The sequence below is a fragment of the Sinohyriopsis cumingii genome, chromosome 16 (genome assembly GCF_028554795.1).
Source record: "Sinohyriopsis cumingii isolate HCF-2022 chromosome 16, ASM2855479v2, whole genome shotgun sequence".
Lineage (NCBI taxonomy): Eukaryota > Metazoa > Mollusca > Bivalvia > Unionida > Unionidae > Sinohyriopsis > Sinohyriopsis cumingii.
Genome location: NC_142976.1, coordinates 8,023,047 through 8,452,911, shown reverse-complemented (window position 1 = coordinate 8,452,911; position 429,865 = coordinate 8,023,047). Strand labels below are relative to the sequence as shown.

At 36.2% G+C, this 429,865-nt stretch overlaps 2 protein-coding genes across 5 annotated transcripts; one reads left to right on the top strand and one right to left on the bottom strand.

Moving 5' to 3' along the window:
* Positions 1–60,722: 60,722 nt before the first annotated feature.
* LOC149779901 (E3 ubiquitin-protein ligase UBR4-like) lies at positions 60,723–335,590 on the top strand. Of its 3 annotated transcripts, none has more exons than XM_089936589.1 (124): positions 60,723–60,847; positions 70,883–70,980; positions 71,438–71,541; positions 74,374–74,503; positions 79,958–80,336; positions 80,836–81,085; positions 83,300–83,359; positions 84,928–85,103; positions 87,451–87,562; positions 88,413–88,553; positions 88,775–88,901; positions 91,401–91,591; positions 93,143–93,228; positions 94,355–94,437; positions 95,765–95,850; positions 96,863–97,103; positions 98,137–98,260; positions 99,549–99,651; positions 101,088–101,229; positions 104,386–104,465; positions 105,459–105,581; positions 106,995–107,180; positions 107,794–107,925; positions 109,150–109,284; positions 111,077–111,168; positions 112,848–113,067; positions 119,695–119,776; positions 121,874–121,952; positions 124,222–124,312; positions 125,422–125,543; positions 127,126–127,232; positions 128,253–128,348; positions 129,060–129,178; positions 130,480–130,556; positions 136,402–136,593; positions 139,600–139,663; positions 140,405–140,481; positions 144,126–144,174; positions 145,446–145,511; positions 147,327–147,397; positions 149,583–149,730; positions 159,314–159,511; positions 161,806–161,835; positions 162,327–162,497; positions 164,785–165,036; positions 166,134–166,223; positions 167,480–167,572; positions 168,310–168,369; positions 170,116–170,340; positions 171,135–171,219; positions 174,679–174,751; positions 176,136–176,316; positions 177,244–177,291; positions 178,437–178,593; positions 179,070–179,140; positions 181,902–181,991; positions 182,867–182,998; positions 185,460–185,547; positions 186,503–186,725; positions 188,652–188,715; positions 190,678–190,812; positions 194,322–194,484; positions 194,928–195,143; positions 195,940–196,061; positions 196,579–196,687; positions 199,037–199,182; positions 201,680–201,850; positions 203,721–203,777; positions 206,115–206,298; positions 207,106–207,262; positions 207,806–207,902; positions 213,758–213,865; positions 215,044–215,157; positions 219,688–219,807; positions 220,965–221,132; positions 225,708–225,785; positions 226,788–226,835; positions 227,792–227,962; positions 228,393–228,471; positions 229,301–229,489; positions 229,807–229,978; positions 230,809–230,956; positions 231,422–231,507; positions 233,441–233,528; positions 234,353–234,481; positions 235,612–235,676; positions 238,797–238,857; positions 240,369–240,547; positions 241,922–242,060; positions 242,544–242,666; positions 243,349–243,480; positions 244,986–245,140; positions 248,321–248,432; positions 251,179–251,361; positions 252,298–252,382; positions 253,760–253,926; positions 255,823–255,973; positions 259,867–260,158; positions 263,346–263,487; positions 264,262–264,343; positions 266,573–266,746; positions 268,920–269,041; positions 270,924–271,077; positions 271,854–271,897; positions 273,780–273,863; positions 275,240–275,327; positions 277,859–277,940; positions 278,538–278,691; positions 280,123–280,254; positions 280,807–280,997; positions 282,478–282,550; positions 283,597–283,706; positions 285,242–285,341; positions 288,691–288,819; positions 290,521–290,610; positions 291,211–291,333; positions 293,542–293,675; positions 298,737–298,862; positions 299,952–300,146; positions 301,833–301,917; positions 306,605–306,744; positions 308,874–308,967; positions 331,839–331,998; positions 332,985–335,590. In XM_089936589.1, the coding sequence occupies exons 1-124, from the start codon at positions 60,726–60,728 to the stop codon at positions 333,047–333,049; spliced, it is 15,666 nt and encodes a 5,221-aa protein (XP_089792715.1). In that variant the 5' UTR covers positions 60,723–60,725; the 3' UTR covers positions 333,050–335,590. The 3 variants fall into 3 exon arrangements, with proteins under 3 accessions (XP_089792715.1, XP_089792716.1, XP_089792717.1); XM_089936590.1 differs by having other exon boundaries at positions 94,355–94,441; positions 95,769–95,850; XM_089936591.1 differs by lacking the exon at positions 159,314–159,511.
* Positions 335,591–370,932: 35,342 nt separating this feature from the next.
* On the bottom strand, positions 370,933–429,584 carry LOC149779900 (LIM homeobox transcription factor 1-beta.1-like). 2 transcript variants are annotated; one of them, XM_089936587.1, is made up of 7 exons: positions 429,378–429,584; positions 406,070–406,259; positions 379,296–379,513; positions 378,775–378,986; positions 377,084–377,213; positions 375,841–375,942; positions 370,933–375,385 (listed from the first exon to the last, which is right to left on the bottom strand). In XM_089936587.1, the coding sequence occupies exons 1-7, from the start codon at positions 429,448–429,450 to the stop codon at positions 375,201–375,203; spliced, it is 1,110 nt and encodes a 369-aa protein (XP_089792713.1). In that variant the 5' UTR covers positions 429,451–429,584; the 3' UTR covers positions 370,933–375,200. The 2 variants fall into 2 exon arrangements, with proteins under 2 accessions (XP_089792713.1, XP_089792714.1); XM_089936588.1 differs by lacking the exon at positions 429,378–429,584 and adding an exon at positions 413,434–415,467.
* Between the last annotated feature and the right edge of the window lie 281 nt (positions 429,585–429,865).

Below are 429,865 nucleotides of genomic sequence, written 5' to 3'. Positions count from 1 at the left end.
AAAAAGGAGAGAAAAAAGGCTATCAGCTCTCTCTCTCTCTTTTTTTCTCTTCTTCTTCTTCTTCTTCTTCTTTTTCTTTTTACAATTTACCAAGCCGAACTAGCAGTATGTTTTTTGCTTTTCAAAGATGCACATCTGAAGTACAGCTAAGCTGTTCGTCTGGTTCCCTGCATCGTATGCTCCCTGAGTTGCACTGCGCTATACGAAGACGACTTAGATGTATACTCTTAAACCCATATTACACCCATTAATCAAAAGCCAAGATAAAAGGGAAATAAAAGTTATTTTAACAGTACCTTATGAATACAATGCACTTTATAAATATCCAGTATAACCACTGACGAAAACCTTGGAAATTATTTATAAAAATCTAACCCTCTTGCAAAATAGAAACTATTGAGTGCCACCTAAACGGCTGCTGTCAGAACTTCACATAGGACAGTGGAGATCTTATTTTAATCAGATTTTGTAGAAATGACAGGCATTGTTGGAGAATGGGCTATCAGCTTACTTTGACAGATTGGTTTACATATGACAAACAAAAACAACAAGACGTTCGATATATGGATCCCGTGCACAGGAAGCAATTCCGGAAAGAGGTACGATTTTTACGAAATATGTGACATAATTAATTCTTTAGCATTAGCAAAAAGTTAAGTGTCGCAAAAGTAAATATATCACAATGAAATTCAGTAGTAAACAAAAGTTACTGGCAAGGAAATGATTATGTAAGGAAATATAAAATATTAATCTGAACTAATATCACACCATCTACAGATTCAGTCATTGAGAGTGATCCATATGTATGAAGGTTTTGGGTCATAAGAAATTTCTCGACATGAAGTAAACATTCAGGGTTACAACCATCAAATTTCTTCCGTTATTACTTTCTGTTTGGTAACACCCATACAATATATTAATGAAAGTCGCAAGAGCTGAAGAGTAAACGAATGCGATATGCTACAGGTTTTGAAAAATTAAAAATATATTATTTAAAAAGTGTTAAATTCAAAGTACGAATAATATATTAAAAACTCCATTGTAACATACATGCTGAAAGCCCTAGCGCAGCCGACCCTAAATATAGTATTATAAATGCTGATATTCCTAGCGCAGCCGTCTCCAGACGTTTTTTTTATGCTGATTAGCAAAAAGAACTCTAAGATCTACCTTGTGAGGTGGTTGGTGTTTCGCGTAGAATTCATATAGCACTATTACAGTCTATTGTATTTGTTTCTATAGTTGTTGGAGTAGTAATTATTGCTGTTGTAGTTGCTGTAGTTGTTGTTCTTAGTCTCTGAAAGCTGACACAAGTAAAATCTAATGAAAGAATATTGCCTTTCTGCCGTAAATAGCTTTTGTTGTCTCTGCGATAAAACAATAGTTTGCTAAATAAAAAATAATTAAAGTCTCATCTTAAGTGGGTTTTGCCCCGAGAAATATTTTATATGTTTAAGTTAGAAAAGGAAAAACTTTTATCTTCAAATTCTACCTAATTTTACACCTTTTTACACATCGGCCATCACGTTTGGTTTTAACAATCTTACCGTATAACCTCGTTTGAGGTCAACCACTTCTAATGATGTTACAGTTAACCCTCAATGTTAAATTCCCCTCATGACCCCTGATTGTATATTACTGTTATCCTACGTGCATAATGTTATTATTAGGGATGCCACCAATCGTCACATGTTAATACCGTTATTAATTTTCATCCTACATTGAAATAATACAAAAGTTTTACATGAACCACCCAAACAGTATAGATTTGCAATGTCACCCGAAAAGGAAAAACGTAATGGAAACTATTTGAGTAGTGAATGGGGTGAGATTAGCGTCAATGGGAATTAGCATTAAAAACACCCCTGGGTCAGATTAGCGTCAAGGGAAATTTAACATGGAGAAAAATCGTGGGTCAGATTAGCGTCAAGGGAAATTAACATGGAGAAAAATCGTGGGACGGTTTAACGTCAAGGGAATTTAAACAGGGTGGGACTTTATAGCGTCAAGGGAAATTGAACATGGGATTTTTTTTAAAAAAAATTTTTTAAAAAAAAGGGGTAGGCAACTGAAAGGCTATCTCTTTTCGAGAAATATGGCTGGCCCTGAAAAGGGCCTTTGGGTTTTCTTCTTCTTCTTCTGCTTCTAATTTCTTCTTTTTCTCAACCAACTTCTTATTTTCTCTCCTACACTCTTTTTCTTCTTTTTTTTCTTCTCCTCCTCTTCTTTCTTCTCTTCCTCCTCCTCTTCTTTCTTCCTCTTTTCATTTTCTTCTTCTTTTTCAATTTTTTCGTTCCATTTGCGTATTCTTATCCTTTCCTCTTCATCCTCCTTCTCCTCCTTTATTTCCTTCATTACACAACTTATCATATCCTTTGCTTTTCTTAAATTGTTAATTTCCATTTTTACTCTATGCGGACTATAAGAATAGTGCTCTTCATTGAGTCGTACTAGCATTTGTTCTATCATTCCCAAATTGTCAAGGACGTCTTGCAATGTTTGGAATTTATCTAGGTGGTTCGAAGCTATCTTCTTTGTAGAATGGTTTGAACGACGAATACTGTGGGTTCTTATAGTGAAAGCGCGGACGTGAAGGAAAACATCCCCCTAAAACAAAATTGATCTTACCTAGATCATGACCTAACAACGCGCGGACGTGAAGGAAAACATCCCCACACTTTTCTCATTTCATATAATAAAACCCAAACTATACTCTCCACATACTCTAAGAAACCCATAATCTACTATTCACACAAACATACCTGAGCTCTTACAAACACAAACACACAAACACATACCCTCACATTTTTTTCAAAAAGAGTTAGTGTTTATAATCACACTACTCTACCTACACACATTGGCAAATTGATTGTTATTTCTTTTCTAGAGTATTGGGGTAGCCCTGAAAAGGACTGTTTTTGGAACTTCAGAGACACCTGGCTAATGGTGGCACCTTCCGGGTCTGGCACCACAGACACAACGCCTACTCCAATCATTGGTCCAATTGACTGAAGTTGTTGTTGGAAGAGCTGACGGGGGGTGAGTGGCTTCACTATCCCACTCCTCCGTTTGCGGAATAGTGAACACTTCTTCTTCTTCCCTTTGTCTTCTTTCTCTTCTATTCCTCATTCGAGGATGAACAATTGGTCTCCTTACCTCTTGTTGTGGTTGTAACTGTGGTGCAGTCATTGCCTGTGGAGGTTCCATCACCCAGGGCTTCACGTCACATTTCTCTATCATGAACACGTGAGACCTTATCCCTCTCTTTTTTTCTTCCTCTTCTTTCAGTTTTCTTTCTTCTTCCTCTTGTTCTATCCTGGCTTCTTCCACAAGGGCCTCTGCAGCCAGCTCATTCAGGAGGCATCTGGCATACTCCAGATGCATCTGAAGTTCCATCAATTTACTCAGTCTGCTGCTCATTTTTCTAGTGTTGAACAATCAACAAGGGTAGCTAGACTGTCCAGCGAGTTTCAATTTATAGTGAAAGCGCGGACGTGAAGGAAAACATCCCCCTAAAAAACATAAAAATGATCTTACCTAGATCATGACCAAAAGAAACAACGCGCGGACCTAAAAGAAACACTCACTCACTTTTTTATGCTACCCATCACTATTTTATAATTTTTTATAAATCACTTCAATAGACTATCCACATACGCAAAGCAATACAATCTATCTTCAATTATACACCTCAAACACCAAAAAAAGACATTATTTTAATCTACTATCCATACCAACTTACGTAAACTCTTACAAACACAAACACACAAACACATACCTTCACATTTTTAAAAAAAGAGTTAGTGTTTATTTTCACACTACTCTACCTACACACATTGGCAAATCGATCGTTATTTCTTTTCTAGAGTATTGGTGTAGCCCTGAAAAGGGCTGTTTTTTTGTTTGCTATGGCATTCTTTTTTTTAGTTTCTAAGAATGCGATGTCCTCTGATTATAGACTTTCTGGCAATAGGTCTGCTTCTTCGGAAAGAGAAGAAGAAATCTTTGGTGTCGATACGGCAATCGACAAAGCCTCTGTCAGCTTCAGGTTGCTGCTGCTGCTTTTGTTGTTGTTGCTGCTGGTGCTGTCTCTGAAGTCTGTACTTCTCTGTCCATTCTTCTTTTTCCCTGTTCATTTCTTCTCTGAAGAGTTCTTCTATCAGGTCTTCAGTGATTTTTAACATTCTCACATTCTCTATTTCTTCTGGCTTCGGTATCAGACTGTGTCTGACCCTATGCAAATTCACGTAGGCTTCGTTGAGCTTAGCTAGTTTGGAGCACATCTTCTTAGGAGGATGAGTCGACAATGGATGGTTAGACTGGAAACAACCCCGGTTCTTAAAGTCAAAGCGCGGACGTGATTGAAAACATCCCCCACACGGTTTTCGAGCCGCAACGTTCAGTGAGTGTCATGAGAGGGATAGTAAGAAATGAAAGAGCATCAATCCAACATTCTTTATAGCTAAACAAAAGACAAAGGCATTTTTTTTCAAAACACAACATTTTTTATTCAAAAATCACTTAACACTAAACAACAACTCTAACATTTTTAACAATAATCCAACACTATAACATCAAACAATTTTTTCAAAACATCAAACATTTTTCTTCAGATACAATCTACTTTAAACAGGGCTGACAACGCTGTGAATTAAATTGTGATTTCCACTGTTGGAAATCATTAGGCCATTGATGGACACTACGTTTCCTAGCTTGAGACAAAAGATAAGCATAATGGTCACAAAACCATTGATCTACTTTCACATCATTTCTAGAAGAAGAACGAGGATCAAAATGAGTTACTAAATGTTCTAAGGAATAGCCCAGACTGCGAAGATGCAGAAAATACACACAGTACTGTCCACACACCAAGGAATCTGTGCCTTGTAATTTCACATTATTGAATCGGGTGGTCTGAGCATTTCTTCTCATAAAGTCAATGATATCGTCTTCCAAAGGGGGCAATCCATACGAATCGAAATATTCCACACATCCTTCTTGAGGAAAGTAGACGGCTACCCAGTGGGTTCCTGGGAGATGACTGTCGTCCGTGTTGATCACGTAAGCTTGATGGTCTTGAGGTTTGCGATGAGGGAGTTCATCTTTAGCACAGACGACAGGATTCCAAGAAGCCGTATACGAACTGTGGTTCAAAAGGTAATAAAGTTCCCAGGTATTCATTGATTTGTGTGTGTTTTTTTCTTCTTTACAGGTAATAATACGTCGTCAATTCGATTCTGACGTTTTGCTTGAAAATGTCTGACGAATAAACGGTTATTCGTTCTGTTTCTTCACTCTGATTCAGGAAAGCTTCGATACGATGGATCTCTTGAGTGGTTAATGGTGGACAAGAATGTTCACGCAAGTCTTTATACCACTGGTGCAACACGTCTTTGTCCGAGATGAGACTCCAAGCTTCGTCCAGATATTTGTCCAATTTTTCTTCTTGACTCAGCATCAGACATTTATCGTGTTGAATTTGACTGGGATGATCGTTTTGACATCCATAGCAATTTTTCTTGACCAATTCTGTTATTTTTTCAGCCAAGTGTTTGGCAAAACAGGAGACTAAATGGACTTCTTGTTCTGGCCATCTTGACTTCATCATGATCACTTCTTCTTCTTCCACAGTCTCCTCACATTCCATGTCCAAAGTTTCTCCACTAGGTAAAGAGGGATAACAGTCTTCCATGGCTTCTAATAGTCTAGAATGACTTCTCTCAAACTGTTGATTTATATCGTATTGTCAAATTCTGCATACAGGATGACGTTCAACGTTGGATCAGCAGGGTCTCGGTTTGCAAACTGAATTTCCACACGAATCTGGCCTGATTTTATAGGGTGGAAATGTCCCTCGTCGCTGCCTTGGTCTGGAGTGAAATCGAAAGCCCACAAAGCATAGCCTCCTGTATAATAGTCGTACGTAATCCCGTGACTGGTGTTGGTCCCTAACTGTCCCGTGGCTTCGTACAGGGACAAGTACGATCTCAAGTAATTGTTCTGGGCAAAGTTAGGCTCGAAGGGTCGGGTACACAAGTTCTTGCCGTCGCGACTGACTTCGATCTTGGACACGCTAGAGTGTCGAAACTCAAAAGGATTTTCGTTGTGAAGTCCATTGAAAGCTGAATTCCTGACGATACCAACGATCAAACGCTTGGGTAACTGTCCTTGGAACAGATGATCTTCGATCATGGATCGACGTCCAACAGGAATGGTGAACGTTTTCACTTCCACGCGTCGTATGGGATACTTGGCGGTCGTTCTGCTCAACGTCTGACTGACGTCAATTCCCACTTTAGGTAACACTTCCACACGACGCACGTAAAGTCGGGCTTCTTGGATAACAGTTTTGTATTCGTTGGCATGGGCCATCAAATGGAAAGCGGCAGTGCTACGATTCAGTCTCAGGCGGATATCCACGCCGTTCAGCAAATACTTTTCTTGTAACCACATGTCCAAATGCAAACGATCCATCAGTTCTAAACTTCGCCCTTGCAGAATTTTAGTTCTACGTGTGTTAAACCCCACATTGTGATCATTGTCATCTTCTGTCAGGGCTGTGTCGTTAAACGTGTTTGCACCGGCCGTGTCAGGTTTCCATACTACGCAAGCATCCAGATGAGTATTCTTGGCTTCTTTTCCGTACGTCAAGAGATTTTCCAGGTAGGCACGATACGGGTAAGTATCCATGCTGCTGCTGACCAGTTTGTTATTCAAGTACAAGTCCACTTCACTGAACAAGGAATGCATGAAATTGTTAACAGGAGCTACCCTATCATTGGCTCCGGGATTGCTGTTGTCCGTTTTGCTCACTTTGACTTTCAAGTACAGGTAACTGCTATTCAGATCGATGTAATCTTCGGGCTGTCCTTTGATTTCAAACTCGATGGGAGCGGAATCCGTCAAAGAGGAGACGGGGTGAAATTCCACCCATTGGGATTCTTGCATCGTCATCATGGTGGGGGGCATGGCAAACAGATCCAGTTCCGACTTGGAACAAGCGCAAGACTCTCGGTGCATCATATCTTTTGTTCTTTCTCAATAATCGAAAACGTCTAAGTCTCGAACGGTTCTTCTTTTCTTGGCCTTTCTCGCTTGAAGTCTGGTGAAAGGGTGTTTTCTTCGTCGTCTCTTTCTGCCTTGTCCTTGCTGAATGCCTGATTCGGTAGCGTGCAGGGCATTTATAGGTGTGTCTCGTCGACCCAAAATGTCTTTGCCCATTTTCAGCAAGACATTTTTGCCTGCCCTCATGAAGGCTTCTTTAGGGTTTTGTTTGTCGATGATGACATTTTGGAGAAATTCTTTGCCTTGTGTCAGTGCCGCATCTTTCAAGGCGTGCAATCCGCGTGTCACCATCGGTTTCAATGCCGGAGCCACCGAACGAAAGGCCGATTTTAACATGTCTCCTAAACCGTGTCCTCGCTCTCGTGCAACCCCTCGGTACACTGGATACATGACTTACGAGTCGTGAGAGAACCGTTTTCGAAAATGGAGTTTCACCGTGACTTTTCCTTTGGTGAATGGAATATTTTGTCCCAAATCTCCTTTTATAGTAATGTTGACCGTGTCCAAATACGACTTGCTGACCGGCAAATAGTGAGGATGGACAAATTCGCGGTGGACGTGGTAAGTGTTTCCACCTTCCTCGTCAGCGAACGTGGCAGAGTCCACTTTGAAAGGAATGACACGCAGTAACGGCACGGAGGTGTGTCCCACTACGTTGTACTCCACCACATCAGAGTACACAAAGATCAAATTCAGTCCTTGGTTCAGTTCTACCGGGGTACGAAAATACTTGGCAAAAGTCTCGTTGTCGTAAATGCCTGATGATTCGGGTTGTCCTTTTCGTTCTACTTTCTTCCTCAGCTCCATGTCACCGCCCAACATGTCAAACAATTCAGGACAAAATACAATGGACAGGATTTTACTCCGCTCAAATTTCATCAAGAAGCGACGAGCTACTTTGTGGTACTCCATGGTGACACTTTTGTTCCTGACAATCTCAAAAGCTTTCCCAAACACTCCATTAAACCTGGAGGCTATGGCGCTGACCAAATGATGACCACTAAAATAATAGCCTGGGAGAATGGACAAGTGGTAGGTCGTGGTTTTAGTTTTGTCATTATAGATTTTAATGTCAGATATGGTGGCTCTCTTATCCAACTCCTGTTGCAATGGCTCGTCAAGAACTTCCACCGTAAAAAAATTCTGATTGGGAAGGACATTGAGGACTTGGGTCGGGTGAATCATTTCTACTAAAGCCACTTCCCAGTGGGCTTCGTGATCTAAGGGGATGGCCTGAGGTAATTTGGCCGTGTAACAGCACAACGTGTTGTGGGGAAACACCTCCATGGAACTGTCACTGGGTAAGGTTAAGTAAAATTGGTTTGGTGACTCATAATTCCAGAGTTCTTTGGCTGTCCGAGGGGTTATTAATGGACGTCAGAGGCGTGTCTCCGCTCAAAATGGAGTTCTGGTTGTGGTTGGAGTGGTGACTGGCACTGGCACTGGAGCAGCGGGGGGGGGGGGGGCGAATCGGACATTTTGTCCAATCGTCATTTGGTTTAATTAATACTTTCTGCACTCAGCGGATCCGGTCTCGTCAGCGCCCGGTAAAAAAAAACGACGTCGTCGTCGGGGGTCGTCCAATCGTCATTTGGTTTAATTAATACTTTCTGCGCGCCGATCTCAGCGTCGTCAGCGTCCGGTAAAAAAGCGCGACGACCGCGTCGATGTCATTGCCCCCCCCCCCCCGCTGCTAAGGGGCTATTTACAATGAAAATTATTTACAACTAACCGAATATTCGGTCAAGTCCGATACGATATTGTGTCCGAGGATCATGTAAATTTATCGTTACAAATCCATGTGGGGTCGACTGAGCATGACTAAAAAAGTTTCGAAAACCATTAAAGTCCATGTCACCGCCGCACCATGTCTGCCAAATATTTCGTAGCGTGTGTGTATCAACGCCGTTGAATACAGCAAGAATATTACAGTTGTCTCTGATTACTTTTGGAATCTGAGTGTATCGTTGAGTGACATATATCACGTCGGTGTTTTTATGCCTGCCTCTGACAAATATCCTAGCTGGGTTCTTTTGATTGTCTAACATAACATCATCGTACACGACTAGATTGTTAACGTCGCCATCAATATCATCAATACCTGGTGCATCATTGATATCTGTAATAAACTCAATAACATTTTTTTCAGCGATCGCTGATCCATTCTCGTTAAAATCTTTCAACACCTCGTAGCATCGTTGATCATCCACGCTAGGGGCGATTAAATACAACTTATCCCACTTCATCCATCTCATTATTAAATTGAGTAACAATTGCGTCTTGCCGGATCCAGATGGTCCGATGATAATCATCCGGATCGAGTTTGGTAACGCTGCAACATGCTTAACTGGTTCTCTCGTTTTAGTCGCCGAAAAATCAATTATATTCATATCTCTATACATAAATTATGGATTTATATTGTGTGAAGTGTAGAGTGCGTACTGGCACAAATGATATGACAACCGTTACAACGAGAAATAACAGATCGGCACTTACTGGTAAGTGTGCACGATGCGGTACAAAGAAATTTAGATTTATTTCTATTAGACCCGGGGATGTTTTAAAAAAAAGCGAGGAGGTGATATTGCAGCCAAGTTATCAAAAGTCCCCGGAACACCGTGGGCAAAGTATCCAGGAGAAAAGCACCTCCCAGGATATAGCTACTGTGGCCCCGGAACACGATTAGATATCAGACTCGATGATCAAAATCAGCCCAAACCCGGTGAGTATCCAATAAACGCTATCGATAAGGCGTGTCATGCTCATGATGTTGCTTACTACAAAAGTAGCGATCTGCAACAGCGTCATATCGCGGATGTAAAATTAATTCACGCGTTAAATGCTATTCCTGATAAATCATTCAAAGAAAAATTGGCTTCATGGTTGGTAAAATCGGCTATGAAAGGTAAATTAATGATTGGAAGCGGAGCTTCTCGCGCTGGTAATTGAAAACGCTAGCGTTTATAATAACAACATGGAATCCATCTATTATTCTCCGAGAGGATACTGGAAGGGGAAGGCCGCAATTGGTAAACTCGCAAGCGCTGCAAAGGTAACAAAGGCCACTGCGGCTAATTGGTTATCCAAACAGGCTATATGGCAAATTTATCTACCACCACCTAAACAAATCAACTTCTCGCACTTTGATGTTACCATACGCAATGAAGTTCACCAAGCTGACATATTATTTCTGCCGCATGACAACGGTTACAAATACGCGCTAACTGTAGTTGATGTTGCGAGTCGATACAAACAAGCGGAGCCCTTGAAAACAAAGTCAGCAACTGAAGTAGCCGGTGCGTTTGAGCGGATTTATCGAAGAGGTCCTCTGCGCTGGCCAAATCTATTACAAGTTGATCCTGGTAGTGCATTTCGCGGCGCTGTTTTATCAACGCTGAAACATCATAGCGTCGCGATACGACGAGGTCATACTGCGCTACATCGTGATCAGGCAATTGTTGAACGATTCAATCGGACTCTTGCTGAACGGTTATTTGGATATCAATACGCGAAAGAATTCATCCAGGAAAAACGATCTCGTGAATGGGTTAAAAGATTACCAGGCGTAATTGCAGCGTTAAATAACGAGATTACCCGAGCAATCAACATGGAGCCCAGCGACGCGATTAAAAAAAAGTATATACCCGGAAGATCAAAATTAAATAGCGTTTCCAAGCCGATTCTCGGCGATGTCACTGTTAGATATCTGTATGAACCAGGAGAGCTTGAAGGCGGTAAAAAAAGAGCTACTGATCCTATTTGGAGTGTTACAACACATAACATATCAACGATAACACGATCAACTGGTAGACCACCGATCTATAGACTGGATTCAACTGCCCCACAGCGGGGGTTTACACGCGAGCAACTACAAGTGATACCTGACGATACTCAATTGCCCCCGCGTGGTCTTAACTAGCGCCGTTGCGTCTATTGCACTCAAGACAGGTCAACCTCACATTGTTTTTGACATGACCGAGACTGTTATCGATCCTGTCCACGGTAAATTGGCGAGCGTCTTTATCCGAATAACGCCAGCGCATTACACAATTGCAACTCGCGCAGTGATTATTCTGTTGTTGTCGTAACGCAATTATTAATTCGGCATCAATATCAAAACGCCGCTGTTTTTTTTATCCTGTTGGCGGTAACCCGAGAGTTTTCTATCAATGACGCTTGCATCGATGATGTCGTTGTCGGTGACTTTGTCGGTGACTTCGTCAATAACAATTCTTCGAAGCTGATTTATCCTCCGTACTCGGGACACTGCAAGATAGACTAGATTTGACCATTCGATGCGATTATCAACCATCCAAACAATTGTGTCCGTGATGGTTAATCCCTGCGAGGAATGTATTGTCGTTGCGTATCCTAGCGTCCACGGGGATTTATCAGCACGTAGCGCGCCCTCGACGACGCTGATATCAACGACCACGATATCATTCAGCACGAGAATTTGTTTTTTTGTCCCTGACGCTGTTGGGCCCGGGATTTCAACTTCAATGTTTTGCCGCCGTGTATCCGCGGGTCTATAACATAACGGCACTGGGCGCGTTGGAAACTTTTCCTTATGCAACGTAAGCAACTTTTGCTGAAGTGTGTCTCTGACTATCTTTCTACTCGCTACAATCAAATCGTTTGGTCTCCATGTTTCCCAGAATTCATTTAACGGCGTTTCCGGAATCACCTCGCGCATTATTTCACATTGAACTCTATCCGGCTGTAATCTGATTAATTTTTTAACCTCGCGCAGTTGTTCATCAAGTGCTCGGTAATCAGTATCGGTTTCTTCATAATAGTCCACAAAACCCTTTAACCCTTTAACCAATCATGGGGGCCCTCGCCGACAAATCGTGGTGGTTGGCCATGATCTCCGCACATTATCACCGCTGTATTCGCGCGCAGCAACCACTCAAGAAACATTTGTAAAACATCTAACGAAACAGTACATATCTCATCCCAGATGATAACCTCAGGAATAAATTTTTCACCCATTCGATCAGGAGTCCACTCACCGCCGCTGTATCGAAAAAAGCTGTGATAAGTAACGGCGTCAACATTTCGTTGTTTTATCTCTCGCGCTAGTCTATGGGTCGGTGTAAGCACGATTATACTTGCCCGCGTTCGAAATAATTCAATTGCCCGAGTCGTCTTTCCTGACCCGCCACAGCCGCTTAAATAAACTGTTTTATATCTACAAATTGGATCAGAACACGGTGGTGCATTAGACCATTCTGATAGATTATCACCGCGTAAGTAATTATTTTCAACGGTGACATCTGCTGACGGGGAATAATCGCGTCGTATTTCTTTTTTAATTCTCCATGTACCCCAACTCTCGTCCGGACTAGTAAACTCGGCTATGTTTCCCTTATACTTTACGTCTATATAAAATGAATCAACGGCTACTCTAACCGCGGTGTCGGGAAATCTATTTATCATCGAGAATAAATTGATAGCGGCGTAACCCAGCATAGATGCCCTCAAATGTGGATACGCGGGGCTGTCTCCATCGCTGTAGGTAACAACTGTACCCAACCTTGTTCCATTGGACAAGAAAGCTGTTTTGCAGTTCACGTATCTATTTTTTGCCACTGCGTCCTTGATTACGAAATCATATTCTGCGTCATCTATAATCAGCCGTGAGCAATATCGTTTGTAGTCGCAGTTTTTTCCACCTTGTGTGAACTTACCAATTATTCTTCTACCGAGATCTTTTGCCTCGCGGTTTCGTTGGTTGAATATCTTTTTGGGCCATTCGATGATATATTCCTCGTTGGCATCAATGTGTTTTCTGGACTCGTCAATTATGCTATCTAGACGCTCTGGTTCTGGTAACCAGACTTCAGTCTGCGCCCGGTATGATATAATCGCGTCACTGACAATCAACGATACAAGCATGCTACAATCAATCATAAACCGTAGCAGCGCTATTGGCAACCACTTCTTTTCAGACATGTGTCTACCGATCCAAATATAACAACAGCGATGAAGTCCTGCCGCGAATTCAAATGATACTATGCGAGCGAATCCGGTTAAATCAAAATCAGGCAGTGGTCCATTAATAGCAACACGAGTCATTTCATGTCTGGGGTGTCCAAATCGTTTAAAGTACTCAGCGGCGGATCCATACCCGAGAAAACTCGCTGGATAACAGGCAACCATATCAACGGAAATCATAGCGTCGCGGTTGTATTCAGTGTTCCATAGTCCACCGTGATAGTATTCCAAACAACTGGATTGTACATCTGGTAGAAATTCCTTGCGCGTTGGTCTCCACGCATTTTTCCTTGCTGCAACATGAGCCGCAACCGATGGAATCGTAAAACAATTTGTTAGCAGTTGTTCATCATGCTCTTCAAATTCCATGGCGGTTTTTTTCATCTTGTTGTGAAACGCTTCAGTGCGATATAATTCACCGTTTGGTCTTACAAACTGATCAAAGGTATCCGCATCGTTTTCAGCGCTGCGAAGTAACCACACTGACACAGGGTCGTTTTTACACAAACAAGCAATAGCATCAAATAGTTTCCTCTCCGCGAGAAAACCGCCCTCTTCCAGGAATTCCCCCGGGATATACTTTACTGTTCTATCCCGTGGAAATATTGTGACCGCGGGCGTCCACGCGTGTTCGTTATGATCAATAATTTTGATTGGGGCTCCATTTGATTTATACTTTGATTCGTATAATACTTCACCGGTTATTGTTGTAACGGTTATTGGAAATCTCAACGACGTTTCTAATCTTGCTATGTCGCTGATGGTTGCTCCTCGCTCGCGCACTGTCTCCTCCCATTGGTTTATTTTGCTACGTCGTAAATCAGTTAGTTTATTTCCTCGACACGCATTTGTAAAATGCTCTATTACTCGTTCTGCTACACAATTTATCCCCGTTGACTGTTTCATCGGCGCTAGTTTTCCGATATCAGGTTTCTTATTTAACGGGTATATTCCATAGACAACTGCTGTTTCAGGATACGCTCGTTCATAGTATGGTCTGTCAATTCCGGTTAACAACCCCGGCTTGGAGTCGCGGCTAACAATGACTGATTTCTTGTCGCTGAGAACCGGTTCAAATTTATCACGTATGATCCAATTACCTGATTCCACCCGGACAATGAATTTTACTCTGAAAAAATACTTTTTACCGTCAAGGTGTGATATTATCGTTGCCGCGCGTTTGTCGTTCATGGTAGCATCAACAAGGCCATCAATTCGAAATGTTGACAAACAGCGATCTCAAAAAAGACGGGTCACAGAATTCGATTTTCATATATAACATCAAAGGGAGATAACTCGTTTTGTGACAAGAGTTACGTCCCTTGAAGTCCAATTAATGTTACGATTAATTAATCATTTTACGATGAAAACTAATGAAATACACGCTGTTATCTAACAGCTGTATTCTTTTTTTAATGTTTTATTCAAATATTTGGTTTCATTTAAATGCTGTGAAACACCATTAATAAGTATTCAAGAATTTAACGATTCAAATTAACACACACCTTGTGACTGACGCGGTTGTATTAGTCACCTTATATATAAGACGACTCGTTATAAGCCTGGGGCTTTCGAAAGCCGATTCGATCAATCAAAACTAACCCACGCACTTGACCCGGGCGTGTGGTTGTCTTTTATTCACAATCATGCAACCGGGTTAATTTAATTGGGTTGCTTTTGATTGGTCGAATCGGCCGTAGAGTTCCGCCCCGCCGTTTTATGTTTGTGCTGTCCCATCATTTCATTGTAAATATATCCGTACGTGCCCCCAAGCATATCTTCTGGGCGGTCTACGATGACGTTTGTCACCCTAGGCCTCCCTCCCGGAGATGTATGTTTCGGGGTTCCCTTGGGCTCAGATGGATGCGAAGGCACCCAAGGGGTTCTAAGATGTGAATGTAACCGATGGGCCTCTCTGACGTCATAGGGCGCCAGCGGGGTTGCCAAACGGGTGTGCCGTTCATTTTTTTTATATTAGAAATAAAGATGTTTATAAGAATATGAATATCGAAGACATCAATAACATTTTAACTGAAATTTCAAAATTAAAAAATCAAGGAATTGTATTATCTGATAAGCTTGATAACCAAAAAATATTGTCCGATTATGAAATTATTAACGAGCAATCAAAGAAAGGTCGATATACCTTGCCACGTGAGTATTCTTTTATAAAGCGATTACAATATACGATCAATGAAAACCTGTATGGCAATGACGTAAATGCATTTATTGGATTGTTTACTACCGTTGAAAAAATACGACAACAACTCGGACAGGCTTTTGAACGGCGTCGAGAAATCTCTAATAAAATTAAAAACATCAGGAAGGTTCTAGACGAAGACGCTGTGGAGGAGAGAACTCTCAATTGAAATCACCGATTATACTCATTGAAGTTACTGTGTGTACAAGTAAAAAAAAAATAAAACGTTAAAACAACATTTTTTTTTTGCCATCAGCGAAGTCATATACGTATGCAGGTATATTTCTACATAGGATTTTCTCCTCCAAGAATTCTTATCAATCTGGATTTTCCTATACAACTATGTGCGTACTGAATTAAGTGTTCGTGGTCGCAGATAATTACTGCGACACCGCCGTTTTCACGTAGTTGCTAATATTGCTGTGGTGTTAGCAAGAATCTATCATCACCGTGTTCAGTAACCACTAGTTTAAAACCCTCCCCGTGATTATTTTTGAAGCATTCCCGGATTGCGTCGTATAGTTTGACTTTGTCGTTGATGGATACTTTGACCTGGTAGTACATTATTAAATAACTCAGTATTTAATTGCAATGACGTGTTGGGGTTTTGTATTATAAAATTAGAAGAATTTTATTTATAATAAATGGTAGGTGAATCACTTACAACGAGATTAGCACGTGAAAGACTAGCAGCGCTTAAAAAGTTTATACCGTTAAGAGACAGAGTGAGAGAGAAACTTCAAACGCGGCAACAAATGCAAACTGATTTTGCTGTTGGAAGCGAACAGTTATTTGCCCCGGTAACTAAAGCGACCAAAGATGTTACGGCGGCAACTGTACCCGTCCTCGGTGCGCTTGAAAAGATAGCGGCTCAGACCGAGCAAACAAAAGAGTCTCTGAAAACACTTCCTGCGAAAATAGCGATTGCTACAACACACCAACGGAGGGAAAGGCCGCCACCACTCGCTATAACGGACCCACAAGAACCTTATGTTACAATGGCCGATGAAGAAGAACTAGGCGCCACCGCAAGAGAACCAGAAGAAGAAATACCGGAAGAAATACCGGAAGAAATACAGAAAGAGTGGAATATACCCCGTAATGTACTTAAAAAGAGCACAACAGACACAATCAGAAATCTTGACGATGAAGAATTAGTTAATTTTACTGTTACAAATTTTGCTAAGGGCACACGAGATGAGCATATCAATAGCGGCTACGAGAAAAATGTAAATTCGGTGGAAAAATGGACAAGAATAGTGTATTTAGCAAGTAGATATAAGGATATAATACCACGTGGTGATACCGATTACAAAGCATTCCTCGAGAATGTTAAAAGTAGGAAACCAAAAAAAGGAAAAGGATACTCTGTTGGTAAAGACGTTACTTGTCCTGGTAATGTTCTCAGTGATATATCACGGCTGGAAGTACTAATCGGAGGAAAACGAGCCGGAAATAACTCTCCGGAAATAATCAATGAGGCCGCTGATATTTGCAGGCGGTTATTTGCCGGTGGTATCATGGACATTAATGTATATCGAACGCTCATAGACGAACTTGTGGACGGTTTTGATGACCACGGTCATTACAGCGATTGACCAATCACTAATTGGAAAACACTGGTGTTTTTATAATAAAGATGATTATACACTACAACCATGATAATCCAGTCAGCGTCTACGTGGTAAACTCACGATTGCCTGTATACCGCGCGTGGTACGGAGACGGTCTCGGTAGCACCATTGCGGGGTTATTTACAAGAATGGCTCCAAAAGTGGCGCCGTTAGCCAAACAATTATCTATGAAGGCCATTGATGTTATTCGTGATAGGGGTATTAGTGCTATTGGAGATGTTGCCGGAAGGGCGTTTTCTGCTGCACGAGATAAACTAGCATCGTTGGTGAGAAAAAGAAAACAGAAACCACCGGTGATGCCATCAACGACAGTGATGCCTGCAAATGTCAGTAAAGTAATAAATAACGCCGTGGAAGAAAAACTAGAGTCGTTGGCGGCTCAGTCATTGATGGCAAAGCCATCCACCGATGCAACAACCAACGCGCTCATGAACGCGATAGCGGGAAGTGGCCTTAAACAAAATTTAAAGAATTTACGACGAAAACGACGTTGATGAAAATCGTAGAATTTCCACTCAAAGAGTTTCGCAATTGAAAACATCAACATGATAAATAATAAAATGTTTGCGCGAACCGCTGATCCCGCGTTTGATATGGACGCCCCAGTGCGCAGGGATGATTCTGTCCGTGATTATCAATTTTATTCCTATCAACCACCACAAGCCGACCTACGATCGCGAATTGAACTTCAAGTCCAAGATACCAGTAAAATACTTTTTGCCGTGTGAAGCGTTTATCGAAATTGAGGGAGAACTCGTGACAAATGTTGCCGCTAATACACCATACGCAGATGACCCTCGTGTTCGAGTTGGCTTCGTCAACAACGGTATCATGGCGTTATTTGAGAGTGCCAGATATCTTATTGACGGGCGAGAAATTGAATCAATAGAACGCGAGGTTGATGTTGCAACGACGATAATTGGGCTAGCAAGATACTCAGATGATTATACAAGATCGGCGGGCCCATCTATGATGTTCGCAAAGGATACCACTAATAACGCTGATCATATTCAGTACATTAACGTGCTGACACCACAAGATACTTCAGTTGCTAATCAAGCTGAAGCAGCCAACCCAGACCGCAGGGCAAGACCAGGTGACAATTTTACTATTATAAAAAGTACTAACGATAATTTTAATCTAGGGTTTGCAACAGGAGTAGCAACATTACAAGGACAACAACGAGTTTTCATGCGCGATTCCACTCCATCATATATTTGGATTTTGTAGAAATGTCAGAAAAGTTATCTATGGGGCTAAGCATACAATCGCGCTAACGCGAAGGGGCGATGATAACAATGCAATATGGCGTGCTGCTGGCGTCACTAACGGTAAAGTCGTTTTAACTAAAATAGCATTGTGGATGCCGGTGTTGACTCCATCAGTTACCACGGAAGCACGATTGTTATCATTTATGGAACAGGGAGGGAAATCGTTGTTGAGTTGGCTAGCGGTAACAACTGATGCTAAAGAGGATAATGTCGCTGATACATTTACATGGCACCTGGCATCAAAACAAGGCGTTTCACCCCCGCGTCATATATTTATAGCGCTACAGAATAGGGATCGATTGGGTAATCAAGAACGCAGCCATATGATATTTGATCGATTAGGAGTCAGGGAGGTTTCGCTGAGAATAAACGGACAACAGGAACCATCCGAGGATATACAGCTTAATTACGACAACAACCATGTCGCACGTGTGTATCATCGATTGCTGTCATATATGGGTCGTGATCAAAACGTCGACACCGGTTTGCAAATATCACAACTTGATTTTAAAAACCTGTATCCGATTTATTACTATTCGTTGGAACATCTTGATTTAACGAGACAGTCCGTCGTTGATATACACTTCCGAGCTCGTATAGCCCCGGGTGGTGTTGATTATAGAGCGGTTGCTGTCATTCTCAGCGATAAATCAATGCTGTTGGAAGGTGTTGGTGGACGAATGAGAATCGTTGATGCACCAGTGGAAAACATGTAATTGAAAACATAAACGCGTTTACAATAAAAATGTCGTATAGTGTTGTCGGTGTAGAGTTGACCGATGGTCAAGTCAAGAAATTACGATCAAAGTCGGCTAAACAATGTGGAACCACAATAACGCTGAAGCCGTCACAGATGGCAGGTGGTAATCATAAGATATCGTTGACGGCGCGTCAAATAAAACATTTCAATGATGCGATGAAGAATAAAAAGGGTGTTCAAATAGATTGTTCGGCCGCAGCGATTAAAAACATGGAAAAGACCGGTGGGATATTTCCGCTGTTAGCAGCGATTCCAGCGTTGATTGCCGCGGCGGCCCCAGCAGTGGCGAAGGCGGCGGCGTTAGGAGCCGTTGGTACTGCGGCGGGATTGGCATTGAAGAAGGCAACCGGGAAAGGCTATAAAAAAAAGAAACGAGGACGACCCGTAGCCGGAAAGGGTCTAAGACTACCGGGAACCCCGTATTCATGGTACTCGGGGAAGGGTCTAAGACTACCGGGAACCGTTTAATGACTCCTATGTCTAATTTTGATTTAATAGATGCCGCAAACGCGTTAGCGATAAAAAAACTTCAGAGGTGTTTTTATGAGGGATCAATTACCGACAAAACCAAGGAATATTGAAACCGGTATAATTAACCTCGATAAATCCTCCGGAGCGGGAACTCATTGGGTTGCATACGCAATTGATCCGCGTGCGATCGTCTATTTTGATTCATACGGGTTAGCCCCGCCAAACGAGTTCATGCGGTATATCCGGGCGTGTTCAGCCCCGGTTTTTTATTCCACGCTGCCAACACAACAATTAAGTGACCCACCGATATGCGGCCGTGAGGTATTGAACGTACTCGTGGAGATTTCATCATCGCGGAAACCACCTCATGTGGTTGTAAACGAATACACTAGTGGGGTCGTAGAGGCCCGGCGGGTTAATTAAAAACACTGTTTTTTTTACAATAATAATGATTGATATCTGGGGACGACCGGTTTCGGCGCTGAAAAAAATCCACGGAAACGCTCGCCACGGATGACATAAAAAAACTAATCGAGGATGAAATCGCTGATACGTTAAATCTAACCAGTGTTGACCCGGGCGAAATAGTTGTATTTCAAGATCGTCAGGGTAAATTAAAATCCAGTAATGTGTCGCTGGATGACGTTTTAACACGACAGCGTAATGCCGCCGAGAACACTATCGCGCTATATACCGGCGACGGACGACTTAAATCAGGTGAATCCATCTTGACGATAAATGGAAAAATAAATACACTGGGCGACAATTATATATCCATGTCGAATTCGTTAAAAAATTTCTATGATAAATTTAACGCGCAAGCAAATCAGTTCGAGGGGATACAAAAGTCTGTCACCGGTATACAACTCACTACTGCTAGTTTTTTTGGGACCCCGACGGTGACCGAACCGAATCTTGTAGGGATAAAAAATAGTATTTTGGAGTTTACAACGCTGTCGGGCCAATTTACCTCGTTACGAAAAAATTTTAAAAGGGTTGATGACGCCGTTGATAAATTCTTTGGTAGAAAAAATGTCAAACCGGATGAAATTACAATAACTATAAATGATATCACTGCGTATGGACAGGAAATAGAAACAATCAAAACTGATGTTGCAACGAACAAAAGGAGTGTAGACGTGCATGAACGGGAAATAGAAATAATCGGCGCTAATGTTGCAACGATCATAATGTAGACGCGCATGGACGAAGAATAGAAACAATCAAAACTGATGTTGCAACGATCATAAATAATGTAGACGCGCATACACAGGACATGGAAATAATCAAAACTGATATTGAAGCGAACAAAAGGAGTGTAGACGCGCATACATAGGAAATAGGAACAATCAAAACTGATATTGAAGCGAACAAAAAAAATGTAGACGCGTATTGGCGGGGAATAGGAATAATCAAAACTGATGTTGCAGCGAACAAAAAAGGTATAGACGTGCATACATATGAAATAGGAACAATCAAACTTGATGTTGCAGCGAACAAAAAAAGTATGAGCGAGAATACACAGGAAATAGAAACAATCAAAACTAATGTTGCAGCGATTAAGGGGAATATAGACGCGCATACACAGGAAATAGGAACAATCAGAGCTGATGTTACAGATATCAAAGACAGACTACCGGAAATGACAAAAATAAAAATCCCTCATGAGAACACCATCAACACAGTATACACGATTCGGCATGGATCATTTATCTGGACTCCTACACAGAATATAGTAAATATTACCGCAACTGTTAAGGGCATTTATAGATTGACACTGGTTTCAATGATGCAGTTTAATATATCATCGTCGAGTTCATCCGGGTTTAACAATACAATATCAACAGTTATAGACAAGGACGCAACTGAACCGTTTACAATTAGAGCCGTTGATAGAAATTTAACCAGGGCAAACATTACATGGTATGTGGAATTTGTAGCGGATCTAAGTAATTAAAAACACTAGCTCTTTTAAAATAAAAATGACCACCAAGGTAATTGAATCAGAGGTATCACCGACGTCACATCAATATCGATTCAATACCGTAAAAGAATTCTCCGCGAATTTGAAAACGCTTTCCGAACAATACCGTGTAAAAATAAAAAAATACCGTCGAAAAATAACCGCCATCGACGCGGTCGTGTACTCGGTGTCAGGTATAGTAGCCGGTACCGGTGTTATTTTATCCACGGTGACCATGATGGCCCCGATCGCTGTTCCAATCTCCGCGGCGACAACAATTGCTGGAGTCGCCAACGCAATCACTAGAAAGATATCATCGTGTTCTCAGAAAAAACTCAACGAGTATACAGTAAAACATCAAATAGTATCCGACGCGTACTCGAAATTATCCGGGTTGATCTCGTTGGCGATAGATAATTCGTTTATATCCGATGTTGAATTCTCCACGATGGTCCAGTTGTATGACTCCGCGATGTCAAAAATCGAGGATTTTCAACTGGAAGCTGGAAACCACGTCGCTGAAACCACTTCAATGGGCTCAAAACATTCTCCTGAAAACAAGCAGGTTGTTAATATTCGGTGTTGAAATTAAACACTAGAAACAGCGAATAATAATAACGTCGCTGAACCCCGAAGGGTTTCAATTACTTCAACGGATCGCGGAGAACACCACTCCGGTACAAACAAGTATGATATCGATAACATCAACGAAGCCAGAATTCAGTGTAAACTTCCCTTCTCCGATTCCAGTGAAGGAAATAGCGCTGGCAAAATTGCGAGTATATCACAGTTGGCCTAATATCCGGGCGGAAGCATTTAACGGACAACAACCTAATAACTCGCTGGTTTTTGCATGGACAAATAAACCCAATGGGACCCCAGACTGGAAGGAGGTTACAATACCAACTGGGTCATACCAAGTAGAACAAATCAATAAACAATTTCAACGCAGGATAAAATCGATCACAGGAAAAGAATCAAAAATCGCTATTACGGTTCATGAACCGACGTTATCGTCGACGATTGAAATAAGCACACCGGGGTATATGGTTGATATTTATAACAGTTCAATAAGAACCATACTAGGTTGGCCTGAGAATCCACCTCATGAAAGTCCGCGGGAATTTCACACGAATGCGCAATCGTATCATGAGATTAATCCCGGGTATCGAGATGGTTTGTCTATTATAAAAAACGCGTTATTACCCAGTAGGTTTATATTTCAAGACAGGAATACCATGCAATGGTATTTTCAGTATGAGGAAACTCCTGAATTGTCCGTCGTGTTCACAGTTAATTTAAATGATATCGATAGTTTTTTTATCGAGATTAATCGTAATTACCGATTGCAACTAGAACAACTACGGAAAACAAAAGCACGAGAACACGTTGAGGTGTTAAATCAACTTATATCAGACATGGAATATATCAATGAACGAATCGTTAAAATAATATCCGATAGCAGCGATGATAATAAACAAAAATTCCTAACCGAGTATAATATCACAGAAGCCGATTTACCCGATTTCAAGTTTCCAGGATACAACGCGCCAGAACTAAGAAAGTCTCTTAATGATTTTCTCGGTCCATCAACTATCCTCAAAGACGATAACGGAGATGATGGTAGGCATATTGCTCCATACAACGTAAATATCGCATCGGTGATAGCAATCAATCTAGTGTGTGATGTTATCGAAGGGAGTTACCAGGTAGATACCAAGCAATCAAATCAAGCTCAACAGGGGTATATCCTTTATTCATTTTCACCAACAGCCCCTCCCGGATTCTTAATCGTTGAGAGCCCGATTAATCCGGTCTATATGCGATGCCATAATCGGTTTTTAACGAGAATTAATTTCAGACTTACCGATCAGTCAAATAACCTAATTGATCTACAAGAGGAGGAGTTAGTGATCACTCTGTTTGTAAGATCATTGTAAATAACTTCTTAGCAGCAGGGGGGCGATGACATCGACGCGGTCGTCGCGCTTTTTTACCCGACGCTGACGACGCTGGGATCGGCGCGCAGAAAGTATTAATTAAACCAAATGACGATTGGATGACCCCCCGACGACGACGTCGTTTTTTTTTACCGGGCGCTGACGACACCGGATCCGCTGAGTGCAGAAAGTATTAATTAAACCAAATGACGATTGGACAAAATGTCCGATTCGCCCCCCCTGCTGCTACTGGACACAAGGTTCCCGTTGGAAGAGCATTTTAGGGAGGGATTGGGAAGCAGGTAACCGATGCAACTGCTCAATAAAATGGTCCACAATTGTTTGTCTCCTTGTTGCAAACTCAAATTGGCAATGGCTGCCCCGATGACACAATAACCATGAAGATTTGGCAGAAAAAGACGATTTGCGTTTTAGGCACACGTTCTCCACACCACACCCACAAGGGTTGTTTTTGTAAATCTTGCACAGAAGAACTAGGTGAAGGAGGGGTGGTCGACGTAGTAGCTGCGTCTGCTGTGTGAAAGGGCATGATGGTCACTTCTTTTTATACTCGATGACTTGCGAAGCGTCGATCCAAGAATCAAAACTGGGTGGATATCCTTTCCAACGTACTTTGACTTCTTTGACACGTCGTTTGCCCACTTTACGGGTTCTGCGTTCGAGAATGCTTTCGATGTCGTACACGTCGTCTTATTTTTTGGTGACACGTTGTAACTCGGGCAAATAAAACGTTCCTTTGAGCACTTCTCCGTTCATGTCTTCCAATTTATAGACGGCAGGATGACGGCCATGCACTCGTCCAGTGACGCGAAACAATTCGGTCGTCCAGTTAGGTAAGTAACCTTTGTCGAAAGTGCGTTTGGTTTTGCCAATGCGCACCCAATCTCCTACGGCCAACTCTCCACTTTTCTTGGGGACAGCCCTCGTCGGGGACGTACCAAACAGACGCTCAAACACCAACACTTCGTTGTCGGGAGTCACGTCTTGCGGGGCACGTCCGATGCTTCGATGGTAAGATTGGTTGTACGCTTGCACCAGGTGAGGTAAGATGTCGATGTACTTCAGAGTGTGGTGATGCGTAAAATATTTCCACATGCGTTCTTTCAAAGGGCGTTGAAAACGTTCCACGATGCTGGCTTTGGTTTCGGGATTCTCGGTGGTAAAAAAATGAATGTCACGTTTCTTTAATTCTTTTTGTAAAGCTTGGTTCAAAAATTCGGTGCCTTTGTCCGTTTGCCATCGAAGAGGGTGACGACCGCTTTGTTTCAGCACCCGTTGCAGGGCTCGCACTAACTCGCTGCTGGATTTGGAAGTCAAGGGCACGACCCAGGCAAATTTGGAAAAGACGTCGATGACACAAAACAAATATTTGTAGCCACGATTGTAGCTGGCCAAATGAGAGACATCGGCTAAATCGGCTTGCCATTGATGATCGATGCCTTCCACTCGGGTGCGACTTCTGGCAAACTTGCGTCGAATGGGTTTGTGCAAAGTGTAGGTAGCTTGTTCTTGTAACCATCGTTGCACTTGAGGTAAACGGAGACTTTTCAGTCGCGTTTTGGCAGCACGATACAATTTTTGAACTCCTGCGTAACCTGCAGGATGGGAGGGATCGTAGTAAATGCTGGCTAAGACTTTTTCCATTTTTTGTGTGTTAATAAGTCACCCACTCTTCGGTGATGCTACTTTGGGTGGGACGGAAGGGTGGTTTTGAAACGGATTTACGTGTCCGATGGGCTACGGGAGTAGAAGTCGAAGGTAGTGGTGGAGGTGGAAGTGGCAATGGAATGGCTTTGGTTTTCTTTTCTTTTTTCGCTTCTGGTTTCCCTTCTTTCTTTTTCACTTCTGTCGAAGGAGGAGTGGACATCATCTTTTTAACCCAAGCTTTCATTTCTTCTCGTTGGGGTGTGGGGGACGGTGTCAATAAGGATGCTGAAATCTTACTCGAAATGGGAGCTGCTGACGGTGTTTGAAACCTTCTCGCATCTCTTCTTCCGCAGGTCTTCGTGAGGTAGCATCTCTGGTGACCCCTGGGGATGGTAGTAGTGGTGGTGGTGGTGGTGGTAATGATGGTGCTGGACTTTTCATCAAGGTCTTAAAATCTTTCAAAGTGGGTAGAGCTGTTTCGTCTAAAGCTTTCTGGTGAAAGAGTTGCAGTCGTTGCAAGAGTTGACCGTACTTTTGCGATTTTTCTGTTTCGGACAAATCTTGGCGATCCATCAAAGACTGTAATTCGTGTTGTAACTGGGACATCTCGCTCAAATTGGGATTGGGAGGTAAATGCGGGGTACGTTGTTCTTGCCACCGATGGTATTCCATCCATCGTTTGTAAGGCACTAAAGCTAGTTTTCGTCCTTCCATGGGGTTGTCAGGGGTCGATTCTGAGATCTTGGGACTTCCGAGGGCCTTTTTATCTTGCTCCCACCAGACCTCCCAACATGGTTCCCAAGACTCCTTTCAGTATGGGGCCTAACAAGAGAGGCAAAATGCCTCCACGTTGCACTAACATCTTCTTTTTTTGACGAATGGGAATTTTCTTTAGAACCATTTGGCGAAGAACGTGACAATGTTTGCTTAAGCATTGTTTCTGGTGTTTGGACAAAGGGATCGTGCCTTTCAAAACATTCAAACAACATTCGCACATGGTATCGATGACCTCTTTGGGGGCTGTTTGAATGAGTTTTTTTCGTAGGGGTGAAGAAGCTTTGGACAGGACAGATAACATGTCCCCATGTTTGGCTAAACGTGGTGGTAGTCCTTTCCTTTTCTTTCCTTGGGGTTTTCTGGAGGGTGACATCTTTGAGTCTTCAGGAGCACCAAAAAAAACACTGATACCCTACTTGGTCACAGGCCTTTTTTATACTGGAACGCATCGCCACTGATTGTCTTTACGGCGTATCAGTTTGAGGACAGGCATGACACGTCGTGCAGGGGTACGTAACGGACTAAATCGAGCCAGCTCTTGCTTGGACAAATCCAGTAAACTTTGTAACATGCCCGATCTTTCATGGACTTTGATTTTGGGAGAAGGTACTTTGTGAGCAGCAGCCACTGCCACTAAATTGGAGGGTCCTGCCACTGGGGAAGTTCTTTTGGGGGTCATCAACGGAGAAGTTCTTGGTGTGATCAACGTCTCCAAGTACTCTTCAGTTCCTGGTGTCATCAACGGAGAAGTGGATAAACGTGAGGCTGCCGGAGACACAGTCGCCGACGTGGCAGGTCGTGGTTTGCGAGTGTAAGGTTGCGTCCTGGCCGAAGTGCCTCTCTTGCGACTAGTTTTCTTCTTTGGACTTTTCTTTTTCTGGGGACTTTTTCTCTGTTTCTTTTTCTGGGGGCTTCTTTTCTTTTTCCGGGGTGGCGTCTGGTAAGAGGAGGGTCCCGCCACTGGAGAAGTTCTCCTTGGGGACTTGGTCTTTTTCTTCTTGGGGCTTCGTTGGACTTTTTTCTTTGGGATAACTTTGGGGGCATTAGGATCCCATCTTAAGAGTGAGCGAATGATGACGCCTCCTAGAGTACCGCTCCCTCCAGGTTTCAAAATGATTTGTTTTTTGGTTTGAGTGTCGATGCGGGGATCGGCCAGTTGGACCAAAGCGACTTTGTTTCGATCGAAAAAGCGTTGGGTTTGATGAGGAATCTGAATGATTCCTTGGAGTATTTGACGTGCCGTCACCGTGAACCATCGTAAGACTTCTTTGAGACTAGCTTCTAAGACACGAGCTCGTGTTTGTGGATTTTTTTCTCGACTGATGCCATACAAGGCACGAATCAATTTGACGGGAAGATGCGACTGAAGGGACGTCATGTTCACACTGTGTGAGACAGACGAAAAAGGGTCTGAGGTTTTTATAGATTTTTTGATAGGGAGTGAAATGAAGTCGAGGACGGAGACGTGTACAGGACAGGCCCTCCGTCTTGGCACCAATGGTGAAACAAGTGGGTACGAAATCGCAAATCCTCGGGGGTGGTAGGTTTCAAATCGACGAGTAAATAGGCGTGTGGCATTTGAGTGGCATCGTCGTAGGCCTGAGTCAGCCAAGGTGTTTCTAACTGTTTGGCTAAGACTTGCACTTGCCATTTATCTCGAGGGCTTTTAAACAAGACCACGTAATGCGCATTGAGACTGATGGTGCGATGGGCTTTACTTTGTTGAAACAAATTTTGGGTGATGTAAACGACACTGGCATTACGGTGATGCCCTTTGCGCGTGAACCACAATTTAATTTCTTCTTCGTCTTCTCCTAACATGTCGTCGAAAATGACCAAATGGGTTTGACGGGAGTCAGAGACGATGCTGTCGTCTTCTTTAGGAATGCCTTCCACAAACACGATGGAATCACCTTGACTTTCTCGCAAGAGGTTGTTCGCCGATTGCCACTCTTTGTAACACCACACGATCCGTTGAGGTGGCCGATCGATCAAATGATGTTTATGTTCGATCAAACGTTTGACGAATTCGGTTTTGCCTGAACCGCTAGGTCCAGCAATGAGCATGTTAAAGGGATGGCGAAGATACAAAGCCTCCCAACTGGCACGATCTAAGTGTTCGTCGATGACTTTGACAGTAAAGGAAGAGGGAGCAGAGACAGCAGAGGTAGCCATTGTGTCAGAAATGTCACTTGTGACACGAAAACAAACAAGACAAGAGTTTATATACTTTTTTCAGAACACGTTTATTGAATGTTGTTTTTTTCAAACATGAATACGAAAGACAAAAATACATAAAAGCCAAAGGCTTAAGTACAAGAATAAAAGGCACATAATAACCATGAACGTGGAATAAAAACAAGTGTCTGCACAACATGTTTTGGGTAATGTTCTAACCAGTTCTATAGTAGGGGGTAAGGTCACACAAGTGTCCTCCCGAAAGGGTCTTTCAGGTCTGTCCACGACAGTCCTGTCCTGGGTGACGGGTTCTTCTGGCACCGTCACTAACACGGGTTGAAAAGTAACTTTTTTCCTTGAACAACTCTTGTGCATACTGGGCCACTTCTTGGGTCCAAGCCTCAAAACCCCATTCTTTCCAGGCACGGACATCTGTCCAATGGGGATGTAAGTCACAAGCTACACACACATCGTCATACACGTCTTGGGTAGCTAAAAGTTGACGAATCTTTTTTTCCTGTTGAGGTCGAGAAGTATCCAGATGAAAACGCAAGGCTTTGAGCAAAAGGAGTTTTTCGTGACCATTTAAGGCCATTGAGGTGGTAAGTACTGATCGTAAAGAGTCCACAAAGAATCGGCTGGTAAACGAAATCCCAGAAAACAAGTCACTAAGACACACACCACTTGTCGACCCAAATTGAATGGATACAGTTCTTGTAATAATTGATGGTAATGATCCACGGTTTGAATATGGTCATTGAGTTCCTTCCACGGAATCTGTTGGATTACATACGACATAAGTCGTGGCATGACAGCCTGTTTTTATAGTCTCTTTGTTTCGGAAGCAATACACGTACTTTCTAGCCAGTGATGTTCGTTCTCGAGATGGGAATGTAAATCTTGCATACTGTAACCTGAACTTCAGATTTCGATTAGAAGTTTCCTCTTCCACTAAGTAGATTCCACGGAAAATATGTTGGTAATCCTTTACCTCGTCTTCCTCAATGCGTTGCTCTAGGTGAATCTCGAAGTAACCAAAATGATCAACACGTGGATCATCGGGGGCCTGGAAGTATTGAACAAGGTCTGACCACTGAAACAATTTCTGACGAATCAGTTCTCTTATACCATTCAGGTACCAGTGCTTAAAGATCTGGTGACGTAACGGATGCAATTAATTCTTTACGTTTGACTTGTATTTTGACCAGCTCTCGGTAAATGCATTCTCTCAATTCCACAGGCAAAGCACGAATGTTCTCTTGTAAAGTATCCATGAATAGGTCAGTCCGTACAATTCACAATCTTCTCATAGAGAGCAAAAGTAATCCACATAGTGAATAATTTCTGACCACTGCCATTCAGGGTAACGTCCAAGAATGTCACTGAACTCTTTTGATGTAAACGGTCTAAAGCGATATAATAGGATGAATGCACCCTTGACCCAAAGAAATCTAACACACTGGTTGACTTTTTTCACTTTCCTCTTGTGAATTTCTCGACACAAAAGTTCTACAGTGACCCATTGAGATTTCACTCTGGCAAACCCCTGCCAAACTTCTTTGTAAATCTTCTCTTGTAGTTCTTTAGGTAATGATTCAATATCGTTTTTGAAATGAGGTTTAAATACTGGTCTCGGTGATGTCCAACATTTGACTCCTAACCAATCTGGTTTCTTCTTCGTCAACGACATGGTAAGTTACTTCAATGTCTCGGTCCCACTAAGGGTAAGTAATGACAATTCGGTGACCATCGAGCATGTTCTACGTAGGCCGAATCTTGCGGTTCCCAGTGGTGAAGTGACACACCGCAACTGAAGCACTTGACTTTATCTCCTTCGCCCAAATAGAAAAATCCGGCTCTGGCTAATTCTTCGGGGGTCGGTCCTCCCAGATACTTAGGCCATTTTCCTTTGAACGATTCAAGACGATTTTCAAAGTCGCAGTATTCCGACAAACGCACAGGAAACGAATATTCGTCTTTCACAGGTTCGTTTCGATAAGGGTTGGATGACAGGAACAGGAGTTTGCTCAAGGCTGGATGACATCCGTAGGGGTGTAGACGTGAAGGTGAACATTCCCCTTTAAAACGAAACCCAGTAAAATGTCCAAGAGGACGAGCGGCATCCCTTTCGCATCCCTCAGGTTTGACACGCACAGCATCACTTTCCATGATAGGGGTAGTGACACTAAAGTTCCCATGATGCTTTACGCCATCGCTCAGGTCACAAGGTACAGCATCGTATCCATCGCAAGGCTCACAATCGCATTCCACTTCCGAAGCCCCACACTTGAATTGTGCCTTTCTAAACAACTTGTTTTGTGTTTCTCTGAAAGTATTCATCTTGTTCGCTCGGTCTTGGTAGTCACAATGAACTATCGATCTTGCCTAGGGTTCCTTTTTTATATACAGACCAATACCGACGTGTCCATACGGTAAGGTAAAATGATTGGGAAGTCGCACTCGCTTCTGGTACACGATTTGATAGACTTTTTCCAAGGGCCGACTGACGATGTGGTGAGTGGGTAAACGTACAATCTTGTTGGGTTGGTAAGTGGTCACTTTAAAGTTTGCATCCTCTCCCGATTGCAAGGCTTCTTTCACTACCCCAAAGTTCACCACTCGACTGGTACGATAATTCAGAGTCAGTCCTTTCACTTTGCACGTCGTGTGCACTTCTCCTTGTTTGTCCCGGTATTCGTAGCCGTAATTTTTAGGACCACCACTGACGAAACTTAGAATCTTGTCGTCGGGATGCTCGTCTGTCCAGGCTCCTAAACGGTCTCCTTCGATGTCAGGGTGATGTTGAATCGGGTGATGGATGTAAATGCAACTGTCGGTGTCAAAGTACAGGACACGTTCCCCTAACAGTTCTAAAGCTTCGTACAATTTTAAGCGAGCATGGGCTGTCACGTAAGCCGCAATGATGACATTTCCAAAAGGGTCGTCTTGTACAAAGTCCAGATCTTCTTCGCAATTGACCAAGATCAAATTCTCTCGAACGACGTCCACGTGTTTCATGTATTTGGTTTTGTCGTGAATCATCTGGAAGTAGCGGGAAGGTTCTGTCAAATATTCCGTCTTGGGTAAACACGGTCGTTGTGCCATTTTACCCCACAAGCAATTTAACATCACTTTGGCAAACGATCGCCTGCCTTCGTTTTTTTCGATGTGGTCTAAAGTGATGCCTTCTTGTTCCCGGTATTTCTCTTTGAATTGTATTTGGTCTTCGGGAGTGTGACACCAGGAAGGATAGCCGCTGGCTTCTTGCTTCAGTTTCAAAAAGGCATCCACGTAGTCAGCGAAAATGCCTTTCTGACTGGGATCACCCTTGTGGTATTGTAGTGTCTTGGGAAAGTGAAAAATTTCGTACACTTCTAACAGTTGGTATCCCATGTCCAGAGCTTTGAACAATTCTACGCTGACCCAGGTTCCCGTCAAGGCACGTTCTTCCTGGCTGTGATGACAAGGCTGGTCTTGGTTGCACGTTTCGGCACAAGTACGGCACAAGGGAAACATCAGTTTGCCTTGACAATGGTGAGGTAAGACGGGATGGTATAGGTTCGTGGGAGGCAAAACTTTACACTTGATCAAGCCTTCGTATTGTCGAATGTTTTTCAGGTCGATGTGTTCCGTCAGCAATTGTGGGTGCCCTACAGGAAAGCGACAATATTTGCACACGTAGGGATACAGCGAACACACGTCCAAGTATTTGATTTCTTCTCCTTTCTCTTCGTCGGCTTGGTACAGCAAACAGGTGGCATTGGTCCTTCCTCCGTACAAACTATCCCTCGGGTTCAGCGGGTCCATGAACTGGTAACTTTCCACGAGGCGTTTAAACTCGGGATCGGTTTTCATACGGTGATCGTACTCGTGTTCCCACATTTCCACCACTTGGTATCCTTGCTGTTCCAACTTTAGGCGCCGCTGACAAGTGTCCTGGTACAAGTCTTCCATGGTTCGTTGCAAAAACTGATTTTTAGTGCCACGGTCAGGGTAACAGACGGGACATCCGTGAAATAAGCAACCGTTAAACTCGTACACGATCTTAGGATTTTCTAAGTCCCAGCCATCGACCGAATACGTTCCGATGGTCTTTTCGCCCCCTCCGTTGCGGGCATGTTGAATCCATTTGTCTTCCTTGTCGCACAAGTAATGTAACCAGCGTAGGGCTTTGACCGAGTATTGACGCTTGACATAGTGGGTCGTTTGAGGGCTGATGACAGCTACGGTGTTTTCAGGCATGAATCGTTGCCGGAACACTAAGGAACACGCTTTGGCAATGGTGCAAGCTTCTTTCAAAGGATCGACCCCTCCGTGTTCCATGAACAGTTCTCGAAATTTTGCACAGCAACGTCGTAAAATGTCCACGTCGGAACGACAATACTTTAGCATTTCTTCCTGAAAGTCGAAAGGGTCCGAGGCGTGAGCCTGGTACCAAGCGTAGAAAGCTTCTCGTTGTTCGGTACGCATGTTGTCGGGGTCGTAATAGTGAGCCTCAGGCAAATGGGGTAGAACGGCGTGTTGATTGGCTTCCGTATTGAAAAAGTGTGGAAAGTACCCTTTAGCCATTTCTGTCATTCCAAACGTTTTAGGCATTCGGCTCAAAGGCATGGCCAAGTAACTCATCGAATCTTTAAACTGTACTTGTCCCACTTGCATGAAAATGATTTTGGCTCCGTTCAAAGTCACTTTAGGACGCTCGGTGCCTTGTTCCGTATAGTATCTGAGAAGAAACTGTCCATCGTATCCGGAGAAATTGTGAGCCATCACCGTGGCATGACGATGACAATCTCCGTAACGTTCGATGTCCTCTTGGCTCCACGTCTTGTCGATGGGGTCTAAGACCCATCGAGCGAAATCGGCTAACGTGTTCGGTCCCCGAAAGATTTTTTCACGTCCTCCAGGAATTTTGCTGCAGTGAGGGCAATGACTGAAGATAGGTTCTTGAATACACTTCTCGCACGCTCGATGAGCCACGCAGAAATTGGGAATGTGAATGCCAGTCTCTTGCATGCATTCGAAATCGAAAAAGATGAAATTGCCTTTCTTCTTGTGACCGTCCTCTTTCTCTGGTGGGGGTTGGTATTTTTGCACGTAGCATTGGTGTTCCAACTCCACGATGTGGTGACAAATGTGACATTTTTTCTTTCCTGAACATACGTGTGCCTTGGTACTATTGGTACGTATGACTTGTTCACACGTAGGGCACAATCTCAGGAGTTGACAAGCACATTTCTTCTGTGAACCTTGCGTTTTCAGATGTTGTTGGTAACAGGTAGGGCTGACAAACGTGCGCAGACAAGTTGAACAAGGCACTGGTTCTTCGCTCAGACAGGGTGAAGAGGCCAAACATCCTGAGCATTTCCATCCACAATGCTTGTGTTGCTCTCGATTATTATAACCATGGTCACATTTCTCACAGTAATAACTGTATCCCAGGAATCCGGTGATACTGGTAATGGTATCGAAATGTTCATCGTGATGATAGACATGAATGTATTTTCCGTCCTTAAAATCTTGCCCTCGAAACAACAGAGGCCCGCGCATTTCTTGAGGGTGCACTTTCAAGGTGTATCGTGGAGCTAGGGCATCTTGCAATTTTTGCATTTCAGGAATGCCACAGGGTGTGTCCTTGGACAGGCCAGGTTGTTGCAACAGAAGTTCTGCTTCGTTTCGTTGTTTTGCTCGGTCCGATTGTTGAATAGTTTTCCAGGCTCTTTTCCATTCTACCGTGTCGTTCTTGTAGGCATAGGTTCGTCCCACCACGATGGCTCGGGCTAAGCACATCTGGTCTTGAGGGTTGTTAATTTGGACGAGACTCTTTTTGGTGCTGCGAAGGTCGTTCACCAATAACATCTTTTTGCATCCAGTCCCTTGAGGAGGAGAGACGTGGGTCATGTCCAGTGTGGCTTTACCATCGGTGATGTCAAACTGATCATTAGATTGTTGTACGTGTTGAATCTTGTCCATGACTTTGGAAGCGGTCAATTCTGCAGGGGTGCTAAACTCGATCCAAACAGGGGATTTCAAACCGTCGTGTTGTATGGAAAGTCTCAAGCGATCGTCTTCTTTGGGTTGACATTGTCGCTTGAGTGCAGTGAGCAAAGAATCCCACACCCCAGTGATGAACACTTCTGCTTTCTCTAACGGCACTTCAGCCTTGAAATCTTTAAACTTCACCGTGTATTTGTAAGCCGTGTTTCTAAATTTTCTAGAGGAGCGCTTTTCCGTCTCTCGAATGGAATAGTATTTTTCAGGGTTGACTAAGGGTGGTGAACTTGGTTTAGAGGTTTCAAATTCTGGTTCACTCATGTCCTCTTCAAAATCACTGGCATGAATTTGTGCCAAGATTTCAGCCCTGGTACGAGGCGATAGATCACGTTTCTGCCTCTTACTTTCTTCTTCTTCTTCTTTCTTCTCAAATGAATAGGATCGTTTCATCTTGAGTCAAAAACGTCAAATGACTCAAGTTCAAACACCATAGACTAATTTATAGTCAAGGCAGACTAGCGTATATAAAAGGGTGTGTGTCTTGTTCTTTCACTATTCATTTCACTCTCAAGCCGAGCACAACGATGGAAGAGACTAACCAAATCGAACGTTTCGTCAGAGCTTTGCGAGGGGTCATTAGAAAATTCTCTTCAGACCAGCCTACGGACTACTCTCCTTCCTTTCGAGATAAAAGTCAAGATACTTGCTATATCTGTCAGAAGAAAGGGCATTGGTCTTCAGAGTGTCCAGACCGTCAAAAAAGAACAAAAACAGGGACTAAAAAAGACAAAAGTCAAGATACCTGTTATTATTGTAAAGAAAAAGGACATTGGTCTCCAGATCGCCCAAAAAAGAAACAAGAGGAGTCAGAAGAAAAGAGGGATTCTTCAGAGGAAGAGAGGGATTCTTCAGAGGAAGAAGAGGAAGAAAGAAGACAATTCTATTTAAATGAGGCAAAGAAACAGGAGAAGAAATGAAGAAGGGAAGAAAATGAGGAGAAAGAAGAGGAAAAGACGGTGAAGAAATTCAAAAAACAGAGAGACTAAACAAGGAGAAAGAAGAGGTTAATGAACTTTTTATTAAAGTGTTCTGTTGTGAATTGGATTGTAAAAAATGGATAAAAAGAATAAATGAATGATATAAGGTAAGTGTCTTTGAGTTATGATTTTAAAATAAGAACGTACACTCACGCACTAATACACAGAAACGTACTATAAGGGTAAAATGGGTGGGTTTTTTTTTTTTTGATTGATTGGCAAATTGAAAGGCTATCTCTTTTCGAGAAATGTGGGTGGCCCTGAAAAGGGCCTTTTTTTCTTTATGGTGTAGTTTAAGCAATCAACTTTAACTGTCTTAAGCCTTTGCCACGGCCAAGGCCTACTTCTGGACTGCGTAATGTTGATGATGATCGGGTTGAAATCACTAAGGGTGGTACGGTAGGCTTAGTCACAGGGTTGACATGTTTAGCTCGGGAAGGTCGTATTCTCTTCGGTCGTAATAAAGAAGTCTGATACATTTGTTTCAAACTTCTTAACTCCGCTAAAATGTCCAACAGTACCGTGACCGTTTGATTTTCACCCTCCTGTTTCTTTGCTGCTACTTCTTCTTGCTGTTGTTTTTTTCTTACCTCTTCTTCTTGCTGCTGTTGCTGTAGGAGAAAAGCTTGTTCCGCTTCCTTTGTCGTTGTATAAATTTCTCCAATTCTTCTTTCTGTCTCTGTCTAAAATTCTCCACTTGCGGTAATGAAGAAGGTAACGAAGGTTCCGGAACAAATTCTTGCGAGGAGAGAAAATCCACAAAATCCCAATTCACCTCTTCTGAAAGTAAGTCCGGGTTCCCTTGGGCGGTCTCCCCTGTTGGTGCACCCCAATGGATCGTTTTCTGACTTTCCGTCATGTTGAATCACTGTCGCATAGACTGACTGCACACAAGCGCTAGCGAATCAATATAGACCACGTGACGTCACAGACTGCTCTCTTCGGATTGGATGCGAGCTGACTGAATTTTGTAACGCGTGATTTGAATGGTGAATGAACTCAATCGGTTTCAATCCTTCCTCTACCTATAAATAAGCGCAGTTCACTGCATTGATTCACCTATTCTCGTCGCTTCAAGATGTGGACCACAGTTGAGTCATCCACCCTTGTGTCTTCCATAATGTTTAGGACGGACATGCTCATGTATGTCTGGTCCAAGTGGACTGTTGTTGATAGGACAGATACTAGTCTATGGATGAGGAGAGTTTATATAGAAAGACAAGGATGTCTCAAGAGGGTACTTGTGTATGGACCGGCAGTTAGAAGGAGTTTAAGAAGAAGAAGAAGATGTGACAGATGCCATCTATGTTAATATTAATATTAACATAAACCCAAAGGCCCTTTTCAGGGCCAGCCATTTTTCTCGAAAAGAGATAGCCTTTCAGTTGCCTACCCCTTTTTTAAAAAAATTTTTTTAAAAAAAATCCCATGTTCAATTTCCCTTGACGCTATAAAGTCCCACCCTGTTTAAATTCCCTTGACGCTAAACCGTCCCACGATTTTTCTCCATGTTAATTTCCCTTGACGCTAATCTGACCCACGATTTTTCTCCATGTTAAATTTCCCTTGACGCTAATCTGACCCAGGGGTGTTTTTAATGCTAATTCCCATTGACGCTAATCTCACCCCATTCACTACTTATTTGCCTCTTTAAACATTTACCTTATCTAGCAAGAAGATGTTTTCAAAATAATAAAGAAACAATTTTTAAATCAAATTGCAGGAGAAGAAAGTACAGCTTTGATATAAAAAGCATCATGACTCATAATATTTGGGATAGAATGTTTTATCAAACAGGTCATAGTAAAAGTTGTACAGGTCAAGTAGGCATTCAACACCGATTATTTCGGTAATGGGTGCCAATTTCTAGAATTTGATTCTACATACCTTTCAGTGGCAATTCTTCACTTCATTTGGATTCTTATACAGCCACATTCTTTTGGAAGTTCAATATTTAGACCCCCCGAGAATTGCATACGGCAAAATGAATGTTAAAATACATAAACATCCATGGACAAAATAAATGAACGTAAATGTGTGATACAGTACAATCCGGAATGACTGTCGCGCTGTGATGTCACAATGAACGCTACGCATACTGATAAATAAATTCGTACATAGAGGATCTCAAATGGGTAACGATTTAACCGAATTTATGAAACGAGTTGAATAATGTTCAACTATTGCGAGCCTTGGGGAACAAAAGTTGGACATTATTCAACGAGTTGAATAAATTTAATATTAAGTCATTACCCATCTGAGATTCTTTTTGTCACATTGTTATTTCAGTGAAAATTATTTAGATAGAAAGAAGAAAGAATAATTTCGTTCATTCTGACAGACGGCGTACCTTTCATTTGTTGCGCATAAAATATAGTCCCAAACAAATTTAAACTAGTGAAAGTAGATTGTACTATTTTACAAACTATAAATCGAAGGAAAAGCTTCCATTCGAATAAACAGAACATTTTATAAAGACAAAATCATTTTTCAAAACAGAATTATAAATGCCACATTGTTTGATACGGTATACAGTAGGCCTAGAGTACATGTTTACGCTAAAATGTCACTTTCAGAACTAAATACTACTTTGTTGCGATTTTCATGTGAAACAAGATTACTGGATGCAGAAATTCCCATATTTACTGTGATGCATTTGTGACCGGATATTTGCAGTATATGATTTGGAGCAATAGACTATACAGAAAACATAGACAAATTTCTTTTTGAGTCACACATATACTGCGAAAATATGCTGTGGTTGGATAAAGTTCTGTCAGTTGGGAGACATATTTATGTCCACATTTTTCTGTGAACACAGTTGAGTTTATTTACTTCTGTAAGTTAACATTTAAACCATGCTTGTATATAGGGTGGATTCTATATCTATGTCACATATATACCGCCTCCGTCCCTCACCCCGCCACCCGTTATCAAATAAGTAATACCCTTAGTTTTACTTCGTATTGTTGTTCTTGTCTTGTAGTTTTATGCCAGTTTTCTTATGATGATATTGTTATACATGACATAACAAACTCCTGTGGGGTTAACTTGTCCATATTCAGACAGCCGAAATAATTTTTCCTCAATTTCTTTTCGCGAGCCGAGTTTTTAAAAAAATAGCCGCAAAAACGTTAATTCAAAACAAAACATTACAGAAGGCTGGGTTAAAAGTTTCCCAAGATCGCAGCCAATCAGTAAAGAGAATACTCCACAATAATTTCATGAGCTTATTTGGACCGATCAGACTCACATAAAGTGATATGTTCATATGTTATAATATCAAAAATATTAAACTGTACACACTATAGGCAGAGCTTACCGACTATGTGATAATACTCTTTATTGTGACGATTCCACTCGAAGTGCTCTTTTCTTGACCCAAGATTAGTACATGACCACCATTGCAAAAGACCGTAGAGATCGATAATTTTCGTTAGAACGTTTGTTGATGACAGTTACGGTGCAGATCATTCAAAAATCAGGATTGAAATGACCTTGGTTTTGAAAAGTTGAGTTAGATTTTTAAATTTTTTTATATTTGATTTAAAATGAGTCAATGCGACTGCATGACCCGTGTGAATGGTTTTATTGTACAATGATTTATTAATTCGTTTGTAATAGTTGAGCCGTTTTACTGTAAAATCTATAGACATTGCATAAGTCTAATTGACAAATGTTTCACAAGTAACGTCATTGATAAATGATTAGCGATAGCGATCCTAAACTGTTTTACATCTACGACCCATTTTTTATTGCAAGCCGGAAGATTTACCACTTATTATAAACAGCCAGCAGTGTGTATATGAGACAGCCGGACAGTTTATTTTTTTTTTAAATTTATTAAATTTTATTTGGTTTTGTTTATTTATCGTGCGGGTATTTGCCCAAGCTTAATTTTAAAAAATTTAAAATGATCTACTGATGAATTTAAAGTCCTGCTCTCTCAAATATGGGCTACTTCAAGTATACGCTATGCATATCAGAGATGTGGACTGTGAAACTGATACATTTCTTATAAGTCTACATAATGTCATTTTTGAGTGCTTACCTATAGCAATCCAAATTTGTCTTGCATCAACGAACTTTTCTGGCAAAAAAAATATATTTGATGCTAACAAATACACAATTTTTGGGTTAAATTTAAACAACAAGACAAAGATGGCGTAAACATTACAATGTCAGTCGATAACGATTCCAAAAACAAACCCGAGAAATAATGTATTGGACTGGCAAAATTAACATTTAAAAGAATTGCAAAATTTGATACAAATCTGATATCCTTAATAAACTAAACAGAATAAAAAACACTGGATTTATAAATAGTAATATTTAAATCATTAAGGCATTAAAATGGACTGAAACACGCTGCATTACCAAAAATAATGTATACTTTTATCAAGCAAATATCCGCAGCTGATGAAAAAGTTCTTATTAACATTTTACTTGATGAATTAATATTCAAACAAGTTAAAATTCTTAATTATAAAAAATAGACGGATTGCTCCCACAAGAATATGACGATGTTGCAAAGAGACAAGGCTTACGCCTTAAAAGCGATTCTGTACGAAAAAAAGCCGGAATCAATTATTTGCGATACAGAAGAGTCATCGTCAAGCGGTATGGTATGAAAGCTAATGTGTTAGAAGATGTGTTGATCAAAGACGAAAGAACTGGGGAATAATAGAGTAAGTTTTCAATCCACATCATGTCATGTTTTCATGGGTTTTATTGTTATTATCAAAGCTGCTGAGACTAATCCTAAACCTGCCGAACGTAAGGTTTATGAAGTAAAACTGAAGTTAACTGATTCACTATCAAAATCACTTATCAATTATTTAAAAGATGTTTAAAATATATCATTTTGTGGTTCTAAAAATAATGTCTAAGTAAAAAAAGTCATCTTATTATATACTCAGCACAAACTACCGCTTTCATCACACGTTACAGTTTGAAGAACTACTAACCTGCAGGAAGCTACCGGCAAGCTTTCTCACATACCAACGTTGGCCAAGCCAGGGTCTATAACATAGGTGGCATGTCAGTGATCTGTAAAGGCTAGCGCCTTAAAATACTCGGCCACCCAGAGCTCCACCATCTACTTGAAACTGACCATAGTAATGTCATTGATTACATACCTCTGGGTCATTTAAAAGTGACAGCAAATTTAGTTCTTTATTTTAAAAACTACCTATTAGGTAAGAAAAGGTAGCATAAAAAATGAGCACTCGCAAGCGAATTTGCTAAACAAGGAAATGTAACTTCACTAATTATATCTAAATGTTTAAGTACAATAAAAATAAACATATGGCCGTCATTCACTATAAACATTCAGATTTGTGTGTGAAGTTAGTCTTCAAATGAACAAATATGCACTTAATGTTTGTCTTTTTCAAACAAGAACTGTGGTAGACGCTACAGAGTTACAAATACATGTTTTAGAAAGGAGGCAAGCAATAACTTTGAGAAAAGCGTTTTCAAACTACCGATAAACAAAATGATATTTTACAAACGGATGGAAAATTTGAGGCAAGAACTAAAATATGTATGAATAAAAATAAGTACTGAAAATTACATAATTAGCTTTTCTAATTTAATTATGAATGATGATTGCTTAGCACATATAGGCATGGAAAAAATGATAAAACTCACTAAACTGATTTCTGTCGGTAAGTAGTTAATGCAGTTTTGTTTCCTGTTTTCTTTAGAAATTTTTCAACAAAGGTTAAAATAGTTGCATGAATGTCATCATTTTCAAAAGTTAACGTCCACAAACAAAGAAAGGAAATAAGAAAGTGTCATAGTGTTAAATAAAAGAAAGTGTCATAGTTTTAAATAAAAGAAAGTGTCATAGTGTTAAATAAAAGAAAGTGTCATAGTGTTAAATAAAAGAAAGTGTCATAGTGTTAAATAAAAGAAAGTGTCATAGTGTTAAATAAAAGAAAGTGTCATAGTGTTAAATAACAAGCTTCTTAGCAGTAAAATAGTCTGAAGCTTTGAGGTCCACATTATTGATACTACTATAAGGTCTTAAACTGTGTAACCAACACGTTTAGTAAAATCAACAAATAAATTAATTCCTCTAAGCTACAAAGTGACGATTTAAGCGCAGCTTACAGTATTATTGATCAAATCCCAAACCATCCTAAATGTTTTATCACAAGTACAAAATTATATAGTGTTCCGAGTGAATTTCAGTATTGAATGTGCTGATTTACCAATAGTATTTAATAGGTTGGTGTACCGACAATCTTGATGAATGACAATGATATAAACAAGAATGTATTTGGAAAAAAATTCACAATAATTCCAAAAGAGTGTTTCAATCCAAAATATCAATGAGCACTAGAAGCAGAGAGGGTGAACAGCCTCTAATTGATTTACTCTCAAATCGTAAAAATAAACCTTCCTGAAAATCGCAAAAAAAGATCGCGGCAAAGACTGGGGGTGCCGAGACAACACTCTCGTTGCTGTTATCAATTAATAATAATAATAAACTATCTTAAACGAGGATAACACATTTGGTCATGGCTGACCGATCTGCCATGTGGTCCTCAGTTTTGTAACCGGCTATGTTAATTCTTTTTAAATAAATATTTTAAAAAAAAAATAAGAAAGAAAGAAAAAATACACAAAATAAAAATAGAAGACCATGGACATAACCAGGTATCATCGCACACTCATTCGTAGATATTTAACATAAATGACTATGTGTGACTATACTGGGAAACACAAATATGAACAATATTCAATACACAGGTACATACATTTCAGCATAAGTCTTACTATATATATATATATATATATATATATATATATATATATATATATATATATATATATATCGAATAAGATCTCGATATATCAATTATGGATATGATTATAAAGTTTTCTATTCAGAGCTTTTAATATGTTATTCCAGCTGGTCCAGAAAAAATTTCTTTAATGATATTTTAAAAGAAGCAAGGGAAGTTGAATTACGTATCCTCATTGGTAAGGAATTCCATACAGTAGGTGCTGATACAGTAAATGAGCTTTTATAATGATTGGTTTTCGACCAAGGAATCTGGAGATCGTTGTTATTCGTCGATCGGAGATTACGCTCAGTATTCGATAATCTTAGTTCAATAATGTTAGAGATATAATCTGGAGAAAGACCGTTTAAAGACTTGTATGTCATGATTCCTTTAAAATAAAGAATATGTTTTTGTATAGGTAGCCATTTCAGACGTGAAAACAAAACATTTGAGGGAGTCATAACAGGAAGTTTCAGTATTATTCGGGCTGCCCTTTTCTGGAGTCTATCAATTCTGGACAGATTATAATTTGATGCGTTTCCCCACGTGGTACAGCCGTAATCTATCAGTGGTAGTATATAACCCGAAAAATAAATTCAAAGTGATTGTGGAGGTAGAAATTTCGAAAGCAATTTTAACAGTGTTATTCTTTTGACTACCAATGCACATAGGTAATCGATATGCGCATTCCAGCTGAGGTGTTGATCAATGTAGATATCAAGAAGTTTTTGATTTTTGACAATAGATACGTCTAAGCCATTTTGAGTTAGAAGTAAATCCATGTTAGACGCTGACTTGTTCCAATTGTCATACATTTCGTTTTCGAGATGTTAATGTGCATCTTGTTTTGATGACACCAAACTGATATATTGTCGAGGCTGATTTGAAGTTTGTTTTTAATGGAGTCTAGAGATTTACCAGATAAATGCACTGTAGAATCGTCAGCGAAAAGATCTGTGTTAGCGTGCGCTTTATACAAGGCTAAGTCATTGATAAATAGTAGAAAAAGAAGAGGCCCTAATATAGATCCTTTATGAACAAAACTCACGATATGACTTGGTTCGGATATATATTTACCCATGCAAACAACCTGTTGCCTATTTGTGAGATACGACGTGAACCAGGCAACTGAGTCTGGAGAAAACTTGTAGGCTGAAAGTTTTTTAATGAGCACCGAATGGTCAACCAAATCGAATGCTTTTTTTTTTTTTAAAAATCAGTGAAGATTGCGCCAGTAAGTTCACCTGATTCTACTGCTAGTAGCCATTGGTCTATAAGTTTTGTCATTGCAGTCTGACATGAATGATTCTTTCGAAAACCTGATTGTGATCTATGGAGCAGTTGCTACTTGTCAAGATATCTAAAAATATGCTTGCTGACATGTTTTTCAATATTTTTTGAAAGTACGGATAGACCAGATATGGGTCGATAGTTGGATGGGTCATTCTTTTCATTTCCCTTATAAATTGCGAATACTTTTGCTAACTTCAATGACTGCGTGAATTTACAGGAAGTGATAATACAGTTAATTATTTCTTTCAACGACTCTGAGATTGATAAAGCCGACATTTTCAGAGTTTTGGGTTGAATTCCATCTAGACCAGCTGATTTGTTTGTCAAGTTTATTTAGAATATCAAAAGTGTCATTTATTGTTATTAAGGGAATGTTGAAACTAACATGATCGGGTACCCTTTCATTCACGAATTTAGTAAGTTTGTGTAAATTAGGCTCTGTGATATTAGACATGTCAAGCGTTTGGGAGATATTAGTAAAAAAAAGTGGTTCAGCTGGTTTGCAATATCGAGCTCATCAGTATAGTTAGTGTCATCAACTATAATTTCACATGGAGCTAGAGGCGCAGGTTTCGTTGAAGTTAGATTTCGTAAGTGATTCCAGATGGATCTGTTATCGGAGTTTGATGTGATGGCTTCTTTGAAAAAGGAGCGTTTGTGTTTTACAATGATTGATTTGACTTTGTTTCGCCACAAACGATAGTTTGTAAAGTCTTTATATTTATGGTAGTAGTTTCGTTTGCGTTGTGCCTCTGCGATTTCATTAGTATACCATTCTGGTTGTTTTGATCGTTTAATTCTTTTGATGCGTATGGGGGCGTGTTTATTTAGGATAGTAAGAAAACAGTGATTCCAGATAGACAAGTCATAATCTGGGTCTGTGTTAGGGAAATATATTGTGTTAATGTTTTGTGATAGTTCGGTGAGAAATTCATTTTCAGCAAAGTTTTTGAAACATCTGTATTGCATGTAGGAGTGTAAGTTGTTTTTCTTTGCGCTCTGTTGCTTACGAGTTGCACATATAGGATAGTGATCACTAATAGGGAAATATGGTACGTTTATCTCGTAGAGATTGGTTGGATGGGTAGTATAGATGTGGTCGATAAGAGTAGAAGTACAGGCGGTTACTCTTGTTGGAGCATATATTACCTGTGTAACGTCGTATAGTTGTATCATATGTAGCCATTTAGTGTTAGTATCAGAGAGGAGGACAATATTAAAAGTCTCCCATGATAATTACTTCATTGTTTTAAGATAAAGCAGCCTCTAACTCATGTTAAAATTGGTCAGTCCATGAAGAGAGGGAGTTTGGGGGTCGGTATGCTGAGCAGATATAGATTGATTTACTATTGAGGAAACTTAAATCGATCCATATTGATTCGATAGTAGAATTTTTAAAATCTGTTCTTCTCTTATATGTTAAGTTATTTGAAACGTACATGACTCCCTCCTCCTATGCCTTGTGTGGTCGATCTCGTCTTTCCAAAGAAAAGTTGCTAATAGAGATAGCACTGTCAGGTACATTACAGTCTAGAAACGTTTCGCATAGTCCAATTACTGCAAGGTTGGGTTCATTTGTAGCGTTAGTCTTAGTTCATCGTTCTTTGGTAAGCTGTGTCTTACACTAATATTGATAAGTTGCAAACCTTTCTTTTTCAGACCAAAGAATGTACAGTTTACATTTTTCTCAGTCGTTATAGGAATGAAGACAGATTTATTAGTTTTTCCCGAATCCGGGGGAGAGACCTCATAACCTTGGCATGTACAATTAGAATTTGTACTTTGGACTGAGAGAGAGTCGGAACAAATATCTCCAAAAACATGATACTTATTACTGATTGATGTATATGTATAATAATCATTGTACCTAGATGGACATACATAATGGTTATAATTATAGTTAGGTACGCCACGTCTGTCATGTGCGTACTGTTGTATGATTGAAGTGTCACTTTTCCAAGGCCTTGTATAACGATTAAAAAAAGTTATATCAAATAATGTCAAACATTGGAGAATCCTATACTGCGAGACTAGCGCGAGAACGACAAGAAGCAATAAAAAAAGTATACATAACTAAGAGATGCTGTTAAAGAAAAGCTTCAAGCGTGACAAGAATCGCAAGTTGAATTTGCAGAAGGTGCAGAACAATTATTTAGACCCGTTACAAAAGTTACTGAAAGAGTTGCAATGGCTACTGAGGAGGGTCTTCTTCCAGCATTAAAACAAACTGCTGAGCAAACTGCAAAGATATAAAAAAGAACTAAACAGGCAACGAACATTTTACGAGATCTTCCAACTGAGATAGCTGCCGCACAACCTCCACCCGTCGATGGAGAAATACTTGAAGGTATTGGCAAAGTTCGTGCTGAAATAGGTGATATAAAAGATCGTATAAAAACCCCAGAAACAGAAACAGAACAAGCAAGGGCTAAAGTTGATATAAACAATAAATTTACCGAAAAAAATTATTAATTTCATAAAGGAAACTAAAGACAACGAGAAAAAGTTTTAATAGCCGAGTATGCCGATGATGCTATAAGTCGTGATAACTGGTACAAATGGATATTTCGTATACACTATGGAGTTGATCAGACTAGAAACAGTGATACTAGATATATTGCATTTATTAACGCAATAGATGGATATATTTCACGGATACAACAACCACAATTACAACTTTCTTTACCGCAGCAACAGAAAAAACAACAACCTTCTCGACCAAAATCTCCAGAAGAAGAGTTTTACGATACACCTACTTGAAACGGTTTTTCTACTCAAGGAAGTGGTTCTATTCCATGTCCTAACAATATCCTCGATGACGTACAAAGACTAGAAGTTCTCATAGGTGGAAAACGAGCCGGTAATAATTCTCCAGAAATAATCAACGAAGCAGATGATATCTGTCGACGATTGTTCACAGGCGGTATCATGGATATAAGCATTTACCGGGAACTTATTGACGAACTCGTTGATGACCACAGTGACTAAATGATTAGATAAATAAAAAATAAATAAGATGATCATACACGAAGGTAAACGCCGACCTGTAATAATCAGAGCAGTAAACTCACGATTACCTGTATATGAAGCATATTACGGAGACGGACTTGGTGATATTGTTCAGGGATTATTTAGAGCGATGGCTCCAAAGGCAGGACCGATTGCAAAACAATTATCAATGAAAGCTATAGACGTTATTCGTGTAAAAGCTCCTGATGTAGTTGCTAGTGCTGCTGGTAAAGCCTTCACGGCAATCAAAGACAGAATAGCACGACTATTACGCAGACGGCAGACGGTACAACCAGTAAAATAACCATCCACTGAGGTTATGCCTGCGGAGGTCAGTAAAATAATAAACCAGGCCGCAAATCAAAAACTAGCAGCTTGATAAATCAAGATGTGTCACCCTTAACAGAAAAAGAACAAGAAAAAATATAACCGCAAGTATGATAGCCCCCCATTTGGAAAAACGCTATTATAATAAAATGTTTAAACGCATATCTGACTCAGCATTTGACGTAGATGCACCAGTTAGAAAAGATGAGTCTGTACGTGATTATCAGTAATATTCTTATGATGCGCGCACACCCGACGCACAAGGAAGAATTGAATTTCAAGTTCAGGATGCAAGCAGATATTTCCTTCCTTCTGAGGCATTTATCGAAGTTGAAGGCAGACTCACAAGAGCAGATGATACAGCATACGGAATTGGTGATCGAGTTGGCTTTGTTAATAATGCATAATGGCGTTATTTAACAGAGCTACATACTCTATTGATGGAAAGGATATTTAATCGTGTCTTGAAAATGTCGATGTTGCCACGACGATACTTGGTCTTGCAAGATACTCCAATGACTACCCAAGATCGGTTGGTCCAACAATGATGTTTGCAAAAGACACATCTGATCACCCAGAAAACAGAAACGTAAGAATGAATGCAGCTCGAACCGATGTTGCATCAATGAATGAAGATTACAACATGAGGTTTGCTGCACGCCAAGAATGTTAAATGTTTTCATGCGCGAATCCACTGGCCCATACGTTTGGATTTTGCAGAGGTGTTAGAAAAGTTATATTTGGCGCCAAGCACACAGTAGTACTTGTTAGAAAACCTACTGAGAATGGTGCAATATGGCATCCTGCTGGAGCTGATGATGGTAAAGTAACACTAACAAAACTGTCACTGTGGATGCCAGTAATGACTCCGTTGCTTACTGAAGAACAGCGATTACTTTCTTTTATGAACACAGGTGGTAAATCGATGATATCATGGCTTACAATGTCCACAGATAGTTCTCCTGTTAACGCCGCTGGTTTGTTCACGTAGCAAATAGCATCACAACAGGGAGTGTGAGCACCACGACATATATTTAATCCGCTTCAGGCAAACCACGGAGTAAACAGAGAAGAAGGAAATCAATTGGTATTTGACCCATTTGGAGTTTCTGAAGTTGCTTTGAGGATAAACAGACATCAAGAACCATCTGAAGAAATACTGCTGGATTTTGAGCATAATCATGTTACACGTGCGTATCATCGATTAGTATCGTACATGGGACGCATACAAAACATCAATACTGGTTTACAGCTATCTCAGCGCGATTTTACAACACTGTATCCGATTATTACTTCTCGTTGGACCATCTTGATTTATTCAGGCAATCTGTCGTTGATTACACTTTCGATCTCGTATAGCTCGAGTAACAGCAGGATCAGCTGGTCCACCGGTTATTCCTGCTGGTGCTAGAATAGTTGTGGTTATACTCAGCGACAAGGCAATGCTGCTTGAAGGTGTTGGTGGTCGAATGAGAGTCATTGATGCACCAGTTCAAAAGATGTGATTTAAAAATACAGTATAATTATAAATGTCACCATACCATCATGTTAATGTCAGTCTGACTAATGGTCAGATTAAAAACCTACAATCCGCATCAGTAAAAAAAAAAAACAGGAACCACAATAACGCTAAAGCACAATCAGATTACAGGTAGTGAAAACATGTTGTCGTTGAAAGAACGTCAGCTTAAATATCTTAATAATGCAAACAATCCAAGACTGGAATACGACTTGAACTTTCCGCCGGAGCCATCAAAGATACTGCTAAAACAGGCTGTATATTTCCACTTCTCGCGGAAATACCAGCGCTGATAGCTGCTGAAGCTCCAGCCGTTGCAAAAACGGCCGCGTTAGGTGCTGTTGTAACAGCTGCTAGAATGGCATTAAAAAAGCAACGGGACAGGGCTTAAGACTTCGAGGAACATTTTTGAGGAAAAGGTCTGAGACTTTCAGGAAGACTGCGTTGAGCAACGATAGTATTTTTTACATATGTTAAGTTTTGACTTACTTGATGCTGCTAAGCAACTAAAAACAAAAAACTTTAAAGGTGTTTTTTATGCGCGATCAATTACCACAGCGGCCATATAACACTGAAACAGGTATACTTAACCTCGATAACAACACTGGACCTGGAACACACTGGGTAGCATACACAATTGATCCGCGTGGAATTGTTTGTTTCGATTCGTATGGATTAGCTCCACCGCAGAAATTTATGCACTATGTCTCTGCGCACAAAGTCCCTCACAAAGTGAGAGTTTGGTACTCAACGCTACCAACACAAACATTAACCGATCAACCAATATGCAGCCGTGAAGCACCTGCTGTACTCGATGCTGTATCAAAGACACCATCATTACCACCTCATAAAGTTGTGCACAATTATACAAGTCAACAGTTTGAGAAATCATTGATTTAGATCAAGAATGAAGAAAATAATGGTAGATATTTACGGAAGATCCCGCGAAGATACTACTAAGAGTAAAAAGATTTTTGACGAAATAGATCTGTCAAATTACGCGACAAAGGATGAACTCGCTGATATTATGAACCTAGCTGGAGTTGACCAAGATGAAGTTGTTGATTTTCAGGATAAATACGGTGTTTTAAAAACGCGTAATATCAAATGGAATGTTGTAGTTCTCGGTGCTACCACGGATAACATCCCTGTGTTTACCAGCGACGGTAAGATCATAGACTCAAGTATATCAATCGCGGTTATCAGAAATGAAATTGCAAGAAGCGTTGATAATTGTTTGAAGAATACCAGTGACACAATGACAGATGAACCCAGCATGAACGGAAATAAAATAGTCGTACTAAGAGATCCAACATCCGACGAAGATGCGACAACAAAAGAAATATGTAGATAATGTAGATGGTAAATTATCCACGCTGCGAGCTGAGTACGACGTTTACGTTAGTGCGTTTACAAATCTCAGTAGACACTTTCGGAAACTTAATGAACTCGCAGACAATTTCTTTGGCATCCCTTTGGCTGCTGACGTGAAACTCTCTGATATCAAGACGAGCATTGATACAATTAAGAAAACATGATAAGATATCGTAAGTGGAATTCCTGATATCGTTAACAAAATTAATCTGATTAAAATCCCCCCAAAACAGATTACCAGTATAGTATACACAGTGTATCGGGATTCTCAACATGGTCACAGCAAAATAATACTATCAAACATACCGCGGAAGTTATTGGTGTGTATAGACTGTCTATGTTCAGCGCTGCAAAATTTAGTATATACACTACATATCCCTGGCGTCATTCAACCGATTAGTTTTTCGGAGTTGTGTCTTTTGTGTTAAATAGCGGAGATGAAGAAACATTTATACTGGAAGCAGCTGATAAGAAATTAACCGCAGCATCTTACTGATGGTGTCTGGAATTTGTTGCTGAAACGCCTCAATTGGTTACTGTCAAGGACAGAGTTAAGAACAGAGTTAACCGTTCAGAAATTTAGATATGATCAAATACGTGAATGGCAAACAGCGCTAAAAACCATCATTGACAAGTATAAAACGAAAGTAAAAAAAAATACCGAAGACGTGCAGTTCTCATTAGTGTTATTGTGTACTCGGTATCCGCGCTCACTGCTGGTACCGGTGTGGTATTATCAGCGCTAACACCAGTGACAGAAAATGCAGCTGTGACAATATGTGTTTCATCATCGACGACCATCGCTGGTGATTTTAATATTATCGCGAAAAAGATATCCACGTGCACGAGGACAGAACTGCATGACTGTGTTGTAAAATTACACACGGTAACAACAGCGTATTCTAAATTGTCGTCGCTGATATCATTAAGCATTAACAATACGACAATATCAGATTCTGAATTTTGATGTGATGCTTAAGATATACAATGAAGTCATCAATTTGGAAAATGAAAATTTAAATAATGACAAAACTACTTGAGCAGATAGTCGCAAATACAACCCCACTGAAAACCACAATGATAACAGTAAACTCCACTGACCCTAAGTTCAGTATTAATTTCCCAACCGCGACTCCAGTAGCAGAGATAGCTCTGGCGCAGTTGCGAGTATACTACAGTTGGCCCAATATTAGATCAAGGTCATTCGGTGGACTGCAATCAAATAATTCGCTGGTATTTGCAAATAAAACTAAAAATGGAACTTCCCATTGGCAAACTGTTGGAATACCGACCGGCAGATATCAAATCGAACAGATCAATGATGAATTTCAACGTAGAATAGAAACTATCACTTGGAAAGAATCCAAGATAGCCATAACAGTACACGAACGAACGCTATCGTCCGCTATTGAAATAAATTCACCGGATTACGTCGTTGATATATATCAGTCATCGATCAGATCTATGCTAGATTGACCTAAAGTTGCTCCAGAATACCAAGGACCGCCAGAACCAAAAAAGGCTAATTTTATCACCAAAGAAATGATATATATATATATATTTTTTTTAAAACATAATACAAAAAAGATTATTGGAAAACGAAGATAGTGGATTTCTATTATCCTGGTAATTAGCTCCCAAATCCTGAAGAAGCAGTTAAAATATTTATACAAAACCCAGACGGCTTCGACGTAATCATAAGCGAAGAATGTATTAATGAAATGTCAGAAAAAATTAAAAATGAACTTACACGCGCATTTAGTAATTTAAATAATTTATTTGTTAGTATTACACAATATTATTCTGATGAACTAAAACAACAAATCATCGAAACAATACAACATTTAAATCACATCATGGACGATATTAATTCTACTAATTGGCCAATTCGTGATGAAGTATTACAAATTAAAAAATAGGATTACATCGTCATTGATTTTCGAAAAATATTTCTTGATCATTATAAAATAACCGAACAACAATTATCGACATTTGTGATACCATCACCTGCAACCAACGAACTAAAAAAATCAATGATCTAATCAAAGAAAACTTTCCAAAAATAATCGAATCATGGAGAAAAATAACGCTGCCACCAAGTATTATCCGATACAACAATAATCAAAACGGTGAAGGCCGTCATATTTCTCCTGGTATTGTAAATATAACCTCAACGATCGCAGTCAATCTTATTTGTGATGCAATTGATGGAAGTTATCAGACAAACACCGACATATCAAATAAAGCACAGCATATACTGTATACTTTTACACCGCAAGTCCCACCTGTATATCTGATTGTGCAAGAACCGATCAATCCAGTCTATCTACAATGTCAGAATCCGCTATTATCAAGCAGATATTTCAAACTAACTGACCAATCCGGCAACTTGCTTGACCTTCGTGGAGAGACTCTGAGTCTGAATATATATGTGAAATCCTAAAAATGTACGATTTCCAAGGATTTATAATCGTAGATTTCCAATCTTAATGATTTTTAATCGTAGAGTGCTGTCTCACCCTATCAAGGATAGAGTCAAGGGAACAGTACATACTTTAAAAATTCCACTGACGCGTGATACACATTAGAACAGTAAAAAAAAGTAATCTCCTCCTTTGATTTTGTCCCCGATAAAATCATTGGGGTGGATATTTTCTTTACTGACAAATCGACTTAAATCAGTGGAAAAAAAGACTAAAATCTAACATACCTTCACTTTCACTTCCACGAATGACTTTAACTTTCATTTTCATTACCACTGACAGTTTCTGACATAATTTAATTTTTCTTAATTGCCTTATGCGAGTATTGATTACCTTTTTTGCATCGTATTTACGAGACAGTTCTAATCTAAAAAAAATGTATATTGTGACAGAGAAAGAGGGATGAATTCCCTCACTTCACTTTCTTTTAATGTAGCCAACTATTGAACACTCCCCCCCCCCATTGAATTCGTTTTACAAATCTGTATTCTGACGGTAGTTTATATCCACCTTCATATTTACGTTCTTGTAATGTTTCAAAATCAGAAGTAGTTTTTTTCAGGATTTAGTTCATCAGATATATTTATGCCGTCTTTTTCTATTTTTTTAATAGCAGAAATAATATCATTGATATTTTCGTAATTCATTACACACTAAATATACGTCTAAGAGAAAAACAAAAAATAAACCGTAGCATGAGGAGGGTTGTCATTCACGGGGTCCCTTCAGTGGCCTTTCTGTCTTTCATAGGGTCCTTTTATGAGACTTTTGTCTTTTTTTGAGACCTTTCTTATGGTCTTCTCGACACCCTAAGACCGTTTCTTTTGGCCGACATTCTTTCTGAATGTCCTTGTAGGGTACCCTTCAGCGAGAATTAGAGCTCATTTCACGCTACGGTTTATTTTTGGGGGCGCCACAATACATATAGCATATTTCAGGTATATAAAATTTTAAAGACGTGTCAAATATATATAATTTTAAGGACGGCATAATATATATAGCAGCATATTTACAGCATTGTATTTACAGTATATACAAACTTAATTCTTTGGACGGCACAGTACATATAGATTTTGCAATTCTTTAGATTTCTAAAGGGAACGGCGCAGTACATACACGGGAGTCATTCTCTACCCTCAACATACTTTTGCATACCCTCCTCCAAAATCACCACCGGGAGAGTGCAAAAAGGCACCCATCACGTGGTGACATAGTGGGAAGGTGTGTTTGTTGAGTCTCGAGCAATCGGTAGAATAACCCCAATAATAAAACGAGTTCTATATTATATAAGGTAACCGATACCTGGAACTCCAGATATAGCTCACGTGATGGGCGTGGTTTGTTTGCTGTTTGCATTTTTATTTTTTCTTAATTATAATCGCAAAAAAATATACATTAAGCACGAACTCTGACGGATTCAGTAAAATATTGTTTCTGAAAACAAAACATCATTTATCTTTACTGACAGTCCCTGATAAAAATCAACGGAGATAACTGTCAGCGCTTCATGTAGATACTTCCTTGAAATACAATACCAACCGCTCTCTAAAGACCGTAGTTATTTACTTCCGTGTTTGTCGACTTAACATTACAGTAATACTTGTTTTATCAAATGTTTTGTTTTCCAACCATTTGATTTTGTGACTTTAGGAACACCTAACCCAAGAAACTTCCGAGAAGAGAATTAACCACAAAAAATATTTATTTACAAATATCGAGAAATCTATCTCAGTTGATAATGTCAAGAGAACGACGATAACTGTATAAACCACATTACATATCCGCGGCAGAGTTATTATCTCAGTTGATATTGTCAAGGATGGTGTCCGTATCTAATACAGACGGGAGATATTCAAATGAAATTCATTGTTCATACTTCTGTGAAAAAGCCAAAATGGTTATTTGATCTGCTACATATTGAACCTCCCGTGGATTGATACCAAATACTTACTAGCCTTGGTCATTGACTGAAATATGATTTCTTTACCGGTCTCAATATATATGCATTTAACTGGCCTTATTGCAAAAGTTTTACATGACCCAGAATTACCATGTGCAGAATTCTCACTCTGTGTGGTAGCATGGAGTTTGTTTAAAGAGTCATTGAGTTTTTGTTGGTCAATATGATCGACCACACCATCGTTTTTGATCACCCCGTGAAAAGTCTCGTATACAAACCTGTGACAGTAATACCTCTTTCCTCCAGTGTTGAATCTAAGATAACCGGTATTATCAACAGCACCAACTGTTTTTTTTAGTTGACAATTTCTGATTACACCATCACGAGATGCATCATAATTCCTGATGATAGGATGTCGGACAAATTCTTTTGGCTCCATTATATATAATATTATTTGTCTAAATTGTAATTTGTCTTTACAAATCTAGCCATATAATCTTCAGGGGTTCTAATAACTTTATCAAGAGCAGAGTATTTGACGTTGTCCTTGACAGAATCATTAACGTTGTGAGGGTTATATTTTTTATCATAATACCGCTTTAGTTCTCTATATCTTTTACCATCAAATTGCACATACAAATGCGTTTTCCCTCTAACTCCAACACCACACCGTAAACACGGTTTTGGACCAAGACTTCCTCTTCTTACGCTTTGAAAATTTTTTCCGCAGAATTCATTTACACAGGATTTTTTACAAGGAGTTGAAGACCCTATGATCAACCACTTGCAATGATTCCTTATTTGAGTCATTGTATATATAATATTTTTATTTAAATACTTGTCTAAAATATAATATGGAAGAGTTTGAGAGATTATCAACAATCTATTCTTGGAAAACTTCATTTCCTGAATCCAGATTCCATCTTGACAGAAGAACCCCTGACTTGCGGAGACGAGCTTTGGTTGATCCGACGAATAATCTGATTAATAGTATTCGGAATGCTAAAACAGAATTTCTTGATGATGGGGCATCTCACGTATAGTCGACATTCAAAATTATACTTGATGATAAAGGCATCGATACTACAAAGAACGATGAGCGGGAGAAAAAGATTATTGATTATCTCAACGATCAAAGATATTTTTCAGAATAAAGTTTATTGTGGTAGCAGAAACAGATTCCGCTTAGAGGATTATCCGTAACAAACGTGATCTTTTTTTTTCATAATGGAAAAACCGCTGTGCTAAGTAAAAATTCCAAACCAGGAATGTTGACTGGTATTGATAAACCATATTACGAACAAGCGTATCCTATAACAGTTGTTATTTATGGAATTTATCAGGTAAATTTTATCCCCAACATTAATGATATTGCGCCAAAGAAATTTTCAAAGCTGAACTGTGTAGCCGAACGAGTAATAGAACTTACAAACGCGATGCGTGAAAATGGGTTAACAGATCTACGACGTGAAAATAATTAACAAATGGGATGAATTAAGGACACCGGTGCTACAATAAATGATGCTGCCGAGTTAGGAAGTAAATTAAAAATCCGAATAGTAAACCCGAGAACCTAAGAGATCTTATACGAATCAAAGAATAAGTCGAAGGGAGCTCCAATTGAAATTATCGATCATAATGCGCACGCGTCGACTAGCGCAGTAACAATATTTCCACGAGATCGTACAGTATGATTTTACCCCCCAGAGAACTCTGGGAGTGGAAATATGTTTGATTTTATTCACGAAATAAGTAACAACGATCCTGTATCAGTATGGCTATTTAAGAGTTCCGATGATGAAAAATATGATCAATTTGTACGACATAACGGCGAAATATATCGTAAAGAATCTCTTGGTGAAGAAATGAAAAATCTTGCGCAGAAATTTTCAACAGAGAATACTGAACATTAACTAAATAATTGTTTCACCGTTCCGTCAGTTGCTGCTCACTTCGCATGAGAGAAAAATTCGTGGAAGCCAACACGATTTGAATTTCTCGAAGAAGTGCAGCTAAGCTGCTGTGAATACGGACACGGTGGATTGTGGAATACTAAGTATGACTACAAAGATGTTATCTCGGTTGATATGGTCGCGTGTTATCCTGGAAGTTTTCTTGATTACGGAGAGTGTTCTGGATATTTTAAAAGATATGGACACCCCACAAATGAAATGACTACAGTATCGATAAATGGACCACTGCCTGATTTTCATCTAACTGGTTTCGTTCGTATTGTATCATTCGAGTTTGCTAAAGGTCTTCATCCAATCTGTTGTATCTGGATGGGTAGGCACTTTTCAAAAAAAAAATGTGGGCACCAATAGTTTTATTACGATATATGCTCGATGCAGCGATATTGATATCGTTGATTGTAAGTGAAGCAATTATATCATACCGTTCTCAGACTGAAGTTTGGTTACCACCACTGCAGGGTTCTGTTAATAGAACTGCAAACGATTTCGGTAGAAGAATAATCGGTAAATTCACTCAAATGATCATACACGACATTATGCAGGATTAATTCTAGACGATGCTGAATATGATTTTATAATCGCCGATGCAACAAAGAGAGATATATTTGTAAGTCGAGAAAACGCCTACTTGTCTAACGGAACACGATTAGGTACAATTGTTGGTCATATTGATGATGAGTCGCCTCGATTTACTCATTTAAGATCTTCAATGCTTGCTTGTGTTTCTATAAATTTATTATCGATGCTAAATAGATTCCATACTACTGCAGTCAGAGTTCAAACGGATTCATTCTATATCGAAAAACATACATAACTACTGACTCAATTTACTGCTCACGATGCATCGTGGGTTAAATGGAGAACAAAACGAGAAATGTTATATAATTATTCTGAGTCCGCAGATGTTGAAATCAAATATATTTATTAAGAAAATAATCAGATATCAGAATTATCGTATACGGCATCTGTGTATGATCCAGTATCCAGACACAAGACGGTCTATCTACACGGAGCGGGGAGTTCTGGTAAAACAACGCGAGTTACTGAATTATTTTGGTAGAGTTCGGATGGTATGGTTTCTTTAACACCTACACACAGACTTGCAAGAGAAATCATAGCTTATATGCATGGAAAGGAGAGGCAGGGACTCCTGATAGAATGGGAGAGAAATATATTCCAAGGATCATCATTTGGGATGAGATATGTGCAGTATCATTAGATACATTAAAAATGTTTCTCGATTGCTATCATGAAAAAATACAGCTGTGGTCATGTGCGGTGATCATGGTCAACCACCACCGTTTCTTTGGCCATCTCCAAAGGGTGGCTCAAGAATTTTGTGGATTAAAACGAGGAGATAAATGATGATCATAGATCTCGTGATGTAGAATTAAGGGATTTAAAAAAATTAATCATACTACAACCGAATAAAATTCAGTGTGAAAAAATGCGTGAACGACTTTCTGCAAGTGTGTAAACTAGATGATTTAACAGTAGCAAGTAGAAAGATAGTTCGTGATACACTTCAACAGCGGTTATTTTAGTTGCATAAAGAAAAAAATTCAGATCTACGTGTACTATTGTGGTATAGACCAGCTGAAACCCGACGACAAAATATCGACGTTGATATACCAGGACAGACTTAGAAACAGAATCTCGTATTAAATGATGTTGTTTTGGTTCCTGTGAATGTTGTTGAGGATGCGCTGAACGGGGATAAATCCCCGTGGACACTGGTATATGCAATTCATTCATCTCAGGGATTAACTAACTCTGAATCGCGAGTTTGGATTGTCGATGATCGTGTTGAATGGTCAAATGGTTTATCTCGCAGTGCCTTGAGTCAGAAGAATATCTCAGCTGCGGAGAATTGTCATGGACGCTACAGAAAACACCGATGATGTCCTCGATAAATGTCGAGATGACAGTGATATAGTAAGAAAATATTAGCTAAATATAAACAATGTGACCAAAAAAAAACCGCGACTTTGATCTCAATGTTGAATTTGTCATAGTGCTGAAGCAGCAACATAATAATCATTGTGCAAGCTGTAATTGTATAATATTGCGGCGATATTCAAAAAATGATCCAAGACACGTTACCATGGAGAGAAAAGATAATAGTCTTGGTCATACCCGCGAGAATGTGATGCTGACCTGTTTTGAGTGTAATCGAAGTAGGGGTGCTAGTTAAGTGATCTCGGTGGTAATTGTGTGTCTTCAGGAATTACTTATAATTGTTCACGTGTAAATCCACGTTGAGGAGCAGTTGAATCTAATCTGTAGATTGCAGGTCTACCCATGGATCTTACCACACTGGACATTTTATGTGTCGTAATACTCCAGATAAGAGCAGTAGCTCTTTTTTTACCACCTTCAAGTTCACCGGGTTCATATAAATATCTTACAGTAACATTACCCAATATTGTTTTTTTTGAAAAATTACGTCGTGATATGTTTTTTTTGTAATTGCATTCATTGGTTTCATGGCAGTTGTTCGAGTAATTTCATTACTTAATGCATTTACCACACTTGGTAATCTTGCAACCCAGTTGCGAGATCTTTTGTCTTGAATTATTTCCTTCGCATACTGATATCCAAACAATCTCTCAGCAAGCGTTCGATTAAATCGTTCAACAATTGCCTGATCACGATGGATTGCCGTATGTCCTCGTCGTATTTTGACGTTTGTTGCTTCATCAACGATGATAATGCACCCTGAAATTCTTTGGCAGGATCAACTTGTAGCAGCTGTGGCCATCGTAGACCACCACGTCAATAAATTCGTTCAAACGCAGAAGCTACTTCAGTTGCTGTTTTAATTAGTAGCGGCTCTGTTTATTTATATCTACATGCAACATCAATGACAGTTAACGCGTATTTCTATGTTACATGACATCTTCCAATTTTGATAATATCCTGTGGTAAAAATAAAATATCAGCCTGATGAACTTCATTAGGAACGCTGGCATCAAAATGTGCATACTGAATTGTTTTAGGCAGTGGTAAATAAATTTGCCATATTGCCTGTCGTGCTAACCATGTTCAGCAGTAGAACGTTCAATACCTGCTGTTTCGGCGAGTTTACTAATTGCTGCTCTACCTTTCCAGTATACTCTTGGGCTATAATAAATCTACTCCATTATGATAATAATCGGTTGATTAATTACTAGCAACTAATACAAGCTTACCTTTCATCGCAGATTTCACCAACCAATTAGCTAATGATTCTTTGAAAGATTTATTTTTTATGGAATTTAACGCATGAATTAATTTTACATCTGCAATATGTCTATCTTGTAGGTTTTTACTTTTATAAGCTACATCATGAGCGTGACACGCTTTATCAATAGCATTTACTGGATATTCACCTGGTTTTGGTTGATTCTGGTTATCAAGCCTGATATCAAGTCGAGTACCAGGACCACAGTAATTATATCACTGGTCCTGAGACTAAATCTGATGCCAAATATACAAAATGTATAGGAACATTAACGCAGCCGCGCTTAACTAATTGAATAAGAACACTTTCACTTAAAGAAGACTTCTCATATAAAGACAATGTACCTGATAAAAAAAGAATGCGAAGTTCGTGTGTCCCTTAATATTTTAATAAGGAGAGTCCTGGCAGAAGCAACGCAAGTAGTATAGAACCTTTCGAAATGAATGGTTCATAATTCTCGATAATAAAATCATATTTGACCCACCACCTATGTATTGCTTTCAATATCAAACCGTAAACTTGGCCTCTTGGAAATAAGAGTATTTGGAATAGCTCTGCATTTATTATGTTGCTTATTATATTGCATATTTTTCAACCTTAGCAATCATAAATAGCGCGCCATTTCTTATTACAATAAGTCCGCGTCGAAAGAGATAAGGATTTCTGACCAGTCTTATCAGAAGTTTGATTTATAAATGTTGTGCCAGATTGAGAGTTCTAAGAACTCATATGACGTTTTGACGCAGTTTTTACCAAAAGGAATTTTGAGAGAAAGACTTATTGACAAATTAAACTTTATAACTTTTTGCTCATCAAGAAAGGTTATGACATCACAATGGATGCAATTTTTAACTCTTCAAATAATACGAGCTGTCGGAGGTTATCTTAATTTTGATCATATAACACAAAGACTTTCTCATTCACATCCTTTACATCAAACAATAAATATCAGCAACACCAACATTAAATTCACTGTCAGTACGAAACATAGGTCTTGCTCTCGACGGTACTCTCATTGCACCAACACGTCGTAACATATGCAAGGCTGCATATCTTGAGCTGAGACACATCAGCTCCATTCGCAATTATCTTTCCGTTGATGCCACTAAATTACTTGTGTTCCTTAGTACTTTCAAGACTGGACTATTGTATCTCAATTCTGTCTGGTTTGTGTCAATAGCTACTCCAGAAACTTTAAAAAGTTCAAAACACAGCTGCTCAGATCATCCGTAGAGTACCACGATCATAGCATACCTTTCAAAGCTCTGTACCTACCCTGGCTATCCATTCGATCCAGAATCAAACACAAAATGTGTTCTCTGTGCTACGTTGCACTGACGGTCTCCAGTCCAACATACCTATCCGAACTCACTCATGTGTATACACCAGTAAGATACTTACGCTCCTCTTCTGACACTCGTATTTTCATTATTCCCACTATGAAAACAAATTCATATGGACAGTGTTCTTTTGCATACCAGGGCCCAGCAACGTGGAATGAATTGCCCACTGAACTTCGTGTCTAGAGGGCTCTCAAAACTCACTTATTTCGACTGCAAGAACAAACTTAAAGACCTAATAATGTTTCCTACCTTAAATATTCTCAATATGTTTTTTTTTAATGTTTTCTAATTTCATGGTGTTTGTTTTTGTAATCATATCATTATATGTTTTTAATCTTAAAGGCGTTGTCTAATGTTGTAAAGCGTTTAGAGCTTCTAAAGATTATGCGCTATACAAAGTCCTCATTATTATTATTATTATTATTGACAATCGGAAAGTTACTGTTATTGTGGCCAAGTCCAGGTTTTGATGTTTCGGATGTTTTTTCGATTGTACCAAACTGGAGATCTCGAAAATTCTCGTAATGTAATGAAGATGGCGACGAGTCCAGGGTTAACATGGTCGACAAGCGTCAAACCCCTTTTATCGGCATCCTACTCGTCCTTCAGCAAATCTGTTGTTACAGAATTCTGTGAAGCCATAATTTCAAGGTATTATATCCGTTATACATTGATTCCATCAAGCAATAAGTTACACAAATTAATGTGTGGAACCCAACTGTGTTTTCGACAACTTTGCCCACTTTTTTTCCGCAATTGACGTAGTTGTTTTCATAATATCACAGATTATAAATACCATTTTCATTCTGTTGTGGATTAGAAATACCGTTTATTGTTTGGAGTATTATTGTGTGCAATAGTTTATATGATGAAAATTTGATTACAAAATTGAAGTATTTTGCCTCTTTCACAGAGGGATTTCAATTTTGAGTTTATTTAAGACACCAGCCTAATACCTGTGCCTAAAAAAAATCTTTGAGCACTGCTTTTTCTTTCACAAAGGGATTTTTACCAAAGTGGTGAAAACAAAGGTTAATTTGCCGGATTGCATTCAGGACATGGTCATTTAAGAGATATGCGTTGGTACGTTACTGTCTTTAGAATGTATATGTGTAGTTTTTCAGTCTTCTTGCGATTCTGAAGTGAGAAAAGACGCGTGAGAAAAGGTCGAATCGAGCGAAGGGTTGTGGTCACGCTTGCACTCCTTGTGTTTATTTATATTACCGATAAGGGGGACCGCTCCGGTAGCCTAGTGGTTAGAGCGTCCGCCTCGGATGCGGGAGGTCGTGGGTTGGATCCCCGGCCAAGTCATACCAGAGACTTAAAAAATGGTACTAACAGCTGCCTCGCTTGGCGCTCAGCATTAAGAGGTTAGTGTTAGGACTGGTCGGCCTTGTGTCAGGATAATGTGACTGGGTGGGACATCATGCTACATGTCCGCAGCATGATGCCCCAGTGCTAGACATCACTATAAACTGCCACATTACAGACATCGTAACGATATGACTGAAAAATTGTTAAAGCTACGTTAAAAATCAAAATCACATCACATCACCGATAAGGGGATTTCATATTGTGAGGGATTTCGCCGTACTTTATTGATGAAACGTCAGACTCCTGTGCCTCTTTGACATTCAAAACGAGCATTGACAGTTGATACAGTAAAAGTCATGTAGGTCATGCATGTACAGTTATTCATCTTAAGTTAAATATAAATATATCTTTTAAAATGTAATGCTTTTTTTTCTCGAAGTCTCTTCAATCCTGATTATTGAATGCTCTTCGCAATAGCTGTTATAAAAAACTTCCATACAAAAATTATCGATCGTTATGAACTTTTACTATGGTGGTTAGTTACTAAATCAGGTAATCGTCACAATATAGGGAAATACGAAATTTGTTTAACAACATACGTACCTTTCATTATGTCATCACAGCATGCAACATTCAAATCTGGATTGTACTAGATCTCACCAGTAGATTGATTTCGTCCCAAAATTATCTATGCACAAGGTATTTTGAAAAATGCATTTTCAAGCTATAACATTAACTTCTTTGGTGGGGCCTAGAGTGGCAGAGTGGTCCAAAACACTCACCATTACAGATCACTGCGATTTCACCTCTGCATGGGTTCGAGTCACAGATTAGGCCAATGTGGTTATGTGAGAAAGCTTTCCAGTAGCTTCTCATTGGCTGGTGGTTCTTTCCGGGGTTTTCCTGGGTTCTTTCATTTATGCTTGCTGCCATGTATAGCCTATCTTGTGCTGAAAAATGGCATTAAATCCAAAAGCAACAGCAACTTCTTTGGATTTATCATTTTCTCATTATTACATATTTATACTTTTTCCCCCTACATAAACCCTAGGATATTATATCAGGAGCTGTTCAAAACTTGAAATCAAAAAATAATTTTTGACTTTTGGAAATAAGTTTTTTTGTCAAGAAACAGGAATTTGCAAACATTTAAAAAGTGGTAGCATTTTTGTAATAATACCTTAAAACGAAATAATTGTTAGGGTATTAATGAATTTATTTGAGCAAAATAAAATAGGACATTTAAAACAAAAAATTTCCTACGTAGGGTAATCAGATTAAATTGCCTCTGCATGTGAATTAGGATTCACATCACTTTGATTTACTCCAAAATATAAAGACAATCCTGGTGAATCAAAACTGAAAAATGTGCATCACTATCCATTGTTTTAATTTCATGGATGTATGTTCCTAAACACTGAGTAGCAAATAAACAAATTGAGATTATACTTAATGACACTTTGTCAAGATGGCGAAGGGTTAAGTCATATATATGACATTGTAGGTTGGTGCTGAAAATCACCAATGTAGCAATCAAGTTCATTAGCAATTGATCAGTCTTATTAAAATTTTCTATCTACTGTTTGAAAAGTTATGAACTGGCCATATGGTTTGTCAATTTTGGTCAAAAACGTATATGTAAATTTAAAGTTTTAACATATTTTCGAGCCTTGAGAATGATATCACTAAATATTGTTACTACTTCCGTCATACTGGCAGTGGATCATGCGGTTTTGATTACATGTCTAACCCACTTAATTCAAAACTCAATTTCAGGCAACATGCATCTGCTAAAAAAATTAAATATATAAAGTAGTAAAATTGTTGCTCTTTCTAGAACTGTATGTGTAGAGCGCATATTTGGCTGAATAAGAGGATAAAATGCAATCTGAATATTTTGTTGCATCATTACTTGCCTTAAAACACGTGATAAAATTAAAATAATGCCAAATGCACAAACTTTGTTTTCTTTACTTGACATAAAAAACAATAATTCCTTGCAAGACATTATCACTTTAACACAGGGTATGGTGCAAAAAGAGACCTATTCAGAGCTCTGGACCTAACGTTAATTTTAAAAAACATATTAGAATTATCCCCTCCTTGCTTGCACATAGCTACAAAAAAGTCTAACCACTTTAGCATTGATTGTGCCATAGGTACTTCCCTGGGTGTGTACATTATATCCTTCCAAAGGAATATGGATCAATGATGATCCATATAAAGTGAAGGATTATCGTTTAAAAGGCTGTAGAATAAAATTCTAAAAAAATGACACCCATTACTTAAATAATCAATGTGGAACACATACATGACCTGCATGACTTTTACTAAATTAAACTCAGACATTACATGTACTTGTAAAGTAGACATTTAAACCAGTAAGTTGTCCAGGGCCACTTGTTATCATTTTTACAGAAGCAGATTCAGTAGATGAATGAATTTCCTAATTTAATAATTTAATAATGCAGAGCTCTTGTTAAGCAGGGTATTTACGTAATGTATGCAGAAATGTAGTTTTAACTGCATAAAAAAATATGAAAGAATTAAATTTTAAGCTTTTAAACCTGAGTAGGGTCAGAAAAATTCATATCCTGGAGCCTGGAATAACCCAGAATAAATGTTGGGTAACCATTTTTCCCCAAAGTGAAAGACTGGTCAGCAGCCCCAAAAGTATTATTAAATCATTTTCATGTTAAAAATTGTAGTGGAAATTTTTTAATATTTTCCAGCAACAAAAATTTGATACTTAAATTACCCCATTAGTTACCTCAGGTGCCAGCAAATTCTCTATAAAATTTGTTAGTAATTGGTGTTGGATGATTCAAAATATACACAAATCCACATGTTTGCTTATCTGATCAAGTAATTACAGTTCAGGCTGCTAGCCCCTCAGGATGAACCCTTAAAGAAATTAGATTAGTGCCTCCATATTGTTTGTCCAATATTGGTAGCAGTATTTTTTATCAATGACTTGACACAATGAACGTTTATGATTTAGTGGTACGGTTTCTTGTTTTTAAGTAGATGAAGAAATGGGCACTCGCTGTAGAACACGTCACTGTTGTTTTAGCTTATTGGAATATGGCAAGTATAAAGAATCAAACAGTCGCAACATATATGTATGGTAATGAATAAACAAAATTCCGAAATTAATGAACTCATCAGTCGTAATGATATAAACTCAGATAAACATAAAGTATCAGTAAGTTTGTTTTTAGTGGTGTCCAACTACCAGAAAGATAACACACAACAAGACTGGTTTCCCATCATTGGTTTAGAAGCTGATGTATCGGACTACAGAAAAAAGAAATTGTGTTTTTAGCATATTTTTTGCCTGAAGAAGCTTACACTTAAGTGTGAAACTAGTTGTACAGATTTTTCTTCATTTGTTTTGTTTTTTGTGTGATATATTTTGTTAAAACAGAAGTGTATAGAATTTTGAGGCATAGCATATTCCTTTGTTTTTAAAAAAAGCAGTGCTCAAAGATTTTTTTTTTAGGCACAGGTATTAGGCTGGTGTCTTAAATAAACTCAAAGCCCTGACTGAAATTCCACAAGTCTGGACAGTTTGTATCTGTCAACTCTCAAGCCGGGCAGAAAACCTCATGATTAATTATTTTTCCACAGCTACCTCCAGATCTCATAATATATCCCGATTTTTCACAGAGAACTCTTGATTATTACATTATGTCTGTCAATTTTCATTTCACAGAGGGAAAAAACGTAAATATATATATCTTATGCAATCCACAGATGCCATGTTCTATTATATCACATGTGAATACAGTTGTGACAAAATAATTAATATCACACTACAAAGTGTTTTTTTCTTCAGTAAATAGAATGCTAAGATTAAACATAATTTATGTAAATTTCTGATTTTTAAAAAAAACTTACAACAGTACTATAGTAAAAAAAAAGATACAAAAAAATTAAATTGGCACCAGTAAGCTTCAATCCCACGAATAATCTCTTTGAATGCTGTGTAATTTTTTCTGCAAACAAAATCACATCTCCCTTTCTGCCAAAGAAACTTGGCGAGTAAACACCTGGCTTTTCTCTACCATATATATAAATTTGAATTACCATAATTATATTAAAAGAAGGAATAAAACAAATGTACCACAAAGTATATGTGCCTCCAAAGAACTAATTCTAGTTCAGAGTAAATATTTTTTTTAGTAAACAGTGTTACATGCTTTTAGAGTTAAATCTAAGGAAATAAGGTGGGGTTTTAAACATGGGAAAAACAGTTGCCACACATATGGTAACTGCAGATTTTGAACTGTTAAAATGAAGTTCTAGGCATTGTAAGTTACAGCAAAATAGGGCATTGTTTATATGCCAATCAATTGCTGGTGCTTATACACACACACTGTAGAACGTGGTTTCTTGAAAGTATGTCCGAAGGGTGATCGTTTTCACAAGATAAATGCAATGATAAGAATTAACTGTTAATTAGTCACACTGGCCTTGTGCTTGTGTACTTAAGTCTAAGTTTTAGCTATTATGCAGTTCAGCCACAGCTGACCAGAATATGAAATGGGTGGCTTGTCTTGGAGGAAAATAAGGCGTGTCACAGGAAAAAATGGTGCATCCCATGAGCAGTCGCACATTGGGGCAGGGGGGTGGGGGAAATAGTTGCCTCCCCCAATTTCACCTTTAAATATTTTTTGGCCTATGTCCATCAAATTTCATGGCTGATTTCTAAGTGTGCCCCCCCCCCCCCCCCATGTTTCTGCAGGTGTCTCTGGTATGTTCTTTGAGAATTTCACCCTTTTTGGACATGGAAGTTCTGTCAATGTTTATTGAAACTGGTGCTTAAAAAAATGCAGCATATAAACCTCCCCATTTTAGGTCCAAATCTCGATATATTATTTGTCATTCTCCCTACTTCTCTTTTAAAAAATTGACAGGTAAGCCGAACTCTAATTTCTACAAGCCCAGAATTTCCCCTTTTTTTTAATATTGGCACTAGTTACAATTTGAATATAAATTTGATGAAAATGAATTACACTTGAACACTACTCCCATAACTGAATTGATCATGCTTTGCATTCTTTATATGCAGTAAAATCTGACAGCAAGGAAATGTTGCCATGGTTCACAAACTTGTGACAAATATAATACATAGCGGCTTAAACATTTTCATTCAAGGCAATAATATGTAATAGCTTTTGTTCTTGTACACGCATCTATCATCTCTTTGATTTAACTATAATGAGTTGTTCCACTTGCTGATCCTATGCAAATTAGCAAAATGGTTTCACCCACTGCAACCTAAAACACATTTCACTTAGTATTGTCAGCCAGTTAATGTGAAACATTAATTTTATAACTGACCTCTTTTCCTATAATTGCTGCTATTTAAACTGCCCAAGGGGTAGTTTTGTGTCAGTTCCAATCATTGCAGATTACTGTTTATACATACTACATGTAGCAGGCATAGACTGAAAGGTTTTTTTTTTGTTGTGTTTTTATTTTTTATTTATTTTAAGATTACTGAAAATTGTGTTTTCTTGAAACATGACTATGTCAGTGGATTTGGGAGTACAAAATCATATTTTTAGCAAAGCTTTCATATGAATAACATCGGATCTCAATTTCACGTAGGACAGTGGTAATCAGATTTAGATTGCACTGTGTTATGGCATGTATGTTCCTGGGCAAATTATTTTTTTCTCAACCTCACTTTAAATATAGGATGGGCCCACACTTAAATTAGAGGGACCATGTATTGGGATGTCATTTTTTGAGCACTGAAAGTATTTAGAATTGTGAGACTGAGTGCCAGTGACTTTGCATTTACCAATAGTGAAGTTCATTTAAGCAGTCAAATAAAGGTATTAGACTATAGGATTTGTGGAGTGATTATTTCTGTTGGTTGCAACATGTGATTTTCACATGCATTCATCTAGATATATTTTGTGAATAATTCGAATTTCAGTGCTGCTTCTGCTGCACTACTTGGCGATTTCCCTTAAATTCAGATAGAAGGATTGATCTTTTGCCTGATTGGTGTCATAACCCTGTGTAAATTTGGAAGAAATTCACTGATTATTACCTTTATGAGCATCTGTCTTAACTGCAAACACAGAAACACACAGAAGTACATGCTGTTTTGAATCTACATCTGATATTAAGCTTATATAAAAGTTGGAATGAAATTGCATGCAAATATTTATTTACAAACACATCTCTGGGCTGTACAAAGACTATTAGGTTCTTTTCTGGGCGTTATCATTCAGAAATGGTCTTCATTCTATAGTTTAATAATTTTCTTCATATTGGAATTGTTAACTGCAAATATTTAGCAATGTTACAAAAGACTACACTACACACTAGTATGCTAACATGAATACCGAGTTTGATTTCTGCTTCTTGGTTTACACAACATCTGCTGTTGTATAATTTGCACACAGTAATAAAAACCATACATAATTTGCTTCCAACTAAAACTTAATTAACAGATTGAATTTATGACACATTTCATAACATACTATAGCTTCACCACAATCAAGACAACTTTTATTCATGCTTTTTTTAAGTCAGCAGTTACCAATGAAACAAAAACATCAAGAAATATTTTGTGATCAATGACTTTAAGATATTTGGGATTTTCTTTACCCATAATTAAAATGATACATGTATTTTAATGGAACATAGAAAGACAATTTAATAGCAGTGTTTGGAAATGCACAAGGAGTTAATGATAACCTTTTCAGTTATAATTTGTTCTATAATATGCAAGCTGGAAATTCCTTCTCACACAACTTGACATGCTTTTCTTGTTGGATGATTTATCAACTAATTACCTCACAATCAATTATAATCATTAGGATTCGTAGACTCAACAATTTACATGTAACACAACTCTATGCATGTTTTAAATTAACAGCAGTTTCTAGTGGAATTTGTATCAGAATTTTTTTTCTTCAAAATTGTCACAAGAATTTTTTATCCAGCCTAAACTTGAAAGTACATGTATTAGCATATAGCAGGTATGCCTTGAAAGTACATGTATTAGCATATAGCAAGTATGCCTTGAAAGTACATGTATTAGCATATAACAGGTATGCCTTGAAAGTACATGTACTAGCATATAGCAGGTATGCCTTGAAAGTACATGTACTAGCATATAGTAGGTATGCCTTGAAAGTACATGTACTAGCATATAGCAGGTATGCCTTGTGTTCATAGGTGAAAATGTGAAGGTATAACATAGTGCAATTATAGCACAGAATTACACGTGCATGTATCACTATTAGCCAGTCCAAGTGTCTTTAGTTTAAACATCTCTGCTGGTAAATTATCTCTGGAACCTATCAGGGTATGGTAATTTCCTATTTGTTGAGGGTCAGTTTGTCATTGGATTGTTCTCTGTCACAGCCAGTGATGTCTAAAAAGTAAAAGAAAAAAGTAGTGAAAAACAACTTGTTGTGCTTGTAAAATCTTTTGCTGTGTTGTGCTTGATATTTTTTACTTTTAGCACTCCAGTAGGAATTGTTGTAGAGCTAGGATATGTGCATTCCTATTTTATTTCTGTACTTTATGAAAGATAACAAGTAATTTTTCAAACATTCTGCCCTTTTTCTGTACCTGCTTTCATTTAACATCATCACATTTTGTTTCCTTTTGTAAGATCCTTTGATCTCTTGTAACAAGCTTCCTAATTTGACATAGTTTGTTCATCCAGATTTGTTCCCTTTTTTATCAGTAATATGGGTTTTTGTTAGATGTGCTGTTAAAAAAAACTTTTTTTCACTTGAAAATACTGTGCCATAAATACACCTTTACATTAACTCATTCGGCCCCAGAGGTTTTTGTCATTTTTGTCTGAAATGTGCGTAGGAACGAGATTTGGGGTGCTATTTCTGAACACATCGTAATACAGCGGTTTTCAACAGATTATCCATGAGAATAATGCCTAGTTGTATTAGAAACATCAATTTCCATTGGTTATTTTGCTTGCGCATGAGCAGAAGGGTAAAAGTTGGAGTTCTTTTTTTTTTTTTTTTTTTTTTTTTTTTTTGCTTAATAGACCCATCATTTTCGTATGGAGACCGCAATTTATTCCAAATGCCCACCTTATCCTAGTTTTTGCAAAGGTTCACCTGTCTGTGTTCAGTTAAGACCGGTATGCCTTAGATCTGAGGCCAAAAGGTCTAAAATCCGGACACAAAATCGCATTCCGATCTCGAGCGAATTTTGGGTGAAAAAAAACCGGGTCCAAAAAATGAGCTTTTTCTCTCTGTATTTTGTAGTGCAACTAGAACTTCCAGATTATTTGCTACCATTTTAGAGCTATATCTGTCTGCTTTTTTTTAATACCACCCACGTTGGTCTATCTTAAATGGCCTCGATGCTGCAGGGCTTTGAAGTAGGGTACAGCCTCATCACGCCTACAGACGGGATCGGGGCTGAATCGGTTAATGGGTATGCGGGAGGTCATGGGTTCCATACGCAGTCGAGTCATACCAAAGACTTAAATGGTACTAACAGCTACCTCCCTTGGCGCTCAGCATTAAGAGGTTAGTGTTAGGATTGGTATGCAAGATGTCAGGATAATGTGACTGGGTGGGACATCATGCTACATGTCTGTTGCATGATGCCCCAGTGCAAGACATCACTATAAACTGCCACACTGCATACATCGGAGCAATATGAATGAAAAATTGTTAAAGCTATGTTTAAAATCCAAATCACACACATGCGCATTAATGGATATGCATCTCATTGTGCAGTGTTGTCATACATAACAGCAAACTGAGGCTAACTCAACAGCTCATGGAGGTAATGCAGATTTATAATTTTGGAGTGTCTAACTCTCCACCAGTTTTCACCTAAATTTGGGAAAATTGTTTATTGTTGTTGTGGGGTTTAACACCATATTTCAGCACATGATAGGCTGTGCATGGCGGCCAGTATTAATGGTGGAGGAAGAACCCGGGAAAACCCCAGAAAGAATCACTGACCCACGAGAAGCTACTGGCAAGCTTTCTCACATACCCACGTTAGCCGAATCCTAGACTCGAACCCACACAGACAGGTGAGATGGCAGTGATCCGTAGCAGAGCGCTTTAGACCACTCGGGGCCCCAGATAATTGTTTATAGTAAATTGTACTGTAAAACTTACTTTTAATTTGTGCATACAGTACTGTTCAACAAAAAGTAAGAACTTTTTTGTCCAGATGTTTACCATCTGTATATATTCAGTACTATATTGCCATTTACTTTGTGGGTCTGCATTTTATTTTTTTCAGGCAAAAAATATCATGTCTAGCAGAATAAATACATGCTATAGTGCCATGTAATTATATCAATAAATAAATAATTTCAAAAATAATTATAAATGTTTTATTTTGTAGTGAAAAGGACATTCTGCAGCATGAGGACATATATGAACCATTTTATTCCTCCTTTGTGGCCTTGGCCTCCCATTTCCTCAGTGCCAGTGCAGGAGAAGGTAAGTTGTGCTCCACATACATGAACACAGACATTTGTGGCCCAGGCCACCAATTTATTCAGTGATAGTTCAAGAGGAGGTGAGTTGTACTCCACACACATTATTCTATTTGTTTGTGGTCTGGCCTTCCATTTTCTCAGTTCCTTTGTAGGAGATGGGTTGTGCTCCACACACATGCAAACACTTCTTGTTTGGTGTTCTTCTCCTATTTCCTTAGTGCTCGTGCAGGAGGATGTTGATTGTAATCAAGCCACAAGTACATAAAAACAGACTTGTATTTTTCTCCTCATTTGTGGCCTGGCCATCCATTTCCTTGGTGACAGTGCAGAAGGTGATTTTATGTTCCACACACACACGTACACTTGTGATCCTGGAAAATATGAGTTGTGCCCCATACATGTGAATGTATTAATATCACTGTATTTGCATGTTTTAATAATAATTTCTCAATTTTCAGTATCAAAGCCTGCCTTGTCCACAGTTACCAATTCCTGTGGCGTGTTATTGAAGTTCCTACTTAACAGACTTCAAAACCCAAATGAGAGTTCTACAATTTCACCAGTAAGTTTGATCAAGATAGTAGTATAAGATAGAGTTCATCATAAAGTTGGATTTTCTTTGTGAAAAAAAATGATATTTGCATTTTTTAAAATCATGCCGATTAGTTTCAGACACTTACTCCAGCTTTAGGAATTAGAAATATGCATTATAGCAGTTCAGAATATGGGATGCTCTTATATAATCTACATGTTTTTATGCTGATTTTTTTTCTCTCACAATAAGACCTTGGTTAAACTTTATTTTCTGTAGTAAATATAAAGAAGTTGGATGAAATTAATACATTACAATACTGATCATCTGCAACCATTTAATGAAATATGGGTGGCACCAGTGATGGTGTCTTTCAGCCAGTAATTGGAAAAATATCTTGGAAATGCTTCATTAGCTGTTGTTGCACATACCGGCACCTTCATGACAAAATGTGATGTGAACATCACAACCATTATCTAGCATTCATTGCAGCACTTAAGTGTTATGACTTGTTTTTCATTGAAACATTCCCATGTTTTTTTTTTAAGCATGAACTCATGGATGAAATTTCATTTTCTCAGCATGTGCAGATAATTACATAAAGGTATAATAATGGACTCTATTTTGTCTGCCATACATGAGTGTTCTGTGCCAGATTCTGGCAATTTGCCCTATTTACTTTGTATCACTCAATCTGAGTATTTCTTAGGTGAGGTTTGGTGGCAGATCGATGCTATGTTTTGACTGGGATGGTGGAGTCTTTTCATAAGTAACCACAACCAATAATTTCTACACACAGACTTATTATGGTGCCTTTTTGAGCCTAAGTTAAAATGGTGCTTTTACCGTGGAAGCCATCTTGAAAATCTTGTAATAGCTTCTCCTTCTAAATGGAAAGTCAGATTGACATGCAGTTTTTACCAGATGACTTTTTGTGATGTCTGGTTGATGCTTAATGAAAATAGTTGCACAGGATATCCAATATGGAAAATATTCTTATTGTTGCTTTGCCTGAATGGATGGTTAATATATCAACATGGTGTTTTCCCAAAGTGACTTTTTATGATGCCAACTTGTGCTCAATGAAAATGGTGCCAATATGATGGCCAATATGGCCACCACAGCAGATATATTAACGATTTTATCTCTACACGTTAAAGGAAATTCTATGGAATGTTTTTTTTCACCAGAAGACTTTTTATGATGTCTTTTTTTTCCTAAATGAAAATCCTGCTGCCCACACATCCATTATGGCCACCACAGCAGCCATGTTGTAAATCTTACAACATCTTTACCTGAATGTAGTTTTCCCAAAAAAGACTTAAGATGACTAGTTGGTCCTTAAAGAAATTTGACATCCAGTACAACCAGTACAGCAGCCGTCATGAAAATGTTGTTATTGATGTTTCTTCTCAACACAAAGTCATATCTGGATGATGTTTTCACTGGTAGACCTATTGGTATCCAGGTAGTCCTAAATAAAAATTGTACCAGTGTGATGTCTAAAATGGCCACCACATTTCCATTTTGAAAATCTTAAGTGGAAAGTTGTACTTTACCAATAATTTTTCACCAGATGACTTAAGATGTCTTGTCTCTTGCTAAATATGTGAATCTTACATCCAGTAGGGTCACCTTGGAAGCCATTGTGAGAATCTGATTATAGCTGATCCTCCTAAGCAGAAAAGACACCTCCCTTCAAGACAAATTATGAAATCTGGTTGGCCTGAATGAAATTGGTGCTGATCTCACCTCATATATGGCTGCCACAACAACCATGTTCAAAATCTTGTCTCAGTTTCCCAGAATTGATTATCATATCAACGTGGGTCTTTTAATGGTGTCTAGTTTTTTCTCAATGAAAATGTTGATGATCTTAACATCAAATATGGCTCCAGTAGTGACTAATTTGAAAATCTTATTAAAACATATCAGAAATGTTTTCAACACTTAACAGTTAAAGAGAAGAAATGGTCTTATTTTGAATTCTTGAATTCCAGGGAATTCTTTTTGGACAGTAGAGTGTCAGACCCATATAGGGACCCTTATTCAGTTTGGATTCATTAAATTTAGCAGGGATTCCTACAGTTGCACATTTTTGAGAAAACACTGCTACCCCATATCTGGGACAGTCTTAAATCAATTAATTCACTGTTGTAAGTTTCAGATTAATATGTTTAATCAGAAATTCATTTTGGCATGCTCTCCAGTATAACTGATTAAGAGCTGTTATTTGAGTGAAAGTCCTAGGTTTAGCTTATTGGAAACATCTTTGTTACCCTAGTGGTTAGAGCATCTGCCTCAGATGCAGGAGGTCGTGGGTTCGATCCCTGACGGGGTCATACCAAAGACTTACAGAAATGGTCCTTACAACTGCCTCGCTGGGCGCTCAGCATTAAGAGGTTAGTGTTAAGACAGGTCGGCCTGGTGTCAGGATAATACGACTGGGTGGAACATGATGCTACATGTCTGTGGCATGATGCCCCAGTGCTAGACATCGATATAAACTGCCACACTGCAGACATCATAGCTATATGACTGAAAAATTGTTAAAACTATAATAAAAATCCACACCCACACACACATATCTTTGTTACTGTATCTGTTTTTTTTCTTCATTTGAACAATGCACACGTACATTGAGCAGCCTTCAATTAAATCTATTCATTGTTTAAAACTTTCACATTAACATTTCAGATTGCTTTATACAAGGTGATTCAAGCATGACCTCTCATTTGACTGATTTGTATCCTTAGTGTTGGTCAGTGCAGTATTGTGTCTGGTTTCAGTCATATTGAAAATCCTGGTTGAATTGTTCAGAAAATCGTTTGTCACCATATCTGTTTTATTTCTTCTTTCTAGAAGTATCTGATGATCTTGATGAAGGGTCTGTGTTCAGGACAGAGCAGTCTTCCTAAAGCTGATGTGGTCACTTTTACAGCCATGCTCAAATCCTCCACCCACCCACCTTCCATCAGAGATGTGGACAGTGGTCAGTATAGTATCTTGAAGAGTTTTTAAAGTGGGAGTTTCTTATCAGACTTGTTTTGCAATGAATGGCATGAAGACAATGATTTTGTAATGACAAAGTCACACAGTCATGGTGTGAATGTTATCAAAGTCACTTTGTGTTTTAATTTGTATGCAGAATAAAGATAGTGCAAAGAAGTAAAGTGTGGTTTTGAACACTATAGCTAGATACTCATAAAGTTTGTCTCATTTGCATGTGTCTATACGTTTGCTGTATGATTCTGAAGGTATTCCTAATAATTTGTCAAAATACAATTCATGAGCAATGAAAAATGACCACAGTACAGTTACTGGTATGAGAGTAAAGCACCCTGAGTAAATTTAATTCAGTGTAAACATTGGACAGACTTGTTACTTACCTACATTAAATTTTTCTTGCTTTCACATGCCAGTCATACACATTTAACTTTGCTGTGAAGGAATGGAATGGTGGATAGTTCTCTTTAGTTGAAAATGGAAGGATGCAGATAAAGAATGGGCTCCATTGAAGAAATAATGTTAAATGGATTGATTTGTAGGATTAAAATCAAAGGTTGTATTGTTCATGAGGATCTGGTTTGAGTAAACACAATAAACCAATAAGTAAGCCAATTAAAACTACTAATTAATCATACTGGCTTTGTTTTCATTCACCTGCTTTGATTGGCCAATGAATTTTGTCTTGTAGTCCAAAGTTCAGTTGAGCAGTAATGAAACATGCAATTATCAGTGACTAGTGGTAGGTGATACATGATGTAATTAAATACATTATATGTGTAAAATAAAACATTCAGTATGCCATGTGGGCATGAATAGCCAGATAAAGGTAGATCATGTGATTATGGGAGGAAAATAAACACTTGCCCCCAATAAGAATTCATAGGAAAAATGCACTTGAGCCAGACTTGCAGCTAGGAAAATTGTACTTTCCTGACTTAGAAAAGAATAGTCTGGGATATCTGATAGGATTTGCTCAGGCCTGCATATGTATATAGTACATCAGTACATTTGCTGAGCTTTTACTGGGCATGAAAATAAAAATGTATACATGCAAATGACATTGAGCCCAAAATCCATCCCAAATATCAGGGATTTAGTTCTTGGGACATAACATGGAAGTTGTTGAGGTCCCCACCCTATCAGCATATAGACACTTACGGGTGGTGCTCCAATTTGTGAGTAGAATGGTTGACTTTGCAACAAAACAATTAGAATATCTTATATGGAATAGTGTTGGTCCATTTTCTACTCCTGGATTGATAAAGGTAACCTGATTATTACAAGTCTGTAAATATTTTTATTTGAAGCATGGATCGATGTTTAATGAAGACTTGGTATGTACATTTTGACTCTCCATTTTGTTTTCTCAGACCACAATGCATTGTGCACTAACTTAGTTATACAGATTTTTACATACCCTTATGATATTTTTATGGTTTGTAATTGTTTCTTTTTTCTTATAATAATTGCATACCACTTATCCTATGGCAGTGAGCAGTGTTTGAAAACTGAAATTGATTTTTTGCACTATAAACAATATATAGGAAGAGCTTACATTATTATAATGCAGTAAACACTGATAGAAATTCTTCAAATGGTAATATTTGATAAGCTAAAGTAAATTCATGATGATATTAGTTCTTTATTAATATTGTCTTTTGATATATCTAAGACATCAGTGCATCTGCCTAGAAAAATTAAAGGGGTGGAGTGATTGTAAGAATGATGATTTACCTCGAGTATTTATGACATTAATGAATTTTGAAGCAATATTTTGGCTTTATTCAAAACAATATTGTGACTTTATTCATGTCAAAATTGTGACTTTATTCCGATTCTTCAACTAATTGTGGAGAGTTTAGCTTATTTAAAGTTTCACTGACATGTTGACTTGACTAGCTGGAAAATATGCAAAATAAGGCACATCAGTTCATATGACTTGTCTTTGCATAAACACTACCTTTCTTATGAAAACAAATGCTTTATTTGCATAGTCAATACAAGTGAGTGACTGCTTTAAGCAGTAAGTAACCACTGTTTAGGCAAGAAACCCCTAACCATTGACTGCAGAAAACAATTATCTATTTAATGCAAGGTTTTCTTAGAAGAAATTTCACAGGGAAATGGGAACAGCCATTTGAGACCAGGTGACTGCTATATAAAGGTGACTCAAGGAAGGTTTGACTCTCCATTTTTGAATAAGGTAGTATTCCCACTCTAACACAAGATTTGGTAATTTTCTTGGATACATTGTTAACTCATTACCCCTGGCGGCGGGTTTACATGGCAGGAGTTAGTAGCCTACTGCTGTTTTTTTTTTCCACCCAAAATTCACCTGTGGTCGGAATCCAATTTTGTGTCAGAATTTTAGACTTTTTGGTCTCAGATCTAAGGCAGACCAGTATGAGCTGCAAACAGACAGATGAACCTCTGCAAAAAGTAGGATAAGATGGGCATTTGGAATAAAGAGTGGTCTCAATACGAAAATGATGGGTTGGTTAAGCAAAAAAAAAGAACCCCAACTTTCACCCTTCTGGTCATGTGCATGCGAAATAGCCAGTGAAAAACAATGTTTCTAACACAACTAGATATTAGGTTATTGGCCAATCACCAGGAAGTTGATGTATTAGGATGTATTCAGAAATAGCTTTCAAAATGTGTTTCCTACTCTAATTTCAGGCGAAAATGACAAAAACATTTAAGGGTTAATGTGTTAAAAGTGAGTTTTTGTGCCACTTTGAATCACATAACATTGTTAATTAAAAATATTTAAATGATAGTGTTAATGCCGCTTCAGATCACAACATTGCTAATTAAAAATGCTTAGATGATAGTTTTAATACCGCTTCAGATTACATAACATAGTTATTAAATTAAAAACGTTTAGATGATAGTTTCCATCCACATATTCAAACATTAAGATAAATAGCATGTTAGTATGCTTATACAATAATTATTAGCTTCACTATTTCCTTTATCCCTGGCACCTATCATTTACAATGGAAAATTATTTATCACACAAAAGTTGTAAATTTTTCAAGCTTGTGTCAATCTTAAAAATAGCTCACATCAGGATTCAAGCTAAATCCAACTAATGATTTTTACTTATCAAAAATCAGGGTTACTTAATTAGTCTTGTAGAAGATCCTTCGTAAAATGTGGGTTTTATTTCTCCCGCAAATTCAAGGTTGAAATGCATGCATTTCTTTGTTACAATGGTTATGTTATTGTCAAAGCCTCTGGTAAAATTTTACTTGGAACTCTCTCAAAATCATATCACAATTCCATCTGAAAAGAAATCATATTCACGTGGGATTTTCACCAAATCTTGTTATTGATACTCTTCTTGAATGGGCATCCATTTCAGCATTGATGTTTTCACTAAAAGACATGTTGTCTAATTGTTTCTAAATGAAAATGATGCTAATCTAGCGCCCAATATGGCAGTCACTCCTGAACAGAAAGTCATCCTAACATGGGATTTTCCATTAAGGCTGCCATGATGACTGTCCTATAATTCTTGTTGCCAACTACTCCTAAATGAATGATCAGTATGACATGGGGTTTTCACCAAAAGACTTTTAATGATGTCTACTTTGTCCTAAATGATGATATTGTCAAGCTGTTATACACATCAGCTGATATGAAAATTTTGTTATCGCCGAAGAATATGGTTTCATCATTTATCAGCAAACAGGAAGAAATGGTATAACTTTAATTCTTAGAAATTCTTTTTGTCCAGTAGAGGTTTGGTCTCATCTAGGGACTCTTGTTATTATTAACGTAATGGTACCTTCTGAACAATAAGGTTGTCATCAGCTGTACATAGCTGGTATCCTGATTGTTTGATCTGATATGCAATCTAGACCAGTAATTCTGCATCTGTCATAGAAGTTGATGTCTTTCTTGAATGCATTATCTTGAATGGATTTTGCCTTCATACAATACTTACATTGGTTTTCCACAGATTTTCTACCTGAAGGAAAAAGATAATAGTTAATCAGTTACATTTAGTTTTTGTGAGCCTGAACAGAGAATCACAATGCATTATTTAATTGTTGATAGGGAGTCTCAGATTCCATAAAGAATGACAATAATAGCACACCAAGAAATTGTACCCATCTATGAAAATGAAATGTAGCAAAGCACATAACATCTCATTTGCAGTAATTGAAACAGGGATGCTTAATTGAAATCTCTTAGTCTTGATTTTATTTAAATATATGGATGCTATTAATGAAGCCATGTACACTGATTTTATATTAATGATTATAATCATTTTTCACCATGAAGGGGATTGAGTTTTCAATTGAAACTTTACCAAAGGTTATGACAATTCTAGATAATTACTGTATAATACACATTTTCAATTTCAACCAAAATCTGTTAAGCTTGTGTTTCCCCTTCCCAGAGAGCAAGTATAGTACACAGGGAATAGAGTTGCATTTTATTGATGATATCATTTTACCAGTTTGTAAATATTCTCTAGTTTTCTGTACTTTGTGATACCTTACTGGTTGTTCTTTCTGCATGTTTACCTGTATTGTGTACACTAACTCCTCATTTTATGAATGCTATGTGTTCCTTGAAAGTTGTTTGTTAAGCGAAAGTTCATTAAATGAAAAGATGAATTCCCATTACCTTAAAAGCAATACATTGTAATTAGAGATAGGTGTCCCAAGATAATACATATTTAAAGAATAGTACAGGAAGGTAAATATATAGTACACATATATGTAATTATTTATTATAATGAACAGTAATTAATTTGAAATGAACAGTACTAATTAAAACAAACACACAGTATAAAAGAAAAAAGGAACAAAAATGAAGGCACTTGCCGTTGTTTGTTGATACTGTTGAGAATGGTGCACACTTGAAGTGCAAGATGGAGACTATGTGCTATATCTTTTAAGCTGTCAACTTTTTCACAGTGTCTAGTTTCATATCAAGACTTAGAGACGTCTAGACTGTAGTAGTTTTAGGTGATATTGACAATCACTTGGAACTCAAGAATACAAGATCTTATGAGATAACACTCACAAAAATGGCTAAAACTTTGAGAACAGTACAAACAAATAAAACAGTACAAAGACGGCTATGGATGGTGGGCAGGGTTGTTGATTTATGCATATCCAGCTTGACGAGCTTTTGTTGCAGCGAAAAATTCAATACACATAATGAAAAAAGGATAATAATTTTTCAAATGCATTAACACAAAAATGTGTTCATAGAACATTTGTAAAATCAGGAGTTAGTGTATTATGTTCTAATCACTCATGCCAGGCAACAGTGTGTAATGTTTCTGTTGATCATTGGTAAAAATACAAAGAGATGCATAGTAAGGTTGAATGACAGGAAAGAACTGTTATTTACCTGGGTCAAGCCATTGCCTCTTGTCAAAGCTTGGTAACATCTAGTTTTATTGTCCAAACAGAAACAGATGAATTGGAACCCAAAGAGCCCAAGAGAACTCGCTTGGACCTCGAGACCAACATTTTTGACCACATGACTGCAGTTTTTGATGAGCTTCAGCCCATGTCTCCTGCCAAACAGGAACTTCCCGCGGAGCATGTCACGCCAGATGGTGACATCACTATTATCCATGTGTCTGATGTGTCAGAGGAAATGAAGGTGGCATTTGGGAAGCGGAATTTGAATCACCTGATCCAGCAAGGTGGAAGTAACATCCTGCTTGATGTCTGCCTCAACCTGCCCTTTCTAATCCGATACATTCAGAGATACCAGGAGGCAGTGTCAGGATCCTCTTTCATTATGCCAAGCACACTGTCTGAAGCTTTAACCACTAGAAACAGGTAACACAATTATGCTTGCATTCCCCTAGAATAATTAGTCATTAGCTCTGGGGTTTTTAACAGAGAAAATATTTAGTCTACTTCTTTAATACATTGATTGTCGTAGCACACAAAAACAACCACACGTCCCTATGCACACATGTACAAAAGGAAAAACAGGTGGTTATTAATCACAGACCAAAGAGTAGGAGGTAATATTAACTCGGGGGGAAAAACAATTATTTGTTTCATAGGACTAGGAATTTATGAAATGCTATGCTTTGATATTACATTTAACCAAACATACTGCCAAACAAGAGTAAAACACTGTGACCTAATTATGAATTGATCCCATCAATTTTCTTGGACTACTTATCATTGAAAACAGTGATTGGAAATTGGTGTGACTTATTTAGATTTAAAATCTTTTAAAATTATGGGCTGTTTCAATGATCCATGTATAAGAAAAACCTAATCCATTTTTCAGCCCTAATGATTTAACATTATATGTATATTTTAGTTTTCAGTCCCTGCTCAATGATATCTCCATTGTGTGGAGAGTTTTCTCTATGCCTGTTCTGGAACCACTGTCAGTTAAACGTCTTGATAAGATCGTACTCATTACCATGAGCTGTCTGTATGCCTCTGTCTCAGTGGCAACTGCCAATACAGTTATAAGCCTTGCCAGTGCCACACCCACAAAATCCTCGACAGCAATGGGGAAGGAGGAAGACATGGACAATTATGCCACCAACATTGTACAAAAATCAGTAAGGATCTCTTTATTTTCCTAACTTTCATTTTTGTACAAAAGTCATTGAGATGATCTGCTTGTTTTTTTTAACTTTTCATTTCTGTCTTGATCCAGGTAGGCCTCATTAATTTTAAATTGAAAGCTGCATTCCTTCCCCCAAAACTATTTTTATACACACACACACATACACAACCTGTGTAATATGTTTGTTAGTCCTTCCATAAACCTTTGAGTTTCTGGGGCATAACTCGCCAGCTGTTTGTGACATTTCAATTAAACTTGGTAGATGCATCTAGCAAGTGGTATCGAGGTGCCATATTATACTTGGAATTTTCTGCATTCAATCGTTTTTTAATGTTGGAAATGGAGACGAAGCATAGCACAAGTAATTTATAATTTGCAAACAATTGAGTATGTTAGACCATAGAGTATTAGAATAAGTAGCACACAAATAGAGTGATGGACTATAGAGTACTATAATAAGTAGCACACAAACAGAGTGATGGTCCATAGAGTACTAGAATAAATTAGATACAAATAGAATGATGGACTATAGAGTACTAAAATACATCACACACAAATAGAGTGAAGAACAATAGAGCACTAGAATAAGCAGTGTACAAATAGTTATCTACAAAAGAGTACTAGAATAAGTAGCATAAAAACAGATTGATGTACCATAGAGTACTAGAAAAAGTAGCATACCATGAGTGTTTCATAAGTTGGAGTCCATGGGGGAGGGGCATGATTCCTGTTTACTGGTATTACCAGCATGTTCATGGCATCATCTGTCAGTGTAACATTTTGGTCTTGTCCACAAAAATCCAGCCAGATTGACCAGTTTGACTTATTTAATTGGGAAACCATTGTATAAAAACAATACAGTGAGACTCCTAATAACCAGAACCTCAGCATACCAAAATCCCCTTGAGACACAAAAAATGTTTGGAGTCCTGACTTTTTCCATAATTATTATCATTCTTTTTCCAGTAAATCAAAGCTATTTTCAGTCCCATAATTTCATTTTTATACTTCAACAGATCTGCATAAAACTACAAGTTAAGTTTTTTAAGTTTGTTGTTACAACAAACTTAAAACTTGGAAATGTATTTTTCACTACCAAATTTGTGGCACACGCTGGAACAGATTATGGTTAGCAAGAACTTAATACGCTTATCTGTGAGATAAAGACCCAAGCATAGCAACATCTACTTTTTCAGATATTTTGAAGAAAATGGAATTCTACAAGAATGAATTTGAAAACAACAGTCATGCAAACAAGCATTGTTTCTACAATGCCTGCAGATTTTGACAAACTTAATGATCAGTATTAGCCACATCTACTGTTTAAGATATTTTTAAAAAATGGAATTCTACAAGAATGAATTTGAAAACAACAGGCATGCACTAATCATCATATAACAGGACACTCGGACAGTGAGAGCACTTGTTCTCAACTCTTTGTCTCCCCACAAGTTAATTCTAGGTTGGCTTTGTAAAGTTGCATGTGTCACCGCGATCATGACACTAGTTTGTTGACACTGTTATACTAATGCATGATGAACATTGTAATGGGAAACACCTTATTTAAGTTCAGAGTCATCTTAAGATCATGTTAGGGCCCTGGTCAGATTAACCTTTTATTATTTGACTCTGTTAGTCATTAGTTCACGTAATTAACATTGCTGTTTATTGGGAGAATGACAAAATCATGTCCAGCTGTTGGAAGCCATCTCCAGGTGCTGTAATTGCCCAGTACCGTTTTGTAACCTTAACTGCTCCAGAAATACGCTGGGCCATTTTGAAAGTAAAGCTTATTCTCTATATTTTAGCTGGTCGTGAAATGGCACCAGACTGTTTTGTAACAATTTTTATTTCTTTCTAAGATTTAATTGTTTGTTGTTTATATACAGACTGATAGAGACCATGAAATTGGTAAATTTACAAGCATAACAATATGAAAAAAACAAACTGAATGCCGAATGAACACAAATGAAATGAATAAATTTTGAAGAAAATTTAGAGTTGCAGAATGCCTAGCGTTTTATAATGTTGATCTATTCTCATTCATGGACGAATGTGGAGCATATTTCTGTTTTTGCATTTTCAGTTTTCATCTCAAATGTTTCAGTAAATTGCTTTGAACACAAGGAAATATGAAAAATACTTTTTTATGTGCGTTTTTAAGAATTCTCAAGTAATATTTATTGGTTTTTTTTTTTACTTTTAGTTGGAGATCTACAACAACATTATTGAAGTTATTCACCATTCAACCCGAGCTGGGGGAAATGTAAGTTCAATAAAACAATATATTTTGTTTGACTGTATGAAATGTATATAGAAACACATGCACACGCACACACACAACCTTTATTTTAAATCCATCCTACACACACACACAAGCCTTTGTTTTAAATCCCATCCTGGAAATATTATGCCTTACTCTAATTTCTGTTGTATTATTAGTCTGAGAGTATAAAATATACACAAAAGCAGCTACATTGATTTGTTGTTGGTTTATCACGGTTTTTTAGCATATGGTAAGATATACATGGCAGCCAGAATGCCCAGTGAAAGTAGAAGGGGGAAAACCCCAGGAAGAACCATTAACCCACTGGAAGGTACTGGCAAGATTTCTCACATACCCATGTTGGCTGAGTCTGGAAACCATGTGGACAGATGTGAGACATCAGTGATCTGTAAAGGCGAATGCCTTAGACCACTCAGTCACACAGTGCCATAGCAGCTACATTGAACTGACCATGAAAATCTGAAATGAACAGAAGATTACAGTTCTTTATTGTTTATGCAGCATTATTCAGCCAAATATTTATATAATTTATGTTGAGAAAATTAAAAATTTTACAGTTTGACCTATGGACTCAACAAGGATTATGCATGAACAATGGTCTCAGAATTCAAATTTGTGTTCTTTTTTCTCTGCTTGCAAGAAATTTTACTATCAAAACAGTGAATTTTAGTTACCAGGGCTAATTTGGTAGAGAAATGACATCTCTCAATAATAATGCTCACAAAATGGTAACAGGGATAGGAGTTTTTGTTTTTATGTCAAATAACCAGGTGAATTTTAACATTATTTTCCTGTGAATATATAGAGTCAGTGAAAATAGAATGTACAATCATACTTTTTTCAATTCAGTTGACAGTGACGACAGATTTTATCCCCAAAAACCCTATTCATTACTGTATCAATTCTTCCAGCTTTGAGCACATAAGTCAAGATAATAATAATTTATTGCTACTATAACATCGCAGAATATACTGTCAGTACAATCTCATCCATATCACATTAGAAGTAGGTAAGGACACATGTAATGCATGATTAATTTGGTATGGTGTGGTGCCTTTATGGATCAGCAACAAAAGTTCTTTATTTAGTGCCGAGGCAGTTAGAATGGAGTACCTTGCCCAAGGTAATGAACTGTTTTTGTGAAGATCTGTGTATGTCCTACACTTTATTCCTCTAGGTTTAACTGACCTCTTGGATAATTGATTTCCATCTATCTTTGCAGTTTTGTATGTTCAGGCAAGTCAAAATGAATTAAACAGTTTTGCTTGATTTGTTTTCATTTAAACTCCAAATTAGATCAAAATTTGGACCAATAATTTGCAAAATATTGGAATACCTTTCAACTAAAAACCACTGAAATGTCTGAACTCTCCTGTCATCTTAGTGGTTAATTACCCCATTGTTAAACTAAAAACCACTGAAATATCTTAACAGTTCTGTCTAGATGATGGTCAAGTACCCATATCAATCATGTATGCCATCTTTTGGTTAATTTTATTTATATGTTTGACATGTGGGAGTATAACCTGTCTTGTCCATGTTTTCAGGCTGCCCAAAATGTGGACTTGCTGGCATCCTGGTTGTTACTTAGGGGTCTGCAGGGGATTCTCACGCTAACCCCTTCCATGGTTCTAGAGAGAAGGGATTCCAAGTCCAGAGCCCAGGAAACCCAGGCCAAAGGGCGTGAATGTCAGGGGAACAATCGTCCCACATCAGGCAGAAGGTTTGTACTCGTAGCATCATATGTGTCATACAAGTGATTTTAAGTCAGGGATGATTCGGGTGGATGGTTGTTTAATCCAGTTTCTCAGCTTTTAAAATCCATGGCGATTATTGTGCCTTTAAACAAAAAAGTCCAGATTAATTTAAGTTACTGCTTAGGGCAAAATATTTGATTTCCAGCATTTATACATTTGGATGTTACAGTTATACTCTGGTTATTATGATTAAATTTCCATTATTTATAAAGATGGATGTCAAAGTGTGCCTTAGACATTGTGATAGATTAGAATTTCAGTATTGATATGAGTGGATGTGACATTTATACTTGGTTTTTGTGATACATTATATTTCCAGTATTTATACAGGTGGTTGTGACAGTTCTACCCAGGATTATATGATGATAGATCAGATATCCTGTGTTTTTACATATGGATGTCAAATTATAGCTTGGATAATGTGATAGATTAGCTTTCATTTTTGATAAAGGTGGATGTGACAGTTATAGCCTGGTTATTATGATACATAGTATTTCCAGTATTTGTACACATGAATGTGATAGTTATGTCCTGGATATTGTGATAGATTTGATATCCAGTATTTATACAGATGGATGTAAAAGTAATACCTTTGTTATTATGCTACATTATATTTCCAGTATTTATACTGGTGGAATGGCAGTTATTTTTCTTAATGAAAGTTGGAAACCATGGTTATTTTGTTTTAATGATCCAGCCGAAATAAAGTTTGAACTGCTAGTTGTTTTCCAGTATATCAAACTGTACGGTAAGAAAAGTATTTTTTGGGTTGTTTAGTAAAAATCCTCATACCTGTCAACCACTCATCAGGATGGACAGATGAATAATGTTCTCAACCATGATATTCCATTTGTACTTTTTTGTAATGTTCTCAACCATGATACTCCATTTGTACTGCATTTAAATGATCTCAACCATGATATTTCATTGGTACTTTTTCTAATATTCTCAACCATGATTTTTCATTTAACTAATTTTTAATGATCTCAACCATGGTACTCAATTTATGCTATTTTTAAATGATCTCAGCCATGATAACCCATTGGTACTGTCTTTTAATGTTCTTGACCATGATATTCCGTTGATACTGTTTTTTAATGTTCTTGACCATGATATTCCATTGGTACTGTTTTTTAATGTTCTTGACCATGATATTCCATTGGTACTGTTTTTTAATGTTCTTGACCATGATATTCCATTGATACTGTTTTTTAATGTTCTCGACCATGATATTCCATTGATACTGTTTTTTAATGTTCTTGACCATGATATTCCATTGATACTGTTTTTTAATGTTCTTGACCATGATAATCCATTGGTACTGTTTTTTAATGTTCTTGACCATGATATTCCATTGATACTGTTTTTTAATGTTCTTGACCATGATATTTCGTTGGTACTGTTTTTTAATGTTCTTGACCATGATATTTCATTGGTACTGTTTTTTAATGTTCATGACCATGACATTCCATTGGTACTGTTTTTTAATGTTCTTGACCATGACATTCCATTGGTACTGTTTTTTAATGTTCTTGACCATGATGTTTCATTGGTACTTTTTTTTAATGTTCTTGACCATGATATTTCATTGATACTGTTTTTTAATGTTCTTGATCATGATATTTCGTTGGTACTGTTTTTTAATGTTCTTGACCATGATATTTCATTGGTACTGTTTTTTAATGTTCATGACCATGACATTCCATTGGTACTGTTTTTTAATGTTCTTGACCATGACATTCCATTGGTACTGTTTTTTAATGTTCTTGACCATGATATTCCATTGGTACTGTTTTTTAATGTTCTTGACCATGACATTCCATTGGTACTGTTTTTTAATGTTCTTGACCATGATGTTTCATTGGTACTTTTTTTTAATGTTCTTGACCATGATATTTCATTGATACTGTTTTTTAATGTTCTTGATCATGATATTTCGTTGGTACTGTTTTTTAATGTTCTTGACCATGATATTTAGTTGGTACTGTTTTTTAATGTTCTTGACCATGATATTTCATTGGTACTGTTTTTTAATGTTCATGACCATGACATTCCATTGGTACTGTTTTTTAATGTTCTTGACCATGACATTCCATTGGTACTGTTTTTTAATGTTCTTGACCATGACATTCCATTGGTACTGTTTTTTAATGTTCTTGACCATGATGTTTCATTGGTACTGTTTTTTAATGTTCTTGACCATGATATTTCATTGGTACTGTTTTTTAATGTTCTTGACCATGATATTTAGTTGGTACTGTTTTTTAATGTTCTTTACCATGATATTTCATTGGTACTGATTTTTAATTCCAGCTCTTACCATGGATTGGGCTTCCTATCCATAGCACTAGCAAGACATGCCCTTCAGTTGCTGAACAAGTTGTTTGATGATCTTCAGATGGAGGGCCCAGTGCCTGTATTGCAGGTACATTCAAGTTAACAGGGAAATAATCCTATGCCAATTGTACTGAGGGATTCTCATACACTGTTTTGGACAGTTTTAGAGCTCACAGGTTTTACTGCTTTATTTAGGTGGTCAATATGAACTGGTTTTTTATTTGTATTAAAATAAATCATTAATTAGACCAAAATATTTGCTGAAACTGCAGAAAGAATTATGTTACAAAAGGGTTTAGAAAAGCATAACATTTACATTAATGAACTTCTTTTTTGGGAGGAAGTCTTTATATTGTTATAATGTATGTGCCTTGTGAGCAGTTGCTTTCTATCAGTTGGATATGAGGAAGACAAAGATGTATTACCAGAGATAGTAAAAGAAAAGTACAGTCACAGACTGTGATCTCAATTGTTTGCACCATAATAGCATCTTTATATTTTGCAATTGAGAAAGTAAAGACATAGGTTAAAACTGACTGGGAAGCATGATAATTTTCACTGGAATTGGTCTTGTGCTTTGTCTTGGGTAGCTAATGTGGCAGCATGCTCTGTAGAGTTAGGAAGGTCCTGGGTTAGATTAATTTAATCTGACATGTAGTAGGGAGGTTAAACTTTTATACTCAGAGTATGCTTTCTGTCAACTAGTGGTTGGCAGGTATGTGTATTTGTACATGTATGTGTAATATAGAAAAAAAAATCACTGGTAGCCAAGAAGTATTGTCCCCTTTTTATTGGTAAGATATGGAGTTAACCATTAGTGATTAATTTTGTTAGAGGGATTTAATAAGTCGTTTCTGTTACACAGTTCTTGTCTTCTCAAGTTAGGTTTCCATTTCCTGAAGGGATAGGAATTATGATTTGCTGGTATTTGCTTTCAGGGAATGACAGGTCCTGCCAAACCAGGTATGGATGTGACAATCTTGGCTCCTCTTTCAGCCTGGAAAAAGGTTCAGAAACTTCTGTCAGCCATCAGCATTCCAGAGCTTATCTTTACTTTTGTGCCAACTGCATTCAAAAAGGTATGTTGTATTTCTTCCTGAAAGCTTGATACTAATCAAAGGTAATAAATGATTACATCATGTTTGGCTGAACTATTTTTTGTTTTGTTGTAGAAATTTTAAAGATATCAGATTTGCCATGCAAATTTGTTGCTGGATACTGAATTAAAATGTTAACATAATCCCCACCAGTATTATCTATAAATAAGTAGTGTATGTTACATGTAACTACTCTGTTTCAGGCATGTCTCCTGAGGCGGATGAAACAGGGGGCAGAGACACCAGAGACAAGCAGCAGCTGTGCCTCTGACTCCAACACATTTTATGAGGATGACTTCAGTAGCTCGGAGGAGAGCAGTGATGATGAGGGTAAGTTAGATTCATCACTCCAGCACCCCCAGAGACATTAGCAGGTCGGCAGTATCTGTTCTTGTGCAACTTTGTTTTAAAGAAATTGAGGAACTAAATAACTCTTTCCATTTGTAAATGTATGTTTGCTTACATATGTAGCATGGCACAGTTCCTTATACATTGTGCTGGATAGAGACTTCAGATCATTTACTAGGGCAAGTTTCATGGCTTGTCAACTACAGCCAAGCAGTCATAACTCAGAACTGTTACACACTATTATGTATGACAAATCTATATCAAATTCACTTGGATTATATTTAAAAATGTCAATACTTGAAACTTATGGGCATCAGATCTTTGATCACCACTCAGAGACCCTAGGGAGGGGCCTGGAAATTACCTCTTGCAAATGGGCATTTGATCTCGGATCCCCTCCCAGAGATTGCACGGAGGAGCCTGGAAATTACCTGTTGCAATTGGACATTTGATCTTTGTTACCCTACCAAAAACCACCAGGAGTGTCCTAGAAATTACTGGTAAATCTTGTAAATGGGTATTTAATATTTGACCCCTTCTCGGAGACCATAGGGAGGGGCCTGGAAATTAACTCTTGCAAATGACTACAATATCAGAATATTAACTGTTTGGTTTGGTGAATTTCCACCTAGGGATTTAGGAGGAGATACAGATACAGATGGATAGACAGAAGAATGGATGAAGGGTATTACATTATCCCAGTGCCCAAAACAAAGAAATATACCATGCAATGCCGCAGAAATGTGTCTTGTGATTATAAAATTTTGATCCACCCTTAGAAATGGAAATTATATATGAGCAATTGAGAAACAGTTGAAGTATTCCTAGTTTTGTATTTATTCCTATTCAGTGTAGGGCTTTTCATTTTGTAGCTGTTTGGCACCTCGGCACATATAGGGATACTCCACATTTTGCCATCTCTGCATTTGTAGGGTTATTTCCCATTGTAGGGGGTTGGCATCTTGAGGTGCAAGTGACAGCTTTTATGCACACAATTTTTTGCTGCATCCACCTGCCTAATATAAAAAGAAGAGTCCTAAAAAATAAAATACAAATGAGGTTGAAAAGGTCCATATATTTGGATAGCCGTATTAAAACAAAGTACAAGAATATTGTTCACTTGAACTGACAAGTCAGTGGCAGTTCATAGCAAAGGAAGTTTGTGCACCCAAAACCCCAAATTTATACCTACAGTTTTTACATCTGAAGGTAATTTTTGACACTAAGTGATACTCACAATGCACAAGATATTTCCCTAGGTGATAATACTTAGAAACATTGTGTACTAAAAGCTTGATGTAGTTGCCATTCTGGCAGTTTTTAAGATATTCTACTAGTCTTGAACCCACATGTCTACTGCCATGGATGGCTAGCTTTTCTTTCTGCTGGACTGCTGGCATTTCACATCAACTTTAAGAACACCATGCACCCAAAACACATAATTCACATATATATCCATATCTTCAATTATTAGCAATATCTGAAAAATAGTTCAAACATTTGACGGGCCATTTTGCACAACTATCCCTTCCTGCCACTGCAAGTGTGGGGTTAATTCCATTTGTGGGGATTGGTATCTCTGCACATGTGGCATTACTTGCCTTAGTAGTCAATATTGGTAGTGCTTTATCACATAAAATATAAATGTGAAAGAATATTCGTTGGCACTAAGAGTGAGAGAGCAAAACAAATTCTCAGTAATTTTTCCTTGTATGTTGTCACTCCTCAGTCATGGAAATCAGATATGTCTGCAATGTTTCCTTATGTGTTCTCATTCCTAAGTCATGGAACCTAATATGTTTGTAATTTTTCCCTGTGTATTCTCAATCCTTGGTCAGTCATGGAAACATAATGTGTCTTATTTTTCATTGTATATTTTCATTCCCTCAGTCATAGAAATCAGATATGTCTGCAATGTTTTCTTGTGTATTCTCACTCCTAAGTCATGGAAACCTAATATATCAGTAAACTTTCCTTTGTGTATCATGGAAATCTAATATGTCTGTAATTTTTCCTCATATATTCTAGCTCCTCAGTTATGGAAACCTAATATGTTTGTAATTTTTCCTCATATATTCTCCTCAGTTATGGAAACCTAATATGTTTGTAATTTTTCCTCATATATTCTCACTACCCAGTCATGGAAACCTATGTTTGCAATTTTTCCTCATATATTCTCACTCCTCAGTCATGGAAACCTAATATGTTTGCAATTTTTCCTCATAAATTTTCACTCCTCAGTTATGGAAACCTAATATGTTTGCAATTTGTCCTCATATATTCTCACTCCTCAGTCATGGAAACCTAATATTTTGTACTTTTTCTTTGTGTATTCCCAATACTCCAATTGAGAAATCTAAGAAAACTAATGTCTTTCTGCATACTCATGTATTTATATGTAAATGCCTACATAATTTATTTTAATATGCGAAATATCATTCATATATATATATATATATATATATATATGTTACTTCTCAGATGAGGGATGTGATGAACCCATTCTAGGACAGTGGATGGAGGATGTGTTGTCCCCTGCAGATAATAAGGACAACTCCCCACCCCCTCCACTACCACCACGTCTGGAGCGTGAAAATGGATCAAAGAGATCGCGCAAGATCAGCAGTAGTGATAGTCCCAGTCTCATTCCAGACAAAAAGGAACCCGAGGGAGTAGGTTTTATGGGGCATAACATTTTTTATCAGTTTCACATTTAGTTATGAAACAAACATTTCAAACATTGGTAGCAATATTTTGACCTACTTTTAAATTTTAGTAGACCATTCAGATTTGGTCACTGTTAAAGTGACGACAGGAGATGACTGTTAATAGAATGGTAATTCAGTCAAATGTTCTGTGGAGAAATAGGGCATTCCCTCAGCACTAGTAGCTATGTAATTTACCTGCCTAAATTTGCCAGAGGAACTTTCTCTTCCCCTGTATCCTCATTTACCCACTCCCCCCAATTTTATGAAATGCACCTAGAAAAAAGATAAAAGGTGATTAAAAGTATGTCAAGGGTAATGGTAATTTGCCAAATTTTATTGCTGAATGAAGTTTTTATGATAGGTTCCTGCATCCATAATTCATTGTCTGTCATTTGCTCATCAGCAGTGGCTTGTTTCAATTATGCAGGCCATGTTTCTGATCTAATTTGGATTAACATACTCTTAATGTTTGTTATCCCAGAGAAAGCAAACAAGTCAATTAAATATGAAACTTTAAGTTTGATAGTGCAAAGAAGGGAAATAAGGTGATTGAATATACAGCTTTAAGTTTGGTAGCCAAAAGAAGTCAAAGAAGAGGATTTAATAAAAGTCTTTTATTTGTCAGCGTTGGCAAAGATGCATTTGAATATTAAGTTTAGTAGTCCGAAGTTGGCAAAGATGGCAGTTGAATATGAAATGTTAAGTTTAGTGCCCAAATGAGGTAAAGATGGTAGTTGAATATGAAATGTTAAGTTTAGTGCCCAAATGAGGTAAAGATGGTAGTTGAATATGAAATGTTAAGTTTAGTGCCCAAATGAGGTAAAGATGGTAGTTGAATATGAAATGTTAAGTTTAGTGCCCAAATGAGGTAAAGATGGTAGTTGAATATGAAATGTTAAGTTTAGTGCCCAAATGAGGTAAAGATGGTAGTTGAATATGAAATGTTAAGTTTAGTGCCCAAATGAGGTAAAGATGGCAGTTGAATATGAACCATTAAGTTTGGTGCCTGAAGTTTGTCAAAATGGAAGTTGAATATGACACATTAAGTTGGCAGCCCAAAGAATTCAGAGAAGGTGATTGAATATGAAACTTTCTGTATTGACTTTTATCTATGTGTTAGTACCATTTTATCAAGGTAAGTTACAGTTGTGGGGGGGTGATGTGAGTAAAATATAGTACAGTTCGTGAAATTATATTGGACCTCAGTTGGTTACCAGGCTTCAAAATATGGCATCATAGACCCTTTGTTCTGGTAGATGTGGTGAAAGTCACAGTATTTGTCGGACCTTTTTCTCGTTCATATATTTCAACTGGTTTTCTACTTTTGTCACAGATTTATCAAATTAAAATGTTAATTTGAAATACTTAAATGTTTCATTAAAGTGTCCTAGTCATACATAACTAAATAAACTCCACAGAGAGGGTGAAAAATAATCACTGTGTTTAAAAAGCTCAAAGATCTCAAGCTGTTTTGTATTTTAGACCTTGAATGATTAGTTCTTGTTTTTATTTCAGTTTGTGTCAATAGCAGCAAACTACCTGAACTACCTAAATATGTATTTCATCAGTTCAACAGATCCAGAACTTAGAAATTTTTTCAAGTAAGTCACACGTTCAGTTCTCATAAGTAACACTTGTATTACTGATTTATTTTGCTGTGCTTTGAAAAAGTTCAAGTTTATGAATTTAATTTTTACATAAAACCTTGTAAACTTGCAAATTGTCTTGGGTGAAAGAAAGCTTCATTTAAATGTATGATCCTAGGGTAAAAAAAATTAAGGATCTCTAACTGCAACTTTTTGACATTTAGTAGTCAGTGTTTAGATAAGAAATTATAATACTAAAGATATTTTGATGATAATTTTTGTACCGTTGATTCACAGGCTAGTTATTGGGTGGTATAGAGTGGACATAGTTCCATCACAGCATCTTTTGAAAGACATGCATATTTTTATCATTGCTATGCCACATTTGGTAATTTTTTTAAGCGATATAATTCATCACCAGGTGCCCAAGACAAATAACTAGATTAGGTTTTCGGAATGTTTCAGATGTTATAAGCTCTTGTTGATGACCTGTAAAGTTAATTTACAAGTCATAGACCAGACGAGGTTACAAGACAGCCTGTTGTCCATTAGCATAAGATTGTTGTCACAACTCCTTCTAATCTGAAGGATTGCTATGACATTTTAAACATTCATCCCAAGGTTTAGTTGGTCCTAAATGAAAATGGTGCCACCTTCACATCCAGTTTGTCAATTTTGAAAATCTTGCTATTTCTACTTCTCCAGAAAGTATGACCATATAAACAATAGATTTTGCTAATTTATGTTCGTGATGTCTGGTTGGTGGTAAATGAAGATGGTGCCGATTGTTGTCCAGTTCAGCTGCAATGTCATCCATCTTGAAAATCTTGTTATTGTTAATCCTACTAATTGATTTTCATTTTGTTATGAGTTTTCACCAAAGGCTTCCAACAGAAGTGTAGTGCAAAATGTTTTGTTTGTGTTTAAGGGCACATCAGAACATAAAAGAATATTGAGAGTCAAGAAAAAAAAATGCCTTTCCCAGAGACTCATCATGGCAGCCTTGTCTGGATGGGATTTAAATTTGCAACCACTGATTGTGAGTCCTGTGCACTAATCATTAAGCCATGGCGGGATATACACCTGTATGTATTAAGAGACACAATACAACTAACAGACATTATCATATATTTCATTTTAGGCAATCCCTGACAGAGGATCACATGTCCAACCTAGCACAGCTCATTCGTGACATGGATAAGGAATGTGCCAAGTTGGCATCAGGCAAGTAATACATGGGATAATAATTCTTAACCTTCAGTCAACTACAGATCTACTTCACTATTTCTTCTTCTGTAAATTTTAGAAATCATTGACAAAAGAAAAAATTAAAAAAGTTATATTTTTGGTTTTAAAAATACATTCCTTTATGTAATCCGTGTACAATATTTGATGTAACTCCTGTATGAAATTCTTTATTTGGTTAAATCTTGTAATGTTTCAGGTTCACCATAATTAGTGCACATTGATTACATAATAAACAATGAAGTCATCAGTTATATGTACATACTAGAAGAGTTAGCTTCCTTCATTTGAAGCTTTCCTCATTGTCTCTTTCATCATTTCTGTGCTGAAGAAACGTATGTAAGATTCATTTTAAGACAGACTTAGCTCATTAAATTCATTGGTGTGGAGACCTCAGACTTAACACATTGGGGCCCCGAGTGGTCTAAAGCGCTCTCCATTGTCGATCACTGCCATCTCACCTCTGTCTGCGTAGGTTCGAGTCTCGGATTCGGCTAATGTGGGTACATGAGAAAGCTTGCCAGTAGCTTCTCGTGGGTCAATGGTTTTTTCCGGGTTCTTCCTCCACCATTAATATTGGCCGCCATGTATAGCCTATCGTGTGCAGAAAAATGGCGTTAAACCCTACAACAACAACAACTTAACACGTTAACTTAAGTGGTAAGGAGACTTCAGACTTAGTCCATTAACATAAGTGGTAAGGAGACCACAGACTTAACACATTAAGTGGTAAGGAGACCTCAGCATTAACACATTAAGTGGTAAGGAGACTTCAGACATAGTCCATTAACTTAAGTGGTAAGGAGACCTCAGGCTTAACACATTAACTTAAGTGGTAAGGAGACTTCAGACTTGGTCCAATAACTTAAAGTGGTAAGGAGACCTCAGACTTAACACATCAACTTAAGTGGTAAGGAGACTTCAGACTTACCCGTTAAGTGGTAAGGAGACCTCAGACTTGACACATTAAGTGGTATGGAGGCATGATACCTAGCCTAATAAGTTAGGTGGTATGGAGACCTCAGACAACCCATAAGGATAAGTTATGGACACATCAGACTTAGCCCACTAAGTATAGTGGTAAGGAGAAATCAGACTCGACCCATTAGGTTATGATTTGGTCCATATTCATTTATATTTGAGAACTATTTAAATCTGATTTACTTCAGACTAGTTGAAATTAGAAATAGAACATTAATTTTTCACCAGCATTAATATATATTGAAGGGAACCTTATGTCATGGATGTTTCTGCCAAAAGAATTAAGTTGAATCTGCAGTAGTAAGATGTTATTTCTCAATTTCAGACAGGGTATTTGAGGAACTCTCTGTTGCCCTGGCCAAATTCAACCATGGACTTGTAGCCACTGGATGTCTGGATGAAACAATGCAGGTATGCAGAATTGTCATAAACATTAAACTAGTTATATAAAATACAGTTACAGTAGATACTTTACCATGTTTGCCCATGTTCATTTAGTAGAAAGTCAACTGACCTTAAATGTATTAGAGTAAATCCAGTCATGAAATTCAAGGTAGATACCAAGGTCATCAGAAAGGATACAAGTACACTCATGGTTTTTACAGTCCTTTATAGTGGATACAGCGGTCATCAGAAGGGATACAAGTACACTCATGATTTTGATAGTCCTTTATAGTGGATACAGGGGTCTACAGAAGGGATACAAGTACACACGTGGGTTTTACAGTCCTTTATAGTGGATACAGGGGTCAACAGAAGGGATACAAGTACACTCGTGGGTTTTACAGTCCTTTATAGTGGTTGCAGGGGTCAACAGAATGATTTTTGAAGCATGGGCCTATTTCAGATAGATGTAGGAACACGATCATTTTTATCTGCTTGATGGGGATGTTCAAAAAGGGGATTTCTCATATTAACTGATGTAGCTTTATGCCCTTTGACCCAAGCTGCAGCATTTTGTCATGTTTCTTTGAGAACAACACATTTCAGTACAAAATCTGTTAATCAAGGATGCTCAAAGACAACAATTTAAATACTTGTAAACAGCAAAATCATGAAAGCTTAAACATCAGTCACTCAGATACCCACTATCACTTTAATGATTTTGTGAGTCTCAGTGGGCAAAGTGTTTAAAAAAATCTAACCTAGAATTTTTTTTATATTTAAAAACCTAAACAGAATATTTTCCAGCATCACTCCAAATCATAATTGTTCTACTGCACATATTTCCACTATTCTAATTGCAAATAGTAAGGCATTTCACAAAAAATGTGAAATTTTACACCTGGTCAGGTTGAACTTTGCTTTGCATTATTGTTCTTAAAATTAAGAAAGTGGCTATTTCATGCAGATATAAGAATTACTATGCCAGTTATATGAAGTAATTCCTTCTAATTTGCATTAATTATTCATCATATTGTAGGATGTCCTGCTTACCCAACTTGGAGTGTACCCTCTTTCTATTGATCCCTGGCCACTGACAGTCTATCCCCGAACTCTAGCTGTTTTAGCTGAGGTGTTGCTTCTGAAGCAGCAGAGAGAGCGTGAGAGTAAGCAGCTGAAAAGTCAGAGTGAAGCAGCAATCATCAACATATGGGTTCGCTTCCTGACCACATTGAAGAGTAACATTCAGTCTCCAGAGACCAAGCCAGAGCAAATCGAAGGTAGTTAAGCTTTTCCCAGGAAATTAATTATTAACATGTATAGTAAAACCTCCAGTTTTAACACACCTGTTAGAGTAACAGGTTGCCAGTTGCTTGAAAATTAAATGTGTATGGCAGTAGAGTCTGGAGTATACTGTCAGATATTGACTCAGTTTTGACATTATGATTCTCCATATGATGTAGTGCCATGGAGAAATATATTTTCCCCTATTTTTCAACAAAATGTTTTAGAATGGGGATAACATTCATGGGGTTAGGATTTAGGTTGTTAATGGTGGTTTTGCCACAGATGCCTATTTTAAGGTTTGTTGCTGTGTTGGCAGTGCAACCATTTGTGACAGTTGAACTGCTATCAGAATCATCAAATCCTCAAATACAGAATTTTTATTCACTTAATTAAGACAACCCATCAGGCTGAGGAAATGTGGTCACATTTGGGAGGTGGTATGATTTTATCAGATGAATGTGTTTTTACAAAAGAAACAGGAATGACCAAACATTGATGTACCTAGGGAGATGTCTTATTTCAGGAGTGGTTACAAGGAGAAGTATACTGTAATAAGTAAATCAGTGTTAAATGGTTGGTTCAGTATATATTATGATTCTTTATAAGTAAATAGTCTGTTATAGTAACTAGATGCTATAAATGCGTTTTAAGTAATAGGTTTTACTTTCAGTTCCTCAGATCTTACATGTATAAGTGAACAGAAATGAAATGAAATGAACTTCACTGGTCCTAAATGATCTTTAGATTGAAGTAGTGAATTGAGAAATTCCTGGACCAACTGAACATGGTTTAGAGCAGTTGAAAATAGCATTATAGATAGAGATTGGATTATCATTCCTAGACATTCCAGCCAAATGTAACCTTACCCATTGGAGACAAACTCACATGAAAGCAGGCATGAATTTTCCATCTTAAAATTAAGTAGTTATAAACTAAGAACAAAATTCTGGTTGAGAAATATTAGAACTGTTTAGCAAAACTGCAGTATCTGTGGTTTTTCATGGAGTGCTTTTTACATATTTCCAGATGTGAATGTGGAGCACCTTCAGTTGTTGCTGTTCCTATTCCACAGTCTGCCTTTAAAGCAGAAAAAGACTCTTCTTATACAGTTGGCCCAGAATTTCATCCATATGGCCCAGATGGACAAACAGTAAGTACAACAGGCCCATAGCATGATCCATGTGGCCCAGATGAGTAGACAGTAAGTACAACAGAGCTAAAGCATGATCCATGTGGCCCAGATGAACAGATAGTAAGTACAAGTGGCCCTGAGCATCGGACTCATAATCCAAGGGTCATCGGTTTAATACCTATTACTGCAAGATGATCCATGTGGCCAGATGAACTGACAGTAAGTAAACTAGCCCACAGCATGATCCATATGACCCAGATGGACAGAAGGTAGATACAGCTGGCCCACATAATTCATGTGACCCTGATGGACAGATAAGTAAGCACAGCCAGTTCACACTGGTCCATGTAACTCATATGGTCAACAGAACTGCTGGCCCACATGATCCATATGGCATAAATGGACAAACATTAAATAGAGCTTGCCAACAACATAATCCATGTGGCTTAGATGGACAGGTGGTAAGAAAGCTGACCTAACCTTCAACATAATCCATATACCCCAGATGGATAAACAGCCTGTAACTGGTCTGTGACATGACCTCTGTGGCCCAGAGCAAACAGTAAATACATCTGGCCCAGATAGACAGATGGTAAATATGACTGGCCCAGAATATCTTGGTAGCCTGGAAGGACAGAGAGTAAATACAAAATGCTAACAACATGATCCATGTTGCCCCAGTATGCAAATAGTAAGTACAGCTGACCCAGATAAGTACAACTAGTCACAGCATAATCCATGTAGGATAGATGGTAGATAAAACTGGTTTTGCATTTCATATCTGTCAGCATGATAATCACACAGAAAGTGTAGCTGACCTAGATTTGGCAAAGTAGGTTGACAAAGACTATTATCCATGTTGCCCAGATGGACAAATATCAGCCTAGAATACTTGTCATGTGACCCAAGTAAATACTCAATAATCACCTAGTCCAGAATGTTATTAAAAATTGTAAGCAGAGCTAGCACAGTTATAAAATTTGATAGTACATGCCATTGGTCAAAATACAAATAACTGGACATGAAATATTGATTTCACACTGCCAAGTTTCAGCAGTAATATGTAATTTACTTCATAAAACATAGTAGCACATTAGATTTGTTTATGTCGAACACATTGATTTTAATTTTGTTTTTGATAAATTTTCACTTTAGAATGAATGTAATGAGCCAGATTAATGATCTGTTTTGCTTAATTCAGATATCTTGTTTGTTATCCAGTGCTTTGCAGAAATCAACAGTTCAGGATATTACATCCCAGATACTGTTACTTTGTTATATCAAGCTTTATCATATTTTGTTTCAGACAAAGGGAGACAACTGTTCCATTGTCACTGTGTAGACTGATGTTGGTGTTTGATTATCTCCTGCACTACTTCTATGATCCACCTGCTAACCTAGTTGAACAGGTAACAAAGACTCTGCATTTTCTCCTTTTTGGAGATTTTGAAGTATTGCTTAAGTTTCATTCAGATGTTAGGATTGTGCTAAACATATTGAATCTAGTTGCTTTGGACAGTTACATTTTAGAGAAGTGAATTACTGTGAAAATACCAGTAAATATTCTTTATATGCAGACTTTTGTCATTTACTTGTATTTGTAGAAACATTTTTTCATGGCATGTCTTTTATTTATACTGCATAAGTTGCATTTGAAGCTGTCACCTACAAACATGGCCATCCTTCTGACCCTGAAAAAGCATTAACCAACTTATCTCATTAACCTGTCTTTTCCTGCAAATCATATGCTATTGATAATATTTCTTCCATTAGCTCAAGATTTAAGTTACGTACAAATATATATCTTGTGAGCTGTTTAGTCAGTCTGTGTTTGGTGTAATATTCTGAGGCACAGCTTTTCCAGATTTTGCAGGATTTCTAAATTATGAATGTATCAACGGGGTTTCCAGAATTTCAGCAGAATTTCAGATTAATTCTTGTATTAGTTTGACAAAGTCCATAATTTGTTTACAGCATGCTTTGTTTCCTATAGACATAATTATTATGATTGCAGTATTTGTAAACTTCATTTAAAAAAAATTACTTGCAGTTTTGACCAATAGAATGAGGTGTAGTTGATAGCTTGTCATGTGTAATGGCATATTGAAGAAATTACTTGTAAACAAAATGACATTTTTGAGTGCATTTAAGAAAATAATTTTAACATGAGTTTGTTAGATCGCAGTGCAGACATCAGATCACTGAAAAAAGGAGTAAGAAACAAGATACATGTTTAAATGGGAATGTCTGCACAAAAAGTATCAAAAGTTGGGTTGTCAGGATAAAAGAATTGTACAGCCATTCAAGGTCAGATGAGAAATATTGTTCTCAAAAAGAGACCTCTGAGTCATTGGTTGTAAAACAAATTATTGATCATTTGTTGGATGTGAACATGTTTTGGCAGTCTTTCCATAAAATTAAAGTAATTTTAATAAATAATAACATTAAAACTTACCAAAATGAATTAGTTTGTGCTAAGAAAGTCATGAGCATGGAAGTAGTTATGCAATATTTACATATTTAGTAATAAAGTTATCACTCATAAGGGGAGAAAAACATATTTGTATGTGCTCTGTCAATCCATTGGTTGTTTTGCCTATCATACCTTGCAAGTAGGATATCAAAAACGGTTGAGCCAAACCTGACCAGATTGAATATTTTGATACCTTGTTTGGATCCCAAGACCTGGTGCTGAATGTGACTTCATTGTCATGGTGGAGAGGGAAGCAGAATGAAATCTCTCTTTGCTTTCAAATGTAAATCTGTTTTAGTTTGTGTTTCTGTTATTAGTTTTTGGAGAACTAGATTTTGTTGCATAATTTTTACAATCATATCTCACTCACAGGTCCAGTGGAACTTGTTCACAGTGTTCACAGTAGGTCCTAGTTCAGAACAAGACAAGGGACTTAATCAGTGCATCTTCCTTGCATATCCAGAAGTGGAAGACAACTTCCGGAAAAACTTGACTCCACAAGATGAATCTGAAGGTGAGTGAATACATTCAGGTATTATGACAAATAGAAAAGATGATAGATTATCAGATATTTTGCTACCTGTTGCCATTAATCCCTTTCCATCATTTCACATTGTCTGACCATCATGACTGATGTTTCCACTCAGTAACTTTTCAATGATGTCAAGGAAATGAAGCCAAATTTAATATTTCTTTATTTTATAAGCTGACAAATGGCAGGATTGATTTTCGACATTTAAATAGTTTTTTTTCAGCAGTTGCATATGGTTTATACAATTTTGTAAAAGACTTGAATTTATGAGCTTACCATAAAAACTTGAATTTCAGAAACATTTGTTTTGAATAGAAACTATTGAAATGGAATTAAATACATCACTTGTTTAATTTAATTTTGTTTATGCATTTTCCAGAAATAATAAATAATTAGAATGAGATAAAATTGTGTGGATGACACCAGCAGTTGCCAGATGAAGTTGTGTCCCTTTTACTGTAATGTTGTATTAATCATCTGCAAATGGAAGACTAATTCAGTAGATAATGGAACCCAATTAGGAAAGAACTGTTCACAACTCAAAATGGGAGCATGACCCATTTTACAGTTAGGAGAATGAAATACCAGCTTTCTTTCAAACAGTTACCAGAATCTGGTAAAGTATCTGATATCTTTCATTGCTTTGAAACAGCTTTAAAACATGAGCATCATACAGTCTTTAGCGTGGCTTCATACATGCATGCAGGTCTCCAGCTGTTAACAGAGACCTCACATGTTTAGGAACATTGGAACATTTCTCATTGTGCATGAACATGAAATCCTTTATTGATGGTTTGCAACATGGTAGTCTTTGGCTTCATGCTTGATTTGATGTTGATAACTGTTTTCAGCAGTCTGAACATAGCATAGATTTCTCCACAAAATCCTGCTGACAGACATGCATGGGAGTCATGCTCGCATATGGGTCATGTACTCGCATCGATCACATTCGACATATACCCCATCTGCTCAGAAAGTACAATCTCTACTCAGGAATTGCTTGCCTCTTGGGTCTTCTCAATGTGGCCATTAACATTTTTGACCTTGCTGCTGGTTATCAAAACCCTCAGAGATCACCCAGGGGTGGCTGAAAGTTTGTCTACTAGACTCAATGATCAAACTTTGTGCCTATGTGATATACCATCTCAGCAAATGGGAGGACCTATTCTTGGTGGTAGGGATCTTGCTAAAGGATTGGCAATCACAATCTGCACAAATACCAGCATGACTATATGCAATGGCACTACCTGCCTTCATCTCAAGTAGGTGTGGGTTTGGCCTTTATGAGTGCTACATGCATAGGATGTCAGCCTCCTGGTATGACTGTCAAAATGAATGCTAGAGCTAGGTACCACAAAAGATTTGTACCATGGTATTTCTGAATATACTACTTTATACTGCTATCATATTAGGGACCAACAATTTAATGTAATGGGACAGTTGCCTTTGACTTTTTTTAAAATTCCATTTGTAATTACCTTCAGATGAAACAAAATATTTCAGCTCAAAAGAAAATGGCAGCCCCCTCCCCCAACCTGTTCACTCCAGATTAAATTGTCAATACCTTATAGTAGATGAATTGGTTTTGTGTATCTTAATTGTTAAGTTGAAATTTAAAAAACTTTTGGTAAAGTGGGATAATTAAACGTACACTATAGCTAAAACCCTGTGAAAGACATCATGCTTACAGTAGAGAGCTTGTTCATAAAAATAGGAAGTATTGACACTGAAATTAACTTGGTGTGAACTATTTATATAATAGGCAGGGAAACATTGAGTGCCATGCCAACACCTGGGTAAGATATTTATCAGAGAGCCAGAAAACATAAAACACATTTGCTCAACAAATGAGAAAATGAACCTTTTTTAAAATTCAAACAGAAAACATGCGAGTCTTTTAGATGATTTTCAGTCTTACAACAGAATACAGGTAGTAAACACATTAACATATGCTAGTCAATAATTTGAAATGTGTAATGTTTTGGATGTGGGGTTTAATTTGAAATTTTTCACAAGTTTGATTTGGCTTGAATATATTTCACAACATGACATTTGGCTACTTTGTTCAGATATATGACATGTCAAACTTGTGGTTAAAAGATTATAAATGTAATTATTTTTTAAAATTCAAAATTAATTTGTGTGAAATACAACTATTTTGTAATAAAAAATTACATTATTTTGTAATAAAAAATAAAAACATGCTGTTAATATCAATACATTCGTAACAAGACTACCTGGAAATTTCTTTACTGACAGAAGCCACCCAAGTACCAATACAGTGAAAAAGTACCACAGTATATGCCACAGAAAAATATTGCTGTGGTACACTGGTATAATGGTAGTACCCTGCACATTTATTGAGTCCTGTAATTTTTGATAATGCAGGAGGTTCTCGTCAAAAGGGTGTTCTCGTTCTTCCTTACAACTTGAATGTTTTCAATATGGGGTCTTATTAATTAATCCCTATTGTAGTTTGCCACATCCACAGTTACATTCTACCATTGATATTAGCATAGTTTGGATAAATAAGGCCTTTACACATCCAGTTAGGGGCCCCGAGTGGCCAAGTGGTCTAAAGCGCCCTCCATTATGGATCACTGCCATTTCACCTCTGTCTGCGTTGGTTCGAGTCTAGGATTCAGCACAGGTGGGTATGTGAGAAAGCTTGCCAGTAGCTTCTTGTGGGTCGGTGGTTCTTCCCGGGGTTTTCCAGGGTTCTTCCTCCACTAGTAATACTGGCTGCCATGCATAGCCTATCGTGTGCTGAACAATGTCGTTAAACCCCACAACAACAACAACAACAACAAATCCAGTTAAATTCTACCATTGATATTAACATGGTTTGCATAAATAAGGCCTTTACACATCTCGGTTTCCAACAGAAGATACATAGCTATGACATCTGTCACATCCCTGATAATTCGCTTGTGAAATATTTTTGATAAGCTTTGTATCTCACTGAGACAGATTACTGTCAGCAAGAGTATCCCTCTTCTTGAAACATAATTCCAATCTTTTCTGGGATTTATCATCTTTAAAAATGCTTAAAATGGAACTTTGTTTAAATGTGCAGTAATAAAAATTAGCATTCTAAATTCAGGTTGAGTGCTGTTTAAATAGAGTTTTGTATTTCAGGTGGCATACTGAAGCCTAGGTTCTACAAACTGGCTCAGACAGATGTCAGTTCACAAGACGCTCCAAAGGTGGATGGCTTGGTAAGCTCACATTTATTATCTTTGAAAGCTACTACAATCTTTGCAAAAAGCCCTTTTGATTAAATAGTGTCTAAACAGATCCCTGGTAAAGAGTAAATTGTATCCAAACAAATCCCTTGTAATGAGTAAATGATATCCAAACAAATCCCTTGTAAAGAGTCAATTGTGTCCAAACAATCCATTGTTGAGAGTGTCTAAACAATTCCCTTGTAAAGCATTATCGAAACAAATCCCTTATAAATGTAAACTGTGTCCAAACAATCCATTGTAAAGAGTAAAAAGTTTTCAGACAGATCCCTCATAAAGAGTAAAGTGTCCAAACAATCCATTTCAGAGAATAGCGTCCAATCAAATCCCTTCTAAAGAGTAAATAATGTCCAAGCAAATTCCTTGTAAAGAGTAAATAATGTCCAAACAAATCCCTTGTAAAGAGTAAATAATGTCCAAGCAAATCCCTTGTAAAGAGTAAATAATGTCCAAGCAAATTCATTGTAAAGAGTAAATAGTGTCCAAGCAAATTCATTGTAAAGAGTAAATAATGTCCAAGCAAATTCCTTGTAAAGAGTAAATAATGTCCAAGCAAATTCTTTGTAAAGAGTAAATAATGTCCAAGCAAATTCTTTGTAAAGAGTAAATAATGTCCAAGCAAATTCTTTGTAAAGAGTAAATAATGTCCAAGCAAATTCTTTGTAAAGAGTAAATAATTTAATGTCCAAGCAAATTCCTTGTAAAGAGTAATAGTGTCCAGAAGCATGTTCTTTATTATAATTGTCACCATTAACAATTGTCATGAATTCCTTCAACCTTAATTTTCACAACATATTGAACAGTTGCTTCCAAATCGGCTGTACAAACCAAAAACCATTTTTATTAAAAATTCTATTTTATTATTAAAACATCTTCCTGAGATCATATAGAGAATATAACCAGTTGGAATTTTGTATTCATTAGTGTATAACTATATTGAGTTTCCTTTTCTTGGTGTGATTGTAGGCCTGTAGTTTCTTACTGGCCAGTTCAGAATGTTTGGATTACAACCAGCTCTATGATGCATGTATAACTCTGCTGATGGCAGGTCTGAGGTGTGATAAGACACAGGACAAGCTCTCCATTATGGTAATATATCATCATGTAAATACAGGCCTTCAGTAGAAATGTATCATTTACACTATAAAGTAAATTGCTTGTATTGAGGTACAGTCAGTTAAAAGGCACATGTATCAATTGATGTCTGGTCTAAAGTATAACATATAGGACATGTTCTCAGTTGTTGTAATGTATCAGGATGTATACATGGGCCTTGAACAGTATTATTAAACTGTGTATGGTAAATTGTATATATCAAGCTACAGCTTGCTGTCTGATGTATGTATCACTCAGTGTCAGATCCTTTATATTTTGTTCAGTTTATTTACTATTAGTTACGGCTAATTGTACATGACAACACATTACACAAATTTACTATTAGTTATGGCTAATTGTACATGACAACACATTACACAAATTTACTGTTAGTTATGGCTAATTGTACATGACAACACATTACACAAATTTACTATTAGTTACAGCTAATTGTACATGACAACACATTACACAAATTTACTATTAGTTATGGCTAATTGTACATGACAACACATTACACAAATTTACTATTAGTTATGGCTAATTGTACATGACAACACATTACACAAATTTACTATTAGTTACAGCTAATTGTACATGACAACACATTACACAAATTTACTATTAGTTATGGCTAATTGTACATGACAACACATTACACAAATTTACTATTAATTATGGCTAATTGTACATGACAACACATTACACAAATTTACTATTAATTATGGCTAATTGTACATGACAACACATTACACAAAGGTTCTATTAGTTATGGCTAATTGTACATGACAACACATTACACAAATTTACTATTAGTTATGGCTAATTGTACATGACAACACATTACACAAATTTACTATTAATTATGGCTAATTGTGCATGACAACACATTACACAAATTTACTATTAATTATGGCTAATTGTACATGACAACACATTACACAAATGTACTATTAGTTATGGCTAATTGTACATGACAACACATTACACAAATGTACTATTAGTTATGGCTAATTGTACATGACAACACATTACACAAATGTACTATTAATTATGGCTAATTGTACATGACAACACATTACACAAATGTACTATTAGTTATGGCTAATTGTACATGACAACACATTACACAAATGTTCTGTTATGGCTAATTGTACATGACAACCCATTACACAAATGTACTATTAGTTATGGCTAATTGTACATGACAACACATTACACAAATTTACTATTAGTTATGGCTAATTGTACATGACAACACATTACACAAATTTACATTTATCTACAAATATTGGTCAGCAGCATCTTGTCTTTGAATTTTAACCATTCTAGAGTGATTTCCCTTTCCCACACCGTTGCAAATGACTGATTGTTTTAATTATTAATGATGATAGTTAAATTTTACAGGATTCTTCTGTGGTTGAGTACAACTTCCTGATCACATGGAGGCTCCTTGCGTGCCTTCCTCCATCAGTGCAATACCTGAAATCCTTAGAAACAGGAGACCCCTCACACCTTGAGGATCCTCATTTGCTGCATACTTTGCGCTGGGCACCACGGCTTGGAGAAAAAGTCTTCACAAGCTGGATCAAGGTAAAATGATGATGATAATTTTTAGACTGCTTTATATAACTTGTTGATTTTGTCCTTTCTTTCGATCTGTATGTTCCGAGAAACTTACTTGCAGAATTGGTAATAAAAAAAACCTCAACATAAATAACATATTAATGAAATATGGCTTATATTCATAGCTAGATAAATTGATTAAATTTTGTGGAAATCACAGCAGATTGTTGTTTGTTTTTTATTTCTACTCTGCAAAGCAGAACTTGTAATAAAGTCAGCTTACTCAAGCAGCTTTATGATGATATTCTGCCAGAAGAAATGTCACTTTCAGACAGAACGTGATTCTGTACAAACACATAATTTTTGTATCGGAATATTTGTTCTTTCCAGTGCCTTTTTGATAATGAACCCAGTTTGTTGGAATCCATCTTTACCTGGTTAATACATGCATATTGGTTTCAGTTAAAAGAATTTTTAATCAAGTCTGACCTGAATTTCTTGGCAGAAAAGTTAGTTTTGGGGTATTATATTGTCAGTCGAAAATTCATTGGAAGCCTGGTCTAGTTGTATGTGTTTCTATGAGTCCTATCCCACTATATTATTATTGATGTGAGTTTAGTATTTTATTTTTGTTTTATAGGATTGCTTGGTGAAGCAAGGACTGACTATCCAGCAGGCTGAGACTTTGTTGTGCAGTGTTAACAGTGCTGTTAACAATATCCAGTTTGACACCAAGCTGGCCAACAACTTCTTACAACGACAGATTAGACAGGTACATAATCCTAATTTGCTATTACCACATGACAGCAAAACTTTAATGTCTGATTTTCTCTCACATGTTTTGCAGAAGGTAAGACAGAATTTGCAATCTTTCAGTTGTCAAAAATAAATTTTGTTCAGAATTTTGTTGCCACATAATGTAGTTTTTGAACATTACTTATTAAATTTCTTAAAGTTTTTTTAAAATTATTTTTGTGTACCATTTTAAAAAGGAAATAAAATATCTTATAACATACGGCAAATCTCAAATTAGAAGTGCATCATGTTTTTACTTCAATCTCCATATATTATTGATTTTATTTCAGGTAAAAATGTTTTGGAAATCCCCCATGGCCTTTGATCCTTTATTGACCGTTCATTGCTTCCCTAACAAAGTAGGAATAACCATTTGATTAAAGTTAGACCTCCATTATAAAGTTTGATTATGTTCACAAAGTTATAATTCTCTTTAAAGGCAAGTAACACTTATGTAGCTATTATATATTGAAATTTGGAATTTCAGTGTGCAAAATTTGTAAAAGGCTTTGATGATGTAATTATTCCTCATCTTGTTCACTTTGCTTTTGATATATTAGGATAATTGTGAATACATGTTTTCTAAACCAATAAATTGTTTACTTTTGCTTATAGCCATTAAACAAAATTAAAATTTATGTTATCTGATGATTTGTGGCAAATTTAATGGTTATATATTGTATGTGTAATTGAATATTTTAATGAAACTGCTCTTCAAGATGAAGTTTGAGTTTCAGAAAATTGATGCTATTACAAAGTGTGATATGTCAAAAGGTGAGAAATGCATGATGATAATGTTGGCCTTATTGGTTGTGTTAATGTCGCAAAAGAGAAGAAAAAATTGTAGTTTTTCAAATCGAGGTTATTCCATTAAAAAGAACATAGCCAGTTTGCAAGGCACGTTTCAACAAGACCTAAACTCCACAGACATTATTTCCCCCTCATACCATTTACATAACTGGTGAACATCGTTTTGATTTGCCTTACAGTCATGTTACGTGATTTTAAATGGAACAGTAGCCCCCACCAGAAGTCATAAGAGATGTGTATGAAAGAAATGATGATAAAATCTTCCAGAAAATGGTGATTAAATTGGAGTATCAGTAGAAAACTTAAACTTATCATACAATACGTTAGTGAAATTAATTTGCAAAATTAGTTTAAATACAAAATTTCTTTTCATCTAATTTATGTCTTTCAGATTGAGAATTTGCCAATGAAATACCAAGATATCATCAGTCCAGCTCATCTTCCAGGAATTGCTTCAGTTCTTCTACTGGATGTCTTGATTGCTAAAGTACATGTATCACTGGATGACACATTTACAAAAGCTATGGTAACAGTGATGCAATCTTTTCACTTATTCTTATGTGTAAGCTATAAGTTTTTATCAACATGTATTGTCTTCATTCCATTATACTGTCGATTCATTTTATGCGTAAGCTGCAAGTGTAGTTTTATTTACATATATCTTTTGTCTTTTGTCTAATGTACTGTCTGCTCATTTGACCTGTAAGCTACAAGTGTAGTTTTACCTACATATATATTTTGTCTTTTGTCTAATGTACTGTCTGCTCATTTGACCTGTAAGCTACAAGTGTAGTTCTACCTACATATATCTTTTGTCTTTTGTCTAATGTACTGTCTGCTCATTTGACCTGTAAGCTATGTGTATCTTTTGTCCATTGTTCTCTCAGTTTGTTGACATGCAAGCTACAAGTTTTACATGCATCTTTATCCATTGTACTTACTGTTAACTTTTTGTTCATGGAATAGATTTTGATTTTTGATTTTGGGTTGGGGGAAAAAAGACGTTTTCATTGGAAAGAGAGTCCTCTTGTTTCCATAAAAGTATCATTGGTCATTGGGTCCTAAAATTCTTGGATCTTCAGATTGTTATGATCAACAACGAAGTTGAAAACGAAACATCAAGTGACATTTGAAAAACATACGAAACCACGCAGATATAAGATGTATTTTTTTATTATGATTAACTATGTTTTTTTTGTGTTGGAACATTAAAAAAAATCTATTACTTTTGGAAAATTCCTCCAATTTTAGTCATTAAGAATGATCCTTTAGTCATTAGTTAAAAATGAATAGAGATTGGTTAAGTACGATTTTGAAGGTTCAGCGCCATTTTAAGAACATCAAAGGCTCTGCATGGTGGCCAATATATTTGGTGGATGAGGAATCCATGAAAGCCCCAGGAAGAACCAACAATACATGGGAGGCTACTGGCAGTGTTTTCTCACATACCCATATCGGCTTAGCTGTGGACAGAGGTGAGATTTTAGTGATCTGTAAACATGAGCACCTTAGACCACTTGGCCATCTGTGGTCCTGGTATGAAGAGTGAGTGAGGAAGATAGAGGAGTGTTTTATATATTAAATTGGCATAAAGGTGTTTTCATAAAAATAATAGTGTAATCTTAATCTATTTGTCAATCCTGGCTTTTTGGAAGCTTAACATAATGATCACTATCTTTGTGTCTGTCCACAACTAGATTACTTTTCCTTTGTTTCATCCTAAGGTTGTTGGTGCAAATCTTCATTTTTAAATTTTCAGAACTTTTCTACATTTAATTGGCACATTATAGCTTTTATTGTGCAGATGTGTTGTTAAATGCTAACACATACATTTCAGTACCAATATATCCCACCCTTTTTGGATTTAGAATATACGTTCAGTATGCACTTATCTTTTTCTAGCTAGAAAGGGTCAGTGTCATATTTCTGTTGCTACAAATAAGACAAAAAAATCTTGGGGGAAACAAGTGCCAGAGTTGGCGATGAGAAACAGGGACAGTCAGTGAACTGGAAACACTCTTATTTTTGGGGGTCTAACTCACCAAGCTGTTCAGAAGTAGGAAGAGGCTCCCTGCCAGAGCTGCTCACAGTATCCACTCCTTTTTCACCAGAGTACTTACAATATCCACTCCTTGTACTCTCTGATCATAAGTTTGCATTAGCAGAAAAAAATTTTGTCTTTCTAATTTTCATGATCTTTCAACTCACTCTTTTTTTTACTGGCATGGACAGGTCAAGAAAAGTTAAATCTTTTAAATTGTACTTTGTGAAGTTCACATAACAGAAGTTTAACTGACAATAAAACTGTTCCTTTCCAGGCTGAGATAGACCCACACAAAACAATGGATGTGGCACAGGATTTGATCCCTGCTTCACTTAGATTAGTGGAGGCATGCACTGTTTATCTTAGGTAAGATCCTGTCAAGACAGCAATGTACTCCGTCTTTGTTTTGTCTATGAGGCATAAGCAAAATATTGCAATCACCTTTCTAAAGGTACATTTGTTCTTGTAGGCATAGATGACAACATTAGGTTTATTTTTCTTTATTCAGCATACTTATTCTGATACTTTTACATTTACAGTCATAAAAGTTTATTAATCGGGGGGGGGGGAGGGCACATGTTACAGGCAAAAAGACGATACAATGATCGACTTTTCACTCCTGTAACTTTGCAGGCTATTTGGTTGGCTTTGTTCACTCCACAGAGTAGATGAGACATGGCATAGAATATCTGTATGGTGGTTTCACTGTTTATGGGATTGGGACATATTCTAAGCTCTGGTAACCTGGTTACTCAAGATTATATGACAATGCATTCTGTAAGAAAAAATACTTTTTTTTTAGTAAATTCTGTTTCGCCAATAATACAGAATGGTGTTTCTCCGATAATACTTAACTGATTACATTGCTAAACTTCCTCCCACCTTTCCCCACAGTGTGAGCATCCTGTTAAGAGTTTCACTCAAGCTTTAATCTAGTGACATCAGGGATTCCATTGTCCACCTAGCTGGAACAACAGGAGTTAAACTGTAAGAGTTGCTTCCCTTTCCCTATATGTTATATTGAGGGAAAGATGGGGTATTTTTTGTCATTAAGGGAGGTAGCAGAGACTCATCCTAATATTAATGTGATCAGGTATTATCAAAGAAACATAATTTCTCAAAACATTTTCTTTTACGTAGTAAAATCTGAGTAAGACTACTCATTTAACTACATTTAGGAACATAAGCCGATAAATCAGCCCCTTACTTGTGATGATATTGATTTTCGGTTTCTGTGGCTGATATGACCTATTTATTAAAAGCTGCAAAACTACAGCCAATTTTGGCTGCACATGTCAGTGTACATTTTATATACTTGTATTTCTTGCGGTTGTGGATTTGGACCTACCATCGGCTGAAGAGTACTTTTGGTGACCATAAAGATTTGCATGCTGCAAAATTGCACATTTTAATGAACATGTGAGATCAGACCCACATATCAGTATCAGTACAGATTTGGGGGGTTGATTTATCGGACTATTAAGAAGATAACCATCTGTCTAAGTGGGATTAAAATCTACTCAGCATGAGATAACTTGTGTAAACTGGATTGAGATAACTTTAATATTTGTTAGCCTTGATTTTGCTTGTATCATTTACATTTTTAAGAATTTATCTAATTGAGACAGTTTTTGTTGTTACTTAAATTATTTTTTCTTAGATGAAAACTGATGTGGAGATTCTCTATGTTATTTAAGTAGCACCTTGAACTTGAGGTAGGTTTAAACTGCATAAAGAGGCTAATGGCTTAAACTGCATAAAGAGGTAAATTGCTTAAACTGCATAAAGAGGTAAATTGCTTAAACTGCATAAAGAGGTAAATGACTTAAACTGCATAAAGAGGTAAATTGCTTAAACTGCACAACAAGGTAACCAGATTAAACAGCATAGTCAGGTAGAACCAAGTATCAGTTAATCAGGAATGATATTGACGATAGCCCAGATATAATTTACAAACAGATTAGCTATTTATAGAAGTCAAATTTGGAAAGACCATGCCAGTCTTTACTACATGTAACTGTAGAACTTTCAACTCCATTTATTAGATCCTGTATTCTGAGTCAGCTGAATGTAATGGATGAGGAAGTCATGACACCGCGACAATTGCAGGCATTCTCCACAGTGATGAGTATTGCATCCAGTTCAGCATCCAAGATTTCCTTCCTGGGAATCACTGTACTCAAGGCCTTGCCAGGACCCATTAAGAGTACAGTGGAGGCCTGGGGAACTAGCACCACTAATTGTTTCCCCACTCAGGGAAGTTGGGTAAATATAAGTTTTTGTTTCATGTGGAAAGTATGGATGAGACATAGGTATCACATAGCTGTGTAAATATCACATGCCATTTCTGTCTAGCTTGGAAAGTATTGATGATACGTATGTATCACAATAGCTTCTGTAGTCATCACAAATTAGTTTTGTCATCCCAGCAAAATTTAGACAGGACATGTAATGACAACAGCTTCCCCATCAGGTCAACAGAGCATATTTTACAGCTGTCATTTTGGCTCTCGCAAAGCACGTTTGAGACATAAATATCACTTATATCATTGTCTCTATCAGCAGATCTCTGATGTCATTGTCTTTATCAGCAGAGTCCTATAGTAATCATATTTTCCATCTATCAAATCATGGTGTGTTCTCATCAACAGTTTTATTTTCACAACATAGCTTTACTGGGAATTTTTTAACTCAGTTTAAGATGCAGCTTTGTAAATAATAAGACCTTGAAAGAGTTCAAATTCCAGCTTTTTCTGTTATCATTATAATCCTTTTTGTTTCCACTGCTTTACCTATCTAGGGATTGTTGGACCTCAACCAAATTTGGCATGTAGTACTACATTCATGGTTTTCATGAGTCAGGAAAAGGTCTGGGAATTTTTATATATAATTTGAATACATTCCCAAGTCAAATTAATGTTAGGAAAATAAACTCTGCAACTTCTTGAATCCAGACTTCCAGAAAGAATGATACACCATATAGACAAGGGGAAGAAACTTGTATCCATTACCTTTGTTGACCACTGCATATGGCTACCCATCAATATAATGTTTACTAGTTTTAAGCTTTCACTAACACTGACAACATAGTAGTGCAAGACTTCCCCAAATCCTTGAATATTATCATGATTTAATTTTGTAATCATTGTTTTTTAAAACTTTTTTTCTTCAGTTGTTTTGTGTATTGTTGTTTTTGCTGCTGTGGATTTCATTTATTTTAATCTTGCATTCTGTCATAGTGTCATCGGTGCAAATTGTTTGTTGTTTGTGATCACAGCATATATTTTGTAAACACTTTCCAAATTTTGAAGAAAAAAAAGTTGCTGTTGTCATTTCATTTAGTGGCAGTAAAATGCACTGAGGGCAAGAAAGTTAAAACTAATGAATGAAGTGTCATTGCCATCAGCCAGCATTGTTGAGTCATTATGGTCAGAAGGCATCTGATCCACTGTGTTAGTGTTGGGCATTATGGTTTAAGGCAACTAGTCCACTGTATTGCAGTGTTGGGTCATTATGGTCAGAAGGCATATGGTCCACTGTGTTACATTGAAGGATCATTATGGTCAGAAGGTATCTGGTCCACTGTGTCACAGTGTAGGGTCATTGTGGTCAGAAGGCATCTTGTCCACTGTGTTACATTGTATGGTCATTGTGAAGTGGCAAATTTTATGTCGATCTAACAAGAATACATTAGCTGAGACCAGACAACCATTAATTAGATTTATGGAGACAGGCGCTTATCATATCGCCATACTACCGTGTACGGTAATGTCCTTTAGAGGGAGACTTCTGTTCCTAATTAAACATTTGTTTATACAGCAGCCAGGCGGGCACTTTAGGACAAGGAAAACTTCATTTTCATGGTAAAGTTGTCACAATTGAGAGAATGCAGAAACTCTGTTACTCAAACTACCAGGGTCAAGTTGACCCTGACTTTGGCGCCTCTGGAAAAAGGCGGCAGAGATATTTGATTCTGATTGGTACGTTAAATGAGAGGGCATGTTCCAACACAAAATTTCATAGGTTTTAATATTGCCCGCATCGAATTTTAATCAGTCTAAGCTTTTCCTACAAGAGGAAACCCAAAGGTTACGACTCCGGGAATTTGCAAGAAATTTCCGTAAAACTGTTGTCCAAAAAGGGGACAAATGTCGAAAGGAACCGACGAACTAATCTACCGATTAGAGGGAGAAAACGTTGACAGCAAAGGGAGAAAATAGCTCCAGAGATGTATGAACGAATGAGGTGGTGTTATTCTGAGACCTATATGGAGAAGCATAGAGAAGAGTGCAGTGAGACATATAATCCTGTGATGCAACCCTGCGATATATTAATTTCTGAAGAAGTATTTTGAGAGTGTCCTGAGACGGGTGGTAGAAAGTATCATCCTGAGATCCAAGGGTCTGAACAGCGACAGAGGAAGCAAAAACAGACTGAGGACGAGCAGGTTATGAAATCGTACAAGACATTGACTTCGATTGTTCACTCGATCCTATGATGAACTAAATCTATCAGTAACAGATCGACTATCTTATTTTAATCTATTTGCGTTTTCTTTGTATTTCGGTGAAAGTTAAATTTCTAAAAGCAGAGTACATTCCTGATGTAATGAATTTTCACAGTGTTTGTATGTAATTGATTAAATTGTTTGTTTACATGTACGGGGGCTCATGTTGGTTTGTTCTATATACCTGCTCAGATCTCTATCTATCCCACCTATAAGTTTCACCCCTTATATTTATATTTACTCGGACCGGGCAGTAACATTGAGGGCGGTCAACCCCTAGATAACGAAAACCAAATACGGAGGGACATTCACTCCCCCCGTGTAACAGTCATTACGGTCAGAAGACATCTAGTCCACTGTGTCAGTGTTGGGTCATTATGGTCGGAAGGCATCTGGTCCACTGTGTCATGGTGTTGGGTCATTATGGTCAGAAGGTATCTTGTCCACTGTGTCTCTGTGTTGGGTTATTATGGTGAGGATATATCTGGTCCACTGTGTCACAGTGTAGGGTCATTATGGTCAGAAGACATCTGGTCCACTGTGTTACATTGTTGGGTCATTGTAGTCAGAAGGCATATGGTCCACTGTGTCACAGTGTTGGGTCATTATGGTCAGAAGACATATGGTCCACTGTGTCACAGTGTAGGGTCATCATGGTCAGAAGGCATCTGGTCCACTGTGCGGCAGAAATTGTTTTGAACCTTCAGCTGAAGATGGCATATATTGCTAGCATAATGGGGGACATCATGATGATTCCCAACCCCTACAACTCCCTCCCTCTGCCCCTTCCATGCCCCTTAAAAAAGAATGAGGCCAACTGAAATATTTACATGTGGCTAATTGGAGGAAGAATAGGTTCTGGAGTTGATGTCTGTGCATTCCTTCCAGACATTTCTAAAACCAAAGATGCATTGCCTGGAACAGGAATTAATGATTCAGTTGCTGGCTTCTGGACAAATTGTTTTCTTCATACCTCTGTCACAAACCTCCTAGAAAGGTTTGGAAATAATGGGGGAGTGTCCCCAATGTCTAGGCAGTCCAGTGCATGTAAGTCCTCCCACATACATGTATGATCTTTGGCTTCATGCATTTGGTGGATTTTGATCATATTTCCATCCTTTCATTCCATACACCACTGTCCTGGCTGCTGATCAGCTATTCCAAAAGGCCAGCCCACCTTACCTAATGTGTAGTAACCAGAGATCCATCACTTTGGCAAGCTATCCCACATACCAACCAACAGTTTCACACTAGAATCATTTTGATCAATCAATCCATTTTGCCATGCATATTACAGAGGCAGTTCCATAGCTGACTCTCCAAGCAACTGTCCAATTCTCAGATGTGCATACCATGCAGCCAGCACTTGAACTGACCATCCAGCACTCTAAAATTGCAAAAAAGGAATTGAAGATGCAGTTGCTGGCCTCTGGACAATTTTTTTCATACCTTTATCAAAAGTCTTCATAAATATTTTGGAGATAATGCAGGAGTGTCACCCCACTCCAGGCAGTCTGGTGCATGCAAGTCCTCTCCAATGTTTGAACATTGGCTTCGTGAATTTGCTGGATCTTGATGGTTGATATCACCATCCTCTCTTGCCATACACTACTGCTCCAGCAGCCACACAACCATTCTGGCCATACCTATTGTAAGTGACCAGAGATCCCTCACTTTAGCAAGCCTTTTCATCTGACAGTTATATGCAAGAATCAGCTTGACTAATCCATCTGTTTAGCCACACTTTCTGTTTGGTGGGTTCCAGAGCAGATACTTCAGCCAAAAAATTCAGCAGAAAAATGTTGCATACCATCCACCCAGCATCAGAAATGACAATCCATTAGTCTGTTTATCACATTCTCCAGTCATTATTACCAGGAAGACAAGCCATGGCGCTTACCCAGATTCAGTCAGCAAGTTATTCATAGTCAGCCTGCAGCAGAGATAAAGTGACACACTTTGAGACAATATCTTCTACAGGGACATAGAGGTAGTATGTTTGAAGAGGACAAACCTACAAAATGAGTGTGAGGATAACCTTGATAGCTTAGCTTGATCAGATCCTATGGCAGAGTTCAGCTTCCAGGCATCTGTCAAATATATGTTGCCAACTTTCAAATGTCTGCCACCACCTACTGCAAACCAAATTGTTAAGGTGAAGGCTTAAGTAGACTTGGAAGATGAGGACAGACATCCATCTTTTTTATCTGCTGCCGTGGTCAGCAAAGATAAGAGAAATATCAGATCGCCTATTAGTTAAGATCCTTGATCCAGGCGGTTATACGGCACTTTTTCTTAAAGTCAGTTGCCAGTGAAGTTTTGATCATGCTGGTATCAAACACTTTTAGAATTGTGGAAACATCTTCCAATTTAGACCCTATATTGCTTTCCATTTGTTCAAATGACTGAAAATATCAACAACAATGGGAGTCTCCGGCTAGAATTGTTGAGGTCATCAGTTCTGTGACTAATGACCTAACAGCTTCAGCATATTACATTTAGTGAAACAAGATGCCAGTCTGGCCTAGTGTTTAGAGTGTCAGCCTCAGATGTGGGAGGTCGTGGGTTCGATCCCCGGCTGAGATGTACCAAAGACTTACAAAAATGGTACTAACAGCTGCCTCTCTTGGACCTCAGCATTAAGAGGTTTGTGTTAGGACTGGTTGGCCTTGTGTCAGGATAATGTGACTGGGTGGGACATCATGCTACATGTCTGCACCATGATGCTCCAGTGCTAGACATCACTATAAACTGCCACATTGCAGACATCTTAGCCATATGACTGAATTTTTTTTAAAGCTATGTTAAAAAATCCAAATCACGCACACGCACGTTTGCCTTGGATCTCCATGCTACACCATTCAGGTCACTGTTACCACTGTAGTGTCATTCATTTTTACAGGGTTCAGTTTTGGTTTAAGTCATGAGTAATTAAATGCATGCTATTGCCAAAGTTTAAATATTCATAGGTATTAATGTCATGATTCAACCGCTACAAATGCCAAAAATAAAGAATACAGTTCTTTACTTACACCGTGTTTTTTTCTGAGTGAATGAAAGCTGACACAGCCAACAACACTAAGACAATACTACTTTCTCAAGTACTATGCTAAACAGGTCATGCAAGCCATCATGTAAAATGAAGATGTTACTGGTGTTGACAGTGAACGTTGCAGCCTAATTAATCAAGCCAGTTCACACTGAATGGTTAATTGTGCGCATATGAGTGAGTAATAGATTTGACCTAATTATTAATGGTTTTGAGAAAGCTGGATTTGAAATGTAGCAAGTATTTGTCCATCCATCTGTTATATATTTTGTTTTTGATCAAGAATGCATGTTCTCATGACTTGCAGGAATTATGCCTTTTAATTGACCTCTTGACTATGGAACATGACTCGATTAATGATTGTTGGTTTTCAACCAGATTTTACATGTGGTCTTGGTCTAAGAAGTTCAGAGAGAATTTTCAGTATTACTTATAATTATTTACAACAGTTTTTATCCTTGGTTGTACTCATTTTGTTTTTTACAGCATAACCGTCATTAAAGGAATATTGAATTTGCACCATATTTATCGGGTATATTTATATGGATGAGTTGCATTTCCAGCATTACACTTATTTGTAACATTTTTATGACCCCATCTTGCCTATTGCCCTAGCTTTGGTTTCATAATACAGTTTCCTCTGTTCAAGACCATGCAGAGCAAGTTATAGAGAGTAGGGCCATTTGTGATGCACACATCATTAATATCCCTGTCATTGCTGTCTTTTCTCGTGACTATATATATATATATATATATATATATATATATACCAATACCTTTTTTGGAGAGTAAAGTTACAACTGTAATCTCACCCATCTCTTTGTATTCATGTCATGTACAGCTCATATGGTGTTTTATGGCTGTGTATCAAGATAAGTGGACAAGGGAAACTGAGTGGTTATGTGGTCTTGCAAGAAAAAGTCACTGGTCACAATCATGTCCAGCTCAGCCGATGCTGGTTACTGTGGTATCTTTGGGCAAGATAGTTCACTGCTGTTGTGTAGTGTGTGTTGTGCTGCACATTTGTCATGTAGCTCAGTCATGCTTAATTATAGCATTGTCATAATGGGTTATGGCATTGTATCTATGGTAAGAAACTGTTTGCCAATATGAATATTCCATTTTAGCATAGTGCCTTTTCATAAGATATAATTCCTTTGGAGGGAAATTTTGCAACAATCCAAATATTCTTTTTGAGTGTTGTTTCTTTCCATAAGACATAATTCCTGTGTAGAGAATTTTACACCTTTCTGAATATTCATTTTCAGCATAGTGCCCTTTCATAAGACATTCCTTTGGAGAGAAATTCTGTACCAATGTGAATATTCTATTTCAGCGTAGTGCCTTTTCAACAGACATAATTCCTGTGGAGAGTTACATTGATGCTAGCCTGAAGACTCATATAGGAACCTTGTCAGGTATATGTTCAGATACATATCTTCTGTTTCAGTGACTCATTACATTAAAGCCTGTTGGTATATGTTTAGATACACATCTTCTGTTTCAGTAACTAATTACATTGAAGCTTGTTGGTACATGCTCCTAAGGGAATGCACAGTTTATCACTAATAGACAGGTATCCTTTATTTTTGAAGTGAAATCTCAGACAGTACACATCTTTATTATATATTCTTATTTTTAGCATAAGCTATCAGATAATTTAGAATTGCTTAAGGGAATAAATTTCAAATAGTGAAATAAATACAATCATTTTGTTCTTTACTCAGCTTCATTCATAATTCAGTCTTGATGCAATGGAATATTGGTTGAGTTGAATAGCATCATGAAGTAAAATGGTTAATATCATGATAGTCATCATTATCAACAATGTATACTGCTTGAAAACAACATGTATCTGAAATAATTGTTAAATTATTCCATAGATTAAGCCTGTGACAGAATAGAATTAAATTCTCTCATAGATTAAGCCTGTGACAAAATAGAATTAAATTCTCTCATAGATTAAGCCTGTGACAAAATAGATTTAAATTCTCTCATAGATTAAGCCTGTGACAAAATTACAGTATATAAGAAGTTTATTTAGGAAAAAAGTGCTTACATATATTGTCCTTTGTGAGTATATGTTCCTTATTGACCAGATCGCAAGCAGTTTTGGTTGACATTGTCCATTCATCTCTGATCAATGCTTTGTTAGGGCTTGTATTTAGATCATTTTGCAAGAAACATTTACTTATCGAATTACACAAGTTGGTATTGAGATGTATTGATCTGTGGTTCAGAGAACTATATAATCTAAAGATTGGTGTATGCAGTAAAAAAAAAATTGAATTTACTTTTTTTTTATGGTTTGCCATCCAGACATACCACCATGGGCAGTTTCCTTGTATTCCGGAGTCAGCTTAGTCAGTTTTCACTATCTGTGATAAATGTGAGGACTTTTGTAGAACAAAGAGTTAAACTTTTCCTTTTTTTCTCATTTTTATACACTGACAGACATAACTGTCACTTTTGTGGCATAGGAAATAATCAAAGCATAGGCATAGTTAATAACATAACCTGCTGTATTCAACTGTAACATAACCTGCTGTATTCAACTGTAACATAACCTGCTGTATTCAACTGTAACTTTCAATAACAAAGCCCATTCCTACTACACCAAAATGTCCAGTCTCGTCAGTTTAACTAGAGAGCTGCTTCATCCCAAAACCTATTCAAGATGTAGAGTTTTGCAAAATCCATTTTAATTATAACTAGTCGTTGTACTCGCTAGGAAATGAATCTTGTTTGATGGTCATCTCTTTCTCTTTCTTTTCACCTGTCTAATGATTTGTCATTGTACTTTGGGGTAATTTGTTTTAATTTGATTTTCAACCCTCTTTGTCTTTTCACTTGTTTAAGGATGCAACATTTGATATATGTGCTCACTTTAAAGCAAACTTGTGAAAGGAGTTGAGTAAGAGCTATCTTCATGAGTCTTTTATTCTGCAAGATTTTAAAAAAATAACATTTGTCCAAGAAAACCACAAGATGATAATGTGAAATGACTTTTAAAACTTGACACCTCCATCTGACATCACATTATGATGTGATTTGTGACACCCTGATATGATGATATTCATACATTGTCAAAAATTAGTACAAGTTTATGGGTCTAAATTACATAGTATTTATGTGATTAAGTATTATTTAGCATTGCATTGTAAAAACACAATTTGGGAATTTACCAGATATCTAAGTACAGACACACCATGCTGAAATGGGAGCTGTAGTTGCTTAGTTAATGGAGTATCGGATTCATAATTCAAGGGTTGCGGGTTAAAGACCCACCCAGGTCAGCTACCTCTGTATGTCCTTGGCGTGATATAGCCAGTAGTGTGTTAAAAAGTGCTGTGTAAACCAACAAAAACATAAAGAAAGCAAAATTATAGTTCTGAAAATGATTTATTTGTATTTTGACTATTTTGAAGTTATGAAATATTGAGAATTTACTTTAATTCGTCAATACATAAATATGATTGAAAATAAACCTGACACTATTGTAATTTCCTTTCCAGCTCATGGCCTGTTTACAATCCAGACTTCCATGAAGCAACTGCTAAAGTCTCTGTGTAAATTTGTGTCAGACCTTGTCACGTAAGTGTTTATTGTATTATGTAATGTTTAGACTTCCTGAAGTGAAGGTAAGTCAGGTGCCACATTTGCATGCTGCAGTAGCATCATGGTATTGTCTGTTCATCAGTCCATACTTTTATTAGTTTGACCATCCTTCAGTCCAAATAAGCTTCTTACCAGAATTGTGCAAAAGATCACAGTTCAGTGTAGATGAATAAAATTGGATTGGCAAATTATGCCAATTTGTATTGTCTCCTGATGAATGTCACAAGACTTTTCAAGTATATTCTTTTATGTTAGGTTAAAAATTTATATTACTGTTTCATCTATTTGCAATGAACTGTAATTAGCAGATAGATTCACTAGGATGCATTGAGTATCTTATTTCTACAGGTTTTAAAATATCAAATCCAACTGTGTGTTGATATTTTGGTCTCACTTTCATAGAAAACAGGAGCTGTTAAATTGACCTGTCCATCCAACCCTCCTTTCATTTCACCATCCATCTGTCTGTCTGTCCATCCCACTTTGATTTCCACACAATGACTCCCTTAATTATAGGTTACAGCCACACAAAAATCATTTAAATTTCAACCAGATTTGGTATGTAGCTAGATACTGATAAGAACCTGGCCATGTCAGATTGTAATCTGTGTCATTGTTTAGGAGTGTATTAGAGTCTCAGAGTGTCAGCTCCACTCAATTTATATTCCTTGGTTACTATTGGATTTCAAACAAGTTGTGGTTACTATTGGATTTCAACCTTGGTTACTATTGGATTTCAAACAGATTTTGTTTCCTGCTTGATAATGATGAGATCTTGGCAGAAAATGGCCACCAGCAAGCGATACATGTTAAAGATGAAAGGGAAAATAATCCACTTAAAAGTTGTTAAGAGTCAGAACAGATGAATTGAAAGGAATATTCAGCTTCTTGGGGAAAAAAGAAAGGAGGACAACAGTTATGTTTATTGGACATCTTATGTCGATCTGAGTATGTCTTAAAGCAGGAGATATGATTGCCCTCATCATGTGTGATTGAAAACAAAAATCCAAGAATTATGTCAAGTGGAGAGATAACAAGAAGCCATTGAGCTCCAAAGGGTTTGGAACTGAAGTTTGTGCAACTGTACTGGAGGTAATTAAGGTCTAAGTGTTCTTTACAACATTTTTATCATCACTGCATCAGACTGGAAAATAATTTCCGGTCTTTTTAAATACATATTTTGAATTTCGAACTTTTGAATAGCAGTACATGATGTTTTGTTACACCATAACGAAAACTGGTCATACTTACACAAAAAGTCAACTGCCTTTCTGAGAAGGTCTTGTTAGGGTTGGCATGTCTGCCTAGGCAGAGTTCTGTTGTCGCAATCATTAGTTGAGTTAATAGCCCCAATTGTCAAACACATTCACTTATATTTCTACACAGTAACTACCTCATTTATAATTGAATTCAACCAGATTTTATATGCAGCTTTATTTTCATATGATCTTTGATGACCTCAATTGTCAGCATTCTGCATTGTTATAGCCCTTGTTTGTGAGACTTACCAACAACACAGTAATTAATTATTATAGTATTTCAACCAAATCTTATTAGTAGCTTGGTGATGAAAAGGCCTCGTCTTCCTATAAATTTACTATACCTTGTTTACTATATTACCATTGTCACCTAGCAATGTCAACAAATTATAAACTCTCCTACTAACAACAAAAAGCCGGAGACATTATTTTGTGGAATTTGCTTCTTAGAATTTGTATTCTTTGTGCAGTTTGGTATACTGTGAATTCATTTATTTTTGCAAGTGGTCATTTTGTGAAATATGAAAATTTACATCTTTGTTGGTACATTAATTTGCATATTGTGAATGGGCCATGTTTTCATACTTGGGTCTTTAAATTTATGGTTTATAACAACAATAAAATCCATAAAGGATGACATCCAGGGAAAAATTGTGTTTGCAGTAAGTTATGAATGCAGGTCAGAGTATTCAGAGATGGCACAGGACTATTATGGTACAGTTTGTTAGTCATATAAACTTTACATGCCTTGAAGGACTAATGTTGTTAGCTCTACAGTGCTTTTAACTTTTGGTACCACCATTAAAACAAAATGAATTGTACAAAGAAAAGGTTCATACCCACTACTAGGGAAAAAAAGCTTTTTCAGTCCCCCCGTGTATTTAATTGGAGTGACCTAAATTTTACAACTGTTAATAGAGTGTGAATTGATGGTATCACATGCTTATGATAAGCACTTATTTCTGAGTAATTTGTGTGTGTTTTAGGTGGTGTCCTGACACAGACTGCAGTAAGGAGATGGTGCGAGTCATGTTTCCCATGCTACTGGATGTCTCCACAGAATACTTGACTGAAACTGTGAGTTACCTCTCCCAAATTACCACATACTTTTTACATTACCAAAATCAGTTAATTTTATATTACACTTTAAATATAGCAGATCTTCTGTTCAAGTTCACATTCTGTAAATACACGCAAGTGACAAATCATAACTATTGCGTTGTAGTTTTCACTGATCACTACATACTATTATAAACTGTAAAAGCTCAATCATATGGGGAGTGAGAGATGTGACTTCTGAAGATGAGTGTTTGTTTGAAGGCAGCTCCTTTCTTTATTTTGTCTCACAGGAATTTGAAAAACTGGCTTTCTAAAACAATTAACTGTTTAAAACAAGTGATCTTAAAACAGGTTCATCTGTACTACAATCTCAAGACCAGATCACAATATTCTCCTGTTAATGGTCTTTGCAAAGGCAAATGGATACCAGTTTGGAGAAAACAATCCCAGTCTACAGTTCCTGTTTCATAGAACTAAATAGTTGTGTTATGATAATAAACTCGGAATTAGTCAAAGAGAGATTGTCTCCCTGTTTAATGTTGTTTTGTTATTTGACCTTTGGTGATAAAATTGTCTACTAGTAAATGTCACTTTGTAGGGCAGAGCTTGTATTGTGGCATCCACCTTTTCTGTTTTAGATTTCCATTGGTTTGTCTTCAATTTCATAATATTTCTACAAGACTAGTAATGCCTTGTTTTAGGATGGTATTTCAATGATGTAAGAAAGATGTCAGATTTTATCTTGGTACATGGGTAATAAAGCACATTAAAAATAATGTTACATTTTCTAGTTGTATTCATGTCTCTGACACAAAGATATGACCACCTCTCAGGTAAAGGGATGTAACTCTTTCCATCTCATACCCGTTGTCCTAACTCATGATTAGGTAACATTTTGAAGATGAAGCCAGTTTTGAGAGTAAAATAAGTTTGTTCAATAATACATACCCAATTATAAACACATAAATATCTATCTCGATCTCGATCCATGGGGAGACCATTTAGGTAAGCAAATGATCTTGTAGCACTTTTTGTTCTTAAAACAAGCCAAAAAAACACCAAAAAATTATTACAGTTTGATTATGTTCAAAGAAAAATATATAATTCCTAAAATTGGTATCTTGTAGGTATCTATGTCCTTGGAGAAGTTCCTTGGACCATCAGATGGAGAGGATTTCCTTGAGAAGATGTATATACATGTCCTGACTGTCTGCCACAGTCTGGTTGTTGACTTCTCTGACACAGAAAGGTAAGTTCTGATACCTCCAGTGTTTGTAGCAGGGTCATATTTTGGGAGTTTGTTTGAAGTTTGGTGTGTTTAATGCCATTTTTTGGCACATGAAAGGCACAGCAGCCAGTATATCTGGTGGAGGAAGAACCAGGGAAGAACTACCAACCCACATAAAACTGCTGGCAAGTGTTCTCACATACCCACATTTGCCAAGCCTAAGACTTGAATCCATGTGGACAGTTGTTGTTGTTGTGGGGTTTAACGCCATTCTTCAGCACATGATAGGCTGTACATGGTGGCCAGTATTAATGGTGGAGGAAGAACCTGGGAAAACCCCAGAAAGAATCACTGACCCACGAGAAGCTACTGGCAAGCTTTCTCACATACCCATATTGGCTGAATCCGAGACTCGAACCGGCAAACCATGTGGACAGAGGTGAGATGATAGTGATCTGTAAAGGCAAGCAAATTGAGCCACATAGCCCAATATTTTTTGGTCCTGTGGTCTTGTACACCCATTGCTGATAAGGACATTGGCACAGTTGCATGAAGCTCCATCACATAGACATGAAATTTTACAAGCATATTTGTATTTTGTATTCCTATGTTAGTGAATCATAAGTCATTATAACAATCTTTAAATTTTTATCTTTTGGCCATGACTTACGATGTCATTTTTTCTCTTGAATAAACCTGTAAGTACAATTAAGTGGAAATCACTTGAGTAGATAAATGTAATTTGGTTGTCATATTGGTATGTTTTTGTGAATGACATTTGATTTTTATTTTCATTAAATTTTTATGAATTTAACATTTTGGTCTTCATTGGGAGAACACATTATAGAGTTACAAGTCTAGTTTAAAAGATGGATGTCATATTATCCCTTAACTTAGGAATATAATCTGCATAGGTTTTTTTTTTTATTTTATCAGGGCTTTTTGTCTTGCTTGTCATTGGCCTGGATGACTTAGTACATGTATATTATTCTTTCTTGTCATTGGCCTGGATGACTTAGTACATGTATATTATTCTTTCTTGTCATTGACCTGGATGACTTAGTACATGTATATTATTCTTTCTTGTCATTGGCCTGGATGACTCAGTACATGTATATTGTTTTTTGCATGTCATTGGCCTGGATGACACAGTACATGTCTTTATTATTGTTTATAATTGGCCTGGAGGACTCCGTATATGTAATTGTTAATGCTTATTGTTGGCCTGGATGACTCTGTATATGTCATTTTTCTTGCTTGTCATTGGCCTGGAAGACTCGGTACATGTCTTTTTCTTGCTTGTCATTGACCTGGATGACTCAGTACACATATAATGTTCTTGCTTGTCATTGACCTGGACAACTCAGTACATATCATTGTTCTTGCTTGTCATTGGCCTGTAAGACTCAGTACATGTATATTGTCCTTGCTTGTCATTGGGCTGGAGGACTCAGTACATGACTTTGTTCTTCTTGTCATTATGCTGGAAGACATAGAACATATTTTTGTTCTTGCTTGTCTTTGGCCAGGAAGACTTAGTACATGCCTTTATTCTTTGTTGTTATTGACCTAGAAGACTCAGTATATGTCTTGTTCTTGTCAGTGGCCTAGAAGAGAAGATCCTTCTTGACTGCCTTCAGTTCATGGAGAGTCATATAGAAAAATCTGCAGCCAGAAAGGCCTTTGAAAAGTTCTACACTGAGACAGAGGGTGAGTAACAAGGATAACACCAAAATTTTGTGTATATGAGTTAGAAATTACTGGATGATAAGTCAGAGTAAATAAGAGGACAAGCTTTAAAAGTCTCATATCAGTTCAATTTGTCTGGCTGTCGAATTGTCCTAAAAGTTCTACATTGAAACAAATGATACAACAGAATAATGGCAATTCCATTGAATTAGAAAACTTAATATATTTCCTGAATACTGTATGTTGGGATATATAATATGAGCATTTTAGATCAATTTTTCTTAATTTCAGAAAGATGTGCATGTTTTATACTTTGTAAAACAAATGGAGGGGGGTCAAGTTGATGAAATGAGAAGATCATGGCACTAAAGATGCCCACACACATTACATACACTTGTAAGATGTTGTCAAATGCTGTTATTAAATATATCAGTTATTCACCTCCTGCTGGGTGTTCATAGTACATTAGCACATGTTAAACACAACAAAATACAGTACACAACCTACAACCTCCAAATGTGTGTTAAAACTTCAAGATGCTATGAAACTACTGTATATACCCATCTGAATGGTTTAGAAATTAGCATTTCTTGTTTTGAACTGTTTAGGCCCATATGAACGGTGTAGTAATTATTAAACTGTCACATTTCTTGTAGTCTTGAACTGTACATACCTGTCTGAATCGTTTAGAAGTTTCCAAAATCGGTACATTTCTTATTGTCTTGGACTGTTGTTAGATGATGAGCCCTTGAGTTCTGATAGAATGCATATTAAATGTTGATCCGAATGGTGGTCTTCTCAACATTTACTATATGCACATGTATGATAAACAACATGGAAGATTAAAAGAATCATTATGTAACACTATCCCATACATTGTATTGTATATGTATATTTAATAGTTATACTGTCATTAAAAAATACACATTTCTTGAAGTTTGTTTATTAGGTTTATAAAAGAAGCTCAAGTTGATGCTCAAAACTAGTGTATGTAGAGCTTTACACAAATTAAAGACAGTTTTTACATATATTTATTTCCAGACCTGAACAAGGTATTGCTGTCCTCAGCCAAAGAAAACCTGACACCACAGTTTGCAAGCAAGACTCTGAAGTTTTTCATCAAGCTTTTACAGCTAGGTATGTTTCATGTTATGTTTTACCAAAGAACAGAAAAGTGGCAAGTTTATAACGTCCTAGAAGAGTCAACGAATTTGATAGCATCTCTCTGGTGTGCTAAGTTTTTGCATTGGAATAATTTGTGAAACGTATGATAACAAAAAGTTGAACATTTTTTCTGTGAAAATTGACTTGACATGCTTGCAGTGGTCTCGTAGATTTTCACTAGTAAGGTTACAAATTTAATTCTGGGGTTTACTTGTTTGGTTTCATTTCATTTGGACTCATTTCACACTGTAGCATGCTGGACTTGATGGTAAAGAGACTTAAGTCTAGCAATAGTGTTATGCCCACTGTAGCATTTGCAGACAGGAACTTACAGAGTTTTATGTTGCAGACTTTTCTTACACAACCCCAAAGATCTAGCAGTATTCACAATGAGCATGCACTGTTTGTGATGCAGTTCTTTTTTTTGTGGTTATTGTCAAAAGCATGATTACTTTGGCATACATATGCATATCAGTATGTCCACCTGCCCATACATACATCTACATGATTGTCCACACCCTACATCAACCCAGTGTTAAAGCTTTTTACTTTGTTAATTTTGAACAGGTGTCATATATTAAGAGCTTTCTGCTAATGACACTAAGGCAGATTTAATGTACAATCATCACTGGGAGAGATATAATTGGAATTATTAATTTTTGTATATTCTTGACCACCTTGCAGCTGACAAACATCCAAATGAAAAAGGATACACGGTGTTGTGTAAATCTTTGTCCAAACTGGCTGATGTGGACCAATCCATACTGAAATCCTGGCTCAGCAAAATGATCAGTGTTCCAAAGGTATGTAATGGTCCAACAATTCTTTCAAGATTATATGCGTTTGGTTAATCAGAAATATTTCTTGAAAATATTTCTTCAGAATGATTTTATTTCTTGAGAAGGTAATAGTAAATATAACCATATTATCATATTGTTGTTGAGGTTAATCTGCCCACATCATATTTTTGCCAGTACTTGATACATTTCATAGATCTTGAGACATCATAAATGACATCATAGTCTGATATAATAGTCAAAGGCATGTATATCCCCAGTTCAGTTTTTTTTTTTTACCATTTAATTCTATAATATCAGTCTTTCATCATGTGATAAATAGAATATTACATTTGTTTTCGTTTCAAATTAATGTAGCGCAATTAATGATTTCTTTTTCTAACCCAGGTTCACATAATATAGTAAGGGCTGTTGCAGTAAAACATACTTGGGACACAAGGAAGGCACTTTTAATGCGGGGTACTCACCCATAGATACAATTTAGAACTTTCTTTTCATTTTAATACAAACTCTATGCATTCAAAATACCCTGACATATATGTTTTTTAAAACTGCCTTCCATGTATGTTTAAATTGTAACAGTCCTAATTATTTGACTAATTTCATAATTTAATTTGAAATGTGAACTTGTGCACGACTCTATATTTTTATATTACTGAAAACTGCCACTCCACATATTTTAAAAAGACGTTTAGCTTAAGACTATGAATCTGTAATTAATGTTAGAATAAAACTAGAATCAAGATGGACAGACATAAATGTGTCCCAAGCATCGTAGTGTTTATGATTTTACAGGTTAGTGCTGAAACTACAAAGTAAATTGAGTCAGGTCTTATCATCTGAATGATGCATGCATGGATAATCTCAAATCAAAAGATAACACAAGATCAGAAAAGAATAAAATATTTACACAGATGTGCAGTATTTCAGTTCACATGTAGTTTGAGGATGCACCTCAATGAAGAAACAAACAGTTAAAAAGAATCAAAACATATTTTATACTTAATACACACATTATTTTCATTTCTTCAAGCACTTATCTATTAAATTTTAAAGTTACTCTCTGTACATTGAGCAAGAAACTTTACTTCCCTTTTTACCAGTATGTACATATCATTTGGGAAGTATTGATACAAGGGCACATTTCAGGGGAAGTATTGATACAAGGGCACATTTCATAGGAAGATTGCCTGACTTGGATGGATTGATGCAGTATAAATAGTTTGGATGGAGAGGGATCTGATATTACGGACATGGGAGGGGTGATAGCATCTTGAGTTCATGCAGTGCTTTTTCTTTTTTCTTAGGATGCAGAGGAAGAAGTAGTGAAAGAGAACCGACAGTTACTTCAGACTTTCACCATGCATCTTGTCAAGGAGAAAAGGTATGATACTTTACAGAGACATCTGTGTGTTTTTTTTGTATCGTACTGTATTCCATCTATTTTAGCAGCAATAAATTTCCACCAGTCCAGTACATTTGGCTAATTTGTAATGCATTTTTTTCATGAGAGGGATTTGCATATTCCACATTGAAATATTGTCTTTAACATATATTTTTTTTCTTAAATTTTGTTTCTTCACTAAATTTTTAGTTCTTTGCTGGTGATAATTCTGTATTTTACAACATGAAATGTAAACTATTTCTCTCAATGCATTCAGAACAGGGATGTTGTGATCCAATCCATATGTCTCTATTTCTATGCATACATACATGCAGGTATAAAGTACTTGAACTTTTTCACCACTGTTCTCCTCACAGTTAAATCTAGATACATAAAACTTGTCATTGTCAATCCTATTAGACACAGATTGTGCCAACACTTTTGGAGTTTTGATCTCTTCCCTGTGGCTGATGCTAAGAGGTAGGGTGTAGAGAAACTACAACTTGTAAATAACCTTAATATGACATGTAAAATAATTTGCATGTGTAATCATTCAACAAATTGTAAACATGTTATACTGTGACACCTTGGTATTACCGTACCCTCAGGCTCTAAGAATGTAGCCACTGAGTCATAACATAGAAACTGTTTAGCTCCATACCCAATAAACATATATACACCTACTGGGCACAAATAGACACATTCATGTATGCAACTTACATTAATTCCTATGCATTATCTCTGGGGACATATATATGCAACTTAAATTAATCCCTAGGCATTATCTCTAGGGATATGTATGCAACTTAGAGTATTCCATAGGCATTATCTCTAGGGACATATGTATGCAACTTGCATTAATCCCCAGGCATTATCTCTAGGGACATATGTATGCAACTTACAATAATTCCTAGGCATTATCTCTAGGGACATATGTATGCAAATTACAGTACTCCATAGGCATTATCTATAGGGACATATATATGCAACTTACAATAATTCCTAGGCATTATCTCTAGGGACATATGTATGCAAATTACAGTATTCCATAGGCATTATCTATAGGGACATATATATGCAACTTACAATAATTCCTAGGCATTATCTCTAGGGACATATGTATGCAAATTACAGTATTCCATAGGCATTATCTCTAGGGACATATGTATGCAACTTACAATAATTCCTAGGCATTATCTCTAGGGACATGTATGCTAATTACATTAATCCTTAGGCATTGTATGCAACTTAACATTAATCCCTAGGCATTATCTATAGGGACATATGTTTGCAAATTACATTAATCCCTAGGCATTATCTCTAGAGACATGTATGTTAATTACATTAATCCTTAGGCATTATCTCTAGGGACATATGTATGCAACTTACATTAATCCCTAGGCATTGTCTATAGGGACATATGTTTGCAACTTACAGTAATCCCTAGTCACATTTTGAAATTACTGAGATCCCCACTTGGAAACCATATCAATATAATTACTTGGCATGAAGAGAAAAAAAATATATACATGCAACTGACATCAACTCTTCGTTTCTTCTCTACCCAAAGAAACTGATCCCTTGTGGGTCATAAATTGGATACTGTTAACATACTTGAAACTGAAAGTGGCCTAAGTTTCCATCCTCATCCCCACCCACAGGGTGGTTTGGACCTAACTTTAGGGTCTCAGCCTGGAAACTACTAAGCTCAGCATCCTGTTACCATGTAAATACTAAGTGAAAGCAAAAAAGTCACATTCTCCTACCCAACTGGATTTTGCTGCCCCCTGTGGTTGTGCTTACCAACAGGGACTTAAGGCTGGAGGTTGAATTAGAGACATGCAGTAATATGTTCTTGCAAACACAGACATTTGGTTGAAAATGAAACCAGCATTAGCAGTACTTTTGCTTTAGGTGGATAGTTGCATTTTAGGCTGTGTTTTGTTTATTTACACACAGGTGTTTCTCCCTTGAATACATTTCCTGATCACATTAACATTAGGAATGTAAGCCTGCTACTCTGTGAATCCAGCCCTACAAAAAGATGAAAGTGTTTTTTCTATTGATAGTGTATAGAAAAGAGCAGTAACTCATGCCCATTACCTCCCCTTGCCACAGCTAGTTTTGCCAGTTTTAAAGCTTCAGTTCCATTCAATAACATCAAACAAAACACCTCCTAATACTGGATTTTTTGGGAATAATTTTCATTTCCTAAACATGTGGTAGATATTTATTAAATTTTGTGAATATTTAGTGAAGTTTTTAACTTTCTTTGATGTGGTATAGTTTTGACCAAATGGTACAACTCAACTATCAGTGATGCATGTTCGTTGTTCCAAGATTTTTTTTTCAGACACAAGCCCAGGACTGTTGACTTAAAAAAAATAATCACAAGCCTGTGCTCATATTCCACTTGCCCTGACTCAAATTCAGTATGCCCAAAGGTGCCCATTCTGTTTTTCTTTTTTACTTTTTGTTTGTTGAACAAGGTGGCAGTTGCTGAAATTGATATATGAAAAGGAATAAACAAGGTCATATTACAGATCTCAACATATTTCATGCAAAGCAATGTTTTCCTCCAGGTCCTGATGTCAACCATTGTCTAAGGTCCTCCTTACACATTGGATCGATAGTGCTGATGCTCAGTTCATGGCAGATTTTTAATCTAACACTCAGAAGCCATCATGGACCACCTTTGATCCCCTTATTATAACACCTCTAAAAAAATCCCACATTTTGCTTAAACTCTTAAGATTACAACAGTAAGTTAATCAGTTAACAGCTAGTTGTGTACACATGATAGCCTTAATTGGATTACTCAGCCACACATCATTGTACCAGTCACAAAGACTGATGTAACAGTTTCAGTCCCCTAGAGACTGGTTCTCACTAGTTTCTGTAGTGCATGGATTGAATGTTTCTTTTTTCCATTTTTATAAATATAAAATGATATGTGTGACTGACAGCCTTGAAAGAGCTATTTTTGTCCTGCCACCAGTACATATGTTAAAATCAGTGAGCACTAATTATAGGTAATCCAGTCCTACTGTTTCCCATTCATAGGTCACAAGCTTTGCTTTGTACACAAAGTTTACAACTTTCTCTAGGTAAGAGGCATACATAGGAATGAATATGAATAATTTTCTGGTCTATCAACAAGCTGAAAAAAATTCACAGTTCATTAACATGATCAAAGTTTTCTCGGGCAAATTAGATTTTTTTTCTTTAGCAATTCACTGTTTTTCACACAATGCCTATTGGTTGCTCACCCAATTAGTAGCAGGTGTTTTAGCAACTTGTTAACATGTTGCATCTTTAATTTATACCTTTTTGTTGTGTTTTATTCTGTTTCATTGAAACCTATCAATGAAATCTAATAAATGCAACAAGTTTAAGGCTAAGAAAGACATGCATAAATCGTGCCTTCCATTTACAAAATATACTTCCTCAGTACAACGCAGTATATGCACCATATATGAGAGCATGGACTACAGTTTTCAAAAGTTTGACCAAAGCAAAGAAAGAGGGTGATGACAACACAAATTTTAAATTCCTACAAGTAATTATGATACAATGTTGCCAGACATTGATACAGTTAGTGGCAATGGGGACCAAGGGAACTGCCTCTTGACATCAACCCTGAAATCATAAACACCATTCAGTAATGACTTGTCTCCTCAAACTTGAGCGGTGGTGCCAACAGTTTGTCTGACCTGTGCTTGCTGATTTGCAGTTTCTTTGTTGGTGCTGCCTTTTTCAGATAAGCGTACTAAGCCAACACATTCCCAGCAGATTCAGTGTCATGGCCAATAGTCTCTTCATCCATCGAATTCTCATCAGATTTGTAAGCTTTTAGGTGATCGCTGTTAGTCCTTGTTGCAACAAATAGCACCACTTTTGTCTTGCCCTCTTGGGACCCAGAAGCTTGGGCCATGGATGCACTCACCTATAGTTCAGAAGGGGATATGGGGATTTGCCTCCTTTCCCGAGTCTTAGTACAGAAAATAAGGGGTCAGTATTGCAAGATAAATCTGATAGCCCCTCTCAGATGGGACAAGTCCTGGATCAGCGATATACTTGAGTGATAGACCTACAGAAGAAGATTATAGGCAAACTGAATCTTAACAAACAACCAAGTGTTCCATCTCTACTCAGACTGCCTTCTCCATCATGCCAGCCTTCTGTCATGACTGCATTGCAGGAGAGAATGAATTTAGACCTTTGATTGTGGAGAGAATGTCAAGAACAAGAATTCCCTCTACACTGAAGGCTTGTGTAGGAAAGTGCATACTTTCAGGACCTTGTGGTGAGTCAATAACATTGTCCCACTGAGTGCCTCAATCCTTCAACTAGTCAACTTTTTTTCTCTGTCTCTATGAGGAGAAAAGGTGGATGCTGGTTAATACCCGTGGCTACTGCTCCATGATATCAGGCACATTTAGGCATCATGGCAATAGAGATGCTAGTCATGATAAAGATCTATCAGACCTACTAGCGAATTTTTATTTGAACAAACCAAAATACCTAGCCAAAAATCGAATCTGTCATTGGTCTTAGTATGGCACAGTTCAGATAAATTCGAGCCGTTAGCCCAGACTTTGCTAAACCTTGTCATGCAGTACTTGTTTCCTGATAGCTTTATTTTCAACATGCAAGGCTGGCGAGTTACATGCCCTTCCTCATGACACAACCAGGCTTTGTAGCCAAGAAGCATTTATCAGTGGGCAATCAGAGTCATCTCCCTTTCATCTATAAATATGTCAAGAGCAGTAACCATGCAAGATCCAGTCTGTATTCTCAAGCACTACTTAAAGCACAAAGACAAATTGTGTCAACAGCAAACAAATCTTCCTTCCCATTAAGATGGGAAAGAAAGGATATCACCTCCTGCACTTGATCTTTCTGGCTTAAGTGGGTTATTTATTCAGCATTTTGACATCTCAAAAGCTCAGTCACTTCCTGAAATTTGAGTGATCTCTCTGAGCCTAGCGTTCAGGTGCACTGTTTTGATCTGAAACATATAAAGTGTTGGCTGGCATGCAGTCAACTTTTTCCACTATTTATCTCTGGGATTTAGCTCCGCAGAGGATTCGCCAGTGAACTTTGACAATAAGAAGATATCAGTAATCTTCTTAACCTGATTGAGTGGTTGTGTTGCTTCAAACAGGACTGTGTTTTCTTTTACATGGGGAATCCAGTCTTTCTTCCCTACACGGATACCCAAGGTATAGGTAGGATGTTCGACATTCCCTCCTACTGTTACCTAATCTTCTAATGTTAATCTAATCAGGGAATGTATTCAGAGGAAAAAGCCAGTTTTTGTAGTAAATTATATTTTCAGAGAATACTTACCCAATCACATTACATAAAGACCCTCCCATCCATCCCACTATGCAAGTATCAATGTTGGTAGTTTGCTCAGCCTATAGCTGGCAACACCTGTTTCAATATGTTATAAACAGTAAAGATGAATTTTCATCTTTTAGTATTTCGTGATTTGGTGGGTAGCAGGCATATATTCTGAATGTTAATGTGATTGGAGAAACATAATTTAATAGGAAAATCTTCTTTCATGAGAACAACAGAATGTCCTTGATAAAACAATAAATCCTTTGAATCCATTGGACACCATAGGGATAATACCTTGTACTCAAACAAATCAATGATATACAACTGTCCAAGCTCTCAATACTTAGAATTCTTGAATACATTTGTTTCCACAATTTTTTTTCAGTCTGAATTGTATAATAATACTCCAAACAAAATTTCAGCACAAACAGAAATACTTATAAAGCTTAGTAAAACTGAAATAGATATTAAATTGTGCTACTTTGATCTGTTACAGTCCAGTGGATGAGACTGTCTGCTATGCCATTTTGTCAGCTCTTATACCGATAGGGGAGAACCTTTTGTCCACCAATGGCGAGTCAGGTGGGTTTCCTGAACTAATGGTGGTGATGGACACATTGGCAGGAGTTGGGCAGGGCACTAGTCATGTCACGCTGTTCCGTGCAGCCACAGGATGGTTACAGTTTTGGTGAGTAATCAGCACATGACCAAGAATGCCTACTGTTAGTGTTGGTAATCAGTACATTTTGATGAGGGAGGGTGACATTGTACACACCTCTTGTGTTAAAAATGACTATAGATGCTACTAATCAGCAAATTTTGATGAATATTTAGAGTAGGGAGGTGGGCGATACTTCCATTTTGATCTCACATTGCAGCCACATGATAGTAACAGTTGCAGTGGTCTGCTTGTTGTTCTGATTGAGGTCAGGCAGGGCAGTATTTACAGCACATCCATCCACACAGCAACAGCCATGCTACAGCTGTTACAAGTTGTAATAATGTATTTGTTGCACATCCATCCATGAGACAAATGCCTACTGTTACGACTCTGGTTTTATACAAAGAAACAGAAAAAGTAAAACCATCAAGTTTAGTAAAGTTCAATAAATAATTAATTTTCCTACAATACAAAGTGAAAATTTAAAAGGGACTCCGTGTTGTGAATTAAATCCCACATATTCCTAAAATTTGTATCACAGGTCATAAAAGTACAGTGTTCCAAATGAATTCCAGTGGTATTCTGAATGAATTCCAATCTTGAATGTGTGATGAACCAATGGCCTTGAATGTGCTGATATACCAGTAGTCTTGATGAATCACAATGATACAATCCAGAATGTCATTGAGTCCTCATTAATACCAAAGCAGTGTTTTAGTCTAAACATTAATGAGCACTTTGTAATTCCAGTGAATAATTAAGATAAATGATTCCTCTCAGATTATATCTGAAGACAACAGTAAATACTTTGGGTCCACAGACAAAAATAAAAGGAGCAATGAATCATTTTCGTTTATCAGAACCTGATACAAAAAAACCTAAGACACATTAAAATGACCAGCTTGAGGGTCAGAAGTTCATTCAAAGGCTAGTCTTGAACTCAGTATCAGTAAACAACTTTTTGAGAACTTATAAACATGTCAAAAATCAGGTAGACAATAGAGAAAAAACCAAGGTACTGAACTGAAATCCAAGTAAACATTTTTTTTAAATGACATTAGTCAGGTAGGCCCAAACTCCTGCCCTCACTTACAAAGTGCAAGCACACAATACATGTTAAATTGACATAACATTGCTACAGCTGTAATGAATAAAGATCAGTATTTTTGGCATAGCCATCCACAAAACAACAGCCTGACTACAGCCATAAAGGGTATTGATTATTATTTATGGCACTGCCATCCACAGCAGCCAAGCTACAGCTGTAGTGATCCATGATTAGTATTTGAGGCAGGCCTGAATTATTGCATGTGCTCTACATTACTAAACTCAAATGTGTATCTGTAATTACAAATGCACTTAAACATTTTAATTAATTTTTATTTCTCAAGAGATAGAGTGGCATATTAGCACTATGGAACATCTTCAGTCATATAGGATCTTTCATTTGATATGAAATTTATGAAATGAGTTGAATATTAATATACTCCACAAGCTGCTTGCAGTGAATGGCATCTTGCAGTGTTTAGGATTTTACATTACTTGCTTTATATCAAGTTCTGTTAGTCATGTAATCATGTATGAATATTTGTGTGTGTGTGCATATATATATTATATATATATATATATATATATATATATATATATATATATATATATATATATATATATATATATATCTAATGAAAAATTTTGCATAGTGATATCAGTGAAATATACAGATTGGGGATATCTTGTTGGTTTGAAATACCACACACGTACATTTTCGATTCATTTCAATTCAGAATACTAATACAGAGTAACATGTTTATTGTAATCCATTACTACATTTCAATCAATTTCAAAACAACATCCTACAGGCAATAGTCAACAATGAAAAGAATGGGAATTAAAATTTCTCTGATCTGTAACATTGGCCTAAGTATTTGGCCTGGCATGTGCTTTTAGAGATCTTTCTAAAGAAATAGTATAAACATTAATATTATTGCCATGATGTTATTAAAGTGGGACAACACCGTGATACAATTTTCAGCTTACCATAACATCACTAATTGGTATGTGATACTTCTGATGAAAGTGAATGTGAAAAATCATAGGTTCCATTCAGCTTTTAGCTAATATAAAGAAAAATCTTTACATGCATCATGTACAGACTGAGAAATGGTTACTTTTTACTGTGAAATTAAACTTTAATGCAAGCAGAATGCAGAAAGAAAACAAATGGAATGCAGAATGAATTCATCTGGAATGCCAAAAGAAAAAGAAATGCAGGATGAATGCAAATGAAATGTTGAATGCTTTTTGGTAAAAAATGAGCATAGATGCAGACGATGAATGATGAGAAAGATGATTTCATTATTGGATTTGAGAATCAATTATATTCAAGCATTAATAATTTTCATTGGTCAAAAGCCCCTCCGTGATCAAATTCTTTACCCTGACAGTTTTTCAGCCATATTCAGTTGTGACCTTGTTCTTGTCAAGGCAGACAAAAAACAACCACCATTGATGGTTTTCTCTGTTCCATCACATCTTTCTTTGAATGACACAAAAGAAATATAATTTGCTAACAGTTACACTATAACTGTATTGATTAACTTAATGTGGTTATATTTTTATTATAAATGTAATGGGGTTTTTTTTGCATCTGATATATTGTCCATTCCATTAAAGCACACCTTGAATGCTCTCCCTTTACCACTCTAAAAATAAAAAGAGAAAAACCAGCAAAAAAGAGAAAAGCCAGCTTTGGTGAATATGTTTCGATATCATTCCAATTAAGTGAATATGAGATAATCGCTGGAATCTGAGACAGTAAATAAAAAATGACAAGCTGATAGATGAAATTCAGATGCAACTCAAGCAGGAAGTATAAACAGAACACATGAAATAACAACAAGATGCAGATTTCATAAAATTGCCAATTTCAGGGTCTGTATCTATTCACCTGTGGCAAACCTACATGTTGAATTGAATTATGAACCAATAATATACCAGCTGCTCTTGGTAAAGTCATATTACTTTTTTTTCCAGCAAGGATCAGATTGTCAAGAAAGATATCCTGGAGAAAGTTATGCAAAATTCAAAGTCAGGAAAGGTAAAATTCTTATCCAATTCTCCTCTTTTGTTTTCATTTGTACATCTCATTTTTGAATGGTGAGATCTTGATACAGCCTTTCATCAGTGTCAGCATCAGCAATTATAAGATGGTTTGTTAAATCTGTTACTCTCCTTTGTGACATTGCTTGGGACATATACATACATGCCAGCCATTATGCTTTTGGCTTAATCATTATCCTTTTTTCCCACCAAATTACATTTTACACTGGCCTATGTATACATTACACTTTTTTGGTTCATTAAAAAGAAAAAAAGAAAGCAATAAAAGGTTTTTTTTGGCAATTTTTTATTATCATCTCTTTAATTCCACTCATATAAATTTGAGAATATTTTTTAAAAGATGACTGCTGCATAAGAAAGCGTATGAGTAATTTCCTGATTTGTTATTTATAGCAGCAGTATATGACCCCAGAAAACAGATGAGTTTCTTCAGATGATGAACTTTGCCTCCACATATTTATTATACTGCATTAGGTAGTGTCACATAAGTGGACCAGATAATTACATGTATGTCATGATTTAGCAATGTCTTTTGGTATTGTCTCCTCAGAGCACAAAATATTGTCATTGCATATCAAGTTTTACCATTCTTTTTGTGGTAATAACCCTTCAGATGACAAATATGTTTGCATATATGTCCTGATTTAACAGTCTCACAATATTGGTGATTTGCTGATAAGTATAGTTTATAATTCATCTTGCTATATCTCTTTTTCAGAATTTATTTGACACCTTATGCTGTCTTCTTTCTTACATTGGAGAAATCCTGGGAGCACTCAAAAAGAGCAGAGAAGAGTGAGTACCCTTTCAGCTTAACTTCTGCAAATACCTTAATAAATACATACATCTCATTTTGATCAAAACTCTCAAACAGTGTTTAATGACTTTCTTGATACTAATGTGCCATTTAGGGAGGAAAGCTGCAACTAAATTCTGCCTTGAACATTACATTTTTCTTGAGACCTGTCTCAGTGCATGCTAAGTGTCTTTTTACTGTAAACTTTGTTGGTTAAATCAGTCTCAGAATTGAGCATGACCAGATTGAAAAACAGACTGTACCTTCTTGGAGGAGAAAATCTTTTTGAAGGGAGCCTAATGAGTAGATACAATTAATAAGGGCATTGTTCATGACTTCACTGGTATGTACTTACTATGATGAAGTTAAAACTCAAGAATTAAACACAAATAATATGGGCCCCGAGTAGTCTAAAGTGCTTTTCATTACGGATCACTGCCATCTCACCTCTGTCTGCGGCGGTTTGAGTTGCGGATTCAGCCAATGTGGGTATGTGAGAAAGCTTGCCAGTAGCTTCTCGTGGGTCGGTGGTTCTTTCCAGGGTTTTCCAGGGATCTTCCTCCACCATTAATACTGGCCACCATGTATAGCCTATTGTGTGCTGAAAAATGGCGTTAAACCCCACAACAACAACAACACAAATAATATTTTCAAATTCGCTGTTTAGTTATGACAAGTACAGCAAATTCTTTGTAGCATAATTTTACATTATAAGAAAACCACAACAGAAAGTAATTTCATCTGACTCCAGTTTTAATTCAGTTCTAATTAACATTTTTATGGATGGTGAAATCATTAAAATAAAATTAGTATCTTTCAACTTTATCACACATTTAATTCTAGAATGATCCTAAACTAAGGGCTGGAGGAACAGTGTAGACCTTGTACACATTTAAAATATAAAAATTTCTACCAGAGTCATTGAATAAAGCAATTGTTGCATTGATTCTTTGAACTTATCATTTTATGTGCCTATTAATTTTCATGGTTTTTCAAAAAGTGGCACATTGGTTGTTTCTGAAATTTATGGATTGTTTAATGGTCTCCACAAATAAATTATGGTATGTTAAATGGACTCCTGTGGTTTCCACAAATAAATTATGGATTATTAAATGGAGTCCTATGGTTTCCACAAATGAATTATGATTGTGAAATGGAGTCCTATGGTTTCCACAAATGAATTTGGATTGTTAAATGGAGTCCTATGGTTTCCACAAATGAATTATGGATTGTTAAATGGAGTCCTATTTTTTTCCACAAATGAATTATGGATTGTTAAATGGAGTCCTATGGTTTCCACAAATGAATTATGGATTGTTAAATGGAATCCAATGGTTTCCACGAATGAATTATGGATTGTTAAATGGAGTCCTATGGTTTCCACAAATAAATTATTGGTTATTGCATCTTTAAAATCCTGCTATGTAGCAGTGAAATGCATAAATGAAATTCACTTAAGTTGGTGTTATGAAAACAATTTTGAATTAATAGTATTGGAAGATTCCAAGATTGTAAAATAATTCATTGTCATCCACTGTCATAAGACACTGTCATCCTGTCATTATACATTGTCATCCACTGTCATGTAAGTTGTTAATTCATTTGCTCTTTCTTGCTTCAGTGACATGTTCAGTATCTGGTAGTGATAACAAGGTTTATGATCCCCTGTCATTAATAACCACCACTGGATACTCTTAAGGTTAATAATCACCTATTGGTAATAAACACCACTGAATATGCGTAAAGTTATTGTTCCCCTATTGGTAATAAACACCCCTGAATATGCTTAAAGTTATTGTTCCCCTATTGGTAATAAACACCGCTGAATATGCTTAAGGTTAATAATCCCCCATTGGTAATAAACACCCCTGAATATGCTTAAAGTTATTGTTCCCCTATTGGTAATAAACACCCCTGAATATGCTTAAAGTTATTGTTCCCCTATTGGTAATAAACACCGCTGAATATGCTTAAGGTTAATAATCCCCTATTGGTAATAAACACCCCTGAATATGCTTAAAGTTATTGTTCCCCTATTGGTAATAAACACCCCTGAATATGCTTAAAGTTATCGTTCCCCTATTGGTAATAAACACCCCTGAATATGCTTAAAGTTATTGTTCCCCTATTGGTAATAAACACCCCTGAATATGCTTAAAGTTATTGTTCCCCTATTGGTAATAAACACCGCTGGATACTCTTAAGGTTAATAATCCCCAATTGGTAATAAACACCGCTGAATATTCTTAAAGTTATTGTTCCCCTATTGGTAATAAACACCCCTGAATATGCTTAAAGTTATTGTTCCCCAATTGGTAATGAACACCACTGGATACCCTTAAGGTTATGATCCCTTTGTGTTAATAACCACTGGATGTGCTGAAGGTTAGTGACTATTGTTAATAACTACCACAGGTTTGCTTAAGGTTAATGATCCCCTATTGGTAATAAACACCACTGCATATGCATAAAGTTAATGAAACCCTATTGGTAATAAGCACCACTGGATATACTTAAGGTTAACGATCCCCTATTAATGAAAACCACTGGATACTCATAAGGTTAATGATCCCTTGGTGTTAGTTACCACTTGATGTGCTGAAGGTTAGTGACCCCTTATTGTTAATAAATATAAATACCACAGGATATTCTCAAGGTTAATGATCCCCTATTAATGAAAACCACTGGATACTCTAAAGGTGAATGATCCCTTGGTATTAATAACCACTGGATGAACTGAGGGTTAGTGACCCCTTATTGTTAATAAATACCACAGGATATTCTTAAGGTTAATGATCCCCTATTAATGAAAACCACTGGATACTCTAAAGGTTAATGATCCCTTGGTATTAATAACCACTGGATGTGCTGAAGGTTAGTGACCCCTTATTGTTAATAAATACCACAGGATATTCTTAAGGTTAATGAAACCATATTGGTAATAAACACCACTGCATATGCATAAGGTTAATGATCCCTTGGTGTTAATAACTACCACAGGATATACTTAAGGTTAATGATCCCCTACATTCTAATTCAGATCAGATCTCCACTGTCCTACGTGAAGAGCTGATGGCAGCTGCTTATGGTGGCTTTTGAATAAGCCAATGGACATGCAGCTTTCAGAAACCTGAAAGTAGATCAAATCATTTGCACACATTGATGCTCTTCAGGCATACTGCTCAGTCTCTCAAATACAAAGATATAAGACTTAAGCTGATTGGCTGATTGAATTAGCAGTTCTGGTTATAACATAGGTCACCATAACATGACCTCTAAGCAGTCACTATCAGATCTTCATGTACAACAGTGGAGATCTGATCATAATCAGCTTGTGATCCCCTATTGTTAATAACCACCACAGGATAGGCTTCAGGTTAATGGTCCCCTATTGTTAATAACCACCACAGAATATTCTTAAAGTTAATGAACCCCTATTGTTAATAACCATCACAGGATATGCTTAAAGATAATGATCCCCTAATGTTAGTAACCATCACAGGATATTCTTAAAGTTAATGAACCCCTATTTTTTTTCTTACTGATTCCATTTCCATGCTTGTTAAGACAACTTTGAATTTCTATGATTATTTTGTATAGGTAAAATGAAAATGATGTAAATAATATTTAATGTGAATTACAGGTCAGGCAATGTGTCTCCACTTATGGATATAGAACTGCCAGGAATTCAGGTATGTTACTCAATATTATCTGCATTTTGGGGCATTTTTATGAAATTTTCTGACCCAAACAACATTGTTATTTTGTTACCACTTGAACAAAAATGATACAGCTCAACCTACATGACCTGTCCATTTGTTCCTTCATTTGAGTAAATATTATGGCTTAGACCATTTGAGAGAATGCCATCCATGAAATGTGCATGCTGGGTGTAAACAAAAGAGAAATATAATGCTTTCAAAACATGCCAACAAAATGCATATCAGTTATGTAGTTTATTAGTGGACTAGTCTATCAAGTATAGTCCACTGAAATTTCAAGTGGACAAGTCATTCTTGCCAGACTGTAAGTAGGAAAGTCTTGTAAAGTGTAGTGAAAAAAAGAAGGAATCCAAGTCTCTACTTTTCCCATGTGTATAATAGGTACTGACAATTACATAAGTTTCGATATATTTAAACCTCAGTATGCTTGGCGCTCAACATTAAGAGTTTAGTGTTAGGACTGGTCAGCCTGGTGACTGGATGGGACATGATGCTTCATGTTTGCTGCATGAAACCCCAGCGCTAGACATCATTATAAACTGCCACACTGCAGACATTGTAATGATATGACTGAAAAATTGTTAATGCTACTTTAAAAATCAAAATCACACACATACACCTATTTGTCCAGGTTACATCTTTTTTGTTTTCAGTCCTTAGTTGAGCACTAAAACATTGACATACCAGGAGCATCGTTCCAAATAAAATTTGTCAACTTTGAATGATAATCACAGAAAAGCTTTGTTTGAGATTAGAATCATTAAGTATGTGAAATAGATATGTATGTATATCAAGTCCAAATAAAAGTATAGCCAAGAAAGGATTAAATAGCTATATTCACCATAAATAGACTTTATTATCAAATTATCAAAATTTTTGTATGTCTCTAGTGTCTAAAAAGTATGCCTATTTTTTGAGATTCATCTATTGGAGTGGGTGTTTATGAATTTTAATTTGTACGTATTCTTTAATGATCAGCCCCCTAGAGTTATAAGATGAAAATGGTATTCCATGTAAACAACATCAATAATGTCTCAGAGGTTGTTTTAGATTGACAAAATATGTAGTTTAAATGCACATCGATAAACATTCACAACTAGCAGTGTGTTAGATTGGTCAGTGATCATTAGGATACTGTTGTTGCGAGATCATTTGATTCAGAGGGATTAACAATATTGTTAATTCTTGATGCTGGAATGTTTGATTATGTTATTATTTATGACTGGCATGTTGATTTTCAGGATGGAGACAGCGACTGGACCGAGGAGCTGACTCATGAAGAAGACGATTCTGGTGTAGAGGACTCTGTAAGCCATGACTTTTTGCATTTTCCTTCATGTGACATGTTTCACAAGACATGAAATAGTTGCATAGTTTTTACTTCTTTCTCCAGTCTCTGTTTCTTCATCTTCCACTTGCATCAAGCGTGGACTTCTTATAATTTATGAAGGGAAAGAATTCTTCAAAAGGTAAAATGTTAAGAAAGTCGGCTGTAACAAATCTGAAGATAATGGTTTTACTCATTCCCAGTTAAGTCATTTAAGGATTATGTTTTTAGCCCCAGTTTAGAAATTTAAGATTTATTATCAGGGATATTTAAATCAAAACCTTCTTACTGTAGTGGTCGACGATAATGAAGCCACATCTTTATCAACTTAGCTTGTCCAGACCTATGAGCATAGTGGTATGTGTACCGTGTTATGAGTCTATGCTCTAAAAATAAGTAACAGAAAAGAATGAAAACAACAAGCTTTGTAAAATTTAACAAATAATTTATTTCCCCTGACTACAAAATTAAAAAAATAAGGAAAAAGAACTTACAGTATAATGAATTAAATCCAAATTGTAATCCAAGAATCAAAACACAAGTCCTATCAATGAAAAGTTTTAAATGAATCACAGATCAAATCCCGATGAAAATCCAAGAAGGAAGGCGATGACGTATGCAGTAGTCAGTGTTGTACTGATGTGTCAACAGTCTCTTGTTAAATCACACAAAATTATATTCCTGGTTTTGAATTCTGTATAAATTCAGATAAATATCTTTGTCCAAGAATGAATTTAAAGCAATTTTTTATTTCCAGGGAAAACAATCACTTGAATTCAATAATTTGAAGAAAATAAAAATTCAGCCCCAAACTGGTCACAACATAAAACAACTTGACTTCTCAAGTGTTAAAGCATGACTGATAGAATTATTATCATAATATCAGTTATAAGACTAGCTAAAATGCAGAACAGAAGAGTTCACCATTCTAGAAAAAAATAGAAGTTTGTTTACGAATTAACATGCACCGTATGTCACGTAATCCAGGTATGACCTTGACTTAACTCACTGATTCTTACTCCAAGACAGATAAAAAAAATTAAGAAAAGGTTGTTTACCAAAACTCACTACTGCTCCGGTGGCCTAGTGGTTAGAGTGTCTGCCTCAGATGCACAAAGTCGTGGGTTCGATCCCCGGCCAAGTCATACCAAAGACTTACAAAAATGGTACTAACAGCTACCTCGCTTGGCACTCAGCATTATGAGGTTAGTGTTAAGACTGGCCGTCCTGTTGTCAGGATAATGTGACTGGGTGGGACATCATGTTACATGTCTGCGACATGATGCCCCAGTGCTCGACATCACTATAAACTGCCACACTGCAGACATCGTAGCGATATGACTGAAAAATTGTTAAAGCTACATTAAAAATCCAAGTCACACACACACACACACCAGAACTCACTGATTTTGGAACAAGGTCAGCAACAAGATAAAATGTTGCAATTATTAGGTATTTACATCAATGAAATATAGTTTAAAAAATCAATCAAGTCAAACAGAACTGAACTTAATTCTGAGAAAAAAAAATTCAAGTCCAGTAATCAACATTACATTACAATAACCTGTAATAGAATATTTTAAAACTAACAAACAATTAATTTAAATATACATAACTGTACTATACAGCAGTTGTAAAGGGGTTGATTCCCATTGGTGACAGTTATAATTTGTGTATCTGTTGCAGTTGTACTACATTGGATGTCTGCTAATAGTTTAGTCCTGTCATTGGGCTTGACATTAATTATACCTTGTCAAAATGTAAGTCTGAGATATAGTATTTTCCTTTTCTTTAGGATGAAGAATCTTTGAACAACAAGCTGTGTACATTTACAATAACTCAGAAGGAGTTTATGAATCAACACTGGTAAGTTGATTTAATTTCACTGCTAGCTATTTTGGGATCAAAAATGAAAGGACTAAAAAAGGAAAACAAAGTGAGAATCAAGAAGCCATTGGAAACACTTGGTACTAGAGCTGCAGCTTAATATTTAAGATTTTCCCTCCTACTTGAAAACCATTTGAGATTATAGGATGAAACATGGTGTACTACAGGATGTCGTAGGTTACAGCTTTCACGGTGAAAGGCGCAGCTTAACATTTTCATTTTCATCACACTTTTTCATTTGCTTCATAACTTTAAAACCGATTGAGAATTAGGAGTGAAACATGGCATACATCATCATATTCAAAGTCTTCTTATGACATATACGTGGTCAAAAATTACATTTGTTCTGATATGTTATCCAACGTGGTCATCATGGCAGCCATCTAGGTAATCTTGCCATTGATTATTTTCTGAATAGATGGTCATATTGACATTGGGTTTTCTCATGGTTTTTTATGCCCTTAGGTAGTCGCAAATAAAGATGGATGCCGAGTTTTCACATAAAGACTTCTTATGACGTATAGGTAATGGTGCTGATATGACTCATTGTGGTTGTCATAGTAGTTATAATAATAAAACATAATTTATTACTACTCATGAACAGTTGGTTGTATCATGTGTGGTATTCACTAAAACACTTTTTGCAATAAATTCTACTTTAATGGTCCCCTTTATTTAGCAATGATCTGGTCTCTCGGAGCATTCCTACATCTTAGTTAACAATGACCCAGGTGCGTGTTTGTTATGAGTGACCACATGAGTGAATGATCGATCAGTGCATAAAGTGCATGAATGGGACGATACCGTCAAGCATCTGGCATGTAATAAAAGCCCCAGGCACCTGTCCTATTGGTTCAGGATGAACAACAACTTATTTTGTATAGGACTATGATGGTGATAGCAGTTCGAGAGAATAGTAACATTTGAAAGTTCAAAAGTTTCTAGCAGTGGTACAATTAATTCTGCAAGCGAACTGAGAATAAAAACTTGTGCCTATTTCATAGCATGATGGGAACAGTGTTTCAACTGAAAAGGTATAACACATCTCTTTGAATGCAGTGACCTGTCATTCATTGGATTGAACCTTTCTATATCTTGTTACATCTGAGACAGCAGACTCAAGCTGCACTATAGAAGCAGCTGCGCTAGCCACCTTACGAAATATTTAAGAAAAAAGTACTGCATGAAAAATATTGAAAGTTTGAAGAAAGTTCTGCTTAAAGCTCTTTTCCAGCAGAATGCATAAATTATAAATTTGTATTATGAATTCATTGAATTTGAAATTATGCTAATTGTTGATGATGATGATAATAATAATAATATAATTGTATAAAGTGCAAGCTGTTTGCTCAGGAATCAAGTTCAAAAGGTGAACCAGCACTCAAGTGTCACCTATTTTCATAGGAGACTACAGATGGCAAGAAAGATAATGGTGCTGATATGATATTGCGATATTATTGTCAGTGTGTCACTTAGTGTCAATTTTGAGGAGAACAGTTTTTATTCCTTTCCCCAAATGCATCATATATGTCACAATTTACAGTCTTGATGTTGAATGGTTAATAATCTTTATGCAAAACCATGAAAATTCCTTTTTATTTTTTTATCTGTGATGGTGATGAACATTGTTGTTAACAGTTCTAAATAAATTCTTTTGTTACAGTAGTGTTTCATACTTAAATAAATTGCTCCCATCCATGATTACATGGAATGAAACTTAAGATAAACAAAACTAGACTGTAACAAAAAAATTTACTATCACATTGTGTGGACGGAAAGTTGGCTGGGTGGTTGACTGGTGTTTATAAAATATCAGTACATGATAGACCATTGACTGTCAAGGCAAGGAGCGCTGAACTATAATTCCCATAGATAATCCATAGCAGCCAACCCGTATTGGCCAGGGCAGGATTTGAACCCACAACTGATTGTTTGTTTGGACATCGCAGCTCCCCACAAGCAAGGAATTTGACCAAATTTGTTCCAGTTGGCATTGCTGTAAATCAGTACCAGCATCATCTGGGGAAAGGAAGTTGTGTGTGGTTGTAATTCTGCCATGAACTGGTGCCATGTGGCTCCCAGAGAGACAGGAAGACAGCAGAGATTTGTGAAGGCATCTTATATAAAGTTGAATTCAGCTATTAAATTTTTTTCACCTCCACAGGTATCACTGTCACACATGTAAGATGGTGGATGGGGTAGGAGTATGTACCGTTTGTGCCAAGGTTTGTCACAAGGATCATGATCTGACTTATGCCAAGTTTGGCTCTTTCTTCTGTGACTGTGGGGCTAAAGAGGAAGGCTTGTGTAAAGTAAGTAAATCTTTTAATTATAAAACATCTTCATTGATACAGAATTAATTTTTAGCTTGCCAGGCCATAAGGCTAGATGAGTTTATGCCAGGCCATAAGGCTAGGTGAGTTTATGCCAGGCCATAAGGCTAGATGAGTTTATGCCAGGCCATAAGGCTAGATGAGTTTGTCAGGCCGTAAGGCTAGAGGAGTTTATGCCAGGCCATAAGGCTAGATGAGTTTATGTCAGGCCATAAGGCTAGATGAGTTTATGTCAGGCCATAAGGCTAGATGAGTTTATGCCAGGTCATAAGGCTAGATGAGTTTGTCAGGCCATAAGGCTAGACAAGTTTATGCCAGGCCATAAGGCTAGATGAGTTTATGTCAGGCCATAAGGCTAGATGAGTTTATGTCAGGCCATAAGGCTAGATGAATTTATGTCAGGCCATAAGGCTAGATGAGTTTATGCCAGGCCATAAGGCTAGATGAGTTTATGCCAGGCCGTAAGGCTAGATGAGTTTATGCTATGGCTCTGCATCAGTCATGCATCTTCTGCACAGCATCAGTTACCACTCTAGCTTTTACATTTATGATACAATTTCAGTTGGACATGGAATATGGGCTTATATCATCAAAATCACAAGTGAGTTCAGTAATGAGTGAGGTCCATGCATCATAATGAGATGATGCATCTCATAAGCTGATCTTGTTATCACACTGGAAGCCTGATGTCTGATCCAATGTTGATCAGTCTTGGAATATTATTAAGATCTCCAATTAGGTGATCTGCCCCTTGTGTTGGCTGAGTTTATTGCTTCTGTGGAAGATGAATATATGATTCAGTTTTTATGAAAACTTGAAATACAGGCTTATATCATCAGGAATTTGGATGGGCTCCACTAGTCTTGCATCCTATTAGATGAGTATGTTACCAAGCCATATTTATAATCTGATCAAACTTAACTATAGGTTTATATAATCAGGATCTCACTTAAGCTTTACAAGATCTCACATGAGTTTTATAATACATGGAGTTCACACATGTTAATGAGGTGACCTTGCAAGGGATTTCCTGGGTTTGTTACCATGCTTGAGATTATTCACTATCCAGTTTTGATCAGACTTGGTCATTAGGCTTGAACTAATTGAGGTGTTGGATGAGTACAGTTTTGATCAGACTTGGTCATTAGGCTTGAACTAATTGAGGTGTTGGATGAGTACAGTTTTGATTAGACTTGGTCATTAGGCTTGAACTAATTGAGGTGTAGGATGAGTACAGTTTTGATTAGACTTGGTCATTAGGCTTGAACTAATTGAGGTGTTGGATGAGTACAGTTTTGATCAGACTTGGTCATTAGGCTCGAACTAACTGAGGTGTTGGATGAGTACAGTTTTGATCAGACTTGGTCATTAGGCTTGAACTAATTAAGGTGTTGGATGAGTACAGTTTTGATCAGACTTGGTCATTGGGCTTGAACTAATTAAGGTGTTGGATGAGTAGTTTTGATCAGACTTGGTCATTAGGCTTGAACTAATTAAGGTGTTGGATGAGTACAGTTTTGATTAGACTTGGTCATTAGGCTTGAACTAATTAAGGTGTCGGATGAGTACAGTTTTGATTAGACTTGGTCATTAGGCTTGAACTAATTAAGGTGTTGGATGAGTACAGTTTTGATTAGACTTGGTCATTAGGCTTGAACTAATTAAGGTGTTGGATGAGTACAGTTTTGATTAGACTTGGTCATTAGGCTTGAACTAATTGAGGTGTTGGATGAGTACAGTTTTGATCAGACTTGGTCATTAGGCTTGAACTAATTGAGGTGTTGGATGAGTACAGTTTTTGATCAGACTTGGTCATTAGGCTTGAACTAATTGAGGTGTTGGATGAGTACAGTTTTGATCAGACTTGGTCATTAGGTTTGATGGGTCAGCATATCTGGTTATTTTAGAGCTGGGTCAGTGATGTCAGCCTTTATAGTACACACTGATCTGGACTCTCAGATAAAATCAAAGGATTGAATACTTTGTCAATTAATTTTAACTGTTTTGTCCATCATTTGGTATTGTGTACATCTTGACCAGTTGATGTTTTGTCCATCATTTGTTATTATGCACATCTAGACCAGTTGATGATCCTTCATAGAAGATTTTCCAGGAGACATTAACTGATATGTTCTACTATTTCAAAAGATCCATGGATAGAAAGTTCAGTTAAGAGCAATTCAAAACGTTTTAGAACATGAAGAATTTAAAGGAAGTCAGTGAGATTTGTTGGTATGCGTTATTAAGCATCGTATGTAATTGTCATGGAAACCATTTCCAGCAGCTAAAAAAGATGGGAGGAAAAGAAAATTACGAAAATAATGATAAATCTGTTTCCACCAAGCACATGCTGGTGGATATTGGAACATCATTTCACAATTGAATCTTTTGTTAAATGCAAAATTTTGGATATAGTTGTGTACCTGCAGGTTAGGAATGTGTACTTGAGGCCACATACAAAACTTAAAAGTAGTAAATCACACTACTAAACAGACCTGCAAGAGAAACTAGTGTTAAAGTGTAGTGACTTCATGTACAAGGACACAAAACAGTCAGACAAGGATGCTTCCAAATAAAACGAACTGCATCAGAAGAAAAATTATAGAAAAACTTCCATCAGATGTGGATAGAGAATTCCCCTGGAGTGACCTTCTCTTTCTGAACTCTAGAATTACATTCATTGCCACACCTTCCAAAGGAAGATAAAGAATCAGATTTAGAAATTGTGACTTTAAGCTTCTTGTCAAACTTTGTGCAGCATTAGAATCGAATGATCACTTTTGAAGATGGTCCTGGACCAAATATACACCAGGGATAGCTTGTTAGAATGTGATAAAGAAGTACTAGAATTATTATTCACAGGTACTGATAATTCTAGCAAGGTTTGCTGTATTGACTCCTTGACAGTCACCGATTGTTGACAAGGCTTTGGCAGCAAAAACACAATCGCATAGCTTCAGAAAATCCCAAGAGAGCCAAAACATTGCAAAGACTGATGACTATGATGCTGAAGAGGCAGAAATTCAAAACTTTAACTTCTTTACTTTGAGACTAGGATTGGCATCAACAAATTGAATTCTTAAAGTAAAGAAAATAAAATAAATTCTCAATGCAAATAGAAAGTTAAAAATTCTGAATCGCATACAACTTTATTTTGAGGTTATACTCACACCAGCCACCCAGATTTTCATATGAAGATATATCATTTTTCTCTGACCTGGCTGAAACACTGAACATAAAAAGTGAACTTTGCCTTTTCTCATGTCAGTTTCTTCAACCACCCCTACCTTCTTTATTGCCAAAAAATGATTTTGTATTCTCAATACAGTATCAACTCGTGTCTTTGTCTGCTTGAGAACAAGGTAAAACAGTTTAAACATAGAATTATGCATATTTTATCAACTTCTTTGTCATTATAATGATCATTTATTAATGTTATTAACATTTTCACTTTGAAATACTTCACCCAATCATAATAGATCAAAAGTATATCACTGCCTCCCAATTCAGGCACTCATGTGCTTATAAAGAAACATAAGTTCTGAAAGTTGTCTGCTTGTGAAGGTGGAAGTCAGACAAGAGTGGTCTTTATAAGATAGAGCAGTTGGCACCAGATCCTACCGATGTCTAGTTTATTATTTCAACTTGTGGTGGGAAACAGTAGTTTTTGTTTTTGACAAATAGAGTTCACTTATGCTCTTTCATCAGTATTTTGTGAGTTTTCTTACACCAGGGAAGTATACTTAATTTAGTTTTCTATTTTTCTGTCATTATTTTTAAAAAAACCATTTTGCACTGCATTTGTCCAAATTTGTCATTTGATACAACATGTCAGCACCATGTGAAGTGACTGTCCTAGGGTCTATCATTAGTAATTTCAGTTCAACCTTGGTTATGAATTCTGTTGAGTAATTTTTTCTGTTTTTACATGTAGTGAGAAAAGGCATTAAATTTCCATATGTATTTTTTAAAATTATTTGTGTCTACTTAATAGCAGGTTCATTGCCATGCTTGACTGATTTCAGCTGTGTATACCAGTTTCACACTCTACAGGTATCAACACAGGTAGGTTTAAGTCTGTGGGGTGTAAACAGTTCAAGCTGGCTGAAGTTTATTTTTATACCCGCGTAAATTCTGTGGGGTGCAATGCAGCTCATACTTTTGATGTGTTCTCACACTGGTCTGAGAATGTAAGGTTGACCCATCCCTGCTGAACAACTAAGGTAAATGAGAGAGATTATAAGTGAATGATCTAAGGATGCAGATGCTATGAGTATTACTGCAGATGCCACCTCAGTTGATAACCACTCTTAGCTCAATCCCTGAAGGCCGAAATATCACCAGTCCAGAAGATTCAGCAGTTCAGGCCATCTTAAGATGTTTACTTGGCACTAGCCCAGTTGTTGTCCTCATTGTTGCAGTCTTCATCTTTGTGATTAGTGCCTGCTTGGTATGGTAGCCTTTCTAGAACTATAATGGCAATACACGCACACCTCCATACTGGCTTCAGTGATATTTTGCAGCACAGCCAGTACTGTACTTTGGCATCAACTACAGAGATGCCAACCATTCAGGATTTTGTGGAATTATTATGAATTGTTACAGAAAATTCTGCATTCTAAAATTATGTTGACAAAATTATGAAAAGAAGAAATTGTAATAAAATTTTGAATGGAAGTCTTCCATGTGGACACAAGTTGTGGAAGAGTACTTAATGCCAGAATCAATAACTGGAATATATAGTTTCTCATTATAAAAATAAAATGCACATAGCAAGAAACCAGTCAGTTACACTGCACATAAGTGAAAAATTTCAGCATTGATGAAGATAATCAAATAAGATGCAGCAAATAGATGAGGAAAACTAATGTTTATAGTTACACCTCTCGCTCAGTAACTAGCACACAATGAGGTCCAGATACATAGACCACACTGTATGTGAGGGCACACGTTATCTGTAACAATATGAAATGATGCCATCCTTGCAGGACATTGAGAAAACCACCCTGTCATTAAAGTTTTATTTTCTAACAAAGTTATTTGTTTTCCGTGTAACAATTATCTTTATTTTCAAGATGCCCAACCACTGAGAGATCGTTAACATTTTTCCAGCTAGTTTCAGCAACTTTCATGTGTACTTGAAAACACTGTATTAGTTACATCACTGCATTATGGTGCTGTTGAGTAGACTAGTTCCCTGTTCTGTATGCTTCCTGCTTTGCTCTCCACTCTAGTGTAATGTAATACAAGTAGCGTACTAAGCAAGGAATCAGGCTAGTTTTTTATTCAAATTCACAATCAAAGAAGATTCCTTTTATTTAAATAAAATGGGACATTTAGTTCATGAAACGGCCATCAATGTCAAAAGTCAATTTTTTTATTGTTCTATTATTAAAATATTGTTGCCATGATTTCATTGCAAGTAGTAGTGAAACTTCTTCTAATTGCTGAGGAAAACTCAGAGTGCCAATTATCCATTGTAGATGGACCGATAAGCAGTGGTATGGGCCACACCAGCTTAGAGCCTCAGTTTGTGCCATTGATTTCTAGGACCAGGTTTGTTATGGATGTTTTTTTTCCTGTTAACCAGTACTGGCTTCAAGACATAAATAGCACCTGACATTTTGATGTACCTATTCTAACCACAGCTGTAACTCTCATGCCTTGTGAAGTCTGCACTGAAATATGTGAATTGCCTAGCACTTACCAGTAATGGATTCCTGGAAGTTTGTTGACCAGCACCAAGATGGTTCATCACCTGTTCCAGTTCCATCACACTCCATCCTAATACTGAGTTAATGCAACACAGTGCACACAGTTTTATACATCGCCACTTGCCATCATTTGCTATCTATAAAATTCCCACGTTCATCAATCTCTTTGTTCAAGAGAGACAAGGCATCATTCAGCAACTACACTATTGTAATTGAGTCACTGATATGCTACATTGTTTTAAGAGGCATTTTCAGGACTCGTATGTCAAAAGGACATTCTTTTAACCTGGATGATGCCCATCAAATTTCAGCCCAGTTTTGACATGTTGCAAGCCTGTGAATTGTCAAAAACCTTTCAAACTGAAGTCCCATCTGTCCACAGAGATGTTGTTGGCCTAGGATTGTCAAAACCTTTCATAGTGAAGTCCCAGCTGTCACCAGAAACATTACAGACCTGGGAATGTCAAAATCTTCCTCTGTACATATGTATCAGAAATCCTTCCTGAACACAATAACTGGTTTGGAAGTAATAGTGATATAATCCATGCTCCATTTTGTTGTGATAGCTTTTTTTGAGAAGTCCAAACATAGCCGAGAGCCTTATTAATCAATGCTTAGGAGTGAGAAAGAGATGCTTTTTGACATGTCCACCTTCCTGAAAAATCACCATAAAGTCTTTCTTCCAACCAGCTCTTTCATGTCCAGAAACAAGAAGCCAGGAAAGAGACAACAGATGTGGCAACCCTCATGCAAACCCATTAACCTAGAACACAGTTCTCATTTATGTGGAGATGAGAGAAACTGGAAAGACTTTAATCCTAGAGAATGCCAATTAGGGAAACTATTCTCCAAGCCCTTTCAATGATGATAATTCCAAAAGCCATAGATGACAAGATTGGTAGAGTGGGGTAGCTTTCAACCCAGATTACTGTCTGCTCCATATCATTGCATTGCAGCAGCAGATAATTGGAAAACCTCACATGTCAGATATCCCACTGCGATATCAACTATTTCCCATTCCCAAACAATCATTAGACATCAGTCTTCTGGAGATAAAGGCCTTAGCTGTTTTATGTCAGTCATGACAAGAAATTCTGGAAGAGCATTTTCACTATGTCTAACAACTTGACTGTCAATTATATCAAAAGATAGCGGAACTAAATCCCCAGACCTCTTGCCTTCTGGTTTGGGATTTTTTAAGATGAAGTCATTATTAACAAATCCACATCCAAGTCTACCACAATTCAGGCATCTGAGTGTCAGTTCTTAGTCTTTTGGGGTCAACTCCTTCAGCATTTTTTTCCAATAAGGTGAACACAAAACGCCCAATCTTCATCTCACCATTTCCATATCCAGATCCAAAAGCTTTGGCAGTCAACTTTCCTAAATGGGGTTGGTCTAAATGCATAGTGCTTTACCGCCGATCCCAGGGCCTCAAGTGACTGTGGTATAAAGCGCTTACCATTATGAATCATTGCCATCTCACCTCAGTCAGCATGGGTTCAAATCTCGGGCTTGGCCAATGTGGGTATGTGAAAAAGCTTGCCAGTAGCTTCTTGTGGGTCGGTGGTGGTTTCCTGTGTTTTCCCAGGTTCTTCCTCCACCATTTATACTGGCTGCCATGTATAGCCTATCTTGTGCTCAAAAATGGCATTAAACCCTACAACAACAACTGGAGATGCCTTTGATTCCCAAAATCATGCAGAAATCAATGAAATCATTGTGCCATCTAATCTAATTGCTTTCAACAATTTTTTGAAATCTACATCTTTCATTCCCAGGAAAAAAAGCCTACCATCTCCCTCCTCCAAAAACAAGCATGAATTCTGGATTTCCATCCAAGAAAAGAGATACTGGACTTCAATACTTGCCTCCAATCAGTCATCTGAAGGAAATGGTTCTCAAAGCAGGTGGTGAGCAGACCCACTGAGGCAGCATTTTGAAAGCATATGAGGGAATGAGATCACTTTTTTTCTAGTGATGTAATCAGAATCACTTCTTTGAAAGCATCCATTACAAAGTTGGCTAAAGTCCACTTTTGACTTTTTGCCTTCAGGGATTGAACTCAGAGTATGTTATCAAGGAGGACAAGTTAGCTTCTTTCATAATCAGGGGTCACTGTTCCACATTTTCAGACATGTTTCAATAAACTTTGACTTTTCCCAGCCAAAGGCTTTGGCCATTCATCCAGATGGAATTTTCTGTGGATTCTGATGTGACTGAATGCCTTTAGAGCAAATATTTAGAGTTTCCTTGTCCCTATGCTCATACAATGAGTCATTCTAACTCCAGCAGGCAGGATCAATGAGGTACATACTTTTTTCAATCAGAACTGGACAGTTCTGCAATTATGGTTCGGTTTCAGTCATGATGGACCCTGTTTTTGTTGCCATGAGCAGGCCCACATTCATGGGAAACCAGTCCACTGTTTAAAACCCATGCCTTCCTTGGACCCATTGCCCCAAAGGCATCTTCAGAACCCTGAAACGAGTCAGAAGTAGTACATACATGAAGAACAAGCTAATACATGTTGTTACTACTCAAAACCAAGATGATATTTCAGGTAAAGCCATGTCATACTGGATGTGACAGATTGTATTCTTAGTTACTAGACCTGATGAAATTCTGGTTTATAGACAATCAAGTCATAGATGGAAGTTAAGGACAATATTCTGTATCTTTTACCTCAGAGCCCTTTCATCCCAGAGTGTTCAGTTCGGCCTGGTGAAACCCATATCAGCAGTGCAACATACGACCTTCCCATGTTGTTCAGCAGCTTCATAATGACACTGGTTTTTCTCCTATTGGATTTGTAGGGGTCACATTTTTTTCTCCACACTACATCAATGCTTAAACCATACAGTAACTCCATTCTGTATCTTACTCAAAAGTCAATGCTGCTTCACATGCATTAGGAGACTGGAGAAACTCCAGGAAAAGAGGATGTAACTCCCCTTCCTCTTATCTATCCTAAAGTATTATTACCAGGCAATGTATTTGGTTCAAATAATGTTTCTTGTATAATACAAACCCAATCACAACACGGGTAGACTCATCAAGCTTTTTCCACAAATACATGCCTGGTAGAGTCTACACATCCATTTCAGTAGTAATTGAGGAATTGACTGGATTATGTGCCAATCTCTTTATCCAGAGGGAGACCACTCTTATCAATTCCAGGTTGGCAAGCAGGTGACTTTAGCATTTCTGTCACCAAAAGACATGGTGAACATCTGATCTGGCTTGGAAGGGCAGGATATGTTAGGTAGTGGATTTACTCCTAACATATTATAAATGGTTAATATTATTGACAAAACTTATTTTCCTCAAAATATGTATTCTATCCACCAGCATTCTGACAGTAAATTTTTTAATGCATTTTTGGTTGTTGCCCAATCATAAGTCAGCTATAACTATGTGGAGGTTATAAAGAGATTTCTAGTTCTGGTAAACAAATTGTTTTTTTTGTGCATTTCATCCTTTAAAAGTAACCTATACCATAATATATATCATTCTTTATTGATAGTAATATATTTTCTTGGTTAATCTTAAGAAAACTTAAAGAATCAAATTAAATTATTTTAATAAGTTAATTGAGTATTTGCTGTGTATTTCGTGACTCTAGGGTTTGGTAAACAATGTTTTAAGTGACTTTTTGGAACATTCTAATCATGGCACACTTATACCTATTTTCAAACCATTCTGCTGTGTTGGAAGGGAGAGACTTTTAGCCCTAACATTTTTGCCCATCATTGTCCCTGCAAGGTAATGGAACTTGTGATTGTACATGCTGTATTAAAGCAAAACGTTTAGTAAAATAATTACAACAAATTCTTGTGATTTACCAGGCTTTAGCGAAGCGAACCCCTCAGAGTGGTATTGACAGTAATGAGAATTTGGGTACCCCCTCCCCCTTCTCCATGGAGACCATCCTCCCCAGCTCCCTGCGACGACGACTTTCATCTCCAGGTCATGTAATGAAGTCTGGCGACAAAGCCAATGAACAGGTCAACAAGACTAGAGAATCACTGAGTCAGCAAGTGGAGGTGAGCTTGGACTGTAATACTATAAATCGGACATTATTACCAAGCCCCAACATTTTTAAGTGTTTGGTTACAGAGTGTTCTTCATGAAATATAGCAGCATAATAGAACTCTTTTCTATCGTTAACTTGCACAGATCTGTTATTCCTAAAGTAAACAAGAATTTCATCATCAGATAACATGTAATGATTCCAGATTACTCTTATTTACAATTTATTTCTATTACAATCAAAATTCTTTTGCAATGGGAACAATACATGTGTACATTAGCTCAATAATAATTGGAGAGTATGTCAGCAATTTATTGCATACCATATTTCTTCGTTGGTAAAATCAGGGAGCCGACATAATATAATTATTAAATTGTATGAATTGGGCTTAAGATCAGCCAGGACCTAATCATATTAATCGTCAAGTCATCAAATTTAATGCACTACACTTGACTTTTTATTAGGCTACAGGAAATGATAGAAGAATATGAGAGATTCTTTTAAACCATGTAATATTACTTTTTAGAGGAAACATTTTCATCATAAAAATATCAGGATAGCAGCTTACTTTTTTTTTGACAAATCCTGTAAAGTTTTCTAGCCGTAATTGAGAAATTTGGTATCTGATCTGCCAGTGTGGAGAATACTGAGGTCAAGACCCATACACATAGCTTTTGGAAATTTAGAATAGATTTAACTTGATAATATTTTTAATTACAGGTCAACATTTAAACAATACTGTTTTCAAGTGTATTTATATTTTTGATTTACAAGTATTGGAATGTAATAAATTTTACAACTTGTTTGATAAGCAATTTCATTTTGTTTGTTAAAACAATCTTCTTTTTGGCTGGTACAAAACAGTTACCAGTGTGCATAGTATTCTCAAAGTTGTTACACCTTTTGAAGATTTTGCTTATCAATTTGACGTTACAAATATGAAGAAAAGAATTTGAGACTATCCTTTAAATGAAGTTTAGATGATGTGATTTATCAGATTCTATGAACAAGTAGTTTAATGTAATTTTGAATTGGAAATTATCCCAACTTTTGCAATGTAATTTTGAATTGGAAATTATCCCAAACTTTTGCCATGTAATTTTGAATTGGAAATTGTCCTAAACTTTTGCCAGCAATCAATCAGTACAGGCAATACGGGATCCATTAGTATTCTGCATTAAAACAGCATGATACTTATTTTATTCACATTAAAAAATTTTATACAGCTAATAGATTTAATGAGGCATTTTTAATGAATAACTTGAATAGAGCACCCAAATGTCACTGTAAAAATCAACATCTGTCACTAATTTTTTTGAATGAATAACATCTGTAGAGCTTCTGTGGCTAATATATAATAGGAAAAATTGAGTTTTTAAAATTAAATTATCAAACATTGTAAATGTTTACCGACATTTTGTTCATCCCATGGTCACATGTGGATTGCCTTTTTTGGGAGACCCTTCCTGTCTGCTACAAGTTCCTTAAATGGGATGGGGGCTTGGGAGACCCTCCCTGTCTGCTACAAATTCCTCGAAGTGGGGATACTTTTGGGAGACCCTCCCTGTTTGCTACAAGTTCCTCAAAATGCAGGGTGGCTTGCTTTTAGGAGACCCTCCCTGTCAGCTACAGGTTCCTCAAAGTGGGGTATGCATGTACTTTTGAGTATGGGCATATGATAGAAGAAATCTAGTAATTATTAGTTGGGTCTTATGGGAATGCCATGCTTGCATTATCAATGGTTCTGCTGATGCAGATATTGTGACTTGTCGTTGTTTGGATCAGCACCTTTCCATCATTTTAATCATTTTTTAACTTGTGTGTCAGGAACGGTTAGGATCAGATATGTACAATCACAGTCCAATTTTTTATTAATGTACAATCATAGTCCAAATATTCATTAATGTACAAACAGTCCATTTTTTAATTACTGCACAAGCACAGTCCAGTTTTTTATTAATATACGAGCACAGTCCAGTTTTTAATTAATATACAAGCACAGTCCAGTTTTTAACTAATGTACAATCACAGTCCAGTTATTCATTAATGTACACAATTTTTAATTAATGTTGAATCACAGTCTAATTTTTTGTAATTCACAGTGTAATCAGTGCAATTTTCTGTTTAAAAATTGGATGTACTAACATAATGTTAAGCAAGAAAATTTGTATTATTTTTCATTGTAACTGATATTATAATCTGTGTATGTAACTTATAGGACAGTCTTTAAAGAATGGTTGTCTTATACTAACTGAAATATCTTCATTTTTTTTAGTAGTAGTATAAATAATTTGTTTTCCATTTCAGAGTTATAGATCGGAGCTTATGGCTATACTGGTAAGTCTTCACACAATACAGTTGACTTGATATTTACAACACACTGAGCAGCCATGTCTTAACATTGACTTTGGTGTTTTTTATTTGTTGGGTATCACGTAGTTTGAAATGTATTAGGTTTAAGAACTAATATTTTTTTAAAGCGAAAAAATCAATTAAGAAAAGCAACTTTTCCATGCTGTCAGCATTGTTATCTATTTTTTTTTAAATTGAATTGTTTGGACTATTCAAGACATGACATGTATAGAGATACACATGTGACCAGAAGCATCCCGGTTCAAAACCAGGCCAAGATTCTTTCCTTTAATTAAAGCATGACATAACCTTTCTATTGTTGATGTGTTTTAAACATGCCTCAGTGGATGGGCTGAATAATAAGGACCTGAAAACATTGATTATGTGATGTACGAGTTAAAATAACAAAATTGTTTACACAATCAGAATAGATCCAGCTTTGAATAAAATTTAGCATGTGAACTCTTCTGTTGTAGGAATCGTCTGATACAGTACAGACCATCCTGGAGATGTTAGAAAGTATTCTGCCGTCCTTCACAGAAAACTACCACAACTTGTCCCCTACAGGGAGCAATTTGAGGGCCAAAAAGGCTCTTGAAGAACTGCATACTAAGCCCAAACAAACAGAAATGACTGACCAACTCATGGTGTGTTGCTTTCATTTGTGTACATAAAAAGTATACATCAGCCAAACATAACTGGAATGACCTGACAGTTTATGGGTCCAAAATTCTTTAAGGGGCTTCTTATTAAAGTCACCAAATTAAAGTAACAAACCAGTTTGTGGTATGCTGCTTTTAGATTTTGTATTGTAGAAATATACACTTACAGGGACAAAAATTAAAATACTGACCTACTAGCTTGGAACAGAAGATGCATGGTAACCCATGTGCTTTTATTGTGGAAAAACGGGGCTAATTACATGAAAGTTTACTAGTCGAACAGTGGTTTGGATTTGTATGGGATAGTTGAGCTTAGGAATTGTCTTCCCCTGACCTGTTTACTAGAAACAAAAAATGGACAGACAAACAGATAAGAAATGTAGGTTAAAAAGGTATGTATGTACTAGTGTTTAGTGGTATGACAGCACAAAAATTGTGATGTGCCAATTAAAAATCAAGTTCAGTGAATTAAAGAACTACACAAAAAACTTGGGAAGACAAATCCTTCCAAATAAATGTAAACATAAAACACTGCAATTAAAATATCAGAAGTAAAGAAGTTAAAATCCTGTAAAATATATGTAACAAAGATCAAGGTAAAATAAATATAAATTCCTTCAAATATACTGTCAAAATGTATGATATAATCATCATTCCCTCAAAACAGTGCAAGATTTTTGGAGGTGGTAAATGATAATAAAGTCCCTTAATTGCATTCACATATAAAAAGAACATGTCTCACAGGGTGGTAATCAACAGTCTGGTCAAACATGTGTTCCACTGTCAGAGGACACTATTATGTAGTCTAGTTAAAGTTCACCTTTCAGATGATAAACGTTGTTTGGGTATGTATATCCTTTGTACAATCAGCACCTCTGCAGTTTGTTCTGTATGAGGGATACTACACCCCTTTGATAGGTTTGATATTGCAGAGCTTGTTTGTCGAGTTTTCATTCCACATATTCTGTTGCGTATTTAGAACATGTCAGTTTATATCCATTTTTGAAGCCATTATATGGGATCTTCCATTAGGAAATGGGTTGACCACATAGCAGCTTTGGGGCTACTTTATCTGCCCATTTGTGACCCTTAATACCAACATGAACTGTCCCACAAAAGTAAAGAATACTTTTTCCAGATTGTATAACTGGATCACATTTCTGTAAAATTTTAGATATTAACAGGATTTTAAATTTAAGGTTTTGTAACTGTTTTGATGTGAAAAGGAATCCAAGATGATGAAATTTATGTTTTGAGAGGTTTCAGTGTAGTGAGAAGATTTTTGTAAGGCTTTAATTTCTGAATTTATAAAGAAAAACAATGGCTTCATCTGACACATGGCTACAGACCATTCATGGGGTGTTTCAATGGCAGTCCCAACCACATCTCCTTCTTTGAACTACCTGTATGCAGAGACATTTCACTATGATATGAGGCTTAGATTTCATTGAATTTACCCTGAAAACAAGAGGATTTAATGAGAATGTTAAAGATGTGCAATTATTATTATGAGATATTGGGATAACCACTGTGCTGATATAGGATAATACAATTTTGCATTATTTGCAAAAGGGTCCCAGAGGAGCTGAACACTTTATGCAGCCCATATGTATAAGGAATTGATGCACCTATCTGTATTGTTGAGAGAGACAGTCAAGTAAGCCTGCACACAGAGGGAGATAAGACAAGTTGAGAGAGACAGTCAAGTAGGCCTACACACTCAGAGAGAGAGAGAGATAAGACCAGTTGAGACTACATGCCAGATTTTATACATGAAGGAGACATAAACGTGACTCTAACTTAGAGCACATAAGAGATCAAGAGTTGTATAAGTTGTAGGCAGGGTTTTGTTAAATGAACTAATGTAGTTTCAAGATAGAATTTCTAAAGTTTTTAATTTACTTTTTTAAACTTTGACATTAAAATGAGAAATTAAAATTTGGCAGGCTTGTTTGTATTTATATTTAGACGACCTGATTAGATTATCAAGCCATGCTATTCTTTTTTAGTTTTAACACATATTTTAAATATGGTGACTTGGACAGTTTTTTTTCCTTCAATTTCAACTTCTCAAACTAATGATTTTTTGACCTTAGGCAAAAACAGGCATTCTGCAAGTTTTTTTCTTTTCTTTTCTAATTAAAATCTAATAACAAGGTGAGAAGAGATATATACAGTGATGAGGGTAAGTATGCATATTTTAAGGGGAAATAAAAATATTATATTGACATAATCACGCACATAATGAATTTTTCATTGACCAATCTTTCAGACTGTGACGCTAGGCTCACAAGAAGGAGCATTTGAGAATGTTCGGATGAACTACAGCGGTGACCAGGGCCAGCAGATTCGGCAGTTGATTAATGCACACATGTTGCGTCGAGTAGCCATGTGTGTATTGGCCTCACCTCAGGGCAAACGCCAGCATCTAGCAGTTAGTCACGAAAAAGGAAAGATTACTATTCTCCAGCTGTCTGCCCTACTGAAGCAGGCTGATTCAAGCAAGAAGAAACTCACTCTCACGGTAAAGTTTAATATAAATATTTGATAAATGGAACTAGTAAAACTTGTGTTATGTAATAAATTCAGAGCATGCTTTAACATATTAGAAATATGTTTTAATCATTGTAACCAACTCTGTGGAGATTCCTATCTTCTTTACATGTGCTTGAACTTGGGAGGTGGCCATGAATAATTTAATTTCCTGTTGGGTTGGAGAAAAAAAAAGTAAAAGACCTTGACAAGGGTCAGCAGGCAACAAAATACTCTTCTAAAAATGTTGTAAGAAATAAAATTAAAACAATAATTTTAACAGATGGGTATCTACTAGGCTAATAGTTCCATGTTGTTCATTTATATATTTTACACACTTTCTATTTTAGGTACAGTAATATATTTTATATAATTCCATACCATTCATATAAATTAAACATTTATCCTAAATACTCCCAGCTTTTCATAGAAAGGGGTTGTAAAGGAATTAAAAATTGTTCCTGTTCTTCTGTCCATCCATTCAGCATTTATGGAGTTATATAGCCACTAGTTGTCAGACCCACACACTTTTATTCTTTCGCAATAACTTCCTTAATTATGTTTGGATTTCAAACCAGATTTAACTGTGCAGAATGGTAACAAGGAGACCTTGGCTATGTTTGAATTTATTTGTCTACATTATTATTTAGCAAAATTACACCCTGATTTTCTGATCCACACACTTTTGTTCTGCGCAATAATCCCTTGATTATGTTTGGATGAGTTCATTTGTAAATGTTCTTCATCATTGTTAGTGGAGTTATGTTCCCAGTTGTCAACATATACCAAGTCAGACTCATCCACTTTCATTTGCACAAAAACAGCCTTAATTTTTAATAGATTTCATCCAATATATTTTGACAGGTTGATGAGACCAACAAAAAGCATCAGAATTCAATTGCTATAATTCTTGTTTTATATGAATGTTATAAAACTATTTGAATAATTTAATGTTATGTCAATAAGGCCAGTAAAGCAGGAAAGTTATTCAACATGTTTTATACGGGGTTCTTTTTGCTTCTTTGATCTTCTTCATGCTAATTTTATTTAAACAAATGTGTAAAATTAAAATAAACATGTGAATTTCAGAGGCTTGCCTCAGCTCCTATCCCATTCACGGTGTTGTCCATCACTGGAAACCCTTGTAATGAAGACTTCCTGGCCGTATGTGGTTTGAAGGTCAGTACACACATGATATTTGAAGATGTTTGTACATATCTGTATTGTTTGTCGAGTGAAGTCATTGAATCTGCATATAACCTCAGTTTTACTGGTAAAGACATTCAGGTAGTAATAATATATACACATTTAGTATGTTAATAGCTGCACACGCACACACACAAATTGACACAAAGTTATAAATTCATATATTTAAAGTGGCAAAGTTTATCACAGTAATCAAAACACCACAAAAAAATTACATAATTAGATGTAATCTCAAACACATTTTGTGGAAAGTGAGACATAGCAGTGACTTTTGCACCATTATCACCACCAGTTTGTTAATTTTTGGGTTTCATTTGCATATGTTTTCTTAGCCCTATAAAGTCTGGTCATACTTAGCATAAATCATTATGACTCTAAGACAATGCATTCTGCATCATGCTCACTCATCCTTTTTCCAAGGAGTCAAAGTTACAGTCAGAAATTTTTTGTAAAGGTCTTAAAGCTTTTTCAATTGCTTAATATTCATAAACCCCGTTGTTATATTCTCATTATACTGGCATGAATCTTAATAAAGCCATGACAATCAAATTTTGTAACACTTTCTAGCATTAAGATTTTGATGAAAGTTTTTCATTTAGCTCTATTTCCTAAATTTCTGTTGTGGATCTACTTCATACTTTGAATGAATGTTATGAACCAATGACATTATATTCTGCAACACAATAGCTTGCCCCTTGGACCTTGAAGTCAAAGTCACAGACATCAAAATTCATGTTATGGTTTTGGTTAATTTTTGTTCATTAGATTATAATTCCAAACCCCTTAATGGATTTTAAAACTTTGGATGAATCATATTGACGCTGAAATAAAATCAAAACATTCTGTGACACTTAACCATTGACCTTGGGGTCAAGGTCATGTATTTTACAACAATACTTGGGCTTGACAGCAGGCCTTGGCATTATGTAATTTTAAGATGTAAATTAACAATCTCTAAGGTGCCCAAGGTTATAGGGAGGATATAACATTTTTTTAATTCTCTACCTTAGTGTAAGAAATTATTTACTCAAAGAATTTATAACTTCCAGTCACACTCCTTCTGTTACTTAACCTCAGAGTATTAAGACAGATGTGAAAGGAACAAAATGTGCTACTGAGACTTTAACAAATAAATCTCTAGTGAACTGAAAAATTATGTCATGGTTGGCAGTTGATGATGTTGTAAGTTGAAGTTTTATTAAAATGAGTAATGTTCTCTTTCATCTTAGGACTGCCATGTTTTGACATTCACCAGTGCGGGATCTGTTGCAGATCACTTGGTATTACATCCCACTCTAGCCACTGGAAACTTTATCATTAAGGTAAGGCAGAGTCCCAGCTGTACATGTATAGAGTTTTTGCAATCTTGAAATGTGCTTGAATTTGATGTTGGCTCCAAAAGTACTGATACAGTACTAAATGCTAATTTTTGTATTTAAAATGCTTGAATTTCAAAACAAATATATATTTTTAAAAGACATTAATTTACTAAAACAAATATTAAGACAAAGTAAAGGATCTGTTAAAAAGGTTAGAAACCTGGTCTTCCAAGAATTTTAATTTCATGTTGCTTATGTGCTCATTAAGACTTCAAGTTTGGTTACTTGCATGCTTATTAGAATTTGGTCTCATTCAGGATCATATATACATCATGCATGTATATATAGGTAAGGCCCAGCACTCACCAAACTCATGTCATTGAGACCCGTATGTCAATAATCTCTAGAACCTACTTTGCACTTCCTTCTTTTCATTGTAGGGTGGATGTATAATGTACTATATATATTCTTGTTAAGTTTTTTAAACAATTTTTGTAAGTTTTGGGACCCTGCTTTTGACAAAGATCTTGTTAGTGTACCTAAGCAAAAAATGCTGGATTGGTAGGTGAAATTTAGTATGTTTGTCAGCATGTATTAGAAGATGACATCGTGCAGTTTTCACAGTTTTTGAAAACTAATTTATTGATCTTTTGCATTTTGGACTTGAAATTGCTTTTGTCTCCAGTTTTTGCTTTTCTCTTTGCAGTTAGTGCTTATCAATATTTATTCTTTCCTTTCAGGCTATATGGCTACCAGGAACCCAAACAGAACTTGCCATAGTGACAGCCGACTTTGTCAAGGTAAAATTAGTTGGAGGTCTACCAAGTAAACCTCGGATCGCATATTTCTTTAGCGAAAGAGAAGAAAGGAACCCTATTTCATTAGGTCAACAAAGAATTTTGTTGCTTTGAAAATATGAAAACTGCAATAAATGGAATGTAGATATTAACTATACCAAATTGTATCAGTCCTTCATCAATCTGTATACCCCATCCAGATTTAAAGCAAATTTAAATACTGGATTTATGAGCGTTTTAGGGAGTGCTAGCATAATATGACATTTGAAAATTAAACTTGTGTCTCCTTTATAACTGCATCTGTTTGCAGGTCAGTCCCTCTCTATCCTTGGTAAGCCCTACATACAGAAATTACTCAGCAATTTTGGTAACAGTACAAAATATTCTCTTGAGATTCGAATGTAAATTTATGTTTGATGTATCCAGGGCTGGAAAATGTAAAAGTTGGCTTCTGCTTTGCCCCAGGGTAAACTGTCTTGAAAATCTCACTTTACCTTTGGATTTTAGAGTTTGCTGAAAAAATATGTACACCTGAATGATTTAAGAACACTTACCTTTATCCATGTAACTATTTGTCAGACAGTATCGGGTTTCCTGTAGTCACTATTTAACCAACTGTTGATAAACGTTGTGGTTGGTAAATCAGAGATGTTTTGGCACACACTTTTCGAGTTCCACATAGCTAATCATGAGAGACAAGTTCCTTTTATTTCCAAGCACATGTACAACAGAAATCTCACTGGTTTATGTCATTACCAATTATCACCTTTAAAACAGAAATGAATCAAAACAGTTTTTATGAGTCAGCATACAGAAAAAAAGTCCGTCAGTTAGCTTCATTGGCATGCATAATGTTTATAGCGAAGCCTTCTCACCTGCTTCCTTTGCCTAGCTTATGACAGGAAGTTGGCAATTCTGTTTACTTACAAAAGAGTTGAAATGGAACTGATGACAACTTAAAACATAAATATTTATTCCCTGTTTGTCAAGACTAGCTTCAGATAGTCAGTATTGACATTAAGATATCTGTAAAGGAAACTGCACGACTGACCTTGATGTTGACTTAAAGATTTAAGTGACAGGCTTTGACAAAGTCTCATAAAAAAGGATTACAAAATACTGTATAGTTTGTATTTTCGGCAGGAATCATAGTTCAAGATTATGACCAGAAAGGAGCAAATGAAAGAACGTTATAGTATCAAAAGTGATACATTTTTTGATAGGATTTATTTTTTAATCTTATTCTGAGACTTAAATAGCTATCATGTCATCATCATTTAGGACATCAACTACTTTTTACATTCCCCATCTGTTGTACTGTACACTCTTCATCGACTATGCTGTACATTCCCCATCCAATATACTCTACATTCTCTATCCAGTATACTGTACTTTCTTCTTTCACTATGTTGTACATTCTTCATCCAATATACTCTACATTCTTCATCCACAATACTTTACATTCCCCATCCCTAAATTGTTCAGTCTTCATACATAATACTATACATTCTCTACCCACCATAATGTACATTCTCAATCCACTTTGCTCTACATTCTTCTTCCACTGTGTTGTACATTCTGCATCCAATGTACTGTACGTTCTCCCTCCAATATACTGTACATTCTTCATCCATAATAATATACATTCTCCACCCACTGTAATGTACATTCTCCATCCACCTTCTCCATACACTGTACTGTATATTTCTTTAACTTAAAATGGCTTTGACACATTTCATTTATTTTTAGATTTACAATCTGTCCCTGGATGCCATTAGCCCACAGTATTACTTCCTGTTGCCCAGTGGAAAGATCCGTGATGCCACCTTTGTCATCACAGAAGAGGGTCATCACATTGTGCTGATGTCTTCAACTGGATACATTTATGCAGAAACAATGGAAGACAGCAGCAGTGCCGTCCATGGTCCTTTCTACATCACCAATGTCTTGGAGGTCAAGCATGCAGATCTCAAGGTATTGAATATTAGGGTTTTTATAATTGGAATGGTAATTTAAATATTATGTATTTTGTTTGTTTTCTTATAGGTGTGTATTTGTAGAGAATTTGGCAGTCCAGCCCCTATGTACACAGGATGCCCCATAATACTTAAAATTACTATAAATGAACTTTCTTTTTTTTGAGGTACTGATTTTTATGGATTTTGCAGTTGCTACAAATCATCACTATAAAGACAAGTGAATGACAATCATTCTATGAAAATAATAGTATTCCTTCCCTAATCTGTAAGTTCAGGTTCTAACAAAATATAATTTATTTGCAAATTCATGAAAAATGATACCGATAAAAATTACCAAACTGCTGGTATATAGCATACATTTTGTTTTTAAATTATATATATATATATATATATATATATATATATATATATATATATATATATATATATATATATATATATATATAATTACAGATGAATCAAAGCCAAATGCAAACTAGACCCAGATCTGTCATTGTATAGTTGTATAATGCACTCGCAGATCTGGATTTGTACAGTTTATTAGGAGTAATCAGTAGAATAGACATCATAGACCCTAATCTGCCAGCACGTTACAAGCAGTATATAAGGTATAGGTTTATGTGTGCAGATATTGGGACATTGTCATTGCTTCTTAACCAGTGGGGGTTGTGTAAAAAAAAGTTTATTACTGTTATATAATAAACAACAAGAAACAGTTAATTGTGTATCTGGTTGTCAATAGCGAAACATGTCATTATTTATTTACAATCTGTGTTGTCTCCCTTGCAGGATGTGAACAACCAAGTGGCAGGAGGAGGTGTTTCTGTTTACTACTCCCATGCTTTACAGTTACTCTTCTTCAGTTACTCCCAGGGTAAGTGGAACAAAAGTGGAGGAAAGAACGTTTGAGTAAAAAATGTCAACCTTTGCCCAGAAATTCAGTACATTTATACTAGCAGCATATATTACCACAAGTCTCAAAGGAGCATACCCAGAACTATCATGTACTAAAATGAATCATCAATATCTTTAATGTTAGTGACAGTAATACTGTGCATAGGTTAAAGCCGATACAAATTTTAATTCATTTATTAAATGTTTATGCAAGTTAGATAAAAGCATTTCATTATCGCTTAAATTGATTGATTGGAAAGAGGATGGATCATCATTTCTTGGATTTGTAGCAACCAAAAAATCCACAAAAGTTGGTACCACTCAAATAAGTTGACTTCGCAGTGTGATTTTGTTTCCAGATACATATACAGTGTGTATATTCACTGCCTGCAAATCCTTCACTCCCAAGCCTGTTTTCAGCAAACAAAAGCACTAAAACAGTCATCTTTCCACCAATGTGGAAGTCACACAAGAATAATGTCCCCATGGATATCACTACATGGGAAGATTGTTCTTAGACAAATCCCATCCATACTTCAGTTATGACTTCTGTGTGCTAAGAAGCATATTCATTTTGGAGACCTTGAAAAACAAATTTCCACTGGTATTTTTTCACTACTTGAGTAATTCTAAGGAGCTTTTGCACAAAGGAGTATACTCCAGCTATACTTCTTTCTATTTCTTGCTGTACTCAATCATAGACAAAGAATTCACACATTATTTGTCTAACTTCATCTTAACGATTTGAACATCAGTGCCCTTTTAATTACCTGACCAATGGTGTAGAATACATTGGTTCTTCATTGTACTAGATTATGATCAGGTAAATAATATTGAAGAAACAATTTTCTCCAAAAATTGGTCTTCATTTTTAAATAATAAGTAATGTATTCATTAATTATAGTGCCTGCTGTCACAGACATTAGACCTATGACAGCACTATTGTAGTGTTCTTTGTTTAGACTCGATGTTCATGTAAAATACTTTTGTTAAATTAATGTTCACTGCACAGCTTGAAACAGCAAAATAATTATATAGGACACCATCACACTTGAGTGTACATAGCATAACATTAGGACACCATCATACCTGAGTATATGTAACATTATGCTTAAACACCATCACACTTGAGTGTATGTAGCTTTTTATTAGGACAGTCACACCTGAGTGTTTGTATCATTACATTAGGACACCGTCTCACCAGAGTGTCTGTAGTATTACATTAGGATACAGTCACACCTGAGTGTTTGTAGCATTACATTAGGACACCGTATCACCTGAGTGTGTGTAGCATTATGCTTGAAAACCATAACACCTGAATGTATGTATCATTATATTAGGACACCGTCACATCTGAGTATGTAGCATTATATTAAGACACAGTAACACCTGAGTGTTTGTAGCATTACATTAGGACACCGTCACACTTGAATATCTAGTATTACTTGATGACGTTATCACACCAGAGTGTATGTAGCATTAAATTAGGACATCGTCACACCTGAGTGTATGTAGTATTACATTAGGACACTATCACACTTGAGTGTCTGTAGTATTACATTAGGACATTATCGCACCTGAGTGTTAAAGGCATTACACTAGGACACCATCACACCTGAATGTGTGTAGCGTTACATTAGGACACCATCACACCTGAATGTATGTAGCATTACATTAGAACACTGTCACATCTGAGTGTATGTAGCATTATGTTGGAACACCATCACACCTGAATGTATGTAGCATTACATTAGGACACCATCACACCTGAATGTATGTAGCATTACATTAGAACACTGTCACATCTGAGTGTATGTAGCATTATGTTGGAACACCATCACACCTGAATGTATGTATCATAACATTAGGACACTGTCACACCAAAGTGTATGTAGCATTACATTAGGACTCACCACACTTTTATGTATGTAGTATTTTGTTGGAACACTGTCACACCTGAGTGTATGTAGCACTACATTAGGACACCATCATGCCTGAATGTATGTAGCAATATATTGGAACACTGTCACGCTTGAGTGTACATAGCATTACATTAAGACATAGGACACTGTCACATTAGAGTGTATGTTGCATTACTTTAGGACACTGTCACACTTGAGAGTATGTAGCAGTACATTAGGTCACCATTACACACGAGTGTAAATAACATTACATTAGGACATTGTCACACCTGAGTGTATGAAGCATTATCAACTTGATGAGTGATTGGACTTAGAATGACATGGTTGCAACTTCTGTTTTGTATTAAATAATGAAGATTAAATAAAAATTTATAAATAACAAGAACGGTAATGTAAAAACAAAATGATGAGGTCAATAAAATGTGTACAAGAACTTGGCAGATTTTTAGCATTTATGACCTACTGTAAATCAGCTGTGTAGACTTTCTCTTGTGGAAAACTGATGTGATTTCAATACTTGTCTATGATTTTTCTTAGTATATTTGATAAGAACAGTTGATGATTATCAACCTGTGCATATTTTATGAGTTTTTGAGCCAGCCTTTTGCTATTACTCTAAGGATAACTAGTGACTGGACATTTTCCCATACTATGAAATGACCCTTGGAGATAAATATTCTGAAGTCACATCAGAAAATGCACTCCAACATGTGCATTTTTAAATGATTTTGGATCCTCGCCTATGTAAAAGGATTAATTCTTTTTATACAGTTAAATATTCCAATATTTCACAAGCAGTCACCATTAAATTTTTGTGAAAATCATAGAAAATTCTTATACGGGTCAATTAACTTGAAAAAAATTTCAGAACATTTTTTGTTGAGCCCACATAAATGGAAACTGAATATGCTGGCCATTTGTGTGATATTTATGGCAACAGTGTTATCAGCAGTTTTATTAAGTGTTGTCTGAAACTTTTTATTTCGTTGTCAGCTTAATTTGCATGACTCGTACACCTGCACTAAATGTGTACATTTTTATTTAATTATTTTGAATTCGGTGTTGATGAGGTACTTTTAAAAAAAAGTTTACTTAAATTATCTCTTATTGGTATTGTACTAGGATTGAATGTGTATGTAGTTATTTTTACTGAAAGAAACTAGTAATTCAGCAAGTTGGGATAATTGTCAACATGATAAAAGTAGAAGTACTATCAAGAGTTATTGAAGGACTCACATTTGCTGTAATACAGTCAGATACCAATGGTTTTTAAAAAGTTACAAATGAGGTTTTTAAAAAGATAATACATAATTTCAGTTATATTTGATTATATTTATATGAAAACGGTCACCCACCTTGTTTTGTGAGCAAAGTCCATCAGTATATATAATAATACACGGAGTAAGCACAAAGCGATATAATTACAGTCTCAAGGATTCACCTTCATTATGTTGCATATTAAGAAACATGCATACAACGTATTTTACCCAAAGTTTTTTAATTTTTGCTGTTCAAAGGTAAAAGTTTTGCTGCAGCTGTGGCCAAGGACTTATCCAAAGCAAATACTTTGTTCTCAGTTTCATTTAAAAGGTGAGTACTGTTGTGGTGTACAGTCATGGTAGCAATTATATACTATTAATTAGAATATTTTAGCATTTTTAATTTGTTCCAGTTCATTAATTAAGCATATTCATTAAAATCTTTTTAAAGTATTTCTAATTGGCAATTTATATGTTTTTTTTTAATATACTTGTCATTAGGCAGAAGATATAATCTTAAACTGTCCATCTGTCCAGCGTTGTTTAACACAATGATTCAAGTTTTCCAGTATCTACAGTTACCAAACTTCAGGTAAGGAAGAACCCAGTTATTTTGGGCTCAAAAGGTCATGGTCACTATGACTGAAAAATAGAAAATTGTTTCTGCACAATAACTGGAGTATTCCACCATCTGCAGTTAGCAATCTTTGTGGATGACTTGCACTCTGAGTAAGGAAAAACCACTGGAGTATTCCACCATCAGTAGTTAGCAATCTTTGTGGATGGCTTGCACTCTGAATAAGGAAAAACCACTGGAGTATTCCACCATCTGCAGTTAGCAATCTTTGTGGATGGCTTGCACTCTGTGTAAGGAAAAACCACTGTCACTGTGGCTCAGGATTTTGCTTAGGCCTGTATTGTAGCGGAGTCCTGGAAAACTTGGGACTATAGTCATGAGCAGCTTTGTCCTTAAGAAGTCCATGAATTTTTAAAAAAAGAAAATGGAGTTTTTCAAGTACATCCAGAAGTTGTTATAATTAATAAAATAAATGGGTTTGCAGAGTTTAGGACAGGGGATGTTTCTGCATTTACAAAAACTAATTATGTTTTAAATGTATTTCATTGAATTTAGATGAATTTACCCTAGTATGGTTTTAGTGCTGACCCTAGTTAAAATAAAAGTCAATCTGGAACCAGTCTACAATTTTGTCATTTGGAATCTTCAGAATTTTTCATTTAGTTTACCTTCTAGGAAAGCACATAGCCAACTATATGGGAAGACTTCTAATGTATGAGTAAATGTGCGCAAGGAGCAATGTCCACCTTTAATGTAACTGTTCTGAGAAGTTGATGTCTAAATATTCTTCAAAGTTTATACGTAAAGCTAGAAGATTGCAAACAAATTTTTATTTAGGAAAGGAGCCACTTTAGTTTGAATTTTTGTATTTGCTGCATGATAATGTTTACAATGGAGACTAGTGAAAGCAGAAGTAGGTGAACTTTGTAATCATTGATTACACTCTAGTTTCAAATCTTTGCTTTATTTCATATATAATATGACCATGTTTAATTTCTGGAAACAAATATTGAAATCGATTTTTTTCTTCTGTGAATTCAGTTATTCTACGTCGTTTGTCATCCAGTGTTCATAAAACAGAATCCATATAATTTTCTGATCTTGAACAGATTCACTATTTGTTTATGACAAATTGTAGCGCCAATGGTGGCAGCAAGGGAGGTAATTCTGGACAGCCCCTGGTACAGTGGTCCGAAGTGCCTGGCCATACAGGTTTACTTTACTGTATGACACAAGCCTCTAACAATCCAGTAGTGTTGATGGTTCGCCCTGATGCCATTCTCATGCAGGAGATTAAAGTAGTCCCTGCTAAAGCAAAGGTAAGACATTTTAATCAGCAGGATTTCATTCCACAGCTAGCTGTTACGAATCAAAGAGACCACTTTTATGGTGTGTAGGCATTTAGTATTTGTTTGTTTGGGTTTTAATGGCACACTGATACATGAAAGGTGCAGCATATAACAGCATGCTGTAGTAAAATAAATTTTCTGAGGACACCATGCTTTGGCCAACAAAGCCTAGTCTGGTTAGGTATCCAACCTGCACCCTTCTGGATGCAAGTCCAGCATGCTAACCACTGACCTACCACAGTTCCATTTGGAGCTCTTAAAAACTCTGGCAATGTGTTGACTTGTATGACAAATATCTCTTCTGTCTAAAATTGTTACAGCTATTAAGTCAGAACTTTTTTCCAGTTACACAGTTTTACAGTTTTGATCATGTAAACAGGCTTTAATTCTATAAAAGAATTCAGTTTCCTGCATGCCATTAGAAGTGATTGTTCTTGCCTATATAGAAATAGAAAATGACCAATATTTGTTAGTAAATACATTTTTTAATGAATGACTTTGTAATACACTGGCCTTTTCTGTATGAAGTCCAAGAAACCATGCAATTTTAAGAAATTCTCACTTTTTGCTCAATGTATTCTTATGGGTCTTTTTTTTTTTTTACAGTAATGTAAGTTAAAGATTTTGAGGAAAGACTAATTTGTTTAAGCATACTTACTGCCCAAAACAGATTAGATTCTAAGGTCTAACAGCTTATTTGGCCCTCTTCCTTCAAGTTGCAACATATAAATGTATTGGATGATATTTCATCAGAGTTTTCAGTTGATTTTATCAAAAGGCATTAAAAAAAATTAAGAGCATCAAGTTCAAGGAGGACTTATGATTGATTGTACTTCTTGGAATTTTATTGTGATTTTGGTAACATTTTTCATTCCAAAATCTTTGTTTTTATTACAGATTCAGGATGTTGTTGCCATCAGACATGCAGCCTCTAATTCTGATCAGGTATGTGGGAAAAAAATTCAGGTTGGACGAGTAAAGTTGCAAGAAACTTCCTTGTACTTTGTTTACATATATAGAAGCAAAAGAGGCTGAAAGTGCTACCCATATCCATCTGTTTGAGTTTGCATTTATTCCACTTTTGTGGTGCATTTATTCCACTTTTGTGGTGCATTCACATTCTAAGAAGACATTTATGTTTTTATACTCCTGCTGTAAGGTGGAACATATGGTATCTTAATGTAGTCCATTCATCCATCTTTTACCAATTTTGTTTTAGGATATTAAATCAAGTTGTCCACAGTCTACTGTTACCAAACTTTGTGGATGGCTTAACTTGGGGTAGGAAAGAATCCTATCCATTTCAGGGGTCAGAGTCACTGACTGAAAGAAAATAATTGGTTTTTGCACAATTACTAGAGTCCCTGACCATCTACAGTTAAATTTGTGGATGACTTGCACTTGGAGTAAGGAAGTAGCCTATCAGTTTGGGGAGAAATGAATAATTAATTGAAATGATCAGCATGTATTCTTTTTAACTGAATCTAAATGTCTGAAAGAAATGTTGTGTAACAAGTATGTCAATCATATTGTAGAAATGAACCATTTATATGAATTTAATTCATTTATTTACATTCCTAGCTTACAAGTTAGAAATAGCAATCGTTGCAACCCATGTTCCAAACCCACCCCACCAGCATCCATCATATTTCAGATGTTAAGTTTGAAGACCTAAGATTGTTTGGATTAAATGTTGGACACCCTCAAAATACTGCAGAAATCTGATTTATTCATGCTTCAAAGGTCACTTTGAGTTCGTGGCTTCCAGTTTCTGGGCTTTACTTTTGTTATATTTTTATGCAGTTTCATGTCTGGATTAACCTCATCAATTTCACATCAGGATTAACCTCATCAATTTCACGTCTGGATTAACCTCATCAATTTCACATCTGGATTAACTTCACCACCTATATTTACCCTAAATATCACCTTTCCCATGCATAGATTAAGATTCAGTGACCCATTTTCTTTTCCAGCAGTAGACAACTGTGATCCTACTACATGATTAGCCTCATAGCATATTTTTATGGAAGATATCGCCTCATATATTGATTATTAAGATTCATTGGTCAGTTTTCTTTCCCAAACAGCAACGTACAACTATGATCCTGCTCTGTGAAGATGGGAGCCTGAGAATCTATATGGCTAATGTGGAGAACACCAACTACTGGCTGTCCCCCTACCTCCAGCCCCAGAGTCCCATCAGTGTCCTCAGACCAGTCAAGAAGAAAAAGACAACCAAGTCAGGTTAGATTTTTCAGTTTGGTTCATTAAGAAGTGAAATTGAGAGTTAGAACAAGTAAGAAAATAAGAAGTATTATAAGGTAACTCAAGGTAATATATAATTACATTGGCAATAGTGATTCTTCTTTTAAAGAAGATCACTTGGCTTATTGATAAATTGTCCTTCAATGAATCCCTTGTCAGTAATATATACATTAAAACATTATGGCTGCAGTATGATTCTAATTCAATATTTCACCAATGTAATAAGCATTACATATTTTAATGTTGTTTACAAATGCAGTTTTTCATGTAGTGTTGGGAATCTCTTTTCCCAATTCTTGTAACTCTAACATTTTGATAATTGCAAAATTTGCAGTTTAGTGATCATAGTCTTGATTGACATGAATTTTTTTACACAATCTATTAATTTAGACCCAGTTGTTTTGGTCTTTTTAATTTTTGGTTTCCATTTCCCCTTATTGTTAAATTTGTTGCAGGTCGACCCACAGGCACTGTCAGTTTTCCTGTTGACTTTTTTGAACACTGCCAGCAGTCCAATGATGTTGAGGTGAGTTGTAATGACTTTGTACCATATATAAACGTGTAATCATTGATGTTGAGGTGATTTATAATGACTATGTACCATATATAAATGTGTAATCAATGATGTTGAGGTGAGTTGTAATGACTTTGTACCATATATACATGTATAATCAGTGATGTTGAGGTGATTTATAATGACTGTGTACCATATATGCATGTATAATCAATATGTTGAGGTGAGTTGCAATGACTATTTACCATATATACATGTATAATCAATGATGTTGAGGTGAGTTGTAATGACTTTGTACCATATATAAACGTGTAATCATTGATGTTGAGGTGATTTATGACTAAGTACCATATATACATGTATAATCAATGATGTTGAGGTGAGTTGTAATGACTTTGTACCGTAGATAAACGTGTAATCATTGCTATTGAGGTGAGTTGTAATGACTGTGTACCGTATATACATGTATAATCACTTGACCTACTTAGTGCAAGTCACCTCTAGCCACCCTTCCAGTCCCACCTTTGAATTTCAAACCCATTATTCTAACCAGTTTATACCAACCACTTTGTCCCAGCTATTTTACATAACCTTTTCTCGCTAGTCACTACCTTTAACACCCTTTCCTCCTACTATCAGTGTTTTTTCAAACACGAACCGTGCACCCTTTCTTCCAACTGTCAGAGTTGTTTTGCAAACACCAACCTTGAACCCTGTATCCAAAAAGCAGATTATAAACCTTTTAACCTAATCTGCAACCATCTCTTTGTAAAAATTTCAGAACAATCCCATTTTTTGTTGTAGCCACCAAAAACCAAACCTGTTTTTTCACCTCACACTCTCTTGTTATGAACATTGCAGGGTGCAATCGTTACAAGATATTTTTTGTATGTGCTGATTTGGTCCATAAACCATAACTGCTCATTTCTACCAAGGTTGCATGGTATATAATTGCTTTGCACCAGAATTTTGATGGCTGCCATAAATGTACATCTAGGAAAAAAACCTAATTTTGAACATTGGAAAACAAATCTGTTAAATGATACTATAAGAAATCAAGATATTGCCAAATTCAAATTTAATTTTAATAAATCATTCTGATGACCAACTGCATAAAACTTATTTTATAGTGCTTTATATGCAGGGTAATTTGTTAAAACTTCAAGGTTTCTTCAAACACTTTACCCAGTCATAACACCTTAGGAGAACTATTGCTGTCTAGCAAAGACAGCCCTTCCTGATTGAAACCTTTTAGTTTAAATGCTGTTTTGACTCTGGTCTTAAACTAAGTATAAGGAAAAGCAGACCAAACAAGTTTAGTAAAATTTAACAGATAATTCAATTCTCTAAGTTATAAAATGAAAATTTAAGAGGAACTTAGTGCTGTGAACTAAATCCCAAGTAATCCTGAGAGTTCTTTCACAAGTCCAAAGTATAGTGTTCCAAATGGATTCCAGTGGTGTTCTGAATGAATTCCAATCTTGAATGTGCCGATGTTGCAATAATATGGAATGTACTGATGTGCTAAAAGTCTTGATGTATCACATTGATATTATCCATGATGTTTTTGAATGAATTCCCAGCATAATATTTAGTCTAAAATTCTCTGAACAATAGGTAATTCCAATAAAAAATTTAAATAAATAAATCCTCACATTTTATACTGAACACAACTAAAAACAGGAATAGGAATGAATCACTGTTTACTACTTCCTCCTTATATAAAAACCCCACGACCGTATTTAACAATACATCTCTAACTGACATATGCTGCAATAATACATCAACCATCCAATCAGAAATCAGAAAATTATTGCAGACTGTACAGTTTCATTTTCCAGAACCTTCTGAGAACATAATCATGGCTGGGTATGCAACTCAAACTCAAGTAAACAACCTATTTATAGCTCATTATCTTAAAATATAATCATGGACAAAAGTTAACTATGCAATACATTATTTAGTAAAGATCATTACAATCTACAATTATGAACAAAAATTAAGCACACTATATTGATACACATAAAGCTAAATGTTGTCAGCGAAACTAGGTGGCACTTAGAATGATCTCCCCTTGATACAGGAATTGTCACCAAATCCCTTTAATATTTCAGTTACTATTTCTACTGGTGCCAAGTAGCATGCTTTATACAGACAGAGAGGCCTCACAAATCACATGCAAGCATTTTTTGGAAGTGTTTTTTTATACAGTAAAGCAAGTTAGAATAGTGTTATTGTAAAAGTGAAGCAGACTCCATATATAAATTTCCAGTTTTTCTGTTCTTTCTTTTCTTGGCAGCAGAGTTTCTGCCTTTTCTTAATCATCACTTTCCTGTCCTTGCACACTTATTGTCAAAATACTATTATTATTTAAACTAAATTTTTTTTTTTTTGATAGCAAGAATTTTGTTTAAACCTTATTGCTAAAAGCGATATATATGATAGCATCTGATTTCATTATCAACAATCCATGTAATTGGTTAAAAAAAAATAATTCAACTGTTCTCTCTGAATTTTTCATCCTGATGATCATCACATCACTTCTTACGTTGAAACATGTAGTCTTTTATTTCCTCTTTTTATGTCTGTCATTTCATAATTTACATTTGAAGAAGTAGATAATAATCTAGTTTCTACAGTCTTCAACAGAAGTGTATTGGCACTGTTTTATTCCTTTGTGTCTTTCTTCTGTACATAATGCCATTTAACATATTGACCTTTGTGTTACAATTGAATGAAAACATGGGTTATGTTTTCATACATTGTTTTTTAGTTTGGAGGCAATGACATTTTACAAGTGTACAACATACAGCAGGTGAAGCATCGTCTGAACACAACAGGAATGTATATAGCCAGTGCAAAGGTAAGCCTTAGCATGGGTATTTGAGTTGCTATTCAATATAAATCCTCTCAGTATGACACTAACCTTCTTATAATGCATGCAATCAGTTCCATTAAATTGGTAGAATTTAGTTGTATAATTGCTTCATTATTTACATTCGATTTAAGGTCTTGGGTAATAAACACAAAGCAAAATATGGTATCTCACAGGTAAATATCCTAAATTTTGATGCTAAACACTTTGAGTTCAGGCATTTTGCAAGTTACATGAGGGGGCCACATCATCACCGAGATTCTGTTGAGATGCCAAGTCCATCACAATGCTTATTTATCCAGTTTGGTTCTTGATGAACAATTCTATTTTCCATAAAATCTTGAAATTGCAACACATGGAGTGATAATAGAGGTGCTTAATGGTTTACGTTTGGAAATAATCAACATCAGCTTCACTGTTTGACAGAACTACTTAAAGTAAAATATTTTAACATCTGTACCTTAATAAACTTAATCAGCATGGAACTTTTGTTTCTTGCTGATTGATAATATGCCTATTATGTGAGGGCTGTTCCAGCTAAAAATACTTCGGACTCGGTGAAGGCACTTTCAGTGTGGAGTTGCCATCTATGGATACCATTTAGAATTCTGTATCATTTTCACATGAATTCTTTGAGTAATCAGAATATCCTGTTTTAAAGTGTCTTTTCTGGGAAACCATGTATGTTTCAGTGGAACTGCCCCAAACTTCATTCATGTTGAAGATAAGCACAAATAAAAATGCCTGTAAATTGAGTTGTTCCGCTAAATTTGGAAACTTTTTATGTCATTGATAATTTTGTGATTTACCATATGTGTGTATCTTGTTGTGTTACATAATTGAAATTTCTTTACTTATTCCAGCCTGCTGGCTTCAGTATTGAAATAAGTAACACCAGTCCTTCTACAGTGATGGTGGGTGTGAGGGTTCTTGTGGGAAGTCCGACCTTGGAGAGATCCCCCTCCTACCTGGAAGTATTTGGACGCTCCACACAGGTATGTCATAATATATTATATGGGGGAGTTGATTCAGTAATGAGCAGGTCACAGCATTCAGTTTTATCCAGCATAATGCCCCAGTGCTAGCCATCACTATAAACTGTCACACTGCAGACATCGTAGTGATATGACTGAAAAATTTTTAAAGCTTTGTTAAAAATACAGATCACACACACACACACCAACAGATGTTCGCTTAGTCAACCGACATACACTACCAATCATAGACAATAATAATAATTCACATAAATGTGAGACACAAGTAAGTCGAATATGAATAAATCAGGAGTTTATTTGGTTGCATCTCAACCGTAGTTAATGATATCTGAGGATGTGTAACTCGGACATACTAAAACTAGATCACTATGACACAATGTTCATTTTGCCCTTCATTTATTGAACCCTATTTTATATTTGGATGCTTCTCAAAATGAGTAATTCAGCCATTCCGGGGCTCAATCATATTGACCTTGTTTTGAGTGACTTGTATTTTCATCTGTTCAGCACATTCTTCAATATCTTGGACACCACTTCATCTTCACTTACTAAACTTAATATGTGGATGCATGGTATGGATAACTCAACTTTGCCATAGTTAGATCCCTGTGACCCAGTTGTTGTTATTGCTTTAGTAACTTTTAATTTCAGCTATCCATTCAAGATGCCATCAGTATTTTGGTCCCAGTTTCATCTACACTGACTGACAGTGACTAAATTTCATGCTTGAGTGACTTATATATTTTGTTCGTCACACTTTCAATACTGTCGACCATGCTTTTCATGATTGACTGATTGATTTTAGTTTTACAGCACACCACCTCTGTAAGGCTATTTAGCGTCATATAAAAAGTTATATGTAGGATTATTTACAGTTGATAAAAGGTTTATTATTGATCTGCGATAATAAAATCAAACAGTTAAAAGCAAAACATACTTTCCAAATACTTAAGAAAATTTGTATGAGAATGTGATAGTAACTAGGCATACCAGAAGTAGTTTGCTCTGATCTAATTTCAAATGCGCAAGTGATTTCTCTTGTCAACTTTCTGTTCTATAATAGTCAATATATTGGATCCTATTTCACCTATGAAAGGAGAGCTGCAGTAGCTCAGTGATTAGTATGGGGCCATCCATTTAGTTTGTACACAAAAATCTGGCAAAGCTTGACCCCTCCCCCACCTTCGTATGTATGCTTGACGCACACCCCACCCCCGAATTCTATAGAATGGTCTATATTTTATCCACGCAGAAAGAATCAAGGATCAATAATAGTAGCGTGTTTAATAAAACAGATAGTCCACTGATGTTGAATGTTTGGCTGCATCAAAGAAATAGGCTGTGCAACTTTAACAAGTTTTAGTGTCCACTAAAGTTCAAACGCCAACTGAACCAGTCGAACAGGTTACTTATTAATCAAATTATTATTGAGGTTTCACCCTCTCAATCCCTGTTTCCTATGCATAAGTACATTATCAGTAGACCCCCCATTACGCAAGCATGTGCATTTGGGTTAATTAAAAAAAAACATGCTAAATGGATGGCCCCTATTCGGAACTTGCAAATGAGAGGGTGTGGGTTAGGATCCTTTCATGGGACCAGCCTGGGTCAGCTACTGTGGTGTGTCCTTGGGCAAGGTACTACTCCAGTTGCCTTGGCACTAAATAACATACTTGTGTTGCTGTGCCATAAAGCATGAAACCAGTCCAAAACTCTCAGAAAATTAGTGTGTAGATACAAGTCAGCTACATCACAACACGGTCACTGTGATCTAATTTCCATGCTTAAGTGACTTCTCTGTTTTCAACTGTTTGTTGATTACTCCCTTATCTTCTTGGACCATGTTTCACTTAACAATTGTGAAACATCGTATGTCATCAAATCTCAGGGAGGGTAACTCAACCCATACCTAAAGGTCACTGAACTATCTTTCATACTTGAGCATTTTGTGTAGTCTTAACTGTTCATTCATTTAGATTGTCAATGTCTTTGACCTTATTTTGTTTATGCTCATAAAAATGTATATTAGATGGACCTGAACAAGAATAACTCCACTATACTAAAACTAGGTCAGTGCAACTTATTTATTAGGCATGAGTGATGTTTTGTATTTTCTGCCTTTTGTTTGTTACATCATCTGTATCTTTAAACTGTTGCATTTAATGAAAATTTTTTGGTCATGTACTGATGAAATTTTGTTGAAGCATCTTATTGCAAAGCTCATAACTTCTATTGCCATGGCATCAATCAACCCATACCAATTTTTATATTTAAAATAATTTCAGATGTGTTCCTGTTGGTGAGGGGTTCATGTTCATGGGAAACACTTATAGCATAATTAAAAAATAAACCCCCAGATAGACTGCCAATTATGGGGTACACTGATTTTGTAAACATTGATTTAGGTTTTGTTTATTAATAGCACTCGTCTTGATATAACCTGTATTTTGTTTTATTCCAGGTGACAAACTTAACACGGTCACGCTGGTATGATCTGCCCTTCACGAGAGAAGAATCACTTACAGCTGACAAGAAGTTCACATTATTTAGTAAGAATTCATTTTCCTGTTCACTAGTGGTGATGGTACCTGAATAAAGTGAAGAGACTGTTTACCACTTACAGTACATAAAAAGCTTTCATAGAATTCTTAAGATAGGGATTGTATATGGTTTACACGAAACACATTGAAATAGTTGCATGATGTGTATACTCGTTATTCTTTCACGATGAATTACCCAATTATTCACAGACTATTCACAAATTGTCACATGTATTAAAAACATTACAACTCTAGCAGCAGATGCAGTTGTTTTGGTTTGAGTATAGCAAACATCATAAAAATAACTAGCATCAGAGCAGAATTCATTTATATCCCATCTCTCAGAATTCATTTTTCAAGAGGTTAGTAATTCACATATTTATACCTTGCGTAAATTATATCTTTTGATTTTTTTCATTAGTATGTAACCTTCACATGTATAATTACTTTTAGGGCCCCTTGTGGCCAAATGGTCCTAGTCTTACCTCTGTCCACATAGATTTGAATGTCCTGAGCCCAGCCAATGTGGATACGTGAGAAAGCTTTTGCCAGTAGCTTCCTGTGGTTAGGTGGATCTTGGGGTTTTCTCAGGTTCTTCCACCACCAGATACACTGGCCACCATGTATAGCCTTTCATGTGCTGAAAAATAGTGTTAAACACACAGTAGCATATAATTACCTCCAATTGTCATACTGCCACCATGAATATGGCCAGGACCCTGTAGCGTTAGAAATGTCCATCCAATCTATCATTCTTTCATTACAACATTTTATATGCATAACTCTAGTACATTCATACTAAATTCTAGTACATTTATACTAAATTCAGCATGTGTTGAGATTTCTCTAAATGAAACTTCGTTCAGATGTGCACATCTTTCAGATTCTGTCATCTGAGCCTTATCTGCAGTGACATTTGTCTCCTATGACCAATTGAAATGTTTGTTTAAATTCTCTTTCTTAGTTGGAGCTAGTGGGGACCCAGCAGGATTTACCATGGTGGACTCCATAAGGGTTTACACAAAGACAAAGGAGGCATTTGGCTGGCCTGAGGAATCAGATGAGTTTCAAGAGTTATCTGCTACAGCCTCAAAAGTACCACCAGCAACCGGAGCTAATGCTGCTGCTGCTGCTGCTGAAACCACTCCTGTTACACCTGCGCCATTTCCTCTTACCTCTGCTGACAAGTAAGTACCCTAAATGTTTTAGAATTTTTATGAATAGAGTTAATAGAGTTAGTCAAGTTTGCATAAAGTGACTGGTTCTTTACATTTAATATTTTTGCAAACATAGCTTCACTCTTGCAACATTTTATGATGTGCAGTATGTTCTGCATGAGACATTAATGTTTATATAAAGAGATGTTTTTGCACAAGTGGCCATAAGGTCAGGTGAAATTTTGCAGTGTAGCCCTGCAGATTTGGGGATGTAGAACAGGCCTGATTTATCCACTGTGCATTTGGTAATAAGTGACAGACAATCTTTTTGCCCTGGGATGTGTTCCATAATGAGGTTCCAGATGAAGAAGGTCATGAACTGTTTTAATAGAGTTGAGTTTATATCAAAACATGAATCCTATACATGCATGCATACGTACGTAAGCACACACATGAACACACACACAAACACACACACGCTCATTGCCCATCATAAAAACATATGAAAACCTTCAAATACCTTTAGACAATGTACTAAGCAGAATTGAGTCAATTTGACCTGAAGCACCTTGACAGCAAGGGCTGTCATATTTACACAGATGATGCCAATCCATTATCAAATGTAGCCACCATTTTAGAAATGTAAAAAATAAGTTTTAAAAACAGCTTTAAAGCTATGCCAAACTGGATAGAAAATATCCTGATATGAAGGTGTTTAGATTTGTACAAATGATACTGCTAAATCATATATGGCCACTCGTACTACAAAGAGAAAGCTTTTGGTGACTTTTTGTTAAAAATTTCTCAACAGAATTTGACCATATTTGATAGTATCTTGGCATGAAAGATTTTCTAGTTCTTACAAATGACACCAATCTGCCCTGACTGCTGTGATTACAGAAGGCAAAACATTTTAAAAACTTCAACAACAAAAAATGCTGAACAGAATTTAAGTGAATCAGGCTGAATGCATGCTGTCATAAACAGTAATGTGCCCTCAAATATAGATGAAGATACAAAATAGTTTTAAAAAAAAAATAAAAATAAAACTTTAAAGGATTTTTTTGACTGTCAAGAAGATTGAAATTTCTTCTTAAAGCATACTAATGACTCAGATTTCTTGGTTCTCTGGTCTTACATTTGGTTGTTATGAGATGTTAACCAGGTCAGCACTCTTAGGTCTTTTGTAATAATTTCATAACCACATCACAGTCTTACATTTGGTTGTTATGAGATGTCAGCCAGATCAGCACTCTTAGGTCTTTTGTAATAATTTCATAACAACATCAGTCTTACATTTGGTTGTATGAGATGTTAGCCAGGTCAGCACTCTTAGGTCTTTTGTAATAATTTCATAACCACATCACAGTCTTACATTTGGTTGTTATGAGATGTCAGCCAGGTCAGCACTCTTATGTCTTTTGTAATAATTTCATAACAACATCAGTCTTACATTTGGTTGTATGAGATGTCAGCCAGGTCAGCACTCTTAGGTCTTTTGTAATAATTTCATAACCACATCACAGTCTTACATTTGATTGTTATGAGATGTCAGCACCCTTAGGCCTTATGTAATAATTTCATAACCACATCACAGTCTTACATTTGGTTGTTATGAGATGTCAGTCAGGTCAGCACCCTTAGGCCTTATGTAATAATTTCATAACCACATCACAGTCTTACATTTGGTTGTTATGAGATGTCAGTCAGGTCAGCACTCTTAAGCCTTTTGTAATAATTTCCTAATGACATCACAGTCTTACATTTGGTTGTTATGAGATGTCAGCCAGGTCAACACCCTTAGGCTTTTTTGTAATAATTTTTGCAAAGAAAATCAGTTATTCAAAAAGTATTTGTTGCTTGAATCTGTCCTTTGGTGAAGACTATCGAATGTATGATGTTTTAATGTACAGATGTTTGTTAGCTTTTTTCTAATCATACATAAATCAATTCCAGATTGTTGGGCAGTGCTCTGGAAGTTCTTGATGGAGCTTTTGCTGCCACACTTCCGGAAGAAAAGGCAAGTCATAGTTTTTATACTTAGAACTATATTTTATGTAAACAAGGAACTAATTGTCTTGACTGTGAATAGCATTATGACTAGGTTTATATTGGTGAGTCAGAAACTCCTATCATATTGAAGTACACAATATATACCAGTAACATTTTATCAAAGTTACCGTTGAATACAGGCCTGATGTACATAAAATCTGACTTTACAAAGCCTTAACTTGTCACCTTAATGTTCTAAGATTGATGCCTATGACACTGGACAAATGATAACTATGTCTCACTTTAACATTCCCAAGATTGATGCATATAACACCAGACAAATGATAACTGTGTTTCACCATAACATTCCTAAGATTGACACATATGACACTAGACAAATGATAACTATATCACACCTAATATTGCTGACAATGATGTAAAAAACACTGGACAAGAAATACCTACTTCTCACACTAACATTGCTGGCAACAATGCCAAAGACATTAGACAAGTGATACTTGTATCTCACCTTAAGATTTCTGACAATATTAATGACACTAAACAAGTGATACCTATGTCTCACTTTCATATTTCTGACAACAATGCCAATGACAATAGATAAGTGATATCAATGTCTCATTGTAACATTTTGACAACAGTGACACTAGACAAGTGATACCAGGGTCTCATCTTAACACTTATGACAGCAATGACAATGATACTAGACAAGTGATACCAGTGTCTCATCGTAACATTTTGACAACAGTGCCAGTAACACTCGACAAATGATGTAGTGTTTCATCATGCCATTTCTGACAACAATGCTAATGACACTAGAAAAGTGATACCTATGTCTCACCTTAACATTGCTGACAAGGACACTATTGACATCATACTAATGATATGTTTCACCTTAACATTACCGACAAGGACACTATTGACATCATACTAATGATATCTGTGTCTTACCTTAACATTACTGACAAGGACGCTATTGACATCATACTAATGATACCTATGTCATACCTTAACATTACTGACAAGGACATTATTGACATCATACTAATGATACCTATGTTATACCTTAACATTACTGACAAGGACACTATTGACATCATACTAATGATACCTATGTCATACCTTAACATTACTGACAAGGACACTATTGACATCATACTAATGATACTTATGTCATACCTTAACATTACTGACAAGGACACTATTGACATCATACTAATGATACCTGTGTCATACCTTAACATTACTGACAAGGACACTATTGACATCATACTAATGATATGTCTCACCTTAACATTACTGACAAGGACACTACTGACATCATACTAATGATATGTCTCACCTTAACATTACTGACAAGGGCACTACTGACATCATACTAATGATACCTATGTCTTAGCTTAACATTACTGACAAGGACACTATTGACATTAGACAAGTGATAAATATTTCTCTCCATTCTGTGGTGAGACAGTATAGTGTATAGTTTGGGGTTTTGTAATAATGTTTCCATTTCCAATTTAATATTAAATTTTGAGAATCAGTTGGAGCTAAGTACTTAATATACAGTTTAGTAACATAGCAAAAAGACTCTCAAACCATGACGGATTTCAATAATCCAGTCAGTTGGATGGATGGAATGATTTTATCCTTTTTTGTTTAAGCAAGTTTATTTAATCTTATTTATTTGATTTGTTTGGATGGATCATAAAAAAGAAACTCCCAAAGTCTTTGTGGCTTATGTGCAAGACTCCTGACCAGAAGTGTATAAGTTCAAATCCTGCCCAAACCAGGATGAGTTGTCTGTGTGGTATATCTCTGGGCAATCCACTTAACTCTATTTGCCGTGGCATGATATAGCTTTCATGTCATGTTTTGCCATTAAACACAAGAGACAGTTATTATTTTGTCTGTTGGCTTACATAAGGTACATTCAAACACAGGATAGACCGACTGTTCTGTTTTCTATCAGGAACCCGTGAGACATAAGGCACTTGAGCTGGCTACAAGTCTGCTGATGTTACCGACACCTTCCAGTGTCCAGAAACACACCCACTCTCTGCTTGCCTCTCTCTACCCTAGCAGAGTGGCTTACCACAACCACAAGGTAAATGTTACACCCTCAGCCTCTACTCACTTTCCTTTAACCCTTTAGATACTACAGCTGTTGTGCGGTTCCACTATTGCTGAGTGCTATCATATCAGTTACTGATACTACTGAGGCTGGTTGCTAGACTGAATACTAGAGCATCATCAAGGCTGACTACAGAAACTGACAATAAAAACATGGTTACATTTATATTCATTATTTCATTAGTTTTTTGCTGGATTTTAGTGAAATAAAAACCCAGCTTACCTTGTATAGTGTCTGTTATTCATGTATTTCCATTTTATATACTCCTCCATCATACAAGAAATCCCAGTCATGTAAACTGTTTTGAATCCCACAAAATAAATCCAATATTTATATATGTACATATAAAAACATGAATGAAATCCACACTCTAATTACAGAGTTGAGAGTGGTACCTCTCAAAACAGTCATTATCCACACATAAATGATGATGTATATTCCAAGATATGCCCACATTTCCGTGATGCTAATTTCATACCATTTCAGGTCTTGCTTTTGGTCCCCCATTTTCTTGGCATAATCATTTGTTTCTTTCACAAGCTTTTCCACCAGACATTCAGGAAAAAACTTGAGGAAAAAAAATCTTTCTCATTGCTTAGTGGTTCAAGATTGTTTGTTGAACCAACATGAGAATCAAAATCATTGATCTCGAACACGGCGAGGTCATCACTCCATTTTGCAAGTGGGAATGTGTCTGCCTCGTCATCCGATTAAAAATCACTTATGTCTGGTGTTGAAATGGGACTAACATCAATATCTGATCCATTAAACTCTTAGATATTGCTTGCCTTGAACCCTTTAAAGTCACTCATATCTGAATTGGAATCCATCTTTGTTTATCTCAACTACACGTTTCCTAAAGTGCATAAAAGCCTTTACAGTGTGTCTAAATTTAACCTCTCAGCTTTCAAACTTGTATCAAAATGTTGAGTAAACAGTCTTCTCATTGGTTATGATAGTCAAAAATATATAAACCTCTGTACTTTCAACCAATCAGCATTTAGTTGACATAGCAGTCATGTCCGCATAGACGCGACACTGGTGTTTCGAGTACTGCTGAACTATACGCACATAAGAGACACTGTGGTAGTAAACTAGGCTTATCGACACTGCATATATGCATCAGTGAGGTTCAGGAGCTATTTACAAGTGACGCTTAGATTAACCTAGCAGAGTGGTCTGTCACAGCCACAAGGTAAATGTAACACCCTCAATCTCTACTCCCTCAATGTAGCATAAAGACCAGCCATGATCACAAGGTAAATATAGCACCTCTACTACACCCACAAGGCATTAGCATAAAATTTACACAAAATTCATGCCAAGGTCTAGTTGGTTGTAAATAATGGCACCACTTGGACATCCAGTATCAAAAATGTTGTTATCTCTACTCCTCTTCCTAAACAGATGACTTTATCAGCATGGGGTTTTGACTAAAAGACTTAGTGATGTATGTTGAAAACTAAATGAAAATGGTACTAATCTGACATGCACTGTGGTTACCACAGCAGTCATCTTGAAAATATTTTTATCATAAACATGAACAAAAAGTCATATTGACATGAGGTTTTCTTATTAGGTGTAGTTGGGCAGAAAGTAAAATGATGTTGATCTGACCTCCAATAAAGCTGTCATGGCATCCATATTGAAAACCTTGTCAATACTTCTGCAAGATAAATAGTCACATCAGTATGGGGTTTTCACCAAAAGACTTATTTTGCTATCATGTTGGACTGAAATGAACATGGTGCTAATCTTACATCCATTACGGCTATCATCTTAAAACAGTCATGCTATCACTTCATCTCATAAACTAAAAGTTGTATTGAAATTGACCTTTTCATTTGAAGACTTCTTATGGTGTCTAATTCATCCTTACTGAAAGATGGTGATATTACATCCTATACACCTAGGATAGCAGCCATCTTGAAAATTTAACTATTGGTGGCGCTCTACAATTTCGTATTTTGCATAGGGGTTAGAATTTTAAAGAAAAATAATTTGCCTGTCTTTCCTCACTGGTTATACTGGCTATGTAAAAAATAATTTGTATACCTTAGGTATAATTCAAAGAACCTTTAATTCCCTTTATTTTTGGTGTATGATTGATGGGTGTAATACGGGTTATGGAGTATACAGCTTGGCCTTACTCCAGATATGCACCTTTCAAAAAACTGCTATCTCTGTTTGGTCATTTTCATTTCCTGGACCTGAAAGATTGTAATTTTTTTAAAAAGAGCCAATAACTTTGTTTAAATTGTATATATTTGGTAATTCATTCATTGCACTTTAAGAACCTGGTATTGTCTGGTCTGGCAAAATTAATTTTCCTATTTTAATAACTGTACAGATAGTGTACTTTAGACTAATTAAGGGTTTTTCTTTTAGCACAGTCATTTTAGTTAGCTGTGTGCTTAGATCATGTACAATTTCCTCAAGTAAAATATCCGAAGGAAATTCAGCCACAGTACATGAAAGTAACATAGAGCTATACTTACATTCTCTCCATTGTGCATGTTGTAAATATAAACAATGTCACCATACACCCACCACTCTGTCTGAAGTTCATAGTATCTGTGGAGCGCCCCCATTGATACCCTTTCTAAATGGATAGTCATATCAATGTGGCACTGTCCTCACAGCTTTTAATCATGCCGACTATAATATATTCCTGCCGTAACATTTAGTTAATCATATATGTGCATTTATACATGAGCACATTGGCTAAATCTTACCTTACATCTATTGTCACAGATTCAAATTCAATAAAAGGCAAAGTTTGAACAAACACAATGTAAGGTAGTTCAGATTGAAAGAATTCCTGACATTTTCCTATTACATATTTGAGAAAACATTCATTTTCTGCACACAGTTGTAGAGAAAAGATGGCAGAAAATGTAGTATGGTTGAGTGCAATGCAGTTATCGAAGCATATCATTTTCTCCACATGGCATTTCACCACCAGATTCACATCACTGTTGCAGTTGTGTTGTCCTTGCAGAGGGAGGTAACCCACTGTGAGGCATAAGATTGACCTGGGGTTTTCACCAAAATTCTCCTTATGATTGGTACATAATGAAAATAGTGCTGATCTTGCATCTTGAAAAATTGTTTATAAACATGAAAGACAGTTGTAACCCTCATCAGTCAAAAGAAGGAACTTTTTTATCTTGGATTCATGGAGAGAAAAAAATTGGCATATAGACCTTCAGATCCTATTGACGTACTCTCTTTGTATTTATTACAGGGATTTTTTCCTTTACACATTTTGACTTGCCTTTTTTAAATAGCATACATTCAGAGTGTTGGCTGTTAAATCCTGTATATAAATATACAGGTAGAGAGGTATATACTCGGGTAAAATACCACTTAGTATGTTCATTCACTAGGGAATATGGACAACCCCTATTTGATAAGGAACCAGAAGTATCTTGCCAAGTCATCTCTCATGAAAGAAATAAAAACTTATGTTTTTTAATCAGGACCAGGCCCAGTTGAGCCATGTCATGGAGTGTTTGTCAAGAGATGATCAAAGCCTAGATGTTGAAGCCTTCCAGCGGCTGGTGGTCACAGCTCGCTCCATTGCATTGGCTAGAGCACCCAACCTTGTTAGGTTTGCAGAAACTGGTGATCAGCAAAAAGAGGGTGAGTAGAAGAGATACCAGGCTTGAAAATTTAAAATAACATAAAACAAATCATTATATAGCATTTGCTCAATGTGTTGCCCTTGATCAGCAGATTTTGCACAGCTTGCTGCCTATATGCTATGACCTATTCATGATTATTAAGAATTTATTTAACTGGTTTTCCTATCAGGGTGCCGAGTGTGTGCAGTAGTGGGCACAGATGCTTGCAATATGGATTTCAACATCGTATTTAGCTTCATAATGGGAAGTATTACTCTGTCTTGCGGTTTATCAACTTACATAGCTTATCCTCACAAATTTTATACAATTAGTTCTGAAGTAAATTTTCTAACTAGTATATCATTATTTTTATTATTATTATTATTATTATTATTATTATTATTATTATTATTATTAATGGTGATAAAAGTTTGTTATTATTATTATTTTATTTGGTGATAGTATTAGAAGTGACTGATGTGGAATCTGAACAGAAGGATGAAGGGGCTGTGGATGAGGTAAAGAGCCCTGATTCTTCCCAGGGTACATTGTCTATGTCACTATCAGACATGAGCCCGAGAGAGTGCTGTCACTTCATTACACAGCTGATGGAAACATTCTGGCGACTCCTTGTGACCAGACCCCCCAACCCTATGCTGGCTCCTGTTTGTCTGCCAGGTATGATTACATCTGTCTTCTCCAGATTTATTTTTTCAGACACATGATATTATCTTATATTTCAGTTCTTGAAAGTTGAGCCTTAAAAGAGTTTGTCAAAATGTAACATTAATCTGTGTCATAAGGCTCAAAGAGTGTCAAACTGTGACATTAATCTGTGTAGCAAGCCTCAGTGATTGTCAAACTGTGACATTAATCTGTGTAGCAAGGCTCAGTTATTGTCAAACTGTGACATTAATCTGTGTAGCAAGGCTCGTTGATTGTCAGACTGTGACATTAGTCTGTGTAGCAAGGCTCAATGATTGTCAAACTGACATTAATCTGTGTAGCAAGGCTCAGTGAACAATACTCAAGTTTATAGTACTGAAACATGATGAGTTATTTTAATCTTTGAGAAATGTGTAATATGATTCAAATTAGTTGTTGAAGTATTCTCTCTCCATTTCTTATTGATGTAGAAATTTACACTTGTCATCCCTCCAGGTTACAAAGAAGATACTTGTATAAAATTTTCAGTGATGAGTGGGAAAATGTGTACGAGTTTTTTGCATAAATTATATGTTGGAATCTAGCATGTATTTAGAGTACTATAAGGCTATAAAGGTTTTAAACCTAATGTAGAAATATTTGATGATAGCCTGCTTGTGTGTGATTGCAACTTTTATCCCAAGTACATTGAACTTGATGGATAAATATAATTACAACTCGTATTGATTTACCTTCCTCAGATATTCACTCAGATTAAAAATTTAACCAACACAAAAGATTTATGTTTCATAATTTTGTCTCTCGACAGGCCTGAGTCATGTGGATGCAACAGTAGGAGCTATTGTGGAGATTATCCATTCCTTCACCTTGTGTGACATAGAGAACATTAACCTTGCCAGTAAACACTATATCAAACTGCTGCTGAGTCCTGTAAGTTGTACCCGCCATTACTTTTACATGTATTTGTAGGTTATTAAAGGATTGAACAAAAAATCAGCAGGTGCAAATATACAATAATGTTTGGTTTGGATAATAATTTTTCAGAGACACAGAAAGACTATAATTTGGTTACAAGGCATAATTTGGAGACTGAAAATGTGAAACATTGCAGTTACAAAAAATAATCCCTTTTTTTAATTTAAATTTTCTTCACTGGTCATTTTGCTTGCTGTATTTGCATATCATCAGCAAAGTAAAATCATGTTATACTGATTTGTAAAATGTCAGAAACAAATTGCAGTACTTTCATAATAAACTTTAGTTTTATAATCTTCCTAAAGGTTGTCAGAAACAAATTGCAGTACTTTCATAGTAAACTTGTTTTACATTCTTCATAAAGGTTTATATACTGCATCATTGTCAGGGCCCTATTATTTTTCATTTTCGTAATTGATCACTTGAAGCATGTAACAATTAATACACTGAAATCTAATTTTATTTTGTGTAGGACACTACAGTGAGTTTTGCCTGTAAACAAGCTTTGATCCGATGCTTGAGGCCTCGCCAGAGGACAAAACGAGTCTTTATTCCATCCCCACAACGCTGCAGCTCACCAGGTACTGCCAGTTTTGTGAATGCTGATTTTGAAGAAAAAATTCATCATTAGAATATATAATACTCCTGTATGTGCCACAAATTAGGTTCTAAAGTTACCACATCCTGGGGGGGGGGGGGGAGACAAGCTTGAATTAATCCAGAGAGCTTAATTTACCCTGGTGGGACCTATGCCTGACTTCCCTGGGTTACTGGAATACTCATTCTGCTGGATTTCAGAAAGTTGAATGTTTTTATTTAAAATATGTCAGTGCATTGATCCAGTGCCAACTCTTGCCTGCATATTACATGAGACACAAAGCTACTTAACATATGTTAAGAGACCAGAATCTGCTTTAGGTTAAGGGTTTAATTATTTCCTCTCACCTATTGTCGCAATAAATTATGAACAGGCAACATATTTTGGTAGAGAGGTATATGATATGATAATGCTTACCTTTACAAGCCTTCTCTGCAGTCAACACTCCAATGGCCTAGTGGTTAGAGTGTCTGACTTGGATACATGGGGTCATGGGTTTGATCCCTGGCCAAGTCATTACCAAAGACTTACAAAAATGGTACTAACAGCTGCCTTGCTTGGTGCTCAGCATTAAGAGGTTAGTGTTAGGACTGGTCAGCCTGGTGTCAGGATAATGTGACTAGGTAAATATAATAAATAAACACTGTACACTGTGGCATGATGCTCCAGTGCTAGACATCATTATAAACAGTCTCACTGCAGACATCGTAGCGATGTGACTGCAAAATTGTTAAAGCTACATTAAAAATCCAAATCACACAAACACACACATTCTCTGCATTTACATTCCTGAAAATGGATTTACACGTGTTCAAATATTCCAATACTAACTGGAAATTGATGGAATTTTGACACTCCTCTATTAGAGGTGAGACCACTTGTCTGACATTTTTGTTGCTAAAAGAAGCTGAAAGACATGGTGAACCTTGTTATAGCTTGAGAGGGCAGTATTTTGGTATGAGATACTCTGTGTATTCCTAATGTATTATGATCAGGTAATTATTGTTGAAGATACATATTTTACTCCAAAATCTCCATGATGTTCCTTGCTTTATTGTGGCCCTCCTCCTAGGAAAGTAGATTGCAGTAGCTCAGTTTTCTTGCACCTGTGACTTCATTATTCCAAGTTGTTCCAGCATGTCAAATACCATTTTATGGATGAATTTCATTGTCTGTCTAAAAAAAAATCATATCTTTTTCTTGTGAGCTAATGCAACCTTGTTGTTCTTGACTTCTAAGTAACTTGTTTTGGCTAAAATTAGCAATGTTTTTCCAAGTTGAGAAGACAATTCCTATCTTGGTCTCATGTTTCCCATTCAGAACAGCAAAGCATATTCTGTTGTGAAAAATGAACAAGACCATGGTCCCTAGCAATGTGAATTTTTCTTTCAAAAGAATTTATTTTGACAGAATTGTCATTTTAATGAGATATTATCCAGTGGGTTTTTTTCCAACATTGGTATTTATTAGTAACAGAAGTTAACAGAAATGAAGCCAAGTTAAAAGTTCAAAGTGTTACAGCCAGTTTTCTAAAACAAAGCTGGTTCCAATGTTTATATTTATTACAACCAGAGCTTGATAGAAATAAGACTTTGTCCAAACTTTATAATTATTTCAACCAGAGTTTGATAGAAACAAGACTGGACCCAAAGTTTGTATTAATTACAACCAGAGGTTGTCAGAAACAAGAAACTTGACTTGGTCCAGAGTTTATATTTATTACAGCCAGAGGTTGATAGAAACAAAACTGGGTCGAGAGTTTGTATATATTACAGCCAGAAGTTTTCAAAAACAATGCTAGATCCAAAGTTTATATTTATTACAACCAGAGGTTGATAGAAACAAAACGGGGTCCAGAGTTTGTATATATTACAGCCAGAAGTTTTCAACAACAATGCTAGATCCAAAGTTTGTATTTATTACAACAAGAAGTTCACAAAAACAATGCTAGATCCAAAGTTTGTATTTATTACAACCAGAAGATTATATAAGCAAGCAAGGTTTTTTATAGTGAGAAAGTTCCAAGTAGCAAGTAAATTTGCCACAAAAGTGTATTAGGTTACTGCATCATAATGAAGTACCAAGAAATTTGATTGAGAACTTGTGAATGAGTGAATGTGATAAACAGTACAGTATGTCTGATTTTTTTAGAATATGGACAAAGACTATGAGGTTTTACCAACATGTACAGACAGAAGGAATGTTTAGAATCTGGCATATATTTACAAACTGGCTAAATGGTGATTTTGCAATGTATTTTTTGCAAGCACTTATGTGCACGGGAATATTAGAAACCCATCCACAGTATATTTTAGTTCATTTTCTATGTTAGGAGCAGGTGGTGAAGAGGAGGAGGAGGAAGAAGAAGAAGATCAGAATAAAGGAGATAAGCCTGATTCAACCACAGTCCAGTCAGTCAGTATCAGTGAACAGGCAGAAGTTGAGGGCGAGCAAGATCTTGAACAGTATGAGATTGTGGTCAGTAGTCACATATTATTGTTTTTAGTTGATGTCTTGACCCGTACAAGATTGTGGTCAGTAGTCACAGATTATTGTTTTAGTTGATGTCTTGACCAGTATGAGATTGTGGTAAGTAGTCACAGATTATTGTTTTTAGTTGATGTGGTGACCAGTATGAGATTGTGGTCAGTAGTCACAGATTATTTTTTTTTTTAGTTGATGTCTTGACCAGTATGAGATTGTGGTCAGTAGTCACAGATTATTGTTTTTAGTTGATGTCTTGACCAGAATGAGATTGTGGTCAGTAGGCACAGATTATTGTTTTTAGTTGATGTCGTGACCAGTATGAGATTGTGGTCAGTAGTCACAGATTATTTTTTTTAGTTGATGTCTTGACCAGTATGAGATTGTGGTCAGTAGGCACAGATTATTGTTTTTAGTTGATGTCTTGACCAGTATGAGATTGTGGTCAGTAGTCACAGATTATGTTTTTTTAGTAGATGTCTTTGTTTATTCATCGTTAGCTCATCTCTACCAAGTCACAATGTCCTATCTTTCTTGCTTGACTGACTTTTACATTTTGTGTTTTAAGTTTCTTTCTCAAGCACAGTTCATGCTAGAATCATTAAAGCAGATGGTAACGGTAACTTGCATTGTACATTATAATGCTTTTTGCTGAGTTTTTATGTTTAGGTTGGGACTTCATAGGGGTTTGATGGGATGGTTGATACTTTGAAAAGTCTCTCCTATTTAAAAATATGAAACATGTGAAAGGGATGCATCTTGATGCACACTATTCCTTCAATTCAGAAGTAGGTCATTATGATCCATATTATAATCCTCACTGACTTGCATTAAATGTTGTGTTTCATATTTCAGGCTGTGTTCATGATAATAGCAATATGCATCTTTGTTTGCAGTATGAAAATCTTACCATGACCTATTTTTTGTCTTTGACTGGCTTTGGTTAAATGTTTGCATTGAACCCATGTCCACACAAGTTATTGACATGCTATATGCATATTGCCTATAGCCATCGACCTAATGAGGGATTGGTTTTGGTTTGGTTTGGTTTGGTGTTTTATGGCACAGAAATACAAGTAGGTTATTTAGTGCCAAGGCAATTGGAGTAAAGAACCTTTGCCCAATGACACTATGGCAGTCAACCTGGCAGGTCTGATGGTAGGATTCAAACTCACAGCCTTTCTGTAGAAAGTATGGCATGCTACCTGCTGCACCATGCAAATCATCCAGAGGGAATGCACCTTGATAAGTACTACACCTTTAGCATGTTTAAGTGACTGTTGAAATTTTGTGTTTAGTTAAGTTTAGAGGTGTTATTTACGTTAGAATTACAAAACTTAATAGGGGTCCTGTGTGGCAGAGTGGTCTAACGCTCTCACCTTTAATAGATTATTGACATCTTACCTTTGTCTGCATGGGTTTGAGTCTCAGGCTTGGCCAGCAACGATATGTGAGAAAGCTTATCAGTAGTGTCCTGTGGTTCGGTGATTCTTCCATTTCTTCCCAAAACACAACAAAATTTAATAATTGGATGTATCTTTCTCTGCCTAAATGAAAGTATGCCAATTTGCCATTCAAAATGGCTGCCAGAGTGGCCATTTTCAAAATGTTCTTACCACTTCTTCTGAATGATGAACACATTGACATGAAGTTTTCACTAAAAGACTTTTATGTTGTCTAGTTGGTCTTAAATGAAAAAGGTGTTTTTATAACCTCAAATATGGCTACAGTGACAATGATCTTGAAAATCTTGTTATCGCTACTACTGGATGGACAGTTATATGGTTTTCCCCAAAAGAATTATGATTTCTACTTGCTCCAGAATGAAAAATGTGCCAATTTGACATCTAATATGACCACCATGGCATCCATTTAGAAAAATTATGTTATCACTACTCCTAAATGGAAAGTTGTATCAACATGGGGTTTTCACAAGAAGATTTTTTTGTGGTGTCTAGTTGGTTGTAAATTAAATTGATATCAGTCTAACATCCATGATGGTAGCCATCTTGAAAATCTTATTATCACTCCTTCTCCAAAATGGATGATCATGATAACATGGGACTTTTCAAAAAAAGACTTAGTTGATCCTAAACAAAGATGGGGTCAATCTAACAGCCAGTAAAGCCACCAGAGTGAGGGACAGTGAAAAAAATGAGTAATAAAAGAATATACAAATACTTTAAATGTCTGAATTTTCATTCAGAATGGAGCATTTGTATGTAAGAATAAAGTTAGATTGTTTATGACAAGATAATGTAGCCTTTGGTGGTCAAGAAAAAACCTTGTATTTTCATTTAGTTTTGCAAATTATCATATTGACATGTGAGCAATAATATCATTAATAGTAACTAATCAAAGATTATGATTGTTCTTTGATGAAACAGTGCCCTAATAGGTTGCATGTTTGTCAATAAAGGACGGACCAGGAGTATTCTCTCAATCAAAATAAATGACCAATAAATACTTTCCTATTTTTTGTTGATCACAGGAGAATAATGAACCAATTGTCATTGAGCCATCAGAGTCACGACGATCCCGTATACCACTGGAGGTTCTGCTTGGATCAGGAGGTAACTTCCCTGCCATGATGGACATACCCCCAGATGCTGATGATGAGACCATGGTGGAGCTTGCCATTGCTCTTAGTCTGCAGGATCAGGTATTCATTCTGCAGTTATTCAGTTCTGATATTCTTCATGTAAAGTTATTCAGATCGGGTAATCCTCATGTCAGATTATTCAGATCGGGTATTCGTCATGTCAGGTTGTCCGGTATTCATCATGCCAAGTTATTCAAATTGTATTCATCAGGTCAAGTTATCAGGTATTCATCATGTCAGGTTATTCAGATTGTATTCATCATGTCAAGATATTCAGATTGTATTCATCATGTCAAGTTATTCAGATTGTATTCATCATGTCAAGTTATTCAGGTATTCATCATGTCAGGTTATCAGGTATTCATCATGTCAAGTTATTCAGATTGTATTCATCGTGTCAAGTTATTCAAATTGTATTCATCGTGTCAAATTATCAGGTATTCATCATTTTAAGTTGATAGGCATTCATCATGTAAAGTTATTCAAACAAGGTATTCATCGTGTCAAGTTGTTAGGTATTCATCAAGTTACAGGGTAACACCTTTTCAGTTTATTCAGATTGTATTCATCATGTCAGGTTATTCAGATTGTATTCATCATGTCAAGTTGTCATGTATTCATCATGTCAAGTTTTTCAGATATTCATCATGTCAAGTTATTCAGACATTTAGTTGTTGAAGTGTGTAAGTGGAAAAGTAAGAATGACTTTTGTAGTGGCAGGAGCTGTTTTAATGATGCTGTTAAATGATTTGTTTAGATTTTGACTAAAGTTTTTCATTTAAAGGTGGTTTCAGGATGCAGGTCATGGCCTTCTCATTCTTTCAGTTGCATTTAAAAGTTGAAAATAAAATTTCTCATAACAAACATTCATGGGTCATTGATGTTATTGATGGCTATGAAGATTTAGTAGAGGTAGTGCACAGGTTGCCACACAAACCATTTTTTATGTGTTTATAGCCTATCCTTAATTCGCTGCAGTGTTTTGTGTTAGTAAAGAGAAAAAAGTTGCTTGTAGTAATGTTTATTTTATACACAACATTAGGAAATGTGTAATGCATACCTTATAAGAAAGGAAACACACAAAGTACACTGGTATTTTACCCTCTATACACAAAATTATGATCATCATTATTATACCTTTGTTCATTTCTCTTCGGTGTTTTCTGCATTTCTTAGCTTTTAATATAAGTGAATTTCTAACAGTATTGTTTAGTAGATGGCATGGAAACTATCACATGATCAGTTTTAATTGACTATCCAAGTTATTGACAGCTGGTTGTGAGTCCATCATTCAGCTAATAATTCTCTGTGCCTGCCCACACCACTGATTTGGTATGTACTTTGTGGGATATACCCTTGTACTTTGATTATACCAGTTGTAATATGTCTTCATGTCGTTGCCATAAACTGAGCCTTCCTTTTGTTGGATATTTATATTCAGTACTAATAATAATGACATGTCTGCTTAAAAAAGTTTCGTTCTGCTTTAGACAGGGATCAACCCAGGTAACATTGTGGACTCGTACCATAGTCTTTTGATATTCTGATTATTTTAGTTATGATACATGTAATTTGAAATAGAACACGTTCTTCATGCTGGGATTAGCCTAGCACTGATTTATATTCTTTAATGCAGGGATAAGCTTAGCATAATAGTAATATAATAATAATAATAATAATGATGATTATGATGATGATGCTTTATTGACTGAGAGTTACTCAGTTGCAAGTTCTAATAATGAACAGAATAAAAAATAAATCATTCTTTTGAAAGTTGCAGGGAAAAAGAGAGAAGATCATGGAATATGATGACTAAATGATCATGAACGTTTCATAAATATTAAATACTAATTTATACAGTTATTGATGATTATTCTGAATGTTTATGTGATAATTACTGTCTAATCTATTGTTACTTGTTGTATTACAGCCAGGGTCAGGTAGACTTCAAGGACTTCAGGGGCTGAGACTCAGGGAACAAGCACAGGTCAGTACTCGTTATTCTATATGTGTACATCTATACCTATAGATGAGCTTTATAGCTTGGAAGTAATATTCATTTAATTTGAAGTAAAATGTGTATGGTATGCTCAGCCTTTAAAATATACATGGTACCAGTGAAAGGCATTCCTAATTTGGATAACCACTTTTAGATGCAATTTTAGAATCGCACATATTTCTGAGTAATATAATACTCCCGAGGTAATCACCCAAAGAAAAGTTGTCAACCATAGGAGTTAAATATCACTAGTGACTTGAAGTTCAGTAGGTCAAGGTCACAGTAGTCTGTTTATTACGTATGTTGGATGGGAAAGAAAACAATTTATGGATAGGAAAACTTCTAACCAGATTCATTAATGTACATGGCGCATTTCTGGGGATGATAGATTTCAGTGTCAAAGATCAAGCTTACAGGATACATTATTTAGTTTATCAATGTATAAGAGCAGTAGGAAAGACCTTTATCTCCAGTTTACATACATGTATTAGTATGAGATTTGTCACATGTCATCAGAGGAATGGAATTGTTAAAAGTCAGATGCCAAATTCAAATGAATCAGTCATGTGTTACAAGGGTTGTAGCAACATCACAAATGAGATGAAGAATTTACAGGGTTTCTTTGTTTGGAAGGATGGGGGTTGTTGGTTTTAATGGCACTTATTACTATATCAAGCAGAGGAAATGGGAAATAAATGCCTTTCCCAGAGACGCACTAAGGCAGCCAAATAGGTCTAGCCTAGTTGAATATCTAACTCATGATCCTTGGATTATGAGTCCAACACTCTAGCATTTGAGTTACTTTGGTTGCCTTGTAGATTTTCTGTGCTAAATCCTCTGCTTTGTGGTTGTATAATTGTTTGTTCCCATATAGATTTTTAATACCAAATCAGCTACTTTGTGGGACTGCTCTGGTGGCCTAAGTGATTAGAGTGTCTGCCTTGGTTGGATGGGTTCAAACCAAAGACTTATAAAAAATGGTACTAGCAGCTGCTGCAATTGGCACTCAGCATTAAGAGGTTATTGTTAGGGCTGGTTGGCCTGGTGTCTGGATAATGTGACTGGCTGGGACATGATGCCTCATTGCAGCATGATGCCTCATTGCTAAACATCACAATAAACTGCCACACTGCAGACATCGTATTGATATGACTGAAAAATTGTTAAAGCTATATTAAAAGTCCAAATCACACACACACACACACACACACACAGACACTCACATGTTACTTTGTGGTTGTATAATCATTTGTTTCCACACAGAATTTTTAATGCCAAATCAACTACTTTGTAATTTGTTCACAATTTACTTTTTAAGACTGAAAATTAAATATATACAAAATGTATGAAACATTATCACTGCAAGTATTGTAAAAAGAAAAATGAAAATGTTAGTAATGGCAGAGCCACACAATTCAGGGTGCCAACAGAAAAACAAGTCACTTAATATTAAATTTTGTTTGGATCAGCTTCACTTTGGTAGCCATAGGGATTTGACAAGACTTCTTTTTACCATAATCATTGTAAAGTTGTTTTTGACATTGACTATTTTAATAATTCAAATCTGTGAGACTATTTCTTAACGAAATGACAGCATACGTTTTTCATTAAATGTTGAATGAAATGTGTATTATTTTTGCGTCTTTTATCCTTAATCCTAATTTAGAAATAATACATTAATTTTTACTTCTTTTTTGAAGGGGAATGTGACAGTTAGTTGGGAAAATGTTAAATATTACACAAAAGCAGAGTAATGGGGCCCCAAGTGGTCTAAAGAGCTCACCATTAGGATCACTGCTATCTCACCTCTGCATGGATTTGAAACTTAGACTTGGCAAATGTGGGTATGTGAGAAAGCATTCCAGTAGCTTCTCGTGGGTTGGTGGTTCGTTCTGGTGTTTTCCCAGGTTCTTCCTCCACCATTTATACTGGCTGCTATGTATAGCCTATCTTGTGCTGAAAAATGGCACCAAACCCTACAACAACAACAACAGCAATAAGCAGAGTAACATAAAGAGGAAGTGCAATTACCATCAGAAAAAATACTTAATGAAAACTTCTTGAAGTCGACAAAACTTTTTGACATGTAATTAAAAATAATCTTCAGGGCTGTATAAATCATGTCAACCAACATAGGGATCACTACATCCATGTGCATGTCTATTCCTATGTTCATCTTTTTTAAGTCTTTGCCATCATAAGTTAAGCTATGTAATTGCCATCATAAGTTAACCTAAGTAATTACCCTCATCAGCTGACAAGGCTGACTTCTTTATTGTTTCAATATTAGCAATATACAAACATGAAATATAAATTTTATTTTAGAATGTGGTGTCATTTGAGGAGTGCCATTTATCAGATACCACTGCCTCAGCACCAGGTAGTGATGACGAGGTGGGAAGTAATGCTGCCACTGATGGTTCTACACTGAGAACTTCCCCAGCAGAACATGGAGGAAGTGCTGGTTCAGAAAGTGCAGGAAGTGCTGAGGAATCGGGAGATCACAGTGGTAACCAATCTTATTAGCCACCTTAGTAGTGTGAAACTGGTATATAAAGGACAGCCAGAAAACAGAACAAATTTAAATTAATGATCTTGTTCTTGTTCTCTTGCATGCATTCTCTTCAGTCTGTTCAGGGTAATTCCATTATGGGCATGGTATCCATGGAAGGCAGTTTCGTAAAAATAGATGTGATACTACTCTCATTACCCAAAGAGTTCACATGTAAATGATTTAACAAATTTTAAGGTGCCTTTTTGGGGTCTCAGGTGCAACTTATGTGATTTGTTTCTGTTAGCGTCAGATAAACTTCACAAATGTTTCATTTGTGGCAATTTATAAACGTTTTTAAATATATTCTTAGTAATGAAATAAATACTGTAAAATGGACTTTCCTGTTCTCATATGGTGTTCCATCAGTCAGACATAATGAGGATGTCAGACTCTGGGTTCCATGGAACACTTTGGTGAAATATAAAAGCTGCAGTCTTAATTGTTGGCATACAATAAATCTCTCTCCATTTTAATTTTACCATTTAAGTCTACTGTCATTGTTTGTTTGGTATTTTCTTTTCTTTTTATGGTTCCACACATATTAACAATATTAGTCATACAGTGGTTTGCAGTTCTGTACAGGTTGTTTATCTTAGTAAACACTTAGACCGATCCAACATTTTTGTAGACAATAAAATGTAAACTCATCCATGTCTTATAGTTTTGTAGAAAGTAAACTGGCATGGTACACTTGTAACCTTTATGTAAATTATTCTGTTCTATCCTTTTAATGTACACATTTTTATTTTCTTATCTCCACAGCAAGTGGACGAAGCAGTACATATGGAGACCGTGACCGTGAGAGTGGTATGACTGGAGCCAGGAGTGAGACAAGTAGTCTAGGTATGCCCAGCAGCTCTCTACCACATGATGGAGAAGGGCCAGAAATGACTGATGGTGAACAAGACACCTCGGCAAGGTAAACACAGAGATTAAACTTTATGCTTGTATTATTTGTAATTTCAGTTTTGTTTTACAAACTTAAATAGAAATGAAATATGAATCAAACAGTTTCAGGTAACGTATAAATAATGCAGCTGTGTATGATGTGGATTGCCCACTAAATTTGGATTTTAATTAATTTGAAATTTTTATGAACCCCTGTATGAAGGAGAAAATGCCACATAGCAGTGATAGAAGTAGAATATTTTATTATTTTCCATGCATGGCTCAGCCATGAAGTTCACATGATCTTATAGAGAATATAATCCTATCTTGTCTTGTGTAAGGCTAATATTTTGACAGTAGGATAAATTCTTATGCAAAGTTTATATTTCTGTTGAGATAAAAGCTAAACTTAAAACAAAATTTAAACTTGTAGTGTAAATATTCTAGAACATGCAGCAGTAGGACTGTTTTAGTCTGTGTACAAGTACATTAAAATCTATATGTATAACAACTAAATTGGAACTACAGCTTGAAGCCTTATACAGTGCTGATAAAATGTCTCTCAACTTTTCAGATTGCACTCATTGCGGCTATCGCTGCTTGACAGACTATTGGGAAATATACCCAAGATCTCTAACCTTGGTGGAGTGCAGGCAATACCATTTATGCAGGTGAGAACTACATTGAAACCTGTTTGTAAGAGTACCCAAGGGTCTGTTGTTATGTCTGTTACAGGCATAGACTCCAAGAATGTTTACTGCAAAGGTTTAGGTTCCCATCCTGGCTGAACCAACTTAAGCTCACCTGACTGTTAGGCCAAGTGAGCTTGTGTCATGGTCTGACATTCATCATTGCCATCAACATTTGCTGCTTAGAACTTCTTTTCCTAAACCACACAAAAAATGTTGACTCAATTTTCTATTTAGCATCCAAGCATGAAGGTCTCTCAGAGCTGTAATTGTTACGCCAATCCAATATTAAAAATGGCCACTTGTACTAAAATTACAAAAACCTATCTACTAAAGAACCACTTTGCAGAATTTGCTAAATTTAAAAGAAGCAAAGGCCTTTGAAAGTTGCAGACATGCCAGCCCATACTTTTTCACTGTGTCAGAACTGAAATTACCTTTAAATTACAGACTTGTGGAATAATAGCAAAAATAATATTGTTGTTAAATCTAGATATTGGCCTGACTGGGTTTGGTCTCATTTTGGGTTCTTCATGTTAGATTCAGTGCAATATTTCAGGAACTAGACTAACTTTATAGGAGTGCCTCAGATGCGTTAAATTTTCTGTTTTTCATGCAAGATCCTGCATATTTGCTTTTGCATTAAAGCATTATGTTGTTGTTGTGATAGGCATAATGCCATTTTTAAATATGTGATAGGCTACACATAGTGGCTGGTATATCTGGTGGCAGAAGAGCCAGGAATAACCACCAACAAGGGAAAATACTGGCAAATTTTATACCCACATTGACTGAACCTGAAACTTGAATCCACACAGACAGAGGAAAGGTGAGCACCTTAGACCACTTGACCACCCGTGGTCCCATAGCATTATGTAGAAATTTTATCCAGCATATGAAACATCAAGAAGGCAAAATGGACAGTCAGCCTTAAAAACTTCAAACAATGGACACATAATTATTAAAAGGAATTTTCAGAATTTTGGTCATGCATGGAAACAAAGCAGAAAGGCAGCAATTAAATTTATTAGACATCAATAATTGCCTGTTAGACCATGAGATGGTTGTCTCCGTCATGTTAAATTTAAAAGCAACAAACATGTTGCACTGAGAGATGTAGCAATTAGTTGTAACTGCATTACCTGCCATTGAACATGAGGTTATTAGGGTTTAACGTTGCTTTAGATCACGCTTCTGAACTTTTCAAATGCATGCTTTTCAAGTCTACAAGAGCAGTATGTGAAATTACATTACCCCAAATAATTATGGAAAAGTATTAGCTGACTTGCTCAGTGAGCATTTCCATGTAGAATGGGTTGGATGCATCCTTCTGCTTGTCATAAGAGGATACTAGTGGAGACAACCTTTCTGCCCTGGTATGTGTCCCGTAATGATGTTCTGAAATGATTTGCTCTGAGATGTGTCACCTGACGTTCCAGAACAGAAGGTCTTGGACTGTTTAAAAGAGTGGTTTATATCAGAAAATTTACTTTGTATCATAAGTGCTCTTCCATTTAAACATAAATGGTACCCAGGGAAGGCAGTTTTTAAAAATATATGTCGGTGTATTTTGAATGCGTGGAGTTCGTATTAAAATGAAAAGAAAGCTCTAAATTGCATCTATGAGTGAGTATCCCACATTACAAGTGCCTTTCCTGGGTTCCAAGGAATAGCCCTAAGGACTTTACCCTTTGCATTAGCAATTTGTGTGCCTTTGGGAATACCTAAGTTCAGTTGGCACTGCATAGCCAGGATTTTGTTGAATTGCAGTTGAACAATATAAATGATGCCAGCATGCATGCCTTCATCTATGGCTACTGTTGCTAAAAGAAGAAAAATATTTAAATGCATTTTTATGAAAAACTGTTGAAAAGGATTTGCCTGAACTTGACAAAAGCATTTAGACAATAAGGGCTTTCAAATTTTTTGCAAGTGATGTCAATCCACCATCAAATGTGACTGTCATTACTACATTAGAACAAAATTTAAACAACGTCTTTTCAGAAAGTGTTTAGCAGATATTGACCAAATTTGACAGAAAGCTCTCTGAATAAGGGCTTTCAAGTTATACCAATGCTGACAATTCACTATACAATTATGCCATCATTACATAAAATGGAAAAATTCTTTAAATAACTTCAAAAAATATTCAGTAGAATTGACCAAATATTACAGAAAGCATTCTGACATGAAGGTCCTTTAAGTTCATACAAATGATGCCAGTACAATAACCAACGACTGTTCACCCACTAGCTTGTTTTGTTCTATTTATGAGCATTTAAAGACACTTAAGGACCACACTGGACAACAAATTTTTACAAAAGTCATGTTACTGAAATAAAATTAGTCAATTCTTATCAATTTTTATGTGCTGAACACGAATATGACAGTCAAATTGCAAAATTGGCTCTAGTTTTTTTGTAATCTGCAAGAAATTAATGTTTACATAACGAAATGCATTCCAATAGTAAAAGGTCAACTGTAATAGCCTACCTATAAAAAATCAAGTCATTGACTACATCTTAGATTTCTTCGCCTGTCTCTTGTACAGCTGTTCGGGAGCATCTCTGAGGAGTGTCCAGCAGTAGTCAGCCAGCATTGTAGTGGACCATTTTCCCTGGTATCTTTGTTCCATTGTTGCGATATCTTGATGAAAACGTTCGCCGTGTTCATCACTAACAATACCACAGTTGCTAGGAAAGAAATCCAAATGGGAATGAAGGAAGTGAATCTTTAGAGACATATTGCAGCCAAGTTTCTTATACTTCATCAACATGTCTTCTACTAGTTCCTTATAGTTTTCTGCCCTAACATTTCCGAGGAAGTTTGTAGAAACTAGGCGAAAAGCATTCCATGCTTGTTTCGCGTCACCTTCCAGCAAGTTGTTGAACCGGTCATCTTTGAAAAGCTCTCGAATCTGAGGACCCACAAAAACTCCCTCTTTAATCTTTGCTTTGCTGAGTCGAGGGAATTTTTCATGCAGGTATCGGAATGCTGGCAAAGTCCGGTCAATGGCTTTCACGAAGTTCTTCATCAAACCTAGTTTGATGTGAAGGGGTGGTAGCAAGATTTTCTGAGCCTCAACCAGAGCTGGGTGTTGGATATTCTTCTCTCCAATGGCTACATTCTGCCTGTGAGTCCATTCCTTCCTCATGTAGTGCATTTCCCTTGCTCGGCTATCCCACTCGCATAAGAAACACATGTATTTTGTATATCCTTGCTGCAGTCCCATTAAAAGGGCAACTACCTTCAAATCACCACAGAGGTGCCAGCTGTACTTGTTATACTCAATGGAATTCAGTAGCTGCCTTAAGTTATCGTATGTCTCTTTCATGTGGACAGCATACGCTACTGGAATAGATGGAAGAATGTTTCCATTGTGCAAAAGCACAGCCTTGAGACTCAGTTTCGAAGAGTCCACAAATAGTCTCCATTCTTGTGGGTCATGAGTGATTTTTAAAGCATTCATGAGGCCCTCAATATCGGAACAGAATATCAGATTACTTTCCTTTCTGAAGAAAGGCTCCAATTGCTGGTGGCGCTTTCGATATGCAGTAATTGTGACATCTTCTTCTAGAAGATTCCATTGTTGGAGTCTTGATCCTAGCAATTCTGCCTTGTTCTTTGATAAGTCCAAATCACGAATCAGGTCATTTAGTTCTTCCTGTGTTATTCTGTGTGGGGTTGATGATGCACCACAGTGAAAATCTGGATCACTGCATGCTGATGGACCAGGAGAAGAACAGGTCAACTCACCTTTGTCTTCGTCAGATGAATCAAGAGAATATTCTGCTGGAGGTTCTGGAATAGGAAGTCCCTCACCATGTGGAACTGGTCTCAATGCAGACGGAATGTTTGGGTAGACTATTCTCGACTTCTTTCGCTTCGTTATTCCGCCGGAAAGAGGAGGAACCAAGCAGAAGTAACAGTCATTTAGGTGGTTGCTTGGCTCTCTCCACACCATTGGGACTGCAAACGGCATTGATGACCTTTTGCAATTCAACCACTGTGAAAGCTGTGTTGTACATGTAGCACAGCATATATGCGGAGCCCAAGGCTTGTCTTGGTCACCAACCTTGCATCCGAAGTAAAGATGATATGCCTTCTTCACTTGAGAATTGATACTTTTCTTCTGGTTGGCAAATGTCACTTCCCCACAAATATAGCAAAAATTGTCCGCGGTATTAACACACTTTCGAGGCATTACTGTTCTTTATTGTACGTAAATGGATAAAATAATAAGTTTTATGTAACAGTAGCTTGAACTGTCTCGCACAACGTCTAAAATATTTTAAATGCTGAACCTATCTGATTGGGCTTTATATAGTACACTGCTTACGTCAGCTTCAGCAGCCGCCTGGCATTAGTATAATAGGCCTACACATGTATAGTACACTGCTGACGTCAACTTACTTCAGCAGCCGCATGGCATTAGTATTGCATTGCATCAGAAAATGATGCAATCAACTGTGGATGATGTGAGCATGATGGTATTATGCAATGTTACATCATTATTCCGGATGTTGCTGCAGTCCTACTGGAGAAATTTACACAGTGAAACATAGAAAATGAGGTATATGAATATCTTCAAAACGAGAGCCAATACAAATTTTTCACGGTTATATTCGTGTTCGGCACACCAAAATACTACAGATTAGGGCCTTTTCAAGTCAGTAATGATTTCACTGTTGACCAGTGCCATCAGCTACTATTTACAGTGATGTATCATCAGTGAATAGCATCAGACAAGACTCTATATCAATAATATTGTCATGTACAAATATGTGGAAGAGGAGAAAACAGCACATTGAGGAAGTCCTACTTTTACATACTATTATTAATGAGACACTTTAATGGCGCTGATTTCCCAATTAACTTGAATCCAATTGGAAAAAAAGCCAGTGACATGTAATCCGATTTCCCTTAGCAATCCTTGACACAAAAATTAGCACTTTCTGTTTTATAATGCTTTATAAAAACTTATGAATAAGCAGAAAACTGTCCAGTCTCATAAGCAGAAAACTGTCCAGTCTCTTGGAAATGATTACAGATTGTTGAAAGCTTACTATTTGTTGATAAGAAACTCAAGATATTCTTGGAAACACACTTTGTAAAAACTTTACCTAGCATCTAAGAAAGGAGATGGGCCTAGAATTGCACAAGATTTGTCTCCTTTCTATATATGGGAATAAAATTTATATTTAGCTATTTTTGTGAATTATGGCAAAGGATAAGACAAGCCATTGGGTCTCACGATGACCTCCTGATTACAGTTAAAAAAAACGTAAACTGCAGTGGTATGGGCATGTCTCACGATCATCAGGACTTGCCAAGACAATCCTGCAAGTTACTATACAAGGAAGAAGAAAGAGAGGCAGGCCAAGAAAGAGGAGGGAAGATAACATTCGAGAGTGGACATGCTTGACACTGAGCGACTCACTGAGAAAGACAGAAAATCTAGAGGAATCGAGGAAGCTGGTTGTTTGGTCTTGTGTGGTGCCCCAACAGTCTACCAGACTACAGGACTGATATGATGATGATGATGAATTAACAGTGAAGAATACATTCCAGGATATTTATGTGGATTGAATTCTATTTTTTTGGTATCAGTGCAATTGAAAGTTCAGCAAAATTAGCTTCATTCATTGGTTCTTTTTTGAATGAAACAATTGTTGCACAATATTTTCATAGTAGGATCTCTTATCTTTGCATTTGTCCTGATTTTTATTAACAGTAATATCTTATCTAATAGAGATGTCAGCCAAATGTTTTGAATTTTACATCAATTTTAAAGGGTTGAATGCAGTTCATTAATCATTGTAAAATTTCCCTCGCAGGTGCTTCTGATGCTGACCTCGGACCTGGATAGTGAAGATGACAAAGATAGAGCAGCTCTAGATGCTTTGTTGACAACACTGCTCAAGGAACTGGATCTTAAAGGAAAGGTAAAACATAACTTTAACAGTTTTATACATGAATATTTTTGAAGTTCCACTCTATCACCTGAGACAAAATGTTATGTTGCCACATCAAAATTCATTCAGTTTAACTGAGTTGTTAATAAAAAAATCTTCACAAAAATAATGCATGCATGAAGCATATGTATTTAGTCAACTTTGCTTCAGCAAATTTTTGAGGTTTATGTCAGTTCTGTGGTTAGCAGGTTTGTGATTGAATGAATTCTAGAGCTGTACCCACCTAATAATTAAAGTTTTTGTGTCAAAAATATTCCCATGTAATTAAATCAAAATTGAGGGTATATAATTAAGTTCTTAAAAATTGGGATACAAAATAAGCACTTCAAGCACCATATTGACAAGCAAACTATCTTTAGTGAAAACTTCACATTCCAAATTACTTCAACAAAATTCTGGAAATAAAAATTGCACAGGGTACAACATTTTTAGTCATGATTTTTGTGTATACAGCTAGGAAGAAAATAGTGCTTTAGCACCAATATGATAGACTGGTATGTCAAATTTAGTTTCTTAATGCATAAACAGAATATACATAACAAGAAACCAGTTCAGTGGGCTGTAAATAAAGGAAAAATGGCAGCAGAGATGAATGAAAATGAAAGCTGCAAGTTATTAATGAGGAAAACCATGTTTATAGTTAAGACAGATTCTAAAACCTATTTTGACATGAAATTCAAGCTTAGGCTCAGAGTTAAACTTTTGACAGTTTTCAGCTTGTATTAGAATAAGGTTATAATTATAAATGACTAGAAATTAACACTTTTGTCCATCTTCTAGTCTTCTACATTTTGATAATGGTGATGTCTTCCAAGCATTAGTTCTGATTTTGAGGTTTTGAGTTTCAGCAGTATTTTCGGGCTCAAAATGTATCAATATGTGGTCAGGTATGTTTAATAGGTAACCTTTGATGCAGCCAATTTACTTATATATATGTAGTTGGAAAGATGGGGACTTTTTTTTTTCAAGGAGGGCTGATATATAGATGGATAGATGTGGGGTCGTTTGGGGTTTTTCATGAGGGCTTCATCTAAAGATAGCAGAGAGTAATTTCCTAATGTTAATGTGATTGGGTAAGAATTTTTGGAGAAACATAATTTACTAAAACAATTCTTTTTTAGTTTTATTTTGCAAACTTCTCTCCCTAGGACCTGGATGATGTTGCATGTCGCAGTAAGCATTACGAAGTTAAGCTGGTATACCTGAGACTAGTCAGTGTGCTGCTGTCTAGAACAAAAGCTGGAACCAAACCATCAAATAAGGTGAGTTTCTACCTATTCAGGATGAAAGGGTGTCAACATGGTTCCAAACTGCAGTATTCCAAGAATGTTTCAAAATGTTATAAATATGTTTAGAGTCTGGTGGTGGGGGGATAAACAAAATGTCAGTCAGACATATAGAATCCTCACTGTAATTTTCTTTCAGTCTGGTTAATTTCTGTCCCTACAGTTGTGCATCATTAAGCATGGCAGGTAGAATGTGTAGGTAGGTTTTTAACCCGATTGTATTGCTGTCAGGAATCCTTGCCAAAATTCTGCTGAATTGCCTTGGTGTCGGTGTTGCTTCATGAAAGGATGAGTGACCACAGACATGGTATTTGCAGCTGGTCAGCTCTAAGTCAAATGCCAGGAACAGAAGCCCAACCTGTTCACAACATTTGTTGATCTGAGAAAAGTGTACGACACAGTTTGCCATCCACGTTAATGATGAAACCATTGCCAGAATTGTTAAAGCATGTGTGGCCTTCAGCAGACAGATTTGTGAGAGCAGCTGAGCATTATTCTACAAACAAAACTGAAGGCCTACAAGGCCCTTGTCTTGCAATATCTGCAGTTTGCATGCTAAGCCAAGATCTTGTACGGATGCCATTCCAAAAACCTGAACCATTTCCATATGAGCAGTCAGAGGAAAATGATGATGATAAGATGGCAAGACAGAGTCTTAGACACTGAGGTTCTGACACAGGCAGCCATTTTTCAAGCATCCACACTCAGCTGATGATATCACAGAAGAGATCAGAAACATTTCAACACTGATCTATGTTCCTGTGAACATCTTGTACAGGATTGCTCCACCTGACACAGTCTCATCCATACGGGATCTACAGACTTTGAACTGAGAAGTACAAAAGTTTAAATAGCATAAATCTCAGAACTGTGGCTCATTCTCTATTGGTCAAACAAACCAGAGTGGAATCTCTTGTCAAGTGTGTCACAGACAGTTCAGAGCACAGATTGGCTTGATTAGCCACTCCCATTCAGAAACCAAACCAGATCGTGATGTCATGGTCATCTTAGAAATTGAAGGATGAAATACACTAACAACATATCCTTGCCTGCCAATAAAGAACAGAACTTGCGTGATAATGTTTCAATCTTTTTTTTACAGATAAGGAATTCTAGATGCATTTCTGGTGTTTGCTTTTTTTTTGTTTGTAAAACTATGAGTGTCTTCGTTGTGTACCTGTACTGCAGTAATCAGTCTGTGTTGAATTGTTTTACATACATGAATCTGTTCTGACATAAATATTGTTTCATAACAAACTGACCACAGCCAAAATTGGGTTACCAAGAGGAAATGTGCCATGGAATAAAATTAAGGCTACAAAAACTCTTGTGTGAAAATCACGTGTTGGAGGTGTTGACCACTTTATCCAAAATAAATGTAAACCCAGTTTAGTTCACTGGAAAAGACAAACAAAGATAATGACCTGTGTACATATTTAAACACTTTATATCAAACAAGTGTATAGCATGTATATCTGTATTTTGTGTTTAAGTTTCGCCCATGATTGTAGATTGTAAGGGTCATTTGTAAACAAACTATTACATAGCTGCCCTAAGTAGGTTTTATGTCCCGTGAAATATAAACTATTAATTAATTTCTGAAGTAATTTTTTTGTGCACTGTATATTCTAGAACAGGTCTTTGTTTTTGAGTCATAAGTTTTGGGACATTGTTTAAAACTATAATATCAGTGTTCATCTGGTCAAATGATGAAATAAGGGTATCAGATGTAGGATTTAAAAATGAAATAATTTGGAAACTTGCATGTTCAAAAATGCACTCAGACTTGTATTTTATAAATAAAATTTTTTTGTTTAGAACAGTTATTCTCATCTTTCTTCCAAACTGCAAACTTTTGAAGAACAAAATTGTATAAAACTAGGTACAATATTGGAAACTTCAGATGATTGCTGTACATATAAAGTATTTTGCGACAAAACTATTGTGGATCATACAGTATGATAATTTTCTAAAATAAAATAAATCAGCCGAAAAACTGTTTTACAGTAGAGATGGAATATTTGGTTTTGAAGTCTATATTAGTTCAGCTCTTTTGCCAATTATTGTGTCCAGTGATCAAAACCTCAGATATTTTAATTCCCAACCAGAAGTCAGATCTCATCTTATCCCAGTATTTTGTGTATGTGGGGATAAAGTTTGACGCCAGTCACATTCCACCAGACACAATTGTACAGATTCTGGCACTTATAGCACGTCATATGAACAAGTCTATATTTACCTCGCTGCTCACTTTCTCTCACTGTACCCTGGGAACTAGAATGCACTGACTGAATTAGTTAAGCTAGGGAAATATCATTTCTGCCATCTCGTATTCTTGCTCCTAGCAAATGAGAGACCACACAGGGAACCACTATCTGTTCGGATTCCCCAGCGGACAGATCTTCACCACTACTTGAGTGGGTGGCTAGATTGGAACTGGTTTCTGACCAGATTCCCAATTCACACTCCCAGAATCCACTCCGTTCTGTACACAGACACATTAGATGGGGTGTAATGTGCAAAATAACCAATGCATGGGTTACAAAAGTATTATTAAAGCAAGTTATTGCTTTGTATACTTTTTACCCTGCATACATCAATGGCTGTTTGTATGATTATGATTACAGATGGCAAGCAAATAGAAGCCCGAGTGGTGAATAAACACAACTTGCAGAGATGCAGTAAACTAATTTTTTAACTTATCAAAATGATATCAGATACAAAGGTTATTTTATTACAAAGCAAGCTGATCTCAGAAGACGACTTTGAATCTTTTTAGTTAGCCAATTATTTTTAAAATAAATACCAAGTCAGCTGATAGAGGGAAGCCAACTTTGGATTTCTTTTTACCAGTATTCACAAGAAATTTTGAAAATAAATTGAAGCAATGGGACAGATTTAAAAACAACACAATTTAGTACTTTGTGCACAGATGTAAATGACCCACCATTTCCCAGAAGATTTGGAGTGGAAAATAAAAAAAATCTTTGACGCATTTGTGAAGGCCGGAAGAGAAGATTAATCATTTGAAAGATGTCCCAAATCTTTTGACTTAAAAATTAATGTGTCCCAGAACATACAGTGCACAAAAAAATTACATTAAAAATTAGTTGATAATGTGTCCCAACAAATATGGCATCCCAATATATACCATAAATATGGTATTTTGAGTTTCAGAGACCATCATCTTGCTAATTAATGCCTTGATGGAATCTTTGATGTGTGCTCTAGGCATTATCGAAACCTTATGAACAATAAATGAAGCTTCTTTCAAGAACCTTACTTTTGAGACGGTCTTCCAGCTCTCCTCAGCATTTGCAAAGAGCACGACTCATACCTTGTCAAACAAGGGTTGTTTGCAGTTGAATGGGAACTTTACCAATGAATTTTTGGCAGGGAATCATTAACCCTCAATTGTACCAGTTCCTGTTGAGATCCCCAGTCGTCATATCAGTGCTGGTAATGATTATGGCTCCATTGTCCAGATTGGGCTGTTTGGTTTCATTTGGCTTCGTATAAAGGTAGAAGGAAGGTCCAAATCGTCTCTTTCAAGTGTTCCTCTTGTATTTTTGGCAGCCACCATTCGAGTGGATTGTCCTCACTAACTTATCAGTCCCTTATAGAGAGGAACCATATATAATAAATAAACTTACGAGGTTGGTGCTATTCCTTTGTCTTGGGAATTCTTGAATCCTCATCTGATGATTTTATGGGGGTTGATTTTGGAGCAAACTTACATATGGGTCCTATTGTGGCAGAACACGTGACAAGAGTCCTTGTGCTGTTTTGAAAGGAGTGTTTCTGCCTAATTTTAGGGTATATGTATTTATTTCTTGTGACAGTTTTTGTTGAAGCCATCAAAGTCTCTTCTAACAGGGAAAGTCGACAGTGCAATAGTAGTAGGTAATTTATCACTAAAATCAGAATGTAGATATGGAGGGTAAGATTTATTTTAATTAAACATGACTTAAATTCCTGTGAGTGGAAAGATTCCATCCTCCCATCTGCTCTGATGTCTTGTAGTTTTGGTCTAGAGCAATGGAGGAAGGCTATTCCGTATGTTAGATATGACTAATGAGTCAGACTGGGGTCATGTTCTTCTCAATTCTGGGCCACCATTCACTAGTTTTTGGAGGGAATAATAGCTTGGGCTGGGGACTTGGCATCCCAGAAAGGAAAGTATTACATAATTAAAACTAGTTATACCTCCAGAAAAATTATGTTTTATTGCAGTCTGCGTTAATTTAGCATACTAAATGTAGAACTGTCAAACCAGTCTTAAGGAGTTGCATCTAGGATTTAGAAAATGGCCTTAAAAGACAATTTGGTGCTTTAAGGAGGTTTATTTCTACAATATTTGGGTATAAAGGACCTAAAAAATGTGTTTGTTTAAGACAGTTGATTGTGTAATGAAGTTGACTTTGAACTCAGTTCATCTGATTGCCAAAATGAGACAACAATTTAAATCCAGAAAATAGGAATTAATATTTTTTACCTGTTTTGCAGTCCTCATCTTTCATCAGTAATAGCACAGCCAGAGCCTTGCTGTCCAATGATGCTATAGACTACTGTCTGAAAATACTTCAGAAATTGCTTACTTACTGGAAGAACTACAACCCAACCGAGGTAGGTACACAGTGTCAAGCTGTACTATGGTCATAGTTTTAATTATGAGAAAGAAACCAATTCAGTTTCTGTGTTATGAGGATTCCTAAAGTTATCATTTGAATTGGGAATTATAATCTGTAAAAGAAATATGCCATATTTCAAAAATTATAAAAGGAAAGTTTATTATCTTAAAAGTACTATGTATTACCTCACTTCATTGAAGTACATGATAACTCTTTGTCTTTTGTGTACTAGTTGTCTGAAACATTTTAATGCCATCTGTAACCGATCTTAGATTCTGTAGATATAGGTTTCAGACTGGTACAATTTCTGTGCTTTGTTAATTGGGCAATTTTCATTGACAAATCCAGAGATGATTACCTTCTATATTTTGTGGAATTATTGTGTATTTTCATTCAAATTCCAATCTGAATTATATTATTGAAATTCCTGAAAACTTAAAATTGTATGGTTTACAGTTTTAAACAGGATGATGATGTATGATTGTATTGAAGTATGCATGGGCTTACAGGATGATGATGTATGATTGTATTGAAGTATGCATGGGCTTACAGGATGATGATGTATGATTGTATTGAAGTATGCATGGGCTTACAGGATGATGATGTATGATTGTATGGAAGTATGCATGGGCTTACAGGATGATAATGTATGATTGTATTGAAGTATGCATTCTTACATGATGATAATGTATGATTGTATTGAAGTATGCATGGGCTTACAGGATGACGATGTATGATTGTATTGAAGTATGCATGGGCTTACAGGATGATGATGTATGATTGCATTGAAGTATGCATGGGCTTACAGGAGGATGATGTATGATTGTATTGAAGTTGAAGTATGCATAGGCTTACAGGATGATAATGCATGATTGTATTGTAATTTGCATCGATGAAATTCTGTTTCAGTGTATGTATGAAGATTAATCTCATAATGTTGCTAATGTTAAAATGCAGGTGTTTTAAACCAACACATTTCAAACAGAAATAAGCAGGACATAAAATATTTGGAATGGGCTCAAGTCAAAGTATGTAATTACATGTACTTATTGATATCATTGTCAGCCACATTTTTACTGGGGTCCTAATATGGGAAATATTAAGACATCACATGTAAAAATATGCTTAAATACTTCCTCTTAAACCTTTCAGAAAGAGACAGCACCCCTTCCAGGGCAGCTGTTGAAGTCCCACCCATCCACACCACCCCCAGACATGTCCCCATTCTTCCTACGACAGTACGTGAAGGGCCATGCTAGTGACATTTTTGAGGACTACCCCCAACTTCTGACAGAGATGGTTCTCAGATTGCCTTATCAGGTATGGTTTCTCATTTTCAACATTTATATCTACCGTTGCCCTATCAGGTATGGTTTCTTTTTTTCAACATTTATATCTACCATTGCCCTGTCAGGTATGGTTTCTTTTTTTCAACATTTATATCTACCGTTCCCCTATCAGGTATGGTTTCTTTTTTTCAACATTTATATCTACCGTTGCCCTATCAGGTATGGTTTCTTTTTTTCAACATTTATATCTACCGTTGCCCTATCAGGTATGGTTTCTCATTTTCAACATTTATATCTACCGTTGCCCTATCAGGTATGGTTTCTTTTTTTCAACATTTATATCTACCGTTGCCCTATCAGGTATGGTTTCTTTTTTTCAACATTTATATCTACCATTGCCCTATCAGGTATGGTTTCTTCTTTTCAACATTTATATCTACCGTTGCCCTATCAGGTATGGTTTCTCATTTTCAACATTCATCTCTACCCATCAGATTCATGCTGTGCTCAGAAAGCATTGTAGTAGACCATTTGCCTGGAGTAACACAGTAGGAATGAAAAAATCCATTGCTTGGCAGTCCTAAGCAACCAAATTTTAGCTTCAGAGAGCAAATTGCTTCAGAGTCATAGCCCACATGGGCAGTCAGATTATTTGTTGCTATGGTTTGTGAAAATTTTGATTAATTTGGTGCAAAATCAGTTGACCTTGTGTAGGTTAAAAGATTTCATCAGCTACCCGATCACAAGACACGATGACCCATTAACCTCTGTAAACATTCAGCATTTGGCAAGAAACAAATCAATTTCAGTGATAAGTTGCCAAAATTATACTGCAGTAGACAAAATTCGCATTTATATTTCAAGTTCACATAGTAATACCCTACATGTTTCAAAAATCTATTTTAATGTGGCTTGAGAACTAATTATTAAACGAAATTCTGTCCAAAAGAGTTATTGTATTTATATAGTTGTATTGTTATTCATTTTAACTAACTTTTGTTTTGGGTGGCCTTAGAAGTATATGTCATAAAACTATATAGCTAAAGTGGGGATAGTTACTGTTTAGAAGTATACTGTTGCACATAATAAGTTTTAAGTTTTACTATGTTCATGAGATGGAATTTTGATTAGAGATGTATGCTGATGTAAATTTGTAAATACAAGCTTAATATATCTGAAGATAAATATCTAAAACCATTGTTTTTATTTCTTTATTATCAATTACAATATTTGTTCTCCTCATTCAGCTCAGTAACTGAAAGTAAAGATTCACTCGAGTGTCTGAAAGATCAAGATGATGTAACATTAGTTTTGGGACAAGCCAACATTAAAGTGTAAATATTCAGACTTTAAAATAATTCAAACCTGGTGCTCAATCCTCCTACAGAAGAAAAAATAAACACAACAAAGCCCAAAAGTTAAGGGGTTTCCCACCAATGTTCTAAGCATGTTTGTTTGTACATATTTGTTTTGCTTTCATTTTCCTTTTTCTTTTCCTTCAAATATGCACATTTCCATTTCTATGTACTTTAATGCAAACAAACATAGCTATTTTGTTATTATAGGGTTTTAATACCATTTTTCAGCACAAGATAGGCTATACATGGTGGCCGGTATAAATGGTGGAGGAAGAACCCGGGAAAACCCCAGAAAGAATCTCAAGCCCATGAGAAGCTACTGGCATGCTTTCTCACAAACCCACATTGTGAAAACCCCGTAAAGAATCCCAAGCCCATGAGAAGCTACTGGCATGCTTTCTCACAAACCCACATTGGCCGAGCCTGAGACTCAAACTCACATAGAGGTGAGATGGCAGTGATCCGTAATGGCGAGCACTTTAGACCACCTGCCACTTGGGGCCCCAACATACCTGGTAATTGCCATCCTTGTGTTGATGGTCATCTGATTATGCTGGCAACTACACGTCTGTGTCTGTCCAGGTTACTCCTCCATTTAGATGATCTTGATATTGACCATCATTAGAATTACAAAGTCCCCATTGGCTCCTTTTCAGCATTATTGATTAAAAATGAATATCACAGTAATCAGCTTGTCAGAGAAAAATTGGTGGGTGTAAACAGTGCCTGGAGTTGTGTCTATTTACACTCACTGATTGGTTAATCAGACATTGTGGTTGACAAGGGGCAATAGGTCAGTTAAGTAAGCTCCTTCAGAAATCATGTGACAGAATAAGGACATCAGTTCAGTAGATTTAAAAAATTTTAAATTGACTTCTAAACATACAATTTGTTACTAACATAAATTTTGCACATTTGAATGCAATTGAAAACAAAACAGGTGCATTTTTGGCCATAATATTATTCTTTTCACATTATATTAAACAGCAGGTTTTGAACATAAATAAGATTCCGATGGCAAAGTTCCCTTGATAGTTCTTTAATAAAAGTCAGTATGCTTTCAATTAATGAGTTATATCTCTCATAGTTAACTGCAAAAAAGTATTTTTTAATCCACAAGATTTTTAGTTGCTTTCACAAGTTTACTGCCAGGTGTCCAATGATAATAGCCATTTTAGTTAGTAAGTTTCACATTTAACAGGCTGTCACTAGTTTTCTGCTCTAGATTTCTCCTTTGTGACGGTGTCTACATGTCTGGGGATATAATTCTGATAAGCCTAGTGATATAATTCTGATAAGCCTAGTGATATAATTCTGATAAGCCTAGTGATATAATTCTGATAAGCCTAGTGATATAATTCTGATAAGCCTAGTGATATAATTCTGATAAGCCTAGTGATATAATTCTGATAAGCCTAGTGATATAATTCTGATAAGCCTAGTGATATAATTCTGATAAGCCTAGTGATATAATTCTGATAAGCCTAGTGATATAATTCTGATAAGCCTAGTGATATAATTCTGATAAGCCTAGTGATATAATTCTGATAAGCCTAGTGATATAATTCTGATAAGCCTAGTGATATAATTCTGATAAGCCTAGTGATATAATTCTGATAAGCCTAGTGATATAATTCTGATAAGCCTAGTGATATAATTCTGATAAGCCTAGTGATATAATTCTGATAAGCCTAGTGATATAATTCTGATAAGCCTAGTGATATAATTCTGATAAGCCTAGTGATATAATTCTGATAAGCCTAGTGATATAATTCTGATAAGCCTAGTGATATAATTCTGATAAGCCTAGTGATATAATTCTGATAAGCCTAGTGATATAATTCTGATAAGCCTAGTGATATAATTCTGATAAGCCTAGTGATATAATTCTGATAAGCCTAGTGATATAATTCTGATAAGCCTAGTGATATAATTCCGATAAGCCTAGTGATATAATTCCGATAAGCCTAGTGATATAATTCCGATAAGCCTAGTGATATAATTCTGATAAGCCTAGTGATATAATTCTGTCCCCCATATGCTCTTATGAAAATTCACTTTGCATGAAATACACAATGCAAATTCAGTAATACTTGCCTTTATCATGTTAGACCAATTTCCAAGCATTGCTGAAACTAATATTTGTTAGCAGGTGAGTTTTTTAGCATTAGGAGAAAGTGCATATTCACCATTCAAAAATGAATTTACCATCCACAGCAAGTTAGTTTCTGCAAGATAACTTAACAGGGAATTATTAGATTTTAACCCAAGTATGCAGCTTTATACTGATAAGGCCTAAAATAAATTACATGTTCGGCCTTCTGTGATATCATTTAGAGGAGTTATGTCCCCTGCATGCTTCTCTTTCTGACTTCACAACTTAACTTTATCAGGGATTGCTGGATTCAAACTGATTTCCCTTTGAGACTTAGGATGAGTTTGATTTTTAATGATCTATGAAATCATTTAAAGAAGTTATGCATGTTGATTACCCCTTCCTTGTGCTTTTAGTTGCCACAGTATAACTTGACCAAAGTTTACTGGATTTCAATCAAAATAAGTTTCTGGCTTTATATTGATGAGACCTAGACATTCTGAATGTTTATAAAAGGACAAACAATGTTACCCACTTCTTTCCTGATACAAAGATGGATGTGTTTTGGGTGACTTCTTGTTGTTTTGGCTTTAATGCTATTTTTCAGCTCATGATAGATACATTGTAGCCAGTATAATGGGAGGAAGGACTGGGGAAAACCCTGGTAAGAATCATCAACAATCGGGAAGCTACTGGCAAGCTTTCTCACACACCCACATTGTCCGAATCTGAGATTCAAGCCCACACAAACAGAGGTGAGATAGCGGTGATCTGTAAAGGTGAATGCCTAAGATCACTCAGCCATCCAGGGTTCCCCGTTTTAAGGGGATACTTTAGATATTTAAACTCAGTAGAAAACTTTCCAACAGAATGTTTAAAATGGTACAAAATAATACATTTATTTTAATGCTTGACCAATAACAACACATTATTTAGAGTTTCTTGGCAGAAAAAGGGCATTTTAAGGGGAGATGATTTGACTCCTTTTGTTTTCTTGTGGTGATGTTTTTCACACAGTGCTTTTCAGACCAAACTAAATAAGCTCAGGTGGTGGTACACTCTCCTCTGATGGGATTTGGAAGTGTCAGTAAGGTGTAAGGGACTGATGTTATCCCAGTAATAGTTCATAATATGTTTATACATTGTGTTACAGTTGAAGAAGCTTGCAGACGGTGTGACTGATGTGCCTGCTGCCCAGTTTGACCAGGCCTGGCATACCACTTTGGCCGAGGTAGTACACATATCTAGCTCTACAGATTCACTTATTTCATATAAATTACCTTTTTAACCATTTTTTTCTTTCTCTCACCTGTTTTAGCATAAATCATGACAGAACTACCTTTATGTGTTTGTGGCTGGTAACAGTATACAGATTTAATTTTGATATTGTATCTTATAAAGCATGTTTTTCTCTTAAACATTTTGATCAGACTGATATCAATGCAGGGTTTCCACTTCCAGGAAATCAGGGAAAAAGTCAGGAGATAGAATAGACTGTTCCCAACCATGAAAAGCCCTTAAATATTGATGAAAATTGCAAATAATAATTGAATTGGGGGGGGGGGAGCCAGCAATTTGTAGCCACCAGCTGATGATAGAAAATTGGTAATTCTGTCATAATTGAAATGATCGTAAGTTAAATTTTTTGAGTTCTTACCAGAAATTTCAGGGATAGCGTAATACTTTCAGTCAGTTGGGACACAATTGCTGTAAGGTTCTAAACAGATATTACTGTGCTATGTTGTGATTATATGGCATGCTGTATTAATATTTAAATTCTTTGAAATTGTAAGCAGTCTTAACAGTTAATGGTAGTTAATCCCATATACATAATACTGTAATGCTGAAATTGTAAGCAGTCTTAACAGTTAATGGTAATTAATCCCAGATCATGACTTGAATACTGAAATTGTAAGCAGTCTTAACAGTTAATGGTAATTAATCCCATATACATAATACTATAATACTGAAATTGTAAGCACCTTAACAGTTAATGCTAATTAATCCCAGATCATGACTCTTGAATACCAAAAACTTTAAATAAATTTAAGTGTAGTTTTGGGAGTTCAAATGTTCTCTGCAATCTCAGATATTTAATTTCAGCATAATAGTTAAAATTGACATGGAACTTATTGAATGGTTTATACTTAGTGTGTTAATACAAGGAAATGCACTGTCTGTCTAAATTAGCAATGTATGTTCATTTCTTTTACTCTAATGTTTTATGTTTCAGTATACTATGACTCAACAGACACCATTTGTAAAAAGGCAAGTCCGAAAGGTAAGTGAGACTTTGATCTATAACAGAATTCATGATAATTATTTTGTCATGATTTTGCAGATGATTACAAGTTGTATATATATATATACATACTGCTTTTCCTCTAATTATTTAGATTTTGATCCTTTTGTCTTGTCAGTGTAAACAATGTAAAACAGTAATAAAACATTAATATTATATTTCTGCCACCAGAGGTGTAATTGTTTAAAGGTTTTGAAAGTCAGATACAGTGTGGGGGAGGTATATTTGTATATCGATAAAGGTGAGACATCAGGTTCCATGGGACACTTATTAGATGATCTGACAATTTTCACTTGGAAACTGATTTTTCTTTGGCGGGTACTAAAGTCAGTGGGACTTGGAATAAACATAGTTTTTAGCTCTTGATAAATTCTATTCGCTTAGCTACCGCTCCGGTGGCCTTGTGGTTAGAGCCTCCACCACGGATGCGAGAGCTCAACTGTTCAATTCCCAGCCAAGTCGTGCCAAAGACTTTTAAAAATGATACTAACAGCTGCCTCACTTTGCGCTCAGCATTAAGAGGTTAGTGTTAGGACTGGTTGGCAGCATGATGCCCCAGTGCTAGACATCACTATTAACTGCCACATTGCAGATATCGTAGCAGTATGACTGAAAAATAGTTACAGCTGCGTTAAAAATCCAAATCACACACACACACACACTATTCGCCTAGCTTTCCTTTTCTAAACCTAATTGCTAAATCTTTACTATGTTACAATATTTGGAATGCTAGCTGTCTTCAGGTGAATGCCTAATTTTGGAACAGATCAACGCAGATACAGGCTCTTTTTGTGCATTACTTTACTTTTATGGTAGTGTTTGGAAGAATACTTCCAAAAAAGTGTTTTGCTTTGAGTATTTGTAAATATGACAACCAAAGTATGTACCCCAATCCATTTTAGCAACAAAATTATCATCCATTTTTCTTGTTGTAGTTGCTGTTATTCATCTGTGGCTCCAAGGAGAAATACCGATCACTTCGAGACTTACATGCCATAGAGTCCAGCCTCCAGGCCGTGATGGAACTGTGTAAAAAGGGAGGACTAGACACTTCTGATGTAACCCCACATGGAGTTGTTCTGCCCTATGACACTCTGCTGACTCTGGTGAGTCCAACTTTTTATCTCCTATGAGATAATTCGGTGAAAATGAAAGGGATCTTCTATGAAAAACGGGTCATGTATTCATCCAACAGAGAGATGACTTACATTAGAGTAAGGGTTGGGGGTACAGTTAGCAGTTTTCTCTTATTGTTTTCAGCCAAAACTTACACAAGTATCCCATGCAAGAGATTGTCAGTTACCTCCAAAACAGTGTCAGTTTTTGCTTACATCGACTGTTTATTTCTTTTGTACAAAATTTTCTTTCAGAATTACACATCATTATTTACATCTGATAAAGCAGGTGAACAAAAAGTTGATGCCTTTTAATAGTAAAGAAGAATCATCCATTGGTTTCACAGTATTTTTTGTTGATATTTTTTCCTTAAAAAAACAAACAAACTTGAAGACACTTTTTCCCCCATTCATGTTTCAGATTGAACATTTGAAGGAGTGCTCAGATATTGCCTCTCAGCGTCCAGTCAACTGGCAGCTATACTGTCAGGACCATCCAGGTATGTACTGTGAGGAAAACAGGTTGAAATACCTACCAACTTATATAGATTGCTAATTACTTTAAAGATATGTGTTGTTTTATTTTATTAGAAAAAAGAGAATTTCTGTCATGAGTTATTTTTTTAGTTAAATATCTTTGATTTTGCTAAATTGCATTGCTGCTGTAATTTCTGTAAAGGGTCAGTTGTAAATTTGAAAATGTGTTCTGCTTAACACTATGTCTTGCCTTTCTTTTTAATCATGGGCTTGAACAAAAGTATGTAGTGCACTTTGCATCTCCAGAAATTCTGTAATTTTGATCTCCATCAATAAAAAGTCCTAATTTTTTTTAATGTCTTACCTTTTACATTGTGGTGAGACAAAGTGATGGTGGCATTAATGTTAGGATTATATATCATAGATTTTGGAAGTCAGAAATGGAGGGGAGGACACATCATTGCATGGGTTGCTGATAAGACTCCATGTTCAACCAAAAAAAAAGCTTTTTTTATTGTATGAACTTCAGATACTTCATTCCCATTGATACAAAGTCTTTGTTTATTAGCTTGATAAAAAAAAATAAACTTATAACATGGTCAGTTGAATGAATACTAATTGTGTAAGAACAAATCTGGATTTGCAGTATACTGAATATTTATAATTACTGGGGCATCCTCAATCCAGTAAGGTTAATGCCCTTTTGATACAAGATAACAAAGTTATTCTTTAAAATCTGTAGTCTGGGTAAAAGAGAATACTTTTTGATGAGCTGCCAAGTTCTCAAAAGACAGAATGGGGATGGGAGTAAGATATATAAAATTTGTATCTATATCCAGTTTTTTCCCCCAGGTGTTCTGCCATACCTGGTGAAGGCCAGCATAGTGTTGGATGAAGGAGTAGCACACACTCTGCTTCAGCTGCTGCAGTGTGCACTGTGTGGGACCAAGGGAGGTAGCTCTCAGGAACAAGGGGCTAGTAACTCTCCTGCCAAGGATAAAAAGGACAAAGAGAAAGATAAGGATAAAGACAAAAATGAAGGTAATTGTAACAAATAACTTTGAGAGAATATCTTTGTTACTTTGTACTAAATATATTTTTGTCCATTGATGCTATGATATGGCTACAGAAGATTTGTTTAGATATATATTGTGAGGAGTTTCATCTGGCATAACAGGTAATTAGAATATTTAGCAGCCTGTGTTTTACTATAAGCATCGGTCTCCTTTTTGTGCAGTTTTTACCTCATATTTGAGATTGAATTCCAAACTTTATGATGTTTACATTTTGATAAATAGTTTGATTACTTAATTTAACAGAAAAAACCCACCTAACATTCACTTGGTTTTCTTCCTCAGATTCAGATGATGGTATGAAGCACGATGAGACACTGTGTATAAATCTTGTACAGCTGTTAAACAAAGTGTTGGATCACAGTCTGCTCACAAAATTCATCCGTACCTTCCTTTTGGAGTCCAACTCAACGGCCATTCGCTGGCAGGCACACTCACTCATTTACCAGATCTACAAGTAAGTGATCATTGAATTTTAATTTTAGTGGCATTAATTTTTGTCCCCTCAGCAAAATATGGCAAAACACTCGTATTGCATTTCTAATGGCATTGCTATCAAAATCAACACCAATCGCCAAGATCAAGTTACTGTATGTACAATACATCATGGTTAGGTTTTGGGTTTTTCACTTGGTAGTATTTCACAAACCCCATAATGGATTGTATTTAGATTTGGGATTTATCATTATAAAGCTAAGGTAGTATATTCTGCACCATGTTCACTGAACCTCCCGTCAAGATCACACATTTATAGAAATGCTTTTGATTATGGGCTCGATATGCAGGCCCTCACTTTAATATAGTATGTAGCTGAGCCTATATCGTCTGCACATGTAAAGAAAGGGATGGCAATACAGGCTGAGCCATTAAATAGAATACTTGGCCATCACATAAAGGGAATAAGTTGATTTTTATGTGCTTGATTGTTATAAGAAATACTCCACATAAATTTAAGTTATCACCATGTCACTCATACAAGTCAGTGTGAACTACGTAGGATTTATTTCTCATGAATGTAATTATGTAACTCTGAAATGATTAAATCTGTTTACATCAGTGATGTAGTTCAGAATCTGACATTGCTTTTCACAGCTGAAACTAATTTCTGCCCCAAGTCAAGTTCAGTAGAGGTATCTTATGTGATTGTAGTGGAAAGGGGGTATGTAGATTTGGCAACAATATAACTTTCATGCATCATTTATTTTACTTTTGACTAGTTCTAAATGTTATTATAAATTTACCATATAAAATTAAACTTGATGCATCCATCTGTTTGTTTTTCTGCAGGAATTCCAGCCTTTCAGAGGTGGAAGCCCTACTGGAACTGATGTGGAGCCTGTGGCAGGAACTTCCAAAGTATGGCAGGAAAACTGCACAGTTTGTTGATCTTCTTGGATACTTCGTTCTCAAAACCCCACAGACATCTGAAAAGAAGGTTCGTGCATTTGCTTAATCTAGTTGTTCTGCATATTTAAAACAAGCCATGACTTTTCAGTGGCTGAATGTTTTAATCGTAAGAGAATCACAACTTACTGCTATAAACCTACTTTGTTTTCAAGGCTACAGTATTTGACAGTTTTCAAATGCCACAATGTTCAAGATTTTCTTACATCTTTCTATGCACCATCATGACATATGGTTATTATCATGATATTCACTTGAAATAATTATCTGACCCTATGACAAATGTTAAGTATGGCGAGTTGACAAATGGTCATTTTACCTCCTCAGTCAGAGATGTCTAGCAAAAATTTGTATTTTGGAAGAGCTTTTCAACACTGATTGTATTAACATCTTTCATTCAGCATGTACATACAGTTCAGTTTTATAGTGCGAAGAAACATGTTGAAATCTAAAATAATCAAACAGAATCTCTCGTGAACTGGAATCTTTTTTTCAGACTAAAGAGTACCTGGAGAAGGCAGTTTTAGTGCTGAGAGAGGAAAACCAGATCCTGGCAAGTCATCCTAATGCCCAGATATACAAGTAAGGCATTTCATAAAATGTGTGTAATAACTTCTTGCAGGATGGGGGGTATACATTGAAAACTTGTATGATTATGAGCTATGTGATTATAAGTGAGAAGTGTACATTTGTAATAAACCTGCATTATTATTAGACATGGAATATATAATTAAACTAATCTGGGGGGGCCCCGAGTGGCCGAGTGGTCTAAAGCGCTCTCCGTTACGGATCACTGCCATCTCACCTCTGTCTGCGTGGGTTCGAGTCTCGGATTCGGCCAATGTGGGTATGTGAGAAAGCTTGCCAGTAGCTTCTCATGGGTCGGTGGTTCTTTCCGGGGTTTTCCCAGGTTCTTCCTCCACCATTCATACTGGCCACCATGGATAGCCTATTGTGTGCTGAAAAATGGCATTAAACCCTACAACAACAACAACAATAACAACATTAAACTAATCTGATTATGAGAGGAGAATTTATAATGGAAATAAACTTATGTGATTATGGGCATGGGATGTACAGTGGAAATAAAACTGTGTGATTATAGGCTGGGGATTAAAAGTCATATTCTAGTTCCCCGATCCAGCAGACATCATTTTGTAAAATGGATTTCATGAACCAAAAAGAAAATATTTTTAAATATTCTATGCTGACATGACCTATTTACCTCAAAGACAGAAATTTTGTATTCTTGAAAATTGCTCCAATGACCTTTCAGAAAGGTTGGAAAAAATAAGATTTAATTGCTAATAACTTTTTATATGCCTGCTATATGTCATTAGCAAACTGTATAGATGACATGCACTTGGAATAAGGAAACGCCTAATTTTTGGAAGTCATAAGTTGAACAAGTCAAGGTCACAGTGACTGAAAAAGTACAGTGATTTCCATACAGTAGTTCTACATCATGTACCTGGACCAAAGTTTGTGGATGGCTTTTCTAGGGATATAAAAACAAGCCTGTAAAAATGGGGGTTACAAGTCAAATGGTAATGTCACTGCCATCACTAATGGAAAGAAGTAAAATGGTTTCTTTACAATAGCATGAATTCTACACTACCAACCATGACAAAACTTTGTGATTTTTTGCACTTAGAGTAATGAAGAAGCATATAGATTTTCAGGTCAAAGGTTAGGGTCACTGACTGAAAGAAGAAAAGTGGTTTCTGCGCAAACTTTTCATATATCTACAATGAAGACTGTTATACTGGGTGGGAATATAATGTACCGTTCAGTATACTATTTTTTTTTTCTCCCTTGGCTGTGAATAGCAAGACAGTGGTATCAATTTTCCACCGCTGGAATTGAGTTCTATCATGCCATGGTAATTTGTCAAGAGTTTTTGAAAGTCATATATCTTCTACATCAATGGCTCTGTTTTGACCTTTGCATGTAAACAGACTTCATTTGCCATTCACAGGTAAGATACCATATTTTGAGGAACACATGCTCAGGGCTATTCCATTTAAATATATATAGTACCCAGGGAAGGCATTTTTTTAAATATATGCAAGGGTACTTTGATTTCAGGACCTGAATGTTCTAAAGCAGTCTCCGTTACGGATCACTGTCATCTCACCTTTGTCTGCGTGGGTTCGAGTCTAGGATTCAGCCAATGTGGGTATGTGAGAAAGCTTGCCAGTAGCTTCTCATGGGTCAGTGGTTCTTTCCAGGTTTTTCCTGGGTTCTTCCTCCACCATTAATACTGGCCGTCATGCATAGCCTAGCTTGTGATGAAAAATGGCATTAAACCCAACAACAGCAACTTTGATTTCACAGAGTTATTGCAATAATAAGAAAAATCTAAATTGCATCTATGGGTGAGTGCCCCATTTTAAAAGTACCTTCCCTGGGTCCCATGTATGTTTTATTGGAACAGCTCTCACCACTTTTTAAGGAACACTTGCTTTTTAAATCTGATATGATTTGTTGTAGATTTTTCTTGTGTTTGTTACAGTATGCTACAGGGACTGGTGGACTTTGATGGCTACTACTTAGAGAGTGATCCTTGTCTTGTCTGCAACAACCCAGAAGTTCCTTACACTGTAAGTCTTCCTCAAAAACATTCCAGAATTGTTTCTTGTATTTCAAAATAATCATTTTTTAAATCAGTTGTTTATTATATGAGGAACTCTGCAAAAACCTGACTGTTGGATAAGCAGATATTGTTTATCTCTGAGATCAACAACTAGGCTTTGTAAATGATAAGATAAACTAATAAATATCCAGTTAAAATTGATCCATGTTGAAATGTCTGTCAGCATAGTTAAACATAGGTTTGATGAAACCTTCTTGAATATATCTACATCCTAAGAATGAAAAATAAGCATTTTAAAAATAATCCCCATTTTTAGTACAACTTGCATTCAGATTGTGACAAAAGATATAAGAATAAATTTGTCAGATTTTTGGGGGAGTAGGGGGTGAGTATGCACTAGATGGTCCAGTCCAAAACACATGTATTTTTTTATTTATTGAAATGAATGAATACTTAACAAAAGGGCCTTTACAGCATCATTTTTTAAATATGTTTTAAGATAGAGGTCTCAAAATTTGGGATACCATTAAGTTATCTTGATTCCATAACGTTGCGCCAGGTAGACTATATATATATTGCCCCATTGTGTGAATGCACAGAATGTATTCAGAAGTTGAAAGCTCTTATATATAAAAAATTTCAGAAATTTAAAAAGAAACATTCCATACTGATATTGCAGACAGTGTCCTAATCTTGAAGTATTAAATAAATATGGTATCCAGTATTTCTCCACTGTGAGTGTGGAACCTCACTCGTTTTAGAATAAGTGGTCAGAATCCTGTGACCTGGAAAAGCATGCTTTTAAATATTTTCTACCTTTTCCTTATCTAGAGTTTGAAGCTATCAGCCATAAAAGTGGACTCCAAATTCACCACCACCACCCAGATAGTCAAACTGGTTGGTAGCCACACCATCTCCAAGATTACACTCCGTATTACTGACCTGAAACGCACCAAGATGGTAAGTGTAACTTTGTTCATTTTTTAATTGTGATTGTAATGTTCTATTAGTAAATATTTATTTACTTGATTTTCTGTTACTATTGTACATGCTGTTCATTATCTCCATATGGTTAAAAGTAAGGGAGGTAATTTCGTGCCCTTTGTCATCCCAGTCGTCAATCCATCTGTCTATCTGCTGTCCATTATCACATCTTCTAAACTACTCTGTGGAAATTGACAAAACTTTGTTTTCCTCCATCTTTGGTCACAGCGAGGGTGTCGAAGATTAAATGTACTCAAATTTTAGTACAGTGACAGTTTCCAATATTGTCTTGCTAAACGTCGTAAATGATTTCATAGTTGGAAGACTCGTATATATGACTTGTTTTGCATTATAGATGTAAATAGAAAAAAAGAAAGTGCATAAAAAAGATAAAAACTATTCACCAAAAAGAAAGCAGATTTAAAAGAAGAAAGAAACTTGTGCACTATGATAAATTTGTACATGTTTAGTACATGTAACATGATAATCCAATGCAAGAAATTGTAACCAATAACCATGTATAGAAAGATTTATGTCTCCAATCTTGAACCTATTTTATAAAAAGAAGAAATAAATATTTACAGAAGGATCACAATAGTGAACACATTTCATTAGTTAACACATTGTTAAACATCAGAAATAACAAAATAGCAAATACTTGCAAAGAGGTAAGTTAATATAATATTATGTAAACAATTTTGGAGCTCAGCATGATAAATATTCATGAATAATTGAGGAATTATCAACACAAATTACAGTCGAGCCTGTCTTAAGCAGCCACCTCTAGGAATCCAGAAAAGTATCCATTATAGGCAGGTAGCTGCTGAATACAGGTTCATTTCTTACAAAATTTGGTTGAAGTGACCTTTACAATGTGGCTTCATAAGATGTGTGAATGTTGAACAAAATAGTAATTACTGTTAACTTTTTGTTTGATTTACATACTTTCTTTTTATGAGGGTCTCGAGGGAGAATAATTTTTGAGTGACTCTTTCTCTACAAATAAAATATTGCTAAATAATTTTGGTATGATTAATAATAATGTTACCTTTTGACCTTTTATGCAGATTTGATGATGTTGCTTCTAATCACAACATTTTATCTAGGTGAGGATAATGAACATCTACTACAACAACAGGACAGTCCAGGCTGTTGTGGAACTGAAAAATAGGTATGTTTTATGGCATATGGGAAATGAACTATATAGCACAACTCCCCTAGCCGGCCCTTCTGTAGACTGGACATATATTTGGGTAGGCTCTTTTAATTGTGATTAACCTTTTGTATTTTGGCTACTTCAGTACAACATTCAGTATGCTTGGTCCAAGCAGTCTGCTCTGATGGAAATCTAACCTCTGTATAGTGGACACTTCAATAAAACAATATACTTGGTCCTGGCAGTATCTGGTCTGATGGTAATCAAACCTCTGTATACTGACCATATCAGTAAAACTTGAAATACGTTGTCCTTGTAGTGTCTGGTTTAAGGAAGTTTCACATCAATTATATCAATTATTGCATGGTTTCAAAACTGTTGTATTATTTTTTAAACAATTTTGGCATACCACCACTAAAGAAAAAAGGTTTCTTAGTCAATGACAGCAAAGGAACAGCTCATATACTTCTTGACCAATTTAAATCAGTTTTCACCAAAGATATTTACAATGCTATGCCAAAAATGGAAAAACTTTAAGTATAACTTACCAAACCTTACCATAACAACAGAAGGCATAGAAAAACTTTTGTAAAATATAGATACATCCAAAGGAAGTGGACCAGACAACAATTTCCAACTTGATCCTAAAAAAACTGTACCCACCAACTAGCCCCAGGAAATGCGAGCTATTTCCGATTGTCAGTTGACTCTGGAAGTTTACCAACTGACTGGCTAAATGCAAATGTAGCACCTGTGTTTACCTTGCAGAAAATTAACAAAAGACAGGCGTAGTATTATTTGTTTGACATATCTCTATAAAGTAGTCAAGGGGTTAGTGCCAGCTCTCACCAAATATATTTTTAAAACCATTAAGACAAAAATGCCAGATTAAAGCCAGATCTTTTCCAAATTTTGAAAGTATAAACATTAAAGATAAACTAGTATCAAATAATAGTAGATGTTTTATAGTTGAGCTGTGTAGAACAGAACAATTTAGAAATTCTTTCTTCATAAAAACAATTGTGGACTGGAATCATCTGAGTGATAGTGTTGTTTGCACGCATTCAGTGGAGAGCTTCAAGACAGCTCTTAAACAACACTACTAGCTTTCTAGTTGGCTCTCTCTTCCACTGCAAATTTATGCCGTAACTGGCCCTGCACTGTACACATTCAGATTCTGGTGCAAATTTATGCCGTAACAGGCCCTGCACTATACACATTCAGATTCTGGTACAAATTTATGCAGTAACTGGCGCTGTGCTGTACACATTCAGATTCAGATATAAACAACTTTTGTGTTTTGGAGTCAACTTTTGTATGCATTTTTATTTGACTTGGCAGTCACAGTTTTAGGACAATAATTCAGTCAATAATTTTGTTGTAAGATCTGCTACCTAATTATAACAATAGGAGTACATCCACTGCCTTGCAGAGCCAGCCTTCTCAAGCTAACAAAATTATATTCACCATGCCTTTCTGCTTGTCTTAACAGCAAAAGTGCTAAAATTTGATCACTTTCAGAGATGGAAATCAGTGAGAGTGGTCTCCCCTTTAATAAAAGGATTGGTACTATATCACATCAGCCATTTACTGCTCCTGGTCATGCCAGGTCAGCATATTCTTACATGTGACAGTGCAAAAAGCCATTCACTTTGTGCCTTTTCACCATTTAGAACAATTCTGAAGTTTCCTTTCCTCAGGGATCCCCCTACTGGCTTACGGATGTAAAAAAAAAGCCCATTGCACGCTCCTGCATGTCATAAGAGGGACCTGTTGCTCTGAGCTATTTCCTTTGATTATGTTCTTGCTGAGATCTTGGACTTTACACATTCTTTTTAAAAGAATGGAGTCTGTCTGATCAATATTTTAAGATTCAGCCATATTTTTATTCCAAACTGTGACTGTTTATCAAGCTTTTATATTCTTTTCTGGCTAATGAACCATTTGAGACATCTTAAAGGAAACTCTTTATACATTTGTTTCCGGAATTTGTGTCTCATATGGGTTTCAGTTTTGTTTGAAACATACCTGTCTAGTTGTGATATCAGTTTTGCCTGTCACCCCTGCCGGGGTATAGTCGTCCTGCAGAAGATTGCCAGAGGCTTCTGTCCTGTGCATCCCCTCGAGCTGACTCCAGGTGTGACCCATCTGAGTGATGTCTGCCTCGAGGCCATGTCACCAGGTGTTTGATGGTCGGCCCCTCCTCTGCTTGCCTTGAGGGTTCCACCTCAGTGCCTGTCTGGTTGACAGAAGGATGGTCCGCTTTATGGCTTACATGGGCCCGTGGCTTTCACCACATAGTGTCATAAGTCTTCCAGAAGAAGACCCTTCCCCACTTAGGCTTTCCATTTCTGGATTTTCTTCTATTGGCATTTTTGTAGCAAGTTGGGTTTTACAGGGTTGGGTTGCTAGCCCCACGCTAGGAGGATGTCCTTTTACATCCAGGCTTGGGACCAGCAGTGGCAGAGTTCAAGTTGTGACATTCCACATGAGAAAACATGACTTTGAATTTCCAAACCACCCAACACTGGGAAAACATGAATTCACACAATGCATACAATCTGTTTGGTCATCAGAACTACTTCACATATAAGTCTGAACCAACTCCACAATAAGGGATGTAACTTTTTTCGCCTTATACTAATTCTTCTTACATAGTTTGATTGGGTAATGTATTTTTGAAGAAGCAGTATTTGGAATACAATAGTTTGTTCACTAATGCCAGCATACAAGTCCTCCCCTTTATTGATCCTTGGAATAGCATACACTGTCACTCCATTGGTAACTAATGATTGATGGGATATGACATCACTCTGACTAAAGTCTCTACATTTTAGTAATTTTGCTGCAAAAGCAAGCTAAAAGACATGGTAAACATCCTTTAGCTTGCAAATGCTGGATTTGCAAGGTGGATGGTCCATTCCTAACATAGTATGACAGGGTAAGCATTTTCAAAGCAACATTTTACTAAAATATTCGATTTCCTAATTTAGTTTTCATGAAGTCAGCATGTAATAGTGATGGAGCTCAAAGTCTATATAATCTTTTCATCTGATCAATACAAATCAATAAAGAACATTTTGTATGACTTTCGTTTTATCATGTTGATATAATATTTACTGTCTTGTCTTTCAGACCAGGACTTTGGCACAAAGCCAGAAGAGTGACTTTGTCTGCCGGACAGACCGATGTCAAGGTCAGATGTCTACCTTTTATCTCTTATTTCTTTATTTGAAGGTATCAATACACATAAATTTAGCTTCTACAGAAATGACGTATCAAACATGTGATGTTTAAATAGTCTAATAATACAGCTAAAAAATGCTCCACATTTGTAATGTCTGACCTCATTTTCTTGTAATATAAAAATCCCAGAGATGTTTATGTGTAGATGGGTGTACAGGGTCATGTCATGTCACATGTATAGATATGGAGTACAGGTGTCATTAGGACTAATATTAGCACCCTTATACATACCTCGTGGACAGGGTACTAACATGAGCATATGCGTGTTAATGGAGCAAGCTGGGTGTGATTCACACCCGACGCTCTTTTGGCCTAATAATAACACTTTAAACATATTCCTTGCATATAATCCAATAAATTGAGTAGTCCTCTTATTTAATACCGGAAGTATTGAAAATCATTGTAGAAATAGTTGTAAAATCTCGTTTACCTTTTTTAGCCGATATTTTCGTTTAGATCGTCCGCCATATTATTTCAAATAATGATTACTTCCGTTCTCAGCCTCGTTTGTTTGTCTGCCATATAAAGACATTGATGCCTTATTTGGAAATGTAAGCAAATCATAGTTAAAATTTGGTGCCGTTTGGGACAGAAATTCTGCGCATTAAAATTAAATACAGTTTATCGGCAACTTTGAAATTCCACCAAGAAGCGATTATTCACATTTGATCGATAATAATATAGCGTAGAATATCTAAAATATGGTCTGGCGAGCCTTACTTAGAAAGGGGGTCACGGCAAAAGTCTCGTGTTATCTGTCATGGCGGACAGGATAAGGTTAGAGTACCCATGCCAATTTATTTTATCGTGTAAGGGCTTAATAAATTCAAAATAAGCCAAACTTCATTCACAACATGATCATACTTATGTAGTTGATTTCTACACTGTTTGTTCTTTTGACTTTAGTGATCATTTTTTTTGCTCCATTACATGATATAGGATCAGTTCGTAGCCTCAACCACAACAAATCAAGTTGAGGCTACGACATCGTAGCTAAGGTGTTATGTCCTGTGATATGTATAGTGTAGGTGTACAGTGTCATGTCCTGTGATCTTCATAGAGAGGGTGTACAGTGTCATGTCCTCTGATTTGGAAAAAGGGGCGAGGGTGTACAGTGTAATGTCCTGTCACATGTATAGACTGGGTGTACAAGTGGCGTTTCCTGTGATACATGTAGAGGGGGTGTACAGTGTTGTGTCCAATGGTTTGTATAAATGGGGCAGAGTGTACATTGTCATGTTCTATCATATTTCTTTCTGCTTAGAAACTTTTGATGGACTTGATGGATTGAAATTTGCCTTGAAGCTTTTTAAATGGAAAACCTAGGTGAGGTTTGATTTTCACCCATTTTCCAACAAAACTTTATAGAGTTAGGGACAAATCTCTGGTTCCTTGATTGATTGTTCAATGCTCAAATCATTTCAATAAAATACATATACATGATCGCTATCGTGTCTGCAGGTTGAGTTTCCAATCCCAATTGTGGCATGTAACCTCATGATTGAGTATGCAGAGTTCTTTGACAACCTACAGGCCACATCAGAGACACTGCAGTGTCCACGCTGTAGTGCCTCTGTCCCTGCCAACCCTGGAGTGTGTGGAAACTGTGGAGAGAATGTATTCCAGTGTCACAAATGCAGGTAAGAAGTTGATCCATAATTCTTTTTATTGTGTATAGCCCTTTTAAAACTCACTGTATATACACACCTGTCTTGGACAACATCGTATCTGAATACATATTTGCTCATAAATATAGTTTAAGCAAGTAATTGATTAAGCATATCTATAGTGAGCCATGCAACAGGTTCAAAAATCATAAAACACTCACCCCTTTTCTGTGTTCAAAAATGGTCCCATTACAGAGTGGCCAGAACAGGTAGTTTTGATTGAAATATACATGTACATGTGGTTGAAATATACATGAACATTTGGTTGAAATATACATGTACATTTGGTTGAAATATACATATACATTTGATTGAAATATACATGTATATTTGTGATGCAGGAGGAGCTGGTCTCTCACAAGCATATTTAAAAGAGGAAATCATCTACATAGATTGTTTCTAGAGATCTCCTGCGAGCTGGACACTTGGTTCAACTGGTCAGTAACCAGAAAAACTCATGACTACTCATCATGAAGAATCTGTCCATTAGCACAACTTTGTTATTGCTGTTTCTTTTTAACTACTAGGAGGTAAGACATGAAGGCACCCATTATTGTTCGTAGGTCTAAATGGTTGTAGATGAAAATGGTATCCCCTGAGTACCCAATATAGTCAACATTCAAGAAGGCCAGCTACTCTGAAAGCTTGTGTATTAAGGTGGAGCATTTTCCCCCAGTAGTGCAAGCGGAAACATATCACTCTACTTAAAGCCATGATACCATAGATATCTAACTTTCTCCTTTGGCTTTTTGGGGATATGAAGTTAGCCCCCATCACTATAAAAGGTTGCTGTTCCACAATCTCTGACACATTTCATCATCACAGAAAGGAGGATATAGGCCAAAGATAAACCCCTCCCAAGGCCTTACATTAGAGTTCAAGTTGGAGGAAGAGTTGCCATAGTAGGCATGGGAATGTTGGGACCTCCCAGTATGGGGATACAGGGGGTAGAGGTTTAGTAGCTGAGTGTAAAGTAAAAGTATGGTCAGGTTTTGCAAACATATCTGAGATTGTTTCAATATCAGTAGTGAAAAAAAATCAAAGGCAGGAAGAAACAGACTTTATATGGATTCTTTTTGGTCACCAGAGTATAAGTACCTTCATGGGTCTCTTTTACGCTTGTGTATTGTTCTATACAGGGCTATCAATTACAAGGGGAAGGAACTGTTCCTTTGTAATGTTTGTGATTTCTGTAAATATGCCAAGTTTGATTTCATTCTCACTTACGTATTATTCCTTGTAGAGATGTCAGTTATTATGAGAAAGACCTCTCTATTTATAATGACTTTGATTTCTGTCAATATGCCAAGCTTGACTTCACCCTAACTTGTGTATTATTCCCTACAGGGCTATAAATTATGATGAGAAGGACCCATTCCTGTGTAATGCCTGTGGTTTTTGTAAATATGCCAAGTTTGACTTCACCCTCACTGCCAAACCATGCTGTGCTGTTGACCCTATAGAAAATGAAGATGACAGAAAGAAAGTGAGTTCAGTTTTATATACATATTCATTCATTTGTACCAATGTTCTCACATTGTGATTGTTACATGTAAGGCTCGGATGCTTACATGGTGGTTGTCACTGCATTGAGATTTTTTTATGCTACAAATAGTACAAAACGGGAAATCTAGTCCAGATGTCCTCCATCTGTCCACGTGTCATTAGCAGGGAATTTTGATGTTTCTTTTTTCAATGGCTATATATTTTGGTAGGTGTTTTAAATGGCAATATATTTTTGTAGGCATCAGAATGTTTTTGACAATAGTTAAAAGGTCAGCATCACAAGGGTGCAATGAATACATTATCATTGTTGCCACCAAATAGTTAAAAGATTATTTTTATTGTTAAACTATTGCTGATAATCCTAAGTTTAAAAGAAATGCATGACTTTGTTGTTCTGAACCATTATTGATGACCATCATTTAACAGTATTTTATTTTCTACACCTTTGTAATGTAATATACAGGCCATCAGTACAATCAATGCCCTGCTGGAGAAGGCAGATAGAATCTACAGACAGCTACAACTTCACCGCCCTGCACTGGAGAACCTCATGATACAGGTGGCTGAGCACAGCATGGAGAAACGAGTAAGTACAGGATTTTTTTGGTCTGCTTGGGTATTACAGCACAAGTAGTTTTTTTTATCCCTGAGGTAGTTAGAGTCAAGTGCCTTGCCATAGGAGATTTCATGACAGCCAGCACAGATGAGTAAGTATAGTTACGTCCCTTAAAACACTTTCTCTGGCCCTCAGCTTACTGTCCATAAACAAAACAATATTCTGTGTAATTTGACATGGTTGTATTAATCAGTTAGTCTCTCCCATCACCTTTTATACAACCAAATTTATTTGGCAGATTTTGAAAAATCTTTTAAATTAATCTTTTAAATTAGTCTATAACTTTTCTCTGGTGTTTACCATTTAAAATAAAATAACTGAAAATGCTGTTGATTATAAAAAATAATTTTCTTTCGAAATAACATTGATACCCATTGTAAAGATAACTTCCCTAGCATGACATTAATTTCAATCGTATTTTTATGCCATCTGCATGTAGATAATGGGTCCTAATAAGATGTTATTTTTGCCATGAGTATATTTTATAGTGTATCATTATTAAGATAGTACTGTTTATATCATAACTTTACATATCACCCCATTCAAAATAATTTCGGCTAAATAGGTCAAAGTATAAATTGTCTTGCCTTCAACTTGTTTAAACTGTTTTTCTCTATAACTGACCTGGATTATTTTGTTTCAATCCCACCAGGAGGATGGGGTGGTGACAGGAAGTGGTAGCAGTGCTCCTGGCAGCAGTGTAAACAAGGCAATACAGCAGCTGGCACTCAAATACAGTGGTGAATGCAAAGCCTCTTTTGATGAGCTCAGCAAAATCATACAAGTGGGTATATTTTTACCAGACTGGTAACAGGCTTTTTTTCCCTTTATTTTATTTAGGTTTTTTAATATCACTAATGTTTTATCTGTGCTAGGACAACACAGAAGTTTCTATGTACATCAAATTATCTCACATTGGCTTGGCAAGAAATCCACAAAATTGTCCAGAAAAAGATCCCAGTGTGTACAAGGTTCCAGTTTTTGACATACAGGTGTATGTGTTAAATTGTTCTTTTTCTTTCTGACATAAAACATTTAGCTCTCCATAATGCTTAATAAAAATATTTTAATTGATCATCATTCTAAGCTAAATGGTTATGATTTATCACCATTCTAAGCTAAAACATTATAATGTATCTTCATTCTAAACTAAAACATTGTAATGTAATGTAAATTATTGTAATTATTGTTCTCATCTAACTCATTGCAGTTATTATCATTCTAAGCTTAAGGATTGTAATTTATCATCATTCTAAGGTAAAACATTGTGATTGTTTTTTCCCAGATCATAAACATGAAACGTGTGTGGCAGATGTTTGCTGTTTCCCAAATTGTAAACATGTACTGTGTGTATGCAGATGATTGCTTTCCCCAGGCTGTAAACATGTACTGTGTGTATGCAGATGATCGCTTTCCCCAGGCTGTAAACATGTACTGTGTGTATGCAGATGATTGCTTTCCCAAGCTGTAAACATGTACTGTGTGTATGCAGATGATCGCTTTCCCCAGGCTGTAAACATGTACTGTGTCTATGCTGATGATTACTTTCCCAAGCGGTAAACATGTACTGTGTGTATGCAGATAATTGCTTTCTCCAGGCTGTAAACATGTACTGTGTGGATGCAGATGATTGCTTTCTCCAGGCTGAAAACGTGTACTGTGTGTATGCAGATGATTGCTTTCCCAAGCTGTAAACATGTACTGTGTGTATGCAGATGATTGCTTTCTCCAGGCTGTAAACATGTACTGTGTGTATGCAGATGATTGCTTTCTCCAGGCTGTAAACATGCAAGTTGTGTATGCAGATGATTGCTTTCCTCAGGCTGTAAACATGTACTGTGTGTATGCAAATGATTGCTTTTCCCCAGGCTGTAAACATGTACTGTGTGTATGCAGATGATTGCTTTCTCCAGGCTGTAAACATTCTCTTTGTGTATGCAGATAATTGCTTTTGTCAGGCTGTAAACATGTTCTGTGTGTATGCAGATGATTGATTGCCCCAGGTTGTAAACATGCACTTTGTGCAGATGATTGCTTTCCCCAGGTTGTAAACATATACTGTGTGTATGCAGATGATTGCTTTTCCCAGGCTGTAAACATGCACTTTGTGCAGATGATTGCTTTTCCCAGATTGTAAACATGTACTGTGTGTATTCAGAAGATTATTGCTATTTCCAAGGTTGAAGACATCTAATAATAAATGTGTTTCAGTGAGGGAATATAGCTTCAGAATCTGTTATTTTCATGTGTAGAATCAGTAATTGTGTCATTATCATCATGTGCTTGCAGAAAGTGCTGGCCTGTCGCCGAGAACTGGTGGATTATGACAGACAACAAAGGGAAGTGGTGGCAGCAAGCAGTTCCCCCATTACAAGCCCAAGGGAACACCCTTTCAAGGCAGTGGAGGTCATACCCTGCAAAAAGGATAGACCAGATTCCGAGAGGTACTTGATTCATTACACATTTACTGTAAACCAGGAAGTTTCCAAATGCAGGTAAAAATGAGTGACCCCATTGACCCACATATAATAGAATCTCAAGTACGAAATAGACACTTTCTTGAAGCAGATTGTAGTACTAGTGCGATTATAAAAGCATTAAATGAAAAGGAGAAAGTTTCTTCCCTACATTATATTATAAATTCCTATGTTTAAGATAGTGTCTGTTGAAAAACCTTGTTTCTTAGCCTGATCTTGTTTGAAGAGAATTTTACCAAATTTTGATTTCTAACCATACAGTTTGTGACTTGTTAAAAAGAAGCAGGCAAAACACTGCTTGAAACCAGAATGTGTCCATATGATATGTATCCCCTCACCATTATGATGCAGTTATTGAAGGATCAAACAGACCGTGACTGTACAGTTTTGTCAGAAAATGGGGAAAATCTAAGTATATGTAGGTTTTCTTAATTGCAAGGTTCATCCAAATTTGATTTCAATAAGTGAAGTTCTTCAAACGTTACTGATCAGAAATGAAATCTACAAAAACTGGAGATAATGGGACAGGATGGATTGAACAGACATGGGTTAGACTCTAGATATGATGGGACAGGATGGAATAAACAGAAATGTGTTACACTCTAGATATGATGGGACAGGGTGGAATGAACAGATGTGTTACACTCTAGATATGATGAGACAGGGTATAATGAATAGACGTGTTACACTTTGGATATGATGGGACAGGATGGAATGAACAGACGTGTTACTCTCTAGATATGTTGGAACAGGGTGTAATGAACAGACATGTGTTAAACTTTAGATATGATGGGACAGTGTGGAATATACAGACATGGGTTACACTCTAGATATGATGGGATAGGGTGGAATGAACAGGCATGGGTTACACTCTAGATATGATGGGACAGGGTGGAATGAACAGACATGAGTTACACTCTAGATATGATGGGACTGGGTGGAATGAACAGACGTGTGTTACACTCTAGATATGATGGGACTGGGTGGAATATACAGACATGGGTTACACTCTAGATATGATGAGACTGGGTGGAATGAACAGACATGTGTTACACTTAAGATATGATGGGACAGGATGGAATGAACAGACATGGGTTACACTCTAGATATGATGAGACAGGGTGTAATGAACAGATGTGTTACACTTTAGATATGATGGGACAGGATGGAATGAACAGACATGTGTTACACTCTAGATATGTTGGAACAGGGTATAATGAACAGACATGTTACACTTGAGATATGATGGGACAGGGGTGGAATATACAGACATGGGTTACACTCTAGATATGATGGGACAGGGTGGAATGAACAGACGTGGGTTACACTCTAGATATGATGGAACAGGGTGGAATGAATGGACATGGGTTACACTCTAGATATGATGAGACAGGGTGGAATGAACAGACATGTGTTACACTAGATATTATGGAACAGGGTGGAATGAATGGATATGTGTTAGACTGTAGATATGATGGAATAGGGTGAAATGTAAAGGCATGGGTTACACTCTAGATATGATTGGACAGGGTGGAATGAACAGACATGGGTTACACTAGATATGATGGGACATCATCAAAACATATTGTCCTAGACAGAGTCTAAAGAGGTCTTAATCTGATATTTCTGAATGTTGACAATAATACTATGGTGAACATAATCTAGTGAGCATTGTATTTAATATTTATCAAGAACAAAAAGTTTTCAAAAACTGTCTCCCTTTATCAAGAATAACTCTGGTTTTAAAAGAATTTCTCTGTTGATCAAAAACAGCAATAGCATAACAAGACTGTTTCCCTTTATCAACAACAGCATTTTAATAAGAATGTCTCCCTTTATCAACATTACAGTTTAATAAGAATATCTCTCCATATCAACAACAACAGTTTAATAAAAATATCTCTCCATATCAACAACAACAGTTTAATAATAATATCTCTCCATATCAACAACAGTTTAATAAGAATATCTCTCCATATCAACAACAACAGTTTAATAAGAATATCTCTCCATATCAACAACAACAGTTTAATAAGAATATCTCTCCATATCAACAACAACAGTTTAATAAGAATATCTCTCCATATCAACAACAACAGTTTAATAAGAATATCTCTCCATATCAACAACAGTTTAATAAGAATATCTCTCCATATCAACAACAACAGTTTAATAAGAATACCTTTTCATATCAAGAACAACAATTTAATAAGAATACCTTTTCATATCAAGAACAACAATTTAATAAGAATACCTTTTCATATAAAGAACAACCGTTTAATAAGACTGTATTTCTTTATCAACAAGTTAACAAAAATGTCTCTCTTTATCAATAACAACAGTTTAATAAAAATGTTTACATTATTCAAGAACAACTGCTTAATAGGAATACCTCATATTATAAACAACAGTTGAATACGAACGCCTCCCCATATCAAGAACAAGGTTTTAAAAAGTACTTCCCCATATCAAGAACAACAGTTTAATAAGAATGTCTCATTTTATGAACAACTAGTTGGACTCCATTGTTTCCTTTTGTCAACAACAACAGTTTAATGTCTTCCTTGGATTAAAAAAAAAAAACAGTTTGATAAATAGGCCTTTCTGTATCTACAACAACTGTTTTATAGGAATGTTTCCATTTATTGACTTAAATTATAAGAAATGTTTCTCTTTATCTACAACAACTGTTTAATAGAAATGTTTCCATTTATCAACAACAACAATTATAAGAAATGTTTCCCTTGAGCTACAACAACAGTTTAATAGAATGTTTCCCTTATCAGTAACAACAACAGTTTAATAATGTTTCCAGTCATCAACATGAACGGCAATTTAATAAGACGGTTTCCTTAGATAAAAGAGGAACATAATAGAGTTTTACTTGACACTCCTTGTATGTCTTTCCTAAGTAGATATCCATAGGAAATCTCAATTTATGAAAGTTTTGTTAATAATAATTACATTTATACCTAATTACATTTATGCCTAATAAAATACTTTGCCTCAGACTACATTAGGGCAAGTTTGTCAGGGCAACAAATCTTTGTTACAGGCTTGTGCATTGTCTTATCATATGTTTTGTACTAAAAACACATATCCTTATATTTGATTCAATACCAAAATATTGCTGATATTTCTTTTCAGTGTTCGACCACGGAAATGTTTTGGCTGTGCCAGTGCAACTGTACAACACTGCATCACTCTGCTGCGTGCCCTCACCACCAACACCAACTTGCGTCAGATTATCTGCGGTCAGGTAGGAAGATACCTTCCTTGGACTTAAAACAAAAGTTGGAAGATTACATAATCAGATGGTTGAAATATCCTTTGATGTGATGTGATTTTGATTTACAATTTTTCAGTCATATTGCTATGATGTCTGCAGTGTGGCATTTTATAGTGATGTCTAGCACTGTGGCATCATGCCGCAGACATGTGGCATGATGTCCCACCCAGTCACATTATCCTGACACCAGGCCGACCAGTCCTAACACTAACCTCTTAATGCTGAATGCCAGGCAAGGCAGCTTTTAGTACCATTGTTGTAAGTCATTGGTATGACTTGGCCGGGGATCTAACCCATGACCTCCCTCATCCGAGGCAGACGCTCTAACCACTATGCCACCGGAGTGGTTCTGAAATATTCTAGTAGTGTGAATGAAATAAAACTTCCACAGTTAACAAAATCAAATTATATATCACAGAAGAAACTAAAAAATGTATCATGTTGTAAGAAGAAATTGTCATTAACTATTCCCATTCATTTGTACTATTTAATACCTATTCCTTTAATTTTCTTATAAAATATATTCCCATCCATTTATACCATTTGTATACCTATTCGTTTAATATTGGTACCATTTGTACAACTGTACTTTTAATATTTGGGGGGCCCTGAGTGGCCGAGTGGTCTAAAGCGCCTTCCATTATGGATCACTGCCATCTCACCTCTGCCGCTGTGGGTTCGAGTCTCAGATTCGGCCAATGTGGGTATGTGAGAAAGCTTGCCGGTAGCTTCTCATGGGTTGTTGGTTCTTTCCAGGGTTTTCCTGGGTTCTTCCTTCACCATTAATACTGGCCGCCATGTATAGCCTATCGTGTGCTGAAAAATGGCATTAAACCCTACAACAACAACAACAACAACTTTTAATATTTTGTCATAAAAAATATTCCCATCCAGTTATACCATTTTTATACCAGTTCCTAAGATATTAGTCAAAAAATATTCTCATCAGTTTATACTGTTTTATACCTATTCCTACAATATTAGTCATTTAAATATTCCTGTCATTTATACCATTTGTATACCTATTCCTTTAATATTAATTTCTGGTTAGTTTTCCTTGATTTTGAGACTGTACTTTCTGCCTGCAGAAGTTCCATAACAAAGCATTGGTTTGTCATTGAAAGGAAATCTCAGTATTTAATTACCCTAAAACATTTCATTAGGCAGCAGTACATTCTTTTAATTAGTGATTCAGATATATTTTCCCCTGCAGCTAAGGCAGGCAAGAAACAAGCAGTCTCAGTCTGTCCAGGCTTCTGTGTGTCTGCCTTGTGAATGCTTAAGCATCCACTTTTATTGTTAGATAATGAGCACATTCTGTGCATATGTCTTAGAGTTATTGCCCTTGATCAATGAGCATAGATATTACTAATAAAGAACCTGTGAATACAAGCTTCCACATTTGTTATTAAATTTCAATCCATTTGACCATCCTACCACTCTGGTGGCCTAGTGGTTAGAGCGTCTGCCTCAGATGCAAGAGGTCGTGGGTTCGATCCACGGCCGAGTTATACCAAAGATTTACATAAATGGTACTAACAGCTGCCTCGCTTGTGCTCAGCATTAAGATGTTAGTGAGGACTGGTCAGTCTGGTGTCAGGATAATGTGGCTGGGTGGGACATCATGCTACATGTCTGCAGCATGATGTCCCAGTGCTAGACATCACTATAAACTATCACACTGCAGACATCATAGCGATGACTGAAAATTTGTTAAAGCTATGTTAAAAATCCAAATTACACACACTCACACACAAATTGACCATCAAGTTTCATCATAACAAGAGCTCAGGCAGGTTCAGTGATGAACACTGTATATATTGCTTAGAGTTATTGCCCTTTATCAAGTTAATATAGGCTTTGCTAATTCACAACTTTGTTAACACTACAAGATTTGAAACAAATTTGCTGTGAAGCTCCATCACAGCAGTGGAATTGCTAATGCATAACCTTTTCCAACCAAATTGTCTATGTAGCTTCATCTTAACAGAATCACCTGGTACTAAAATGGTGAACAGAATTTTATGATATTTTTATAGAAATATGTCTTTAATGACGTATGCATCTTCCTGTTTTTTATCTCTCACATTCTCGTTTTTGTGGTTAATTTAGCTACATTTGTTGATTACAATTTTCATGAGCAGATCTTGGTTGTGTTTGATGATAACTAGATTTTACAAAGTTACGGCCCTTGCCAATCGTAAATTTGCTTTCATCCCAGTGAATTTTGAACACTCTAGCATCCACATCAGGTGATGATGAGCAGATTTGGACCATATTTTACAAACTTATGGCCCATGACTGACTTAAAATATTTTATTGGCTTGTGAACTAGCTTTTATACATTTTGTTTTCAATGCATTCATACTTTTTTGTCTGTAGTAACATTAACATTGAAGCTCCACATTTAACAAAAGCTTGGATGATATCAATTTCAAGACTGATTTTGACCATATTTTACTTTAAGTTATTGCCAGTGATGACTACATACTTGCCTCCCTGTTCCTGATCCTACAGCCTTTAGTGGTTGGCAGGAGCAACAGTTGCTTTCTTAGTGGCAACTTCAGTTTGTTATGGAGATAGCTTTCTTGTGTGGTAGGTCTATTTTGGAATAAAATGTCTTAAGAATATATGTGATGTATCATTGAGGAACCTTTGATGACAGTCTATCTGCATATACAAGTTAAATGGAATTTTGAACGTGTCATGTTTGTAGGGAATGATCCAAGAGTTGATTGACTACAATCTGCGACATGGCACTCTACAAGTTCGTTCTGAGGTTCGCTCCCTGCTATGTCTGCTGACTCGTGACAGTCGTCGTGGTACAGAGGAAATGAACAACTTGATCATGACGAGAATCGCTGCAGCTGTCAAGGGGCACCTGTCTAATCCTGACCTGGTAACTAGTAGCTAACTTCATTCCCTGCTATGAGTTGCTGTATTTTATCTTAGTGGTTACCATGCTGAACTCCCAACTGGAGCTGTGTGGTTCAGATCTTTAACAATGGATCAACCTGGTTTGGGTTACGATGGTATACTCTAGCAGCCTCAGTTCTCAATATCCTCCATGATTCCGTAAAATATCAAACCATGCCAAACCAAAGCATTCACTCCTGTAATGAAAACTTGGCCATAAGATCATAAAACTTAATTTCAAATGCCTAACCAACCAAAAGTGGCTCTTCAAAAGTAAGGTACTTTATGCTTGGTTAAAATAAAATATCAGGATTGTACTTTTAACATTGTCGCATTCATCTCACTGGCTAATCTTTCCTGTTTGGATTTGCTTTGGCTTCTTTTTTCAACTTGAAAGAGATATTAAATCAGTCCCGAGTTAAAAGTAAATTAAAAAGTACAAAGCTCTCTATATACAGATACTTTGGGAACATTTTATATTTTACAGTGATACTGTTGATGAGTTTAGTGCAGTGGTTGCCCTCTTTAGAGACCCCTTTCTAATTGGAGGACACTTTACCTGTCACTTGTAGAGTATATGTTTCTACATTTCGCTTGTCAAGAAGGGTCACTCTTTTAATAAGGTCACTTTTTTAGAAAAGAGTAGTGAAAAAAGATGATTGATTTTTGGTATGGATGTTCCTTTAGAAAAGTGAGAGTGTATTCTGAAACTTTTGTGCTATTTGATAGATAATGACAATTGTAATTACAAAAAAATGAGGGTCTAATAAACAATCTTAGATATGCAAAGATAAACCATATCAGTTTTTCAATACCAAACCTTAGTTTTTCTGCCATATGAAGGAAAACTTTTTTTAATCAAGTTTGTTTTTAAAAAACCCAGTTTATCCAGGTTGTAAACTATATACCTTTACTTCAGGGATCTTCTGTACGCCATGAGATCCTGCTGTTGGCAAACTCCTTACAACAAGATGACAGCTGCTGGGAACTAAGGGTCAGGTGTGGTAAGTGGACAAGAGAGGCTTAGCTTATTGAAGTGCTGTCTCCCCCAACAGTAAAAAGATAAATCTGGATGATGGTACAAGTGGTTACAAAGAATAAGTTATAAGAATAAATATGTGTTCAAGTATAGATAGATATACTTGTATACAGAATAGTTATTGTACAATATTTGGCCACGTATTATGCCAAGCCCATAGTGTTGTGACAGAGAAAGGTGATGTAGCATCCCATACTTACTGATAAGTAGTCCATATGTCTCCATCCAGGCATGCTCATATCATTATTTAAGCCGGCTGATATTAAAAGTCAGATGTGTAGTAAATTTAAACACAGTTGACAATATTGAGCATACCATTTGCATACTTTTACATTATGCTGGGCAAGTTCTTATTCCGTTGTGTTCATCAACTGTACATCTGATCTTAATGTTAATAGAGTGTTGGTAAAACTCCTGTTCTTTATGCATATAGTGTATTTTCCCAGAAAATGCACTCCAATACAGGGTAATACAATTTTGTTTCAGCAAGAAATTTAGTCAAAAGTTGAAACATCCTCCATAATGACAAAATGACCATGGCAAGAAAGGGCTATTTATAAATTTAAATTGGTGATATTGGTGCCAAACAAGATCACACTATACCTCTGTTTTTTAATACTCTTCAAACAGTTTGGAGCAAAAATAGTGACACCTACAACTGCATGAAAATCCCAAGCTAAGAAATTTGCAAGTACACCACTCCCTCGCGCCCTGATAACTCATGAACCCACTTACAATGTGGGTTCAGGTGTAGATCCCGTTTTTTTATCAAAAATATACCAAAGAAATTATCCCTATTTGTTGAACTTGAAGAAAATCGTATCAAAATTAGTAACTGAAACTTGGATATATCATTTGTTTTATCAATAAGACCTGGAAATTTTAATCATCATTATGAAATTATCAAATTTTAATAAGAAATCATAAATTGTTACATTTTTTTAATCAAACGACATTCTTTGACCAACATAATTATCAATATTCAAGGAAATTTTTATCAGTGAAAATGTCAGTTGTGCCTTATGGAGGCAGTACTGTAGTAAATACCAATTGAATAATTTTTTATCAAGTGAAATCTGTGTTTTAGTTCTATGTTTTAGTTTCTTTTAAGTGTAATCATCATAAATGCATGTGTCATCTTGTATTTAAACATAAAATGTGTCAATCTACCGTACAAGCATTTCTCTGAGATCCTAATTAAGTACTGGCCATGTTTTGATATCTGACTAGCGGAAGGATCAAGATACAAGACAACTAAGCAAAATGAATAATACTTCGGAAGACATGCTGATGGATATATAATGGCCATCTCTATTTTATCTTTTTTTTTATTTCTTTAAAGTGGTACGTCTGTTTCTGATGGGCATGCAGATGACCCATCCTGCTATCATGGACAGCATAACTCTCCCCTGCCTGCGCATTCTGCAGCAACTTGTTAAGACTGACTCTTCAACCCCTCCTGTTGCTGCAACAGCCCCTGCAGATCCCAATGCTAACAAGAAAACCAAGGTTAGTTGAATTATAAAACAGTTTTATATTTTTTCTTACTGCATTTAATTATACATTTTATTTAGAATGCTTTATGTTCTTAAAGTTTCATGCAGTTCAGTTTTCCATTTTTTTATCTTAATTTTTTATTGGCACTACATTGCCACTTTTGTGTTCAGATGTAGTGAAACAAACATATGTAAATATGTACTTACATACACATACATGCATGCATCCAGCCATCCAAACACACACACGCACGCACACATACACATACATACATAGTTTTCTGGGACCAAATCAGGGAGATCAGTGTTCACAATCCTGGAGATTGGGTCCAAATCAGAGAGATTATCTTCATGATATATTTTCGTCATAAATTTAATCGTTCAAGTCCACATCTAAGTAAAATAACTACAATGAGTAATAGTTAGTCAACTTGATTCATTTTCTTACAAGTTATTTTCACTATGCTTTACACATTTATATTTGTCTATCCAAGCAATGTTGAACTTGCAAGCATTTTTTTTTTCAACTACATATTTTCCTTCAAATTTGTTAACATACATTTCAACGTGGTACCAGAATTATTATATTTCCAAAGAATTCCAGAACTATTCATACTTTTCATACCTGCAAACTGTTATACATGACACATTACTCAATATTGTAATATTGAGGAGTAAAACAACTTACCTATGTACAATAAATGCATCTGTGCATGTTATGAGTCACAATTTAATTGGTTGTTAGGTCAATAACAACTTGATTGACAGAGTACGATAGTTGAAACAAACATAAACAGTCTGTTGAATGTTGTTTCTTATTTAGCTTGGATGTCATATCAGCATTAGCTTTTACTAAATGGCATTTTGTGTTGTTGGTCCTAAGTGAAAATGGGTCCAATCTTCTGTTTCATACGACCACAACAATGGCAATCTTGGAAACCTAATTTTTGCTACTACTTCTGCACAGAAAGTGATGTTACCATGGTTCTTTTCACCAATAAGACTTTCTGATGTCTAGATCAGTCCTAAATGAAAATATTGCCAATCTTATTTTTAAAATCTTGTTATTGCTATTCCTAATGAACTATGCCATGGGATTTTCATGAGAAGATTTCATACAATGACTAGTTGGGCTTCTAAAAAAAATGTTGCCAATCTGATATTTAATATGACCACCATGGCATCCATCTTAAAATTCTTGTTATCATTACCCCTCCAAAAGGAAAGTCCTATCAACATGGCAGCTCACCAAAAGACTTCTTTTGATGCATTGGGCCTAACTGAGAATGGTGCCAAGTTGGCATCCAGTATGACCACCAGAGTAGCTAATTTGAAAATCATTTATTGCTTAAAAAAAATATCAAATATGGCCTCAACACTTGTCAGGGAAGATAAAGTCTTATCTTGAATTCCTGGAAATTGTTTTTATCCAGTAGACTGTCAATTCCTTAAAGGGACTCTTGTTTAATTGTAGTGTTCCTGTTTGTTTTTTAAATCATGTGGGTTTACTGGTTATTTTGCAACTTATCATTGGAGAAGCATGGTAAATTCTTTGTTTTATATGTTTAACAATGGAAGTGTGTGTATCTGTGTTAGACAATAAATGTGTGGTTAGGGGAAAGTCTGGGAATTTGTATTATTTGAATAAGAGAAGATACTTTGTTATATAGACAATTGTGAAAAATTTATCAGATATTATCCAAAGTTATGAACGCATTAAAATTATAGTTTATCAGCATTGAGGTCCTGGCTGAGTGACCTGAAGGAAAATATGAACTAGCATGCTGTGCTGCAAAAGATCGCTTTTCATCTTTCAAGAGGTTTTATAATCTATACGTGATTAATGTAATTCAAGAAAACATATTTTTAATTATTTTGCTAATTTTGAATATTTCTGTCCTTGTCTCAGGAAGATGAAAATAAGCCAACTGAAGTGACTGAGTTAACTCCCTTAAGTTCGCTCTCTGCAGAGCTTCACCTCAACTGTAAACAATGGCTGGCAGGAGACCCCAAGTACTCCTATCAGAACTGGAAGAAATTACTGCCTAAACACAAGCAAGGTAAATGCTGAATTTAGAAACTATAAATTCTTTGCCTTCGTTAGACCTGTATGCTGATGACTGATCCTACTTCATTAACTCCCATTGTGTGTTTGCTGTGCCTAGATGAATCACCACGTATAATGACATGATCTGTTATCGTGTTACAAATATTCTAATTTCTGCCATTTTGAAGGGTTCCTTCTGACCAGTATTGGGGTCATTTTCCACCAGATTCAAATCCCGTCCTGTATTATTAAATGACATGTCAAAATGGGGTATACAGTCAAAGATATTTTTAGATACAACTGCATTGCAAGTACATGCATGTATACACACTTCATTTGTATTCCAGTGAATCTCATTGTAAATTTAGTTTATAAGAGTACTCTTTTTTTGATTTGTATAAAAGAGAAGAATGTCTGAAATATCAACCCTAATTTCTTTATCTAATATGAATCTTTGATTTTAAATCTGGCACCTCTTTCTTCATTAAAATTATTTTTTCTGACAGTATTTGTTTACTATCCTCTGACAGTTCTTGGTAAAAGTAAAATGCCAGTGAATGACAATGGCACTGTGGTAAAGAACACATAACGGAAATATGTATGTTTATTACCTGGAATTTGCTGGAGTCCAAAGCTAAATATCCTGCTATAAATAGCAAATTTACTATTGAATTTAGTTCCAACACTTTTTTGCTGTAATAAAAATCATTGTAGCAAGATTTGACAGGGACTGTGTTCGCTTTGCTGAATTATCCTTGTAACGAGTTGACAGGGATAGTGTTTGCTGAATAATTTTGATACACATGTATAGTTCCTTATTTTCTCAAGCCCAAGACTTTATCTACCAGTAGCATGAACATGTAAGAGCTAAAACAAATAGTCACAGAAATTTGTATTCAAGTTATGAACAATGTTTCTTCTTTGCTTATATTTCCTAAAACCCATCAATTCATTCTGACATGCTTGCTTGCCCCTTTGATTATAGTCTAGCTCACAGCCATTGAAAATTTGCATTCATTTTTGGTTAAGAGTTTTTTTATTTGTTTATTTGAATAATTTATTTTTAGAGGCAACAACTCACTTAGCTAAATATTAGCTATTCAGCCTTTAGGCCTTCATGTATATACATTATTCTATACATGTATGCAATACAATAACACCTGTCTTGAGAAATCACTGTGTTCTGAGACCACCTGCTTTGAGAAACCAGTATCTCCATGCACAGATGTATTGGTTATACAGTGTTATGACCTGTTATGAGAGACCAGATTTCTTGACAGACCATTATTTCTTTGCAGAAGGGGTGGTCTTTCATGACGGGTTCTACTGTACTTATGAAAGAATATATTGTAGGTTAAAATAGCATAAATATTTAACTTATAACTTGGGGGCCCCAAATGGCCAAGTGGTCTAAAGCGCTCACTGTTACGGATTACTGCAATCTCCCCTCTATCTGTGTGGGTTTGACTCTAGGATTTGGCTAATGTGGTTATGTGAGAAAGCTTGCCAGTAGCTTTTCGTGGGTCGGTAGTTCTTTCCAGGATTTTCCCTTGTTCTTGCTCCACAATTAATACTGGCCGCCATGTATAACCTAATGGCATTAGACCCTACAACAAGAACTTATAACTTGTATAATGTGCATATGTGCTCATAGGAACAAATGAAAAACTGCATGAAAATTTGATGAGAGATATTATATGTTAAAGTAGTTGAATCATCTTGTTTTGGATTTCATAATATTACAGTAGTCCCCCTCTTGAGCGACACCCCTGAGCAGCAGCCACCCACTTCTTACAGCCAGAATCACTTAGCACCAACAAGTTTATGTTCAAAAGTACCCCTCAAGAATGGCCACCCCTCTAATGCATCCAGCAGCCAGCATATTAGTACATAAATGTAAAATGTTCCCCACACAAGTGGCCATTTTTTATTTCAAATGTGTCCAGAACCAGTAATTAATTCATATCATGACATAAGGTCTGTTATCAGATTATCTTTACCGTTGATACATTTCTCCCAATGTCGGGTTTCCATTACTAAAAGAAGTGTTGGCTAAAGTACATGTAACACTAAGATTAATAGTATATTATCTGTAAAAGCTGACGTTTACAGGAGATGGGCTCAAGAATGCTATGATAGAGTTTGGGGGTCCACACATCTGTCGAGTTCTTCTCTTTGATGATTACAACCGGACGTAATTGTCAAGATCATAACATGGTCAGCATAGGCTATAAATAGATTTTGTGGATTAAGACACAAAGACATTAACCTTGAACAAAATGGGGTACCAGACTAAGACTGAAAAATCATGTGACAATACATTTATCGATTTGTATACGAAGAAGGCATTTCATCCACTCTACAAAGGTGTCACCTGCATAATTAAATCGCATACAGTTAGCAAATTCCAAATAAATCATTACCAAACATTAACTTGTCATCATGTAACTGGAGATGTATTATTTTAGAAGAAAGTCTGTTATTCTACTCGACAATATCGAGGGGTGGCGAGGGAGGACTTGTCTAACAATTTTATGTGGAAAAGACTCGTATAAACATCAATGTAACTGATAAGGAGATTTTTCAACAGTTGTGGGAAATGGAGAAAATGGAAAAAGAACTATGTTTTTACCAAGATTTAAATGATGTTTTTGAATGGTTTTGCAAATTACATGACAACAATACCCACTCGCTTATCACTCTTACATCAAGAATAAGAACTATTAATGTATATTCAGTTGAAATAAGTCTATTCTTAAGACAAGAAGAACCTTCTAATAATTAATGTTACTTTTAAATGTAGATATTAAATGCTTTGACATACGTATCTTTCTTACTACGTACATTGCATATACTTCTCACAATTTTTTTTAGTTCCACTCTGGAAAGGCCACCTGTCTATAGGTTCATTTTCCTGGTGCAGATGAGGTTACCATATAAGAACAGGGACCACTGTATCAGTGTGCTTTTGATCAAGTAGATGGGGATTTCAGTTAGATGTGTAAATGACTTTTTCAAAGCATTACTTTATAGTGGTGGTCATTTTAAATTCAGGCTTGATCTTAAAGAGTACACAGAGGTAGCTTGACTGATTTGTGTAAGCATATCACTCTGGTAAAATAGATGTTAATTATTAAGGACTTTATGAAATATATGATATGTCAGAAGGAAACCAGTTTAAAGACAAACATCTCAGCAGATGGTATAATTGGATCAGCATCTAGTATAATTTATAGATGCACATATTTGAAGTTAGATTATGTGAATATCATTAAGTGTGAACCACATAATGTGCATCACAGCCTCCTTGATGGATTTTCTTCATACTTGCGGCAAGTTATTATAAAGTTAATACGATTCATATTTTTTTTAATGCTAACTCACCATGTTTGACTTTGAGAGCCATGATTGCTTAGTTAACAGAATGTCATACCTGATATCTAAAGGTTATGAGTTCAATATGAACCACAGCCTTGGTCAGCTGCCTTGGTTTATCTTTGTGAAATGCACTTGTCTCCCATTTCCTCTTTGTGATTTAGTCAGTAATGTGTTCAGAGTGCTGTTACAGCCAATAAAAACAAAAAAAATTATAGGTCAAAGTCACACATTTTACAGCAGTGCTTTGTAGGTAGGCAGGCCATAGTCTTGCTGTTTTAGATTAATCTTCTCACCAGATAGTACTAAATATTACAATGGACAAAGCTATATCTGTGATAAAGATCTGTAAATATAATCCAGAAGAATAACAAATACAAAATAAAAGTAAACTAGATTATTTTGTACCATATGTTTTTAAAACGATCCTTTCACAGAAATATTAGCTGCACAGTTTATTCCTGTAGATATTTAATTCCAGAACAGTAGATTTTCAAAATGTCACCATCTTTCTTTTGCATTTTACTCCAGACTCGGAGCAAACCAAGGAAGAGAAGGAGGAGGAGAAAAAAGAGGAAGAAAAGAAAGAGGAAGGAAAAAAAGCTGTCAGAAGTCGTTATCTAATGGAGAAATATGGCATCAGGTGGCACTACAAGCTGTGGAAGACCCCTGCGGTAAAGCTAAAACTGACTCAGACCACATGGCTCCAGCAAGCTATGTTCTCAGCATCATCACGTTCAGCACGTGTGACAGCCTGCAGCATTATTGAGTCGATTGCACAGGTTCCCACGCGGAGGAAAGAGGTTATTGACATGCTGACCAGGTAAGTTCCTTATTTACTGGAAACAATTCAGATGTTCTGAATAAAAAAATAATGTCGCCATAGCAGCCAAAGAGGCACAAGAATGCATTCAATCTGAACTTCATCAGACTTTAGGAAATTTTATAAGGTGATCAAAAATGGGGAATGGACACATCATTTTTGTTAATAATATACATATTTGGGAACAATATTTCATACACATAAATTCTTATAATAATTCTGCATGATTTTGAAATTTGTTTTCATTGTATATCTACCCCTTTGGACCTCTTAAGAGAGATCTCTAAAATCATAAGCTCACCTGGCCAAAGGCCAAATAAACTTCTAGCATAATCGTGCATACATCATTATCTGCCCATCCTGCCATATGTGCTGTTTTTGACATCTCAGAGCCACTGAGCTAATGTAAATCAAACTTGCAGAAATGTTCGTTATGACATGTACTACTAAAATTATGTTTGAGGTGACTCCTGTAGCAAATGTGTGGCTTCCATGGCTACTAGGCCCCCCCCAAACATATGTGTTTCTGGTGGACTGACCATTCCTTTTTTTTCATTGCCAAACCTAGCACTCTTTTTCTCAGGGTAAAAGAGAAAAAATATTTTTAAAAAAGAAAATTCCCAAAATAGATTTGAGTATCTAATTGAGCTGGTTTAGTCCAGTACTTGAAGTGCTTAATGCATTATATATACATCATTATAATAAATATATTGTTTAAATAAAAATAATAAATGTTTTAAATTTTTTTAATAATATTTAAAATAAAAATAATTTTAAAAAAATTTAAAACAAAAAGAAAATTTCCAATAATTGATTTGAACATTTAATTGAGCCAGTTTTGCTCAGTACTTGAAGCACTTAGTACATTATATATACAAATCATTATAATGTATATAATGTTTATAAAAAACATACTGACCTACCCTAATTTTAAAACCAGTGCAATAGGTAACACGCATTTGATGGGGGGAGCCTACATAGAAAACCAGTTTCCAGCTTCTTCTCCATGGTGACTCTGCCAGTTTTGGTCAGACTTTGTAGATTGTGTTTTCAAAGTCATGTTCATGGGTGTTTCCTGGCAACTTTTTAAGAATGTTTCCTTGGACTTGCTTAGCGTCCACCTCGGTTGTGGGAGGTCATGGGTTTGATCCCCGGCCAAGTCATAGCAAAGACTTATACAAAATTATACTAACAGCTGCCGCGCTTGGTGCTCAGAATTAAGAGGTTAGTGTTAGGACTGGTCAGCCTGGTGTCAGGATAATGTGATTGGGTGGGACATCATGCTACATGCCTGTGGCATGATGCCCCAGTGCTAGACATGCCTATAAACTGCTACACTACAGACATCGTAGCAAAATGACTGAAAAATTGTTAACACGGCGTTACAAATCCAAATCACACACACTCCTTGGACTTGCTAAAATTGACTTAGGATGACTCCATAGGGGAAAAGTGCTGCAATAATCAAATGGAAAACCTATTTTTTATTTCTTCTCCATCATTTTTTTTAACTTAGAAGGAATGTGTCATAGTTTATGCTGTATTCTATTTTTTTGAAGGGTGGAACATAGTGACTTTCACAGCAACCAGGTGAAAGACCCATTTTCAAATTCTTCCCTTGAACTAGTTATTTTTTTTGGTTAGACTTTTTAGGAACAATTTCTATGACATGTAGTTACAGGGTTTTTTCCATGGTGGCCCGTTTGCAACATTGTGTCTGCCATAACAACCAAGTGGAAAACTCGTATCTTAATTCTTCACCTGAATTGAGTCTATTTTGATCTAACATTTTAGGAATTTCCGTAGGACAGGGTTCTACCAGAATTAGGTTTAAAATGGTTTCCTTATCAACACTGTGGCTTCCATAGCAGCTGGGTGGAAAAAATATTTTGAATCTTCTCCCACAGAGCAACAGAGACATTTTTTTAATAAAACTTAACAGAAATGATTCTTAGAAAAACATTCTTTGCCAAATTTGTTCTGTTGAAATTCATTGCAATAATGTGGCCTCTGTTGTAACAAGGTAGTAAACATGCTTTCTCTAGCATGGCTCAGTCAGTATTGATTAAACATGTTAGGAATGTTCCTCTGACTAGGCTGTGTTAGAATTGTGTCCAAGATTGCTCACATTTCATTGACGTAGCTTCCATAGCAAGCAGGTGGAAATTTTTAGCAAATGATTATCATCTCACATCAATTAAGAACATTTGTTGTAGGGTGGAAAGTTTTTGTTATCATTATATAAACAAAAATTTCATTTCAAATGTTTTTATTTTTACATTGTGCCTATTAGACCAGTTGTATGCAAGTGAACAATATCAGACTCACTTGAGCCTCTTGTCGTTTACTATTATTGTGCACCTTGGGCACTCGATTTTCAGCAGCTAGGGATCTGTGTATACTAAAGAATGTCAGCACACACACTTGCACACTTTCAAGAACTTATATGAACAAACAGTTATATATCCAGATGATTTTTTTACACAAACGATATGCTGTTTGGTGGTAAAAGGGAATATTTTTGACACATCAGTTTTAGTCTTTTATGTTGTACATGGAATGAAAACCACAAGAGCAGTACAACATGATTTCAACATAAATAATTGGGGGGGGGGGTGTTAAGGCACAACTACACTTGGAAAGTTATATCATTCCAATATTTGCCCATTTGGTCACATGTCCAGTGCATTAACCACAGAACTAGCCTATCAACTTAAATGATAAGTCACTTCTCCAGCCTGAAGCATGTGCCACCTGGCATGTAGATAACTTTAAGCAGAAATTTTACTGGAAATGCAAAGGCATATTACCTTTTACACACAGTGGAATCTACTTTATTAGCCCCCCCCCCCTTCAGTTATCTAGATACCAAGTCATTTCAGCTACTTATGTCATTAAATATCCCATCTTACTAACAAATAACACTAACATTTTAGGTCCCTTTATGGTCCAATCACACAAGTTCATTGTATTAAGTAAAATCATTTTTTTTCCAGTACAGTTAAGAGCTACAGTGGCTCCATGGTTGGCATGCTCAACATGGGATAAGAATGCAGGTTACAAATCTAATTGCATCAGCAACATGTAATCTTGTGTAATCTTGTGTTGATATGCTATTAAACATCAACCAACCAACCAATCTCCAGTAATGTCTGTAGCTTGAATTGTATTTCTGTATATTTCATAGATGTCTGGACTTGGTTGGTAAGAGTGGAGAGTGTGCCAACGAGTTTCTGACACTATACCGTAACCTTATCTCCCCTGTCCAGTGGAAGTATTACCTAGCCATTAAAGGTGTCATGCTTCATCTTGGAGACCTCATCATCAAGGTCAGTTCATTATTATCTCACCATTGTTAACAAACATGAAGACAGATCACTTTTCCAGTAGTGATCATGGACATATCAGTATCTAGTTAAAGTTTTATGTTGAAATTTTTGCCAGTTATTTTGAATGTAACATGTGAGAAACCACATTCCACAGAACCCTTGTTATTTACTTCACAAGTGACTTTTATGGGATATGTTAATTAGTACCCATCTCAGTCTCATCAGTTGCACTCACCTGTCCCATGAAAGTATTATATGACTATTAATGGTGTTTACTGCAGGTTAGGGACCTTGTATCTAAACTGAGGCAAAAAAGTATTGTAATAAATGGCTGTAAATAAATATTTTTATTCCCAATGCTGTATCAATTGGATGAATGTACATTATATCTATGCAAGTATATGCTTCCTGAACTGGCTTGGCTCTGATAACTGTGACTAAATCACAGCATAAATTGTCCATGAAACTTGATGAAAGACAAAGCTGTATTTTTGATCTACAATAAAGTGTATACTTGAAAAAAGTCTTTTAATAAGAAATATTATTATAGTTTTATTATTAATATTTAAAGAAACTCCAGACTGTTCATGCATATTGGTTCTTGTTTCAAAGAGCCCCTGACAATGGATGCATATCATTTGTTGTTAAAATAGACCTCTAGCTATGCATGCATATTGGTTGTTATTCAAAGAGACACTTGATTGTGCCTGCGTGTTGATTGTTGCAAGATTGAATGAACATCATTAATTGGTTAATTATTTGTTTTGCTTTCAGGAAGTGGAACATCTTCAGTATCTGGAGGAGACCACACTGAACTCTGACCTGGCACAAGGTTTTGCCCTCAAGGCACTTGTAGGTAAGCTTGCTGAACTCTGACCTGGCACACGGTTTTGCTCTTAATGCACTTGTAGGTAAGCTTGCTGAACTCTGACCTGGCACAAGGTTTTGCTCTTAATGCACTTGTAGGTAAGCTTGCAGAACTCTGACCTGGCACAAGGTTTTGCCCTCAAGGCACTTGTAGGTAAGCTTGCTAAACTCTGACCTGGCACAAGGTTTTGCCCTCAAGGCACTTGTAGGTAAGCTTGCAGAACTCTGACCTGGCACAAGGTTTTGCCCTCAAGGCACTTGTGTGGTAAGCTTGCTGAACTCTGACCTGGCGCAAGGTTTTGCCCTCAAGGCACTTGTAGGTAAGCTTGCTGAACTCCAACCTAGCACAAGGTTTTGCTTGTAGGTAAGCTTTACAACGAAGCAATATCAGGTCTCCTGTTCCCCAGATAATGTGTCTTTCAACACAAAACTATTGGGTATTTATCAGCAGTGTTGCAAGTCAGCATGAAAGTGGTATTGCCTTGAATTCTGTCATTATAAACTTTAAAATAAGTTAAGTGAAGGATTGTCATATTATGGGGATTTGAGGTTTTGGATTCCTTTAGAATATGGGGCCAGAACTGTTGATATTTAATGTTACACAATAATAGTAGAGCATGGATTATGAGTGTATGTGCAATATAAAGTGTATTATCAACATCCAATAATAAGCTTCAGCAGTTTTGTCTGTCCCTGATTCCATCTTGAAGTGTTTCTTTATCCATCATGTATGTATGTTTCTATGTGCAGTTCATATTACACCATTCATTCATTACTACACAATTAAAAATATAACATGGTCATGCCATGGACCCCATGTAGAAAATTCCAATGAATTTAAAGACAGCTGATTTTCAGTATTAATGACCTTAAAGAGCTATTAAAATTTTTACCCACCTAAACCTCCACAAATGACTCAAGGCATGGGGAGATTCAGTGATGGCAATTTTCATAAGTTTTTCCATCTGTCTACAGATAAGTTGGTTTCTATAACATGACATTAGTTTGTTGTAGAATTGTTTTCTCAAACCTTATATATGGCTCACACATGGATAGAGTTGGAAGCCTTTTGATTTTGATGCTGCTATGTCCAAGGTCAAGGTTGCTAGAGGTGAAAGTGTGATTTTCCCATTTTGATTAAAGTCCAGTTTCTTGGCCAAATTTTATCAAGCTTCATATGTAGACTACACTTTTGCAGGAGAAGCTCCCAGTTGATTCAAAAGCCAATAGGTGAAAGGTCATGGTCACTAGGTTGAACATAATTTTTTATTTCAATTTGCTGGATCCATTTTTTATCCAACTTAATTGGTAGCCTATGCTTGGCAGAGGCAACTCCCTGTTGATTGTCGAGGTCAAAGTAAAGGTCACATAGAGCTAAACCAGAATTGTGTTAATGTTGTTAAATCTTATATATGCATATTGTAATGTACCAGGTTGCCCAGTATAGTTGTGCGTCTATCATATCTTTAAGTTTCACATATACAGTTCTGTACAAGTTGAATAGCAGAGTCACCATGACATGACAAGTAATTTTGTTCTAATAAAGCATAATTGCTGCTTTTGGTAGTGATGGTATTCATCTCCTCACTCACCTACCCCCACCTACATACACAGGAACATATTTCATAAAGTGTTTGATTGAACACATTTTGTGGGAGTTTGGTACATGATGCAGCAGACATTTTCAGTCCCAAAATACCATTTAATGAGAGAGAGCTGCATGTATAATTTAGGCAATTGAAAACTGAGAATCACAACTCTCAGATATCTTTGCACTTATTTGTCAATTACTTTAGATTTGTACTTTTAAAATTGTTGCAGACACACACACACACACACACACACACACACTGGTGCATATTTAATAGCATTTGGGATGAAACACATTATGTGACAAATGGTTAGATGATGCAGTTGACAATTACAGACCCCAAATACCTTGTTATCATTAGTGTGAGATGCATATATTACATAGGCCACAGAAAACTGAGAAATACTACTTGCAGACATCTGTGCCCTCATTTGTCAATTATTTTAGATTTTACTTCAACTTTTCAAGTTCTTCCCCATCCAACACACACACATTTTTAAAACTAACTTCTGATAGAAAGCTCAAATTATTGTTGGGTGTAAAACTATATATACAAGAAGATACACTTAAGTTGGTACAGTGTTTAGGAAGCCATATTTGTATTGATTGCCTGATATCTGTCTTCAGAACTGTTGTCCACCTTTGTTGAGGAGGAGAAAATAAAGCAACATTTTAAGAACAAGCTGGTTGGCTACGTGCTGAATGGCTACCTGTCGCTCAAGAAACTCCTTGTACAGAGAACTAAATTAATTGATGACACACAAGACAAGTTGCTTGAGCTGCTGGAGGAACTCACATCAGGTAGGGTGGATATGGTTTTATCTTTTTATTTTAATTTGACTTTTGTTAATTTTTGCTAACTCCCTTGCCATATTCATTGTTTAAATCATCAAATCCCGTAATATGTCATATTTATGAATATTCTCAGCATTTACTGAATTGCAAAGTCTCTATCAAAATATTAGACACATGTTACTGAATTGTAATAGTTTCTATCAAAATATTAGACACATGTTACTGAATTGTAATAGTTTCTATCAAAATATTAGATACATGTTACTGAATTGTAATAGTTTCTATCAAAATATTAGACACATGTCACTGAATTGTAATAGTCTCTCTCAAAATATTAGACACATGTTACTGAATTGTAATAGTCTCTGTCAAAATATTAGACACGTGTTACTGAATTGCAAAGTCTCTATCAAAATATTAGACACATGTCACTGAATTGCAAAGTCTCTATCAAAATATTAGACACATGTTACTGAATTTTAATAGTCTCTATCAGAATATTAGACACGTGTCACTGAATTGTAATAGTCTCTGTCAAAATATTAGACACATGTTACTGAATTGTAATAGTCTCTGTCAAAATATTAGACACATGTTACTGAATTGTAATAGTCTCTATCAAAATATGAAAGGTAGATATGGAACAATGGATAACTGATTTCCTTAAGTCAATATTATGCTCAGAACATGACAGTGATAAAAATAACAATAGATATGATTAGTTAACCAGATGGTGAAAACAAAAAGAAAAGTGAAACTTCCAACAAAGAAATGGATTCTAAAATGGCAGAAACAATAAGGACAGTATCAAACTCTCTGCAAATTGCTTGAAAGGTGAAACTTCATAAAGACTGATGAATATAATATTAGAAGGGCTTTCTTGACTTCAACTTCTTCAATGCTGTTAGAGTATGATAGGAGACATCAAAGAGGAGAATCTTAAAGAAGGTTATTTATTTGGTTTTTCTTGCCGTAACTAGACTTTGTAAATGATGTTATTTATATAGTTTTTTCATGCAGTAAAATGGACTTTGTAAATTACATCTCATTTTATTATAAGGTTGGAAAAATATGATCACACCATTGGACCACTTTTCAAACAAAGAAGGATAAATGCCACCTTTTTTCTCAAACTTGGCAGAATGGGTGCATATTTTTGAGATGGGTTATCTTAGTGAAATATGTCCATTTCTGTCCCATCTGTACAGATGCATTCCATTGTGTTTCCATTCAATAACTTTGAAGATTAAATGGAGTTTGGGTATGCAAATTTATATAGTTTCCTCAATAATCCAATAAAAGTGGTCACCTTATACAAAAGTGAAGCTTGGTTAAGGAACCATTGTGAAATCTAAGGATTGTGTCACAGATATAAATTGAACACATTACAATTTCAAAACCAGAAAGTTTTATGCTTAGAGGGTGAAGACAATTAAAAAGACAATTGCAAAATCACTGACAAGCTTGAATACCTTGTTTAAAGATGATTACAAATTGCAGACCAGCTTGTTTAAAGTCAATAATTGAGATTAGAGAAGTGTATAAAGCTTTTGTAAATATAAGTTTATATTTTTGGTTTAAAACATATTTCTGCAAAGTATACAAATTGCATAAAATAAACATTGGATTTGGAAACAAGCTCTTGTCGTAGTTATATTAGTTTTCTCCAGACAAAAGTACTTGCATTCACAAGTTGGCGCTCTGAACATGCAATATAAAAATCACATTTATTTGTAGTAGGTGAAATTAAAGCAACATAATACATTTTTTTACATTAATTTATCCATATTTTAATTTATCAATTAAGTGATAATTTCAGTTTAATCTTCATGAAAATTTGGATGTAATAAAGTTATCATCTTGAATTTTTGACATTCAAATCCAGGAAATTATCCCCATGCGTTATGTTTGTTTTGAACGGATGGAAGACCTAAAGGGATACTGGCTGAGTTATAGTTATGAAGAACACAATTATTAAGCAATATAACTTTCACATTTTTCTTATAGTAGCCTCATATTTTTTATACCCACTGATATATTTGTGAAAATCTAAGATGTGTGTGTTTATCTGACTATAGCAAATAAGTTTACTATATAGTAGAAATATGCTTTTTCCCTCAAATTTACCTTGATGTCATCAAAGCAAGAAAGGTTTTTAAAAGTTTTACTTGTTTTACAGGAACTGAGTCAGAGACACGAGAGTTCATGCAGGTGTGTGTGAAGACGATACAGAAATACCCAAAAGACGACTACGTGTCTCCAGTGTTCATATTTGAGAGACTCTGCAGCATCATTTATCCAGTATGACTGAAAGCAAATTTTTTAAAATATATACTTTCAAAATGTTCTCATCAATGTTAAACATGTTCTAATTTTGCTACAAACTCAGTTTTTGATGAAATTTGGATCCTAAGGGGATCAAAGCAGGCAGGGGTCTCTGTGAGGTCTTTCTAAACTTCAGGTTAAGAAAATGCATGTGGAATTTTAAAGATATTAAATTGAACAAAACCCTGATTTTCATACCGTTAACCTCAGGTTAAATTTTCTTTAATTATTAGTTTTATTTAAAAGTTGCCAAAATCTAAGCTTACAAACATTTCTCCTTGCTTATTTATTGAGTGAGCAGTATCTCCACCATCCTTGAAAGTTCTATAAAGAAATTACTTTCTGTTTCAAGCTTTCAAAATTTTACTGAGATCGCCTGCCTACTATAACCCCACTTTTCCTACCTGTCCCTACTTTTTCATTGGCCTCTGTTCATTTTACTACTTTTCCCTGCTGTTTCATTGGGCTCTCTTCTTTTCACTAATTTTCCCTTATATTTCATCAGGCTCCCGTCTTTTAACTACTTTCCCCTGCTGCCTTAGCGGGTTCTCTTTTCACTACTTTTTCCTGCTGTTTTATTGGGTTCTGTTTTCACTATTCTTCAAGTTTTTGTGCATTTTTGGAGACATTCTTTTATCCATTTAATATGTACTAGCCATCATGGAAAGGTTTGTTGCCTATCACTGCTTTCTTTTCTGTAATTTATGCAATTTTAAGGGAACATAAAGTGATCTGAAATTAGGACTTTGCCTAGACAGTTTGGTTCTTCTATTTGTTTTGCTCAATCATTTGTAGAGCAGAGAAAGCTCCTTACAGGGTGGTGGATCAAAAGTCCAAGGCAAAAGCTCTTACATTATTAATTGTCAAGACCAGTGTCAATGAGGCATTATTTACTGGAAATTTGCAAACTCATCATGGATTTTAAAAAATTGGAAGACAAATGATGCATTTTTTAATTTACTTTATATTCACATTGTGACAACTTTCTACTAATAGCCTCTGTTGTGAGTCCAAGATCTGCCTCTGTATGGGTTGAAGACCAGCCTGTTACAAATAAAAAGGGATAACAGTTTTCAGTCTGTAAATAAGGGATTTAAAAGTGGAAATAATGTTCATCATCCATGTCACCTGAAATGATAATTGAGTGAGCACATTTAATCAGGTCCGTGGGAATAATTATGCTTTAAACTTCCTGACAGCATCAACATTCATTATCAGAATTGTCTGTAGTAGCGGTTGCATGTGTGTGTGCTTGAATATGTTTGTGAGAAAAAAACTGAAACCAGGTGGGCTATAAACTTGATGAATTAGTAAGATGGATGGAAATAGCTAATCTTGATTTGTACATTTAGATATATCAAGTTTAATTACTGTACCTTTTTCAATGACAGTGGTTAGATTTTGATCTGCAAACAGATTTTCCTCTAAAACACCCCTGATCTGTATAAATCCATAGACACTAGACTTTAAACCTTCAAAAATGCTTCTTTGAACTGAAAATGGCTGCACTTTTGTTTGTTAAAGTTGTAATTTCAGACAATAAATGTTAATGTCTTACTTGCTGTTGCTTGTCCAATTATATCTACATAAATTGGTCTATAGGCCTATTTCAAGTAAAAAAGTCAATCATGACTTTGATCTGTCCCTCTCTCTCTCTCTCTCTCTCTCCCCTCTCTCTTTCTCCCTCTCTCTCTCTCTCTCTTGATCCATTGTGGTGCAACTTGATTATTTTTTGAAATAAGATTATAGTACTTTGATGTCTTTAGCTGATGCAAGAATATGGATGTGAGATTTAAATCACCAATAAAAATATGGTGCATTGGTGACAAGCAATAAAGTAAAGTGTCTTGTTTCACAGGAGGAGAATGACATTGGAGAATTTTTTATGATCTTGGAAAAAGACCCACAGCAAGAGGACTTCCTACAGGGGAGGATGCTGGGAAATCCCTATAGCTCTAATGAACCAGGTCTTGGGCCACTTATGCGAGATGTCAAGAATAAAATCTGTCAAGGTAAGTCATCAGTGACTGGGTTACAGCCTTCTTATTCTGAAGTCATGTTTTTGAATGTTGCAGTGAAAATTATTAAATAACAGCAAGGATAAGTATGCTGTTACACGGAGTAAGAAAGGCTGTAGATATTTTGCCAGATGTTCTAGATTATTTCAAGAGGCATCATCCAGTATAAATGTTGATAATTTATACAGGCCCATTAGAGACTCGGCTTAGCTTATTGTTGTTTATTATGGTATTTGATTCACATAGATCATAAAAATATACATTACTCTTGAACATCTTATCCAGTCACTGCTGTAACAAATCTTATGGAAATCCAGCTGAGGTTTAAGAGAGTTCATGGAAGGGGAAAGAATTATATAGCCAGCCTCAGTGGCAACCATGTCAGCAATGGAAACCAAAATCTTGTGCATGTCGATAATATTTGCTGCCTCACGAATAAAGCCAAAGGGCAGATTTAATTTGTAATGATATTATTAGAGACTTTCATTGGCTAATTGCAAGATTCAGAATTTTTTTGTAATGTTTGTGAAGTTCAAAGTACTGTGTCTTTATTCAAGTTCTACAATATAAACATTGTTGCATATGAACATTAATAATAGTGCATCCACAAAAAAATTGAACTTTGTATGAAGCTCCTGACATTTGCATGCAAAAAAGGTTGTTGGGACCAGTGTGGTAGATTTTAGGTCATGATTACTATGGGGTTTGTTTCCACGTTTATAAATGCATTATTTTTTACTGCCATTTACTATATTTCACTATTTTTCTAGATTGTGAGTTGGTGGCACTTCTAGAGGATGACACTGGGATGGAGGTATGCACAAAAATAAATATTTTTTTCCAAGCCAGTTCAAAAGAATGAGTTTGTAACAGCATAGGGATATATCAAGGCTGTCAGGCAGAGTTACATTCATATCACAAATCAGATTAGTTTCTGTACTGATCAATAATTTGCACCTTCACTATGCTTTACAGAAGCTTTGTGCTATAAAGAATACATGGAATTAAAAAGGGGGATTTATAAAAGCAAATTTTGGTGCACCTAAGAATATTGGCACACAAATGTCATTGAAAACACCTAAATAGTTTGTTAGTGTTTTTATAAGTGAAAATACCTAACAGTTCAGGAGTAGATGTGGATGTTGATGAAAACACCTAAAATATTTCAGGTGTAGTTGATGAATGTCATTGAAAACACCTAAATAGTTTGTTAGTGTGGCTGTCAGTGAAAAGACCTAAATAGTTGGGTGCAGGTTAGATGTCAGTGAGATTTAAATCTAAAGTTGATACATTTGTCATCCAAGGAAAAATTTACAAGTTTCAGTTGCACAAACATCAGAAACTCAAATACGAGGAGATTGTTTAATGCTTATTTAAATTTCCAGTCATAAAGGTTTTATCACAATTTTGATGGATAGTAACAAATTCTTGTATATGTGGTTTCATCTACTTTCTGCCGCATAGCCATAATCAAAGCAGCTTGACAATTGTAATGAAAACATCATTATTAGCACTATTATAAACTACATTAAGAAGTTGATTAGGCATTTTAAAAAAGGCTTATATTCAGTTTGAAAAAACATTTATTGTTGGCCCCAATATCGATGTCTGATATATTATTTGTTAGTCCCAATATAAATGCCTAGTATATTATTTTTCTAGAATGTGTAAATAATATCCCTGTGAGAGGCATGAATTTTTTAACATTCCTGAACTAAACAGTTACAGAGAGTGTAAAATATCCACCTCGTGGCTTCATGGAAGACTAGCTTGAACTTTGTAAAAGAGTGACAGTTTGAAATTTATCAAACACTACTTTGACCAAGTATTTGAATTGATCTTTGACATTGTTTCTCAGGAATGGGATAGCAAAAAATGGTTTTGTTCTAGCTATTCCTTGGAGCTCGTCTGAAATATCCGATTTATGTTTTGTTTCATAGAAGTTCTTTAGCTTCATGTATCATTAGAAGTACTTTTATTGAACCAATAGATGGCTCCCATTTATTTTAAGGTTATGATCAATTTGACCCATTCGGAGACAAACCTAAATGCATGCAACACCAAGTGTTGCCCTTATACACAATGTAGTGTTCTGTTTAAACTTGCAAGATATGTGAAAACAATTTAAGGATGTTAGGTAAGGTTGCTGATGAGTCTGATCATGTTAAAATGAATGGATTGTTTCAGTTATTACTGATGAGTGTGTTACAGTGTATGAATTGTTTCTTATGAGTGTAATGTTACAGTGTGTAGGTTGTTTCAGTTGTTGCTGATCATTTTACAATGTATGGATAATTTCAGCTGTTGCAAATTATGTTACATTGTAAGGATTGTTTCAGCTGTTGCTGATCATGTTGCAATGTATGGATTGTTTCAGCTGGTTCTGATTAGTCTGATGTTACAGTGTGTGGGTCGTTTCACCTGTTGCTGATCATGTTACGATGTATGGATAGTTTCAACTGTTGCTAATCATGTTACAGTGTATAGATTATTTTAGCTGTTGGTGATCATGTTATAGTGTATAGATTGTGTCAGCTGTTGCTGATCATGTTACATTGTATGGATTGTTTTAGCTATTACTGATGAGTATGATCATGTTACAGTGTATAGATTGTTTCAGCTGTTGCTGGTCATGTTACAGTGTATAGATTATTTCAACTGTTTCTGATCATGTTATAATGTATGGATTGTTTCAGCTGTTGGTAAACAAGAAGATCATTAGTCTCGACCTGGAGGTGAAGGAGGTCTACAGGAAAATTTGGGCCCAAGATCATGGGGAGGTAAGTAGTGCTTTCTTATTTTAATATTTTTGGGGGGGTCAAATATGGAGCAGTGCATGTTTTTGTTAAGTTTTCACACTAAATCCTCAAAAGAAGGCAGGTCCATGTATCTGTCTGGGTTCAGAAGACAATGAATGGAACTACATAGATTGATTGTCAAGAATGCATCAAGGTCATGTTACACATATATGTAAATAAAAAGTAAGAAGAGAGTAATATATTCGGAAATGAATTTATCAGATTTTTGCAAAATGTAATAAATATTTTCATGTAAATATACAATTGTGAAATATTGTGGGGTTTTTTCACAAGTTTGTGAGTTTTCTGTATTATTTACACTTTTGAGAATGTTTCTTGGGTGATTACAGTTTTCTGGTCATAGCTTTCATGTAGGAAAAATAAACATTAAAATCATAAAAACATCAGAATTCTCCTTTTAGTAAAAGAAAAAATTGTTAAGCGTTTGTGTCCAAATTGTATGTAACAATTCTATTGTGAATAAAACTTAAAGTGCATTTATTTATACAAATGTCCTACACAAAACAAATTCTTATATCAAATGTTTTATATACTGTTATGAATATACAAGTACTGGAATGTAGTTTTCTTTACATAATCATGGTTCAAAAACAAATCACACAGACTGGGATAATTTCTTTTGGTTCATTTAGTAATATATGAGACCGATCTTTCCCCCTCCAATCAGTAACTTAAATAGAAATTGCTTTAACTTGCTTGAAAATTACAATCACAGTTTTCTAGTAATGTCTGCTCTTATTTAGTTTTTCTTTAATGACAAACTCTGTGACAAATAAGTTAAATTATTCAGATTTTTGTGGACAGTTGATTGTGTAAGAAACTAAAATATGGTGGTTTATTTTGCTTCAACATCAAACTTATGTATATGCATGTATTTTGTTATGGACTGAAATAAAGTAGATGAACCAAGGTAAAAAGAGGCAGTTTTTAGTCATTATTGCACACACAAAGTATGACTACTTTGCTGTGTGATTTTAAAAGATTGCCTAATATTGTATTGTAGGATTGATTGCCAGGGCTCAAGGTTTTTGTTCATTTACACATTTTCAAACAGAATGCAGTATTTTTCTATGCATTTTTGCAGAAAAAATTATTTGTGTTGACATCTGAAGGCATGCGCAAAATGTGGTGGTGTTAATACATTATGTTTGCAATGTTGGAAATATTTTGTGAGCATCCATATACATATTATTTCTTTTTCTGACTTGATAAAGGGTCATTTGGAAGAATCTGCTGGTCAGCCTATGACTGCATATATGACTGCTGGTCAGCCTATATTATCAGGAATGTTTGTTAATTAGTCTATTCAGTGCTATCATTTTCATTTTGTTTTTCAGGGTGAACCAATGCAGATAATCTACAGAATGAGAGGACTCTTGGGGGATGCCACAGAGGATATGGTCAACTCACTGGAAAGTAAATCCGGTAAAGAAAACTGTCATCTGATGTATAGTGATATGAAGAATTTCTTAATGTTGACAGAATTTTGCCTTTTTGATCATTACATGATTTAATTATTATTGTAAATCAGCGAATCATTTTACATTACTGCATGTACTCATTTATAAATAAAGGCCAACTACAAACTGTACAGACCAAGACCTGCCATCACATGATGCACTGTCAGAACTAGGTCTCTGCAGTTTTTTAGTAGCAGTCAGTGTAACAAACAACACAGACCTGATCGCTGGCCCATTATGCAGGTGGAATCTACTAATAAGTGAGTATATACAGTACCTAATTGCAGAATCTTGCCCATCTAAGTTATTAAAAAAATGAAATAAAATTGACATTTCTTAGCTTTGGCTTGTTTTAGCAACAGAAGGGCTTAGCCATCATCTGGTTTCTGAGACAGAAGTCTGACAAGAGTGGTCTCCCCTTCAATAGAAGAACCTGGCATTTCATTACATAAATTTCTGTCCAGTCAACACTTTCAAGATTCCTTACAAATGTCTTCCTTTTTTTTTACATTACTCAAGTTTGTACAAACCTAGGAGATTCCTGATCACAAGAGAAGTACGCTCCATCAGTTTTCTCATTGGATTTAACTCAGTTGTCATTGAAGACAATTATTTTTAATCTGAGTCATCTGTTTCTTCATGTGTTAAGCTAAGTGGTGCTATAGTAATTCACTTTGGTTATTAGTACTTAACGTTACATCTAAAAACTCAACCTCATTGTAGGTTGTGTCAAGCATAGGATCATTTATGTCTTCCCCAAAGACCTATTGCTTTTTTGCTATCCATTTGTATATCACAAATTCTTATTAGCAGAGTGACATTTCAAATATTTAGGCAGTCCTGAACTAATTTGATAGATGTTTTGATTTGGTCTCAAAAAATCGCCTTATTATTTTCATTTCTTTTATGCCTACCATGAGGCAAAGCATATTTGATGTCATCCATCCATCTATCTGTTTCTTACCATTTTCATTTCCACACAATAATTAAATTTGTCCACATCTGCATTGGTAAAACTTTATGGGTGGCTTTCATATTGGGTAAGAAAAAACTATCAGTTTGAAGTCCAAGGTAAAGGTCACTGACCAGAAGAAGAAAAATGGTTTCTGCACAATAACTCGAGTTCTTCACCATACATGGTTACCAAACTTTGTGGATGGCATCTACATGGGGCATAGGGTTAAACACTATCAATTCATTGCCCTAAGGTCTAGCTCACTTTGACTGAAAGGAAGAAATTGGTTTTTGCACAAATATTTCAGTTCTTAACCATGTACCTTGAACAAGTGTGAGGATGACTTATACATTGGATAAAAAAAGAAACCTATTGATTTTGTGGCCAAGAGAATTATGACTGAAAGAAAAATAAAATGGTTTTGGCATAGTGACTTCTAGACCCGTACCATGACTAAGGTTTTGCAGAATAATTTCTATTACAGAGTAAATTCCTTGACCAATCTTTGATGGTTTGCACTTAGGGTGTAAATTCTGTCAATGAGCATGGTTAATCGAAGAAGAAAATAATTTATTTTGTGCATTATGCTTAGTTCAAGTATGCTTAATTGGTTAGTGATCAAGATCTTTGAGATTCGTTGGTCAGTAATCTCCAGATTCAATCATACCCTAGAGCCTACATAAAAGACTAGTAAACATGGGTATGTATATAATGTGCTGTTCATGGTACTCGTGTTTCTCTTCGGATTTATGGATTTGCAAGGTAATGAATGTTTTCCTTACATATTATAACTGAGTAAGTATTAAGAAACATTTTTTACTCATAGAAATTGGTCTCTTATGAAACCAATTTTTAAAAAAAAAATAAGAAATCACTGAAATTCAGAAGCTGCAAATTTTTTTAGAAAATCCAAAGAACATTATGTTTAAAGTTGACAGTACATTAAGCCAGACCCAAAGACACTCCAAGTCAATAATATCTTAATAATAATCAAACCTTTAATTTAAGACATAAGCAACAGGCAAATCAAGCTGAGCTAAATCAAGGCACATTGCTTAAGAGGCTGTACAAGTTAATTTGTACTGAGGCCAGAAGCCATTGGGTGGGAATTTTACCCTCTCCTAAGTAGTGTATCCAGCACTGACTTCAAACTACTACCACCCCTTCTTCAGTTAAAAAAGTATGTTTCTGATTGAAAATAAGAGACAGCTGCTGTTTTACATCAGATGAACCACTCTGTTAATAGCCAAATTACTGAAGAAAAGGGGAAGGTCTTATTTAATGCTGTGAGAACTTGCTGTTCAACCCATTTTGCATAATTTAGCAAATAAAATATGTTAAAACCAGCAGAAAATTAGTGGATCAGAGCTGCCTACAGGCTGTCCCGTCCACAGACTAGGTCAAACTATTCTTGAACTTTGTACAGAAAAGCAATAGACAGTTAAAATCCTAATTACTGTTTACATTTACGTTAAATCTTTGTGTAAAACCAAAGTGTACAGCACAATATTCTTGAATATTTCATTGTACTAATTTTTCAGAAGAGGATGTGGACAAGGAAGAAGTGTTCCACATGGCAGCTGTTCTAGGAGAAGGAGATGGACTGAAGGCCATGTTAGACAGGTATTTCTGTATTTGCTAATTTGTCATATCATTATCAGGGTTGATGGCTGTACTTGTTAGACATGTAACTCGTTATTGATACTCAGTGAAGTTGACATGTAACCATTTAGTAATATTTAATTGACATCCTACATGTTTTTCATGTGAGGCCCCACCTGTGGTTAATCAAGAAAATCATTGGTACAAGACTACTACTCAAAGCCTGTGACATTCACCCACTAATAGTTGGCTTGTGGAGTTAACAGTCATAATAGCTTTTCAAGCAGATTATAAGAACATTGTTTTTAAAAAGTAATACATACATATAATTAATCTGTTTATTATCAAATATTATCTCTACTTATGATAGAAAGGAATATTGTTTTATGTCTTACGTGCCTTCTCACAGTGTAGGTATTTGGGAAGGATGGAAAGTAGGTAGGTAGATAGATGTTTCACAATAAATCATTACAGTAATATTTTCTTCATGATTATGTTTACAGTAGCTTCTGGAGACAAGTGAAAGTAGAGTTGAAATATGAGCTCTGTAAGCAGTGATTACACTCTGGCTTGTTTAGAAATTAAGTTGCTTAATTCTTTTACAATTTTTCTTGTCAGGCTGGTATCAATACGAGACTTGGTTCTTGGCAAACCATTGATGTTAGTCTTGCTGAAACTCTTCAGCTTTACGGTGAATGTTAAAGCCAACCGTCTGGAGCTAATCAAACCAGAGCTTAACACCATCAATGTTATGCTGGGAGCCCTCAATCTGGTGAGTTAACTCCCTTATCTTCAACTTGTACTGTGAAAACTTGCAGCATCTGCAGACTTGCTTCATTCTTGTTAATATGCAAATATATAATCAGTTGATTTAGATTCTTTTAATCATTTAGGATGGCAACAGTCGAAGTAATTAATCAGTTGATGTACCTCCTTTAGATTCTTGTAATCATTTAGGATGGCAACAGTCCAGGTAATTCATACTGTTGATTTACCTCCTTTAGATTCTTTTAATCAATTAGGATGGCAACAGACGAGGTAATTCATCAGTTGATTGACCTCCCTTAGACTCTTTTAATCATTTAGGATGGCAACAGTCCAGGTAATTCATACAGTTGATTTACCTCCTTTAGATTCTTTTAATCATTTAGGATGGCAACAAACCAGGTAATTCATCAGTTGATTCACCTCCTTTAGATTCTTTTAATCATTTAGGATGGCAACAGTTGGGGCAATTCATACTGTTTAAGTTAGACCTATTCCATCTGGCATGAAAGTAATGGAAATCAAAATTTGGGTAGCAAATTTTGCACCTAAACTCAATTGCTAAAATTGTATGCTTGTGAAAATCAAATACCAATGTCTACCTGGACAGGTGTCCTGAAAGTATATATCAGATGATCAATATTTAGCCATCATTTCATAAATTATTCTAAAGATGTACAAATTGGGGAGAACAGATTGACTTGTGACTGTTGCTTTAAAGAGATGTATTGACTGATGTTTCATACTTAATTGTATGTACTTTAAGAATACCTTTTGTAGAAATCTAACAACCTCACTTCATTTAGTCTGTTTTCATAGTGTATCATGTTGCTTTTCATTACATAAGGTAAATTTGCCTCCTGGTACTTCATCAAAATTTTATCATGATAATGGGCTGAAATATGAGAAGTGCTTTTAAATAGCTGTATATCCTGTTTGCTTCTTTATACTGTCATCAAACTTTACAAAAAGGTTCCTAAGAGACAGATACTGGCCACTATTGAAAAGTTAATGCTGTTTAAGGTCCGAGCTGTGGAGACACATTCTTGGCAGGCAATGCAGAAGTATATAATCGTGTCCTTATTGATAGAAAATAGGTTGGGAACAATCTCGGGTATATTTTATGTTCTGTCATGTGGCAGATCTGCTGAATTTAACCATTCATAGAAACACAGTGAAGTAATATCAACACTTGTCATGTATGTGTACCATGATTCACTCAGATATATTCTTTGTGTCTTGAATTCATGTTTAACAAGAAACATTGTAGTAAAAATTCATCTTCCTTTGTACTATTCAAACTCCAAAGACTAAAACAGATATAAAATCTTGCTATCAGATATTAGCATTTTTTAAAGACAAAAAAAAAAGAATTAAAAAGCGGATAGATTATACTAAGGATCTTTACAAGATTTGAAAATTTGTGTGAATTTTTCAGGCACTGTGGTCAGAGCAAGAGAGTGGTAGTGCTAGTGGTGGCACGAAGGGGCAGACAATCACAGAGCAGGTGCTTCAGATCATGGAGGTGATACTAATGGAGGCCAGCAGTCAGTCACCAGAACTGTACACTGTAAGTAATCCATCTCTCAGGGAATACCTGGATAGCTCCAGAAATTGTTTATTTACATGTCAAGAACTTGACATGTTGTCACATTCTCTTGATGTCCTTACTGGGCCTTTGTGATACAACCATTTGTCATATAGCACCCACCTCTTATGACAACCCACCCCACCCCCACCCCATTTACTACATTTTATCATGCGTATGCATACAGAATAGTACATTTGGAAATGTACACATTGTTCAGTGCAAATCAGAATCACATTTGTGAAATACTGTTCTCATGCCCCATGGTTCTATACAGAGTGAAGGAGACGTGGTAGTTAAGTGGTTAGGGTTCTAACTGGACTCATGACCAGATCCATTCTGCCACCATTATTGTGTTCATGGGCAAAGCTATTTACTCAAGTTGCCTTAGCAACAAAAACATTTTCACCACTGAATATGCTTTTAAACAGCAGAAAAGCAAACAGACAAATCCTATCCAGACTTTTTTCATTTTCCATCTCAGTATGTGTATTTAATTACAATCTTTGTTAACACTTTTGCCTTTCATTTCAGAAATTTTCTAAACATTGTGGCGATAAAGACCAGTTGATGATGCTACTTGAACGAATCAATAGCCCCTTTGTTCGCACTAACAACAATGTCCTACAGGGCTTGATGAGACTGATTCCATTCTTGGCGTTTGGTGAAGAGGATAAAATGCTGACACTTATCAACCATTTCAAACCTTACATGGACTTTGACAAGTAGGTTTCTTGCACCAATTAAATGTAAATATAGACCCAGAAATTGGTAATTTTACCAAATCTTCATTAAGTTTTCATTTTGTTTGTAACCAGTTTGCATTCCATTCACATTTTTAATTTCAGCTTTTATCACATATTTTTTTTAATTTGTGCTCTCAGAAAAATGCATTCTGTTTTTTATTTTATTGCTTCTATTCATCATTTCCTTTCACTTTCATTTGTTTGGAATGAAATGGAAATGCATACAGCTAACACAGATGGGTTTTCCATGTTTTGAGAGTGGTAATTTGTTTGAGAATGGTAAATGGACAAAACTATTGCTTTTATATATTTTTTATTTCAAGTTTGTATGTTGCAGATGCATAAAATACAAAAGATGACATTGAATTGAATTATACTATAAACAAATTTAAAACTTAAAATGCAATAAATGTTAAATATAGTTGTAAAGTATTATCATCAAATGTTTTCTTTTTTCATTTGTGTCAGATAAAAACTTATGATTAAACTACAGATGATGATGTCAAATGAAGGGCAGTTATGTCTGCTTTACGATAGATAATGTCACAGCTTGTGAGGAGTTCTGGAAAAATTTGTCTGTATAAAAGAATCGTAACCAAAGTTTTAATTCAAAAGAGCTTTCAGTCTTTGGAAATTTAACAGCAGCCTAAAATTAATCAATTTTCAAATATATTCGTGAAATTTATTTGTGTTTTGTTCTGTTTTGTTTATCTTTTATTATTCTGCATTCTGCACATGTGCTGTCCAGTTTCTTCAGAATGTCTTCATTCTTTTATTTAGGTTCATCCTGCATTCAGGTTGCATTCTGTTTCATTTAGCAGGCAAAATTACCCATTGTTGGGTCTGTTTGTTTTGCTCTTGATCCCGCCAGTTTTATATGTGTGTAGTTTTTCTTGCGCACATTCCGCATAGAATCTGCACACACACTTCCAAACGACAGCCTGGAATGTATCGGTTGGAGAGAAAATATCAGCTTAATATGGATGTTCTTTAGTAACAAATGTTTCATTTTAAACTAGATTTAGTTGAAAATTTGTTTGACTTGAAATAAAGAAATTCATCATTTACAATACATTTTATTGGAATATATGATATTCTTGTAAGACTAGGACTCAAGTTCATCATTTACAATACATTTTATTGGAATATATGATATTCTTGTTAGACAAGGACTCAAGTTCATCATTGAGAGCTGCTGTAGCTGGGTTGGTAGAGCATCTGGTCCATAATTCAGGGGTTACAGGGTTCAATACCCACCCAGGTTAGACTGGGTTGACTACCTGGGTGTGACTTTGGGAATGGTACTTAGCCCTGATTTCTTCTGCTTAAGATAGCAAATTACTGAGTTTAGAGTGCTGTTAAAACTAATGAGCTTCTTTGTTCTCATTTTTGTCAGATTTTTTTACCAGCATATGAAGAACATTTTGTGCACCTTACATGAAAGATTTTTTTATTGCAGGTTTGACTTGGAGCACACTCAAGATGAAAAAGTTCATTTGGATTGTTTCTGCTCAATAGCCGGGGCAATTGAGGTATGTCTAGAAACACAATCTCCATCCATATGATACATGTAACCTTATATTAGATAAATACAAGTTAAATGGGTCATGTAATTTGGTACCAACTATTTCAGCAATGGTGTCATTTAAGAGAATTTGATAACATATCACTTTAAACAGTGAGTATTGACTTTGTTGCACTCCTCATACATCAGTATTCCTGTAAGGTTGTTATAAAAAAATGCTATGAAAAACTCTTACAGCAAGATCAATGTTTCTTGTGGGTCGTTGGTTTGTTCTGGGGTTTTCCCAGTTTCTTCTTCCTCCACCATTTATACTGGCTGCCATGTATAGTCTATCTTGTGTTGAAAAAGGGTGTTAAACCCTACAACAACAGCAATAAGATTAATGTTAAAATGTATGGACATTTTTGGACAGGATCGTTCTAGAGGTGTGATCCAGTATAAACCATATTAAATACTATATGCTGTGATGTCACTGTGAAAGCACCACATGCTGAAAGTAATTTACATCACCCTGCATTGACAATTGAAATGTGGAGCATTCAACAAACAAGAATGAAAAGACATTGTTAAACTATTTAAATTATGTTAGCATTAAAATATTGAAAAGAAATTATATATTTTATTTAAATGCATGTACATGATTGCATTGATGTGTATTTTGTTATATCTTGCTTAGAGAAATTGAAGATCTGCGTGTCCATGCATCCATCCATCTTCCATATCTGATCTGATACTTGTAACCATTCTGTAACAAAACTTGCAATATTGATCTAACTCTGGATGAAGACTTTGTGCACACCTAAACTGTGTCACCGTTACCTATATTTCAAGGTTATATCAAGCTTTTCTCAAAAATTTGGGCTTCGAATTTTTATATTTATGGCAACCCAGCTTGCAGAATAATTTTATCTTAAGATGAATCTTAAGATATGAAAGTTTGAGTTGGTTTCATCTTCTCACTTATTTTTATTTGACATATTGTGTATGGTTTCTATGGTTATTTGTTTTGGCTGATATACAGTAGCTTATTTTCTGCAATTATCGTAACTTCAGAGCAATGCCAATGGAATACTGCTGAAGGACATGATGGTAGAACATGGAATAGTGAAGCAGGCTGTAGATTACATCCAGACACACTCGCCAGAAGTCAAAACTCTTCTTGCGTAAGTATCAGATATTATTCTTTGATTAATCAGTCACTCCATTTTTTATTATAATTTTGAAATATATGCTTTTATTGGACTTGATTTATTTGCCCCGTACAAATGAGGAAGTGGGCTTGAGGTTTCACATCTCTGTTCATTTACCGGTACATCCTTCCATATGTTTGTTGTACATCCAACTGAAGAATTGAGATAGGGTTGCACATCTCGGTCTGTTTACCTGTTCATCCTTCCACATGTAGGTTTGTACATCCAACCGAAGAAATAAGCTAGGGTTGCACATCTGTCTGTTTACCTGTACATTCCTCCACATGTATGTCTGTACATGCAACCGTAGAAGGGAGATAGGGTTGCACATCTCTGTTTACATGTACATTTTTCCACATGTATGTCGTACATCCATCCGAAGAAGGGAGATAGGGGTTGCACATCTCTGTCTGTTTACCTGTACATCCTTCCACATGTATGTCTGTACATCCAACCAAATAAGGGAGATAGGGTTGCACATCTCTGATTACCTGTACATCCTTCCACATGTATGACTGTACATCCAACTGAAGCAGGGAGAAAGCATTGTACATCTCTGTCCATTTACCTGTACATCCTTCACATATTTGTCTGTACATCCAACTGAAGAATGGAGATAGGGGTTGCATATCTGTCTGTTTACCTGTACATCCTTCCACATGTATGTCTGTACATCCAACCGAAGAAGGGAGATAGGGTTGCACATCTCTGTTTACCTGTACATCCTTCCACATGTATGACTGTACATCCAACTGAAGAAGGGAGATAGCATTGCACATCTCTGTCCATTTACCTGTACATCCTTCCACATGTATGACTGTACATCCAACTGAAGAAGGGAGATAGCATTGCACGTCTCTGTCCATTTACCTGTACATCCTTCCAAATGTATGACTGTACATCCAACTTGAGAACAGAGATAGGGTTGGAGAAAACTACTTTCTGATAACATGCCGATACTTAATTTAGATTATATTTACCATGATTCTTGTGTGTTTTGATGTACAACCTGAAGATCTTTTTAATGGGAACAAGTTTTATATTTTTTAAGGTCATTTTTAACTCTTAGATTTTTTACAAAAGTTTTTGGGGCAGAGTGTTTGGAAATATGGGAGGCAGACAAATGAAATTTGATACGCATATTTATATGCATAAATAAATGATCCACTTGGATTCTTATGCGATTAAAGCAATTTGTCCAATTGTTCTCCAGTTTTAATTTTTAGTAAAATATGGCAGCAGAGAAATTGTGCCTTTTAAAAAAATTAACAAGACACAGGACTAACTATAGTATGCGGTCTCAAAGCCTGGAGGTGTATTCCTTGCTAATGTAAAAATATGCTGCTACAGTCTCTTTTGAAAACAAAATGGGTTTTAAAGTTTGATATTGTCTGCAACCAATGTAACTTGCCACGAAGTCAGTTTACCATCAGAATTTATGTTTTGCATAAGTAAACATTCATTTACCAGCTGCAAATGATTTTCATTTTCAATTTTTTTTTCATTAGAACTGACAGTGATAATTGGAAGGAATTCCTTGGTAAACCCTCACTGAACTATGTCCTGAGGCTGCTTACTGGAATCTGTAGCGGTCACAATGACACCCAGGTAAGGGCATTCTTCTGGTAATACAGTAACCTTTACTTTTAATGGTCTTATGTTACGTGTTTAGGCTCTAATTAACTGTAACAAAAGAAAGAGTGAAAACAAGCTTTGAAAAATTTGATGAATAATATATTTCCCTAGAAGAAAATGAATGTAAAAATGAAAAAAATAAGAACTTACAGTTTTAAGCATCAAATCCAAAAATAATCCAAGAATAATCCATGAATTAAATTTTAGAAGTCCTAGTAATGAATGTTCTAATGAAATTTGAGTTCTGGTCCCAACGAAAAAATCCAAAATGGAAGGCGATGACATATACGGTAGCCTTTATTGTACAGATGTGTCTGTGGTTCTTTTTTGATCCATAAACAATATTAAAGTGATTGAATTTCCAAATAAGATTTAAATAAATGTCTTTGTCCAAGAATTCTGTATGAGCACTCAAATATTTCCAGGAAAAAGAATTATCCTTTAGAATCCAAATAATTTGAATAAAAATTAAAATGTTACTTCAAACTGTTACAACCATACACTTTCCAGTGTAATAAGCCCAACTGAGAAACATCTCTCTAAGCATCACTATTAAAACTAACTACTGTGCAATTTCAGAAAACCAAGAATTGCAAAATAGAGGTTGTTTACATATAAAAAAATCATGTACTCCTAGTATGACCTTGATAAAAACAAATCATTTTACTCCAAGAATAAAATAAAAATAAAAAGTTGTTTACTTGTCTCAATGATTTCTGAATCTAGGTCAGGAACTAAGTCAAAAATAGAAACACTGTTTCTATTATTAGGTATTTATGAAAAGATTCAGGTCAGACTGAATTTTCTGGAAAACATCAAATTCTTAGTAAACAAAATTACATTACATTGACATGTAATGAAATAAAGAAATAAAACAATTTTAAAACATACAAACAGACAATTAAATTAAATCAAATATAAATTAAATCAAGTATACATAACACTTCCCCCCATGAAGAAAAATAAAAATTTATATGATAAAGCTTTCTTTTTACCATAGATTAATTATACATGAGGTTAAAAAGAACTCTTATAAATTATATAAAGTGTACATTCTATACACAGGAAAGTGCATCTGCTATTAAATTATCTTTCTCCAGATGTGCCTGATATTAGTATCATCATCAAATATAAATTCAATCAAACACACATAACAATGGAATCTGCAGTGATTACAGTGACACCCATGTGAGGGCATTCTTATGATAATACAGTAACTGTGATTTTTAATGGAACCTACAGTAATCACAGTGACTCCCATGTAAGGAAATTCTTATGGTAATGTGGTAACCTTGATTTTTAATTTTTGTTGTTGTTGTTGTTGTGGGGTTTAACGCCATTTTTCAGCACGATGGGCTATACATGGCGGCCAGTATTAATGGTGGAGGAAGAACCCGGAAAACCCCGGAAAGAACCACCGACCCACGAGAAGCTACTGGCAAGCTTTCTCACATGCCCACATTGGCTGAATCTTAGACTCGAACCGCCGCAGACAGAGGTGAGATGGCAGTGATCCGTAACGAAGAGCGCTTTAGACCACTCAGCCACTTGGGGCCCCTGATTTTTAATAGAACCTACAGTAATCACAGTGACTCCCATGTAAGGGAATGCTTATGGTAATGTGGTAACCTTGATTTTTAATGGAACCTACAGTAATCACAGTGACTTCCATGTAAGGGCATTCTTATGGTAATGTGGTAACCTTGATTTTCAGTGGAACCTACCATAATCACAGTGACTTCCATGTAAGGGCATTCTTATGGTAATGTGGTAACCTTGATTTTTAATGGAACCTACAGTAATCACAGTGACACCCATGTAAGGGCATTCGTTCCCAGGTTCTTCCTTCACCAAATATACTGGCTGTCATATATAACCGAACATATGCTGAAAAATGGCACTAAACCCACACAACCAATCATCCTGTTTTATCTATATATTGTCCTAATTTGACCTAGTCTTATCATGGAGAGGATAGTCTCTCTTTATCTGAAAATTGCTCTAATTTGACCTAGTCTATCATGAAGATGACAGTCTCTTTATTTCAGAATATTGCCCTGATTTGACCTAGTCTTATCATGGAGTGGACAGTCTCTCTTTGTCTGAATATTGCCCTAATTTGGCCCAGTCTATAATAGAGAGGACAGCCTCACTCTATCTGAATATTGTGGAGAGGACAGTCTCTCTTTATCTGAATATTGCCCTAATTTGACCTAGTCTATCATGGAGGGGACAGCCTCTCTTTATCTGAATATTGCCCTAATTTGGCCTAGTCTATAATAGAGAGGACAGCCTCACTCTATCTGAATATTGTCCCAATTTGACCTAGTCTATTATGGAGAGGACAGTCTCTCTTTATCTAAATATTGCCCTAATTTGACCTAGTCTTACCATGGAGAGGACTGCCTCTCTTTATCTGAATACTGCCCTAATTTGACCTAGTCCATCATGGAGAGGACAGTCTCACTTTATCTGAATATTGTCCTAATTTGACCTAGTCTTATCATGGAGAGGATAGTCTCTCTTTATCTGAATACTGCCCTAATTTGACCTAGTCAATCATGGAGAGGACAGTCTCTCTTTATCTGAAAATTGCTCTAATTTGACCTAGTCCATCGAGGAGAGGACAGTCTCTTTTTATCTGAATACTGCCCTAATTTGACCTAGTCCATCATGGAGAGGACAGTCTCCTTTTATCTGAATATTGCCCTAATTTGACCTAGTCTTATCATGGAGAGGATAGTCTCTATCTGAATACTGCCCTAATTTGACCTAGTCCATCATGGAGAGGATAGTCTCTCTTTATCAGAAAATTGCTCTAATTTGACCTAGTCTATCATAGAGAGGACAGTCTCTTTATTTCAGAATATTGCCCTAATTTGACCTAGTCCATCATGGAGAGGACAGTCTTTTTTTATCTGAATATTGTCCTAGTTTGATTTAGTCTATAATGGAGAAGAACACCCAAGTTGTAGAATTTGTTTCCAATCTCTTTACCACGCATAATGTTGTAATTTCTGTTGATTAATAATATACATTTGAGTTTTGATTAAAAATAAATCTGTTTCTTGGAATTGGGAATTTTACTAATTTTGCAGTTTTGTTAGTTTGAGATATTTCCCAAGTTGAGATTGGTTCACAAGACTTAATTGACTATATAAAATAATAATAATGATAATCATGATAATGGTGATTGATTGATTGATTGAAGAAAAGGAAGATGTCAGTAACACTAACAACAAGAATTATTTTGATAAAGATCACGACCGCAACAGCATATTTTGAGTCCTAACCATTACACATTTTTATTTTTGAACCCCAGACAATGATAGGTGGTAGTCTGATACAGATTCTTCACAAACTGGAGCAAGTGTCATCAGACCGACACATTGGCACCATGGCAGAAAATCTCTTGGAGGCATTGAGGGAAAATGAAAATGTCAAAGAGAAGGTAAGATAAAGAAATCAGACTTCAGGGTCTTTATTCCTGACACAAGTAGAAGTAATCCTTGTTAATAACACAATTACGTGGTCTTTGATCATGTCACAGGTAGAGGTAATGCATGGTAACAACAAAGAAAAGAGTTACTGTTACTGGTCTTGCATTTATCTGCATTGAATAAGACAAATGTTGCCAGTATTTGGAATAATTCTTGCTGTAATTGGTTTTGCTGTTCCAGTATCTGCAATACTTCTTCCTTTAATTGGTCTTATTTTATTTGCCTGGAATCAGACAGAACTTGCCAATATCTGGAATAACCCTTACTTTAATTGGTCATGCTGTCATCTGCACAGAATAGAACAGAACTTGTCAATATCTGGAATAATCCTGGCAGTAATTGGTGTTACTGTTGTCTGCATGGAACAGGGCTTTCCTTACCAGCTGGGAGCGGGATGATTTACCTTACTACTTTTACTTTACACCCAGCTGCTTTTCTATAAAAAAAACTATCGTAGTTGAGAGAAGTCCCCCAAACCACCTGCCTACTTTGGCAGCTCACCCTCCAACTTGAAATATAATGGAAGGCACTGATAGAATAAGACAGGACTTGCTAACATCTGGAATAATCCTTACTGTATCTTTTCTTATTGGTCTTAGAAGTTGTCTTCATGGAATGTGACAGAACTTCTAATATCTGGAATAATCTTTTATGAGACTCAAAATACAGTTGGAACTTTGCTGTCTCTTACATATGGTAACAGATCTCCAAGTTGCAAGTAAATTAACTGCAGTTTTAGTTAAAACATGACCTCTGCAAATGATACATTTTTTTAGATGCTCACTGATGGCAGTCATTTTGAATACCAAAATTCTTGATGATTGATTCAAGTCTCAGTATGTTTTGCAGAAATGTGATAATTGGACACTATGCTTTGAAGTTCTGGTTCCCAGAGAGAAATGGTATAAGAAAAGAAAATTATAAAATAGAAGCAGTTAAAAGATGAGAAATGCTATTTTGTTTTTATAATATAGATGTTTGAATTGACTAGTACTGCTGATAACAGATATTTCAGGGACCAGAAGAAAGAAAACGAAAAATATTTGCTTTTTAAAAAAATACACTACAGTCTAGCAAACTGAAAGCCACAGTATGGCTCCAAAATACTAACAAGTATTTTGTGTCCTTCATAAAATTGACCCAAATTAATCATCACAAGTTAGAACATATATATTGACACAATGCTGATATAAGGCACCAGTGGAGATGTATAGTACTTGTGTCAGAAATAAATGAAGGAAGCAGCAGACATATATTTCTGTTGCAGAGATGGCCTTACTGTTCCAGCTGATTTTAATCTGAATCGCGCAATGAAACAGACACGTTCCGATTGAAAAAATGTCTTTTCCTGTACTGGTCCTGCTTATTTCAGTTGGAAATGCACTATGAAGCAGACAATATTTCCATATCGTGTAGCAGCAATGGCCAGTATTATTCACATTGAGTCTTATCAGTTATTTTTAACCTAGCTTCACTCAGTGTGTTGTATGCAGTAGGTACACTGCAAAGAAGTTTTAAATTTCATGTTTGACAATGGAAGCTCCTGCCACAGTATCTGAAATGATAGTAAGAACTACATTGTAGCAAAGTACTGTATAGAGCGGGACAACTGTACTACACAAGCATTTACATCTGAATTTGTGTATTTTCAGATTGAGGAGGTTAGACAGCAAACTAAGGCAGAGAAGAAGAGGCTGGCCATGGCTGTGAGGAAGAAACAGCTAGGGGCACTGGGAATGAAGGTAAGCCCATGCTTCTTGTGAGGTCAGAAGGACAAAGGTCAAGGTCTTTATCATCATTAAAAAAAACGATCCCAGTCTTGAGTATTACTTCCACTCAAATTATCTTCTGAACTTGAATTACAAAACAATAGTACTTAACTTTTTCTAAGGCCAGTGAATTCTGGCTATATGAAGCAGGTGGTCACTGGTAAGGAAGAAGATACTGGAGGGGGGCCATTTATGTTTAAACTGAACTATTATTAAAATATGAATATTCTAACTTAAATTGACTGTTTAGGGAAAGTCTGTAAGTTGAACAGTTCCTAATAAATTTAATGCAAGAAAAAGGTTAATTTCCCAAGGCAAAAAGACATTTCACATAACAAGTTATAAAAACCTTTTGACTTAATAAAGTTTAAGATTTTTCTTGAAAATTTAAGGTTTTTGGACCAAAGATTTCCAGAATTTAGGCTTGGAGGGTGTCATATGTTTTCCTGTATGTACAGGCCACATGATTATAGTGATCAGTTCTCCATCAGCATGGCTGATTTTTGTAGACAAATTTGAATGTGATACCTTGGCTATAATAATAGTTGAATTGACTTTCTTTACTACTTACAGACCAATGAGAAGGGTCAGGTGACAGTACAGAGTTCTGTGCTAAAGCAGATGGAAGAATTGAAGGATGAAACTGGCCTGACCTGTTGTATATGTAGGGAAGGATACCGCTACCAGCCACAAAAGGTAAGGGAGGTTACTCTTTCAGTAAACCAGATTCTAATAGTAGATACTATGTTAGAGTGACACACATTTATCAAATGATACATGCTGAGATATGGTATCTGGTTCTTTTTCTGGTAATAATAAAAATGATAAACTTTACCTAGTTTCATGCATGTCAGTCTTTCATTACTGTCTGTGATTATAATTTTTCAGTTTACAGGTTGCAAATTTGAGGGCAAAAATGTATGGTCTTAAAACGTGTTGCATGAAAATTGTGTAAAATTGTAATTGATTATTTAACTTCTGATTTCTTTTGTACAGTTGAAATATTATTCCGTCAATGTGTACAAAATAACTATGATATATGCTCATTTACTTTTCCTTTGATACGTTTCAGCGTGACTCAGATTCTTTTGTATAAAATTTCAGTGATTGGATATTTTCTGTTTAGCCAGACAGTAAACAGATAATATTTCAACACGTTTTCACACCATTTGGCAGATTTGCTTCATAACCATGATGTCAGAGAACTAGTAAACTACACCTCCTGTTAATATGCTTTATTGTACCGTATTTGCCGGCCTATAAGTTGATACAGAGTACAAGATGAATTTGCAAATGTTGTAAATATTCTATCCTTCATCCATATATAAGTCGATGCATAGTACAAGACGAGGACAGATCAATAACTCTGCTTTGTCTCTTCACTATAGTGCATTCCACACAGCATCACAAATTTTATCCAATCTACAACAGATCAGGATCATTTTAATGCAACTGAAAATACTTAATCTGTTTCACACCAAGTATTTTAAATGAATTTGGTACTTTTACTTATATTTAATGATGCTGGTCTGAAAATTTACAAAGTTACAGATAGGATAAAATTCTGCATGCTGTGTTGAATGAAACTATCGTAACTTCCTGTGTCATGAATATTAATGGTATTACTGTATGCTATTTCAGATTACAGGCAATAAGGAAGTTGCATCACTGTTGCTTAAAAGCTTTTTCCAGTTTTGTTTTGAAGAGAGAGCGATAGATTCATATGTATTCCAGTGTATTGTTCTTCTTGCACCTCGAGATCAAAATAAAATGTGCCCCAATACGAGAGAGCAGCCATTCTTCATGCTATTTTGCACCTTACTGCCCCTGTTTAGATGAAGCTTTTCTCAAGGGAGAAATGCATTATATTAAATAGGAAATGGAAACTATTAAAATACATACCATACTCCTTAGATTTCAAAATTTAAATATTCACAATATTTATGTCCACACAGGCACCATTTAGGTTAAATCTCAAGAATGACTATGTAGCATGCTGTATAATTTTCTTTGCAAGTACAATGACCTCTCCATTCCCAACAAATAACAGTGAGACTCAGTGAGGCATGTACATGCCTTCTACTTGGTCTGCATTTGGATTTGATGTTTGCTCATGCTTGTTGTTGGTTTAAATTGCTCTGACAGTTTTGTTCATAAGTACAAAAGATGTAATTAGCTGAGTAAAGAGCTGGCATTACATGGTACCATATTCACAATACCCTGTGGATAGCTTCATTTCCCTCTTGGTGGCCTCATTAATTTAATCTGGTCCACCAAAACTTGCTCTCAAAAAGAAAATATCTGACAACAACTGTAGCATATTTAATTAGCTTGTAAATAACACTGCAAAGCCATGTTGTTCTTGGGACAATGGATACCCATAACTAAAACTAGAGGGAACTGTTTATGCAGAGGTATTAATTGATAATGGAATATAATATTGCCCTTGAACATGAACAAGATCGCTATCATCTGGTAGGTAAACAATACTGACACGTGTGAAAATATTTTAAATTCATCTAAATGTCAGGTCCTATATTTTTTCGTACACGATCACTTCCCCAAAATGGTAACTACTTTTGCACACATGTTTGGAGAAATTTTTTTACATACAAAAATTTACATGACCTACGGTAAAGTAATTTGAATGACAAAATCCATACATAAGTCTATTCAAAGTTTAAGATGAAGCCAAGATTTTCTGATAAAAAGGAATCAACTGATAGGCCAGCAAATACGATAGTCATTGTGCCCAAAACAGTGGTTGTTTAAAAGTGTAGTATTTATATAGGAGTGGTATTAATAACCATGATTATGAAATCTTGTATAATATTTGGTAAGTTACTTTTCAGTAAAATGTGCCTATGTAAACATGCTATTTTTAGAATGTGCTTCTCCTCTCAGGTTTTGGCCATATACACCTACACAAAGCGAGTGAACTTAGATGAGTATGAAAACAAGCAACGTAAGACTGTGGGATACTGCACTGTGTCCCATTTTAATGTGATTCATGTGGACTGTCACACTGCAGCTGTTAGGTAAGTTCTGTATTATACATAATTGCTTTAAGTGTGTGCTTGTTTCATTTTGATAAACCACACATACAGTAAACTTTACATGAAAACTGATACTGCAAGAAAGTGCATATAAAAGACGTTTTCATCTCTCTTGAAAATGCACAGTTCATTGTAAATTTTTTATGCCCACTCCCATTACAAAAGATTGATTTCCCATGAAAATATGAGCCATCAGGTGTCCAATTATACCCTAGTTGTGGAAATGCAGATAATTGAGGTCAGCCAACATGTTATGACTGATACTGCTTGCTGTAGCTGGAATAGCTAGGAAGCAGGTTTTATGCAAGAGTTGATTCGAGCGTGTTCCAGATATATGTTCATATGGTACTCTATTTGTTTAAACCCATAGTAGATTCCGTTTCAGACAGGCCCAAAGCCTTCATGCAGGTCAAATTAAGTTTGCAAGAAGGTCAGAGAGGTTATTGTTATGACCTGTATCCTTCCTTCCTTGATGAATAAACATGCCTGACATCATGGATTGGTAGTTTTTACTGGTGACAGGAGCTAACTTATTACAGTAGTCCCCCTCTTATAAGGCCACCCCTATTGCAGCAGGGAAGTGGCCTTATAATGAGGGTGATCTTTCTAGAGGGGGATGACAAATGCAAATAGCAAATACATATATGAAGAAAGTCACAAGTACATTTAATTCTGAAACATTTAATATTTTCATTAAAAATATCACATGCATGTTGTGAAATAAATGTAAAACAACCTGTTTCATCATTTTCAAATGAATGTTAAGACTAACCATTGATATAGTTTTAAAACTGTCTTTATAATTATGTTGCATATCACATCATCTGTCACTTTGTTGGTAACAGTCTAAAAAACCGACCAGTCTCGTCACAATTAAAAATATCATTGCTATCATATCCCCTGCATATATCGTTTAGTCTTTTGTTCCAATCATCGACAACTTCTTCATTATTAACATCAGCTGATCTCCACTAAGGACAGAACGTTTAATATTGTGTCGCACTTGAAATTGTGCAACCATCCATTACTTGCGATAAAGTCATAATATCCCAATTCAACTGACAAAATTGTTGCTTTTTCTTGTCCTTCAAATCAGGATACAAACATCTCCTGGCTCAAACAATCTTCCTCTCTCCGTTCATTTCACCTTCCCACTTCTGCAGAATTGTTTCCATATCTTTCACGATATTGTTTATCTGAGTCTTTCCGACATTAGTTTTCTGCAAGGATCCTCGACCCCTCCCACCTCTCGGTCAGTTGAATTACTTTCACTTTCTCTTCTAAACTGAGAATTTTTATTTTCCTCGATGACATGTTGATCTTTTTGCAGTAAGTTATTCATGTTGCCAACTGCTGTAGTGATAAAACAATTTGTTATGCATCTAAACAAATTGCTGTGTGTTTTTAAAGGAAGTGATCTTGTCACCTGATTCGTTAGTCGCAGTCTGGTACCCTATTGTTTTTATACATTTCTTTACACTGAGAGAAGCCAAAACGGCTTCGATATGTACCATTAACATCACACAGATTTGACCTTGTGGCCATTAGGAATTCTAATTTTGACAATTATTGTCAGTAGTAATAGCCACTAATTATCAAAGTGAACGAGCTCAACAGCTTACTAAGGGAAGCTGTAAAGGCTATCAAACCATTTTCCTCCTGACTTGTGTATTGTACATCGATGCTGCCACTTCTCAGCTGTTACTACTGTTCAATAATTGTAATGTTAACAATAATCAGAGTGACTAAACCAGACATCTTATGATAACACAGCAGTATGGCTAATTGGATTACATGTACTTACCCTTTTGTATGGAATAAAATTTGAGTCTTTCTTGGCTTTATGGAATAAATGTGGCTTCTTGTGAGGCATAAATGATATAATATTAACCTTAGTGGTACATGTACTTTAGTTAACACTTCGTTCAGTAACGAAAACCTGACATCGGGAAACAGAAATCGGATTACTTAACACGTTATTAATAAAATACTGGTTCTGGATACATATTAAGATAAAATGCGGCCGCATGTGAGGGGTAAATTTTATATTATTGCACTAATATGCTGGCCGCAGGTTGTGTTAGCCGGGGTGGTTTTTCGTGAAGGGTACTTTTGAACACAAACTCATCGGTGCCAACAGATTCTGGCCGTAAGGAGTGGGTGGCCGCTGGTAAGGGGTGGCTGTTCAAGAGGGGGACTACTGTATCTTCAAAGAATCAAAGAAGTTGGCTATTTGTGATACCAAGGCTTTAAAGGAGTGATATATTTCCACTTTAACGACTGGAAATAATCTTACTACTTCCCTTGTTATGCATTCAAAGTGGTGGGCTTCTTGTCGAAGTGATTTTGTCCACCATTGTTTCAAACAGTTGTTTTCATACAGATAGTTCCAACATAAGGGTTCATTTTAATCTGTGTATTCTTGCATAATATTTTATTGAGACCATCTGTTTTAATTGGCTCGTGTTACCATGACAAAGGACCAAACAAGAATTTCACTTTACAAGACTTCCTTACTTGGTATTTATTTCTTAGCGATGCCATCAGTATTCAATTCCCACCATTTTCATTGCTTGATATTTCATTATTTATTGAGAAAATAATTTTTTTAAAGACAATCTTACAGAATAAATGATTTAAAATTTAAAAATTGTATGGTGTTGCTCCCAAATTAATGCACTCTAGTCACTGCTTTCATTAGTAATCATTTGGCCTTCATTTACCATTTGTGAACCAGATAAATGTTGGGCATTTATAAGGAGCATTTTTCTGCCCTTTGTATTAAAAAAAAATTGTATCCACATTCGCCTTTACAATTTTTAAGTGGTTGTTCACAAATCATCAGGTTCAGTTAAAACAAGGGTGCAGTATATTAGATGAAGTTTACTGCAGGTTTTTTATTTCAATAACAAGAACAAAGAGAGCAGGATTCAAGCGTCCAGAGTATGTTGTTTTATGTATGATATATAGAGGAAGTCTTTGTTTATATGAAGGCTTTCTGAATGCCTTAACTATTTACTGCTTTTCTTGTTCATTTTTTTTTTTCTTTCGTTGTTATTGATAAGGATAAATACACAGTCTTCTTCACAGAAAATTGATGCATTGTTAGCTCTACTGCTTCGAGACCCAAAGTGCTTATGGGTTGGCCTGTTGTCTATCATCCTTCATCTATCACCAATTGTTCAACATCTGTCCATATGTTAGCACTAGTTCATTATAATTACTCCTAAACTATTTGGAGGATTGCCATGAAACTGTACACATACACACACACACATTCATCCCAAAGTACAGAGCATACAAAGTGAAAGGTCAGGGTCACTGGTAAAAAAAAAACACAACTGAAAATGGATTCTTCACAAAAATGGTAATGTTCGAACATGAATATTCACCAAAGTATGTGGCTGGCTTTCACTTTGCATAATAAAAAGGCCTGTTGAGTTGGGGGTGAAATGGTCAAAGGTCGGGGTCACTGACTGAAAGAATACATGGGTTGTTTTTTGCATAATAACTATCTTTCTAGACCATGTACCATGACCAGCGTTTGTGAAGGGTTTACACTTGAGGTAATTAAGAGGCCTGTTGATTTCTGGGGTCAGATGGCCATGGCAATGATGACTTAACAAAAATGGGTTTGAACAATAACTTTATTTAACATTGACCAAACTGTTTAAGTTTAAAAAGAAAACTAATAATTTGGTATCTACAGGTCAAGGTCACAGTATGTCTTCTAAGAAAATGGTTTCAGCATATACCTTGATGTTACACAGAACAAAGGTTGAGGTCATTGAAGTCCATCGGTCAGTAATCTCCAGATCACCCATTCCCTGATAGTGCCTACATGGAGGACTATTAAACATATGGTGGCATATAATGTACTGTTATAACTTTTTGCTTGATACTGGAAAATACTGGCATACAACTTGAGAGGTTGTATTAAAATTTCATGACGTTTGGTAAAGTAATATATATGAAGAATATATCATAGCACAATTAGCATGCACACACAGTTCCCTTGTTTCCAATTTTTAATTAAATTTGTTTACTGGCTCCTTGGTGTTTCACAAGATCAGTTCCACAGAATATTGCAAGCATAACAAATAGTGTATAATTTTCACCATGGTTATTCTGTGAGTTCAGTTCCACAGAATGCTGGCAGTAAATAATGTTCACCATGGTGTTTATGCAAGATGAATTTCAAATTATATTTTCAGTTTGAGATGTCTTCAGCTTGGTGTTTGTACAAACACCAATATAACCCACAGTATATCACGTTCTCCTTGGTATTTATATAAGTTCCACTGTATACTGCCTGCAGCTGAAAGTATATCTTGTTCTCCTTGGTGTTTATATGAGTTACACTGTATACTACCTGCAGCAGAAAGTACTGGTATATCATGTTCTCCTTGGTGTTTATATGAGTGAGTTCCACTATATACTGCCTGCAGCTGAAAGTATATCATGTTCTCTTTGGTGTTTATATGAATGAGTTCCACTATATACTGCCTGCAGCTGAAAGTATATCATGTTCTCTTTGGTGTTTATATGAATGAGTTCCACTATATACTGCCAGCAGCTGATAGTATATCATGTTCTCCTTGGTGTTTATATGAGTGAGTTCCACTATATACTGCCAGCAGCTGATAGTATATCATGTTCTCTTTGGTGTTTATATAAGTGAGTTCCACTATATACTGCCAGCAGCTGATGGTATATAATGTTCTCCTTGGTGTTTATATGGTGAGTTTCACTGTATAATGTCAGCAGCTCAGAGTATATCATTTTCTCCTTGGTGTTTATACCAGACAAGTTCCACAGTATGCTTCCAGCAACTGAGTCTGTATCATGTTCTTGATGTGTGTTCATCACTATACTGACAGTCTTTGAGAGTATTTTTGTGTTCACTTGAAGAGAGCTTAAATCATTATAATTAATTTGTCCATCTCCACTTTGCAACAATAAATCATACATTTGCAATTTCAAACTTTTCTTTCACATGAAAAGTTTGCCAATGCCCGTAAACATTCTAAACATTTTTTGCAGACATGCTAGAGGCCGTGAGGAGTGGGAGAGTGCAGCACTGCAGAATGCAAATACCAAATGTAATGGTCTGCTTCCCCTCTGGGGGCCCCAGGTCCAGGAATCTGCCTTTGCTACCTGCTTGGCCAGGTGTGTAACATCTGTCTGCCTACTGTATACCAATACTAGATGTAATAACCTACTTTCTTTTCAGGGGACCCAGGTCCAGGAATAGATCTTAGACCCTGTCTCTGTCCTTTATGCAAACATATGATATAATGTTCTGATTTGTGCAGTTACATATAACAGTCTGCTTGCATTATCAGGGCAGGCAGTTTGAAGTGATTTCTCAAGGATTTTTTTATTAAGAGGGTATATTTTCAGTTTTTTTTATGGGAGGGGCAGTTTTATATGAGAACATTATTATTGATGAGACCACTATATAGTATGTTGCAACAAATGTAAGTGAGGAGTAACTGTAAATGAATCAATTTGCAGATTGGCATAGTGGCAGTGTTAATGTGTTATGATAAATTGCATGCAATAGAACTGTATGCAGCAGCAGAGAATACCAAATATATCATGTCCACCAATGTATATCTCTGTAATGTGCAGTTGGCACAGGGCTTTTAGTAACCGGATGATAAAAGCATATCATTAGTCATGATGGTTGATCTAGAAGGCAAGAGAGTACATAAGATTGATGTTTGTTAATATTGGTAAATGTTTCAAGTTTTATTTATGCTCACAGAAAATTGATTGTGCACAATTTTGCACATGTTCATTTTATAAAGAGGAGATTCATACAGTGTTAGGTCCTGCAGAAAGCACTGGGTTTGGAACATCTGTCGTGGTTTTTATCATATTCCAACACAAGGACTCAGTCTTATTTCTCTGTGAGGACCCCAGGACCAGGAATTTATTTATCACCTTCTTAATCAGACCTATACTTCTGACTCTCCCCTGCTTTCCTGTCAGTCTCATATGCTAACACAAAATGACGATGTCTCTGTCTTGGAATTTCCACATATTAGGTAATGTTCTGAAGACAACCAATTCATTATTTTTACAGGAAAGACTTAAACTCAAAGTTAAGTGTTAATTCAAATCTCATTTTGCAATGTCTTTTTCTTAATGACCTTTTCTTTTTCTTTTTTAATGTCTCACCAATTTTATCTGATTTTTATATAGGCAGGAAATTTCACATTAAGATTTTTTAAAATCTTTTTTCTTTCCTAGACACAATACCTACTTACAAGAGTGCACCGGAGTGAGGGACCCCAGTTATCCCTTCACAATTCAAGACATCAAGATGTTACTATGGCGGTTCTGCGAGGAGAAGTCATTCAGTGATGAGAGTGGGGGTGGGGGACGGCAGAGTAACATGCACCTGCTGCCCTTCATGATGCACATGGCACTTTACGTCATCAACACGTAAGAGACATAAAAAAATACTTTTAGTAGACCTATGAAGTGGAGGAGAAATGTTCTGTTATCACCAGCATTGACATCAGCACATATTAAAACATATACATATGTACAAATTGGATGCATCTCAACCATTCTTTCTTTTTAGTCCTAGGCAACAGTTTGAGTTTCATTATGCCTATCCCCAGGAAGGGATTAGGGAGCTAACTCTCCATTTACAAAGGTTGTACAGACCACTGGCCTAGTGGTTAAAGCGTCCACCTCAGATGCAGGAGGTCATGGGTTCGATCCCTGGCCAAGTCATACCAAAGACTTATAAAAATGGTACTAACAGGTGCCTCGCTAGGTGCTCAGCATTAAGAGGTTAGTGTTAGGACTGGTTGGCCTGGTGTCAGGATAATGTGACTGGGTGAGACATCATGCTGTGTCTGCGGCATGATGCCCCAGTGCAAGACATCACTATAAGCTGCCACACTGCAGACGTCATAGCATTATGACTGAAAAATTGTTAAAGCTACATTACAAATCCAAAACACACACATACACACGGAGGCTGTACATTCTTGGCTAAGTTTTGCCTTTTTTTTTTTGCACCCAATATACGTACTCTCCTATCAGGAATCAAGAAACTTTATGAGGGATTACATCTTGATGATTATTACTTGACAAAATAGGCCACTGTGGCCCATAAAATTTATGCTTCACTGACATTGTGTTTTAAATATATTTCTCAAATTTAATTGACATAGTAAAATCTTAATTCTTCGTTGTGTGGACAATGATTATAGCTTCTGAAGTAGATTTGATAATTAATGATAACGATCTTTTTAAATTTTACAATCTCTATTTTTTAGCAGTTCATTATAGCAAATCTCCTTTGATATTATAGATTCTTTGATCTCCATTATGACCTGTCACAGGAACCAGCGTTTCATTATAAATATCAATTATGTCTAAACTTGTCATTTTTACGACCACTAGAGACTGTGAAAGCCTCATAAAGATAAGCAGTATAGTTATGCATCGTTTATTGAAAAGGTCAATGACAAAAAGCCAGAAAAAGGAAGTTGATGTAGTTTAGTAAAATTATTCTGTTCCTTATTGTGTTTTATATAATGAGTGTATTCCATAATTTTGGTGATGATGCTGTTGCAGGGCTTAGATCTTATGACCCATTTGTAAGAAAAAAGAATTTATTGCATTTAATTGTTGCAGTGCCACCTGTATGGTCAAAGACAATCTAGGACTTGGGTCAAAAAATGTATGACTTTTAGAGGACAGAGATAGCAGATTCCTGTGTAATATTTACACATTAATAAAATTTGAAGAAAACCTTTTTTAATATATATTCAGAAATATTAAACTTCGAAGAAATTTGGTTCAACTATATGATACTGTAAAATGATCTATTTTCTGGGTTTTGCAAGGAAAATTATGTTTATTTCTTCACTTATATTTGTGTTTTGGGAAGCTAGGGGTTCCTTCTTCACATGGTCACGTGGTTTTTAATTCATGATTTGTAAACACTACGAAATGAACTAGATTTTTCCTCTAGGAATAAAAGAACTTGACAGTCATTTCAATAATTTAATGTAAAACATAATTTTAAAAGCAGATCTTGTATGTTTGTCATAATGAACTGTAGGTAGTCCATGTTTACAGATCCACTTCACCACTCTTTTTATTTCATAGGACCAGGTCGGTAGCCAGAGAAGAGAAGAATCTATCTACCTTCTTGGAGTCTCCTAAAGAAAAGTGGATAGAAACCAGCTTTGAGGTATAAAAAAAATTCATGACAGGAATTAAATCATGCAGAGAACAAAATTTCATGGTTAAAAAGTAATATGATAGTTATTATGTATTTGTGTGATATTTATTTATTTGTATGCTTGCTTGTTTTTGTTTATTTTTTTTTAATTACCAGACTGTAAGGGCAAATGAGGTTATGGTTTGACCCTACATTCAGTCAATTTCAACCCATTTTGACAGAAAGCATCCTGGAACATGAAGGCCTTCCTTTCAAGTTTGTACAAATGGAATTGATCCACTTTCAAATAAGGCTGTTATTACTAAAACATTTTTAAAAAATGATTTGTCTTCTCAAAACTGCTGTGTAGCTCACCTAACCATCCATAAGGCCACATTAGATTTTGGTATGATCCTTTATGAATCATCAGTTATGATTTGTCCATTCATACACTTGATTTACAGAGTCTGGAAAAACACTTGGCAAATTTGTACCTGATTTACAGGGAGCGTTCTGGTATCAGTGCCTCATATTTGTGAAGTGGCTGCCGATCCATTCAGTATAGACACTATTATTAATGTTACAAGTCTATGCTCTTAAAATAAGTAACAGAAAAGAGTAAAGACAACAAGCTTTGTAAACTTTGACAAATAATTTATTTCCCTGGAATACAAAGTGCAAAATGAGAAAAAAGAACTTGTGGTTTTATGAGTTAAATCCAAAAGTATTCCAAGATTTTAAAAGTCCTATCAATGAAAAGTTCTAAGTGAATCACAGTTAAATCCGGATGAAAATCCAAGATGGAAGGCAATGACGTATGCAGTAGTATTGTACTGATGTGTCAAAAATCTCATGTTGAATCACAGAAAATATTATTCTAGTTTTTGAATTCCGTATAAATTCCAGTAAATGTCTTTGTCCAAGAATTAATTTAGAGCACTTTTGTATTTTCAAGGAAAACAATCATTTGAATTCAGTAATTTAAAAAAAAAAAAAAATTCAGCCCCAAACTGGACACAACATAAAACAACTTGACATCTCAAGTGTGTTATGTATATTTGATTTAATTATATCTGATTTAATATATATTTATTTCACTTTAACTGTTTGTCAGTTTGGTTTTTTTTTAGTTTTTTTTTATTACATGCTGTTGTAATGTAAATTTATTTGCTAGAGATGATACTTTTTCCAGAAAATAATTTGATCATGACTAATCTAGATCCTGACCTTGATTCAGTATTATTTTAAAATGATTGGTTATTATTGAGGTCATGATGGGACTACATGTTTAAGATGTAAACAAGTTTTTATTTTTTTATTTCGTTGAGTAAAATGATTGGTTTTCGTCAGGGCCACGCTGGGTGTACGTGATCTTTAATAAGTACCTAATTTCTACGAGCTTATTGAACATGATCACGTTGGGGCCCCGAGTGGCCGAGTGGTCTAAAGCGCTCTCCGTTACGGATCACTGCCATCTCACCTCTGTCTGCGTGGGTTTGAGTCTAGGATTCTGCCAATGTGGGTATGTGAGAAAGCTTGCCAGTAACTTCTCGTGGGTCGGTGGTTCTTCCCGGTATTTTCCCGGGTTCTTCCTCCACCATTAATACTGGCTGCCATGTATGGCCTATCGTGTGCTGAAAAATGGCGTTAAACCCCACAACATCAACATCAACATGATCATGTTACCCCCCCCCCCTTTTACATTTTAGAAGACAATATAACCTTTGTTTTGGAGAGATTTTCTCAGTTGCAGCTGGGCTTTCTCTTACACTGGAAGTTGTATGTTGTACTGTTTGGAGTTATTTCAAATTATTTGGAGTTATTTCAAGTTACTTGGATTCAAAAGGATTAATTCTGTTATTTTCTGGAAAATATGTGTGCTCATGTGATAATATGTGTGCTCATGTGAAATTGTTAAATAAAGACAGTTTTTATAGAAATTTATTCAGCTATCCAAAACCAGAGTGATAATTCTTGTTTCTACAAGGAACTGTAGACTTAATACTACAGATTACAGCATACGTCATCGTCTTCCATGTTGGATTCTTCGTCGGGACTCGAACTTGAAGTCAGTAGAACATTTTGTTATTAAGACTTCAAAAATTTTATTCGTGGATTATTCTTGGATTATATTTAGATTTGATTCTTAAAACTGTAAGTTCATATTTTTTTCATTTTTGCTAAAAAAATTTCCAGGGAAATGTGTTTTTTTTTTCTTCATTCAAAGCTTGTTGTTTTCACTCTTTCTTGTGTTACTCTTTATTAGAGCCTAAAGGATAATTTTGAATTTTGGATAGAATATTTCAGAAAACTTAGATTTTTGAAATTTGAATACCCCTAGTTTTTGAAATTTTTAGTTAAATCGCAAGCTTTTTCTAAAATGTCATCAAAAGTGGATATCTTTCTTTCAAATCCTATCCAGGAACAATTAGATCTTTTCAAAATAGATGATTCAGCTTGCCAGAAAATATTATCTTTCTGATGTAAAGGCTTCCTTAACGAAACAGGAAATAAGAAATATTTTGGTTTAGTATTTGTTAGAAAAGAATGTTTTGGATAAAAGTGCTTTGGTTTCGATCAGTAAGTCTGTATCGGACTCTGACATAAAAATGAAGGAATTAGAATTAATATGGAATTGGAGTTGAGGAAGCTGGAAGTTCAGAAAGACAAAGAAGAAAAACAGATGCATTTAAAAGCAGAAGAAAAAGAGAAAGAAAGACAGATGCAGTTTCAGTATGAGAAAGAAGAGAGAGAGGGGAAAGAGAGATAGAAAAACATGCAAATGCAGTTAAAGGAAGAAAAAGAGAAAGAAAGACAAATGCAGTTACAATATGAGAAAGAAGAGAAAGAGGAAAGAGAGATAGAAAAACATGCAAATGCAGTTAAAGGAAGAAAGAGAAAAGACAGACATGCAATTACAAAAAGAGCAAATGCAAAGAGAGAAGGAAGAGAGGGAATATCAATTTAGAATGAAAGAAATGGAAAGTGAAAAGCACATTCATACTTCAAATACAAATTTAATTTGTGATCTTGCAAAGAATATTAGATTAGTGCCCCCTTTCAGAGAAAATGAAGTAGACAAATATTTTCCTTATTTTGAAAAAGTTGCTGAAAATTTGAAATGGCCAAGGGAGCATTGGACTGTTATTACAATGTGTACTCGCTGGTAAAGCTAGTGATATTTTCTGTTCACTGTCAGTTCAACAAAGTGGTGGCTATGATATGGTCAAAGAATGCATCTTAAGGGGTTATGAGTTAGTCCCTGAAGCTTGTTGGCAAAAATTCAGAAACTGTAGAAAAGAAGCTGGACAAACTCATGTTGAATTTGCTAGATAAAAAGAGCAGTTATTTGATAGATGGTGCTTAGCCAAGAAAGTTGAACAAGATTATGAAAGTCTTAAACAACTTATATTACTTGAATAGTTCCAAAACTGTGTACATGGTGACAATAATTCTTATCTTGACGAGCATCAGATCGAAACCTTGGAAAATGCTGCTCATGCTGCTGATGAGTATTCTATAACTCATAAAGTTCCTTTTGTAAAAGAAGACTTCTACTCAACTGTCTTCTGGCAGAAAAGTATTTCTACCTAATACAAGCCTTTCTAAAACTCAAACTGGCACAGCTTCTAAAAATTAAACTTAAGAGAAGCTTGATTCAAGATCCTTGTCTCTTCCTATGTGTACCTATTGCAAGAAAAAAGGACACATTATTTCTGATTGCTACAAATTGAAAAATAGGCATCAGAATAAAGACAGACCTATTCCAAATGCTCTTATTTCTAAGAGGTTATGGTCACTGTCATGTATTGAATACAATACGTGTGTTCGGTCTAATAAACCCCAGCCTGATTTTATTATGGAGAATTATGAACCATTCATATTGAATGGTTCTATATCACTCTGGGTGATTCGGCCAATCCTATCCCTATTAAAATTTTAAGGAACACAGGAGCTTCTCAGAGTCTTTTATTGTCAGGTACTTTGCCTTTTTCTGAGAAGTCTTCTTGTAATGAGAGTGTTCTTATTCAAGGAGTAGAGTGTGGCTTTGTTAATGTTCCTCTCGATTGTGTAAATTTGTCATCAGATTTAGTCTCAGGACCCGTCTCATGTCTGCAGCATGATGCCCCAGGACTAGACTTCACTATAAACTGTCATACTGCAGATCTGGAAGCAATATGACTGAAATTTTTTTAAAGCTACGTTAAAAATCCAAATCACACACATTCACTCTTTCTTGTGTTACTGTTTATTCGAGCCTAAACACGTAACGTAAGAGGTGTTAAGGCACAGCTGATAGAATTACTATCATAACATCAGTTATCAGACTAACTAAAATGCAAAACAGATTCCCGGATGGGGGTAAAGAGTTCATCCTTCTGAAAAAAAAATAGAAGTTTGTTTACTTTGACCAGACTTGAGAGCATCTTGTCATAGAGGACTTCCAGTATTTACAAATTCTGCTGGTGTGCCATCAAATATGGATGAAGATACAAAAACTGGAGAAACCTTGTAGCAACTGTTTTAATATTATATGCAATCAACAGCATCCTGCTGATCCAGATTTCTTGTCTAAATGTTTTCGCATTTGGTTGGTAGGCAGACGACAGCAGGTGAGTGCTCTCATACCTTCTTGGATCTCTTGTTACATAAAGTATTCTTTTGTGAAGCACTTAAATGCAAACAACTAAACATATTAATGTTATTTTCCCATCAGACTGAGGGAGTTCTGTACTGGTGTTCCATGGCACTACACATCATGCCACCAGAAAAATGGAAAGATCATCGCCTTCGCTTTTTTGAACAAATTCTGGTTATGGCCCACACCAGAAGTGTCAACCCTATTGGAACAAAAATGTAAGTAAATTTTTGTCCGACAAACAGTCAGTACAGAATGACTGGTTTATCTATGGACTATAAAGATAAATTAAGCTACTTGTATTTCAATAGATTTTTTTGTTGGTATTAATGTCCAGGTCAAAAGTGAAAGGTATTTATGTGGTAAAAAGTCTTTTGATAAGTTTGAATATAAATGTGTATAGATAAAGTCAGAAATGCATAGGACAATTTGGTTTTGATTTGTTCCAATGTTTTATGGCACTGCATCGGGAGTAGATTATTTAGTACCAATGCATTTTGAGTAAGGTGGCTTGCCAAAGGAAATGCCATAGTAGCCACCTCTGGCTGATCCCATGGTCAGATTGAACCCACAGCCTTTCAGTCGTAAGTCTGACATGCTAACCACTGGACCTGACAGGAGACTGTTGATCAAAATCAAGCAAGAGAAGTACATTTACATTTGCTTTGTGAATATTTATAACTCGATGAATATATACACATTAGACTGCTGTGAATTCACTCTTTTTTAGTGGTTGCTGCCATTCACAAATTTAGAAAACTATCAAAAAGTGATTTTTCAAGGAAAGATTAGAAATCCTGCACAAATCTTCAAAAATTACATTCCAACAAAAATGTTATTCTTCACAAAAACACGAACATTGATACCCAGAAAAATGAATAAATCTGCAGTTTTGAAGATTTCTGGGTCCACTCTCACATAACACACAGCAAATAGCAAGACCCATTGGATGGTGTAATGATAGACACAGGTCCACTACTGTATAACACATTAAAATACAACCTTGATAAATTGTAACAACAGACTTGTGTCCACCAGTGTACAGCATACATTACAATACAACCTGGAGCCACTGAATCGTGTAACAATAGACAAACATCCAGTACTTTACAGTATGTTAAAACGCAAACAGTGAAGTCCCATTGAATAGTGTAACAATAGATAAGGTTCCACCACAGTCTAACACACATTAAAATACAGTCTGAACTCATTGGATAGTGTAAAAAATTTATGTATTTTCCTTCAACTACTTCCGAAGTTATTACACCACATGAAGGAAATAGCCAGGCAATGTTCCAATCATGGATTTACATACTAACTTCAAGTAACGCAATCAGTTTGGATTTATATTGTAATCACAAATAATTTGATCACTTTGGATTACATAGTAATTACAGATAATTGTATCAGTTTGGATTTACCTTCTAATTACAGACAGTGCAAGCAGTTTGGATTTACATACTAACTAGACAGTGCAATCATTTGGATTTACATACTAACTAGACAGTGCAATCATTTGGATTTACATTTTCACTTTACATACTAACTTTAGACAGTGCAGTCTGTTTGGATTTAGGTTCTCATTACAGACAGTGTAATCAGTTTTGGGTTTTGATTCTAATTGCCACCAATGTAACCATTTTGGATAACATTCTCATTGCATACAGTGTAATCGGTTTTGGATTTTGATTCTAATTTTCAGCCAATGTAACCATTTTGGATAACATTCTCATTGCATACAGTGTAATCGGTTTTGGATTTTAATTCTAATTTTCAGCCAGTGTAACCATTTTGGATAACATTCTCATTGCATACATTGTAATCGGTTTTGGATTTTGATTCTAATTTTCAGCCAATGTAACCATTTTGGATAACATTCTCATTGCATACATTGTAATCGGTTTTGGATTTTGATTCTAATTTTCAGCCAATGTAACCATTTTGGATAACATTCTCATTGCATACAGTGTAATCGGTTTTGGATTTTAATTCTAATTTTCAGCCAGTGTAACCATTTTGGATAACATTCTCATTGCATACAGTGTAATCGGTTTTGGATTTTAATTCTAATTTTCAGCCAGTGTAACCATTTTGGATAACATTCTCATTGCATACAGTGTAATCGATTTTGGATTTTAATTCTAATTTTCAGCCAGTGTAACCATTTTGGATAACATTCTCATTGCATACATTGTAATCGGTTTTGGATTTTGATTCTACAGCCAATGTAATCAATTTAGATTTAAATATTCTGTACACCAAATTGATTCAAACTCACAATTTTTTAATTCTTTATTTAAACAGTAAGTTAATATTTATACATGTCTTTTCTCCTGTATTTTTTTAGTGTGAGTGATAAGGCTGTGAAGGAGTATTCTGTGTACAAACCGTATCTGGTCTTCTTGGGCCTGATCAACACCATCTACAGCAAGGTCCTAAAGGTACATACTTCTGTGTAAATTTACCATCACTTTGTAAAGTGCTTACATGCCCAACTGTACAGTGTTGTGGGGTTTCAAAGACAAAAAGTTTGTTTTAAGGTGCCAGGCTGATCATTACATGAGACCAAAAAGAACAGCATCATGCATTGTCAACTCACATAGACAGAATGTTTGTTTTAAGGTGCCAGGCTGATCATTACATGAGACCAAAAAGAACAGCATCATGCAGTGTCAACTCACATAGACAAAATGTTTGTTTTAAGGTGCCAGGCTGATCAGTACATGAGACCAAAAAGAACAGCATCATGCAGTGTCAACTCACATAGACAAAATGTTTGTTTTAAGGTGCCAGGCTGATCAGTACACGAGACCAAAAAGAACAGCATCATGCAGTGTCAACTCACATAGACAAAATGTTTGTTTTAAGGTGCCAGGCTGATCAGTACACAAGACCGAAAAGAACAGCATCATGCAGTGTCTACTAACATAGGCTTTAGATATTGAATGGAAATTTAAATTTGAATAATGTAATATAAAATATTGGTTTTCTTTTGAAGCATTTAATAGTTTCAAACCAAAAATAGTTGGTAAACTTAGGAACCAAACATTTTGTTGTGGGGGACAAAATTTTCTTTTGAACAAGGATTTTCGTTTTTTCTTTTACCTCAGAATAATTTCATTTATTTATTCAACTGAGAATGTGGATCTAATCGGGTATTATTTCTCTTCTAATGAGAAAATATTTTTCTGTTTATTTGGGGTCTCGAATTTTTTCTTCTTCAATAATAGCCAAGTCATCCAATCCCACCAACATTAAATGGTCAGTCCCTTGGGATTGGCAGATAATCATCACTCAAACCACACACATATGGACCCACACATAATCACAACCAGATAGATATTTAATGTATATAAGAAAGGAAAACATTTCCCTAAGTTTCCATCTTAAAATTCCACTAAACTATGGAGTACTAGATGCAGCCTTTGCAGTATTCTATATAGGTCTGTGTGTGGTTTGAAGCTGATGTAGGTGTTCTAATGACATTAGAGTTCATCATGGCACTCAACAGAGACCGGATAGTATTGTAGTTCAGACTTGCCTAAATATCATGTTGAATTTTTCTTAAGATAGAAAATGATCTTTTTCAAAATGCATGACTATAAGGAAGTATTAAACATGCAATGGCCAAACAAGTTAGAATTTTTAAACATTTTAGTTACTTTTGAGATTTAGCTCTACATTTGTGTTTCATTGTTTCATTGTTCCTGATGCTGGATGGTATTATTGTGTCGACAGATGTTGTACACTCCAAAACGACTAATCTCAATATGGTGTTTGCAGCATGTACAAGGAATAAAATGCACTGTCAAACCGTATATCAAGAATTCTAAAGTTTGGTTTTCCTGGATGTAACTCACTATACAAGTGTCTCATCCTTCCCTGAAACACAGCTGCATTTTGCCGTAAAAATGAATCACTTGTACACTATTGGAATAAGGGGCCTCGAGAGGCCGAGTGGTCTAAAGCACTCTCCATTATGGGTCATTGCCATCTCACATCTGTCTGCATGGGTTCGAGTCTTGGATTCAGCCAGTGTGGGTACGTGAGAAAGCTTGCCAGTAGCTTCTGATGGGTCCGTGGTTCTTTCCGGGGTTTTCCCAGGTTCTTCCTCCACCATTAATACTGGCTGCCATGTATAGCCTATCGTGTGCTGAAAAATGTCGTTAAACCCTACAACAACAACAACACTATTGGAATAATATTTTTTTCTATTTATATGTGGAGTAAAAACCTACTTCAAAGATATCTTGCTGTACTCTTTAATAAATTTGACTGAAACGATCTCATTTTGGACAATGATGTGTACTAACTTTTGTTCTTCAGCCTGCAATACTTGGAATTACAAAACTTGAGACAAATTAGGATGCAGCAGTATTTAATTTGGGGAATTTTTTATTTTTGCCTCTCAAATAGAATAAAAAAGTATTAAATAGCATGAATAAAATATTCTTGCTTTACAAGCTCTGTTAACTCTTGTTCTTTTATATACATTATATTAGTTGATAAAACTAACTTATCTTGAGGTAAAATAAAAAGAAACGTATCAGTTCAACACATCCAGGCCCACCCACCACCTGCCCCAGAAATTTGAATGGTTGGTCCCCAAGTGTACTTTATCTATTCAAATTAGTTGGATGGGCTCAACAACCACATTGTTCATAGGACTTGACACAACATCACCCTAGTTATTGTCAGCCAGTCAAGTAATTGGGTATATAAGTTCAATCCATATTCTTCCTCCACCAAATATACAGGTTGCCACGTATAGTCTGTCATGTGTCGTGTGCTGAAAAATGGCATTAAACCCAACAACAGCATGAGAAAGTCATGCCAACATGAAATGCGCTGTCAGTGTACACTGTCTGTTATCATGTACCCAGCTGTTGCACTTCAAAAATAACAGAAAAAGTGTTCATTAGTTGGTATAGTTTCTCCCATGTTGCTAGTGACTGCTAGCATTGCATGTTATAAGGTCTAATTAAACCTGGCCCAAAGTAAAAATATTTCTGATTTTGTTATATCCTTTATTTTATAAATACAGTGATTATCCGAGTCTTTTTCCTGAACACCAGGCTGTATTTGCATAGGATTTGCAACAAAGTAATCTTACATTATAAAAAAAATACATCATTTGTTGTTAATAAAAATGTACCAGTTTGACATTCAGTATACAGTTTTTTCTACATGATTTCAAATAAAGCAGGACTTTTCCCCTCTGGCATTTTCATATTTTAAGTTGTGGGCAGGTTTGTCAATCATGACCATTATAAGATGACCATTATAAGATAGGTAGCCAAGTCTAAGAGTGATATAATACAGAATCCTGTCAGTGATCTCTATCATCAGCAACTGTCCAAGTTAACCAGAATTTACATCATGATAATTAAAAACAGTACAGTAGACTACATCAGAACAGAGATATTAACTGCCAAAGACTTCATTTAAGTTTCATGTGGTGTGTACATTATCGCATAGGCCTGTATGCACTTTTTATGGGATTGATCTCATTAATGTAATCTTAATCGAGTTAGGGCCCTTGACAACAGTATCTGTTGGGTTTTTGCCTGTAAACAGCAAAGCTTGAGAACCATTAATATATTCTGAGGTATCTCTTATGGGTTTAGTCCCATTCCTTTTCGATAGACTTGTGAAGAATCTTTTTCCCAGCTCAGCTGACTCTATGGCAACATGAGCTTATGGTATAGCCCTGCATCCATAGTGCAGTTACCAATAATCTTTATTTTAGATACCTTCTCAAAAACCACAAGACCCACTTGTCCTGGCCTGATGAACTTTATGTAGATGTTACAGATTCACTATCAAATATGGCCACCATTACTAAAATATTACTGATCTTTAAATGACTTCTCAAAAATTGCAAAATAGGTTTGTATACTTTATTATGAGGTATTTAACATGGCACACTGACTTTCTGTCTTCAAGCTCCAGAGTATGGTTTAATAGTTTTCCATCTTACTTTTCCTCTAAAATTTTAAAACCTTTTGATATTAAAGGATGAAACCTTGTATACTTAATCATCTTTAGAAACTTTTTTATGAAATACATTGGATTTCTTCTCTTTAAGGTCAGGGTTATAGCTCAGAATATTGTTTTCAATTATACTTTTTCATTTCCACTCTAAAAGTTTATATCTGCTTGAGATAAAGGGATTTAACTTTTGTATACATAAATGATATCATTATGAGGTAAATAAAGGGATTTAACTTTGTTGTTGTTGTTGTTGTAGGGTTTAACGCCATTTTTCAGCACACGATGGCTATGTATGGCAGCCAGTATTAATGGTGGAGGAAGAACCCAGGAAAAAACCCGGGAAGAACCACCAACCCACGAGAAGCTACTGGCAAGCTTTCTCACATACCCACATTGGCAGAATCCTACATTATATCTTGTTGCAAAAAGGTGTAATATAGAACATTTCGAGAAATTTTTTAAAGTCAGGGTTACAAACTCTTTTTTTTTTTTTTTAAAGTTTTCAGTCACTTTGCCCATCTGCTTTTGAGCTTAAAGTCTGTTAAAGATCCATAAATGAAGCTTGACATTCTTGTATATTTGTCACTAGAAAGCATTGCATTGTGTATTTGGGGTCTGGGTCGCAGGTCAATAGTTCAAAGTTTCCCTCTTTTCTGCTTGATGTCTTCTGATGTACAGTGATAATGCATGGTACATTTATGCTTCACAGTTTAATGGCATTTTATGCATCACAGTCGGGTGTTCTCTTTCTGGTCAAGGTGACTGATCAAATTTTGTTTAACCCATGCACCTTTCCTTGAGACTAGGCATTGCACTATGGAAACTTACTATGTCTGCTGAATAACTTGACAGCTCTGACCTAAAGGTTATTGTTAAATATCATTATTGAGACTTTTTGTGATCTCATCATGGTAGATGAAGACAAAAATTCACTGAAATTTGCTAAAGTAACATTACCTTTTACAATGTAGTTTGTTCTCAGTTATAAATATTATACTTTGTCAGTATTCACTATCATTGCCATGGTAACTTCTTGTAAATGTTTTGTTCTTGCTTTGCTTACTAAAGAAGATGAACACAAAACTCTGTAAATTACCTCATCTTCAGTGTGTCTGGAGGGTTGCCATTTTGTAAATCTTTCATTTGCTTCTGTTTTGTAATGATCTATGGCAAGAACAAGGTAGCAGCAATGTGTTATTTGTGTGGTAAAGTTTCTTTTAAGTCAGCTAGAAGGAGAAGTGGGTGGGTTGCAGGATTATGTTCTTGAATCGACACAGTTGAACCCATTACTTCATTTTGCTGGTTGTAAACCAGAAGAGGTTTGGGGTGGTTTGTTGTCTATCAACTGTCAGTTTATTAGCACAGGTTTGTTATCGCTATTTCTAATCTACTTGGTGAAATGCCCTTTACACATGCATTGATCTCATGATGTAGTTTGATATTGGTGCCACTCAGATGTCCTATGTGGCCACCAAAGTGACCATCTCAAAAATCATGTTATCAATACTCCTTGTGAATAGGTGGTCATATCAGCATAGGTTTTTCACTAAAAAAATTCAGTATGATGTCTATTTGCAGTTAAATGAAAATGATACCATTCTCATGGCTATCTTGAAAATAATATTATCCAGAATGAAAATTATTATTTTCATGGGGTTTTCAACAGAAGACTTTTTTATGGTATCCTGTCTAGTTGGTCCAAAATGAAAATGGTACTGATCTGATTTTCAATATGAAAGCATTTTTATCATTACTGCTGCAGAATGGGTGGTAATATCAATCTGGTGTTTTACTGAACTACTTCTTCACACCTGATATATTCCCAGACAGTGTTGGGGGGTGGTCAAGACTGAAAATATGTTTTGAGGTCCCAAAGGGGTCAATGTGCATGACCGAAAAATGTGATGCTGTCCAGATGAGAAAAAGATGTGATTTTCTTCATATAGACCTACAGAAAATTATTGGAAATTTAAATCTGAATCAAAGAAAATAACATGTTTGTTTTCTTCAAAGCATTTGATTACACCATACCCATACACATATGTGCAAACACTTGCATAATTAAAACCAAGCTGACATTAAATGAAAACACACCAAGTTTATGTCTTTAAAATCAATTATATAGCAAAATAGGCTTAATTAGATGCATTCTTTGCGGCTTTTAGTAGTTTAATAGGGTTTTAAAGATATGCAAGTGTCATTAGTGTTCATCTCTGTACAATGTCTAACTAAAGACTGGATTCTCTGAGTGAATCCTGGTCAGAACTGAGTTGTTCTTGAGAACCATTGCATTAGCATTGCTATAACCGTATTAGATGCAGTCTGACCATGAGGTATGCTAGTCTCTTTTTAGAAAAATGAATATATAATACATGTGGCACTGACTATTTCATTGGGGGAAGGGGGAGGATGGGATATAATATTTTCAAGTTGAATTAAACCTTTACATGTTGTAGCAGTAACAAATACCTCTGTCTAGTGCGAGTGCTAATGCTTTTTCAGAACAAATCATCTGTGCAAACATGATTGTGTGCTTATCATTACTAAAATCTTTCTGAAAGCATCTAGTAAAATTAAAATTGTTTTTTTTCGGGGGGGGTCACTATTTCCCTGAAGGAATGGTTATATCAGCGTGGGCTTTTCACTACACAGCTTCTTAGAATGTCTAGTTGGTCCACATGAAAATGGTGCCAACCCAATTTCCAAGATGGCTGCCACAATGGCTATCTTGAAAATCTTGCCGCTGCTTCTTAAAGCTGGCTGGCCATATTAACATTGTGCTTTCATCAGAGAGCAGAGATGTCTAGTCAGCACTTAATAAAAATTGTGACAATATTGTATCGAATATAATCACTATGGCAAACATCTCAAAAATGTTCTCATTGTTGCTTCTCAAAGTGGAAAGTCATATCCACATGGGGTTTACATCATGTGACTTCTTATGATGCCTTGTTGGTCCTAAATGAAAATGGTGCCAAGCTAACATCCAATAGGTCCACTACAGCAGCAAATATGAAAATCTTACTGAAGAAATTCAGAGATGGTTTCAACACATAGCAGTTAAAAGAAGCGGATTTTTCTTGAATTTCTGGAAATTCATCTGATTCAGTAGAAGAGTATCAGTCCCTTTTAGGGACTCTTGTTTTAAATTCTGTGAAAATAGCCATCAGTGCCTCCAGTCATTTGTCCATTTTATTGGATTTTCAGTCACACCAGAAATCATACAAAAATATTTTTATTTTCTTCTGTATGAGAATGAAAGCATAATGAGAATGAGAGAGCATAATGTTGTATGCTGCACTGAGATTTAATTTTCCCATTGCCAGAGCATTTTGAGGGGGTGGGAGGATGGGGCTAAACATATGTAAAATTTAAACAAAGAAATAAATGGTATGTCCATGTATAATTATCATTTATTTACCACCTTTTTTATGAAGACAAAACCATAATTTGATCAGTATAATCAGTAGTTTCTTCAGCATTGACAGAAAATCAATCAAGTCTATCCAAAGTCCATTAATCAGGTAAATTTCAGCTAAATGTTACGTCAACATGTCATCGCTCGACCAATACAAGTCATTTTGCCATGGGCATTGTTCAGAATTAGTATTCAGAGTTGAGTCAGATTGGCTTGCAGCCTGCTGCTTTGGAAATAATTAGAATTTTTTTTTTGAAAAATTACTGGTCCACAGACAAATTCCCAGTTTCAGACCACCAGACAAGGGTCAATTTTGATTAGTGGTAGAAGTAGTGTTACCATTGATTTATCTGGCTAATTGAACTGACAGTTCCCCTCATTGATAATTGATTGGTTTGCTCAGAAGACTCTATAAGAGATAGATTCTATATGAGTAGTGAGTTTTACATCAGAAAACCAAAATTAATCAAGGACTCGATCCTTCTAATTTTGGAAAAGGTAAGCAGATATGGTTGACTCAATATGGGAAGGTATCTTTGCATTGGAATTGAATGGTAAAGGCAGGGTAAATAGTGCTCTGATAGTAAGAAAGGAATCCTGATAACACCACTCATCTACAATAGTGTATCACCATATTGTTGACAGTTCAAATCACACCCAGACAAGTGACAGATTTACAACCATCCTTGCACTGAGGAGAAATAGGTCCTAAAATTACTGTATATACACGCTTATGAGTCCATCTGCAAACTGCACAAACCCAGATCTACCATGGCATAATCCACAGGTAGGTCTGGGTCTGTGCTGTTTGTTAGGAGTAATCAATAGAACAAACAATATAGACCCTGATCTGCTGGTGCATTATGCTATAGCAGATCAGGATCTTTGTTGTTTGCTGTTTGATTTATAACCAAGTATATGCGGTAATACAGATTTATACACGACTTGTACCTATACTGTTATGGATTACCTGGCTCACTGGTAGCAACTGATTGTGGTACAGTACTCCCTCTGTATAAGGCATCTTAGTATAAAGTACCTTATTATGGTCCTTTTTATAATGCAGGTATGAGCATTATTTAACAGTAATTATTTTTTTATTTAACAGTAATGTTTACAAAATATCTCAAGATAAGGTTACCTTGATAATATGATCACCCAGTATAATGGCTTCCATGATATTCATATTATGTTCATGTTATATATATGGAGGAGTACTGTATTTATATCTTTAGCAGCCCATCAAAATGCCTGCCTGTTCTTCTAAAAACATAGATACCACTGTCTTCACAAAGATGCTACGGTCATTAGCTCAACTGGTTATAGACCAGAAGGGCTTATAGGATTGCCTGTTGCCTGTCATCTATCATCTGTTAGCACAAGTTTGTTATCGCTACTTCTCCAAAACTCCAAGGGGGAGTGTCATCAATCTTTACACACACGCGTTCATCCCAAAGTGTTGCTGGTCCAGAATGTAAATGGTGCTGTGCAGACATCAAATATCTTGCATATTATAAATCATGTTATCACTACTTCTCCTGAATGGATGGTCATGTCAACATGACATTTTTATTGAAAGACTTTTCATGATTTCTGCTTGGTCCTAAATGAAATTGGTGCCAATCTAACCATATTTATGCCATGGTAGCCATCTTGTAACTCTTTATTATTACTGCTTATTGATGGATGATCGTACTGACATTGGTATTTTTCAGTAAAAGAGTTCTTGCTGACATGGTCCTAAATGTAAATTGTGCTAATTTGGCCTCCAATATGGCCACCATGATTGCCATCTTAAAAGTTATCTTATCACTTACTTCTCCTAGGTGGATGGACATATTCACATTGGATTTTCATGAAAACATTTATTACGTCTTCTTGCTTTTGACTGCATATGGTGCTAATCTGACATCCAGTTTGACCACCATGGCTGCTATCTTGAAAATCTTGTGATCTCTGTTCTTCTTAGATGTGTGAAGCTTGTATGGTACTTAAGTACAATAGTGTGTAGCTTGTATAACGCTTAAGTACAATTGTGTGTTGCTTGTATGGCACTTAAGTACAGTAGTGTGTAGCTTGTATGGCACTTAAGTACAATAGTGCGTAGCTTGTATGGCACTTAAGTACAATAGTGTTTAGCTTGTGTGGCACTTAAGTACAATAGTGCATAGCTTGTATGGCACTTAAGTACAATAGTGCATAGCTTGTATGGCACTTAAGTACAATAGTGCATAGCTTGTATGGCACTTAAGTACAATAGTGCATAGCTTGTATGGCACTTAAGTACAATAGTGTTTAGCTTATGTGGCACTTAAGTACACTAATGCATAGCTTGTATGGCACTTAAGTACAATAGTGCGTAGCTTGTATGGCACTTAAGTACAATAGTGCATAGCTTGTATGGCACTTAAGTACAATAGTGTTTAGCTTGTGTGGCACTTAAGTACAATAGTGCATAGCTTGTATGGCACTTAAGTACAATAGTGCATAGCTTGTATGGCACTTAAGTACAATAGTGCATAGCTTGTATGGCACTTAAGTACAATAGTGTTTAGCTTATGTGGCACTTAAGTATAGTAATGCATAGCTTGTATGGCACTTAAGTACAATAGTGCGTAGCTTGTATGGCACTTAAGTACAATAGTGCGTAGCTTGTATTGCACTTAAGTACAATAGTGCGTAGCTTGTATGGTACTTAAGTACAATAGTGTGTAGGTTGTATGGCACTTAAGTACAATAGTTGTTGTTGTTGTTGTAGGGTTTAATGCCATTTTTCAGCACACGATTGGCTATACATGGCAGCCAGTATTGATAGTGGAGGAAGAACCCGGGAAAACCCTAGAAAGAACCACCGACCCACGAGAAGCTACTGGCAAGCTTTCTCACATACCCATATTGGCTGAATCTGACACTTGAACCCATGCAGACAGAGGTGACATGGCAGTGATCCGTAACAGAGAGCGCTTTAGACCACTCGGCCACTCAGGACCCCTAAGTACAATAGTGTGTACTTATGTGTATAGCACTTAAGTATAATATTGTGTAGCTTGTATGGTTACTGTGGCTAAGAAAAGAAAATTGGTTTCTGCATAATAACATCAGTTCTATATTACATTCCATATGTACTGGTTTATAAGAGAGTCCAACTGCAAACTGCACAGACCCAGATCTGCCATCACATAATGCATCAGCAGATCTGGGTCTGTGCAGTTTAGTTTGTTAGTAGTTTAAGTTATCAGTAGAACAGATAATATAGACCCTGATCTACAGGCACATCATGCTAAGACAGACCAGGATCTTTGTTGTTTGCAGTTTGACTCGACTTATAAGCAAGTACATATGGTACTTGTACCAATCTTTACGGATGGTTTTCACTTGGGAAAAGGAAAAAGCTTATTGATTTTGGGGTGAGACGGCTAAAGGCCAAAATCATTGACAAAAGACAAGAAAATGGTTTCTGCACAGTGACATTGTTTGTGGATGGCTTGGACTGAGGTAAGGAAGAAGTATATTGATTTGGGAGTGAAAATGTCAAATGTCAGGATCACTGTAAGTGAAAGAAGAAATTTGTTTCTGCTTTTTTTTTATAAAAATTTTTGCAATAAAAACGAAATTGAGGTATCTACACAGGAATATTAAACACAGCATGGGAATATAATGTGCTATTCACAGTAGTCGTTTTGGGGGAGAAATCTTTGCAGTTATGTCATCTAAGAATGAGATTGTGACAATTTCAAAATGCATCATCATGTATATCATTACCTCCTTAGATATGCAATCACCAATATTTTATTTAACAAAGTTCAAAGATATATCTTTGTACAAAGTAGTTATCGCTGGGTCTGTGATGGTCACTCGACTACTTTTTTCTTGTGAATGGCATAGACCCAGATCTTACATCATGTGATGTACCATCAGAGCTGGGCTGATGTTCACGCTACTACTTATTTCTTGTGAGCAACAAAACTCAGATCTTACATGATGCGCCATCACATTGAGGTCTGTGATGTTCATTCTAAAAAGGGCAGAGCCCCTAGGTGGCCCAGAGATACAAGGCACTTGACTTGACAGATCTTACATGATGTGCCATCACATTGAGGTCTGTGATGTTCATTCTACAAGGGGCAGTGCCCTAGGTAGCCCAGAGATACAAGGCACTTAACTTTACAGATCTTACATGATGTGCCATCACATTGAGGTCTGTGATGTTCATTCTACAAGGGGCAGTGCCCTAGGTAGCCCAGAGATACCAGGCACTTGACTTTGCAGATCTTACATGATGTGCCATCATATTGAGGTCTTTGATGTTCATTCTAAAAAGGGCAGTGCCCTAGGTGACCCAGAGATAGAAGGCACTTGACTTTACAGGTCACTGACATGATGTGCCATCATATTGAGGTATGTGATGTTCATTATATAAAGGGCAGTGCCCTAGGTGGCCCAGAGATACAAGGCACTTGACTTTACAGATCTTACATGATGTGCCATCACATAGAGGTCTGTGAGGTTCAGTCTAAAAAGGGCAGTGCCCTAGGTGGACCAGAGATAGAAGGCACCTGACTTTACAGGTCACTGACATGTCACCTCAAGGGTTCTTGTTGTGGGATCTGCCAATGTGGGTATGTGAAAAAGCTTGCTAGTAGCTACCTGTTGGTCACTGGTTCTTTTCTGGGTTCTTCCTCTACCAGGTATACTGGAGTGCTGAAATAGCCATGATAGTTAAGTTGGTAGAGCATCTGACTTGTAGTCAGGGAGTCACAGGTTAAGTACCCAACCAGGCCAGCATGTGTCAGCTGCCTTTCTGTGCCCTTGTAAAAGGCACTTTGCTCCCAATTCATTGGCATGATGTGGCCAATACTGTTTTAAAAAGCAACATCCTTCTATTACTAATTTCTTGTGAAAAACGGTCCGGACCTACCATTACATGATGTAGAGTACTATCAGATCGAGTGTTTGAATTTCATTCCAACAGGTATTTGTTTGTGAGTATAAACTCAGATCTACCTTGATGTGAATTACCATAAGATCAGGCTTCGTGATGTTCTTTCCAATACTTATGTGAATAGCATAAACCAGATCTACCGTCGCATAGTGTATTTTTAAATTGTAAGGTCTGTGATGTTCTTTCCAATACTTATGTGATTAGTGTTTGTTGATACATAAGGATTAATTACTGCTTGGTCTGAAATACTGGTAAGATCAGCACTATAAGGATGCACAGTTTAGTATGCCAACCTGGAACATTTAATTTATGCTGATGGCAATATCAGTATCAAGTTTCCAAAAGTTTGTTAATGTTAGTTTTTAATTGTGGAATGCAGTTGTTGCTAATTAGAGAAAAACTCAGATTGAAGCAATAAAATTTGGTGATCACCACTTTGGATAGTTCCTTTTAGTTTATTTGAAACACTTCACAGCAGTCCATAGCACAATCGATTTGTATCTAAAATAACGTTATAATAAACTAATGAATGATGCTAAAACAATGTAACATACATATGTGTGTGTGTAAATGTAAAAAGGCCACATGATGTATGTACTCCACAAATATACTTGGACACAACTTTTAAGTTGTATTTTAATATAAAATATTGGCCGGTGCTGGATTAGTATACGCGAGGAGACTTGAGTAATCATAAACATATTTTATTTTTTTTAAATGATTTGATTGATAGAGCAAGAATTAAAAATTATTATTATAACAAAACTCTCTCATTATAATTTGGTTAATGCAAATCATAAAAATGTACTCAGTTATGTATTAGACCTACTGATGTTTATTTGCAGTGCTGCATTATAATTGGGTATGTTGTGCACATAACTTCATAAAAAGAAGGGGGGTATTTAATGATGTGAAACCAACTTAAGTTGGTTTTCATCATCCAAGAACTGAAATACAATAAGTAATTAATGATGATGACACACAAATTAGCAGCTCCTCTCTATTAAATTGCTTAATATTGAGGAGTCCCTGTATTACAAACACCCAGTACTGCTTGACTCGATCATGCATATCTATGTGTATATGCACTGTTGATTCAGCTTGTAGTGACGGGGTACTGCAATGGGCACCTGTTTTCTACAACATATTAAGCATGATATTTATTTAAAAAATTACATTGGAAAATATGGGTATCCAATGACCATAGCACTTCTAAAGGACAAGTTAGAATGAAAGTAATTCAGCTTATTAAAGGTTTCATTGGGCCCTGAGTGGCCGAGTGGTCCAAAGTGCTCACCATTACGGATCATTGCCGTCTCACCTGTCTGGGTGGGTTCAAGTCTCAGGTTCAGCCAGTGTAAAGTGGGTATGTGAGAAAGCTTGCCAGTAGCTTCTCATGGGTCAGTGGTTCTTTCCAGGGTTTTCCTGGGTTCTTCCTCCACCATTTATACTGGGTGCCATGTATAGTCTATCTTGTGCTGAAAAATGGCGTTAAACAATACAACAGTGTTTCATTATTGTAAATGTACATAATCTGGTTTAGATGCAATATTCCATTACAACATAATGTTGTGAAAAGCAGTTACATGTATTGGGTATGGTGACAGGTAACTAGGGGCAATAACTCTTCCAAATGATAATGTGGAACACTTAAAATTAAACTCATACCAAGTCCCACTGATTTAGGTGGTGCTCTACAGTTTTGTATTTTGCATAGGGTTTGAATTTTAATGAAAAAGAATCTCCCTGGGTTAACTCACTGGCTATACTGGCTGTTGAAATTGATCTTGTATATCTTAGGTACTGTTCAAAGAACCATTACTTTCCTTTATTTTGGTGTATGATTGATGTAATATGGGCTGTATAGAGCATTGGCATCACTAGGGGTTGCGGACTGCACCGGGTGACACCATTATAGGGGTGATACTAAAATGACTGTCTTTAAAAAAATGTGGTAAGACATTAATGAACCTAATAACTCCTTTGATGATTTTTGTTGTGTCAGATTAGTGCATGATATGTATTGTTTCAACTTGATTCTGTAGGACGCATTGACCTTTGATAAATTTGACCCAAACACCTTTTTCTAATTTATACAATTTTTTTTAATTTGATCACTTGTCACTTGAAGCAAATGGATTAAAGTTTCCTATTTGGGGAAGATTGAATGAGTAGTTTCTGAGTCATTGCAGTCTGTTTTTGTCAGGTTTGTGTGACAGGTCTGTACACATGTACATGTACCTACATTATATATCATTATATAACTAAAAGTCTGCAACAAAACAGTATTATCCCTTCACTTTTTTCAGTTGTCACTACCCCAACACTTAACATTAATACGATGTCCATTCTAGGCAGTGTAGTTACAGATTTCTCAAAATTCATGCCAAAAATCAATATAATGTGTTAAAATTATGCATCATCTATTCAAGCCGTGTGTTTGTTTTTATTAAAATCCTTTTCTTTGGAAAATTCCTATTTTTGAAATGAAGGGTTGAATTTCCCGTAAATTTTCATTTTTAGAACAAACCCTTGCATATATGCATATGTTCTACATCCCACCCTTAATTCTGCAGTCAGGTATGGATCCAGATTCCAAAAACTGTTGTGCACTTCTGCAGACCACCCGTTGTATTCCAAAGTCTAAATTCTTAATTATAAACAGTATAGGGGGAGTGGTACAACGTTACTAAGGTCCAGATGAATGTATATACAGGCAAGGCAGGATAATAAATCACCACCTTTTTTTTAAACGGATTGGAAATAATACCTTGTAACACCAGGTCTGGAAATCATTCAGCTCTAAGCATTAGTTTGTTACTGTCATTGTTTAGGGTTTAATGCAGTTTTTCAGCACATGATAGACTGTACATGGTGGCCAGTATAACTGGTAGAGGATGATCCTGGGAAACTGCTAAGAACCACCAACCCATGGTTAGCTACTGACAAGGAAAGCAAGTGCTTTTGACCATTCTGCCAATAATTAAATTTGTCAGGAAAATTGTATCTATTGGGTCAGAACTCAGCAGCACAGTTACTGGTGTCCAGTGGGGTCCTTAGTGGCCGAGTGGTCTAAAGCGCTCACCGTTACGGATCACTGCCATCTCACCTATGTTGGTATGTGAGAAAGCTTGCCAGTAACTTCTCATGGGTGGGTGGTTCTTTCTGCGGTTTTCCCGAGTTCTTCCTCCACCATTAATACTGGCCGCCATGTATAGCCTATCTTGTGCTGAAAAATGGCGTTAAATCCTACAACAACAACAACAGCTACTGGTGTCCAGTGGATTTTGTAGGAAAGTTCTAATTTTCCTATTCAAATAAACAAATTTTTAAAAATAACTACAACTTAAAACACTTCCAATTATAAAAAGATGGGTTCTTTTTGCATAAAGTATAGCAATTTCTTGAAATTTTACAAGTAGCTGAATATCATGAGGTTTCATTAAAACTTAATGTAGAAAACATGAACCTAAACATTAATGGTGGACAGAAATTAGGAAGCATCACTAGGTTGTTATTGAGACTGCCCAGAAAACAACAAATGCCCACAAAACCAACTGTACAATGATGGTAAAAAATATGTTGAACTAAGATTCACAGATCATCTCACTTCTAAAAGTTTCTTAGCACAGAAGGAAGTATATGAAGAAATGTTTTCATTTCATCCAGTTACAGTGGCAGTCAAGTTCTGTATTAAATTACATTGTGAATAATCTTTCTGAATATGCTAATACTAGATCTGATCACAGTGATATTGATGTATAATCAACTGCCTTTGCCATTACCTGTTTTAAAATTAGCCCTCGTACAGTCGAAAAATACATTTTAAAACATTACCTGAATATGTGTTCTGGTGTTAAGAGCAATGATTTTTCTCTCCAGTATGAACAAAATGTATTTTTTAAAATGCTGGACACTTCCAGCAAATGATGGAGATAATACCGGTGAAATAGGATTCTGATCTGGTCTGTTCATTTGTCAGATGTACTTGAAATCATATAAAAGACTCCTACATTTGTCCCTGTTTACTTAGATCTACATTCTACAAATATTTCAACAAGATTTTGCTAAGTTCCTACACAGATGTATCACAGGTATATCTAAGGACCAGATAAATTCTGTCAGTGTGAGAGAATCACACTTTGTATGAGGTATTGGTTAATGGGGAGGGGGGGGGGAATGCTACAGCATTAGTGTTGACAGAGGAATTGTCATTATCTTGTACAGTGTTAAGATTGCTGTAAGTGGGAGTTCTTGTCTTGTCGCACATCTATCACATTCTGATCTGTGTGATCCCCTTCAGCCTGGATTTACACACAGGCAATCCCATTAATCCCTGTGTCATCACAGCGGGCATACATCCCTGCTTGTCTCCCTTGCTGCATTGGCTTATCTACTACGTTCACAGGTGTAAATCATTAGCAGATGCTCAATCAGTAAGGCTAACTCACACAGTGTAAATGGCTGAGATTTGGGGATCAGGAATTGTAAATCACTCATCGCATTGAACGCAGTGACAGTAGTTACACAGCTATTCTTCTCACTGCTACTGTACAACATTCTAATTTGACTTCATTCACAATTGTTCTATCACACCAATGTTTTATACATAAATCATTATTGTGCACATTTTCATATTTGTTGTGAAAAGTTGTCATGTGTCCATCTGTCAATTCATTACAATGAAATGTGGTATGCTTACTCATTAATATGACCTGATCAGGTTTTCAGGTCATTACAGTATTGGTTCCATTGTACATTTTGCTGGACAAAATTTTACAAGCACAATTCAGCAACACCAATGAAGATAGGAAATAAAATATATCATGCATTTAGATGATCTGATTAGATTTTCATGACATTATTAAAAAAAATTCAAATTATTTATTTCTTTTATTTTTTACTTAATTGGTGAGTAGTGTTTTTATGAATACAGATCCTCTTTTCTGGTTGCATGATTTAAGCTCCCTAGAGCCAGTGGCACCCGCAGATTTGGGGGGTGGGGGAATTGGGCAAACATGTAGTGGTCATCTATTAAGTGTTACGAAAGTTGGCCAGAACATGTATACAGTTGAAATCCAGAGGGGTACATGACCCCCCCCCCTGCCTAGACCCTTTTGTAATTGATGGATGTCAATGTTACCTTATATTTGCAAAGCTGAAGCCTTCTGTATGCTACCTGAATTGACTGAACTTTGTCAGTCTAATACGAGGAAGACTTAAGTATAGACCTTAAAAATCAGATACATTCTTCATCACACTAATAATAAAATTTAATTTTTTCACCTTGGTGTTATAGAATGCCATTCATTGTCATGTTGAGAGAGATGTTTTTGCTTTCATAAACAAATCCCTGTTTATTCTTGTTTCTTTTTTTTATTTTCAATCAATGGAACAGTGCACATATCTGTCCTGCGATACTTTGGGGATCTTCAGGGATGGCAGTACTTAAAATGGCTTCCTTGTCATTGTTTGTTTAATTATATCTGCAGTTTAATTGACACTTTGCCACTTAAAAACATTATGTATGTATCAGTATACATGTACATATACATTTCTTATCAATCTACTGTGAAACTTGAGGGATATTAGGGTAAAGTCTATATGTACAGTAGGTCATGTGTACAGGCAGTCATATGTACAGTCTGTCATATGTACAGTTAGTCATATGTATAGTCGGTCATGTGTACAGTCATATGTACAGTTGGTCATGTGTACAGTCATATGTACAGTCGGTCATGTGTACAGTCGGTCGTATGTAACTGACATTGATCTAGGGTTCATCTCTATCACCAAGGCACTTGCTGCCTGAGAAATAAGCTGGAAAGTTTTGAGATTCCCATCATATAACTGCATATACATGTAATGTGCATACAAAGATGTAATTTTAGTGTTGGTTCAGTTTGCGTATCCAGTGGTGGGGGTATGCTGACCATAAGGCATAACTTGTCATCATACATCAGCCATTATTTTATCTGTTACCAATTTATGTCCTGTATAACAGCTCAAGTTGTCCTCCATCAGCAGTTATCAGTGTTGGTGACTTGCACTTGGAGTTATCAACTGTGAATGTTATGATCATTAGTAATTTCCATAGTCAGAGCATAAATATCTTAAGAGTTCAAAATTTTCAGCACTGCCTTCATCAGTGACTAATGTTGATCATGTGACCTATAATGACTATACAGGGATGAGGGGCTTGAATTACCACCCATCTACACCAGTCTCCTTGTATCACGTGGCCATTATAAGTCACTTGATCAGCTGTAGTGGCTGAAGAAGGCAATGTGATATTGCCAAAAATATTGACCACTGAATTATCCAGAGCAAAGAAGCATCCTTTTAAGTTGTTTTAATTTTATTGTCTTATGAAAATGGTTTCTGCCCATTAATTTGTTCTCCACCCTCTATGGTCATGAAACTCTACAGTTGCCTTGCAATTGGGCTAAGGAAGAAACCTAGCAATTTTGCAGAGGTCAAGGTCACTATAACTGGCTTGTTCTTGGAATAAGGAAGAGCTATTTATTGCAGGATCAAAGGTCAAGGTTATTTTAACTAAAAAATATTCAGCATTAGTTCTACATCACTTACCTAAACCAAACCTTGTGGATGGCTTACACTTGGGGTATGGAGAAAACCTATTGTTTGGGGGGGGGGAGCACAGTCATATGGTGAAGGTCACTGACTGAGAGAAGAAGAAAAGTGATTTTTGCACAAAGATTTAAGTTATATGCAGAGAGGACTATTAAACACGGGGCAGGCATATAATGTACCATTTACTGTACTCTTGTTTTAAATTTAATTATGTAAGTTGTGTGGGTCCAGAATATTTATCAGTTGTACATTGGCTTTCCTGGAGATTATTCACCCATAGTCAGATCCTTATTAATTAAAGACCTACCTGTTGAAAATAGTTTTTGTTCATGCCCTTGTTGAGAAACTATGATGTTAATTGTACAGATATTACAATGAGTTGCAGCAAAGGAGAGGTCAACATTATGAGAGGACCTTGCTTTTCTATCTTGTGTGTCAATGAAACATAGCCAAATCCCTTCTTTTTGTTCCCTGATGATCCAGTGTTAACAGATTTAAAAAATGTGATAAGCTCAGAGATGTACACGATTTATCAATGCAGAACATGTTTATTTTGAAATTTATATTCCCACATTGACCCTGAATGCCCTGAGACAGCCAACCTTAGGCTTCCTTGACACTGATATATCTGTGTTTTAATGGCTTACTTATTGATCAGAATTGTATAAAGTGCGTCAAAATAATAGGAGGTATGACAAACAGTGGCAGCAGGAATCAACTGTAATCTCTTGGTAGACAAAATGGGTTTTAAACAGATTTGGAAGTCACGCCATTTCCTCTGCTAGGTTTTTCCTTAAGGATATAATCTCAGAGTTGATTTCACTGAATTTATATTTAAGTAAATTTGTCTGTCATAGGTTGTTAAATGTCAGTGTGATGTTTAGGATTTAAAACAAAACTGTTGTGGAATCTGTGAATGACTAATTGTTGGTTCCATGAAATTAATGTCCATAGCTGCTGAGCAAGTTCCACCCAGAAATTCTCCAAGCTTCATTTGGAACAGGATGAAAATTTTGATACAGAACAGAAACTTGTACAGTTTTTGTTTTCAATGCTATATCCTGACAAAGAACGTCATTAATGTGTTATATATAATTATTGTACACGATAGTTTTTCAGCATGTATTGATCAGCAGCCAGTTCCCTTTCAGTATGTGGTCTGACATCAGAGTTGTTCTATTTATTACATAGTGTGATAGAGGAACCTTATTGTTTTTGTTTTTTTAAACAAAAGCACTAAATACCAATAATAAGAAATAAAAATTGTTGTCTCCATTTAGGTTCATATAACATCTCGGCCATTGATAAGGCTCTACATCTGTGTTACAAGCATGAACTCTTTACTCAATATCAGCACATGTTTGTAATTTGACCCTGCTTAAGAAACTTGGCAGAGCCCTGTACTAATGTTTTGTCATCGATGACAGCCCATCCATCTATTCATTGCCATTTTAGTTTCAACAAATACTGGAAACTGTTGATCAAACTTGGTGTGCAGTGTTAAGTTGATGAGATCTATTTCTCAGTCATCATTTAGAGGAGTTATGGCCCCTTGTTGCCTATCATCCTAACATTTGTTCTTCCAATCAAATTATGCAAGCAGCTCTATATCAATGAAACATTGTATGAGTTTTGACTTCTGTCACATCATTTACAGGAATTATGCCACCTAGTTTGCCGTCCTCTTAATTGGTTTTCACAGCATAACTTTACCAGGGTTTGTTGGATTTGCAGCATTTTCACTTAAAACATATGAAAATAAATGACATGTTTCACCAAAAAGTGTACAATCCTTTGCAATATATCTGTCATTATTTGATCTACTTTCACTTGATACAGATGCAAAGAAAGCGCATTTTTCACTGAAAAGAATACAAAACCTTAACATTGAAGATATAAATATCAAATAGTACAGTAGAACCTCTCTTGAAAGACCACCCCTTCTGCCAACAAAGTATGGTCTCTCAAGACAGGTGGTCTGTCATAACAGGTCATATCACTATAAAATTCAGAAATCTGTGCATTGAAGAATATGGTCTTTCAAGACAGGTGGTCTCACATAGCAGTGGTCGTTCAAGACAGGTTTTACTGTATTTTATTTCAAATTCCAACATGAATTCATTTTTTTATCACTGCTGATTACAGACCAGTAGAACTTACAGGATGGCCTTTTTGTCTATCATCCAGTGTCCATCCATCTGTTAGCACAATTTTGTTATTGCTACTCCTAAACAACTTGGAGGATTGTGGGGGCCTCGAGTGGCCGAGTGGTCTAAAGCACTCACCATTACAAATCACTGCCTTCTCACCTCTGTCTGCATGAGTTTGAGTCTCAGGCTCGGCTAACGTGGGTACATGAGAAAGCCTGCCAGTAGCTTCTTGTGGGTCGATGGTTCTTCCCGGGGTTTTCCAGGGTTCTTCCTCCACCAGTTATACTGGCCGCCATGTATAGCCTATCTTGTGCTGAAAAATATGGTGTTAAACCCTACAACAACAACAACAACTTGGAGGATTGCCATGAAACTATATGCACAAATTCATTTCTTGGTCTACTTGGTTTCAGATGAACATGGTGCTGCCTGGACATTCAGTATGACCACTACAGTGGCCATCTTAAAAATCTTGTACCTGCTATTCCTTTCGAATGGATGGTCTTTTGTCAGTAGGGTTTTCACTAAATGACTTCTTGTGATGTTCTAATGAAAATGATGCTGATTTTACCTCCATTATGGCCGGCCACCAGGTGCCATCATGACAATCTTGCTATTGCTACTCCTCCGGAACAAAAAGTCATATCAGCCTGGAGTTTGCACCATAAGACTTCTTATGGTGTCCTATTTGACTTAAATAAAAATTGACAAAATTGTATAGCATTGATATTCATTTTGGCAACCATGGTGGCAATCTTGAAAATCCTAGATGGAAATATATCAACATAGGTTTTTCACCAAAAGACTTATTGTGATGTCTAGTTGCTACTAAATGAAAATAGTATTGACCTGGTATCCACCAGTGAGGCAACAATAGTAACCATATTGAAAATTTTGTCAATGTGACTTCTCCTAAATGGGAGTCATATCAATATGGGGGTTTCATCAACAACAAAAATAATTATGATATCTTTTGGATCCTAAATGACGATGGTGCTGTATTTACATCAGTAATCGTATTGAAAATTTTGTCATTGTAACTTCTAAATGGGAGTCATATCAACATGGGGGTTTCATAATAAAAAAACAACTAATTATGATATTTGGATCCTAAATGACAATGGTGCTGTATTGACATCAAATATGAATGTCACAATGAACATATTGAAAATCTTGTCTCTAATTTTCATGAATCAGTGATAGCCCTGGTTGGCCAAGTGGTCTAAGACTCTTGCCTTTACAGGTCACTCATACATCTCACCTCTGTCTGCACGAGTTCAAGTCTCATTTCAAGCAACATGTGAGATAGCTAGCCAGTTGATTGCCATGGGGTCAATGATTCCTCCCAGGGTCTTTTTTTCACTAAATACATTGGCCACCCTGTATAGCCTAACTAGTGCTGAAAATGTCATGTAACCACACAAAAAAAAAACAAGCTTTGAATGGATGGTCATATCAACATAGGGCTAATTTGACAGTTCCATTGCTTTGAATGGACGGTCATATCAACATAGGGCTAATTTGACAGTCCCATTGCTTTGAATGGATGGTCTTATCAACATAGGGCCAATTTGACAGTCTCATTGCTTTGAATGGATGGTCATATCAACATAGGGCTAATTTGACAGTCCCATTGTTTTGAATGGATGGTCTTATCAACATAGGGCTAATTTGACAGTCTCATTGCTTTGAATGGATGGTCATATCAACATAGGGCTAATCTGACAGTCTCATTGCTTTGAATGGATGGTCTTATCAACATAGGGCTAATTTGACAGTCTCATTGCTTTGAATGGATGGTCTTATCAACATGGGGCTAATTTGACAGTCTCATTGCTCAACAATATGAGAGGTGGTTTCAACATGCAGCAGAAGAAATGGCCTTGTCATGAACTCCTAGAAACTATTTTTGGACAGAAGAGTGTCAGTCCCTTCATGGGGCTCTTGCTAAAAACATCAACTGACTCTTTTAAATCTTTGCAGGTTCTGAGTTGGGATATTTGGTCCAAATTGGAACATCAGATACCTGCATCCAATGTTTTACTCAACATTACTCGTATAAAATATTGCTTCAAAGTTTTGAAAGATTTCACTCATGTGGAACTGTGATTTATAACAATTGAGTTTTGAGTCTGAGAGCGAGTCATTTTCTTCGAAAGCTTTATGATGTCACCTTATTGATGTAATGTTTTTTTTGTGTGTTTTATTTTCTAGAAGGTCACAGTTGATGGAGATGGAGGCTGGAGCAAGGCCCTGGCTGAGTACATCCGTAATAATGACAAGCCAATCATTGAGGCATTTGACCATGTGCTGAACATGTACGAGGAGGAAATGCTGCTGTGCGAGTCCGTTGCGGAATTTCTTGATGTCATTGGTACATATTGAATCTGACCTTTTTTCTTCTCTCTGCATTATCAGATTCAGATAATTTGTTAGCGCAGTAAAATAGTTCTTTAGCAAAGATAAATTGTTGAAGCTAATAAAATCTTGCACTAAACCAGATTTTTCACATACAGCTAGGGTCAGGTGAAGTTATTTTTGTACCCAATGGATCCTGCAGATGTGTAATTTTATGAATTGACTATACTAGCTTTGACCGTGAGAATACCCAACTTCTTGTATGATAGAGTTTTTCATAAGCCATAAGAATTAGTATTTAGTAATTTTTTATTAATGTTTTAATAGTCAGTCCGCACTGTTCCTCAGTGAATTGATACTTTGCTCAGTTCACCAATAATTTAAGCTTTATACTCCCAGAGATTTATGTTGACATTAACCTGAAAATTCAAAAAATTATATAATATTGGATTAAATTAAGATTTTAAATAAAAACAATTGCAAATTGTGCAAATACTACCATTGCTGTTATTACAAATATATACAACTAATTTTTTTATAGAAACAGCTTTTGAACTGTCCATGTACAATGCAGAGTCCACACAAGTTATTTACAGTCTGACATTTTTTCTTGCTAGCTGTATTTATCAGTGATTTCATAGGCATTTAATTTACGCTTACTGCACAGTCAGAACAAGGCAATTATCAAGGTTATCCAAAATAAAGTTTTCATCAGACTGCTATTATCTAGACAAATACACATCTCTTGTTGATGGAGGCTGGTCCAGCCTTATAGATTACAAGGTCCAAGCAGCGGGGCCAGGCCAGTAGAGTTACTGTAGTATGCATAATAATTTGGTTATTTGGAGCACAGGGCCCTGAAGGCATGTGGTTCAAGGTAAATGCCTTACTCACCTTGACCTAAGGCCAGTCCTGGATGGAGTATCAAACATTTGCTTTTTATTACACTTATTCAAGTCTTTAATACAAGTAGTATTTACATTTATTATTTAATCTCTTCAGGTCTGCTGGAGGAAGTCCCAGAACCAGACAAGTTTGTAACCGAGCTTCTGACGTCTCTGCCTTAGATTGGATTCTAGCCTTCAAACCAGACCAACAGTTTATGCTCCTGTTATGTCTGTTTTGAATCAGTGTGGCTTGCAGTTTGTGATGTTCATAAAAATGAGGGATTGCTTATTTTTGTCATTGTATGAACTGTAATGTAGCCTTGTTACATGACTCTTTATCCACAGTATCATAGCAAAGAGGAAGTTTATGCAGTCCAGTCCTCAATATTGTTTTTAAATATTGACTGAAAATTTGTCTGATATTTTAAGTTGAGAAAAAACTATTTGATACTCATTATCTGGACTTTTTCGTTAGATTAATTTGCACTCATAATCAATTTGTATTTGTTTTAGCCAGTCTCTTTCATTGGTCACTTTTCACTACTACAACCATATTTTTTGCAGATTTACACAAAATTAGTATATTCTGAATACAAACGGTAAAATACTTTTTAATAGTCATGGCTTGTTTGTATTCTTTTTGCACACCAAAGTTTTTAAAATTTTACTCCCACCTGTTGCCCTTCATTCTTGACTCCAGCTGTGATAAAAACACACATTTGGATAAAACTATTACTGATTTATACCTCTGAGACCTTTTTAAAAAAATACATATTCACGGCTTGTTGATATTCTTTTTGTGCACTAAATTTTCTAATTTTACACCCACCTAATGCCCTTAATTTTTGGCTTCAACTCTGTTAAAAATACAGATTTGGTTGAAGTTATTGTTAATTTATACCTTGAAACTTTTCCCAGTAATGGTCTATGGTCAGACTCATAGTATGGTAATTTTCAAATGATAATTCATGGTCTTCTTTCAAAATGTTTACTTTTAGGCAAAAATAAATTTAAAATTCCTGACAGTTATTGGCATTTCGTTATATATGTATACAAATCAGTATCCTGGTTTATTACTTAGTCTGTTTTTTTTTTAAGGCACATTTTTTCATTGACTTTTTATGGTAAACACAGGATCATGAAACTCTAGTTCGACTTGAGTATCCTTTAAAATTGGTCTGAAAATTAATTAAATTTTCACCCGTCATACTTCACGCCTACAGTAGTAATGGAATGTCCATCTATATTTGGTGCTTTTCATTTGTTTATTTGTTCTTTTATTCAGTGATTTCAAGAAAATCTTCGGTTCAGACATTTGATAAATGTATGTGGTTGCTATATACCACTTAGTAAAACAGTTATATTAATAGGAAATATATAAAGAACAATGAGACAACTTGTGTCAGTATAATGTACCATACTTAATAAAACATTCACATCCAAACTTGTTTATTTAATAGTCTTAATTATCCTTTGTATAAAAACTGATTTATTTCAAAATCAGAACCATTATATTGATAACATTTTTCATCGGATTACATATACATAAAATATGCTGTTCTCAAAAACCCTAAATAGAATGCCTAGTAAGAGCTGCTGTGTTTCAGTATCTCACATCTAAATTTCAGTGCTGGCACGACACCATTTACTGTTGAAGTAGAGTCTTTAGACATGTCTCAACACCTGCTAGAATCCTTCCTCGGTTTGAACAATTGCTTATAAAACTTCTTTCTATGAAGTGCAATCCTGAACTATAGTTTAAACCTGTTAATAAAACTTGTAAAAATTGAGAAAGAACTTGGCTAAATTTGGCTTTAGAAGCTTCCTTTTTTCTTTTTGCCATTTAAATTTTATCTTTTTTTAGACGAAGAAAAAATTTAGCTTAATAAAGAGTATGGGTGCTTTTGGAGCCAGCCTCAAAACTAAAACCACATTGTTCATACTTATTGAAATTGTCACAACTGTTGTTGACATTTAAAAATTTTCAAACTTATACTTTAAGTTTGCACCGTTAAGAATGTTACATGTGGACTGATTTTCCTCATTTAACAAATAAAGCTTTCTTGTGTTATGATATTAGTTAGCTTGCCTAAAAGCGTAAGAAAAATATCAAATTGGTCAATATTATGAAGTGCTCAATGTTGTCAAAGTGGTCAGTATTATGAAAAGGGTCAATATTATCAAAGGGTTCATTATTATGAAAGGGGTCAATATTATCAAAGGGTTCGTTATTATGAAAGGGGTCAATATTGTCAAAGGGTTCATTATTATGAAAGGGGTCAATATTATCAAATTGGGCAATGAAATGCATGTACATGATTGAAATTAATTTATATTTTCTTGTCAGAAAGAATAAAAATCATTGCAACTTGAGTGAAGTTGTTAGTAGTGTTACTAATTTCAAGTCTGTGTTTTTTACATATCTGCTTTAAGTTACAATACTCTCCAAAACATTTTTACTAAATTTAGTCTTTTGGGACTTGGAAATTCTTTTTCATCCAATTGTATAAATGTTATTTTGCAGTATACTGGAAGCCACTGTGTTTTAAAGGAAATTTTAAGAATGAAAAATCATCTGTAATACTTTATTCTGACTTGGTTTCTTCCTATGATGTTGAATTAATTGTCAGCTTATTTTTTCTTTGTGCCCTGTATATTTGTTTTACTTGGCAAGCTTCAGTTTTGTCACAGTATTCTCAAAAATAAAAGCTTTTCAATGTGCACAGTGTCTTTGTGTAATTTGTTGAATACTTTGTCACATATGAACCATCTGTGTTACCTTTGCAAAGGAACATGGAACTGACTTTCATAACTGTGGAGTTAAATGTTGGTGATGATCCTGAACATCATACAGATGTTTCAGACTTTTAGTGTACAGGTGAATCTGGCTGTACATAAAGTGTCTTGTACAGATTGGTTTTTGTATCATTTATAAATATTCCATGATAAAGTATGTCACACCCACTACTGCCCATGCATAATAGTTTCCATTAGTAATACCTCATAGCTTTCCTTTGACCTTAAATTTCTAGGCAGTGTATCATTTTTACCTCTTATAATTGTTGAGTCACTAAAAAGCAAGTTGATGTGACCTACCTCTCGTACTAGATTTTGGTGTGTATAATGCATACTTAATTGACCTAATTTCCTATTTCCGGAAGGGATGCACACTTTATAGAAGAACAGAAGAAAACTACGAGTGTATATGCAACTTAGTGACAAAGAATACTCTTCTTTGGTGGAAATTTAGACATTATTTTAGTTGCAGGGAAAACAACTTGGCATTCTAAATAATAATTTTTTTACTTAAATTAATTGAAGTTTATATAGATATAAATATTGTGAATATATAAATATAAATGCCTATTGCATAAAGATGTGGCAAATTAGCCTCTGGAAGAATGTTCATTGTAGGAGTCTTTTGTTGTGGAGTTCAGAAGAATAACAGATGACAAATAGAAACATTTTGAGCATAACGATGACGAAGAGGGAGTTGATGCAACAGGCTGAATTCCAGCAAGAAAGCAAATGTTAAAACTGCCCTTTTCATGGCCAAACAAAAAGTTGGGAAGATAATACTTTCAATATTGACATGTTTTTGTTGCATTTTTTATTTTTATTGATTTGTCTTGAATGGGTGCCACATACATGCAGGAAAGACAAGGAACAATCAAGCACTGGTTTATTGTAAACGATTCAAATGCTGCATAAGAAATAATCATCAGTATATCATATAAAATGGCCAATAATTGGTGCACCATCGAACAAAATTATGATTTCAAAATGAATTCTATCACATACATTATATGGCAGACTGCATTTTTGTATTATTCTTGGCTGCAAATCCTGGTGCGCATTATACACACCGAAACATGATACTAGAATGACTTGGCATACTTGGTAGCAATAAATTCCATGGCAAACCATTTTGGATGTCTTCATGCACAGATTATAAATACAAAATCTCCATGTAGATATCTCTCAATCAATCAGACGAATCTGACACCTTAGAGTAGCAAGGATATGTCAAAATGATGTATCATATTTGATATAGCAAGGATATGTCAAAATGATGTGTCATGTTTAATATAGCAAGGATATGTGAAAATGATGTGTCATATTTGATGTAGAAAGGATATGTGAAAATGATGTGTCATATTTGATGTAACAAGGATATGTCAAAACGAGTGTTTACAGATTGGATGATGTGATAGCCAGGTAGCCACAAGTGTTTACAGACTGGATGCTGTGATAGCCAGGTAGCTACAAGTGTTTACAGACTGGATGCTGTGATAGCCAGGTAGCTACAAGTGTTTACCGACTGGATGCTGTGATAGCCAGGTAGCCACAAGTGTTTACAGATTGGATGATGTGATAGCCAGGTAGCCACAAGTGTTTACAGACTGGATGCTGTGATATCCAGGTAGATACAAGTGTTTACAGACTGGATGCTGTGATAGCCAGGTAGCCACAAGTCTTTACAGATTGGATGATGTGATAGCCAGGTAGCCACAAGTGTTTACAGACTGGATGCTGTGATATCCAGGTAGCTGCAAGTGTTTACAGACTGGATGCTGTGATAGCCAGGTAGCCACAAGTGCTTACAGATTGGATGATATGATAGCCAGGTAGCCACAAGTGTTTACAGACTGGATGCTGTGATAGCCAGGTAGCTACAAGTGTTTATAGACTGGATGCTGTGATAACCAGGTAGCTGCATTATTTGATTTGCAGGGATATTTTATGGGGCTTTCTGCAGAAGGCGTTTATGTGAATTGTAACTGGAAATATTTTCATTCTAGCGTAGTCCTGCCGGTCTAGCCCTTCTTCTGGTGAAAAAAGTTTGTTTACACCTATTGGTTGACGTTTGAACTATTATTTAGTTGACTTAATGGTTTCAGGATTGGTATACATGGTGATTTAAAAGCACCTGTTGGTTTACTATATAGTCACTAAGTTGTATTTGAGCAAATTGCTCATTCATGTTGACTGGGAAATGCTCGGGCCTAATTCTGCATTTAAGCCCATCTTAGGTTTGCCAGCTCTCACTTCAGAATGGTTATGCCACAGCCTAATTTTGGTCTGTCTTATCAGGCAAGTGAGCATTTCGACAATTTTACAACTTCGCGGTCAGTTAAAATAGTTCTATTATTATGTGGACGATGTTTTGCTCTGCTATTGATCAAAAAGGTGCATAGTGTTCAACATCACCGAAGATAGGTTTAAATAAGGTTCCCAAATGGGCAGAAGAAAGCGGGTTCAAATTTTGGAAATCTAAGAATGTTTGTGTGCACTTCTGTCGATTGCATTTAATTCATGATGACCAAAAACTATCTTGATGTATTATGCTTGGTGTGGAGGGGACCAATTGCGTATGGCTTATTGTCGACCGTAAACTAACTTTCCAGTTATAAATTAGACACCTCAAGGACAAATAATAAGAGTTGTGACAAATACGGATTACTGGTCATATCGGAAGATCTTGCTTCGTTTATATTGGTCATTAGTAAGATAAATACTTGAATACGGTTCGATTGTGTACGGATCAGCATGTAAAGCCTACTGGCAGATGTTTGATTCTATACACAGGAGTGAAATCGCTTTGTCTAGCTGTATTTAGACCTTCACCTTCAGAAGCTCGATGTTGAGGAGCACGAACCATGACTCCGACGAACGAAATTGAAATATAGTACCAAAATGTCCTCTAATCCATCAAATCTCACGTATGATGTAATCATGACACCCAAATATCAACCTTGTACGCTCAGAAACCATACATCATTTCACCATTTGGCATACGAGGTCGTCCTCATCAAGAAGCAATGAAAATATTGCTGTTGCAAATATCTGTGTTCCCATATATAACCACCGCGGTTATCAAAACTCCCAAAATAATGACCTTGGTGAATGAAAAAGTCATCGACTAATCCACTCCTTTTTCATAGTAAATTCAATGAAATCAGTATCATGTTGTACCCCCGTGTCCTTGTATACTGGCGGTTCTTAAGATAGCGACAAAGTTGGAGGTGTCATAGCAACACCCAATGGTACCATCTCAAGCCGGTTATCTGATTGAAACTTAATTTTTACTGCAGATCTTGTAACCATAACCAAGCATGGAAATCCCGCGCAACAAAATACAAATAGCATCTTTTCGGATTTGATTTCCACATTGAAAGCCTTGCAGAATATTAAATCAGCCATTATTCACTGATTGAAATACATCCTTGACGAATAATTTCGATTTCTACACAGAGAGACAGAAGTATTTTGAAGTTCACTGCATGAAGAAAGTGTATGACGTACCACACAATAAAATCTTTTACCTTTGTGTTAGGGTGGATTGCAGTTTATTTGAGAAACATGTACCACATATATCACGAATTTTAAAAGGTGTACCATTATCTTTCATGCTATATTCATTTTACAGAATTGTGACATTTATATGTTTTATATTTATCACGTTGGTCGTGTTTACATTTATTTTAAAGGGATTATCTTCCTAAATTTTCGTGCGATTGATTTGACATTTTCTAACTTAACCAGTACATACATACGTAGATATATATATACATACATACATACGTACATACATACATACATACACATTATTATTAAATTAGTATAATACGGATAACCAAAGTCGCCTGAGATGTTATGACAAGTGTGTAATATGATATTTCTGATTTGTGAATATTAACTTAAATAACACTGCAATCCTAAACTTAATTATAATAATATATTCATGTCCGTCTTCAGTGAAGATCTGGACATGACAAGACTTTTAGAATAATGATTTAGAGATATCTCTGTGGTAATTATGGTTGTTGCTGTTGGGGGTGGTACTGAGGGTTTTGGTTTGTAAAGATGACACCCGTCAAAGCTATCATAAACAAAATGGCATTGGCCCGTCCGCATTAAAGTGGTGGGAGGACCTGGAGCATTTTCAAATAAGCCCTCTCCCCACCCACCCAGTAAATAAATAACTCATTTCACTGTGTTAAGCAACCACCTCGCCTGGTGGTCTGGAGCAAATGCGCTGTTTGCTCCGCCTTTAATCCGGCACGGGACAAGAGCGAATCCCAAATGCTTTTGGTAATTCAAATAATTTTCCAAATTTAAACGCTTGTCTTTCTTCGTTAGGCACACCAGTTTGGTTGTCGGATCATAAAGTCACTGATATAGTTTATTTCTAAATTTTGACAGAATTTCTTTAATATCCAGTCTTATATTTTTAAATCTACAGTGTCATTTGCATCAGTTGTCTCTTTTTCTTCATTATTTTCTTCTAAGACATTCTGGGTACACAAAACTGTAGGGAAACTCTGACCTCAGACTGGCAATTAAGGCATTTGAACCAAGACATCGCTTCTTCTTTTGAAAGTAATCAGCAAAGGTCAATTATGGATAAGATCTTCAGAATGTTAATTTATCGTGCCTTTGGATCACATTACTCATAGATTACAAATAATTTTCTTCAGTAAATTTATTTAGCTCAATTCGCGAAACTTGCAATTAATGAAGAATCAGGTTATCCAATGAAATACTGTTACAATTAGTGTAGAATCAGGTTTTCCAATGAAATACTGTTACATTTAGTGTAGAATCAGGTTTTCCAATGAAATACTGTTACAATTAATGAATAATCAGATTTCCAATGAAATGCTGTTACAGTTAGTGTAGAATCAGGTTTTCCAATGAAATACTGTTACAATTAATGAATAATCAGGTTTCCAATGAAATACTGTTACAATTAGTGTAGAATCAGGTTTTCCAATGAAATACTGTTACAATTAGTGAAGAATCAGGTTATCCAATGAAATACTGTTACAATTAGTGTAGAATCAGGTTTTCCAATGAAATACTGTTACAATTAGTGAAGAATCAGGTTTTCCAATGAAATACTGTTACAATTAGTGAAGAATCAGGTTATCCAATGAAATACTGTTACAATTAGTGAAGAATCAGGTTTTCCAATGAAATACTGTTACAATTAGTGTAGAATCAGGTTTTCCAATGAAATACTGTTACAATTAGTGTAGAATCAGGTTTTCCAATGAAATACTGTTACAATTAATGTAGAATCAGGTTTTCCAATGAAATATTGTTACAATTAGTGAAGAATCAGGTTTTCCAATGAAATATTGTTACAATTAGTGTAGAATCAGGTTTTCCAATGAAATACTGTTACAATTAGTGTAGAATCAGGTTTTCCAATGAAATACTGTTACAATTAGTGAAGAATCAGGTTTTCCAATGAAATAATGTTACAATTAGTGAAGAATCAGGTTATCCAATGAAATACTGTTACAACCAATTAATAATCAGTTTGTCCAATAAAATACTGTAAAAATTATTGAAAAATTAAGTTGTATAATATTAATGACATCATTCCCTTCTTTGACTAAGGTTCTGGTATGTGTAACGTCATTCTAGAACGAATCGCGCATCGACTAGTGTATAAGTATATTGATTATATATACAAATCCAATTTTAAAAAATATACAAATATACAAATTTTTAATTCTTAGATTGTGTGTGCCCAATTTTGTAATCCCTGTTAGGCATTATCTTGTGACATCACATGCTATATTCGGGGGTTTTCGTGTATCATATATATAAGCATCTACATTTGTCCTGGCTGACAAACGAGTTCCTGAGTTCGAAACTCGCGGCGGCATCACAATATATATATATATATACTTTTTGAATAATCTATTGGTACTTTATGTTCAAAATTTCTTTAAACTCGCTCATCCCAATATTGTTTTATTTTTTATTACTTTTTTATACTTTTATGTTGAAAGTTTCTTTCTGTCACTCCCAGCATAGGGCGGGCAATTGGATTTAGAATAAGAAATACGTAGTTTTCAGATATGGATTATGGATAAGGAATGTGAGCGCTTTCAGGTTTTAAATTAAGTTTAAAAAGAAGCCTCTGTTTTTGTACCTCAAATTACAATAAAAGTAATTATTTCACTGAACTGTTTACTTGAAGTTCAATGTTCTTCAGACTCTCCCATACATTTTAGATATCTGGACAGTTATTTCAACATCACCTCAAATTACAATAAAAGTAATTATTTCACTGAACTGTTTACTTGAAGTTCAATGTTCTTCAGACTTTCCCATACATTTTAGATATCTGGACAGTTATTTTAACATCGGTTGTCGGTAAAAAAAAAAAAAAAAAAAAAAAAAAAAATTCCTTTGACATACATCAGAGGGATTACATTACGTTTGCTTTCAGAGTAAGAAAATTAATAAAAATAGGGGTGGGGTGGACGGAACAAATAATTTGACTATATCATCTATTTAAACCATATGCGCTGACTTTCCGATTTAAATGCATCCAGGCTGGGAGTTGTCACTGCACTTTCAGGAAGTTCCTTTCTATGAGTTCCGACTTCATTCCGTATCGAAAAGTTGGAATTCTCCGAAAACGCGAGGTGTAGGCATAAAGTTGCTACCGGTCCTAACAAACTTAAACGACTTTACATTGAGCACTACGCGCAAAATCGATAGGAAAATGATTTATCTTTCCAGACAAAGCAATAAACACGCAATTTGTAACTTTAATAAGGGACTAATGGACCGCCTAATACCAAATGTACGAACAGTCAACTTTTCGGCTTTAATAAGGACGAAACACGTTTTAATTGTCATGAATGAAGATAAATGTTCTACTTACCTGTATCAGGTAGATAGTAATTGATTTTACTTATATCCCTTAGGGATGAGGGATTCCATGCTTAACTTTAAATAAACTTTTCACAAATGAATACAGTCTGACCTCACATCCCATCACAACTTTCCTAAAATTCAAAACTGAGTGAGATAGGTCAAAGGGTACTCAAATGTTTACAGTGTTCATATAGTAGATAATCGTTCTTTAGCTTGAGTGGGGACGAAGGCAAATAATTTATAGTTTTGTTCTAATTCTAAATTCCTATGTGATTTTGCTGAATCCAGAATAACAGTGTATACTCTGTCATCAATCGAATCCAACTGCCAACTGTATAGACCCTGATCGGCCGTCGCATAATGCACTGATAGACCTGGGTGTATCCAGATTGTCAGGATTCAACAGAACAAAAGGCACAGAAAAAAGATCTCCCGAGGCATCATGCGACGGCCGATAAGGGTCTAAGTTGTTTACGGTTGGACTCTGCTTACAAATGAGTATTAACGGTTGGTCTAGGAAGCATACCGTTTCCACGTGACTGATCATTTAGCTCCTTACCTAATTGACCAAAAGTAACACATATCCCGCTGTCCACATGACTGATGATTGCTTAAATATTCAGAAACTAGTGACCCATATCTCACTGTAGACGTGAGAGATGATACAGAAGTCAGTGACCCACATCTCACTGTAGACATTACACAGAAACCATTTACGGATTTTACTTCATGGATGAACTTAAATATGGCCCAAACATTCTAAATTTACAATATGATGATACATCCGCAAAATTAGACTAAACTTGTTGAACTTTCTGAGTTGAATTCATATCTGAAGATGGTCTAAGTAAACTAGTTTTAAAGCTTTTCATCTACGAGAAAAATGTCTTTGATCTGCTATGTGCAACATTTTAAATCACGTCCTGCCCAGTAGCCAATAGCGAAAAATGTTCAGGGCATACACGTGACATTTTCAAATATTTTACTGTTTGTTTCCATTAATTGCTGTGCTCAAAGTTCTGAATAGTAAGTCTGAAGTCTGGCTATACACCGTTAAACTATGGACTGACTGTTCGTTGCTGTCTTCATAGAAAAATGTAATGTACTAGATGTGAAAACTTGGAACTCTTCACTTTACTCCCGTCAAGATTAAGTGGTTAGACCAGAATATTAAACTTTATCTAAATATAAGTATAATATTCATCACATTTCAATAGCCCGGATTAGTCATTTGTATCAAACTACTGATGCTCAAATTATTTCGTAACTTCAATTTGGGAATAAATTTTGAATTTAAAGACTCCACAAGACGAATCACGATAAAATAAAAACGCGAAATTAAGATTAACAATTTTAAAATTCACTATATATAAACTATTACACTTCATCCTTAGGCCACTAACCAGCCTCTTTCATTGTAAAACCACTATAATGTGTTTGGAGAGTTTGATTTTATTCTTATATAAACTCACTCTCTGTATAATATCGAGCTCTTTGCAAATAATACGTCCTTTTGACATCTAATATCTTCGAGTAAGAATAGTTTAACATTTGTTCACATCTGTTTACCAAAAACAGAATTATGGACGAGTTTGAAGAAATTCCTTTTAAACGTCATTGGTTGTTTCATATCCCTCAAAGTGGTATTCAATTCAATGCAAGATTTAAGTCACGAATCTAGATAAAATAACACAATACAATTAATCCCGTAAAGTTTCAAACCTAACTGAATAAACGTCCTCCACTTATGGCTATAGGTAACTTATCTCTCTTTCTTCTCTGGTGTGCATAATATCTTGTATAATATAGATTTTGTTCTCCTGTTCTCCTCAATCTGTTTCTTCTACAATGTTGATCATTTATATTCTTGTTGAATTAACATTTTCATGTGCTAAACATTTTTGCGCAAGTATGCTGCTACCGGTAAATCAACTTCTTAAATGCAACCGTAACTTATTTTGTCATTCCAAGATTTACATGTTTCTTTGACGACTTTTTTGTTGGGTGGCAAATTATATTTCTGACTGGTATTCACTGACAAATTGGCTCAGCCAAACAGTTTTTTATATACTTCTTATATTATATAACAAATGGATTTGACTGTGGTATATCATATTGTCCACCACTGACTGTGACATATCATATTGTCCATCATTGACTGTGACATATCATATTGTCTATCATTGACTGTGACATATCATATTGTCTATCATTGACTGTGACATATCATATTGTCTATCATTGACTGTGACATATCATATTGTCCATCATTGACTGTGATATATCATATTGTCCATCATTGACTGTGACATATCATATTGTCCATCACTAACTGTGATTCATCATATTGTTCATCATTGACTGTGACATATCATATTGTCCATCACTGACTGTGATACATCATATTGTCCATCATTGACTGTGATATATCATATTGCCTATCATTGACTGTGACATATCATATTGTCTATCATTGACTGTGACATATCATATTGTCCATCACTGACTGTGATACATCATATTGTCCATCACTGACTGTGATATATCATATTGTCCATCACTGGCTGTGACATATCATATTGTCCATCACTGACTGTGATACATCATATTGTCCATCACTGACTGTGATACATCATATTGTCTATCATTGACTGTGATATATCATATTGTCCATCATTGACTGTGACATATCATATTGTCCATCACTGACTGTGATACATCATATTGTCCATCACTGACTGTGATACATCATATTGTCCATCACTGACTGTGATATATCATATTGTCTATCATTGACTGTGACATATCATATTGTCCATCACTGACTGTGATACATCATATTGTCCATCACTGACTGTGATACATCATATTGTCTATCATTGACTGTGATACATCATATTGTCCATCACTGACTGTGATACATCATATTGTCCATCACTGACTGTGATACATCATATTGTCTATCATTGACTGTGACATATCATATTGTCCATCACTGACTGTGATACATCATATTGTCCATCATTGACTGTGATATATCATATTGTCCATCACTGACTGTGATATATCATTGTCCATCACTGACTGTGATACATCATATTGTCCATCACTGACTGTGATATATCATATTGTCCATCACTGACTGTGACATATCATATTGTCCATCATTGACTGTGACATATCATATTGTCCATCACTGACTGTGATACATCATATTGTCTATCATTGACTGTGATATATCATATTGTCCATCATTGACTGTGACATATCATATTGTCCATCACTGACTGTGATACATCATATTGTCCATCACTGACTGTGATACATCATATTGTCCATCATTGACTGTGACATATCATATTGTCCATCACTGACTGTGACATATCATATTGTCCATCACTGACTGTGATACATCATATTGTCTATCATTGACTGTGATATATCATATTGTCCATCATTGACTGTGACATATCATATTGTCCATCACTGACTGTGATACATCATATTGTCCATCACTGACTGTGATACATCATATTATCTATCATTGACTGTGACATATCATATTGTCCATCACTGACTGTGATACATCATATTGTCCATCACTGACTGTGATATATCATATTGTCCATCACTGACTGTGACATATCATATTGTCCATCACTGACTGTGACATGTCATTGTCCATCACTGACTGTGATACATCATATTGTCTATCATTGACTGTGATATATCATATTGTCCATCACTGACTGTGATACATCATATTGTCCATCACTGACTGTGATATATCATATTGTCCATCACTGACTGTGATACATCATATTGTCCATACTCGTCTACGTAGCACTCTGGATTTATTTTACCTGACGTAATGCTGATTCCTCGTTTGATTCCGCAGTCAGTCATCAGGCACATTACTGTGTGTTAGTAATTCAACTTGTACTTATTCTCAAACTTGCATGGTGTAATGTGCTGGAGTGATGGATTTAGTTTGATAAAATTGTTAATTCCTATATTCCTAAACTCCTAAATATAAAATATTACAAAACATTCATCAGGACACGCTTGTTGCTTTCACTCTTTCTTTTGTTACTGTTTATTCGAGCCTCAACACGTAACACTATTGTGGTGTTTTACTTACTTGCATAATCTTTTCTGTTCTTTTAATTTGATATTCGGCTTCTTAGAATGACTCAAGGAGTTCTTGCAAATGTATTATTTATTATCGTCATTGGTTTGTTGATTTTTTCCCCTTGAGATGATATCACTGTTGAGAAATCCTTAATCCTTAAAACGGATCTAGAATTATTGGGAGGGGGACAACAAGTGGACGAGGGATCCTTGAGACGGAACTCGAAATGGGAACCAGGATTTAAATCATTGTATGGGGCATACTATTAATTGTGTAAAGAAGACCTGCTCCAGGAAACCTTTCGGTTTTTTCCGTGTCATTTTGTGTTTTCTTTCTTCATGAAATACTAGGATTTAACATTTTTTAATGGAGTTTGGTATTGTTTTGTCAGTTATAATTAGTATGAACTTTCTTATTTATTATCCTTAGGTAAAGTTCATTATTGTTTAAAAGAAAATAAAAACCTTGATTATTTCCTCAACAACAAAGTACCTACTTGTTTAAAACTCTTTCAAACCAGTCCTATAGGCTTGCTGTACTAATTTTTAGTTTTATTTTGCATGATAATATATTTTTACTTACCATTTAGGTTTAAAACTGAATGGTCCTGTAATGTTATTCTTTTTGTGTTTATATGTTTAATGGTGTGTCGGAGTCATTTATTATAGCACCATTTTTTCAATTAAAATTTATATGAAACTCACTTTTCTTGTGATTATCTATCGATCCGTTTGTCACGGGTTTTCCACCCTCGAAAGTATTTCTTTTCTGAATGTTTTCTTTTATTTGATCACTTCTCCAGTTTGACTTTATAACTTTAATGCACTGCTTGTACGTGTGGAATTGTGTGTTTTGACATTCCATCAGGTCGACTGACTTTACTTCACCGTTTGATAACATCGAATAACCTTAATGCATCTACTTATTTACTTCAAATATTTTTAACATGGCGTTGTTTTATCTCAATAAAATTATAGTTCCCTGCAAACCATATCAAGCATTTAAGACGTTAACTATTCTGGTTTTTTTTTTTTTTGGTCAGCTTTGGCTCGTTTGAAAATTTGCGAGACACAAAACCTTTTTTTCTTCGACAACAATGATGCTGTTCTTTCTCGGTCATACCCTTATCTGCTTGCAAATTTCTAAGCATAAAAAAATCTTAATGGTAATTAATATTTAAATTATATGGTGACTCAATACATTTTGAATTGATCAGTTATATTAGATTTCATTTATTTTAGCGGTACACTATATTTCCCATTTTTTTAAAACAATTCTCACACGCTTTCCTTTTTATTAACACATCTCATTTTACCGTCTATTTGTTTGCCTTCAAAATCCTTTGTACTTTATAAACTTGTTTGTATTATTGAAATAACTCATTCTCATAACATAGCCTCCCAATATACTCTCCCTTTTAAATTTTTTTTATACATCAGGTTCATCTAATATGACCTGTCCGATTTGTTTAAATATCTTAAGCTAAATTATGCTGTTAATCGTTTGCAAATAACTGTTTATAGCTTGTAATCCCGACTGTCTAAATTATGGTGGATTTATGCGTTCCAATTGGTTTTAATTGATCAAATTAGCAAATCCAGACTTTAAATGTTTTCTTTAAATCATTAGCGTCAATTGGAGTCATATCAGCTGACCTGTTATAGGTATTACCATATTAATCAATGAAGTTAGGCAATTGGTTTGATTATTTTCATTTTGAGTGAAATATTTACACATATTAGTTATTAAAGTTTTCTTAAACCCTTCTATTGTTGATGATGTTTTGTCAAAATAAATGGAGAAATTATTTTATATTTTTTTCCCTGTAATAACTCCCTGCTACTGTAAACTACTTCCTTTCATCGAATTGTATCTTTTCTGATTTTCGCTCATTAAATATTTCTCAAAATGTGGCATACATTCATTACCTCTTATGCACTTCTCATTTTTGCCCCATGCATATTTAGATCGCATGGCAACACTAACTGCCTGTCACTGTCGCCATAACTAGTATTTATACTTGCTTGAGTAATCGCCATAACTAGTCTTTATACTTGCTTGAGTAATAGCCATATGATAATTAGTCTTTATACTTGCTTAAGTAATCGAAATAAGATAAATAGTCCTTACACTTGCTTGAGTAATCGCCATAACTAGTCTTTATACTTGCTTGAGTAATAGCCATACGATAACTAGTCCTTATACTTGATTGAATCATCGCCATAACTAGTATTTATACTTGCTTGAGTAATCGCCATAACTAGTCTTTATACTTGCTTGAGTAATAGCCATATGATAATTAGTCTTTATACTTGCTTAAGTAATCGAAATAAGATAAATAGTCTTTCTACTTGCTTGAGTAATCGCCATACGATAACTAGTATTTATACTTGCTTGAGTAATCGGTATATGATAATTAGTCTGTATACTTGCTTGAGTAATCGCCATAACTAGTATTTATACTTGCTTGAGTAATCGCCATACGATAACTAGTATTTATACTTCCTTGAGTAATCGCTATATGATAATTAGTCTGTATACATGCTTGAGTAATCGCAATATGATAATTACTCTGTATACTTGCTTGAGTAATCGCCATAACTAGTATTAATACTTGCTTGAGTAATCACCATAACTAGTCTTTATACTTGCTTGAGTAATCGCCATACGATAACTAGTCTTTATACTTGCTTGAGTAATCGACATAACTAGTATTTATGCTTGCCTGATTAATCGCCATATGATAATTAGTTGTATACTTGCTTGAGTGATCGCCATACGATAATTAGTCTGTATACTTGCTTGAGTAATCGCCAACAATAACTGTCTTTATACTTCGTTGAGTAACCGCCATGATGAAGACCATATTTCTTATGTTTCAAATCTGACACGAAACATTTTTTTAACCCCAGCTAAATCCTAATCATCTACTACATTATCTCGAAATTTGGAGGTGGGGTATTGCCTGTAAGGTTCGGGGTTTCATTCATTTGTTTGGTTTTCTTTGTTTGTGACTTATTTGTTTCCCTTTTCAATTTATTGGTTATGTTTTACTTTTTTTCTTGGTTTCTTTTTGTTTTTGCTTTGATCATTTTTTTTAATGAATTGAGTTCAGCAGCCGTTGTACTAAGTTCGAGTGTAAGTAGTGAAGTGGGGCACCCTACGTACAATGGGAATTAGCATTACAGGGACCCCTGGGTCAATCTACGTACAATGGAAATTTAACATGGCGAAAAATCGTGGGTCAATCTACGTACAAGGGGAATTTAACATGGGAATAAATCGTGGGTCACTCTACGTACAAGGGGAATTTAACATGGGATTTTTTTTAAATTTTAAAAAAAATTTTTTTTAAAAAAAGGGGTAGGCAATTCAAAGACTATCTCTTTTCGAGAAATATGGGGGCCCTGAAAAGGGCCTTTGGGTTTATGTTAATGTATTCATAAACATAAATGGCACCGCATTGGTCTTCTTCTTGTCCTTAGGCTGCGTCTTACTGTTGGTCCGTACATCAGCACTCTTTTCAGGCATCCTTGTCTTTCGACGTAGATCCTACGTATCCACAGGCTGGTGTTTGTCCTGTGGACAACGGTCCACTTCGATCGGACATACATGAGCAAGTCTGTCCGAAACATCATGGAAGACACAAGGGTGGATGACTCAACTGTAGTCCACATCTTGAAGCGACGAGAACAGGTGAATCAATGCAGTGAACGGCGCTTATTTATAGGCGGAGGAAGGATTGAAACGGATTGAGTTCATTTACCAATCCGAACACGCGTTACAGAATTCAGTCAGCTCGCATCCAATCCGAAGAGAGCAGTCTGTGACGTCACGTAGTCAATATAGATTCGCTAGCGCTTGTGTGCAGTCAATCTATGCGACAGTGATTCAACATGACGGAAACTCAGAAAACGATCCAGTGGGGTGCACCAGCAGGGGAGACTGCCCAAGGGAACCCGGACTTACTTTCAGAAGAGGTGAATTGGGATTTTGTGGATTTTCTCTCCTCGCAAGAATTTGTTCCGGAACCTTCGTTACTTTCTTCATTACCGCAAGTGGAGAATTTTAGACAGAGACAGAAAGAAGAATTGGAGAAATTTATACAACGACAAAAGGAAGCGGAACAGACTTTTCTCCTACAGCAACAGCAACAAGAAGAAGAGGTAAGAAAAAAACAACAGCAACAACAGCAAGAAGAAGTAGCAGCAAAGAAACAAGAGGGTGAAAATCAAACGGTCACGGTACTGTTGGACATTTTAGCGGAGTTAAGAAGTCTGAAACAAATGTATCAGACTTCTTTATCACGACCGAAGAGAATACGACCTTCCCGAGCCAAACATGTCAACCCTGTGACTAAGCCTACCGTACCACCCTTAGTGATTTCAACCCAATCATCATCATCAACATTACGCAGTCCAGAAGTAGGCCTTGGCCGTGGCAAAGGCTTAAGGCAGTTAAAATTGATTGCTTAAACTCACCCCTACACCATGAAGAAAAAAGGCCCTTTTCAGGGCCACCCACATTTCTCGAAAAGAATTACAATTTCAATTTGCCAATAACTCAAAAAAAAAACTCACCCATGTTACCCTTTTAATACGTGTCTGTGTATGAGTGCGTGAGTGTAGCTTCTTATTTTAAAATCACAACTCAAAGACACTTACCTTATATCATTCATTTATTCTTTTCTCCATTTTTTACAATCCAATTCACAATTTATAACACAACACTTTAATAAAAAGTTCATTAATTTCTTCTTTTCTCCTTGTTTAGTCTCTCTGTTTTTTGAATTTCTTCACCGTCACACTCTTTTCCTCTTCTTCCTCCTCGCTTTCTTCCCTTCTTCTTTTTTTCTCCTGTTTCTTTTTCTTCACCTGTCTTCTTTCTTCCTCAGAAGAATACCTCTCTTCCTCTGAAGAATCCCTCTCTTCTTCTGAAGAATTCCTCTCTTCTTCTGACTCCTCTTGTTTCTTTTTTGGGCAATCTGGAGACCAATGTCCTTTTTCTTTACAATAATAACAGGTATCTTGACTTTTGTCTCTTTTATCCCCTGTTTTTTTTCTTTTTTGACGGTCTGGACACTCTGAAGACCAATGCCCTTTCTTCTGACAGATATAGCAAGTATCTTGACTTTTATCTCTAAAGGAAGGAGAGTAGTCCGTAGGCTGGTCTGAAGAGAATTTTCTAATGACCCCTCGCAAAGCTCTGACGAAACGTTCCATCTGGTCAGTCTCTTCCATCGTTGTGCTCGGCTCGAGAGTGAAATGAATAGTGAAAGGACAAGACACACACCCTTTTATATACGCTGGTCTGCTATGACTATAAAGTAGTTTATGGTGTTTGAACTTGAGTCATTTGACTTTTTGCTTTCAAGATGAAACGATCCCATTCATTCGAGAAGAAAGAAGAAGAAAGTAAGAGGCAGAAACGTGATCTATCGCCTCGTACCAGGGCTGAGATCTTGGCACAAATTCATGCCAGTGATTTTGAAGAGGACATGAGTGAACCAGAATCCGAACCCTCTAAACCAAGTTCATCACCCTTAGTTAACCCTGAAAATTACTATTCCATTCGAGAGACGGAAAAGCGCTCCTCTAGAAAATTTAGAACCACGGCTTACAAATACACGGTGAAGTTTAAAGATTTCAAGGCTGAAGTGCCGTTAGAGAAAGCAGAAGGGTTCATCACTGAGGTGTGGGATTCTTTGCTCACTGCACTCAAGCGACAATGTCAACCCAAAGAAGACGATCGCTTGAGACTTTCCATACAACACGACGGTTTGAAATCCCCTGTTTGGATCGAGTTTAGCACCCCTGCAGAATTAACTGCTTCCAAAGTCATGGACAAGATTCAACACGTACAACAATCTAATGATCAGTTTGACATCACCGATGGTAAAGCCACACTGGACATGACCCACGTCTCTCCTCCTCAAGGGACTGGACGCAAAAAGATGTTATTGGTGGACGACCTTCGCAACACCAAAACGAGTCTCGTCCGAATTAACAACCCTCATGACCAGATGTGTTTAGCCCGTGCCATCGTGGTGGGACGAACCTATGCCAACAAGAACGACACGGTAGAATGGAAAAGAACCTGGAACACTATTCAACGTTCCGACCGAGCCAAACAACGAAACGAAGCAGAACTCCTGTTACAACAAGCCGGACTGCCCAAAGACACACCCTGTGGCATTCCCGAGATGCAAAAATTGCAAGATGTCCTAGCTCCACGCTACACCTTGAAAGTGCACCCTCAAGAAATGCGCGGGCCTCTATTGTTTCGAGGCCAAGATTTTAAGGACGGAAAATACATTCACCTTTATCATCACGATGACCATTTCGATACCATTACCAGTATCACTGGATTCCTGGGATATGTTTATTATTGTGAGAAATGTGACTATGGTTATAATAATCGAGAGCAACACAAACATTGTGGATGGAAATGCTCAGGATGTTTGGCCTCTCCACCCTGTCTGAGCGAAGAACCAGTGCCTTGTTCAACTTGTCTGCGCACGTTTGTCAGCCCTACCTGTTACCAACAACATCTGAAGACGCAAGGTTCACAGAAGAAATGCGCTTGTCAACTGCTGAGATTGTGCCCTACGTGTGGACAAGGCATACTTACCAATAATGCCAAGGCACACGTATGTCGAGGAAAGAAAAAATGTCACATTTGTCACCACATCGTGGACTTGGAACACCAATGCTACGTGCAAAAATACCAACCCTCACCAGAGAAAGAGGACGGTCACAAGAAGAAAGGCAATTTCATCTTTTTCGATTTCGAATGCATGCAAGAGACCGGCATTCACATTCCTAATTTTTGCGTGGCTCATCGAGCGTGCGAGAAGTGCATTCAAGAACCTATCTTCAGTCATTGCCCTCACTGCAGCAAGATTCCTGGAGGACGTGAAAAAATCTTTCGGGGACCGAACACGTTAGCCGATTTTGCACAATGGGTCTTAGACCCCATCGACAAGACGTGGAGCCAAGAGGACATCGAACGTTACGGAGATTGTCATCGTCATGCCACGGTGATGGCTCACAATTTCTCCGGATACGATGGACAGTTTCTTTTGAGATACTATACGGAACAAGGCACCGAGCGTCCTAAAGTGACTTTGAACGGAGCCAAAATCATTTTCATGCAAGTGGGACAAGTACAGTTTAAAGATTCGATGAGCTATTTGGCCATGCCTTTGAGTCGAATGCCTAAAACGTTTGGAATGACAGAAATGGCTAAAGGGTACTTTCCACACTTTTTCAATACGGAAGCCAATCAACACGCCGTTCTACCCCATTTACCTGAGGCTCACTATTACGACCCCGACAACATGCGTACCGAACAACGAGAAGCTTTCTACGCTTGGTACCAGGCTCACGCTTCGGACCCTTTCGACTTTCAGGAAGAAATGCTAAAGTATTGTCGTTCCGACGTGGACATTTTACGGCGTTGCTGTGGAAAATTTCGAGAACTGTTCATGGAACACGGAGGGGTCGATCCTTTGAAAGAAGCTTGCACCATTGCCAAAGCGTGTTCCTTAGTGTATCGACAACGATTCATGCCTGAAAACACCGTGGCTGTCATCAGTCCTCAAACGACCCACTTTGTCAAACGTCAATACTCGGTCAAAGCCCTACGTTGGTTACATTACTTGTGCGACAAGGAAGACAAGTGGATTCAGCATGCCCGCAACGGAGGGGGCGAAAAGACCATCGGAACATATTCGGTAGATGGCTGGGACTTAGAAAACCCCAAGATCGTGTACGAATTTAACGGTTGCTTATTTCACGGATGTCCCGTCTGTTACCCTGACCGTGGTACTAAAAATCAGTTTTTGCAACGAACCATGGAAGACTTGTACCAGGACACTTGTCAGCGACGCCTAAAGTTAGAACAGGAAGGATACCAAGTGGTGGAAATGTGGGAACACGAGTACGATCACCGTATGAAAACCGATCCCGAGTTTAAACGTCTCGTGGAAAGTTACCAGTTCATGGACCCGCTGAACCCGAGGGATAGTTTGTACGGAGGAAGGACCAATGCCACCTGTTTGCTGTACCAAGCCGACGAAGAGAAAGGAGAAGAAATCAAATACTTGGACGTGTGTTCGCTGTATCCCTACGTGTGCAAATATTGTCGCTTTCCTGTAGGGCACCCGCAATTGCTGACGGAACACATCGACCTGGTCAACATTCGACAATACGAAGGCTTGATCAAGTGCAAAGTTTTGCCTCCCACGAACCTATACCATCCCGTCTTACCTCACCATTGTCAAGGCAAACTGATGTTTCCCTTGTGCCGTACTTGTGCCGAAACGTGCAACCAAGACCAGCCTTGTCAGCACAGCCAGGAAGAACGGGCCTTGACGGGAACCTGGGTCAGCGTGGAATTGTTCAAAGCTCTGGACATGGGATACCAACTGTTAGAAGTGTACGAAATTTGCCACTTTCCCAAGACACAACAGTACCGCAAGGGTGACCCCACGCAGAAAGGCATTTTCGCAGACTACGTGGATGCCTTTTTGAAACTGAAGCAAGAAGCTAGCGGCTATCCTTCCTGGTGTCACACTCCCGAAGACCAAATACAATTCAAAGAGAAATATTACGAACAAGAAGGCATCACTTTAGACCACATCGAGAAAAACGAAGGCAGGCGATCGTTTGCCAAAGTGATGTTAAATTGCTTGTGGGGTAAAATGGCACAACGACCGTGTTTACCGAAGACGGAATATTTGACAGAACCTTCCCGCTACTTCCAGATGATTCACGATAAAACCAAATACATGAAACACGTGGACGTCGTTCGAGAGAATTTAATCTTGGTCAATTACGAAGAAGATCTGGACTTTGTACAAGACGACCCTTTTGGAAATGTCATCATTGCGGCTTACGTGACAGCCCATGCTCGCTTAAAATTGTACGAAGCTTTAGAACTGTTAGAAGAACGCGTCCTGTACTTTGACACGGACAGTTGCATTTACATCCATCACCCGATTCAACATCACCCTAGCATCGAAGGAGACCGTTTAGGAGCCTGGACAGACGAGCATCCCGACGACAAGATTCTAAGTTTCGTCAGTGGCGGTCCCAAAAATTACGGCTACGAATACCGTGACAAACAAGGAGAAGTGCACACGACGTGCAAAGTGAAAGGACTGACTCTGAATTATCGTACCAGTCGAGTGGTCAACTTTGGGGTATTGAAAGAAGCCTTGCAATCGGGAGAGGATGGAAACTTTAAAGTGACCACCTTTCAACCGAACAAGATTGTACGTTTACCCACTCACCACATCGTCAGTCGACCCTTGGAAAAAGTCTATCAAATCGTGTACCAGAAGCGAGTTCGACTTCCCAATCATTTCACCTTACCGTATGGACACGTTGGTATAAAACATTGGTTGTAAGATAGTTACCCCACCAGAAAGATGACTTCGCCACAGCAAGAATCGAGTGAGAAACCCGATGAGAACTCCAAGTTCAAACCCTACCATTTTCCAGTCTTCTTACCTGACTATTGTGATTGTGCCCGTCGATTGGACACGTTTCAGAAATGGCCTACGGATAGGGAAGGATTACCTTCTTCGCATGTTTTAGCTAGAACAGGATTTGTCTACTTGGGACCTGAGTCAGGATTGGGATACGAGGTACAGTGTTTTGCTTGCGGACTGAAGTTACGAATGGATCTATGTATCTATAAAGATTCAGCTATTCTGGAACATATTTCGATGGTCTCCGCACTGCCCTTACCTTTCTATGGCCTTTCCACCCATCACACTACGGTACAATGTTGACGGTACCTTAGAGACGGTACCTTCCGAAACAAGACATAAAAAACGTAAAAAAGGAAAGATGTACAAGCTGGAGACTGCATTGCGACTAGTATAAAAAGGGGGCTATGGTCAAGATCGATAGTTCATTGTGACTACCAAGACCGAGCAAACAAGATGAATACTTTGAAAGAGACATCGTTCCAGTTTGGGGATTGTAAAAAAGTTGTATCTTCCTCTAGTGTGACTAATATTGGATGGATAAGACCCATGCATTGCGACGGAAAATGTCCGGAAGGAAACTGCGATTGTCCATGTGGTTACCATTGTAATTGCGTAACGGAGTTTGCAGACGAGTGCGATTGTGAGCCTTGCGATGGGACCGATGCTGTACCTTGTGACCTGAGCGATGCCGTAAAGCATCATGGGAACTTTAGTGCCCCTACCCCTGTCATGGAAAGTGATGCTGTGCGTGTCAAACCTGTGGGATGCGAAAGCGATGCTGCTCGTCCTCTTGGACATTTTACTGGGTTTCGTTTTAAAGGGGAATGTCGACCTTCACGTTTACCTCCCTACGGATGTCATCCAGCCCTGAGCAAACTCCTACCCATTTCACTCAACCCTCATCGAAACGAACCTGTGAAAAACGAATATTCGTTTCCTGTGCGTTCGTCGGAATACTGCGACTTTGAAAATCGTCTTCAATCGTTCAAAGGAAAATGGCCAAAGTATCTGGGAGGACCGACCCCCGAAGAATTAGCCAGAGCCGGATTTTTCTACTTGGGCGAAGGAGATAAAGTCAAGTGCTTCAGTTGCGGTGTGTCACTTCACCACTGGGAACCGCAAGATTCGGCCTACGTAGAACATGCTCGATGGTCACCGAATTGTCATTACTTACCTTTAGTGGGACCGAGACATTGAAGTAACTTCTTACCATAATCATCTGTTCATGGATACTTTACAAGAGAACATTTGTGCTTTGCCTGTGGAGTTGAGAGAACGCATTTACCGAGAGCTGGTCAAAATACAAGTGAAACGTAAAGAACAATTGCATCCGATACGTCACCGGTGTTTGAACCACTGGTACCTGAAGGCTATACAAGGACTGATTCAATTGAAAGTGTTCCATTGGACAGACATTGATCAACGACCTCCTGGTTATAAAAAGGAATGGTTTGGTATTGACGATTCTATCTACTACATTGTAAACGTATTGCATCGAATTCCAGAGGAAGAGTTAACGAATTACCAACATCTTTCACACAATGTCAACTTGGTGAAAGAGGAAACTTCTGAACGAATTGTAATGTGTAGATTAGTGACTCAACGATTTAAATTCGACACTGAAGTGAAACCATGTTTGTGCAAAGAGTACATTTCTTGTGTCAGACCAAAGAGGATTTAGTATGACCTATTCATGGATACTTTACAAGAGAACATTCGTGCTTTGCCTGTGGAGTTGAGAGAACGCATTTACCGAGAGCTGGTGAAAATACAAGTGAAACGTAAAGAACAATTGCATCCGATACGTCACCAGATCTTTAACCACTGGTACTTGAATGGTATAAGAGAACTGATTCGTCAGAAATTCTTTCAATGGTCAGACATTGTTCAAAACTTTGAGGTCGCTAATGATCGACATGTTCATGATTATGGTTACTTCGAGATTCACCTACAGCAATACATTGAGGAAGACAAGTTAAAGGATTACCAACATATTTTACGTGGAATCTACTTAGAGGAAGAGGAAACACCTAAACGAACTCTGACGTTTCGGTTACAGTATGCAAGATTTAGATTCCCTACTGGAGAACGAAGATCTCTGGCTAGAAAGTACGTCTATTGCATCCGAAAAAAAGAGAATATAAAAAGAGGCTGCCATGCCACGGTTTATGTCACATGTCATCCAACAGATTCCGTGGAAGGAACTCAATGACCATATTCAAACCGTGGATCATTACCATCAATTATTACAAGAACTGTATCCATTCAATTTTGGACGACAAGTGGTGTGTGTCTTAGTGACTTGTTTTCTGGGATTTCGTTTACCAGCCGATTCTTTGTGGACTCTTTACGATCAGTACTTACCACCTCCATGGCCTTAAATGGTCACGAAAAACTCCTTTTGCTCAAAGCCTTGCGTTTTCATCTGGATACTTCTCGACCTCAACAGGAAAAAAAGATTCGTCAACTTTTAGCGACCCAAGACGTGTATGACGATGTGTGTGTAGCTTGTGACTTACACCCTCATTGGACAGATGTTCGTGATTGGAAAAAGGGGGGTTTTGAGGCTTGGACCCAAGAAGTGGCCCAGTATGCACAAGAGTTGTTCAAGGAAAAAAGTTACTTTTCAACCCGTGTTAGTGACGGTGCCAGAAGAACCCGTCACCGAGAACAACCACTCGCTTCAGGACAGGACTGTCATGGACATGCCTGAAAGGTCATTCCGGGAGGACACTTGTGTGACAATACCTCATGTAGAGACTGTAAGAACATTACACACTGTCCCTAGGACATCTTGGTTAACCAAAACATGTTGTACAGACACTTGTTTATATTCCACTTTGATCGCTTTGCTGTGTTTTATATTCCTGTACATCACTATTTGGGTTGTATGTATTTTTGTCTTTCGTGTTCATATTTGAAACATTCAATAAACGTGTTCTGAAAAAGTATATAAAGTCTTGTCTTGTTTGTTTTTTCGTGTCACAAGTGACATTTCTCATGCCATGGCTACCTCTGCTGTCTCTGTTCCCTCTTCCTCTACTGTCAAAGTCATCGACGAACACTTAGATCGTGCCAGTTGGGAGGCTTTGTATCTTCGCCATCCCTTTAACATGCTCATTGCTGGACCTAGCGGTTCAGGCAAAACCGAATTCGTCAAACGTTTGATCGAACATAAACATCATTTGATCGATCGACCCCCTCAACGGATCGTGTGGTGTTACAAAGAGTGGCAATCGGCGTACAACCTCTTGCGAGAAAGTCAAGGCGATTCCATCGTGTTTGTGGAAGGCATTCCTAAAGAAGACGATGGCATCGTCTCTGACTCCCGTCTAACCCATTTGGTCATTTTCGACGACATGTTAGGAGAAGACGAAGAAGAAATTAAATTGTGGTTCACGCGCAAAGGGCATCACCGTAATGCCAGTGTCGTTTACATCACCCAAAATTTGTTTCAACAAAGTAAAGCCCATCGCACCATCAGTCTCAATGCGCATTACGTGGTCTTGTTTAAAAGCCCTCGAGATAAATCGCAAGTGCAAGTCTTAGCCAAACAGTTAGGAACGCCTTGGCTGACTCAGGCGTACGACGATGCCACTCAAACTCCACACGCCTATTTACTCGTCGATTTGAAACCTACGACCCCCGAGGATTTGCGATTTCGTACCCACTTGTTTCACCACTGGTGCCAAGACGGAGGGCCTGTCCTGTACACGTCTCCGTCCTCGACTTCATTTCACTCCTCCCATGAAAAAAAATCTATAAAAACCTCAGACCCTTTTTCGTCTGTCTCACACAGTGTGAACATGACGTCCCTTCAGTCGCATCTTCCCGTCAAATTGATTCGTGCCTTGTATGGCATCAGTCGAGAAAAAGATCCACAAACACGAGCCCGTGTCTTAGAAGCTAGTCTCAAAGAAGTCTTACGATGGTTCACGGTGACGGCACGTCAATTACTCCAAGGAATCATTCAGATTCCTCATCAAACCCAACGCTTTTTCGATCGAAACAAAGTCGCTTTGGTCCAACTGGCCGATCCCCGCATCGACACTCAAACCAAAAAACAAATCATTTTGAAACCTGGAGGGAGCGGTACTCTAGGAGGGGTCATCATTCGCTCACTCTTAAGATGGGATCCTAATGCCCCCAAAGTTATCCCCAAGACAAAAGTTCAACGAAGCCCCAAGAAGAAAAAGAAAAAGACCAAGTCCCCAAGAAGAATAACTTCTCCAGTGGCAGGACCCTCCTCTTACCAGACACCACCACCATCACCCCGGAAAAAGAAAAGAAGCCCCAAGAAAAAGAAACAGAGAAAAAGTCCTCAAAAAAAGAAAAGTCCACAGAAGAAAACTAGTCGCAAGAGAGGCACTTCGGCCAGGACGCAACCTTACACTCGCAAGCCACGACCTGCCACAACGTCTCCGGCAGCCTCACGTTTGTCCACTTCTCCGTTGATGTCACCAGGAACTGAAGAGTACTTGGAGACGTTGATCACACCAAGAACTTCTCCGTTGATGACCCCCAAAAGAGCTTCCCCAGTGGCAGGACCTTCCAATTTAGCAGCAGTGGCTGCTGCTCACAAAGTACCTTCTCCCAAAATCAAAGTTCAAGAAAGATCGGGCATGTTACAAAGTTTACTAGATTTGTCCAAGCAAGAACTGGCTCGATTTAGTCCGTTACGTACCCCTGCACGACGTGTCATGCCTGTCCTCAAACTGATAAAACGTAAAGACAATCAGTGGCGACGCGTTCCAGTATAAAAAAGGCCTGTGACCGAGTAGGGTGTCAGTGTTTTTAGGTGCTCCTAAAGACTCAAAGATGTCACCCTCCAGAAAACCCCAAGGAAAGAAAAGGAAAGGACTACCACCACGTTTAGCCAAACATGGGGACCTGTTATCTGTCCTGTCCAAAGCTTCTCCACCCCTACGAAAAAAACTCATTCAAACGGCCTCCAAAGAGGTCATCGATACCGTGTGCGAATGTTGTTTGAACGTTTTGAAAGGCACGATCCCTTTGTCCAAACACCAGAAACAATGCTTAGGCAAACATCGTCACGTTCTTCGGAAAATGGTTCAAAAGAAAATTCCCATTCGTCAAAAAAAGAAGATGTTGGTCCAACGTGGAGGCATTTTACCTCTCTTGTTAGGCCCCATACTGAAAGGAGTCTTGGGAACCATGTTGGGAGGACTGATGGGAGCAAGATAAAAAGGCCTTCGGAAGTCCCAAGATCTCAGAATTCACCCCTGACAACCCCATGGAAGGACGAAAACTAGCTTTAGTGCCTTACAAACGATGGATGGAATACCATCGGTGGCAAGAACAACGCACCCCGCATTTACCTCCCAATCCCAATTTGAGCGAGATGTCCCAGTTACAACACGAATTGCAATCCTTGCTGGATCGCCAAGATTTGTCCGAAACAGAAAAATCGCAAAAGTACGGTCAACTCTTGCAACGACTGCAACTCTTTCACCAGAAAGCTTTAGACGAAACAGCTTTACCCACTCTGAAAGATTTTAAGACCTTGATGAAAAGTCCAGCACCATCACCAGTACCAGTACCAGTACCAGTGGTCAAGACAGAAAAAGGAAAAGAAGAAGAAGAAGAAGGGTTTCAAACTCCACCCGAAAAAGTACGCAAGTTAACAACACCACCTACCTCCAGAATTGGATGGATTAAAAAGATGATGGCCACCCCTTCTTCCTCACAAGAGAAAAAGAAAGTGAAGACAGAAGTGAAGACAGAAGTGAAACAAGAACCGATATCCCCCGCTCAGACATCCTCCTCCTCCTCTTCGACACCTATTGCTGGCCGCACACGCAAAGCCTTGCAATCCAAGAAAATACCCCAAGAGAAAAAGAGTAGCCTCTTCCAAGAGTGGGTGCCTTATTAAGACACCAATCCACACAAAAAAATGGAAAAAGTCTTAGCTAGCATTTACTACGATCCCTCGCATCCTGCAGGTTACGCAGGAGTTCAAAAATTGTATCGTGCTGCCAAAACTCGACTGAAAAGTCTCCGTTTACCTCAAGTGCAACGATGGTTACAAGAACAAGCTACCTACACTTTACACAAACCCATTCGACGCAAGTTTGCCAGAAGTCGCACCCGAGTGGAAGGCATCGATCATCAATGGCAAGCCGATTTAGCCGATGTCTCTCATTTGGCCAGCTACAATCGTGGTTACAAATATTTGTTTTGTGTCATCGACGTCTTTTCCAAATTTGCCTGGGTCGTGCCCTTGACTTCCAAATCGAGCAGCGAGTTAGTGCGAGCCCTGCAACGGGTGTTGAAACAAAGCGGTCGTCGCCCTCTTCGATGGCAAACGGACAAAGGCACCGAATTTCTGAACCAAGCTTTCCAAAAAGAATTAAAGAAACGTGACATTCATTTTTTTACCACCGAGAATCCCGAAACCAAAGCCAGCATCGTGGAACGTTTTCAACGCACTTTGAAAGAACGCATGTGGAAATATTTTACGCATCACCACACTCTGAAGTACATCGACATCTTACCGCACCTGGTGCAAGCGTACAACCAATCTTACCATCGAAGCATCGGACGTGCCCCGCAAGACGTGACTCCCGACAACGAAGTGCTGGTGTTCGAGCGCCTGTTCGGTACGTCCCGGACGAGGGCTGTCCCCAAGAAAAGTGGAGAGTTGACCGTAGGAGATTGGGTGCGCATTGGCAAAACCAAACGCACTTTCGACAAAGGTTACTTACCTAACTGGACGACCGAACTGTTTCGCGTCACTGGACGAGTACATGGCCGTCATCCTGCCGTCTATAAATTGGAAGACATGAACGGAGAAGTACTCAAAGGAACGTTTTATTTGCCCGAGTTACAACGTGTCACCAAAAAAGAAGACGACGTGTACGACATCGAAAGCATTCTCGAACGCAGAACCCGTAAAGTGGGCAAACGACGTGTCAAAGAAGTCAAAGTACGTTGGAAAGGATATCCACCCAGTTTCGATTCTTGGATCGACGCTTCGCAAGTCATCGACTATAAAAAGAAGAAGTGACCATCATGCCCTTTCACACATCAGACGCAGCTACGTCGACCAGTCCTTCTTCCCCTAGTTCTTCTGTGCAAGATTTACAAAAACAACCCTTGTGGGTGTGGTGTGGAGAACGTGTGCCTAAAACGCAAATCGTCTTTTTCTGCCAAATCTTCGTGGTGTATTGTGTCATCGGGGCAGCCATCGCCAATTTGAGTTTGCAACAAGGAGACAAACAATTGTGGACCATTTTATTGAGCAGTTGCATCGGTTACCTGCTTCCCAATCCCTCCCTGAAATTCTCCTCGAACGGGAACGTTGTGTCCAGTGCCAGTGCCAGTCACCACTCCAATCACAACCAGAATCCCATTTTGGGCGGAGACACGCCTCTGACATCCACTAACCCCTCGGACAGCCACAGAACTCTGGAATTATGAGTCACGAAAACCAATTTTACTTAACCTTACCCAGTGACAGTTCCATGGAGGTGTTTCCCCACAACACGTTGTGCTGTTACACGGCCAAATTACCTCAAGCCATTCCCTTAGATCACGAAGCCCATTGGGAAGTGGCTTTAGTGGAAATGATTCACCCGACCCAAGTCCTCAATGTCCTTCCCAATCAAAATAAATTTGATGTGGAAGTTCATGACGAGCAAATGCAACAGTGGATGGATACCCATAGCAAATATGACAAGAAAACCCGTACACCAAATCTAAAGTGGACCACCTATCACTTGTTCATTCCCCCAGGCTATTATTTTAGTGGTCAACATTTGGTCAACACCATAGCCACCAGGTTTAATGGTGTGTTTCTGAAAGCTTTAGAGCATGTCAAAAAAAGTGTCACCCTGGAGTACCACAAAACAGCTCGTCGCTTCCTGATAAAATTTCCTGAGGGGCCCAAAATCATGTCTTTCTTATTTTGTCCTGAATTGTTTGACATGTTGGGCGGTGACATGGAGCTGAGGAAGAAAGTAGAACAACAAAAAGGCGAATTACTAGTCATTTCTGACAACGATTCTTTTGCCAAGTATTTTCGTACCCCGGTAGAACTGAACCAAGGACTGAATTTGATGTTCGTGTACTCCGATGTGGTGGAGTACAACGTGGTGGGACACACCTCTGTGCCGTTACTGCGTGTCATTCCTTTCAAAGTGGATTCTGCCGCAAACGCTGACGAGGAAGGTGGAAACACTTACCACGTTCACCGCGAATTTGTCCATCCTCACTATTTACCTGTCAGCAAGTCGTATTTGGACACGGTCAACATTACTATAAAAGGAGATTTAGGACAAAATATTCCATTCACCAAAGGAAAAGTCACGGTGAAACTCCATTTTCGAAAACGGTTTTCTCACGACTCGTAAGTAAGTCATGTATCCAGTGTACCGAGGGGTTGCACGACAGCGAGGACACGGCTTAGGAGACATGTTAAAATCGGCCTTTCGTTCGGTGGCCCCAGTCTTGAAACCGATGGTGACACGCGGATTGCACGCCTTGAAAGATGCGGCACTGACGCAAGGCAAAGAATTTCTCCAAAATGTCATCATCGACAAACAAAACCCTAAAGAAGCCTTCATGAGGGCTGGCAAAAATGTCTTGCTACAAACGGGCAAAGACATTTTGGGCCGACGAGACACACCTATAAATGTTCTGCACGCTACCGAGTCAGGCATTCAGCAAGGACAAGGCAGAAAGAGACGAGGAAGAAAACACCCTTTCACCAGACTTCAAGCGAGAAAGGCTAAGAAAAGAAGAACCGTTCGAGACTTAGACGTTTTCGATTATTGAGACACAGAGAAAAAATGATGCACCGAGAGTCTTGCGCTTGTTCCAAGACGGAACTGGATCTGTTTGCCATACCCCCCACCATGATGACGATGCAAGAATCTCAATGGGTGGAATTTCATCCCGTCTCCTCATTGACAGCCTCAGCTCCCATCGAGTTTGAAATCAAAGGACAGCCCGAAGATTACATCGATCTGAATAGCACTTACTTGTACTTGAAAGTCAAAGTTCTAGATAAGGATGATGGTGCAGTAGAAGACACTGAGAATATAGCTCCCGTCAACAATTTCATGCATTCCTTGTTTAGTGGAGTGGACTTGTACTTGAATAACAAACTGGTCAGCAGCAGCATGGATACTTACCCTTACCGTGCCTACCTGGAAAATCTCTTGACGTACGGAATAGATGCCAAGGATACCCATCTCAATGCTTGTGTGCTGTGGGAACCTGACGAAACGGGCAAGTTCGACCTTGTAGATGGAACCAATAGCGGCTTTGAGCAAAGAGAACTCAAAATCTTAGATAAGAAGAGTTTAGAACTGATGGATCGTTTGCATTTGGACATGTGGTTGCAAGAGAAATATTTGCTGAACGGAGTCAATGTCCGCTTGAGACTGAATCGTAGCAGTACCGCTTTCCATTTGTTGGCTGAGAATGCTAAGGTTCCTAAAAGCAAAATCGAAGAGGCCAAACTCTACGTACGACGCGTGGAAGTGTTACCTAAAGTAGGTAACGACATCAGTCAAACGTTGAGCAGAACGACCGCCAAGTATCCCATACGTCGCGTGGAAGTGAAAACCTTCACCATTCCCGTTGGACATCATTCCATGATCGAAGATCATCTGTTCCAAGGACAGTTACCCAAGCGTTTAATCCTTGGTATGGTCTCGAATTCAGCCTTCAACGGAACCTTCGAAGAAAATCCTTTCAACTTTCAACACTTCGACGTGAAGAAAATCGAAGTCAGTCGCGATGGCAAAACCTTGTGTACCCGACCTTTCGAACCTGACTTTGCCAACAAAAATTACTTGAGATCGTACTTGTCCCTGTACGAAGCCACCGGTCAGTTAGGAACCAATACCAGTCACGGCATTACGTACGACGATTATGCAGGAGGCTATGCTTTGTGGGCTTTCGATTTCACTCCAGACCAAGGCAGCGACGAAGGACATTTCCACCCTATAAAATCCGGCCAGATTCGTGTGGAACTTCAGTTTGCAAAGCCACTGGACAAGACAGTGAACGTCATCCTGTATGCAGAATTCGACAATACCATAGAAATCAACAGTTTGAGAGAAGTCATTCTAGATTATTAGAAAGCCATGGAAGACTGTTATCCCTCTTTACCTAGTGGAGAAACTTTGGAGATGGAATGTAAGGAGACCGTGGAAGGAGAAGAATCTCAAGACAAAGACGAAGAAGATATCATGATGAAGTCGAGATGGCCAGAACAAGAAGCCCATTTAGTCTCCTGTTTTGCCAAACACTTGGTCGACAAAATGACGGAATTGATCAAGAAAAATTGCTATGGATGTCAAAACGATCATCCCAGTCAAATTCAACACGATAAATGCCTGATGTTAAGTCAAGAAGAAAAATTGGACGAGTATCTGGACGAAGCTTGGAGCCTCATCTCGAACAAAGACGTGTTGCACCAGTGGTATAAAGACTTGCGTGAACATTCTTGTCCAGCATTAACCACTCAAGAGATCCATCGTATCGAAGCTCTCCTGAATCAGAGTGAGGAAACAGAACGAATAACCGTTTATTCGTCAGACATTTTCAAGCAAAAAGTCAGGATCGAATTGACGACTTATTATTACCTGTGAAGAAGAAAAAACAAACACAAAACAATGGATACCTGGGAACTTTATTACCTTTTGAACCACAGTTCGTATACGTCTTCTTGGAATCCCGTCGTCTGTGCTAAAGATGAACTCCCTCATCGCAAACCTAAAGACCATCAAGCTTACGTGATCAACACGGACGATAGTCATCTCCCAGGAACCCACTGGGTAGCCGTCTACTTTCCTCAAGAAGGATGTGTGGAATATTTCGATTCGTACGGATTGCCCCCTTTGGAAGACGATATCATCGACTTTATGAGAAGAAATGCTCAAACCACCCGATTCAATAACGTGAAATTACAAGGCACAGATTCCTTGGTGTGTGGACAGTACTGTGTGTATTTTCTGCATCATCGCAGCCTGGGCTATTCCTTAGAACATTTAGTGACTCATTTTGATCCTCGTTCTTCTGCTAGAAACGATGTGAAAGTAGATCGATGGTTTTGTGACCATTATGCTTATCTTTTGTCTCAAGCTAGGAAACGTAGTGTCCATCAATGGCCTAATGATTTCCAACAGTGGAAATCACAATTTCATTCACAACGTTGTCAGCCTTGTTTAAAGTAGATTGTATTTGAAGAAAAAAATGTTTGTGATTTGAAAAAAATTGTTTGATGTTATAGTGTTGGATTATTGTTAAAAATGTTGTTGTTTAGTGTTAAGTGATTTTTGAATAAAAAATGTTGTGTTTAGAAAAAAATGCCTTTGTCTTTTGTTTAGCTAGAAGAATGTTGGATTGATGCTCTTTTATTTCTTACTATCCCTCTCATGAACGTTGCGGCTCGAAAACCGTGTGGGGGATGTTTTCCTTCACGTCCGCGCTTTCACTTTAAGAACCGGGTTGTTCCCAGTCTAGCCATCCATTGTCGACTCATCCTCCTAAGAAGATGTGCTCCAAACTAGCTAAGCTCAACGAAGCCTACGTGAATTTGCATAGGGTCAGACACAGTCTGATACCGAAGCCAGAAGAAATAGAGAATGTGAGAATGTTAAAAATCACTGAAGACCTGATAGAAGAGCTCTTCAGAGAAGAAATGAACAAGGAGAAAGAAGAATGGACAGAGAAGTACAGACTTCAGAGACAGCAGCAACAGCAGCAACAACAGCAACAGCAGCAACAGCAGCAACCTGAAGCTGACAGAGGCTTTGTCGATTGTCGTATCGACACCAAAGAATTCTTCTTCTCTTTCTGAAGAAGCAGACCTATCGCCAGAAAGTCTATCCTCAGAGGACATCGCATTCTTAGAAACTAAAAAAGAATGCCATAGCAAAACAAAAAAACAGCCCTTTTCAGGGCTACCCAATACTCTAGAAAAGAAATAACTATTAATTTGCCAATGTGTGTAGGTAGAGTAGTGTGAAAATAAACACTAACTCTTTCTTAAAGAATGTGAGGGTATGAGTTTGTGTGTTTGTGTAATTGTGTTTGTAAGTGAAAAAATAGATTGATGTGTATAGTAGATTAAAATGATGTTAGTTTTTTGGCTGTTTGAGGTGTATATTTGGGGTTAGATTGGATTGCCTTGCGTATGTGGATAGTCTATTGAAGTGATGGGTAGCATAAAAACGTGAGTGAGTGTTTCTTTTAGGTCCGCGCGTTGTTGTTGTTTCTTGGTCATGATCTAGGTAAGATGAATTTTATGTTTTTAGGGGATGTTTTCCTTCACGTCCGCGCTTTCAGTATAAAATGAAACTCGTTCGGCAGTCCAGCTACCCTTGTTGATTGATCAACACCAAAAATGAACACGAGACTGGAGAAACTGTTGGAACTTCATGTTCATCTGGAATATGCCAGGCGCATATTAAATGAACTGGCCGCTGAAGCCATTGTCGAGGAGGGAAGGATAAGAGAGGAGGAAAGAAGAAAAAAAGAAGAGGAGGAAAGAAGATATAAAGAAGAGGAGGAGGAAAAGGAGAGAAGAAAAAATTTCAGAATCCCAGAGAGTGAAAATTGGGATTCTGAAGCGACATATCCTGCCTCTGCTCTCTCCCCCCAAAAGGTAAAAAGTAACTGGGGGATAAGATGTGTATGTGGCGCCAGGCCTGGAAGGTGCCACCATTAACCAGGTGTCCATGAAGTTCCAAACAAAAACAGCCCTTTTCAGGGCTACCCAATACTCTAGAAAAGAAATAACTATTAATTTGCCAATGTGTGTAGGTAGAGTAGTGTGTATATAAACACTAACTCTTATTTTAGATAGTGTGAGGGTATGAGTTTGTGTGTTTGTGTGTTTGTGTTTGTAAGAGCTCAGGTATGTTAGTGTGAATAGTAGATTATGGGTTTCTTAGCGTATGTGAAGAGTATAGTTAGGGTTTTATTATATGAAATGAGAAAGTAGGGGGGATGTTTTCCTTCACGTACGCGCGATGTTGGGTCATCATCTAGGTAAGATCCATTTTATGTTTTAGGGGGATGTTTTCCTTCACGTTCGCGCTTTTCGTATAAGAACCCACAGTGCTCGTTGTTCAAACCATTCTGCAAAGAATACAAAGAAGATGGCTTCTAACCAAATGGACAAAATGGAAAAATTGCAAAACGTCCTCGACAATTTAGGAATGATAGAGCAAATGTTGGTTAACCTAAACGAGGATCACTATTCATATAGTCCCCATCGAGTGAAGATGGAGATAAACAATTTACGAAAAATGAAGGTAATCATCAGTGATCTGTTGAAAGAAATAAAGGAGGAGAAGGAGGATAAAGAGGAAAAGATAAGAATAAGAACATGGAACGAAAAAATTGAAAAAGAAGAGGAAAATGAGAAGAGGAAGAAAGAAGAGGAGGAGGAAGAGAAGAAAGAAGAGAAGGAGAAAAAAAAGAAGAGAAAGAGTGTTGGAGATAAAATAAGAAGTTGGTGGAGGAAAAGAAGAAATTAGAAGAAGAAAACCCAAAGGCCCTTTTCAGGGCCAGCCATATTTCTCGAAAAGAGATAGCCTTTCCATTGCCTACCCCTTTTTTTTAAAAAAATTTTTTTTAAAATTTAAAAAAAATCCCATGTTAAATTCCCCTTGTACGTAGAGTGACCCACGATTTATTCCCATGTTAAATTCCCCTTGTACGTAGAGTGACCCACGATTTATTCCCATGTTAAATTCCCCTTGTACGTAGATTGACCCACGATTTTTCGCCATGTTAAATTTCCATTGTACGTAGATTGACCCAGGGGTCCCTGTAATGCTAATTCCCATTGTACGTAGGGTGCCCCACTTCACTACTAGTGTACAGAGCTCAGTAGCCACTGTACTAAGTTCGAGTGTACAAGAGTTCAGCAGCCGTTGTACTAAGTTCGAGTGTACAAGAGTTCAGCAGCCGTTGTACTAAGTTCGAGTGTACAGAGCTCAGTAGCCACTGTACTAAGTTCGAGTGTACCAGAGCTCGTGCGAGCCACCTAACCATACTCGTCTTGACTTGAATATATGTGTAATAATGGCGTTAATATTTGGCTGATGGGGGAAAGGGGGCAATGTTAAGTGGCAGAGTAATGTCTGTATAGCAAATTCTGCCATGGCAAGTGTTGAAAGGCTAGGTATAACTTGTCAAATTCTGTCATGGCAAGTGTTGAAAGGCTGGGTATGACTTTCCGAATTCTGCCATGGCAAGTCTTGAAAGACGGCAAGGTTTTTGAAAGTTGGGTATGACTTGTCGAATTCTGCCACGGCAAGTGTATGAAAGGTTGTGTATGATTTGTTGAATTATGGTATGGCAAGTGTTGAAGGGCTGGGTATGACTTGTCGAATTCTGCCACGGCAAGTGTTGAAGGGCTGGGTATGATTTGTGGAATTATGGTATGGCAAGTGTTGAAGGGCTGGGTAACACTTGTCAAATTCATTTTATTGAGAACAATGTTTAGCGGCTGATCACTTTCTGTAAAAATAATGTTTAGTGGGGGATACAGTAACTGGACAATGACTAACAAAAGGAGGGGATCAGTGGCTTACTATTATTATTTTCTAGAAACTACTCCTAGAAACTAACAACATGTTGGAAATTACTACCCTTATTTTTACACCTCCCTAAGAGATAAATAAATGTGACCCATATTTTAAGCATCTGTAATTGTTCATTCTAACCGTATCACTATTTTTAAAATAACAAGAAAGAAAATGGTAAGAAAAAAACATGTATTTATGACAATGATATTGAAATGGAAACATACTCAGAACGTACATACGGATGAATAAGAGAAACAAAACATTATAAAGACCAAGTACGGGTTGATCCTAACCCACTACAATATACTAGTCAGTTGCTAGACAGATCTGCACAAAATATCAATACATATTTTATCACAGCTTTATTGTACAACCTCTTGATAAACGCTCAAAAAACCACGACTGTAGAAACAACAATGTTCAATATACAAGGACAAGTTCGAGCGTGTCTTCCCTAAAATGTCGAGACTGAGATTGCGAAAAAGTTTTGAAATCTAACTATATAAAAATATGGGTGTTACCATTGATGATACTTATCATTATTTTACTTTAGTCACGTTCACCTTGACTCATATAGCTCCGAGAGGTTCTTACCAAACCAAGAGATTTCACAGGGACATGCGAGAGTCAGTCCGAGCAAACCCTCTAACTTCGAAGCAATATGCAAAGGCTAGAGATGGCCTATTCCTGGTATATGGTTTTCATTCGTATTTTTGTTTGCTCTAGATAAAAATCCTTCCCATCTATCAGTTGTAAAAAAAATTCACGCGAATAGGCATTATCAAAACAACTTCATTCCAAGAGGGATAAATCAGCGTTCCTTAATCTTGCAGGATTATCGAAACAATTACAATTATTACATTCGGAGAATACGTATTCGTATATCATGAACAAATGCATTACCAAGAGACGTGAAGCTTCGTCTTTTATCGTACTATATGGCAGACTGCTAACAGAATGTTTCATACATACGGGCTTTTTTGGTGCTTCTTATTTAGCTCATACTGTAGAAAGAAACAGAAGCCAAGTCTGCAACATTAAAAATTAAACATTTTTCTAACAGTAATTCACTACGTTAAGGCGGGGTTTAAAATTTTCACGATTTTTTATGGTAATTAAATAACTGACTTTTCAAACGATTTAAAGAGAACTTCAGCTCTGTGAAGTCAGTCATCAGTGCAATGAAACCGTTCCTTAAGTCTAATATGCTGTACTTTTACACCAATCTATAGTAAATATTTACTTCTATTTTTGTTCCCACCACAGCCTACCCTGCCCACGCAATTTTCTTGTACTTACAGAGAGTTCGTAATGATGCAGTTAAAAATATTCACCATTCTTTTTATACTTTCCCTTACAAAAGATTAGTAGGTGGCGAAAAGACTTGCCTTTTTCATGTGCCATACACGATATTCAGCAAAATATAGAATTCATTGTACTTAAGCAGAAAGTCAAGTCAAGTTTAATATCGACTATTATCATTTTGTACGAAACAAAAGCTTCTGAATCAAAAATAATCTCACTGAACCCGTTGAGACCCACTAGTAGTGGAAACCGGCTGAGACCCAATAGTATTGGAAACCCGTTGATACCCAATAGTCGTGGAAAATTAGTGATACCCAATAGTAGTTGAAACCCGTTGAAATCCAATAACAGTGGAAACTGCAGAGGACACAAATTTTAAAACATTTCCGAAAGTACATGTTTGATGCCGTTAGAACTCGTATTTAACAAGATTTTCGATCTGCTATCTGAGCAATTGCTGCATCAGAGCACATTCAATGTCTGTCATGTGCTAATTAGTACTAATTAGTATAAGTATATATCATCTGTGTAAAAACGTCTTTCCCCTGTCAAATATAAAATTACAAAAAGACGTAGTACTCGTTTAGCTCATGTACGATGGCACTGTGACGTTACGTTGCATAGCAATACTAAATAAATCAAACTATTTCATTTACCGATGATGCCAGCGAGCGTTTTGACAGTTACGTCATAGCACGTGCTACACGTAAGGGTATCGTGTATTTAGCGTTCCATAATTTTTAATTTTGGCATTTCAATTGTGCTTTTGTGGAAACCACATTTCTCTCGGTGAACTCAGTCTTGGAATTATTGCCCAAAAAAATAAATAATGCGTTTTTCTTGTCTCGAATGCAAGACATCAACAACGTTTGATCATGGTTTGGGGCATTGGGCTTACGTTATTTTGTGGGAAACGTTTAACCCTCTTGGAGTGTATATGACCTTGACCTTTGCAATTTAACCTCAAAATCAACGTGTCTTCCGTGTCTCAAATACAAGCTATCTACAAAGTTTACTCAGCGCATGCGGTACAGACCTAAAAATAGTTGTTTTAGAAATTGTTTGTCCTTCTTTCGGTCCGTCTGTGTTTGACTTAAGAACTTTTAACCCCGAAATGAATATGTGTCTTCCGTGACTCAAAGGCAAGCTACTCATAACGTTTGATCAAAGTAGGTGATAAGAAACACAGAGACGGGCCGACATCATAACATGATACGCTAGGACTTATGGCGGGCGTATAATGAAGAAACGCAATAAGCGTTTTGTGAAATCAAACAAGCAACATGACGTCCGAAAATAATACTAATTCTGTTCAACTAAACTCACGCGAGACTCATTTCATGGAGATCTCTCGCCTGGATCCGAATTAACGGAATAACATTAGCGACAATCGCGCTTATTCCAAGTCTTGCCGGAAGTGTATTCTGATGATTACGGAGGTTTGTTTCCCCTATACGCACGACTACCAGTAGACTTGTTTCCCCTATATGCACGGCTACCAGTAGACTTTTTCCCCCTATATGCCCGACTACCAGTAGCCTTGTTCCCCTAAATGCACGACTACCAGTAGACTTGTTTCCCCGATAAGCACGACTGCCAGGAAACTTGTTTCCCCGATAAACACGACTACCAGTACTCTTGTCTCCCCCATTAGCACGACTGCCATGATTGTTTCCTCGATCAGCACAACTGCCAGTAGACTTCTTTTCCCGATAAGCACGGCTGCCAGTAGACTCCAATAATGTTCAATTGTTCCTCGGTAAACACAAACTGCCATTAGAGTTGTTTTACGATAGTAGACTTCAATAATATTCAATTGTTTCTTCGGTAAACACGGCTGTGAGTAGACTTCCGTATTAATATCCAGTTGTTTCTAACAGAGAAACTTTCGTTTACTCATTATTAAATGTAACATAGCATTACTGTTTACAAAGAACCAATCAGAAGACGTCTGCGTTTTGTGTCTTCGTTGAAGAAGTGACTTTCTGTGTTTTGATCTCATTAGCACCAATTATTGTGAGGATGATTAAAATGCTTCCAAGTGTATGTGTGTGGGGGGGGGGGGGTATGTATGTGTGTGTATGTTTGTATGTGTGTGTATGTGTATGGGTGTATGTTTGTATGTGTGTGTATGTGTATGTGTGTATGTTTGTTTTGTTTTTACAGTTGGACCTAAAATGAAGTACAAATGGTAAATTCAAATCCATTCCCAATACTTTTTGTATGCTCATTTGTTACAAATACAGTGGCTATGGGAATTTTCAGACAGATAAAGATAACACGCGATGAAATCGAATATTTTCATGTAACGAAAACAGGGCTTTAGTCCAACGCGTACACCACCCCCCCCCCCCCCAACCGCCCAACTCCCATACATTTAAAACATCGTTACCAAATGTACTGCCTTTTCTATACATACCAATATAGTACTCCATAACATTGTACTTTCGGCTGAGTATATAATAAATCTTTTTTATAAACATTATATACATGTCACACTCGAACTGATAAAAAACATTCACAAGTACGAACATGTGATTAAAGAAAGTTTACAATTGATCTAATTTTTCAATAAATATATGAATGAACATGTGGAGTAACTCAATAATTCTAAGAGACAGCAGTGTGATGATTTACACAAAACAAGAAATACAAAAAGTTCACAACAAAAGGTGAACACGTTCATAATACCCAGTATTAGTACAATCAACAGATCGTAAGATCCAACTTTAAGCATGAAATCTACAGTTCACACTATTATATAAGCAATTATATTCAATGATAGTGATTAGGCATTGTGAGTTTTATATTTGGAGAGAGAGAGAGAGAGAGAGAGAGAGAGAGAGAAATAAGTGTTGTGTTGACATTAATTCAAGTATTCGTCATTTCTTCCGGCATGTACCCTTGCCTCTTTATACCAGTGTCAATCGGAGAGAGAATATTTTCGACTGTTTTCTTGAAAACTATTGTTGCTTGTATTTCTAAGAGGCGTGGACTTAGAGTAATTTATAGTAAATATTTAGCCCACGGGTCCATCATCCTCTGTACCCAATTCTTTTGGCGTGCCAGACTGGTTCTAGAAACAATACTGAATGTCTTACGTGCCACAATAAATATACCTGAACAAATCAGGTCGTGCTAATCCGAACTGAAGTATGAATTTTGCATTGAGTAGAGTTTGTCAATGGGGTTAATAACGGAACCATTTGAAATTCCATTTCCATTGGAGGATTTATCGTTCGCTAGAAATTGGTCCATGGGTTCCATTTTATCATCTAAGGACATAGAGCCGTCTGAATAAATTGCTGGTGTACTGGAGTAATCTGAAATATATATATATATATATATATATATATATATATATATATATATATATATATATATATATATATATATATATATATATATATATATATATATATATATATAATGACATTATACCACTACAATTACAGAAATATAAAAGCATGTTAATACTTAAGCAATGCTGTACATTTGCAATGTTATTTAAATCACATCTTTCTACGATATAGATTTTAATATTTATGTTGTTGGAAATATTATTACACTGAAAAACACCTATCAAAATATAAATTTCGAAAATAGATAATGTAAAATAATAAAATATGCCGTCTTATTATATAACATCTATAGCAGTAGTAGTACTAGTAGTAGTAGTAGTAGTAGTCGTAGTATCAGCAGTATCAACAGTAGTAGTCCTCGACCAACAATCTCTGATTTTTACATCGTCAACACCATAGATATACATATTTCGTACCTGAGCGGTCAGTATCAGGGGCGCTAACCTTGTCCCCGTAAAGCTGGTTGTCCGACATGGAGGTCAGACCGGTCGAGTCCTGGTTCCCGCCACAACTATTGTCTGCAACCGGAAACGTCAAATGCCATCAAAAAGTCAAAATCTATTAAATATCTTTTTTTTATTTTTATGAATTACTATGCACTACCTATACCCAGATGATATTTAGACGACAGTATCATGGTGGCGGGCCCAAGTGTACAAATACAGACGGGTTTATGTCAACAAGAATAGGAGAAACGGGTTGGCTGAGGTAAACAAACTAAATCTTTATGGTGTTGTAAAAATAACTCATTAGCAGACTAATTGTTATGCACTAGAGGTGTACTCTGTTCAACAAATTTGACTCTATCACGAGAAAATGCTATTACAGGTTTGTGGTATCACACGAATTTGTCGTTGGATACTGCCTACATTTTTTCCCAGATCAGTCTGTCCTTGTAAAACAAATAGATGACAAGAAAGGATAGCCGCCATCTTTTCTTTCATGTGGTCGAATCACTATGCTAAACTTTATTTTGATGATTACTTGAAAATACTGTTTGTTATTTTGGATTAAAATTCTATATTGTAGATTCCCTTTCTATGTTCAGGTGGTGCATCATTTTTTCACTAACAGCCGATGAAACTATTTAACACATGCTGAAGTCAGCTCATATGAAAACAAAGCTCTAAAATGAAAATTATCAGTCGGTGTGATTCTACCATGGGAAGCAACGATTGCAGCTAACCTTTTCCTTGTCTTTATTATAGAACGGGTTAGATCCAGAAAAAAAGGTAATATAGGCACTATCTAATGTTAAACTTCTGTGTGTAATGTGTCGACACAGAACCCATATTGAAATAGCTATCCGTGTTTGTATTTGCTGCCAAGAACTTGTATTACCATCATCTGCATATATTTTGACGGTAAAGGCTATATCGATTCTAACTCTTATTCCGGGCAATTTTATAAAATCAGCGCAGAAAATGAAGTGCAGTTTATAAATCACTTCGGGAACTACATGCGGTGAGCTCACTCACTCAAGCGAGATGCGCTGAACAAAGACTGACTGGATTGTAAATGGCAAAGGCCATTTACAGTCTTCAAAGGGGGTATGGGTGGGTACTGGGAATTTTTTTTTCTTCATTTATGTTGCCACTTTAAGCATCAGTTTCGCCTTGCTTTTACTAACATTTCCATTACGCACATAGCGACAGTTACCCGATTCGCTCTCGTCCTCCTTTTTCAAAGATTTTTGTGAGTTTTTCTTGTTCTCAGGGCTGCTGTCTCCATCCTTCTTCCCGTTCTTACTTTGGTTTTCTTGATTTTGTCGTCTGTTTATCTTTTTGACCTGAAGCAAGATATAAAATACTGAACCAGACTAACAGGGATATATTTCAATATGTGTGCAAGTCTGAACAACAGTGCCTCGAGATCCTTTAAGAATTTACGTTTGATAACAACTTTAGATGACCAATTCCATTTTACGGCCATGTTAAAACAGGTTACCCGCACGACTTGATCAAAAAATATTACAGTGATGGTATCCAGATGTATACAAATACAAGTCAAAAAGGTGTCTTTGATTTCAATTTTCATATCTGTTTTTGACAACATCCAAAAGTTGATATTTCAAATAGAACTGATCGCCGAGTATAAACTCTAGTATTTTAGTGAGGTTCAAATTTGTAATTGCTGTTTGAAGATATAATTTTTGTCCCTCTCCTTTTAATTCTAATGGTCCATCTTGATCAGGAAACAGGCCTCTTGTTCGCTTAACAATTTTAGTAAGAAACCCAAGCTCGAGTTCAAATCCCCACCACCACCCCTTATAATTTCATCCCTATTAAAGTTGCAGAACGTCCACGTTTATGAACTTTAAGCTGGCGCTTTCGTATTTCGACAGTATGGATTCTAGAGCCAATTGAAATTGTTTTTGATGGAATATGTCTTAAGAAATACTCCCGCTACGATTAAAATTTGTTCAGATGTTTTAGATATGAAGAAAAAAAAACATTTCAGTCTGTTTGCTAGGGCAGCCACCTTTGCAAGAGGAGACACCTCAATAATATTCTGATAGAGCACGTCATAAGAGGCATACCTAACAGGTTGATCTTTTGACTGTGTTTATAAAAGATACAGATTGCTATGGAAACCAAACTGTTGCATGGGAGCCACCCTTGACGACATTTTTGTTGAATATGCCCACACAAACGAGCTTGACTAAAATTGGCTCAGCAGGTCTAGAGAAGAAGTCGAAAATATCTTTTTGTCACTCCTGTTTTAAAAAAAGGCTAAAATTTCTTGCTGAAGGAGATCATCCAAAATAAACTTTTGATAGATTATGTCCTTGTGTTCCTCAGATCCTTTCTATATAAAAATTCGAAGACAGGTTCTCCACATGAATGTTATGAATCACCATGGTTGCTAGGGAAGCCCTTGTTTCCTAGCAAACATTCCTATCAAGTTTGAAAGAAATTAGCTCAGTCTCTGTGGAGAAGATGTTTAAAACAGGCTTTCCATATGGTTGCCATGGAAGCGACACCATCTTATGGAAGTCAAACCGGAAACAAATTTGAGAGAGCATATCAAAAATACTCTTCATTATTTGATTAAAGTAGGCTAAGCCGTTCTGGAGATGGAGTCGAAAAATAGTGTTTCCATTTTGGTTGCTATGGAAACCACGCCTTTGCAAGGGGAGCCACATCATTTTGGTAGAGCATGTGCTGATTTAAAATGGCTCGGAGGTTTTCGAGAAGTTGAAAATTAACAGTGCTTACGAAAGACACACGAGGGATCCTGCAATAACCTCATTTAGCCTTAAAACCATGCAAACTAAAGATAATCTCTTCCATTCAGTTTGACCTAGTTATTGTTTGGGACACTAAATGTGCATGATCTATGGCACTGACCTTTGCCCTTTGATTTTGGAACCACACCTGCACGACCCGCACACTAAGGCCTGTCTCAGATGCGAGCGACTCCCGAACCTTCCGACAAGGTTTTGGATTGAGTTCGAATGCCGCTTTGAACTTTCGTCTCTGACTGGTTGTTAATATCGTCCTTGGTCGTTTTGGTGGTTTCCCGCTGTCGCTCTCATCTTCATAGCTATCGCTGTCATCACCTGGAGGGAGACGGATGTGTGATTACGATGAGCAGCATCATGGCTGATCATTCATTCATTTAATTTATACTTGAAATATCGCAACACTTTAAGATTTTAGAAGAATTTCTCAAAAATAATGTTTTAAATGCTTGATTAGATATTTAGTGAATATATTTAACTCAAAGAATGCTTAAAAAAACAGGGGTCTATATGGCATACATGTGTAATCCAGCTCAGTATAAGAATGAATCCATCCACCCTTCAATACAACCACTCATTCATTCTTTCTCCGTTCCAGCAATCAACCAATAAATCAAGAAATCTTACTTTTGGGACTGAGAGGTAGAAGGTTCAGTTCTTTTTCATAATCGATGCGGCAAAGAAGCTGTCCATGCTTGACCACAAACTGATCTCCTTTCTGTAACTGATGACCGCACGCCACACACACAAAACATTGTAGGTGATACACGTGGTCCAGCGCCCGCATCACCAGCTGATTTGCTGGAATAGTCTGTAAGCACGCGCTGCACTTAGCACCGAATATTCTGTAAATGACACATACAAATGAAATAAAAAATATTGTTAGGAACGGTTTCGTTCCTCAAAATCAAAAGCAGACTGTGAAAAGGAAAACTCATGAAATATAATGTTGAAAAATAACAAAATCGGTCCTTCCGATTCTACCTTCTTAAAGATGTTTTGGGTTGATTTTGTGTTTCTTTTGTACGCAGACTTTCAGGTTTTCATTTGTTTGGTTGGGATTTGTTGCTGTTTTTCTTTTCTTTTTTTGATGGAGGTGGGGTGCATGGTTCAAATAGTTTTATATTTTAACGAGAGACATTTTCAAATATTTCTTTTGTGAATCTATATACAACGAATAATGTGGATATACAACGGTGTCTAGTTACTTCTCAACCATTAGTTATCCAGCTTTGTTTACTTCTGCGGAAAAATATACATCGTTGTTGATGCCTATTCCATCAAATGATGCAACAGATATATTCACTTATTATAAAAGTATGTGCAGCATGTTGTCAAATAATTCGTCTAGTTTTCTTTCGTGACACCTTTCCGTTATCTATCTGTGCTCGGTATATATATATATATATATATATATATATATATATATATATATATATATATATATATATATATATATATATACAAATAAACAACATGCAGATCCATATAAATCATATATATATTTGATTTTCTTTATTGAATTTGTACCCTGTGCCTTTATATTTTTTTTACTTAAATGAGAACTCAAACAAGAACTTCCCCACACCTCTCTCTCTCTCTCTCTCTCTCTCTCTCCAACTATTAATTATATGCCATGTATGATTCAGATTTTAAAAAAATTGTTTTTCTTTTGTTTTGTCTAAATATATATTTATCATATTTTATTTACAGTTTTTAATGGCAAGCAGAAAACGGAATTTAGTATTGTGTGGTAGCGTGAATAATGAAATCGGCACATAAATAATCTAGTCATGAAAAGTTCCAATAAAATGAACCATTTCTATAGTCTGCTGGACAGTTTTGTAATTACAAGCTTCAATACAAGGAATCATTTCTAAAGTCTGCCAGACGGATTAGTAATTACAAGCTTCAATACAAAGAATCATTTCTATAGTCTGCCGGACGGTTTAGTGATGACATGGTCCAGTATAAGGAATCATTTCTATAGTCTGCCAGACGGATTAGTAATTACAAGCTTCACTACGAGGAATCATTTCTATAGTCTGCCGGACGGTTTAGTGATGACATGGTCCAATACAATGAATCATTTCTATTGTCTGCCGGACGGTTTAGTAATTGCAAGCTTCAATACAAGGAATAATTTCTATAATCTACCGGACGGTTTAATAATTACAGTGATTATATAATACAAGGAATCTTCCGGCCGGTTTAGTGACTACAAGGAACAGTACAAGGAATCATTTCTGTATTCTGCTGGACGGTTTAATAATTTATTGATAATAAAGTCCAACACAATGGAATCATTTATGTAATCTGCCGGACGGATTAATAATTACAGTGATTACAATATATACTAAAAGGAATCTTCCGGACGGTTGAGTGATTACAAAGTCCAATACAATGAACCATTTCTATTGTCTGCTGGACGATTTAACATTTATATAAAGTTCACATATTAAAATGTTCTTGTACGGTCCTTGTTCCTTTAACCAAGCTCTCGCGTTGCTCCGTGAGATCGTCGCCATATGGGGATCCATCGTCTGGCAATTATCTCATGTAGCAACGCGAGAGTCTGGCTGAACGTGACTACGTAGGATCCGTAACAAGCTATAACAAACATAACTGTTAAGCAGACATAAGTGAATTTCTTTCTTATTTGTTGATATAAAATTGTAAACTAAAATTCAAGTTCAAATTCTCTATGATTTGCATATGGGGTTTGGGTTTGGGTTTTAACTCGTTTAACAAATAGGAACCAAGTAATAATATCAACCTTTAAAGTCACTTTCAACATTACAAATCTCTACTCGACTACATTTTATATTGTTTGTTTCTTGTTGACGTTTCTCTTTTTTCTGTTTTTTTTTTCGGGGGGGGGGGCATCGTCTGTGGAGCATAATAGCTGCTACTTTTGAATAAATCGCGATAATAAAAACTGAATCATCTGATGTAGCTACAACAGAAGTGGTTTCCATGACAAACTGGATCATTTATTGTGATAAAACAATCTGAGATAATTGTACAACTTCAGCAACAAGTGAAACAATGTTTATTGTCTGGTGTTTTCTCATAGAAGAGTTATGTAGAAGTCTCGAATCTGTGCGTAATTAGTCTTCCCGGTAAGTGAAAGTGATGGAGGAATGTTTTAATTTCGCCAGCCAATCACTGATATAGCTAATCTCTTTCGGCTTAAATCCTCTTCACATATTTCTCTGCCTGGTTGTACGTGCGGATCAAGCACATCCAAACCCGGGGAAATTAAGGCCGCTCGCTATTGTCATATTTGTCGAGGTTGCTAAATATTTGTATCGGTTTCATAAACTCTCAAGCTCTTCTGATTATCGGATGTACGAAAGATAAGCGAAACAATCAGAGAGATAAGGAGGTGTTCAGATCGTCCGGCTGCCCGTGTCGTCTCAAGTAGAGCTTGGTTACCGGGACAGGCCGAGACTTGTTCAGAAGTACCTGTTACGTATCAATGTGAGCTCGAGATGGTCAATAAAGCCTCCATTACTTTCATATAATTATATAATACTTATATATTTTCCGAGATATAAACCATATATATATATATATATATATATATATATATATATATATATATATATATATATATATATATATATATATATACTTTTATTTAATGAACTTAGAATATATTATCCAGTGCATTTATGAATTAAATATTTTTGCGTCAGGTAGAATTTTCTTTTACCATTAGAGGTGCTCTCATTCAACTGAAAATCGTGCAAGAAAAAACTAACAACCATGGTGGGGTTTTTTTTCTTGAAATGGCGATGTATTTAATTCATATAACCTTGAAAACTCTTAACCAGATGAAATATGTGTCATTTTACAAGCTTGGTGAACTCTAAATTACCAGGTGACAATGCGTTTATGATCATGATAGTATTACTTGCATGAATACAATCCCTTGTTATCATTAGAATATAGAAGAAAAAATAACAAGATACGATAATAATTATTTACTTCTGATTAATTGGTAAGAATAAACAAAATACAATACATGTTTTAATTTAAGTATTCAATTTGTAGCTAAATATGTCTTATGTATAAAAAGTACCGCCTCTGCAAGAAACCTTCCTGAACATTTCTAGAATAATTCATTCAAATATTATCTTCTACAGTTATTTAGTTTGTTCCAGACTGCAACTATTCTAAGCAGATTCTAGTATACCATAACCAGAAAATCCTTGACCTTTCTATCGCATCCTAGAGGAAGTCATTCTGCTCACAATGGGGAAAGATGAGGATGTTCCGAATGTAGTATACCATTTCACTGCTTGAATCGAAAACACATTTTCACCATCATAGTTTCAAACAAAAAAAAAATACACGTTTTTAAAATTGTATTAAAGGCAGGCGAAACATTTCCACTAGAGAAAGAGCAGATGTTATGGAAACTCTCATAGTACGGTTCTCTGGGTTTCTATTATTGAACGTTTCCAGTAATACCGCTACATGAAAAGAGCAATGAATGAACCAAGCTGTCATAAATAAAATATAACAATGGCGCCTACCGTCTGTCAAATACAATCAAAAGGAACTGTTCAATCTGACATACTTAAAAACTAAGCATTCAGTTGCAGTCAGATTTTTTAAATCCAAGCACTAAAATAGTTTTAAAAACAATAAAGAACGAAATTTAATTGAAATAAGCAATTGAATGTCATCACTCTAACTTACGTATTAAAAACAAGATACGTGATTTTTAATTGACACAAGCTAAATTAAAACTAATATTTTAATTTAATAAAAGAATTCACTTGAAAGAAGACTTCTGGGAGTGATAACTGAAGGAGTAACCGATATTTAGGGTAGATTTATAAAATATTTTCATAAAGAATTTACCTTGATTTCTCACATAACACTAACATTTAGTGTATATATATATATATATATATATATATATATATATATATATATATATATATATATATATATATATATATATATATATATATATATATATATATATATATTGTGATGATTGTTAGATCAAACTGAATTGTCAGCAGCAGTGAATTGAATGTTGACGAGACGCTACGTATATCGTCATGATCCGGATTTTCTGATTTTCTGACGCAGGCAACATGACCAAATTCAGTAATTTGTATCGCATTACTGTGATATTTACTTTTTTGTTATTCACCTAACATATCGTTTTCCGACTTGTAGGAAATGATGGTAAAATTCTGGCTCTTTCTAGAGTAAATAAATCGATAGGCATATAAACAAAATAAAATACAATATGATACATTTTATGACACTTGTTGCAAGTCGCTCATGGCATAACATATTATTAAACTGGTTTAAAGTTAAGGATATACCTGTCAATATGTTACTTAAGAAAGACGTCAATTTCCGATATTCATTTGCATATTATCTGATCAAAATGGAGTTCGATGTACGATTTAAGATGAAGTTGAAATACTAACCTATTGTTTTCTTCGGTTACGTATAGCGATTTTACTGATGTATTTAAAACATTATTCTATATAAGACAAATATTACTGTCATAGTAGTTGGATCCTATTGTCAATATTAGAAATTCCTTGACTCGAACTTCGTGTCATAATCCCGATTTTCTGATGCTAACAACTCGACGTGATCTTTGAATCAATGTTGAATTATTATTATTATTATTATTATATATATATATATATATATATATATATATATATATATATATATATATATATATATATATGAATGATCGATATCGTGTAATGTTTTGTAAATCCAATGTGTTGCTTGTTCTCTTTTGTGCTGATTGTTTGTCTTGTTTGTATCTGTTTCGTAATTTTGCATTTGACAAAGACCCAATGAAAGTCGAAATCGCTTAAAAGTAGTATTGCACTGTTTGTTGTTGTTATTTGTTTTTTTACAATTATCTTAGTCGTTCACACAGACGCAAACACACTCTTTCTCTGTCGCTCTGTCTCTCTCTCTCTTTCTATATATATATATATATATATATATATATATATATATATATATATATATATATATATATATATATATATATAACACTTAGTTTAGACATACTTTATCCCGCAATAAAACTTTAGACAGAAGTAAAGTTTCACCGATAAAGTAGAAAAATGAAACATCGAGAAAATTCTATCCAGTGAGATAACACCACTGGGCCTAAAAAAAAAACAATTTTCTTTTTTTTTAAAGGAGATAAGCAAGCAACTCATTGTGGTATAGTGATTGTTCTTCGGATTTTTACATTTATCGAAAGTCGAAATCGCTTAGGTTAGTAAAAACAAAACAAACTTGTATTGCATTGTTTTTTGGTATTGTTTTTACAATTATCTTAGTCACACACACACACACACACACACACACACACACACTTCCTGTATAACATATAGTTTAGACATATATCCCGCAATAAAACTTTATAAAGAATTTAAATTTCACCGATAAAGTAGAAAAATGAAGCATCGAGAAAATTCTATTCAGTGAGATAACATCAGAGGGCCTTAAGAATAACAATTTTCGAAAAGAAAAGAGATAAGCAAGCAACTCATTTTGGTATAGTCATTGTTCTTCGGATTTTTATATTTAATTAATTTCATTTTAATGCTTTTTAGTTCTTAAAGAAACAAATGCAACGATCTCTTTTTTTGTGTGTGAGATCCATGTGTAATGTTATCGTTGTCGTTTGACTCCGGGCACATACCTTTTCCCGCAGTGTAACGCACCGACCTTCCTATCATTATCTGTAATGCTACCCCTGGAAAAGCAATAAGGACCAGATTTTCAAAGACTGTTTTCCTGGTCTACACTCAAATATCAATACGCAAGTAATTAGTTAACCGTTATTAACTGCTTCAGCAACTAATATTAGGTTTTGAACCAGAGGTTGGAGGTATGCATTCTTGGAATCAGTCTCCGCCGCGAGGATGGAAACCAATACCGTCGTCCAATATGACAGAATGATGCCTAAACTTCTGTTATTAAGCCATAAATCTAGTTGTATCGGTTCTTGGCTAAACATCCAGCTGTGATATGATATCTGCTTAAAGGCGCTTTCTACAAATGTTTCAACGAGGCAATTTATATTTTGTAAGTAAAATTCGTTTCGCATAACATCATTCTGCGAAAAGAGTACTGCTAATTACTCGAAGGCACATCGGTCTTCAGTTTGAAGTGTGGGTTGCAGGTGGTCGGGTCAAAGTATATGAAAAAGCAATATCTTATCTAAGATTGCATATCATTTATGTTTGAAAGAAAGAACAATGCGATACAAATAACCTAAGAGAAAACTTTATAATTGACAACTATCATCTATTGTACAATACTAATCAGATCTAATTTGAATATTGAAAACTTAATATGAATATATTATTCTGTAAAAGAAAAGTGTACATGTATAGTTCCTGAATCATCATTATATAATAATCAATGATGATGCTAAAAGACGACAAATGGGTGCTAGAATAATGCGGCACGATATATATATATATATATATATATATATATATATATATATATATATATATATATATATATATATATATAAATCATCTTGAGTACGATACTACCCGACCGTGTCTTTTTATGTTACTGAGAGATGTGAGAGATGTTCAGCACTTCCTTGGTTTAAAGGTCTCGAATGATTTTCATTAGTAATACCCAGCCAAAATGTATTGAGTTCAGATAACTAAAAGTTGAATAAAAAATACAAAATGTTCCATTTTGTTCAACTTATTTTAGGAACAACCCTGAACATGCTGCTTTTAATGCTGATTTTTTTTTAAAACGTAACAAAGCAACATATAGTATTACTGAGAAAATATTATACCTTGAAATAAAAATAGTGCTGCGCATTATGCACATGATAGAATTAATGCATAGATACGTATTTCAGATACCTGCTCTCTCTCTCTCTCTCTCTCTCGTTCATACGTGAATATAAAATCATCTGTCTTGTGCATATTGCTAACTGTACAATAACGGCTGTTAGGAATCTATATGCTACATTTAAGCGTTTTATAGTAAATGAAATAACATACATTTCCTACAGATAGTAAATCATAACTTATTAAAGTTTCCCATATATATCAATACTTTACATTGTTATGTTTTATTTTATTTAAAAGTGATAATCACTTAATTACTTAACCTCAACGTTTCTGGGCATAATGTGATTTTGAAATTAACTGATCCGACCGGAGATGACTGCCGACTTCCGAAGCCCTACAAGGACTTCGTCGATTTTGTAACTTTTCGTCTGATTGAACGACACGAGGAGTAAAGTTACTAAAACGGATCCCGATATTAATAGGTACGGTATTTTTCTTTTTATTACAATGCTTGGTAGCTGCAATATTATAATTGAATTTTGTTTGTTTGATCAATGTATGGCGTAATAGAACGTATTCTTGCGTGTGCATGTGAATGCGTTTCTATTTTCATTCAGGTTTGTCCCCAGGAGGTTAATATGAGCAATTGATATCAGTAAGACATGTAAAGAGCATAATCATGCTGGCTTTTCATAAACTATAATCAATTTTCTGTCCCGATTATCATTTAGTAAGGCTGTATTCTGACATTTTTCTTTCTCTTATGTCCACCCTGGATACAAAAATTCTCCCAAGATGACAGATCGAGATCTGAATTGTTTTTGCCCGTTTTGCCACGGTGATTCAGCCTACCCATACCCGAGTTGAGGGTTTCCGGCACGCTCTAGACCGGCACCAGGCCTTGGGTTGGTCATTAATGGAAACCCCGGAACAATAGGAGACGAATTAAGTTCGGATTTATCTTTCGCACTAGATACAACGACGGTGGCATTTTACACCTCCTGTTGAAAAAGTGACGACTCACATATACTTAGGTATGATAAATCACCTAGATTCTCTCTTATCCATCCTGACAATAGTGCACAAATGCTCTCTCTCTCTCTCTCTCTCTCTCTCTCTCATAATAAAAATAAAATCAATGGTGATATCTGCACAAAAGTATCAAACGGTAACAAGTGTTTTAAGTTAAGACTAATAAAAAAATTCTGCGATTTTGAATAAGTCAGTAACATTAAAGAACTAGAGGAAGTTTCACTCATTTCGATCTTTCCTTTTTCTTTCTTTTTTTTAAAAATGTTTGTACTTTCTTTCATTTTAAAAATGTTTGTACTTTCTTTCGTTTATGATTAGTCTTCTCTTTTAACTATGTGTCCAAATTAAAAATTAAAAAGATCTCTCTCTCTATCACACACACACACACACACACGCTGTACATCAATGTTAATCGCTCTGGTATCTCAGATACTGATGGAGAAAACAGCCTCACTAGAGCATAACAATTTCTAATTACATGTTCAGCCGATATGTGCGCGTCCTGGACACAAGCAACAGTAAATTTTGCAGCCAAAAATATAATTTCAACATTAAATAATATAAAAGGGATATTTTTAAACATTCTAAATAGTTTGTTATAACTTGTTTGTTTCATGGAGCCTGTCAATTTATTTAACGCCAATCGATAGATAAAAAAAAGGTTCTATAAAACGATCTGCAACAGCACGCCAGACACCTGCTGACTTACGCGTGTGACGTAACTTAGGTAAATGATAGAGATCTAAAAATGGTGGGGAAAAAAAAACAATTCTGCTGATGAGCAAAGAGCATACTGCAAAATCTCTTACTCTTTCACTGATATCAAAATCGACCTCAATGAGATTTGTGGGTGTAAATCTTTGTCATATTGGACCATTTTGAGGTGGTTTCATCTTTGTCATATTGGACCATTTTGAGGTGGTTTCATTTGTTTTAAAGATGGTGACCAATCGGTATAAAAATGACGAAAGTTCTGGATGACCATTTTCTGGGATTGGTCCGTGCCAATTGCCTCTTGTGACAGAAAAATCAAAATAACATACACCTATTTAGTTTGAGCAGAATCAGCACAGTTGTCGCCCGTAAACAAAAACCGGTTTTAGTCAAGAAATCTCGATAAGAATTGATTCCTTGCCAGACAACTTAAAACAATAGAATGACAGAGGATTGCTGTTATTTTATTCTGTCATTTTACCATCAGTGCCCAAAAGATGCGCGAGAATGTCCATAACTTTCTAAGGGAGGTAATCTACTGTCCTAAATGTGACATTTGTTTCTTGCACCGACGATCTGCAGTTTTGAGAAGCTAATTATGTACGTCAGCTATTCCTTCATAAATGAAGATGCATCTGCAAAAATATGAAAATGGACGATCAAGCGTCTAAATCATAATGCAAGAATAACATTGGGACTTCAGACAAATAAATAAAAACGGGAGAGGACGCAAATGAAATTGTTTGCTGTTTTACCATTCTCTCCTCTTTCTGTCTTTAATGAATGTTTGCGCTTAGTACGATTCAGCAGGATATTATGTTGAATGATATGTCTCTCCTACTACGCCGATAATTAATTCCGAAAAATTTAGCCTAACTAATTTGGCAAGAAAATGAAGTCATGATAACCATAATTTACTTTTTATGGGGTTATTATACATGATAAATTGATTACAAACATGTCACATTGTATTTTTAAAAAAAAGCTGAACTATATGCAAATGCAACGAATGAGAGAGTGTGAACAAATACCTGAAAGTAACATACACCTACATGTACTTTCCGCCTGTGGTGATTTCAATTGTAAACACACCCATCAAATATATTCAAAGGTGTGTGTGCTAATTTGACCTTGAATGTAGGTCACTGCAACAAACTTTTGTCGACAGTAGTACTATAGAAGGAGAATGTACTAATAACAATAACCAGATACAACTGGTCAGTGATCACTAATAATTTCGCACGTGCATTCCGGTATATCTACGCATCAAAGAGTTTCTAACATATGTATCTAAATACAATATGTTCGAAACTTTATTTCGCCTACACATTGACCCTTATAGCAACTATTTTAGCTGCTAACATTCAGGATGACAATTTCCACAAACCAGTTCTTTTCAGTCAAACTTATGACGTTTTCGAACATAGACAGCATATATCGAGACTATAAAATCCATGTCTGCCTTAAAAAGGATGACAGAGGAGCATACACAATTATTGCAAGCATGCTGTTGTTTTGCATAGTCTGGTTATGCCTTTTGTGTTAAAACTAATCCCGCCAATCACCCACTCCTTTAATATTTCACGTGCAGGATACGTAATGGGTACATGATGAAATAAATAAATAAATAAATAAATTCTTCAAAAGTACACTGTTTTGGTTATATTGTGCGTGCAGGGTAGACCTTACCTGTTATGGTCAACCTTTCTTGTATGAAGTTAAGAAAGTTAATCTAATAAGGACGTGCCTTTTACTTCACTAAATAAAAACGATTAAAATTACCCGATTAAACTGGGATAAAGAAAAACTCGGTTTAACTCCAGAAAATTGTTCTTCAACTCATATCATGAATAGGAATTGTTCTTTTTTTCCCCCTAAAATCAGAGGAAGAATATTTTTTGAAGTTATTTTGGAGCTGAATATTTTTGATAAAGAAAATCCCAGCCACCACCCCTTTTTCGAAAATTAAATGGCATGGCCTTTCTATTTGTTTTATTGTTTTGTAGCTTGTGGGTTTTCTTGTTGTTTTTTTGTTTGTTTTAAAAAAAAACTATTTTGCTTGTTTGACTCGTTCACTTGTTGCGAAATTCTAAATTTACAGAATCTTCTTACTTGATTTTACCGACTACTATTCTGAACTCTGTAATTTTCATGTTCAGTTATTATTACACAGAAATGTTGATGGGGATAGCCATATTTTTCGGATGACCACATGTACCTAAAATGTGACGTGTACTCGTAACTGTTGTCCAGTACCGATAAGAAGAGTCATTGCTATCCTTGCGGGAGAGGTAACATCCCTCACGTTCATATTTTTAGATGTAGACCATTCTTTGATTCCAGGTTTTATTTTCTCACCGCTCGAGTGTCATAAACGACCTGACAAAAAGAAACATACATCCTTAACATAACGGCCATTTTTAAACAATTGCCCGGCTTTGATGTTAGGACATTCAAAGGCTGTTATCAATAAATACTAAAACAAGCAAGCAGACGATCGTTTCAAATCTCTGGATAAATCGTTCAAAACTTGATTTATACGGGCAATTGTAGATAAATTAATAATTTACTAAAACCCTACTCTGCGCTCACCGTGTAACGGGCTCGTGCTGCTTTGTGGCTCAGCCGTGTAAATTTCAGGCAGCTCCGGTGACATATTTATGGCCGATCAAACGAGCGAGTTCAAAGGCGGGAAATCCCAGTTAACGAGTTAGTCAATACGTATGGAGGCGAAGTCCTCTGGAAAGACAAAACACTACTTCTGTACATGCTTTAGATCTCATGGTAACGCAGCCATCTTGTGCCCAACCCACGCAATGAACATGACTCGTTTTGCAAACCCAAAAGAATCCGGCCAAATTTGATAGTAAAAATGTGTCAGTAAAAATCTGTTGTTACAACAACAAAAAACAAAGGTGTTTATGATCGATTTCTTCAGTCAAATCATAGCAACGGAAAGACTCCGAATATTAACCGAATCTACGCAAGGATAAAACTCCGCAACTGCAAATGGCGTATCTGTACATAGGGTGAGATGCAATTTGTGTATAGCTACCATGGCTCAATAATTATGGATGCTTGCTATTGGGAATCCTGGATAAAATATAGTTTTAATAAATTATCTTTAACAGAATTTTTTGTAATAAAAAAAAACTTTATTATTATTATTATTATTATTGCTACTGCTGCTGCTGCTGCTGTCGAAAGCTCGATGAAAATAAAATAGATGATATTTTGTTTAAGTAGCTATCCTTTCGTGTTATTCGTTGTTTTCTAAAACTAATTGATGGCTTATTAAAGTCATGATCTTAAAAACTTAAAACTATTTATTGCGATGGAATATTAATCCGAATGTTATGCAGTAATTACTACGATGGAATATTCATCAGAATATTATGAAATAATTACTATGATGGGATGTTCATCCGGGTGTTATAAATGGTTATTGCGGTGGGAATATTAATTTGGATGTTATAAATTGGTTATTGCGGTGGAATATTCATCCGGGTGTTGTAAAATAATTATTGCGGTTGAATGTTCATCTGGGTGTTGTAAAATAGTTATTAGGGTAGGATATTCATCCGGGTGATATAAATTGGTTATTGCAGTGGAATATTCATCCGGATGTTATAAAATAGTTATTGGGGCGGAATATTAATCATGGTGTCTTAAAGTAACTTTTGCGGTGGAATATTCATCCGGGTGTTGTAAAATAGTAATTGCGGTGGAATATTCATTGGGGGTATTATAGTTATTGCGGTGGAATATTTATCAGGGTCTTATAAATATTTATTGCGGTAGAAGTTTCATCTGGGTGTTATAAAATTAAAGTATATAAACAAATCCTACAATGCGCCAGTCTAAAGCTTTAAAGTGTTATATATAGTAACATAAATGCCATTTACGCGTATTTCGAGAAAAAATGGTAATACACACACATCACTTTACATCCCGGATTGCACCCCCCCCACACACACACACAATTTGTTTATAAATTGTACGTAAGTGTACCAAATACAAGTGCACTATGAGATATACAAAATGAATACTATGCACAATATAATACGTACGAAATGAACATTAGATATGTCATGAAACATACTAAATGAACGCTAAATGCAACAATAAAAATGTACCTTCTGATTTTATTTTTGCTTTAAATTTGAGTTTCCATTATATTTTAAAATATTAAGGATGGGTATCAGACTGCAATGTCCTGATAGTTGTAAAATGGTTTATTTATGATGTATACGTTGCACTACACATCGATTCTGAAATGACAACAAAATCAAACGTTTTTATCTCTGGTCCTAAAAGGCCTACAAGTCCGCAGAGAGGCTATAAATATTTGAACCCTTGAAGCAGTTTTTCTGTGGAGTCAAGATCAAAGGTAGACTGTATTTATAAGTCTGGGCCTATGGTGCATCTTCTTACGGTTAAATGGAGACCCGTTCCACTTTAGGTTTTATTTTATCTGCACAATATTTTTTGTTCTAATAGCAAGTTATATATATATATATATATATATATATATATATATATATATATATATATATATATATATATATATATATATATATATATATATATAATATGTATGTATGTATGTATGTATGTATGTATCAAAGCTAATAGTGAAGGGGTAGGACGAGAAGGGTATACAAAGAAGCTACCAGCTTCCATTTTTGCATCGTTTCTCCTCATTTAATCATGTTGAAGACCATCAAGACATAAAAAGATACAATATTTCTTTCATTAAGAAACCCTGCGTTTAAGATAAAAGTTGTGAAGGTTAGACCAGGTGAATGAATTCGACACACGCAATGACAAATGTACTGTGGCCATGAAGGTTGATGCTTTATCTCTGGCGGATGGTTACAACGACAGGAAATGACCGAATCACCGACAAGATATGTCAGCCGATAGATAAACCGACATGATAAAGTTGCGTTCGAATACTCGGATCGGACACCGGGGAATTTGTCACGAATACTTAGAATACAGTGCAGCACAAAGTCACGACTGTCATTGAAAATAGGCAAGAAATGTAAACTGAGCGTCCGCTTTGACGAGAAAAGAGCACTGTGATATGTTTAATCATTCCTCATGCGCCGCTAGTACATGCACTTTTCCGCATTGAAATATGAATGTATACTGCCATTGTACATATACGTCCACGAATACCTATAAACCAATATTCCATTAACAATATTTTAATTGTAAAAATACCAAAATTAAAATCTTGCATCAGACATTAGCACTTAAATTAATTTTTCTGCTTCTAACATTTCGCCCTCCATGCTAGAATGAGTTCCATTATTTCTCTGCCTTCTTCTTTTGGTTATTTTTATATTTTGGAATAACTCCTTTTATACAAATGCGTTGTATTTGAATGTCTCCTCTCTTGATCTTCCTCTGGAAAAAATAAGTGATGACATAGAAACCAGATTAATTTCTCAGTAATTGTAACTTTTCGACAACTGTCTGAGCAAAGTGTTCTCACAAAGTCTGATTGATTCTGACAAATTCAGTCTGACAGTTATTTGAATGGCGCAAGCCATGGTCAATGCCTAAACAAGAATGACCATCGCTGGCCATGTTTAGCCACTCGATAGAAGACCCCCGAAAAGGCGGGGTCAATTTGTCGGCCATGCAACCTCTTATATAACCAGCTTTATTTCTAGAAAGGAAGCTCTCGTAAGATTGAAACCCTGATTGATATGTGGGAATTTCATAGTTTACATAAAGTGTAACTTCAATTTGATGAGATTTTCCCTCCTATAGTTTTGTTTGAAAGACAATTATTTTGCATTCCATCAACGGGCGCGGAGTTGCTGATGTCGTGTTAGTGAAACCCGTCCATCTGTTCGCCTGCAAGAGCTTTGCTCGTTGCTATGTAAAGAAAGTCTGACATTATCTTAAGTTGCCATAGCAGCGAGTGTGTGTTTGTTCTCTTGGATGACATGGCACGTGCTTTGCCTCTCCATGTTTACATCTGGATTTCAAACCGGTCAATTAATATTCATACTCTAGAAAATGTGCATATCGTATTCATGTAGTTACTTAAAAGTTTCAACCGGAGCTATACTGATCCGATCTGATGTTTGGTGTAGAAACAGTGTTCATTCTTATGATCAGAAAACTGATTTAATTCAAATATTTACAATTTGAAAAATCAACTAGATTTGCTGTTCTTCTGCTCTGTGACAAGCTTAGGTACAAACACCTATTTAATAGGTAAAATACAGTATGGTGGCTGCATGAACGAGTATCCAAGTAACTTTTGATATATCCACATTTTTAAATAGTGATATTAATTATAGACATTTTTAGTGTTTAATCTTTTCCAGCAGTTGCTCTGTCTCCCAAGTGAGCATTACTTTTTAAACTCTGAAAGGTTACTTGGCGCCCCGTTAGTTTTACTAACCCTATGTAATTTTATTATTAAGAAATGGTTACCTTTCTTTATTGGACTTAACCCTATGTAATTTTATTATCAAGAAATGGTTACCTGTCTTTATTGGACTTAACCCTATGTACTTTTATTATGAAGAAGTGGACACCTGTCTTTATAAACATTAAAATATATTGTTCTCTCCGACTACAAAAGTTGCTATATGTTTCGTTACTCAAATTATACAACAAAAATGCTTTTCATAAATAAACGTGAATTATATTTAATTACTGCAACATATATTATATGAAATATACATATCTTATTTCACTTAGGAGAAAAGAGTCAAATACAATCATCATATTTTAAAATGTACTTTGCTACAATAATTTTATTATATATGTTTCTTTTTTCAATTAAAAGAGTTTGTCAATGACTTCTATTTGTGGAACGGATAAAGTGAGGAAGGAAGGATTTTAACCAGACGAGTGAGCGTTCTATCTCGCTGAGTATCCGATGTAAATATCGTGTTTTGTGGTTGTGAAAGATCTAAAATCTATAGCACTATACTCTTTGACGGAATAATTCGTTTTTAGGTCGTTGTCTACTCTGCTTAGGTATTCGGATACCGCCATGGGATACCAGGAAAGACTTCTTGGATAACAAAAGGCATTGCAATAAAACCGTTAGACGATGCCAAGCTAGCATGGCATTGAGTCTTTGATGGTCCTTATTATGTACGGGTTACAGCAAACACCTAACTGTGTGTCATAAACAAAAGTCGAAAAATGCTTGTTTCGAGCTGCACAAAATACACGCTTTAATTGATTTACGATGTTCGAGTCGCGGCCACAACGGAATACACTGTATCTTTATCTGCCAAACAATAACTGATAATTGAACAGCGCGGGACTGTACGAGAATCTCGTGTAGGGCTGGCCGTAATTCATCGTATCTGCTGAGCTACAAATATAACCATTTGTGTGAAACTGAGCCGAAAATACTGCTTTCAACCATTACACAAATATAATGGACCGATCTATGGGTTCTTTTCACGACCTTCAGCGCACTCGGGCTTAAATTGGCCTCCATTAAGGCACGATATGGTAATTAACCGTTAATGTGTTAATCCATGCCGAGTCTTTATTCCTTTACAGTCAGCTTTAAAATTGCACAATAAAAGGCTGACGGTGAAAGTCAAATGAAATGGAACTTGGGAAGTTTTAAATCACTTAGAGGGCTTAATGTATAGCTGCGTCCGTTACGAGAGACAAACAGTCGAATAGATTCCAGTATAGCAAGCTTGCCGCAGAATGAAACTATTGGGTAGAGCATGTGTGTGTGTGTGTGTGTGTGTGTGTGTGTGTGTGTGTGTGTGTTTGCATTCCAAACTAAACTCTGATAATGGAGCAATTATTACAATGCAAAATGAAATACAGTTGGTATAAAGTTGGAACTATCAGTCCTCAGTTACAGTGTTGGATTTATAAAGTACAAATAAGAACATTAAAAAAATTAAGGGAGCACATGTGTGTGCGTGCGCGTGTGTGTGTGTGTGTGTTTGTGTGCGTGTGTCAGAGAGAGAGAGAGATTGAGAGAGAGAGAGAGAGAGATTTTAAAAAAAATACAAGTCCCGTCCTTAATACTAAAAACTTTAAAAATGTGTGCACTGATAAGAAATGGGGGAATCGGATACATGGAAATTTGTTCTTTATCTTTCTTCTTTTTTTCTCTTTCTCCCATTTTTTCCTCTACGTAAAACTTACATATTTTCTTCTGAATTAATATCTTCACTTTTTATATTGCCTGGTGCCTGTGACGAGTGTTGCAAAACGCGAAAACTGTCAACAGTCCAGCCTCGGCTTTTGAACGTTTATTCATTTAGTTATCTTTATTGTTTGTTTTTTTCTCACGACAATATTTTTTTTATTCGGGTAAAAGCAAGTTCGTTAAGCTTTATGTAGAAATAAATAGCTTCCAAGACAAGACAGATCTTTGTAATTTGGCATGTTACAAGTTTTTAACACAAGTCCAAAAGACGATATCACTGACAAAATTAAATCTTAAAAAAAAATAATAAATCAACACCTGGTATACGTTCAATGCTGAATGAAAATATGGGTGAATTCTTACATAAGGATGTCAAAAGACATCCCATATTCTGTCTGAAATCCAACTGATAGCGTATAAATCAATCGGCAATTTGGCAAAACATACATCAGCCTTGGAGAAAGGACGACACATTCAAGGATTAATTTGTTATTTTATGTTCCCTTTCCATTTTGTGGCCGATAAGTCACTTTTGGGGCAATCAGTATATACTTGAATGCATCTCGTAATGAAAGATCATGCTTTGATCTGAGTTTTTACCGCGAGTGAAACACATAAAGCTGGTGAAAATGAAAGAGAAGAACATTTTAGAATAATAAGGACCTTTCAAAGTCGAAGATAAGCTTTCATTTTTACCTTCTTATATTTCTTAAAACCGTATATGCAGTTTGATAAGACCGTTTTGAAGTTATCGATGCTCTTCTTTGATAGTTACTTAACACATCCAGCTTTGAATAGTTTTATCTCTCTAACATGCGATCAGTGTGTGTGTGTGTGTGTTTCTAAGTCTACAAAAGCGTCCGCCTCGGATGCGGAAGGTCACCGGTTCGAACACCGTTCGAGACATATGAAAGACTTATTAAAGCAGTAGTAGCAGTTGCCACGCTAGGCGCTCAGCATTAAGAGGTTAGCGTTAGGACTGGTCGGCCTGGTGTCAGAATAATGTGACCGGGTGGACATGATGCTACATGTCTGCGGCATGATACCCCTGTGCTAGACATCATTATAAACTATCACACTGCAGACACTGTAGTGATATGACTAAAAATGTTAAAGATACATTTAAAATCCAGATCATACAAAGTATACAAAAGAATGATGCGCTGCCTTTGTGAGGATATGTTCCCTTTTGTAATCAATTCAACCAAACGTTTATTGGATCTTTCATTCGCATTCACAGATTTGAATTGCTCATATTCCTTACTCGATCCTTTTTTTAAATCGAATAATTGCTAAATCTTGGATCTCACCTGGCTTGCTTTTGAAATGGCTCAGGTCATATTCACTGTTCGTTTCATACTTGACATCCAAACTTAAGCTGCAGGACAAATGCGAAACCAACATTAACCACTGTTCGAGGTGGTCAATGCTACTTTCTCCTTTTGACTACATTGGGGGGGGGTGAGTGGCCGAGTGGTCGAAAACCCTCGCTTTTACAGATCACTGCAATTTCACTTATGTTCGCGTGAATTCGAGTCTCGGCCTCGGCTTATGTGGATATGCGAGAAAACTTGCCAGTAGCTTCCCGTGGGTCGGTGATTCTTACCGGAGTTTACTCGGGTTCATCTTCTCCCAGTTATACTGGCCGCCACGTATAGACTGTCATGTGCTGAAAATGGCGTTCAACCCAGAGCAACAAGAACAACAAACACTCTTCGGTCTATGCCACCGACATTCCATGTATTTGAAATGTTTCAAGGATTATCAAGCTTTATATATGTTCCCTGACCTCGAATGTATATTAAGCTATATCTTTTGGACAAAAGGTACAAAATATGTGATGAATTAGTGTGTTTTTGGTATTTTAAAGCACATCAGCTCTTTGAAGGTTATATTGTGTTGAAGCAAATAGAGTAAACTGACATGCCCAATGACACACAACGAAAATCAATCTGGGCTGTTCCGATGTTAAAATAAGTTAAAATTGGACAGAATAAATCTATCTAAAAACACTTGTTAACAAGAAAAGGAAAATCCTTTGAAAATAACGTGGCATTCAACCTCCAGTGTATACATTAATGAGCCACTTGAAAACAAGACTTAGAGACAGAAGTGGAGGAAGTTTGACATTGAACAGAACGTTCTCATTTTTGTATAAAATATACAAGAAGCTAAAGACTTCTTGCAACTATGAAATCCTTATATATATATATATATATATATATATATATATATATATATATATATATATATATATATATATATATATATATATAATTTAAAGCAATTAGCTCAAAGTGAATTAGTATCAAAACGTTGTAATATATTAAACTATCATGGCTGCACAACATTAACTTTTTTGGGGCCTCCTCTAAAAATATTAAGCTTCTTTTCTTTCATTCATATGACAGATTGTTGTAAATCTTAATTATATGCAAATAGTTAAAACAATTTGAAGATTCCACTGGCTAATTGTATGTTTTTACTGTTTAAATGTGATTTAAAACATGTGTTTCATACAAAAGTTATAGTTTCACCAAACGTTTATTACAGAAATACTATCGTTTATGATTTTCACATTCTAATATTATAATTCTATGTAATATTGTCAGGAATATGAAATATGTGTGTGTGTATGTGTGTGTGTTTTCATTAAAAGGAAACAAGGATTGGCGAATTTCCTTTTAATAAAAAAAAATATGCAAGTGTGGTATATCATTGATACAGCGTACATACTATACTTATATTTTCTTTATATCACATACAAATACATACATTTGCTCTTTGAACGGAGTTAAGATTTACTACAGGGAGTTGTGTATTGACAGAGTGTCTGAACTCCTCACATCCCCGAGTGTGTCCGCTACAAAATATAGTTCCATGCTTTTTGCGGCTATTCACAATCACCTTTGCATATTCATAAGCTCGTTGTTTTCTTTTCTTAGTTTCTTTTTTTTTTTTTCCTTTTCTCTTTATATTGATGAAATCAATATAATACACATTTATGATTTAAACATGAAAGGTGGTTTTAAGAAAGAAAGTAGAGCACTGGCAACAATTAGTTAGCTATGCCATTCACATGAACGCTAAGCCATTCACGTACCAGCGCATGGAAATTTATATGAAATAGACACTAAGCCAAATGATGAACCAACAAGATGTAATTACAATACTGTAATATATTTACAGTTGATCTAAGTCAGGCCCGATCCTAGGGCAAGGCGCAAGAGGCAACCGCCTTGGGTCCCGCGCTTCTCTGTAATGCAATTTTTTTGCTTGGGGCCCCGCGCTCATCGCTTGCTGCCTTGGGCCCCTCGTGCTGCCTTGGGCCCCGCACATCCTAGGGCCGGGCCTGATCTAAGTAATTATTCTTCTTTAAGAACGGTACTACTCATCATAAAACTCTCTCCCCTTTGGTCGGTTTGACCTTAAAACTCAAGGAATGGGCACACATACCATTACGAATAAACATAATCTTGTAGTTTACTTGGTGTAAGTTCAATTTCAAAGTTTTCGTCCAACGCAAAATCTTTTTCTCTCTCACTCCAGATTTCTGCATAGTTTTTTTCCTCCGTTATACATGAGAGGGGAGGGGGAACAGACAGCAGAAAGGATTGTGATGAAATTGTGTACCATATTAAATTCATTTAGACAACGAGGATTATTAACACTTGTTATCGTTATTTTCACTAATCATTAAAGTGTGGAAATTCATCATTGATCTAGAATCAATAGCATACGGTTGCTTGAATGTTTATATACTCGTATTATTGCGCCGTGGGCGGATCACAATTTGATATACCAATAGAATTGGTATATCAATGTTCCTTATATCAACACTTTAAATGCCATGTTATTTTAATATATGTGAGGGAATATGGGCTCGTGTGTGCAGGCAACAAGGCGATGGGTATCGTTTACCAGTGGACCTCGGTTCGAATCTCCGTAGAGTACGAATTAAAAATTCTCTAACTTGTATGATAGTATTATTTGTATTAAATATTAATTCTGCCTACAATTATAAAGCATTCTTCTGTAGAATCCAGGGATAGCACTTTCCGTTCTGTCTGGTGTATATCTATAATTCTCTCTCTCTCTCTCTCTCTCTCTCTCTCTCTCTCTCTCTCTCTATATATATATATATATATATATATATATATATATATATATATATATATATATATATATAATTTATCAGAACTTTATTGTGTAAAGCCTGTGACAATGTTTATCAGAACTTTATTATATAGCATATGTGACAGTGTTCATCGGAACATTATTGTAATTTTGGTCCTTAATATAAAAAAGTCTCTTCATGTCAGTTAAACACTATTTCTGCTTTTTCACAGATTTGGTTTCAGTATATTATAGTGCTCGTAGGTTCAGAATGGGATTAGTTCTGACAACCTATTTACTTCACTCACTAGAACAAAAGCAACTTTTATACATAACAACACTGCACAGAAAGAAGAAAAAAAAAACACGTAAAAAACCGCAAGTGGTAACAATTTACGGAAACGGAGAAAGTGAGAAAAAGAATTCAAATGTGTCACAAATTTTACAATTTCGGTGCTGTTAAATCTGAGACATGTCCATTTTTAACTCTTTACTGGAAAAATTAACTTTGATTGAAGCAACGGGTATTGTCTTACAATAAGCATAATGAAACACTGCCTTTGGCATATACTCTTTTAAATGAATGAATGAATGGAATGAATAAAAAAATGAATAAATAAGCGTTTTTCACATCTATAAATCTGAAACACACACACACACACACACACACACACACACACAACGGTACATTTCCTCGGAGCTATCGTACACTTGCTTCTGAGGTTTCGATGTATTTTAAGGCGCATCGTATTAATCTTACTGTCGGCAGCTTCGGTCAATTTCGAGTTTGTAAATCAATTCAGCCATTGCTCCTTGGCCTAGGACTATTTTGTTATTAAACTTGTGTCAAGAAAGTAGCGATTTCGCAATTAAATTGTTTGTAAAACTCGCCAAATCCAATAAAGCGCGAGAGAAAATGATCTGGTCGGCATCAGGGAGAGCGAATCAAGTGATTATGGAAACAAACCGCACACGATTAGCTTAATCTGTCTTTCAATTCCGACGCTGCGCCGGTATTTTATGCAGACGGAGCTTGGGAACAAATTGGGGGTTAGTTTTACCCCTTTGTTTCATCAGAAAAAAGGCAAATCCAGTGGTTTTATTGAATAAATTACGTAAATTTGTCTTTTAAAAATGAATTTTTACAAGAAAGTATTTAACCTCTGATCTTCATTAATACAGAAGAACAATATTCAAATGTTCCTTCCTTTTTTGCAATAGGTATGGAAATTCATTCGGACCGAATAGTGTCAGAGACATACCAGAACCTGTTAGTAATAAGGGTCATTTTAATGAAATTTCCCCAAATAATTTACTTAGATTCGTATACCTTTCCATGAAAGATTTGACTAGTAACGATGGATAATTAAAACTATTACAATAAAAAGAAGTGTTTAAATTAATTCATACCCTTTTATTTCACGCTAGAGCAATTTTTGTATCAGATTTAATTTTTACAGTCGGCAACTTAAGAATTTTTCTATTGCTATATATTTATAAGATTTGTAGAGATTTGAACTAAGAAAAATGATATTAACAGACAATTAATACAACCTTCTTCATCAGATTAGGAAATAAGACTTTTGAAATCTGGAACGTCTTGTCGAGAACATGTATAAAATACAGGTAAAACAAACGCAAAAAATCCTCTTTAAAGTTACCCTAGAGAAAAATAAAAAAAATAAATGAATGATTTCATCTATAGCTACAAAGAAATCTCTAGTTATATTTATATTTACAGACTATTCCACATGCATGCACTCTTCATATTCCACAAGAACAATTTCCTCCGGCCATTTAAATTGTAACATATAAATATCCAAGCTTTATACATTTACGCCATTTTTTTGATACTTATATAATAACTTTTCTGTTCTTTCAAATAAATTTTGACCTAAATACACTGTTAAGTTTGTTTTCCACTAACAACGTTTTTATTTTACTTCATTATGACCAGTTGATGGCACAGCGTGGCCTTCAATGTGCTGATGTGCAATTAATCAATGTCATTCACATCGTGTAAAATAAATTATAAATAAGACGCAACAATGTACATCAGTGGGTATTTGTATATTCTGATTGGACGAAGCCATAAACTTCATTTTCCTAAGGTGGTTTTTAAATTTCTGTAGTTGCAAAGTTGTAAAAATTATTAATTTTCTTAATTTTTTTTAATTAATGTTCAGTAGAATACCTTCCTCTCATGCATATCCCTCAAATTACTACGTTACTCAGATACTCGAATATGGGTCTTGAGTGAACAAAATCTTGAAAATAAATTCAAATACATATTTTCTTAAATTCAGAAATCGGCTTGGCATTGTATGTTGAAGTTTTACGAAAAGCTGTCATATTTATCTTTATACGAAGACACGTACTTTTACTGTAACACATGCTGGTCATTATCCAATAAAAGCTGGGATCTCTCAGATATCAGGACAATATAAGGAAACAGTTCATATGTAATACTGTGTAGTGATGTAATTTCGCAATGCCGACGTTTCACTCTTTCGATCATACTAAGTTTTCGAGGTATTTTAATTGGGTGCTGTTCTCATTTAGATATCATTATGCTCCTGTGGTTCATTTTTTCTTAAAATATTCGCATGCAATCTTTTCTTGCGAAAATGGTAGACTGGAAATAAAGCTAAAGTAACCTGTTACACGGTATATAGAAAGATGTATTACACGGTATGTAGAAAGATGTATTACACAGTATATAGAAAGATGTTACACGGTATATAGAAATATGTATTACACGGTATATAGAAAGATGTATTACACGGTATATATAAATATGTATTACACGGTATACAGAAAGATGTATTACACTGTATATAGAAAGATGTATTACACGGTATATAGAAATATGTATTATATTGTATATAGAAAGATGTATTACACGGTTTATAGAAAGATGTATTACACGGTATACAGAAAGATGTCCTTTTAAAGTCAAGAATATATACAAAGAGGTAAAGAGTTGGGAATATACAAGTGTAATTGGTGCAAGTTTGTTAAGTTCAACACAACAGTTAGAACTACTACTACTACTACTACTACTATTATTATTATTATTACTATTATTATTATTATTATTTATCCATTTCTCCAGCAATATTAATATATACATATCCATCAGGGACAAGTAAACATGTACACAAGTACGTGTACATAGATGTGCATTAACACATACATATATCTTGAATGGAAATTTATTAATGTCTTGCTTGTCCAAAGAAAAAGCTGTTTATGTGTGTAATGAGTACTGATGGGTGTATAAAAACACATTTGACAGGCCCAACTGTATTATGTCAGCTGTAATCCGACCTAATAGATTCAACACAGAAGCTGCCTATCGCGCATGCCGACCCATACATCCCTCCAATTACAACCGTGCCAGTTTTAACGTAATCCCTTTACTGAAGATTGTTTATTAGGCAGTGTTGAGAAAATCTGTCAATGACAAGATCTCTGATATAAAAGATGTTAAGACTTGTCATAGAGAGCCCATTCGATTGCCACCCAAGAAGAGAAACAATGAAACCATCCAACTCCTGTCACTCAAAAGGCTGCCTTTCTGTCTTCCCTCTATTTTGTGCCTTTTTCGGTGGCAGCCGTGGGATACTTTTCTTTTAGGGAGTTTAGGAATAAATGCTCAGCTTCGAACATCTGGTTTATCACACCACATATGAGAGGATTTATCGAATTAGGAAAATATAAGAGAGCATTTTTTGGGAGTTGTTTTTTTAAATTCTAAGACAATACAAAAGCAAAGAAAAACACTGGATGGGTGGTATTCTAAAAGGGCGTATTGTGTCATGCACACTCGAATAGCCAAGCTAGGGCAAAAGCAAAAATGCAATAAAGCTGTGTCAGAGAGAGAGAGAGAGAGAGACAGAGACAGAGACAGAGAGCTTGTTAACTGTCATATTCAAAGAAGAGGATCAAAATGTTTATTGTTTAGGATACAACACAAAATACCTTTAAAAATGTTTTTGTCAAGATGAATATTTTAAAGCAGATCATTATTTTGATTTTTTTCTCTTCCCCGTTAAAACAGAAATGTTTTTCTCATCAACCATAACAAGTGTATGAAGTCATTTATACTGTCCCATGACTAACAAAAGAGCACCGATATTGTCTTTTTTACTCTCACTTTTTAATCAGACCACTTTTCTCACAGTTTTTTTTATGTCTTTGTGTAAAGTGATGAGAAATATATCATTTATACAATCGAATATCGAGGTCGACTTACTATTTACAAATTTTGCAAATAATACGAACATGAAAAAGAAGAAATAGTCAAACATGCCATATTATGAAATGATGGCGTGATAAGTTGTGATCAGGTTAAATCCTTTTTGTAATTAACTTACAAAACCACTCCCATCCCCATCCCCCACCCCATAAAATGAGCGACATTCTCGACTGGTTCTGCAGATACAAGTTAGATATATAAATATTTTGTGGTGTCAAAAAATTATGTGGTACATTGTTCAAATAAAATTATTCCGAGCAAAAGTTGCAGTTTAAGACAAAGCTAGCATCGTCGTGAGGTCGTTTAGCGCATGTTGTCTAAATACCATCTCTGGTATTGCTTGACGGATTATGGAACGTCCGCGAATTATGTGTTGAATATTGCAATAAAGTCTGTTTAAAATAGCATCTAATAAAATCTACATTCTGTTTATCCAAGACGAAGAACATCCTGATAAAATACGGACACGTTACAGACTTTTTATGAGCATAAGGTATTCTACTGATGCAAATCGGGAAAACAAATACAAAACTGCACGTTAGAATTTCAGTGACAGCTTCATGGCGATCTTGGCAACTACAAAAGCAGTGCACATTTATTGAAATTTTTTATTTCTATGCGTTTGGATACGAGAATTTAAAAATGAACTTCAGCTATTACAAATGAATAGTCCGGGAACACGGGTGGCCTAGTGGTCTAAGGCGCTCACTTTTACAGATCACTGACATCTCATCTGTGTCCGCGTGGGTTCGAATCCCGCACTCGGTCAACGTGATTATGTGAGAAAGCTTGCCTTTAGCTTCTCGGGGGTTGGTGGTTCTTCCTGGGGTTTTCACAGGTTCTCCCTCGACCAAATATGCTGTCCGCCATGTATAGCCTATCATATGCTGACCAATGGCGTAAAACCCATAATAACAAATAACAAATATGTGTTCCATCCAAGCATGTCCATAGCACCTGGTGTAAAGCGACTCTTATTTAAACACTTTTAAAAATGTATGTGTTTACTTGTATAATGAATGGTCGCCTGTAAAATTTTAGCTCATTCATTTTGATTCATAGTAAACACTCCTGATTGGCGGAGACGTTGGACATCCGTCGCCTGTGCAGTATATGCGAACATTTTGCTTACGTCAGAGGGGAGAGAGGCAGACAAGGACTAAATATTGGTGATATTCAACGGATGTATAAGTCTTTGAAAGACTTACTTTTTCTCAAAATGTTTTTATGCTGTATTTGTGTACAGTTTGAAAAAGTAATAATTAAAACTTACTTTTCATAGTCAATCTTGCAGAAGAGTTTTCTCTCACGGGAGTAACAGGAACCGGCAAGGGGCATCTGACAGACGCTGCACTGCAGACACTGCTCGTGCCACGACAAGTTCATAACGCGCATTAAGTATCTGTCCTCAATCAGGGTCTGGCATCCCGCGCAGATCTCGCGGTGCAGAGTTGGCATGATATCTAGAAAAGAAAAAGAACAAAAAAGACACAGATATACAGACGCATGTTATTCATAAAAGCTAACAGTGGATTGGATGCCTGATATAAGAGTACTCCAATCGTTTGGAGTATACCTATGTGGCTATGTAGAAATACAAGAGTAGAGCATTCAAAAAATTATGGACTACGTTTTACATTTTATCTGTCAAAGGTATATGTATGAAGACACGATACAAACAAGAAATATCAAGTGAGCATGGTATCGCAAAGAGATATACGTGAGCATGGTATCAGAAAGAGATATACGTGAATAGGTATTGGAAAGAGATAACAGTGAGTATGGTATGATAAAGAAATAAAGATGGATATGGTATGGGAAAGAGATACAAGTGAGCATTGTATCAGAAAGATACAGGTGTGAACAACATCTGAAGGAGACAAACAAAAAAGATTTAGACATTGGAATGAGACACAAGTGTATAATTTTAGACAGAGATAAAAGTATATATAACATTGGAAAGAGATCCAAGTTAGTGGGGTATCGGAAAGAGATAAAGATGAGAATCATCCTTGAAAGATATGTTTTGTTTTTATTTTATTGGGTTTTTTTTGGGAGGGGGTTAAGGGGTAACACCATTTTCAGCGCAAGATAGGCTATACATTGCGGTCAGTATAAATAAAAACCCAGGGGAAGACCCACCGACCCACGGGAAACTACTGGCAAGCTTATTCACATACCCACATTGACCGAGCATGAGGCTCGAACCAACGCGGATTGAGGTGCGATGGCAGTGATCGGTAAGGTTAGCACTTTAGAACACTCATCTGTCTGGGTTCCCAGGAGAGTGATTTAAGTGAGTCTGGTATTGGAAAGAAATACAAATGGCTATGGAATCAGATGAAGATACAAGTGGTTACGATCCTAAAAATATATGAAAGTGTGTATGATATTAGAAAGAGATCAAAATGTGTATGACATTGGAAACAGATTCAAATGTGTATGATATTAGAAAATGATGCAAGTATGTATTTTGTTGGAAAGAAATATACATGTGAAAGATATTGGAAAGAAACAAAAGTGTACGTGGGTATCGAAAAGAGATACAAGTGAGCATGATATTGAAAAGAGATACAAGTAAGTATGATATGAAAATGAGATACATGTGGATATGGTATCGGAAAGATTAACGTGAGCATTGCATCAGAACTATACATATGCATGTCATTGGAAGGAGACACAAATTTGCATGGTATTGGAATAAGACACAAGTAGGTATGGTATTGGAAAGTGATACAAGTATGTATGGTACTGGAAAGTGATACAAGTGTGTATAATATTAAAATGATAAACAGGAGGGTAGGGTATCGGAAAGAGATACAAGTCAGTATTAGACTGTAGAGAGATACAGGTGTGTATAATATCGGAAAGAGATACAGATACTATAGAGAGATACAGGTGAGTATAATATCGGAAAGAGATACAAGCGAGTTTGATAAAGAAAGAGATATAAATGGATATAGCATCGGATGGAGATGCAAGTGGGAATGATACTGTATGATATTTGAAAGACATACAGGTGAATATGATATTGGAAATATATAAACTGTGTATGATACTGGAAAGTGATACAAGTGTGAATTGTGTTGGAAAGATATAAACGTGTCTATGGCATCGAGGTATCGGAAAGAGATACGAATGAGTATTTTAGTGGAAAGAGATACAATTGAATGTGATATCAGAAAGAGATACAAGTGAGTATGATATCTAATACAGACACAATTATTATATTGGAAGGGGAAATACAAGTGATCATTATATTAAAAGAAGCAATTACCGTCGGCAAATCATCAAATGGAAAGGAATACAGTAGGTGTGTCGCCAGACAGGGAGAAACAAGTGAACATGATACCCCCTTCATGGATAACAGTTAAGGCGTGTCACGTGACCCTGAAGCGTGTGAACGGGATACCAACTAACATATACATTGGCTTAATATATGAGAAAATAGATATGACATAACAAAAATACATAGGTACCTATAGTGACTGAAAAATATGAAATGGCGGTTTATGTAATTAAAAAAAAAAAGCTATGTAGTCATCTAAGTGAGTTGAAGCAACGTTGCGGACATATTTAAACTGAATCTCGTAATTACTTTGGATTGACTTATTTGATAGGTTTCATATAGTGATAATTTCGTGGCTGTAATAACTACTAATTTAAAGACCCAGCCGAAAATGATCTACGTAGAAAGAAAATAGAGACAATACAATATGCTCCATCCAGAGACATGCCTACTATTTCCCTAACAACGAAACGAAGCTGTAAAGGAGGGAAGAAACAATGAAACAACAAAATTAGTTCATCTAAGCTGTTGTTGATAAAAGTGCCTCATTTATTTTAGACCCGATCAGGAAGCAAAACAAACGTTTACACAAGCTAACCACTGTCCCATACTTTTTTATTTTCTGTGCCGTTTTGTTTAAAATGATTTGTACAAACGTATAGATTTTGAATATATGATTCGCTGCAAACCCAGGCTGCGAAATCATGCAGTTCTTTGAAAAAATCATAATATCCTAACTGTACGATGACCAATCCTTTTGGTTGCTGTATTTTACAACGTTTTCTTGTAAACAATACACTGGCAAGCATTGCTCGGCTGAAAACAAATACACTGCTACACTCCATACAGTTGACAAAATAAATTTTAACATATACAATATAAATTGACAATCAGTGCATCTATGATTCAGACAAATGAACAAAGTAACAAAGACAAAATAATGCATCGTATCACCATTTATTCTTAAGTCAGTCATGTTCTCTAGTTGATCAGTATACCATCCATACTCGCTTATAAGACGAGTTCAAATGCAAAAGCACACACCCAGATCTGCCGTCGCATAATGCGCTGGCAGATTTGGGACTGTGTAGTTTGTTCGATGTAATCAGGCAAACAAAACACCACAGACCCTGATCTGCAGGTGCATTATGCTACGGCTGAGCAGGATCTTTATGGTTTGCAGTTGGACTTAAAAGCGAGTACAGACGGTATACACTAAAATACAACAACGTAGCAAATCTTGTATCAAACACAATGTGCACTGCAACGGGCAGCTGATTGAACTTTACGCTGGACGCCATATCAAAAAAGTTAATTTTCTGCTTGATAATTAATTTTATGATATTGTTATTTATCAAACCCATATTAATTCTATAATCAAAATTTAAAAAACATCAATATACTCTTCGTGTCTCGATACGAACTATCGGTCTGATGCACTTGCTACATGTACACGTTGGACGTGGAAATAACCATGGTTTTCTGTCAAATCTTGTGAATCTTATCCAGCATGTATAGCCTCGTCGTAGATGTTTTAAATCTTTTCAAAAAGATTTTCTATAATTCATGGAACACACAGTTATTTTCATCCATTCAATTTCGCTACCCTTCGACAATATTTGGTTGTCCAAACCAAACCAATCGCATCAACATTATCATCTGACAAAGAGAATTGTCTAGTCTTAAGGCTCTATCTGAAAACTGGGTGATTTTCTTTCTATCACGATATTGGTCGGGCACCTTCCCAAAATATACTAACACATACGCTATGCATAATTTTGATGACAACTGCGTCAAACATAGACAGAGACCGCCTCTATGATTAAACTTGTCCAATTTAAACTGGGGACCAGTCAAACCAATAAGACAAATTACACACTTTAATGTTTCATGCATGCACATTGTACGTAACTTGTAACTTGCCGACATGTCAACTTTCCATAGTAAAGTGAGTAGAATAAAGGAAAATCTCGTAGGCGAACTGTATTATAGAATCTGGCAACATTTCGGTAAAGACTAGAGTAAACAAACAAGCCTTACTGTATGTAGATCAAGACTAGCCATAAAACTCGAAAATAATGGTTTAAAAAAAATAACAATCAAAACAGGGCCAAACGACCGATATATGTCAGAAAAAAGGATTTAAGTCGTAAATACCAAGATATGTACTGCTGAATCTTAAATAAACAATTCTATTCAAAATCACGCAAATGGTATGAAAATAATAATAATAATAATAATAATAGGAAGAAGAAGAAGAAAAAGAATAAGAAGAAGAAAAATAACAATAATAAGAAGATGAATGAGGACTTTGTATAGCGCCTAATCTTTAGAAGCTCTAAGGGCTTTACAACATTATACAACACCTATAACATAAAAAAAACAACATATAAATGATATTATTACAGAAAACAAGCACCATGAAATTAAAAAAACATAAAAACATGCTGTAAATATTTAAGGTAGGAAACTTTATTAGGTCTTTAAGCTTGTTCTTGCAGTCGAAATAAGTGAGTTTTGAGAGCTCTCTTGAATGTGATCACTGTGTCTTTGTGTCTAAGTTCAGAGGGCAATTCATTCCACGTTGCTGGGCCCTGGTATGCAAAAGAACGTTGTCCGTATAACTTCGTTTTTGTAGTAGGAATAATGAGTATACGATTGTTGAAGAGGAGCGTAAGTATCTTGTTGTCTGTACTCATGGGTGAGGTCGGATAGGTATGTTGGACTGGAGTCTGTCATTGAATGGATAGCCAGTGTAGGGTACAGAGCAGCGGGGAGGTGTGCTCTGATCGTGATATTCTAAGTATTATCCGAGCAGCTGTGTTTTGAACATTTTGAAGTTTCTGAAGTAGATATTGAGATGAACCAGACTGAATTGAGTTACAATAGTCCAGTCTTGAAAGTACTAATGAGCATACAAGTGCTTTAGTGGCATCAGCTGAAAGATATTTGCGGTAAGTATGTGTTACTACCGCGACTATTTGTGGCAATTTTAAAAACTGATGTGTTACTTGTACAAGTGTTGTGAAAGGTAATGCGCACATACATACATACATACATACATACATACATACATACATCGCGTAACACTTTCATTATCAACCACGAAACGATGGCAAGGTGAAAGGTCACTTGGGTGACGTCATGTAAACAACGATAACATAAATACGGACGAGATCATGTAAAAAAAATCGTAGGGACGCAGGTTACTTCATCTCAATAGCTAACCGTTCTGTAACTTAAAATAAACAAGTTATCAGCTAACCAAATTACATGTAAACACATTTCTTTGTAACAATATAAATAGACTATAATACACATAAAAGTGTTATTAACTTATCATAAAAATATTGTACATGTATGATGAACGTGAACCCTAAGTTAAAGTGGGTAACTGCTGCCACAATAATACTACGCAATTTACATCACAAAAAATATCTCTAAGCCAGAAGTTATTGACTGAAATCCCGCTTTATGTACCTTTTTCATAACTAAACGTTATCATGTGATCATCAGCAGAAAAGGTCTACAGGGATATAATGCCACGCGTTATAAACAGACAAATTCATGTCGACATGAAAGGGGACGCTTTTTGATTCATGTTATTATCTAACAATTTAATTACTGTACCTTTCCAAGCTAACAGTACACATAATTACTTACGCTTATACTTTTATTTGAATATGGTCAAGGTAACAGTTGACCATACTTTACATGAAAAAGTTATTACAGGTGTATAGTATAACGACTGCAATCCTCTAATTTTAAGTTGAATGACGAAATCCAAGTTCTCCGATGTGCCAAAAGCTCCTTTTCTGTTTATAATAAACAGAACAAGTTACACACTTACCTTGGATAGTTGGTATACGGTCATGGTGTTCAATCGTTAACACAGGACGAATTAACTCTATACACCTCATTGAACACGGAAGACTCATCCTTAAAACTTTTTTTTTTAATCCGTGACGAATTGTCGGTTGGGTGATATAAATACAGTCTCGGCTTGCAAAGAAAATCGAGGACAAATATCTGTATTTTTATCATCGTCGTCAACCCATGCATCACCCTTATTTGTTCGTTGATTTACTTTGTATTTATCGCTTGGAGCCTTAAGGTTCGGCGAGCATTATAATTCATAAAATTCAGGGCTTTAATATTCCGAAATATGTGCCTGAGAAACCATTACAATATTTATCCCAATGTTGTTTTTTTTTAATGAATTCTGTTCATATATTAAAAAGAAATGGACTGTTTACAAGTAACCCGAAATGAAAAAAAAAAAAGCCCGAACAAACCGAATGTCTTCTGCTACTGGAAACCATAGGTCCTAGCCTGTCTTTTAAGGTTATGGATAATTAATGGATAGTGACATAAAACGATTTTCTGTTATTCTACATTTAGTTTTCTTCATTCAACCTTAGTGAGGTTGTCGAATTAGATCCACGCTTCACCGGTGCAGTAAAACATCTATATATCAGCTTAAAATTTCATTACAAATAACACATAACTGCTCCAAGGTTGAATAATGGGCTAAGTATATTGTTCACCTACCACCTGGTTATATAAACCACTCCCCCACACAACTTCAGGTGTTAATCTTAACAGTAGCGTACTAATCGACGGGGGCTGACGGGGCGGCGGTTCCCCCGGGCGCCAGAGATATGGAGCGCCAAAACTACGGGCGGCAGAGGTCATGGGGTGCCCAAACTCTCTTGGACCTTTATCGTCGCCCCGGGCGCAATTTACCAGTAGTATGCCACTGAATCTTAAAATTTCTTTAGCTTATTAACATCATTGATTGACTTTGTTCTTAAGTCTGTCTGTCTGTATGTATGTATGTATGTGAGACTGCGTGCGTGCTTGCATGGGGGTGTGTGCCACATGTCCGATAATGAAAAAGAAAAAATGATAGGTTTATTTATTATTTGTGAATGTAATGCCTTTTCTTTAAAATAAGGTGTTTTAGCATGGGTGCGTAAGCAAATCAAAACAAATCACAGCAGAATGACTCTACAAATTCTACACGATAAATTTATTACACGTTCTTATAACATAATGAACCTATATAAATCAAGCCAAAGTTATATATGTATATATTCACAGATATATAAATCCATGTAGATACACATATTCACGAGCAAAAAGATTCATAAACCATCAAGCGTGGATTATATTCATAAACCCAACTTAACGTGACAACTTTAGACATCGCAGATGTTTTCTTGAATCTATACTCTCTCTCTTTCTCTCTCTCTCTCTACATATCAAGATAGCGAGTTAGCCCTAAACGGAATAGCCATCTACGAGAGAGAGAGAGAGAGAGAGAGAGAACCTACTGGGATTTTTACCTGCGTACGCCTATCCAGGTATTCCAGGTACAGAAACAAAACACAGGTGCAAACTTCTTTAACTCTCCTATACCACCTGATCACTAGAACTGTCAGTATACTATTACCACTAACTGTCACCCGGCTTTCCTTTCTGCAGTAAATATTACAACTACCTGGTCTCCACCCGTATACAGTGGTTTACCCTTCCCTGATCGATGTACTTGAGGTTCGCATTAGCAGAGTGTGATAAATAACTTATATTTGGGTCATTTACGAAGACAGTTTTATGGCAGAATCTTTTAGAATTTCTGCTGACCCTTTCGCTCGACAATGTTCACAATTCTCAGCTGAAAGGCCATGTTGATCTCGCCTAAAGTGCAACCAGAAAGGAAATCGAAACGCAACACGTCGTGACAAATACATCTTCTAGCAGCCGATTCATCGAATATACAAAGGTAGCTAGGACGTACCCTTGTTGATAACGCTTAAATAAACGTATGCATATTGTAACTGAGGATAGAGCGGATTTTAGGATTCCTTGACTGTGTATGAATTGTAAAGCGGTAAAGGCGATTTAACTCTTCAATGTTTCTTTCATTTTTCACGGAGAAAACGCCAAATGGAGATTATGGAGGTGTTTTTGAGTTAATGCCGGGTCGCCCTCCTACATGAAAAGAAGCCAGCAGTGGATCTTCTTTGAGTACCAGTCTAGCAACCGTGATCCTTCAAATCGCACATCCAGGCTGTATGATTTGATATACAAATGTGGAAATGGCAAATCAAGCAAATTATACTACACTTGACCGAATCTATCTGAATTTCCGCCTAAGTGAATGTATGTAGGTAAAATAATGTTTACATGATTGTTTGAGGAATGATATAATATTGTCTTTTGATACCCCGACCAACCAAACTTTTCTATTAAACACAGAGATAGATATAATATGTATTTACAACCAAAACAAAAACATTTATTTGATTCGATATTTTCGGATGAATGATACATTTTATTCCGTATATTTTCCAAGTGTAGTTCTTAGCACAAGCAATGTCTGAATAAAAAAAAAAAAGAAAAACATTTCTATTTTGATTAATTAGAACTCTTGATGATTTGGATGCTGTTCTTTCAAAAACAATTTATGCCTACTGAATAAGTAGAAAAATAATCCAGAGTTCTGCAATGCAACATGAAGAAGACGATCACATCATGTGGCACAGTGTTATATCATCAAAACTTGAAAAAGACGTTCACATCATGTGGCAGAGTTCTAACACAAACTAAATAAGACAGAACACGTGGCACAGAGGTCTATCATAGAAACTAAATAAGAGAGTCACATCAAGTTGCATAGTGTTCTATCTTAACAAACTAAAGAAGACAGGTCATGTGGAACATTTCTACCCTGACAACCTAGGTCACATCATGTGCCACATAGTTCTATCATGACAACCTATGCAAGACGGCAACATCTTGTGCCACATAGTTCTATCATGACAGCCTATGCAAGACGGCAACATCATGTGGCATAAGAGTTCAATCATGACAACCTATGCAAGACGGCAACATCATGTGACATCAGAGTTCTATCATGCAATCGATACAAGACGGTCACGTCAAAGTTGAAGCGGGGTCCAGTGGTCTAAGGCGCTTGGCCGTTACCTATAATTGCCATCTCACCACTGTCCGCGTGGGTTAGAGTCTCGGGTTCAGACAACGTGGGTATGTGAGAAAGTATACAAGTAGCTCCCTGTGGGCCGGCGATTCTTCTCAGAGTTTTACCAGGATGTTCCAATTATGTATAACCTATCATGTGATGGAAAATGGCGTTAAACTCAGCAAAACCAAATCATTGCTAAAGCATTACTCAGCGCGTTCATTGATTTGCTGAACTTGTTTTAAAAATGTCCAATTTCATTGTTATGAATACATCATGATGGGTTTTTTGTGCTTCAAAATTAGTGTCAATTAAATATAATTTTGTAGTGTTCTATAGAATTATTTTGAGAGAGATTAATATGACCTTACGATTTAACTGTTATGATGTGTTACCTTACATTCAAAGCAAAATGACTTATAGACACTCCGATATTTCATTGATTGAAGTTTTTTCATAGTCATGCCAGCTTCCGGTATTATTTTCCATAATGTCCATTTTGGGGCCATTCGTTTCATTAGGCACGTGTGTATCTACATTTTAAAATTCAGAAAAACAAAAGATTTCACCCGAGACAGTTCTCCACTGGAACGACCGGTATCCTGTTTGGAACGCAGGCGTGAGAATGTGAAATGTGCCGCAGAAAAATAACGTTTCCACTTCATTTAAATCGAATCTCGAAGAAAATAATACTTTAATCCTTGCCTTATTCCTCCGTCCAGATTTGATGAAAAATGGCTTTTTAACTGTCTAGATCAGAGGGTCTATGTCTGCGGGCCCACGGGGTTTGATAATGCCCTCATTGACGGTTTCAAGTGCCCATTATCCCGCGTGAGTGGTATGTCAGGGCCTAGTCAAACACTCAACTCCGACCTCAAGTACCGAAACCTTGTCACGCCGTTAATACCGCTGTTACATTTATTTATTTATTTATTTATTTATTTATTTATTTAGTTTGGTTTAAAACCAAATTATGTATCAGTATTTGAAAACGTGATATTTCATTTAATTGAATAGCAAAATAATAATGACTTTTTTGTATTGATTTGTGTCATACATTCTAAATTGCCCGTAATAACTAACACTTCCAGCGCATCTATTTACTTTTGAAAGATTGTATTATGATAGTTTATAAGGATGCTCTCGTGCAAGGATTATTTTGACACAGAGTTGGCCACATGAAAGATATATGAAGGTTAATTCGTCATAAGAGGTCGATAACAAATGGATACTTTTAACAACATAAAATGACTTTTGTGATTTTGACTTTAATGTCAGAAGGGAAAAAACGGTAATCTCTCACGCAGATTTAAAAATAGAATTTGCTACAGTATGAATTAATACCAACAAACTTTTCAGATTATCTGGACTAACTTTATTCGTTCGTATGGGAACGTCATCATTTGCAGAAATTCAAGAATAAAACAAGTACAAATGTTTGCTGATAAAAAGTCAATGAAACAATCTGACGTATTTGTTTTTATATAAATGTCAGATTATATGACATAGAAACAAACGTCAACATCCATAATTAACGTTTATACCACTATCGGTTGTGACAAATTCAAAACAATCGTTCTTCTTGGATTTTATCTCTCACGATTATCTGAGTTGAAATGATACATTTGTTTCGATACTTTCAACAAGAAAAGCAAAATAAATTATATCAAACTCGTAAATGTGTGAAAAGCTGGGCGGACACTTGGGCTAAAATTTCCCTGTCCAGTGATACTGTATACTTGTAATTACCACTAGTATAATTAGCACGTATATCGGAAATCAAAAGCGGTGGTCTCTAGTTGATACGCTTGACTCGTCAATAACGGGACTCTCTCTCTCTCTCTCTCTCACACACACACACATCGACATTAAGGATATGACGTGAAAACGAACTTAGATCGAAGGCAGATGTTGTCACGTAGTAACAAGAGGCAAAGAACGAATGCCGATCGTTTGTCTGCAATCACAAGCTATCGGCACACGATTTACTTGTTGGTTATGCGTTGTTGTTATAATTATTGTTTGCTTTTGTTTGTTTTGTTTTGTTTTTATGAATTACGGACCCGGAAGCAGACTATAATGTGGGTTTAACGCCATTTTTTTTTAGCACACGATATGCTGCTATTCATGGCCTCCTGTATATTTCGTGGAGCAAGCTGTTGGCAGCTTTCACACATGCAAAGGTTCTCCGAGCCAGAGACTCGAACCAACGCGGACAGGGTTAAGATGTCAATGATCTGTAAAGATAAGCGTCTAAGACCTTTGAGATATCACGGTGAAGCAGACGTTAAGATCATGAAATACCACTTGAAGCAGACGATAATTTCATGGAATACCATTTGGATTTTTTTAAAGGTATAATGTATATTATTGGAATGTCTCGTAAAAACTCACTCATGAAAAAATGATACAAAACAACAACAAACTGAGAAAATCGAAGGATAAATGATTTGTAAAAATAAATGTGGGTTTTGTACTAGCATATTTAATGGTTTGGATAAAACATAAAATCATTGAAAGGCAAATATGTATGTCAGACTTGAATTGTTATTTGTAATGACGTGTTTCGTTATGTAACGCGTGTGAATAAATGAATGAAGGGAGGGAGTGTCACTAAGTTAATACAATTTGCAGAAAATCATCTCTGAAATACTCATTTTGTACAAGCAAAAACAAAATTGCACAGCAATGCATTAAATCTCCAAAATTATTTTTAAATGTTTTTTAAAGAAAGGTATAGATTCATCACAAACACTCCACAATATACAATTTTTGTGAGGCATATTTTGTTGGAATTTCATTATTACTGCATACTATTTTATCTCTATTGTAACGTGAGTTATCATTCATATTCATCGATCATTCGATCTTTAACGTTCCGTCATGTCACAAATGCGAATACAACAGACAGACAGACAGACAAACACACAAACGCATACATACATACATACATACATACATACATACATACATAGAATTACAAGTATAAACCAAACATAACGGAAAGTGATATCCCTGTGTTCTACAGGAGAATGCGCGATAATACTTGTCAATATTAATATCTAATAAAAATAATATTATCATACTGGTTAGAATTTTTTTAATTTGTACGAATTACAAATTCTCTAACATGTATGATAGTATTATTATTTAGATGTCATTATTATTTTTTCCAAAATACAATCTTCTATATAAAGCGTTAGTATTGTTTCAGTAAACCCACCTCTCCCGATTTTATACCGTCTTCACATACTAAAGGACTTAAATTCCTACATAATTTTAATATTAGTAGATATTTTATTTTATTTTTTCAATGAAATATTTGTTGTATTATCAGGTATTAGTGTAGACAGGATGACTACCTCAAGTTATCATTTGAGTTTTATGATTTAAAAGTTTCTGTCCGAGTAATATCATGGACAAGTTTCCGTCCGAGTATTTTCATGGACAAGTTTCAGTCCTAATATTATTACATACAGGTTTCTGTCTGCATATGATGCTATACAAGAGTCTGTCCGAGTATGATGCTATACAAGAGTCTGTCCGAGTATGATGCTATACAAGAGTCTGCCGGAGTATGATGCTATACAAGGTTCTGTTTGGGTCTTATGACAGACAAGTTTCTGTCGAAGTATTATTATGGATATATGGATAAATCTCGGTTCGGGTATTATGACAAACAAATATTTGTCCGGGTAGGCTGTATCATTTTTCAGTCTCCTTGATAGTTACCGAGAATAAATAGTACCATTGGAAAGAGCCAAGAAATGTTGTTCTTGTCAGCTTTCATTACGTTCTTGATGTGTAGTTATCGATTGAACAAAGCAGATGCTGGCATTTAGTTTAACAAATGCACCCAGTTATAAAATTCTCTCTCTCTCTCTCTCTCTCTCTCTCATAGCTGGAATACGTTGGACTCGAATCACGTGGTTTCTTTTTCCTAAACAGCAGAACTTAATTATAACACACAAATTATCACGACTTAATACGAATTAATAGGAGTAACAATTTAATGGAGAGTTTTAGGTATCATGTTGAGAGAAACATCGGCAATAAATAACGCTGTAACAAAACATCCCTCGCTCAGACTCGCTCTTGCATCGCCCAGTTAAAACACCCATGGTTTTATGGACAACGGTCAAAGATGCGAGGACATAAAACGGAGAACGATGAAAATCGGTGAGCATTACTGAGACACTTGCGGACGATAATGACTTTCAATTTCGAATGCAAACTTTTTACACCTGCAAAATTTATGGAATAATTGTCTGGAAATTCATCGACAAGATCATTATTATTACAAGCCAGTGAACCACTATTGTCCGCGTCTTTACGGCATTTTGCTTACGTTGATGTGCAGCACTCACCGTGTCGGAAATCACTAAAGAACGCAATTTATTGGCAACCGGCCATTTTGATTTCCATTCAAGTTTGCGGTGACATACGAGTATAAAGTCTGATTAATACGGGAAATCGTGAGACTTATGTATGGAGAGACCGCATTAAATGTTTGAAGGTAGGTAATAAAAAGAATGTATTCAAATTTATTTTTCCTGTCAACGATTTCTGCAGAAATTAGATCTATTTCTCATTACGTAAAGAATGCGAGAAAATTGTGATCACCTTTAAAACTGAAATATAGCCGTAGATGAGTCAGAGATCTGATAGGTATGTATTCAACTAACATACATTTCCATGCAGCAATGATAAAGATCAAAGACACCGTTCTCACATCACATAAATGAGTAAGACAGCTCATTAGCTACCAATAAAGCTCTCTCCCCCTCCTCAATCTCATTTTGCTAACATTAATATGTTCTAATGCGGTTTATTTTTATTTTTTAAAAGTGATGAAATCTCAAAAATGTAATCTTTTTTAAACTGCTTGCATACTTTGTAACCTTCTACCTCCAGAGTCTCCCCACATATGTCTGTCTGTTGCATTCTTAAATTAATAGTGTCTTGTACGAAAGGCGTTAATGAATATAATGTATAAATAAAACATTTAAATCCGCTTTGTATGCTAAATTGCTTCAGGTTACACGTATTTAGTAAGAGACTCATTGGACTATTACTGCTGCTGGTGCTCCTACAACAATCAACACATCAATCTGTGTTACTAACTCATGTATTATTACCGCTCCGGTGGTCTAAGTGGTTAGAACGTCCGTCTCGGATGCGTGAGGTCTCGGGTTCGAACCCCGGCCGAGTCATACGAAAGACTTACAAAAAATGGTACTATCAGCATAAGAGGCTAGCGGTAAGACTGGTTTGCCTGGTGCCAGGATAATGTGGCTGGGTGGGACATGATGCTACATGTCTACAGCATGATGCTCCAGTGCTAGACGTCAGTGTAAACTGCTACAATTCAGACATCGTAGCGATATGACTGATTTTTTTTTTAAAGCTACGTTAAAAATCCAAAACACACACACACACGCACGCACAAACACACACACACACACACACACACACCTGTGCTACTATTATTACTCAAGAAATAAAAGCAGCAAAATACAACAGATATATATATATATATATATATATATATATATATATATATATATATATATATATATATATATATATATATATATATATATATAACTACTACTCTGCTATGATTACCAACGGCAACATCAACTACTACTGTTATTAATTTTACTACAACTAACGATTATAAGTAAAATGAACAAATTGGTTGGTTATCATCACACAAGAGGAATACCAACGTATAAACCAGTGTCAAATGTGTTTACAAATAAAAATAAATAAAGTAAGTAAGTGAAGTGAAACATTTATTATTCGAACGCACTGATTTCGTATGCACAGTGATCACGTGACTAAATGCGAATGAAAGTAAGACAGTCTTAATGGTCCAAAGGATAACACATTGTTTCTGGTTAGTGAAAAATAATGATAACTGATATATGTATAGTATACATATTACTGTATAAAAACTGATATACGTATAGTATACATATTACTGTATAAAAACTGATATACGTATATTATACATACTATAATATAAAAACTGATATACGTATAGTATACATATTACTGTATAAAAACTGATATACGTATAGTATACATATTACTGTATAAAACTGATATACGTATAGTATACATATTACTGTATAAAAACTAATATATGTATAGTATACATATTACTTTATAAAACTGATATACGTATATTATACATACTATAATATAAAAACTGATATACGTATATAGTATACATATTACTGTATAAAACTTATATACGTATAGTATACATATTACTGTATAAAATCTGATATGCGTATAGTATACATATTACTGTATAAAACTAATATACGTATAGTATACGTATTACTGTATAAAAACTGATATACGTATAGTATACATACTATAATATAAAAACTGATATATGTATAGTATACATATTACTGTATAAAAACTGATATATGTATATTATACATATTACTACTGTATAAAAATGTTCAGAACCATCCAGTTGAATCTTGTATAAAGTAAAAAATTCTCTTTTCAACTTACCGCCTATTTGCTCTCAAATAAGTCTTCACTATTTTGGAATTATATGTACAGTTCCTTCACAGCACTAATAAATCTGTCCCGCCTCCCTCGGCGAAAAGGGTATAATAATGATCGAAAAATCCCTCTTGGGATTAAACAATATGTACTTCTTTTTCAAATGATAAACACAAACGGTTTTATGTGTCCAATTATCTAAATTTGACAGGATGAATGAATGTTTTTACTTTTAGCTATATGATAGTAACAATGAACTTGACGTGAGGGCTAAGTTTTCAATAAAGCCGTAATTTAACTTGAGACCACTCTAAATATGAACCCAAGAATCACCAAATTCTGCTCTACTCTTTGCAATGACTGGTTGTGGAACGCATAGGCACTAGATGGAAAAATTAAAGATCTTCATTCAGGAGGTAAAGAAAAGACGTACTTAAAATTTGTCCCTTTAACCTGTGGACATATTTGAGAAAATAGCGCATAACAACATTCAAGTCTGTTAAACTGTGAGTTTTGAAGAAATCCCTGGGAACAGAAGGGGCAAAGCGCTTATGTGGCGAGTGAAATGAAAAAAACTCGGACAATAAGAGAATACTATTTTAAATTTTCAACTTGAAACAAATCCCCTTAGGGTGAAACAGATACTGCTATTTTTTTCTCAACTTGCCACAAAAAATTTCGATATTCATATTTCACGGCGAATTCCTTCCAACAATACTAAAGAGAGACAAATTATAAACGGCTAACATCTAAACAAACAGTTCTCCACGCGACAATAGCCATTGTGGAACGTAATGCCTCAAGGACTCCCTCTCCAACTGCTGTTTGCCACCACAACACGGCTACCTACATATCATGAGGGACGTTGAGGACTAGAAAAAGCTCACTTGAGAGTATCGAGTGTACACAATTACAGGCTAATATTCACAAATGCGAAGAACATTTTCGACGCGGTTTTGTATCGTCTAATATTCACGTCCCTATTTCGCAGAGGTCACGATCTTTTGCTTTCGTTTGGCCCTGAGCGCAGAGGGTTGATGCTAAGTAATTGTCTCTAATCATTTCCTTTGCTCTGGGCATTAAAATCAAACTATTAGTTTAAATATTCTCTTTTATTGGCTTCCTCGCGAAGACGCCATCAGAGTCGATAGGTGGAGCTTCGCTTTTTGAGGCCCTCCAGAAGTTGGCCCTTCCCTGTTCTTGTTATTTTTGTACTATTTACAGTTCTAAACAGAAATTATTGTATTATGTTGTCCTCTGTTGCTGTATACACAATGCACGAGCAATGTACGTGCGAACGTTTGCCATTTTCCTCCCCTGTTAAATCAATTGCCGATTTATAAGTGCTAGGAAGATACTCGTAACATGCAATTCCAAACGTCCTCGGGGCGTTTCGTTCCACAATAGCTATTGTCATGTGGAGAACTGTTTGTTTAAATGTTATATTGATGCTTTCTTTTCTTTATTATTATTTTCTCTCATTTTTTCTTTTCTTTTACTTATCATCTTTCTATTGCCCCCTTTATTTTCTTAATAAATAACTTCATACCGTCACGTATGTGTTGTAGCACGAGTAAGCAGACTATGTGATACAGACAAAGTCAAAATTGCTCATATTTCCAACGCTAAATGTTAAATTCTAAGCTATTTCCATTTTCTCTGATACAGTCTCTTAAATAATTTCTCTGATACAGTTTGTGAAATAATTTATCTGATAGCGTTTGTTAAATAATTTCACCAGTGTCGTGATTATGTGTAACATCGGCAACTGACCAATATTTATTTCCTGTTTTGTTGTAATTTATTTTATTTTATGCATCTTTTCTTTTGCATTTATTTGACTTTTATACATTTTTTCGCCTTGTATATTGTGTCGCATCGCTTTTGTCTAGTCCCTGTATCGACATGACTAGTCTAGTCCCTGTGTCGACATGACTAGAGAACTTTAGATACTTTAAGAAAATAACTTTAAGAATGCATCCTAGTTGCATACTTTGATTTTTTACTGTTGTTTGTTTTGGTATGAATACCCGTCCCAAAACGTATTAGATGCCGGTTTACTTAAAATATGTAAATAGTGTATTTTTATTTTCCTCCTTTCATTGAGTTAATAATATTAACCAATTTTATTCCATTTTATTACCATATTTGCAAAGAATGATACAAAAGCATAATAAAATGTTCCCAAGTTATTTCCAGTTATGCAAATTTTTTTATATAAAAATCACACGTTGAATTCAGCTTCATAAATTACCCTATTGGAAATATATTTGCGATATAATTCAGTGCAAAAATAGTAATGTCAGTCTAGACCAATTTGTATTCCTTTTCGAAGTCAAAGCACCTACAATGCCGATTTTATCACATTTTCCAATGAACATGTATTCCAAACTTATCCCCAGATGGCGCTGTCACTATTTTGATACGCAACTGCCATTACAGGTTGAAATCTGTAAGAACTGCCCTGGAATACCTTATATGTATTCAGCTCATTTTCGAAGGAATTCCCCAAAAGGTTGCGTAAAATATATACATTTATTTTTTGATCGCGCCATAAAATTTAGCATTGACATTGTTAATATATCAATATGTTAAATAAAATTCCATCTAAAGAAATAACCTAAGTAAAGACTGACAATGATGCTGACCTCATTACCAAATGATATTTAGTGTCGACAGTAGCGTTGTTTGCAAACAGCGACTTTGCATTGGTCGAATATCAACTATAATGCACTGGTAAAATTATAATAAGGGAAAAATCTCTCCAAAGACCATGTTTAGATTTATGTGGATGTACATTTGTCATCTCGTCGAAATCAGTTTTGTAGCCTTGTAAGGACAGAACATCCTTATTTATCAAAATGGCCACGACATTGAACTTAGCGTTTACACCAGTATATAGTGGTCCCTCGCTCTGTTAGTTGTTTATTAGTCCGCGCAAGACATACATTTTCAGATATGGAATGTATGTAGTGTCATATGTAATAGATAGATAGATAGATAGATAGATAGATAGATAGATTGATAAGGGCGCGGATAAAAGAGATTTGAGGATGTGGAAAAGTGTTTATTATATCTCATGTTTATCCATCAAGTTGACGTTGCAGTTTCTTGTACCATGCGGCCTTGTTCTACGATTTGGTTTCTTTTTTAAAAAAATTTCTGTCTCCTACTTTTCTGCTTCATGGTAGTTATTTAAGTCTACATAGAAATTCAGTGTTGTTTCGAGACAGTGTGCGGTTTACATCTTTAATCTTGCAGGATGCACGAAACTCACGTGCAATTTTGATGGCTAATTATGGCAATACAGTATAATGATTTCCCTAGCTGGTTTCCTATCTATTTACTATCTCATCCAAGCATAGCCTATTTCATTCACAGCTACACATGTCTTTGAAATTATGTTGCTGTGAATGAAACAGAGTATGCTTTTCCAGTTCAAAGTTATGTTTACTTATCCTTATACACAAGAAAAGATATCAACAAGCATTAGGAGAGGCGTTTTCAATGGAAGATTTACCGCGAAATTATAATTGAATTTCAATGTTTTCTCCTTTGAAACTCACTGAAAGATAAAATCAGATTTTCCTCCTCTAAAGCAGAAAATAATCATTTGATGCGGGACTTTTCTTTTCTGCAGAATTCGTGTGTAAGCACGTCTTTTCCAGAAACACATTCACGCGTAGCTCTGTGGAAAACTTGCTATGGCTTCATTCCACCGCCTCAATAAGGCATTGTCTGATAATATTAGCCAATTCAGGCTGATTCAAATTCTGAGGAGAGAAGGTCTTGCGGGGCCAATATCAATATGAAAAATGTCATAAGATCACTTGTTTGACAAGATGCAATGCTAAATCTCTAGTTACAGTGATGGCGTTGCTTGTGAGATCAAAGGAGGCGGGGCGAACATCCGGGCACCGCGCAACCAGGCGGACTAATCCACTCACCGCATCACAATGAACACAGGTGCTCACTTGCGCTCAAGAAAAAGCTTGTCTCCGTTTGAGCGTCAACGGAGTTTCCTCAAGAAATTGTATATATAAAAAAGAAAACATCAAGAAAGGTATTCAACCCGTCCAAATAACTGATGAATCAATTTGCAGGTGTTTGTATTCGAGCTAACAGATTTTATGCGTTAGAAAATCATCTCATCTAGCGAAAAATAATGAAGTCTGGCGGAATGTGTTAGCATGCACACATACTTTTAGCGTTATGACTTAAATCTGTTAATTATTCCCTTGTTACATTTCGAAATAGTCATAGAATAACACACGGACAACCTCTTTCATTTCATTCTGCAATCTGATTAAACAGAAAAAAGTCTGAAAACTTGAAACGTTCATGTAAAGTATATATTTAAACAAAAATACAATTAACTCCTCTTTCCGAAAATAAGAAAGCTTACTCTTAATATAAACTTTTAAGATGACCGACCTTTTCCAAATTAATGATTTCTAAATTAATGATTTCCAAATTAAAATTCCGATACGATGTATTTCCAAGAGTGTTTGACACAACTTTCACACCCACAGCTAACTTTCAAGATAATATTTCTTCCCATGTCAAGAACTTGAAACATGTCAAAGTTTCCTCCACAATATATATATATATATATAAATATATATATATATATATATATATATATATATATATATATATATATATATATATATATATATATATATATATATATATATATATATATATATATATATATATATATATATATATATATATATATATATATATATGTGTGTGTGTGTGTGTGTTTGTGTGTGTAAACTTCTCATACATGTTGCATTTTACAGATCATATATCAAGTCTTCACAAGTGGTAATATCTCCTGATCACACAGAAACTGGACGTCACCTATTATCATGAGAACTATCCGTTAATTAAATAAGCCTATATGATAAATACATATGCATGTGTCAAATAAAAGCGTCAGTCGATCTCATCGACAGCTGATAGTGTTCTTTCTGGCAGCTGTATTACTGGCATCGACAAACACTTTATTTGTAATTATTCCAATGTACGTTGATAATAAAGCGTGACACAATATTATGACAACTCATCTAACAACTATAACTGATTCACAAACCTGGCAGTAATCTAGTTTTTACTGTTATACGTAATACTAATTTTCGGCAACAACGATGCTAATATGTTAGATGGAGTTTAATAGTTTAGCTGATGTCGTTTGAGAGTTATTGTTGTCCTATATATATATATATATATATATATATATATATATATATATATATATATATATATATATATATATATATATATATATATATATATATATTGTAAGTAGCAACATCAAGCTTGGACGAACGGACAACGGGTCATCCCATAATCTTTTCAGATACATGACTAGTGGGGCTAAAATTATATTTGGTGTTTGTAAATCGTCAGGTCGACTATTTTCTGATTTTCAAAAACTGGAGCCCAAGGCTCTTCATTTATGAAATGTGTGATACATAAAATTATCATGAAGCACGTGACTTGATAAAGAAGTTAAATTCAATATAAAAAATTTAAGTGCTGATACGGTATGAAGAGGTATTCTTTTGGGGCTGGGGTGGGCTTTTGTTTGACGTATTCTGTAAGTATTTTTTTTAGTGAAAGAATAAATATTTGTAAGAAGAAGAAAACACATCGCTCTCCATTGTTCAATACACCGAGAGTTTATAGTTTCTAACCAGACGGCATGAATTATGGGCAAACAGTTATGATTGTAATGACGGTCTTTCCGCGTGCCCGAGCGACGAGACAATTTCCTGCACGTGGAGGTAGCACGCGTTTGAAACTCTTAACGTTTGCACTTTTGTTCTGCGTTTCAGTTTCAAATACAAAATCCCCGATAACACTTCTTTCATTCAATTAGAACCCATATTATCAAAGAACTATCGATCAAAGACGAGCGTGAGATGGACTTCCTGACATTTCTCGGCGACTTCTTGGATGAACATTCTCATACGATGCACTATGTATGGAACGCTTAAAGTAATTACGCATGCAGAGGTATCGGATTTTCTCTAGGTTGGCAACGATCAACGTGTACAACAAACGTTCTAAAATGCTTCCTAAATTTACAGATATATACTTCTGATGTTGCTGCATACGGTGAAATTGTGGAGCGTGTGGAATTTTTATTTTGACGGCACATTTGATACGTTAATGAATATATACCACCGAAGAAATGGGACAAAAGTGTCATTTACAAAGAGACGCTGAAGCAGCCTGCCCTAGCTGGCATGGGCGATGATCGAGTCCACGACCCTTAGACACTCTACTAACTGAGCAACTGCTACCAGTGAGCATGGAATGATTCTTCTTAAATACATAAATCTAGTTAAGTTTGCTAAGTATTGGTTTAGAATTACAATTTCTGAAACTATTCTATTGAGTACTGCATGTAGACTGTTATTTATGGAAAGTGAATCAAATAATACTATTTTCTGGATTACATTGCTTAAAAATACTTTAAACAGATTAGAGTTTGGTGACAAATTAGCCTTTCCTCATTCTAGAAATTTCATGTTGTTTCCAAGATTTGAACAAGGAGTTTAATAAGTTGTTACAAAAGACTGGAACAATAAAATTACAAAATTCCGATAAACTGTCTGTGTAAAATATCCAGACTTTTGTCTCGAATATTATCTTATATTCTGTGTAATCATAAACATATATCAGCTTTGATGAAACCCGGTCTCCTCACAGTGTAAGAAATAAATCTGGACGATATCGAAACAGTGCAATTGATAGAACTAAACTGGGGAATATCGAAGTAGTACAATCGATAGAAAACAAACTTAGCGATATCGAGGCAGTGCAATCGACAGAAATGACAGTACCACGTGATGTCCATCATATTGAAGATGCATATCCTTTTCTTTTCGTGTGTCCAATATATAATAAAAAATTTCAGGAACAAATCATCCATGTGTACGTGTTGTCAATTGTTATCAGGTAGGAACAAGAAAACAAACTGTACATAAGCTAATTTGTATATAACGCATTTGAAATAAGAGATCGAGTGTTATAATTAAATGCATTTGTCAGAAAGACTGCTTATATTTTTTTTCGTTCCGCTTCTCTCCAGCTTTTGTTAATTTAATATTTTATTTATAGTTGTATGCGTAACATTTGGTAACTATGGACTATTCATAATATAGTACTCTGTGTGTAGGTACATTTTTAAGTATAACATTGTATTACCATGCATTGTTTGTCACATGTACTCTATAAGGGGGTGCATGCTTAGGAAAATGAATTATTGAACTGAATTCTAACGTGTGTTTCACCTCGTGATAAATTTTGTCTTAATCGTTAGCACTTTATGAGTTTTTCTATTTTTCTTTAAAGAAGTGCTATGTAATCAGACTATTCACGTAGTATTAAATAAATAAATAAATAAATAAATAAATAAATAAATAAATAAATAAAATAACTGATAGAAGAACACTGATACAGAAAATTATGTGGTGGAAGAGGTTTTGCTCGCTTTTATTTATATTTTTCAGGTCGTCCCTACCATTAGATCGCAAATGTACTTATATATACGCCAGTTAAAACGTATAAAATGATATGCTAGAAATTCATCTATGCTTGACTCCCTCAAGGACTGTCACACACTCATGCATTGACAACAACACAGACAACTACAATACCAATGTACAATAAGCAGTAGAAAGCAAACGTAACCACGTGGATATAAGGAGAGACACAAGGGAACGCACACAAATAATCACATATATAAAGCTTACTTACCCTGTGGGTAATATACACCAAAAGGCTGAGGGTAGTAAATTTCCGTCTCCATACACGTTTGGTGGACGCGCATGCGAAGGATGGCGGCAGATGGGGTGGGGCGGGTTATCGCGTCTCTTTAGTCCATTACCACACTCGCTACGTTTGACTTTCTGTTTCTGTAGTTCTTGGCAAGGAAAATTGCTTATGGTTCTGCCTTTATTTCTAGAACCTACCAAAATACGTCAAAAAAGGGAAGGTGTTTAAAATATAAAATTAAAAGACAAATGTAGTTGTACAAGGCTATTTAGAAGAGAATAATAAAGACTCTGGGAGAAAATTGTATTATCTACGAAATGTTCTGTGACACCTAGTCAGTCTCAAAAGATTTTGGTTACACTTAGGTACAACAGCAGGATTCGGCAGATAAAACTTTCATTTTTCTTATATCAATATAAAGCCAGCGCTCAGGTGGCCTAGTGGTTAGAGCATTCGCTTAGATGCGGGAG

What these genes read in the sequence shown, in the direction of transcription:
- LOC149779901 (XM_089936589.1), top strand. Translation starts at nt 60,726, where the DNA reads ATGAAGATGGCGACGAGTCCAGGGTTAACATGGTCGACAAGCGTCAAA. An exon ending in ACAGGATGGTTACAGTTTTG is followed by an intron (nt 136,594 to 139,599) that starts GTGAGTAATCAG and finishes TTTTTTTTCCAG; the next exon opens with CAAGGATCAGATTGTCAAGA. An exon ending in ACCGCTACCAGCCACAAAAG is followed by an intron (nt 291,334 to 293,541) that starts GTAAGGGAGGTT and finishes TTCTCCTCTCAG; the next exon opens with GTTTTGGCCATATACACCTA.
- LOC149779900 (XM_089936587.1), bottom strand. Translation starts at nt 429,450, where the DNA reads ATGCGCGTCCACCAAACGTGTATGGAGACGGAAATTTACTACCCTCAG. An exon ending in TCTACCTCTCAGTCCCAAAA is followed by an intron (nt 378,987 to 379,295) that starts GTAAGATTTCTT and finishes GTCTCCCTCCAG; the next exon opens with GTGATGACAGCGATAGCTAT. An exon ending in CCCTGATACTGACCGCTCAG is followed by an intron (nt 375,386 to 375,840) that starts GTACGAAATATG and finishes TATATATTTCAG; the next exon opens with ATTACTCCAGTACACCAGCA.